Source organism: Phalacrocorax aristotelis, chromosome 5, assembly GCF_949628215.1.
Source record: "Phalacrocorax aristotelis chromosome 5, bGulAri2.1, whole genome shotgun sequence".
In the NCBI taxonomy this organism is placed as follows: domain Eukaryota; kingdom Metazoa; phylum Chordata; class Aves; order Suliformes; family Phalacrocoracidae; genus Phalacrocorax; species Phalacrocorax aristotelis.
In genome coordinates, this window is record NC_134280.1 from 50,453,247 (window position 1) to 50,913,375 (window position 460,129).

The window sequence follows — 460,129 nt, forward strand, 5'->3', positions numbered from 1 at the left end:
CAAGATGCTGGGTTCAGTCCTTCTAAATCCTGACTGCTTGCACAACACATTGAGCAACAACATAACACACTGAAAAAAATCTGTCATTGCTGGCATGTGAGCTGAATGAGTGAGAGGTATGGCCCTCCATTCGTCAGTGACTAAGTGGAGCAACAGTTTTTCACTACATACTCAAACCGCGTCAAGCAGACCAAGCAAGTTAGACAATACTTGACACAATTCACACAGTTACCCAAAATGCTACATAAAATTCCCTAGATTTTTAGATCACAAACCTTTTTTAGTAGTTTTAAACTTACCTACAGTAACATATAATCTCTGGTTTAATAGACTAGAGAGCAGAAGGGGAAGTGAAAGCTGGAGTTCCTTCAAGAGAGGCTTAGTACCTTTCAAAAAAAATAACTAAAGTTCAGAGATCATATTCATGGAGTGCAACCATGGCTTGCAGCCTTCCCTTTGAAAGGGCTAGAGCCTCTAAAAGAGCCAGGGAAGACACTTGCTCACTGGGTATCTTCCACAAAGGAAGGTATTGCTCAGCTCTCATGCTTACTGCAGTGAAGTACCTCCCCTTTGGTGTTTTCAGGAGCAGCAGGTGGGCTTCAGAGATTATCTCAGTTCAGAAGCTCAACCAGCTGCTGAAAACTGATCTTGGAAATGGTATAGTTTGTACCCACTATAGCAGTTCAGGAGCTGCCAAGACCAGCTCCACAATTGCCTACCCATGGAGTACCAGAAGGTGTTAGCTCCTGTCGTTAGGCATCTCAGGAGGCTGCTGTCTGCTTTCAGCCTCCAGAATGATCACCTGCTGATGTTGCTGCAAAACACAGGATTATTCAGTGTCCCTCCTGACTTCTGCTAGCTTGATGTCTACTGCTTGCCAGGTGCCAGGAGACTTTACTCATCACATGAGAATTAAAATTGTTACTGGCCGTATTTTTTGCAGCTGGGCTTTCAGACGGTTTCATTTTGCCAAGGGTTTGTGTTGTCAAGCTGCTTTTTTCTTTTTGGTTCATGCTAAGTTTCACTTGAGCTGGTTGTCACTGCATGCAAGTGAGGGCTACTTGTCTGAATATGGAGGTGCACATATGCCATTGGAGCTTGTCCCTCTGGACATACTGGTAATGTTGCTTCTCACACATCTGCATTTTGCCTGCATGCATTGCTGCAGGTCATGTACTTAGTATGAATGATCACATACACATGCCATTTATTCCCAGCCCAGGAGGCGGGCTGCGGTCTTAAAGCTGGTGGTGGAGCCCAGAGGCAAGAAGGCCTTGGGATCACAGGCTCCCAGCACAGTTCTGGGGAGCTGAAAGGAACAGCAGCACTGTCTGTACAAGCATGTCAGGAGGGCAATAAGTGAAGCTGTGGCTGTGGTTGGTTGGACCAGCTCCTGCCAGCGAGACGCAGGACGACACAGCACGGTTGCATTAGTAGTGGTCCAAGGGTTTGTTCAGGACACGGTGGGAAGAGGAGACTCCTAGGCTAGATCTGTGGGTGAGAAGATGGGCTGATCTTCTGAGGGGAAAGAAGCACTGTTATTTTATCCACAGTGAGAACCTGTGCTACTGCACTGCTGCCTCTACCAGCACTGAACATCTGAACAATGTGAATAGAGAAGGGGAGAGTGAGCTAATCAGGGCATTGTTTCATCTCATAGGGTATCATGCATCTTAAATTACCATGGCAAGAGCATTTGGACTATGTCTGCTAATCCCAGGCCACTCCATGCATCTTGCACCTCAGTCTTCTCTTCTCCCAGCTGAACAAACCCAAGCCTCTCAGCCTTTCTTCATAAGGGAGATGCTCCAGTCCCCTGATCATCTTGGTAGCTCTCCGCTGGACTTGCTCAAGCAGTTCCTTGTCCTTCATAAACTGGGGGGCCCAAAACTGGACACAGTACTCCAAATGTGGTCTCACTAGGGCAGAATAGAGGGGGAGGATAACCTCTCTCAGTCTGCTGGCCACACTCCTTTTAATGCACCCTAGGATACCGTTGGCCTTCTTGGCCACAAGGGCACGTTGCTGGCTCATGGTCAGCTTGTTGTCCACCAGCACTCCCAGGTCCTTCTCAGCAGAGCCGCTTTCCAGGAGTTCAGCCCCCAGCCTGTACTGGGGCATGGGGTTGTTCCTCCCCAGGTGCAGGACCTTGCACTTGCTCTTGTTGAATTTCATCAGGTTCCCTGAGGCCCAGCTCTCCTGCCCATCCAGGTCTCATTGGATGGCAGCACAGCCATCCACTATTTGTTGCTCTGGCTTCCCCATGAAGTGAAGTTTATAGTCCTACCCTCCAGCACAGCTGGGGCCCACAGGACAGAAAGGTTTTGTTCTCTGAGGCTGAGTTCCTACAAGCTGAGGCAATAAGGAGGAAGGATCTTGGCAGTACCCCCACGGAGGAAGAGGAGACATGAAGCCTATGTCCATTAGAAGACAGAAGGGAAGCCATGCAGAATGCCTGTTGCTCCAGAAGTCACCAGAACCAGCCCTCTGACCTAACTTTTACTCCAGCCCCATCACAGCACTGCCAGGATAAATACAAACCTCAGGGGAAAACAGTGTTTCTTGCTTTACTGAACTGTCTCTAGGGGTTGCTGCTGATTTTGCCTTCTCACACAGCTGTCTGTCATTAATCAATATCACCCTCATCAGAGGAGCCAGGAGCCTTTAGGGGGAGGAATTGCAGGACAGGAACCTTTGGAAATTAACTCAGATTCTTTGGACCTGACTTACCTGCAGCATTGTCAACTCTGGCTATATTGCAGTCATGCAATAGGGCTTTGGGGCTGTGATTTTCCAGCTTCTGAATAGTGATTTAGATAACCTGAGCTTTCACCCACTAGCAGTAACACACCCTGTATTGCAGGTGCACCCTGAAGCCTACAGTAACCAGCAGAGAGCTATGTTTTTAGGGAAAAAGAAACAAACTTAATATTTCAGAATGCTTAACATTGAACTAGAACATACAATGCTTATGATCACTCTCTCCAGCCCCCAGCTTCTCTCCCCTTTGAGGCATCTGAAGCTTAAAGTCCCTTCTTGAATCTCCAGCCAGACTCTCACCAGGTTAGTAGAATACCTCCTTCCAACCTAGCTGTCCCACCACCACTACCTAAGGGCACCAGTTCTTCTTCACCATTGAGTGACAGCTGAGCTAGGCCTTTTATTGCTCTCTCTGCATCCAGCAACTTTCGCAGGTCAAGCAGAACAAAGTGAATTGATCTGTAATTAACCCCCTCTCGGTCATCTGAGACCTATGTTAGAAAAAAATTAGTAGCCACCCCACTCCTCAGCAATTCCTGGGCTCACAGTGTTAGAGCAGGGCTAAAAGCCCCGAATCCAACAGTGATATACAAATTTTGTTGTGCTCTCAGAAGGAATTACTCTGTTCTTGCAGCTTGTGTCCTGGTGCCTCTGATGGTCACTGGGACTGCTTCACCCTGTGGGTGCCCCAGGGTCTAGGTTGTGGGGCCTTGCTTTGCTGAGGGGAGCCAAACCCTTGCTGAAAGCTGGCAGAAGTGACTAGTTTACCATAGGTCACCTGAGAGGACAGCCCTCCCTCCTCCCCATGAGTTTTGTTTCTGATGCAATGGAAGTCAGTATATATTTCATCAAGACCTGGTGCTTCTTTTTGCAGCAGTTTCTTCCTAACCCTGGCAATCTTCAGGCAAGGCCATGCATTTCAAATGAGTAATATGGCATGTCTGTATGCCCTAGAGATTGCTGATTCCCGCCAATGCCAATCCATATGGGGTTATTCAAGCGTAAGAGAGTCCAAAACTTGATCCATAGCCTATGAACATTTCTGTTTCCAAAGGAACTTTTCAAGGGTTTCGTCTGATTTTGGGGTGACAGATGGTTTGCCCCCATGCTCTGACTCTCCAGACATCTAAGAAAACATTAGGAGGTAGATGAGGTTCAGAAATACCCCTTGAAACCAGCTGAGTCAGCATCAATGCAATAAACCTGCATTCCAGCTCAGCTAGCAAGGTCTCTCCCTCGGGGCTGGACCGCAGTGGCTGCCAAAGGAAAACAGAAGGGCTTGAAGGGCTTCAACAACACTGTCAAACTTCAGAACAAGGGCACAGGCAAATCAGTGGGTGTCCTGACTTTACCCTTTGCCAGTCAACTTCTTTCCTCTTTGCTCTTCACTAATGTAGATTTAGCATCAGCTGGCAGAAAAAATGCACGGACCATACAAGGACAGAGATTACTGTATTTCCCACGATCTCAAGCCTGCAGAGTTTTTGCAGGCTTCATCATTTGCTACTGGAACCATTGCCCTTAGTACCATGTTACAGATAACGATACTCACTCTTAAGCTGGAAGTTTTCATTAATGGCAATAGCACAGTAATAGACAACTTCCTGGACAGCTTGGGTTGCAGCATTAGCTGCTGGGGCTGTGAAGTACAACTGACTCCTGGAAATCTCTACCTAAACAGAGAGGTACCTCATGGGGGAATCATATGCAGAGTAACATGCAGGTTTTTCTCACTGCAGACTGTTCTGTATTCACACGTGAGATCTAGGTGGAAGGTTAGCTCCCTGCCATCTAAAAAACAACCTGGACCTCCAAACCTGCATCATACTTTCATTTCACAACTACTATAGTCAATGGTAAAATGTTTTCTCTCCGCTTTAAATGCAATTACTTGCTGGGAAATAATAAAACCTTAGCTGGTGCTTATATAGATTAAAAATTACCTAGCAAATTCACTTCTTACACTTGAGTTTGTAGGCCAGGTGTCCATCTGTGTCAGTCTGAGACTGATTCACTGCTGCAGGACCCCACTGGTGGAATTGCAAGCCCTGTAGCTGAATGAATTAGACCTCTCCCCTTCCACTGCACACCAGCACAGGTTTGTACAGCTTAACGTACCAGGCAGCTGCAAATAAAGTCTAATGTGTGCTGCAGATAGAAAGTCCAGCTGCCACCATCAGGAGTGCTGGAGCAGGATAAGTCAGTGCAGGGTCTGCTCAGACCTCAGCCAAACTAGGAGCAGGGAAATATCTGCCAGGAGTACATGACAGAGGAAATAAATGAGTCTGCAAGATTTTAGAGACTCTTAGATGGAAATGAGAAGCAGAAGGGGAAAAATGCCAAGCCTTGCATAAGAGCAGTGGCTTGCAAACTGCTGTGGGAGGTCTCCAGGAGGATGCACTAAGTTTTGCTTTCCTGGGATGGAGGAGAGACAGAGGGTATTTCTGTCCAACAAAACTCTGTAAAGGCAGCGATGACTTGGCTGCAAACCAAAAAGGAAGTGTGAGGCAGGAGAGGGCGCCACTGGTTTGCTTGGCATCTCCCACCTCATCTGGCAGGCTTCGCTGATCCCTGCTGACGTAGGTCCTATCCAAAGCTGATTGAAGTATTCCCACCAAGTGCAGTGGACTCCCGATAAAGTGGACAGCAGAGATATCTGAGTAAGACATGCTGAAACTTCTCTTCAAGGAGGGACAGGCGGGGTGGTAACACCCCTTGTGGGTTGTTACCCCAGGGGTGCATTTTTCCTGATGTGCACCCCAATACCAGACTGGCTTCATCCCAGAGCCATCATGTAAAACATGCTCATAGCCTGTGCAGCATGGAGCAACTGTGGCTCTGTGAGTCTCCTAGTGTGTTGGGTCACTACCTGCTCGCTGCTGAGTCACGTGCTGTGGGGCAATATGCCCCCTCTGCAACCCTCTCTCTCCGCCTTGCTCCTGCCACTGACATTAGAGGAATCACTGCAGGAAGCAAGCCACAGCCTGTGTGTGAAGGGAGCGAGGAGGCAGGATGGTGAGCAGACACGTATGGGCTGCGAGTCCCTTTGTGCTGCCACTTCACGCTCATCTTGTGACAACTCAGCTCAAAGCTCCATCATGCTGATGCAGCTCCCCAGCGTTACAGGTATCTATCTGCAGTGCATCCTCTCCTGTCCTGCAGGGATGTGGTTGTGCCCAGCAGAGCAGCCTTCACTTTGTGCATGGGAGGAGCAGTGGAGGCTGCCACTGGGGAGGGAGGGAAGCACTGAGGGGTGGAAAGCCCTCATTTGCAAATACGATGTACAACTGTTTTTCCTTAACTTGGGGTGCGCTAAAGAGCTCACTGGCCTCACAACACACTGGCTCCACTCACATGTTAGGGAACAGAAGCAAAAGGGAGTGTTTGGGAGCAAGAGCTAGAGTGGTCTGGAAGGGGAGAGCACTGTGATTGATCCCTGAGCCTCCTTGCAAAACATCACAGACTGTGAGAGCCTGCACTCGAACTCTTGCAAATGCAGAGCTGGAGGGTAGTGCTGCAAGGGGTGGGGGTGGGGGGAAGGAAGGGATGGGGTCCATCAGGGAGCTATGCCTAGCGACTGGGGCTGAGGATGGCACAAAGCCCAGCAGACAGCCAAGCCAGGGGAGTAAAATAGGAAAAGGTCTGCAATGGCACAAGAGAAAATTCTGCTGAGTCCCCAGGGATTTTTCTGCTCCCCAAAGCAAGGCAGAGGGCCTGGCAGAGGCCTTGCAACCAGACAGAGCTCTGGAGAGGGCTGAAGGTTCCAGCTACTGGAGGTGGCTTTAGGGGAGAGAACAGAGGGGCTTTCTTCTAAGGAACGATGCCCCCACCTGCCCACTTCTTGCCCACTGCAGGCTGGTGGTGGTCCTCACCATCCGCAGGGTACTCAGGGGCCATCTTCAAAGGATGACTTCTTTGGCTTGTGCTCAGTACCAGCATGACCCTCTAGGAACAAATGTTGCTGTCTCTGAGAGCAGAGGATGATTCCAGGTGAGAAAAAAACAGTGTGACCACAACTTAGCTGCTTCAGAAAGGATAACCAGCCCTGGTGTTGCTTCTCCTCTGCAGGAAATGCAGCAGCATCTCCCAGCTCCTCTCTGCTATCTCTCTCCTCCATACTTGCAGGTGCTGCATCCTTTTGATGCTGCATTTTTTGCCTTGCTGCTTGGTACCACCTTCACCTCTTTTCCTCCTACCAACCATTCTTCCAAGAGTGAGGGCATCCAGGCAACACCTGGGTACGTCCCAGCCTGCACACACTCTGCCAGATCACCAGCACAACAGTGGGGTAGGAGATCCAGCAGCGCATGGGTTAAGCTGTTCTGCTCTAGCTGTCCTGGTCTCTTCCCTCCTATATTCTCCCATGAAATAATCAATGGGTTTTAGCCTTGCAGGCATGCAGAGGGTGTCCAGCTGCCCTTGTGCAGGCAGTAGTATCCTCTAAGATGCTGGAGACTAGCTGTCTGAAGGAATTGCTTCCAGGGACACATTCAGAGTTGAAAGGTAAAATTGAAAGATAATTCAAGCAGAGAGAAAGCAGAGAGGTGCAGCTTATTCCAGCAACAATTAACACAGAGGCCAAGGTCTCAGTGTTTGTATCTCCCAGTATTTTAGGGAGAGAAGGAATGGTCTTCCAGAGGCACCAACTTAAAAAAGAAAAGCAAACATATGAAGAAATATTCAAATTTGTGGAGCAGAGCATAGCTGAACGTCACTCCTTGTGTCAAACTGAATTTCCACAGGCTGGCTCAGGAGATGGATGGCAGGTAAGAACATGGACAGAAAAAGTGCATTTTTCAGCATGAGGTCACAGCAAGCAATGAGATGCAATGGGATTTGATCTGCCTAGCTGGCCTGGCAATGAGCCAGCCCAGGATAAGGCAAGAGAGGCCATGGTTTCGCAGAACTGATCACTTTCTTTTGTCTGAAGGAGTCTAGCAGTTGCAAGACTAGAGAGAAGCATCTGCCTGGGTACCTCCATCCCTTTCCCTCTATGCCATCACGTTACCAAAATCAGCTCATTCAAAGGAAGAGAGAGGACACAGAGTCTGCTACCAATCCACTGCATGTTCACTGACATGTTAGAGCACACAGAGTTTGCCGCCTTCAGCCATTCTGTGCCCATTGACATGAAATCAGTGGTTCAGATGGCATGGAAGAAACTAGCAGTGATAACTAACCTCTGGCTCCTCTGATACAAAAGCCCAGAGGGCTCAAATGAAGGCCAGAGGTGGCAGATTCCAGAAGTTCAGGAGGAAGTGGCTTTTCACATGATGTGTATTGACAGTGCAGAATTGCCCACAGCAGGATGTGGTGGGTGCCAGACAGGAAAGACTGGGCAGGTTCAGGGAAGACAAATCCAGCAGGACACAGAAGCTGTACTTAGCTCAGGTAGTGTCTAAACCATACATTGGTGGAGGCCATGGAAACCCTCAGAAGTTTGACTCTGAGATTGCTCTGTTCTTAGGCTCTTCTTTGGGTGTTTGTGATTTCCCACTGCCAGACACAGGAGAGGAAGCAAGGTGACCTGGAGGCTCTCACTGTACCAGAGAGTCATTCTCAACTTTTACAATTGCTCATTTGCAGCTCTGTGTCAGGCCCCTGAGGACATCTATAGGCCTTAATTAACTCAGCCAGCCTTACCTGGGACCCCCACCCACAACCTCTGCCCATGGGCCCAGGAGCCCAGATCAAGTTGCTCCCTGGCCCTTCAGTCCTGGCCTGATATATGTTGTATGCATACCTGTTCCCACACCTTTTCCTGGGGTGTTTGGATTTCCTGGCTTGACCTCAGACCTGACTTGCATCTTTACTTCTACTTGACCATCACAAGATCGTTGATGGGATCCATTGCTGTTACCATCCCTGCACCCCTCACCCAGCTCAGATGCTGTGGGACTGTGCACTGTCAGTGAGGGTGCTATAGCCCTGTGTACACTTGGGACTTAAAAACCATCTGTAATGGGGGTATTTTAAGCTGGTGCCCGAGGAGCAGTTTCTGTGTCCTCTCTTAGCTTGGCTGTGCTGGCTTTGCAGCAAGGTTGTGTTAGGGGAGTGGACAGAAGGCTGTAAAGCAACAAGCAAGTTTCAGACTCGCACCATAAAGCACAGGACACAAGGGCAAAGCCAGGGTGGTTTATGAGGGCAACAGGCCTCTGAGGAGGAGGAGAGCCCCAAAGCTGAATCTACAGCAAGATTTGGTCCATCAGTCAGAAATGAAATACTCTATAGGAGAAGGACTGGGCACTGGGGGCCCACGCTGGTTCTGTATTGGTTAGGGACACTTAACAAAAGCTGGATTGCTTTAGTTAGATCATTCAGCCAGGCAGGAGGATGAAACTGTATTTCTCCTATAGGGACATTGTTTCCCAGAGGCAGCAAACCGCTTTTTGTTTTGAGTTCAGGTGTCAGCTGCATCCACAGATGCTGTTTTATCATCAGAAGGTCTCTGCATGTTTTAGACTGGCCTCAGAGCCTCTAATCTTGACAGAGGTATCTGCTACACACAAGTGGGCTGCTGGAACAGCCCAGCTTGGGGGGTGTTTCAGCTGACTTCTTTAGCTTCACCAGGGCCTTGCTGACACCTGCAGTCTCAGATCTCTCTGCCTGGGAGCAATCTCTAGTTCCACAACTACTCCACAGTTTAACCCTCCCCTCCAAGGAGTCTTGGCAGACCATGAGGGAGGCCAGCTGGTGATGGCCTCAGGCTCTACCTGCCCACTTTGCTGCATTTACTTTTCTCCTCACTGCATTATTTCAGTTACAATTAATTTATGCTTTTGATGAGCAATCGATGAGCTGCTGTGACTCTTCTCCGTGCTGTCCTGGGGCCTCCACTCATGCTCTCCCAGTACTTTTTTTTTTATTTTTGGGGGGGTGGGGTGGGCAGTGGTCAGCTGTGTGGACATCCTCACCCTCAGGTGAAACACTCTGTTTTTATGCTGCACCAGCACTGATTGCTGTTGTGTAATGCAGATCTGGAGCTTGCCTTTTCTGCCTGAGCTACACAAGGTGCTAGGTTCACCGAGTGGCTCAGATCTTCTTCTCAGGAATGAAGCCTCGCCCCTGTTCTGTCTCCTGTTGCTTGCAGATACCCGAGGAACCAGTAGTGGAATTTCCTCCAGGTCTCTTCTGCTTCTTTCAGATTTGCTGTAGCTTTTTGTCCTTTGTCTGCCAGGGTTTCTTCTGAGTTTCCTTTTACTCTCTCTATGGACTATAGGAACATTTCAGTGTTTCAGAATTCTGCAAGAACTCTCCTTTCCCATGTCCCATTTTCCTGGCCAGCAAAAAAGCGCCGCTCCATGCCCAGGTGTAAAGCCCCCCATGCAGTATGGATATCTCCCCATTCTTTGGCCATGCTTTATCCGGCTGAGAGCAGAGCTACTGCTGCCCCAGCAGGGTAAAGGTCCCTTTCAGCTTACCACATAATCTCTGTGAAACAGCCCAGGCTGAGTGGAAACCACCAAGCTGGAGGCAGTGCTGGATGCTGAAAACAGGGGAGAAATTTGTCTGCCCCATTTTAAATTGGTAGCACTAGGCTGGCCCAGTTTGGCAGATTTCTGCTAACCCCTCCTGTCACCTTTCCAGTATAAAAAGCTTAAAACCCCTCTTAATTTGGTCTCAGAGGAAAGTCCCTAGCCTTGTTCCTCCTCACCTGCTCTGCCCCGATTACCTGCACTAATGATGTGAGTGCTACAGTGGGAGACTGTGTGCCCACTTGTCCCTCCCTGGTACCCCCTGCACCAGGGTGTGCTACTAGTGGAGGTGGAGGTCCTCTGCTGCTTGATATCTCAGCTGAAGAGTTTTGGAAATCTGAACACTATTTACCCTTCTGAACAGAGTCAGGAGCACTTGGAAAAGCCAAGGCCTTTCCACCTGGACATCATCAGAAGGCACCACAAGCTCAGCATGGGATACACATGGTAGTCTTGTGTTAATCAGAGCAGAAAGGGCTCTGCAGACTGAGGGGCTTAGATTGACATAGGGTGGGCAAGTGCTTTTCAGGGCGGAGCAAACTGCTCCAGATGGAAGCAAAGGCTCCAGATAGGGGGGATGCTCCCAGGGCCAGAAAAAGAATGCTGGTCCTTGGCTCCGTGGGGAGCCCCAGCGCTTTGTGGCCTTGCAAGGCATGCTGCTGCTTACATGCAAAGGACCACAAAGTCCACAGCTGCAGGACTTTGTGTTGCACAAAGCTTAAAGCAGCAGTTTACAACATATAAAGGAATGGAGAGTTGCCACATACTGGTTGATCCTCAGCAACAGGTGGCTGCACATTGAGACTGCGGCAATGTTGTTGAGCTGAAGTGCTGCAGGAAGCTTTGCCTAATACTCTGAGTACTCTGCCACACCACTTACCTTGGGGAAAAATGTTAAGAGATAAGGGCCAGCCACGCTTAATTCTTTCCACATTATCAGTGATTATTTGCCAGCATAGAAAAGGTATGTGTATAGAACTATAGCCTAGGAAAAAGTAATTAGGACTGTGTAGATTTCCTTTCAGCTCTTTATATTGACAGTTTGACAGAAGAAGACCAGCAGATATGATGGGTAGCATTCTGCATAAGCCTGGGGTCAGACCTGTAACAGGTCAGGATCGATGCTGTACCATTTGCGCTGCAGCAAACAGATGCTTTTCCCTGTGGTTCCCTTCCAGGCTCCAGATCTGCCTCAGTTTCTCTGCTGCTTTAAGTTAAAACCAGAATAATAATATGCAAAGAGAGATGCCATTATACAATATTTTCTAGCAGTAGGCACATCAAACAGAAGCACAATAAGAGCTCAGGGAAGGGAATCACTTGGCAAAGTATTACACGGTCAGGAGACCTCAGCTCAGCACAGGTGAAGTTGCCTGAGCTCTCACTGAAAATGATTCCCCATTTGTAATCTGTGAGATTTGAACTTTAGTCCCTGATCAGAGCCTCGGGAGGACGGGATGGGTGGGGGAAACTCCTTTAGAAAGAGGAAAAACAATTTCCCTGCCTTTTATTGCCAGGGCTGCTGGGTTCTGGACTCTGGTCCTGACTCCACTGCTTTGCAGTGTCACTGCATGCAAGGTTGGGTGCTCCAGTTGCAGCACCCAAACAAAATGACAAAGTAACCAAGGCGCATGCAGCCACAGGTACAACAGGAGTGGTGGGAGATTCCCCATGGTCCCAGAGGGCTTGTGAACTCTTTTCAAAGTCTTTTCTCCCAGCTCTTTGTTGAGAATATGAATGGATAAAGTGTCAACAAAAGCAAATATGGTTTTAAGTGGGTACCTTTTCCTCATCAGTCCCCTTCAAATGAATTCTCTTGGCATCTGTAATGTTATAATGCTATTAGCTCACCCATTTCTGTACCACTTCAGAGGAAAAGCCAGGTAGTACTTGGCTTTATCTGTAATGAAAAAAACAAGCTGAGGAAACTATACTTCATTTCTCTTTTCAAAAAAAGAGATTTCAAGCCTCCTTTTCTCAACCCATTAAAGCCTTCCCCATCACCCAAAGGAGCATCTAAACAACAAATCTGGCTCAACAAAGGAGCACAACTGGCTCAACAGCAGAACTCAGAGGGTCGTGATCAATGGAGCAGAGTCTGGATGGAGGCCTGACACTAGCGGTATTCCCCAAGGGTCTCTGCTGGGTCCAGTCCTGTTCAATATATTCATCAGTGACCTGGACAAAGGCACAGAGTGTAACCTCAGCAAGTTTGCTGATGATACCAAGCTGGGAGGAGTGGCCGACACACCAGAAGGCTGACCATGAGCCAGCAACGTGCCCTTGTGGCCAAGACAGCCAACAGTATCCTGGGGTGCATTAAAAGGAGTGGGGCCAGCAGATTGAGAGAGGTTATCCTCCCCCTCTATTCTGCCCTAGTGAGACCACATTTGGAGTACTGTGTCCAGTTTTGGGCCCCCCCGGTTTAAGAAGGAAAGGGAACTGCTTGAGCAAGTCCCGCGGAGAGCTACGAAGATGATCAGGGGGCTGGAGCATCTCCCTTATGAGGAAAGGCTGAGACACTTGGGTTTGTTCAGCCTGGAGAAGAGAAGACTGAGGGGGGATCTCATCAATACCTATAAATATCTAAAAGGTGGATGTCAGGACTAGACTCTTTTCAGTGGTGCCCAATGACAGTACAAGGGGCAATGGGCACAAGTTGGAACATGGGAAGTTCCATCTAAATACAAGGAAGAAATTCTTTCCTGTGAGGGTGACAGAGCAGTGGCACAGGCTGCCCAGGGAGGCTGTGGAGTCTCCTTCCCTGGAGACATTCAAAACCCACCTGGATGCATTCCTGTGCCCCCTGCTCTAGGTGTCCCTGCTCAAGCAGGGGGGTTGGACAAGATGATCTCCAGCAGTCCCTTCCAACCCCTAACATTCTGTGATTCTGTGATCTCCTTTGTTAAAAGAGGAGAGCAAAGGATCTTCAGAAGGCTCTGGAAATGCACCATCAGATTTGGCTTTTTTTTTCTGGTGGGGAGCTGACCTCTTAGGAGGGAAATTGAGTCATTTGAAGATGATGCACTTTTTCAGGCTTGTCAGAAAGGCAGCTTCAGTCCCCCTTGCTTGTTGTGCTCCAGCATGGTCATAGCTCAAGGCCCACGTGACGCTGTGCACTGTGCAAGCCACCTGCACATGGGACGGAATGGGGGATGCACAAAGTTTTGCTCAGCTCACCGACTTCAGCACTGAGATGGGAAAAATTCTCAACAGCTGTTGCCTTTTGTTATGAGCCCTGAGTGGCTGAAATGCAGCTGTTTAATTAGTATATGCCCCAGAACTTGGGGCTACCATCTCCCCAGAGGCTAAAATTTGGATTTTCTAAGGCAGGGAAAGAACCGAGGCTTGTGGGGGTTTTTATTGGAGGACTGGGAAATTGGCTGCTTGCAGAAATGAATCATATCAGCCTGACACACTAACAATCTGGATAAGCTGTTGTCCACATGACCAATTTGAACTCCATGTCCTCCTTGGAGGCTGATGACTGAGCTGGGGAAGAATCAAAGAATCAAGAATCCATTGACTGACATCACCATTAATTCAAGCACTGTCTGAGGTAAGGAAAGGGTATTGTGTTGTCCTCGGCCAGGGGTGAATTAGGCATGTTTACAGATATGTCCCTCCATGGGTGTCACCACTTCTTAGCAGAAATAATAGCAGAAATAGAAAATACCCCTAAAACAATAGAGTGAAGTATTTTTTTTTTAATCTTAATAGTGGTGAATGTGATGTCCTGGCAGCATCCCTTTGGAATTTGTTTAGTAAAGGCTTTAAAAAGGCTGGGCTGGCAGGACACACAGCTCTGGACAGAGAAATGAATCCACCCAGGGATGAAGAATCCCTGGCTGTAAGATGCAGTTTGCTGCAAGTCTTCCAGAGACCACGCTATACTTCCTGCCAAGAGTCCCAGGAGTCCCAGGCCCTGTGAGATCCTGGGTCATGGCGGACACCTTTGGTTTGCTCTGTTTTTTAAAGGAAAAAGAAGTCACTGCATAGGTGACTGAGTTAAAGGCTTGAGCATGTGAGGGGGAAGTGATCAGTCATCTCCATCCTTCTGTCTAGGGTGATAAATTCCCAGCCACTTGATGGTTTCAGATTTGCTGACATCAGAGTGTTGTTAGATTACTGGTAATCTGAGGGGCAGGGAGAGGCAATTTATTATGTTTGCACTATGTCCGGTAGAAGTGTTGATATCTCTAATTGTCATTGTAATAAAAGGGAACATTAGTAATAAAACTAATCCTTTGCTCAGGACTTCAGCACCACTGTGTATATGGGGGGGCGGGATTTGCATGATGTTCCTTTCAAAAAATGGACTCCTCTCTCTCTCCTTTCCCCTTCTATCATTGCTTCAGCAAAACAAAAATCTCCCCAAGCAGTTTGCAGCATGGAACATATGACAAAGATAAGCAGTCTGACCTCCCTGAGAAGCAATGATACAACCACACACACACAAGCAGCTGCAGTAGCTTTCTGCGACCAGTTTATCGTCAAGCTACGAGGAGCATCTGACATGTCAGCTTGTCAGAGTTCCCTTAGAAAGTTAAATGGCGCACACTTTATTTGTAATTGGATGCAAATTAAAGTATCACTCATGAGAGGGCTGAAATCCTGGAAGGGCAGATTGCATGCATTAAGCCTCAGAATTTGAATAATGTCAGAGAATATGCTGTTCCTTTCTACACTTTGTTTCTGTCCTCTGCCACCCCAGCAAAGTGAATAAATCAGTCTCTTCCCCCTTCCTGGAAAGTGAAATGGGAAGATTCAGTATCTGCTGATGAAGAGCATTTGAGTCATTCACAGCGTGCCTATTGGAGCTGTTCAGTCCAAAGTCTGAAAGGCAGGGGTGGCTGCAGCTCCACAGGGCTTGGAGCAAGGACAGCCAGCCTGAGGCCGTGTGTCTTACTGAGCATACAGAGGCCAGCCTGCTCTCCAAGGCAGCCTGCCACTCCCTCAGTGGCTAAAGAAACTCAGTAGATCTGCCCTTGAATTCAGCTGTGAAGAGGGAGGGGATGTTGGGAAATAGACACCCTCCTTGTGCTTGACATGGGGTTGGGCTCTGAGGAGAATATGCCCAACCTCCTTTGTGTCCTAAAGAGAAAAATGTCTTTCTCAGAAGCAGTGAATGAGCAAAAGCAGCTGGAAGAGATTTTCCCTGAGATTTTCCTTCCTGTTCAGTGGCCCACAAGAAAAGGTCTCGAGCCTCCCTTCACCCAGCCACATGGATGCGGACTAGCAGATTTCTCCCTTGTTCCCCTATACAGAGACATGCCTTTAGGGGGTGGGCAAAATGAAGCAAATGTATTTATCCTAAAGGAGCCCTGGCACATGCAAGGGATGAAAGCCAGGTTTGTCCCAGCTTTTGTAGGGTAGCCGTTGGCCAAAGATATATTCCTGAGGAGACACCTCTCTAAACTACTCCACAAGCGACTGGTGAGGTTCCTCACTTGGCCTCACTCTCAGCAGAAGGGTCAAATCCTGCAGGAATTACCACAATAAAGATGGATAACATGAAGATGGAGGCCTCACTCAGGCTTCTAGCTGGTCTTTTTAGTCAATAACCATTTTCTTTCATGCTTTCACACACAAATATATGCCCCAAAGTTGCTCAAATCCGCAGCCATCGTGTCTTCCTGCCTCAATCCTCTTACTGGACTGCCAGATTGTGTTTGTATCCAGCCCAGTGTCATCAGTCTTGTCACAGACGCCATTCTGCTGCCATTCTCCATCATCACTGGATTATTCCAGGAAGGGTGGAAAAATGGAAAAACCCACCCAAAAAACTGTCAAACCCAGTGCTACTCACGCAGAGAGGCCAGGGCGAGACCATGGTCAACTTAGCAGGGCAACCTGGGCTAAGCCTGGTCTGGAGGGGCTTTATGAGGACATCCCATCTTTAGGGTAATGTCCTACATATGGGCGACATCCCATAGTCCTTTGAGAGGTAAAAACAGACTCTGGGTGCTGAGGGAAGGCAGCCAGGGAAGGAGGAGGATGGTGTGCCCATACAGGTGTGTGTGGGAAGCTCCTCAGGGAGACAGGAGGCTCTGAGGGCCATCCTTCAGTATCAGGCTTCCCTCAAGCAGAGCCATCCCTTCAGCAGTAAAAGAGAATTAGCAACATCTCACATTTCTGGTGGAAAGCAAAACAATCCCTCTAAGCAAACAATGACAAGTCACACTGGCTTGTGCAGCCCAGGAATAAGTATAAAAGATGGAGAGGTGCAAAACTGATGGCCCTGCAAAAGAAGGACATTGCCCCTCCTTAATTACAACTGCCACTTTATTACCTGGGAATTTTTGTGGTGTCTCGCCACAACAGCTGCTTGTTTTGTGCTGTGGCTTCTTTTTATTAACAGGCTGATGGGATTATAAAGCTGGAAGGTAAAACCTTCCCCACAGCACATACACAAACAGCTTGCAGGGAGGTCAGGACCAGTTTCTGAACACTGACAGTTCAGATCACTGGGAAGATGCTTTTCTCCCACCTTGCTGGAAGCACCTGTCCTCCTGAGTGTCTCAGCTACTTGGGGGATCCTGGCATCTGGAAATGAGTTGCAGGCAGAGGACAATATGTCCTCTCCTGAGTGCCTCTTATTCTAGGGAAACTTAACTAAAAAACTAAACACAACAAAGTATCTTCAGAAGCAGTTAAACCTTCCTTGCTTCATGAGCAGCATATAAGCACTCTGGCATCACGTCAGCCTTTCTATGACTGAGGCACGTCATTCCCTACTGCAAGGCAGAAGCTGTCCCCTCACATATGCCCAGAGAAGCTTCTCAGAAGAGGCTTCATGAAGGGGCTCACGTCCCTAAAAAAGGAGTGCCATCAAGACAGGACCCTCATGGGTTAGGAACAAGAGAGGCACACCATCTTCCACCTTCACCCCGCATGTGGGAGCTCAGCTCCTCCAGTTGCCCTGTTTTCTTCCCTTCCCATCATCTGAGCAGGGTCTGAGAAGGTCCCTGACACCTCAGGAAGAACCAACTGGATGACAAATACTCAGCAAGGCACTGCCAACTTGCTGGCATTGTTTCCCCAGCTCAAGCAAGGCACAGAAGCACCGCTACACTTGCATACCAAGACAACAGGTGTTAGTGGCTGTGAGCCTACAGAGACGAAATGGGGATGCAGGATCAATACCGCACAGGAATCAGGTGTCAGTTGCATCACACACAAACGGACTGGTTTGGTTTCCCTCCTGATGCACATGGCAGACAGGGCGAGATGTGCTTGTACACTGCTTCTCTGGAACAACTGTCAGCCAAGGCCTGAGCATTTCCAATGGAAAGGATAGAAAACTGGTGTCCAGATTCTGCATCATACAGGCATTTAGGCACAAACTGAGAAGGGGATGTGATACCAGTAACACCAAATAGCACATACCTGAAGATGCCAGAGACATTTGTTCGAACTACCTCCTTCTCCCAGTCAACTTCATATAACAAGTATAACAGCTATAGAAGTCTCCTCTGCTAGTAGCCTCCAGGGCACTACTAGCCTTGTTCCTGTACCTATATTATTTTTTGCAGTTTGCCTTTCTGCTGCCAGCAGGAGTAAACACAGCATTTCTTTTACGTAGGGTAGGAGGTGGTCTCAGAGGTAGGATAATTTTCCAAATTTATGTTTTTTCCCCCTTTTTCTCTCCAGACTTCCAAAGATTCAGGACTGAAACTTTGCTTTGAGTCTTTGCCTAGTACAGCCAACAGATCCTATGACTATAACTGGTTTTGCTAACTGAATAGTTGAATAAAATTTTGCTGAGCAAATTAGCTGAATTCCAGTATCTCTACCAATATATGAGGACAAGATTATTTGTGGCCTGTCACAAAACCACCAGCTTCTGATGAGCCAGATGCAGGTCATGTTACAATCCCATATTATACCTCATAGCATGACACAAACAGGAGGTTGTTCACTAGATAGCACTGGTCAAGTACAGCTGGTTCTTGTAGGGATTTGCTCTAAAGTTTAGCCATTTCAAATCTCAACATTTTTTATCTAGGATTACAAATAAGCAGATTATTTTTTCCCCTTTTTTGGCACTGCATGTGAACCAAAACATGAGTTAATGCTCTGCAGATAAAGTCTAGCCCTAGACCAATTGTTAACACTGTTGCAAAGAAAACTTTATGCAGAAAATGATTATGCAGAGCAATTGCAAAAATCACAGTGCAACTCAAAAAGCAGGAGCAGGTGCTTTTGCATAGGTCTCAGTTACTTCCATAGCTTTTAACTTTTCCCTGTTGCTGGACACAGATGTGGAACTCTCAATATTTCATTCAAAGTTTTCAGCTGAAAAGGCAGAATGTAGAGGGGTTGCTAAAGACCAGCTTCCGCACATAGTTCATAAACCTAAGTCTGCTGGTGAGAGCATATGAAATCATGCTGTGAATACAGGAAGAAAAAAAACCTTTCTAATATTCTTGCTACCATTGAAATGCCAAACCTAGAGAAAGGCAGAAACAAGGGTTTCTTGAGCACTGATTTACCTTAGCCTTTTGATAGTGTTGCACATGAAGATCTGCACTGCGGGTGAGATAAGTCATTTGGGGTTTGATGATGGCTGCTTGAGTGCTGGCAGGTGTTTCCTTTTCCAGGTAGCCTTTGAGGGGCTACCTGGCTACTTTCCCTGAGGAGACACTGGTTACCTGAGCTGGTCTCCTTTGTATTCTAGCTTCTGTGAAGCATTACAGGCAATATTGTATTTTGTCTGCACTACAAAGAGCTGGGTCCTCTCAGAGCTTTCCTAGGGTGTCTCTAGGGTGTCATCGACTAACTGTATTAAGGGACTTGGGATAAAACTCTGCTCTGAGTCTGTTTCTTTTGCTTTAAAGAGAGATGCTCTAATACAGTGAGTCTGTCAGTAGAGAATCCCACAGCTTTAACAGGAACTACTTGGTTCTCAGCCTAGACTGGTTCCAGTTAATTAATGGTTTCATTATCCAAAAGGGTGTTTATAAAGTCCTAACCTCTACTCCAGTCTAAAAGCTTTCATGGTTCTAGCAACTTCTATCCAAAGATCTCAAAACAATTTATTGTATTACCTGATCTCCCTTCTCCAAAAAGAGAACAAAGCCAAACTTTCCAAAGTGGCGTATCATTTTTGGGTACTTATCTTTGGCCAACTTTTGGACTAGTTTTCAGAGCTGCAGGCTTTTCTGGGTCTCACAGGTCACCAGTACTGCAGAGGTCTAGTACTTATAAAAAGCAAAACACTGATATTTGAAGTTTGTTGTTAAGAAGAGCTAAAGATGACAAAAAACCGGCTTTAAAAGGGGAAGGGGGTATAGTCAGGCCCACTAGAGAGGAGCCTAGGGGTGGCATGCCAGGGTTGGGGGTGAAACTGATAGCCCAGCTCAAGTGCATCTACGCCAGTGCATGCAGCATGGGCAACAAAAAGGAGGAGCTGGAAGTCATTGTGCAGCGGGATAGCTATGACTTAGTTGCCATCACAGAGACACGGTGGGATGACTCTTAAGACTGGAGTGCTGCAATGGATGGCTATAAGCTTTTCAGAAGGGATAGACAAAGAAGGAGCGGTGGTGGGGTGGCTCTATATGTTAGGGAGTGCTTCGATTGCATAGAGCTTAGCCACTTTGATTATAAGATCAAGTGCTTATGGGTAAGGATGAGAGGGAAGGCCAATAAGGCAGATATCCTGCTGGGGGTCTGTTATAGACCACCCAACCAGGATGAAGAGGTATATGAAGTGTTCTACAAGCAGCTGGAGGAAGGATCACAATCGGTTGCCCTTGTTCTAGTGGGGGACTTCAATTTACCAGATGTCTGATGGAAATACAACACAGCAGAGAAGAAACAGTCTAGGAGGTTCCTGGAATGTGTGGAAGATAACTTCCTCACACAGCTGGTAAGTGAACCTACCAGGGGAGGTGCCTTGCTTGACCTCCTGTTCACAAGCAGAGAAGGACTGGTGGGAGATGTTGTGGTCAGAGGCCATCTTGGGCTTAGTGACCATGATATGATTGAGTTCTTGATTCTTGATGAAGTAAGAAGAGGGTTCAGCAGAACTGCCACCTTGGACTTCTGGAGGGCAGACTTTGGCCTGTTGAGGGCACTGGTTGGGAGAGTCCCTTGGGAGGAAGTCCTGAAGGGCAAAGGAGTCCAGGAAGGCTGGGCTTTCTTCAGGAAGGAAGTCTTGCAGGCACAGGAGCAGGCTGTCCCCAAATTCCGCAAGACGAACTGGTGGGGAAGACAACCGGCCTGGCTGAACAGGGAGATTCTGCTGAACTCAGGAAAAAAAGGAGAGTCTACTGCTTTTGGAAGAAGGGACAGGTAACACAAGAATTGTACAGAGACCTCGTTAGGTCTTGCAGGAAGAAAATTAGGCAAGCAAAAGCCCAGCTAGAACTCAGCCTGGCCACTGCTGTAAGGGATAAATAAAAAAAGTTTTTACAAATATATTAACAACAGAAAGAGAACCAAAGAGAATCTCCATCCTCTATTGGACACGGAGGGGAACATTGCCACCAAGGATGAGGAAAAGGCTAAGGTACTTAATGCCTTCTTTGCTTCAGTCTTTAACAGTCCAGTTATTCCCAGGGTATTCAGCCCCCTGAGCTGGAAGGCAGGGATGGATCGCAGAATAACCCCCACGTAACCCAGGAGGAAGCAGTTTACAACCTGCTGCTCCACCTGGACACTCACAAGTCTATGGGGCCAGATGGGATCCACCTAGGAGTACCGAGTGAGCTGGCAGAGGAGCTCGCAAAGCCACTCTCCATCATTTACCAGCAGTTCTGGTTAGCAGGGGAGGTCCCACATGACTGGAGGCTTGCCAATGTGTCGCCCATTTACAGAAAGGGCTGCAAGGAGGATCCGGGGAACTACAGGCCTGTCAGCCTGACCTCAGTAATGGGGAAGGTTACGGAGTGGTTCTTATTGAGTGAGCTCACCAGGCAAGTGCAGGACAACCAGGGGATCAGGCCCATCCAGCATGGGTTCATGAAAGGCAAGTCCTCCCTGACCAACCTCATCTCCATGACAGGGTGACTCAAGTAGTGGATGAGGGAAAGGCTGTGGATGTTGTCTACCTAGACTTTAGTAAAGCCTTTGACACTGTCTCCCACAGCATCCTCCTATAGGAGCCAAGCTCATGGCTTGGATGGGTGTACTCTTTGTTGGGTAAAAATTTGACTGGATGGCTGATCCCAGAGAGTTGTGGTAAATGGAGCTAAATCCAGTTGGTGGCCAGTCACAAGTGGTGTTCCCCATGGCTCAGTGTTGGGGCCAGTCTTGTTTAATATCTTTATCAATGATCTGGATGAAGGGATCGAATGCACCCTTAGTAAGTTTGCAGACGACACCAAGTTGGGTGGGAGTGTTGATCTGCTGGAGGGTAGGAAGGCTCTGCAGAGGGATCTGGACAGGCTGGATCAATGGACCAAGGCCAATTGTATGTGGTTTAACAAGGCCAAGTGCCGGGTCATGCACTTTGGTCACAACAACCCTGTGCCATGCTACAGGCTTGGGGAAGAGTGGCTGGAAAGCTGCACGGTAGCAAAGGACCTGGGGTTGCTGGTTGACAGCCAGCTGAACATAAGCCAGCAGTGTGTCCAGGTGGCCAAGAAGGCCAATGGCATCCTGGCTTGTATCAGGAATAGTGTGGCCAGCAGGAGCAGGGAAGTGATTGTCCCCCTGTACTCAGTGCTGGTGAGGCCACATCTCACATACTGTGTTCAGTTTTGGGCCCCTCACTACAAGAAGGACATTGAGGTGCTGGAGCATGTCCAGAGAAGGGCAGCAAAGCTGATGAAGGGTCTGGAGAGCAGCTGAGGAAGCTGGGGTTGTTTAGTCTGGAGAATAGGAGGCTGAGGGGAGACCTTATCGCTCTTTAAAACTACCTGAAAGGAGGTTGTAGCGAGGTGGATGTTGGTCTCATCTCCCAGGTCACTAGTGATAGAACAAGAGGAAATGGCCTCAAGCTGCATCAGGGGAGATTTAGATTGGATATTAGGAAAAATCTCTTCACTGAAAGAGTGGTCAGGCATTGGAACAGGCTGCCCTGAGAGGTGGTAGAGTCACCATCCCTGGAGGCATTTAGAAGACGTGCAGATACAGCACTTCAGGGCATGGGTTAGGAGACATGGTAGTGTTGGGTTGACGGTTGGACTTGATGATCCTAGAGGTCTTTTCCAATCTTAATGATTCTATGATTCTATGATTAATCCCCTTTGGAGTTGCTGCCAATGGAAAATCCTGCAGCTTGGTATCTTTGGGAATAGGCTGAAGAGCTCCACTGTAGGTGACTTCAGCATCCTGTCAGTGTACCCCAGAAGCACAAGATAGGAGTTTGAGGATGTGTTTTGCCCTGCCTGTGGTCCTAAAGGGTCCGCTTCCCTGACTAGGAAGAAGACGAATGCATGTACCTTCCATCCACATCCCAGGGTGGCTGTGAAACAGCCTGGTTTGACTCAGGCTCAGCTGGAAAAAACATGTTTTCAGGACCATAATGTTCCTGGCCTGCAGTCTGGGGCCTAGTAGTTGTGATAGATTTTAACTAGGAACTCAACTGACCCCTAGATTTCCTCCCTTTAAGCTCTGCCATCTAAACCTTTGCTTTCTTGGGCTCCCATTTATAATTGTCTACTGCTGCTGCAAGGAGTTAAGTGCTCTAGACTGGGTGGAAAAATAATCAGTTTGGGGTATACAGTCCCAGATTAGTAATTAAGGAATTTGGTAACACTTACAAATCCATTAGCATGTAACATTGTTTTGGCCTCCCTTACAATGATGAAAAGCTATGTCTTGTTCTAGAACCATCATGTCCCTCACTTCTGTGTAAAACTTGCAATAGATTCTTTAGACTGGGTCTGTGGCATAGGTGTTTAAAACTGATCAGAAGCCTGAAGGAATATGTGTGTGTGCTCAGATCTCAGAAACACCCACTTTCTCAACAGATTTAAACAAGTTATGTTGATAAAAATGAAAGATCATGCACGTCACAGCTAGGAAGTAGAAGCCTTACAAAGTTTCTTGGAATAACAATCAATTTGCCATAAAATTTAAAAACTAGCTTGCAATGTTTATGTTATTCTATATTATCTATATTCTGTTATATTCTACCTATCTATATTCTGTTAGGATTTTTTGTCATAAAACATGTATCAGTATTTATTTTTTGTTTTGACTTGCCTGATTTGTCCTAAAATAATTATTATTGTCATCAGACTGGCTGAAAAATTTTCCAGCAGATAGAAAGTACTTTTGCAAAATGGTGGCAATACTGAAATAAACTGCAGTATGTCTGCATTAATCAACTGTAACACTAGTGTTTTGCAAATTGTAAACACAGTGATGGCTGTATTATGGGAGGAACAATCGTGATACTGAGTTTAAGTGTATTTGTTTGTTTTTAAATGATTAACTGAATAATTTCTAGGTTTGTGACCATCATTAAGCTTCAGAATTAATTGTTGCACTGAGGTGAATGGAGGCTGAGGGTGTTAGGTTAGACTGTGCAGGATCCCTTGCTGTACTCAGAAGACATCTTGCACACTGCTCAAGACAGCAGCCAGCTCAGCAAGGCAAACAGCTCAGCTGCACATCAGACAGTGAAGAGATGGCAGCTGCAGAGATTCTTGTCACCCTGTGATTGGCACGGAGGGTATGAGGCATTTCTGTCCTTGGGACACTGAGTGCCTGACACATCCCCTTTTCTGCACAGGGCTGCAATGTGCTGCATTTGGGCAGGGGAGCCCCACAACCAGCACTCCCATGGTCACAACATGACACCAGAGGATGCATGGCACCAGCCAGCGCCTACAAGAGGGTGGAGAAGAAGTCTGCAAGCCAATTTATAGATGAGTAAGAGTCCTGCCTATGTCTTCCCATGGAGTAAATGCAGATGGAGGTTTTGTGTGAACTTGTTTTCTCTGTAGGGCCAGGGAGTAAGTAATTCATTTTTCCCTCTCAGCTCTGTCTTATATGTATGCACTTATTTATAGTGTTAGAGAATTAAAAGCAGGAGAAACCACAGAGCATTTTCTGCTGCCAATGAGCCATGGACTTACCTGTAATTAAAAAGGATGCAAATTCATTTATTTGTTGATTCAGGTTGGGCAGGGAGGAGTACGTTGATTCTTTATTGCCCAAGTGAGAACTGGAAAAACCCTATTCGCTGTTGTGGATAGAGAAGTCACCCTTGTGTCTTCACTTAAATTAAAAAAACACAATCAGTCCAACAAAATGGATGACATGTAGGAGAGCTCTGAGTAGAAAAATTCTACTCTTTGCAGTATTAAGTTACAATATGTTGTTTCTCCCACCCTCGGTGGGGGGGAAGTCTACAAATCAAAATTGTTACAAATTATAGGCTTAAACCTTAATACCACATGGCAGTCTCCATCACCTGAGTATTTTGGTCCAAGGAATATGCAGTACTGCAAATAAAGACGGACAGATGCCATTGCAAGTGAAATCCCCCACTGCTCATTGCTGTCTTCTGGGTTGGAGGACATGCATAGTGGCAGCACTACAAGTGGACAACGCTAAGGCAGAATCTGTGATCTTGAGGGTTTATCTGAGATACGGTTAGCATGCAGCCTTTGTGGCTTAAAAACTCATTTGTTAGCTTCATTCCCTTGTGAGCTGTCAGTATAATATATGAATCCATGATTCTTCCCCTACAGGCTGCAGATACCTGGAGATCTGCATGTAACAGGTCCTGGAATGTATTGGAAGGGGGCTCAGTTCACATCACTACAACCTACCCATCCACTGGAAAAATATCTACCACTGGAAAGGTTGGCAATGGCTGATGTGATCAATTACACTAGTTCTGGTTTAGAAAAAAAATATGTTTGTATTTAAATGCTACTTCTACATCTCTTCCAGTCCTGTTACTGCTCCCCTTTGCTCTGAACAGAGTGCACCTTTCTCCTCAACAGTACGTGCATATTCCTGTAAGGAAGAGCACACTGCACTACCTAACTAAAGATCATGCAAGAGGTGGGTATGACAGATGGGGGACAGCAAGGTAACAGTGAGATAATTAGGATTAGAACTATAAACAGCAGTGGTGGCAGATACTATGAGAGACATTTGCATGAAAATTGGATCTTCACTTCTGAAGAGTTCATTGCTTCTTGCTGTTCTCACCAAAAAACCATGTTGCTTTGACATCACAGTTGGTTGCTATGGAAATGCTGATGCTACCAAAGACAGGACTGAGCTGGAGGGCTATAAAAAGTCCTGGAGATCCAGCTGAGTCTGTATCCAGTTGGGAAAGGCTAGCGCAGCATTTATTTTTGGCAGTGGCACAGCAGCCCATTTACGTGACAGAATGTGACACCAAAAGTGGATAAGGGGACATCACAATACAACAGAGTGCCATGAGGCTGGGGTAGCAGGAGGGGCATAGTTAGGAGTAGGGGAAAAATAGGGTACTTAAACTGGTACCACCCTGGTGATAGAGAATAAAGCTCCCAAAAAAGGAAATAAGTTTTAGAAAGGGAAATGCTAGAAGTGGAACTTTGCTGTTCCCTGAAAGATGTCATAGGCTTTAACAACCTTGTGAGATATGTCTCATAATTAATTTTAAATCTCAGTAAACATAGAATTATAGAATCGTGGAGTAATTCAGGTTGGAAAAGACCTTTAAGATCGAGTCCAACTGTAAACCTAACACCGCCAAGTCCACCACTAAACCATGTCCCTAAGTGCCACATATACATATCTTTTAAATGCCTCCAGGGATGGTGATTCAACCACTTCCCTGGGCAGCCTGTTCCAATGCTTGAAGCCCTTTTGGTGAAGAGATTTTTCCTAATGTCCAATCTAAACCTCCCCTGGCACAACCTGAGGCCGTTTCCTCTCATCCTATTGCTTGTTACTTGGGAGAAGAGACCAACACCCACCTCACTACAACCTCCCTTCAGGTAGTTGTAGAGAGTGATAAGGCCTCCCCTCAGCCTCCTTTTCTCCAGATTAAACAGCCCCAGTTCCTTAGCCACTCCTCATAAGACTTGACCTTGCTAACAAATACTACAGCTGTTATTTACAGCCCAGCTGTCAGCAGGTCATCATCATCATGAATACTTCTAGACCTATTTAAAAAATTAATTTCCCTTTTCAACCTTCCTTTTTCTAACCAAAAGCATTTTAAAAAACAACAGCCTGAGCTTTTCTGCCTCCCAGCTGTTGAAAAATTAGAAGTGATAGCCTGAGCAAAATTTATTGGACATCATTGTCAGCTCTCTGAAGGAGATGGGTACAAAAGCGTTGCTCCTATGAGAGAAGGACTTCACCACAAATCAGCCACCCACTAAGTTTTTCTGGACACTGAGTCACAGACACAGGAAGACTGGACATATCAGCTGGAGACATTTCTGTTCCCAGGAGTCTGCCTGCCATCTGCCATGCTGCTGTGATCTGCCTGTGGACAGTAGCACTGGCAAAATGCTGGAGGTCTCTGGTGGGCACTGCTCTGGCAGGGCAGGTGGGCTACACAGCAGGTCAGCCAGGGCTTCATAGATGATAAAATGATTCTTGATGCTTTTGAAATTTGTGACATGATTGTGGTTTTCAGAGTAAAAAAGTTTTCATAGGAGCTCCTACTCCTTGGCAAATGTGCCTTTACCTTTGTGTGGCCACATTTCTGCTGCTAGCTTTTTCCCTATTCCAGAAACTGAACGGAAGATCTGCCTCCACAAACCCTAAAGCCAGTAGTAGTTACATCCTCCATTAAGACAATCCCTAAGCTATTGATATCAGCCAGTAGCAATGGGTGCCACTGCCCTTCCCAGTATAGCTGTAATACTTCAGCATCCACAAAGAGTCTACACGTGTTCTACGTCCCATCCAAAAAGCAGGACAGCGCTTTCTTCGGGTATCAGTTTGTTCAGCACTGAATGAAAAGGGACATAACAACAGAAGACACTGCCTGGGCTTGCAAGCACCATACCCAGCTTTCACAGGCAAACTATCACACCTGTCCATACACTCATTAGGCTTCATTTAGACCAGGCAAAAGCAGGGAGAGATGCTATACTCACAAAGGATGTTTCTGTAGTTCATAAAACTACATTGCCTATGACATGACTGAGCAGATACAATAGGGATGCTGCATGAAAGCTCATCTTGTCTCCTCCCCTCCCCTTTATTTAATGCCACAGCAATTTAGCAATGGCAGAAATGGCTCTGCACCCCTGCAAATTCAAGAGACACCTGTAGCACTTGTATATAAATGGAGAGTCTGAGACAAAACATGAATGAAGAAATTAGATTTTAGAAGTTTCTTCATTTAAGAAATTGTTGCAAGTGTCAGCCTAGGATGAAGCCTTGTAGAAATATGAGTAAGGGAACACAAACTGCTCCAGTGCATGTGTTTCCTGGAAATGTTTTGGGACATGTGCTCTCCCTCCTCAGGGAATGACAAATAATGCCTTTGTTGTAGTCTTGGGAAAGAAATAGCAAGGGCTTTTATTCTAAAAGCTGTTGCCCAGCAGCTGAGGCATCCCTGGAACAGCTAAAAGCCTTCTAACTTCTCACTTAAATTTATACATACCCCTATATATCCCAGTTAAACTTGTTAGGTTTTGTGCCAAAATCAGTCATTACTTTAACTTCCTCTCCTCTCTGCCAATGTTTACACAGATGCAGGATTTACAGACAGGAATCTTCTCTCCTCCTCTATTCCAGATGACCTGGCTGCACAGCCACAGCACTTCTGATTTCTTCATTAAGGTAAGATCTTCATTCCTTGATCATCTTAGTAACCTTTGTGCATACTCATTCCAGCCTGAATTAATCCTTCTTGGAAGGAAGAGGGGGGACACCTCAAACAGTATATAGTATTGCTGATGCAATTTCAGCAGTGTTTATATACTGGCATTAATTCTGCCTTCACCTGTCATTCATGATGGATTCCCCCAAAACCATAACACTATGATGTCTCACAATCATAGAGTCATTTAGGTTGGAAAAGACCTTTAAGATCGAGTCCAACTGTAAACCTAACACCGCCAAGTCCACCACTAAACCATGTCCCTAAGTGCCACGTCTACATATCTTTTAAATGTCTCCAGGGATGGTGATTCAACCACTTCCCTGGGCAGCCTGTTACAATGCTTGAAGCCCTTTTGGTGAAGAGATTTTTCCTAATATCCAATCTAAACCTCCCCTGACACAACTTGAAGCCATTTCTTCTCGTTCTATCGCTAGTAACTTGGGAGAAGAGACCAACACCCACCTCACTACAACCTCCCTTCAGGTAGTTGTAGAGAGTGATAAGGTCTCCCCTCAGCCTCCTTTTCTCCAGATTAAACAACGCCGGTTCCCTCAGCCACTCCTCATAAGACTTGTGTAGGGGAATAGACAGGGATCGGCGACCGGAAGATTACGGGATGTGACGGAAAGATAGACTCCTCCCCATAGGAGTGGCAGGAACAGGAAGCGCAAGAGCTATATAAGCGTGTGACGCAGCTAAATAAACGGACATTTTGTATCCATCATATTGATGTCTGTGCATCACTGTCCCCAGGGTGGGTAGAGTCCTGTGTCCCGGAGATATGCGGCCCAAGGTAAGTTCTCACGTAGAAGCGTACAGCTACAACTTGTTCTCCAGACCATTCACCAGCTTCGTTGCTCTTCTTTGGACACACTCCAGCACCTCAACTTCTTTCTTGTAGTGAGGGCACAAAACTGAACACAGTATTTGAGTATTCATATCCCATAATCAATCACACACACTCATCATGCCATTTGCTGTGGATTCTGAGCACAGTTACCCAATTTGCAGACACAAATGGATGTCCCTGCAGTCTTGCAAGAGAAGTTGGGAATTATTAGTGACAATTTAACACTTGTGCCCTATCCCTCCCTCCCCCAGAAGCAAGTGATTTGGGAGAGCAGCATGATGGCTGACTGTCTGTCATAGTTTTGGCAAATACAGAGCTGTGTATAGTTCTTTGCTTCTTGCATCCTTAGAAATAACTGCCCAGCAATCATGAATCCCTCTCCTCACCTTATGCTAGGGACTGGGATATTCCCATCTGAAATGAAAATGAGTCACACCGCTTCCTACAGAGGCAGTTTCTTTATCCCTAGTCCTGTAAATGGCAAATGCCACTGGCAATCGTTAGCCATAGATGTGCTGCATAATGATTTGGGTGGCAGAGACAGACACACAGATCCTTTATTATTTCTCTCTCAGAATTACAGTGATTCATTCAGAATGAAAAATGGAGTTGCCTGATTTAAGCAGGAACCTGTCTGACTGCGGCAGAGAGAGAAATGGGTCTGAAATGAAGCTGTAAATTGCTGCGTTTTCTTTCTCCTCCCTCTTTCCTCCACTCCCTGTCCTGTTGACCTATGAAGTCACACAGTGCAACTTCATTTATTGCTTGGTCCTATTTGCTGTCAAGTCTGCTTACCTTTTAGGTGATGCACGAGATAGATAATGGTACAGCAATTTCTAGAGCATACCTGTTTAAGCAGGAACAGCAGGACTGTCAACTCAAGAGCATAAGTGCATAGCATCTTCCCTACCCCTGATCTGGCTGGCCTTAGTCTCCTCACCGCCAAGGCCAGGCCCAGCTGCTCCAGGGAAAGGTGCAGGGAACAGGGAACCCTGACCACCATTAGCAGACAATTCATCTTCCTGACACAGTACCGAGCAACTCCACCTGTCCTGGCAGAAGCACAAGTTTGCTAAGTCCACACAAAGAAGTCCCTAAACACCCACCAAAGCCAACCACACAGGGTCCCCTTTTGGGGGTGTCCTGGTTTCAGCTGGGACAGAGTTAATTTTATTTCTAGTAGCTAGTATAGTGCTTTGTTTTGGATTTGTGCTGGAAACACTGTTGATAATGCAGGGGTATTTTCGTTACTGCTGAGCAGGACTTACACAGAGTCAAGGCCTCTTCTGCCTCTCACCCCACCCCATCAGCAAGTGGGCTGGGGGTGCACAAGAAGCTGGGAGGGGACACAGCCAGGACAGCTGACCCCAACTGACCCAAGGGATATTCCATGTAACTGGATGCTGTTTCCAGCCAAGGAAGGGCTTGCAACTCTACCCATGCATCTCTCAGGCCAGAGTTTTATTCTGTAACAAAGCACTAAACAAAATGCTTCTAGTGTCCATTGTGGATTCCTGCTACCCAAGTCTTTCTCAACTTCTTGTAGTTTTTCCTGTCCTTAGACAGATAAGTGAGCCACCTCTGGAGCCACTAACTGAAGGGAGCTCCAAGCTTTGGCCAAAAAGGATGCAGATCCTTTTGTCTTAGAGGGATATAGGGATATACAGAGGAGACAGAGGAAGACGCATGGTTGAACAGGCTTATAGCACTCCAATCCAAGCTGAGATAGGACTGAAGAATCCTAACTTAGGGACCTACAGTCAGTTCCCTGCAGCAATCTCATCTTCACAGCAATGCAAAACCCCCGCATTTACATCACTAAGTCTGTATCTTTTAGTCTTTACTACTGATACATCATAATTAGGTTCTGTTATTTGCTACAGAAGACCCCTGGTTTTTTCTGAACTCTTCAGCAATGCAAAATATGTACTGTTCTTTACATCCACATTGCTATTGCTTCTGCAATTCTTTTTATGCGAAAATATCACCAAGCTTTACCAGCAGTAGTGAAGCAGGCCTCACACCCTAGCTTCTCTGAGAACCAGAAAGCATGTTAACTTCGTCCTGCAGTTATTCTACTCCGCTGTTCACAAGCTATCAATATATAGCCAAAAATCATTCAGCAACTCGAGTCACAAGTTAGAGTACCCTTAATTGAGCTCCTTGGATGAATTTCCAATTTTTTCTACAGCTTGCTCTGTCCTGGCCATAATGACATAAAGCTTTAAAAAGGTAAATTCCTAGACAGGCAATCTGACATTATGCAAGTGCTCAGTGGGATAGTTTACTAGGCAGAGCACAAAACAGTGCAGACAATTTCACCACAGAGAGCCAAATGTGTCCTGCCAGGCTCTTTTTAAGCCATTAGCATGGTATTAAGTATAGTGCACAGACCTCAACATTGCGATGTTGAAATGTGACAAGTAGTACTTTCTTGACATGAAAGACTGATCTCCAGATGAACCTTTAACTAAAAATGGAAATTACATGCAAAATAAACTAACAAAAACTTCTACCAATTTTGTACTTAAAACCTGAAATGTGTTCTGTGCCTCTCCAGTCTTTCCTTGCCAGTAACCAGGGTTTACTGGACACTGTCCTGTCCACATGCAAAACTTCCCCCCTTGAATCAGATTCCCTACCCATCCCTTAAGCATATAACACAATACTTGAAGTACTTGGGACAAGCACTTGCCATTGTGCTCATGTGGTTTTTGTCATTGTGCCAGGTCATATGAAAACAAAATAATTTTCAGTACAGTGGGTATAATTATTACAAAAATAGTTGAATGGGCTACAATAGGCACAGTACTTTCTGTTGAAATAAACACACTCTTGAGATATATTGTAGGATGCTACTAAATTTTAGGTAATTTTACCAATCTGAATGCATGGGAATATCTGTGTGGGGGTTTGAAAGAAAATAAATAGAAAATGCTTTGCAGCCCACCTCCTGATGTCTCATAGACCACAGATTAAGAACTGCTGTTCTATATCAAACCATACCACTTTTCAGAACCCATTTCAAATTTCCTTTCTTACTTAAAAACCTGTAAAGATAGCAACCTGTAACAGATAAAATACCATAATCCTTCAGGGTGCTTGAAAATAACGTTAAGTATAGCATAGTCAGTCTCCTAGGGATTTTCAGCCAATCTTACTAATCTGCTGTGTTATGCAACTTTTTTAGATAAGTCCATACAAGCAACAGATTGTTCAGCTTCAGAACTGATAACAAAATAATTCTGTGAATTATTTTCAGCTTCTGAATCTGTTCTCATTTTTCTTGCCCTGGGCATGCACTCAGATGCGTAGAGTTCATTTTTTCACCTTTTCCTGTTTGTGAGCAAGACACAAGGAGCCACAGCAGCCAGCTGATATCCATTTAAGTCTGCCAACAGTATCTATCATTTTCAATACTGGATGTGACTGATGGGGGTGGGTGGGGTACATATGGCAACTAACAATGGCTCAGGAAGATACATTCTTACAAGCTGGCTGACCTGGTGATACCTCTCAGCATCTCCTACCGGCTCATCTCCTCCACCAGTCACGTATTGAGACAGCCTAGCGTCATCCACCCCAGTCCAGTCTCATGGCCTCTCACATGATACAGCCATAGGTTGGTCACATCCTCACAAAATACTTAAATTCTAACTTTTCCCATGAAATTGAAAATTGTTCGCAGAGCACTCTCAGTCCTTTCTCCTGACAGTCTCTGTTCTTCTGGACTGGTCTGTGTTTGCTTGCTCTTCTTGTGTTTCTGTTGTGCCTTCACTGATCTATGTCCAAAATGCAACCTCTCTGTCTCTTCCTTCTGGATGTAGTCATTGCTTTTCTGCTGTTCAGTCCAGTAATTTCTCATCATATGATCAAAGGAATCAGGGCTGTCACAGGACATTTTGGCTGCCAGTTTAGTGTTGTTCTCTATCCCAACACTTAGTCAGAGGAACAGACTATTAAAATGAATGGGGAAAGCATGGTCAGTGCCCCTTCGCCTTCCTTGTTGGCAATGAGAGTTTGCGCATCTGTTAAAAGCCTTCCAGTAAGAGCTCATTTTTGCCGTAAAAAAAATGGAGGATGAAGTGGTAAAGCTTATCTCCTTACTTAACCTGTAACAAGCTTGCAGCCTTTTGGTTTTTTCTATCTGATTCACACTCCAGATCTGTATGCTCAGAGAAGCAGAGATACAGTGACCTTGTCATGGGTGTGAATGTCTGATCCAGACTGTCAGACCATGTATTGACAGATGGAGGGTATACTGTCATGCATATTTATCATTACCAAGCAGGACCTCCATTTATCACCAGGATCACAAAGTATTTATTGGTTTTGGATGTATCTTTGGCCATACCTCTCCAAGTCCTTTTTTGTGCCCTGGAGTCCATTCTTCTGTTTTGTTTTCCTCTTTTTCATGTGTCTCTGGAAAATAAGGTCATACAGAAAGGTTGTGAAGATGTCTATGCCAGACTTTGCATCTCTTTTTCAATTTGTTTGCTTATCTTGTCTACAGCTACTGTGCATGTGAGACAGCCAGCCTGTTCCATGGCACTACAATGGTACTTTTCTTTGTCCTCCTTTTGGTATCTGTGGACAGCCTCCATGGATAGTTTTATATTTTCCTGTGGGTCAAAAAAATTCCAGAAGTGATGTTCATGTCAGAACATCCTTGACACCTTTCAATTCCTTCATGTTTTGGCCTACCCATTGGGTAACATTGTGAAAAAGAAGCCATTTGATTTGTATGATCATCAGTGTATGAATTTACTGACATAACTGAACATGAGTTAACAGTTTCAGATTTTTTTCAGATTGTGTGTTTCAGATTGGATCTTCAATATTGCTTGAGTCCTTGCATCCTTAACCAAATTTCCCTTTGAGAACAGTCTCGCTCTCCAGATGAAGTGATTTAATTCTTTTAAATTGATATTCAGCCTTGTTTGGTTTGACTTTATTAAGCTCTTAACAATTCCCAGTCCTGCCCTCTAATGTTCTTGAGGTAAAAGTCCCTGCTCCCCAGTCTGTTAGGCCATAGACATAGATTTTCTTCTCTGCTACACATAGTACTTGAGTCCATTATACTGCAGATGGAAGAAGAGCACTGAATATATTCAAAAAGACCATTTAAGAATGCAGTATCTGCGAAATGCTGCTCTCAAAGTGTGGATCTTGGAGCACACTATGTTCAAGGAGATCTGTTAAAATCCTGCCATTGCATTCAATTTACTTAAGAATTTGGCTCATGCCATCTCAGAATTTTATTTCTTATGGACAAGTGAAAGCTCTCCCTTTCATTTGGTTTTGTTTAGCTCCTTTGAGTTCACACAAAGTCCTCTGTGTCCTCTTTCCTTGATCCCTCTGAGGTCAATCCAGTCTATCTGTTCTTTTATTCTTCATTGTGTTGCGCAACTTTGATTCTAGCCTCTTTTTTAGAACCTGCAGAAATTGTCACGCAGCAGGCCCTGCAAGCACTGGATTTGCTGTTGGATGCTGTGAAGAACTTCCTGTGTAGTCTGTGAGTCTATTTAACACCCATATGCACGGCTCCAGATTGTCCTTCTGAAACACAGTGGCATGTAGCCTCTTGATCAAACTGAGGACCATACACATTTAACTCCACACTAGATGACTTACATCTTAACCTAATATTTTCCCTTTCTATTTGAATGTCAGGGTGTGCTCTCCAAGCTCGGGCACTGTTCTTCCAAATAGCAGTTCTTTGCAGATATGTTTTTTACTCTTCCATTTTGACACACGCCTTACACTGACTATGCTATTGCCAGTGAGGGACAGTTTGCAACTCTTAATTGGAAAATCCTTTCCAGTTTGCTGCATTGTGTTACAATCCTAAAAACATCTCCTCCTCATCACATAAGGAATCCTTTTCCTCACTAACAATGCACATTTTCCTGCATTTTGTAAATGTTTTAACAGTGCTCTGGGTCTGTTATAAGTTCTACATATTTCTTGCATCATTTATGCTGATCACCACACTGCTGGTATTGTTTTCTGCTTTCTATTTTTCTGCCGTCCACCAAATTTCACTCTGTTAACTTTTTCCTAACCAATACCGCTATGTGCACTGAGTGATCTTTTCAGCACCTTTATCTTGGACTTATATTTGCATTTGATCTTTTGACTTAGTGTATTCATACTGGCCTTTCCTGGTGTCCAGTAAATTTGTTTATATTCCTTATTGACAGAAATAACCTCTGAGCCCTGGACAAGTCTCTGTACTGTTTCCCTTTGTTCCATGCTGTCACCTTGAGCTCTTCCCTGGTAAATGATATTTTTTGCAAGAATACATGATCCTAGGGCACCTCCAGACTTTCCACAAAATGCCCTGCCTTACCCCCATCACCTTCACCCTGTGCAACAGCCCTACATCACACTTCTGGGTCTGTGCTGTTGAGCAATCTTCTCTACTCCTCCAGTTTAATTGTGCCAATAACTTTTAATTTCCATTTGACACTTTTCCAGATATCTTTAGTGTATCCCCTGATTCTCAAGGCTGCCCAGGCTCAGCAGCAGCTTTCAATATTACCTCTCTTTCCAGGTCTCTCACATTCTGTACTGCTGTTTTCTTCATATGCAAGACAGGTTTCAAGATAAATCCTTTGTGACAAATGAAAACTATGCATGGAATAAGACTTTTTTAAAAAAAATCTTCTCTCCCCTAGATGTAGGCTGTCACCATACACTGTCCCTGTACTCTTTTGTTTGTCATTTAGCAGCCTGCTGTGCTGAAAGACACACTGCACAGAACACTTCTTGAAGCCTGCCCATATGCCACAACTGGATCTCTGCACAACATTTTACCAAATGACGCATCTCACTAAGGTTTCAGTGCAAACCCACAGCTTCACTAGATTCACTGAAACCTGCTCACTTTGAGAAGCTTTTGGATGAGGCTTGACTGGAGTGGGGTAACTTCAGGTGAAAGTAATGACAAATTTGGAAGTTTTGCTTGGATTCACCCACAATTTGACCCCAAAAGCTCAATTCTAAGCTGAATCTGAAAGGATTTAAGACCTTTTATTTTACTTTCTCATGAATGAATTATTTAAAGCAAATTAATGTGACATTCAGGATTTCCAGTAATGGAATAACATTTGAAAGTTCATAATGTATATGCCACCTTAATTCTGCTCTCCTCATATAGCTCCAGATTGCTATGTAACCAAATCAACCATATAGATTTTTCAGCAATATTTGATAACGAAGTTCTACACTGACATGTTCACATTGCAAGAAACTGTTACTATTACATGACTGCAATCCTACCTTTTCAGGTCGACTATCTGGACTGGCCTTTGCAATATTGTGCTTAGCCAGTTCATCTTATTGAAACAAATCTGCCTTCACTCAGTAACACATTGATGGATTCTGGACCCCTTATAGGCAAGAGAGAAGAAAAAAATAAGTACAGCTTTAGGCCTTTTTTCTACCTTTGTTGTATCAAATAGGTGTGTGTGGCAGAGGATCCCATGAATAAAACCTTCATCCAGTGCCATCCTGCCCTCTGCTTAAAGTCAACATCCACATGCTTATGGCTAAGGGCTCTGGGAAGAATTGCTGCCATTCTGAACAGTTTACAACATCAAAAGATTTCTGCATGGCTGAAAATTTTCACTGCTCCCAGCATTTCATCGTAACACAAGCATGGATCTGTCAAACCAGCTCTGCCTCTCCTTTAGCATATTAGCATCCAAACACCAATCATGGGAAAACACAAGCCAGAGTCAACAAAACTCAGACCTGAAGAACTAGCCTGCCTTCCTTCATTCCTGGCCTGCAGCTGTGCTACTGCTGGTTGCGATATCTCATCACACAGCATCCTGTATCTCAGGAGGGTCAGCTGGGGTGCTAGCTTACAGGAAACTCAACTGCTGAGGGGCCAGAGGGGTTTTGTGGCAACTAGTTATTTTTCAGGCTCAGCTTTTGTTTCCATTCTTTGTGAACTTCACTCTTTATGATGTGGTTTCAACCCAAATACCACCAAGTTAAACAATACTGAGGGAAATCCTTTAGTTGAGCTGAGCTGGATGATGTGGGGCTACTAGAGATCTCATGCCACCCTTCCCAGTGGAGAAGGTTAGCTCTGGGGTGTAATTGGACCTGCTCTAGATCATGGCTTCTGCTTCCTGCTGTCTCACCTGCTCTGACAGTTTCAATTCTCCATTTACAAACCTGTGCATAATATCAAGGGTCCAAAGAACACTGGTGCCGAGGCACGTGTAAATATGTGTGTAGGAGGAAGTGGGGGTGGAGCCCTTCCAGTTTGCAAAGAGCTTCTAGATCAGTCTGTGCAGAATAAGATGTAAATGTAACCCTGCATATATACATACATATATGTATGTGCATATATACAAATAGAAAGGTCCATACCCTCTCATTTATGATGAGGGTATTTATGAAAGCTACTTTCATCTTCAGACTATCTCACAGCAATAAGAACATCCTTCTGAGATAAGATAAAGGCGCTTCTTCCCTTTCTAACATGCAGCAGAACATAGAGGCGTGAGTTCTATATACAAGAATGAGTCTCCCCGGAGTAATTTGTAGGTGTTCATTGAAACTGAATGATTAAAACCACTGTAGCAATTTTACAGAGGCAAGTTTATGGACTCAGATGGGCAAACTTCACAAATTCTTCCTGGGGCATCTTAAGATACCACCGTCCTTGGTTTCTGCTAGCCCTGCTGTGGCAGTAGCACACTTTGCAGCACAGTTAGCAGAAATGAAGAAGTTGTTGGGTGCTCCAGTTCATAGACTAATATCTTAGTTCAAACTCCCCTTTACTAGCAACTGAAGCTGGAATGTTGGACTATGAACAGGCGTATGCTCCTTTGCTTCCATTTTGGGCCACGGGCAGTCGCATCCAGCAGCCATACATTCAGAGTCAGTGCCATCTTAAACCTGTGCAGGCAAACATGAGTCAGAACCTCATGTGGGACGTCCACAATGGGCCCAGATTAGACCCTGGAGCTACTCTGATAGCAGGATGTTTCTGGACACCAGATTGTACTGTGACCCATTAGCACCCCCAACAGATACTCTTCAGGCCAGGGCTCATTTTCACCAGGCAGGATTATTAACCTCTCTGGTATCACAAAAGCATCACACTGGGAAACTAGGTAGCTGGACTTTTCCACTGACCAGCTGTGCGACTTAAGACAAGTTGCTCTGCACCCCTCTGCCATGGTTTCCTTACCTCTAAACTGGGCATATGCTGCCAGGCATACAAACACATGCCAGGCAAAGCAAAGAATTCACCACATTGTGGCGGTTGTGCCCCAGTGAAAACACCAACAAAAGCAACAGAGGAGCTATCCTCCATGTTACTGTGCTCAGTGGTAAAATTTACAGTCTTAATATTTGGCAGTACCCCAAATACCTTTCCTTTAGATATCATGTACAAATTGAATTAGGTCTTAGTTTAAGAATGCTGTTAAAAAATTAACAGCTCTGCACAAACAAGTGCAAATCACCCAGTCCCCTACTTCCTTCTCCCAGCCAGTGAGACAATCATAAAAGTGTGATGAGGCTACCATAGAACCAAATCTGCTGTAGTCCTCCTGGATGGAATTTAGCTTTGGAGACAAAATTTTGAAATTGTAAAGGCTTCATTACCCAAGGAAGACTCAGCCACCACCAGCAGCAGAACAGGGAGGAAAGACAATAGGATACACTTACATAATGATAAGGTTTGTGTTACTGGTAGAGATAATTGATGTAAAATGGAGCCCAAAGCACATGTTAGTTGCTCTTGTTAGTGCACTCCCCTCACTTGAGAGCAAAAAGGGGTCAAACTATGCCAATCTGCTTTTTCACCTTGGCTTCCCACTTACCTGCTGGAAATTCAGACTCTGTGGCTGATAAGTGCTAGGATTCAGGTTGACCCCTGTTCCCTGAGAGACTTTTTTTGGTGGCCTTCTGGGCTAGGGAGAATGATTCTGTAATTCATCTCTTTTTCTGTTAATGATGTGAAGGGACAGAGCAAATCCATGGCTTCAAATTCAAACTTTTTGAAGGCTAAGTTTTTAAGGCTTGAGTGGAAAGCTGAGCATGCCTTACACTGCCATGCAATCCCAACAACTTGTCAGCTCAGGAAGGATCACTGCTACTGTGTGGAGGGACAGCTCATGCCATCTTCCGTGAACCTGAGCAGAAGCCCCAGTCACATCTTGGTCTGGGGCACAGTCCAATATAAACCTCTTGAGACCAGCTTGTCAGCACCCCTCCCAGCCTTGGCAGGAGCTGTTATTCAAATTGTGAGGGTTCACGGTCCCCTCCACTCTCCATCAATGAGGACAACTATAATAAGTATCCATTACAACGTGTATACTGTCTGGCAATTAGTAGCTCACTTTCCAGGGGCCACCCAGTCCTCTGTGACTTCTTGCCACTGCAGGGATGGGCTGAAGAAAACACATATTTCCCAGCTCAACCCAAAGCTCACTGAAGTCACTGAGCGTTGGTACAAACCCTAGCATTCCCACCAGTCGTGACGTGTAAGGGGAGTTTACATTATCAACTTTTGCTGTCTACTTAATAAGGAATACCTCTTTGCAAAGGGCATTATAACGTAAGCTGAATATTTTGTGTCTGAGGGACCTAAAAAAGGGAGTGAGTCACACATCCCTTTCCACCGTGCTTTGCAAGATGATGTGATATGACTTCAAGCAGTCACAAAAAATACTGTTCTTTTCTCTCTTAAAGAAAAATGTTTATTTTATTTTTTTCCATATAGGAGGCTCAACCTTTGGGTCATGCTGAGTTGAGCTCCTTGTGAAAAGCGAGGGGCCAGCATGACTGGTTTTCACAAGGCAAAACTAAACCTGGTGTTAAATGGGGAAGTTTACTTCTAGCCATAAAAAATTAAATTAAGTTATCCAAAGCTTTGATTTGTCAGTGATGAGACTATTTTCCTACACAGGTTTTCCAGATTAGATTGATTCTGTAATTGAAAATAAAATTATGCAGAGAAAAGTCAATAAACTTTCTGCAAGGGTCTAGTACTATCACCACCCTCTGTGTCAGCCAACAGCTCTTTGGCTTCACAGTTCAGTTAAAACTGCGATCCTATCAACAGAGCTTGTGTTGTCTAGGAGTCTTCTAGGAACATGGCTATGTGATTGTATTTCTGATACTGTGCACAGTAAGTAGAAGGCTGGTTTATTCCTCTGGACCTAATTCGGTTCAGTAATTTGCCCTGCAAGCATGGCAAATATCCCTCACACCGAGTGAGACTGCACATGGTTGTACTTGGGAAGAATTTGGTCTTGCATGCACCTCTGAATTAAGCTGCAAAAGACTACACTGCAATCAAGTCACATGTCATAAGAAATCCTAAGTAGAGTTTAGAATTGCTAATGTTCAGAGCATGCTCTGAGATTCCTGAAGGAATGATCCTTTTCCAGTTCAAGTCTTAATTAAAAACTCAGACCTTACCACCAACACAGAGCCAAGTGGTGAGGAGGAGCCCTTGTTACGTGACAAGCATAGGGCAGGCTGCTGTGCACAACCTTGGTCATGCTGGAAACTATGGAGTTCCAGATGCAGAATGCCCTAGATGTGAAAATGGACAAAAACATTTTAATTGCACCTTTCAAGAGAATGAGGGGTTACTACTTAGGCCAGATATTGTGGGTGAATCTGTACAAAGTAAGGATAGATAATAATGCGTACACTGGCATGATGGACACCTGCAATATCCAAATTTCTATACTGACATCCTGCTTTATGCAGTACCATTCCTGTTTCTTGTCAAGAGATAGCTAATGTTAGAATCCCAAAGTATTAGAGTCAATACCCTACCTACAATTTTGCAATTAAAATGTTACATCATGTACAGTTTTTGTCTGTCTTTAAAGTGTTAAGTATTTTAGCACCTAAGAAAATATGAATCCAGGGTAAAAAAACTGCTAATCTGATCCAGAATTTGCTCTGCTGTCCTCTCTTGGTTGGTGGAGATAGTTCTCTAGACAATTCTCTACTTCAGCCACAAGTTCCAAGACCCAGTTCAAGACTTACAGAAAGAAGATTTGTGCCCTCTGTTAGGTGGGAAGGATGGAGCTAGGCAATAATAGTGATCCTTTCTGATTTAAGTTTGTGACTCTGCCTTTCTGCATTAGCCCCATGGGAACAATCACACTGATCTCTATAAGCAGAGCTTATAAAAGAAGTAGTGGGAATGCAGGATGATCATCATGGCAGAGCTGACAGTGGTGGTGGCTGTTGCTCAGGAATGCACATAGAAGCTGAATCATAGAATGCAGGGGTCTGGGAGTGCTTTCAAGAAAGCAATGTCTGGGGTTTTGTCACAGAGACTTAAAAGCTGAATCCCAAGGGAAGAGGAAAGCAAACTGCTAGCAATGGAGATGCATTATCAAGCAAAGCTTACAGAACTAAAGGATTCTGACATAAACAAATGTCACAAGATGGACAGACAATTCACTTGGATGGACGAAGTCAAAGAAGTTATTGTTTCCTCGGCAAGCTGATAATTTAGAAGCAGGTCAGGTACAAGCTTCTAAAGTTCTGATGCATTTCAGAAGCACTCTGCTCCAGGCCACTGGTACCCAAAGGGAAAATCAATGGACAGGAAGGGAAATGGGAAGGCACACAAGAGAAGGAAAGTGGGAAGTTTTGGCAAAGGAGGAAACAAGAAAAGTTTGTGCTTAGGGACTGTGGAATTCAGAGGGTGCTTCTGGTTGGTATGTTTCTCTGGGCACTGCGACCAGCATGAGTGACCATTTCCAGACACCTTCCTTCCCTGTGTGTTCCCTTATACACAGTAATAGGGGGAAATACGATTTGAAATCAGAGAAATTAGTGGGAAATTGGCTACTGGGTAGACTGTGGAGTCTAAGACGCTCCCCCCTCCTTCCTAATTCTACACTAAGTGCCCTTTAACACCTTACAATAACAGAATGTAAGCCAAGCACAAGATTTTATTGGCATTTTCTGTACATCTCTGTGGTTTAGGAGAAGCTATAGCTTTCAGTTCTTTATCATCTATGCTGGATTACTGATTGCTAACATTTGCTGAATGCCAAATTGTATAACATGCTTTATATATTACATGAAATGTAATTCTACCGAAGTTCCTAGCTTTGCTTGGTTGGTAATGTATCTGATTGCCTCCAGCACTGCATTAAATGAAATGATTAGTGTCCACCACATACTAAATATTCCCTCATCTTCTTTTCAAGAAGTATGTGCATTAGCATGTCTTCTATCATGCAGGTGCTTTCATGTCTGTTGTAGGGGGTTCTATCGTGTTCTTTTGAAGGGAAGAGGTGCTTTTGTTTTCTTCCTGTACATGCTGCTCTTTGTGTCAGGGTAAAGAAGCAAGCTTTACTCTTTGTGGAGAGTCTTGCAATGGTGCTTAGTCCTCAGTGGTCTCCATGCAGGCTGCTGGGGAAGTTCCCTCTCTGTTTTGGGAGAGCTGCTCCCTTTGTGAATAGTCCCCAGCAAAGGTAAATGAGCTGAGAAATCACACACAGAGCCGCTGATTACAACAGTCAAAGTATGTTTCTTCCATGGAAGAAACCCCCTAAAGATGATGCAAATTCTGAATCTCTGTTAAGATCCAATTTGTTTTACAAAATCTTATGTCCTACCCCCACCTGTAAGAGTCGAGGGACATTGACATCTGCTCTAGCTCGTCCAGAACAGCTCCACTGATCATCAAATTCCCCTGGACACACAGGCATGCAAAGTGATGGAAGGGGGTGCTTCCCATATGTAAGAGAAAGAGCATGTGCAGACATGGGGTCCCTGGGCTGAAATGCTCTCTGACAGAGTCTGAGTGCTGCCAGAGAAACTCTCCAGATCTTCCTGCAGGCTAATAGAGCCTCCCACTGCCCACCCCATCACCTGGCACTGACGTTACCATCAAGTGACATCTCAGATCTCCCTGACACATGACCCTGGGCCTGGGATCTCCTGCACTGAAGAAGAAATAAGGTGAGCAAGCAAAAGCACAGGCAGAAAACACTGGTCCTCTTCTGGGAATGCTCATGCCAGAGCTCCAAAACCAAACTAGTGCTGTTCAGAACTCAGTGATCATATTTGCAGTCTCCACCCTGCAGAAGGATGTTCAGGGTTCAGTGGGGTGTGGGAATACAATCCAGTGAGGGCACCATATTCCCACAGCAGCAGAGTGGGGCTGCTAGCAAGTTCTACTGCACAGGCAGGAATAGTAACTTTCAGAGTCTTATAACACAACCAAATTGGGCAGGATTTTTGCAGGGGTGGCAAGAACACCTCTTTGACTCCAGGAATATTTCCTTGCCAAACCTCAAAGTCCTATGCCAAACCTCAAAGTCCTATGCCAAACCCCTAAGGTACTGATACTTTTCTTTTTTCTTCTTTTCTCTTTTCTTTCCTTTTCTTTTCTTTTCTTTTCTTTTCTTTTCTTTTCTTTTCTTTTCTTTTCTTTTCTTTTCTTTTCTTTTCTTTTCTTTTCTTTTCTTTTCTTTTCTTTTCTTTTCTTTTCTTTTCTTTTCTTTTCTTTTCTTTTTTCTTTTGACTTTTTTCCTTTTTCCTTTCCTCTCCTTTCCTTTCCTTTTTTCCAAATGAATGTTAACATTGGCATAACTACCTACATTTTCCCAGCTAAAATAGTTTTCCAATTAGCCTGCAAGTGTATGAAGAAGTTAGCCTGAATCTAAGCATGCCTTATCTCAAGAACTTTAAAGCTTGAGATATTATTTTGTGATTGAAAATGAGGGGCTGCCCTGGGAAGGTGTTTGGCATCTTAAATATAATTCTTAGACCCCACTCTTGCCCAAAATGAAATCTAAAAAGATACTGGGGCAGGTATATGAAAGGCTTTAATTTTCAAAATAATCTCTACTGAAATTTTAATGAAGGAGAGGGCTCACTGCAACGCTGTAGCTGCATGTATTTGACCTCATTTTCGTGGGAAACTCGGCGATGTCCACTGACTCCCTTGTTCTTCCTTGGCCAATATGGCATTAGCTGGGCTTCCCCACATGGTGCCTCCCCAGCTAGCACTATTAAAACTCTTCTCACTCTTAGGCGGGCAGACAGTGAGCTAGGAGTGAAAGCTAGAAAGAGGAGGGGTCTGACCATTAAGTTTGCAGAAAGAGCTGGCTTTGGAGTCCCCTCTTCTCAATAAAGTTAAACAAAATGCACTGTGATCGTTAGGCAGAGGCATTATCACAGACGCCTGAGTATATATTAGATAAGCCCTTTTGTGATTTTTGTTTTTTTTAAAGGCAAATCGTCCGAGTTCTGGAGAAGGTGGTATTTGCGCCTGGGCAGTGGGCAATGAGGGAGTTGCTTCATCGGCAGCTCAGAGCGAGCACTACAGCAGAGCAACATTGGAGTCGGAGAGAAAATAGCGGGGAGGAGGCACTATCTGACTGCAGAGATTAACTCCTTCCCTCTATTTCCCGTCTCTTTGCAAAACTCTAACAGAGTGTGAAGGGAAAACTCCATTAATATCGTTTCCCCTCTTGCAGCTGGCCAGGAGCACGTTGCGCTGTGAGATGGGACCTACTGAGGTGGGACCTGCTTGTCCCACCCTCACCTCCTGGCACGCCGCGATGGAGGAGATCACTTGCAGTGGAGACGACCACACAGTGCTCGGAAAGACCAGCCAGGTTTTCCTTTCAGCTCTCATCAGACGCTGCTCTGTTCCCTTAATTCTTTGGGTTAGTTCCCGTTTTCATTATCTCTGCCTTTGTCTTGCTGATGCTGGCTGCAGCTCAGTCCTGCTGAATCCGGGCGGGCAGAGCTTGGGGCCATCCCCAGCCATCATGGTTTTAAACTTGTTCCCTTCACACGGGGACAGGAAAGCCTTTCTTATTGTAAAACACAACCTTGGGAGGTGAAAAGAGGATCAGGAGATTCTGGCGTTTAACTCTTTCCTGGGTGGTCGAAGATATATCAGTGTACATTAAAAACCAGTGTTCACCCACACACCACTCACACATACCCCAAATCTGCACTTCGTGTTTGCTCTTTCTAAGCACTTTGCTCTAAAGGTTTTTGTTTAATCCAGATGCTCAGGGAATGGCTGCTTTTCATACCAATAGCCGCATACCGATACAAACAGCGCATAAACAAAGGAACTGCCTCTTACTGTTTACTACGTCTTCCCGGATTAAAAAAAAAAAAAGCACGACAGCCATCCACGACACCAAGAACAGGAACAAACCCCCAGTTCATCGGTCACTAATTTCCACACCTCTGTTTATTCACAAACAAACCATGGGCTGAAGGTGAGTCAGCAAGTGGGTTGTTGTTTGGGTTTGGCTGTTTGTTTGGTTTTTTTTTTGCTAGGATGCGAGAAGTAAGAAGTCTGACTCCTCTCTTTGTTGGAGCTCCCGAGATATTTGGGAGGGGGCACAAGGAATTCCCTCTGCTGCTGAATCACACTATCACCACCAAACATTCCCCTTATCCATCTCCTACACCATAACTGGCAGCTAATTCAAATCCACACATAGGACACACCTGCAGGATGACCACACGTGAGTTGTTGGCATCCAGTGGCCCCCCAGTCCAACAAGCTGGGTCTAGGAGCCTGGCTCTGCTGATAGTTCTCTGGGCCATTAGGGTGAGTGACCTCCACCTCAGTTTTTTCTGTCATTCTTTGTGTGGCATCTTGCAGGAACAAAGCACTGCAGAGAAGCAGTTAATATGTACATACAGTGCCTTCTACTATGGCACCACGTTTTTTTCCAGGCTGTATTGTAATAATAGTAACGTACAGAGATTAGCCAAGCCATGATACCAAAAGCAACCTGAACATGCTAAAACAACTACCAAGAGACCAAAGTAAAAGAAAAGTAAAAATCACATATTTTGCTTAACAGCACAGCAACAATATCAAACCCATCAGCAAGCAGGAGATTTAATAGCCAGGTTTTTTTCTCATTCAATAAGCAGTATGAATATGGCAAGCTCAGAATACACTTCCTTGAGTTGGGGCAGCAGGGGTCCAAAACAGAGGAAGGTCAGCACTTGAGCTTTCTCCAGTTACCTCAGTTTGTTTAAAGAGTAGCAACTCCTTACTCCGTGCAGGTCATATTTAGATTCCAGTGAGACCCAGGGTTTATTCAGGGCTGCAAACTATGCATTCTTGCCAATGTTTTCATAGGATTGCCACTGCTAAGTGATAGTCCCCATACAATACCTCTGTCTGTGATTTAATGCATCATATCATTAAATATAATACAGCTGCACAAGGCACTCTATGCATTCTATGGTTTGAATCTTGAGTACTGGACATCCAGCGTTGGCTTTCAACATGCGCATGTGTGCCGATGTATGCTGATCCCTGAAATAAATGGAAACTGAGAAAGTAGAAATACTTAACCTCCATTTTCCTGCCAAACCTGCCTCTCTGTAAGAAAAGTGATGCAGAACCAGGATTGCACAGGTTTTCATTTTTCCATATGGAGATTGCAGAGGTCTTAGTGTAACATAAGAGAAAGCTGAGAAGACATGGGGAAAATAGTAAAATTAGCAAGTAGATATAATGAGAAAGCAAGACCTTTTTGATCCTGCCTCTGTAATCTAGCTGGAGCATCTGCTATCCGAGTTGACATCAACAGTCCGGCAAAAAAGAAATGCCTCCTGGCCCTTGCAGCTTCTGATGTGTTGCATCAAATGCTGTCAGTTCAAATTAAGCAATGCTGTTTTCACACTGCATCCTGCCTGCCGCTTGACTTGTTGCACTTCTTTGTACAGCTGCATCGTACCCTGGCAGAGGCTGGTACCGCCCCGCTCCCTGGACAGTTTGAGGAAGCAGCATGGCCAAGTTAGCAAAGCACTGGGGTAAGGATCAGACTTGCTCAGCTCTGCAGCTCTCTGGAACTAGTTCCTTCACTCCCTGTTTCTCTCCAACTCTTTGATCAGACAGAAAGACAGCTAGCCATTTAGAACAGGAGCCTGGTGCTTGTGCAGCCCACAGCAAACAGATTTCCAGGCTCAGCTAAGTACATAGTCCCAAATCAATAGCAGCAGCACTGAAAGTAAGCAGAGAGTGCCCAACTTCTGCTCCACTGTATATTTAATAGTGATCCATGTCCAGATGGTTCTACTTTCTCTGCAGACCAATTTCCTACTCATTTGAAAGGGCAACAGGGAACATTCAAAGGTACAAATAGATACAATACTGTAGCAAGGATTTTTGGAGTGGTTTAAAAAATCTCAAACTGTCAGGATGTAAAATTGTGTCCTTTTGAAAACTGGAATAGACAAACCCCATCTCTGGTCCCTGTGGCTTGCCCTCCCAATTCTTATGGTCAGTATCTTCTTGGATCTGAGACCAAACACTCTTCATTTCCTCTCAACTGTTAAATTAAATCACTAGACTGTTGCGCACAAGAGATTAGATCACAGCAAGTACATATTTTCCCTCATAACACACTGAGGATCATCTTATACACCATGCCAGACTCTTAAGGGCTACCAAATTAGCGCGCTCTTTCATCAACTAAAACTAGCAGACATCAAGTTTCCAGGGCTTTCAGAAGCTATGTGCACAAGGTTTCAGACTGGTTACTTTAGGAAGACAAGTGTGGGTCAGAAAAAAACTTCTGTTTCAGTGTGGGTAAGCAAAAAACTTTTATCTCTCCTGATTTTAGGGATTGTCGTCATTTTCCAGAAGGTCCAATAACATTTTAGGGCTTCACCTGTTGGACGAAATGAGGTCTACTTTGCACAGCTTAAGCTTTCTTGAGTGATATTCCTATCTTCACCTGGAAGATGTTGCTCATTCAAACGTCCTGCCTTATGTAGCCATTGACTTCAGCTGCAATTATGCCCCTAGGTCCACGTGGCAATGGGAATTTCTTCACAATACATGTATTTTTTATTGGCCACTACACACATCTTGTAAGAGGAATTCCTTGCCAGAGCATATTTGATTTCTTCTTTCTCAAGACACACACTTCACTGGAGAACAGTGCTTTGTGAAGCAGCAAAGGAGGCTACCTTCTCTCACACGTACAAAACAAGTGTCTCAGAAGGAGATGTCTCTTTTTACAATTTATTCATGAAGCCTAGGACACAGATGCTCTCAGGAAAAACAAAAGACAGACAAAGTACAGGTTTAGGTCTCTTAAAGTGTCCTGGGGATTACATACACTATCCGTTTGGATAGACTCTGGTGTGACGTGATGGGAAACACCATGGGAGTCCATAGCCATAGTAAGCCAATAGGACATCCCAGCAAGTTTCCAGAATAAACATGGAACTGTAGCCTGACTGCTTAATTTGTGTTTCTTTTTCCCTTGCATTGCTTCTCTGATTCCCAGTGCATTAATTTATCTTGTCCACAGACCTGAATAAGTTCTAAATACTGGCTTCTTTGTCTGCTTCCTCTCAGGTAGGGCATTGCCTTACTCCTGAAGACTTCAAGAGGATGCCTGGTCAAGTAAAGAAGTGCAACTTGCATTTGCTGGGACTTGCACATAAAACCACACCCTTTCAAACCTCTTGGAAGGAGTGCCTCAGAGCAGGTTTTCCCACTGAGAGATGTGATCTTCTACCTGTTGATCTCTGGCATGGAAATTAAGAAGGAACCTGTTTCAGTAGACCATGCAAGTGTTGTGACAAACCCTGTTCCTGCTACTGCTGAGCAAATCCCCTCCTCCTCCTCTTTTCCTTCAACCCTTCTTCCCAAATTGAAGAGACACTTCTTATTTGGCATGTCTCTTAGATTTACAGACACCCTGCTGCATAAGAAAAGGTGATGCAATGAAAGATTTCTGCTGTCTCTCTCCAGAACTTCATGGTGCTAAACCCAATAACTCACATTTGCCTTGGAACATAGAAAAGCTGGGAACAACCCAGCTCAGACTGGCCATGCTGTAGGAAAAACCTCCCTTACAGAAAAAAGGAGACCGAAGAGTCATAGGCTTCCACTGTCATCATAGCATGGAGCATTAAAATGGCTAGCTCAGATTCTGAAAACCATAAAGCATAAGCAACCTAAAGATTCATACAGGCTAATTTACACCTTCTACTCTGCAGTTAGTTCAAGTACCTCTGTGGAGTTTCACTGAAGACAAACACTAAGAGGAAGAATGCCAAACACTTTACAGACTTCATAGTGTTTACTATAAAGACAGCCAACCAAGATCTTTCTGTGATCATTATTCCAGAATAATCTGATTCGAAACAGCAGGCAAGAAGCATTTGTTAAGGCAAAGGAGATTTGGATTTTAATCTTCCCTCTGATTTTTGCATAGTTTTGGCACTTATATTTAACAACCCTGTTCTAGTGCCTCTCACTGAACAAGGAGCTGGGTGTTACAGTAAGCCTATGCCAGTAATGCTAACTAAATGCTTGTGATCCTGAGCAGATGGAGAAATGCAGCTGAGTGGCATCATATGCATTTTACTCATTTCTCCTTTGCTCTTCTCTCCTAGTCTCCACTGTCAAAATAAAGATTGCTGAATCCACTGAGTCCTTCCCTGTTGAGAACCAATACCCATCTGCTTCTGTAAAAACTTTAGTGCAGTCCAGTCTTACATGACTCATAACAAACTTTCATCACTTTCTTCATGAGATAATTCAACAGTCTCCTAGACAACGTGAGAGCAGTACATAGGTCCTAAAATTAAGCGAGAGAAGCTGTATTCTATTTCCTCTGTAAAGACATCCTCTGAACGAACTTGGCTCCATAACTTTTATCTTTGCATTTTTCAACTACCACCAGATAGTTATCAAACCTCTGTAGTATAGCCAAATTCTTACTTATCTAGTCCTTTTTTCTCATTGTCTTGTTTGAATGTAAATACGACTCCTGGTTAGAATCAGCAGCTGAGAGTTCACAGTGTTGCCACTAGGTAATTTTTAGTCTTATTTCACAGCCACTGAAATGACCGAGCATTTCAATTTAATCCAGATGCTCCCAGCTCTTTGTTGAAAGTTGCTAAGGCAGATTTGAGACATTTTTCTAACCACTGCGCTGGTTTTGGCTGGGGTAGAGTTAATTTTCTTCACAGTAGCTAATATGGGGTGATGTTTTGGATTTGTGCTGGAAACACTGTTGATAATGCAGGGGTATTTTCATTACTGCTGAGCAGGACTTACACAGAATCAAGGCCTCTTCTGCCTCTCACCCCACCCCATCAGCAAGTGGGCTGGGGGTGCAAAAGAAGCCAGGAGGGGACACAGCCAGGACAGCTGACCCCAGCTGACCAAAGGGACATTCCATACCACATGACGTCATGCTCAGCATATAGAGCTGGGGGAAGAAGAAGGAAGGGGGGAGACGTTCAGAGTTATGGTGTTTGTCTTCCAAAGTAACCATTACGCGTGATGGAGCCCTGCTTTCCCAGAGATGGCTGAACACCAGCCTGCCGATGGGAAGCAGGGAGTTAATTCCCTGTTTTGTTTTGCTTGCATGCACAGCTTTTGCTTTACCTATTAAACTGTCTTTATCTCAACCCACGAGCTTTCTCACTTTTACTCTTCTGATTGTCTCTCTTATCCCCCTGGGATGGAGTGAGCGAGCAGCTGTGCGGGGCTTAGTTGCCAAATGGGGTTAAACCATGACACCACATCAGGTTGGTACCACCCTAATTTATTGACCTTCAGTTCATATTTTGCGTCTATACTGGTTTTCCTGAACCCTTAAAAACAGGGATGCCTGTGTGCATGCATTTGCCCAAATTTTTCTAATGCTCTGAACATCAGGGACTTGGACATGCTGCCTTCTGTGGAAAGCTACTCCTTGTAATATGTTCAAAAATGTTTTCTGTAACTGCTTAATATTCACCAATATTTAATAGGAACATGCTGTTATCCACCACTAGCTATGAACTTAGAAAACTGAGAACAAAGTAGAGATCAGAGACTGTCCCAATATTGGCCTTCTGAATACCCATTTCTTCTTGCTCACTGCCCCAAATTCTCTCTTTTCTATAGCAGTGCAACATGACCATCTTACTTGCCCTCTGCATTTTTGTAAGTATAAAAAATTATCAGGATATTTTTAATTAGCTCTTAGTAAAACCCTCTTACTGATTTCTTGCAGGCTTCTTTGGAAAGTTAAGCCTCCCATAAAACCTTCTAACAGTTATTTGGAAATTTAATGATGGTTTTGCTTCAGAGGTTATGAAAAAATAATTTCTTTGTGAGGGAGGGAAAAGGGGAAGGGAAGCTGAACTTTTGAAATCCCTCTCCTGCATTGAGGAAGGCCAGCTAGAGCTAGGTTCATGAATAAAACTTGTTTTTAAGGAGCAAAGTTTCTAAGTAAATGAAAAAAACAAACTATAATTGAGAGCTACTGTTCAAGGAAGCTCTTGAGGCCAACATCAGCAAAACTTTTGGTTCACTACCACAGCTGCACTATTGTAGAATAACTGAGGCAGAACAACATTACCATTTACCTCCTTTATGAATGCTAAGTATTAACATACACAATTTCCCATTCTGGGTGACTGTGGCAGTTTTTTGGGCATGAGGATGCACAGACAGGACATTACCCTTATCTTTATCCAAACCCATGAAAATCTCTCACTACAGGCTATTCAATGAAGGAGATGCTGATATTGCTTTCAGAAGGAAGGAAAAGGGTTAGGACTTTGATCTGACAGCTTTAAGACCAGATCTTTGCCCTTTTCACCCCTTCTATGCCATTCACTTAGTGTCTTTTAAAAGCTTTATGCTAGCCGTACATATTTACCTACAGCCATACATCAAAATCAATACCTTCTCTTTAAAATTCCTTTGATGAGTTACAGTACTAGAGAGAATTTCCAGTGGGAACACTGGGAAATTGAAGATTAGCTCACAAGTAAATAGCTGAGATCTGGTGCCAGAAGGCTATTCTAGTTTCATAAGGACAATTTAATAATTTTTGCTTTTATGTATGTCAGTATCGTAACTGAATGATTCTTCCCTGTCATTACAAAGAAATCTGACTGGGATCTTTTTCGTTTCTTTCTCTCACTAGCAGCTTCTGGACTGTTAACACAGTTGGGGAAAAACCTAGTCTAATCAGGCTACACAACACCAAATGCATCCTCCATCTTGATCCCCTGGGTCATACAGAGCTCTTCTCTGCATTGTTCCTCCTGATGCTTAATCTAACCTGCTGTGCAAAAGAGGCTGCTCTAATTGTGTTTGCTTGCTACACAAATTTGTGTGGCAAACAAAGATTTTGCCATACTTTTCTTCACACTAGAAATCTTAACAAAACACTTTCTCAACTAATGGCTTTTTCTCCCCCAACAATTTGGGTCCAGCTGTTCATTTAACAAATAACGGTGTTGGTCTTTTGTTTTAGCACCCTCTAATAAACTAAAAGTAAATTACTGGCTGACCTACTTACTGGAATTGCTTAAATAATCCTCAATATGGCAGTATAATTTGATGCCTTAAAATATAGGGCATACGAGTTGCAAGTTAAAAGAAATAATATTGGATGTTAATGAAAACACAATTGGGCAACATAATAGCCTGAGGGATATTATGTTTCATATGTAATTTTCCCCTCCCCCTTTTTTATTCCTTTCATCTGCAGCATTTTGTTCTCCCCTCTTGTAGAGGAACTAATTCCTGAATTTCTGAATGAACTGGGTGAAATACTAATGACCTGGAGCTAAAATAAGTTTACAAAAAAGATAGATCTGTTTTCTGTCTTTAGTAGGTAGTATGTTTTAAAGGGAAGGAGAAATGCATGCTTGCATTACACCATCTCTTGTTTTGTGCATTCCTTGTGCATCTCTACAATTCCCCATCATGGCCCCATTTAACAAAGAAGAAAAGCATTTCAGGAGTAGGGGAAACAATAAAATACTAAGTTTTCTTTTTTAAAAGGCAATGGAAATGATTCAAAGTCAACAGTCTGGGTAATTGTTTTCCAGATTTAGCAAAGCAGTTTAATAAATTCTACCTAATAAGCATTGTGTTACAAATTCATTTTATAGCACTGAATCTAAATTTCTCCAGATCAGGAACAGCACAAGTCTATATTAATATTTGTCTGTTTGGGACAATTTTTTTTAGTAATAATTAAGATATGAGAGGTGCTATCCTGTCAAAATTCTCTGCTGCTTTTTCTTTCTAGTTGCTACCTTCTTCCTATTATGTTGATTTGAGCCCCCATATTATAAAGCATTGACATGTAGCGCACACTACTGCTTACCTAACTAAATAATTATCAACTAACTCTAAGCTTCCTATATGGCAAGGTTGCAGTTCAAATCTTGACCAGGATGAATCTAGATTTCGTTATTTCTGCACAGGCATGCCAAGCTCCCAGTGGTCTCTAACCGAGAGATCTTCAACGCGATTGTACTCTTCATGAGTCAGCTTGTTTTATAATAGAGTTTTACCTGAAGCTCCTGAGCATGGCTGAATTTCAGAGATGCTAAATGCATGTCGGGGTTATCACTTTGAATATGTTACTTCATCACAAATCCTTGAGTAATGAGATTTCTAATTTCCACTTAGTTGCTTAAGCAACCTTTTTGGATTTGGGCCTTGGTATATATGCCACTGAAGACTTCCAGACAGTGTGTAGTTACTGGTAAACTAATCAGCATTGCAACTTCAGCTCTGTAGAAGCCTTTTTTTCATTCCTACAGCCAGGAATTCTCTCTACCTGGGTTTGTTGGATTTCTGATCTAACAAGAATAAGTGCTAGTCATCTTAAAAAAAAATATTGTCTGATACAACACATTTTACTGTGCCAGAGGAAGGGCTCTCTTGAATGAGAACGACCTAGACAGGAAACTGAGAGAAAACATGAGAGCAACTTGGAGCGGTGTCCTAGTGGTGTCATGTCATATTAAGCAGTTACAGAAAACATTTTTGAACATATTACAAGGAGTAGCTTTCCACAGAAGGCAGCATGTCCAAGTCCCTGATGTTCAGAGCATTAGAAAAATTTGGGCAAATGCATGCACACAGGCATCCCTGTTTTTAAGGGTTCAGGAAAACCAGTATAGACGCAAAATATGAACTGAAGGTCAATAAATTAGGGTGGTACCAACCTGATGTGGTGTCATGGTTTAACCCCATTTGGCAACTAAGCCCCGCACAGCTGCTCGCTCACTCCATCCCAGGGGGATAAGAGAGACAATCAGAAGAGTAAAAGTGAGAAAGCTCGTGGGTTGAGATAAAGACAGTTTAATAGGTAAAGCAAAAGCTGTGCATGCAAGCAAAACAAAACAGGGAATTAACTCCCTGCTTCCCATCGGCAGGCTGGTGTTCAGCCATCTCTGGGAAAGCAGGGCTCCATCACGCGTAATGGTTACTTTGGAAGACAAACACCATAACTCTGAACGTCTCCCCCCTTCCTTCTTCTTCCCCCAGCTCTATATGCTGAGCATGACGTCATATGGTATGGAATGTCCCTTTGGTCAGCTGGGGTCAGCTGTCCTGGCTGTGTCCCCTCCTGGCTTCTTTTGCATCCCCAGCCCACTTGCTGATGGGGTGGGGTGAGAGGCAGAAGAGGCCTTGATTCTGTGTAAGTCCTGCTCAGCAGTAATGAAAATACCCCTGCATTATCAACAGTGTTTCCAGCACAAATCCAGAACATCACCCCATATTAGCTACTGTGAAGAAAATTAACTCTATCCCAGCCAAAACCAGCACGTGGGGGAAACACATTTTACCAGAACTTCATTTTCAGGAAATGTCCTAGATTCTTTTCTGGCAACCATCTTGTGACTGAAAAGTCTGTTAGCCCAGATATCTCAGTCTTGTAAGCAGCAGTATCAGTCTTTTCCTTCCAGCTAACAAGGAATCAGCCTCTTTAGGACATCATGCATTGCATTCCATCTGACAATCCAGAAGGCAGCAGAGATTGCACAGCGCACACAGTGTGTACTGAGGAAACCACTCTGCAGTCAATGGGCAATCATATCAGTTGAAGTTCATGGCTAATCCTAAGGCACAGTTGTATGAAGAACACACAGATCATGTGACATTCTTCACGTGGCACAAACGCAGACTGCTGCTCCATCATTTTCTCAAAATTCCTCACCTTACTTCACTGCTGACAGCTGTGGCCACCTTACGTTTGTCCAGGCCCTGCTGCCAGCAGGATACCGGACAACTGACCAAACAAACCAAACCAAGAAATATGGCTGCCTTCAACGTGTTGGAGCCAGCACAAGCTGCATGGCCTCATCATTACCTTGAAACGGCTCCAGCACTGAGGAGGGGTTGACAGAAGAACTTACAGTTCTCAATTAACTTTGAGATAGTAGAGGAAAATGGTGGAGTCAAAACAGGTGATCAAAGCTTACTAGTACATTTTGCCCAAAAGTAAAGAATAAGAGCATTAAAGAACATGTATGTCCCCGCCACGATGTCTAAGCATGTCAGTACTTCCATGGTCAAGCCAATCGCAGAGAGATGACCCAAAAGGATCAGTGCTGACAAGAGGCAGCCACAAAGCTAATGCAGTCTCCCAACTTTGTACAGGGTACACAAACTATCAAGGCTCGAGAGAGTCAGAGGGAGTCAGGCATTGTGAGGGAGAGTCGTGGTTTAACCCCAGCCAGCAACTAAGCACCATGCAGCTGTTCACTCACTCCCCTGATCCCAGTGGGATGGGTGAGAGAATCAGAAGGGCAAAAGTAAGAAAACTCATGGGTTGAGATAAGACAAGTTTCATAATTAAAATAATAATAACAACAACAACAGTAATAATGTAATGAAAAGGAAAACAACAAGAGAATAATAATAATAATGATGATGATGATGTAATGAAAAGGAAAACAATGAGAGAGAGAAGCAAAACCCTGAGAAAAAAATAAGTGTTGCAACCGCTTACCACCCGCCAACTGACGCCGCCAGTCCCTGAGCCACGATCGCTGCCCCCCTGGCCAACTCCCCACAGTTAATATAATGAGCATGAGGTCATATGATATGGAATATCCCCTTGGCCAGTTTGGATCAGCTGTCTTGGCCATGCCCCCTCCCCTCCCAGCTTCTTGTGCACCTGACAGAGCATGAGAAGCTGGAAAAGTCCTTGACTAGTGTAAGCACCTCTTAGCAACAGCTAAACATCAGTGTGTTATCAACGTTATCCTCATACTAAATCAAAGCACTATACCAGCTACTAGGAAGAAAATTAACTCTATCCCAGCCAAAACCAGGAAAGTATCCACCTCTTATTCTATGCCATTTATGTCATGCCCAGGTCCTACCCTTTCCAGTGCATTCCAATTAATCACCACCACTTTCCCTGCCTTTTGATATATAATTCCCCTTGTCTATGTGCCATCCCTCTAAAATGTCTGTTGAGTTTATTTAGTCCACGACTTTGGGCTCCACCTGTCACAACAGTCTTTCAGGGCAGGAGAGGTGGTGTGTGGTGTTGGATTGTTGCATGCTGACGTCAGCCTGTGTTCTGTCACTGCTGCACTTTGCTCAGTTTAATCAAAGTTCATTTTTCATTAATCTGGGTGATTCCTACTGTGATACCATCAATATGGCATACACCAAACACAGAAGAGATAGTATACAATATTATATAGCAATTAACATCATACCATTTAGTTCATTGGCTATTCTCACCCAAAATCAAATCCCCTTGAGGTACACATCGGACTTCTCCATCTTCCCACATCACCCACCAAGTGCACCCAGGCCCTCAAGCAAAATCAATTCCACAAATGGGTTTGCTTTTGCCCAAGACAGGAATAATACAGACTGTTTGCCCCAGCATATTTTTTACATGCACTACAGGGACTCTATCCCCTTCCACAGTACCTAAGTGTGTTGATTGGGCAGGGCTGTCTCGACTGGCAGATCCCCTAGTGTTGACAAACCAGGTGGCTTTTGCTAAATGTGTACCCCAGTGTTTAAATGTCCCACCCACCCCCCGTACTGCTCTCAGTGGAGTCTTTAACAGTCCATTGTATCGTTTGATTTTCCCAGAGGCTGGTGCGTGGTAGGGGATGTGATACACCCACTCAATGCCATGCTCTTTGGCCCAGGTGTCTATGAGATTGTTTCAGAAATGAGTCCTGTTATCTGACTCAGTTCTCTCTGGGGCACTGTGTCAACATAAGACTTGTTTTTCCAGGCCCAGGATAGTGTTCTGGGTGGTGGCATGGGGCATGAGATATGTTTCCAGCCATCCAGTGGTTGCTTGCACCACTGTAAGCCCATGGCACTTGCCTTGGGAGGTTTGGGGGAGTGTGATATAATCAATCTGATAGGCCTCCCCATATTTATATTTCAGCCATCGTCCCCCATACCACAGAGGCTTTAACCGCTTCACTTGCTTGATTGCAGCGCACGTTTCACATTCATGGATAACCTGTGCAATAGTGTCCATGGTCGTCGACCCCTCAATCACGAGCCCTCCTGTATGTTGCATGTCTTCCTTGATGGCCTGAGGTGCCATAGGCCCATGGAGCTATAGATAATTCACCTGTATGTTGCCAGTCCAGATCCACCTGAGCCACTTCAATCTCAGCAGCCTGATCTACCTGCTGGTTGTTCCGACGTTCTTCAGTGGCCTGACTCTTGGGGATGTGCGCATCCATGTGATGTACCTTTACAACCAGGTTCTCTACCTGGGCAGCAATATCTTGCCACAATGTGGCAGCCCAGATGGGTTTGCCTCTGTGCTGCCAGTTGCTCTGCTTCCATTGCTGTAACCACTCCCACAGGGCATTTGCCACAATCCATGAGTCAGTATAAAGATAGAGCATTGGCCACTTTTCCCATTCAGCAATGCCTAAGGCCAGCTGGATGGCCTTTACCTCTGCAAACTGACTCAATTCACCTTCTCCCTCAGCAGTTTCTGCGATTTGTACAGGACTCCATACAGCAGCCTTCCATCTCTGATGCTTTCCCACAAGACGACAGGACCCATCAGTGAACATGGCATATTGCTTCTCATTTTCTGGTAGTTATACGGTGGGGCCTCTTCAGCACACATCACCTCATCCTTTGGCGATATTCCGAAATCTTTGCCTTCTGGCCAGTCCATGGTCACTTCCAAGATTCCTGGGTGACTGGGGTTTCCTGTTTGAGCCCATTGGGTGATCAGTGCAACCCATTTACTCCATGTAGCATCAGTTGCATGGTGTGTAGAGGGAACCTTCTCTTTGACATCCAGTCCAGCACCGGCAGTCAGGGTGCCAGGAGGAGGTGTGCTTCAGTACCAACCACTTCTGAAATAGCTCAAACCCCTTCATATGCTGCCAATATCTCTTTTTCAGTTGGAGTATAGCGGGCTTCAGACCCTTTGTATCCATAACTCCAAAATCCTAGGGGTCGACCTTGGGTCTCCCTGGCGCTTTCTGCCAGAGGCTCCAGGTAGGGCCATTCTCCCTGTCTGTGGTGTAGAACACATTTCTTACATCTTGTCCTGCCCAGACTGGCCCAAGAGCTACTGCATGAACTATCTGTTCAAAGGCTTGTCGTTCCTTAAGACCCCATCTGAAATCAGTCTTTTTCCGGGTCACTTGATAGAGAGGGCTTATGACCAGACTGTGATTTGGAATATGCATTCTCCAAAATTCCACAACAACTAAGAAAGCTTGTGTTTCCTTTTTGCTAGTTGGCGGAGACATGGCTGTTATCTTCTTGATCGCATCCATTGGGATCTGATGATGTCCATCTCGCCATTTTACTCCTAAAAACTGGAGCTCCTGTGCAGGTCCCTTGACCTTACTTTGTTTATGGCAAAACTGGGCTTTAGGATTTGGACTATTTTCTTCCCTTTCTCAAGGGATAGAGAAAAACACATTAGTGATATCAGTTGTGGCATACCACTTGGCTGCTTTTGACTCCAGTTCATATTAAAGTTCTAGCATGCCTGGCATGGCAGCACTTGGTGGTGGTGGAGGGACTTAGTTCAGGCCATGATAGCCTACTGTTAGTCTCCACACCCTATTAGACTTCCACACTGGCTATGTGGGACTGTTAAAGGGTCAGCAGGTCTTCCTGATCACTCCTTGGCTCTCCAGTCAACAGATCAGCTCATGGATGGGAGTCAGGGAGTCTTGGTTGGTGCGATATTGCTGCCAGTGCACTGTTTTGGTGGCAATTGGCATCTGTTGCTTTTTGACCCTCAGCAACTCCACAACAGAAGGGTCCTTCAAGAGACTGGGCAAGGTATTGATCACGTTTCTTCACAATTCTCTCCTAAAATAGGAGGATTACAAGTAGAATCATAAATAAGATTGCAAACAGCAAGAGAGCAAACAAGGATCCAGTAATCCCTTGTTCGAAAACAAGCATGACTCTGTGCTACCCCCCGCAAAAAACCCAGCACTGTCAGTTTGTCCTGTGTACCTACTATCTCACCACAAGACATTACAGAGACACTCAGTCTGTTAATAGATTCCCTCTGCAAAATTCCACTTCAGAAAACCTTTTGCTTCCAAAGAAATTGAAAATTCGAATAAAAATCAAATTATCATACCCACAAGTCATGACAAAACTTTCCACATCAAGAAACAGATAGATAAACAGCTAGACAAAGGCAGCAGGATTTTGCAAAATGTCTGCTATATAGTATCTGTCTGATATCATGAATCATTAAATTACTGGCTTATGACCGTAGAGTTTCCATTCCCTGACATAGAGGAATATGGGCTAGAACATGCTCTAACAAAGCAACTCAGTAGTACAGCACTTGGACACTAGCTACAAAATGTTGCTGAAATAAACACCAAAAGTAGAGCCACCCTTACCAGTCCTGCAAATACCACTTACTTGTACTTTAACCAAACACATTTTTCTGCCTTGAGTAAACATACATATGAGGAAAAAATGAACAGCTAAGAGAGGATACTTCTTTTCTTTTTTTAATTTTTTTAATGTCTAGTTTAATAAATAGATTACTTCTAGACTGATGACTTCTCAGTCAGGAGGGGCCATTTGGCTTTTAAGAGCTTACAGGGACTGTAACCAGAAAAATGCTACTTGCTTGTCAAATATGGTTGTCATCTAAAGTTTCATCCCCAACATAAAGCAACCGGAAGAAGAATGCAAAAAGCGTATCTGCATTTCTATGGGAATGCAGAAGGTATGACCTGAAATACACACACAGAGCTTAGGTTCAAAGATGCAACAGCCTTACGAGTATCACCCAACCTGAGGAGCACCAGATAGTCAGAGCTGCTCTGACAATACAATGACTGGAGAGAAAGGGCATCAGTGTGAAGTGGCCTGTTTGGGGCAAGGAAGCATGAGAATGGCCAACCCTGTCCTACCAGCCCTGCCTGCTACACCTAGTGGATACTGGCTGAAAAGGAAAAAACACCTAGAGGTTAGCAGTTATTATGTGGTGCAATAGGTCTGGCAGACTGGGTACCATGTACAGACTGTAGCCTCACAAAGGAGCTGATGCAGGATAGGATCTTGTGAGCTAGTTTTGGAGGTTAGCATTAAGCTTCATTTGCAACCCAAATATCACTTTAAGCAGGTTTTAACCTTTTTCTTTTTTTAAAAAAAGCATCTATATTTTAACTAAAATCATTGATCTGTTCTGTGTATCTATACTTTCTGGACAAGAAAGGATGGCAGAAGCCAAGAGCATACCTATATCAGATATTAGGTGTTACTATGAAAAAATTGAAGTAAATGTATATTATTTGACCATAAGGGAAAGAAGGCCCAGACCTACCAGGGAGCTATAATAAAGAACAAGTTCTGGTTTCAGTCGTGCAGTTGTTTAAAGGGCTAGGCTCTTACATACCAGCTCTTCTGCTTTCTTGTGAAGACAACCACACCACCAAAAACAAAGCTGGAATGGAAGAACGATGATTATTCTTCTGTGCTTCCCAGTTTCAGCACAGAAGCTGTTTCAAAGCGAAGAATAAACTCGCTGTATTTCTTGAGGCAGCTGAGGAAAACCTTCATGGCTTGCTGTTGAGGTACACTAATCCCTCTGCATTCAGCACAACGCTGCACATGCAGCAACATCTTTGGCAGCTGGGGCTTACACACAGTTCCCTTTATGCACAGGAACACAAGGCAGTCCTTAATGCCCAATCTCAAGCCTGGAATTCTGTTGTGGGTACATAAGGCAGAGTCTATCAGCCTAATTAGACATTTAATAAGGCATTGCTCTTACCCTCAAGGTCCTTGCCACTGCCTTCTACTTTCCCTAAAAACATCACAAGCTGTGTGCATCCTGCAGCCACCTAGACAGCTCTTCTCTGCCAACTCCCCTGCCATGTCACCTAAAGATTTGAACCTAGTAGCCTTTTCTTTCGATTAAGCATTTATTAGCTGCCTGGCAGCCGGCAAGTAGTTATTTCTTCCAGGGTAATTGGGATGTGAAGAAGGCTGCATTGATAAACTGCACTCTGACTCCCTGAGAGAGAAAAGACACTCTCTGCTCATGGCAGGCCAGGCCAATATGACCTTTCATGTTGGCAGACATCTGTTGGAGAAGCCGCTTTCTGACAGGCTGGTACAATGCACTTCTGAAAGCAGAACAACTACAAAGTTCCTCTTCATGTGAAAAACTGCTGACTAGAAAGCCAGGATCTCCTTAAAAGAAAAGGGGTTTCCCTTCAATATTCAGAAGTTTCAAGGAAAGTTTCCCCTATCGTCAGATGTTCTCTTGTATTCAGGTAATAGGAATGAGGAAGGACAGCAAAGCATAGAAAGGAGAAACAAGATTTATTTGATTTCTGTGTTTAGACATGTGTGCAAGCATCTACTCTGACTACTCCATCCATTTTCTCACTAATGCTGAACACGGAAACTCCTTGTTTATCCTGGTGCATCACTGAAGAAGTTTCTCTATTCCTCTCTACCTCTCCCCATAGGCATCTTGGAGTTCTTCGAAGAAGTAAATGGGTTTGGCATTTAAGCAGCTGGCCTTCAGCTACAGACTCGGAGCCCTGAATCATATGAGCCAAACCTGCCTTCAGCCTTGCAGCACAGGCTGCTTCTTTGTCAACACTTCAGTAACACAGTATCTGCATGCTGGGGCCTCCTTTCTCCTGCTGGCAGAACTATACCCTCCTACAAATCTGATCCAGGTCTTCAAAACCTGCAGAGATTTTGAGAGATGAAATTGCTAAATCAGCCTTCATCTTGCAAGACCTATCATCTGTGCTGCTACCACCATGGTTACTTCTGTCAAAAGACTGAGAAGGAATGTCAGAAAGTCACAGCAAATCAAATAACATATGTGGGTACAATCTGCATTTGCAATTGAGGAGCAATAATCTCCAGACTATAGCTTTGATACCCCTCCTTCTATATGGTCTGAACAAGAATGACAATTTTTGTCTTCTAATAATACCAAAGAACTTTTTTCCCAGCTCAGCTAGAAAGCTGGATGCAAGTTCATTCTTCCTCTAAATAAAGGGAGAGGAGGAGAATGTGAAAGGCTGAATTTCAGGAGGACCTTTTACTTCCTTGCAATGCACTTTTTAAACACTCTTAAGTCACATAGCAAACCTTTGGGGTAGATTTCATTAACTTACTGATAGGTATAAAAAAGAGGATTAGAAAGATAATGAACAAACAGAGGGAGACAGAAGATGAGTGAAATGTTTCACATGCAAAACAAGAACCTCACTGAGGAATCTGTCATCCGAGTCCTTCCCTAACCTCTAACAGCAACATTTTCAGCAGAAGGATTTTGTGTTTTCATAATTCTTCCTCTGTAAACTGCTAGCAAAATGTTACAACTAAGTGGAAAAGCAGACAGCTTTTGAGATTGTGCAAGAGGAAGGTGTCTTCCGCAGAAGAACAGTCAGAAGACCAGGCAGGCACACCTAGAAGACATTATATCCTGATTTTTTGAGTTTGTCTGATCCCATCCTTCTGTGACTAAAAGTATTAGCCCCACTCACCAAGTTCAGACCTTGCAATCATGCCTCTTATATCTGACATTTTGCAGTTTCACACAAATGCCAAAGTCATCAGGATGGAGCCCATAAAGGAGCAAAAACCCCTTTCAAGCCAAAAAACCCTTGTGACCAAAGTGAAGCCCAGTCCAGATGTGTTGGTAATTTCTCTCTTGCCTGTATGAAAACATGCATGCAACCAAAATTTCTATCTCTTGCCTTCCATTCAGCCCCGATGAATAACACAGTCTTTCCAAAGGTTAGAACAGAGACATCAAGCCACATCCATATACATCCATGACAGCAGCCAGATGTTTTTTTCCAAACTTCAGTTCTAGGCAGAGCTGAAAGGAGAGTGAAAAGGCCATTTCCAGCGGTATATTTCACTGTGTTTTACAGTCACCAGGAAGCAGGTCAATTATGACAGCTCCTGAAGTAATAGTAAGGGAGGCAGATTTATTGCATTGCTCTTTGGAGTCCAGCGAGACTTTCCATCATGTTTAAGGAAGGGATGTTATCAAAGCTGTAATTCCATTGCACTGAGATATAGATTCTTATCACAGGCACACTGAGTGAAAGCCTCAAAAGTAAGCATAGACAAATGATCTATTTTTCTTTCCACTCTGAGTAACTAAAGTAACTCATTATCTATCCCAGAGACTCCAGCAGAACCTACCATTGCACAACAAAATAGCCACTGGGTGCTGTGACCAAAATTTTCAAAAGCAGCTAGACACAGAGTGCCTGCTCTGTGACATTTTATAGCAATCCCTGATTACCGGAAGAACAGAGAAACAACCTCTCCCAATCAGCCTAAGCTTGGCACCTTAAATGGCTAGTGACTGGGGAAACCAAAGGGAAAGTCACAGAAAATTCCATCCCTACAGAGTGAATTTGCCTTGGACCTTCCTGAACCTCTCCTGAGGCTGAGAAAGTACTCTTTTAGGGCCAATGTCCTGTAAAATGGTGTGACACTCCCATCTGCAGAATTGTAAGGGTGGTACAGCAAAGCAGATACTTTGCACACAGAGTTATATCACCAGAGAAGCACCAAGATTGGTGTATGTCTTTCAACTTCAAATAAAACCAAAGTGGTTTTGCCCATGTAACTGATAGCTGGTACTGTATCCAAATGCCTAACAAACACTGGCTGTCTTTTAAAGAGATTTTTTCCGGCTTCCTTCCAACCTGGTCTCAGAGCTACCTCTGTAAAATGCTAGCCTCCATCATAGCAGAGATGCAAGAAAAAAAGATGCTCAATAGTTGCACATGCTAAATCCCAAGCCATTTTCCTTTGTTGCAGGTGTTGATATATCATCTAGTCCAACTTTACTTCAGCTCATACTTTTTATGCTTCCCAAAACCTGACGTATTAAGCAGACAAGGACAGAACTTGTTTAATTCCTCATCCTTCCCTCCTGTCCCCTAAATTAACCTATTGCATGCTTCTGAAATGTGTAATCACATGGAGTAAGACAACCTTTTCCCTTTCTGAGCAAGTAATGAACCTAATTAACTCCATTTTGCTTGATGGGAATGCTGCAGAGATGCACTCAACGTATTTTTTTATCACTTGACAGAAATGCTCCATTTTTCTAATTTTTGTTTTGTTTTGTTTTCCCAGGCAAGAAGAAATTCTTATGCCAGCCTTGGGACATGAAGTTAAAATTACTAGCACACAAATTATTCTCCTCACTGCACCAGTGCTGGGCAAAGCAGCCTCTCTAGAAACAATAGCTGGAGCTTGAGGTATCCACAGGGAAAACAGAACAACGTGCTTGATTTAATGCCCTTCTTATGGGATTTAGCCTTGGCAAAGTGCCTGTGTTTATGTCAGAAGGGATACATGATTCACATGTGGATCCAATGCTCACTGTGAGGTAACTCTTTAGTACTGATGGAACATAAAGGGAGCGAGCATCCCATGAATTAAAAAAAAATGCACCTGAGAACCACCCTCCATCAGAAGGAAAAGTGAAGGCCTGCCAGACTCTGGTAGGAGAGGAAGAAACATGAATATCCACATATCTCTCCAATATAACCAAAAAACAGTGATGAGAAGAAATTACTATTAGGTTCTATAATAGGATAATGAGCAGAACAGTGTCAGTGCATGAAAATCTGCGAAAGTATGAAACAAACACATTTTAGGGTCCTTTTTTTTCCCTGTTGATCATTTTAGAAACAGACACTATTTTTTCCGGGTATGAGATAATTCATACAGGTAAGATATATGGACAAATAACACCTCGATCAGCATGCTCTGTTGGAATCAGATCAATACCCATCAGAAATTTTCCATGATCCTGTACTTTAAATAAAAAACAAGAACAACAAAGAAAAAACCCACCCAAACAAACCTTTTACAGTAACAAAGCTTTCAAGATTAAAATATGTGTTTGTTTTTGTTCTACCACTTGAAACAAAGCACCTCATTGCTGTTCACATGGCTGGAGACTCTGTTCAGTGACAGAACAGCAAATACCATCATTTTGAAATTAGAAATCTATAGTGTATGAATGAAATGTCCTCCTCCCTTATAGCAGGTGCAGTCTAGGCAACCCAAAGAGACTGCATAGCAGAACCTGCTCTACTGCTCTTTACCATGGATCTATAGATAATAAATAGTATATTGTTTCTTTCGGTAGCCATTCAGGATTAGATCAGCTGTTAACAACTACCTCTATTTTGCCATTTAGAGGAATTAGGGGACTGAGAGCATTAGGCAGCTCGCTGTTGCTTATGAAGCAAATCATCTCAGCACTTGCAGAAATAATGCAGGAACAGGGAGAAATACTGTACATCATAACTCCTTGGGACCCCCCAGTCTCGCATCGATTTGCCAGTCTGTATGGGGAGGAAAAGCCTGGCTATAAAAGGGAAACAAGTGAGAGGTGTTGAAGCATAGCACTTGTACAGAACTAGTAGCCTTCCTTGTTGGTATGACAAAAGAAAATTAAAAATCCCTGCCAATATAACAAATCACTGAATGACAATGGAGCTTTGGGAAGACAGTAACAAATCCACTCTCCAAAGCACAAAAACAATGCAGGTCAATACAACTTAAGGGCGATATTTGCCAACCTCTCAATTTCTTTGCACAGCATCCTTCATATAAACTGGGTCCGAAGTAAGCAAGTAGACACGTAGAAACAAGCAAAAACACCCTGACCAACCTGACTTCAGTGAAAAGGAAAGAGACGGATTGAGATACAATTTGAGAGGAAATGAAGGAGCCTGTTTCGGAACTGACTACTTGGAAGTTGAAAATCACGGACAGACTGTGGCCCAACTGGTCATCTGCTCTATGTATAGTTCCTACAAAGTTACAGGTAAGAAAGGAGAGTCAAGCTTTTGGATATACGCTACTATGAACCTCTAAGCAATTTTAAAGCATCTAAAGAACAGCATTTCATTCCAGAAAGCAGGAAAAGGGAGAAGGGAAAAAATGGCGCTTTTTTCCCTGTTTCTTGATACCTTTCTGTGCATTTGTGTAACATCCAACATAGTGGGATCCTGATGTGATTGGGGTTTGTCCATGACACTTTAAGAGCAGTAACAGGCTTACTGAAATAAGTAAACTCATAATGACTTCAAAGGGCTTTGCCTCAAGGCAGTGAACAATTTCTGGAGCCTGTTTTTCTTCAAATTCTAACCTTTGTTTTCTGTACAAATATCATCTTCCTTCTATTTGTAGCTCTTATGCAGAGACAGGTCACTCAGAGAGACGGATGTTGGTGAAGGAAAGCAGGAGTAAAGCAGTATTTGTTTGGTACCAAAGCAGTATTCCTTGCTGATGACCATAACTGCAGCACTCTCCCAAGGACTGATAAAATCTAACTATGAACAAACAAAACTAATCTCAGAGAAGAGAGAAGGCTGGAAGGGTTTTCACTGGAATCTAGCTGGCGTCCAAACACTCACTGTGAGTTCTGTCAAGAAATTCTGCATCTTTAGCAAAACTAATACGCAGAAGTATTTGCAAATTAATTCTGACTGTTCCTTCCCGGTGTGCAACTCTTCATCATTTTTTCTCATCTCCCTCTTCAACTCACATTACTTTTTGGAAATGTGTCCCTTGTTTGAGAACCATAATTTAGTATCATCCTAATTGCCTCCTATTTTGGGGGGAGGGGGAAAAAGAAATGGAAATGAATATTATTTCATTTGCTTGCACCTGCTCCTATGTTAGAAGGATGTGGTAAACCTGGAATCCACACTGAGAAAATTTTCCCTTTCACCATGCAGGAATTTTATGGAGGAAAGGAAGGGGTTTCTCCCTGCACAGGGATAGTGTCAGGAGACGGGACAATCTCCTCCCTGTACACAAATAATTTTGGTTTCCAGGTGCCTTTTCTAGTCTTATGGATCTGTTGCCTTCTTCCTGAACAGAAAAATCCAATTATTATTAGAGATAGCACTTATTCCTGTTTAGCACACAGGCCCTCATCTCTCTTTTTGTTTTGGCAGTGGCCTAATGTGCGCAGAGGCAGTGCCTACAGCATTGAGTGACAAGAGTTTCCTGGATCAGAAGATACTGACATTATTTGTATTGGGGGGGGGGGGCCCAGGGGGAACAAAACAGGACTTATGTAAACCTCTGCAGTTATTGATTACCTTATTTTAAAATAAAGGAAAGGGTTGCTGTTGATACGCATTAGTAGGGAAGGTCCGCCTTTACTGCAGGCAGGGAGCTGAGCTTTTATACTCATCATTTCTGCACCTAGAGTCACAGAAAAGATCCCTATAATAAAGAAGAAATAAACCTCCATATTTTATAAATAACAATCTGCAGACCCTAAGTGAATACAAAGATGTAATTCACTCTAGGGTTTCTGCAGCTGTTAATAAATCACTCAAGGTGGACTCTGGCAGCTTATGACATCAGCAGATCCCCTCAAGTGAATTACAACCATTAATTTACACAGAGGCAGCCATCTATCTTCTATTATTGACCATCTGTTACTAAGAATATGTACATTTTTTATAAACTAGTAAGATTTTGATAGAAAAGGTCTTTAGTTTTATTCCTATGTACATTCATTCGTGATGTTCAACTTTGAGTTTGTAATCTTCGCTGAAAACTGACTTGTGACATCAGCCAGAGGTGATTACACATTGACTGCAACAGTACGCCTCACAGCAAGTTTAGTGAGGCACTGTGGCTAGTGCTTAAGGCCATGCTCCTGCACAGATGGAAGGGATTGATCCTCTCAAAGATGTCATACTCACTCAGCATAGAGAGGAAACAAGTTCTCTGCCTGTCCATGCCAATAGAAAAGTGTCCTTTGCAATGTGAAACCTTTTACCCCTTTGTGCAATGTGATTTCTTCCCAACAGCAAAGATAACAGCTATAGAGCATCTGCTTGCTGTAAACAGAAGATAAAACAATACCATAAATGAAAGATCAAGCTCATTACACCTGACAGTTTACTTCGGCTCCTTCCTTGTATTTCTTTCCGTTTCCTCCTTCTACTTCCCTGGGTGATATTGCTGGGCTCTTAAAATCAGCAGAGCTGACGGTAGGGATATGGGCACATAGTATCTCCAGTTTAAAATTCCAGCAAAAGTTATAAAGTACAAGGCATGGTGTGCTTTAAAACTATCATGACATGAAGGTGCATTATGCCCTGGCAGGCCTGCTGAAGGGTCAGAACGTATATGACAACTCAACTTTGTTATTGGCACATAAACACTCCCAGATGTCCATTTCAGACCTGCTCACACTGGGTCTATGTAGAAGTACTGCAGAATAAAAGCAAATGAAAAAACCCCAAATGCCTGCATGGCTGAGTAAAACTGTCAAGCGGGTGATGGACTTTTCAGCTGTGGTTATATGTTTGTAGTCCAGCAAAGTGTTTAAGTCAGATTTGCAAATAAAGTAAGAATGGACATACAGGCATACAGGGACAAAACACCATTTGCTCAGCTAGTGCTGTATCTTTTTCAGCTTAAGCTGGATTTGGCTTCATATCACTGGAAAGGTTTTGTTGCAGGGGGGGTTCTGAATTGGGAGGCTTAGGGCTGAGGGCTGGATTCTGACCCTGCAGCTGTGGGCAGAAGTCTCGACTGATACAAAGCCCCAGATTCCAATGCAGCAGCAGCTTCTACACATAACTCAAATCTGAAGTTCAAGTTTTGCTTCTTAAAAGATATGTTTTTTACAAGATCACTCATCGCATAAATATTTTAGAAACTACAGTCTTTCAGTGAAAACTGGATGACCAAAACCATGTGTGATATTAGGACTGTGCTGTCATAGCATATATGGGATGTTGAAAATGTAAAAGCTTCTGTTCCCAAAGTGGGAACATCTACAAAATCAGCAAAAAGCAAATTTTTGTAACTGTAACAGTTTAGGAATACTACTTTGGGAATGAAAGACTACTGATTCTTGCCAACGCACACTGAAATAAACTCATCTGTTGCCTGGTGCATGCTCAAAATCTTTTGGTCTTATAACGTCAGAAAAAAAAATTCTCCAGCAGAAGTCACAAAATTGCCATAGATATATTGAGTAACATGTGACAGAATGCAATTTTTACACCTTTAAAAAATAATGCCATCATCGCCATCCTTTGATAACTAATTAGAAAGCAATAAAACTTTATTATCTGAGACCTTTCATGTTCTGGTGAGGGTTTAGCCTGATACAGTAGTATTAAATTAGGAAGTGAAACCAATGTTGAAACTATCCATGGATCTTCCACAATAAAAAATATAATAAATTTTTGAAATTACATTTAGGGGGAGCTAGTCACCATGTGTCTACTGGTTTCCAGAAAAAACATGGGCGCTCGAAATTGTTTAACGTAGTAAATTTATTCCTGCAGCATCCCGTCTTGATTTGGCCATGGTTTGACAGCCCAACTTTCTTATTTTCAAAGACAGTATTTTGTTCTATTGAGTGAAAGACCTACAATGGAAAAATGCTATAATGCAGAAGAAATAACAAACCCAACAGCAATCAAACCTGAAACACTGCTTATTTTTTCTTTAACTTTTTATAAAAGATTTATTATTGTTACCAGTCTAGCAGAGGAAGTAAGTTTTAGATGAATGTATTGTGAAAAATAATAACATCCTTTCAGAGGTAGACAGGGTTTTGTCACCAGGTCACCTGCTGGACTCTGTGGTAGGGATGTAAATAAGGGTTTTTGTGAGCACTGCTTCAACCACATTAAGGACTCACCACCCATTGTTGGAGCTATGGAAAACTCTTGCTGCCATTAGGACTGAAGCCGGCATCTTTCAGTCTAGCAATATTTACACTTCTGGGATGACTGCAGCCATTCCCATAAACATACAGAGACCTGGTGCATCTATAAAACAATATACAAATGTTGTTACTAAGATTATCACAGTGTCACCACTTGCAATGCTGCTAACAGTCAATTCTGATTTGAAGTCAATCTTTCAGAATTTTATAATTTAACTGTAAGAGTCTGTGTTAATCTGGTTCAGCAACAGGGCGTGCAAAACCTCAGCTTCAGAGGTAATTTCTTGTTATCAAATCGTAGTAAAAACAATTCAGCTAGCAATTTCCTTTGTTGGGACACATGCCATTTCCATATATTGTTTCCCTTGTATAATTAAAGAAAAATTAAACCCAGTTCCATACAAAATCTTATTTTATTAAAAATTTAGCACCGTGCTACAAATGAAACTGAGGATTTTGCATTCCTGGTGAGTAGCTGTTGAAAGATGTTACTTGGCAAATCTTTTCCTCTTCCACAAACATTTATGGTTACCTCACAATTAATGCAAATAATCCAAAAGCTTCTAGTAAACTTAAATAAAACTTGTCGGTACTCTAACCAGCGTTATCATATGACAAGACACATAGAGGGCAACACAAAATATTAAGCATATAATAAGGCTTCTGGACTTTGAGCAGAAAAACGCTTCCCTGTTGAGTTTGCCAAATCCTGCAAACGTAGGAACATAGGAACACTAAGGAGTTATTGCATTAGCCAGTTTTGGTTGTGGTTTGTTTTTTTTTTTTGTGGTGTCCCCCCGCAGGCTGAATTTATTTAATTCAGCCTGTTTCTGCTCCCGGGCAGTATCACATCCACCACTCCCCATCTCGCCACCCGTCAGGTCCGACAGCGGCAAAGCCACCTTTTGTTTCGGGGTGCTCTGTCAAGGCGGGCAGCCCACGGCCCTGCCCCGCTCCCCGCTCGGGGAAGCGCGTAGCTGGGGAAAGAAGGCTCCGTCCCACTCCCTCCAGGCCGCGGGGGCCATTTTTAAATGCCTCTGTGAGGGAAAGGCGACGGGGGGTGCAGGTGCCGGAGCCCAGGAGCTCCCTGAGGCACTGAAGTTGCGGTCCTCCCTCCCCCAGAGGAGCAGGCCGAGCTGCCACCTCACAGATTCCAGCGACAGGGTGGAGGGGACGTCTAAATCCACCACTGACCCGCTAAAAGAATAAACACAACCACCAACCCACCACCCCCGCGGTTGGGAGTCCCTCGCGTTTAAAGGGCAGCTCCGGGCGGAAGGATCCCTTCGCCGCGTGAGGCGGCCGGAACTCCTTCCCTCACACACTGGCGGCCGGGCGAGCGGATCGGAGGGGCGGCCCGAGCCTTCTTTTCTCTCAGCCAAATCCCTCCGCCGCGGCGTAGCGCCGCGCTAGAGCGGTCATGGGAGGTGCGGATCGTGCTGTCCCTCCCCCGCGGGCAAGGCGCGGGGGCTGGCGGACCGGCGGCCTGCCTCTGCCCCGACCGGCGTGAGGCGGCGGCGAGGGGAGGAGGCGGAGAGCCGCGCAGGTTGCGGGGCGTGTGTGGCGTGCGTTTCGCTCTGAGAGGTGTATCCTTCCGCGGCGGCGGCGGCCATACACCGGTGTCTGCCCATCGTGTCCCTCCGCCACCGGGAGCGCAGGGGCAGGCAGCGTCTCTCCGGACGGGGTGAGGAGGCCGCGGGTTTCACTGGCAGAAAGAAGAAGAAACTTCGCAGCGCAGTGGCTGGTGCACCGGAGCACCTGGTTCGGCAGGCCGGCGGAGGGCTCCCTGCAGAAAAGAAGGAAAAGGAAGACGAGGAAGCGGCGGCGACTGCGGCCGGTGCTCGCCGCCGCCCCGCGGGGTCTCTGCCAGGCAGCCCGGGGGACTCTTTCTCGCGGGGCTCGGCGGAAGGATCTCTAGGCGGCTCCCGCAGTCGCCTCCCCCAGTACTGTTCACCCCTCGGCGCCGCCATCTTGGATTTTAATCCGCCATTTTTTTCCTCCCCCCACTCGGAATTATTTTTTTACCGCTATCACTCCTTTTTTCTACTCCCTTCTTAGTTTTCCTTCCCCCTCCGCCCTTCCCTCGCTCAGTGTTCGCTTCCCCCCTATTCCCCCACCTTCCTCCCGGTTTTGTTTTTTTTTCTCTCCCCCCCCTCGCTCTTTTCCCTTTGATGATTCATTTTCCCCCAGTGGTGGCTGGGGCAGCGCCGGCGAGGGACCCAGCGCGGAGGGCAGCCGGGAGGTGAGTCTGTGTGTGTTTAGGGGTGTCGCGACTCGCGTGGGCCCTGTGAGCGGGCGGTTGCCCCCGCGCGTGGGAGGCGCCGGGGGCGGCCGGTGAGGCGGGGGGCTGTGTCCCTCGGTCTGGGGTGGGGGGTGGGGGTCCGTGAGGGACCGTGCCCGGTGCCGCCGCCTAGGGTGAGGCGGGGAGGGCTGTCGGCGGCGCTGACAGGCGGGCCCGGCGATGCGGGGTGGCCGAGGAGGGTGTTGGGGGGGATGTCGGGGAAAGGGGTGTCCCTGTCGGTGGTGCCGCCGCAGCGGGGGCCGGGGGCGGCGGCGGGCCGGGCTCGGCGGGAGGCGAGCCCTAGGGGGCAGCAGGGGGCCGGGGAGGCGCCCCGGCCCCGCACCCCGGCAGCCGCCCGCCTCCCCGCCGGGCTCGGGGCGGGTAGGCTCAGCCTAGGGGGGCGTGGGGGGAGGCCGGGGCTTGCTCGGCAGCCTGTGGCACTTGCGCTGTTAAATGGCCAGCGCTCCCGGCGGCGTGGCCTTCCGCCCTGCGAGGAGTTTTAACCCGTGTTTGCACTGCTTGGTTTTTATTAAAGTCCGTCTTGAGCCACCATCCCGCGCTCAGAGCTTGCTGCAATTAGATCGAAACGGCTTAGTTTTTTTCTTTGTAGTTTTTCGTTTGGGGAATGCCTGCTTTTAAGGAGGGGGTAGAGCACCTCTTTGTCCAGCATCTCCATCTAAAACTTTAAACTCAAATTGTCCTCAGCGCATTACTCTCAGAAAAAGTGAAGGTGGGGGCTGAGAGAGAGAGAGTACATGGTGTTTTGAGTTGTAGCACAGGCAGTGTGAGAATCTTAAGTACGTATAACTGTGTATTTTTCTGGTGTGTTGAATTCGGCACAGGGCAACATGTACGAGATGGCAACCCGAGCAGATTGTTTAATAGTGTGACTCCAAATGCATAGTGGGAGGTTTTAATCAATGAGGTTAAAATGTATTGTAGAGTAAGTGCACACAGAGTCGTGTCCTTTTTCCATAATCCAGTCGCAATGGCTGTGGATGCATTTCCCTTCTGTTTTCATAAAAACTGAACTTTTTAATTCTTTAAGCCGCCTTCTTTGCAAGTATCGCTGTGTGAGGAAATCAAGACCGACTTGATTGAAAAATGGGATTTTGTGTTTGTTTGTTTATCGTGTTATTTTGTTGTTTGAGCTGGATAGACGCATACAAACACCCCTGCTTTATACCCATTTGAGTTCACAACCTGGAAAATAAGACTTGCTTAAAACAACTACTTAGTGCATTGGATATTAAATGAATAAGCGGGATGATGTATCCTTGTATACTCAGTAACAGGACTGAACATCACTCCTGAATAATTGTTTCGCTCTGTTAGCGCTATCCTACTGCAGGACTACAATTCCCAGTATTCCTTTCGCTCAAACAGCATTGTGCTTTATTGTAACAGATAGTTGCCCAAATTACCATAGTAAGTGTATAAGGTATGATACTTCCGCACTAAACAGCAAATCCAGGGCTGGGGTTTGATAATGCAAAGCGTTTGGGAGCAGTCCCAGCTAAAGTGCTCCTGACCTTCTCCCCCCACCCTCCTGCAAAACCCTCTTTCTTGGGCCATGGTTGAAGCCAGTGAGGTTCAGACTTCCTTGGTGACCCCCTGATCCAGTCATCACTTGGCTCTGTGGCTGTTTTGCTGGTGCAGAGGGAGGATGGCAGGGAAGTGGGCACAAGCAGGTGAGTGGGCCATAGGGCTGCTTTTGGTGTAAGGCTGGTTTGAAGTCTTCATTGAACTGTAGTGCTGTGTGGGGCTGCCCTGAGCTGCTAGGTTCAGCTGGACCTGTGTAAGTCACATAGCTAAACTGTTACAACAGCTGATGCTTTTCCTTCCCCTTTTAGTGGTCCTGCTGCTGCTCCTCCAGTGCTGTATCCTCTCTTGCTGTAGTGCCCATTGGAGCCTTTGCTAAACCCGCTCAGCACATTAAACCGGCAGAAAATTACCCGCTCTCCCTGCTGTTTGGTTAATGAGGTTAAATGGGGTTATGGAGAGCTCCAGAATTGGTGGAAATGTTTGTGTGAATTGGCGATGGGAAGAAGGAAGTTCTCCCTCTCCTGGAAGCAGTGAGCTTTTGGATTGTCTCGGTGAAAGTCTGCTGACCGCTGGAGTTGTTGCAGTGAGTTGGGGGGAATGATGCAGCCTTTAGGGTGCTTTGCTCAGCCAGTTACTCAGCTTCTCCCTGAGAGGGCACCTAGTGGAGGAAGCAGGCGGGGGAGAGAAGGACAGGAGCTGCTGAAGCACTTTGGTACCTGCATTCCCTGTCTGCCCCTCGTTTGTACTGGTATGTTGTTGCTTCTGTGCCTGCATTGTACTTGGATTAGTAGTGGGAATGTACGGACTGAGCTATTGGTGGGGGACTGAAGCCTGGGTTTGGGTTGGTTTTGGATCCGCGTATGCGCTCACAAACCTGCATCCTGGGACTGCAGTTCTGCAACAGTTTGAACTGACCTGGCGTCGGTTTTGACACAGTCTTACAGCCTCCCATGTGCCGCTGTTAATCCATGTCCAATTCTGCACTCAACTTATTCTGAGAACTAACTAGCTGAGAAGAAAAAAACAGCTGGGCTGGTTGGTTTTTTTTTTTTCCTAGTGGTTTAATTTACTGAACTAGTTCATCCCAGGGACAAAGAGTAAAAAATGGGTGTGAAATCAGGTGGTTAAAATAAGCATCTGCAGGGGGGAGCTGAAGTCATCCTGTCTAGGTAGCTTTTATCCTGTAGAGGAATTGCAGCCTCAACTCCAGCATCTTTGAAGTCCTGTGGGACCACCTGACCTTTCTTTAAGATACAGCTTTGACTACAGAGATAATGGGGAAGTAAACTCCCAAATATCTTATTTTTTGGTCACTTCCTGTGGTTTCAAAGACCTCTGTTCCATGCCTGGTTCTGCTGTGTTTTAGTATCATCAATGGTGATTTGTAGTGTAACATAGAACATTAGGTTCCTGTTTAAAGTGACAGTGTGCATTGGTTTTGCACCCTTTGTGAGCCAGAAGCATTCTGGGCCTCGCTTTCCTCTCTGGCTTAATGGTACTTGTCTGAGCTGTCAAAACCAGTAACTAAAATAAGATTTGAGGCTGTTTTGAATAATTCCTTAAAGCTGTGCAGGTTTTCATTCTACTTTGATTTTGCTCAGAGTCTTTCTTATTCTCAAACTTGAATGTGTTTTAGGAGTGGGTAGATTTTTTTTGTTACCCAGGTGGCGTGGCTGTAGTGGAACAGTCTACAGCCTGGTGATGCTATAGAAAAATTGGTTTCATGGTTTTGCTTTGGTTTCCAAATTCAAAGGTTGATTGCTTTTTTAGAGCTATCAGTAATGAAACCTTTATCTTTTCTCTTGATACCATTGATTTGTCCAGAAAAGCTGAGGCTGTGGCCATTGGGTCTTTTGTTTTTGTGTCTTGTATTTGCTTTAGGCCGCTGTCTTGTTGAGGAAGACTTTTTCAGCTACACTTCATTTAAAAAAAAAAAACAAAAAAACAAACAAAACCAACAACAACAACAAAAACACCCACCCAAACAAATCTGGTTTAGATGTTTGAACGCTTTAAAAAAGAAAAAGTCAAAAAACTGTATTTCAGAAGAAGGTCCTTTGACTGTGTACTGGAGACTGTGGGAAAGGGGAGGATGACCCTGCCTGTTGGGAAACCTCCTGATCCCTGTGTCCTGGAGACGGATGAACAAAATCCACTCTCTCTGTTTAGAAGCTGTCCCTGTCCTTAAAGTAATAAATATTATATGCAAGAACTGTATTATGGAAGACTAAAATAAAGGATACTTGAACTTCTTATGGTTACTGATGTATGTTTTTATAGTTCAGGGTTTTAATGATTTGGTTTTGCGCAGCTTTTTTTCCCCCTCACAAGAAGACACTTCTTAATTGATAGATTTCACAGACGAGTCCAAAACCTGGGAGGCTCAGGCAGCTTTTGAGATCCATTTTAGCAGCCACAGAATTCCTTTACTCAAATTCATAGGGATTTACTACACTTCCCAGTATAAAAGGACTAAGTTTTTTCATATGTGATATAAATCTGAGCAGCACAGTTTGATCGGTCTGGTAAACACTTCTGGATAAATCTGACTTTGAGTATCTTACGTGATGACACCATGAATCATGTTTGTGCTTCAGTTGATGATTGGTTCTTCTGAATGTTATCAAAATACAAATGATGCTCAGAAAGTATGTTAATAGATTTAATAAATTTAGAACCAGGTAAATGAAACTTGAGTTTTCATTTTTGAGAGTACTGTTGTGATGAAGTGGTAAATTCCTTGATGGCATGTGACAAATACAATTGAGGTGTATTTTGACATTTGAGGAAATGGGCCTGTAAAACTACAGTAATAGAATTATAAACGGTAGTATAATGATAAAGAGTAGTGGTATAATTAATAAAAGGTTAAACCAGCAATGTTGAACACTTATATTGAAATAAAGTCCTTTAAAAGCTGTAATTGGGTTGGTACACCTAACAGTATAGATAAACCCAAAGTCATAAGTGATTCATGCAGGGTGTTGTATTATTCGATGGCAGAGCCCTTTAGCAGGAATTTCTAAGCATGTGGAGGTGTATGTATGTTCCAGTTTCTTCTTGAAGAGGAAGATGGTGTTCATCTCTTCCTCTTCTCCCTCTATTCCTAAAGGACTTGTCAGCATGAGTCTGATGTAGAAAGTATTGAGAGCGAATCACATCTGAAGATATATTAAAGATTGTGTGGTGATGATGGGTGGGGTGTCTCTTGCTCTTTTTTAGGTTACCTGTTGGCATTAGGGGCTGTGATACTCACTGGGAAAGGAATCCTGTGAGTTGGTTCTGGCTTTTGATACCATCTCTTGATAGCAATGTTTGTGTATTGGGAGAAGGAATATAGGCTGAAGAAGGACAGCTGCAGTCTTCAAGTTTGTCGTTTGGCTGTTATTAGGAAATAAAAGGCAGCAGTAGGTGGAGACAAAGGTTTTCTTGCTCATTAGACTACTAGGCTCAAGTAAATAATGATTTTTCACAAGAATGTTTGCTAGGCTTCACTAAATGAGTTTTGATTTTGCTTGGGGAGGACTTCCGTCGTCATCTATATCAATGTATTTTGCAGCAAAAGCAAGTATTTTTTCTAATGCTTAATATGGTTTGGGTACTCTTCTGTGGTCACATTCCTTCTTACCTTTGCTATCATACTTTTCTGCCTAACGAATACAGTAATGACAAGAAGTCTCTTAGCACAGATAGTACTCATCGTCTTCCCCAAACTGGACTTATGAGAGATCAGTCTCCTTCTTTGTGCAGGGTATACCTTTTTCTAGCTGAAAGTGTAGCTGCTGTACCTGTTAGTTTTCAGAAATACTACCGTATCGAATGTTTTTCCTCCAGATTGTTGCATACCAGTGTTCATCTACAATTGGACTTAATTCACCTGTACTGCTCTTGAACTGTAGCACACTATAAAGTGTAGTTCAGTCCTGGTTTACAAAGCGGGATTTGAGTATATCAAGTGGTAAAATGAATTGATTAAGAAGCAGAAAAAGGGAGTTTGTCATTAAGTGTTTATGTGATAGTACAGATCCTCGCAGGGTAGCTGTCTGCTGAAAGAAGTTCAGGTGGGATGCTTAACAAGAAAGGTTTGGGTTTTTTTTTTTTTCTTTTTAAATGTATGTTGTCAGGCAAGCTGTATGAAGGAAAAAAAAAGTCCAGTATTGCGTAGTACAGGTTTAGCTGCAAGATTTCCAAGGGTTTTTTTTGGGGGTAGTATGTAAAAATATCTGCTTCTACATACAGCTACATGCAGTGAACAGGGTTTTCCCTAGCAAATTTTGAGTCACTGGTTTGTTTTCTGAAGGCTGTTTCTGTTAACTTCCTAAAGAATTTTGTAGGTATACTGAGAGACTTTTGCATTCTGGTAGTCAAACTGGTTCTGGCTCTGTTAAAAAGCTACGTTAAAGCTGGCTGGTCCAGTAAAATAGACATTTAAACTTTTTGGTTTTTTTAATCTTGACGTCAAAGCCCAGCCCTTCTGTCACTGGCAGCAAGAAAAATTCCTTGTCCGCTAAAATGGTCTCAATTCTTTTTCTTTACACTGAGGCGGTATCTTAGCCAGCTTTTCCTCAGTATGGTTCTGTTACACTTTGTCGGTAATCTTACTATCCTTCTGTGACAATTTGTAAAAGTTTCTAAAACCTGTAGATTTCTGGATGATACTTCTGGTAAGACGTTTGAGCCAATACATCTGTTAAGACATTGTCTCTAATGTTTCTTTCTCTTACACCTCAATCTTCTGAATCTTTATGAGTAACTTAGTTACTAATCATCTGGCCATAAATATTTCTGTAGCTTTAATTAGCTGGATCACATAGGTGTCTAACAGAAATCCAGTATTTTGCTACTCTTAACTGATAAAACACAGAATTTCTACAAAAGACACTATTTCAAAACATCTGTTAATTTGATGCACATTTTTTCTGCCAGATCAAATGCCTGTTACATGATGCCCATTATCTGCCGTGAGCGGATCATCAACACTCTCTTTTTAATAACTGTAAAAAGAAAAGGCACAATTTATTTCTTTATGAAGAAGCAGTAGGGAAGAGGATGAGTTAAAACCAAGTAAATGAATGCATAAATGCAGTTGTAAAATAATTGTGTAAATCAGTGTTGGATTTTTTCCTGCAAGTTAGTGAGGTGCAGCTGGATACAAAAGCATTAGTAGCTTTCTTATAATTATTTATGCAAAAAGTATTGAGACTGCAGATGAAAACTGGCATGTGCTTTGCTGGCCATTTATGTACTGTAAAATTTCAGCTCTACTTGTGAACCTACTTACTACTGGCCCATTGAGCCAGATGCATTCTGGCTGGTTTTTTGCTACATGGACAGTAAAAACAGTAGCCTGGGTCCTCTAGATCATTACTGAGGGGTTTTTGAGCTCTGATCTTTTTAAATAAAGATCTAATATCTTCCCTCACTCTCATTCCAAAACGGCTGTCAGTTTTCTGATTGCATTTTTGTTGTTGTGTTTTGTGGTTTCTCTTGGTTTTTTTAACTGTGTTAGTCTTTAGTTATTGGAGGATGTTTGTATATGTCATTCTTTGCTGTAGAGTTCCAGATTACAGATTTTATTTGTTAGGAAATACAGTCTTAATTGGGTGTATATTTGAAAATATTCCGTCTTTGGAGTCACATAGCTGCGTGCGTAATTATCCATGCATGCCTATATAAATACGTAGGTATATATGTGTGTGTAGTCCAGCTCTGAAAATTGAGTTGTCTGTAGCAATATATCAGTTTTAGAATGCCATCTTTCCTTCCAGATGTAGCGGTAAGTTCTAGGACAATATTTCACCTGTGGATATCTGTATTTGCAACAGTTCCCTGTACTAGTGCTAATGAACAGCTTTTATTTCTTCCTAACGCAAATGCAGATCACAATCTTTCCTCCCTGCCTTTTTTTTTTTCCTTTTTGTTAAAATCTGTGTCTTGGAAACAGTTTTACAGTAAGTTCTAATTGTGTTAATATTTTGCTTCCAGTAGGAATTGGAACTGAAATTATTCATCCACTTCTCCAAGCCTTTTGAAAAGTGACTAAATGCAACTGAGTCAGATTGTCTGTGGGAATGAAGTGGCTGGGAGAATCCAAGAACATGGTGGTGAATGGCAGGAGAAGTGGAAGCAAGTCGTCTAATGACCATGCGCAGAATCAGACCAAATTGCAGCATGCAGGAAAGGAGAATCCAAAGACAGGCAAAAATGGAATTGAGAGAAGATCAAGCAGATGTAAGTACATGTTTATGCAGCTTAGTGCTATATGTGATTCATCTGTCAATTTGCAAGTCAGGCTTCTGGCTTGTCTTAATTCATGAAGGAGGTCTGCATTCAGCATGCAGCTATGATCAGAAGTATTAATAATGTTTGTATTTGTTGGATGTGTTAACTTGCTTTAGGAATATAGATCTCTTGCAAATTATATGTTAACTTTTAAACTTATTTGATTATTAGCCCAACTTTTAGTGAATACACATGTAGGAGTAAACCCTATTTTGAATGAAGTCACATATATTAATAGTCATTATGAAACAGTTTTAAGGAACATGGATTTTTATTTTTGCTGTTGGTCTGGGATGAAGGACTAAATACAAATTCAGATTAAGTCCTTTATTCAGGTTTGGGGAAAATCAGGTTTGAAATTTTCATGGCTTCATCACAGAGGTCAGAAATTGTAGAGGCACAGGCATGACTCCACTCTGTAGTCTGGAAAGATGCTTGTAGATGGGGAGTGGAAGAGAGAAGGAAACCAAAATTAGAGACACCCATAAAATAGATTCTAAAATACTTTTTCCATTGGCTGCTACATAAATGAACAAAAGCAAGAGTGGAAAAATTAACTGTGCTCCTGCTTCTTCAGATATTTTATCATCTTATATAATTCTACGTAAGTTATATTTTTTTGTCTCCAGTTAGTGTCTGTCTGTGCCCAGGGCTAGCTGGGTTTTATAACATTCCTTAAATGACATCTAATTTACGCTCTCTTATTTGCAGGTAGTGGTGCTTCAGGATTTGAGGGTCAAAGTCGTTATGTGCCTTCCTCTGGAATGTCTGCCAAGGAACTGTGTGAAAACGATGACCTAGCAACTAGTTTGGTTCTTGATCCCTATTTAGGTTTTCAGACACACAAAATGAATACTAGGTAACTTGTCTTTATATTTCTAGAAAAGAATTTATCATCTTAGTTGATGTGATCAGAACAAAACTGTGGGATTTCTTGCACGTTTACAAAAGTCCGAAAAAATGGCAATTTACGAGTAGCTTCCACCTTTAAAATGGTATTGCATGTGAGACTGGAACTCACAACTCTGTAGCAGCGTGCATTTGTAACGCTATCATAGGTCTTTCTATTAGCGCTCATGTGTGTTTATGCTGTAGAGCAGGTTGTTAATGGACAGTTTCCCAGCTTAAACAATTAACTAATCATAAGTTTTAAATCGGTAGTCATCTGAAATATTTCAAAGACAGAAGTTAGTGTTTGGGGACTTTTCTGTTTATTTCATGTGCCTGAGTTGCTTCCCCCTCCACACCCCCACTTACTTTTACAGCATCATAAGACGCGCTTCCTGAGCACTTCAGTGTTGGTGCCACTTGATCTTAAGTTCTTGCAGACCCATGCTGAAGGAACACTACTCAGACATGTCTGTATGTGTAAGATAAACTAATGTGCACACTGGGATCTTGCTTACCAGAACTGCACGCAGTTGTTTTCTGTTACACACCTGTCTGAATAATTCAGTGTAGTCTTGGGCTTTAGTGGTTGCACGCTTCTTCCTTTTTGTACAGATGTGCTACCGATCATAAGCAAAGTCTGTACATCTCTATTAAGCTTTTGTTTGCATCCAGGGTCTGCATTGCTAGTTTAATGGAGAAGCTATATATAAATGATAAGTTTCTAAGGGCAGGAATCACGTGCTTATTTTTGTACAATAATAAGACCTGGGGTTTCCAGGCAGCACATTGTGGGAAACAGGCTGCTCAACCCTCCAAGCTGTTGATGTGGCTATTTTAAAAGAACTGTTTACCTGTGCAGCACGATCACATAAGCAGAGTATTAGTTAAGTAGATTTTTGTATGTATGTAACAAGCTGATTGCTTAAAAAATGACTGCTACATTAATTGGTGTTGTCATGTAACATAAATGGGTGCTGGTGTAATCCCACAGCCTGAGTTTCACATGAAATTGCAGCAGTGTGGTCCTAGTAGTGGTAAAGACTTCAAAGAGATTTTTCTTTTTCAGTGGACAGTGCAACATCCATCTTTAAGAGGAATGCTTGAGTTCTCCTGTTCCCTCCAAGCTATTGGTTACAATAGCACATTGTGCCCAGAGCAGTGTCTAGGTAGATATTCTAACAGTTCAGTTTGGAGTGTCTTAGAATTTCCAGCAGTTAATTGAGCTAAATACATAAGGTCAAAAGGCTTTTTTGTTTTGTTGCATGAATGGTAGTCTACAGGTTATGCACAGGTAGTTAATTATTATGCTTTTTGCTAAGGAAGTGATGTATTCATTTGTTGAATATTTGGAGAAGCTACTTTGAGAAATGTTGTTTTCTGCTGCTATGTTTTCAACACCTAAAATACTTTTTTTTAATTACTAAGTTGAATCAGAAGACTACACAAAGGCTATCGTCATGTATTTCTTCCTTTCTCGGACTTGGAGAACAGTTACAGGCAGTCTTGAAGGACAATAGTTAATAATCTTGGATCACTATGGGAAATACTTAGGTGAGGCTTACAACTTCTACCAGAAACACATCTTCTTGCCTCTTTCATAATGTCCTATCGACAGAGTTTCTGTTGTTGCAATGGGTTAAAATAAAGGCATCAGCATAGTTCTTATTTATCTGTTTGGTACAGTGATGACATCTGCTTGTTGCTGTAGCTGTGATGCTTAGATCATCTTCCTTCCATCCTAGTAAGCTGTAGTCTTCCTAGAGCTCCTGATATTTATTGTTGTATGGCTTTGAGGGAAGGTGGGGGGAAAGCAGATAAGAAAAAATTAGATCATTTTTGAAATACCAGATGCCAGTACCCAAATACATGATGGTAGTAGAAATTAAGATTTATGTCTTAGGGTATTTTCTGCCTCAGTATGATGAAGTCATGTTAGTTACATAGTATGTGTATTGAGGTGCACTTAAAGTACAACAGCCATTTGTGATGGCAAGCAAATATTCCCTGGTCCCTTGTTCTCATTTGTTTGAAGATGTACTGTGGAGGTGACCGCCAGCATTCTGCTTTGCTGTTGGAAACACTTAAGAGGTTTGTGTTTTTGCAACTAGCAGCCCAGCATAAGCTGATGACCACTTCCTGAAGTTGTACTGTACCTTACCTCTGGAAGTCAAGTCTGTATTTTTGTGTGTCTTCTATATAAACACTTTCTGTACTTCGTTCTTTCCTTTAGTTGAAGAGTTTGTAGGGCCCTCTTGTTTTACTCAGAGTGTATTTATTAGAGAGCAAAAAACCATCATAACATTCTACTAAAATATCTAGATTATTTTTGGAACATCTGTGTTTTCCACGCTTTTTATACTGAACTAGTGATCTTATGGTAGAGTGATAAAAGCATGATCGTTATTTTTCAGGGTTTTGGGTTTTTTCCTGGTTTTTTTTTTAATTATTTTTTTTCCTGGGGGCCATAAAAATAAAGGCTTGCAATTCCTGAATGCCCTCTTGTCTTGGGAAATGGGCTGTTAGCTCTGCAAGCTGTCAAGTCAGTAACATCTGAAAGAGCTGAAGACTAGTTCTCAAAAGATTACAACCAGATCCTCAATGAGTTTGTCCAGGGTTCCTCTGAAATATCATTTTGTCACCAGGGATTTGACGGACAGTGTAAAATATAGCTCTGGAGATGTCTTCAGTGGCTTTACCCAGGAGTAACTTTTTTCATCCTCTTGAATTTCCAAGAGAAACAAGGTTGTTCACAGAGCTTCTGGCCCTCTTTACAGGCCATGTGGTTATTCTTTCATCAAATTGGTAGCTCTTATCTTGACAAAATAGCAGGTTAGCGGTTCATAAAAAAAGAAAAACCAAACATATGTTAGGAAATATAATCTTGTCAAGTATAGCAGTTGTAAGAGGTTTTGTTGCTTCTTGTACAAATCCTGTTATATCAGGCCTTTTTTTTGTTGGTGGGGGTTTTTTTTTGGTGACAAAGGCTATCCTGGCTGTAATATTTACTTAGTCTTGCATGCCTGTCCTTTTTGTAAAAATGAATTTGCAAGCTGTTACTTCCTGGATTGAAGGTTGTCTAACACTAGAGGTTAAAACTGACACTTGTAAAAAGCCAAGTGAATTCTTGCTTATCTCACCATCTTTTGTTTTCAGATGCTTTTCCCTAGGCTGAGTGCGGAATCTTGAAGTTGTATGCCTTAATGGCTAATCCACTCTTTACTATCTTGCATACAAATATGTTAGTGTTTAAATCTTAAACTAAACTGCTGATCATCCTGCTGCTGTTACCAGCCACTGTTGTCTCCTCGTTCCCTAAAGCACCAGCATCATGCTGGGGAATACTGAGAGCAGTTCCAATGTCTAAGTTTGCAAGTGATGTAGGAAGTCAAGCATGTTGTAGTCGGTTTTAGGAGAATATAGGGGTGTTTCCGAACTCCATATTGCTGCTTTCAGTGAAGTTACAAAACGGTGTGTGGCATGAGTGGTTTTGTCTGATAACGTGAGAGGACCAAGCTTTAAGAATTTCCCTGTTTTCCATAGCAAACATGAAGTGTTTGTGCATGATGTACTGGGAGCTGCTTTCTCTCAACACTGCAGCAAGAGCAATTGCTGGCCTTGGTGTAAACCATCAGTTATTCCTGAACTTGACTGGGTATTACTCTTTGTCCCTTAGTGTCAGTGTTGAGCAATGAAGACAAAAAAGGCAAAGCAGTTCCATATCACTTGCATTGATGGGTCTGTGCTGAATCTCTTCTATGTTCCTTAGCTCATTTCAATATAATAATTAAAGGGCTCAGTATTCATCTTAGGCAGGGTTTGGAGATAGAACGAGTCATGTGGCTTCTGCTAAATAAGGTTCCGTGGCTGTGTAGCTCAACTTCAGTGTTGTGGCGCTATAGAGGTACTAGATTAGAGGTATGCAGCTCTTATGTAGTGACACCCTGTTTCAAAATGAAGCTTTTATGTTCTTCAGACCTTAGCGTCTGCGCGCTTTCCAAAATTATTTTGTTTCACTTTTGTGTAAAATCTGCTTTCTCCATTTTTTTTTTTTTAAATTTGCTGTTAATTTAATTCAGTAAAGTCCTTTAGCTTGTTCTTGGTTGTCTTCCTTCACTGTATGTAGTCACACACAGTAATTACATTGGAACTAACTGGTTTGCTGCTGCTGAATGTTTTGGATTTTAAAAAAAAATCCACAACCAAAACCACCTCCCAAACAACCAAACTTCCCTTCATCCTGCCAACCAACACCCACCAGCCTACTCTTACACAGTTTTTCTGGTTGCACCTTCAATTTCAATAAAAAGTATTGTATCTCCAAAAGATGGAGTGGCTTGCATCCAGTGGTCATGGTAACTGCTAAATTAAATTTACCATATGGAGTGTCAGAATAGGAATGAAGGAAAATGTTGGGGGTTTTTTGTGTCCCCTATATTTAATTTTTAAAAAAGCATTTATTTGATAATCATATTAAGGAACACAACATTATGTGGCTGTTAGAAGTACAAAAAATTCTAGGCTGTGTTAGAGTTTTGACCACACTGATGCGTACATAGTTTCAGCTCAAGAAACTTAAGCAATGTGGCTTACTTTCTTCATTAAAAATGCTGTTTTGAACTTTGGCCTTTAAAGAACATGGGTTTTTTTTCCAGTAACAACACCGGAGATTAAACACAGAACAAGTTGCTCTTTATATAACTAGCTTTTAATTAAGATACTCATACTACAGGGTTGGGCAGGGGAGAAGCCAAAATGTAAGTAATGTAACTAAGTAAATTGTTTCCACTTACAGAAGTAGATGATTTTCAACTCTCGTTGTGCTGTCTTGAATGCCTAACAGCCTTGCAGTTTTAGCTTTTGTGCTGAATCTCTGGTATTAGATGAACAGTAACTTGCTGTCTTTCCACAGCCACTTAAAGAAAAATATCATCCAGACAAAGTGCCTGTTGTTAAGAGGCTAATGGGATGCTATGTTTTGATAAATTCACTCTTCTTGATGTTCCCTAGTCAGAAGTTAAGAAATAGGTTTAGAAATATAACTCTCTATCATGCACTGGCACGCTATGTAGAGTTCCATACTGGATCTCTTGCAGCATCAGTTTATCCTTTTTGTTCAAACTCACTGCTCTCAGTGACTGAGACTGAGCAAGGTACTGTGCTTCTGAACTTACCCGAAACTCTCCTTTAACTTCCTTTATAGGCAAGCATCTCACTGACCTTTGGCTTTATACCTTGGAGTTTCAAGATTCTTTAAGTATTCCCGAGGTAAGAGAAACTTGAGAGACAGAAAGAGCTTTGCTTCCCCAAGCCATTTTCCTGTGTCTTCCTTATTGAGACCACCTCAGTTTGCCCTTAACCATGATAAGATCATCTTCTAGCTGATTTTGAAATTGCAATAGCTATAGCTTTTTTGGATCTTGTTGACTAGGGAAAAAGAAATATTTCTTAGGGAAGTGTGAAAAGTTTCTGTTCTGCAGCTTGCCAGGAAGAAGGGCTATTATTATTTCTTTAAAGATATTGTGATAGCTGAATTTTTCATTCCTAGCTTAATTTTAACAACAGACTGTTTTGCAGCAGACTCCATGTTTTGTGAGACCTGACCCCTGAAGCTGTTTGTAGGGTGGCTTGAGGAGTCTGTGCCTGTGAGCAGATTCAAACCCCAAAGTGTCTTATTCAGTTTCTGTGGTGGAATCTTAATAAAGGTACTGTTCATAGCAGCAAACCAGAAGTCTGGATAAACAATTCTGATTTTAACTGACTCTCTGTTTAGAGTCTGGATTGACTGGTTTGTTTTGTTGGGTTTCTTGTGCTCTTTCTATCTCTCTATTTCTCTTCTTTGAACTAGTCTCCTATTTTACTGACACTTAAAAGCCAGTTTCTTTGGCTCAGTTTATATATATATATTTAGCTGTGGGGTCTTTTCAGGCTCTCTTCATGGTGGTGCTTAAAAACAGTCATGAAGACTCTTCCAGCATATGCATAGATTTTTTTTTTTTTTTTTGTCATGTGTAATTGAGAAAGCCTTGCAACATCAAGATGATAGTATTTAAGGTTGCTTCTCAAAAGCAATTAGCTTTTTGGTAGGTAGTGCTGGGAGAAGACTAATGAATAAACTGCTATTTCATTTTACTCCTGGGAGAAGTGAAGTGTCTATCAGTAGACCCTCAAATGCTTAAGGAAGACCTGACTTCTAGGCTTTCTTGGCATACTGGCTTCTTCAGTGTGTCAAATCAGAAGGTACCTTTTAAATTATGTGTGGAGATACACCAGTGAAAGTGCTGAAGTTTTCATGAGGAGTCTAGGTTGTGGTATTCTGGATTAGCTGATAAACATATGCTCTCAGTGCAGTCTACATGTGCTGTTGAGCTGTGAACAACTAACTCAGGCTCAGAGTGCAAAGTGTTATTCTAGTTCCTTGATTTGGGAACCCTTGAAGCAAAATGCAGCGCATCATGATGTTGGTTTCTATCATCTTTCCGTGTATTTGTGGACACTTCTTGCTTGTTTGGATTCATGTTAATCTTCTTCCATTATCTCTGCCCTGTCACCATGTAAAAAATATCAGTACAGTGTTTTGACAGAGGTGCTGCAGGAGGTCCTTGGTATTAATTTTTGAACCCTTGGGTTGCTGAGAGTTGTGTTCTTTAAAAAACCCAATTCCTGTTGCAAGTTTCAAATGCCTGGCATATGGTGTCATGTTCATCTGACCTTTTAACATTTTGAGGTTTTTACAATCTGTTCAGCCCTTTCCGGTTTCCAGCCTTCTTTTTAGCCTCTTCGAGACTTGGGCATACACTAACTATTCTGCTTCTCAGGAATGATGTTGCATGAGTTTCTGCTAGACATTTAAAGGAATTCCACCAGCAGTGTGGAATGCCTGAGGCAAGAACCCATAGAAACACCTGCTGAATGTGATCCATGAAGGTATGCGGGTGACTTTTTTTAAAGGACTGGGGCCAGGTTCTGAGCTTACCTAAGATAGCTAGTCAGGTAGACATCTAGTCACCCTCTGAGAATGGTACGTTGTGAAAGACCTGAAATATGAGCGTCACTTTGGAGCTATAAGATGTTCTTCTAATTTCTAGAAAATGTAGGTTGCTGATTCTTTTTTCTGTAGGTCTTGAGAGTCACTGCAAGCTTAGCATCTGCCCTTCTGGTTTTTTATTTAGATCTCTCCCTCCCCCCCCACAATGGTGGCTGAGTTGGGATATTGCTTTCTTTAGCTAGCCTAGACCAAGCTGCTTCTTGATGATAAACAAGTATGATTACGTTTATCAGCACATACGTTGCCTGTCTCGGATGCTAATGCACTTTTGAGTGTGATTGGTTTTTCTACCTACCTTTGCTCCTGCAGGTCACTTAGCTAAAAAAAATTATTTCTACATATAACATAAAATGTAAGGGAGGGGACAGTCATTCATTTAAGCCCAGCAAGAACAGACATAGCTGAAGACCAATTTTACCTGTAAATCCTGTGGCTTTTCCTCCTGTAATGTTTGCAGATAAAGATGTAAACAAAATATTGACCTGTTATGTTTGTGCATATTGGTGTGCTTTGTACTTCTCATGGTACAATTGGGTCCTTGTTGGGAAAACTGTTCCTGATCAAAACTGAAAATGAGAGCAAGTCCTATTTTGAAACTGGTCAGGTTCAGTTCAGGCTATGTAATTTTCAGTTCCCTTCATGTCTGAGGAAGCTCTGAGTTATGATTATCAAATCTGGGAGAAGTCTTCCTGTTTTTGAGACAACTGGGAGATACTCTTCTTGTATCTGACTGGCAAGTCAAGGGTGACTTTGCTGTGCTACAGAACAAAAATAATGACCATGTTATCTGGAGTCTAAAGGGAGTTCTCTTCCACGATGAGGTCTCAGCAGCTTGTTAGGTAGCTTTTTGGGGAGATGGAATAAGTATATTCTTTATTAAAGAACTTGATTTGAAACTTCTTGGCACAGTACCTACTGCAATTCTAAGCGGGCATCTATTTCTTGACTGACCCTTGCTATCTTGTTACGTTATCCCAGCTAGAAGAAAACTTATCTAATGCCTTCTCAGAACTACTTACTGTATTTTAGTCTCTGAAAGCTCACAGGTTTATGCTCGTAATTCTTGCTATGTTCAAAAAGATAGAAAAAATGGTTTAGTCTTTATATTAAAAGAAAGTTTTTCAGATGGAGAATGCAGAGATGATGTGTAAAAGTGGTAGCATGGAATGCTAATAACCTACACTACTGCTGGAAGTGATACTGCTGTTAGGTCTCCATTGTATCAGGAGCATAAATACAGCATTTTACTCCTAATGAAGGAAATTAAATCCTCATCATTATCAGTTATTTCCAATTAAACTCTTACTATTTTACAAAGTAAAATAAAATTGGGATGTCCAACACTTGAGGTATTTCGTTTGCTTCATACAAGTTGCATAGAAGAAGCAAATCTTATTTGGTCATCTGAAAAGAAGTTACTTGCAACATTCAGCGTTCTAAGATGAGGATAAGCCAAGTGATACACTGCTTTTTAAATTACCGTATTGGTGAGGGAGTTGATGAGGTTTCCTTCCACCAACCTTAAGAACTTGTTTCCCCTTGTTTACTTCTGTGATCAAATACTTCATTTGGTAAGTAAGAGGAAATAAAATCAGCATGGTAACACACTTCAAGCAACAAGGAATGGGACTTACTCTTATGGACTTAACCAAAACCTGTTAGCTTGTTTAACACTTTTGTCATATGCTGTGTAAGCAAAAGGGGCAAGTTGTAAAAGGAGCTGCAGAAGACTGTTTTTCATGACCCAAGAAAACTCTTATCTTCGTGAGGAATCCCCTGGGGTGTGTCATACACTTAAGTGCACACACCCCACCTCTGCCCCAACACGGAGCATATATGGGTATGTGCTCAGTCAAAGGCAATTTATGAAGATTTGACATAGTCTCTAATTAAGTTCTGCTTTCTCTTGATGCTTTTGCAGCTCAAAAATGGAGCTCCTGCTTCTTGTAGTCATACGAGGTTCTTCTGTAATGAGTTTTTTTCTGTTGAAGATATGAGGGATCGTTTTTCTTAAATCTCAAGCTTTGGGGAGAAAACAGAATTCTCTGCTAACGTACAGGGGTTTATTTTCATATTTTATCTCCCCATGATTTTCAGCTACCTGTTTCCTGTAGCCAATATTGCGAGGGAAAAATTCTTACGATCACACTAACTTGTGGAACTTCAGTCTTCCACAGATGTAGTATCTATGCTGTGTGTTACTATTTATAGGTACTTCTTGTGTAGTCATTAAGAGGTGTGTTTTATATGAATGCAAATGTTAAGTTTGCAATCTACATAAACCCGTATGGTGGATTTGTCAATATAATAAGGCTTTGGATTGGGCAAAAGTTGATTTGAAATCACTCTTCAAGATAGTTGCGCATTTTTCCATTTTGAGATTTCTTACCCTGTGTGCTGTCTTAATTATTTGCTCCTTATTTAAAAAATTTAGTGTAATATGTGAGGTTGTAGAGCACTTAAATTTAAAATCACACACCCACCCCGCCCCCAACCCAGCTACAAAATCCAGAACTGTCCATACATAGCCGTGTTAACTAGGAAACTTACAGCATCCAGTTTATTTGCTGGATTTTTGAGCGTACACTTTTATTGGTAGTCAATTTATTAGGAAAGTAAGGACGGTAACACTTGTATTATATTAGTTCTTCAGCTGCTTTGTTCTAAATCATAGGTGTTGACAATGGTGACATATTGTTCTGTGTTGGTTAATCCTATCAGAGATTTGTTTTATAAATCGTGCTTATGGGCAGAATGGAAGGTTTTAATGTTCCAAGTAACATGCTTGGCTTTATGTTGCCTCTACCATTAGGTCAGGAAATGAGGGCATGTGTTTTGAGTACATAATGGTTGGTTTCTTTATGCTAGGAGTTAAATATTTATACGGCTAGCAACAGAACTCTGTGCTGTGAGTGACTGTGAGGAAGAATTGAGAATGAATAACAGTGGACTGGAATAGCTTTATTCTTTATTTCAGATTTCGACCTATTAAAGGAAGGCAAGAAGAACTAAAAGAGGTGATTGAACGTTTTAAGAAAGATGAGCACTTAGAAAAAGCCTTCAAGTCCTTGACGTCAGGTGACTGGGCCCGGCACTATTTTCTTAACAAGAACAAAATGCAGGAAAGGTTGTTCAAGGAACATGTAGGTGTATTTGTAATTAATGTGCTTTTTCAGATGGTTGAAAGGCTAAGAAAATGTAAAAACTTCTTAGGAATGTAGCAGTAGTAAAGGAAAGCAATCCACTGCTCTGTTATATGTTATTTGTTTGCTTTTTAACAGAAACTACCTTTGGTTTTTAAAACCCAACTAGCTTTCCCCGCCCAGCATTTTTTTCCTTGAGTTGACTTACCATTGGCTTCTATTTAATAGACATGTAGAAAGGAAAACACATTTGTCTTTTTTGCTGATGACTTAAGTCATAAGCAGAGGAGAGAAGACCTACGAGGCAAGAGTTTTGAAGACTTCTTTCCTTCTTTGGAAGGGTTCACCCACACCCCCCCCTGCCGTTTTTGTTAGTTTGCTTTGTGTTGTTTGGGCGGTGGTGACAGTGTTCTGTTTGTTTGTTTGGGTTTTTGTTGTTGTTTTCTTATTTGGTTGGGGTTTTTTTGTTTACAGCTATTGTAAATCAAGTTGTGTGACAAAGAAAAGGAAAAGGATGAAACCTTGCTACCTCAAAATACCTCAGTTGTTTTGGGTGTAGGGGCTTTATGTGGGAGTGTTATTCGTCCTCTTCTACTTCCCACACCTCAAGTCCATTTTGTATATAGCATAATAGTGGTTGACTCTCAAAGTTGCTAGGAAATGGTAATATTTTTTTACTCAAAAAAAAAAAACCAACCCCCAACTCTTTCAGGAATTGCGTGCATTGTTTTCAGATACAACCACAAGGAATTTGGCCTGCTTTAAAGTGCCTCAAATCTAGTATTGTAAAAAAAAGTAAGCTGCAAATTCTGCTTTCCCAAAGTGTTTTTTGAGTAATACAACTGCACTTTAACTAAAAAGAATTGATCCAGCAATCCCTGAATTCAGTATCTAGATCTGTCATGGAATTAATACATTTTTCAGAACTGGAAAAAATAAAATTGGATCCTGTAGATTGCTAGGTCTCAGTGGTTCTTAAAGATCTGAGAAGAATTCTTGAATGCAGCTACTCAGTGGCTTTAAGAAGAAATTATCCATTTTCATTGGTTGGACCAATTTTGTACCATTCAAGGCATCTTTCAATTTTTTTTTTTTTAAACTCTTTAGATAGTCACATTATCCTTATGAGGATTTCCACAAGTTACTCTGAAAAAATAAGATTAACGTAATGTGTATAGCTGAAATTTATAATCAGAAATGTATTTCAGCAAACAATATCCATTTTTCATGTAGTTTTTTGTGCAGTTCAGTGACTTTCATTATTTTAATGTAAAGTTCGTCACTGCTTTTGTTTTGTTTGTAACAGAAAAGTACTGTTTTCTTTCATTGCAGGTATTTATTTATTTACGAATGTTTGCAACTGACAGTGGGTTTGAGATACTGCCTTGTAATCGGTATTCTTCTGAGCAAAATGGAGCTAAAATTGTTGCAACAAAAGAATGGTAAGAAATATCATTTACTCTTGCATTTTTTTATTGTCAGTTGTTTTGAAAGATTCTTAAAAAGGTTTAAAAAGTATGATTTAGAATTAAAACGGCAACCAGTGAAATACAAAAATTTGTATTTTTACTTACAAATTAGATTTGGTGTGTTTTTGTTAAGTACTTAGCCCTCAATACGTGCATCCGTAAGACATTCCTTCATGTATTTTTGCGTAGCCATACAGTTTTCAGTATACAGGATTCTTTTTTTCTTGTTTTCAGTCGGATAATGATTTTCCTCTAATGATGAGTCGTTGGCTCCTGTGAGAAACATGGCCACGCCAAGACTCATGTTATGCTGGATTTGTTATACAAAAAATAATTGTGAGGGAAATTAGTTCTTTTACCTTTGTGGAACTAAGGGGTGTTATTCGTTCATATTTTGATTGCGCAAGATAAATCCTCCTGAAAACATGCAGTTGGAACCCCAGGGTATTTCCCCATCTCATTTTGGCACATCTGAGTTCATTATAATCATGTTTGTGGGAGCACCAGCAGATCCCAGGGTTAATTCAGATTTTAAGATAAATTTTCCCTGTCCTCCCCACTCCTCCATCCCCCCAATTTGTATTTGTTCTGCTTTGTGGCAGTACATACTCATAACAGCACATGTCAGATGATGATGTGCTATTATGTACAGGCTAGGATTGAGTGGCTGGATGTTATGCTGGCAGTGTGCCAAGTAAGCGTGCTGTTACGGTGGGGCTAGGGCCTCAACATGTGGGAGAGTAAGCTTTAAGAAGGTTGAGGCCAGTTTCTAGCTCTTCATGACTGTAGCTGGAAGTTCCACAATGATGATATAAATAGTATTTTGGGGTTGGTTTTCTTTTGGTCTAAATTATCTCCTTGGCTGATTCTTTGGGGTGGAACCTTTGTATTTAGTTGTGTTGAAAATGAATTAACTTTTTATGCTGAAAATCTTGAGTGACCTGAGAGAGCGAGCAAGACAGGAGGGCTGCTTCTTAACCCTGCCAATACCTGGAAGACTGTTGAGACTCAAAACTGATAGAATTCTTGTCACACTCTATAAAAGGAGAATTTTGTACTTAAAGGGCTTGGCTTCTCATTTGTGTCCTTCATGTATATTTAGTATCTCCATATTCGTCTGTGTCAGATTAATCTGGCCAAAATTTGGAATGACCACTCTAAAGAGCAGTGGAAACAATGCTCTTGCAAGATAATGGAAATTGTGCACTACTTCTAGGCTGAGTATTCAGTGCCTCTGATATGCTGTATTTCTGATGGCAGATCGGTTGTCTGCACATGAAGGCATCGTGGTTTCGTAGGGTTTTGTTGGTCTTACCCCTCCTGCCCCCCAAATGGTCTATTTCAAGGACCAGCTTCATGCTGAGGAACTACTTCTGAGAGAGGAAAACATCTTGTGTGAATTCTGGCCTTTTTTTTAAGTCAATACTGGGCCTTTTTTAAGCAGCCATGGAGTTCTAAGCATCTTCACCATGATGTGTTTTTTCTGGCCAAAAGAAGTAGTACAGGAAATGCAAACAAGAGCAGCTGGAGGAAGTCAAAGCTGATGGGAGGGAGTATTCGCAACTTGCTTTTGGTTTTAAGAACTGTAGAAGCTGAAGTAATCAACTCTTGCAATTTCTTGCTTACAGTCTCAGGAAATTGTAGAAACAATGGTGATAATGTCTGTCAGAAGTGATGTAATTGATTCTATACAGTAGCATAAAAACATTTCTTTCATGTCTGATAAAAAGTCTACTTAGCCTAATATCCTGTCTCTAACAATTAAAACCTGAGGTTTGTAGGGGTTGAGGAATGGTTTACAAAACACTTCCTTTTCTTGACAACTTTTCTTTTTGTGAAATTACTTTGAAACTTTGGCACATGTATTCTTATTTCTGCTACTCTTTTTCCACTAAAGGAAACGAAATGATAAAATAGAATTACTTGTGGGCTGTATAGCTGAACTATCAGAAATGGAAGAAAACATGCTGCTGAGACATGGGGAGAATGACTTCAGTGTCATGTATTCCACACGGAAAAACTGTGCACAACTGTGGCTTGGTCCTGCTGCATTTATCAATCATGGTGAGTAGTAAGGATAAGAAGCATGTTAAAGGACATAAGCCGTTATACTCAGAAGTGTTGTTATATGCGAGTTGAATAACACAGGACCTTAGAGAAAATGTCTGATCTGGCATGCTGGATTACTGTAGGACAAAGCCCTGTTGGGATTTTCCCAGACCAGAGCTGATTGGCTGTGAACTGGGAAACTCACAGAAGGCTCTAGGAAGTCATGCCTCCTTCCTTCACAGACTTTGGAACTGTCAGCTAAATTAATGGAGTGTATTGTGGGTTACCTTGAATTCTTTGTGAACTTAGACAACAGTAATGTATTTCTTAGGTGAACTTCTTATGCCTTCTTTAACCTTTTGCACAGAAGCTTAACTGATTCTGTTGCATTTGTATGCTGAACGAAAAGCAGGTAGGATTTAAGATAAATCATGTTGCCTTAAAGAGGAGGGAAACTGAACATTTGTGATAGCATAGGGAAGAGCTCAGAAACCAAACTATATTGAAATAGGTATCTTGTGATGTATAGCTTTGTGCCATACTAACATAACTCCCAGTATTTAGTTGAGATTCTACAGTTACTGAAGTCAGAGTGAATCCTTACTTTAGATATCTACAACTATTCATGTTTCAGGTCTTATCAACAGTTAATTGACTTTATCTTTTGGACCTTTTTCAGATTGCAGACCTAACTGTAAGGTAAGCAAGAAATTAATAGTAAATAAATAAAGCACCCCACATTTTTCTCCCCTTTGCCCCTGCACCTTTTCCTCCCCAACTGTTTAACTTCTTTTTCTTATTCAGATACTGTTCAACGTTAATGATTAACCATTTTCTCCCCCTCCCCTTTCTGTCATCTTCCCCAGTTTGTATCAACGGGCAGAGATACAGCATGTGTGAAAGCTCTAAGAGATATTGAACCTGGAGAAGAAATCTCTTGTTACTATGGAGATGGTTTTTTTGGAGAAAATAATGAATATTGCGAATGTTACACCTGTGAAAGGTATGCATTGATGTAAATAAGCTTCAAATGGAATTGAACATATTCATGATCTATTTTGTGAAACACAAAGTCCATGATTATGAGTACTCAGATTTTGTATACATTATAATTGCTTCCTAGCTATTTGTTGTAATGATTTTTTTATGTTGCTACTGAATGGGCACGTTTCCTGAGAACTCCTGCATTCTATTTTTCTTTTAATTCTCTATTCTGGAGATAGCCCAAAATGAGGAGAAAAAAAAAAAGTGTAGATTGTTAAAATATTAGTACTGAATAAAGTAGAATTGGAAGGAAAAGCAGTTGTGGCTTCCACGAGACCATTAGCAACTGACCCCCAACTTTTGCTGTCTCTTGCACTAGAGAAAGCAGTCAGTGTTTTGTATGTTGACCTGAAGTTCTCTTCTGCTGCAAATAGGCAAAGCAGTTTCCACCCTATGTTATTAGAACTTGGAGGTTTATGTATTTGTGAAGATCCACTGGTTTGGAGAGTACTCGTCTGCATCTGTCCATCGCGCAATAGCAGCAAAATTGTTATATTTGTTTTTCACCCAACCTAGTTTCTTCACAAAATCAGTTGAAATAATTTCATAGTTGGGTTTTTGCCACGTTGAAACTTCTCTGTGAGCGTGGAGGCTCAACATAATTTGTGAGAGCTCATCTAGCTCCAAGAGGAGCTATGCAGAGCCTGTAACAGTTCTGTTACTGTTTGACCTCACTGTAGAGAGAAAAAAAACCTATAATGGACAAAATATTAATCATATTGAGAAATAGCTTAGTGCACCTACATATAAATAGTTTAAGAATCCTACCTTCATTTTTACTAGCTAGTTTGATCACTAACAATTCTTGCAGTTCAAGGGAAAACCATCTGGTGTTGACCTCCAAGCTCCTACGAAGTTGGTAGATGATTCCAAGTGAAAGGTGCAGCCTCAGACTTGATCTAAAGTGCTGCTAGCGAAAATGTACTTCAGTCCTGGGAGTTGTTTGGTATTGAATAAATGGGCACCATGATTGTTCTTTCCTTGTTACTTGGAGTGATATGTTTCTTTTTGCTGAAGTTCCTTTGATTGTTAATGTAATACGGACATACTTTTTTTTTTTCAGGACAAACCAATTTTATGTGTCTGAACATTTTCACTAACTTGTCATCTTTCTGTTTTAAGTACATTAAAGTGTTATATTTTAAAGCTAACTTTTGGGTAATTCTAACTTTAGGAATCTGCTTTTCAGTCACAAAGCTGTGTTACAGCAATCAAATGTAAGAGATTTGAATTTAGGGGAGTCAAGCAAGGAAAAATCCTTGCCAACACTGATGAGGCAACTGTTTGTACACCACAAAAAAAAAAAATCAAGTGACCCAATTTTGATTATGCTGTAAAGGGTGTTAATTTGTACTGTTAAAATGCTAGACTTCTAAGAATTTGTGGGGTACATTTGGGAGCTGTGGGAAAGCTGGCACTGTACAATATTTTTTTTCTCCCCAAGCCTCCAAAAATCATCACCAGGGAAATTTGCATCTCTTTACATATGTGCATGTACTCTTTTTTTTATGTGAGCTTGCTGTTCATGCTGGCTGAGGCAACTGGGCGCTAAAGACGTCATGTCAGACAACAGTTGTGGTTGTTTATAGCACTGTTACTTTCTGATCTGGAGTGGCAGTTGCTTGTGTGGAGTTCAGTCTAGTATCTTAGGTTGCCTGTAATTTGCAGAATTCAAATACCATATCAAACAAATACCAGTTAATTTGAGAAAAGGTATTGTGTCTGCATAATAATAAACCTTATGGAGCTTGAGATCCCGTCTGATCTTTTTGGTGCACTTCTGATGAAGTTTTGTAGATTTTTATATTTTTCCCCAGTACAACCGACTGGAATCCAAACTGAAGTTATCTTCAGTAATTCTGCAAAGTGCAAGTATACTGGGTTATTAAAGAGTGTCAAAGGAATCCTTCAACCGACTGGAATCCAAACTGAAGTTATCTTCAGTAATTCTGCAAAGTGCAAGTGTACTGGGTTATTAGAGTGTCAAAGGAATCCTTGTAGTAGTGGTTGAAGTGCAAGTACAGGAATTCTTAATCTTTGTCCCTTTCTGTGATTACTTTAAAAGAAAAGGAAAAAAAGTCATAGGTTTGCTCAGCCATTTCATTTTCATAGTAAATACATACTGGAGTCTTCCAGTTAAGAAGGAACACAGAACTATGTGATGATTTTATTCTATTGTCTGTACTTTTCAACTCTTGCTGATGCAGTAACAAGCATTGTAACTGAAGCTGGCATTTTTTTACTAGCCTGATGTGGTTAGAAAAAATTTAAGTTGTTCCTTAAGCTAATGTAAGTAGTATTTTGAACTACCGTGTTTCATTTTCACCCATATAATTTGACTATGAAATGATACTAAAATAGGTATGAAGCAAGAGAAACCTACTTTTGCAATTTTTCTTCTTGCAAGAAATAAACGGAAGGTTTTTCTTTACATCTTACTAAAATGAGATAAGTATATTAGATATCTTACTAAAACAGCCCACAAAATGCTAATTAATTCAGTTGTTATTGGTATTGTTTATCCAAATATACCTGGGTTTCAAACTATTGTGTATGAAACAAAGTTCTAAGTTCATATTAAGGTTTATTATTACATTGTGTCCTCTTTGTCTTTGTAGACGTGGAACTGGTGCTTTTAAATCAAGAGTGGGATTACCAGCACCTACTCCTGTGATTAACAGTAAATATGGACTGAGAGAAACAGATAAACGATTGAACAGACTTAAAAAATTGGGTGACAGCAGCAAAAATTCAGACAGCCAGTCCGTCAGCTCTAACACTGATGCAGATACCACTCAGGAAAAAGCTAATGCAAGTAAGTAAGGGGAAAATCTTGGAACACAGGATTAAAGGTTTCATAAAAACATGAACAAATTCACTGTGACGGAATTCCTCCTGTGGTGTTGAGATGCATCTCAGATACTGGCCTTTAGAACTGTAATTTATTCAGGAATCTGAAGGCAAATTAAATAGCAAATTCACAGTTTTCCTTAAGTGTTTCAAGAACAGTAGATGGTATGTTCTTGTTTTGTTTTCTTTTATTTATATCAAAAGCAAATTGTGTAGTATTTCTAAACATGTTAAAGTTCTGTCAGTAACATATATATTTCAAAATATGGTAAGCTATCACACACAGTGGTAGGGTTTGGGAAACAAAACTTACATAGTTTAAGTTATCTACATTCTGTAGGAAAACAGTTTTTAAACACTCTTATTAGAGATTAGCAAACAAACGGTCATTTCCGTTAGAGATTCTTTAAATGGGGCAGCTATTCCCTCTCCACATCCAGGACTGATAGTTTAGGTACCATTCTGAGGTGAAAGTGCACAGGTAGTAATCTCAGAAGAAATTGGAAGGGATTTTTTGTTTGTGACACTCTTGAGACTTCTCTTCATGGAGTAGCGAGTATCATTTATTTACTTCCCCCCTCCCCACCCCCAGCCACCCTCAGCATAGGCAAAATGTAAATAACAAACTTCGACATAACTAGCAACAGGTTTGGAGCTACATAAAATATTATGGTTCCATCTGGCTCACTTTCGCTGCTGTGATATTTAAAAAAAAAAAAAAAAAAAAGAAAAAAAATAATTCCCCAAACCCCCTTTATGATCTCTAATTACAAAGTTTTAAGAGTTCCAGCTTTGCTTGGGCAGACAAAACTCATTTGCTTACCACAGTAGGTGACAGACAAATGGATGCCTGAAACTGAAACTGTTACAGTAGTTAAGGTTTTGGGGGTTTTTCCTCCCACTGTAGGAAAAAAAATCTGGGGTTAATATTAGAGCATGCTGATCCTCAGATTTTGCTGGAATAGTACTTAATAAAAACTGTGGATAATGTGTGGAATTTTTTTGTTGTTTTTAAAATTGGTAGAAGGAAGAAGTTCTGTAAAAAACAGACGATATACTGGGGGCAGTGAGGGAAGTGTACCTGGAATTTAGGTGTACTTTTGATTTGTTTGATGGTTCCTTTCATGTCTGAACTGCTCCTTACTGTGTACTCTCTAGCCTGTTTCACAGATTTTTATGAAGTGTTTAAAGTAAATAACCATGGTATTTGGGAGTGGGAAGCCCAGGATGAAGCCGTGTCTTAACAAACCCACTCTTTATCTTTTGCAGCTAATAGAAAATCTTCAATTGGTGTAAAAAAGAACAGCAAAAATAGAACATTAACAAGACAGTCTATATCAAGAATTCCAGCATCATCAAATTCTACCTCATCTAAACTAACTCATATAAATAATTCCAGGGTACCAAAGAGACTGAAAAAGCCTGCAAAGCCTTTACTTTCAAAGATAAAGTTGCGAAATCAGTGCAAAAGGCCAGAGCAAAAGAATGCTTCTAGAAAGCTCGAAATGGGGAATTTAGTTCTCAAAGAGCCTAAAGTAGTTTTGTATAAAAACTTGCCCATTAAAAAGGATAAAGAGTTGGAGGGACCAGTTAAAGTTGCAGTCTCTAGCGGATGCTTAACAAGGCACGCAGCAAGAGAACACAAACTGAATTCTGTGAAAGGTGCTCATGAGCATGGTGATATACCACCCTGCACATACATAACAAGGAGGTCAATGAGAACAAGGATGAGTTTGAAGGAGACCTCTGACATAAAGCTTGAACCAAATATGTTGGATAGCTATAAGAATAATTTGACCGGAACACAGTCGGACATTTTAGAGCAGCAGTCTCATGTGATAAACGAAAATGACATGGCTCATGGACCATCACATAAAGGGGAAATTAGGTGCCAGAAAAATGATGCAGGTATGTCAAAAAAGAAATCTCGACAAGGAAAACTTGTGAAACCATCTGCAAAAGCAGAGGAAACTGATACTACGCACAATACACCTGTGAAAGATGAAGTACCAGATTTGATTAGTTCTCGTTCAGAACTTGGAGAGAGGAATAACGTGGTGGATGTACCTGTTGGCTATAAGGACTGTATCCCGGGATCTGGTGGCTGCTCTGTTGTAACATCTGACAATTTTAAAGCAAAAGACAGCTTTAGAACTGCAAAAAGTAAAAAGAAAAGACGAATCACAAGGTATGATGCACAACTTATTCTTGAAAATAGCTCTGGGATCCCTAAACTGACTCTTCGTAGACGCCATGATAGCAGTAGCAAGGCAAATGACCAAGAAAGCGATGGAATGAATTCTTCAAAAATAAGCATCAAATTAAGTAAAGACCATGAAAAAGATAATAATTTATATGTAGCAAAGCTAAATAATGGGTTTAACTCAGGATCAGGCAATAGTTCAACAAAATTAAAAATACAGCTAAAACGAGAGGAAGAAAACAGAGGGACGTACCCTGAGGACCTTCATGAAAATGGTATGTGTTGTAGTGAAACTCTCTCCCTTTTGGAGTCAAGAATGGAAGTAGATGATTATGGTCACTATGAAGAGGAAACAGCAGATGAATCTTCATCAGAGGAGGACGATGAAGAGGAAGATGACTATGATGATGAATTTGATGACTTTATTCCTCTTCCTCCAGCGAAGAGATTAAGGCTTATTGTTGGCAAGGATTCAATAGATATTGATATTTCTTCCAGGAGGAGAGAAGATCAGTCTTTAAGGCTCAATGCATAAGCTTATAGGTCTTAACCTGACCTGGATGTCATTTTTAAAAAAAAAAAAAAAAAAAAAAAAAAATAAAAAAAAACCAACCCAACAAAAATTCCATTTGATTCTTCCTCAACTGAAGAACTTTCTGAAAAACTTAGTGGCAGCACTTCTTTATTGTTTATTCACCTATCAGCATAATACTGTAGAAAGTGTACAGCATACTGACTCTTCTTAAGTCTGATTTGTGCAGATTTTTATTGTACTTTTTAATAGCCTTCTTATGTGCAATTCTGAGTTAGAGGTAATGCTCTGTTGTAAAATAAAGGCTCAAGCAAAGTTATGAAAGTGCATCAAATCTTTCCATGCAGGACAATGAGAATACAGTGTGGCTACATAATTATTTTTGATTGGTGAGAGCATTACTTTGCTCTTGCGATATTTGACTAAACAATTTTAAAAATCATAGTAGCAGCATATTAAGGTTTTCTAGTATATGTTATTATCACCAGCAATGATCTACAGCTTTTTGATTTATTTGCTAGATGGTTTTTCCCCCCCCCTTGGAGTTTGTCAGTTTTAACACTGTATGCTGTCCCAGACGTACTGTTTGTGGCCTTTGTTATAGTAGCAAACCTTTGGTTGGAAGTCAAATTGATTTCTTTAAAAAAAGAGAAAAAAAATGAAAAGGTGTTGACAATTTGCTGACTTTTTAGTACATTATATGTACAAGAGTAGCAGTATGCAGAATAAAAGTTTGGATATGGTGTATTTATTGCTTGTTATGTAAATTAAACACCTTGTATTTAACAATTTTCAATACTTTTAGATAAAATTGTTCTTTGCAAGAATGATTGGTGCTTATTTTTTCAAGAATTTGCTGTGAAATAATGTGATTACAACGGGCAACATTTATCCCATGAACTGCAGCTATCCTAAATTGGTTCTTCATATTTTTCTGTTGCACTTGTAAAATGCTACAAGGAATTTAAAGAAAATCTATTCACTTTAACTTATGATAGTTTTATGAAATTAAAAACAACTAAGTCACAGCTTTTGTTCTGTGGTAACCTATAAATTGTTTGTCTTTTAAGAACCAGTTGTAAAAGACTGAAAAATATGTATATGTTGTAAATATTTGTGTGTTGTGAGAAATTTTGTCATAAGAAATTGAGATAACTTGCCAGAAGGGTTTTTAAGTTTAGAAATACATCCATGCCAATAAAATAGGAAATTGTAAACCTAGTTTTAAACTCTGCATCAGTTGGAGTTCTTTGCTCATACGTAGTTCACTTAATACTTCAGAGTCTGCTTTATAACAATGAAGAGATCAGGGCAATCTTTGGCTCTTTCGCTTTTAATAAGGAACGGTAAGAAACATCTGGGCACAATGGACTTGTTGGTGTGTGCAAATCGGCCATTTATAAGCCATTTCTTTGAAACAGGTCTAAAGTGTCACAGTTGGCATAACTTTATAGCACTTTCGTCTATGTGTTTGTGGTTTTGCTCAACCATGGATTAAGGTTTGGAGTTTGGATGCCCAGGGCTGTGGAAACAGAAGTTGCATCATAAAATGTGCTAAGGATTGCTTGCATCCACCATTAGCTGCATCATATTTTCATGTGAATTCCAACCCTCTCTGCCCAGAAGAGCAAGAGCTTGAGTTATGTGACCACTGTATTACCTAGTTGTGAGAGCATTAGTGGAAATGGGCGGGAGAGTTTGCACATGCGCTGATGTTAATGGTTTGGCCATCTCTCTGCCCTGTGCAGAAGTGAAGCATTTTTTTCAAAGAAATCCTTCCAAATGCATTTTAGTAATTTGTTAGACTGCAAATCAGATGGTGGAATCTGCCTTCATCTCGCTTCCCCTCAAATATAATACTTTTAACTTTGTTTTTACAATGTCTAGTCTCCACTAAAGGCCAGTGGTGTCTCGCCTACAGAGTGTATATATTTTTTAAAAATGGGTGGGGCTGTGTGTAATGCACAGTCTCTCCTGTCAGGCCTGGGCTTTTAGTTCATGGAAGACTGAACAGAAAACCTTTGGTAAGTATGCTGATGTTTTTGAGTATTGAGTCAGCTATGGTGGATCGTCTTGTGGGATTTTTAATTGTACTGTGTAGTATAAAAATGAGTTATTAAATGTTGGGTTACAGGGAAGATAGCAAGCCCTTAATAACACAGCTTTGTAGTAGGAAATTTACCAGCAAACTGTTGATGACAAATGACAGTAATACAGCTCTTTCCTCGAGAAGCCACTTGCATTTTCACTGGGTTATGTGCCCTGCACGTACCCGCTGGTATCAGTGGAAGATGTAAATAGCTGAACAAAGCATCTGCCTGTGTTCTGTTTGCTGCCTCTGAGATCGCTACTGGAGTGCGCTGTGCGATTCCAGTCCCCCTCAGCCAGTTCTTGCAGCTCTCCCATCTCCCTGCAGCTGCTGCTTGCAGACTTGCGCTGAAGGGTTCTCCAGCAGTCTTGGTAGTTCTAGTGGGGGGTGACTGGTTTGCAGAAAGAGAATTCACCAGGGCATTTGAGGGAAAAGGGGGTTGATGCAGCAAGTAAACACTGTCAGCCATTGTTGGGATTTACTGACCAGTATGATCAAGTTTAGGGCTTGCTAAACAAGTGTAAAGCAGTGAAATCGGATCACAAAACAGGCGGTGAAGAAATTGCAAGAGAATCCTGTCCTTAGAGGTAAAAGCTGTTTCCCTGGAGTAAATGTTCCTACTAACTCGTGGTTTAGCCAACCCTTCAATGACAGCTGATTTTCTTCTTCTCTGATGCGGAAATAAGTACAAGTAGCTCTTCAGGCATCAGGAACTCTGGACTGCTCTTGGTGACTGAACCTTCTTGTCTTGGAGAATTTGTAACAAAAGTTTTTAGTTATTTCTAGGGTAGACAGGTCCATGGCTATGTCCTGCTACACAGGTTTTTGGTGTTACAGATACCTTGGAAATAATGTGTTCCCCCAGGTTGATCAACCCCAGTCTCTTCCATCCTCCCCCTGCTGCAGAAAACAATTTTTCATCGTTTATATGTGAATTGGCAGATCATGGTATTTCCCTAACCTTGGTAGTAAGGGAAGGTGAATGTTTGTGTCACGTGGATGAGAACCTGACCCTCTGGGGATGTTTCTTGCTGTTCAGATCACAAAGCACTGTGAGGTTAATATTGATGCGACTGTCAGGGAGCATGTCTAGCCTTTATGTCTCTCATTTCCCATGATACCAGTAAGAGAAGGCACAACAGCTGGGTAGGTTTAGGGTGACCACAGGGCATATTTTAGCACGCAGAAAAATTGGAGGAAGCTTATCACAGATGGGCTTTGTCAGCTAGTTTTGTGTTATGTGTAACAGGGTGCCAGGCTAAAACAGAAACGTTACAACCACCCTGAAAATGGCAGGTTGGCAGTGGATTCACAAACGTCCTGGCACAGGCGGTGCATAGCAATCTGCCACGTAGTCAAGGACAGGTTTAGCGTGAGCTTTTGAACGTTCGGGTGGCAGATGTAACTGTTAGCTGACTTGCACCTTTGATGTGGTGAGTTAATAGGGTAGGGGGCAAAGGTGTTGATTCTTCCTAAGGCAAAACCAAATACTGTTTCTGCACAAAGCGCTGTTACAAAATTGTGAGCGTTCTTTAAAAACAAAAAAAAAAAAGCAGTGAGCATATGGGAGAGACAGCACTGCTAAGTATTCTGCTCAAGTAGAAGCTTGTGTAGACTTACCGTACGGTAAAATGGCTGTAAAATACATTATGGGGGGTTCCATCCTATTGGATACTAATGTTGATCCCAGAGAGACAGAAAAGATGATGACTCGCTGTGTTTCTGTCTTTCTGTCTGCCTTGCATAGGGCAGTCAGACCTTTCCCACATCTCTCTGGAGTGATATAGAAAGGGGCTTTACATTTATTTGAGGAGGAGTGATTTGATTAGAAATAGCCAAGTAAGAACTAAGCCTTTCCTGCTTCATTTGTATAGGGATGTTTCCCTGGACATTGGGGAATTTCTGGAAAATTGCTTTGCCAAGAAGCATTGCTTCCGCAAACACAAGAAGCCTTGTTATTTTTTAGATGTTGTTGAAATATTGTCGGAAATGAGTCCCCCTCTGAGCTACCAACCATGTTCTTTTCTACTTCCTCTGTATTTTCAGCGATAGGGTTCAAACAGGGGGTTTTGGACTTCAAAAAATTGAGTCTGATAAAATTATTGTGGAGTCTCTGCAAGGTTCACGTGAATGTCCTGGTACTGTCTTTTTTTTTCGTCTGTTTTTCAAATGCCTTTTTTTTTTTTTTGCCTTTTCCCCCGCTGTGGTGTATTTGTTGGGCGTTAGGTGTTGTCTCTGTATGTACTTCAAATGCTCAGGTCTTGGCCTGTGTGAGGCTTACTGTCATTCAGGTCGTTACTCTTGTTCACAACACATAGGCTTTACTCCGTTATGCTGCCAGCCACTATGTGTTAAATGCACCCAAGGTACTCGGCAAAGCATGTATTCACGTCTGCTTTTGGCTGGGATTTCTTCTGGTTTCTTCAGTTCACATACCTTATTTACACTAATCCCGTGAAATATTTTTATTATTGCAAGACATACACGGTTGTTTCACTGTTACTCCTCGTCCCCACAGGCAAAGGAAATCCATGACTTCTTCCCAGGCAGCTACATTTGATTTAACTGTAATTTTCATCCTTGCACGAAATTTGATCAGAACAGTTCCTGTCACAGAACCCAGTAGCTTAAGTAATGGTGTTGGAGGACTCCTTGTTGTAGGTACAGGTGTGTCAGCGCTGAGACAAATACAGGGCCAGTTAAATAGTGTCGCTCAGGAATTGTTTTATCCTAACAAGCAAAGATTCCTGGTTTTGGTAGTGAGTTTCAGTCAAGTGTGGAGATACCAATGGGTCCAACAAACCATAGATTTTTCCACTGATGCTTTATGATGTTCATCAGAAGTCAATTTTATTTCGTAATTAGATTTATAGTCTTTTCTGCTCCAATTACTATGTTTGGCTGCAACATTTTACAAGAGAACTGGCTGTAAACTGCTAGATCTGAGGCAGAGAATGACAATCATCGGAATGTGTTGGACAGGGTGTGATTTTATTCATATTTGCATAAACCATGTGCATACAGCATTAGGACAGAACTGCTGGGTAACTCACGGTCAGGGATACCAAAATCTCTTGGATAATACTGGATGCTGAGACAGAAGGATAGTCTATCTAGATCCAGAATGAAGTCGTCTTCTGTAGCTCCACTGCAAGGCCCACGCAAACTGTTTTAGAGCCAAAGATTAGCCATGGCCTGTCCAGCCACAGTAGGCTACAGGCCAGGAGGGATTACCTTCCCACAATGCCAAACTGCTGATGCTTCAGCAAACAACACTTCCCAACTTCAGAAGTAACAGCAAACTTTGAGACCCAACCCTGGGCATGACCTCAGAATATACATTCTTAGAAAGGCAAACACTCTGCTGGTGCCTTCAGTATTAACAGTAAGGCATGATTTACAGTTACTTTTAAGAACCAGATTTAGGCTTTTAAGTGACACAAATGCTTCTGAAAGTTTTCTTCTTGACATGGCACAGAAGAGTGACGTAGAGTCCACCTATTTTATGTCTACAGTGAAATCCAGAAGCCAAACTACTTATATCCCTTTTAAATATGCGACCAAACATAGGTTCCGAGTTAATCATTCCTGAAAATTCAGTGCATTTTATTTTTCAAAATGATGTATCTCTTGATAGCTGAATAACACACGAGTTTTTTAAAATCTTGAGTTGTTAAAAATTTTTAGATGTCCCATGCATTTTCTGCATGGTGGCTTTCATTTAAAACCATTTTGAAATTAATATTTTTGTGTTCTTCTGTTGGAGGAGGGGAGGAAGGGATAGGTTTTGAGGCAGAATAGGTTTTTATCCTTTCCCCTCCTATCTCAGCTGTCTTGTTAACTTTTATATTGAAATTGAATGTTGTAAAATCAAGTGGAAAAACAGTTTCATTACCCCACACACACCCCCACCAGATCCATGCTGTTCTGTGCCGCATTGCGTGAGGTTTAAGCCTGGAGTAAGTCCTCTTCTGTAGAAGGTAACTCTGAACTCTGAGGCTGGTTTTGAGTAGCAGAGATGATTCAGCTGTCTGGAGTAAGTGACTAATGGGGAAGGATTCCATCTTGGGGAATATGTTGTGTAATAAAATGAAAATCTTTTTGGGTTTATTAGATTTCTAGCAAAAAGCCTGAAGCTGGTGGTATATCCACATTTAATTTACAGCACAGGATGACAAATGTAATTTCTGGTGAGACTAACTGTATGTGTGTGTTTCAGTTATTTTGGTAGATATAAATAGCATCAAGTGTGAACTCAGAAGAAAAATAGCAGACAATAAATGGGAAAAGGATTAAGGAAAGGTTAAGGAATTGAGATATTAAGTGTTCTGAACATTTTTAAGTTTCAAGAAAGACTGAAATGTAAGATCTCATCTTTTTATTAAAAAAAGGCAACCCAAATTTAGGCATATCCTTTGTAGAAAAAATACACAAAACATTAATATTCATAGGTTTGTAATACACAAATTCTGCACTGTAATACCTGTGAAGCACTGATGTTTGTAAGTGTTGTCACTTAACAGGGAGTGCGTTTACACCACCAGCTTCAGTCAGTTGTGGGGAAACAATGGCAGAATTACCCTTAAAAAGTTGAGCGTACGAACCTATTACCTATGTGCCAATCTCGCATTGCCGGTCACTGTCACAGGTTGCATGCTGGGACAAACGGACCTTTTTCGGTCTGAGCCATGACAGCTTTGCACATCCATTTCCATGAGACTGACTATGCTAAAGCTCCCCTAAAACTCAGCGTAGGCAGGCCTTGTCAGAGGTTCGTTTGAGGCACCTCATATAATATGACCAAATGAAACTTAACCCATCATTAGACTAAAAGCTTCAAAGTTGATTTTAAAGAAAAAAACAAGAAACTCAAACCCTGCTTTTCTTTTCCCCTAGCAAGCCAGCTGTTTTCTCTCACCTGCATATTGGTTTAGGATAGCGGTATTTTGCATTTGGAAATTGCTCTGTAAAATGCTTGTTGCATTTCACTGGTTCATCTTCCACACCTGTGTTACAGGCTTATCTGTTGCAAACCAGGCTCCAGTATGGATGTCAGTAACGCTCAGCAAACTGTCTGGGGTCACACCTTGCTTCTCCCTGGACTTGGCAGTGCTGAGGGCAGAGCTGATGCCTGCCAGCTGTAGCTGTTCATGCGTGGTTACACCTGAGGTCTGACTTGGCTGGGTAAGACTTTGTGCTTCTGTTTGGGGTCAGAGCGTATCTGCATGGAGCTGCTCACTATAGCCCGCCGGGCCCTTCAAAAAAAGCAGAATCTACCCTACAGCAGGGTATTGAGAGCGATGCTGGTTGGTACCAGGAGGAAAGATCTCCAGAAGCCAAAACGCGTAATGCAGCTTTGCTCCAAAGATCGCTTCTTGTTCCCCGTCTCGTTTGATTTTCTGGGCAAGCTGGTTTTTATCTATTGACTGTTACTGTTCCCAGCACAAGGTGGCACTCACATGCCAAGAAAGGGCTTTCTCAGTCCTGCAGCCCCACTCCCTTTTAGAAACCAGGGTGTATTAGATATAATCTGTTTGGCCATTTATTGATTTTTACGGTGTATTATCCCAGGAGTGCATCTGAATGATACCTGGGGGAAGAAAACAGCCAGCCAGCAGGGATCTGGAGGGAAAAGAATGATCCAAGTTACAGAGCAAAGCTTGGCAAGGGGAATTGGGGAATAACTTGATGCTGAATGCAGCTGTGCTCCTGCTAGTTTTAATCCTTTTGCATTCCACAAGGAGGAGGTTCCCCCTTAAGGCTGGAAAGTGCTGATCCATGCCTGTCTCTTGAGTTTCTGCTGTTTCTATTAGTCAGAATAACTCCTGCCAAAGGCAGGGAGGGTCTTTGTGCTGCTGCGCCTCGCATCCTTCTGGTAGCCACTTGCCACTGCGTTAAATGTCCTCAGGCAAGGGGAAGTAAAAGTACAGGAGGAATGAGGCTAGTGGGGAAAAGAGTGGAAAGAGGCAAGCAGTATAACATCCTCCTCTCATCAGCTCAGTCCATAGGAATCCTTTCTTGGTCAAGATCCAGCATTAACACTTGCCTCAGGAATGCTCTATTTGCTCTTGAGGGGGAGGGGGTTTGTTGCCTGGCCTTACAGATCCCCAAATCAAGTGAGAACAAGCTGGCTGCTGTCTCTTCTCCTGCTATGCAGTACTTCTAAATCAATATTTGCTCAGGGGTTGCACCTCCATGCTATGTGCTATCAGCACTAGGAAGATCCTGGCCATCTAGTAAACATCTCTTTCTGGAATACTGAACACTCATGTTTGGTTTATTTGATATTCCCTCTCACATTGCAAGGTATTTATTATCTAAACTGACCTAGTAGATTTTCTATGAAGTTTTAATGAAACTATGGAGGAATACAAATAACCAAATGCTACCTAGGCTTCCTTCAATCCAGGCTACATCACCCTTTTTCTTTGTTTTGCAGCCCTGGTTTGCTGCTCTCACAGAAACCATGGGGTTAAGTCTCAGGACTCTTACTTTTGCCCATGCCTTTTTTTGGATCAAGAATTACCAAGAACAATGAAGCAATAATCTACCACTTATCACAATGATCTATGAAGGACACCAGAGTTAGAGTGGCAAAGAGATCATAGAATCATTTAGGTTGGAAAAGACCTTTAAGATCATCAAGTCCAACTGTAAACCTAGCATTGCCAAGTCCACCACTAAACCATGTCCCTAAGCGCCACATCTACAGGTCTTTTAAATACCTCCAGGGATGCTGACTCATGGAGGCACTGGGGCACAGAAACATGAACTGGCTTCCTTAAGGGAACACAGCAGAGAAATGACAGACTCTGAAACAGCACTGATCTCCTAAACACTGCTTAAAGTGCAGAGGACAAGGACTTTTCCTAATTATGCAGACTTTTACGGATGTATTATGAGTCTTGAATGAGGTAACTGTAACTCCCATAGTTAGAACAGTAAAATAATTAGAAGACCTCTTTCCTCTTTTAGCTTGTAGAAGATGTAGGACAACTGTAACTTTCCTCTATTCCTTTTTGTCTTTTGGAAAAGCTCGTGTTCCCCCCGCCGCCACCCACCCCAAACCTAGCATATCTATGCAAGTGAGACTTGGACCCCTTTTTTTGTTGCCAAGCAGCTGTAGATGCAGTCAGTAAGAATCTATTTAGACTAATTAGATTTTGCAAATTCATTATGGTTCTCTTGTTGGCGCCTGTAGACAAAAAATAACCAGTGTGCTTCTTACAGGGTCTGACTGTTATGGTAGGGCTTCCCAGTGCTTGGCAGACATGACTGCTGCTGCACTTGACTGCAAAATGGTGTAAGAAGGAGGAGTCTTGGCTCTGGAAAGCAGCTGTAAAGCCAAGAGCTGTTATGCCTTCTGACTTTTGCTAATTGTGTGATTGCCTGACGTGGTATCAAATAATGACTCTCATAGACTATTAAGAATCAAGCAAGGTGTTTTTTCATCCTTACATCACCAGGATGAAAGCTTCCACAAAGCTGGCATAGCACATAAACTAGACAAGGTGGATGACCTTGGTCAGACTCCACTGATTTGGAAAGCGGAAAGGTTTTTTTTCACAGCCCTGCTGCTACTTCGGGCTTACAGGCAAACCTGTCCCCCTTTTCCCCTCTATAAAATGGAAATAATTATTCTCTCATTTTTAATTGTGTGTATTTAAATCATAACTTCTCTACAGCAAACCTCATCAACTGGACAAAGATGTAGAAGGAAGAGGATAAAGGGGCATTCATTAGTTGTACACATGTATGGTATATGCTCCTGAGCTGTTAAGCTTAGCAGAGTGTTTTGCTTCTCCAAGGCTGCTTCACGTCGATATTTACTGGCTGCCCTAATGTGCCATTTTTCACCAGCTGGTTCTAATCTTCCTGCAAGACCTTCCGAGCCAGCTTCATTGTGAAGATTTTAATTGAACTTTGGAATCCTAAAGGAGTGAAGGGTAGGTAGGTGGTGAATATTTCTCACCACAAGAGTACGTTTCAAGATTGTCCTTCCTTCTCCTCGCTCACAGACTCTGAAATTTATTTCTGTGGCTAAAAACGTCAGTCCTTACAAGCACTCCTGACTGGAACTGATGCTCTCTGTCCAATTCCCAGAAAAGAGGCAGTTCTACTCCAGCATTTCCTCTGAAAAGTGCTTGCGAGCACTGTTTCCTGGATCCTGGCCTACTGCGCCACTGGGTAACTCCACTGGTTTGAGAGTGGAGGATGGTCTGGGTGGTGCTTGGCAGCAGTACCATAGCAGGGAGAAGACAGTGTGGCTGTTGTATGCGCAAGCTGGAGCAGTGCTTAGCTCTGCACCGGAGTCTGGAGGTTACAGCTTGCCTGACCACCCTGGGCTCCTCTGGCCAGGACAGAGCCACACACTGGGAAGGGCAGCATGGGTGTCTTGCACCCTGCCCTCTCCAGCTCGAACCTGCAAGCGTTGGGACTGTCTGCCTGTGAGCTCTATGGGTGCATTGTTTCCTTGAAGAAATGGTTTGGCTTGTGGGGTGTTTTGTGGTTTGGTTTTTTTTTTTGGCAAGTTTTCCCCAGGAGAGGGAGCAGTCCACAAAAATGATGTCAAGGGGAATGAATCAGCTTGTTCCAGCTCCAGCTAAACCACATTTGCTGCATTGCTGTGAACACCTCACCTTCAACTTCTCTTCCTTCACCTTCTGACTACTAACACTGCCGGACCTTTGTCTGTGCTAGCCCTTTGAGGCTGGTATTCAGTGAAGATGCTTGGACCTCTTCCCTCCTTAAACTGCCTTTCCCACCACAGTGCACCCCAAGGCTGCTTCCAGCGCCCCATCCCACAGCCCACATCTCCATCACTGGTCCCTGAGTTCAAGTCACTTCCTTCTCAGTGCCGCATCCTGTTAATCTCTGACCTGAGCCCCAGAGTGATGGCTCAGGGACAGCTCCTGCAGGTTACTATGGTGATCAGGCAAAACAGGACATCAGTTAACTTAGGAATTTGGGGCTGCTTTGGCGAAAAATCTCCTTTTCATTCTAGCAATAGTAACTTCTAGAGGCTTGCTGCTGCTTAAATATCTATTTGGAGGTTGACTGTTTCCCTAGCAGTCGATTATATTTCCAGTGACACATGCATAGAAAACCAGAGGAAAATCAGGGGTTGAAGAGTTTGAAACGATTGCTGCCAAAGTTCCTGCCTTCATGGTGTCTTTTGTTATATCAGGAAAAGTTCCAAAAAGCAGTAGCCTGGTTACCGCTTAAGGAAGGGTTTGCAGTTTCTTGCTGACAACTTCTTTCGTTCTTTGTTCCTTCCTTTTTTCTCTTTTTTTTTTTTTTTTTTTTTTTTTAATAACAAAGAGGGGATATAACAGAGCTAACTTTGTGGTAATTAAGCCTCTGCTGCATTGTATCTCAGTACATCTGATACAAAAACATCTACCGACATGTGCTGTGATTCTTAGTGCTGCTGTAAGCTGAACCGCTCTGGGAAAATTTCCAAGGAATAATGGGCAGAATTCTCAAGGACAAGATGAGGAAGGCAGCACAAGTTATCTGTTCAACAGCAGTCCTGGGAAACTAGTGTAGCAGTAACTGGCATTAATAATAGTGTTATTCTTTATCTTGATATGCCAGCAGTTAGATTTAAGGGGTTTTGTGTTTGGATGACCCTCAAGGGCAAAACTTGAGTAGGGGATTTTGCAGCAAAGACTTGAAGTTATACAGTTGTGAGGGGAATAAACTATTTTCACTGGAGCGAGATCTGCAGCTGTCTGCTTGGGGATGGTCATCTCTGGTAAAGACATACCCTGAGACAGAAGCAGTCTTTTAAGAGCATAGCTGCGACAATTACATCTCTGCTGTGTGCTATCTCTGAATGTTTGATACAAAGAGGTCTACAGACACATGCTGTGATTTTTAATGCTACTGTCAGCTGAACCACTCTGGGAAATTTTCCAGGGAGCATCGGGCAGAGTTGTGAAGGACAGATCGAGAGCAGTGTGAGGTATTGGTGCTAACAGCAGACCTAGGAAACCACTGTGCTAGAGACACAATCTGAAAGGGGGCAAACTTTTAAATGTACACCTTCTTTTAAGTTAGTACAAGCGGACATGATCAAGTGCTTGCAAACAGCTTGTGTTATGAGCTGCCCCCAGTACTCCAGTCTAGCAGTGTCTAGGCCCATGCTTCAGTCCCCTTTTCTGCACGTGAGTGAAGTGGGATTTCAGTTATAAAGCTGTGTGTGTCCTTTCTTTGGGTAGAGGAGCATATCACACCTGAACAGTGTTGCAATTCACAAGGCAGTAGTTGGAGTATGACAGTTTACTTCTCTAGTGTTGCTCTGTCTGCTGTTAGTGAATGTTATCTAAGCCTATCAGCTCATGTACTTCATGTTGATTTTGGAGCCTGGTGGATGATACTACCCACTGGTCAGGGAGGGTAAACAGTTCACACTGCAGCCAAAGTTCACTCTAGCAGGTCTGAGTTGTCATTTCTGCTTCCAATTTGTATTGACAAAGTGATATCAAAAAAGGAGGGGACTCATAGAAGTGGGTGAGGCAGTTTGACTCGTATTGTTGATGTGTCCTTTCAAAGGGCAACATCAGAGTCAGCTGAGCATGAGTAAATTCCCATTTATGAGGGCCTGACCTTAGACTCTGGACCTCCATAGCTGAAGAATCACTACAGGGCTGCAGAATTACAAGTCCACTGAAACAAGGATACCTTGAACTTCGATATAAATGCCATGTCCACCTTGGCTTTGTAACGTGCTCTGAGATAACAGCACATGTTACTTCAGAGGAATCTCACCACAGACCTGTTAGCTGGTGCCATCCAAGGGCCAGTGCTCTTACAGAGCTTATCTCCAGGACTTTCTGCTCAGAAGACATCTCTAGGCAAGGAATTCCTGTTTCCTGTTAAGGCTGGGTGTGCAGCACATTTTGTATGTAGACATTGGCAAGTCTCTTCAGGCTTCATTTTAGTGACTTTCTAGCTGTTTGCTTGGATGTTTCATTACTTCAACTGTGTGTCTTAAGTTTTAAAATTCTTTTCAGATGGTCTTTCTACCTGATGGCACAGCACTGCCTGGATATGACTGTATCTGAAAGCACAACAGCGATGCTTAAACTGTGACAGTCATGCATAGTAAGTCCCCCAGGATTTTGATTTCATTATTTTTTGTATGAGTCTGGGCACCTATTTAAACACAGAGAAAAACTACCTAATAGGATAAGCTGTTGCAAGAAGCTAAGTTCTACTGAAGTGTTGGATGAGGCCTCAGATGGGTTCTGACAACTAGTGGGCTCTCTGACTTCTACTTGGATGCAAATCTATGTAGAGAAAAAGTTTCTGTTTAAAGGGTTGCGATTTTGTCCCTTTGTGAAGGAGTCTGGTTAAAGGGCAGTTCTCAAAGTGCTGTTAAGAAAAAAAGCATATTTGCCTGGGTAACTGTTCCCTACTGCCTGTCCTCTCCACAGAGCTGTGGATGAACAAAGTTTTCAGTTCTACTGTGGGGTAGAGAAAGCAGCCCAAGTCCACAGAGCCCAAGGGTGGCATTTTTTGATAGTACCAGCTGCCACTGAAGCCAATGGCAGATTCGTCCCTGACCTACATGGCACTAGGCCAACACTGTATGCTCCAGCAAATCATTCCCTCAGGTTCGGTAAATCCTGTGCTGTTGTCCTGCTTCTGGGGCAGTAAGAGGACACCCTGTGTCACTCGTGCTCTGAGAGCAAACTATGAAGCAAGGGAGGCAATAGTGCTTGAAGTTGCCAAACTCAATGTGTGGGGTTGGAGCTGAATACCTAACTGAGAAACATCAATGGCCAGACCACTGCCAGTGAGTAAGCATCTTTTATTTTGGTATTTGCAGAAGTGCATGCTGCCACTCTAGCTGCAGAACACAGGGCTGTGGAAAATGGAGGTTTCTTGACCTGTTAATCAGGGAGAAATACAGCAGCTGATGCTATGGACTACCCTTGTTTTTGGTTGGAAATACTTTTTGCTGCGGTTCAAGCTGAACACAGCCTCCCAACCTTTTCTGCTCTGTTTCTTATCTGCTATTATATTCAGCATGCTCAAGCCTTTTAGTTATGAACTGAGACACTGAGAACACAATGTCTTCACCCAGAGCAGAAGGGCAACAAGTCTCTTTGCAATTACTTCCACTTCTGAGGGACAGCAAAAACGTTGGTCCTGTAGCCAGGTTTGAAGGCTTTGGTTTCTCCAACTTCTACCAACTTCCTCTCTTTCAGATGCTCTGGGAACGGATCAAGGCTGGGTGAGTTAGCAAGTGAGACAACAGAGAGGCTGAGTGGCACTTGCATGAAAGATAGCAACAGGAGAAGGGGGAGGTAGAAAGAATGGGGCAAGAACAGAGATAAGTGACCTTGACAGGAGAGAACAGCAGGCAGTGATGCCCTAGGAAATGGAAGTGCAATAGGCAGTGGAAAGGGGCGACCTTGGAAAGATGAACAAGACTAAACTGTACTGAGGAGGAGGGACCTTGCACTGAGATTTCCAGGCTGCTGTGCAACCATTTTCTCATGCAGCAAAGGAGATAAACACACACCACGTGGTAGAAAGCAGAAACCCAAGAGTAAGGGATTTTTCTGTTTCCTCCCTCAATTTTGTGAAAAAATTTGCCCTTTCTCTAGACTTGCTGACTTTTAGAACCTACTTCTTCAGAAGGCACGGTCAATCTTGCAGTTCCCAAGAGTGTGGATTTTAATTATGCATCAGTATAATGCCTTTGTTTGGAGAATTGTTGTGCAAACATAGAAATCTGAGTTTTTACGGCTTGTAGAATAGTAACGATTTAAAGGAAATTCCTTTCTCTGTACGAGTCAAGGCATGCTGAATTCTCCCCTCCCCGAAGCTTGTGTCAACATCCATGCAAGCAAGGCAACTAATCTGAGCAGGTGACATTTCTCATCTGCTTTGAAGTTCAGACCCACCAAGGGATTAAGTGACCTCTGTCCTGCCCTATCACCCACTTAGCAGGTTCACAGAAGACTGTAGGGTAGACGTGACTGCACTGTTGAGTAAGTAAAACCTTGAAACTGCCCTAATTTTGCTGATTTCATTCTGTCTTGGGCCCTGGAAGTGGCATGCAAGAACTCAGTTGACTGTTTCTTACGTTTTCCCTCAAGTTCATGAGGGTGCACATGGACAACTGGCCCTACTTCCCCTTTGGCAATCTAGGAAGGGCCTCGTTACTCAGCTTTACTTCAGGGAAAAGTTAAGGATGGATTCCCTTGTCTGCAGGAGCACAAAAGGAAAATGAAGCACCTGGACAGGACACTGCCCACCCTCCATATCCAACACCATCTTCCTTGGTATTTCCAGTCAGTCCCTCCATTGAAAGAGTTTGGAGGTAGGTTGATACAGCCAGAAGAAAGCTGGGGTTCATTCTAGCTGCTACTGACAGGCAGGGCTTTCCTACAGGATGTGTCCCACATGGGTAATTGCAGCAGCTGTCAGCTTGCTCCGGTCTATATGACAGCTGGCACAAGCTCAATCCAAGATCTGCAACTTTTAGGCTGCCTTTGGTCAGATGCTTCTCAAAAGCAAGATTGTGAGGCTTGGTTGGATCAGAGTGATTTCAGTGAAGTCCTCTTAGCATTCAGAACAGATGGTCCCTCTGGCTTAAGAGCTTCAGCAGATGCTCCTGCTTTCACGTTCACCAACTGCATAATAGAGGCTGCTTAAAAGAAGTCTTAAAAAGCTGGCACTCTAGACAAGGTGCTTTTGACGCTGATAGCTTTTACCTTACTAGAAAGTTCCTTTCCCCCAAATCATGGAGGACTACCTCACGCTTCTTATCTTTGCTGAGTTTTTGGAGTTACTTCAGACCTTGGAAGTCAATAGGAAGACTCCTGTTAATTTGAATGTTTGCTAGCTCAAGCCTTTTGCTGTTCAAAGCCCCCTACACCTTAGTCTACTGAAAGAGAACTAGCGATAGAGGGAGTACCTGGTCCAAGAGGGCCGAAGAGCTGGAACTCGGGCGTTACTGATCACCACAGGCTCTGAGAGAACTTGGCTGTGAATTGCCAAGGGATTTGCAATAGTTGTGAGTATGACAGAATAACATTGGCTTTACCTGCTAAATAATAAACTCACTCAAGTATTATAGAGATGCCCAGGACCTGAGAGGACCCTTAATACTCCACAACATTGGCTGCAGGTGAAGTAGTAAGTGTGTGACTGAGGTGTAGGTAGGTGTCAGCAAGGGATGCTTAGGATTCTCCCTTTGTTACACTGAATTGCACTAGAAGAGTGAGTTGGCTCTCTAATACAGGATGTAAGACCCCTGAGATACTTAGGGAAAGAGGGCTAGAGAAGGAAAGGCTGGGATTAAATTGTCTCCAAAGAGGATGTAAAATATGGAAGGGGAAGACCTACTGTAAGGCACAGAGAGATACTAAGCACTGAGGTGTGTACTGATAGCAATAAACAAGCGCTGTGTGTTTTAGGTGAGGGGTGTTGCCTCACTAAAAACTCAGCTGAGACCATGGAAAAAACTGAGCAACAGAGATGAGTAAAAGGTGGAATGTCGGGAGAGAAAAAAATAGGGAAGCAATTGATTTACTATAGGGCAGTACAGGAGAGTCAAAGGGCATACAGTAGCAGTGTGTAATCACAGCCAAACAGCTCCCATCAGGCAGATCATCTGCCTTTCAGCCTGCTTTTGGTTTTCATCTCGCTCATTTCCTGCTCCCCCAGCTCTTCTGCTTGAGTCATGAAGTGGACATTCTGTTTACAGAAGTGGATGTTTCCTCAATAAGAAGTGCTAAAGCTGTACATCACTTCTCCTGGGTGCTCCCCTCTCCTTGTGCATTTGTTTAACAGCAGCAAATATTTTGCATTTAGAGGTGCTGTTGTAGTTTCTCTGGATGTGTCCTTGGCAGATGGATTTCCCCATTTGGCCAGGATTTATATGTGACATTAGGTCCCAGAGGAATAGATACTATACAACTGTAGTCCCCTCTGTGCAGGGCCTGCTCTGTATAGTCTGTCTCTGGGTACACAGCATTTGAGCAACCTCTCCGAGGCAGCTTGCCTAGCACACTACAATCCTAGATGTTCCAGCTGGAAGCAGCACCCCACCTCTCGCCATTGCTGGGGCTGCAGCTTTGGTGCACAGGCTCCTAGGCTGAGGACTGGAGCTTTGTCTGTGTAACTAATATTGCCACTCTTGAAGATCGTTGATTCAATTACTTTGTCAGAGCCCCTTTCCTTCTGAGCCTCAAGCAGTAGAGCTTGTCTCAGGATGGGTTTTGTCATACTGAAATTGAAGCACCCTATCCAAATAGCCTTTCTGTACTCTACACCCCTGGAATGGTTTGAGCTGCCCTCTGCCAGTGCCAAAGATTGGCAGGGAAGATGAACGGGTTGAACATTGGAGGAATCTCTCCTTTGAACACTGAGATGACCAGCTTTTAGTAGCTTCCCAACATAGAGAAGACTTGTGTTAATTTATTTTTTCCTTCCTCTCATATTTATGTGTTGAGTTAATATTTTCTATTCAGCAAGCCAACTAGCTATGCCTGTGACTGTGCAAGAAACATTGGAGTTTGCTTTAAAGTTTTTTTTTCAGTTCTGTTTATCCTGCCTGTATACAAGATATCAACCTACAGCTTGCTTAGGAGACCTCTATTTGCATGTTTTGACTAGGAAGCACTTTGGAATAGCTGGTTTGTTTGTCCCTGGTAGTCTGTTCCTAACACAAACCACGTGAATGGGGCAGACAGTGGGTATAGAAACTCTTTCAGAACTTGCAAATGTTTGGTTTGGTTGATGGCATCTTAAGTGGCACAAATCATTTGGAGACAAGACACATTATTGACTGGTGCTTTTCCAGAACTTTACGCTCCTGAGTTGGCAACTAGCACTGCTTTTATTTCCCCCCAAAATGACACATCTGCACTTCATGTCAATTTTAGTGCCAGCTATAGTGATTTACAATCTTCCCTTCCAGAGGTGAAGTCTCTTAATCAATTATAAATGAGCAGACGTTTCTTGCCATTCATTTTATCTGTCTAGAAGTGGTAAGAATTAATCCAGTGGACAGAGGTATTTCACACTTACAACAGTTTGGGAATCTTGCAAGGAGTGCCTTCTAAGGAAAATATATATATTTAAGATATGATATTACAAAGAACTCCGTACTCCTCTATCTCCTTCTTGCCCAGGATAGCCCTCGCCACTGGAGTGCAAGTCCGTGCTATTCTTGGCGGTACTGGTGGTGAGCGCAGAGCTGGTGGTTAGTGTGGTAGGGGCAACCTCCTTTTACCAAGCATTGATTTGCAATGGTGGGAAATTTAAGAGACATGGAAAATTGGAAAAGCACTTGTAAGAAAATTTTACTCATAATGTCTCCAAGCATTTCAGTGTTAGAGGTGGGGGAAGATGAGGATAGCACAGGGAAGATTATTACAAAAGCAGAGATGGTCTTCTTTAAAACCATGGTAGCTCCACCTGTCTTAAATAGGCAGATCAGCAACTTCTTTTTCTGGCTGTTGGAAGCTGGTGAATTGACAGGCTGCAGGCGTTTGTCCTCGCTGCTGTGGAGGAGACCATCCTGTAAAAGCAGCCTGCCTGGAAGGCAGTATCCAGGCCCACAGCATGGGGGTCTGGGCTGTATCCAGACTCACGGCATGTTTGGAAAGGCACTGGTATATTGCTGATTTGTGGAATTTCTATTTCCTGTGATGATTTTGCCTCAGAAAGGGGAGCTGGGGTTAAGACAGGAGCTGGAGAGATTTTGATTTGTGTGGGGCTTGGAGGGGAGAAGAGGGAGGCCACTGCTACTGTCTCAGAGAGGCAACGGGCAAGGGGGCTGCACTTTCAATGAGAAGTGCAGACATTTCCTAGAATGGGATCTCTGAAGTACCTGCTGACTGAAACATTCCAGGCATTCCTGTGCTGTGCTGTGCTGCTACACTCACGAAGCAGCAGCTAATACTGCTCAGGCTGCAGCCTGGCCTTGGCAAGTGGCTCTTATTCAGTCATGGATGCTTGGAACCACCGCTCTAATTAGCAAATTTGCTACGTGGAGTAGCGCTGCAAGCTGTGAATTTGCAGCTGCAACTGCGAGAGAAGACGAATGTTATTTTAGCATGTCGCTGTCATGAACAGACCTGCCAGAAGCAGGTTGAAGGACTTGCGGTGAGCTATGTACCACTGTGTTCTCTGCTAAGGTTTCCTGGGTGCTTTGTGCATGGTCCAGAAACTGTAGTTCTCCATAGCCCTTAGCTCTCCCACAGCTGCTGTGTCAAGTTGTGTTTCCATCTGCTGTAGGGGGCAGAGATTCACACCATCTCAGTGTCAACAAGCTTGTAAATCATCTACTTAATAGTCACAGGTAAGATAACATATTAAATACTAGAGGCACTAAGAAATCATTCCCACCTCACCCACCGTCCCCACGGAGTACTGAATCTTGTCCAAAGCTGCACAAACAGGATTCTAAGATAAAGACCTTGGATAAGAATTACTAAAACAAACAGAGCGTAGAGTGGTTGGTTAAGGGACTGGCCTTCTCAAGGCCAAAGGGTGGGTGTGGAAGAACTCACCTTACTGAAAGGAAAGCTAAGAACATTTTAAAAATACATCTTGGAACAAACAAAGCCCAGCCCAGGAGACTGCAGTATTTTAATTAAATTGATGTAGCATAGGAAAAGAATCGTACAAGTACTGTGCACTCCATGCAAAATATATCATTTGGGATTTCAGTAACAAGTAGACAAAAGCTTTCTAGTAGCAGAGGGATCCCATTCTGCTTAGCATGATGCAGTGCAGCAGAGCTATTCAGAATTAATGCAGCTCTAGCAAGGAAGCTGCATGCTCCAAACTATGTTTCTGCCTTTCCTTAAAAGTGCTTTAAGAGAATTTACCAATCATCTGCAAACTGCCTGACTGTGAACACAGAAAAAAGAGCAGAAATTTTCCAGTTTGCCTCCTCCCTTCTCTGCCATATGCAACAAACCCTTCTATAGCAGTATAGTTCCTGGGGGCACGTTAGTTCACCTGTCTATTGATAACTGGCTTGATGTCAGGGTTTTCTTTCTTATTTTTGTTGTCACATAGATGAAATCCACTGTTAGAGCATTATCTGCTATTGATGGGGGCTGCATTCTGATTTAAAGGCAAAAACTCCAAATCTGTCATTTTGCTAGCCTGTGATCAGAATCTGGGGGAGATATTTGTAGGTGGACCATGGTGGACCACAGGACTGTAGTTTTAGGTCAGAAACACTTCAAAATCGGTTCCTTTTGCAGTTTTTTTCCCTAGAAGAGTATGTGGTCTCTAACTTTAGTCAGTGCCTAGGGGTAATGGCAACATCCCCTCTACTTAAGGCTTGTTTACCTTTCCTATGCTGCTGCACAGCTATTGTTAGTTTGCAGATAAGGCAAGTGTTACCATTTTAGCACAGTCTAAAAGAAAAGGATAGGAGGGAGCTATTAGATTCTCCACTGTGTCACTCTCTGCCTGGTGGCAGGGTTGTACTTCACACTGATCTCTCAGATGTGGTAATAAAACCAGTAAAGCTTTATTTTTACTGGTTATCAGCCAAAAGCAACAGCTAGGCTAAACCAGAAAATATCATCCGTCCTGCCTTTGCAGCACATGTGCTGAATCTTTGTGCCGATGCTCTGATACTTTTCTACATCTCTTCTGAGGAGACAAGGGGACACAGAGACCTTCATCCCACCCCAAACAACCTGGTCTACCTAATCCTGGCCACTGTCTAAGAACAGGCCTCCTGCCCTCTTCCCAGCCCCCTGACGTGCTCCCACCCTCTCAGTGTAAATCAGCAACACCTCCCTTGTCTCCTGTCGTGCTTTTGACAGGGTTGTTTTTATAGCTGCCTGTATCTGCCTCTAGCAGTGGCCACCTCTTCTTCCTCTGTGTGTGCATGATAGTCTTCTGTTTTTTCAAGGGGACCATGTCACAAACAAGTTGCCGAGTTTGAAATCAAGGAAGAGAAAGGATGTGTGTCCAGTAAGGGCCAGAACTGGGAAAATGCATGGACTGGTTCGCGTGAGGGCACTTCGCATCTTTCTGGAGTGCAGATGCTCTTTAATGAAATAACAGAGACTCTCTCACCCAACGTGTTGAGCAGTATACTGAACTTAGGTGGTTCTAATCTTTTTTCTTTGTGGCATGCTTTTAAAGGAAGAGACCCTGCTGCGAAGGTTACAAAGCAAAAGGAAGTCTGGCCCTCCTACTGGAAAAACGAGCATGCTCCTGGCATGCTGATGGTGCATGGCTTAGCTTTCCTTTCGTTTGTGTGAACTGTGCGGAAAATAATCAGGAGGTAAATCCTGTTCAGACAGCATGCAGAGTCACTTTGGATGGTGTTCATCTTCATTCTAGACATCTGCAAAGTAGATGTGTACACCCAAGCTGCCTGGTCTGGGTTCCTTTAATAGTCAAAGGAAATAAATTTGCACTTCTTTGAAGGATTTTCAGGGATAAGTGAACCTTGCCCTTGGTGCTGTTGACTGTACACAAGAACCTGGGCTCCTCCAATAAAATCTTGGAGATCCTGGGACCTGAGTTGTTCTACACTGGGATAGGAAGATGTTGAGCAGAGGAAGACCATAATGAACAATCTATTAAGAACAAGAAAGTCCTGTTAAGGTTGTGACTCTACCAAGTTTACACAAAGATGGATGTTTTTTGAATAGGGAAAAGAAAGTGGCACAGACCCCTGTAGACCTCAGTATGGAGGACAAAACATTGCAGACAGCAAGTCATCCATTCTGGGCTAGCTTGCTGGACTGTGTAGCCTTAGGACATTGATAGGGAGACCCTGTAGAGGTTGCCAGTAGGTGCAAATGATGGAAATAGGATTTTCTAGGAAGGCAGGTGGTGATTGAATAGCACTTCTATTTTTGTTTTTTGAGGTCACTCTATTTGTTTTGAAGTCGTTCTAATTCAGGGCTGGAAGGGAGCAGGAGTTGCTTTTTTGGCTACAAACTTGGTTTGAACTTTAACTGAGTGGCATCTTTCTCTGGCAGTTAGCCATGTAGCCACAAGAAAGGATTTTGAAGGGCAGTAAGAGGCAGCATTGGCAGTGTCCCTTGGGCTGCACTGACAGACTGGTCATGCACAAGTGCCAGAATGACTTGACCCAGACTGGGGCCATCACTGCTGAGCTTCCGCCTCCCACCTCCTTGTGATAACAGGACCACTGGGGCTGTGCCAGGGAATACCAACTGCCAGGCAGGTACAGGAACATTGGTGTCCTCTAAGGATGAATACACAAAGTCCTGAGCCAAACAGTGTAATGACAGGGAAAAGATGGCCCAGCTCTGTTCTCCTGTTGGCATTCTATGTGATTGTGTGTTTGTCTGTCAGGTCCTCGACAGCAGACCTCCAGGAGGGAAATGGTAAGTCACAAGACAAGAGGATAGCTGCACGCTTCAAAACATCTGTATGGGGAGCATCTTATCAAGATCCTGTGCACTCTGCCTGTCAGTGTGCTAAGCAAGTTATCCTTGAATTAAAACCTTTTTAGCAATAGCCTTGGCAGTCACAGCCTTGGCAGGCACAAGTGAAAGAAGGAAACCTCTCTGGCTTAAGTAGGCCTTTTCATCCATTCCCCAAGGAAAAGATTTCTTGTCTGCTAGCTCCTTGCTTGGCAGAAATGCTGGTTTCAAAGAGCCTTGCAAAACAACGTCTGGTGAAATCTACAATACAGGAGTAAGAAAACAGATTAACTACTTGTGCTTGAAAGAGCTTCTTCTTGTTTGAATGTTCTCTAAGACTGTCACCTAAGACAGTAGTCTTACAGATGTTGTCAGATGGAGTCAGAATTAAGTGGGATTTTTTTTTTCTGTTAATGTGGAGGCCTGTAATCACAATTACTTTTGGTTTACATGGTAATGAGCTAGAATTATTTCTTGTAGCAGAACCAATTGCTGAGATAGAGATATATTTTTTTTACTTTTCCATCTCAAGCATGCCCAGAAAGCACACATCTTAACTCTTATATGTTACTGTGTATTCTAAAGCTGTGAGAAAATCCTCTAAATACAATAATGGCTGCAGAGAGCAGCTCAAGGAACAGGGGTTTTCTGCATGTGCTATGGCATTGTAGTACAATATAGCAGCGTATAGTAGTAAAGGCGTCACTTGAAGAATATTTTGCGGGGCTAATTGGATGTCAGTAAAAGTTCTTCACTGAAGAACTGAAGGGGTAGTGAAGCCCTGGAACAAGCTCTCTGGGGAAGTGGTGATGGCAGCAAGCCTGTCAGTGTTCAAGAAGCATCTGGACAATGCTCTTAGATATGGTTTAATTTTAGGTCACCTTGTGTGCAGTCAGAAGTTGGACTCAATGATCCTCGTGGGTCCCTTCCAGCTCAGGATATTCTATGACTCTAATTACTCAGAATTCAGTGACTAGTTAGGTATTGGTTATTTACTTCCAAACTTTTATGATTTATGTCATGTCTCATGTGGTGTGATGCTCTAAGCTTTTATTCCAACTACTTCTCTTACAAATATTAGTAAGAAAACAGTGTTACTCTGGGAGCTAAGACAATGCATAGAATTATTTTCTGTGCCTTTAAAAAAGAAAAGCAATGAGCTAATCTAAGAGATAAAGGTATGCCAGGCTTCCCACATTTAAAAGGTTGAGCTCTTCTGATGTAAATGTACTTCTCTTAAATAGCTCAAAACAGGAATTCCATTTCTGTGATTAAAAGTTTTTCCTTAACAGTTTGTTTAGTGAATATAGCAATTACAGAGCCACTCTTAGAAGTGAAGATCCACAAGACTTGGAGATTTAGACCAGCTGGCTTGTGTTATTTGCAGTCCACTTATTCAGACTGGTTGGAATGGAGCATATGTGTGCTTTTCTCTAGTGGCTGGCTTAGGACTTGCTAAGACAGAACTGCCCAGGAGGCTTTGGGGAAACTCGTTTAGATCTGGAACTGTGAAATGTATCCAGAAGGATCTGTGTTTGTCCTACTCAGAAGAACAATTTGTATTCAAGGCTAAGAGAAGGAGGTATCTGTGTTGCAATAGAAGAGCAGATTGCTAGTGTACATGTGGCTCACAATACTTCTTGTTAGTGTAAACACAAACAGGATGGGGCACTCCTTTTCCCTTGAGCTTCCGCCAATTGATGAGAGAGACTCCTATTTTCCAAAGTGTGGAAGATAGCTTTTCAGTTTGTCATTGGATGTTTGTTTCCTTCACCTCAAATTCCTTCTTCTGGATTTTTTGGGTTGCAGTTGTTATAGCATCTATATGTCAGGAAAAAAACCTGTGTCCCCCCCTGCTCTCAGTGTCCCATATAGAAATAAATTCTTGTGTCTCACTCCCCTCTTCCCAGATATTCATCCATCTGGAGTGTAAATAACTGAATAACTTAAGTACACAATGTGATACCTCTGATTTTAAAGCCTCAAAAATAGTTCTGATATAAAGCATGTCAATATCAAAAATGAAGGGAAATGCTCTGTTCCCTTGAATTCAAAGTGAAGTGAGCACTTTGATGTGAATCTCAAATGAACATGAAGGGAGTGGTCCTCTCTAAAGCAGCCAGCACCTGCAACCTCTTAAACTGCAGTCATATCTCTCATGTGAATCAATATTTGAATAAATATTTACTTAGGACTTAGGCATGATTTATATGGGAGTCTTGGTATTGCAACAACTGCTGTGTTACTCAATCAGATTCCCAGATGACTGGTTAATACATAACAAGCCGCATTTGTAGATTCAGGTGGCACAAGTTATCATCAGAATGGAAAGGAGAAATTAGTGATATAATATTGTAATTAATTAATAAATCTGTTAAATACCTGTAATGCAGTACAATGTGCTCCGGTTAAAGAGGCAGTGGGTTTCGTTCTGGTTTTAGGGGTTTCTAACTGGATTAATTGCTTGGTGACCATTTTCTAGTCATCACGAGTAATTGTGTTATTCTTCTGTGTCAAAATGGAAACAAAGTAGGATTAAATTAGTTAATTACAAAATACTGCAGTAAAAATCTCCGCAGCTTTGAAGTTTAGGTATATCGCAAAAATCACTTTGGCTGTATATAAAGTTACCTCACCTCCTGGGCATTATCAGTGATTGTTTCTGAATGAAGGCCGTCTGGATGACATGGAGTGTTTCACAGAAAAATCCACTCCACTCATTTTATGTCAATATGGCAGTAAACAGATTATTGAAAGTCTAAAGACCTGTACAATATCTGGTTAGATATTGTTAGTCAAAGATGCTAGGGCAAAGGACTGACTTTGCAAATGGTATTTGATCTTTTGGAAGAGGTTGGTTTGTTTGTTTTTTCAAATAAAATAAATCAGCACAGGAAATTGAGAGTGATGTGTTTCCTCCTATAATTGGAAATGATGAGTTAAAACCCTTCGGACAGGCTAAGAAATCCTCAGTGTCTGTGTAAAACAGACAAGACCTATTGTTTTCTAGAAGGGGGTGTGTGGGTGTGTGTGTTTGTGTGTGTGTGTCAAAGAAGAACACAGCCAGCTCCCTGAAATGCTTTAACTTCTTTGCTCTGCTGATCCTCCTCTATTTACCCTTACTGCTCTTCAGCACGTGTATGCTTTAAGTCCAGTGACTACTTCTTTGGCAGGCGTTTCCCCATAAATAATCATATTGCTGTGTATTTGGAAACATTTTATAGCTTAATGACCTTTCTTTAACTTCAGGCTGCTAGTTGTTATCACTGGGAAGGAACAAATGTGCCTGAGTGAGGTGGGTAGCTGAAGCTATTGCCTGGAACATGTCTCTTGCCTCAGGCTCTACCAGCAGAGTCCCATTGCTGCCATTGCTGCAGGTTTGGCTCCCCAAAGACTCAGAAACTCCTGTCTGCCACCTCCTTACTCTGATTGTGCCCATGACAGAGGCTTAATGGCCCACGAGGAAATAACCAGCTAGAAACCATACTTGGCTTAAATGATAAACTCTGCCAGGGTGCCATAAAAACTATGCCAATTACTTAAGTACAATCAGTGCCCGAGTTGAAACTACAGTGTCTGGAATCCATATCTGGAATCCACCCTTTTACATCCTAACACAGGAAAAAACTGCAGCACAATTGAATAACCGGCAGTACTGGAACTGCAAGTTCCATCACAGATCAGTTATTTCACCTTGGTATTAGCCCATTGCAATGCATGCTTAGCATAGCAAATTGTTGCATAATGAGCAAAAGAGGAGGGAAAAAAAAGATATTTTAGAAGTCCAAGTTATTTTAAGATTAGTCTGTGATCTACCTCATTATTTGCATCAGTAATAGATTTTGAAATGTTTTAGAAATGTACGCCTGCTTTTATTTTACTACTGGCTGTTGTTCAAGCAACGTAGTGATGTGGGTGTGCTCTGGGGTCTTTTAATTTTATTGTGTTTAAATATAGAGCATTTACTATCATGTCAATGGAAGCTATATGAACATAAGAAGGAAGACTTATAATTGGCTTTGCTCCTGCTCTGTCCATGCAAGCATCCAGTGAGTGCGCTTGGGTTCTTCACAGCATACAGGCTCTGAGCATCTAACACAAGCAGTGACACTGCCTGATGCCTTGTTCTAGTGCATTACCAGCTTTATCTTACATGATTCTCTGCAACCTTTTATTACCGACAATTATTACAACCATGGTAATTAATTCCGCGGCTTTTTTTCCCCCTTTCCTTGTCACCACTTCATACTCCCCTCATGCTAGTCCACTTGCTGTCAGGGGAACATGCCCTAGCTTGTGCAGGTGATCTGCCTGCATTGCACACTTGAAACAGCTAGAGATGGCTCTAGCATGTTCTTCCTTAGAGTGGGTTTCTTTGGCTTCCAGCTATACGCTTCCACAGTGGAAGTCATAATGCAGTATTAGTCCAAGGCCTGGCCACAGCAGACATGTTGGAAATGATGCATTTAGCACAGTTTAGAACTTTCTGAGTGTTTTCAGTGATTATTGTGGTCACTTTTAACCCTAGGAAAAGTCACAAAAATGTGCTATCACCGAAAAGAGACTGGATTCAGTTTCTTTTTCCACTAGCATGCTGAAATCTGTCCCAGTGAGGCTGCAGTGGATGTGCAAGTGCGCCTACAGACCAGTGGCAGATCTGCTCTTGACAAGAGAGCAGCAGGGCTGCCAGGAGCAAGCCAGGAGACAACAAGGGGAAGCAAAGAGCCTGTTCTTCTGCAGCTTGGGTGCTGTGTCACAAAACAACAGTGGTGGCAACCCTCATGCAGGACATATGCCAGCAGGCAAAGCGAGCAAGCAAGGACCACCTGATGCATGAGGACCCCGCGGTGCTTTCCACCCACTCCTCCAGCCGGCAGAACCGAGCATGGCCCTGACCTGACAAGCTGCTTCTTGCCCAGAACTAATAAAACCAGAGAAGATTAAGAAGGAGGAGAGAGCTGATCCAGCGCAGGTAGAGAACTGGTTACTATAGCAACTGTTTTCTTCTTTGAGCATAGCTTGGGAGGACTCCCTTGTGAGGGGATTTCTGCGCAGTCCCCAGGCTGGGAGGGGAGGTTGCTTCAAGAATCTCATTTGACAAAGACTGTGGCTGCACTCTTGAACTCTGCTGGGGATCGGGGGAGCTGGGATAGGTTTGTAGAAGAGTTTGATGTTCGTCCAAAAGTAGAACAGATGTTGAAGTGCCTGAACTCAAGGGAGAGATTACTAAACTGGGACTGTATTAGAAGTGATACCTCATGGTGTATTGTTCTGTGGGTTGCAGCTGCGTCTGAAGCTGTTAATGTACCACAGTACCCCACACAACCAGGAGTTTCAAAGCTGGAGTTTTTAAAAGAAATAAGAGAATATTTAACTAATTCCTACTGGATTTTTAAATCTCTCTGAGGTCCTGAGAAAGTTCCACAGCTGTGTTTCTCCAATGAGATGAAATTGGTACAGAGTACAAAATTAAGTAACTTGTAATATAATAGAGGCTTGGTCAGTCTGACTCCAAGAAAAGTAATTCTCTGGGACTTGAGCCAAGTAATGTTATCTTAGCATACTGCTTGGAGTACCTGGCACTGTACAAGCTCTAGGTCTTTGTGGTTATCTTAGACCAACATAACAAATAAATGAGCATATTATCCTTTCGGTAGGGCTGCTTTCTGGCGTAACGCTTCCCTTGCGTTCACAGGAGACATATAAATACCATCTCAGTGCCTAGGGTAAATCCCTCATCTTTAGCCCTTGTTAACCCTGTGTGCTCTGGCAGGTATACTTCAGGGGCCAAAGCTGCACCTTAGTTTTTCACTGGTATTTTGTGCTAGCAGTTAAACAAACACAGAAGGAAAATAAAACAACCCATCATCATCTCAAATTTAGTCCTGAAATTCTCTTTCCTTTAGGGTCAAAGCACAGAAGACGTTGCAAATTCTCATGATAAGCGATGAGCAAAGGGGGCTTTGGGTGAGATACTCTGCTCCCCTATTCTCCCTAGGCTGCTTATTTTCTATTTTTCCATGCAGTATTGTTGCTGGAGACATGGATCTAGGAGAATGTTGTCTGCTGTGATCTCACTACCCTTCCTATCACTAGGAAGAGGAAGGTAGGACAGCTGTGCAGCCTCTCTCTTGCAGCTGCATCTTGCCTAAGTGACTTACACAACTTCGAACCTTCATAATTCCTGGCTTTCCAAGTAGCATTTTTTGGATGCAGGGAATAAGAAACAGCAACCTTAATAGTTGTTTAAAATTTGTCAAGGGTCTAACCAGATGTAGAACGAAGGAAAAATGAAAGCAGGCTCCCTGCTCCCAGTGCAACTTTAATGCGGAATTAGGCTAGGAGTATTTTGCTATCGCAAAATGCTCCCCTGTGAGCAGTACGCTGAGAAGGTGAGTCGAGAGGCTGAGGGACTCAAGGACAGCCCTGGACTCTCAGCCACACTTGCAATCACTGCACAGTTCCCACATCAAAATCTCTGGCCTCAGCCTAATTTCAGGAATGGGATTAAAAAACTCAACAGCAATCTGCTACTGGTCCACAAAGAATGTTTGTTGACAACTGCTATTAAGAAGTATGCAAGCTTTTCAGCTGAAATAAGTATCTGCATCCTCCTACAAAAGTGTCATTCTCTCTGTGCCATGTAGCAGATCCGCCTTAGCTGGCATTTGATCTTGCCATTAAAACCCACTGCTGCTTCGCATAATAGTGAGAAAGACTTGTGAAAGAAAATTAAGTGCTTTAGGAGTTGGAATTCTAGATGTAGCTCTTTTGTGAGCAATAAGCAATTTCTACTGCACCAATGCAATTGGGGTGAATAAAATAATGCATCCATCCCATTGCAACTCCCTTTGCTGCAGATATACAAGTATTCAGAAAACCAGGAAAAAAATATTCTAATAAGCTTTAGTAAATCACACAATAACAAATGGTTTTATACTGACATAGAAAAGAGACATATGCCCTCTCTTGATTGAACATGTGATTAAGACTGCATTCAGAACCAGTGAAAAATAGAAACTTCCATCAAGACTTGCTGAAGAGGTGTCTCCACCACTTCCAAGGAAGTAGCGGACTCACTGACCATTACATTCTGTTCAGCCATTTAAGTAATAGAGTACATGGTGATGGTATGGGGTAGAGGGAAAAGTAAACTACAGAGGAAAAAAAGTTGTTTTTTACTGTCTGATGGGAAGTTTTCCGTGGTGAGCAGTTTTGTCTCCCTACATACTGACAGCAGAGGTCATACAAATTCTCAAGCCTCTGCTCACCCCAGAAGAGGTGATCTCAGTCCAGATTGTACCTTGCTTGCAGCATAACTAGTCCCTATGTGTTTTGTCTGTGCCCTAACCCTACTTATCTTGCTGTTACTTCCTTCATAGGCTTTAAAGCCAGTTTATCTAGGGGATGCAGGCAGCTGAAGAATTATTCTCCTAATGGGTCTCATTTATTAGACACTAGAGTGGATTAACCTATTAGATGGAATCAGAAATTGAACATAGATACATGTCTGCCACCTACAAAAAAAAAAGTGTGCTAACACAGCTTGGTTGCTATGGTGTAAAATCTGACATCAGGAACATGAAGACGTTTACTTTTTTTCTGCCACTTAAAAGGCGGCTGGTTGATTGACTAATCCATTGGGCAGGATATTGCATTGTTACCTAACAAGGTGCTTCTAGTGCACAAGAAATGGAAAGAGGGGTCAGTTGCTGCTGAGAATATAATCAGGTTTCTCAAGCCTGAGTCCAGCATTTTAACTGTTCAGTCTTGGAGCATTTGAGCCCACATTTAAGTACTTAATTCCCTTCTTTGAGTTTTTTTTTTTCTGATGCCTTTTAGGTTTCAGTACATTCTGATGTTAGCAGAAGCCTTAGTTTTGTTGAATTTGACTATATGCGTTATCTAAGTCTAATCGATTCCTCCTTAGGAGCAGAAAAAAAATTCACATATACACGTAGAAGAAATAGGTTTGGGTTTTTTTACCCATTTTATTTGAACGTGGATCTAAAACTTACAAAAAGCACCATCTTAGTAGCTCTAGAATGCTCCATTTAAAATATACCGGATTAAGAAGTGCAGCATAAATTTCTCATACATTGCTCCTCCTGCACGCTTTGAGCCAAACCAGAAAAGTTCTTGGGTAAGAGCAGAACATAATTTCTTTTCGTGTTTAGTGAAACCCAGTACTTGTCTTCCCACGTACTCTACTGGGTTTTGCATCATGCCTTAAGACAACTCAACTTTGGCATTGCTGCCTAGGCTTTCAGTAAGACCAGGTTCATACCGCTGCTGCCACATGGCTTCCTGCCCATTCAAATCAACCACATTTGAAATGCACAGTGGTGGGATAACATGGCTGAAAGAACTATGACTCACAATTTAAAGATGGAAGTCATCTTAACCAGCAATGAGTTCCCTAGCCAACATTTACTTTCTGGGAATAATGAAAGAGAAATAATTTTGGCAAGGAACATACTGATATGCTTTTGTATTGACTAAACCTGCAAGCCCTTATGCTTACTCACCTTTATGTCTATCATGAGTTCTTCTACTGCTTTGTTCTTGCCTTTATTGCACTGTACATACTTCTATCCCCAGAAGATAGACCGTGTTTGTTGTAAAACACTCTGAACAGTTTTCAAGTGAATTATGTGCTTTTTGTAAACTTAGCAATCAGTCACAATGAGTTACTAACTACTAATAAAGTGTTAAAACAATAAATGATGTAATGAGCAGAACAAATGTCTAAAGGAAATATGTGTATGGGCTTCGTATGGATCCAGGATACTTATCAAAACGGAAGTCATTACGGGACTGAAACCCAAGCTAGACTAACACTACAAAAGGGTATGTTGTAATCAAAAGTATATAAAACAAATAGAGAAGATAATTTTCCTATCTCCTTCTAAATTCTCTGAGGCTTTGAAAGAGAGCATTTGAGGTTTTGAACCAAAGCTTATGATTTGGTATGAACAAACATCAGTGAAGTGGCCAGTATCAACAAGTTGGAATTTTCTTTTCTGGTAAAAGCAAATAGAATTCTCTCTACCCACGGAAAAACAAATAATTTCTTCCTCTGACTTTTCTGCCTTCTCTTTCTACCCTGACAGCAATCAGGGGGAAAAAATCAATCAAATAACTCTAATCAGGAAAAAAAAAAAAGTCCTGCTGCTCTTGCTATGACGAAGTGTGAAGCTCGAGCACTTGAGAACAGAAAGGCCAGTTTGAAAGGCAATTTTTCCTGTTCTTTTCACCACCTCTTCCCACATGTAAAGACATCATCAGCATTTGTTGCAGAATGAGCTTTCCATCTGCAGAACTGTTTTTGGTATTTAGCTATTCAACATCAGTGACATTGTCAGGCACTTCAGCAGGGACTGTCAAAAGAAAGGGCTTCTCCGCAGCCCTGCGTTGCCATCTCAGCTCAGATTAAGGTGTTTTATAAAAACTTGAAGAGTTTTGGTTGCACTGAACCTGCTTGGCCAGCACAAAGCAGTTCTGAAGCCACTTCTGGAGCTTTCCTGCTGCTTCACAGAAAATCCCTGGGCTCTTTGCGAGGCTTCCAGCACCAGAGTGCAGACAAAACGAGGGAGCAGCCCATGCAGTGGAACAGTTTGGGGAGGCATGAGGGAAGGAGTGTATAAGGAAGTCCCTCACAACCCAGCAATCCCCCGCTTTAACAATGATTACCACAATAATGGCAACTGTTATTAAAAGAGCCCACAAGCTTCTCTTATATACAGTAAGACTATCAAGGGAGAACAGCCAAAGGAGGAAAAACTCAGGAAGTGCAAAGGTAGTCCAAAGCTTAGAGGTGATTTGTTCCTTTACTGCTTATTTATGACGAGGCAATATAACATATTAGGCAATGTTCTCACCCCTCCCCGGCAGCAGGAGGGCCATGAAAGCTGCGGCTCTTTCCAGCTGGCTGCGACATCACTGCTCCGACACTCTTCACTCACTGCAAAGGACTAGGGCGCAGGTGCTGACATTTCCCGTAACGGGAGAACATCTTTCCACCGCCAAAACTAACAAAGAAACTCAACTTTGAAGCACTGCATGTGGAAAATATTTTTCTTCTCGTAGCTTACCTTTCTGTTTGAGTTTCTCCTGAGCCAGGAGAGACCAGTTTACCACATAGGCATGAATCAGCCCTCGCACATGATAACTAAGTAACTGAGTAACTTTCCGTAAGAAGCAGAGTTTAAATATATTGTTGATTGCTGCAATACACTTTGTACAGCACAGAGATTTCCCGCATGTTTTCATAGCCAAGTCACGGGAGTGAATGACACCGGCGCGTTAGGAAGTCTTGGCACGGCCAGCCCTGAGGCAGCACCGCCTCAGTTAAACACCGTATAACCGAAGGCAGAAGGCAGGCAGCTCCACCGCGCAGCCCACCGCGGGGTGACTGGCGCCCTGCCCCAGCCGGCTCCCTCCCTCTGTCCTCACCGCTCACCTCCGGCTCAGCCTCCCCACCCCGGTCGAGCCCCCGCTGCGGCCCGAACCTTCCCCCGTTCAATTATCCTCATGTTTCAGCGGCGGCCGCCGGGGGTCGGGAGAGAGCGGGGAGGTGGACACCGAGCCCTCAGCGGCAGGCACAGAGGGGCGCGGGCGCGCGACTGAGCTCGGCGGGAAGGGGAAGCGGGGACCAAACGGGCCGGGTCGGGCCGGGCCGGGCGGCCGCGCCGCCACCGGTGTCATGACCAACGGTACTCCGATCCCACCCCGGGCCCTGCGCGCGCGCGCCCGCTCGGTTACCACGACGACCGGGGAACCGGCCAATCGGCGCCCCCCGTCCCCGCCCCTCGTGCACAGGCGCTCTGGCCGCTTGGGAAAAGGCACGCGCGCGCGCTCGCAAGTCTTCCCCCCCACCTCCCTGGGCTGGAGCCGGAAGCCAGGAGCCAATCAGGACAGAGAGACGAAGCGTGAGGTGAGCGGGCCCGCGTGCTGAGCCGCCTATAAAAACGGGGGCCGGGGGCGAGCGCGCGGCTCACTCGCCGCCGGCACTTAGGGTGAGAGGAGGTACACGAGGTGGGAGAACGAAAGCGCACGAGCTGCAGCGCCTACTCTTGGCCTCAACGGCCGCCGCCGATCGCCCCCTCGCCCGCCCGCCTCGCGCCATGAAGACCAAGTTTTGTAACGGCGAAACCGACCCTTCCCCGCTCGGGCTCATCCTCGGCTGTAGCTCCGGCGGGGGCGGCGTCGTCCTCCCCGCCGCGGGGCAGCCACCCTCACCGCTGGCTCATGCCGACCCTGAGGGGAAAGACCTGGTGGCGGCGGGTAGGGGCGGGGGTGCCGCCATCCCGCCTTCCGCACTGCCGCCGCCGCCGCCTGAGGAGGAGGAGGCGCCGATCGACCTCCGAACGCGGCGCAAAGCGTATCTGTGGTGTAAGGAGTTCCTGCCGGGGGCCTGGCGGGGGCTGCAGGAGGAGCAGCTACGCATCAACCCCATCAGGTCAGCGCTGAGGGGGGCGGGCGGCGCCGGGGGAGGGGCCGGCTGGGAGGCCGAGCCGCTTCCTGAGGCGGGAGGTGTGGGAGGGGAGGGTCCCCCTGCCCCACTTCTTTTATTTAAAAAACATTAATTCGAAATTTGCTTTTCTGGGCGGAGGGGAGCAGGGACGCTGCCGCAATCGATGCCCCCGGGGTGGGGGGCGGGGCGGGGCGGCAGCGCCTCGGCCCTGGGCCGGGTGAGGGGCCCGGACCTTGAGGGCGAAAGTGCGATGGAGCTGGTAGAAACGGCTGTACCGCGCACGGAACTCCCTCCTGAGGGGGAAAAAGAGTGCCTTTATTGGCGTGGCAGTGGCCGTTCTGAAATTCAGGAGTTAGCAGGTAAATGCGGTGTATCGATGATTGAATCATCTTTCAGCACATATAGTAACAAGTACTTCTGACTCAGCATGTTGGCAGCAGAAATACATAAATTGTGGATGTTCTAGAAGCCATATGTAGCGTGTTTGAGACGCTTGCCTTCTTTCTGGAATTAAATAGTCTGTTTTTTTTCTATCAGTCCCGTATGCTAGTTAAACTGGTGTTAGTTCAGAGTTTCATTTTTACAGGCTTGTCATCTGTTGTCTCAGTGCTTGATCATTCTACCTGATCAAGCATAGAGTCACATACAGTGTCAAAGAATATGGTTGTCATCATCCCCCCTCAAGTCCTGAGTTTGCTTTCCTACTGTTTCTACTTTTGTTGATACACAGATATGTGCAAATCTACCTCCAGTTAGGTAAGGGAGTGTAAACTGTTGACAAAGCTCTGATATATAAAAATATAATCAAAACCTGTTATGCTAATTTCTAAATGTATTTTAAAAGCCTTATTGAAAATAAGCAAAACTTTGAAAACCAGTGCAGATAATATCTCTATTTTTTAAATCACTTCTTCTCACTTGATGCAATCATAATAAGTTTATGAAGGGAGAAATTTTTTATAAGACTGATACTGTTCCTAGACAGTAGACTAGTCCGGTAATACATCTGCAATCCGACTTGCTTAATTCTGTTTTCTTCCATATGAGTGTGTACTCCTGACTCTGGTACTTACTTTCTAAAGCCTTAAGTTTTAGCACAGTTATTCCTGCATTTCTTGGAAACGTCCCCTCTGAGACACCACTTCAGAATGGCTTGATGGGATTGGGGGGAAGAGGGGATGGGCTGAAACTTAAGAATGCATAAACCCATGCTAATTGGCAGTTGCATTTATTTCGGCAGAAGTCTTTTCACCTCTCTTATCTGCGGAGAATGCAGCATCATATTGGTTTGCTGATTCTAGTTTCACAAAAGTCAAGCGCTCAGTGTGCACTCTACGATGCGTCTTTCAGTATTGCAATTTTGACTGCATTAGTGCAAATCATGTTCCTGAACAGCCGTGAGGTACTTGGTACCATGGGATGAAGGGGTCCAGTCCTTACTGCTTGAGGGCAAAGCAATAGATTTGCATCTAATCAGGATGCAAGTATATAAACACATCTAGCTGCCATGGCTGTGGTTTGGGGGAAGCTATGGGAAGGTTTGAAAATAGGTGACCCTTTTGGAAAGGCTTACCGTTAAGTAATTTGTAGTAGTAGAGTAACTGGTAGCTTTATCTGTATGAGTGATATATGCCCTTTTGACCCTTAAACAAGGTGCTGAGTCTATTGACTTTTCAGGAGAACAACAACCTTTTATTACACTCCCATATGGATTTCCTTGATTAGAGGTAACTTTTGAAGTCTTAAATGAACTATAGTGAAACTTCTGTTTAATGGAGTTCAGGAAGACACTCCTACTTGTCTGTAGAGGCATAAAAAAGAAGAGTTTCTGGGGTTTTTGCACTGAATGCAGGCTGAGCACATGCTTTAGTAACATAACTGTTTGTACAGGATTTTGAGCTCTAGTCTGCTATTTTTTGTAAAGTGGGTTTCAATGTGTTTAGTTCTTCTATTTAAGTATTGGTATTTTCACCAAAGTCTACATCAGAGGCTTAGAAAAGGTGGCAAATGTTTTTTTTAAACTGTCTAGCACAGTTTAAATGAAGCCAGAAATGTAGGTCGTACAAATAACCAGTGTTCTGATTGCATCCAAATAGTCTGGCTTTGCTCTTCATTTGATATCCTTTCCATCTGTCTGATTTTTCTACCTGTTCACCTTCATGGTTCAAAGTTGCTTCATTTCTTTTGTCTCTAAACATCCTTTTTTGGATGCCTGCCAAGCCACCTGGTTCTCTTCTGTCTTCTTTCTTGAGCATATTGTGCAGCTGCTGTTTTACCCTATCTTTGTGAGATTTATTCCTTCTCATTGACTTTACACGTGTAGGCCAGCCATTGTTCTCTGTATCATCATCCAGTAAATACGTACAGGTCATCTACTTCTTGGTAGCCTTTTTCTCCAGAAAGTCTTCACTGCTTTCCCACTGTGTTGTAAGAGAACCCAGAAAAATATTTGATAAAATGTTAAGGAGTGTCAGGTGTGGACTAAGAACTGCATATTAGCAACTGCATTTTGGATCTGCCATGGATTTCTGGAATCAAAGCTTACTGCAAGGTAATGTTAAATACTTGTTTTGGGTGTTACAAAAAACTGCATTACTTTGTGAAGGAAATTGCAACATAACAGAGGTACTACTATTTAAATTCTAGAGCTACCACAGTAAGTTATGTAGCATGCTGCAATTAAATTACTTACTACTTAAATTTGTGCTCCTTCATCCCTTTACTGCTAGCTACTGCATTTGGATTGTATCTGGTTTTGAGAGTTCTTTCTTTAATGGTGAGACAGACAAGTTTTTTCATTAGAGCTGATTTGCATTTCTGTTTTGCAAGTAAAGCAGAAGTTTCAGTACTTTTTCCTTTTATAGTAGAGGAAGTAATAATAGGGAAAATCCATTGCAGAAGGGGAATTTGAAAACTTCGTAATGAACATACTAATAATGAAGAGGATGCAGAAAGACAATGTAGTAAAGAAAATGTGGGTTGAGTAGATTTACAGTTCTTAGTGGTCTACTAGAAATCAAGAAACTTAGCTCTTTTAAGCTAGTATCTAGCTTGATAAACCTGTAGAAAATGAGTGCTGTCAGCTTTTCCTGTAACAACGCTGTTGTAAAACAGTAACTACATGGAAAGCCAGCATGTTTGTATCACCACTGAACAACTGAAGTGCAGGATTCCCTAGTCGGTGTTTTACCTGATGAAATTCTGAGGGTGACTTTAATTTTGGCAAATATACAAGCAGTTTCTTTAAACTAAAGAATTGCTTTAATTGTAAATTTCAAAATTGAAAATGCGTCCCTAAGAATGATAGCATTGGTAAGACTTTAATCAGTGATACTGTAGCACAGGTATTCAGGTTAAATCTTTGTATCTATTCTTTGTAGTTGCCATTCCAGTGGTAGCAGCTCTGAATTCAAACTTAGGGTTTTACACTCACTGCATGTTCTTTAAGCTTATTCTGGTGTCGTCCTGCTTGTTTGTGTAACCAAGTATATCTGACAGGACTCCAGCATCACTTTCTAGAAGTCCTGAGAATAGTTAACTTAAATAGAAGCCTACATCTTACTGTAATTGCCTGTTGCATTTTACATCAGTTCATAGCTTGAGCTGTAATTTGGATCAGTAGATCTTGATGGCAAAATATGCATTAAGAAGCATTAATTTCTTTACTGAAGTCTTATGTTATGAGTTATTGGCACCATTGGAAAGTTGTTTTTCATGTTAGAGTAGATCAGTTAATCATACTAAAAGGATGATTAGAGCACCTCTAATTTGTAGAAAACGAAACACATATGGGCATCCAAGTTTGCTAATAAACTTGCTTTTCTCTTGATAGAGGTGGCCTCAGCAACATGCTGTTTCAGTGCTCGCTACCTGATACCATTGAGACAGTTGCAGATGAACCACGGAAAGTTCTCCTGCGCTTATATGGTGCAATCCTGCAGATGGTGAGTATGTAGAGTGCTTTGGGAGTGGGAGGGTTTCTGTAGCTTAATTGTAATATCTTTGGAGATCTTTATTTGTGACACACTGGAAGTGTGTGCTGCTTTATTCTTTTGGGAATGTGTCTAGTGGTAGTAGGGTAGATTGCTAGCTTAAAGCAGTTTTCTTTATAGTTTGTTATTGTCTAGAACTTACACTCCCTTCTATACAGATCCTGACTGGCGTGTATCAGCTGAAGGCTCACTTGCTGTCTGTTTGATCAGTAATGTTTTGTTTATGGTGTTAAGTTTGGACTGTGGTGTTTCTGAAAAGTTGTTAAAGTTTGCTTCTGTACAGTATGTAGGACTTTGGCATAACTAGCAAGATTGCAAGAGATTTAACTGCTTAGTTTTAATCTTGGTAGCATTTATGAATCTTTGAGATTAAAGTTGAAGGTTTTGTCAAACTTTTACAATGCTCAAGCATTTTATTAGATCTCATGGGTAATTTGTGTTGCTGGAAAACTTCATCTATAGTGTTAGAATAAAAAGCACAAACATCAATGCGGTACAGCCATCTCATTCCAAACATGCTTTCCTAAATGTGTGATATGCCTTGTAGCTGGCATAGAAGCTTAACCAGATGTTTGTCGAACTCTTCTAATGTTACTTTTATTTGGTTAGTAAAATGTAAATAGCATTGAAATTTGTCAAACCTTAAGAGAAGTGGTTGGCAAATCCCATTTCAAATTGTAAGATTTAAAATCAAGAATATTTTGTGAAGGTGATCTCTTCTAAAGCTTACAGGCTGTTACCATAGGACTGTAGGGCAGATCTTCTCTTAACCATCTCTGGTAGACACTTGATTATATTGTAAATAAATAATCATAAGTGTTTAACCTTACGAAAAAATGCAGCTTCATAAAATTACATTTGGATGTTGGCAGTTGTTTCTGTTTGACTTGGAGGGTCTGGTTTTATTATCCATTAATTTGATATTTTCCAGTACTCGGTCACTGGCTTTGAATAACTGATCCCATATCTGCAGGAGGTTGACTGTTCCTGAAATTTCAGCCCATTCTTCCTGCTTCTGCTGCCTTGACCAAACTTACTATTAAAAACCTCTTTGGATACTGTTACTTAACTGGCTTTAAGTGTTCTTTTATTATACTAGGTGAGGTATTGACTTTCCTGTGGTAACAAAGTTTATGAGAAATATGTAAAAGATTCCAGTAATTTGAAATAGCATGAAATGCTTGGCTATACCACCATATGTGTGTTGGGAAAGTTAAACTGTTAAACAAGAAAAGTGTGTAGTTGAATTCAAGCTTAGTCTTTCATTTCATTTAAGAGAAACCAAAAACAAAGTGAAAAAAATTGTGGTGAAGAACTTTGTTTTAGAAATGACTCCTAGGGTTGATACTAAGAATTTTTTTAAGAACTGTTAATGACTTTAATGTAATGCTGACTTTAATATGTAGAAGGCTTGAGCAGGAACATGGGCTGTAAAACTGCTGTAGTGATAGAGCTTCTGTTGCCTAAGAGCTGTGAAGAAATGTGGCCTTTCCCTTACATTTCAAAGGAAAAGTAAAGTAGACTCTAGAATTTGGTTGCCCTCCTCTTCCCTTAGGGTTTTTAACTTGCTTTTCCTGTGCCCCTATCTACTGAAGAAATCAAAATAAAATTCTGGGCTCTAAAATCAGAACTAATTCGGTTTGAAAATTGAAAGTGTGTTCATAACTTTCTAACCTTTCTACTCTTGGTGTTGAAGGATCTTTTGAGATGTCTAACTTCCTTTATTTCCATAGTGGCAGTGAAATGACTGCTCTTGTTGGTGCAGTTCACTAAAGGTTAAGTAAGCAGAGAAAGTCCCAAGGTAAAACTTTCAGATTGCATTGAGGTTCACAATTTTTGTCAACAAACATTTGTCTCTTCCAGCCCTCTACCTTAAATGCAAGTTACAATATAAGCAAACTGTTTTATTGGGGTATTTTGAAAACCTCACTTAGGATTCTTATGAATTTCTGGGTGGCATAAGCAGAATCTTATGACAAGCCTGTTAAGAGAGTGTAATTTGATATTTTTTCAGTAATTTTCCTTAAGTTCAAAGCCCTGTAGAAATTAAGGGACACTGTTAAGTAAGTTGAGTTTTGAGACCTTATGTTAAAATCACAACTTAATTCTCAATGACTTAATTGTAAGTGCCACTGGGTATTAGTAGTTATCACTTGTTTGTTTGAGCCTTTGTAGCATGTTTTAACTCTTGTCCGTTTTACTTTCTGTTGAAATTGGAGCACAAAACAGTGTTAATATCAGCTCTTCTTATTCCTTTACTGTAAATACTGTAGATATCTAGCAATCTTCTGTATGTACAACAATTTGGTGCAGACAAGTGTAAGTTAAAATTTTGAATACAAGTAAAAAATAGATACCTGATACTAACTTAAGAATGAATGATACTGGCACTGTAATTCTCTGAGCCACCTTTTAAAGGAACCTTTTTTGCAGTTTGAAAATAGCCCCAGTTTGCTTATTGTGAATCTTGGAAGACACAAATGTCAGTACATGAAACTCATCCAATACAAACCATGCCAGTTGGCTAAAGCTGCCACAGAGGGAAGGCTTTGTGCCTTCCTCTGTCATAGCTGATATGTTTAAGCCAATTTTTTGTGTGCATGACTGTTTTGGGGGGAGCTGGGGGGAGATGAACTGAGCTGGCTTGGCCATTATTATGAATGGTCACACTGGCATGGGTGTTTAAAAATCAAGGACTTCTCTTGAGTATATCCTTGAGCAGAACTTTTTTTTTAAGACAAGTATTTGTGCTTGTGACAGGTCAAAGTACTAACCACATTAAAACTCAAATGTCTGAGGCACAATGCAGATATGTTCTACATTGAAAAAAGGGAAATGCCTTACTCTGCTTCACTTATTCTTGCTCCAACTTAGTTGCTAAATTTTAAGGGGAGCATTGAAAGTAAAACTTCCTCACAAGAAAACATCTAACTGTTGGCTATATCAGTGTTAAAACAACTGAAACAAAAGTTCTCCAGCAATATGCCATTTAATGTCTGGCCTTTAAGATTGGATTTCATATGCAGATCACTGGAGTGTATCTACATAAATTCAGAACAACCAAAACTTCCCACATCTTAGAAATGCTTATAGGATTTCAACATACGATAGCATCAACAAAAAGAAAAGCTTGAGTTAAGGTGAGTTTCTTTGAAGTTCACCTATCAAAAGGTAACTTGGGGTTTGATTCCCATTCTTTTACACATGTCAAAAGAACCTTGAACTCTGAATCACTGGGGCTCTGTTACTTTGCAACAGACAAAACAAAATCTTGTATATAAATGAGGAAAACCAAACCAGTATACCTAATGTTTCTCTCTGGTCTCTCAATTTCTATGTGAGCAGATGCAAAATAAGTATAAATGGTTGCCACAGTTCTGTGGTAAATCTTTTTCCATACCTGCCTTGCTGCCTTTTATTTTTGTAACTAAATAAAATGCAGACTGCTGTGTAACTGTAATTATCAACGTCTTCTGTGGTTGTTGGTGTCCATGTCTGTTTGTAGCATGGAGTAACTACAAATCCCTGGCACTGGCAGACGGCTTGAAAGAAACCATGCACCTCTTACGGGGATATATTTGTGTTGGGTGGCGTTAAGGGTATTCTGGGGGTAATGTACCACTTTAGTTGTATATGCATGTGTTCTCTGCTGCAGGCTTGCCCATGCGATCGTGCCTAGAGCACTCTGGTTTCCAGGTGACAGACACGATTCACGGTATAGTATGAGATCTCTGAAGTTGGAGCATTCTCTACAGCTTTCATTTTCTTTAGTACTGGATTTCATTGTTTAAAAATAAGGCTTAAATAGCACCAGCTACTGTCTGTGCATCTGAATGTTTACGGCAATAACAAAATATCGAAGTACTACCCCTTCCTTTCCTCTGCTCCCTCATAAGAGAATGGTAACTTGAAATGAAGAGGATTAGAGATGTCTTTGTGGCTTTTGTAGGGCTTGAACTGGGAATTATTCTTCTAGGACTTCAAATTATTATCAGTTCCTTCAGGTCTGGCAGGGATCAGTCAACAGCAGATTCTTAGAAGCAGAAATAGTTATTGCTGATTCCAAGACTGTTTGTGTTCCCATACCCTGAAGTTCAAATTGATGTTTTCCAATAGTTTCTAGAATTAAGGAAAGCTTCCCCACATAGGTTGCCTATAACTTCTCAGGCAGTTCCTTGTAATGCTGTAGTTCATTGGGATTTGAATTCCTAGGGATTTGTCTAAATAAAAGCACTGCAGTATTTTGAAGTCTTGAAAACTACTAAAGCTGAGTAAACTCAGGAAAATGGAGTTATAATGTAAGATTTAAATTTTTGGGCAGAGCTAAGGGTTATTGGGGGGGGAAGTTACAAGTTCCTCCTCTATACAGAGTTTTCCTGACAAACATCATTTGGGATGTTTGAAGCAGAGCTCATCTTCCAGCTACAAGAGGAATAAATTGGGGGCATTAGGGAGAAAATGATTAACTCAAAATTTGTGTCAAACTACCAGATGTATAAAGACTGTCTGGTTGTCTTCTGATCACAGATCAGATAATATGTGATGCCTCCCATTCTAGGACTTTCATCTTGTACTTGAAGTCCTGCCTTAAAATCAATTTACATGATCCCAAAGTAGACACTATAACAACTTCTGTTGTCTCTGTGCACATAGCTTATTAAAACTGTAGTGAGCTTTCTTAATCTGCTTTGAGAATAAACTGTCCCAAAGTAACAGAAGCACTGAACAAATCTTTAAAGAAGCCTTCAAGTAGTAAAACACATCCATTTCTAGTTAGTATTTCCATATAGAGAGAGTGATTAAAAACCTCCAGCGGTTATTCAATCATTCTCTTATTTGGGTAATTAAAATCTCCTCATTGCTGTGGAACTAGATAGCTCCCAGAATTGGACATAAGTTGGAGTGAGCTACTACAGCGTATGGAAAAACTGAAGTTTTGATTGGTTTAGTCAAGAGCATGTGAGCTAAATATGTAGGTCATGGTACGAGATGTTTGCCTTTGAATCGCTGTTCTCATAAGTGATTGTACAGTCAGAAAACAATCAAATCCTACCACTTTAACATCTCTTAAACTCTTAAGAGTTAAACTCTTAAACTTCTGTTACATAAAATTGCATCTTGCTTACTTTGTTCTCTTTGACCACATGTACTGCAGACTTTCTGAGCTCTAGGCTGAGTACATGGCCACTTGTGAAGACTGATCCTCTCCAAGCTCCCATTCATATTTGCAAGTTACTTAGAAATTACTTTGTATTCATTCTCCTCTGGACACTAATGCTCCATGCTGAGGGAACAGAAAAGAGGAAGGGATGCCGCAGAAGTCTCCTTTTCTGATGACTCTGCAGTACACATCCCTAACTGTCTCTTTCTAATGGCACAGTAGATGCCATTAAGCTATCTCCGACACTAATTTGAGGTGGACTCTTAGAACTGGCTAGCTCTTTATACAGTATGACTTCTGGAAAGTGGATGCCAGTTCAGGTTCTAGGTAAAAGCCTAATCTGCTTACCTTCTGATGAACTGAACCATTCTGAGAACACCATTAATCAGGAAAGACTCCTGGATGGTGAGTAACTTTCTGACTGTTCAAGAAAAATCTGTAAGATGCAAGAGTGGTATTGATATAGGACATGCTTGTTCAGAGAAGCCCTCTGTATATGACCTTAATACTATTGAGTAGTTACACGTTTAGCTTTAGTGAATATGTTTTGCCTTTATTAATTTCCTTGAAAGGAATATAAACTAATAGTAGTTTTAATACTGTCTTGGTTTAAACATATCCTAGTTGAATGGGAAGTACTTGCTGAAAGACTATCGATTCATGTTAACTATACTTCTTCTATAGCTTCTGAAATACTGTAACTGCATAGCTTGTGTAAATCATTAGCTTGTTGTATTGTACTTAAGGCAGCTGGTGTTGCTTAACTGTACTCCATTAAGTTCATATTTCCACCCTTGTTTTGGACATGCTAGAGCTTTGCAACAGAAAGGTATGCACATGGTTCTATGAATCAAATGTTTTTGTTCAGAATGTGAAGGTGCAGGCTACCTTTATGGGCCTCTAAAGCTAGTCTGGTTTAAACAGTCAACGGTGGAATTGCAATATAAATAGCAGCCACAAACTGTCGCTAATTCTAAGCAAATATTTGCTTTCTCTTTTCCTTACCTTCAAGCCTTTTAAAGGACAAGGGTTTTATTACATCTTGAATTTTAAATGCGCAGCTCTATTAAAAGCATGTGCCATTGAGGGTTCAGTTGCTGATGATATGGTTTGATACTCTGAAACTACTTTATAATGACTGTTAACAATCCTAGCACAATACATTATGCATGGAATTTGTTAAAGTTCTGCTAGTATACTGCAGTTCTCACTGAGGCATCTTTAGCTTACATGGCAGTTCATTTGAAGAAAAATCTTGGATTTGCATGGCCAGTGTTATATTGTAGATACAGCCTAGACAGCATACTGTAAATAAGGAAATTCTAGTCACAAGAAATTTGGAAAATGAGGTAATAGAAAAAAAGCAAGTGCTTTGTGAGCTACATAACATGCCGCCTCTAAAAGTCCTTCTAAGACTTTTATGTAATTTTATGTAATATGTCTCTTAAGTGTTTTAGCTGCAAGAAGGAATTTATTCCAGATGTCATGCTGAGGGACTTAATTTTCTCTTAAATAAAAATATTCCTCTAAGCTTATGATACATTGAAATCTTCTTTTGAAATACTGGGAAACAATAAAAACATACCTGAAAATCATCCCTCAGGCTACTTACAGGAGTGGCTTGGTCTCAGTGGCACATCCTTTTGAAAGATTTTGGAATTGTTGAAATAGTGTGGTGGGCAGAAGTCAGATGGATACTAGTACTGTAGCTGGCACAGATCAAGACTCTGAAACATCTAGTTAATCGTAGCTGGCACTTCTACTCCCTTTGTTCTGGTGGTTACAGGTTAACTGTGTTAAATTTCATCTTCTCATTGTGTTTGCTTTTTCTCATTCATAGAGGTCCTGTAATAAAGGAGAGTCTGTACAGTCTCAGAAGGAAAATGACTTGCAAGTGAGTAATTAAATTTGCTCATTTCACAGAATTTTATAGCTGATAGAGAAGTGTGATCTTGCTTGTTCTAAACCACTATTTACTCCACCTGGTGTCTGGGCTGTGTTTCTAGAAACATAAACTGTAACGAAGAAAATAAATTTATTTGCTCATAGAAGTAACATTATAATGTGAGTGTCTGTACATAGTTTGGAAAAATTTAAACATTCCGCATTAACAAGAAACACCCTGCCAATTCTACCCTAAATGGTTTCTTACCATTTCTCACATCGGTATCGGTACCGCTGTTTCTAATACAAGACTATTTCTTCTTTACTAGAGGAAGATCAGTACTCTGCTTTATCTAATCCCTATTTTATAATGCGTTGATGAACTCTTCTGAGGAAAGTATATGGAGCTGGAGAGAACCTTCCTCTTGAACATGAAGTGTTTCTGATTAGCACTGTGCTTGGATCATCTGTGTTCTGCAAGCTTTAAAGCTTGTGCATTTGGAACCATTTCTGCTCATGCAGCATAATGTTTAACTGAGTAATTTTTCATAAAGTCATCTGAACAGGATTTGGTAATTTAGATTTCTACCCTGGCAATATATTTTTCAGTAAGGGATAACATTGCAGCATGTTAGCCAGATGCTTTGCTTGTTATGTACTATTGTTTTTCAGCTCTGTAATGTTTTTGGCAATGATTAGGGAGACCATTTTACTTGTTTGATAAGTGCTGCTTTTCTCCCCTTGTACTTTCTGCTCTCTGGGAATGCCATCTGAAACAGTTCAAGCGTTTATTTCTAGTGAGTTGAAACTGGTTTCAAAATTTTTGTTGTTGAATGATGGCATTTGAAGTTTTGTTGAACTTTCAATTTACTGGAACAGCTTCAATTGGTTGAACCAAGACTGAGCTGAAAAACTTATTGGTTTGATGCCTCATTTTTTTTTAGAGATGACAAATGGAGGTACTTTGATTTCTCCCCTGCCCCAATCCAGTAAAAAAAAAGTTCCTAAAGTTATAAAAGAAAACAAAACCCAAACAAGCCCCACCCTGCTCCCAGCAGCTCATAGAAGTTTTGCAGTACAGGAAACAAGGCTTTGAACTTCAGAATTGTCATCATTTGTTGCCTGTAAGTAGTGATTCTATGCTGGTAGGTTGTTACTTTCTGCTATTAATCTCATAGTGCTGGAATTTCACTGTTGGAGCAGTATACTCAAGAATTCCTGTCAAGATGGATTTCATTTTCTTGAGTCAACATAAAAATTGTGGGTAGGTTTAATCAGAGGAGTTAATGTCATCCTTTGGAGAGAAGAAAAGCCTTTGGATGATCTCAATGTTCTGGATCCACTAGCAAAAGCATTGTAGCTGTTCTGAGCTGCCTGGTGATTGACAGCTGAGATGGGATAGTCTTTTGTCAGCTCATAAGGTCATTTAACAGGGGTTATCTATGTTTTACCTTGGTTTTTCTGTAGTTAGGGGTAATTTTCCTCTAAATAGTAATATCTCATATATTTTTGTAGTGAGCTTTTTGTTGAAGCAAAAAAACCAGAAGCTTCAGTTCCAACTAAAATATAGGAAGGCTTTTGATCTCTCCTTGTGTGAATGGGAGTTGTGTAATGGGAAAGTCTTGAAAGAACATTTATAATTCTTAGGTTTGAGATGCAGTGTTCAGATCTAAGTATTCATTTAAAAGTGAGTAGTCAAATCTTTTCCAGAAGCTTGTTTTATATACAAGTGCTCATGGTGACATCTGTTTGAAACTGATGAAAATTGAGAGCTTCAGGGCTTAAAACAGCAGGTTGTTGTCTTGGCAGTATAAGTATATTGCAAAGTATTTGAAGACATTGGGGTACATAATTTAATTAATTACAATGCTTGATCCTTTAAAAAAGTCATCAAGTAAACATTTAACTGAAGAGTTTAGATACCTAGATTTGTTCAGTGCCCATATGAAGTATGCTATAGGATTTTCTAATGTTCTTTAGGAGTTTATTTCCACACCTACACTTGACAGTGGTGTGTGGAGTAGAGACTTGATAAAAGGTCCATCAGGTATTATGAAGAAGAAGCCTTTGTGCCTGACATACATAGATGGTGGTATTCTAGAGCTCTCATTGGACTTGTTCTCAGGTGACCATTCTGTTACAGTAGAGGAAGTTCCTTTGGTGCTCTAAACTTTTTTGTGTTTTAAGAGTCAGGAACCAGAGCACTCAAACTTGAATATTCTTATACTGCAGCTTTTAGGTAATATTTGCCTGTACTTTTTAATCTTGAAGCAGATCTTTCATGGAGATGCAGCCATCCTTGTTAACATGGCTGACACAGAAGTTTACAAACTTGCAATTGTGTAGTCGTGGATTATTTGAAGGTTCTAAATTTTTAAGCATGTCTTAAGGGACTAGAGCTATGCAGATGTGGCAGAAGTAACCCAGAAGTGCACTGTTGAGTAACTGGAAATGTCATTGTTTCTGGTTGTCACTTCTGATGCAGTAAGGCACAGATAATGAAGAACATTGCTTTGGCACTTGCTGTTGTCCAAGTATCGTGAGTATTTTTTTGGTAAGATGTGAAAACAAGAAGCTGACATCTTGATGGGAGCAACCAATAGGATTGCTGTAACTGGACTTTTAAAATACCCTGGTGTTGTACCAGGCTCAGACAAATTCAACGTGGGCTAATAATGAAGTAGACATGCAGTAACCTGTATCTAGTTTGCTTTTTGGTGCTTGGCATTAGGCTTCAGAATTGAACTGAAAAGTTTGTATCTGTGGTGGTGAGGGCATGTGAGATGGTTAAAAGTACATAGTTTTGGTGCACTAGTTCTGCATTGATGAGATGGAAAAAACAGTGGAGGACATGGATGCAATACATTCGTATACAAATCGTCTTAAACTCTCAACTGATATTCTTGATGACTCTTACTTTTTAATGAGGTTAATGCTTCAGAACATAGTTACATGAGTCTTTCCTACACTTCAATATGAAATGCTAGAATTTCTTGAGAAGATGCCAGAATAATAGTGTGGGCCAGTAATAAAAATTATTCATCAACGGAACTGCCTGGAGCGTACTCAGGAGTGGAACTTGTATAGAAAGAGTTATTTGCTGTCTGAGACTTTAGTGACGATAGTAATGCAAAAGGCTCTGTGGTCTGAAATAGCTGAGAGTTTTCCTAATTTTGTGCTTAGTTCTTATGCTTTTAAGTGTAATGGGTCACGCTTTGAGGCGAGTTGCTCAAAAGTAGGCAGAGGCTTAGCAGACCTCTAGGATTTGAATACAGTTGGATTCTGGTTAACATAATTGCTACAAGTAGTGATTTATACTGTGGCTTGTGCATTTACTTTCAGCTAATCTTACCCATCAAGAAAGCTATGCTTCAGTGATTTTTAACTGTCTTTTTGAGGCATATTTCTACTAATGTTCATACTTTTGTATTAAAAAGCTGTCTGCTTATGATTGTTATGGACTGAGTTTATTGATATAAGGAAAACACTGAAGAGGAGTTATTGAAACTCGGGGTATATTTGGAGGTAGAAAAGGAAGAATGTTTATTAACACACACATGCTTGTTAGCAGGAGTTTAAATTATTCTCTTTAAAAAAAAAAAGAGGGAACACCTAAAATGTGCTTAATAGAAACAAATCCTAAGTCATTATTCTAAATGAAAAACTGGTTACTTCAATTGTTCACTTCATTCACTTGCACAGTTAAAATGTCCTTTTGTGAGGCACTGTTCCAAAGTGTGTTAAAGTAGCCAAGGATAATATTTATAGTTCCTGTCCTGTGCTTCAGTAGGATAAACTCCTTCAGGAAATGAGTTTGCAGAGTTCCCACAGGTTAGGGAGGAGAGGGTGTTTTGGTTTTTGCATAGTTTTCCTTTGACCTGGCCACCAACAGTACCTGTTAGTAATAGAGACTCTTCTCCCCAGCTTTAAACTTGAAAACAAAATATTTGTATTGCTCCTATGCTAACCATGAGTTATTATTAATCAGGAAGACTTGGTTAGTAAAATGTTGAGTCGTCTTTTTAAAGCTAACCCTAAATTTCTCACTTCGTAGCAGTTGAGCTATTGTGCATGCCTAAGTTCATATCTGTGCAAGCACCAACTAACACTTTAATTTTTTTTTTGTAGGGGGCAGAAGCCATGGTTCTGGAAAGTGTTATGTTTGCCATTCTTGCAGAGAGAGCTCTTGGCCCAAAGCTGTATGGAATCTTTCCACAAGGGCGGCTGGAGGAGTTCATTCCCGTAAGTCCTGTTCATGATTACTCAGTGGGCTGCTTCTAGCTGTTTTAATTGATCATGACAAGAAGATCTCTGGACTGCCCAGAAAAGCAGGGATGTGGGAATGGAATACTTGGCAGCCTGTAGTAATTGCTAGCTGTAATTTGATACAGTCATAGTGGGTGTTGGAGAGCCCAAATATAGCTCTTGCCAGGGAGAGATAGCTTAAAAACTCCTCAGCTCTAGCAGAGACTAATAAGTGAAGATAAAAAGCCTGTTAGATACCAAACATAGCATTGGAAGCTATGGAGTGACACTTCCCTTTAACAGCAACAAGAGCAGATGCTTTTGATGTTGCCAAATATTTATACCCAATCTACTTTGAAGATATTCTTAGAGTGAGAAGTGATATTCCCCAGGTCTTGGTCTAGAAGAGAATTGACTTAAGTCACAAGTAAGCTAGGCTGGCTAACTTGGCTTTTCCAAAGACAGCAATTTTGTAAGTTCATTTGGGATGAAAAAATTGTATTGCTTGAATACTATGCTAGTATCTTATACTATACTAATGGTAGTGTTTGTAATTAATCACACTTTTGTAATTAATCAATTAACTGTATTTTAAGAATACTATGTTTTATTACAGAGCAGGAAACTAAGTACTGAAGAGCTGAGCTTACCTGACATATCTGCTGAAATAGCTGAGAAGATGGCTAGATTTCATGGCATGAAAATGCCATTTAATAAAGAACCTAAGTGGCTTTTTGGGACAATGGAAAAGTAAGTTATGCAATACTTTGAAGTATGAAAAAAAAGGTGACCTGGTGAAATTTTGATAAGCAGATCATTTTTCCTCAATGCCTGAGAGCACAAGCTCTCACTGTGCCCAGAAGCTGTTTCATAGTTACTTGAGGAACTTGAATTACCTTGAAGAATGGTAACATTTTCTTTTAAAACTTTTTATTTTAGTTTAAATGGTATCTCAGTGTGGGAAGACTAACGTGTTGTCACAAATGCTGTACTATTGTCTCTGTTTTTAACAGATATCTAAATCAAGTGCTGAGGATTAAATTTACCAGAGAATCTAGAACTAGAAAACTGAACAAACTCCTCAGTTACAATCTCCCCCAGGAAATGAAAAATCTAAGGTAGGTTTATTTTCCAATTTGCACAGTCTTAGTATGAATTTGTATACTTGTTCAAACACATTATACAGTATAATACCCTGAATTCATTTACAGTTTGGGGATTGGTTTTGGTTCTGTAACTAACCGGAGTCTCATACGACTACAAATTGATATGATCAATTGCTGATCTGGCTTGCTGATCAGTGAAGTTGAACTTTGTTGTCCTGATCTTGGGCTCCTATTTGAGAAAATAGTGTCTTGCTAGAAATGAATAGCACTTCAAATTCTTACAACAAAATCTATTCTTTACATGGAAGTGGAACTGAACGTAGTGATTTGTTACTTACAAGATCCTCTATTGCTGTTTTCTAGAGCTATGCTTGAAGCTACTTCATCCCCAGTTGTATTTTGCCACAACGACTGTCAAGAAGGTAAGCTGGTAATATTTCACGACCTTGTTCAATGATGTAGTATTAAGCCTTTTCTGGTCATTGTTTTCCTTCTGGGAGGTAGTCATGCTATTGAGGTACTGCCCTGGTGGCTGACCTAGAAGGGCAGCCTGTGCAGTCCCTCTGTAACAGTTGCAAAGCAAAGTGCATTGGCTTCAGCAACCCTTTGGCTAATTAAGAGAAGTCTCATATCGTAACTGGATTAAGCCAAGCATGTACCATGCTCTGTTTATATAGCTCAGTTGATGACTGGAGCCTTGGGTGTTTTCTGTTAAGACTGTACCTGTCTTAGCTGTCTGCAATATGCATGAACAGGGTAGGATATACTTCAGTCCTTTTAAAAGAAAGATACTGAAAAAGTACAATGAATGATGAAAATGGAGACCAGAGTAGTTAGACTTGGCAGCTCTCAGCTTGTATTGGAGAGAAACATTAGGAAAACCTTATCCACCTTTTTTTAGTGCGTGGTCTCTCGGAGTCATGGAGGGATTAATAATTTTTCTGAGCCAGTTTTCTAAAGAGGTGAAAAGGAGGCAGGGCTGAAGGTGTTGGGTGTGCTGTGTTTGTGCTCCCTGACACCTGTACAGTGGGTAAGCTGGGCTGAGCTGGAAGGATGCTATACTAGGAGCATATGCAGGGCTGTTTTGTTCTCAGGAGCCCCAGCCTTGTTAGCTAAGGCTGAGGAATTGGCCTGGAAGAGAATTGCCCTGGAGGGTAGGCACATAAGCATAGACAGCACAAAGGGAAAAAGTCACAGATCTGAGGTCTGAAGAGCTAGCTTGATAGTGGTGCAGTTGGAAGTCTAAGTGCTGGTGTGGCAACATGCAGTACTGGAGGAGTCAGAGCATGATAGGGCAGGCAAGCTTCGTAATCTAAATTTCCAAGGTGGGGGTGTAGTTGGGAAGCAAAATACTGTGCTTGGTCTATTGGTGCAAGGGTGCAGCATAGAGAGCAGATATACCTGTGGCAAGGGGACAAACTATTGCAGGAATTGCAATCACTCTAGATTTATTTACTAGTTGGCACTTGATAGAGGCAGATGTGATGTCTTTCAGATTAATTATAGTGACAAAATGAATTGACAGACAGATAAAGCAATCTCCCTGTTATAAAAGGAAAAGGCTGAGCTTTTCTAAAGGTACTGGTTATGCCACATATTAGAATAGCGAAGTGATCAGTCTGACTTTCAGGCTGCTGAAAAGCAATTCCTGTCCCAAGTGTTGTGTGATCAATGATAGTGCTATATAGGTATGGGAGATGCTGCATAATTTAGATCTCAAGCTGTGGAAAGAAACAATTCAGCAAGGGCTGTTGAGGCTGGCAGTGTCACCTGAGTTAGCTGCAAGCTGAACACTGGAGAAGCAGGACCCTTGTGAGAACAAATCTGCCTCTGCCTGTGCAGAAGAAAACTTTGTATTCAGCTTTACAAGGTTTATAGTATTTATCTCAACTTTCAATGAGCTGGTATGCAACTAGTGAACTTGGCTTTTCCTATCGTTCCGTGCAGATGTAGGGGATATCTGGGATTATCTGAACAATGTTTCTGAAGAGAGTATTGCTTTTCTGTAATTTTCCTAGGAGTTTACTGAATATGCTGTATTATCTTAAAATTTTTAGGTAATGTCTTGCTTCTGGAAGGCAGAGAGAATTCAAAAAACCAAAAGCTGATGCTCATTGACTTCGAATACAGCAGCTATAATTACCGGTAAATTGCTTTATTTCATATTCAGCAGGAAAGTGTATTACTTTGTACATGCTCTTTATAGTGAGCAAGTGCTGCACTACTGATTTTCTGTCTGTTCTAGTGAATTGTGTTCTGCTTTTAGTGGTGGACAGCAAATACAACTAGTCAAAGCAGCTCTGGTCCTGACAGTGTTGAGTGTAGGCATACAGCAGAGTCAAAGTTGTTGGAGCTCCTTGGTTGTCCAGACTAGAGGGCTTGTTTATGCACAAAAGGCTTCTTGCTTGCATGTCAAAATTTCTTTCTGGTAGGGAGATGAGGAGAAGGGTAGATCATGTGTACCTAGGTGTGCAGGGCAGGTTTGCTTTTGTGGTTTTTTTTTCCTTCAGTCCTTTCAAATAGCTTTCTCAAGTATTTTAACTGGCTCCATTGGCATAAAACTTGGTAGCAAAGTCTAGTATTTTTTTGTAGCTGGTAGCTTTCATTCTTAACTGCCCATCTTTACTAATTGATTTTAATAACTTGCAAAAAGTTGTATTTTAGTCGTCCTCTATCTCCTTCAGCAAAACTGCTGTAAGTTCCAAGTAGCCTTGTGCTTTTAAACTTGATTTTAGATTTGCTTAAGATAGCTAGTATGCAAATATTGAGGCACTCTGTCTTTATATCTCTTCAGAGGATTTGACATTGGAAATCACTTCTGTGAATGGATGTATGATTACACATATGAGAAGTACCCATTCTTCAAAGCTAGTGTTCTTAAATATCCTTCAAAGAAGCAACAGGTAGGCACATAAGACATCATTAATAAAATGCCAGTGTCCACAGTCTTCAAACCTCAACTCTTTTTCCAATTCTGTTTTGGGCATACTCTGTCTTAAGATCTTTCCTCCGTGACTCCCTTAAATATAACACTTTCTGTAATCCTGACTACCTTTGCTTTAAAAATAACAAACTTCATAATAGTTATTCAGGATAGAATATTTACTATGTGCCATGTAGGTATCTGCCATAAAAAGTCCAGTAGTTGTGCACTGCGGCTGTGAAATTAGTTGGCAGCAGCAAAATGTTGTCTCTTGGCCTCATGTTATAGCTTTTCTTAAACAAGTCTTCCAAGCACTTAGTAGAACCACAATTAATCTTGAAGCTAATCCAGCACTGGCAATGTTAAGAAAAATGACAACTTATTCAAAGGCCTGTCTAGTTCCTAAACAAGCAAATATGTCTGAGACAGTCGTAACTCTGTTAACTTGCCTTCCAGCTTCATTTTATCTCCAGTTACCTGTCTGCATTCCATGATGGCTTTGAAAATCTGAGCAATGAAGAGAAGTCCAAACTAGAAGAAGTGGTGTTAATAGAAGTTAACAGGTAACTTGTCTTTCACAGCTGTATCTTGAAACTTCCACTGTGGTGCCTATACTTGTACACCTTACTGGCTGGAGAAACTTCAGCCAAGAGAGATTCTAAGATTTGTATGTGGTAAAGAAAAATCTGTCCATTGTAATCTTTAGATGTGTGGGATACACTGAGTGGAATAAACAAAATACTACTCCATGGGAAACGGAGTAACGGAATTATTTTCATGACGTCTTACTTGAAGAAAAGATGTGGACATCCCCAAACTAGGGAATACTATTCTAACAGGATATTCAAATTAGGTGTTGTGACTTAGCTGGATCTTTCAATAAACACAGCCTTGTAATTTCAGGTTTGCCCTTGCATCGCACTTCTTCTGGGGCCTGTGGTCTATTATACAGGCCAAGATCTCATCCATTGAGTTTGGTTACCTGGTAAGTTAATTAATCGTAGTTTCATGTAACTAAAAATGTATACTCCAAGTAATCTGTAGTGCATAATCAGAAAGTAAATGAAATGGCCTCTCACAGAGACTAATATCTTTTAAGTGGAGTAAAACTTTAAAATCAATGTGTTACTAGTTTGTGCTCTTTCCTTATGAATGTAAAGAACGTATAAGGTCATAAAAACTTAGAAATTTTTCCCATTGTTAGGCAGGGACACTATAGCCTTAGGTGTCAGGCCTTGGAGTGGGATGAGGCCTCACCATGCAGTGAAGTACTCTTCTGCAGTGAGATCCTGTGCCTCTTGTCATGGAAGCTAGTATGCAATAAGCATGAATTTGGAAATTTAGTCAAAGTGCACATGTAACTACATGTTGATATTCAGTGTGCAACAATACCAATGCCAGGTAGCTTGTACCTGAGAAGCAGGTCAGTCTAACTCTTTGTACATGTTTAGTGTGCTGTGATGTAACTTTCAGGTACACTGACTATCCTGTAAGAAGTGTGGCAGAAACCATCCTTTTTAGTGAGATCCTGACCTGTTTAGTTCCTGTTTTTCTCTGACATGCTGGCAGCAGCTAATAGTGTTAAGAGTTGAAATAAGATTGGAGGAAACATTAAGAGGCCAGAATACATCTGGAGAGATTATCCTTCCCAAATAGAGCTAATTAATGCATTGGGATGATGGATTAGGAAGGTAATACAGTTAATACCTTCATTATGCTTCCCCATCCCAAATAAGAAAGCTCAGCTGTATTTACTATGTTAAGTACTGAATGTCCCTTATTTCTCCAGGAATATGCATTATCCAGATTTGACGCCTACTTTGATCAGAAGAGGAAGCTGAAGGTGTGAATGTGGAGGAGTGGCCTGAGGGTTACTGTATGAAGAGGGCAGCTGGACAGAACTTACACTGTGCTTAGGCTACTGTATCTCTAATGAAGGTGTCACTGAATTCCAGTTCCTTGGAACACAGGTGTACAGTACTGAAGACTGTATAGAAATGACTTGTTTACAGTTTCGTAAATACTTGGAATGAGATTAGGAGGCAAAAGTAAAATACAACAGTGCAATATCTTTAAATCTCTTTGATCTAGGAGGTATTTTATATTATGGGAGAAGCTTACAATTACATGTCAATACCACGTGCATCAGAGCAAACAGTGTTACTGTGAGTACATTTTCTGGGGGGGTGTTGGCATTACAGTTTATGTTGTAAGCGAAACAGTTGTAAAAAATGATTCATTGTAGGTGCTGCCTCTTAATGAGAAGGAAAAGTGAAGGAGACAACTGTTAAACTGTGAAGTAGTCTTAAAATCATACTGTGAGATTAGGTTCAACATGCCCCATGAACACTATCTTCAAAGCTGCTGATCTGTTACACCACTTTAACCAGAAAGCAACTAAACACACTGAAGCGCAGTAGGCTTTAAGGTGTTGGCTACAAACACATGAATGTTTCTCTTGTAAGCTGGTGTGCCTGTGAAGTGAAGTATGAATGAACTTTTAACTGGACATTCTGGAGGAGTTTGTCTTGAACTGTTCATACCATGTCCTTCAAGAACATGCTTTAGCCCAGCCTGGTTGTCTCTTAAAATGCTGTGTCCTGCACAGGGGTTTCTGTGAGCTGGCAGCACTTGGGAAGAATGCCTTGAATTGCTCTAGCAACTCCCCAGGTAACTGGCTTGGCATTGACAATACTCGTAACTGGAGCCCATCTCTCTTCTTGTGTTGCCACAGTATATGGCTGTGAAATAGTAGAGCCAAAGACTGCGGAGAACACTTCAGCAGATTGCTGTTCTGTCCATCCAATGCTTACATGGATTAGGAGGTGCTTTTCTTGCACCTTCAACTTTCATGTCCCAGCAATCCAGTGAAATGGAGCATTTTGTGGGGAACAATGATGTGTATATTGAAACTTGAGTATAATCTGTGTACATGTCATCTAAAGAAATCTTTAGATTTTTGGGAGCTTGTTTATTTTGAATGTTGTTTGTGCTTTCTAACACACTGTATTATAAATAATAAACTTCTAAGTCTACGCTTTTTCACTTGTATAGCAAATATTGTTTCAAGCAGCTGAAAAAATGCAGCATTTCATGTCCTGTATAGCATAACTTGTAAAAGCTATCATTCTCTGGTAGAGAATCATTTTCCATGCATTCAATTATTAATACTTCATAATAAATATAAAGCACTTAAACATCATAGTTGATACTCTGTTTCTGACTGTTATGGTGGAATTACTTTCTTGCTTACCTTCAAAGGCAGACTAATTTTAAGCTTTAGGCTCAATGCTGTGGGATATACCTTCTACTTAAGTATGTCTTTAGCATTTATTGGCTAACTGAACACTAATAGAAAGCGTGGGGAAGAAAGGGCATTAAAGTGATGAGAAGTAGACTGAAGATCAGTTTGAAATCTATAGTTCTAGACGTGGGAAAAGGTTTAGGTTTAAGCACTTTATGGTATCTGTCCTATTAACTACCCTAAAACCAAAGGTAAAAGTTACCGGCATATATTGAGTTTTACTGGCACACTAGAAGTATTTGTGGTAGGAATAGCCAGGTAATGTCTGCAGGCTACTGAAGGTACTGCTGCACATGGCAAACCCCAGGGGGGAGTGGTATAGGAGGAACGAACAGTTTAGAATTATGCTTTGCAGCTAGCTGGAAAGGAGTGATATGTAATTGGTGTCTTGATTCTGTTGGAAGCCTTGCTTGTATTCCAAGGGTAAGTCTGGGTTCTCAGGAAGTCCATGGGGACTGTCCTCAGACTCATCCGTTGCATTTCATGCTTCTCAGCACCAAAAAGGGAAGGAAACTCAGTCACAGTAGCACTAATTGAAATAAAAGGTTGCATCAGAGGTGAAGCCCTTTTCTTAGAGTTGAGATGGTTCTTGTTAAACAAATTGAGAGGAAACTAAGCTACGAAATTCCCTGGCAAGACTTTGTCAGGTTAGTCCCAGAACTGCTGGTGGTACTACAGCATTACTACAGTGGTTTCTGACGGTGAGGTGAAGGAAAGGCCCGGAAACAGCACGCTTTGCTTTCAGTCTTGTGCCTTTTATAATGTAAATTTGTTTGAAAGAGGGTGGGATTCCTCCAGGTGTGTGGTAGGCTTAGTGGGGACATGGGGATGTCAAAACCAATGAGCGGAAAGCAGTGCTTCGTCTCTTCCTAGTATGATTTTTTTTTTATAGATCTGCCTGTTAAAGGCAAGTTCTTCATGTTTTCTTTGAGAACTTGCAGCAGACAAACAGGAACTGGAGCCCAGTCTTTTCGTAGTCACTGAATGTTAAAGCTGACTTAAGCTGACAAAGCAGCTCTTTAAAATGTATTGGCGCTCCTGTAATGGGATATTGTCTTGTGAAGCCATGGTCACAAGACTTTACAAAATATTTAACTACATTTATAGTTATTTGACCATAACTATTTTGAAGTTAATCTGATTTGTTTTTCATAAAGGCAGTTTAAAACTACTGTGATTAATCCTCCTTTCAGCTGATTTGTAAATACAACTTGTGCTTGAGCAGTTTCTTGAAACTGCTGGGTTTTACTTCCACCTTGAATTCTTGTCTTAGTGTTCACATTGCCTCACAAGCCACAGGTGGAAGGACCTGCTATTAACTAGTGAAAATATGACTTTTTGGTATAAGAGTTTTAAAAAAAACCCACAAAAAATAATCCCATAACAAAACAACCTTTTACTTTCAAAGGGAAGTCACTTCTCTGGCCAGACAGTTTAGCCTCAGCTGCCACTTTGAGGCGATTCAGTGGGTAATGGGTATAGCCCAGGGTGTATCCCTGCCTCTCCTCCAGCCCTTTATAGAAGACAAAAATCGGAATGTTCAGGCCTGGGGCGGGTGGGGGGAATGTCCTGCTACAGCTCTTTAGGGATTTAACCCTGCAAAATGCAGCCTGTGCAGTCCCAGGGCCACATCAGATGTACTGCCTTCTCTCTTCAATGGAGAAAAATAGGTATTTCTTGTCTGAACTGGATACAATCTGTTAATAAATTAAACATCTTTCATAGCGGTGATGCCACTAAATAGGATGAACTATTATATTTTTGGAGTTGCTGTTCTCTTTATAACTGATTAGGGAGAAAGTACTTCCAGCCCTACCCTCAGGGAACATGCTCTGGAAGGAGGAACAAAGGTGAAAAGCAAGAGCAGTCTGCTCTCAGTGTAATGTGACTCTTGGTCTTTCTACCGACCAAAAGCACAGAGTTACCCTAATGGGAAGACATGGAGATTGCTATATTTTGACCAGTTACTTTTTGAGAATTGGTTTTCTACTGCTAGGCTTTTTCACTGAAGAGTCAGAAGCTACCTTGGAAAATCCCTGTTCCCCAGCACAGAAGATGCTAACAGGAAAAATTCTCTGTGGCTGATCGGCGTTCCTGTTTGAACCAGCTTTGAGGTGGGATAGTGTCCTGAAAAGCAATTACCTGAAAATTCTGCCTTGCCGATTGGCTCCCTGCCTTTGTCTGTGTGTCTCAAAAACCGGTAGTAGTATCGATAAGAATTTCTGCTCTTTTCTCCCTGTTAACTTGGCTGAGGTTGCACTACAGTGTCAATGGAATGAGCTGGGTTTCACTCCTTTGGATGGCTGTGATTTAATTTTTTATCCAGCTGATTATGGCTGTGGAAACCCCTGAAGGGCACAGCGCTGGTAGCTGTGTTCAGGGACCTCATTTGCCCTGCAGTTCACCTACTAGACATGATAATGGGAAGGAAAGAACTAGCTTAATTCGGCAAGAGTCTGTAGAACTGGGAGTGCACCCTCTGACTTGCAAATAGAGAAAGAGAAAGCAAATTAATTCCCAGAATGAAGAAAATTGACTGTCCTTAGCCCAAGTGCCAGCACCCCTAAGCCTATGTATCCTGCTTTACAGAGGCACTGCTGCGGGTTCCTGGGGTCCAGCTGATGAGTGGTGGTGTGTTAAATCACAGCGACTGAAACTGCCAGTGCCTCAAGACACCAGTTTGTCTTCTCTGCAGACCGCATCTTCAGCAAGTCATCACAGCTTTTCAGGGTTAGTAAAATCACAAGTTCAGCAGCCAGAAGTCAGCAGATCCTGATAATTCAGCTATCCCGGTGAGATACAGCTGGTGCAAGGAGCTGCCAGGGAGCACAGCACAGCCCTGCATTGGTTCAGCAGCTTACAGAAAAGCAGGTAGGTGGAAGAAGCGCTGTCTGCTGTGCTTTATAAAGACAGTAAAGTTTTTAAGAACTCAGATCCTCCCTGGAAAGATCCTTGAGGCAGCCTTGGGTGAGCTCCCTCAACATGCAGGCAGAATTGTCTTGATGCCAGCCTGGGTCCACGTGAAGCAGAGAACAGAGCGTTTCACCGGAGATGAATAAAAAGCTGTAATAGTTCTGGACTGAAAAAAACACAGCGTGCACTTACAGGGCCCTGGCAGGGAGCAAAAAGGAGCTACTGTACTTTGTACCCAGGCAACAAAGCTGATGACTAGCAAGCAGGCTACTTGTGTTTTCCTAATGTGAAATTCACTTTTTATGGCTTTCATTTCTGAAGTATGCAGAGCTCCTTCTGACTCAGCATTAAGTGCAATTTTATTATTGTGTGTGTGTGTGTCTGTGTATATGTGATTTGTATTTACCAGTCTCACTAAATAGTGATGAGCCCATAAAGTCTGAATGCAGTCCAGTCTGCCTTTCCTGAATACACTGAACCCGGCCTCAGGAAGAAGCATCCTGACCAGGAGTTGGTTTGAGTCTTGGAGTGGTGTAGCACTGGAGTGCTTGTCTGAGGCACAGTACTAGGAAAGGCAGGAGGGAAAGCAGAGGCGATGGGGTTTGTTACAGGTCACAGGTGGTCTCTGGCAGAGCCAGGAACAGCACGCAGCGGTTGAGTCCCAGTGCAGTGTGCTGGACTAAATATCTTCTCAGAAAGCCTCACTAATGCTGTCTCTGCTGTCAGTCCTAGGCAATATTATTTTTATTATTTTTTCCCTACTTAAGGAAATAAAATGACTCAGGAATCAGCCATCCTTCCTCAGTTTCAAAGCCTGCAACTTTTGAGGTGCTGTGAAGTGGTGCGGTGCCAGAATTCAAATGGCACAGAGCAGAGCTCAGGAGCTTGGGCATCCGTGAGAAACTCCCAGTTCCCACTGAGTCTGGAAAAGAGCAGAGCTGAAATGTACAGCCTTGAACAGGGTCAAACTATTCCCAGTTACCTGTATCCTGCCTTGGAGATCTTCCCACCTAGCAGGACACTTAACCTCTGGTTGGGCAGAGAAGAAGCAGTGCCTGCAATCATCTCAAATGTTTGCTGACCTCTGCTCTGGTGTTTGCCATCTGGAAGCCCTGAGTTTCCTCTGCATGTGGGTTTTTCTCCCTGCCATTGCACTTCCTCCCACAGCCTGTGAGGAAACTACCATGCTGTTTTGGCCTTGACTGTGTACACTGAAGGAAAGGGCATTGCAGCTTCTGTCTTAAAACCCCAAATCTTCCATGCTGAATAGTCCCACTGAGCCCATGTCCTTCTCTCTTCTTGGTGCTTCTCACTGAATCATGATGCACTAGAAGTCAGCAGAGGCTGTGGCCATATGAGCCTATTGCAGATATAAATAAAGACAGCAAGGAATGGAAAGGAGGAAGGAAGCCTGCTGCAATTACCCAACACAAAGACCATTAAAAAATACAATAATTTCCTCAGGAAGAGATTATGGAGGATTGTGTGTAATGTCTCAGGTCTGAAGGGCTTAAAAATTCACCTTAGAAAGAAAGACCAATTAGAAGGCTTCAGTTGTAAAGAAAATGGTTATTTCATAAACCCTTTGGTAGAGTTGTTTGGAAAAATACTGGTCTTTCTTTAGGAACAAAATAAATCCAAACCATTCATTTACATTGAGTTATGTTTTGGATGAAGACTCAAGACCCAAACTTCAGGTTTTTGAAATTCACTTTGAGGTCTTTTCATTCTAGTATGCAAGTGTGAACAACCTAAAGTAAAATGAAAGTTCCCATAATATCTTCATTTGTTTTTATTTCTGACCTCTCCCAACTAGTTTTGATTTTTTACATATTTTTGCTAGGTTTATTTATAAATATGTAGGCTTTTATAAAATACTTCTATAAATAGGTATTTGTATACCTATAAAAGTACTGAGTAAGTGACAAGTAACAATGTTTCCTGAGGACCAGGTGGATCTCATTATTATGGTCCTTTCTACCTATTCAATTTAATCAAAAGAAGACAAAATAAGGAATGTTAAGTCGTACCTAAGCAGCAGTTTCCATGGATGCATGCTCCAAGTGCATTATATATGTCACAATTTGTGTTCTCACTTCCCAGGAAAGTAAAGACAACAAAAAAGAGGAAGAGATGGAAAAGACAGACAAAACTGGAGACAGTTTTAGATAGCAGTTGTACAAATGACCCTGTTCACAAGTCACTGATTCCCACTGGGCATCCTCAGAGCCTTGCTCTGCCATGGCCCCACCAAGGCCATGGTGGGTTGTTGCTCAGGGCTGGAGCAAGGTGACAAGGTGGACTTTCCAGGGAAGGGGCTCCCCCATCTCCAGCTCACATTGTTTCTACCTTTGCCTGGCTGCTTCAGGGCTTGCAGCCTCCCAGCCTTTGAGCTTTGCACTGTGCGAGAGTGCACCGTGTTTCACAGAGTGAAACCTCTCAAAAGAGAGTGGTTTCAAATGAACCTCCAATGCTGGGGTGGGGATCTTGAGCAAAGATCCTCTAGGAGGGGTATGCTAGCATCCTCACTATCTTCAGACACTCAGACTAGGGTTCTTGCTTCCACTTGCTGCTGGATGTGGTAATACAGAATATAGAGGAATTAACAAAAATACAGTCTCTCACTGAGGTGTTTGACAGTTGCAAAGAGTATCTCAGATCGGTCTTCCTTGTAATGTTCTCTTTTTATCTTCACGTGTGAGAGAGACTTGACCTTTCAGAGTTAAACTGAGTTGAAGTCTCTGAATAAAGCTTTTTCAGTTGGACTTTTTTCCACTTCCAGTACAGGTTTGTACTGGGCAGTACGTATCTTTTAGCACCCCTGCCTTCAGTGCAACAAGCAGCTTCACCCTGCCTTGACTTCCTTATGCTCTTCTCATGTCAAGTCTTAGACCTCTCGTGTCAAGTCTAAGTCATCTCTGAACTGTGCAATGTGCCAGAAATCTTGACATGGAATTACTTTCTGTTCTCACTGGATATTTTGCTCTAGGGGTAACCTTAGCTCCAGTGTACTTGCGCGTCATGGATTCCTCCAGTGGTAGAACAGCATAAACCTGGCAATGTGCACACATTGAACCAGCTTTATTTGGGAAAGCTGCTAGTATTGCATCACCATATAGGCTCTGGCAAAACTGAATGCTCTGCAAGTACAAGCTTGCTGAGCTCTGAAAAGTATAATGTGTTGATGCATTGGGCTCAAGATACATGTATAAAGTTGAAAAGGTGCTGGACAGGAGATGCAGGAAGTGTGGGCTTTAAAAGCCTATTTCCAGTGAATCGACAGACCTAAAGATGGTTCTGTGGAGCTTGGTATGCTCCCAGCTGAAACAGCAGTGGATGATGATGCTTAAAGAAGCAATTTTAATGGCTGTAACTGGTGCTCAGCAGAACCTGACCTGAGGGAGCAGGACTCAGGGTCTAGTGGAGCTCAGTCTTCCTACTTGGTTTATCCCCTTGTTGTAGCTGGAGTTCAGTGGATCACTAGCTTATTTACACTTTTTTACCAAAAATTGCAACACAGCTTTGCTTATCCTGACTCTGCTCCTTCCCCAGGGGAACTTTTGGGCTTAAGCTCTGCCTACACTTCCCAGCTGCTTTTGGGTCACTGGGAGTGAATTCAGTGGTTTTCCCCTATGTCGTCCCTGAATAATGAAGGGTTGAGCCACAGGAGCAAGCAGTTCACGCAAAGGCCAGCTGCCCTTTGTGTAGGATTTCTAATCCCACCATGGAAGATGAGGATGTCACTCAGCAGGGGAAAGCTTATTTTTATAGTGCTTTCTCCTCAAGCCCTAGCTAAATTACAGATTTCTTGGCTTAAATTTTACCTCCCTCTAATACAGATCAAAAGACTATATCCTTATCCCTGCCCTTTTGATTAATGCATCCATATTTTTATTACATCAGGGTTTCTATGAAGACTGAAGGCACTGACTAGTTACTGAGATACCATTCAGTATATTTATAGGAGAAAGTTATCTGGGTTCTGCATTGAAGTGTAGGGAAAGGACTGCACAAGCTCTGCAAACACATAAGAAAGGACAGGGAACATTTTTGGCCAAGTAACCCAAATCTGGTCTTCCCTCAGCTCCCATGTGTCTGGTGATGGCTGCAGGCTTTGCTTTTATTTGGTGGCAGTTTTCCCTTGCTGCTGGGAACTTTCAGCTGATGGCACCAGTTTGTTTGCAGAGCAGCATGGTGTGCCCTGTTGTACATATGTACATACACACACATTTAAAAAGCCCTCTCTTTCCAGGCCATTCAGGTCCTGGATGTCCTTTTCAGCAACTGATTTTGGCTTCAGTATTTGAAAGCAAATATTCTGTGTGTGCAACAAGAGCAACTGACCAGAGGTCAGGCTTTTTGTGGGGCAGCTGATAAAGATGCTGGGCTGACAATGGGAGCTGATCAGCCCCCAGGGCAGCGTCCCTGCAAGGCAAACCAGCAGCATGACTTCTGTGCTTCCAGCTCTCACTGGCCTTAAGAAAATCAAAGCAAGCTCTGCCTTCCAGGGTCGCATCTTGGTTTCATTTGTTTAACAAAATGTAGCTAGCCAGCATTTGCACAAGGCCATCTGAACATTTGAATACATAAAAAATATAAACTAATTAGCTTGGGGATACCTTGATTAAAAACTTCATGAGTTTTTGTGAGCCCAGTTGCTCATTTTTGGGTTGACCCGAACCCTCCCTCCTGCGTGTAAGATCATGGTGAGGGAAAATCTGAAACCCACCTGAACCTGAGACTTGCTCAGCAATCTCTGGATGCTTCTGGTTAAAAATGGGACGGTAAGAGGAATATGGGTGAGCATCCTTTTTTGGGTAGTGCAGAGACCAAGCCAAAGTCCTCATGGGATGGATACAGAGTCCAGTCCTGTCCTCGCTGCAGACCAGTAGCTTGGGGGACAAAAACCACCTTCAGGCAATGAAAGCAATACATCGATGGGCTGCGCGGGGTCCCTGCTCATGGGTCTCCCAGGCAAGCTGTGGCCTTATCCTGATTGCCTTTAACGTTATCTCCATCTAAACCCCTGCTTTCAAAACTGCAGGGAAATTGCGTATTTTATGGTTAATGATTAAGACGTTCTTCTGGGAACCGTGACTTTGCTTGGAGGCACTGGCTTGTTCATTAACACACGTTTAAAACCAGATGTCAAGGACATTCTCCAGAAGGCACCTGTTTAGTGTGGTTTTGACCCAAAACTATAAGTCCCTTTTTCTCTTAAGGAGGAATTTTTTCACTTCCCATGGAGGAGAATAGCAAGTTTGCAGACTGCATGCTGAGGGCTTTTTCTTCAAAAGCCCACGATCTTTTGCATCACTTAGGAAAACGGCCACATTAGGGACAGGTTGGTACAACACAGGGCTCTGGAAGAGACTGGGATGGTGAGAGGGACCGTTCCAGAAAAGTCAGCCCCAAGCACCCCTGATTTCCCATGCAAAAAGCCTTAAAAAAAAAAAAAAGAAAAAGGTACCATTTCCCCTTTAAATAACCTGGAGACTGGGATGAAAGAGCCTAATCTTAAGTAAACAGAGCAAAACTGTCACCTGAATTGGGCAACAAACTGTCTGGGGCACCAGAGAGGTAAGTAAAGGTCTTTATATATCTGGGAACATGAGGCTGCCTGGGATGCTGCTGGGGCTTGCATTTCCACTGCAAACTAGTTTAACCAGTGTCTGCATCACCAAGCCTCCTGAGCAACAGGGGACTGTGAAGTGTGTGGCAGATGAGCTCTAGGCTGAGCTGAATCTCGGAGCTGGGTTCAGAGCAGGTCTAAAACATGCAGTTCGTTAGCAGAGACTAACAGCTGTGTGATGGTAGGCACCAAGTATTTATACAGAGTAAAATGTATTTTACAAAAGGGTATTTTACAATTGGTGGTGATTTGGGCAGACTACTAGTTAGTCTGAATTTGGCATCTGGTCAGCTGGATTTTATTTTGCTTTGTGTTTTAGAAACTCCTTAGGCATGGAAGGGCTTTTGAAATATTTCTCCATTATCCAAACGCTTCAGGAAGTCAATTTTTCTCCATTTTGATGCCGCCTTCTGAGGAGCATGTTTTCCAATTTCATTCCTGGTTAGGGGGAATGGTTGAAGCCTTTCTTCATGTTTTTAAAAACTGGGAGCTGTGGTGATAGGAAAGATCACCTGGTTTCATAAAATATTGTGAAGGGAAAAAAACTTCCAAAAAGAAGTCTGGCTCTGACCAGAAGAGAGCCAAAGCCATCACCTAATGGATTTCCTTGGCAGCCTGTGTGAAATTAGAGGGTGAATTTAGGACTAAACTTGGAGCAACATTGTCAAAATGGATGCTGGGAAAGTCAGAATGGAGTTAGAGACCAAGATCTCCTCTTCCCAGAGGGACTTTCCTAGGGAGGATTTGCTAGAAGGAGAAATCCAGAAGAAATGACATTGCTCTGTCTCCTTGAAGGCTTTCTGCTGCCCAGGCTCTGAACAGTTGCTGGACTGCTAAACAGCGGTACAAACACAGAACCACTGTGTGGTTTATTTTTTAATTTACAAACAAAGATTTATTCTAGTTGAAAAGTTTATGGTACTATTAAGCAAATGCTCTGGAATATGTCCCACTGGCTAGTCGGTCTCTGAGCCGCAGGGATTGGGTTTTTGGACTAGCTGCTCTCTCAGAGTATTTCACACTCTGGGGCTGGAGGGGTTTGCTTCCTGTCCACACCTGTTCATATAGCATGAACTCCGTGTACATGCAGGGTACGCTGCAAGCTGCACCAGCTGATTTCTCTCCAGGACTCTTCTCATCAATAACTCTTAAAACTTACTTAAACGTATTTTTCCAGCTGTCAGTCTTGCTTAACTTAAAAAAAAAAAAAGGTGTTAGGTTGCTGCCCTTGGAGATAGGGCTCTGAGAGACATTTGCAGGCTTCGTTTGAGTGCGAATAAGAGAAACTCAACATGCATTAGGGCTGCTGAGCTGCTGGAGCAGGGGTGGGGGAGAGTGAATCCAGTGAGAGCCCTGTGTTCAGCAGTGTCTACTGTGTGTAGAAAAGGTGCAAGATAATCCATGGAGCTCTGTGCAAGTATCCCAAACAGGGCTTTCTCCTCCAGGAGAGGGCAAGAGAAGGGTTCATTCCCAAGGCTCTTTGGGCCATGGGCTGAGTGAATCAGTGTCTTTATTTCTCTTTAAAGAATGAATTGAAGTCTGTGCCTGGCTGGATCACTGGTACCTGAAGGAGACCTCTCCCTGGAGTCTCACTTGGCTCGCTGTAACATTTCCTCCTTTTGCTTAAAGCACTTCTTCCTCTCCCAGCCTCATCCCCCACATACACACCTTGTTTCCAGCGTAGTTTTTCCTGCCACGTCATTATCCCTGTCGTGTCCACAGCGAGATATTGCTTGAGCCAGAAGTTGGATGGCATGTGCACTGAGGTCAGGAATTCCTCCCCTCCAGCCAGAGGATATGTTGTATTTGTTGTCTGACCTCCACCAAGCTCCCTGCAGCCAGAGAGTGCCAAGCAGAGGCGGCTGGAGGGGTGCCAGCAGTCACAGGGCACTGGGCTTCCCCTGCGTCAGCCGGAAAAGGAAGTTCCTGGGAGCGAGCACAAGATCCTTGCGCCTGCTGGGACTAAAAGCCAGGCTCAGCTCGCAGGGGGATGCTCAGGAGGCACGAGCAGATTCTCAGCAGGGAAAAGCAGAGCCTCAGCTCTAATCAGCTTTCACACTGGCAGGTATGCAGGGAGATGGGGCTACAGACAAAGCAAGGTGGGTCAAATACATTGCCTTTGGCCCCTGTACCTAATCCCAGAGGTGTAAGAAACTTAGACTTCTGTTTCTCCAAAGGATGCGGTTGCCTTTATCCCCCCTCCATTCTTCCAACCTCTTGTGTTTTTTTTTTTTAAAAAAACATTTTAACCCAGGATTGCAAACATTACACTACTACCAAGCAGCAACCTTCATCCTCTTATTTCTGCCACAGCCATATGATGGTTAGACAAGACAGCCTCCTAACAGGCTCCTAGGTGACAAATGGCTTGTACGGAGTTCAGCTGCACTCCCACATGGAGTAAAGCCCCTGTCTGCAACAACTAAAACCAGGGCTCTGCATGTTTAAATTGTCTTCCTTCTTTTACAACAGGTTTTCTGTGTGATTTCAGTCAATGTGCTCTTCTCTCTTGCATGAGATAATATTCACCTCCCAGCTACTTTGCTGAAAAAGTTAAATCAGCCATGAAGCCACTTAGATTCAGTGATGAGAGCTTGGAAAAGGAGACAAGCGGGATGTGGGAAGTGGATGCTCATCTAGAGCCAAGCAGACCTTGGAGGTTCATGGGTCAGGCTGATGCTGCTGTTCTGCTCTCGCAGGGGACTGACTGCTTCTCCTTCGGATGGCTGTTGTCTTGGTGATGCTGTCATGGGCAAAAGCTGCCAGTGACACAGAGATGTCACCTGGTCCCCTGCTGGCTCCCTGCAGTTTATTTCTGTAAATACATATTTGCATTTTGTTTATGTGGGGTAAATACAGGGAGAGGAAGCACAATTTCTCACTGCTGGCTATTGGGACAACCCTCTTCTTTGCTTGCCTGGATGAGGGCCATGGGCTGCCACTGCCTGATGGAGCCGGATGAGGATCGTATGGCAGTGGTGTGACATCAGACATCAGCGCACACTACTTCTGTCTTTGCAAGCACAGAAAAATCCTAAAATACACAAAGGCGCTCCCAGGGTGATCATCTCCCAGTGTGGACTATGTGAGTGATGTATGGGGGTACGTGGCTGGGAGTGGGCAGGCACAGCCAGGGGTGCTTTCTGACACCCTGCTTTTAACCTCCTAATGGTTGTTATTGTTTAATCTTGCTCTGGGGCTCCAGTTTGGGTGGGAGGTGTTGCCCAGTATCAGGTCCTGCGTGCTGAAGGCAAGGTTTGGACAAGATCCTTGGGATTTCTGAAGGAGCAGGGCTCCATTGGTGCTTCTGGGGAGGGTTGGCAGGGCAGCAGATTCTTCTGTTGTCATGAACACTCCCAACAAGGGATTGTTCTTATCAGGACGGCTTTGGCTGTGCCGGATTAGGAAAAAATTACATGCTTGTTTTTTTCCAGAGAAGCTCTGGCTACTGGTTTTACTAGCAGCAGCCACTCGCATAAGGGAGGGGAGGAAGGAGGGGTACAGGCAGGTGGACTCTTTCACCTCACCAGCAAACACAGCTGCACCAGAGAATTGTCACGATGATGCTCCATTGCTAGGATTAGCATCATCCTGAATCTGATTTTTCCAGTCAACAGCGAGGGAGAGGTGCCACACAGACCCAGCTCAGCCCTCCAGAGGTTTGAACTGCTCCTGAAGATGTCCACACCTGTGGGGGGGGAGCTGGGGGTCTGGAGGCAGACAAGCAGGGTGAGTCTCAGTATTTTTGGCTCCTTCCCATGACAGTCCATTACAAATTGGCACTTTGCAAGATCCCCACTCACTGCCCCAGCAGCTGCTACTGTCTGCAAGGATGCAGCTGCACAGGCCAGGAGGAGGGGATCCCAGGAGGGCCAGCTAGCGGGGGACAGGCAGGGAGTGCTGCTGCCAAGCTGGCTGCTACAGGCAGGGGAGGAAAGGCTCGTATTTGGGTGAGCTTTTGGGTGGCTTTTGCTCACCCAAAGGGCCCATGTGGGCTGCGAGAGGCACAGTCAGGAATGACTTTGGGGTCTTGGTGGGACAGCATAAGGCATCTGGCAAAGGGCCAGCAGTGTGGGGAGCACGGAAATGGCAGGGGAGATGCCCTGGCTTGATGCATGGCGCATGCTCGGGGCAGCTCCTTTTTGTCTCTTGCTTTCAACTGCGGAGACATGTCTGGGGAGTGGGACTTGCACTGCTTGAAGATTGGGCTGGCAGGGAAGGAGAGAGACAGGCATCCACTCTCTCCCTTGCTGCAGAAAGCAGGTGCTTAGAGAGGAGGAGGGAGGGAAGGGCAGACTTGGGAGGATCGCCAGGCACCAAAGCAGCTGGGAGCCCCTGGAGAGGAGACACATGGCATGTGCAAACAGATTAACAAGCTGAGCTGCTCAGAGGTCACTCAGCCCTGCATATGTGTGCCCAGGGCTGGCTTCCAGCACCTCTGAAACGGTCTTTGCCTAGCCGGCAGCTGAAGGCAGGTGCTGTTCAATGTGGGTAAATTCATGATCATCTGAAATTTTGGTCCCACCAGCCAAGCCTTTGTTGCAGACTTTCCTGGCTGGGACCAAGACTTGGATGCCAGAGCTCTCAAAGCGTTCAGTGGCACAGCCTGCCTGCCTTCAGAGTCCTTCCTACCAGCTGAATGGCATAGCACTGGAAACTGGGCCACTAAGAGACTTGAAACTAAATGCCGATCTTGTTGGGCCCTGAAATTAATCTCCAGAGCTGAATCTGAGATCTGCCATAGTCTGGGGAGGTCTAACATGTCTGGCTCTGACTGTAGGCCAAATGAGACCCGAGTACTTTGGTGTTCGGGTGTGCCTGAACTGGCTGTGTTGCTTCAAGTCCATTTACATGGTGTTTTGCTAGGGCTACCCAAACATTAATTAAAGAAGGTGCCTCCAGGCCTGTTCATAACAGAAAAGCAAAGCATGTGACACTTGCCGCGCAGGCATTACAGGAGCTGCGCACAGTGGGGAGGACGACATCCTGGTTCCCCTGCTGCCCCCTCCCACTCCACCATGCAATGTGAGTGAGCTGCAGCTCTGTGCCCGCAACCACATGCCTGATGTGGTTGTCCTCAGGTGCAAACTCCTCTGAGCTCAAGGAGAGGAATCCCCCTTCTTCAGCCTCTCCATCCCAGGCATGTGTAGGGGAGAGCTTGTCTTTGTTGCCGTGCGTGATGTCCATTGGGAGAAACACCAGTGATGCTGGGGGCTGCTGCTGGTCCCAGGCTGACTTGCACTGGGCCCGATTCTGTGCTGCACTAAACCCTCCTGGCTCTAGCAAAGCAGCTGCACATTGATTTGTTGCAAATATGCCAGTACCTGCATGAGAGCCTGGCACTACCAAGCTGGGAGAGGAACTCAGAAGAGGAAGCACAAACCCTGGAATAAACAAGGAATAATCCCAGGTAGTCAGGTCCGCTCACTGAAGGCACCTACATCAAATGCAAGAGCCTCCTCGTTTCTCTTCTGCCTGGTGCCGCCTTCGGGCTGTTCCCAGTCACTGCGTGCTTCCTAGCGCTCTCCAGTGAATCATGGGAACTTTTTCTGCTACTTCAGTAGGGCATTCTGCTTTTTAATCCCAAGACCACCATCGTCTGTAGTTACTACAGATAGGCAGGAGAAGCTGTGCAAGGACTTGAATCTGCAGTTAACTTTCAGAGCTACCCCAGGCACACCCAAACCAGTCAAATATGGCCAAGAACCACGACAATCAATTGCACGGAAATTCATCTCCAGTTCATATTAATAGCTCCAAACCTAAAGTTGCTAGAGGCTAATTAGAGAAGCTTTGAGAGTTTGAGGAGTAAAATTATCTTAATAGTTTAACTGTATAAGCACGCTGACTCATTGTATCGAGGGTGGAATAACTGTCTCCAGTGCAGAGTGTTCACCTGTAAGGCCAAGGCTGGTTCCTTCTCTGCATATTTGTCTTGAGATGGAAAAATCTGCATGAGCAGGAAATGAAGGATATGGCTCTGTGGTTTGATAGCAATATTTTTCTAGTAGGATTTGCAGAGCTATTTTCCCACCTGTCTGTACTCCTGTACATATTTATTTATTAAAATATTTGGTACTTATTTATTAATAGATTTTATAATATATATGTTTATATATAAAAACTATGTATTTATTTATAAGCCACCTTTCTCTTCCTCAGCTTGGCATTGCTTGGCTCCATCTGCAGTCAGACCTGTTGCCCATGCAGTCTCACGGGAAGGCAGCACAGCAAAAAGCCTGATCGACTTCAAGTGAAATTGAATACACAGTGTTAGGGAGAGGAAAATTGCCCACTGTAGAAGACATGAGTGAGAGGCACATCCCCAAAGAGGCCATAGGAGGCCTCTACCCTAGACGCAGTAGCAGTCAGGGCAACAGGCGTCCTGCATCAGGAAAGGGCTGTTGCTGCTGCTGTGGCTGGACAACTTCAGAGATCAAAGCCTAGAAGGGCTGAAGATGGTCAAGAATGAAAGGAAGAAGACCCCAAAACCAACCAAACCATGCTTGGCCTCTGCAAGGAGGGGAAGACAGAGGATGGCAAAAACAGTGACTCCTTTCTGTTATCTCCTTGCCGCTCTGCAGTGCTGTTTACCTGAAGAACTTCCACCACCCAGGAGCCACCATCCTGCCCACCTCCTGCAAGCACTGCCGAGTTGTCATCCACTCCCACTGCCCTGCCTGAGCTTTGCACCTCAGACAGTTGAATGCTGGCCTCTCTGGGACACCTCAGCCCAACTTGAACATCACCTGCAGTACATCGCAGCCTTCCTCCAGCCTTCTTCCTCCAAGCTTCATCCTTCCTGCCTTCACAGGACCAGGGACTCAGGTCTATGTTGCAATCCAAGACATTTTGTAGGGCAAGCAAACACAAGAGGAGCTGTGCAAAAGTGTGTATAGCTGCAGAAGCACCCATTTCACCACCAGCACCTCCTCCTCCCTACCCTTTTCTGCTGGCCTCCTTTCACTTACTTCCCACACTAACATAAGCCTTTGTGACTTACACCACTTTTTCTTTTTTGGTTGTACTTTACAGAAAACCCATTCACGCATTTAACAGATTTCTCAGAAGGTAAGACCTTACATATCTTGTGGCAAGGGGGCAGGATTTTTAAGCAGTGCCACTAAGAAAAAACATGAAAAAAGGAAAACTGGAGTTCCAACCCACACCTGCCTGCAGATGAGGCAGAGGATGGCTCTTATGTGACAGAATTTGCCACTTTGAAAGCCTGGGAAATCAGTCAGAAAACACATTGGGAGTATAGGAAATGGCAGATGGGCCTCTCTTATCAGACCAGGACAGGGAGACAGGTGAAAGGAAATTTTAAGCTGTGAAAAATCTGGGGGTTTTTAACTTCTTTTCCCCTATGACATTCAATGAGCACGCCCCAGGAATTCCCAAAGGCCAGAATACATCAAGATTCAGAAAAAGACTAAATGGATATGAACGGCAAGAATATACAGATTCCTTAGAATTAATAGCAGCAAAAATGTCAGCAAGTTTATTAAACTCCCTGCTTCAGGGTGCAGAAAACACTTGAGTTGTTAGACCCAGCTGGAGTGGGGAAGAGGAGGGTGGTGAGGCAGCCCCAGCCCTTTCCAGTCTCCATCAGAGATTCCTGTGGCAGAAGGATGATGTGAGGTGGGCAGACATCTGATGTATCTCGCTTCAGTGTTCTCTGTGTTGGGACATGGAGCCAGGGCAGAGCCCTGCAGCAATGGTCACCTTGGCAGTACTGCCGGGTGCTTGCCCTTCCAGCACAGCAGCACCCTCTGGGGTGCAAGGAGCAGCATCCTTCCCCAGAGGGAGATATGTCTTCCCAAGCAGCACAAGGAGTTGCCTCTGCATGAAGGTCAGAGATGACACATCACCCTCGTGCCCACAGTGTGGAGAGAGTTGTCCATGTTCAGTTTTGGGTTGCTGGATTGCCAGTGAAAGTCTCTGGCTGGTGTCTTGGAGTAGATGGGTGGCACTTTCCCATTAGTGACCTGTCCTGTGCAAGTACAGTGGTGCTCACACCAAGGCAGTTATACCCCAATAGCCCCAGGGCCTGTTTTCACTCTTTCTGTAACAAACTTGGAAGTCCTAATAAGCCAAGCCTGGGAGGCTACTAGGAAAAAATGGTGATGGCTTTCTGAGGTGCTGGAGAGGATCTCAATATAAATTCAAGCTGCCAGCTACATTTCTCATTTGAGCTTAGAGAAAACAATGAACCTTTTAGTGCTTTGCTCTCTTATAAATAAGGTCATTGACTCTTCCTTCCCATCCCCTTTTCCTCTTGTCTGGTCATAGTGAGCACTTCAGGGCAGACTCTATTTCTTTCTGCATGTACAAACCTTCTCCAGCTCGAGGTGCTGCTGAAACCCTGCTGCTATTGTAAAGATGGCATGGGATCAGCAAAGCTAAAAAAGCCTTTCCCTACCAGGAGCAGCAGCAAGGAGTGGGAGAAAGCCAAAAGATTGTTACCTCCGTTCATGTCTTAGGGAACAAGAAGTAATTTTTTTAGATATCTATTTTAGATATACCCACTGTGAGTGCTGCCTTGTTCGTCTTCATGAAAGAAAACCCTGGCCAGATTCACATGCAACTGCTGCAGAAGACCTCCCCTCTAAACGAGCAGAGGATGCCATTTAGCTATGGATTGCTGGATGGACTTTATCATGAGGTCCCTGTGGTCAGCTGCTTCGCTCGCTCTGCTCTTCCCCAGGGGGGCGAGTCCAATGAGATGCCTGGGGACTCAGTCCACTTCATAAATGGAGACCAGGACTGTACAGTCCCATGCTGGAGGCTCAGGCATGTGGAAGAGGAAAGTCTCATTGATGATTAGCAGTGTGTGGGTCAGTGGCCTGGACTTCTGGTGCTGATTGCTGTGGCATCTGCAGGGAACATCTATCCTTGAGTATACATCTGGGACGGGGAAGAGAAAGGAGAAGTGAAACATTGGGGTAGCTATTTCTGTCCCAGAGCTGGGCATTTCAAATATAGTCATAATGTTGCATAAGGTAGTCATGCTGGGAAAGGGCTGTGTGTTGATTACAGCTAAATATTGCAACTGTTCAGGCTTGATCCCACATTTCTCAAAGCTAGTAACAAAGCTTGTGTTGGCTTCAGTACTGCTGGAACTCAGACCACTTGGCCAAGGCATTAGCTTCTTGGTCGCTAGTAGGACCTAGTAGGACCTCACCATCCTATAATAGTAGAGCATGATTTAACAAGAACTACCTCAGTATAGTCTCTGTAGTTGTGGAACAAGCTCTGAAGTTAGTAGAAACAAGGTGATGGAGGAAAGGATTTACTCCTCTTAGACCTGTAAGTGCTTATGCTAAATCCACCACCTGCAGCAAAGCTCAGAAACACCAGAGAGGAGCCTTTGCAATTACTTTGCCTGTATTTAGCAAAACAGAAAACAGTAGCTTTAGAGGTACAGACGAGAAGATATTTTGAGCATTTAAGGCTGTGGGAAGAGTTCAGCCCAGGAGAGACCAGCTCAAGAATTCAAAGTCTGCTGTGCTTCTCCCAGTCCCAAGGGGAAACCTTGGACATACGATTAAGAGGGGGAGAAGGATGTAAAGTGAGGAAAGTGAAAGGGCTGTCTACCTTCTCACTGCTTACATGCTGAGAACTACAGAAGGAAAATTGCTGGATCTTCCTGTCCCTCCATTCCTTGAACTAGCTGGATGGTGCAGGGAAGAAACCCACATAAGACAAGGGCCCAACATCTGAAATGTTGTTGGTTTGTGCATCAAATGTTGGGTTACTGGGGAAAAAGATGGCTCTACCTCAGCCTTGTCAGGGTAAGGAGCTGCCTACAGCTTATCTGCAATGCAGAGCATCTCTAAGGCTGCTCTCAAGCGTTGATGGCCTAAGGGCCATCTCGTCAGTGTAGATTGAAGGATGATAGTGAAGCTCTCCTTACATTCCCAAGGAGCACTGTAGCATCTCTGCACTGCCCCCACCCCAGGGCATCCTCAAGAGGAAAAGCAAATTGGCACTATACTGAAAGGCAACAGGACTGTGATGAAGTTTGGTCTTCAGGTCTCTGCAGAGCAGAGAAAAGGCATTAAAGTCCTGTGATACAGGGAAGAGGAGTGGAAGGCATTGTCTGAGAGAAGTAGGTGGGTGTTTCATTAGTGCAATGAGCCAACAAATCACAAGGTCAACCGAGGGAAGGTGGTTCTTAGAACTGTAGTTTGGTGTGGAAGTCCCTGCCGCAGGGCACTGTGGATGCTAAAGGTTAGCATGGGCTCAAGGGGAGACTGAAGCAGTGCAGGAAGGAGATTGAGGATTTCTAAATAGACAGAAGCCAACCCTAGCTCAAGAAGTCTCTAAGCCACGAACCGGAAGAGGCAGGGGGAGTACAGAGGGGGAGTATCAGTTATGCCTGTCTTCTTTCCATAGTACTTTGTCCTCTGTCAGAGACAGACACTAGGCTAGAAAGACTTGTGGTCTGATTCAGCAGCACTTGCTGGGGTACAATGGGAATGCAAGGGACCTTTCCCTCTAACACCTCCCCATCCCTCTGGGTGTAAGATAAAGGTAGCAGGCAGCAGAGCAGACTGGAGCAGCAACAGCAGCAGATATAAAATCCTCACTCTTATCTGCAGTGCTATGAGGGGATGTAGTTTTTGCCTTGAGTAGCCCGACCTCTATCCTCTGAGAGATGGGAAGGCACTTTAGTGACACAAGCACTTCTCCCACAATGTCTTGTGAAAGGCATACGGGCATGTGGTGAGCAGGCATCCAGTGCAATGACCTCTGCAGCCATCAAGGCCAAACATCAGCCTCCTGCAGTTCATGAGTGTGCTCTTGGGACCTCAGCAACAAAGACTGCAGGGCCACCACAGCATGCTGGCCATATCTTGCTGCTCAGTATTTTTCCCGAGACTGAATTTTAGCTTTTTAACAATTGCCAGCATCTGCGCTCTATTTGTTTGGTGTGGCAGTTTCCCTTTCTTCTAGGGAGGAATGGAAGAGTCCCTGTTCTCCTGTGTCTGGATAACCTGGATACAAGGGTGTCTTCTGATTTTTGAGTCCAGTGAAACATGACTGCATGAGGTAGTGCAGTACAGAATACATCCAAAAGCATTTGTGCTAATTTTACAGTACTAAACTACTAATTCTTATGGCATCATGGTATTTTTACCCAGAGGCCCACAGGAAGTCCCACAGGCTGTACACTTTGCCAAGTTAATGTTTGCATACTATGAGAACTAGGTCTGGAATTAAATTCGTGTTGGTCACATTTTACACCAAATTCCCATGTATAAGGAACGAATAGATGTTTCTTACAGTTAATTGTTGAGGTTGCTGGACTTGAGATGCCACTTGTTCTCTGTTATAAAATACACTAATGTTGTTAGCAACCACTTATAATACACCTCTAATATTTTTAAATTGCTATTAATTCCTTATTGGAATACATCACCTGTCTTCATTTTGGGCCACCAGTCTCTTTAAACAAACCAAATGGCCACCACTATAATGCAGAGTGAACTCTTGTCTCTGTGGGTGGAGAAGGGAGAAGGTGCTGCAACATAAGCTTGTCATCAATATGCCTTCATCTTTCCCTGGAGATCTCACCTTTAACATGCAATTTCAAACTCCATCCTTGTAGAGCCCTGACTTCCTGCAGATTCTACCCGAGAAGCGTACTGGGAGCAGAAGGGATCTGCTGCCATGAATATCACACAGGTGGCCCCCAAGGTTGCAGGGCGAGGATTTTTCATTAATAAAATGAAGGCTGTATTGACATGCAACCTCCTGGCCACTGTGTGGGCACACAGGGCAAGGCCATGTGATAGAGTATTCACCTTTGTAGTCTTCTGTACCACTTCACAGAAAACGAAGCTATGGGAGGCCTTTGGCTTGCATAGGGTGACCCTGACTTCCCCGTGCAGTGTTTCTGGAATATTTGTCAAACCATTGAACCTGTGGGAGAGAGGGAAAAAACATGTCCGTGGGGGTGAGGTGGAGGATGGAGCTGTGCCACAAGTGCCTCTACATGGACCATACCTCAACCTCATTCAAGGGAAGATACCTACATTTAAGGCCTGTTTTCATGTTTCCATTCTGACCCATGGGCTTTTGAGGGAGTCAGGATTGGGCTGTCATGATAGCAAAGAAGGTCCATGCCAAGGAGTAAAATTCAGATGCTTTCTTTCAGTGGTATCACCTGAAAAAACTCTCTGCTGTGCTTCCACCTCTGCTAACACCCTACTGCTCTTGGACATCTGCTTGCTGGAACATCAAGCAGCATTACCTTGCCCTGTCCCCTTTCTCAGACCAGCTGGAACAGGATGTGTGAAGGCCATAGCCCCTCTCATCTTACTGAGTCCTGCCTTTCCTCCATGCAAGGTTTGCTTGCTGCCGGGGCTGGCCAGAGGAGAGGGCAGGTGCTGGAATCCCCTTGCACAAGGCCATGTCCTCTGCCAGCTGCCCACACTTGCTTCATGGCAGCTTGGGGCCATCACTGCATGTGCTCACACATGGCTTCAGTCCCCTCTTTGTGTCCCTCCTCCACAGCTGTTTCTCCAGCATGTGGCTCCCCAACATGCAGCCATTTCCCACATCTAGCCTGAGCTCCCTGGCTTTGCTGCTTGCTACCACAGGAAAACTTAATAGCCGTATCAAAGGGGCTTTGAAGTAATGTGCAACAGGACACTTGTCAAGGAACGTGAAATCTGTAGCAGCACATGGGAATCACCATTCAGGTTCAGACCTACAAGCCATCTAGTCCACTGATGTCTTCCGAAATAGCAATTACTGGCTGCTCCTGAGAGAGACCGAAACCTGCCAGAGACCACTAAAGAATTACATGCCCCTGGCAAAGCCATCTGTCCCTGTTTGATTACACCTCTAGCTAACACCTTGAGACCTGTGAGCTTGTACCAACTCTGCAGTACTTGTTTGTCTTTATACTGCTGTTAGTGCAACTTCAGATTCCTAAGTGATCCACTTCCCTCTGCCTCCAGCTGAGCTCCTGGGCACCATGGTACAATGTGGCAAGTGGTTCAAAGTACAAAGGCTTCAGCTTCATGCCCTTTCTTACTGCTGGCTCGTGGTGTCTGCAGATCATTCATAGGGAATAGTTGGTTGGAAAATGACCTGTGTGCTGTGGATTTCACCAGTAATGTCTTCACTGCTGTCCCCTCAGCACACTTTTCAAATCCAACCCAGTCTAAAGGATGTCTCACAGCTATCTGTTGCCAAGGGATGGTGTGCATTTAGAATCCCTGGGCATTCACATGTACATCTGCAGTGTTACTTCTGCAGGTAGGCCCAAACTAGCTTTAAATGAGGCATCAGAAGCACACAAGTGAGAGTAACAGAGAGTTAGGGAAAAGAGGCTACAAGTGATCTCTGTTAGAGTTAGCTCTGCTCTCCCTGCACTGTATGCTATCCCTCAGCTCACTCGCTGCAGTGCCATGCATTTACCCCAGGCCTCAGTTTCTGTGCTGCATCCTGCTGCAGGACCGTGCATCCAAGTACATTTCCACAGGGAATGCCTGTGGCAAAGGATGGCAGAACACAGAGCAGCGGGAAACACAGATTTCAGGGAAATCACCCCCCTGAACACATCAGTACTGAAGAGCCCAAAAATAAAATGGCCAATAAATTAGTAAGGCACACCTTTGAATGCTAAAGTGTTTTAGGGGTTCTAGGCTTTCTGACCCTTCTGGCTGCTGCTGATGGCAACTGGCAATCTTGATCTTATTCGTGTTGCCAGAAGGCCAACCTCCCAGCTGGCTGTACTCTGAGAGGACCTGGTGACTGACTCACTCCATGTTCCTCCAACAGGTGAGAGAAGGAGACATCTCCAGAAGCTGTTACACATTTCTTCTCTGGTCAAGGCACGTTTCTTTATATCTACTGAGCTATCATCCCTTCTCACTTCCAGCTTCAGGGTGCTCTTCACCTTGGCATCCTGCAGGTAGCAAAGTGGTCCCCAAAGACTGGCCTGCTGCAGTTCTTCACCGCTTGGTTTTGCCACTCCTGGATCACGCACTGGAGCCTGGGGATATGGGACAGGACCTGCTTCAGCAGCTGGACCTGGACAGTAGACTTAGCACACCCATGGCCAGGCAGCCCCTGGGCCTCCAAGCCAGCCAAAAGCAGCTTACATCGCTCTCTGTGGTGAGGAAGGGAGAATTTCAGTGTGCCCCAGGAGTCAGGCAGGAGCCCCAAGTTGCTGCTGATGCTGCTGAGGGCCTTGGTCCTGCTAGAGAAGATGAGTCAGATGCACAGCTTGTCCAGCTCAGTTCATAATACCTTCACCTAAAGAAAATGAGTACAAAAGGAAAAGACAGATATGGGTCTTTATTAGTCTGGTAGTGTTAAACTTCCCTCCTATTCCTACAATGGTGGGAAGGAAGGTGTGTTCAGGCCTGGTGCCTTTGCAGTAGAGCCAGGGGACCCATGAGGGCTTGTGTGGTACCCTGCTCGCAGGTCAGCTCTCTGGCATAGCACAAGCATCTAATCCTGGTTCAGACCATGGGGAAGAAAGAGGTGGAGAGAGCTTGGCGTCACTCAGGATCCACTTGTAGGCTCAGGCTGGACAGTGAGTGAAATGCACAGCACAGCCCAACAGCTGTGCTGCAACAGGGAGAGCATGCACACAAAAGCAGCTGCTTTGCTCGTCCCATGACATGCAGGACGGCCTTTTTTCCCCTCCCCCTTGCTGTGCTTTTCCTTCTAGTGTTGGCTTTTCTCTTAATTAGAGAGAAGCAGCTGCAACCCCCTAATAGCCTTTTTGTACTTAGCAGCTGTCGGTGGTATTTTGGTGCTGGCTCCTCTCTCTCGTTGCTGAGCTGGCTCTCCCCCTGCCATGGCACTGCACAGCAGGGCTACGTGCCTGGGTTCCTCTTCTTGCACTGAGCCCTGGCCAGCTGCAGGAAGGTCACCAGGAACTTGAGGAATTTGTTTTACTGGAAACCACGTGCCGCAACAGAGGCACAGGCTGGAGGTGGAGAAGAAACTGGGTCTCTTCAGTAATAGGGTCTAGGGAGACGGGATGGGAAAGGTTTGCAATCGCTTCTTTTTCAGTAGAAATTTAAGAGACAGATAAAGGAGAAGCAAGTAGATGTGGAACTTTTGATCAAGTGAGAGGAGAGTTTTTGCAACAGTTTCCCCAGAATCTGCTCTGCCAGTGTTTTCACTTCCCTCAGCCACAGACTTCATAAGCTCTGCAACGTTCATTAACACACCTGGAAACAGGAACAAAGGTCCCTGTCGCACACTATCATACCTGTCTGCTGTGTTTTGCTTGCAGCCTGAAGAGCTGAAGCATCCCAGCAGCCCTGTTTATGAGAGGTCAAAATCTGAATTTACCATCCAGAATTTAGGCTACTTCGAGTACCCTCTGGGAGGCTGAGGGGCAATGAAGGATGGGAAGTGAGTGCACAGGTGCTGTGGGTGGGCTGCAATACCTGTAAAATCACAATGGGGCTGGCTGCTGACCTGATACATTAGTGTATTGATCCCCCCTCCCCTGTTGTGTGCCTCTGTGGCTGTCTAGTCCTGCCAGGGAAACAGGAACAAGTGGGCAAGTGTCCCTGGTGTATATTTGGTCCTGTTACCATACATAAAGAGTTTCTGTTTAAGTGGAAGAGAAATATTTTATTGTATATGGAATATATTCTGTTCTACATTGCTTCTCCATTCCCTTCAGCCAGAGAGTCTCTCTATTTGTATTTTTTCTTGCCACAGGTTTTTGGGTCTTGTTTTCTACTGGACTGTCAGTCAGTCCATCACTTGACTTCTGAAAAGTTTGGAGTTTGACTTCTGAAAATGAGGGTGGCTCTTGACTTTGCCCTAGCATCAGTATACTTGCTTTGATATCTGCATTGCTCTGCTTAGCAGGGTCATACAGACGAGGTGGCATTTTTTTCCACCAAATGCCATTCTCTGCCTTTATCCTAACCCAGCCTTTGCTGTGGCATCTCTTCTCTGTGGGAGTAAAGAAAAGCTGAGTAAGTGCCATCCAGCTTGGAGATGATGACATTTAGAGATGATGGTGAGAGTCCTGGAGTGGGATTTTAATTTTGTAGTTTGTGAAAGCCTTTAGAGAGCCCAGAGTTTAAAAAACCCTGAGGATCCTGTCTCTGGAAAGCAGAACATTTAAATAGGGTACCCCAAAAATTAGTGCAGTGGATGAAGACATTGCTGTCACACAATCTTACACTTATATTTGCTTTAGTTTGTGCATAGCCCTGTCCTGGAGGGAAGGGTTACTCCAGCTGGGAAAGACTCCAGTACAGTGGGAAGCATTTCTTCCCCCAACACCGGGGGCATAGGCAGGAGGACAGTGGATCCTATGGCCTCACTCAACCTCTCTTCCTGCAGGGACAGTGCTGTCACAAGCAAGACCCTGTTAGTAGGACCTGTCAAAGGGTCCAGTGTTAACATTGCCATCATGCAGGTGCTGGCACTGACCACCTGGTGTGAATACTGTATGGTTTAGACTTCCTGGGACAGCCTTGCAACCTGGTTACTATAAAAATGTATCTTGGAGCTGTCTAGCAAGCTGCGCTCAGGTGGCACTCAGACCTGACGCTTCTGGATGAAAGAAGTGGGATGAGCCATGGTCATGGCTTGTGACCTTGCGCAGCTGAGTGGGGCTGCTGAGTGTGGGTGACAGGAGGCTGGGAAGAACTGTAGACAGTGAGGATGAGTTGGTGAGCCTGGCATCACCTGGGGCATGAGCTAACAGTTGGGCTGGAGAGGACACAGGAAGCCATGCTCATGTGTCTGGCCTGGTACAGAAGCAGCTGGCTTGTAGCAAGGCTACAACAACTGTATGGGCAGGACATGCTTGTGGGATCCTGTAATATGTGCACCTTGTTTCTTCCCCTTGCAGGTAACAACCAGGAGAGGTGACCTGCCCCAGTTTCCCACCTCTCGTCTGCTTGCACACAGAGCCAACTTCATTTTAACAAGAGGAACTGGCTCCCTTACCTGTCTCAGATCAGGTAATGGAGATCTTGGACACACCGCTTGCCAGAGTGACTATGACAGAAATGGTGGCAGCTGGAAGCACAAAAGCTGAGGCCATTGCTTAGCTCCTGTGTTTGGTCCAGGGCGGAAGATGCTGTTGAGAGGAAAGGATAGCAGAAATGCAGGCTCCCAGTGGCTGCTGAGAACTGTCACCCTATATTTACTTTTTCCAGTCCTGTTGCATTTCTGGAGCTGACACATCTGGCAAGTTAAGATGGTCAGGGCCGCCAGGAGCAAGAGGATGACTAATGCCAAGATCCCGTTCTTCCAGGTATTGGAAAAAGGCATCTGTAAGCTGTGCAGGTCAAGCATAACAGAGCTCCTCTGTATCATGTCTTGTTCCTCTGCGAGAGAGAGAAGGAAGGGCTCAATGTTGCTAGTATTGCTTCTTTACATTATGTGAGCCAAGCAGGAAAAGGTCTGTATACATAGATGCACTGAAGCTCAGGCCCATATGTACAGAATGGGTCTTGTGGCCCTCAGAGGGACTTGTCAGTAATATTATTCACCTGTGCTTGTGCTCACAGGATCAGTACCACATTATCACAGATCTATTCTCATCATTGGCATAGAGACAGGCACCTGCTGGATTGCCCTGCTTTTGTCCAGAGCAATTCACAAAGCAGCTGATGGTCTTCCCTGATGAAAGGCCACTAGAAATGTGATGCACCTGTGATTTTCCCACAATTTTTTTTCAGTCTGCTTCCTTACCCTCCATATATCACTGCTTCACAACTCCTGGCTGCTTGTCCTTCTGCTTATTACCTTCTGACAATGCCTGACAGGAGATGCTTGGGGACAGTGTAAGACCAGGATAAGCACCCAATGGTATTTTCCCCTAAAATGTTCCTCAGACTCCTGCAGTACGCAGCTAAGGGCCTTACTTCCTTCTGATAAGCCTCAGTGGATTTTTTTTTTTGTTTCCATTAATTGCTTTCTTAAGTTATGTCAGGTCTAGCTTCCACAGTATCCTCTGCCATGAAGTTCTCCCACCCAGCACAAGGACTCTCTCCTTTAGTTAGCTGACTTCTCACATGATGGTTTAATTTATCATTACCTAAATCCTGAACTGGAACGAGAACAGCAGAGAGTGTTCCCCATTCACCATCTCCAGACACTGTTGATGCCAGAACTCTCTCCTGTCCTTCAACCACCCTTTCCCAGGCTGGGTAGTCCTAGCTTAGCCAGTCATTCCTCCTACAGAAGTTATTCCAGATCTTTTCCCAGCTTTGTTCCCTTTCCCTGAGCCTTATCCTGCTCCTCCCTGCAACATGAGATTGTACTAGCAAGGGCCATGTTTGCCTGATTCACTGGATCTTTTTCGTTGGGTTTGATACAAAGAAAACCCTTTGTGGGGTTATGGGATCACCACCTGACTGGCTGCGTTCCTGTGCTGACATTGGCATCCAGGAGTCCACTAGCTTGACTTGCTTACTGTGCTGATGAGAAATGTGCTGGCCAGTAGTCACGAAATTTTTGGCTTAGCAGGCAGCTTCATCGGATAAGGAGATTTTGGTGCCTTTCTTTCAGCTGTGCCTGCAGTAAATAGTCACTCATTTGCAGACCTGTTCAGGCAGCAAGACACTTGCAGAGCTGTAGTTTGTAGAGCAACTCCAGGAGGTCTAAGGCAGGCAAAGGAGACACTGGGAAAAGGAGGAGAGACAGGGAGAAGCAGGATTGGGGTATCCACTTGTTGATCTGTTGGGCAGGCGTGAGACCCTGATGAGTCTTTGTAGCAGGACACAAGGGAAGGTCTCTGGAAATTTGGAGAAAGGGATCTGGAGAGTTTGTCATCTGCCCCTGGAAGGAACCTGACAGTCAGGAAAAAGCAGCAGCTTAGTCTGGGTTCTGTGTTTATTTGCTCCAAGATGAATGGTGGTCTGTTGGATTATGGCTTGGCATAGCCTTTCATCCTTGCTTAGCCTGAGTAATCAAAATGAGGACTGGAGGAAGGGATTTACCCAGTGCCCTCCAGATAAGGATCCCTTAAGAACTTTATCAGCTTTTTCAGGACAGAACTGAATCCAGCTGGAAAGGAGAAGGGATGGAGAGCTCATGTATGAGCAGCCCTTCCCATCCACACCTTTACACCTATGAACAATAAAGCTCTGGTAGGGAATACCACTTGTTGTCTTCCTTTTTTGACCGTTTAAGGTGAGATTCAAACACTAATCTTGCCAGGGGAGGAAACATTTTACACACCTCTAGCAAACAAGAGCAGTCAAAAACCATGCCCAGCTTTGGACAAGAGTTGTTCCAAGAAATTGCTGCTGGCTTGTGCATCCCAAAACAAGTTTTAAAGCAGAAATCAGTTTAATCAAACTTTCTACACAGAAGCCCTGAATATTCATTATTTCTTCACCTCAAAACAAGTTGAGATTCATATCAGTATTTCTTTCTATGAGTTCTCATCACTCACTATATTATCTGTACCTTTGGTGCAGAACCCCATCCAACTGCTGGGGCACTGCAAACTATACCACCAGCAATCACTGCTGGAGATGAACCAATAGCAAAGAATAGGAGGTGACTGGCAGAAATATCCTTCTGTGAGGAAGACCTAAATCTCAGTATAAATAAACACTTCCCAATAATATGCTTCCTGAAAAAAAAATTGGGACTAAGAATAGCCTTTAAAACTGCCCAAGCAATTTCACTCACTACTAACCTGCAATGAGATACTATCTTTAGGCTACAAGGCTTCTTCCTAGGATGGGGCCTTATAACACCACCTCTTCCTGTGCTGACCAATCCTTGTACTTGTGCTTATGAAGCTGAGCCTCCAACCACTAGCAGGCTTAGCAAACTCTCAAAACCTCCAGGGAAAGAACATAGCCAGATCTTGCCCATAAATACAAGTGCCCATAATGACTCCATGCTCACCCAGATGGTACAAAGCTATTGGTACAGATGGCTGCCCAAAGCCTCACACATCTTTGATCCTTGGGCATCCTCTCAGCTCACAGAACATCAGGGATATTGAACTATTGGATGTGTGTCTTGGGGAAGGGAAATAGTAATTGAGCCAAGGGTACCATCGCATCAGTGAGGGGAACACAACATTTCTGCCAGTACAGAGTGGGCTCTCATCACGACAGGGGGATTTTGGCAGAATCTGTGAGCCAAGGACACCTAGGTGTTACCAACTAGATGCTGATATCCTCCTGTGATAAGATCCTGAAAGCAGAGGAGTCTTGCCCACTCCCTTGTAAGGGCATGAGTGAGCAAGGAAGGGACAGGAGACCCATGCACTGACTGGCTTGTCCTTGAAAAGCCTCCTAACATTGTTAACCATCACTGAATTCTCTGTGTGGGCAGTGGACACTTGCATTTCCAAACAAACCCATTAACTGGCTATCATTCATCTGAGAGAAGTTACTTTTGAGAACCTGCATGTGAATTACATAGCAGATATTTAAATAAGACCACACAGTGCAGTTGAATGCCTCCATAACTATGATGACAAGCCCAGCACTCATGGACCTCGGTTAAAGTCAGCAACACCTTGCAAAAGGTCTGGTATAAAGACAGCCACTGCCCCAGCATTGCTAAGTGAGCTGGACTGCTCTATTGTGAGCAACTTCGCTGCTGTCATGCAGCAGGGGCACGACAGGCTTGACACTGCCCGCGCATCTCCCTGTCCTCCCCATGGCCCTATCACCTAAACCAGGCTGTCACTTATTGCCTGTCCTGTGAATGACAGCCTACAGCAGACCAGGCGCTTCTGCACACGTACAATTGCAACTCTGCCAGTAACAGAAACCATCTCACCCTCCTCCTCTTTTCCCAAGCCCTTCTCCAAAAGTGCTGCAGGCCCATGAAAGGCAACCCCAGAAGGAGCTCAGCTACACTACTAGAACGCCAACAGCCCTGCCAGGGCCCCGCAGGCTGGGGACATCATTGTATTTCCCTGCAAAACCAAGAGGATTCCCTTCCCAGTTCTTCCCAGGTGCATAACTCAACACTGGGCAACTTAAACAGAAATCTTACCTTCAGAAACACTGTAAAAGCAGGTCCTTGGGAGCCCTCTGAGAGCATACACGCACCATGCCACCACCAATGTGGTAAGAGATTGGTTTGCTTTACTAGAAAAACAAGTTACCATCCTGCTCAGCAAGACAATATTGGTGAAGCCGGCTCATAACAGAGCATATTGGAACAACGTGATGGAAATTCTGCTGCTTAATTAACTCCAGCAAAACTGCAGAGGGCTGATGCTTTGGGTGCCTGCTTGGAAAATCTCTCCATCAGGGTCAGAGTGAGAGCTGCTCCACACCAAACTCCCTTGCAGCTTCCAGGGGAGGCCCAACAGGCACTGGGCAGGACATGAAGGAAAAAGGCTGAGCTTCTAGATGATTGTAAGCGAGCATTTATAACTCCTTACTGCTCTTGGTGAAACCAATCCATAGTGGTATGTGAAGTCCTCCCAGCTCTGCAAGCTCATAGAAAGCACAGGGTAAATGAGTGGGCTAAGAGTACATGCTTTTCATCTGCTTTTGCTATGCAGTTGTTTTAACTCTTCTTTCTCTATCTAAAGCAATAGGATGGCTTTTTGTTTTTCACAAGTATGTTCTGTGAATGTTGGGGCTGGGGCTGTTGCACACACTACAGGAGCTCGGTGCATAGTCTCAGCTGTGCCAATGCCACCCCTTACCTTTCCAGGCCTGTCAGGCATAAAATCCAGGAGCATAAAGATGTTTTAAATGCTTAGGGGCAAGGAGCCATCTGAAAAGCAGGAGTGGTTCTCTTTCAGAAGATGGTGCTATATTACATACCATCTTTCAGTGCTTTCCTTCTTCCCTTGTCTGGTTTTCACTCCTTACCCCACCTGGGGTTCAATGATTTTCCCTGAGAAGTCTTGGATCAGTCCCATGCTTTCTCCCAAGCCTTGGGAGCTCTGCTTTCTCTCTATCAAGCCATCCAAATCCAGCCAGATTTCTTCCCCAGAGCATTCATTAGCTGAATCTAACCCACCCTGTTGGGATTATAGCTATCTTTGATCCTGCTGTAGTTAGGAGACATGGCTGCTTGCCACGTAGCATGTCTAATTTAGATTTGCTTTGCATGCTGTGGCACAGAAGGGGGAATGGATCCCCTGGGAGCCTGCTGTGAAGAAAGCAGCAGCTCCCCACTGCAGTCAGGGATGAACAAACCAGTCTTTTTTTTCCGTCTTTGTGGGAGGTGCCACAGAGAAAACTCTTTGGTGCTTTATATTCTAATTATCTTCAAGTGCAGCCTCACTACTTGATTTGCGGTTACTGCACATTAGAGATGAGCTGATGCTTCTAATCCAGCTACAAGGAACACAATTAGCTAAGCTACACCTAGAAGTCAGGGCAGGCAGGCAATGTTTCCTAGACAATTACAGTATGTCCTGGGGAGTATTTCTACACCCAGAAACAGAGGTGCTTTAACTATCTACAAAGCATAATTAGGGTCTGAACTAAGCATCTAAGTGAAGTGTGAAACAAGGCAAAAACAATACATAGGGTGTAAAGAAGTAAACTAGGGTGGGAACTGCTGGCTTTGCAGGATACTTAGGGTCTGTGCACTGTCCTGATGACACATTGTGGTTCTTGGGATGCGTTAATTACTAGTGAGGTAGGAAACAGCGAGTAGCACGAGAGGATTTGCATGAGTTGCTTGTAGGGTGCATATGCAAACAGCAGCTGTGCTCGTCCTTTGTTTCCTTTCGTGGATATTATGGGCTGCTGTGTGCCAGCCTGATGGCAGGGCAGCTTGTCTTAGAACTTTTTCTTAGTGCTCTAAAACATCTTCAAGAGCTTGAGGAATTGTAAACAATTCACCTCTCCCGCTGCATACCTGCCTTTAATTGCAGATGAGATAGGCCGTGACACAATATTGGCTGGTTAAAGTTTCCACCCCGCCAGCTACATGGTCCTGAATCCCATGTGCCACCAATTTGCCCTCTAGCTTGGAAAGGCTTATCATCTGTGCAGGCATCTGACCTAGCATGTCTCTTCCTCCTGCTGGGGACTGTGTTTCCTCCCTTGGTGGGTGCAACTGGTTGAGAGAGGCAAGACTAATCTCACATATTCATAAAGCTGTCAATTTGTAAGTCCTAGCCAACCTGGGAATCCTTTGACTGGCTAGCATTTATGGTGTGGGTGCCAGATGAGTGGGAGAAGTGAGGAAGGATGGGGCTGTGATGCTGTGCCCTAGGAGGAGAAATACAAGATGTCTGTGGTTTGTTTGCAGCTGTGAGCAGGGGAATGGGTAAAATAGGTCAAAACTCTTTTTGCCCTATGGGGAGAGGGGCTTTCCCCCTTAATTTTGGGGTGGGTTGTTCGTTTGTTTGTTTGTTTTTTGTCAGTGTGTGTTTTCCCTTTGGTAAAAGATGAAATGAAAAGGAGGTGCTGGGAGGAAGGAGTGACTGAAGAACTAAGCACACAGAAAAGATGTGTTGGAAATGATAATGAAAAATCGTAATTTTCTATGCAAAAGGGAATTCAGGCAAGAAGTAACTCCCTTTCAGACTATTTTAGTAGAGGATTATGAGTGACAGATGGCAAGACCATAAGCCAACAATGTGCCCTCGTGGACAAGAAGGCCAACGGTATCGTGGGATGCATTAAAAGGAGTGTGGCCAGCAGGCCGAGAGAGGTTATCCTCCCCTTCTACTCTGCCCTAGTGAGACCACATTTGGAGTACTGTGTCCAGTTTTGGGCCCCCCAGTTTAAGAAGGATGTGGTACTGCTCGATAAAGTCCAGCAGAGAGCTATGAAGATGATCAGGGGACTGGAGCATCTCCCTTATGAGGAAAGGCTGAGAGACTTGGGTTTGTTCAGCTGGGAGAAGAGAAGACTGAGGGGAGATTTCATAAATACCTATAAATACCTTAAGGGTGGGTGTCAGGATGATGGGACTAGGCTTTTTTCATTAGTGCCCAATGACAGGACAAGGGGCAATGGGCACAAGTTGGAACACAGGAAGTTCTACCTCAGTATGAGAAAAAACTTTCCTGTGAGGGTGGCAGAGCAGCGGCACAGGCTGCCCAGAGAGGCTGTGGAGTCACCTTCTCTGGAGATGTTCAAAACCCGCCTGGATGCATTCCTGTGCCCCCTGCTCTGGGTGTGCCTGCTCAAGCAGGGGGGTTGGACAAGATGATCTCCAGAGGTCCCTTCCAACACCCACCATTCTCTGATTCTGTGAAGAGAGGTTTTCAAAGAAAAGGGGTGGGGGGGATGATGGCAACTGTGGTTAACTCTTTGAATGATGTTGGCTTGATTTCTCCTTTCAGACTGAACTGGAGCACTGAAATTGCTTTTAGCATCTATATTGTTTGGAGCCGGTGCCTGGGGCCTTGCTGTGCTGGAGTTCCTTCCCAAAAAGGGCAGGCAGCAAGAGATCAGTCAGGGATGTAGCAGGTTCAGTTTGGGTATAACCTGTTTGTAAGGCCAGCAATGTTTGCTTAACTGCTTCTGGCAACATTAAATGGAACACTGTGACCTCCCTGCTCAAGATCACATGCTGTGATGAGTAAAAAATTAGGTTTATTGCAGAATCCTAAACTACTAGCAGAAACGTGAAGTTTTAACACACTCTAAACCACTGTTGCTGTTACTGAGATCTAAAATACAAACCTGCTCTCTTTGGATTCTCTGCTATTTGATCTCAAGAGGCATGTTTTTTAAGCTTCTAGTATTTGCTTAAAACTGAAAGTCATACCCGGATTTCTTAACCTTCTATTTTGGAATTATAATTTTATCTTTAAGCTTCATTATACTAGGTTAAACTCAACCCTTGCTAGTAGAAAGTCAGTATTTGCAAACCAGTGGTACAGTGGGTCCAACAATTTGCCTTGACTGAGAACCAGAATGTGACTGTGACAGCCCAGGAGCTGCTGGGTGCTCCAGCTGTGAACTTGGTGTGAGCAAGGCCTTGACTGCCAGCCTGACATCTAGTCTGCATGAAAGGTTTGTGACTCAATTATTGCCTACTCCTTTTACCTTAAAATGGTGAAGACCCACATGTCTACAATGCAGGAGCAAATTTCTCTGTCCTTCAACTCTCCCAAGTTCATGGTTGTGACAAGTTTTGTCAGGGAAGTGAGTTGGACCAGCTAATACAAGAATAAAAACAGATGAGGTTTTAGGAATACAAAGCTGTCCTCGAGTCTTGTTTATGAGCTCAAGTATCCCTTGCTACAGTGGCTTGCTCCTAGATCCCAGGATTTATATTTGGTTTTTAGAGCAAGCACAAGACTTCACATTGTCCTAAAGCACAGCATGTAGTCTGAATGCACAGGGTCCTCCCTGCCCTGGGTGGACCTGCAGACCTCTGCTGGGTGGGCCTGGCCTGAGATGCTCTGAGCTCATTCAGATGGCAAAATATGCCTCCTGTGGTTTTTCTTGCTGAAGCTGGTAACTGGACAAGTGGTATGTGCTGCAGAGACCTTTCCAAACCCTGTTGTCATTTTTCCAGGGAACTGCAAAACCACTCCAGGACCCAAGGCATGCATGAGGTTTATCCCCAGTCAGAGGCTAAATGCCTGTGGTGGAGCTACGGTGGTCTTTGCCTCTTCTTCCTCTGCTGCAGGCAAAGGAGCACTTTTTCCAGGCCTTGCAGTGCTGGAGGCCAGCAGCAGCAGTATCCTGCACTGCAATGCGAGGGGAAGAGTGCCACCCCCTGGGTAGCCAGCACCAGGGATGCTGCAGGGAACACATTCTGCTGATGCGTGGGTGCTGACTGTGGGCTAGTTTGGGCCAGGTTTGACTTTTGTTGATGCAGTGCTCAACTCATCCTGCCGGCTAGATGGGGCTGAGGGAGGGTTTGCCTGCAAACTATCTCACCTTCAACCTGCCTGACCACAACCTGCTTTGGGAGCAACCCAGGAGCACCTCTGCCTCCCTCTCAGGCATCCTCTTCTATCCACCATACCAGGTACTCTCAGAAATCCACATCTAATATTTGCTTAATTTTTTTTTTTTAGAGTGCTGTCTTTACACCCATCCAGAAGTCTGATTTTTGTGGCTACATGTGCTCTTGCACCTCTTCAGCCCTATCGTCTCCCCCAGCTTGAAATGAGCCCATACATGCCAAGCCCATAAGAGACCATGAATGTGAAAAGCCTCTTTAAGATCCCCTCAGGACTGGTAGGTTTCTAAACACAAGAATGACTTCTACCTTTTATGGAGAATGCCAAATAGCTCTTGAAGCAAAAAGGAGTAAATTTTTTAGCATTTTGGGCAGCTTCTGGAGATGTGTGTTGAGGAAAAAGCAAATCCTATCCTTCACACCTGCCTGAAGACACAAGTAAGCTACTTCTGGGGCACCATTTGAGATATGTGAAGGCTAATGCAGAAACTATGCTTGTGTCAAAGCTTCCTGAAGTCAAAGACAAGCCAGTTACAGCCTCTACAGCATGAACTGTGAGCATCATACGCCAAAGCCTGGAGGACACCTTTAACTTGGGTGCACAGGCAGACTTTGCAAGTGAACGAAACACCAAGTGACCGCTCTAGGAAGAGAGATGTTGGGGAATGGGATTTTTTGGCATTCCTCCTGCAAGGCCACCCCAGGACAAAGCCAGGTTTATCTCCTGCATTTTTACAGCTACGTTCAGTCTTTCATGTTTTGGGTGTGCAACAACTGCCTTTTGGAATGTTGGAACGTTTATTAAAACTCTGACTGGACAAGAAAACACAATCAGTGTCTCCTGAAATAAGGGGAATGTCTTCTAGTCTTGCTGTCCACCTAAGGCTTTGACTAAAACCTTCTGCTGACATGCTTCAGCTAGGAACTCACCGAAAGCAAACATGTAAAACAATATATTAGTAGTATTGTATTTCACAAGTGATTGATTGGTCTTAAAGGAGAAATATACAGATATATCTTATTTTTCTAAGTAGAAAAAGGAAGCATTTAATTATTTGCAAACAGACTTTATTAAAGTTCCTGTAGAACCACTCTTGCCAGAGCAAACATATCAAACCATTTAATAATTTCCTCTACTAGCAGAAATGCACACTGCATCTTTTGTTTGTAGGAAAATCACTTTTCAAGGGACACCAATTTTGAAGTTACACAGCTGAACAGCTGCTTATTTCTTTCGTCTCTAGTGCCTTGGCCACCACTGCCTTTCCAAGAACTCTTCTATGGAAAGGCAGGGGAGAGCTCCAATTTACGTTAAAAAACATTTGGGTTTTTTTGAGAACCTTTGCCACAGACCTGGCAAAAGCACCACCCAGTAATAATACACTAGGTAGCTCTCCTGCCCTTGGAAATGAGCTCTCTTTAAAGCCTGACTAATGTATTAGAAGGTAGTATAGGATTAAAGAGCTCCTAAAGGGTAGAGACTCACTTCTCAAAGATGCCCAGTAACTGTTTATTTCAAGGATAGTAATGCTGCAGTGAAAATGTGCAACGCTTTCACGAGCCCCAGAGTTAGTACATCCAGAGAGGCACAGAAGGTTGATCAGCTCCCTGGATACCCACTCAAGGAATCCACAAACGTTTTTGGTACAAGCGAATTTTCTATTAATTAGCTTTATGTATGAAAAAGTTCAGATTAAGAAGAGGAGGTTGCTTTGACGTTGCTCTGCAGGCAGTCACCACTCATGAAATAATCTTCACTTCAGGCTTGGACTCCTCCAGGGCTCTCAGTTCATCATCCACTTCAGAACTCCAGAAAATGTCATACAAACTATACCCGAACAGAAAGGCAAGCTGGTTTAGTGAGCATTCTCCCATTAAGGCAAGACACACAAATGGCCAGTGTGGGAAGATCATATAACAGGAAGGGCCCCCATCTAGGTTGGAGAGTCCGGCCCAACAGCCAGAAACATGCGTTACAACACAGGACCCTATTACTCCCTCCCCAGCACCACCTTCTCCTTGTTCTTGGGCTCCATGGACCAAAGCAGATCAAGGCACTGTGGTCACATCACTTGGAAGGGACAAGGAGTGTTTTGCAACATGCAGATGGTACTTGACCCCGAGTTGCCCTCAGGTGCAATTCCCAGAAAGCTGGTGCTTGTGGCCCCCTCCTCACAGCCCCCCCAGCTTGCTGGAGCTCACCACCTGCCAAGGGGAACGCAAGCAGGACCACAAACATCTCTCACATTAACTGCTGCACGTTGCAATTGGGATTTCTCAAGGCTTCACAGATCTTCCTGATGCCTTCATCTTCCAGAGAGTTGTAGCTCAGGTCCAGCTCAGTAAGGCACTGCTTGGTAGCCATGACAGTGGCGAGGGTTGCACAGCAGGCTGCTGTGAGATCACAGTTACCCAGCCTACAGGAATAGGATGGAGAGAAGGGAAAGGCCAGTGCTGTAAGTGATGGCTCCAGAGACCAGCCCACACTCGGGCAGCAGGTGCATACATCCCTAGCACAGACCAGAGATCCCCCATTAGGCTGGCATCTCAGACATCAGCAGGGGCTGGTCTGTGGTCCTCCCACAGAGACAGCTGTCCTCACCGCAACTGATGAACACCTAAAAGTCCTCCATAAACCTTAAAGTGTGTAGTTACAGGTGGAGAAGGAAGTCTAAGAAGATAGTCCCAACTTCAACATCATGCATAATCTTCTTTTTGGTTTAAACCGATCATAAATCACCTCTACAGTTTATTACCTGAGACTTGCAACCATCTCTCTAAAAATGGCAACTGAAGCTCTCAGCTGAGAACCAAGTAGCTTTAACTGGTCAACAAACATCTTTCTGGGCAGAGACTTCAAGTCATACTGATGTCTCCCACAACTCCTCTGTTCAACTCACTGTGAGGCTCAGGCATTGAAGCACAGCTCCAGCTTCTGTCAAACAGTGTGGAGGAAACAAGCATGGTGCCCCACACATGCCACAGCCACACCAGTCCAGAGCTTGGTCCCTGCCTGGGAAGGGAACAGGCAGACAGAGAAGGCGAGTCCCAAGGCAGGGCTGGAGGTGATGCTCCAGCTGGCCTCCTGTTCCTACTGCTGCGGCTGGACCAGTGCCGGCACCCACAGAGACTATGGAAAGCGAGAGGCAACTGGTGAGTTCAGGCAGGCTTTGCATTGCAACTGGCAGGTATGGGAATTAACATGGCAGACCTGGACCAGCAGTTCCTCCATCTCAGTGTCCCACCCGAGCGAGGGCCTGTGGGCGAGTTCAGAGAAGCGCATGGGAACCCCTACAGTGGGCTGCTCACAGCAAAAAGCAAGATCCCTCCAGCCTCCCCACACTTTGCTTAGATCCTGAAGGTACACTGCACTATCAACTTTCAGTTCTGCACCTGGGAGAGCACCTGTGGATGGCTATGAATGCACTGTCGCATGGGGGACAGCCTGTACTTGCAAGAGACCACGAGTGACAGGATACAGGGAAGCACTTGTGGCTTCCATTTACTTGCTAGTGGACTAGTTATACATCAGTTTGTTGTGTGAATTGTTTCATGTGTGCAAAAAAAAATACCATACTACCATCTATTCCTATCTTCCTCTCTCTGCATGTTGTTCTTGGGAGGGCAACACAGCAAGAGAGAAGATTTCTGAGGGTGCACCTTACCATAGGGACTGGATGTTGCAGTTGGGATGCAGCAGCCCTTCACACATGAGTTCAACACCTGCATCTCCCAACTTGTTCTCGCCCATGTGCAGTACTTTCAAGTGCTTGTTCACGCTGAGAGCAGAACTGATGGCCTTGCAGCAAGCAGTCGTGAGCCCACACTCCCTAATCCTGCAAGGCAAAAGTGACACGAGATCTAGATGGGGGATTTAGTGTGTATCAGACACCATTCACATCTTCACATTTGCTTCACAAGAGCCTGGACAGTGAGAACAGAGGAACTAAAGCCTTCCCACCATCACTGTACTCCTCCCAACCCCCCGTCTGCTTGATCCTTCCTAAGAAGCACCTCTCTCACATTTTGTACTTGGGATGTCTGTTTCAGAGCATGCACCTAGGAAAGGCAGCTGCCCATAAAGCACATGACTGATCACAGACAAAGTGTGCTGCTCTCAGAGTCACTCTCAGCTCCACTGTGAACTTGTGAGGCACCTCACCAACTCCCAGAGCACCAGAGCAGCTGGGGACAGGAACTGAACTTGCAATGTAGAAAAGTTCAAGTGCTGCTTGTTCAAGGTCTATGTAAGAGAACAATTTTCCTCTCCTGGCCACCACACCATCCCAGCCTAAAAGATAACACTGTCAGCAGAGAGGATGCTGAGAACTTTTTATGTCATTAGAGCCTTCTTTTGCCTCATCAGTGGAGAACCTGAGGTATCTGATCACAGCGCTCATTTTGCTACTACACGAGGCCTTTCAAACTTCAAAAGTCTCTTAGCTGCCATTTGTTGCATGATAAAATATATTAGACAGAAGCTTGCAAGTGATGATTGGTATCCTATTGTTTATAACAGGATGACTATGGGGCAGATCTTCAAAGCATCTATGAGTTTAGAAATACAAATCCCTTTAGTTCTGCAAGTCTAAATCCTTTCAGTAACAACTTGCACCAGTTGTCCCTGAAACCATCGCAACTGAGGATCTACCTGGCGGGCATCATTCACCTACATCTTTCTTCAGTGAGGTCTCCAAAGAAAGTAATGCATACGTGAAACTTGACGGCAGCTCACCATAGCTCCTGGAGTTTAGATTTGGGATCCTTGAGTGCCTGACACAGCATTTCCATTCCCGAGTCTCTCAGGTTATTGTCTATCAGACTGATCTCTGTGAGGGTCTCTTTTGTACTGATGAGCCTGGAGAGATCTTTACAGCTAGCACTTGTGAGATCACAGTCCCATAACCTGCAGGGAAGAAGAAAGTATTATTTTCCCCCCAAGAATGACTCAGATTAGAAAACAGAGTCCTATCTTAGTAGTCTAAATTTACGGTTATATCATCTCATTTTCTTTTACCCTTTACAAAACCCATTCATGCATCACACCACACAACTTCCTTCTTACTCCCCATCCGTTGCACCAAAAGCTCTGTTTGTAACAAAAAATAAATAGGAACACGCAATTCTAGTAGACAGATAACTCAACAGGAAGCCAAGACAACTCCATCACAAATTTCCATTCACTCTCTCCCCAGAATTTGATCCAAGAAATTTCAGTGTGGTCCTGCTCATTCATGGTGTCTTCCACCCAGCCTTGAGAAGTAACTAATTTGCAGTAGAGACATTCTTGTTTCACTAGTGAGTGTAACTGAGAAACTCCGCTTAGGAGCAAACCAGCAGCACGAGGTAGATAGCTCAGAGGCTGCAAGAGGGACTTAAGTAACCTCTGCCTACCCTTACCATAGCTTCTGGATTTTGCAGTTGGGATGCATCAGTCCTTGGCACAGCAGAGCCAGACCAGAGTCCCCGATCTTGTTATCCCCCACGGAGAGATCTGTCAGTGATGACTTGTTACTGAGAACAGCACTAATCTCCCAACAGCTATTGGTGGTTATGCCACAGTTCTCCAGGCTGCAGAAGAAAGCACAGTTGCTCCAGATCCGCTGTGTTAGATACACCTTAACACCCCCAGTGCAGACTAAGAAGGGGCTATGGGCTGGTTCCTTGCTGCAAACCAGTGCAGCTCAGCTGGACATTGCTAGACCCTGCAAGGCTCAGAGGTGATACAGGTATCCTAGACAGGCTCTGCGTGAGGCAACAGGCTGCTCCTGCACTCCACGAGGCTGCACGGCACCTTTACTCTGATGCAGCCATTCACATCCATTAATGCAAGGATTGTTTTTGCCAAACTCCCCCTTTATATCAACCGTCCTTTTTAAGAGGAACTTTTGGTTGTATCACACAGTGAATCCCTGGCAGCCAACCTCTGCTGAAGCACAGGGGCAAGATAAAATGAATCGCGCTTCTCCCCTAAACCCCTTCAGGGGCTTTACCCCAGATACAAGGCCAAATCCAGTATCTCTGTTTTGAAGCAAAAAAGAGATCTGAATAAATATACTCAGCTGGCTGGTAATTCAGGGGTAAGAACTGCAGCCACTGAAGGTGGCTCCTCTGCTCTCAGATACTGGCGAGCAGTCACGCCTTCTAATTGCAGGTTTAACCAGGGGTACACGCTCACACTGTACTAACAGGCGTAAGAGTGAGCTCAGAATCACATGCTAAAAAGAGGTCCAAAAAAACCCAAAACTGAACGCCCTAGATACTTGCTTGCAGTTACAGAAATCTGAGCCAGCAAAAAATCTGGCCTAAATTTCAAGCATTCCTGACAATAATTTTTCCTGTCTTACAGATGGTATGAGTAGCGGCAGTTGGAGATGACCAGCTTTCCCTTACTGTAGTAACTCGAGGTTGCAGCTTGCCTCCACCAGTCCCCGGCACAGCTGCTTTACAGCTGTATCTCCCAGTGTGTTGTTACTCAGGCTGAGCTCCTTCAGGGTGGGCTTGCTTTGCAGAGCGGCATTGAGGGCTTCCACAATATCAGCTGTGAGTTCACAATACTCCAGCCTGTGAAAAGAAAAGACCACCAAGGGAAAAAAAACTGTCTTCACCATGTCCCGCTACCCCCAAGACATCAGCTGGGCAAAGAGTGTGTTAGCAAGGGCAGAAAACATGCCAACATGACCCACGATCAGGCAATGCATGAAAATAGAGATAACGGTAAGTTTTTAACAGCATCTCCCTGCTCATTTCAGGAAGCATTAATTCTTAAAGTAGACTCCAGAGGACCCTAGAAAGACTAATCACCCACCCCATTTTTATACTAGTCCTCCGTTAAACCAATGCACAGGCTGCCATGGAACACACAACTGAGTTTTGCATTGCCACACATCACACAGGCTTGCCCCCGAGCCTCCCCAGGAGTTGCTGGAGGCTGCGAATAGACCTGAGTGCTGCTCAGCCATAGAACAAGGAACAATGACCAAGTACAGCAGAATCAGACTTTCCCCGAGAGTCTGAGAGGTCCTGCATTAATAGCCACCACTGCCAGAAGGGCTACACAAAGCCTATGGGAACAGACACCCAGCTCTTACAAACCCAGGAGACCTACCAGCATTAATAAACATGCCACAATTTCAGATAAAATAGGAAGAAATCCACATCTGGCAAAAAAACTCCTGCTCATCTCAAGGGAAAGACAAGCACGACCTATCTGATGACAAAAAAGCCCAGTGACTACTTACTGCAGCTTCTGCAGCTTACAGTTAGGGTTCATCAGCCCTTGACACAGCACCTTCACTCCAGCGGTTCCCAGTTTGTTATCACCTACGTGCAGCTCGGTTAGGGACGGCTGTGCACTGAGGACAGAGCGGAGAGTCTCACAGCTGGCACTTGTCAAATTGCAGTTTTGCAGCCTGAAGGAGAGAGGCAACCAGGGTGAGGGAAATGCACCCCCCAAATTACGGAGGCTTTTCTCAGAGAGGTGCATCTGCTGAGGTTTGAGCTTGGAAAGGACACGGTGGCACTGACAGTGCATAACCCTCTAGAAAGCAGTATGTCCAGGTTAGTACTATTTTATCAATTAGCATTATACTTGTAGCAAGAACAATAGCTCCCATGCTTCCTTCAGGGTAATTGCTCATATAGCACCTCTAGCAGAAGAAGGATACACCCTACATTAAGCAGCACTGCAACTGCTTTATAGAAGTGTTCTAATCATCATGAGGCTTATTCCAGAGATAAAGCAATGGCATCTTATGATCTCTTTCCCCCTCTGGAAATGTGATCCAGAGTAGCTAGAAGTAAAAATCTCATCCAACTTGGATTAAATCCCTGGATATCATTTAGAAGTTTAATGGTATACTACAAGAAAGATCTATAAAGCAGCACTCAGGCTGGGAGAGGTGGCATAGGAACTATGCTGGTATTGCTATGGGATGTTTAGAGTTACTGGACAAGACTTTCTGGCAACGGAGGGGTGTTGTGCATGGTGGTACTAAGTCTGACTTGGGTTTCGTTGCTCTTTTATTCCCTAAGGCACCTTACCAGAATCCCCCAAAATGTACAATTATGTTTCTACAGAACTGAAACAGCCTAATCCAGGCTGTTATTTGAACATCTGGAGAAGTTCGAAGCTTAGGACAAACTCTCTGAAAAGTTACTCTGTCAGTCTTCTAGTACAGAGTATCACAGTTATTTCTTGAAGGTCTATTGGAGATTTGCAGTTTGATTAGCTTCACAGTCAACTTTCCCTCTATTTGTCAGTGAATCCTCATTGCAGGGGGCACAGGGACTTTGGAGCAGGCATATCTGATCTGAAAGGCAAATGATTTTTACAAGGTAGTGTCACGAAGATCCTAGACCCACTTCAGAAGCTGGAAGACCACTACCCTGCAGAAGAGATGCTGGACAAAGAAGGTAGCACCTCTTTGAGGGTTACTGAGGAGCAGGGGCAGCAGCCACTGGCTTTGATGAAAGCTGCTGCGCAATGGTTGCTGAGGGAAGCCCAGCAACGCTATAATGTGGTGCTGGTGTTGGTGCAAAATGTGCTGTCTTGAACCAAGTTGGCCCTGCCCAACTGAGAAGACAAGGCTTGAGGCAGAGCCAGTCTGATGAAGTCAGAAGGACTGACAGCTCTTGAAACACCAAGACTCATGAGAACACCCTTTTGCTTGTCTCGAGAAAGGAGTGAGCAAACTGGACCAGATGCTAAATGCTGTGCTTGCAACTGGCAGAACAGCCCTCTGAAAAATGCATTTGTGAAAATGTCAGGTATGTGCTAATGGCTCTGTGGTTGTCTTTTTGTTTAAACTGGCCTAAACAGATAATCCATCTGCCTAGGCTGGGTGAAGATCTGCTACCTCTTCTAAAGAAAGTCTCCAGAAAGCCTTTGCTTGGCTGGGAAAACCCTACCTGTCCTTCCCTTGGTGCTGGAAGGCAAAGGCAGACATACTGATGATCTGGAGTCTTCCAGTAAATACACCACTTAGACAAAAACTCCTGGGGTTTTCCAACCATTTGACCTAGGTAACTGCTCAGACGCATCAGCACTACTCTTACTACAATCACATACTAGTCTGCCTCATGATTTCACCTGCAGCAGACTGCAAGCATGTTAGAGCAAGATAATCAACAGTGCTTTACCATAACTTCTGTAGGCTACAGCTTGGCATCATCAATCCTTTACACAGGTATTCAATGCCTGCATCTCCCAGTTCATTGTTGTTCAGCTTCAGCTCTGTGAGGGATGGATTCGTACTGATGATTGAAGAGAGATCCTCACAGTTACGGCTGGAGAGATTGCAGTCATCCAGCCTGAAAGAGGAGAGGAGCACTTTAGTCCTCAGGGTTGCTATGTTCTCCCTGGGTAGAACAATCCCTGTCAAAGGAAAGTGTATGATTTACTCCTCTGCAGTCCCTGGGACACCTCCGTAAGTACGTGTGTGGCCCGTTGGGCAATGCACACCCCAAACCAAGACATGTTCTCTCTGCAGGGCTGCAGTACAGGAGGGGCAGGACAGCAGTTCCCCAAGCCATGGGCCTCCTCTGTGCTGCACAGAAGAGGGCACGTGACTCAAGTCACTCCTCCTTGGCAGAGCTTCAGCTGGAGGATGTGCCTTCATTTAAACACTGATAGCAACAAACCACCTGGTGTCTGAAGCCATGTCTAACCAGAGGCCAGCTTACAGGCTGCCAGACTGGTTCTGCACTTGGACTAGCCAGGCCAGGTCTTCAGCCAGCCCCAGAGACACCACTTGGCGCTTTGGCCTCGTGTAGGTGAGTCATGCCGCTCCACACTGTCTCTCTCCAACATGACTCTCAGTACACAGACTGTGAGTTTGCAGTGTGGCAGCACCTTGTCCCACTGGGCATCAGAATTTTTCTAGTTGTTGCTAAATTGATACGGGGAGTTGAACTGAAAGGAGAGCGAAGGAAAGGATTGGGAGCACAGGACAGGCAGGGACGCGTACAGGGAGGCAGAAAAGACATGGGCAAAAGGAAGTTGTCATGAAGAACCTTACAGCCCCAGGCACAGGCACAGCCAGGGCTGACAAAAGTTGCCTGGTCATTTCTCCTTAGACAACACTGTGAAAACTGAGGCTGCAGTAGGCTTCTCCTTCCCTCCCTCTGGCAATAAGATCCCAAGCGGATCCTGTTCAACATCGAATAACAATCCCTACCACAGCCGCTCTCATCCACCATGTCTTGAGCAGCCCAGCCTCTCCCCAGGAGATAACCATCCCACTGCCTTCTGTCACCCAAGGCAGACCTTGGGAAGTCAAGGTCAGGCCCATGAAGCTTGCCTGCAAAAAACTCCTTTGCAAAACAAAAGCAAGTCACCTTCAACCTGCCTGACCTCCCGCAAGCCATCACTGGCTTGACAAGGCCCATCCTCTCCAGCCCAAGCAAGACAATGCCAGCCTGCGAGGTGTGAATTCCCAGCCAGAAGAGGGGGAAGAGTGCAGAAGCAAGTCTTCTGAACCCTGTCCTACAGCTTACACTCCAGGAGATGGTTCCCTCACACTGGTTTGCTCAACACAAAAAGCAGGTACTCTTGAAGGCCAAGTGAAGAATTAAAAGTTGATAGCATGTGGCTTGTGTGTGACTGTTAAGGAAGTTACTTGACAGCATCTGACCTGCAGCCCAGAGAGTGTGCAACGTAACGAGCACAGAGGGACGTCTTCCCTCTCTTGAGGGAAAAAGAGAGTTACTGAAACAGTGGTCAAATGTTTAGACAATCACATTACCTAGCTGAGTTCTATGGCAGCATTACTTCATACCAAAGGATGTTTACCTGTAGTTGAAAAAACCTTGCAAGAGGGTGGGTTTTTTTCCCCCTGCTTTAAATTAATTTTCTGGACAAAAATAGGTAGAACAATTCCTGTTACTGTATGATTTCTAAGTCACAGATCAACAGTTCTGCAGCTGAAAAACAGAGGAGAGAAATGCAACAGTTCTTACTTAGAAAAGATGATACACAACTAGTTACTACCTGATAGTTTTACAGGATTTCATTGTGGGCAGAAGTTCAGCCCATCTAGTTGGGCTCATCTCCTCACACTGGATGTCAAGCTCCATTCTGACAGTTGAAATAAGGTCTGAAAATAAAAAAAAAAGAAATTGGAAAAAATAAAACTTGTTTTTTTCCACTGACTGAGAAGTAACAATCCTCTTCAAGCCCTGCAGCTCTCAGCCACGAGTTATACTGTGCGAAGAGGAGAGAATGTGCTTCTCCAACACCAGCCTGCTGCAAGAACCAGTACAAGCCAGCAGCATTGGAGTGGTTTTATCTGGGACTTTGGCAGGCCCTCCTTTGAGAGGCAAAAAGCACACAGATCCTAGAGAGATAAGGCAACAGCTCGTTATCTGAAGGCTGCTTGCACTAGAGAAAGATGCTCCCCTTCCCCCTCTGAGGGAGCTTAACCAGAATGAGTTTTTTAGAGGCAGTGGTGCTACCCTCTCACTATAGCACCGAGCCACACAACCATTGAGTACTAACAGTATGGCACACCTGACTGATTATGGGACCTTGAGCTATACATAAAATTCGGCTATTTTTGAGAGAATGAGGCTGAATGAGGAAGATGAGCATGAGAACTGCCCGGGCTTAGATTTAAAATTGCACTGGCCACGCATCTGTATGCAAGAGGTAGAACCTACACGGATGGGAGAAGCATTCCTCCGCAATTTGATATCCAAACTTTGAAAGGTCACTCTGGTTGGCCAAGTCCAAGCACAGAGAAGCTGGTAAGCAGAATTTTTTTTTTTGCTCTGCAGTCAAACTGCATTTCTGAACTGATGTAAACACAGCATCTTGCAGAGCAGCTCCAGATAAACACGCACATATATATGCTATGGCCAATAGCTGAGCTGTAGGCTGAGTCTGCCAGGGGTAGTATTAAAGGCAGTACTTCAGTAGGTGACAAAATGCAGTCTTTGTGCCTTGGCTTTGCTAACATGACTCAGACTAGAGGATATTTGTTAAAAAAAAAAAAAAATCTCCTGAGCTATCACATTGGAATGTGAAGAGTGAAAAAAATAAAAACCACCGGGTGTTACTGACTCCAGTTCACCTGTCTTCCCCCACCTCAGCCACCTCCTGCTACCACAAAATCAACGGTATCCCAGACTAGGCTCTTCACAGAGGTGAGCTGGGTATCAGAGCACACATCACATTTCATCCACATCAAATCCCTCATCCACGTGGGGAGAGGAAGTACCACGAGAGGAGGGAGGTGCTGAGTATATACTCTTAAAGCACACGAGGGAAACCAGGACAGCGAGTATAGCGTTAGCAGAGCTCACGCACACGCTCGGCCTCTCCCCTTTCGAACCCAAAGCAAGGCGCTGTTGGAAGTCACGGGCCACGTCCTCACTGGGTTTGCACCGCAGCCCCACGTGTAAAGAGGCTTGAATCACGCAGCGTTAAAAAAAAAAAAAAAAAATCAGTGCCGGCCCAACCCAGTGGAAATACGTGAGAACAGCGCAAAGGAAACCAACCGCGCAGTTTAGCAAACACCCCCGGGTTTGATCACTGCATTTTTTCCGTTTTACCTCCTTCAGATCAAAAAAAGGGTGGGTGTTTGCTGTTTGTTTTTTCCCCACCCCCGGGCTCTGCACCTCCCTGCAAGCTGAGCGACAATCCCGTTTCAGGGTACCGCATCTCCGATCACCGGCCCGGTCCTGCCGCGGCGGGCGCACCCGCCATCGCTGCTGCCCCTTGCCTGCTCACCCTGCTGCAGGCAGCTGCCCTCTCTGCTCGCACGGCTGCCTCCTCGGCCCCCTCCTTGCACCGCAGCTCACGCTCAGGGCCGGAGCTCACCCGGGTGCCCCTCGCCCTCCCCGCCCCACGGCCCTGCTCCCGGCCCCGCCGCTCCTACCGACCCTCCGCCTGCCCGCGCGCGCAGCCGCCGCCGCCCGCCCCGCCCCTCTCGGCTCCGCCCCGCCCCGCCCCGCCCGCACCCGGGGAGGAGCCGGGCTGGGGCGGGGTCTGTCCCCTTCTTCCCTCTTCCGCCCCCTTTTTCCCTTTCTTTCCCCTTTTCCTCTTTCTCTCCCCTTTTCTTCCTCTTTTCCCTCCTCTCCCCCCTCCCTTGTTTCCTGCCCTCTCTGCCACTTCTCCTCCTTTCCTGTCTCTTTCCCCCTTCTTACTTTCCCTTTCTTCCTTTTTCCCTGACTTCTCCCTACTTCCCTCTTCCTCCCTTTTCCCCCTTCTTTTCCCCTTTCCCCTTTTCCCTCCCTTCTTTCCCACCTCCCCTCTTCTTCATTTGTTTCCTCCATATCCTCTTCCTTCTCTCTTTTTCTTTGTGTTCCCTTCACTTCCCTCTTCTTCCTCTTTTCCCCTTCTCACCTTCTCCTTTCTTCTCTTTTTCCTGTGCTCTCCCCACTTCCATTTTGCCTCCCTTCTTTTCCCCTTTCCCTCTGTTTTCTCCCTTCTCCCCTTCCCTCTTTCTTCTCTTTTTCCTCTCCTCTTCCCCTCTTTTTCCTTTCCTCCCCTCTTCTTCCTGTGCTCTCCCCCCTTCCCTTTTCTCTCCCTTTCCTCCTTCACCCTTCTTTCCCCTTCCCTCTTTTGTTCCCTTTCCACCCTTCTGCACTCCTTTTCTCCTTTTTCCTTCCTCTTGCGCTATTTTGTCCCTCTTTTTCATCTTCACCACTTACCTCTTTTCCTCCTCTTTTTCCTCCTTTTCCCTTTTCCCCCCTCCCCTGTTACCCCTTTTTCCAATCCACCCCTTTCTCCCCCGCAGAGCAGGAGCACTGGGATATGCAGGAAACAGGACAAGAGAGGAGGAAATCCCTGTAGCGAGGGGATGCACAAGACATGGGAGGATCGACCATTAAATAGGAAGGGGTCCCACCCGGGCTGGGGGTGCAAGCCTGCCCCATGCTGGGACCCAGAGCACTAGGGGGGTGCATGCAGGTCACCGAGGGGAGAGGCAATATGGGGGGGGCTCTTTGCCAGGGGAGGTAAGATCCCCCTTGCGCTGGCCCGAGAAGGTCTGAACTGGGAACTGTTTGAACTGGGGACAACAACAAAAATATCCATTCCTCAGTGGTCTCCCTGACTTCCAGCTTGCCGGGCAGCTGCGTATGGGGATGGCTGGGAGGGCCTGAGATGTCCCCCCTCACCATCCCTTTCACCAGTCCTATCTGTGACGCATTTTCTCTCATATTCTCTCTCCCTCATTAGCGCAACTTGTTGACGAGCAGACGAGATGCGCCTCAATGGCGTAAAGGCCTCTCCTCTAAGCTGTTTGAAATGAAGCTGTGAGAGCAATGGAGGATGGGTGCGTCAGAGTTTTGCTGCTGCAATGACTATTGCCCTCCCTGGGCTTCCCCCGTGCCGCTGCACCCACCCGAGCCCAGTGACCAGCAGCTTGCCAGCACATCTGTCCTGCAGCGGGAGCAAGGGTGCCAGCACCTCGCCGGGGCTGGAAGGCATTCGTCATCTCTCGGCTCGTTTCCTCCTCTGGCTGCTGGCTACTCCCTGTCTCTCTATTGTTTCCCAGTACTTTTAGCCCCAGCAAAAGCTCATTCAGACTTTCACAAGACAGGGCAAAGAAAGGTTTTGAAGTGCGGAGAGCTTTCTAGGCAACATACTGAGTCGCCTCCCTTCCTCCCCAGCGAAATCTTAGCTTCTCCCCCAGTTTCTTTTTCCTACAAACACCCCATCCCCACCCCCCCGGCTCACACAACAGTTCAGTTAAGCACAACCAGCCATTCCCTACAAAGCACCCTCTGCGGTGCAGGGCTCTAAAATCACTACGTGCTCCTCCCCGGTAAGCAGAAGGGAAAGTTTAGGGAGTTTAAGAGCCCGGTTTTGCTGCTGATACATACCTCGTTCTTCTTGGTGCTCTGCGGGGAGCGAGGAGGGCAGAGCTGACGCCTTCCTGCTGCCGTTACTACGCAACCTCTGCTGTTGTACACATGGTGCCTGCTAGAGGGAGAAAAGCAGTTTTGGACTGTGATGACCTTTTTCCTTGCAGGGCAGCTCTTCAGGGTCTTGGGGAGCCGCCCTCTGTACACGACTGTACCTGGCTTAGCAACGAGGCAAACATCCCACGAAACCTGATGACGATAGAGGCGGCTTTAACTTCTTACCCTTGATCATGTATCCACTCGCTAGGGTTTAGCCCACAGCAGGGGAGTAGTTGCCATTGAAGGATCCAGCCAAAAATGAGGCCACCACAGTGTTAAAGTGTGAATAGAGATGCTGGAGTTTGCAAATAGTTTCTCCATTCCTCAGGCAAGCCCTGTCCCGTCTGGATGGAGAGTGATGCTTGAGCACATTACTGCCTCCCTGCCACCTCACCTGCGGGTTAACCCCCCTGGCAGGGGCTAGGGCATGGGCAGACCCTGATCCTGTGCATGCTGGATGCTCACACAGCCCTGGTCATGCCTCCCTAAAACTGCCTCTCGGCAGCAAGCAGGCCCTCAGGTCCTATACCTCCTCCTCCCAAGCTCCCGCTGGCTCTTCACCTCCCCAAGGATTACGCTGCTATTGCTCAAGCTGCATCGCACGCTAATTGCAGGTTGAAGTAACCCACTTTCTCACCCCATCTTCAGTGGCATGAAGATTAATTAGTGTTTCAGTAAACTGCAAACGAACTGTAGACAGAAGGCCAGCTCCATTTTTCCTTTCCGCAGCTGCTGATACCAGCAGAGATGGTGGCGCAGGCTGGGAAGCACAGCCTTTGTTGCACTCCAGGGGGAGTACTAGAGGTTCCCCGCCCCCCCCCCCAGTTGCTTTTGTTATCCTCCTGGGTGAATGGGAAACGACCACCAGAAGAGCTCAAAGAGGTAAAACCTACCTTCTTTAGTGCCCAGAAGAGAGTTGAATGCCAGAGGATGCACCTCTTCCCCATTCCCTCCCAGGAAAAACAGAGTTGTCCACACAAAGGGGTTGCCAGAACAGTCCTTGTGCCCCTGGGTCCACCCTGAAACCTACTGAACCCCAACCATGAGCTTGGGGATGGCGCAAGCTTCCAGAATCGGTGCTTGTCAGGATGCTCCCTGGCAGGCAGATGTGTGGGGTGCCACAGCTGGTGAAGGATGTCTCTGCCCTTCTTGCTTAGCATGGTGTTCTCAGGAAGACCACTAGCGTCAGGAAGTAAGTGAACGCTGGCAAGAGGTTGCATCGTCCCCTGGTACATCAGGTAATTTAAAATCAGTTGTCTGTCATTCAGTATGACAGCAAAGGTGTAATTTCCCATCCAGCCACTGCTGGCACCTCACTGCTTCTCTTGGTTCCTGCTCCCCTGCCAGCACCAGGAGTCTCTAAAGGACAAAGTCTAGTATTTGTTAGAGGTTTCAGAGTGGTTTATGTCACATGGACCTTCTGTAGACCTCCTGCCCTGGACAAAGCACTCCCTACACACTGGTCTGTGCTGGCGAAATCTAGATTTACAAGACAGGTAGCCATGCCAAGATGTTATTAGCCCCTATCTCCCTGTTGTCCCTTTGGCTGCCCTCACTGTGGGGACAACAAAAGGCATCTCATGAAAAAGCTGTTGCCCTCTCCCCAGCAAGCAGGGCCAAGCTGTCCTACTCAGCAAGATACACACAAGTCCAGAGGAAGCTATGCAAAAAGGGGCTGAGAAAGCCAACAGCAAACACCAGTGAGGAATGCATGTGCATGTCTTTCAGCAGAAACAGTGGAAGATGCCTGGTGTGGAAGGTACATCCATTTGGGTGTTTGCACAGGCTCAGGTGATTCCCTGAGGAGTCTAATGGTGACATCTGCCCTGTGTTCCCTTCTTTACTGTTTCCCCATGTCCTTTTTGAGGTCACTCAAATTTGTCTCCCTCTTTTTTTAGGCCTGCCCCCTGCCCCCCTGGCCTTTGTACCAGGGAGTGAGAGCACAGTGGTGCCTGCCTTGCCCCTGCTGCTTGTGGGCAGGGCTGGCATGGACCCAGCAAGGGGAAGTCTTTGTGTCCTGGGATCTGGGGAAGTTGATGTGTCTCTGCGTTTAAGATAACTTCATTTTAAAACTAAATTTACGCACATAACCCTAGAGCAGAGTTACAAAAGGATACTTCAATTAAGCTTATTAGCATAAGCTGAAAGTTTTGCCTTTTCCCCCTCCAGCGGCAGTTTCCCAGTCTGCCTTCTGCTCTCATGATGCCTCTGTTCATATACTTAACTACAATTAAAGACAATAACATTTTTAGGGTTGTGACAGATCTTTTGCTAACTTGACCATGCCATGCCTACCAGCAAATTTGTGACATAAATTCAGCTGTGGCAATCAAAACAGCAAGTCATAAACATGTGCCCAGCTCCATTTGTTGCACTGAGTCTTTTTTAAACTCCTACTTGATCCATTGCTGGAAGCCATTTATTCCTTGAGCTTGTGTGCAGCTTGAAGCAAGGCTTTGTATGGGGAGGGAATGCAAAACTTGGGTCACTCCTGAAGAGCCAGTGGGCTGATGAAGCACTGGGGAGCAAAAGCATCTGCGGAGCCAGAGTGGAGAACCTGACACTGTGGCTTAGATGATGCCTTGGGAGAAAAAAAAACAACAAAAAGGAGGTCAATAAATGGGTGCTAGTAGCATGCAGCTGGGAGCTGTGAGGTGGCCGAGCAACCTTTGGGATCCTTGGCAAATACAGGCAAATGCTCACCCCAACTTGCATGTGTGCACGCACACATATGGATGCTCTATACTGTGGCAGCTCATTATAGACTCCCACAAGAAAGCCATTAGGGAGGAATTTTTAGCTGTTCTGATGTGGTCACCTTGTTCTTGTAAAAGAAAAGCCGGTCTCTTCATTTCATGCTGGTTTTATTTTTGTGGGAGGTGGGAATCATTATAATGGACTAGTATTGTGAGTATATGCTTACTATTTTATCCCGGTGTATACAGTCTTTCACCTTGGGTCCAGGGAAAATGGGGCCCCAAGAAAATGGGGCTTTCCAGACATGTTCATCAACAACTGCACCACACTGACCTGCAGAAACAGTATGGTCAGGGGAATTTTTCTCCCAGCCCTTCTTTTCTTCTGCATCTTCCGCCTCAACCCATGGCAGTTGTTGCCTGTCAGTCTGCAGAGGGCGATGCAGCATCAGTTTGACCAGATATAAGGTTGTCCTTTAGTTTTCCATCATCTTCGGGTCACCCATGGTCACCAAGATATTGCAAGGGTCAAGGGCTGAGATGAGGCCAAAGCTAGAGGGAAAAATGAGAGGACCGGACCATAGACATAAATGTATTTCACGGTACGGTCTCTTCATGCTGGCTGCATAGCAGCTGATGAAATTGGAGACTGTGATGGATTTAACTTCCCTGTTAAATCCTGCTGCACAGGAAGACTCAAATCATTTGCTGAAGCTTTGAAGACCATTGCAGCGACAGCTGGTTAATTCATGAGTTTGTCTGGGACTCAGAAGCCTAAGTGCAAATCAGCTTTAAAAAGCAAGAAGGAAATCTTCAAGGTAAAAATCTCCACCAACCATACACTTTTCTGTTTTTCAGACCTCAGTTTGCATGTTACTGTTGCCATTTTCTGGAAATGACTAGTAGATGTCCGCTGCTGGTAGAGACATCTCTCTGTAGTCTCCATGAGACTACCCATAAGAATTCATGGGTATTTGTGCCAAATAATTACTTTGAAAAGCCACTGCATTCTCTCTTGAATACAGTTCTTCTTTGGGCTATTGGGAATTAATTGGAATTGTCTTATTTAAACACCCATGCTCCCTGTAAAGAAGGGCAGTAGTGCTGGAAGGACTTTCAAAGACCTGCAGGAGTTAAAGAATAAAATAGGACTCTAAAATAAGACTCGAGCTTGGGGTATGGCATGGCTATAGATGTGCAAAAAGACCATAGCTAAGTAGTGCTGCTCTGCAAAAATCACTGCACATGAGATTTATTTTGACAAAAAGATTTGCCCCAGGTTTATTCTTTTTTAAAAGGAGACCCAGTAATATTAAGGCTTCTTGCTCTTTCTGAAGATGTTGTTTAATGGAAGAATGTTGCAGAAGAATTTAGTCAGTCTGGAAAGCACCTACTGATGTTTTCCACCATGCCCCAAGTCCTGCCTAGGGTTCTGATAAACATTCTGGGAAGTCTCCTGGGATTTAAGATCATGGGCTCTGAGCCAGATGACTTCCCTCATCAGCCACCCCAGAGCTCAGGCATATGCTCTGCAGAGGGGTGAGCCTCCCCCAGGCCCACTGCGAAGGTCTGGGAATGGGATGTTTTGCAGTTTGCTCAGGTGTGGGCTGGGGGCTCTGAGCAGCTTGAAAGCTGAATTCCACTCTTTGTTATAGAAATTTGTCAGAAAAAGTAATTTCCTTATGCATGTAACTGGAGAAAGTACTCAGAATTTGGTTTCCAGTTCAGCTTGTGACTGGGATGGAAATGTCAACCAAGTGTATTCCTGCGGGGTTGGGTTTTTTTCATGATATATGCTCAGTTTTTAAAATCTCCTCTCTTTTCCTTTAAAGCATTTGATTATTCCTTGGGGCTTGTTGCAGTAGAATAATAGCAGAATGTGAAGAATATGTATATTTGCCTGGACCTTTGCACCTAGATGAATTCACTGGGCAAAATCTTGCCAGTTTTTTTACTAAATGGCATGTCCATCAATGCCTCCTTGAGGTACTTTGATTCCTTCTCAAATATACTAAAGGTAAATGGGTGTTTTGGCTCTGTCGGAGGCTCCCAAGAGGGGGGATCTCTGGGGCTTTCTGGCTTCTGGATGGGATAGGCAGGTGAGGGCTGGGGCCAGATCTGCTGAGGGAAGCACCGAGAGAGTGGATATTGCTCCCTGTTGCAGGCCTTGTCCAGTCTTACGAGGAGTAGATGAGGAAACTGGGGTTGTTTAGTCTGGAGAAGAGGAGGCTGAGGGAAGACCTTATCACTCTTTACAGCTACCTGAAAGGAGGCTGTAGTGAGGTGGGTGTTGGTCTCTGAAGTAGCACGTGATAGGATGAGAGGAAAAGGCCTCAAGTTGTGCCAGGGGAGGTTTGCATTGGATATTAGGAAAAATTTATTTACTGAAAGAGTGGTCAGGCATTGGAACAGGCTGCCCAGAGTCTCCACCCCTGGAGGTGTTCAAAAAACGTGTAGACGTGGCACTTGGTGACATGGTTTAGGAGACATAGGGATGTTGGGCTGATGGCTGGACTTGATCTTAGAGGTCTTTTCCAACCTTAATGGTTCCATGAGACAGCAAAAGGCTCTCTTGCAGCGCTATGCACACAGTAGACAGCACCTTAACCACAGGTTAAGCAAATGTATCTTTAGGAATTTCAAGGAAGCAGGTAAGAATTTAAGGAATTTTTAAGAGAAGTGCACCAGTGGATCGCCTTGTGAGAAAACAAAACAAAAAGAGGCACTTGGAGAATGCGGGCATCGATCCCGCTACCTCTCGCATGCTAAGCGAGCGCTCTACCATTTGAGCTAATTCCCCGCCTTACTGTACTTGGCTGCCGGGGCAGCTCTATTCTCTTCTCGCGAGACGCCGTGCGGCTCCCACTGCGCCTGCGCAGGGGCGCGCCGGTTGGGGTTTTGGCGGCGGCGCGCGGCGGGGCGGGCTGGGTGCACGGCGGGACCGGGAGCTCGCGCCCGCCGGCGGTAACGAGCGGAGGGGACACGGAGCGGGAGGCGCATCGCGACGGGACAGGGGAAGAGAAGAGAGGAGAAGCTTTGAGGTGCACAGGCGTGCGCGGCGGGCTCCGCCCGGAGGCGCGGCGGCGTGCGGAGCCCCAGGGGAGGGTGCGTGGGGAAGCACCGGGCGGGTGGGTTGCAAAGGGCGAGCGTCTGGGGGCATCGGCGGGTTTGCAGAGAGCTGTAGGCGTGGGGGGCGCGGTGTGCAGAGAGCTGTGTGCTCGGGGGCACGTGTGGGGGATGCAAAAGGCGATGTGGTCAGGGGTGGGGTGGGGGGTGGGTGGGGAGGATGTGCAAACGTCTGTCCGCTCGGGAGCATGTAGGGGTTTGCAGAGAGCTGTGTGTCTGGGGCACCCCCGCATGGGAAAGCATGAGGTGCGAGGGGGCGTCCAGAGTGCTGCACGAATGGTGGCCTCGGGAAGGCTGCAAAGGGCTTGATGTGCACGGGGAAGGATTTTGGAGGGTGAAGGACTGCAAAGGTCTGTGTGCTTGGGGGGGGGGGGGGGCTGCCGAGGTCTGTGTGCTTGGGAGTGGGCTGCAAAGCGTTGTGTGCCAAGGCGGGGGCTGTACATGTGGCAGAGAATCTACCAGGGCGCTGGGAGAGGGTTCTTTGAGTCGAGGTGGGGCTGCACTGAGGTCAAAACAAAATAAAAAAAACCCAAAATACTTGTTTCCCCCACTGGGTGAAGCGGTATAGGAGCTGCAAGTGATCACCTTGGTTGCTCTTAGGGGAGGCTTCATCTTTCCGGTGGCCAGTCTTGCTCCTTGGGTGCATGGGGTGGTGAGCCTTCACCTGCGCCCCCCCCCCCCTCCCCACCCTGCTGCTCTCTGGAGACACTGAGGTGGCACAGGTATGGCCTTGGTGCCCAGTGGGCAGCCGGGGGAGTCCCCAAAATACCTGCTGCCTGGGACATAACTGGTAATGCTGGTGGGACAGCTGGGTTTGGTCCCTGCGGGTGGCAGGGGCAGTCAGAGATGGGGCAGCTCAATTGCCTGGGTTAGTGAGCCTGCTGCTTGTAGTTAGTTCCCCTCCCTCCTTGCCTTGCATTGCCACCTTTAAAAACAACACCCAAAAAGTGAAATCTGGCACCATGGTGAATCATGAGGTCTTTTCCCTCAAGAAATGGTTCTGTTTGCCCTTGTGCTCCAACTCAAGTTGAGTAAAGGGCAACATCTCCCCATTGGATGAGGAAGGAGATGCTGGGTCTGGAGCAGGGATCTTTGGGTGCATGTCGAAATGGCAGATGAGGGCATGTGCTGGGGCCTTCTGGGGAGCTGCGTGGAGTGGATGGAATTTGGTGCCCCGGTTTTGGCAGGAAAAGGGGATGCTCTCGATCAGGGTGCATAGTAGCAAAGTGGGTGAGAGGGTTGCAACCTTTCTCTGCCAGTGCCATGCTGAGAAAGAGGAGGCTATTTATGGGCTTGATGCTTTAATTTAAAGCTGTGTTCAGCAGCAGTGGTATCCAGGGCTCAGTTAAAAACCTGTCGTTCTAGTAAGGGGCTTGCCTTGTGCTCAGTCGCTTTTCTTCCCCTCTGATGTTCATGAATAAGAAAAGGCAAAAGTGAACAGCGGTGAAGACCAATGCAAAATGCTTTCTAAACCAAAATGGTTACAAAATCGCTTCTGTTGTATAACCTCGGAGGAGGTGGCTACCTAACACCTTGCTGTTCGGAGAGCAGCAAAGTCCTGGGCTGAGCTGGCAGGGATGCCTGTCCCCAAGCTATTGCAATTCACTGAGCAGTGGGGAAGTTGGAGAGAGCGAGGGGACCTGCTGCGGCTTCTGCTCCATCGAGCTCCTGGGTCCTTTACACTGTTTGCTTTCCTGCAGTACTTTTGTACTTCTGCCTTGGCTATGTTCAAGCCATTGTTCTGTTGGATTCAAAATCGCTCTCTGCTGAATTTTACACCCTTCCTAAGGGATTTGCCTTAGTTCTTCCTCTGATGTACAAGTTACTTTTTTTCCTGGATGCATTTACTGGCCTAGCCTCCTCCAGACAGCAAGTTTCTGATGAAATACTCCTATATAGCAACAGCTTAACAGTTGAAAAATAGATATTAAAAATTATTTATTTCTTTTCCTTGACAGGTTCTGGTCTGTGAATGGGCACTACCTCTTGCAGACCTTGTTTAATAACTTCTCTGAATGATATTTTATCAAACGATGTGGAATTTTAAATTTACTCCTCTTTTGTGCTTTTCAACATACTGATATGTTGCATCTTACTTTAAAGGGCTTGTGAAGCATGATCTCAGCCCTTTGGAAACTGTCTTGCCTTTCGTTTATCATTTTCACAGTTGTGAGCTTCCTTCTTATTTGTTTTTCAGCAGAGGGAAAACTGGCTGACAAGTGTGCTCTGAAAGACACATTTATCTTTAAAAAAAAAAAACAACCCCACAGCGACTAAACAAGCAGGCAGCCGCACCCATCCAGCAGTATGATTTCTTATCTTGGAGCTTGACTCATAATTCTGATGGCTCTTTACCTCTGTCATTATTTTAAAAACAGAGTAGTTTTCTTAGCTAAGCTATTCCCCAGGGTGCCAGACTGAAGAGTGTTGCATGTGTGTAATTTCTTTTTCTGATGTCCTCATGTCCTTTTACATCACCCTGAGCTGCAGGACCCCATCTTGCTCATAAGATGCTTCTCTCTTTTTTTTTTTTTTTTCCTCCCCCGGCTGATACGCAGAAAATAGGGAAATGCTTGAGAGGATCTCCTGCTGGAGAATCTCTCCTTCGATGCAAGCGATAGTGTTTCACCAGCTCAGTTTTGCAAAACATCAAGTCGACTCTGTGGAGCTGGAAAAAATGTTTCAGGCTGTGTTTTGCATAGATGCTCTCAGATGTGAGGTTTCACCGGCTGGGTGTTACATGTGTTTTTCCTGTCACGGGGCAGTCTGCCTCCCTGAGTCGTTATGTTGCTCAGAGCAACTGGCAGAGCAAATGCAGGGGCAGGGGGGAGGAGAGGGCTGCCTTCAGCCTTGCTTCATCACCCCCAGCCGGTCTCCCTCTTTGCTCCTTGTGTAGTTTAACAACATGGTTTGCAGGATTTTTTTTTTTCTCACAGCAAAGCCTCTTTTTTTCTTTTCTGGTTTTTTTTCCTTTTTTAAAGGATTAAAATCACACCGAAGAGTGTGTGTTAAGATTGACTTTGAAACTCAAAGCATGTTAGTCCTTCATGGTCACGCTGGAGTAATTCCTGTGCTTTCCTCTCCTCTCCTGCATTTTAATTACAGGAGAGAGTAGTTGAGCTCCCACAGCTCAAGCTGTGGTAAGGGCACGTCTATACTCTGCAGTTAAGCTTTCCTCTTGCTATCTTTTTTTACTTGCTTTGGCAGTGCTGTGCACCTGGGTCTCCATAGCTGGCATAAATGTTGTTCAAGTGCTGGTGAATCTCTGTTCTCCTTACACTGCCTCTCTGTCCTTCGCAGGGAAGTCCCTTTGCAGGTGACGGGGAAAAAAACCCACCTAAACAAACCTAGAGCTGCTCTGTGCAAAGAACAGCCCCAGAGATGAAGTTGCAGTGCTATCAGTGGAGCTTTGCGGTAAGGTTGCTTGCTGCATCCCCTTTACCTTTCAGCAGTCTGTGGCACTCCCAGTTGTCCGTTTTGTTGCATAGTGGAGGGGTGGTTTAAGGGACTGGTTCATGGCACACTGCAAGTCATTTAGCATGGCAGTGCAATAGCTGCTATGTGATGGAAGGCAGTTTTCTAGCATGTGCAAGGTAATCTCCCGTGCTGAGGTTAGCAATCTTGGCTGGTTTGCTATGATATGCCTCCCCCTTTTACGTAGTAGTGGGTATTTCTGAAACAACTATTCAGACTCGAGTGTCTGCTCTGTGATTTTCAAGGTTGGATGGATGCCCTCCTGAGCTGAGGGTTTGCTTTGACGCCCTCGGCATCAGGTATTTGCAGAGGGGCTGGAGCAGATTAGTTTCCTTAAGTATCTCCTTGGCATCCCTCTGGGTTGCTCCTGCATGTGCCGCCCCCCTCTGTGCTGCTGGAGAGCTAAATTGGGGTTTGCAGAGAGCTGGCAAGAGGCCTGGGTGTTCCTAGAAAGATGTTGAATGCCCTGGACAGTTTGGGTTTGTTTCCTTTGTTTCCCTGGCTCTCGTTAGGGGGTCAGGCTCCTTAGGGCAGCAGCATATTGGAGGACGGAGAAACAGTGCAGGCTTTGCGGGTTGAGGCTGGAGCGGTGCCATCCCAGCCCGCCTCTCTCAAGTGTTAAGTCTGAAGCAGGCTGCCTGGTAATTCCATTAATGGGAGCCTAGTGCAGGAGAGAGAAATATAATTCCAGGGTAAAGACGGTGCTCGGGCTCAAATGGAGAGGATTTGCTGGTTCTCCCAGGTGCACTGCTGTGAGTAATGTACTCCTGTATTACCCACAGATGATGTTTAAAGTCCAGATGTCAGCATGAAGACTGGGCAGTGATAAAAAAAAAATTGCCACTAAATCTGCATGTGAAGAAATGCTTAGCTCCAGAGCCTAGCTGTCTCTTTGCAGTGGGTTTTACCAGGAATAAAAGTTTCCTGCTTAACTCCTGACATGCAGGATGACACAGAGCTAAGCAGCCAGCTGGTTTGGGAGACAGCTTGCATGGGATATAGCCAGAACGAGCTCTCTGTTTATAATCAATGCAGAGTAAAAATGATACACCAGAAAGCTTGCAAGCACATCAGAGCTAGCCGCCACAACTGCAAGTAGCACAAGCTCCTCCACATTTTTGGGCAGTGTGGTCCAGGCTTGAATTCAGAGATTACTGTTCTGGCCAGCTGTTTTCCCAGTTCAATTTCTTTTTTCTTGCAGACCACATCTTCCTGTCTGCCGTTGTATAATACCCTTGTGGAACACCATCAGCAAGTCTTGCATTGAAAAGGAATGGTTAATTAGGATATTTTTAGCTCTCCTTGTGGCTTGGATCCTGGAAATCAAACACAGGATCCAACACTATTCAGCTTTATGCAGAGGAGCTTCCCATGCCACAGGTGGCTGCTGAGCAGATGTGTCTGGCACAGTGGGAGCTCACAGGGCCAATGAGCCCCAGTGCTGTGGTACCCCAAAAATCAAGCAAATTAGGCACTTGCTCCCACCTTTTGGAGCTCAGCGCAGGACTTTCCTTGTGGGAAACTACTTGTCATCGGTCTAAGGGGGGAAAAAAGGGTCCATGAAGAGGAAGCAGGTGCTGGAGGGGCTTAGCCCCGCACATGACCCCATCACACCAACTTTGCCTGAGTGTCCGTCAGTACAAGCCTGATCTCCTTAGGACGTTGGGCCCTGCTGGCATCCTGACAGCAGAATTAAAGCCAGCTTGCTCAGAAGTGCTTGCTTGTTGGGGTGTTCAGCAGCATGCTGATGCCTCCTGTGCTATGAGAGGTGTGGGGGAGATTTGGTTGTTCAGCAAAATGGGGTGCCTGCTTTGCCAGTGACCTAGCAGCAGCAGGGACAGCTGTCTGAAGTCCACAACCTGCTTATGCATCTCTTGCTTTCCTTTGTAGTAGCTGTGCAGACATGCCTGGCTTCTTTACGCACACACTTTGGGCTAGCTCACTTGCCAGAAATCAGTGGGATCTCATTGGGATTTGCTGCTTGGCTGAAGTTTTTAAATCTCTTGCCACCCCTTCCCTTCAGTTCTGTTCCCTAACCAGTGACGGTCACACTTTGCATACCTTTCCCCAGCTGCTAAAGCTGCAGCCTGCCAGGCATGTGGAGGGTGTGCTGTGGAAACCCACCTGGCAGTTGTCTCAACCAAGTGTGCAAAAGCCACGTTTGCTGCTTGCCGCCACAGTGGCAGGATGTTGAGGGGATGCAGGTATCAGTGTGAGCTCATGCAATTGCCTTTTTTTTTTTTTTGTTTCCTCCATTTGCATCATAGCTGACTATCCCAGTTTTAGCTTAGTAGCGTGATTTTCTCTTCCCAATATAAAATTTTTGAGTGTTTCCTTTCCTGCTTTCATAGCTCTGACATCTGATTTGGGCTTGAGCAGAGCAAGGTTGCACCTATAGTGAATTGTCTATGTTGTCTACTCTGTATTGAAAAGTTTGACAAAGAGGGAGCAGGTAAGAAAATGACCTGTGTGTTTGGAAATTCATTTTCTCAAAATGTGTTGCTTGTGATGTCTTGTTCTTACTGTTTTTCTCTTCCCTCCCCTCTCAGTTCTGTGAGTTAAAACCCATGGCTGTGAGAGCAGTGTTGGCTGGATGGGGGGAACTTATCAGGGAGGATGTAATACATTTGTTTCCTTTGGGTGGTAATAAAGTGGGTCAGAAGTGTGTATGCTATTGTGCTGATTCCAATGCTAACCAGATAAAGTTACTGAAACTGTCTCAAAGCATCACTATTTTCTTTGCTCCCTGACTTGCTGCATGAGTTTCACAGGGAAACCTGTATCTGATCTGCAAAGCATTGATTTGCTCGATGGCCCTTCTGGCCTAGGTGCACGGTTGAGCCACCTTCTTGCCACCTTGGTAGAACAGTTTGAGTGGCCCAGCACTGAATTTGTTCTTTACTAAAGTATTTTTGAGCCACATCTGCATCCCCACCTGGTTTGCTGCATAGCTGACCAGCCAGGTGTACCAGCACAGCTGTGGAGGAATGGCCTGAGCTTCTGTGGACTGATGCCTGTCAGACTGTTCCCTAGGAGAGAGGGCTGGTAGGGTCATTGCTTGGCCACCTGGAGACACCAAGCCTGTTTGCTCTAGGTGTCTAGAGGCTGAGCAAATAGATCCTAATAACATTGTCCTTCTAACTGTCTTGAGCAGTGCTAGGGATACCTTGAACAGCATGACATTTGGTGAGCAATGTTGCCTCAGTGCTGGGCTCTAAGAAGACACCTGTTGAAAAGCCACAAGCAACTGGACTTGGCATTAATTCATGTTGAAGTATTAGGGAGTCAGGCCCTCTGGGTCCTGTCTGAGTTTCTGAGGCTGGAGACCACCTGATGCTGCAGCTGTTCAACTTTGGGGTGTTTGAGGGGTGACCTGATGGCTGTGCTTTGCTACCTTTGTGTGGTGAAGAGATCTGGCTGGAGGCTGCTCAGGGTCTCCCATACTGTGAGAGAAAGATGCAGTGAGATACAGCAGGTGGAATTTGAACTTGAATTGGGAGTGGGAAGGGGGGATATAAAACATACAGCTTAGAAAACCAGTAAGCTTCAGAAGACCCTAACCACTCAAGGGGTTGAACTTGTTCCAGGTTGACATGTTTAAAATGTGATTAGCTGCCTCTTAAAGTGGGGTGCTGTAATCTGGTTTCTGTGGAAAAAATTGCGTCGTGTGTGTGTCAAGACAAGGGGCAGCCTCAGCTCGGCAGGGGTGTGTGTTGCTTTCAGGCTCAGTGTGTAAATCTCCTCATTTATTCTGGTCTTTTGCAGACTGGTGAGAGCACAGGGGGCTTTCTTTCCTGCAGCATTGCCTTCACTGTGCTTTTAATGTCTGAGCATCCGGATGAAAATTGTTGTTGTCCTGCCCTCTCCTGCACCAGCGCTCAGGCTAAGTGACAGCCAGAGTTTTTCCCTCTAGTGCAGACTGGGGGGTTTCTGCCCCTCTTTGGCAGTGGTGGACTGTTGTCAGCCCCCGTGTGTCTAAGGAAACGGTTTTCCAAGTAATCTGTTGGGATTTTACAGGGATCTGTTTGTTCCCTTACCACTTTCCTGCCTTGGGCATGGATGCTGGCTGGATCTCCACTGACCTTTTCCTGCTGCTTGTCAAAGCAGTTCAGTCCTTGAGAGATTAAGCAGTTATCTCCTGCAGGGTGCTGGATCCCGCCTAGGGGCAGCTCAATGGACAGAGAGGTCCTCACCAGAGAGGCTGGGCAGGAGGGTTTATTGTCCCCTCCAGCGCTTGGCTGGAAACACATCCCCGGTCTTTAGTTTGTGGCTCAAACAGCGCTGCTAGTCCATATTCTCTGACTGCTGGAAGTGGCAGCCTTTGAAATGAAAAAATTGGGTTAGCCAGTATCCTGCTTGAGCTCATAGAGCATGAATTTAGCTGCTCTTGTTTTATTTCAAGAAATTATATTAAGAAATGAGCAAAAGAGGCTGTGCATCAGAGGCTGCTTCTGCTGCAGACGTCTGCATGCGAAGCTGTGTTGCAGGGTGATTCCTTCTGGTGCTGCAAAGCTGGTGGGGAGAGCAGAGCTGTGGCATGGGCCAGGACACCTCTGGGAGGTGCAGCTGAAGGGCAGTTCTTGATTGCTTTGGCGGCTTGTCTTTTGAGCCAGGTGTGGGCATTGCTTCCACTTGTTATGTGGTTGCTTGCATCTTGGTGAGTGCAATGAGCTGCTTTTTCCTGCAAGCTGAGGACCCAGCCAGTCCCTGCTGCTGGGAGGTGGCATGCAGGTAACTGAGGTCCCCGGCATAAATGTCACACATGTGATGGATCTTGTGTCCTGTCCAGCATCAGCTCTGTGGTTGCAGCTACTTGTAGCTGACTGCAAAAATTCTGCTCTGTAAAAACTGGCCTGAATTAATCTGTTGTGGTTTGTTTGGTTTGTTTTTTTTTTTTCTTTAAAACTAAGATAAGACGATTTTCTGCAAAGGTGAAAGCTTGACCTTTGTAATAAAGTCCTTGATTTTCTTAAGGATACTTTGGGATATTTCTGGGGTGTGCATGTGCTCTGCATGGTAACAGTTATCAGGAAGACTGAGAATGGGGCAGTTGGAGATGCATAGCTGGTTAATTGATTTTAATGCCATGGAAACTCAATTTGAGTAGCTTTGTGCTTTTTTCTGACAGGGGAAAAAAGCTGCAGTAAGTGGAGGAGCAGCTCTGGGTATTTCTGTGAAGGGTATTTAAAGGAGGCTTGAACATGAGGGTTTTAACTATGCTTGTCCGTTTTTGTCGAGAGCTGGCACAGTTGGTGGTTTTGGCGCGAGCACAGCAGTGATCACAGGCAAGGCTTGTCTGGGAGTGTGAGTAATGCTATGTAAACTTAGGAAAACAAGAGAGGATTAGGTCTGCTTCCTTCACCTCTGTAAGAAGCTAGGACTGGGGGACCTCTGTCAGACGGCTGCTAGGATGTTTGGATGGTACCTCTGGGGATGCTGGTGCATCAGCTCCCTCCACTCAGCACAGCTTTGTGGCATGTACTTTTTTTAGGTGGGCATCATGCTCTTGCTGGTTTTGGGGGTGAGGTGGCTGGCCAGTCTGTGAAGGCTTGTGCTGGCAGCCCTGCTGGTACCCTGAGCTGCACCTGGGTCTGTTGGGATCCACCCATCCACCCCTGAGCTGGAGGAAAAGCAGGGTGGAGGTGGAGTGAGGGCTTGGGCCACCCCATACTGGGGACAAGCCAGCCTGTGGGGACCATGCGGGGCTATGCTCTGCTCTCCCTCCACGTTCCTGGTGGCATTGAAGGCAGTCACATCTCAGGATGAAGGGCTGGCTTAGAGTTTGAATCCACGCTTCTGTTTTTCCATTCTTATTTTCCAGGGTTTCTCTGCAAGGAAGTGGAAAATCCCTTCTATGGGCTGCCGTGACAGCCTCAGAAATGTCCAGATGGATTTGAACTTTGGTGCTGCAAACAGCTTTGCGTATTTATTTTCAGCATCCTGCTGTCTGCTTTGCTTAAGAGCTTTTGCTAGATCCTTCACATATGGTTGTCGTTGCTCTTCTCCTGAACACCATTTGAGAACATCCTTCAGGTATGGCAAAATCTCACTCACTCACTCACTCACTCACTCACTCACTCACTCACTCACTCACTCACTCACTCACTCACTCACTCACTCACTCCCCAAACATCTTGGGGAAATTTTGTTTTACCCCTATTCCTTGGTAAGCTGAAAAGCTTGCACAGCTGCGGTGTGTTGCAGTTTGGGTGCATCAGCCTAGTCTGGAGACCTCAGGTAGCTCTTCACCAGGCTATTTTGGGTGGGTCTTTAGAAAAGTGAGTGGCTGGACATGTTCAGCAGTGAATGGAGCTGTTAAAGTGTGTTTTAAGTGACTTCCCCCTGGCACTGGTAGAGTGTGTCCTGCTTCTACCCCCGTTTCCCTCCCTGCAAAGGAGGGGTAAGGATTGCAAAGTGTGTTAATATTTCTGGGAGGCTACAACGTTGGTAGAGTCCTTTGAGGTGTGCTGCTGACTAATGGGTTCATGTATGTGCTGAAAATGTTCAGCTTCCCAGTTAACCCAGGGGAGGTATCCCTCCAGGAGGACTTTGAGCACAGCTTTTAAAGAAAATATTCTGCTGAACATATCAAGGAGAATATTCGATTGAATATAAGGGAGAAATTTTCTGTGATGAGGGTGGTGATGCACTGGAACAGGTTGCTCAGAAAAGCTGTGGATGCTCCATCACTGGAAGCATTCAATGTCTGGTGGGATGGGGCTTTGAGCAACTTGATCTAGTGCAAGATGTCCCTGCCCACGGCAGGGGGTTGGACTAGATGGTCTTTAAGAGGTCCCTTCCAAGGCCTGATGTGTTACTGCCTCTCTGGAAACGAGCAGGACAAATCCTGCTGTCCTGTTCTCCTCTAGCTATAAGGCTAGGGGTAGGTTTATCTTCCTGCCCAACTTGTTATAAACATTTATCTGACCCATCTTGGGCTGAATAGCTGTTGTGTTTGCACTGAAGTGCTTGTTGCAAGTATGTTATTGCCTTGATGATGACTTCTCAACGTCTGACTGGGGAGCTGGCGTGCTTTTGGTAGTTCTCTCATGCTACTGGTATCTGAGGGGTTCATCATACATGCTTGGGTTGAAGGGGGTTGTACATCTTCCTGTTAAAAGCAGTGCAGACACTCAGCCTTGCTGTTGGTTACAGGGGTCCAGAGCTGTTTGCTTGAGCTTGAAGTTGCTCATGTTGCAAGATCATCACAGGAGGGGTGGAGAAAATTAGCATAAGGCTTTTAAAGAAAACTTTATTTCTCAAAGCTGGCAGGAAACACCCCATCCCCCTATTTAAGCTTCAAAGTAGGGTTTCATTTATGGTGGGTGTATCTGCTTGTGACAGGGGCATTAGCAAAGTTGCATGGTCAGGCTTGGGGTCTGTCGGGTCCCCCAAGGTCATGTGCCTGCTCTCTTGGCCAGTGCCACCCTTCTCTTTTACTGCTTATGGTGTAGGGGACTTCTCTGGCTGCTCCTGCTATGCAGAGCCCTCCTATTTCTCTGCCCCATTATTTTGCTTACACCCTTCACTCCTGATCTTGTGATGCTTCCTCCTCCCTTTGTAGGTCACCAAGTATTGCTCAGTCCTCTGCCCCTATGCTTCATAACTCTCTTTTTTTAAGGTTCTGGTGACTCTTTATTTGCCACATGAGATGAAATAAAACATAATTGTGTCTCTTCAGCACTAGTTCAGTCCGCCAACAAGTGACATGTCGTGATGTCAAGGATGGAAAGAGGTCACTGGGGTGGTGACAGAGAGAAATGCATATTTTGGTGGAAAAGTTGGAGCTGCAGGAAGGTGGCAGATCTTTGCTGCCATGTGTGTCATCCATGCTCTGCATTGCCCAGAGCATGGTCGTGTCTGTGGGGAGGAGCAGCCCTGGGGCGAGTGATGCTGCTGGGCACTGCGAGAGGGGAGTCTGGGAACAGGGGGGCTGATTCCCTGGCACTTAGCTGTGTTCCGGTATATCTGTCTGCTGTGGGACAAAATGCTTTGTCTCAGAGCTGCGGCTGCTTTGGGAAGGCAGGCCAGGCCACCTTCATATGGGTTTGATTAAATCCAGCAGCACTTAGAGAAGCTACAAGCATCTCTGTCTGCCTTGCTCAGCAGTACTGGGAAGTGAGGAGTTTGAACTTTGCCAGTGTTGTTTCTGCAATGTTGTCTAGTAGTAGCAATCATGTTGAGAAAGTTGTTAGAGGAAAAAGGAGCTGGAGGAGGAAGGGAGAAAACGTGGTCTGCACAGCAGTCATGCTGCTCTCCCCATATGCTGAGCCCTGGTGCAGGTGTGGGTCAATGCCAATGCGGATGAAGTCCTACAAAGCTAATGTAAACCCCTTTAGATGTAAGCCATGTGAAGCTGAGGTATGAATTTCCTTCCTGGGGGAGGAAAGTTGTCTTTCTGTACTTTTATAAATAAACTGTGACTGAAGATTATTGGCCAGGTTGGATTTGTCATGCTATTTCTGTCTTTGTAGAGACTCTATGTTCCGCTGCAGAACAGTGTTCAGTTACTGACTTCAAAAGAGAAACAGAAGACCCTTCTGGAGCTACATAACATAAGTAAATAACTCTTGTGTTTTGGCTATAGTGGTAATGTAAAGCAATGGGGAGAGTAATTATAAATGGTGATGGAAAACTTGTGCTTGAGGCTGGAGTCCAAGGTCTGTGGTCTTGCGGTCTGCAGCATTGTTTTTGTCCTTAGAAATGCCTTCATCCCTTCCGTAATGGGAAAGGAGAAAGGGGAAAAAGGGGGATTGAATGGATTACAGTTTTTCTCAGTTCTTTAAATACTAGCTGGCAATGGCTGATGTCTGTGAGTCATCCACAGAGACTGGGGAAAATAAGCAAGTCTCTTTTTCGCAGTCCAAGGTAAACCAATGCACTGCATGAGTAAATTTTCTTGCAGTTCATAACAAGGTCCAGTTGGCAGGAAATAATGTGAGATGTTGTCAGGCTGATACTGTGCCTTCCCCTTGCTGGTTTGGTGCTTTGACTGGAGAAGTTGTCCCACCCTGTTTCCTTACCTCCCCCTGCTTCCAAATCCTCTCTCCATTGCAACATGCTTGAGGATGAATGTTCATCCACCATGTTCATTGCTGTCCCCGAACCTTTGTGTGAAGAGAACGGGAAAAGTATATTAGATGTAGTGACCTTTGCTTCATTTGCATCATCAGAAAACTGTCTCTGTATGGCTGTGTAGAATTGTTTCCAGTAAAGCGTATTTTTTTTTTCTGATATCTTTTCTTTGGCATGCAGCAGGTACTTTGCATGCCTGCAGCGAGGTGTTTCTGCAGCCCACAGAGGCGACTTCTGTCACGGTTTTTGCTCAGTGCTGCTAGATGTCTTTTGTGTGGCTAATGTACAAAAGCTTTATAAAGCAATCAGTGGGAAATATAAAACCATTTATATTATGAAACCATATGATAATAATAATGGTGATGGAAAAATGGAAGCAGCCTGGCTCTGACATCAGATGGGATTCATCTGCTCTGCAAACTAGAAGAAATTGCACAAGTGCTGTGGAGCAGGAAATCTTCAGCAGCATCTCAGGGAGAGGAGTAGGGGAGTTGTGCAGGTGACCGCTTCCATCCTATTTATTAGCCTCTTTTCTGCCCCTCTACTTAGATGTTATCTTCAGTGCATTGCCTGTTGTGGAGATTTTTCTGGCTGAACAGCCTTGGTTTGGGACTCATTGTCTTGCCTTTTACCTTGGCTTCCTTCTGTGATTTTGGAGAAGTCTCCTGATGGTGTCATGCCGGGTACCTCCGCTGTGGTGCCAGGGCTAGGCAGGAGTGTCGTCGGGGCAGGGATCTAACACCCTCCCATCTATTGCGAGGTTGTCTTGGCATCCTTCCCTTTCACCAGCCAGTTCTTAGTAATATCACTAATTACTATTCTAACACTTACAGGATTTGCCAGTTCCTGTATGCTGATGGGGATTGTGTTCTGACTCCTTGTCAGTGCCTTAAGAGAAGCCAGTGCTTTGAACAGGTACATTTGCTGCCCTCCTGGTGAGGGGGAGAGGATATGTATGTGTCCACGAGTGAAATATGTGCAAGGTTTGCCTTATGGGTATGGACTGACAGGTCTGTGGGAGGGTCTGCTCTGCAGTGAATGGTTGTTTTCCATCCAGATATGTTGTGAAGACACCCAGGCAGAAGGTAGGGTTTGCACTTAGCCTTGCTGACAGCCCTCTGAGGAAAGCACTGGAAAACACAGCATCATTGCAGAGCACCTCCTGGGAGGCCACACTCCTTGCTAATGCAGGCCACAGCCTTTTCCATCCTGTAGCACCAGGTGGGAAATCCTGGTTGACCTTAATGGCTGTGCATGCTGTTACTGTGCCATCCTGCTTTGCTGGCCTTTGGTAGCTCCCCTGTAGGATGCATTTGCCCACTGTCCCAAGTGGGGGTGGAGGAAGCTGTTTTCATGTCGGTATCCAACCATGAACAAATCTGGTGGGGTTTTTTTTAAATGTACGACAAGAACAGCCTGTAGCAGCTTATTCCTCCCTGCATAATTACCACTCTGCTCTGCCACTGGTTGCTGTCAGAACCAGTGGAGTAGTGCCACCACTGCGCTGCCCGGTGCATCCTTTTGCCCGAGTTACTTGATGTATTTATTCCTTTAAGGCATCAATGCTCAACTGAAAAATCTCATCTCTGCTCTCTGCAACTGTTTAGTACTGTAAGTAGATCGGATTGTAGGCACCAAGATGCCAAACATGCTTTCAGTGATGCCCCTTGCTGTGCTACCAGCTTGTCTGATTGCACCTCGATTTCAATTCCTGCATTACTTTGAGGAAGAGAAAATATAGGGCTGGGTTGAAGGCTACATTTTTTAGTAATTGGAATTATGTTCCCAGCTGACAAGAGGTGTGTGCATGCAACCGCCGGAATTGGAGTGGAATATTTTGCCATTTGTGGTTGCTCAGGGGAGGTCTGAGAAGTGGGTAGGTGGTTGCTGCTGTGGGAGTGTCAATGGACAAGGAGAGATTGGCATGGCATCCTGAGCTCGACCCTTCAGCTTGCTGTAAGAGCTTACAGAGCAAAAGAAGTTCCCTCTGCAAATGTCCGTCCCTGATGGATCTCATCCCAAAATGGCATTGGCTTGCATTTGGCCTGCCTGAATGGCCCATTTGATTGTAGGAGGACATAATAGTAACTCGCTGCAAACTCAAGTTTTCTTGATCCCTAAAAAAGTGAAATGGATTCATTATGAAAAGTAATCTTTCTTGAAAACCTGGTTGATCCAGGACTATCTGGGTGGTGCAGCAAAAGTGCTGGAGGAGTAGGAGTCAGGGTGGAGCTGTTTCCACCTAATTCCCCTGTATTTCCTGGGGTTTATTGCACCATGCAGGCAGACGTGCTTGCCACTTCAGAGCTTCAAGCAGAGCTGGTTAGTAGAGCACTGCCTGTGCTTCCCAGGCTAGCCTTCTCACTGTACTTTCCTTTTCTTAAATTAATTTTCTAGCATAAAAGGTGTCTTTAAAGGGAGAACAGTAATGAGAAGGGGAGCAGCTAAAGTAGGAGTGTCTCCATTTGCTAGCAAGCTGTCACAGGTGCGTCTGAATCGGAGGGAGCCAGCACTGAGTCAGTGCCCTGGACTCCTGGTGAATCAGGTGGCAAAAGCCCAAGTTCTCTTACATGCCTGAACTGAGTGAATTTCCTGTGATAGGGTTTTGCCTCCTGTAGTGGCAGTGTAGGGAGCGGTGTCTCATCCTCTTCCTCCTGTATGGGTTATGAGCAGCTTAGTTCACAGGGGATGCAGTCAAGTGGTGGTGGTGGCACTTCTCTTCCTGCCAAATGGGTAGAAACTTGATTTATCCCAGCGCCCTCAACCCTACCTCTCCCTCAGCCCTACCTTCTCCTTCCCCTCCCCGTGGGGTTTTTTAAGATGGGACAAGTCACAGTAGTTGCAGCTGTCTATCTGTTGAGCTTGATGATATTCTCATGCAAATCTGGAGATTGTATACTCCTGGCAGGTCTGCTTGCACGCATTATCTACTACATTGTACTGGGAAGGGATCTATTTTCTGAAATGTGGTTTATTTTTAGTGAAGGCTTTCCCTGTCTAACTGGCAAAAGTTCAGCTTTTGCAGTGCGATTTGCAGAAGAAGCAATTTCACCAAATACTCAGGCTGGGGGAAGGGAGAGGAAATGTCGTATTAGCTAGCAAAAAGCTAAATGCTGACTTGAAAAAAATAGCTTGAGACTCTATTGTGAAAGCATAAGCATGGTAACGCAAGTTGAGAACAACATTGCATTTGCTGCAGTGGATGATTCAATTTGGGTTGCTCTCGTTTTCCCTCGTGACGACTGCCACAGAGGTTAACCAACAGTGGATGGGTAGGAACTGATGTTTAGGGTCTAGCGGTTGATATAGCCAACCTTTTGGCCTGACCCTGAGCAGTGAGTTAGCAAACTCACTTTAACCGCAGCATCCATGGGAAGAGTACATCTGTGCAGTGCATTGCACTGTCCTGTTGCACCAATGCTTGGGGCCACTGGAGACTCACCAAGGGTCAAGCTTTGTGATGATACAGGCCATATCAGCCCCATGTTTGAGTACCTATACTCTGAAATGAATAGGGTGGTGCATGGGATGTCCTGGGGCAGTGCTGCAGCTGTCTCCTCCTTTCTTCCCCAGCTGCTGCTCGGGGGACAAACTGTTTTCATATGCCTCATTGCTTTCACCAACTGCTCCTAACCAGTCTGGGTCTTGAACTAGCTTCTCACGTGAACAGCCATCCTTCAGACGTGCAAAGTTCTTTCCTTCTTGTTCTTGCATCTCCCCTGACATTTCCACCGCTACTTTTACAGGGGCATATTTGTTACCGTTAGCTGCTAATGCTGCAAACACCAGGCATCCGAGGATGACACCAAGGAGGGGATGACTCTCTCCAAAGCCTTTGATAGTTACTTCTCTTAGAAATGAGGCTTGGCTGCACGTGTGGGCACATAAATGATTTCTTTGCTGCTGCAGGTTAACTCCTGCAGTTTGCTGTATCCTTCCTTTCCCCCACCCTGTAGCAGACAATTGCACAGCAGCTTTGTCACGGTTGCATTAAGAAAACAGGGAGAAATTGTTGAGTCTCAATTTTCTTCTGAATGTTTGGAAACCAGAATAACGAGGGGGAGTAGCACTAGGATTTTAGGGGAATTCTGCATTCAGTCTGAGTGGGTGTATGTTGCCTGCAGGTGACGGAGCTGTATCTTTGTGAAAGAACTGGGGATGAAACTTTTAAGTGTTGTTTCAGTTGCTGGGCTAGAAGTGCTATGAGAATCAAGGTAAGAGCACCCATCAGCTGTTGAGAGCAGTAATCCTCCTGGTAGAATTAATCTAATTTAACATGATAAAAGAATTTATGTAGTGGGGGAAGTCTCTGCCATTTCCTGCTGAGCTTCTTGAGAAGACTGGGAAAATAAAGTGCTGAAACTACCCTCTTTTCTCCAGGGGGAGGCTTATGTTTTTCTAAGACCTGTTATTATCTTCCTGTTGAAAAACCATCTGTATTAGCTAGCAAATTAGGACTGTTAGCTACTCAGTTTTCCCTGGGGACTTGCTCATTGTGAACCTATTTGCAAATCCTCTGCCCACGTGGGATGCAGAATATCTTGCATGTGTCCCAGCGTTGCTGCAGCTTGGCCCTGTGCTTACCATACCTCCGATGATCTGTGGATATAGAGGTATCACGAGTTTGAAGCTTTTCCATTAGGAAAGTTTGTGGGTGGTTGTTTTTTGGTTTTGCTTTTTCTCCCCCCCCCCTTTTTTTTCTTATATTGCTAATTATTTCAGGGGAACTCTTATCTCATTAGTGCTTTCTCCCTGAAAGGTATTTATCTTCCTCTCTGTCTCTTGCCCTCAGAGATTGGAAGAACCCTGACATGTTAGGAAAGCCAGTCTCTACTTTAAATGGCCTTAAGCATGTGAATATTGAGCTCAATTTCCTCTTACAGTGGCTTGTTACAAAATGAGCAGGAATCTCTGGGCATCTGTGGATCAGCTTCTCTTCTGACACTTGGGTGAAAGCAAGGAGGGTTTTGTCCCAGCGGGTGAGTGCTTGGAGGAAGAAGTGTCCATCTTGAGTTTTGAGTACTCTGGCAGGAAAATAGTTCTCCTATCAGTAAATTTTTGCTGATATGGTTGAACTATGTTTAAAGTATGTGGGCATATATTGTAATCTGCTGGTGAAAATGCCATGAAAATAGCTGTGTGGGGTTGGACCAAAGGTGCACCTAAACTGCTATGGCCAAAGCAATACCCTGTCTCCAGTGGCATTAGAGGAGCTGCTCTGTAAGGAGCTGGGTGGAAGCTGAGCAGCCTAATTCAAGACTCCATCTGCTCTAGCCTGACTTTATGTCTTGCAAATGTGCTGGGTTTTGAGCAGGCTGAGAGCTTTGCTTGGCTGGTAGCCTCCAGTGCCAGGTAGTCTGGCAGGCGAGGAGCAGCCATGTCTATGGCTGAATGCTGAAACCAAGGTCTGCATGTGCAGTTCCAGCAGTGGGAAGGCTGTCTCTGGGTTACCTGCAGTGAAGGACGGAGCTGACTTTTACAAGGTTTAGATCACCTTTTAAGAATCTCTGTTTCGTGCAGATGAGCAGTTGTGGCATGCAGATCTGTTCTTTGGGCATTTCACAGTTCTGTGCTTACCCAGCCCTCTAAGCATGACAGCGCCAATTTAAATGTCTTTCAGTTTGCGTTCACATGCAGAGATCTCGTGTGGCCCTCATGGAGGGTCAGTATTTGGTGCCTGTCTAAATTGCTACTTGTCCCTTGAGGTTGTTCTGCTTTGCTCTGTAATTACTTGCCAGCTTTGCATTGCATTGCATGCTTCCCAGCAGCTTTTGCTGCAGTTTTTAAAAGGGAAGATAAGGAACAGTAGTCAGATGGACATCTGGGAGGGCTGCTGGTATTGGGCAGGGGGAATGATTTTAGCTCTGGTACTCGCATGCTCTCCAGGCAGATCCCACTGTGACTCTTAATGAAGTTTCCCATTCCTTGGCTGACTTGTTGGAAAACCCTTTTCACTCTGAATTTGGTTTGAAAAGAGAAACACCCCCACAGATGGCTGCTCTTCAGTTGTCATTCATGTTGGGGGTTTTTATGTTCCTTTTTGCATTACCCTCAGGTGAAACCCAGGCTTGCTGCCAAAAAATGTGTCCCAGAATTAGAAAGGAACTAAACACTAAGGATATTCTGTTTTTTCTCTCTAAGCTAGAAATGCAATGGGCTAGCTAATATTTTATCAGTTCACAAGGGATGGTGTTGCTTTTTCTTTTTGGCTGAGTTTCCACATAGTTCACTTGTTTGTTTTCCTCAGATAAAAGATACAGCTTTCATTAAGGCTTGTTTTGGCTGTTTTTTGCTCCTTGCTTGAGACTGAATGGTGCCACTTATTCTAGGCAAATGCCAGTGCTCTGCTTTGGAGTCCTGCTGCTCTCATCTGATAAGGACGTTTTGGGTTTTTTTTTCCCATCCGAAGTAGCTCTCAGAAGAATTGCTGGATTGTTAAATAATAAGTAGTATTTTTAAGTCTTTGAGATACTGTAACTGAAGGCAAGGGAAGGAGAGCAATAGATTTGCTGGAAGACTTGAGTTTGGTGTGCTGGTGACTTATGAAACAGGCTATGGCATCTTGCTTGGATCCCTTGTTGGGATCCAGGATGCTGTGGATGGCGCAGTCTGCATGCACTCTAGTTTTCTGGCCATACAGGATCTTTGGTCTTGCATTGCTCCTGGATTTTTAGCCACTAGAGGAGAAGCAGAGTTAAGTCACGGCTGGCTGGCATGCAGCTGTGGTTGGACTTGACTCTCTAAGTGCCCTTGAGAGGATGCTGGAGGGTCCTGCACTGGGTTGCCAGGGTGCAGGAAGATGAGGCTGAGGAAGAAGGTGGAAAGGGCAACATGAGGGCAAAGCATTTATAGAATTGTGGCTTGCAGTCTACTTCTTTGTTTACATTCTCTAACCCTGCCAAATTGTTGTGACATGTCCCAGGGTAGGCTTTGGTAGGCTGGAAAGATGCTGGTGCAAGAGGTGGCTGGTACTGCCAGGTATATTAACTCATTCCTGAAATACCCAATTTTTTTTAAAAAAAGTTTTCTAGGGTAGCTGGTTTTGGGGCCTTGCTGGCTATGCTTTGAGTGGAAATAGGACTGTCTGGAGGCTGCTTTAGAAGGGCAGGGACTGGTACTTGCATGGTGTGCCGTGATGCTGACAGTGCTGTCATCAGCCCCGGTGTGTTTCCATATCTCCATGCTGCACAGTGAGGACCACACTGAGGAGAAGCGCAGTCTCCCAGTGATTTAGCACATTGCATTTAAATACGCTGAGATTTATCGTGCAAGATCGGTGGTGGCTTGAAAGATGCCCCGGCTGCCCCTCTCCTGCAATGATGATGTTTTAAAGGAGGGATCTGTGGAAGGAGATGAAGCAGCAGACATGTTTTCTTTAAGTAATGGGAGGGCAAGTGAGATGTTTGCTGCTGTTCCCATGCACAGCCCCAGATTTATTCCATGTGCATGTCATCCCATCTTGGGGGGGGCCCCTCACCCTTTACATTAGGAGGTGTAGCTTGTTTCTGTGACAAGGGAGGATAGAGAGGGGCTCACACGGCTGACAGGCGCCTCCACAATCCTTCCCTACACAATCATTCCTTCATTCCTTGTTTTCTGCTCCGGGCATGGCGCTAAGCAGGGGCAGCCTTGGGGTGTGGTGCCAGCAGCCTGGGTGTGGTGGCTGGGCTGGTCCCACGCCTGGGTGGGAGCTGTGGGAGGAGCGGGGTGGGGAGGACCGCGGGCTGCATCCCTGCGTGGTGCGAGTGCTGGGACCTGCCACAGCCCCCACGTGGGTTTCTGCTAAATGCACTCCTGGATTAAACTGGGTAAAAACCGGGCTTGTGGGAGCTGGGATAAACAGCTCGACCACTGCAATTTTCTTTTTGGTCTTCATTTCCTAGCATGCAACTACTGTAATTTCTCTGTTACTTTTATCATCCTTGATTTCTGAAAATATGTTTTTCTTTTTAGCTCTTTCATGAGGGTTCCGGGCAGCGTTTTTGCAAAGCTATTGTGGGCATTTCCCCTTCTCTCCCAGCAGCAGCTTTCATTTTTTGAATGAACGGGCCAGCATTGTTCACATTGTCTTCCAATTTTATGGGCTTTTTTTTTTCTTTTGTTTCCCTTTCAACTTTGACTAAAGCAGTCTGCTCAGTGCTTCTGGAGTCCTTTGGGTCACTTTGCAGAAAATATTTTTTTCCTGTTACAGAAGGTCTCGTATTCAAAGTTCCAAGCAGGAAAACTGCTTTTGTAGCAATCACATTTGAGTTTCTTAAAGTGTGATTATTGTGGGCTTTTGCTTGGTTTTTGGCCAGGTTTTAGTTAAGGTCGAACTAAGTTCATCCTTAAGCAGGACTTCATAAGCTTGGTGGAGTTGACTTCTGTTGAAACGTTTTTAATGACATAACAAAACCTTGCTACTTCTGGTTTCCACATAGCATCCTACTTGTTAAATCTGTTCTGCTCTTCCAGCCCAATGCCTATTTTTGCCCTGCCGATTCCCTCCAGAAATAACAGGTTATTATTAGGATCTGTATGCATATGCATTTACCAGGCTTCACATAGCTTTGCACTGAAGATGTTTATCTCTCTAGTTGTGTTGAACTCAGAAGCTGGTCCCTGTGGTCAGCATGGCATACATCTGCAAACCTCGCTTGGTTTGTTCAGAGCGTGTTCTTTTGGCTGTGCAAAGACTTAGGTTTGCTTCCCTAATTTAAAATGAGCTGCAATAATGAATTTCTCCACTCAAATTTTTTTGGAACTAAATATAATTTAAGTGAGAAGTGGGCTTTATTTGCATTTTGGGGTTTTCTTCTTCCCCTTTAAGCACTGAATACTGGTGAAAGGCTTTGGGTTATATCAGCCTGGGTGGATGGTATTTGTGGCATAGCAGTGATGTCTCCTAGGATGCATCTGACTTCTGCTCCCTGCTAATGAACATTGATCTTGTTGAGGGGGACAAGATCTCTCCCGTTGGGTACCAGCAGTCTGATGATCTAGCAGTGGGAGGACTGTGCTGAGTGAACTGCTAGGGAACGGGAGGCAACCCACCCACAGCAAGTCACTGAAATCTTCTCAGCTGCCAGCTAATCACCATGACCTTGCAGTGTTTGCAGCTTGTGATCTGATGCTCAGGAGATAAGTTTCTTGAGTGTTAACAGTTTGAACGGTGCAATCCCAGTACTTGCCACAGCTGACCAATTGAGTTGGATGTGCTCTAATGAACAACGTGCTCCTCAGCTATTGTGCCCCGTAAGATAGAAGAAAAAGAAATTAAAAAAGGATGGAGGGGAGATCTCTACACATGTAGAAATTAATAAATTTTTCCCAAGTTGCTGTTCTCATTTACCTTTTGAATTAGCTTTTTTCCAGTGTAACACCAGAATTTTGCAATAAAATCCACATGTGAGAAACCAGTGGTGCGTCTTCCAGTCAAAACAGCCTCCATGCCATCTGACTACTTCAGTGGTCATAGAGAAATGTTTGGATTAAGCAGCTAGAGGCCAAATGCATGCTGAATGAATTAGTTTCTCCCCTTTATACTGTAATGATGATGCCGTTAGAGAAACCACATGAGAGGAGCATTTCTGAGAGCATCTCTTCTGAGTTCATGTGTTTAAAACTGCAAACTTTTGTACTTTTAATCACAGTTAAAACCCCTCTGGGTTTTTTTGGAAAATGCATTTCCTTGGTTAGCTTTGTGGCAGGGCATCTGTAGTATGCGTGCTTGCTGCTGGTGATGGCTTGGTCTTGGAGCAGAGGAGGTTGTGTCTTCCTGTTTCAGACCTTGACCTCTTTTCAAGTCATGCCTCTCTGTGTCAGCCCCTCTGAGAAGCTTGGTGATGGGTGTGGAGGGATATTAATTTTCTTGAAAATTAAGCAGTGCTTGCTTGTATTGACCTGGAGTAATACTCCAAGCATGGTGATGACTTTTACATCCATAGGAAAAGATGCACTTTCCTTCTTTAACCTTGTTTCACTTAAGGTTGCTCTAAGCAGCTGTTTCTTTGGCTGCTTCCAGATACCAGCCAAAAATACTGGTGTTCAGCCTTCAGAAGGCTTTATCTGTAGATTTAATGAAGGAATAATTTAATGAAGGACCTAACCATGTCACTGCAGCATCCCTTAGGTAGGTGTAGTCATGATTACCTAAAAATGCCAAAGGTATAAGGTAAGAATTTGATTATGTTCCTCCTTGAAAAACCTGGTTAGAATTAGAGGCCAATTTAAAAAATGTAATTTACAGAAGGACTTGTAATTAGCAGTTGTGTGAATCCTGAATTCAGACAGTTGTGTAAAAATTATTTCTGAGTGAAAACACTATTTCCTTCTCTTTCTGCCATCAAAATTGTACATGCCCTTCAGGCCTCCAAGATGAGACAAGTTAATAGTCATCTCCGTGCTGCAGTGGTTGCTCTCTGACTCTTTTTGCCTGGTGTATTAAAAACCCTCTAGGTAGGATGGATTGTGTTTAAATTAGCTGGTCCTCTACCTCAGTTAAGAAGCTCTCTTGGACAAATATTTAATGTTAGTGTTGAGGGACAACATTTATGTAAGTAGCTTGATGCCAAGGCTATTGGTATGTTATTGGGGGAAAAAATTTGAAACGAAAAAGGGGAAAAAATATCCATGAACTATACAGCTTGCTTGAGCTTTCTAGCCTTAGAGGTTTGGCAGGCATGTTGTGAAAGAGACTCCTGCTTCTCTGATGGGAACCTGTTGGATTAAACTTTCTTTGAGTCAAGGGACTTTCTGTGTCTAGTATGGAGAAGCCTGCAAGCATACCCAGCTCACAGTGTCTGTGGAAAAACCAGCTGCTGTGTCTGCTTGTGAGTGGTTGTCCTGGGGATCTGCCCAAAAGTCTTGTTTTTTCCATGGCTTCAGCACAGCATCAGGCTTGGCACGCTTTGTCATGCAAAATAATATGGATAGGGGTTGCAATTGGCACACCTTTTAAAGAGCCTACTATTATAAACTTGCCATAACACATTAATTATGCTGTTGAGGTAACAATAGTAGTATACTAGTATAGCTAAAATAGCTCCTAAACGTATACTACCAAGGATCGCTTTGGTTCTGTCCTTCCAAGTTGGCATGCTGCAGAGGTTCAAGGCAGTCCTGTTCTGCTGGACTTGCTCGCTCATCATGTTTGTATTGGTGTCCATGATACAGTAATTACCTGCTATCCCTAGTAAGATTGCAAAAGCTGCAAGGGTGAGGCAGACTTGGTGGTAATAATTTAGAAGCTAGATGCCTAATGTTTTCTTAATACTTGCAGTTGCGCGCATGAAAATATTACTTATTTATTGATATGATACGAACACCCTGCAAAATGCATAGTGTGAATTTTTACCTATGTAAAACCATACTTGTAGAAATAACTATTCATATTATACTTAATATATCTAATGAAGGATTGCCCTTGATATGGGACTGAACTTGAAAAGTCACAGCAGTTGTTCTTACTGAGTACTTTATATGCTGTATTGATCTGCAAATTGGGCAATCACCTCCTTTTTGGTGGGAAACATGACCTTACCGAGGACAAGTCTTTGGATTAGTTTCAGTTGCATGTTATTTTCCTTCCAAATCTAGAATAACCATTTATGAAAGTAGTCAGGGAGGCAGATGCTTACTGGATGCTCCTGAGTTCTTGAGAGGATTTTTGGGACACCCTCTGCAGCAAAGAGGCTAGGAGCTGTCAGCCTTCTCAGTGTAGTAAGCTTGTCCCTAGGTGTGCTCTGTCTACAGAGCAGATGCTGGAGGGCACCAAGTTGGTGTGTGTTTTGCAAGCTGTGCACTGAAGCACTCTGCTTGGTTTGAGCTATGAAATTGCTGTATCTTTTTCCTGGAGGCTTAGCTATTCTTAGCTATTAGCTATTACCCTGGAACTGAAGAGGAAGAAAATCCAGCTGTTATTAACAGATCAAAATGAGCAGGCTGCCAGCCTGCCTAATGCACAGGTTATGCCGCAGCCTGGAGCTGGGCTTTTTGTTAAGAGCAGCTCAAATAAGAAAAACAAGCAAACCTCCAAACAAAACAGAAACCAAAACAAACAAAGGAAGCATCTGCTCTTCAGATAAACTGATAGAGGTGAGGGAGGTAAAAACAAGTCAGAGACCTCCAAAGGCTTGCTGCTTTGGCCAGAAACATGCAGTTTGGAGATGGCAGGCATTTCATAGTCCGATGATGGTGATGCACTTGTTCCAATGGTGCAATCCAAGGCAAAAGCAGGCTGGGTGACGAAGACTGGCGGAAGATGCTGAGCTAGGATGCAGGAATACCATGTCTTGGGTCTTGCTCCATTGAGACGAGTTGAGATGCACCTCTCTAGGGCAGCTCCAGTTCTGTTTTCCACCATGGTTTTGAAGTGATGAGAAGTACAGTGGGGAGGAAGGGAACCTGGTCCCAGCGTTTGCCTCCATTTTGAGCTTGCGTGGTAAAGCAGAACGCAGCGCTGGTGTGTGGCAGAACCGAGAGACTTGCTCGGCGGCTCTGAACAAGCATCTCCCCATGGTGGTACAGTGGGAGCCCGGGTCTGCAGAACACTTAGCTTCATGCTGAGGTGAGTTGGTTTACTTGAAAGACTGGCACAAGGCCAGGATGCTTAGTGTTTTTATTACTATAGAATTTGTAGTGCTGGGTTAAGGGTGCATCCCTTGCAAACGTGGGAGCAGGAGAGCTGTTTGCTCTGGTTATTCTCCTAGTTGCCAGAAGCCCAGCTGGTACAAGGTGGGAGAAGAAATGAGAGAAAGGGTTGTTTTAGCTGGATGCTGAATGTAAAGAGCAGGTACGACGTGCCTGTGGGCTGCATTGTCGGCATGTAAATATAGTGAACAGGAGAGAGGACAGATTGCTTGTATTGGCACTGCTGTCAGCTCTCATTTTCTCACAGCTGGGGGATCATGAATGCACAGACCCCATTGAAGGGATGTCCTGGTTTTAACCTTCTCAGTGAAGGGATTTGTCTGCCCTGAAGCATAACACATTTCTGCATGTACCTTTGGAATAGCAAAGGGTTTCACACCCCTTTGCTGAATGGTCCCTGCCATCCCTGGAGGTGTCTAGTGCCTCATCGCTTATCTTCACCTCTCTGTGGAGTGAGAGGTGCCTGGCCCAAAGTTTTTGATTATGGTCATTGCTCTCATTGTTACTGTCTGTAATGTCTGTAGAGCTTGGAGGCTTTTATTTAACCAGCAACTGGTGAGAGTATTGTCATAAAATTTTAGTAACCTATCATTTTAATAGTTTTAAAAGTCTTGGCTCCTTGTATTCAGAAGCGAGTAACCTGGTGTGAGAGCGCGTGGCTGTTCATAGTGTGCACGAACACTTGAAGCAGCTGCCGAGAGTGAAAAGTACAGGAGGAGGGCAGAGAAACAGGAAGATTTTTGTCAGCCTGGTTGGAAAGTCTCTACAGCAGTGAGCAAATGCTTCCTCTTGTGCACACACGCAATTTCTGACATCGAGGCAGAAGACTGAAAGGTGCCTTGGCTTGGAGGACAAGTTGAATGATCTGCATAAAGTCCTTATGATCTTCCCTCTTGAGGCAGAAGTGGCTAAAAACCTTTAGGAGAAGAGACCTCCACCTGATTTTTGTTGCTGCTAATTTGTTCTAGGTGGTTGGTTGTTGCAGGGAGAAGGATTGTTGATCTCTGCTCCGTATTACTGGTGTTGCATTTCCCCTCTGGTTCAAGGGAGATGGAGATGTCCTCTGTGTGAGCCATTAACCTGTTTCCCAGACCTTGCTGCGTTCATGCATCTTCTGACCGAGCAACCCTGAAGTGAGGCTGATCAGCTTCCTCCCTACAATGAAAGTTTCCGCTGTTAATGAGACATTTTTGTTTTGGAGGAAAACCACGCACAAAGCTGCCCTGGCAGGTTTGCTTGTGCCAGGGTTCAACTTGGACACTTGGTCAAACAGAGAAACAGCTTGGAAACAGTGCCCTGATCCTTCAACTGCCAGAGGACAAGTGCAGGAATAAAGTGGCTTAAAACCCCCTCTAGTCACCATTATGACACAGCACCATCTTCCTATTCCTTGTGTGTGTACTAGTTTTTACAGCCTTCCCCTGTCATCTGCTAACTAACGGTTTTGGTAAGTGTTTGCTGTGGTGTAGAGAAGTATCCTGGCATGTCTTCCTGGAAGCTTGTCCTGTTTGGTGGTGCAAGAATTTTATACGCACGATCTGCTTGTTGCAGTGTCAAGGATTGCAGTGGCTGGTGTGGCAGGGATGTCCAGGCAGATGGAGATGCCTATTGACCTCACATTTCCTCTGTAAACCCTCAGATTTCCTCTGTAAAGCTTGTGGCCCATTAATCATGAGGGCGGATGCCTTTTGTAATGGGCTGATGGTTGTGGATGCTAGATAAAGTTTGTGCAACTCATTGGGGATCTCAGTCCTGGAGTCTGAGCTGCCTTTGGGTTGACGAAGGGTTGCTGCACTTGTTGTTGTCCATTTGAACACTTGCAGTTTCTGTTTGAGTGACACGCTGTGGAGAAGACAGGATGTGCTTTGTCCCGCTGCCTGGGGCAGCATTCAGATGTTTCCCATCTGAATCCTCTGTCCAAGAAAGAGCAGGTGTGGTGGCTGTTCTCTGCAAGGACAGTTAGAAGTATCTGATCCCTCCTTGGTCTACTTATCTTGTAGAGCCCTGGCAGAGATGGTCTCTTAAGATGCCGGGATAGAGGACTTAAATGCTAGAGCCCAAACCTTTCCCAGCTCTGCTGTAATGACATGTATGGTAGCTCAATAGTAGAAGATCTGCCACACTGGCTCCAGCCAAGGTCCAGCTTGGCCACTATCCCCGCCACAGTGATGACCAGAGTGGATCCTCAGGGGAGGAGAATGAGTCACTGGGTTTAACGGCCACAGACAGTCTTGTTCTCCTGCAGTTCACGGGTTACTTTGCAGCTACTTTATATAACTGGCTCTGAGTAGCAGAACATGCCACAGCTCAGTTGTGGATCCCAAGGAAGTTTCCTCCTTCTGTTTGACTTTTAAAAATCTTTTGTCTTGCCGTCTTTCACTGTGAACCGTTGTTCTTTGTTCCTAACATGGTTTACATTATACCAGTGGCTCCTGCAGGTTGTTTTCTTTCTTGCCTTGGTACATAGATGCCTTTTTGTGAGGACCGTGGCTTAATATTTCAGGGTGATATACTGTCTGCCTTGACTGTGCTGCTCTGGAGCCTGCATTTAGATAAATGCTTTGTGCATGTTTTGAAGAGGATTAGAACTGACCGTCTAATTGGAGAGAAAATAGGGTAATTGTAGACTTAGTTGAAAAGTGTCCTGTACTTTATTGCATTGAGTTTCTTCCTGGAGTTGTTGTTGAAGATACTGAAGAGAAGGAATTTGGAAACATGCCTGCGTGACCCCACATCTATTACTCAGCAGGCGTTTTTGTTGCACATCTTGCATTTATTCTCTAACTGAAACATTAGGCAATTTATCAGGCTTTCCATTCTGCAGCTGGACACCTATTTGCGCTGTCTGTCTTTCCAGCTAAAAATGAAGTGAAAGCGATGCTTGCTAACAGCATGGTCTCAGCGGTTCATCTAGAGGAAGACAGAAGTTGGCTGCTCTCTCCATTTAATCACTCAGTTAAAAGTACTGAAAGCTGCAAACAAACTCAGTTCAGTTTTCCATATGCTCTGATAAGAAAATAACTGGCCCCATTTGCTCAAAATTGCCAGAGTTTATGTCCGTACGCATAAAAATCCAACACATCCGAAGCCCAACTCGCAGGTTCCTATGCAAGAGCACTACTGCTTGAGATGGCTTGATGGAAATAATAATGCATCCAGTGAATTGATTGTCATGCTCCACAATAGATAGTACCCTTTCTAACAGCTTAATTTACTGTGGTGCATGGGGAGGACATGGATGTTGGCTGTGGGCTTTTCCAATCTTCTCTTAGCAAAGATTTTTCTTTATATGTCTATGGATTTCTGCTTTGTACTTATAGAGGTATTACTTGGTATGGACTTTGGAGGCAAAGGGGAAGCTGTGCCAGTTACCGTGCGCAGTGAGGGCTCTTGCTCGAGGTGACTGATGAAGGGAGCAGGCTAGAAGTTAAGCCTACAAACCTCTACTGTGGCAAGCCTTGTGTTTTCTCTGTGCTGGTCCATGCTGAGACGATTAGAGATCCATTGAGAGGATCGGAGATCCAGCAGCAGCAATAGAATAAAAACTGGGTGGTGACTGGGTTTGGTGAAACTTTTCCTGTGTCTTGGTTTCTCTTTCCTATGGGATTTCCTGAAAACTCTCACCTTCCCTGTCCTCTGGTGCCTGGTGTTAGATCAGATTGAGAAGGGCCTTTGCTCATGGTGAGGGCTCCCAAACACTGAGATGACTAATTTACTTGATGATGGGGCTGAGCAGAGGAAATAGCTGCCTGCCTGGCTGAGCGCTGATGGCTTGGTGGGACGTCTCTTGCTTTTTGGGTTGTACCATGGTACCTGTCATGGTTTCCCGTGAAGCTTGTATTCTCTGTGCTTGTGGGATTTGTTGTTCACCTGGTACCAGAACATGACTGATATTACTTTAGGAATAGCAGCAGCAAAACCAGGCTGCTGTCATCTGCTCTCCGAAAAGCATTTGGTTGCTGTTTTTCCCCGGTGCACAACAGAGCACTGCAGACTTCTCCATCTTTTGCTCCAAATGCAAGCAGCTTTCCTTGGTCTTTCATGTTCCTGAAGAAGCTTATGGCAACACAACACCAAAATTCTGCTGTTCTGGTTGAGGTTTGCCATGGACATGCCCCTCCCCTGAAGGGAGGTGAAGAGCATTGACCAAAGATGACAGATGTTATGCATTAAACAAGGTGACCTGCCACAGTGTAGTTGGTTTTAGTGGTCCTAGGAGCTAAACTTCCATGGGGTTTGGTGTGCTCATGTGTCCCTTCTACCATGAGATAGAACTCAGGCACAGTCTGGCTTTGCAAAGCAGAGCCAAATGCTGTTGGAGAGCTTTCTCCTGGCCTTCTGTCTTCCCCCTGGAGCAGAGCATGCAAAGTGCCAATGTGAAGTCAAGGGGCTGGTGTCCCACGAGGTGCATGGCGCAGGGGATGGAGAAGCCTTGCGGCACGTTGGGAGCAGCGAGCATCTGCGGTTGTGCCAAGTGTGTTATGTACCCGTGTGCCAGAGAGTGTCTGTCAAGCCTTGGGTTTACAGAGGACCTCATTAGTTAGGGCAGCCAGATGATGTGGCAGGGGGCCCAGGTTTGGGTAAGCTTTTGGGCAGCTGCTTGAAGGAGGCAATTGCTGAAACATTCATAAACTTGACTGAGGAGACTCTTCCCAGTTGCCTCATCCGCGGTAGGGTTGGGGGAGCTCAGTCAAGAGCTGCTGTTCTCATCCCAGGGGAGGTGGCGGGGAGCAGCCTTGGGAGCCTGCTGCTGCCTGACATGCTCCTCTGTGTTAATTCTTTATGTTAATTCCCATAATAAATTTCTGCCTTCAAAAGCCTAAATGAGCAGAGGTCTGCCAGAGCGTTGCTAGGAGTGGTAGCTTTCTCTACTTTTTTTTTTTTTCCTCCTGTAAGGTTCATATGAAGGTGCTCTTACAATCTCAAGAAAAATAGCAACAGAACAATGCTAAATACTGGCTATAAAAAAACCTACTTCTCTGCTGCGTGCATGTTGCAGTGGCAATGAGGGCATCTCATGCAAGCCCCTTGTTGTTTTAGCTTTTTTTTCTTTGCTGCTTATATAAGTTTAAGACTCTCTTTAGTAGTATTCTCCTATATTTAGAAATAAGGGCACAATAGTTCAGCCTCTGAACACCTTCAGTCTTTGCGTGTCCCACAAGATGGCTAGGAGGCGTGCTGGTACCTGCTTTTATGGCCCCATGTCCAACACGAGCTAGGCTGACCCATCTGGTTGCAAGCATTTCCCCAAATTGTTGTTGTCTTGTTTTCCTTTATAAGCTTTCTCCTGTTTCCTTCTGAAAATCAACACAGCGGATGGTGGCAGGAGCAGAGTTGGGGAATTCAAAATTAACTGCTGAACTTATCCTCAGTTTACCCCACTCGCATCTCTCACCATGGCAGCCTGCGTTAGCCTGATGTTGTGTTAGCTGAAGAAATGAATTTTCTGCTGCATGAAGAATTGGCTAATCATTACGTGACTCGGTTCCCCATTTAAGAATATGTTCTTTAAATCTTTAAAACTGCCTGTCTTCTCCTAAGCTTGCATCGCTGTCTAACGAGGATGGATTTTATTATAAAGTCCTCTGCAGCAGTGCTGTCGTGAATCCAGTACTGCTTCCTATAGACAGGTGCAAAGTGTCTCTCTGTGCGTTGTTTGGGGAGTAGCCTCCATAACAGAATAGGACTTGAAATTTTCCTTTTTTTTTTCTTTACATTTTTTGGGAGCGTATTTTTGCAGACATTGTAGTTAGTGGCTTCATAACAGACTGTAGTGGGATTTGGAAAAAAGTCTGCTAAAACTGTATATAAGGGATAGTGGAACAGTTAGGTCATGTTAAAGTTGCTAGACTTTTTTGCTGCTGGTGCGTGTGTGTTGGTTTGTTTTTGTGTTTTTTAGTGAATGCAGAACTATGAATGTTTTTTTTAAAAAAAAAAAAAAAAAATAATGGGCCTACCGTCTTAGACAAATGTCCTTTTTTTACAATGGTGTGTTTTCCTAGTTAATGGCTTTTTTTTAGTGGGAGCTGCCCTGTTCTTTCCATCTGATCGCTGTGCCCCCACCTCTGAATGTTTCCATTTCAGAAAGGAGGACAACGCTAATCCAGCAGACAAACTTCAAAAGTTGCCATGCAGGAAAGTGTCACAGTTCTGAGGCGTTAGGAATGAGCAAGGGGGAAAAATAATAATTAAAAAAACAAACCACAAACAAAACCAAAACAACCCAAACACTAAAACCCCTTAAACTTCTACTGCAATTCAAAGATAACAGAACTTGCTTCTTGGTTCCTCCAGTCCTTGAGATGCTAAAATACTGGAGCTGAATAATCCTGTCATCCCCTAAAAAGAATTGGAGAGATTTAAGAGCACTCAGTAGTTTTTAAAGAAAATCTGGTGCTTTACCTATTGAAAGCTGCAGTTGTGCTGTTGCCCTTGGTGACTTAAAATGGGACTTTTGGGTGTTGCTTAGCTTCAGAACACAGGTAAGGGCTCTCTTTCTCCATATGCCATCATATTGCTGGTGTTTTTCACACTGCAGACCCCAGTGGTACCCAGCAGTCATGCTTAGGCAATGTTTTTCTGTCCAAGCCTCATAAGAGCCCATTGAGAGGGAAGGGGAATGGCTTTTTTTCAAGAGCAGCTGAATGCAATGCCCTGGTTACCATGGTTTTTTAAATGGAGTACTTCAGAGGATGTACAAAAGCATCTTTAGCATTTGCAATACAAGGAGAATGAAAGGACCTAGATTATGTCAGCACTGCTGTGGAGGCTTAAATGAGTGTCATTCATTTATTGTTAGGAGATGACCCAATTTGGATTGTATTTATGGAGTGGGAGGGGAGAATGGACCTGTTTCAAATGACTTTTGAGCCTTAAATGTACTTACAGGCTTTGTGTAGGGATTGCATTGGCTCCCGCTGGGTAAACAGAGCCCTTTGGAGGGTGTTCCTCCTGCTCTGGCACAGGGACTCATCCTGCCCTTCCTGGCTAGACGTGTGCTGCCAAAATGGGTTGATTCATGCCACGTCTCTCTGCACAGCGTTGTATTAGATGGGGGAAAAAATGAGTTGTCAGACAGAAACTGCCCAGCTGATTTTTATTTATTTTATTGCTTTTTCTTCCAAGGCTTTTAAAGCTTCCAGTTACTATATAATTTGCAGACTGGTTCCAGCCAAGCAGATCCCTAGCTGAAGGCTGTGACCCTGCAAAGGGCTGGTGACCATAATAGGTCATCAAGTCTGCACACAGTTGGATGCTTACCTTTTTGCTTTCCTCCCACCCCCTTCCTGTAAAATGATGGGTGGTCTGTTTTAAGTACCACCTATGTCATGGTCAGCTATCCCTTTTTGCCTGGCTAGGATGGCAATGAAGCACTTCCTTTTCATCTTATAGGGCTTTGAAAACTGGGTGTTAGGGTCTGCTGCTGCTGTCTGCATCTCCTTCTGGAAGACTCTTACCTGTCTTTTTAAACCATTTTGGTCCTGCTGGTAGGAATACACCATCTGCATATCATGTGAAGGATGTAAATACTTGGATTATCTCTTTTTTTTTTAATTATTCCTTGCAAGGCTTCCTGTATTCATTGTATCAAGCGCAACCCTGATCATGTGAACTGCTTTGAGAAGTGTCCAGAGCAGAAGCTGCTGTGAGCTTAAACCCACCTGCAAATCTGGGAAGGGGAAGGAAGGCGATAAGCAGGGAAAACTCACGAGGAAGTAGAGCTTGGAAAAGCTCGGCCTTTCTGGCAAACCCTCCTTTTCCTTTATTTAAGATGGGCGTAGTGTAAAGACTAGTGGATATCTGAGTTTTATTGTAAAATCAGTAGCAGCATTCCCATTCATTTCAGTGGAGCCAGGGTTGTGTCCTCCAGCTAACGAACTATGTAAGCCTATGCCTCTTCCTCTGGAGAGGTGCATCTGCCTTGCATCCTCTACAGTCTGCTTTTAAAGAGAGCCCTTTCCCCAGGAAGAGGGGGAGAAAGGCATCCATCCCTTCCTGTAGCTGTCCCAGAAAGCCACAGGCTGGTCTGCTCCAGGGGAGCTGCACCCCAGCTCCAGTGGAGTTCAGCAGGGTGGTCACTGGAGCACTCACTGGAGGAGGAGAGAGAGCTGCAAGTGCTTGGAGGGTCTGTCTGGATTTGCTCCTTTGGAGACACCATCAGCCACAAAGACCGGATGCGTCCAAGCCCAAGCTTTGCTGGCACCAGCTGATGTCTGTGGTAAGGGAGGTTGTTGCTCTGTAGGAATCTGCATCCAATGCTTTTAGTTTGCAGAGAACCTGCTGGCTGGGAAAGCTTTCTTGTTTGTGAGTGAAAGTATCAAAATTATGTTAAATGCAGGTGTACTGCACAGCTGGAGGCGAGGGTGGGTGGATGGTCTCGTGGGGCAGGGTCCCTGGGGTCTGCCAGCACACAAAGGTCAGAGAGGCACTAAGTCACCTGCAGCAACTGCAGCGTTGAGCATGTCGGGGCAAGCTGGCATTTCCTCCTTTCCCTGGGTTTCCTGGGGGTACGAATGGCAGTTTCTGATAACTGAAGGCTTCATACAGAGAGGTCTCTCTGGCATGGGAGACCTGAATCCAAGTTCAGGCTTGGATGTGTCCCTTTCCTGTCTGTAGGAGCATTAGGCTGGTTATTGTGTTCAGATAATTTTTCTTCCTGATTTTTTTAAAAATAAAATTTGATAATGCTGGTCCAAATAAAGGATAATGAAAATCAAGTAACTTGCCCTACCTCTTACACAACCACTGCTCTGTGTAGTCAGTAGTTTAATGAGAGGTAAGGCAAGGCAGAGCTCATTTTCCTTTCCTATGACCAAGCTGGCTCTGCAGAACTTAAGAGTAAGATGGGATAGTAATCAGGTGTGATGTTGTGGTCTTGAGGGCAAGAGTACAGGAAATGCATTGTATTCCTTTGAACAGGATGGAGCCTTTCACAGGATTTATTTTTTTTTAAACATTAATTCTGTAATCTTGATCCATTATCTAACAGCAGGAAGGCTCCCTAAACTTGGGAATGTATTTCATCTGCTTGGGGAGCAAAAGACTCCATCCTGGTCTGTCTGGGGAGCTCTGGCTGTCCTCCAGGTGTGGGGCATCTTATTTAGCAGCTGTTGAGGGTTGCTGTGCCCATGGCAATGCATTGAATCACTTTTTAACTTGCATGAAGGCTGGAGGGTTTTTTGTTGCAGCGGTCTGGTCTGCTGCTGTTGAGAGACGTCTTCCTGGCTCGCCTCCAAGGTATGTTGTGGGCTCTGTAGTGCTTGCTGACACAGACCTCCCCCAAACTTCCAGTCCGCTGCATCTTTTGTACCTGAGAAGTCGCTCCAGTGCAGCTTTCCACTGCATCTTTGCACTTGGTGAAACCTGTCTGTAGGGGGGGTCTTGTCATTCATCTGTACAGACTAGTAAGATGAATCCTTCTGGAGCTCACTGGGATTTCAGAAGGAATAAGAAAACACCTTTCATGTCAGTGGCTTTGTATTAGGCAGATTGATTACTACTTTTTCCTTCATCCTGATGGCTTTTCTCGTAGACTTTAGGTGTGGGTAGATTATAATTTCATTTCCTCTTGAGTTTAACAGCTTTAAAAGGACTAAAATCAGCAGCTGTTTAGGAGTTGTGATTGGGGATGCAGAAACTTTCATGCCCTTCGCTTCTAGAGCAGATAATGCTTCAGGTGCAAAGGAGAGGTGACAGCTGTCCTGTAAAGCAATCTGCTGCATGTTTGCAACCAGAGTACTGTTTCAAGCCCTATAAGACAATGTTTTGGGATACTCTCTTAATCTCACGTGTGACCCTCAGCTTTTAAAGAGCACAGCTGAGCCTGCTTCGTTACCTTGCCACGTTTGAGTTCCACATGCTGTGGTCCACAAGCCTGGAGAGTGGCTTTTCTGCCACTGCACTTCTCCCTGATGCTTTTAACCTGGTTTCAATGCAACACCCCTGTATGCTTTTCCCTAATAACCTCTTGCCCTGTTTTCAGCTAAGTTTTTATGGGGTAGAAACACTACAGAGTTGGTTTACTACTTGCTGGAGAGATGCAGTCCTGAGTTAACAGCTCACTCTGAGGACAGGCAGATGGGACTCTGGCAGCACTGCCAGTTTCTTGTATGCCGATAGCCCATCAAGGGTAGAAACAGTATGTCTGGTGGCTCATGACATGGTTCAGAGACGATGAAGAGGTGGTTAGTGTATTGCCACAGGCTGGTAAGACTCAGGGGACTCCTTAGAAAGTTGGGTTGCAGTAGTTAAGGTGTCCACAGAATAGCTCACACCCAGGCCCTGCTCCTACATCTGGTTCAGAGGTTGTGAGGTGGTGGAGCCACCCAATGACCTCCGGGTGAGCAGTGGCACTACCGTGTAGAGCCAGTGACATCCTTGAGCATCCCTGGCGTTGCTGGATGAGAAATTGCACTGAGGGATTCCAGAGCCTGGCACTGGCTTGCTCATCACCTGCTCGGGCTCTTTGCTGTTTTGTCCTGAAGCCCCCAGGGGAGCATGAGCTCTTCTCTCTGAGGCTCCTGCAAGACAAAAGGCAAAGTGCAAGAAACCACAACAGCTTCCACTCTAAAAATACCATAAAAGGCTGTGTCCTTAGAAGCTGGGCATGGGAGTAGTTCCCACCCACATTGCTGCGGCATGAGTCACTAGGCTATTGCAACTGCTCTCCATGTGGATGCCTGGCTGAAGATGTAGTGAGGAGCAGAGGGAGGAAGGGGAACCACTCTGTAGCACTGTGGAAGTGATGAAGAATTATGAAGAAGAGGATGACACACAGGCACACGTGAACTTGACCTAACTTCCGGATGGTTTTGCTGTTGTCTTTTTTTTTTTTTTTGAGGATTTCCAGCAAATGCTGCTTGTTGATGATTTGAGCTTAAGGTATTTGCAGCCAAGTGTCTTCTGAATATGCAGAACCCCCCAGTTTGCTTTTAGGAATCACAGTAATTGCCACATGAATAATACGAAGCTGGAAAACCCCTCTGACATGGAAGTATGTTTTATTTACTCTCTTTAAGCAAAGTTTTTTTTCTCTCCCTGTCCCTCCCTCTTTGTCTTCATCCTTCTCTCCCCTTCTCTGGAAACAGGCTGTGCTTCCCTGTGACAGATGGTGTAAAAACATATCTTATGTTACGTGCTGCTTTTACCCATGCTTTTTATCCGACACGCAGGTATTAGCGAGTAAATTTGGGTTTGTTTTGGTTTCTTTCCTGAGACACCACTCACCTGCCCTGGCCCCAGTGATGGAATGGTTATTGTTTGCCCTTTTCCTTCCTTTCTGCTTGACGAAGTCTTGGCTATTGGGGTTTACCGGATTAAGTTTGTCAGTGGGAAATCCTATAAAAAGCTTCCTTTATTTAGACGCCAACCCCGTAATGACATCATGTGGGCATGTCTTCCAAGTTCCTCGGGGTTGAGCGGATGGAAGGAAGCAGTGGCCACGAAGCTGAGCCCCGCCTCTTTCCCACTGCATCTCCATGGTCCTGCTTAGTGGCTGTCCTTCAAAATAACTGCAGCCCTCCTCCAGGGAGAGCACAGGGAGGTCCCCCACCAAGCTGGTGCATCTCCTTTAACAAACTTTTTAGCAATATAAGATAGCCGTGGTTGTCTTCCTGCTCATCACTTTCAGGTTAGTCCTTGGAAGTGCTTTTTGGTGGGTATTTACCGTGACTTCGCAGGAAGCAGGAGGCTTGTACACTCAGTATCTTTGATGCTACTAAATTTTGCATTCAGCTGGTTTCAAATAACTTTGACAGGGGAAGAGGTGGACTGAAGGTATGAATGCCTGCATGGACAGGCAGAGAGCAGGGGAAATGAGCACATATAAGATATGCGGCTTGTTTTACGGTGGCGGGAAGGGGGCAGCTAGGGGGGACAGCAGCGCAAGAGTTGGCCACCAAAGTAATGGACTGATAAAAATATTTTCTTGTGTGTGGTTTCTTAAAGTATTGTTTTGAATGTTTCTGAATGGGGGGAAGGTATATATTTGTTAACAGTTAAGAAGTAGAGTGCGACCTGGGTAAGGTTTCTTGACCTTCTGGAGAAGTTATTCCTGGATTTCATTTACATTTTTGGAGGAAGAAGCATGCTGTGCTGTGTTAACCTTCCCCTTGTATGTGCTCAGTTTGTTAAAATGTTCGCACAGGTGTTCCCTTACCTGCCTGTGGTAATTCCTGGGTATTTTTCGATGTGATCAATAAACTAGAGCTTATTTAAGCAATGAAATGGTACAAAACTCTCTGGTGGGGGCATTTAATCGACTGTCTTTATTCTGTTCATCCTACTAGTGAGGGAAGCCACCAGGCTGCTGTACATCATGGCTATTTTGCTGTCCACTGGACGTTGATTACACCCTTTATTGCTGGGAGGACTTTGGGCAGCAGACTGCGTAACCAATTGAGTCTGTCCATAATGCAGCTTCTTCCACTCCTACCTGGGATTTGAGTCAGATGAGAGGCAGTTTCAACTCTGTGCTGACGCTTGCTCTGCACTGTTGCTCTGCTTGTTGACATTATTTCCTTCCCACGTTCTCCACCTCAATGCTCTGAAGTATTAAAATAATCCACATTGCACAAAACACCCTGCCACTCAGTATGGGTGGCCAAAATACTTTGTTCTCTTTAGAAAGTTATTTTGCAAAGTTAGGTTGTGCTGGAAGTAAACACAGATTTGCAGGTGCCAGTTTCAGAGTATCCTACCATCAGATGGCACAGAAAAGTGGGATCTTTTGAGGCAGTAAACAAGGTCTTCTCTCAAGGTCGGTTGTGTTTCCTGGTAAGAAAATCCAGTCTTCAAAATACCACCTTAATTTAAAAAATAAACATGTTTTTACCATTGGGAAGTGACATCTGATAATGTTTTCTCTAAAGAAGGGGTGTGGAGATTGGATATATTTAGCTGCAGCTATTCTCAAGTTGTTGTTCTTTTATGGCCTTCTCTTAATAAGGCATTTCTCTGACACTTTCTCTAAAGTTTCTGTAGTTCCAGAGGCTTTTTCAGCCAAAGGCATGTTGCTGGGGGGACGAGAAGAGGGAGGAGCAGCCCACAGGCAGGAGAAGTATTGAAATCTGTTTTCTGGTGGATTTTGGCACCTAAGAGGGCACAATGTTAGAGTTGCATGCAGCTCATGAGGGACCTTTCCCAGGTCAGAGGGGTGGCTTGTGCTTCAGCTTTTCCCCCAGCTGCAGCAACTGTAAGATTGCCACCACCAACTTCTTAAAAGCAGTTGAGAATGGGATTAAAAAACTGATTTTGGACAACAAGTTTAAAAGGTTGGAAGAGGAAGGCTTGGACAGAGGAATGATGTGCTGATGGAGAACCTGTAGTACAGGAATCCCGTGGGAGGGCAGGTGTTAGGAATGGCAGCTTAAATTTCAGGTGTTTGTGCAGTGGTTTGGGCTGTGGCTGACTATCTGGAAACACTTGGGACTTACCTGCAAATCTTGTCTCTGAGATAAGAGAGCCAACAAATTCCCGTGTAAAACCTGAAAGTCATCTTCATCAGTCCACAGGCTGCTGGGCTTCTCCTCGCCTGATGTCTACAGACCAAAAAGCACAGACCCTGGCAGTCAGATGAGCTGGTCCCAGGCTTTTGCAGACATCAAAGTGGCCATGAAAAAGCTTCTCAAAGAGCAGTGGTATAAAAAGCAGAAGAAAAGTGTTTTCAGGTTGGGTTGCTGATGTTATCTGTCTCTTGATGGATACCAGCGGAGATCATCAGGCTTTCCAAAGTGAACGGCACAGTTAGATTTTTCTCCGTGCTTGCCTCTGATGACATTGAAGTGAGGAAAGCAGTTAAGCTGGGTGTAAATAATAAGCAAATGCCATGTGAATGCAGGCAGGAGGAAGGACAGGCAAGAGGTGTCTGTGCTGCATTCCGGTGGGCATCAGGGAAGTTGAACCCAGTGGTGGGGCTGGAGAGGTGTCTGGCTTAGGCTGGGCCTGGGGAAGGGATAAGGAAGGTGTTTAAGTGATTGTTTTCTTATTTATATATATCTTTTTTTTTCTCAATACCCAAATCAGTGGTGAGGAGTTTCTGCAAATTGGCAAGAACTGAAACGAAGGAAACATTACCTGAGCTTGAGACTGTTTTGCTTGCCATCAAGTCCTTTCATGCTGCGATGCCTTTTTAATGACCACAACCAGTCAGAAATGCCAGCCCAGCCTACTAAAGGTGTTGACACCACACACTGGTCCAGCACTGAGACAGGGAGGAAAAAAAGAGGGTTGCTTCTCCCTGAAACACCAAGGTCATGTTCTGCAGCTGCTGGCGAGGGAGAGCAGGGCTGTGGGGGTACAGCGATGCTTGCAGGCCTCACACTGCTCCAGGGCTGGGCAGGAGTTGCCACGGTAAAGGGGATCTTGCTTGGAAGAGCTTATGGATAATTTCACACCAAAAACTTGCCAAAGTGGTCTTTACCCATTCCCCCCCCCCGCCCCCACCCCCCCACCCCCATTCTTGGACAAAGAATTTACTTATCTATTTTGAGACTCGTACTTTCAAAATCTGCTCAGTCTTTGCTAGAGCCTCATGCCAAAGCAATTGCAAGAGTTAAGGCCTGACCTTTCCTCTTCAGGAAGAGACCTCCTGGGAGCTTTCGCCAGCAGGTAGTGCAGGGCTGGTGCTGAGCTCCTGCAGGAGTGTGTCGTCTGCAATGGTGTGTGTGTTTCCCTTGCATCGGTGTTGGGGTACAGAATGGCTGTCTGGGTAATGCTTTCACTGCAGGGAACAGCCATGTGTATATGAAAGCTGTTTGGGCTTGACAACAAGCCATCATGGGAAAATTTCAGTTAGGAGTTTGCAAGGCATCAGCTTGGGTTGCAGTAGTTGACTATTTCATATCCTGAATAATGCTTGGACTTTTGGTGCCCTTCTTGGTTTTAAGACCTGACTCTTTATACTCTGGCTGCTTAAAAAAAACCAAAAAAATTAAAAATAAAAAGTGACTGTGTGTTGCATGGATTCAGTGCTTTTTTGGGAACTGTAAGTGTGGCACCGTGTTTTCATGTGATGCCTGTGTTTAATTCTGTATCGCTCATTGGCAGGAGCACCATGAGCTTAGTGCCTGATGTGAGAGTGTTTCCTTTGTCGCTGAATAAAACACCAGCATCAGCAAGAGTGGAAGTTTCACCGGAAGTTTCATCCGGGTGGTTTTGGGGTGAAACGTGGTGATAAGGGATCTGGCAGGAAGGAAGCACAGTGCGTGGTGACAAGAGAAAAACAGTAGATACTCAAAGTATGATACTCAGAGTATGATAGGTCAGATACTGGGAATGGGCAGAGAATCTTCTGGAGATGGTCTGCAGCTAGAAAACAGGGGCAGCTACCTGAAGTCCGGTCAGTGGTGCAGTGATCGCTCCGTCTCTTCAGGCCATGTAGCTGGAGCATTGTCTCATCTGCAGGGTCTGTAAGGTGATGGAGGAGGTGCTGGAATGTGCGGTCCTCAGCAGGGATGGGAAGGCCAGGACCAGGCTGTGCCTGGGTCCAGACTGGACTGGCTGTGTGGGCTTTGAAGGGCCTCTGTCCCAAATCACTCCCTGCTGCTTTCTGTTGGGAGTGAGCCTGTTATTCTACTGAAAACCCTTCCGAAACAAGGAGGGGAAAAACAATCTGGGAAAGCAAATATTTTCTGATAATGGTGAGCAGCAGTACAAGCTTTTGTTTTCTGTCAATGGAAGGAAGTGGGAGAATCACATAATAGCTTTAGTACAGCACAGGCTTTACTGCTACAAAAGAGATTTAGTGCTCACCCTCCTGTAGTGGGTCCTAAGAGATGATCTAGTGGGGAGATATCCATAAGGAGAGGATAGGCTGCTTGGAGGAGGTGGGAAAGGTGCTGCTTTTGTTTTGCTGCAGCCGTGCATCTGTCTGAAACAGGTGCTAAAGGAATGTCTGCGACCAGTGGGTAGAGATGGGCATCCAGGTCTGGGCTTATATGGGAAATGGGAACCAGGAAGATGGACTCCTTGGTTTGTACTCAGCCAGGACAAAACTGAAGCAACTGTGCTTTAAATTAAAGGGTGGCCTCACAGAGGCTCCTCTCCACTCAGATAATGGTGATGATAAAGAGCAAATCAGCTCTGATCTCTGCTCTCTGGAAAAATTCTTCCTGCTGAAGGACTTGATGTTGGTAGAAAACAAAATACAAAGAACTCCCATGCAATTGCTATTCTATTTTGAAGTCTTATCTGAAGGCTTGCAGGCATGTTTTAGCTTAAGTATGGATCTTATTCTTCATGTTAGCCCCATTCTTTACTTTAGGAAAGAAAAAGTTATTTCTTTGTGACTTTCCTATCAAAACGCCCTCCACTACCCTCAGATACTTATTTACTGACAACTTCCTTTTTCCAAGCCTTCTTGCATAGGGCCGAGTCCAGCTGCAGTTTAGTAGGATGCATTCAGCTCTACCATGTTTTGATCTTGGAACAGGAAGATTCCCATATCCGAAGCTGCCGAGGAAATCATCATCCTGCTTGCAAATGCCTTATGTAGAAATTAACTGAAATTTTGTGTCTATAAGTGAACTGTTTTAAGTGAAAATGTTTCAAGTGAACTGTCCAGTTATTGCTGCTTTGGGTGAATGTTAAAGCGTTTGTAAGATAAGTGCATCTTTCAAGTTCAAATTGTCTTTTTATTTAGTTGAGCATGTCTTCAGCTAAGTAAGACTGCATCTTGAAACACAGGTGATACCTGAGTTGTGTACATTTGTTTCCTCAGGAGAACAGTATCTGCTGCTGCTTTTATGGGCAGCCTTGCATGGGTCTCCATTGTACCAAATGCCTGTCTTTAATCACTGCCATAGGCTGTCATCTACTTAAAACTTCTTCCTCTGCTTTTCATCTCATCTGAGAAGGGGTTTTGTAATTTTTTTTAGATGTTCCATGCATACTATCACCTTCCCCATGCAAGCTTCGGCTCTCACTGAAAAAACCCTTCTCAAACATTTTCTTTAATAGACTTGAGCCTTCTGTGGTCCCCTTTGAATTGCTTTTATCCCGTTTCTATTGCGCTCCATTATTCACATCAGAAATGCTGAGGACATGAAAAACAGTAATTGGAGGTAATAGATCCACTGAGGTTTTGGGCATTGGTTTTCTGAAGTTACTTCTGTTGCTTTCTCAAGCATATTTGATCAAAGTTGCTGCATGAATGCCCCTGGAAAAACTAGAAGTGGAAAGATGATGTCTGGTTTGATGTCTGCCTGTGTCACCTGGCTCACTTGGTTGTACATCCCCATGGGTACTGGGCTCCATGGTGGCACCTGCAGGTTTGGGTCCACACCAGACCTGCTCGGGGCTTTCCGTGCACCATGTGCAGCTGGACTCCAAATGTGAGGGCTGGCTCAGGCCATTCATTGTGTCACTCTTCCACCTTTTGAGTCCCTCATGGAGTAAAATGAGGGATGAGCCAGACGAAGTGCTCAGGCATAGTGCTCCCCCACCCAGAAACCAAGCTGAATTTGTGCCGCCTCCTGATGTTGTGATCATTTCAGGAGGTTTCCAAACCAGGGGTGGGGAAGATGGCTGAGTCGGCAAACAAGGTTCAGGTTTGCACAGGTTTGAGGTGGCCTAGGGGTGCTGGGGGCATAACTCGTTACACGCGCTATATGCCAAGTGTGGCAATGCTCTGCTATCTCCCTGCTGGAGGGGTGCATGCTGGGGGCTCAGCTCTGCTGCAGTGGGTTGGGGGAAAGCGCTGCAGTTGTGGTAAAGCCCATGAGACAGCAGCATGGAGACATGAGCAACCCTCACCAAGCCCTTCGGAGGCTAGTCTTCAGCTAATTAGGAAATAATCCAAGTGTTAAGTGTGTGCTTGCAAGGAAAAAAAGTGTTGTGTGGGGCTGGTGGAGGAGGAGGAAAGACTAATTTTATCGCCCAAGCACATGAGTAAAGGTGCCAGCTGTTTACACCCTGGGCTCAGACTGCAGTTTTGGGAGCACTGGTTCAGCTGCTGTTGATGGGTGGGAGCTGAAGCTGCTTGCTGCTGGTCGCTGCCTGGCATGGCATCTCACCAGGTGCCTGCTACCAGCACTAGGGCTTTGCCAGTGACCGGGAGATTCGCATCCTCTTCCGCACTTAGCTCTTACCAGTGTCCAGCACCACCTGCCCAGCTGCATTTCCACCACTCACCTAAGGATCATTTTGTTGCATTTATATCTAAAGTACAGAAACTGTTATTGCAATAATACAGCTTACTCCAAAATATCAGTACCATTTCATCAGTAGCTGGCTGGAAAGTTGTGTGTCTGTCTTTCAATCCCAGCAGCCTCTATGGATCAATTTTTAGCATCAGGTTTAGTTTTACATAGACTACGGTGAAATGGTAACAGCCAAATACATCATGAATTTTAAGATGCATTTTGGACACCTGACCAAATGACACAGATGTTGATTTCAACTCTAGTAAAAAAAAGATGAAAATCAAGAGCCCTTGGGTTATTTCTATGTTGACTTCTAAACTGGTGAGCTGCTTTTAACAGGGTGTCCTACATGACCATTGCTGTTTTGTAAGCTGAAGCGTTATGTCTGCCACAAGTCTTTGCCTCCGGTTGGATTTTGTAAACAAGTTTTCCATGAAGGGAAGAGGGGATGACATCTGTGTGAACAATTTCCTCAAAGGGAACACAACCATTAAATTTTCTTGTTTAAATAAAATGTTGCTTTTGCACCAAAAAAAGAGAGCAAAAATTCCTGTGACTGTTCACTTGGGGCAATTTTAGGAGTTATTAACAAGAAAAAAGTAAGGGAAAGGTTACGTTGTAATTAAAAAAAGATTGCTTTCATACTCCTTAAATTTTGTGTACCCTAATGCTGCCCTGTGTATGGTTCAAGGCTGTAGAAGAGCTTTGGGAGACATTTTCTCAGTACTTCCCAGTGACGAATCAAATACTTCTTGTTTCCCTGAAGTTTTCTATTATTGGACATGCTTGTGTGGGGCTTCGGTAGAAGAAGATAGCAACAGCTCGCCCATTAGCATCCAGAGATGCTGTCTGAAGGTAATGCAGGTCTAAGGTACTGCCAGCAAAATGGTCAGGGAGTGTGCTCTGCCAGATAGAAATAATTTGCTGCATGGAGTTCTGTATTTGGAGGCGGTGTGAGCTGATTGAACTGACTAAAACAATTGAAGGAATGAGGGTGGTACTCAGACCCTCATTTAAAATATATATTTTCCTAGGGGGTGGACATTAGCCTGGGCCTGGGTCAAGGTCAGGCTAATGGCTCAAGCTGCCTCTCCTCCTAAAAATGGGGTGTAGCCAGGGGCTCTGGCAAGCAGTGCAAGACCCACATGGCTGGTGTAGGTTCACTTGAACTGAACTTAGATGTCTATAACTTATAAATCATTCACCTCAATGATTATTTTGGGCAAGTTTTCCAGAGACAAGAGGCATCTCATTGTTAGTGGGTTTTTAACGTCTTACCTGTTTATTTCATTGGCTGTCCCAGCCACTTTATATCATGCTGTGTTTGTTATTTCCTTGTTTGTGTGTTAAAAAAGGTGCCACTGCTCTGTGCCAAGGAGAGCACAGGCTGCTGGCAGTACGGTAGCTTATTTTTGCATCCTTGTTCCTTTGGTTTTTGGCTAGTGGCCATAGTGCCCAAGGTGACATCTTAAGTATCAGCCAGGATACATGTCTTCACCCCACTGCTTCGGGCACATGTTAGGTGTGGGTGGCCTCTAGCTGGTGGTGGCCACCGAACTGAAAAACAGGAAAAGTTTTAAATAGCAAAAGGAGATGTAATAAGAGCTTTTAGCTTACCCAAAATTGCCACGTGTAGCTGGAGGCAAGAATGACCAAGGGGATGGTAAAAGGAAGAGTAGTGTGTCCCATGGTGCTGCTACATGGACTGAAAAGAATAAAAGACAGTATTTTCAGAGGAATGTATGTCCAAGGGGAGAATTATCATCGTTGTAGCTTCCTTTAATTTATGGTCTCAAAAAATGTAAACTGGTCTTCCAGTCTTAAGCAAACAGAAGAAGCCAGTTCTGAAGCTCTGTGTTTATGTAGTTTCTTTCCAGGTCATTGCATCACCCGAAAAAAAGGGGATTTTTTTCTCTTTCTTTCCCCTGGCTTTTCTGGCCCTTTTATAGACACTGGAATGGAAGAAAGAAGGAATGCAGAGAGAAAATTAGTCTTCAATTCCCAAAGCAGCACATGGACTTTTGCATTCTTCAGTTTACTTCTCTATTTTTAAAATGAGAAGTCATTTAAATAATGATGCTAAAAAAAAAAAAAAAATTCATGTATCTTGGGGGTTTTGTGCTGGTTTTTGTTTGTTTGGGTTTTTGCTATTCTTGTCTTGAGAAGATGAGTTCCTGTCAAAAAGAGCTTAAAAAAATGTTTGGATGCTCTTTTATTCACCGTGAATAAAATAAAAATAGAAGCTGATGAAGAATTGCTTGTAGACTCACTGTTCTGCTTGCTCAGAGGGTTTAGCTTACATCTAAAGCTGTGTCTTCTGACATTGCAACAGCTGAGTTTTGCAGAAGCACCAAAGCTGGGCTTACCGAGTGTAAGCAGAGAGGGAAACAAATCTCTTTGAGCTCTCTTACTTCTCTCCTCCTGTCTCCGTCCTTGGGCAGAAGACCTTAATGTAAGTGCCAAGGCACAGCACAAAAAAATATGTGTGAGAAAATGAAAGCAAGACTTAAGTGTTGGGAGCACAGGAAGTTTGGTGGGGAGAGCGTTGAGGTTTTACTTACTGGCAGCACTGCTGTGCACGCTGGTAGTGTTGGGCGGGGGGGATAGCACGTAAATTCAGCCTTACATAGTTTTTTAGTTATTTCTATAATTAAAAGCTTGGCCAGTGTATTTGGGTTTCATGGTATTGCCATAGTCTAGTAGCAAAGTATTAGCATCGTCGTGACCACAGCTTGCCACTGTACTTTAAAAGCTTGGTGCGTATTGGGAGAACAGAGGGGAAATGTGCATAATCTGTATTATAATGTGGGTAAACTACTCAATGATAATGTGTATATTTAACGTAATTTGTGTTATAGGTTACTTGATAATAAAGGTGGCTACCTTAGGAAGGGTGTGAAGTCTTCTGAACTTAGGGGTCTCCAAGTCGTGTTTGGGTGCTGGAGGGGTAACAGATGACAGTGGGGAAATTCAGCACAAGACAGCCCAGGAACATGGGGAAAAGCCCATTCACAGGTGCTTGTGAGGGGGATCAGAGGAGAGGTGGTGTTGTCAAAGTGTCCACTCATGTCTGAAGCAAGCTGTGCTTCCTCTCCTGGGCATCTGTGCATGCTTCCCCCTTCTGGTACTTGCTGGCTTCAAACAGAAGCACTGGACTTTGGGGTGATGCCTCGATTTCACACTTGTGAAACTGGTGTGTTGCTTCTCTGGGTTGCTTGTGAGAATTAAAAACTTGTTTTAAAAAAATGATAGTTGAAAGGACACCGGAGCCTAACATATAGCTATGTTAGCTCTTTGGATGTGTTGGGCAGGAATTGCAAGCGCTGGAAGGTGGCTCAGGTGGTGCTGCCGGTGCCAGCTTTTCCACCGCATGAGTCGGTGATGCTGTGTAACTGGTCTTAAACTGACCAAAGTCCCCTACGCTGCTTCTCCCTTTCCCCTCAGCTTGTTCCTGCAGGAATGGCCTGGACCCACCCATTGCATCTCCTCTTAGCAGCAATGTGGTCTTAGGTTGGCTGAAGTTGGGTGTAACAGTGTGGTTTTGGCTTGGGCAGGGGGTGTATTTTTGCCCCCTGAGCTGCCAGTAGCATGCGTCTGCTGCTGCAAAGGTGTGATGGACTCCGAGAGCTGCATGGGAAACCCCTCCATCCTCCAGCACTCAACCAGGCCAGAAAATGGGCTAAAACACGACTCCCTGCTGCAAACCAGGTGTTGGGTTGTGCCTGAGCTGAGCACCCCTGGATAGACACCCCGGGCATCATGATGTTGTGCAGCTGGAGGTGCGCAGGCTGGTTTTCTGGTACCTGGCACGTATGGTTGTAAAATTCCTGCCCAGCCCCAAACAAAATCCCTATAATGAGTGCCCTGTGTTAGTGCAGGGCTGGGCTGGGCTGATGCTGTGGGCTGGTTGGGGAGGAAACTCGTCCTGAAAAACCCACCAAATCAACAAAATCTGAGCATGACCCACACCAAGGGTTTTCTTGCAGTGCAGATAAGCATAGTTTACTTTCTGCCATTGGGTGCCCTCCCATTACAGCCTGTTCCTTTCCCGCCAGGCTGAGATGCTGCCTTGCTGCCCGCTGCAGTGCGACCTCCCTTTCCTCTGTGTGCAAAGTCCCCTGTGCTGGTAAAGGATGGTGCCTCTGCCGTGCCAGAACTGGAAAACTTACCAACTTCTTATTTCCTTTGCAGTGAGCCCTGGGGAAGAGAGAGCCTGTGTGCAGACTGCCTTCAGCCTTGCCTTTTCTCCCAGCCGCTCATGGTGAGCTCTCACGTGCCAGAAGAGTGGAGGGGAGAGCTGCTGCACTGAGCTTGGGCAGTGCGAGTGAGGCCAAGGGGCGTTTGACTGGTGGGCTACGGCAGTGGGTGTCCTTGCCATCCCGCAGCGGAGACAACCAGCTCCTGCCAGGTAGATGCCCGCAGGGGAGAGGACAACTCCAGCTGAACTGATGCATCTCGGCACCTGATACCAGGCTCAGGTAAAGGCAGATTGCGTGGAGCTGGGATGCATTTCCATGCTCCCTTCTCCAAACTCACAAACCAGCTCTGGGGCAGGTTAACAATCGCCCTGAGAGCTGTCACTTACTGTGGGTAAACGTGATAATAAATCAGCAGGTTCTCATACGCGATGATGCGGGGTGTTCTGGCTTGGTGGGAGATTGCTAGCGTCAAAGTGGGTTGTGCTAGAGATTCTTATTTGGGTGTTGCCAGTGCTTCTGCTAAGGGAGGTGAACGTGTTTTTATCCAGCATAGCATCCAGCACAGTTTCTGACACAATGCAAGTTTATGGGGACAGGAGCTCATGTGAATTTTCTGTAACACACCTGTGACACATATAAAGTGATCTATGGGCAGTCATTTCCAAAGACCCTGAGACAGCTAAAATATAAACCTCCTTGTAATTCAGCTGGCTTGGTTCTCCTTGTGCTCTTAAGGGGGAAAAAAAAAGCTTGCTTGAGTGCTCTTGAGGGTTTGTTGTAGTCAAGGAAATAAACATGCATACAGGATCGCCTGTATCTTGGTTCATACTGTTTGACAGTAATTTCATTCCTAAAGTCATAATTCACTTTGCGAGTGCAAGTCTGATTTCCTTTTCGGTAGCAGGGTTGTAAGCGAGCGCCGGATTTGGACTAAGATTGGTGATGTGCAGTCTGCTGACACGTTGTTTTGCAGCTGGTGCCTAGCCAGGGTGCTTGCAGTCTGGGTTTGTCAGTGAGAGAGGAGCTGCAGACGGGGTGCAACAGAAGTCCTGGATGCAAGCGCATTGAGTGTGTTGTCCGTTTTGGGATTGAAATTTGGGTTTCTAGTAAAAAATAGTGTGGTAGCTGCAACACTGTAGGTGGGGATGCTGGCCAGTCTTGTACCAAGACCTCAGGAGCAGCTTGACTTCCGCGTGGGGAGCTGGGTCTCGCAAAGCAGAAGCTCTGCCTGCAGCCGGTGGCACGTGGCCATGACTTCCTCCTGCGGCTCGTCACCTCCCAGGCATGCAGCCCTGCATGCCAGCGCCTGCCTGCAACAGCCCGCAGCTTCTCCTGGGTGTCTTGGAAGGCTTTGAGGTTTCCTCGGGCTGTGGGGATGCATTCAAAGCGGACCCAAAGCAGTGCTCATTTTGGCTGTACTTGGTAGGTATGTGCAGTGGTGTAACGCCGCGGCTTTGCTTTTGAACAGCTTTAAGCCGTGGATGACAGCTCCCCTCAACTCGAAGCTGCTGACTGTGTCCCCCAGATTATACAAGCAAACCAGGATGGGGAGTTTGCTGCGAGCCACTAGCCTGTATGGTTCGAAGCATGCCGAGGTGCCTGTTTTTGCAGTTGAATTAACCCTATGAGGGTTTTTTTAACTTTTTGCAGCTTGCTTTAGCTGTTTTGTAAGCAGACTGTCAGACCACTTGGCGTGACTGGGTTTCTTCCAGGGCGTGCAAGCACGCAAGTCACTGTTACAACTAGTAGTAACTTTACAAGTCAGAGTGGTGCTTTGCTGGGAAGTGGTGCAGACTGCAAGTGCGCCTTGTGCAAGAGTCTCACCTCTCAGCAGAAGCTGTATAAGCATTTCTACTTGCATAGATGCATAAGAGTTTCCTTTAAGCCTGTTTCCCTAAAGGAAAAATTGCAGACTTATACCATAGACAGCTAAAGGTATAAAACACTGTGTTAAAATGTGCTTTTAAAATAGAACATGGAACAGAAATGGTGACTTGAGTTTCAGCAGTGGTGAATGTGGTTGCAGTAAGTACGTACCTTTTGACTTTATTCCACAGCAGTAGTTTCAGTCTGATACAGGCCAGTGTGGTGTTTAAGTATGGTGTGTCAAAATTTGCTTTTTTCTCCGCCCCCCCCCCCCCCCCCCCAGCAGTCTCTATTAGTAGTTAATGGGGCATGTTCAAGACTTCAGCACACTTTCACCTAAACTTACTTTTCCTTTTTCAATGACTTTCTGCTTGCAGTAGCATGCAGAAAAAAAAAAATCATATACGTTTCCATGGGCTTGGGTGCAGCTGGACAGGAGAAACATACAGTGCTGTGAGAGGTTACTGAAACAAAAATGCAACTTTTGCAAGTTTTTGTCCTGGAGATAGAGTATGCTGAGGAGGGGTGCAGGCAGTTGAGATGGCTCTGCTTGCAAGAGGTCACTGTTAAGATTTTGTAACTCAACTGTATTTGGCTGTATGCCTGCATCGTGCTTGCCTTTCATCTGCTCTAACTGGAATCACGGTTGCAGTGAATTTCTGGGAGGGCATCTCAACGCATGCTGATGTGCAACCACCTGCAACACTCCACAGGGCCGATCAGCTGAGCTTTTGATGTCTCAGCTGCAGTCCTTAGACCACATCCATTTGCATTTTTGATGGATTAAATTCTGTGTACAGGTCTCACGTCCTGGTGGAGTTTAATGGAAGTTTGTCCTTGTTTCTGTTTTGTGTAAATTGAGCAGTGGGGAGATGAGTATCTGGTGGTGAGCAGAGGGCTGCAGATGTGGCCCTGGAAAGAGACCTCTCTGGGAAGAGCTGGCAATGTCTGGGTCTTCCGCAGGTGCTGGCACAGAGGGAGTGGACCAGGCAGGGTGATTGCTAATGGGTTTATAAGCAGAAGACATTGTGTCGTGGTTGGGGGCAGCACTGCTGCGTGTGTTGCCATGTGTGTGTCCCCCGCCCCTGGCCGCGGCAGGAGCAGCACTGGCACTGGGCCATGGGAAACACTCCGTTCCTCTTCTGGGCAGTGAGCAGGGTTGCAACACACCAGTTGGGTGACTAGTGGCCAGAGGTTCCCATGCTCCCAGCCAGGCTGGTCCTGGCGGGTACCACCCTGCACAGGGCAGCAGGAGCTTGACAGATTTTACTGGAAAATACGGGACTTTTGGGAAAGGGTTATAACAGTAAATCTGATTTATGGACAACAATTTTTGTACCAAGCCTTGGATTTTTGATGCAGACACCTTCTTTCCACTGCCAGTACTTGAGATCGCAGCTGGTGAATTAACTTCAGGAAAGTTGTTCTCATCCAAAATTTGGGTATTTCGTTTCACATTTGCTAATGGCTAGATAGTGTTCAATGCAGGTAGGCAGTGATGTGCATCTTCATTAAGCATCTTTAGGCTTACTGTTGCTGGGATTAATTTTTACTACTTTAAACTGGAAGCTGCGAAGCTGCAAGTTTTAGTGGGAGATGACAGATTGTGGGGTTTATCAACTCATTCTTTTTAAAAGGAACTAGTTGGTAACTTTGTTTCCCAGTTGAATGTAAGAATGCATGGCCTGGGGCTTTCTGTTACTTATATGCCAGTAAATTTATCTGCTACCATTCTTGCACTGTTCATGTTTTCTTACCGTTCCTGTTAATAACTGCTTCATTCATCTTTTGCAACTTTAATGGGGGGGGAGGGAAACCCGGTTTGCTGGGAAAATACAGTAGTCACAGGAGAAAATTGGGTGGCAGGCTTGAGAAAGTCATGTGGGTGGTATAGTTAAAAAAAAAAAAAAGTCTTCAGTCTTATATAGGTATATGGAGAAGCATGGCAGGTACAGGCTACACCTATTTCTAGGTAGCCTATTTATATCAGTGTAGAATGATGTGTTTTGTCAAACTCCAGAAAATAAATGTCTCGGTAGTTTTCATATACGCAAGCTGTTGTTTCCCTCAAGTAAATGCTATAACTTCATGGTGTCAAACTACTCTGGAGTTCAAGTATGCACAGAATTAAATAATAAAAATATCCCTATTCAATATCTACATTCAACGTAGGCTGTCAGAGAGAGCTAAGTTATATTCTATTCCTTCTCCAGAGTACTTTGAAAATCACCTAGTCAAGCACAGCATCGCCTTTGTCCTCCAAAAAGCAGCAGTATTGCAGTCAGATACGGAGGCCAGTGCAGCCACTTGCCACCTCCATCCTTCCCACTGCCATCAACCATTTTCTCTGCTTTCAAGTTTTTTCCTAAATGTGGACTTTTGCGCTGCTGTAGCAGAAAGAGAAAACAACTGTGCACATTCCAGGTGTGAGACGCAAAACAGGCTCCTTTGCACCAGTCTGGCATTTCTGGCTGTGGAGAGGCTTTTGCAGAGGCAGATGCCAAAATACATGTGGTCTTGCTGCTGTCTTCTGCTGTGTAAACCCTCCCATGTTACTGAATCACTTTTCCTCTGGTTATTCTCTTACAGAGTGTGGTCAGAGATGTTCAGAATAACTTCCACTTTGTAAACATCATGAAAAATTGCCCATTTAATTTAACATATAGTTTATTTTTTCCCTTCAGTCTGCAGATACTTGTATTTTTAGCAGCACACAAAGGACCTAATTTGAATGCTTTGGTCCCATAACAACGAAAAAACAATGTCAGAAGTGGGGGAGTTAATTTGCCTTTGAGTTAAACTTCGCAGAAGAAAGATGTGAGAAGGAGAAGATGCAGATATATTAGGTGACACTGTGAGACAGTTACTCAGACCTTGCTATTTTGAAAAATGAAGCTGCCATTAATATGTATTGAGCAAAATTCATGGGAACATTTGAAGTAAGAGCTGCAGCCTGGAAAAAAGAGAGAACAAAATACACTTTAATATTTCTGTCCTTACTCTGTTTTGATTGTGGAGTCAATAATGGGGAAAGATACACCTATTTTGCTTTTTTCCAGTGTCTGTATGGATGAGTGTAAAGCAGTGAAATGCCTGTGCTGTTGGCTGATAGTGTGTGCAGAAAATCTGCCCTGGTAGCTCTGACTATTGCATGTGGTTTAATACTTCTATCACAGTGCTGGCAACGAGGAGTGATGGCTGCTTTCGAAATGAAGAGTTAGGGGAACGAGGAATCTCCCACCTGTCTCCGCATACATGCCTAAAAGACAGTGGCAGCAAGCTGGTTGCATTAAGGAGTTGGTAAGATGAGTCAAATTATGGTTTACTGACATCTGAAGGTGCAGAGAAGTGGGCCGAGCCTTAGTGAGCTTTTGCTCATCACATCTCCCCCAGGTTTTTTTTTGTTGCCTTTTTTTTTTTTCCCCTCAAGGGAAAAAAAAATCACGTCTTCCCAAGTGCAATGCCTTGCTTTGCTCTGGCTTGTCCGGTGCCAAGTGCTGCCACAGCCAGCTGTGCAGTGGCTCACCAGAAGCTGGGGTAGTGTGTCTTACTACAAGAACCCTTCAGGTTCCTCCTGAAGGGAGATCAGGATGGCTTCTGGTGTGCATTAGAGAGCTGCAATGGCAGCTTGGAGTAAACTTGTTCTCAAGCAGCTATTGCACAGTGCTTTATCTGTGAGTAGCAATGCTCCTCTTCTCTGCAGCAAGGTGGTCACCAGCGCTTTGGGAAGGGAACAGAGCACAGCAGCGCAGCTTTTACCTTCCAAATTTAGATGCAACTAGCGAGTCAACCTACTCTCTTATATTTTCAAAAGGCTTTTCAAAATTTTGTAATTTCTTGCAGGAGGCTTTCAAGTCTCTTCTGCTCCACAGAGTTCCTTTGAAGTCCTACAAAAAACCTCTGGACCGTATTATTGAAATTGTTTAGCGTTCAGATGTTCTGGGTAAATCATTGGATCATTCATAATGTGGCAGTGGGGAAAATATTTTAAGGCTGTGGTGGCTCTTAACAGATTTTTTCCAACCCTGCTGAATATTTTTACAGCAGGCAAAATAGGCAAAACCTCCTTAGAGCAGGCAAAATGCAGTCTGCCTCTATAACAAGCTATTCTAAGAGGCTTTATACTCTTAAGTGTCAAAAAACTTTTCCAAATGCTAAGCCCCTTGCAACTGTGGACTAAAATTATTTTACCTTGAAATGCGTAGTATCCATCTGGGACCTGTGGCACATCAGCAGGACTCTGAAGGATGGAGCCATGTAGGTGATAAGACATCATGACTTCCCAGCGCTTATCCTGTCTGCACTGGGTAGGGTTTTATAATTCATAGCAGAAGTGTTTAAAAAGCTTTAAAAAAGAGGCAAGCAAGCACTGGCAGAGGGGACACACTAGAAAGATACACAGCTCTGGGGCTGGCTGGAGCTTGTCCATTTACAGAGCACTTGGGATTGTGGTCAGTGGGCTGGAGATGAGGCCACCCCAGTTGGACGCCTATCCCTACTGCAGTCCTTCATGCTCTGGGACTGCCGCAGCACTGCGGCAGCATCACTTCCGTAGTCTGAAGGTTTGGGTAATGTGGCTTGCTGTAGCCTGGCTTTAGGTGGTGCTGTAGCTGTTGAGTGGTCTGAGCTGGGTTGGTTGCAGCTCCGTAGAGCTTGAGGTGGAGAGCTTGGTAGACTTCCCCTGTGCCCTCTTCCTTGCAGCCGCCCCTGGGGACTGTGGTTCCCTGGGGATTTTGCCTGCTTGTGTTTTCTCCTCCCTTCCCAGAAGGGGATCAACCTTTTCCTTTGAACAGCGAGAAACTAGTTATGGCTTGACAGGGAGGGATGCTCTTTTGGGCTTGTACAAGACAAACTCAGCGTGAGTGCTGTCTTGCTTGTACGTAGGCGTGTAAGATGAAGCAGAGCAGTGGGCACAGACCTTGGGGAGCTAGACTCGGTCTTGTTTAGACCAAGACTGGTCCTTGTCAGATTAGATGGGGACTCTGGGGTTGTCTTGCTGCTGTGTTGTTTTTCTTTTGGGGGTGTGTATAGAAGGTAATTATCTAGAGGCCAGTTTACTTATTGCGTGCATATTTCAGTAGGCAAAACCTTCATTTAGTTTCTCCTTTGATGTTAAATTTGCCTTTGGATGCCCCTGCAGAGCATCTTATGGCTTCATATCCATAGCGGAGGGCAAGAGCCTGGTGGTTTGCTGTCATGCACACGAACGTTATGCTGCGCAGCACCCAGCTGGCGTGCAACTTGCGCAATGCAAGGGCTCTGTGGCTGGTTTGCATGTCTTGATTTAAAAGCATGGTATCTTTTATACAGTTATGTGTGTGCCTAAGAACAAAGGCATGGCATCTTGTCTTTCAGCAGACAAGACTACCCCTTGCTTAAACTCAGTTTTGTCGCCATGCAGAGAATGGGGAGCTGGCAGTCGTGCTGCATGCAGGCAAGCTTCCTGCACACTTTGTACAGGGGCTTTTCAACCTCAGCCTAGTTTTAGCTCTGGGATACAGCTGGAAGCTAAAGTTATCAGCAAAGGTTTTCTCTTAGCACTTTCCTTAAAATATTTCCAATGCTGTGTACACATTTACTTATCTCCTCCTCTCCCCCCCCCTTTTTTTTTTTTTTGCCTTACAGCTTCTGACATGAAGAAAGATATAGAGTCTTTAATAGCCCAGGAAAAAGCTGAGATCGTTGCCAAGTATGAGAAGGTACCAACCTCATGTTTCTTCCCAACATGCTGGTTAAGGCTGAAGCTGTTTGATTAAGAATGCTTTGAATAAGAACTTTTGTGTTCTGCAGGCATTGCCCCAGTAACTGTCATGTCATCAGGCTTTGTGCCAGCTCTCCCTACCTGCTTCTGCCTGCACGCCGCATCTCACATCATCTCCAGTGTTTCTCGCAGATCCCGTGTATGCTCAGCACAGATACTGAAAGGTCATGGGTTTCTAGTGCTTCAGTGCTCCTTAGCCACCAGGATGGCTTATGCCCGACAGCACTGGTTTCTCAGATGTACAGCCCTTCCCAGCCCATAGCAGAGGCACACCAGGGATGCTGGATAGGCTGAACTTATGTATTTTCCTCTTGCCTGAGTTGTATTTTTGTCTCTTCAGAGTAGGTTTTGGTCTCCCGGCTCTATGCCTTCTAGTGTGCAGGGAGGGAGGGATGCGGGCACTGGGGGCAGGTTGTAGGCACTGGGGTATCCCGATGCTGAGGCCGGTTCACGTGTGTCCTTTCTGCTTTCAGGGCAGGAAGGAAGGAGCTCAGATTGACCCATGGGAAGATGCTGATTTCACACTGTATAAAGTTACAGACCGGTTTGGATTCCTGCAGTAAGTCCTCCTGCCTTCTCCAGTCCTCTCTGACCTGTGTGTCTCTGCAGACCATACAACTGCACCGAGCATGGTGGACCGAGCATTTTTTCCTATAAGCTGCTCTGTGGTTTGGCTTGATCAATCCCAAATGCAGGAGGAAAGACTAGATGTTCCTCCTCCCTCAATCACACATGTTCAAACACTCTGATCCTTTGAATCTGCTGCAAGGCAAGGCTCAGAAATGGTTTCCCACCACAAGCCTGGTGTCAGAAGGTGCAGGCTGGTGCTCCTGTGCCTCCACGGAGGCCTGCGGTGTGTCGCACAGGGAGAGGCTCTGTGTTTGCACCTCATGATTCAGGGAGGTGTAGGAAGAGATGAGACAAGATATCTGAATGTTCTCCGTTCCCTTAGGAAATCCCCATCCTAAGAGAGGTGCAGATGAACTAGAAGCACACCCTGTGCCTGGGGGGAATGCTTAAAAGAACTATTTTTATACTGAATCCAAACAAAAACTTATAACAGGTTCAAAGCAATTGCTGCCCAGAAGTCCCCCTCCCACGTCCCCCCCCCAGCTTTAATTGCTGGTCATGTGTGTATCAAAGAGGAGCTTTGTGCCCAGGATTTCCAGCAATGTCCAGTGCTTGATTACCCGCCAGCAGCTCCTGTGGGGTAGTGGTGTGGGGAAGCTGATGCTTCCTCTGCCTCTTCCTCATCGGGGACAGCTGTAAGAAAGGCACGAAGCCCCCGAGTCAAGATGTATCTCATCAGGTGCCCAAGGAGGTCCCCAAGCTGCAGCACCCTGTGTTCCTCTGCACCCTTTCTTGCCCATAGAGTAACTGGTGACCCCTTGCTTTTCCAGCGAGCAGGAGCTGCCAACCCGCACAGCCTTGGAGGAGAAGGTGAGAGCTGCCAGCTCTGTTGTCATGGGTATCGGATCCTTATCGCACCATCTGGGGCGGGGACAGTTTTTGAGGAAACGAAGGTGCAAGCAAGAGCAAAGCAGGCAGCCAGTGCCCACTGGTCACCGCTGCTTGCGCAGAGGTGGGAAGTCTGCACACCCAGCTGTTGGAGCTTTTATTTTGCTGGGCCAGGCATCTCCCCTCTTCCACACTGCTCTGAAATTGTACCTTTTAAAACCTTTTTGGGCTTTTTCCTCTGCTTTGGCACAGTGCTTAGTGGCTGGGGCTTAAAAAAGGGATTGCGCATGTGGGGAAGAGCAGTGGAGGTTGTAGGTACCTGTCATCTCCATCCTTATCTCCCCTGAGCTGGGAGCATGTCCTCTGCTAACTGGGGCTAAATACACTCTCATTTCTGCCAGTGTGATACAGTGATATGATTTGAGGCTAGCTGAACCTGCAAACATCTTTGTCGTCAAGGAATAATCCTCTTGGAAATGCTTTCTCTATGTTAAGCCTCTGCGTGTCATCATTTTTACTGAGGCTCCTTTAATTACCACAGGTTGAAATTACCAGTTCCTGCAAGCACCTGTGATTATTCCAATCTTTGATGCGAGGTCTTTGCACAGAAGTTTAAACCTAAAGAGAATGAAGTTTTGTGTTTTCAAGAGGTATCTTCTGGGGATTTTTTTTCTTACATTTGTCTTATCTTCTTCCCCCTTGCACCAGCAAAAACAGCAGGAGATCGAACGTGTGGACAAGTGGCTAAAGATGCTGAAGAAATGGGGCAAATACAGAAACAGTGACAAGGTAAGGGGGAAAAGAAAGATCACGAGTCCAGAGGGACAGGAACGGTGCATCCTTCCAATTAATCAGGCTTTTGAAAAGTTGATAGAGAAACCAGAGATCACTGGAAAATATTGCCTTACGCCACCCATCAGTCTTTAATTTTTAAAATCTTTTCTTGAAGTTGCTGGGTTACCGGTCAAGGGAAAAGTCCTGTTCTGACTAGCATAGTTTTAAAAATGGTTTCCTGAATGCTGCTGGCATGTTTGCACTTCTGCTTCCCTGTCCAGACAGGAGCACAGCAGAGATGTTCTTGTGCGTAGCTGGGTCCCTGTCCTGAGAGCAGGGGGTGTTGCATGGCACAGGTAACTTCTGCGTCTCCACCACGGGGGAATGGCATGGGAGATGTGACTGATACGGTCCAGCTAGTGTTCCTCGTAATTCTCCCTGGAGAGAGAATTATTCGTCTAGGACATCACCTAGATTTTGTATTTTGCTCCTAGCTGTGCCTGTGAGAAGGTATTAGATTGTGTGCATCCATCTGTGGAAACCAAGGGTGGAGACACCAACTTTGTGTCTTGGCTTTGGTGTTAAAAATAAACCCTGGGCCAAACACCACTGCAAAAAATATTTGTAATATGTTCCTATTACAAACATCTTGAAACAAAAAAATCCCTGAACCTAATGACAGGACCCTTCCTGGGTAAGGAGAGGAGCATCACGCCTGACCTGCTCTGCTTACAGCACTCTGCGCAGGAGAGGGCTGGAGCCCTGTGTCACCTTGATGCTGTGGCCTCTACAGCCTTCTTGTTTGTCAGGAGGAGCGGGCTGTTTGGCTTTATTGCTTCTAGCTCCTGCTGAGAGTCCTTAGGAGAAACTTGAACTTAGTTAAAAGGTTGTGCAGAGGATATCTGCATAGCTGCAGGGCAGGAACTGAGCAGAGCACCTGCCTTGCTCAGCCATCCAGAGTGATGTCAGGCTCACCCAGCCAAAGACCAGCTGTAGTCTTGTCCTTTTTAAAAACAAAACAAAAACAAAAAACCCAAACCCCCAAATCTTTTCTTCGCCACAGTAGGGATGGGGTGGAGATGGGCTTGGGGTTTTATAATAGTGTTCACTTCAGGGTGGCTCTAATTATTTTGTTCATTGGTGCTGCTCCACAGGCAAAAACGGAGGGTCTCCTGTGGCTTTGGTTTTTCTAATTAGAAGTTAGCGCTAGTTGGTTAGTGGCCTTGTGGGTAGAACACCAAACTCCAGCATAGTGTAGGGAATTCCTTCAGGTCCTGGGGGATGTTTGGGATAGGTAATGATGAGTGTTTTAGCATGCCTTGGCTTCCCTGGGTCAGCCAGTGGGGACAGACAGGGTCTAGGGTGAGGGGTGTGTGGAGCAGTAGTAATGGCTGTGAGTCTTTTAGATTTACCTCAATAATCAGTGGGTGCATTAAGCACGCTGCAGCCAACATCGCTCAGGTCTGCTGGATGGCATGGGGCTAGACCAGCAAGCGGGTTTTGAGGGTCTTTGGGTCAGAAAATCACCAAGGTCTTGTAATGGAATAAATGATGTTATTTATAACAGCCCATAAATGGTTGATGACTCTTGGGCACAGATGTGGCATTGTCCCCGTGCTGGGGGACTGGAAATGGCCATCCCCCCTCCCAGCAAATGGAGAAGCAGTGCTCGGCCCCAAGCAGGGAAGGAGCAGTCTGGTGACCCCAGGGAGTAGAAAGGAGCTTTGGTTTCAGTCCTGCCCAGACTAACACCCCACTGCTTTGCACCAATGCAAGTGCAGGCAGAAGGGTCTGTGCATCGAAGCAGCCATGCGGTGCTAAGTGCAAAGATCCTGAGAGACACAAAAAAAGTGCTTTAAAAAAATAACAACATTAGGTTTTATCCGTCACCTGGATGTGCAGGCCATGCTCTTGTGTCAGGAGCATGGATGCTGCTTGGAGATTGCTGCTGCCATGGCTAGATGCCGATCAGACGTGGTGTTTCAAGGACCTTATGCTGGGATCACAGTCATGCCCTTCAGATGGTTATGAGGCTTTTTCTAGCTAAAGTAAATGTGACAAGCCCTTGATCTGATTTTTCTAAAGCAGACTGGGTTGGTTTTGTGCCCTCTCTGAACACTCAGGCTGTCACATCTGCATTGCATGTTTCCTTCAGGTTCGTTTTCAGCACTTTGCTGACACAATGGAAGCCCGAGTGTCACAAGACAGCAACACTGTGTTATTTTAATAAAGACTAGGATGTCATCTTTGAAAAAAACCTCTTACTGAAGACAGGAGCATTCCCTTTGATGTTCATTTTGATAGACTGCACTTCATTAGAGGGAAAAAGTCTTGTTGCAGGAACCCCAGGCAGTTTCACAGGGAAGCTGCCCTTACTTTGGCTTTGTTCGAGCGGTGTAGAAACCCATCTTATTTTCTAGGCTCAGACATTTTGAACTTCAGGGCCAAGTGTCTGAGTCTCGGTTCATGTGTGGGAGCTGGCAGACAGCTGCCTGTATTGAGTACTTGAAGAAGGATGCTTGGCTTATGCAGCAGGCTGTCATGTTTTGCAGCATCTTAGTACCTGATTGGGGTTTATGTTGTTGTCTCAGCTTCTGTGTTGTGAAATATCAGCAGGAGGAGGGAGGTTGTGTATCTGACCAGGGCACTAGCCTCGAGGCAACCACCCATCACCGGGCAATAAAGCAGCTTTTTGAGACCCCTGGCATGAGCCATCACCAGAGAGCCACAGGTTTTGATTTCTGTTCCCCCACCTGCTGCCAGTGTGCATCCCTGTGTGCTGCTGGTTGCAGTCAGGGTGTTGTGGCAGTCACAGATTATAGGAAATAAGGCTGAAAATCCCCCTCAGTCGGAAGGCAGAGGCCTTCCAGTCCACGATGGCCCAGCTATGCCTAAAATCATTCCTGGCATAACCTGTCTCAGCATGAGTACCAAATAGGATTATCTTAATTAAAGTGGTGCCCTGGGGTTCCTTGTGCTCATCACCACATCAGATCTGTCTCCATCTCTCTCTTAGATGGACTTTGTATCGATCTGATTTACTTTTTGTTGATGTTGCTACTGAAATTAACACCCGCATGGATGAGGTTAGACTGATGCAATAGTGCCATTTCCTGGCTGTGCTTCCACAAGGGAAAGGAGTCCATAAAAATAAGAGTCCATGTAAGGACCACACTGCTTTGCAGAGTTGAGGTACATCAAACCTGCAAAGAAGGGCTAAATTGTGTAAATCGGAGTTCAGCACAGCTCAGGTGGTCTGTGTCCTCTTCATGGCTGTTTTAGACCTGAGTTTAAATCCCACCCTGACTCTGCTTGGGAAGGTTAGGAAATGGTTGGTGCCACGTAAGAATATACACGGTTAAGGCAGTGCAGTTTTGCAGAGGAAAAAAGACTGTTCTGTGTGAGCCTCAATAGTGGGATAATTTATTCATTGTAGCCATCAAATAAGTGGATTTCAGCCAGAAGTATCAGTCGTAGGAAGAGAATATGACCTCTGCATTATTTGTAAGCTGCTTCTTGCTGTTGGCCATGTGGGATGGGACCTTTAGAGAGGGATGTCTTCAGCCAGAGATGTCTGGTTTTTAGGCAAAGCCTGTCTCTGTGCACAGGGGTAGCCTTGTCTCTGCTAAGGTCATGGGAGTGCAGGGCACTTAATCCAGTGCATGCCAGCAAAATGGTTTAGGATGAATCAGGGCTCTGTATGGACTGACACAGATCCCTAGGAACGACTAATCTGCTAACACTGGGGAGAGCCAGCAGACATTTGTCATGGCAGGGGCGGCTGAAGTCAGGTCTCCTGCCTGAAAATGCCATGGGAAAGAAAGGGGTTTGTGCCTAGGAGCTGCAGAGTGACTTATGCTGCTTGTTTTTGCCATTTTGGAAGGGCAGGTAGCATTTTCCTCTCCCCTAAAGGTAGCCCTGGTATTAAATGTAAATGCGCATGCATGACACATCAGCTTTAGGATTTAAACGTACACCTGCTTTGCTGCTGAAGACCCCACAGACCTGCTGGCACCCCATCCGGCATAGCCAAGGCTCCAGCTGCAGGGGCAGCAGCTGAGTTGGGAGCAACCATTATCCATACAGAAAGAAAACCGTGTGCAGCAAAGTCCAGGCTGCCAAGTGCACAGCCACATCATCAGCCAGCCAGCTTTATGGTGCAAAAAAGAAGTCCCCTTCTCCAGGGTGGTGGTGGTCAAGGCTTCACCCACCACTCCAGGTAAAGATTTTCACAGCCCAGCTTCCCCAGCCCATCATTGTGGAGGAAGTGGAATCGTCCTTCCTCTCCAGATGGATCAATCTTTGAGCCCTAAAAGAACTGAGGAAAGGGGCTGTCCCCCACTTCAGGGTGTTGAAGATGTATGGTGGCTTGAAAGTGAAATTGCCATGCATACCCAAAATTTGGGCATTACTCCTGCAGTCTCTTCCTGGTGGACCACGCACAGAGATGAGAAGCTATCAGTGACAGGCTCCGAAATGTGAAAGTGGGCTGAAATGTGTATGTTCTGCTTTTAAAAACCAGCCCATCCCTCCCAAACCCTTTTTAACCTCAGTGTTTTAACTACTGAAAAGAAACATCCTGCGTTTAACGGCAGTGACTCCACCATTCTAATTAAAGACTTGGAGCACTTGGTTGGGTACTTCTCAGAGATCTGTGATGCAGGAGGATAGAGCTCAGGTCTGTACTTCTATAGTCTTCCCCATCCCATCTACTGGAAGGAAAGTACATGGGGATGGGGTGACGATGGCCTCTGTGCCATAAGCTTTCTATGTTAAAGCCTAGAAAAGGAGGATGATCCTACGGCAAAACCCAGGGCAAGTTTTAAACACTGCAGGTTCAGTCATAGAATCATAGATAGAATCATAGAATTGTTAAGGTTGGAAAAGACCCTTAAGATCATCGAGTCCAACCGTTAACCTAGCACTGCCAAGTCCGCCACTAAACTATATCCTCAAGCACCACATCTACCCTTCTTTTAAATACATCCAGGGATGGAGACTCCACCACCTCCCTGGGCAGCTTCTTCGGTGAAGAATTTTTTCCTAATATCCAACCTAATCTTCCCCTGGCGCAGCTTGAGGCCATTTCTTCTCTTCCTATCGCTTGTTACTAGGGAGAAGAGGCCGACCCCTGCCTCGCTACAACCTCCTTTCAGGTAGCTGTAGAGAGCTATAAGGTCTCCCCTCAGCCTCCTCCTCTCCAGGCTAAACAACCCCAATTCCCTCAGCCGCTCCTCATAAGACTTCTTTTCTAGACCCTTCACCAGCTTTGCTGCCCTTCTCTGGACATGCTCCAGCACCTCAGTGTCCTTCTTGTAGTGAGGGGCCCAAAACTGAACACAGTACTCGATGTGCGGCCTCACCAGTGCTGAGTACAGGGGCACGATCACCTCCCTGCTCCTGCTGGCCTGATCCAAGCCAGGATGCTGTTGGCCTTCTTGGCCGCCTGGACACACTGCCGGCTCATGTTCAGCCAGCTGTCAACCAACACCCCCTGGTCCTTCTCCACCAGGCAGCTCTCCAGCCACTCCTACCCAAGCCTGTAGCGTTGCATGGGGTTGTTGTGACCCAAGTGCAGGACCCAGCACTTAGCCTTGTTGAATCTCCTACCGTTGGCTCCAGCCCAACGATCCAGCTTGTCTAGGTCCCTGTGTAGGGCCTTCCTGTCCTCCAGCAGATCGATGCTTCCACCCAGCTTGGTGTCATCTGCAAACTTACTGGAGGTGCACTCAATCCCCTCATCCAGATCATCAGTGAAGATATTGAACAGGACCAGCCCCAACACTGAGACCTGGGGAAACACCACTCATGACTGGCCGCCAACTGGATTTGACTCCATTCACTCCCACTCTCTGGGCTCGGCCGTCCAGCCAGTTTTTAACCCAGCGCAGAGTGCACTTGTCCAAGCCGTGAGCAGCCAGCTTCTCCAGGAGAATGCTGTGGAAGACAGTGTCAAAGGCCTTACTAAAGTCCAAGCAGACAATGTCTACAGCCTTCCCCTCATCCACTAAGCAGGTCACCTTATCATAGAAGGAGACCAGGTTAGTGAGGCAGGACCTCCCTTTCATAAACCCATGCTGGCTGAGCCCAATCCCCTGGGTGTCCTACATGTGCTGCGTAATGGCATTCAAGACGATCTGTTCCATGACCTTTCCTGGCACCGAGGTCAGGCTGACAGGCCTGTAGTTCCCTGCATCCTCCTTCCGACCCTTCTTGTAGAGGGGCATCACTTTTGCTAGTTTCCAGTCATCTGGGACCTCCCTGGTTGACCAGGACTGGTGATAAATGATGGAGAGTGGCTTGGCGAGCTCCTCTGCCAGCTCCCTCAGTATCCTTGGATGGATCCCATCCAGCCCCATGGACTTGTGAACATCCAGGTGAAGGAGCAGTCGTTGGCTCTGACACAGTCTTTCTACATAGCATCTTGAGCCATCACTTCAACCACCAGCATCTCCGTTTGTGAAATGGGATGTTCTTCCTGCCGTGTGTTGGTCTGTCAGTCCGTATGGGGCATGGTCTAGGTGCTCCCTTCCCATCTGTAAGTGCTGAGCGGTTTTTAAGAGGCAGAAGATGGTGACCTTGAGGGTTGTTTTTCCTTCTTACATGGAGCAGGAGTTGCCATAGCCTGCTGCCTTCCCTCCATCAGTTCATCCCAGCGTCAATGCTGCTTTTAATGGTAACTTCTCTGTTTTCCTTCAAGTTTCACGACGACAGAAAATTGCTCATTTTTGCTCCGTGTGACTCACAGCTCTGAGGTTTTATCACTTTCACATCTGGAGGTGGTGGGAGGAGGAAAGTCCTTGGATAAATAACAGGGAGGCGTTTCAGTTCAGTTCCATCTCAGCATGTTTTGTAACTCCCCTCTTCCTGCCACATTCTCATGTGGAGAAAATCATTAGAGACATTTGCTGTATGCCAGTGAGGGTTGTACTCATTAAAGTACAATAATACCAGCTCTGGGAATTCAAAACACAATTATTTTCTTCCCATGGAGCTGAGCATCATCTTCTACCTTGGCAGCTGTCAGTCAGTCTCTCCTAATCCATCATAAAGAAATAAATTTTTCTGAACTGGTGATTTTATCTGAGTTGGTACATATTCCAGTTCTTGATCTTGTCTCAGGTTTTGCTTCATGAAGTCATGAGCGCTTGTGGGTGCCAGGCTTTCATGGGTACTTCACCAGTACCACTTTGGGGACGTGGTTTATCTAACCCGGTTGCTTTGTGTATCCTGATGCGTTGCACTTCTGTCATCCTGATTTAATGACTCTCAGGGAATGGGAATCTCGTGTTCATCTCCTTGGTCTTTCAGCCGTGGGGATGAAGCTGTCCAGCATGGCGTGAAGGTTTGCTGTCCTCCAGAAACACCACCTCATGTGAGCTTGGATGAGCAGGAGTGGCTCCCCTGAGTGTGCAGATGGTGAATTAGTGATGTCCCACTTAAAATGTGGGATGCTGTTGAATAGGATGGTGGCCTTCCATGGGCATGTCTTGGTAGTGAGATGCTTTGTAGGGGACAGCTCTTACTTGGTGCATACAGAAGGGAGGGCAGGGTCTTGCAGAGGATTTCTGTAGGGTTTGGTCTTGCCTATCTATGCATTGTACCTTCAGAGCTGGTGCTAAGCAACACCTTAAACAACAGAGCAAGCATTTGGCAAGTGATGAGAACGGGGTTTTAAATGTTGAAGGTCCATTACACTTACAGGATCAGCATACATTGCACTGACAGTTTCTGTGTCAGCAGAAATACCTAAGTATTTACCATAATGTGGTAGAAAAGTGTTCTAACACACATGTAGCTCTCCTAGTACTATGTGGTGGTCTTGGTATTTATTATATAGCTATTTTATATACTTATTTTGACTGGGATAGTGGTGTTATTTCTTTGCTGTCTCCTAGCCTGTCTACTTGAACCCCAACTCCTGTCTTATCTCACAGTAGCTCTTTGGGACAAGAGCTGTCTTGCTGTGTTTTGCGCTTGGTAGGCACAGTGCTGCCGTGCAGACAGTAACAAAATGAGGAGCATAGGTCTGTGCTCTTGGAGGTTGCAAGCCTAGGTGGGTTGACAACACAGTGCAACCTTGTGCATAGGCTGGTATTAAAAAGTCAATCTAGAAGTGAAAAAAGCTGATGATGTGAGATGGGAGCAGATGTTCACCTTGGTGTAAGAGTTGCAAAGACAATGTGGCAGGACCACATCCAGAAAACCTTCTGCTAGGATCCTGATGCTTCTCTTTGAATTGCAGACCTTCTCTTGCATCAGCCTGAAATGCGTGAAGCAGAACACCCTATAGAAACAGAAGAGGGATTTTGAAGGAGGTTGGATGGATTTGTACCAGGCAGTGCCAGTAGCTCCAGCTGATTGTCTGGATGGCCATTACCCCACTCAGCCCTGAGCTCATTCCCGTGACTGGGAATCTGGCACCTCTGTTCCCTCCCAAGGGATTGCCGTGTCACAACATAAATCCCCTCCACATCTGGAGCTTGGGCGCACGCAGCAGATCCTTCAGCATACCCCAGGGTCCTCAGGAACCTGGAGGAGTGCTGCAGTTGGCTATGTAGTGCAGCTGCAAGGCATTTCATGGGTGAGATGAATGAAAGGGTGGAAAATACTGAGAAATGAGGCTTTTTTATTTTTTATTAAGCTTTTCCTTTTAATGGGAGAAGTCAGGGATGGAACAAAAGCTCTTTTTTTCTGTTTTCCATTGAAATTTAATGGTCTCTTTAGAGAGAGAGGGCTTTATGACAAGAAAAAAGGGAAGAGGCATTTGTGAGATGAAGTGAACATGTGGAGGCAGGAGGAGGGATACATGCTCATTTGTCCCCATTCCCCCTTTGCACTTGAGGAGTACCCTGCACATTCAGGGGAGAGCCCTTGGTGTAGCCCACAGTATCCTTTGCCACTTGTTAAGCCACAGGAGTTGCTGTGGACACATCCCTGTGGCTCTTGTGGTAGGGGCTCTCCTGTCCAAGAAGAAATGTATTTTTCTCCTGATCCCTGAGAATCCAGGTGCTAACAGCCATGCCAAGTCAGATCAAAGGCTTCAAAGCCAAGGGTGCTGTGTCTGGTCCTTGGAGAGCATTCCAAGGGCGGGCTGGTGTACATGGAATGTGACCACTGTGAAACACCTAGATGTCTCCATGTATACAGGGGATGGTCTGTGTCCAGCTCTTCCAGTAAGGTTAAAAAGCACGAGTGGTGACTTGATTTTGATTGAGTAGGTGTCTTTGAGGGATGCAGGTGCTCAGCTCATCCATCAGATTGGATTTGCCCTCTCTGTGCCAGCACAGGCAGAAGAAGTGTTTGGTTGGGTTGTCTGTTCAGATGGCTGGTGGTCTACAGCAGCAAACCGTGGAGCAAATCTGTTCTGCTACCAGCCAGGACCAGCTCACCCTACACACGTTTTCCTCCCCACAGATGTGCCGGCGAGTGTACAAAGGGATCCCGCTTCAGGTGCGAGGCCAGGTCTGGTCACTTCTGCTGGATGTTGAGAAGATGAAGAAAGAGAACGAAGGAAAATATGAGGTACAGGCTCTTCCTGGCAAAGACAATGGGAGCAAGGTGATGGGGAGGCTGGTTTGGTGGGTCTTCACTGGCTGGGGCAAATCAGACCCATGGCAGATGCAGGTGTCTCCATCTCCACCCACATGGGCAGGAGGGAAATGAGGGTTCCTATGGTGATGCTTTCAGGGGTGGGGGGGCCCCTCAGCCCTTGCCTCCTCCATCGCAGGGTAGTGGCATGCTGAATGCCCTATGACATGCACTGGTGGTAGGGCCTGATCCCATCTGTGAACTGCTGTGACCTCTGAGAAGGAAAGGCTTAAAATTAGTGAGGGCTGAAAATGCAAAGGAGATAAACTCTTTATCTGTGCGTATGTGTATTTTAGGCTGGGGCCTTTTTTCACATTAGCCAGCTGCTTTCCCTAACATACTGCTTCCATTTGTTCTGCTGGAAGCCGCGAGCAGATATGGTGTCGGTGTTACCCCATCCTGAGGGAAAGCTTAGTAAAGGTACTGCTCACAGTTCCGCAAGCTCTCTGGCGTGACATGGAATAGCTATGAGTACCCTGAAGTGGGTAGGTGCTGGATGGGGGTAGCCCAAACCTCTCCATGTGCTTGAAAACTTCACTTGGGGTTTTCAAAATGAGCAGCAGGGCAGGGTCAGAAGCCTTAAACCAGCCGACAATGAGTCATTAGTCGAGAAACCCAATTAAAGGTGGGGTAAGGGCAGGTCTTCTAAGCTTGAGGGGAACATTTCTGAGCACAGCGTCCTGGCTTACAACTTAATGGGCAGCTCGAAGTTGACTGGCAGTGTTGGAAGAGCTTGGATTGAAGTGGCTTCTTTTATCTTCCATCTTCAACCTTTTTATAACTGTATTGAAAGTTTCTGTTAAAAATCACTATTAAAAAGAAAATAAAAATCATTTTTCTATTAAAAATCACTTATTTTCTCTGCAGATAGGAGAAAAACCTGCCTCCTACCAGAGCACTGCATGCTGCAGGCTTGGATTCCTTGGTATAAAATAAGCAATTTCTGGAGCATGCATTGATCAAGAACCCGAGTAACTGGGCTTGCTGTGTTTTGTTATTTTTTTATTTCAGGCATCTCAGCTCCTCGACGCTGTCTGTTTCCATAGGCAGTGTGTGGAAGCCCTTGGTTGATGATTACCTTATTTTCCAAATTTGTGTTACAGTTCAGCTTGCATCATGTACCAGGGCGAGGATCAGGGTGTTGTGGAGACAGTTATGTTTCAGAGGCCAACTGCTGCTTCCAGCAGGTGTTTCTAAAAATCCCTGCCTATTCAGCAGGTTGATGCTAACACTCATTATAGTTAGTCAAGTTTAGATGTTAATAGCGAGATGCCACTGGGATGGAGTCATGTGCAGGGACTTGGGGAAGGCAGGCTGGGCTCACGGCAATAAGCAGAGATAATAAAGCTCTCCCAGCACACAGATTCTTATCATGCTCCCTCCCTCAAAGCTGTGTGGCAGGGAAGCAATCCAAACAAATGAAAGTCGAAAGGAGTTTGTGCTCCAGAGGGGTCTGTGATTAACAGGAGCTTCAGGACTAATAGGCTTTGCTGGATGCAAACCCCCTACAAGCTCATATTAATCCTCTTCTTCTTTGGTGCCACCTGCTGCCAGCAATTAGCTCTCCCCCTATTTCCTCCAGAAGAGGCGCAGTGCAGGTCCTGGATGAGGGGTTTTGCTTTCAAGAAGGGACCAAGCCTCAGCCCCACCCCTGTGTCCTGGAGGGGCTGGTCCCAAGGCCACCCCATTTCTCCTTGGGGCATGAACCTTGGCACGTAAGCCTGGCTTTTGTATATGCCTTGAGTTTTGAGAGTACCTCCTGGCACATGCCAGGTGATTTATATCTTTTTTTTTTTTTTTCTACCTACTGCTCCCTCTGTAAAGATGTTGTCCCCTGTGCTCAGGCTGGCAGAGGAGCGACTTTTCCAGCCAAGCAGGATACCTTGCTCCCTGTGTCCATGTTGCCTTTGGAGTGATGCAATCAAAAAGCCTGGTCCAGTTGCTTCCGTAGGTCTTTATCTTATCCCAGCTATCTTCTAAGTCCTCTCTGAGAAAGTCTCCAAGTCTTCCTCAAGGGCATGGCAGCTCAGTTGTTCCTGATGCTGCAGGAGCCTGGAGGCTACCATGGGACATGCCACACTTGGTTTCAGTGTGGGTGCGATGCTCTGCCTCCCTGGGGTTTTATAGGCATGACCAAGAGGGCTTGAGGAGAGCTGAGAAGGCAGCAGGAGAAATGTGCTGGCCATGGGGCAGAGCAGAGGCATCCTGGCTTTTACCTGCTGCTTTATAAAACATCCCTGGGATGAGTCTTCCAGCTTTCCATCCTCTTTTCTGCCACTGTCTTGCAGGGCTCGCCGTGCTAATGAGCTTGGCAGAGCATCTGTGGAGCCCCCAGGTTACTTAAACAAGGGAAGAAAGAACAACCTGTCCAGGGCTTCTTGTTTACTGTCTGCAGAATTAATAAAGCCTCCTGGGTGCATGACGGTGACAAAGCGCTGTGCAAGCTACCTGCTATTCAGGTGCAGTGATTTTAAAAAAACCCCAAAGTAGAGTTTTTTACTTTGGGAGATTTTTGTGTTATTCTGGCAGGGAAAACAAGAGGGCCTTTAGCAGGGAAATTTGAACTGAAGTGACCCAGTGCATATGAATAGTCATCTTGTCTCAGGTAGTCTGCCTGCTTTACAGAGGGCAAGGAGCCATAGGATGCAGAGAGCACAGGATTTACAGCAGGGAAATTATGTTGTTCATCAGATATTCATTCCATTGTCACTTTTATCCTCCCTTGTCTTGTGCAGGCCATAATTCAAAATAACCCCTGCATTGTTGCTTCTCCATACAGCTGCTTTCAAGGTTAGAGTTAATATTCCCGAGATGCTGTGACTGCTGTGAGCGTTGGCTGTGCTAGACACAGATCTGGGTGCTAATGACTTTTTGGTGTTCCCCAGAGCTGATGTGGCCACCTCGGGATGTCAACAGCAGCCTGGAGGCACCTTGTATCAGGCTGACAAGCATTCATAGGATGGCAGCTGCTGGAGCAGATGATTCAGTATCTGTGTAGATGTGCTATTTTCTGTCCTCCTGTGTGAATAAGGAGGGGTCCTGATCTCTTGCCTGGGCTTCAGGCAAGCTGGGCTTGCTGTTCATCTCTGCTGCCCCTACCGTGCCAGTGGATCTCAGGCTGCCTGAAGACAGTCACAAAATGTATTTTATTAATGCAATTAAGCCTGGAGATATTAAAAAAGGAGGGCAATTGCATGATCACCAGTGGTATTTAAAGGCTGCGAGACAGGATGCTTGCCTATAGCAAAATTGACCTTGCCTGCATGCAGAGGGCTGATTAGTGGGTTACGAATGGGACTGTCCATGGAGCATCTTGAACTAGGGACTCTGAGGGTGCAATTGGTTGAGGTGGGCTTAGCTTTGGTTTGAATTTCCTTTTTTTTGCAGCAGACTTCACTCCTTCCATCTGTGTGATGCTGCCTTGGATGATGAGCCAGCATGGGGGGAACATGGGGGTTCTTGGTTTATCTTCTGTTCTGGACGCTGCCCGTTCCTTAAAATTTGCACCAGTCCAAAGGAATACCTGGGAACTGCTTTTCTGGTGGAAACTCTGTATGAAGATGATGCTCTTCTGCAGGGCAAATAGTAGTTGGCAATCACGTCATAGAGTGTGTTCTAGTAGTTTGGACTTTATTATGACTGAGCCTCTGAAAAGCTCAGGGACTCGGTGTTTATGTCTGCATGTTGGTTGTAGAAGTGTATCGTTCCTTAAGCGCCAACAGAGGTCTCAACACTTTGACAGCCAGGCTGGGTATTGCAAAAAAATAAAAAGAAATCAGATTGGAATTTAATTGTAAAAGTTTTAGATTCTGAAAACTTGGTATGTGCATTGGTAGATAGGTGCAGGCTGGATTGGCAGTTGCTGCTGTCGTAGCGTGAGTGTGGGGTCATCCCCTTCTCCCTGGGCCAGCAGCACAACCAGGGATTCAGCTCTGGGCTGCAGATCATTGCTCACTGCAAGGTGGCAGTGTCCCCGAGTCGCTCTGCGATAGCTCTGTGCAGCTCACAAGCTGCCACTCCTGCTGTAGAAAGCATGCCTTCTCGCTTTGTGGAGAGGTGTTGGCTGAGATGGTGTCTGACTCTTTCCTCTTGTCTGCCCCTCTTCGTGCCAGCAAATGAAAGAACAAGCAAAGAGCTTTTCATCGGAAATCAAACAGATAGATTTGGACGTTAATCGCACCTTCAGAAACCACATTATGTTTCGGGATCGCTACGGAGTAAAGTGAGTATAGGAAGCTTCACATGGCTGTATGGGCGTCTGTGCCAGTGGGTGTGTGTGGTGGGATGAGCTGGATGGGGTGGCCAGCAGCCCCCTGGCACAGAGCAGCTCACAGGAGAGCAAAGCCATCTCTGCCTGCTCCACAAACCATCAGCACATGGTATGACCCACAGACGTTGGGCTGCTGATTCTCTCTTCAGACAGGTCCACACTCAATCATGTTCAGCTCCAGTTCTTGAGCCAAGCATCAGCCTGCTGTGATGACTTGTCTACCAAGATGCTAGGGTTTCAGTTGCAGAGGGCTTGGTTTGGGATGGCTGGGATGATGGGGTGGGTCTGTCGGGAGTAAGGTGGGATGGGGTGTTCGTGGCCTCCACAACAGACAGGGTTGGAGAGGTTTGGTAGAGTGGCTTTGTCATTTGGAGGAGTCACACCTGGCTGCCTTACACAGACGTACAGTCTGGAGGAAGCCTGCACTGTGTATCTGTATGGTGGTGACTCCTTTAGCAAGATAGGAAGGGAGAAAGGAACCTACTAACAACATTGTGGCAGTGCTTTCCCCCAGGATGTGTAACACTTGATGCCTGGGTGGTTCCAAGTCTATTAAAAACCCACCACTACTTCAAACCTGAAGAGTGGGTGTGTTGAACACAGCACATGTGGGGACATGCATGTCTCTCCAGGAGAACTGATGATGGATCAGGATGGCTCAGCCCCACTCCACGGGGCTGTTGGTGACTCCCCCCTGAAGGAAGACGTCCCATTCCATGTGCCCATCAAGGTGCTTCCTGGTTCTGTGAGCCCTGCTCCTTGCAAAAGGCATAAGTTGGCTGGGTGTTTTCAGAGCCTTTGCCCTGTGTGTGTACATTTTTTAGGTGCTCAGTGTTTTAATATCCTTCTTTCTCCCCAGGCAACAGGCACTCTTCCATGTCCTGTCAGCATACTCGGTTTATAACACCGTAAGTAAAGTTAGTCCAGTTAAAGTGAATAGCATTGAGCTTTATTTTTATAAATATATATATTAAAAAAAAAGATTTTTAAAAAGCTTTTTATATATGTGTATACCTGTATGTTTGTACATACATGTACATTTAGCCAGTGGTAATTCCAATTTTAAGTCCTAATACTGGTTTGTACAGACAGCTGCAAGACTCACAGGCAGAACAAGACTCTAAGACTCTTTGCACAGTTCTTTCAATTGCCCTGTTCATTTTGTCACCTGGTAAATGACATCTGGCAGATGCGGTTTGGGCAAGTGTCAGCAAAGAACAAGGGATTGCCCTTTGGCCTTCCAGCAAGACTAGCCTCCTGGCTGAGGGTCCATCATGTTTCTGACTTCTTGTCATACACTGAATGGCATTCTTGTTGAAAACACTGATTTATTACAGCGAACCAGTCATTTTTAGCTGAAGGGCATGAGCAGAATAAGCCTAAATTAGCAGCTGAACCTACTGCCTCCATCTCCAGGAGGGGACAATTACTCCAAAAGGCACAGAAAGTGCTGGGGGGGGGGGGGGGGGTAGTCAAGGAAACAAAGACCCTGCCTTCCCTCATACATGCTTATCAGATTTATTTATTCTTTAATTATTTCAGTGCTGACGTGGCTGAAAGAATCCAAAACAGTATCGGAGCCATATGTGGTTTATCATCCCATGCTTTATTCCTTGAAGTAGTTGCAGGCACCTCTTATTTGGGGTTTCTATCCCTTGCCATCCAGGCTTGAGCAGGGCTGGTGGGGGGCATTGCCTGAAAGCCCCTCACCTCCCACTGGAGGACCTGCTAGAGCTGGTCTGGAGGAGGGCCACAAAAAGGGCTGGAACACCTCTACCATGAAGAAAGGCTGAGCGTTGGGGATGTTCAGCCTGGAGAAGAGCAGGCTCTGGGGAGACCTTATTATGGCCTTTCAATACTTGAAGGGGGCTTATAAAAAAGGCAGAAAGACTTTTTCCCAGGGCCTGTAGTGACAGGACAAAGGGCAACGGTTTCAAACTGAAAGAGAGTAGGTTTAGACTGGACATAGGAAGACATGTTTTACAGTGAGGGTGGTGAGATAGTGGAACAGGTTGCCTAGGGAAGTTGTGGATACTCCATCACTGGAAGTGGCCAAGGTCAGGTCGGATGGGGCTTTGAGCAACCTGATCTAGTGAAAGGTGCCCCTGCCCTTGGCAGGGGGGTTGGACAAGATGATCTTCAAAGATTCCTTCCGACCCAAACCACACTGTGAGACAGTGATGTGGTAGATGCTGTAGACATATGGGAGGTGTGAATTTGAGCATAAACAGTAAAGACCTTGAAATGGGACAGACCTTGAAAGAGAAGAGGGAGGCACAGACAGCCTGACCTACTTCTGCAGCTTTAGCATCATGGTGAGGTCTGACGGTGTGGCAACACATGTTCCTCTCTTGGCTCTTGCAGGAAGTGAGCTACTGCCAAGGGATGAGCCAGATCGCAGCCATCCTCCTGATGTACTTAAATGAAGAGGATGCATTTTGGGCACTGGCACAGCTACTGACCAACCAGCGGCATGCAATGCACGGTAAGACTGGGGTGGGATGTGGACAGGGGCTCTTGTGACAGGAGGGAAAGCTGTTTAGGTTGGTCAGTAGAGCCTCATTTCTCCTCACGAACCTGTTTAAAGTGGGTAAGGCTTAACTGTGTGCCAACGGAACCTGACTACAGAGCTGAACTTTGTTCTTGCAGGCAGACAAGTTCATCAGAGAAAAATGTGGTTTATCAGCAGTGAGCTTTAGCACTCAGTAATTAACACTTCCACAGAGGTACTATCTCTCCTCCAGAGTGCCTTGCCCTTGGCAATCAATTAACTCAAGGTTACAAGTTTTTGAGAAGTCTCACAGAAGTACATCCAAGACCATCGTGTAATGCTCTGTTTCTAGCATGCCATGAGCTACATGTCCTTGTGTTTTTATGAAGATGTAATTCTACCAAATGTTCTATATTCTTTTACTTCAAACACATTAAAGATCCTTTCACGTTACTTGTGGTTAGCAGTAATCTATGCACAGAGGGTTATTTTCTGAGCGGCGGGCTAAGCCTTATGGCTTGATAACTCTGGACAGTCTTAAACGCACGTCCTGCTAGATTATAGGGTGCTGCACAAGCTGTTTGAACACAAGGTGTTCAAACACCCTCAGCTCTTCTCTGAACCTTGGTAAGCACCAAGATGTGTTTAGAGAGGTCTTGGCCAAGCCAAGCCTCAGGCAGGCAGTGGGGAGGTGAGCGGGTCTGCTCTGTGGGGCTGAGGTGAGAAGGACCAGCTGGGGTTTGTGCTGAGGGTGCTGTTGCCCAAGTAGATGGGATGAAGGGTGGGCTCTGGGAGGGATGCCAAGGAAGGTAGCTGGGCACACTGTGGCCCAGCTGACTTCAACAGGCAATGCAGGGGATGAGTTTCTAGAAAATCAGGCTGTCCCCGTGACTGCCCTAGAGCTTTTCTGATTATTTTTTTATTTCTCTCATCTTTTTCTCATTAAGGTTTTTTCATTCCTGGGTTCCCGAAGCTGCAGAGATTTCAAGCTCACCACGAGCAGATTCTAAGTAAACTGTTTCCCAAACTGAAGAAGCACATGGTATCTCTTTGCTATCAGTCTCCCCATACTAATACTGTGTTTTAATGCTGAAGCAATTAGTGTAACATTCTGTGAAACAGATGCATAACTGAACAAAGTTCTAACCACATAAGACTGCTTCAGCTGCAAAGAGGCAGGTGTTTACTAAATGGGGTGCCTGAACCTTGCTCAGGTGAATGGTTGTCATTTGCTTGCTGATTGTCATTAGTGTAGGGACCGCTAAAATCTAAAGGCTTCCTTAGGAAAGCCAGGCAGGAAGGGTCACGGAGCCTGCAGCAAAACGAGCTGTTGCATACAGCAGCGAGGCTGGGCTGTGTTCTTATACCAGCTGCAAAGCCCGAAGGGTGATGCTGGACTGTCTGGAGTCCTAATTCAATAATTATTAGCCCCAAGTGCTTGCAGTAATGCTTTGCTGTTGTTTAAAGACAGGAGGTATGTTAGATTTGTTGTGTGTTTTGTTGCGTCCAGTTGTTTTTCTTTCTAGCAGATGGTACAAGCCCATTTGGTGGCTGGAGGAGCATCTGCAGGACACATCAACTGCAGTCTAAATCTAGGCAGCTATTTTGCAACACCTGCTCCCTTTTTTTCCCCCTTGTTACCCTTTGCATTTATTGTAGACAGTTTGTATTCAGTGGCCAGGCTCCAGGAAAAGCTGTTTATATTGCCATCATGTGCAACAGGTCATGCTTTTAGTGCTGCAAATGAGCCAGCCTTGGCCATATAAGTGAAACAGAGCCAGGACAGGTTTTCACTCAATTATAGCCACAGGGCTGGGGGAGCCTGGGTGGGGAGGATTTTGAATAACTCAAAGTTCCTTGTTGCCTCCTCGTTCCCAAAGGCTCCCTGGGCTTGCAGGTGCCTAGGACCAGCCAAAAGCGAAGACCGGAGCCAGCTGTTAATCCCATGGGCTTCTTTCTCTTCCCATCCCTGCCGCTTTCCTGGCTTTGCAGCAGCGGTCACATCGACTTTGTGCATGTGCAGGGTGCTGTGCATCCCAGCACCGCCCATGCCCCGCCATCAGCCATGCCAGAAAAAGCAAAGCTGTGTGCGAGTGCTGTGCTGGGAACCAGACAGGGATGGAAAAGTGATAGTCTGGGGTCATGTTGGTGAGGTTTTTAAGAGTTTTCCTTAGCCTGTCAGGCTGTCCTGCTCCTGCAGCAGCCATGCCATAAAAATGACGTAGTGCTAGCAAAGCTGGCTCGACTGCAGGTCTGGATTCAGCTGTGGGATACTTGGGGTTAATAATTTTTTGTGGTGCTCCAAGAGGCTCGCATGGTAATTGCTATGGAAACAAAAATGGTAGTCTGCAAGGAGTGCGTCACTTAGGTTCCTGGAAGGTTTTTGTAAATCCCTGGTATAGATATTAGGCAAGGAAAGCTTCTAGAAATCCCTCTCCAAAGTTGTGGCTCAAGTCTAGCCACATCAAGGATCAGGTCCAATGAGTATCTCGGGCAAAGGGCCAAAGCAGGCCTTCAACATTGGTATTTAAAGCAGGGGCTTTGTTGGGAGACAAACCGCAGCCAGGTCCTGCACCCAGACCCCAGCGTTAATAAACCGACCAACCAACCTCCCCCAAAACCCTATGAGTTGCTTGAACCTCCAGCAGCCAGCCAGGTGAAACACCTGTCTCTCTTTGCTGTCTCCTCCTAGGACAAGGAGCAGATGACTACGGGGATTTACACGACCAAGTGGTTCCTGCAGTGTTTCATTGACCGGGTGAGGATGCTCTGTGGGTTGTTTCCTTGCTCCACCACTTGCATGCATGGTTAATCCGCCTGGTTTTTTGAAAAGTATCATAATTTGAAGAAGGTGTTAATATTTTGTAAGGTGGGATATTATGCATACTCTCATAAGGCAAAAAAATTAATAACGGAGAAGCTAAAAATAACTGCATGTCACTGATGACAAGCCAATTCCTGCTGCCTCATCACAAGTGGTTGCTGGGAGATGGCTCAGCAGCACCAGCGTAAGCTTCAAAGTCAGGAGAGATATTTCTCTTGCCCACTGGCACTGCTGCAAAGGCAATTAACCTCACTTTGGCTCTAGAAACAACATAGGGAGAAGAGCTGGAGGCACAAACCTGAACAAATAGCACTGCGCAGCTGCAGGCAAAGGAGTGGGCTGGGCACTGGAGACACATGAAAGCATGAGAAAATTACCCTGATTTGTCCAGAGCTAATTTGCCAGTCCTGAGCCAAGACTACTTTATTTTTAGGGGCAGCATGGTGCTTGCACGCATGAACACAAGATCCAGACTTGATAATGTTTAGGACATCTGTGTGTCCCCAGCCTCAATTTTCTGCTGCCCCATCTCCTATAAAACAGTGGATGACCTCTTCCCCTTGAGAGGGAACTCACTGCTTTGCAGTCTGTTACTAAAAGCTGTATAAAATGCAAAATTCCTTTAACTGCAGTAACATATGGTAAAAGAGCTGCAATGGCCAGTTGTGCCAAACTCTGGAGAGTAAGCACAGCATCTTAAATTTGAACTACAGTGTCACAGTAGGACTAGTATTAATTTCCATGTTGGTGTGGTGCCTTAAGTCTTTGCTGGGAGGCAATTTTTGGATATTAGTTCACTCATGTTTGTCAGATTGGGTCCGGGTGCAAATGAAAACCTCTTGCAGAGGTTTTTCTAGCAGGTAGAAATAGGCCTGTGTATAAGGAAGACCACTTCTCTAGACACCAAAGGAATGATTTTTTTTTTTAATGCTTAGTGAAGCACTGTTGGGCTTTCAGACCTATCCCAAAAGTAGCCCTTCATCTGTTTGGGCAATTTGGGTGGATACAGGAGTGATTTTGGGCGCCCACAAGGCTGAAAGGTCATGATGCTCCCTCCTGAGTAGCAGAATCCATGTACTAGTATGCCTGTGTGGAAGGTTTCTTCTTTTTTCTGTGTTCATGGCTGGATTTTAAGTACTTTCCCAGCCACCCAAGGGTATTAGCTTTAAGGCAAAACCATAGATGATAAAATAGTTTTTTGTGTTGTAGATGAATCCAGGACATCCAATGCATTGCCCTGTTGTGTGTTTTGGTGTGAGGGGATGTAGTGATGCCACCAACCTCTGTGTCTTCATCTCATCAATCAATGCTAACAAGTGTGGTGCTAATGAGCTGGTTTTTGTTTGTGTATTTGAAACAGACCCCCTTCACCCTCACCTTGCGGCTGTGGGATATATACATCCTGGAAGGAGAGCGGGTGCTGACGGCCATGGCTTACACCATCCTCAAACTGCACAAAAGTAAGGTCCCAGCAGAGCACGTCTCATATGGCAGAGGTGGCACTGTGCTGGGCCACCCTTGTGCTGCCAACCCGGAAAGCCTTGCTGGCCACTACCAGCCTATTCTGTGCCCTGAGCTGGCCCCAAATGGCACAGTCCTGTGCTGATGCTCCGGGGAGGAAATGAGATACCGCAAGGGATGAAGTGCTGCACTCAGAACACAGCAAACCACACCTGAAATGCTCACAGCTGCTTCTTTCTGTACACTGTGCCCCATGTCCTCTATGAACACGTGTTTAGGGGCAATGCAGACAGCAACTGTGCCGTCTGCAAAGCTCAATGTGGCAGTTCAGCTGAAAAGGCTGTACAGGGAGAAATAAACCCATTAATAGACTTCTAAAATGGCCAAAACCTGGTTTTCTTACATAACATTAAGGCAGTGATGTTTCTACCTCAAGATCTTTGGACTTTGAACCCTTCCGCTCCCATAAGCTACAGCCTTGCTTTGTCACCCTGTTAGGTCTTTAGTCTGGGACAGGAGTGATGCTGATATTGGATGCTGGGAACCTTTGGGCCAATGGGATTTATGGGACTGCATGTGTTGGCTTCTGCAAACAGCCACCCTGCTCTTCCTTCATTGAATGAAGAACAGGCTATCCAGAAATATATCTTCAAGTATCCTATTTGTTTGCAAAGACTGGGAAACTGGGAAACTGTCAGGCTGGCAGAAATTATCTGGCTGTGAAATTATCTCTCCTCCCTGAGGAATGTGTGGTGTGGATCAGCATTCCTGCCTGCATCCCATCTTTGTTTGCATCCCAGACATGGGTCAGCATCCCTGCCTGCATCCCTGCCTGCTGGCTGGTGCAAGCTGGTGTCCCTGGCTGCTGGCAGCAGCTGTTCAGTCTGATGCTCAGGGTCTATCTCATGGAGCTTTTCCTCCTCCTAGAGGTATTGGGGAGAACTTCCAGAAATGACCCAAAACGTTCATCCAGGTCAGCATTGGTCCCAGCCCCACCATCGACCCACCATTGCAGAGTTCCTGCCCAGAGGTGGCACGGATATGTAAATGTATTAACAACCCTGAGCAACAGTAGGAAGGTGGGAGAGAGGCAAAAACATTCAGGCTGTCCCATCCTGGAGTGGGAACAGCAGCAGAATCCCAGATAAATCCAAAACAATGCAACCCATGCTCATACTACCCTGCAGTTTGGCCGTGCTGCTGCCATTACTCCTTTCTACTGTCTCCCAGAGCGCTTGCTGAAGATGACGCTGGAAGATTTACGGGAATTCCTGCAGGAGAAAATTGCTGCTTCCCTGCAGTACGAGGATGATGCCGTCATTGAGCAACTGCAGGTCTCGATGACTGAACTGCGCAAGATGAAATTTGACCTTCCCCCACCAGGTAGGTAGAGGGGAAGGAGCGCAGCCAGCAGTCCCTGTGTCACCTGGGGACCAGAGCATCCCTCTGGCATGGCTGGGAGCCAGGGCAGCCCAGAAGGGCTGGCACCCACTGGGTGGGGGCATGCCAGTTGCAAAAATGAACTGATGCACGGTTTGGGTTTTGTTTTCTCTGCTTCCGATGCAGCAAAGCCTGAGGAGTTCCCACGGAAACCCCTCGGCCTGGAGCTCTCCCTCAACCCAGTAGCCGTGAAGGGCAACGTGGCAGCCAACGGCCAGAACGGCCGGGTGGGTGAGCACCCCCAGGACAGGGAGCCCCATCCCTACAATGGCCCCGGGGCACCCGGAGGAACAACGGCAGTGGAGGTGAGGACTCTTACCCTCCAAGGCAGTGAAGCAGCTGAAGCGACGGACATTTACCTGCATCCTCCTAGTGAGGGGCTGCCAGGAGAGGAGGGTCAGGTGGAGCCCACCAGGGAAGGGCAGCAGCCACCTCTTCTGAAGGCAAGTGAGACACAGGCCCATCACCACCTCCTGCCCACAGCCCTCCCTCTGGACCAGCCTCTTGTTCCTGGTCATGCCATCAGGGACCACAAGTCAGTCTCCCTCCCCACCCCAGCTGGGCATAGCTCCTTGGACTCCTCTCTCCAAAATATGCCAAGTCCTCCTGACTCAAGTACCGCTGAGCTTTCTGCTACGGACCATGTGGTATGGCAGCCAAATCCTGCTGCCGTGCCAGTAGGAGAACAAGCATCTTCCCCCTGCAAAGAGAAAGGGCTCGATGCACCCCCTCATCCTTCACCGGGCAGCTGGCAGCAGCTCTCTGGCACGTCGCAGCACAATGGCTCACCCGAGAGCAAGAATGGGGAGGAGATGGCCAAGAAGCGCTGCAGAGCAGCGCTACTGGACAAAATGGACTTGAAGCACTTGGCATCCAAGGCTGCCTCCACAGGGGAGCTTGCCAGCCTGCAGCAGAACGGGCCAGGGAGCGCCACCGGCACCGCGCACTGGCTGGAGCACTTGGGCGCGCTGCCTGCACACGGGCTGGCAGGCGGCAGTGTGCCCCTCTTACCCAGCAGCAAGTCGGAGGCAGTGGGGCTGGGCGAGGGCTGCCCCTTGCAGCGGGCACCGTCCCCCACAGTGGAGGGGAACAGCCCCTACACCATTATCAAAACCACCACTCCCCTCCACCTGGCCCATGCGACGGAGCAGGACTTCTTGAACAGAAAGCAGATGGCATTGCCTCTGCCAGAGACTGGATGTCCCCTGCCTGCCACCTCCATGCCACCACCTGTTATGCTGGACCTGGAGGAGGTAGATGCCCCAAAAGGCCTCCAGAAACCTTTAAATGCACTGAAAGCCCCACGACCCCCGCTGAGCCCCAAACCAAAATTACCGCTGCAGGTTGCCAAATCCCACTCAGAGAATAGTTTCCTTTCAGGCTCTCCTCCCTTGGCAAAGCTGCCCAAATCAGTGACGTTTTAGTGGGGATGGCAGGGAGGTGAGTGAGAAGAAGTGGGTGCTGGTACAGCACCCTCACCCTGTTTTTGGGACACCCTGCCTTCAGCAGGGCTGTGTCGGGGTGACAGCACAGCAGCTGTGGCCTGTTGAGCTATACTTCGGTACGAGCACCCAGCAAGAAGATGGAGCGGTGGCTGCTGGCGCGCCAAGAGGCACCAGAAAATTGGGTTCGCATCTTTCCTATGGACAAATTGGAAAGCGCTTTCATTTTTAATTCCTCAAAGCTCCTTGAGCCTCACTGCGTGTTGGGGCAGAGGCAGGGCTGGTGAATGTGTTGCGTGTTTTCTTTTGCTCCTGCCTGCTGTGGGTACCCATGGCCATGGAAGCATGGTGCAAGGCGTAGGAGTCCAAAATGCTTTCTTTAAAATGCCCCATCAGTGCAGCCAAAAGTGTTCCTTTAAAAGGACTTTGTAGCAATAGATCTTTATTTGTTTTCCCAGACCCATGGTTGTAGGCAGCAGCATTTTCACATGGGGCCATGGCGTCCTGGCAGGGTGCAGGCAGCCCGCTGCCTACTCTATGCAATTCTACAGAGCAGTGCCTGGCTGTACCTGGCTCCTGCTGTGGTGGTGGATGGTGTCCTGGAGGGGAGGTTTAACAGCTGGTGAGTCCCTGGGCAGTCTCCTTGGTGTCACCCCTGGTGAAGGACCACCAGAAGGATGGTTCTTTCCCAAGTTCTCAAGGTGACAAGAACAGCGATGAAGGTTAAGCCTAGTCTCTTGGGCTGAGTGGCCTTTCCCTTGCAGGTCCAGGGCAGCGAGCAGGCTTGCTGCCTTTCCGTTGGCTGAACAGGAAACGGGCCTGCTGCCTTGAGGAACCTCCTGCCTTCAGTAGGTAGCTGCTGGAGATGTGATGTTTAATCACGGTGCCCAAGATAAGGCTCGCATTTACTTTGAGCAAGTGTCAGGGTGGAAACAGCATAGGAGTTGGGGAAGAGAAGCACATTGCCCAGAACCTCATCTCAGCCCTTCTGGTTTAGACCACCTGGAAATCAACAACTAAGGAAGGAAACATGGGTACAGAGGTTTGAAAGATGATGCTGTAGAGCATCAACATCACCACAGCCCACTGCTGAGGAGATAACGTGATGAGTGCCCACTTGCCCTTTGTGCACCAAGTCCTGGTGGCCTGTCCATCTCCTCCCCATCCCAGGGGGGTGCTGCCACACAGCCCAAAGCGTTCGCTGGAGGCGTGCAGAGACCTGGGAACAGTTCACCCTACTGAAAGAGCTGGTCCAAACTCCTGTTCCCAGTATCTTCACCGCTGTAGGTGAAGGGATGTCATCAGTAAGATCAATGGAAGCAGCAGGAAATAAACTAGTCCAGATGTGCTGTATTTGATGGGGTGGCTGTCCAGAAGGGGTGATCCCACCTTAGGGCGGACTGCAGGTGGGATTCCCATCCCTTCAATGGAGACCCTGGGCAAAAGCTTTAATTTCTAAGGAGATGTTGAAAATTGGTTTTTAGCTCACAGGCTACTTCAGTAATATAACTTAAGCTGAAGCCTACCTGGAACCACAGCAGAAAACTGCCAACTAAATGACCTTCTGGGGTTTATCAGGGTCGGTTGGTCGTGTGGTTTTGCTTTTGTGTTTTTTGGTTTTTTTTTTTTTTCCCCTCTTATGTGCATGGGGTGATTTTTGTTAGCAGCAAGGACAGTGTCGAAAGGCACACCCCCATCTTTGTTTGGATGTAGCCGGCAAGACCACAGCACCCTCAGCTTCTGGTGCAACCCCTGCTCTCAGAGACCCCATCTTCTGCTGAGTCTCTAACTTTGCTTGTCCTCGCTCCCTCTGCAAAGCAGGGAGAACCCTATTAGCTACCTCACAGGGGTATTGTGAGGAGTCGAGCGGTGCATCATTATTTGTATTTTGAGACATCGCAGGTCCTTTCTAGGACAACAGTGCTTGAATGGGTTTTAGTTGTGGTGGGGTGGTTTTTTTTTGTGTGTGTGGTTGTTGGTTTGTGTCATCCGTGTTGTCATCCATCCCCCCCCCCCCCGTAACAATGCCATAGTTAAACCTATTGGTGTGTTAAAATACAGTATTTCAGGCCACATATCGATTGCCTTTTGCTAGCAGCCCACTGGCCTTTGGAGCTTGCCGAGAAGCATTTGAGGGCTGGTGGTCACCTCTTGGCTTAGTTTCTGTAGCTTGGGGGTTTGTCCTCTCCTTGAAGCACACACAAGACTCCTGCTACCATGTCTGAGCATTTGGCTAATGCATGCAAGAGCTAAGACCCCTTTCCCTTCATTTTGGGCACACAGCCTAAACAGTGTTGCATGTGCACTGGGGCTCCTCACCCAGTATGTGTCCAGGATATTTTGCAGTATTCACATATGAAAAGGTGGTTTGCTCTGAGGCCCTCGCTGTGCCACCTAAGCAGCTCCTCTTCAACATTCAGCCCCTGAAAGCTGGCAGATTTGGGAAGAGTTCCTGGGGCCAAGTAGCCTGAGCTGCAGGAGGCAGGACCATGGCTTCCTTTTCTTGGAGTAATGCTCTCACTTCAGCACATCAGTGCCTAATCTATTAGGAGCTGACCAATCCCTTCTCCTTCCCTGCCTGTTGCTGCAGATGGCGTGGCCACGGCAGGTCTGTGGCAGCAGGGGTGGGCAGAACATGGCCCAGCCTCAGCTCTTTGCTTGGAATAGGAAGGGAAGGAGAACGGTGAGGGTGGCAAATAACTGGCCCAAGCCCCAGCCTTCCACAAGGGCCTCAGCTGTGTAGCCCCTCTCACCATGAGGAAACTCAGGAAAGCATCTCCCCCCATCCTTGCCCTTGCAGCCCTGGGACAGCTCTCGCCTTGTTGTTCTCCATGTAGTTTTAAAGACCAATGATGGGGGGGCGGGGGGGGTTTGGGTTGTTGTTTTGAGTCTGTAATTGAGCACTTTGAGTGTCTGTGGCACCAGCAGGCAGCAGGAGCCATGGGGACCAGGGCTAGGGCCTGGCTCCAGTGTGGGACGACAGTCAAGGTCAGGGTTTCTCGCCATGCACTTTGAGACCCTGGCTACCATCTGCTTTTCTTTTTAATTGCTCTTCTTGTTTACAGCGTGGAACGCTTCCTCCATGAATCTTTCTAATGTATTATAATTATTACTTTAAAAGAAAAAACATTTTGATGTCTGTGCTTTTTTTGTGGGGTTGTCGTAGGGAATTTTTTAAAAAAATAAGTCAATTATTCCTTTTTATGCTGATCCAAACAGACTGTCCAGCGTATTTGATGCTGTATTTTACATGGTTGTAATGATAATAGTTAAAGAAGTTTAGCATAAAATCAGACTCCACAATGTTTCTTATGGCAACAGATGCTGCAGCAAGACCGGCTCCCTTCTGCTGGCTTTTAGCTTGGTTCACTGGGTATGCTTCAGCTGTGGAGGGTCCAACCCATCCATCTCTGCCTTCCTCCCTGTTTTTCCACTATGCTTAAATCCAGGCACCCCCAGCAGCATTGGAGAGAAAACTGCTGCTTTCTCCATACCGCTGTCCCCTCCCTGCTCGCTGAGCCAAGGGCAGCATCCTGCACCCAGCCCCTGCACATCCCTTCTGACACACAGCTGGTGGCCAGCAGTCCCACTGCAGCTTTCTTTTTGTCTGAAATTTTGGGTTTGGAGTTTGTTTTCCTGGCAGGCAGCACTGGGAGCGTTGGACAGGAAGGGGAGCAGGTGGGCACAGCTCCTTGTACTGCAGGTGAGTGAGTGGGTGCAACTAACTGTGACGCTATGTGAGTCAGGACTGAGTCATGCTTACACCAGTCACTGGGAGCATAAGGTGGTGCCATTCACAGCTGAAAATGGATTTTAAAAGCTGTGTGTGAGCAGCACCTGTGACACACCCCAAATTTTGCAGCTAGTGCTTCCTGTGCTGACATGGCCGCAGTATTGGTGGCTTTGGGGTGTTAAATTTGGGTAGTTTTCCCCTATGAGAAAGCTGCCATTTGGTAGTTAAACAAAGTGGTTATGATCATCTTTCTGTACCAGAGCAGCACAGAGGGCTCAAAGACTGACAGCAAAATGGAGGAGCCACAATTAGCTAAACACCACCCCAGGATTTAAGGGCAACGCAAGAAATGTGGCATCCCTGTGCGTCACCTGGTGGGTGCTGTAGGCTGGTATTTCTGCTTCTACCAGTGCTCTGTCTCACTTAAAAGAGGTCAAACAAGACCAAAAAAAGCTCCTTACCTTGTTCTCCAGTGTCCTTAAGTTAGCTCATTTATATTAACTGGTTAAAACCTGGTCTGCAACCTGTGAAAGAAAAAGCCAGCACCACTAAGCACCACAGTGGAGCAGCAGTGCAGTGAGGATGCAGCTCTCAGCATATCTGCTGTATCATTTCATGCTGAATGCCAGCCCAGGGATGCTCCACTGTAAGCCCGGTGGGACATCCCTGGCTTGGAGTGAAGCAAACCTTGTCCCTCCTGTGTTTCCAGGTGCCTGCAAGCAGCCCAGTTGCACAATCTGCTTTGTGTCACTTCCCAGCCAACAGCCCCTATAAACCTGTTGGCTTTTAGGTAGCACAAAGGAAGCAGCTGGTTGGGACCAGGTTTGAGTGGCTGTGGCATAACATAACAGGCACCACAGGGCTTAGGATATGGCATTTATCCAGCTGCTGGGGCCAGCTTCAGCTCCATGCTGCCATGGAGGGAGCAGAAGTGTCCAGAAGGGCAGGGTTTCCCTCAGGGAAGGTGAGTCATGCTGGGTTTGAGGGATGTGGCAGAGCGAGCCCTGTTCCTCTCTGAAACAGCCTCAGTTCACTTGGTCATTAAAAAAAAAAAAATGGAGTAAGACTTTGCTTACTGGCATTCTTGGTCCCTGCATCCCATGCATGTGCCTGGTCATGGCCTCTTGGCTGTGGCAGGGTGCTCTCATCCTGCCCCTATGGCGACCAGGGACAGGCACGGCTCCACTGCACCCCCTGGCAGCATCCTTCTGGCTAATACAGGAACACCCAGCCTTGAATGGGTGGTGAAAGGGGCTCCCAGGTAGGGTTTCGGGACTGGGCTCATGGAGGATGTGCCAAGCACCCACTACAGAGAGTCCTTCCGAGGGGGGTGGCCACCCCTTGGACTTGCCTACCAGGTAACCCTAGAACTTCCATCCCTAACCAGAGAAGTGGTCGTCTCAGGGTAGACATAAGCCATGTCTGGTGTCCAGCCTAGGCTAAATGACTGGGCTCCACAGCTGGTGCCACAAGCAGCAGGTCACCAGCATGCTCTCCTGCTGCAGGAAGACTGCAGCACAGGAGGTGCTGGGGATGGAAGTGCAGACATGCCTGCAGCTGTCAAACAGCACCTCCTACCCCCTTCCTATGCCCCACAGGGCCTGGATGCTGCTCCCAGGGGACCAAGAGCTGTGTAGTCCCAAGCCCAAGCTTACTGATACCCATTACAGCACTGAACAGCAGCAAATGAACTCTGCAGAAGGTACTAAGGCTGCTGCTTAAATCCTAATGGCCTTATCAGCCAGAGACTAGCCCTCCTGCTGCCTCTCCCTCTGTGCTTGGCATTTGCCAGTATTCCCATTAAATCCCCCCTTTCCCTGGTGGAGCCACTGCTCTTGTCACGGCTTTAAGACAACACCAACTCCCTGGCACCCAGGGCTGGTCCCTGCCCAGAACCACTCAACATTGACCAACAAGCTGTGCTCAGCTCTGGTGCCCTGGCAGCCCCCAATGGCTCCTGTCCTTCCTGGCTCATGAACAGCCAAACCAGCTGGGACAGGCAGGCAGCCACATCTTGCCCTGGCGTTCTCTGGCTCTCTGCCCAGCCATGGCTGTGTTCCTCATCCTCCCTACCCACCACCACCAAGAGCTCAGTAACCCTGCTGCATGTCTCCACAATACATCAGCGAGTCAGCACTGAATAATTGATGCTAAGTGGAGCCTGGAGCGAAGCCAAGCTGAGGGAGGGAGCAAGGCTTTAGGCTGTTTCAGGCTCTGGTCCCAGGATGCAGCAGGGGGAGAGCTGGGTGTGCTGTGCCTGGGAGCTTTGTGGCCCAGCCTGTTTGGCAGAGGCAGTGCCAGAGTTCAGCTGGGCCTGGGAGTCTTCCTCCTCTTTGCCCTGCTGTGCTGCTCGCCTCATGCTCACATGCTGCTGTGATGCTCACATACATGCTCCTAGTGTGCTGTAAAGGGGTTGTAGCAGCACTGGCTGGAGCAGAGCAAGGGCACGCATAGCACAGGGCATGCAGCCCCCAGCCTCAGCAGCCTTGGCTGGGGCTGGTACCTTGGCTCTGCTAAACCACAGACCCATACTTGATCCACAGAGCAAGGCTCACCTGCCCTAGGGGGAACAAAGCTGTGCATGGGGCCAGCCCCATCTGCCTGTCCCAGTTCCCAGCAGTTGCTGGTAGCTAGAATGTTTGCTGTCACACCATCCTCTCAGCAATGCTACCCCTTCCTACAGCACATCATCAAGTATAGAAGAGCACATGGAAAAAATAACAGCCCAGCAGCTGAAAGAAGCATGTCTGACCCCTTCCCAAACCATCTCCCAAATCCTACAACCACAGTGGCCGAGGAAGCCCGCAGGGCATACACCAGCATCCTTCTGGTAGTGAGGCAATCATGCTCACCTAACAGGACATTGGCATAACAACAGCATAGAAGATAAACAAACCAGAGCTGAAACAACTTGGCCAACACCTCACTAGGAGACACAGTAGCTGGTCCCACCCGAGCGTCCCTACTCACTGGCAGCAGTTAAAAAGGAATCCCAGTGGGGGATGGAGATGGATTTGAAGGCACACACAAAGGCATGAGTCTGAGGGATTGGAGTCACTAAAGCCTGGCTTATTTAGCCCTATTCTTCCCTGCAGTAAAACAGGCTCTTCCTAAGACACAGAGGAAGGTTAACTGTAAGAAACTTCCATCCTTGCTCCAAAACTGGTATGAGGTCCCTGGAGGTATGTGCAGATAGATGGGGTACAATACCACAAGCCCCTGTTTCCAATCACCCCATTAAGAGCCTGGGCCACTCTGGTGCCCTGAAGGCCACTCAGCCCAGCCCCATACCAGAGCCCCACACCCTGGGGCTCACTCAGGCAGGCAGTTCCTTGGAGAAGCTGGTTCTTGGGTGGCTTTGCTTACTTTCATGGCTCCTGGTGGAGCCAAGGACAGGTGATACAGAAGTACTGCTCAGGCTGGAAAGGTCTGCAGTAGTGGACTGTACTGTAGTCCAGAAGGGAAACCTGGTCTGATCTGCCTTACCCAACTACACTGCAAGTGAGAAGGATGAGGCCAGCATTTAGCCAGGGCTGCTCTGTAAAACACAGCCTTTCATTCAGCTACCCCCACCTCGCCTCTCAGCACTCCCTCCAGCAATAAGTGACTGTTGCCAGCTCCTGCAAACTCAACCCAGATGCTTGCCAAAGCCTTCAGGAAGCACCATGCACTCATCTGTCTTGGAGCCACCATCTCTGCTGGCTTAGGAAAATGCTTCTGTGGAAGCCCTCACAGACCAAAAGACATGAGATCTGTTCCAGCATTTAATCAGCATCTTTAAGCACTTGTAAGTGATTTTGTCAAGTTGACTCAGCTGTGATGTCTCTGGAGCCCCAGCCCTTCTGTAATAAGGTGTGGGGTGCTTGAATAATGTGGGAGACAAGAGCTTATACATCAGTGGCAAGACATCTGGACCTGACCAGACCAGACCTCCTCAGCTATTCCATCATTTAAGTACAGGTTCAGAGGCCACTCCTCCACTACAGGAGATGCAGCCTCAACAGATGCCTGAAGCCATCTCAGAAGTGGTGTTCACACTTGCCCAAGATCCATGGCACAGCACCAAGTTTAGTCCAGCCTTACCATGACCAGCTGAAGAGATCACAGCAGCCAAACATGAGCTCATGGGCCCAAATATATCAAAAAGCTTACCTCTGTGGACTTACGCAGCTTCCGGCTATGCAACTAGAGCAGCTCTTCAGAATAACTGCACGTTCTGCTCACCTAAGCTCATGCCACAGACGCTGAACTGAGATGAGCAACAAAATCCTTGTCATAAGGGAAACGATCGCAGTATCTGAAAACCACATCTTCCAGTCCAGGTACTTCTAGAACAAATGTGCCTTACATACCTATGGGGAAAATCAACTCCAAACCCAGAAATTCCTTCTCCAGACCTACATTTACTCTAATGAAACTGTAACCTTGATATTACTTTCAGACTCAAGAAGTTCAGCTAGCAAGCAGAGGACACATCATAAACTCATATACTGACCTCCTGCTGTCATGACCAGCAAGTTGCTATCCCTGTACCCAAATTACCAGCACCAAGTCAACAAGTGAAAACACCAAGTCCAAAGTAACAACTCCACCTGAGAGAAGTGATATGATCTGGTTTTTGCCTACCCCACAGATCAGATCAGAGCTGATGTAACTTACTGTGCACTGAAGATCTATCGTGATTCTCCTGAAGCCAACCTCCTGGAACAAAGATGCAGTACTACATTAATACAGGATCAGTACATGATTTCAGAGGAAGAGCTGTGGTGTCAAGCTTTTAGCACCTCCTTTTGCTCCTTACCTACCTCCAACTTTCAGCATGGACTTGAACATTGAACTGAGTTGGGGTTCCTTGTGATCTTCTAATTACAGCAAAAAGCTAACCAATGGTGCTTCCAGCTCCTGAGGTGGCCACGTTACTGACCAGCACCATTTGACAAAGGGTCCTGGCTTCCTCCCTTCTGCTGGGTGCAATCCACAAAAGGAATGAGATTGGTTTGAAATCTGCCAGACTCAGACCACCACCTAACAGCCAGGCCCTCCTAAGATGTTTGCAGTCTCCAGTTCCAGCTCCTACCTGCCTACTTGATTTCTGAAGTGGTGTCCTGTCATAGCACTGTTCTACCACCTGCACCAAGATGAAAGTGTATCCTGGCTCCTGAAGGACCTTTAGGTCCATCTGCAGAACCCTAGTGACTCCTAGCACATCTATGTCTGCTTTAGCCATACATAAAATAGGACTATAACAAGCTACCCCAGAAAAGAGACACTAAATACCTGGAATCACTTCAAGTGTACAACAGATCAAAGCAGTGAAGTTTTAACTAGACTCTTCCACTGGGAAGAAAAGCCTGTCTGGTGCCTGATGGTGTACTGCTAAACATAGACACTGACTGCTGAACCACCCACCATGAAACAGCTTGACTTCAGCACCCCCCAGTGCAACAGCCATGAAGAGTGGCCCAAGGAAGCAACAGTATTCTGCAACTAGAAAACATTCAAACAAGGTATGTGACTTGACCAGACCCAGAGCTTTCCTGAGCAAGCTGGAAAACCTCACCCTGAGGGGTGCAGAAACCTCTCTTAAAGGGAGTCGCTTGTACTTTGGCTTCCTGCTCCTGACCAAACTGCTGAAGGACTCTCTATTCTAGCCAGTGCTGCTCTAGCACTCCCTCAACAAGACATGCCAGCTTTTTGCAACTGCAGCTGGTGCCTGCCCTGTGAAGACACCTCGCCCCTGGTACTCCCTGGAGCTCCTCAGCTTGCTCGATCATGGCTCCCAGTCTTTGACTGTGGTTTCTGACTCTCAACCAGAAATAAGAAGATATTCTCAGTGGTTAGAGCCATCCAGAGTTCAGTCCTTGAGAGAGCCCCAAACACAGTGTTACCCCTCCTCTGAAAGCCTCCAGACAGAGCTATCCCATCCTTCACCAAGGGCCTGGTGTAGGATGGGATAAGCTCTATTACAGGAAAATAGCACCAGGTTCCTAGTGCAGTAACTCTACCAAGCAAGGGCCCCCACATCAACCCATTCACTGACTGTTAAGGCTTTTAGTCATCTTCCAGAAGGACAAAATAGCCCTGCCCTCTGCCCTGCCTGCAATTGCACACAAGCTGCCAACTTAGGAACAAAACCCATACTTTCAGGCTTCACACTTGAAACAACTTAGGTCAGGAGGTTTTCTGGAGCCTCTGGTCCAGCCCCACCATGTAACACCAGACTCAGCATCTTCAACGCTCCTCCAGCATGAGGAGAGGCGCTGCTGCAAACAGCACATCCAGCTAAAGGCAGGGCAGGTCTTCCCTTGGGTAATATCTCCCTCTTGAGCTGGGATCAGCCCTTCTCCTATAGGAACTGGGTGCCAGTCAGCTGTAGCCAGGGTGGGGGCTGTGCCCCACAGCAGTTCAGAGCAGGCAGGTACAAAAAGCAAACCATTAGCACAAGTCCTCTCTTGCCCAGGCCAAAAGCATAGGCAGCAACTCCAAGCATCACTGGAGTTTAATTCTGCTGCTTTAATTCTGCTGCTGTCTGAGAGAGTATGAGGAACAGGACAGGAGGCTGCCTACATGGACGCTGGGAACCCCTGGGTGGGCTGTGGCTTTGTGCTGGGGGTGACCAGGGTTTCTATACCAGTTTTGCTGTGTGAGGCATGTGACTTGCACTGCCCTCGCTGCTCCCAACCCCTGCTGGCTTCAGCTGCCGAACCCAGCACCTCTTCAGGCCTGGGCTAGCCCATGCAGAATAGCTCCCTGCCACACTCGGCTGGATCACCTTCCCCCTTTGATGCTCTTAATTCTGGATGCCAGCTAAATTAGCCTGTGCAATAGTTTGGGAGAGGGAAAGGCAGCGAGTGCCGAGCCACCTGCTGCACTGAGTGCTATGCCTTGTCTTGGCTCTGCAAGTGAAAGGCACATGGGAGAAGCTGGTCAGACCCCCAGCAGAAATCCCAAAGGAGCAGGGCTGAGCAAAGATGGGCTTCCCAACAGATTAGCCCTTATCCAAAACACTCTCACCTGCTCTAAACCCAAGGACTGGAAGTCTGAATCCTTTAGTCTTAGTTGTTGAGCAGCCAGACAGCTGCCTGGAGTGCACGAGAGCCCTTCTGCTACATGCTCACCTGTAATTAAGCTGTGCACAGGGCAGACGAGGATTTGCATACCATTATACACTGCTGACAGACTGGAGCAGCCCAAGGCATATGTGCTATGCAGGTGTTAGTGTTAGCTAGGTGCTGGAGGGGAGCAGAAAGGCCTAATTCTACCTCTGGAGCACATATACATTTGGGAGGTGCTGTGCCAGAATAAGCTGCCTGGAAAAAAAAAACATCAAGGAAGCAACAAACTGGCACCAGCTGAGGTCAACCCAGCTCTCAGATCTCTGCCCCAGTGCTTCTTCCCTTCCAGGCATCATGCATCTGAGGCCACAAAAAAAAAATCCCACAAGGACTAGGCTGAAGGCAAAGCACCCAGGGGAGCACCGAGGACAGGCTGGGACTGGTTGCGTTCTTCCACCCCACCAAAACTTGGGGCCAACAAAGAGTTTCAGGTGGGCTGGGGGGGACAGAGACATGACGATGACTTGCTAGAGACAAGACAAAGACAGCTCTTTCCCCGAAAGATACCCCACCCCAATCGCCTTCACAGTCTACAGCACGGCCTTGGCCCATGGAGAGCAAACAGTGCCCTTCCCTCCCCGCCGTTCCACCAGTGATCCTCCCAGAGCTCCAGCAGCTCTGGAAGGAGGACACAGCCATCAAGACGGTTTGTCGAGACCATCAAATAATAATTTACTGTGATTCAATCTGTGGCTTTGTACAGTTGCCAGGGTGGGAGGAGGCCAAAGGAGGAGGGGATGGGGAAAGAAAAAAAAGAAAAAAGTCGTTTGCCGCAGGCTTGTGTGAAGTGCGAGATAGTCCTTGGAGGGGGCTCATACTCCTCTTTTCCTCTTCCTCCTCCTCTTCCTCTCCCCCTCCCCCTATACTCCTCCCCTGAATCTGTTTGCTTCTTCCTTCGCTTCACCTCTTTCCTTGCGGTCTGCACACTGGAAACCTCTCCAAGACACGGTCCAGTCAGCTGAAACCAGAAAAGGACACTCATTAGCACCATTTGCTGTCAGAACCAGCGGTGGCTATTTCCATTACCCACCCCTCACGTTTTGGGATCACTCTGCTATTGCCCACAGAAGGAAACAGAAGGGCTACACAAGTCTTGGAGGTCTGGACCTGGCTCACCAAAGCATCTCCATGCGTGCTGAAGGGAACAAGCAAATGGTCTGTGGAGTGATGGGTGAGCCTTGGGCATCTCACCAGACCTTCTGCCTCTGCCCAAACCGTGTTATGGGAAGGGGCACTGTCTGGCAAGATCCTTCTCCAGGGATGATGGGAACCACAAAGTGAGTCCAGAGCAAATGGAGCCAAATCTCCCTCACTCCCTGGCCACACACCCACCCTTCTTCTCCCCAAAGCCCTGTGCGTCCTTGTCTTGCTTCTCCTTTTGTGCCCTGATGTTCCTCCCTCTCTGCTCTTGGCCACTGCAGCTAGAATAAGCTGGGATGTCTGGTTTCCAGTTTCTGCCTGAGTATAATAAAAATGTGGGCAACTCACAGGGCACGCTCTTAACAGAGGAGAGTGTTTCCAAGAGACTCCTTCCCACCCCTTCTTCCCCCTTTTTTTGAAAGCACTAAAGCACTGCCCACGCTGGTGCTGGGCACTGGGCTGTGACAGGGACTGGGTTCCTGGCAGTCAGTGTAGGGGAGCAGCAGCGTCCACCAAACCCATGCCGTCAGCTGTGAGCCAGAGCAGGAAATGAGCCCAGACCTCACATCCGGAGGAAATGCTCCTGAACATCTGGAGGACCTGAACATCTGGAAAACCTCCCTTAGCAGTGATAAGTGCTGGGCACAGCATTCGGCTCAGGCCCCAGGAGAACTTGTGCGCCTCAGCTGGGAGTGCAGGGGTGGGGTGCTGAGGTGGTTTTTTGCTCATAGGAAGCAAAAGCTGCCAGCATTTTTTTTTCCAGGGAAGAGCTCTGCTGCACTCACAGCCTTTGGCTCAAAAAGCAACGGACGAAAACCAGCTGCCCACCTCCACCTGCAGTGAGATCCTCTTAACAGCATCTCCGGACAAAATGCACTACTTCTGAGAACTCCAGCAGTTGTGTGAAGGGCCAGTCTGGGTGCTTGGGAGACTCCCCAAAAGACATTAAGGGCAATGCCTGAGCAGGCTTTTCTCCCATATCCCAGTCTCAGGTGTCCCTAGATGTACATCTCCCATGTGCATTCATCCTCAATTGCCCCTCTGTCTACTTCTACCATGGAAGGAGCTGGTTACACAGCCAGATGTTCCTAGGCATTTGGCTTAAGGCCACCCAGCTCACACCGGGACACCAATAGGAGCTCTCCCTCACCGCTATCCAGCAGGATTGCAATGATTTAAATAAACTCATCATTTAAAAAAAAAAACACACAAAAAACAAGGAACGAAACAGAAGAAAAACAGGCAAGTGAAAACAGACAATCTGAAAAACACTGTTTCTGGCTCCAGCACATACAATTTATAAAACCAAAACAGCCCCCTTATGGCTAATTCTCAATATTGCATCAGTTCCATATATCCCAGGGGATATATCTAATGCGGAAAACTCTTCTGAGGAACACAGGACTTTCACAGTGGGACGGGTCTGCTCTGAAGCTTTAGGATGAGGCAATATACACGAGTGCATTAGGAGACAATGCGCTCACCCAGATCTTCAACTGAACTCTTCTAGGGCCAGTCTGGTGAACATGCAGTGTGCCACACACATTCAACACCAGTTTAACTCCTCTTTCAGAGGGGCAGCATGGGAAGGAGCTTTCCCGGGGAAATCACAACAAAACACATATTTTTTTAAATTCAGTTCTGTAGAATTTTGTTCCGCAAAATAATGGGAAAAAGTAAACAATCCTTTCCTCCTACACACTTCCTCAAGAAAGTGGGAATTTTGACTTACCTATGTTTTGACAGAAAAATTCCATTTCTGTCACAAAGGTGTTTCATTAAAAAAAAAGGCCTGTTGCTGAAACTGTTTCTGCTGCATTTGTTTGCAGACAATTGTATGTGCTGTCACTTCCTGCCCTGCTTCCAATATACCCCCACTGCACCCCACCTCCTGCTTCTGAAACTCACCAGTCACGATATCACACATTTACAGTTCATGCAGCCAGGGCCGCTCTCATCTGGGGGATTCAGCTTGCGCAGCTTGTGCTGACGGATCTCTCGCACCAAGGTATAGAAGGCATCTTCAACGCCCTGGAAGAAAAGCATCGCTTGAAGCAGCTGCCCACTTAAAGAGGGGACAGTGGAGAGAAGAGAGAGCTCTGCTCCCCAGCTAGGTGTCCCTAGTGCTGTCTTTAGCAGTGCAGATTGGAGAGTTAAAGGTATAAACGAAGCTGGGAAGACTAATAGGGATCTTAGTGTGGCCCCTGAACAGACAGCAAGATTGAATGAGCAACCATGAGGCCAAGGAGCGCTTAAGTCCTTGAGATTCATCAGCTTTCACCAGCCTGAATGAGGTCTACCACCCAAGAGAAAAGCCACCACTAGCACACTGAAGGGACCAGCCAGCGGCTCCATTTCCATCTTTGTGCTTTGGGAGCCCCACATAGTCCTTCCAGCACTGGTATATTCTGCCTGTAGGTCTGCCAAATATAGTGTGGATGAGGTTAGTCAAGTGCCCTGAGCTTAGCTGACCTGCAGTGACTATGGGGGTTATTCCAGAGCCTTGGAGAAATCCCTGAGAAGGCATCTTCCCTTCACTGCTAACAGAGTATGAATTCTGCACTTCTACAGATTGGAGGCTTGAGCCTGGGCGGGGGGGGGTGAATGCCCTGATGAAGCATTTAGCCTTGAGGAAGCAACTAACCCAAGCCCTTGCACCCATCTATCTGCAAGGCAGTGTCTGCCTGTTCCTGCTTCTCCAGAACAGCACTGGAGAAAAGAGAAGAAAAAGAAGATTTTGTTTAAAACCCTCCTCCCACCTGTCTGGTTTTGGCAGACGTTTCTATGTAGGGGATCCCATAACTCCGGGCCAGGTCCTGTGCTTGCCGAGTCTCCACTGTCCTGGCTGGTAGGTCACATTTATTTCCCACCAGCACCATGGGAACATCATCTGAGTCCTTCACCCTCTTGATCTGCTCCCTGCAAGAGTAAGAAGTACCAAAGTAAAAGGAGAAAAGGCGTCAGGGGCAGCTCCAGGACACTCCACACCAGTTTGTTCGTAAAGAGTTAACAGCTACGCTTTGTTCCTGCCAAGTGCCTTGTGTTGGGCTTTCAGGAGAACAGAAATGACCACAGCACTTAAGTGAGTAAACAGCAAAATGGCTAGGGCACTTCTGGAAACGAAAACTAAACACACTTCTGCTCTTTAAATGCAACTGTTTACAAAACACAACTTGAAATTATTACAATCTGTATTAAGACATGAGCTTAAGACAGTTTAAGCTAAATAAAAGTAAATTCTTGAGCAGTTACCTGTAGTTCCAACATTTTAGATCAAGAAATCTCCCTGAATGGGATAAAAAATCCCAGAACACCTGCAATCAGAATTTGCTGAGTTGATAAACCAGCTTTTGGCAGCCATAACCTTTTCTGCAGATGCACAGGCAATATTTGCTTCCTTTCAGTTTAGTTCAGGTCACTCAAAGTTGAGAAACCAACTGGGAAGCAAAAAAGCTGTAATGCTCGCTTCTTCATTCCAACCTCGAATTTAAAACTAGGTGGGCGAGGATGAGATCCACCACTTCTGAAAATTCTTAAAGGCCATTATGACCACAAACAGCCCATTCAATTCCCTCCTGACAGATAACAACTTCCTTTGCTTAATAAATCATTTAACTTCAGATGCAAAACAGCTTTTTTTTTTCTTGCTTATGCATCCAGAACATTTAACATGGTTTTATTTAACTAATAAAAGCATTATTTAAAATGCTGTTTTTTTCATTTTAACCGAATTCAGATTTCCATCCAAAAGCAGCTGGACATGTATCTCACACACAAAACCGATCACCGTTTTTTAATGTAGTATAACATAGAAATTAGGTCTGACTATATGTACAATATGCCATAAAGCCACTTAAATGTTCCGTGTAACGTCCTGATCAGCAAACGCAAGTACTAAATTTAGTGCATGGGCTACACTTAGCTGAAAAGCGATACCTCCTAATGGTTACTAACCAGGGAGAGCCAGCGTTTCTCTGGGGAATATTCTTTTAAAAGTGCAAACACAAAGAGCACAGGCGAAACGAGATGAAAGCCGATGATTTACATCATGATTAAAACCGGGGCTTGGAATCAAGCCATCCTGCGAGTGATTCACAGGCACCAGCCCCGGCACAAGGATGAATGCTACTGAATCCCTCAGGTGCTTTAGGAAAATCCCATCCTTTGTCCTCCAGTTCAGCTAAAACAAGCCAAATTAGTCCAACTGTATAGTTATTATGCTGAACACATCTGCTAGCCAAAGACTGAGACATCTCAACAGCTCGGAGCACTGCCTCTGACTACAGAGCAAGAAAGGGCTGTGCCTGTAATCGGAGCTACAGGATTATCTGGGACCTGGGTTTCTGATGAGGGACTGGGATACACAGTCCCTTGGTGGGCAGTGGACAGAGTGGGAACAGGCAGAGCCATCTCTTGCATCCTCTGCAAGTGCCTCCCATCACAGCCAAGCCAAAAAAAAAAAAAAAAAAAAAAAAAGACAAAGCAGAGAGATCCCTCCCTAAGCTAGCATCAGGGTAACCAGGGAAAACTCCTGCTGCATTCAGATCATCTCCTTGGCTCTCCAGCTTTGCAGGGGTGATGGCAGCAGCGGAGAGAAGCAGGGTGGGTAACCTGGGTGCAGCCAAAGCAGGGCCATGCCAGGATGGGGTCCCTGCCACTGCTCTCCAGTACATCCTCTTGGGCAAGGCACCTTACTGGGGCTCTGACTCTCCTCCTGCCCCGCCTCTGCCCTCATTGAAACAGAGCTCCAACATACCAGGACTGCCTCTCCCCATGTGTGTATGGCTGGCAGACCACAGCCTCGCCACAATGGCTGCTAGTGGGGCAAGCAGCCCTCCCTGCCCTTCCCAGCCTCCTCTCCCAGATCCCGGAGCCCAGCAGAAGTTGCTGAGATCGATTACAGTAACAAAACAATTCCATTAATTAGGGAGGGAAGGGAGGGGGCCATAGAGGATCAGCTCTCTCTTTAGTCACCATAAACACTTAAACATTACATTACTGAGTCCCCAAAGGCCACAAGCAATCCCTTCGGATGGGTTTTATTGGAGTCACTGACATTAGCCGTCTGCTCCATCTCTTCCCTGAGGAATGGCCACTTGAGCTAATTGTCTTTGCTGGCAGCCAGTGCTTCCACCACAGGGCCTGATCGAAAAGGGAGGGCAGGAGGGTGCAGCAGCAAGGCATCCCCTTTGCACAGAACAAAAGGGAAGGGGCCCTTCCCAGGACACCAACCTGTACTGGTGAATATCTTCAAAGGACTTGGTGTTGTTGATGGCGAAGACGCAGAGGAATCCTTCCCCCGTTCTCATGTACTGGTCTCTCATGGCACTGTACTCCTCTTGCCCTGCGGTATCCAAGATGTCTAACAAGCAGGTCTCACCATCAATGACAACCTGTTTTCTGTAGGAATCCTGCAGGCCAGGAGAGAGAAAGGGAGGAGGATGTGTTAAGGGAGGGCTTGCATCTGGCCAAGCAAAGGGATGGAACGAGTGCATCCCTGGGAAGATGACAGGTCATGCTCTGCCTGGGTTTAGCTCCCATTAAGTAGTCAACTCAATCTGTTTCAAAAATGGGAGGGAAAGTAAAAACATGAAAAAGGAGGAAAAAAAATAAAGAGGAAGCAGCTGAGCAGGTTTTCCCTTCTCTGTCAGGGCCACAGAAGAAACAGCCCCTGGCTTGCTCTCCCCATTCCCAGCCCTGCCTCTGGCAGACCAGGGGCAGCTTTGTCTCTACCACACCACACAGCCCTTGACAACTATTTTCCTAAACTCTATTTAGTCCCAACTAATCCTTTCTGCTGCTGCCCTGCCTGGGTGCTGGACGGGGACACCCAGGAAAGGCAGCTCTCACCAGCCAGGCTTCCAGCCACTACCTGCAATCTTCAGGGCTGGAAGGTGTTTAAGATCACCTGGAAATCCAGCACCTCCAATGCATCTCAGACCAGGCACCAGAGGTGATATACCACCAGTAAGGCTGCAAACTGAGCTTGATGGTAAACCTCTCCTTCAAACATGAGGAAAAGAAAAAAATATATGTCACGCTGTGAGGAAGACGTTTCCCACAACCAGTCAGTGCCGAGAGGGCTCTATGAGAGGTAAGCACTATCCAGTCAGGTCCTCTGAAGTTGGGTTTTTTCCCTGCAGCAGTGGCAATCGCAACTTATCGCAGATTTGAGAAGGCCTGGAAATGACTCAGGGCATCCCTCAAAAGGTTTCATTTTCAAGGCAGCCTCCTCAAAGAACTGCTCCTCCCCACCCTGGTGGTCTCATCAGCAGGGATGCTGCTGGGGCAGCCCCTGCATAGAGGAACATACTCATCCCTCCTCCAATAGCTGTCCCCTGAGTACAGCGCAGCATTCTCAACTCTCAGCAAGAGGAGTAAGCCAAAACCAAAGGTATGAAAAAGGCGCAAGTCAGCAATATGACCGTGACAGTGCTTTGCAGCCACTCACAGAAGCTACAGCTGCAGTTTAAAATTAATTCAAACATCTGCTGCTCTTCCAATGACCACAACAATGTTATCAGATGAGCTCTGCAGGTCTGCAGACAAACAGCCAACACAGCAAAGGTCATCAACAGGACCAGCAGCGGCACAGAAAGGGAATGGGGCCAACGCAGCCTCCACCCTTTGGTTCATTACTACAACATCATCATCTACTGGGGCTAACTGAAGTTGTTCCTCACCTTGCTGAGAGGGCCACAAAACCGGAGGAGATTAGGTCTGCTCTGCCATGACCTTCTTGGCCATGCCTTCCCAAAAAGGGGACTGCTGACCCACTGGGAATAAGCATGGAGTGATGGGCTGGCATCCAGCCAACCGCTCTGAGGGCAGCTGGCAGGGTGCCCTGTAGGGATGTGCTTTCATTTCTAGCCAATAATATATCTTGAGCCTCCTTGGTGCAAGGTAGAAGAGCACTGGTTCCACCTCTGGGGTCCCAGTGCCTGGCAGGGTCCGGCAAAGGGGACCCCAGTGCCTGCTCTGCCCAGCAGCATGTCCTCCCACCCCTGTACCCTGGCTTGTGGCCAGAGGACAAGCCTCTCAGCACACGTGTTCGCAATTAATTGCTGAGTCCCCAGTTACAGAAGGTGTCACCAGCAGACAGCATGCCTATGGAGAAGCAATCCCACACCTCAGCTCAGGTCATCAACAAGCTGCTTGTAAGGCTAGCCAGCTCACTCACAGCCTGCACTCAATTCATTTAAGCAACAGCTAAAGCCTTTGCTCTATGCACATATACTCTTTTTTTCCCCTTTTATCCTGCTCATTGTAGCATTGCTGTGCTGTTTGTTAGCCAGTTGAAGAGAGTCAGCTCCTGTGCATGATCTAAAGCAGCATAGTCACAGGAGGGTGGTTTTTTGGTCACATTAGAATGGCCGGCAGGTGTGTGTCCTAAATCCCCCAAAAAACAAAGCAGAATTAAAAGGAGACACCATGGAATGAGAAGATGGCCACGGTGCGGGGCACAGCCAAGGGAGCTGTAAAGGTACCAGGGCTGGTGGGACCTTCCAGATGGTGCCCTGAGAAAAGCACCAGGGGCAAAGAAGGGTAAAAAGCAGCCCACGGCTCCTTTAGGAAGAGGAGAAGGGCAGAGTGGGGCTGGGGGAAACAGGGGAGGAGAGCAGGTGTCTGCCAGGGCACAGGCACGGCAGGAGCAGGCAGGCAGGCAGGGTGAGGAGGGTGTGCTGGGAAATGCCATGCAAGGTTTACATTCCCCACTGCCTGTTTACATGAAGAAAATTCCCTGCAGGGTACATACAGGGTGCAGCCAGCTGGAGACAAAAAAAAAAAAAGGATGCCAAAACCCAACACACCACTGGGTCAGAGCTGCCTCTGCCCCCCCAAGGTCCAAGACAGGACCCATCCACACAGATGTCTCCCCAGAGAGGTTGCTCTCCATCAGCAGCTCTTTTGCCGAAAACAACCTGGAATGGGTTTCTAAGAAAAGCATACGATGCTACTGGTGATGAGCACGTGAGAGGAAAGGAGCTGGGCAAGAAGACAACTGCATCCATAAACAAGGTGCAGCACCGAGACTCGGGAGCCCTTAAATTAAATTCCAGTCTCTGCTGCAGACTTTCTGGGTGACCTTGGCCAAATGACATAAGAGCTTTTAAGTGCTTTCTCTCCTCCCTGTCTCTAGGACTGTAAGACTATTTCTGCCTTTCTACCAAGTCTTGTCTTACTTATTTAAATTGTAAGCATTTTGGGTGGGGACTACACATACAGCACCTACCAGAATAGATTTCTGATCCCAGCTGGGGCCCTTTAGCCATTATGATAATAATAACTGCAGGAACAACAGCTGCATTTATACACATCTGGCAGAGAATCCTTTAGGACTGCAGACAGGAAGGTTATTGTCCAAGACACATGACAGAGCTGTAATTTGCCTTCCCAGGGTAGACCTACTCCTCATGCAGAGCAGCCCACATCTCCCCCAAACAAAGGTGTAAATCATGCAGAGGATAATTAGCATCTGGCTAGCAATGGTGAAAGCAGTCAAAGAATGGAATATGTTTTTAAAAAGCAAAAAAAAAGTGTAATGGATATTGAAGACTGGACCCCCCTCTCTGCACAGCGTGGAGGAGCCCAGGCTCCCTGCCTACTTCTCCAGGCAGGGTGCTCAGTTAGACAGCCCAGTGGCCAGTGCTACCATCCACACTGGCTATGAGACCCATACGTCAACCTTTAACGCCTCACGATGGAGCAGAGGCAGCACTCTGGGAGCCACAATATTTCAGCTGCTCGGCAATTCTTGCTCAGACTGCAGGACATACATAATACGATCAAGCTCTGATAAAACCCATTTCATCAGTAAATCTCAACACTTCCTGCATGAGAAGTCAATATATTCACTCTGATTTCACAGGAGGACAAATGGAAGCACAGGCACAAAATGGCTCTTCAATCCCAAGCCTTTAACCCCTCCCTACACTGTTATCTCATCAGAAAGGAGGACTTTTGTGCTGCCTCTTAACCCCTGCCCACTTCTGCTGCCTCCCTCACTCTCTTCAGCAGACACTGCTGTCCTTCTGCAGGAGGCACAAGTCAGTTACTGCAACCTCCAAACACATGCGTAGCGACTCAGAATAGCACTGCAAAGCAGAGGAACATCCCTACTAAAGTTCAGACTTGGGACCAAGCCAAGCATGCTCTGGGTTGGAGGCAAGGTGAAGAAGAGGAAGAAGATAGCAGACAGACCCCATGCCCAGAGGTGCTTACCTCTATCGTGGGGTCATACTCATCAACGAAGTGGTTCTGAATGAGCTGTATCGTCAATGCACTCTTCCCAACACCACCAGCTCCCACCACCACCAGCTTATATTCAGTCATCTTCCAGCCGACCCCAGCTCAGGACTTCCAGGAGCACCACCACCTGCAAGGAGAAACATGGCCACCACATTAGGAGAGGGGTCCCTCCCCTCTCCCACCTGCTCTGCAGCAGGGCTGAGCAGTCAGCCCCCCTTTTCTGCTGGGAAATCTGCAGAAATTTACAAAGCATAGCCTCATTCCTTGGGTATTGAGTGTTCCTGGTGTTGCCTGCACGTCCCAGGAGCACCTAAATGCTGTGAGGTAGAGGCACCAAGGCTGGGACCCAGCATGCTGTAACACAGAGACACCTAATTCTGCAAGGCAGAGGTGAAGGGACACGCCCCTTAAGGTTTTAATGTTTGTTTTGTTTTGTTTTGTTTTTTAAGTTGCTTGACTTCAGTAGGGATTGAGGATGGGACAAGGTAAACCCACTTCACTGCTATTCTGGATGGCAAAGAGCCACCCCTCACTCCTTGGGGTGAAAACCAGCAAGTCACCATCAGGGATGCAACATGCTTCTAATGTAGCATTGTCAAACTGCCACCGCAGGGTACTCTGCTCCAGGACCACCCTGGTCTCTCATCTCAAGCTTGCAGATGTACCACCCTGGTGAGCCTGGCCTGGAAATGGGGATGGCCTGTGAACCCCAAGGGTCAAGGACTTTCTTACCGTCTTCCCACCCATCACACTTACTACCCTGGGAATCTGGCCAGAGAAAATTACACTTATTTCAGTGTCACCCCATACCGTGCCTCTAGGATCCACTGGTTTTCTTTTGCTTTTATAGTCCAATGCTCTGGGATCTCAAACATGAGATAGCCTCACCTAAAACTATGAAATTTGGTCCAAAAGTACAGCATGGAACTGCAGCATCCAGAGCTATTTAACCTAATACTCCCCACTAGTAAGTCATCAAATTGAATACAAAACTATGTTTACCCTGTGGTATGCTGCAATCCTTTAGCCTGACGGTCTGGATGCAAACTTCACACATTCCCTGAGCAAACCTCAAGAGGTAAAGGAGTGTTACTGATAAGAAAACAGAGTACAGGCTGTGTAAATCAAAAGTAAACTCTAAAGTAACCCATTTAAGAGGTCTGGTTTTCCTGAAGTGCTCAGCACTGTCTCCAATTTGCCTTATCTCAAGATGGGCAGCTAAAATCTTTAGATAGATTTGAAAGCCTTGGCCAATGTGGTTTGGATGTCAGTGCCCACAGGAGCAGGGAAGAAGTCCCTGTCCCCCCAAATACACTGTTACCTCCATGTCTTCACTCTCAAGGCCGTGTTAAACCTCAAACAGCAGTGCAGCTTTGAGAGGGTGGCACATCCACAACCTCTGCCCATCCTCCAACTAACAATGGAGGATGCGCTGGCCATCGAAAGAGGGAGGAGGGCTGAAGAAGGGGCACCGCTGCTTCCACAAGATGAAGCTGGCATGCCCCACAGGGGAGCAAGAGATGTTGCTAACCAGGAATGATTAGGGTCGGGACAAGCAAACCACCCTTCTGCAGCATCCTGTACTTGCCATGGCCTTTCAGTAGGAGGAAATTCACAACACACACACCCCCCACCACCTCCTCCCTTGAATTTCTGCTCCAACTCCACTGAGAAAGAGGAACTTCAACTCAGGAAGATTACAAAACCCTGAAGGTTTAAATAGAAATCCACCCTCATTGGACTGCAACCCCTGCCCACTGAAAGTCACCTCAGGGTCAGACACTCATCCGCAGCCATCATGTGTGAGCTCTGGGGAAGCCACCCGAAACGCAGTGGTAGCGGGAAGATGAGCTCACAGTTCCGCTGGCCGGTCACCATTGGACACAGCCTGCAACACCACTGCACGGGGATTACACCCCCATGCCCCTCCCTGGACAGTCAGATCACTCCACCCTCCTCCCCGGGCTCACCAGGCCCCTTCCCAAAATCCTGCAAGCTGGTACAAACTGTGCCAACAAAGGCCACTCTAGACCCAGTCTGCATCTGATGCAAAGTTAATGCAGCAAAGATCTAATGGAAAGGAGGCCAGAACTTCCTGCCTTCAATCCCAACCTGATTGCAACCTTAAACCACTCAGACAATTCAATCACCCACTTGAGCTGGGAGCAGTCAGACACAACCGCCTCTTGCCAAAACCATTTTCTGAGCTGCTGTCTCAGTAGCAGGAAGGCAAACAAAACTCATGCCCTTCTCAGCATCCAGGATCCTGAAGAAGGGCAAGGGAGGGGGTGCAAAAGAGCAACCAGAGCACAAACATGATGCCAAGCAGGACCTCTGGTTACTGTGCTGTTCTTCACTGCTGGAGAAGCTAGAGGTTGTTAAACAGTGGAATAGTAGTGATAATGGGGGAAATTAGGTGCAAATAATGTGATAGCCTAGGTCCACATGCAGAAGTGCCACTGCTTCCCAGAAACATCCAAGAAGAAACAGCCAAGGAAGAGGTGCAGGTTGAAAGCAAGGCTACAGACACAATCTAAGCAATCACACTAATTGATCGTGTGTACATTGCTCTGCTCCATTAATGAACGCCCTCACATATATGAACTTCTCATATACACTGCTTCTCAGGGACATGAGAGATCCCCACCCCAGGCTTGTCATCTCTCTCGGATGGGAAGAGACAGTTACCATGAGGGATGGTGATGGGCTGAAAAGGGGACTGAGGAGTAAACACTGACTGACCATCTCTACCAACACTGCTGGCCAGAAGGGGATCACTCCTGCAGAACAGCTTCACAGCTAAACTCAGAAGGGTCTTGAAGGTCTGAAGAAACTCTGCAACGAGCTCCAATCTTTCATACAGAGCAGGGAGATCTGCAACCTCTAGCAAAACACACAGCAGCTGCAAATAAAGGCCTGCAGTGGCTATGATGGACCTTGCTCTGCATCTGGTGCTGATGACAGAGCAGCTGCCACGATGATGTTCAAGGGGAACTGTACAACCACTCAGGTCTATGGGACTTGCTACAGCAGTGAGAAAAGCCCAGGCTCAATATGGGGAGGATAAGACTTGAGTCCTCAAGGAGGCGGTCCTTCCTCAGGACCACCCCAGTGGAAGGCACTGCTTGGCCTATCCCTTCAGAAGGCCCCCAGCCCACACAGCCACACCAACCTCCCTGTCCACACTGCAGCAGGAGGTGGGTACCGAGGCAGCCACCCATGACAGCTTAAGGCTCTTCCCATGCTCTGGACCCCAGCTGAGCCACTGAGCTCCACTGCACAGCGGAGGGGCAACCATACATACACCAGCAAGCCCTGCACGTTACCACTCCAGCCCAGAGCTTTGAGCTCTGACTCCTCCAGAGAAACACAGACCCATGTCTCCCAGCTCTACACCCACCCAAAAGGCGGGGGGAATGAGGGGGACAAAAAAAGATATTTGCTCCCCACCACTCATGGACAGCACATGGACAATTTACATACAAGAACTCTGCAATGTTGGTATTTGCTCATTTACGCTGTACCTAGAAGGTGCTGGTGCCTCAGCTAACCCATCAACGCTTTGCACGCCATCCTTGCCCCAGCAATGGCAAGACAGATCCTGCAGCTTGCAGAGGATGGTGAGTCCAGCCCACCCGACTGTTTCATACAATTACTGCAAAACATGTCCTAATGTAGAGCAAGAGCATGGGGAATGATAGACAGCTCTAGGCATGACAGCCACCTGCATTAATATGTGCTAAAATCAATGTTCAGACAAGCTTGCTTCCTTTCCCAAAGGATCCACAATGCAAGCTCTTCACAGGGAGTGTGCGGACCCAGCCACTCATCACAGCTCGTGTAAATGCCACAGGAGATGGAGCCTGGCCAAAGGCCACAGGGAAAGCAGGGATTTACATATGGCCAAGCTTTGTTACAGAGTTGGGCAGCTGACCTAACGCCTAAGCTGACCTTACCAACACTATCTCATTGCTCCCCATCACACTCTTTGCTCCTGAACACTTGAAGAGCAAGACTGCTCATCAATGCATGCACAGGTTTTGACACAGGGGTGACTGTTCCTCAATGCCACATGAACATCACCACCACCACATGGGCTGGTTCAAGGAACAGCCATCCCAAAGACAATGTTTCTGGCTCCTAAAAAACAGAGGTAGGCAAGAGAGAGTGGGGCTCCTGCCTGAGCAATTGTAACACACACCCCAAGTTTTGCATGCTCAGTTTGGGGACACACTGGATGAAGGTTTACAGCCTGTTTGTTGTTGTGAAAGCTTCTCCTGACATGAAGATTTCCACAGGAGGATCAACAAGAGTTTGTATTTCTCAGCAGCCAACGCAGAGCCATGACAGAGCTGACCACAAAATAACGGTGGGAAACACAAAAGCACAGCCTCCCAATCCCACGCTGAGCAGGAACAATGCTTCTTCCATCATCTGCAAGCTCTTCAAGATCTGAAAGCCTGACCCAGGTCGCTGTCTAGTGTTTTCCCTGCCTATCCAAGTTTATCACCTCTGCAGTACTCAACGGTTGCACCCCCCCAAAAGCCACACAGGGCTATCAAATAGCTGAGCGAGACAGTGAGGAGGAAAGCTGTTAGGAGCACTGTCTGGGAAGAGGAGGGCTGGGATCCGTGTGCCAAGCCAACAGCCCCAGTGTGGAGCTGGAGCTGCTGCTTCTGTATTTCCTGACCTCGTGGATTTTCTCCTGTAGTGAGAGGGCTCCTGGCTCCTGTTCAAAGCTGTCTAGGAAAGCCTCGCCGAGTGCTTCCGCCTGGCAGCAGCAGCTGCTCCCAGCCCAGTAGCCAGAACCACACAGCTCCAACAAACAAGAAACATCTGCCAGCCTTGTGCAGGAAGCCAGGAGAGCAAGTGCCCAGCCCCGCTGGGCACCAGCACCCTACCTTTATCTTGCAGGATGAGGGCATAGGCAAGGGCAGAAGGCACATCTTATCTTCTCCCCTGCCTGCTCATGCCAGGCAACATGGAGGCTTTGCCTCTGGTAGTGAGGGCTGAGATGCTTGGTGCAAGCTTTAACAGGTCTAAGACCTAAAGCAGGTGTAGGCATCAGGGTTACAGGTGCTCCCAGAGACTCAGCTATGCCCCACAAAGAACAACCTAACATTCTTCACGATCCCTCTTCTCCAGCACAGAGCTTCTTCTGCAGGGGGAGAGGTGGTTTTGGGGACCTGACTGTGAAACCTCCAGAAACTCACTCAGCAGAAGCAGAGGTGAGGAACTCGAGGGGCTTGGCCCCTTCAGTACATCCCATCACACCACCAAGTTTCAAGAAAAGCTTAGGTGTCAAGTGAAAGGGATTTGCAGTGGGTTTCCCCACTGGGAACACGTTCACCATGAGGGAGGCTCTGATACTTTTCCAACAGAATCACTGAAGGAACTTCCTCTGTGTCCTCCCTTTCTTCCAGTTGCCTTGTTTCTCCCCTAGGACAGATACCAAGACAACCGAACAAGCCAACAGAAAGATTTTTTGTGCGGCACTGGCATACTGAGGCCAACCACAACAGAATTTTTACAACTGTTCGTTACTGAACATTTACCCTCTACTTGTCCATTGGGAGTCTCTGCATTTAAAGGCATCAGAAGTCAGTTTCACCTCTGCAAACCTCTATGGACACATCTTAGATTGGGCACTTTTTCCTCCAAAAGCCCTGTCCACAGGAATCAAGGAGCCCTTAGATCACAAATGTCACAGTGCTTGATTTTATTTCTCTTCAGCAGAGATGTTCTGCAGGCAGAAGTGGTCTGCAGTCCTTTAGGAGAACAACTCTCATCTCAGCCTTTTACCGGCAGTCCACCATGCCCATAAGTCAGAAATCCTACTTAGTGATTTTAGAACACTGACAAGGCGAACATTGCTGCCTCACCCCAGTGACCGTCCAGGCACCTCCATTTGCTCATGCACAAGTCTGCCACCAGCGTCACAAAATACAGCCTCTGGAGGGACTGAAGGAACCTCTACAGCAGTGTGAAATGCCACCTTTCGTTTTCACTCAAGGGTCAAAATGCTGATGTTCTCCATGACCTGCCCAGCCTGAAAGAGATTGGGAGAACAAGGCTGGCAAGCTGATGCTCTGTTACAAATCACAGCCTAGCCAATGCTTCATTTTAATTTACTTATTCCTTTTTAAACTAACAAGTGGGCTACAAATCTAATCCAACGTGCTTGTTGGTTTCCTGGCTGTGTACCTGCAGATTCAGGCAACACAGCCCACAGATGGAAAAAAGAGAGAGGGATGCCAAAGATGGGATAAAATGATGGCCCTGCTTTGGAGAAAAGACTTGGAGATAATAAATGTCTTCTATTAGGGGAAAAAAGAAAAAACCCTAAGAGGAACAGAGTGGCTTCTTCCATCCTCTGCCAGCTCTTCAAGATCTGAAGGAAGAGGCAGCCTGTCCCAAGAGACTGAGCACAAAAAAATATTGCTCCAGTGGAAAAAAAGAAAAGGGGTAAGGAATGACATCATGTAGGAGGCTCAAAACACAGGCACACATTCAGGGAGAAATCTCGGAGGAAGAATAGCAGAAAACTGCAGGCAGGTTTGAGGCACAGGCAGGTCTGCAAGAGAGGGATTGCCTCTCCACAGCATCCATAAACATGTCCCAGCAGCAAGATGCAAGCCATGGCTTTGCACAAGGTCTTGAACAGGCATGGGCAGGTCCTTGCATCAGGCCCAGTCTTCACGGTTTCCATCTGAAGCACCTCTGGCAACACAGTCCCTCTGCCAGAGAGTACCCAACCACAAAGGGCTTGTGAAGTACCTCCTTGTCTTCCCTCTCCAGAAGAGATGGAAGGACAAAGGAAAACAAGATAGTACCATCCTCACCAAAGCTGCTGCCTGTTTTCTGTTCCGTTGCTCCTACTTCAGCTGTCTGACACTTGACTTAAAGACAAAGCTGTGCAATCACCAGCTGTTAGCAGTAAGTGGGTCCGGCTACACTCTTCTGGCTTCCCCCCTCAAATAATAAATATTCTTAAAGTTCTTTGTTGCCAGCTTACTATAAGAAAAACAACTGGTAGGCAGCTATGCATAAACCACCCAAACCAGCAAACAACCTACACAAGTCAGTAACGTAATAAACCCAAAGAACAAACCAGCTACTCAAGAGCTTTCCCTCTGGATGAAGGAACTGCCCCCCCAGCCAATACAGGCCACCAAAATTACTATACTCCAAAGAAAGATTAGCAGGCCCCTTATCTCAGGAGCTTATAAACTCAGTACTGCTTATGCCCATGTCTCCAGCATCATGAATTATGGCATGGGGAGCAGCACGCTGGCAGGCAATGCTGGCAGGTGCTGAGACATGCTTGCAAATCACGGTGGGATCTTCACCTCCCACCACCACCACTCCACCCTTCTCCCTGAAAGCAAGGAACTGTCCCACCATAGCCTCTGCAGAAGAACGAACCTTCCATGCTAACTTCCAAAGAAAGCAAGCATGCTGCTCTGCAGCTTACCAGCTGCCGGGAAAGGACTGAAGGAAACAGGCAAGCAAATGATATGTCCTACCCCACTGCTGAACACAGATCCTTAGAAAGTCACATGCAGATGGGAGAGACCACCTGGGCTAGCATCCAAGTCACTAGCTGAAAACACCAGTTGTCTGCATCTGGCAGGGAGAGCAGTTTGAAGAAATCAAAGACAGTTTTTAAATTATGCCCGTGATTTATGACCTAACACAAGTGCTGTTTGAGATTCTAGATGAGCAAGAGTAGCCTGCGTAAGGAAAGAGGAGCCTGGAGTTTTGTCTGAATGCCCGGTAAAGGCAGATGCGTGAAGGCATGAGCACACCACGAAGCAAGCTGGGACCACAGTGGACAATTAGATAAAAACTGAGTTATTATCTTGCAGTCAGGACTTAGGACCTAGTGTTGACTCTGCCAACACATGTGGGAAAGCAGTGGGGGGGAGGAAAAGCTCTCACTGCTGAGGTGCAGAAGACTGCAGACTGCCAGGGCTCCTCTGCTTTCATCTCCTCTCTAGCCTTCCAGGGCCGAGCAGGTGGTTCAGAGGCAGACGCTTCCCTGCCTGGACTGGCAGCTCTCCACCTCACCCTTGAAGAGTGAATTCTCCCAAGCCTCCCAGCCTCTTTCAGAAAAACAAATTAAGAACATACTCCGTGCAACGGAGAGGCCAGGGTGGAGCTCAAGAGAAGAGGCAGCTTTTAGCCTTCCTTTGCATTAAAATCCCATCTACAAACATAAACGGGATGGGTGAACAGCAGCGTGATGTACCTTTAGCATACAAAGAGATGGACAGGTACTCAGGAAAATTTAAAACAAGACCCACATTATAGACAATAACTGCTAAAATCTGTGGTAGGCAACCACGAAACCAGGCTCTGGGCAATCTCTTGACTTACTAGACTCAGTACCAAATTGTATTGATTTTCCCACAAGATATAAGGTGGAATGAAGTAGAGACTTGGACCAGACAAAAACATAGCACCAGTGTTAAGTGGATCTCTGTAATTACAGCTATTAACAGGGACAGAGAACATGAGGCTTTGGTGAAAATGCTGCCCAGTAATGGGGTGGGATTACAAGAGATGCTGTCTCCAGGCTGGTTTCCTAAGGTATCTGATGTTTTCTGCTTGGTCCTCTTGGTCACAAAAGGAGCAGCCCCAGGCAAGTTGCTGGGGAAAGACTCAACCTCTCCTGGGACCTGCCATCATGCTATGGCAGGTTGCAGTCACCTGGCTCTCTGCTACACCAGCATGAGAAGGGACAAACTCAGATCTCACCACCGAGATGCAAGAGGTGGAGCACCCAGTGCTAGAGCTGGGGGTGGTGACCATCCATGAACAAAAACACCATCCTCCTAGTTGTACAGACAGGCAAGGGGATGTAAACAAGCCAAGGGACTGGCCCAAAGTCATCAATGGGTGGTAAAGCCAGGAACTAAATTCAGGCAACATGACTTCTCATTCAGCATCTTCACATGAGACAAAAAGCTCTCAGTAGAGGTTTTGGATGGGAAAGGTGCTGTCTCCTGCTGGGTCTTTGTGTCAGGCTGTCAGAACTGGCAGCTCCCCCTCAGCCTTGCTTCCCTGGGCAGAGATGGTTGGAGAGGTGGGGTACATCAAGCAGGAAAGCCCAGAGTGCTATAAGAGGCACCCTGTTCTCCAATTATCCTAATGAAATCACAACTGGGTCACAGACACAGGCGGCTGGCAGAGGGGCAGATGCTCTGATGCACAGATAAGCAATGGGAGATACAAGTAGGGCTGGGATCAGAGGGGCAGGCCGAGCACCGCTGCTGTTTTCCCCACCTGAAGCACAGCTACAAGAAATGGGGAAGCCACTGGCATAAGGTGGCCTTGTACATCACTTAAGAAAAGGACCAGTCCCAACCTGAGCACCAGAGATGCGTATCAAGCCAAAGAAACATACCCTATAGTCAAGCAATGCATTCCCCCTGTGAGATTTCCGTTCTCCTCTCCCTCCCCATCCTTCCCTGTTCCTCCCAAACAACTGCTGACAGGGAAAAATTACGAATCTGGTTTCAGGAAATGCATCCAAGCCATTTTCAGTGAGAAGAATTTGCAATGGAAATAGGTCTGGCTGTTCAGCTTCCTGCTTGCTTTAAATCCTAACACATATGTATTTTCACAGCAAATAAATGGATAAGGAAACAGGGCATTTGCAGCTGGGAAGTTCCAAGAATATTTTTGATAATGCTTTTAGTTTTTTAATTTTTTTCTTTTAACATTTAACAGACTTTTAAAAAGGCCAGGTTTTGGAGCAAAATAATATTACAATAGTAATTACAAGTGAGCTCTGCTCTCCAGGAATGAAATGGTGCACATAGCACATGTCCTATTGCACTACAGCTCCTGCAGCAGAAACATCCAGATAGCAAGCCAGTGGCACTGCAATTGGGTGAGAAGAGGCAGAAGCTGTTGGCCAGAGCAGAAAAGCAGACAAGGGAGTATCTTGGGACAGCAGGAGCACCGTCTGCTCCTGCTTATGTGGCACTCACCCTCTGGATGGCTAACGGCAGAGAAATAGGGTCCTCTTGTCTGGGGACGGCTCAAGTCCCCTTAGAAGAAGAAACAGAGGAGGAGTGAGAGCGATCCCTCTGCAGGGGCAGCCAGCTCTGGCCGGGTTGGACTCAGACAGGCGTATCTTGGGGTGCCCTTTGGTTAGTACCCAACTTGGCTCCAGCAGCTTCCCTGCACAGCACCTAAGATCTGGTACTGGAAGGGAAAAAGCAGCGTCAACCCCCATCCATCCTCTCACATGTGGTGTATCACAGGTCACTTATCATATCCTCTGAAGTTTTATCTTTTCCAGGGAAAAGTGGTACAGCATCTTTTCTTCCCCCCTCATTTTTCCAAGACAGGGGGTAGAGCAGCACAAGTACAATAGTGTCATCTCTGCAGGCTAGTTGTCGGTGAGGGACAGTCCATCTTGGGATGAGGGAAGAAGACTGAGTTTCCTTCTTGCCTTTCCATTCCCAATGGGACACAGATAAAAAGCTGCTCATACAGTTCGTTCAAAGACAGAGCTCAAAGGAACAGCTTGAGTGACCCCAAACAGCCAAAATCAGATACTTCCAGAGTGCCTTCTTTATTAGCAAGCCATTTAATTTATGAGATCAAATATAACGATCATCCTCCTGCATTCATTTAGCCCTTGCAGTGCCTTTGCAGGCACACCCCCTTATTTATTAGCAGAGCAGGGATGAAGGGGAAGAAGGTACCACAGCAAAAAGCAAACCTGCAAGGCTTGCTTTAGCAAATCTGGGAGAAGAGCTGGGGAAAATTAGAAAAGCAAGTGACGGGGCATCTAGGGAGCCAATGACAAGGAGGCAGCGCAAAGAGGAGATAAAAGGAAGCTAACAGGCACTGCTGCTGGGACCCCATCCCTGCTCGCCTTCTCACCGGGACACATTATTAGCAGGGTGACACAATACTGTCACAAGCATGAATATGCACCAGTCATTATGCAGCACATATTCAGGAGCATGCTACTGATTTACAGACCCAGCAGCTGCAGCACCAGCCAGCTGCAACCTAGAAGGATGGGGACACTGAGCATGGCTAGCAGAGAGGTCTGGAGAAGACCTCCAACCCCAGCCCTTCAACAGCCAAGGGGAATGAATTCATCACAACAAGGTCTGAGGCCAGGCATAGCCAACTAATGCATTGTGTGTGCAATACTGAGCAACCATCACACACCACTGACAGAAACAGAGAGGTCCAAAAGTTCAGGCGCGAGATTTAAGTTTGGGTCAGTAGACTTTGTTAAGTTTGGGTCCTGGATTACGCAAACCTCACTTTGCTGCTTGTGGTAAGTCTCAGCCATAATAGGCTTGTTAATGTGATGCTCATGTCCCTCCCTTCTGCAGCAGTCTGGATTTTAAAAAAATCCAAGCAATATTGCTGTGGGTGGGTTATTTAAATGCATCACTGCCACAGCACAGACCTGCTGCGAAAAAGACTGAAGATGTACTGATTACAGCTCTCCACACTGAAAAAGGAGAAATCTCCCTCTTTTGGATGTGGAGCAACAAATGGACACTGCACAGGGACCCATCCTTGCAAGCATCACAGCATAGATGCAAGACATACTCCTTCAACTCCAGGTAACCTCCACACAGGTTCATATATCCCATCCCACAAGAACACATGGCGTAGCACATCAAGGAAATAGTAACTCCACCCTGCAATGAGGAACCCACAACAATTGACTCGTTGATGGTCACACAGAAAACTTATGGTAAAGCTGGGGATTTCTGCTCCCCTATATTTGAGCTTTTGCCACAAGACTGTACTTCTCATCAATGGCTGTGGTTGATTACGCAGGAGACAGGAGCACAATGCCTACTCTGTCACCTCCATCACGGTCTCCAGCATCTGCTGGCAGACCTGCACAATCAGCAAAAGCAGGGGGGGGTTTCCTTCCAGAGTTTCCTTGGGAGCCCACAGCAACGAGGACACATGCAGGATTTGGGTGGGCTCGCAGCCAGCATCCACAGGCATATTAGGGCTGAAAAGAAACCACAGAAAAGCAAGACACCAAGCCTGTGTGACATGTGGCTCCACCTCAACAATGAAGCCTGACAAGCTGATTAACAAATAGGCAAACCCTCTGAGAGCAGCAGAGCAGTTGAGGTCCCTCTGATAATGCCTAAATGTTAGGTGTACCTATGCCTTCTTGAAATCCCTCAGCTGATCCCCACTCCCTCAAGACATCCCTGCTAGAAGCAATAAGTAGATCCAGACCTGGCCTTGGTGCTGCACTTGATGTGGCCACCAAGCTCCAGAGACCCTGCCCTACCTCTTTAACTCAACTTAGGTGTTCCACCACACAGATCAACAACTGATGGAGAAAAGGGCAACACAAGGCTCTGATCCTCATTTGGACCAGCATGACAGCACTAGCAAGTGCTCCCTGCAGTCACATTAACAAGATTTGCTTGTTTGAAAGAGGTACGGACAGGAAGCATAGCATGCCCTGAGCTTCAGGGATGACAGCTCACTGGGGAAAAACAGCCAGAATGTTCATGAAGTGAACAGACAAAGATGCAAGGGAGCTTGGACATGAGCTCCCAACTGCAAAGAGAAAGAAGAAAACCTTCAAGTCTTTAGAGTCAGAATGTCTTTAGTAGGAGAAGTCAGCGAGAGACCAGCACCTGCCCACAGTTGGTACCACCCTTGCAGGCACCTGGAGACCAGAGATAGCTGGTGCTTAAAACACCCACAGACAAGATTTCTCCCTGTTCTTCAGCACCTGGTTTCTCCTGAGAGTACACAGAGAAAGAGACTATGCAAAGTAAAGTCCAAAACATCTGCAGCATGAGCTTGAAGAGTCACAGCTTGGGGAAAGTAAAACATGGGCCCACAGGTGCCTAACTACATAAAGTATCATTTTGTCAGGCATGGCAATGCACCTCCATCACAGATAAACCTTTGCACAGCCAACTCCCCAGGCAAACCCCATGCAGCAGTAAGAAAAGTCATGCACATGGGAAAATAGGGGGGGCGGGGAGGAAAGAGGATGGGGAGAGAAAAAAAGAGAGGGGGAGAAAAGAGAGGGGAAGATAGAGGGTGAAAAGGGGGTGGGGGAAGAGGGAGGGAAAGGACAGGGGGAAAAGGAGACTTTTGAACTCTGAACTGTAATGCACTGTGATTACTGCAATGTAACTTCATTAGGGCAGTGGAAGCAACAGCCAGACATGAAAGATGTTGTAGGGGATTCTCACACAGCCCAAAACCTTCATTTGCTCTTTCCAGTGGAAACCATCTTTGGTCCCAGAGCAGGGTCTCATGCTGCCAGATGTTCTACAAAGAAGGGGCCTCCTACACCAAAGTTTCCACTTTGGAGAATTTCTTTCTTTTTAACTCTGGTTGTCCCTACTGTCCATACAACACTCAAATCCTTATTTTCTGAAGGCGCTGACTTCCCTAACAACTTGCAGCAATGAGGTCCCCAAGCTATAAACATCACTTCTTTTTACCAGGCTTGTGTATACGGCTTCCTATTTTCTTTCCCAGTGTCCAGCCATCTCCCACTAGCCTCTCAGGCTCTCTGGTCCCGCTGCCCAAGCACAACTCTGTGCCTAAGCACAACAGTGGGGAAACATACAGTGCAGAGATGTTCATTGGCATTCACTGGATTTATTCTGGGTCTTTATAAGACTCGTGCAAACAGTTCTGTATTTGGTCTGAAAAAAACATAACCACAAAAGACAAACTTAGAACTTCAAAGCTGACTTCTCCTGACAGGCCTAAGGCACTGCACATGTGTAGTATGGATAAGGTGTAAGATTATTTTTTTTTTTTAGTTTCCCAAAGGAAGGGAGCGGACAGCCCAAGTTGAAGAGTCAGAACCAAATGCATGAGTCCCAAAACTGAGATCTGACCTTGAAGGATCACCTTAAGGAAAGGGTAAAAAATAGCATCCCTGCAGTGAAACCACTAAAGCCAAGACAGTCAACACTGGTTGAGGATCTCACTTGGTCTATTTTAATTTTCAACCTTAGCCCCATTACAGTATTTATCCCTCTCAGCATCTTGAGACAGTAGCAAGGTAGACTGACATTTCCTGGGAAAGGAAGGGTTAAAAATACACCTTCATTCAGCCAGGGAGGCAGAGAGTGCCTGTAGAGCAGCTATAAAAGTCAGCAACCATAAAACAGAAAGAGGAAAGAGGCAACTGAGTTGTTTCCTCCTCCCTGGAGATCTGGCTGCTATGAGGAATTGCACGTGGTGCTAGTGGGCCCTGGCACAGAGAACGTGCTCCTGAGATCAGCAACAGAGTGTCTTCCCAGGACCCTCTCCCTAAGAGAGGAAAGAAGAAAGCATCCCCTCCTTTACCCTACCACTGACTCCTAAGGACATGCAGAGACTCCCTACAGTGTTTCTTCAAGGGTGGGGTGACAAAAATAAGCCTGCATGGGTTATACAGCAGTCTCTGGGTTCATCCATCCTAGTGGAGGTGCAGGTGTCTGTTAGACAATGCCTGGGGACCACAGCAGAGGAACTGCTACAGCAAAGATCAAGCTGACTCATGGTCCTTTGGCTTTGGTTTAAAAAATAAATAAATAAATAAAGCAAAACAAAACCTGAACCTCCCTTCAGCCCACTGGGAAAAATCCAGGCATCTGCCTTCAATCCCCCAGCGTATAATAATACAATTCATTATTACAAGTAAAAATTATTATATTTTCTATATGCTATTAGACTGGGGGTGGGGGTTGGGAAGATGTGTTACATGACCTACATCACTCTGCAAATCACTGAATGTTGCGAGCATTTCATGCTATCACCCTTTGCCATCACCCCCCAGCAAACTGGTCCTGACCTTTTATTCTATTGGTTACCACTGTGTTCAGCATCTGCCCCCACAACCGAATGAGAACTGAAGCTCTGATACTTAAGCCATGCTTTCTGGAAGGGGGGGTGAAAACTGGACCTCAGGACACCAAAACCCTCATACAACTATCTTTTGGGCTACTGCAAATACCACTAAAGGTGCTCCAGGAAGGGCTGGTGGGACATAGAGATGGGACATGCACCAAAAGACCACAATGTACGTGCTTGCTCAGACTGGTGGCTGCACCCTTTTTCACACCTTCAGGCTTTTTTTGGTCTGCTACTATAAATATGAATTGCATCAGCTATAAAGTCGCTGTTCAAGGGGTAGGAGTCTGGTCTTACGTGTGGTCTGGGGTTCCTCTCCAATTCTGCTCACCCACACCCACAAAATTTGTCCACAGTGCCTTTGCTGACCATTCAAGACTGCAAGAGTATTTGCCTAACGCTGTCTCAAGGCTGTTTGGGTTTTTTTTTATTTCTTCCCCCCTCAGCGGTTAGGAAAAAGCAAGCAAGAAAATGGACAGGTGACACAAACCAGCACTGTTAAAAGATGATCCAGACTAATCAGATGATGCAAACTTCCTAGCTCTTGTCACGACACGATCTGTCTTGTGAGCTTTGATTTGGACTCAGAAATTACTCATAAGATATGGAAATGATCCCCCCTGAGGAAAGAGTCACTAGGAACAACTACAGAAAGTACAAGCAGCTCATTCAGAGTTTTGGTGGTGTTTTTTTTTTTCTCTTAAAGGGAGCAGAGAACCAAACTATCTGCAGTCAGGGGCTCTATTTTATGAGTCCATTTCTCCTCAAATCCTCAGTAGGATGAAATTGTCCTTCCTTAGAAAGCTAAATTCAGACATTAAGCTTGAACTCTGAATTTTTACAGTCTTGCCACTATTTTGAAATCTCAGACGTGATCACATGCTTTCGCAGGAGCCTGGAGGAGGGACAAGCCACTGGTGAGATTTTTAAGAAGGGTGATGTGCTTGTAAAGCCTCCCTGCTTCATCTGACAGCAGCAGAGCTTACCAGTGCTGTTTTTTAGGGCTCCTAAGGCACGCACAGCAGTTTCTCAGTCTTGGACATCATTCACGCCAATCTAGAAATAAACCGCAGCTTCATTTACCCCTTAAATCCTCTTATTTTCAGAAAGCAACTCCCTGAGGACAATGTGCGTCCCTACAACGAACCTTCAAGGCCACGGCATAGTGTAGTGGGTATGGTTCCTAAATAGCTCTCATTGTTCCCGAACAGGAACGTCAACTGAAAAAACCGAAATTTTAAAAAAATTAATCAAATGTTTGTGAAAAGCACTAAAAACAGAGAAAGCCCATTTAAAACTACTAGCTTGCGTGTCAAACCAGCCAACTTTAGCCTGAAACACTACTTAAGCAAAAAGAGATGCTGCAGTGTTTTGTAGAGAGTGGGTATATTATCACAAGAGGAAAATTCATACTCTAACAGTAAGGAAAGTATTGACCTTTGAAAGCCGGAGTTTGTCAATGTACCCTCACAATCCATCCTTAAAAACTTGGGTTAAAGGTCATCTCATTCTAAATTTATTCTCTCCATCGGAGGCTGATTAGGGTCTAGGATCAGGAGTCAAACGCCTACTGATAACAAATATTTTATTACCTCATATAATGATTTTTGCCTTTCACCTGCACAGTTAAGATAGGACAGAGAGACTGTAAGACCTGCACTGAACAAGAGTGTACTTGAAGTTAATATTTCTTACCCAAGCTTAAAATAACAGTCAAAACCCTGATTACATTCAAGAATTCATGTATTTGGCCTTTCCTCCCACCACTCAGGCCCCCCGCCCCCCACAAAAGGCATGGCCGCAAGGTCTGAAGACACCGATGTGACCAGCCGAGACCACTGTGAAACACACAGCTGATGGCCCAGGTTGAGTTTTATAGGGTGACAACCCCTCTATGCCATGTTAAGCAAGTGCTTCTTTTATTCTACAGCATCAAAGGAATCGCTGCTCTTGAAGAGCACAAAAAAAAAAAAAAGCAAGTTCAGAGAGTACTCTGGAAAGCACAATGAACCACAGACTTCATGAGGCTTACTCAGAAGTTTTGCTGCTGTACCTAAAGATGAAGTGTGCTCTCCAGGTCTAAACTAGATACCTTTTTTTGAACCTGTACTAAAATGGAGGGAAATTACCCTCTAAAGGAGCCAATTTTCATCCAGTAGCTCAGGAGATAACATGCATTAATATCTCCGTGAGCTCTGTTGGTGCCTGGCACAGCTGTGACAAGCACACTTCATACAGCCTTCTTGAGATAGCTGTACAAGGTGGAGAAAAGGTATTTATTTGCAACGCACCAGGTTCAGATTCCTTTGACAGCATCCCATGGTATGAACTTTGCTGCTCTTGTATGATCTGGGCAACGATACAAAGGAGCAAGTCGGGTCTAGCATCTCGCAGCCACTGCCGAGCAAGTGTGAGAATGCACCAGAGAAGAACCACCATGCCGTTCAGCTGGGCTAGCATCCACTTCGACTAGACCGAGCTCACAGGCTGGGTACCCACAGCACTAGACACTGTCTGTGCCTTGCCCACAGCAGCTACCATGCCAGCAGACAAAAGCTCCCACAATCTCTCCGAAGCGGAATTTGCAGTGACATGTTGCTTCTTAAGGGAAAAAAACCACAATGTGCTCGTTTCAAAGTAGCCAGCTGGTAAGGAACAGCAACAGGGAGAAGGGGGCGGGGGGAAGAAAAAGCCCCACCTAACACTAGTTCTGTTTCTTTCTCTCACTCGGAGTTGAGAAGCTTATATTAATTGCAAAGTGTGAGAATCTGAACAAACACCCTCCTTGGGCAACCAGGGCCAACCCCAGGAAAATATTTGCATCTATGGGATGTGCAAATTGTGCAACCAGCAAAATATCAAGCCAGATAAGACCTTTCACTAGGCTCTACAAAGACACGCTGGCAACTCCGCGATGCTGACTCAGGCTAAGACAAGTTGCTTTAATTTTCTCTCCCTCACTCTAGCCTGCACAGGGGAAATAATACCAGCCAACTTCATATGCAGTTTGAAGCCACTAGACGGTATTTGCAGAGCTGAATCAAACCAAAGCAGCCGCCGGTGGAGTACAGGAGGGAACTGGGGTCCCCTGCAATGGAAGTCATCCTCCCATCCTAAAAGTAAAATCTTAAGGAAGTTCTTGGTGCAACAAGGTTACCTCTGCCCTGGACACGATATTTAACTTCATTATATTACATGATTTCCCATGCCTAAGGCTTGTTATAGCCTTGTCTGCCTAGATTTAGTTACACATATGTGTTATTAGGGAATTAGGGAAATTAGTTAGGAAGGTCATACAGTTACAAAACCTTTGTGAAAGAGACTGATGGATCTTGGTTTCTCCCACCAGCTTTCAAAGATCTGTACTTGTGCCTGCTTAACCAGGAGAGCAAACAGCCAAACAACACTGCTACACATCTGCCAGAGACCTATGAACCATCTCCTGTTGACAAGGCAGTGAGAGTACTATCAGTGGCAAAAATTAACTAGTAAAAAGCACAGTTTTGCCAGAATGCATCCAAGCAGCAGCAGGCTGATTGAAGCAAAAAGCCGGTACTAGCACAATACCGCTCCTGCGGATGGGGCTCAGGGTTTTGCACATAACAGAGTACAGCAAGGCACTGCAGGTATCATTTTGCAAACCAAAACCCTGCATTAACATTTCTCCCTTTCTGACTTGTTTTTGCTGCGTGGAAGGAGTAACAGAAGGAATTACCTTGCGTGAGCAGGAAAAAGGGGCAGGCACACACTCGGTGTTCAGTGCCACTTGTTGACCCAGCAAGAGGCTATGTGCAATAGAAGTGCCGAGAAGCTGCAAGGACCTGATGCTGTTGCAGATGCCTCTCTGCTGGGATGCTCTTCAAACAGAGACGCTATCCAGTGTACCAAAGTTCAGAGGGGAAGGACAACAAGGAAAGTATCAGAGCAAAACATATGCTGTGGGGTTTAACTACAAGGCCCTGACATACCTTCCTTCCTGATTTAAAAGCCTCCTGAAGGTTTTCATACGCTCTCCCCTGCTCTCCATGTCCCCCAGAAACATGAGCTGGAAAAAAAAAAGCTCGTGGTGGACACGTGTAGCCAGGAAAGAGAGCAGGGAGAGATCAGATGCATTGTGAAGTGAGGAGAATACACAATATAATGGAATATAAGGGGGGTTTCACTTTTTCCCTGTAGCATGGTATGTGTGCTTTCCACCTATGGTCAGCCAGAAACATATCCCCTAATAAATTCCCTGGTATTGCAAAGCTTGAAGCAACTGTAGTGCACACAGTAGACTTCCAGAGACTCTCCAGAGCAAACCACCACTTTATGGGTGTCTGAACTGGTAGGAATTATAGCAGGAGCTTCAGTGACAAAAAGTGTGTTACAAAACTGACTCTGGTTTTCTTCGGGGTCCTAGGATTTAATGCTGCCTACACAGGCACGAGATAGAGGGTAAAGAGCCCAGAATGGCACCCTCAAGGCCCTGCCGAGCAGGCATGCAACCAGCTGCCAGCACAGGGACTCAAAGGCTGAGTTCAGGCTCTGCAGGCTCTTGCTGCAGACAGGTTTTTTGCTCCTGAAATGCCTGGTGCATCACATTTCTGCCACTGGGCTAATTCTTCCCCAGCAAAAGGCATGATGGAACAAGTGCTCCCAATCAAAGGGGAAACTCAGTCAGTCAAGAAAATCCTCCCCAGGCTACCAGGCTTTACTCCTTCCAGCCAGATCAGCTTTGTTTTTCCAGAGCTTTCAAGAACAGCTCTGGTTCTCCTCCAGGCTGCTTCCTGCAGACCATGCCAGGGTCTTCAGAGCAACCATGAAGGTTCAGCTCAGAAGGGATACCAAACTACAGAAAATGGCTCCACGACCCCCAAAGCCCCATTATGGCATTTCCGCAGTGTAAGGAAAAAGCTTTTCTTCCCCTAACAGAAAGGTTTTTATCCACCAAGCCTGGAACACCCAGATGTGCAGCCCTTGCAGAGGCATCACAGGGCTCCAGCTGCTATTATCTGTTAATTTACAATCTGAAGTTCCCATGCCCTTGTCTCAGCCCCGAATAGAGAGGTCTCACGTCTTTACCCTGTGCAATACAACAGGACTGCTATTCAGGCACACGCACGAGGTCAGGAGCTCCTGAGAAGTATCCAGATAACCCCTGACCTATGCTATATGCTAGCAGCTGCTTGGTCTCAGTACAAAAGGATGAAACAGGGGCAAAACTGCCCCATTCCTACCTATACTTTCTGCCTTCACTTGGTTAAAATGCCACTTGGTCCAGAGCTGGGACAGGCTTGGACCTCCGTCCTAACACATTTGCTAGGAGCACCTCTGATAAGTGTTTAACTGTCTTCCAGTTTCTGTCTGCATGACATCCCTCTAGCTTTTGGCAGCAAGGAACCAAAACAAAGTGTTGACCTTCTTGAGCAGAGGAAGAGGCATAGGTTTACCAAATGAGACAGCACACAGCTAAGACAAGGACAGACTACATTCAATACTGTCTTGCTCTCTTTTTGTGCTACTCCAACCTGCTCAGTGTAGCTAGTCAAGGTGGGATTCATCTCACCTACAACACAGATGTATCCATGACAGCCCATCATCCAGAGCCTTTTTATCATCAATGAGAAGAGACAGGCACAACCTATCTGATCATCTTCAGGTATCTATCTGCATTAGGATGAAAGTGCTTGTTTCCTCCACTCTCTGCTTAGGGGGGGCTGAGGGTAAGTGGCTAGGAAGTTAGATATCAACATCTGGACAGGTGGATTACACCCTGACATTCCCCATCTTGCACTTAGCTCATACGCTTTTCAGAGAGGGACTATCTCACGCTGCACCTAACATGAAAGCACTTCCAGTCCCCAAGGCCCAAAAGTAACGCTACACTTTAAGTGGGAGACGAGAGGCCCATGCCCTGAAGTATCTACCACCGAGAAAACTTCACAATATTTTCCCTGTAACAATATTTCATGTGGATGCAAGTCAGGCTGGGGGCTGGCTGAAGAGAAGGCAGAGCTGCAGGTCTTGACCTGCTTCTGTGTCAGCAGGAGAAGAAAGGGAAATGTCCCAGGCACAAAACGCTTTGTGCTGTGAGAACAGCATTGCCTGGAGAGCTTGCAAGGCTCACTTCATGCCCATCAAGAGATGCACAAGGATAGGCAGGGATGCACGTGCACAGCAGGGCTGGGGCAAGGACATGGGCGAGGAAAGGATCGAGCACTCAGACCACACATTTTTTCTAGTGGAGAGACTTGGAATTTACAGACCAACCTTAAGGATTCTTCTCTTTTTTATGACTTCTGATATATGATCCTTTGAGGCAGGCAACACTGGAGCTTGATGCAGACAAATGCAAAATAATGAGTCTAGGGGCAGGAAGCCAAAGCAGACAGTGCACACTAAATGGAGCTGTTGTGCTGCTAGGCTGGCCAGGGGAGAGATTGAGGAGTCATTCTAAGACTTGTGAAGGCCATCAGCCCTCGTGCTACAGAAAAGAAAATTAAGCTCAGACACAGATTGCAGGCAGAATAACTTCCCTGACAACAGGATGAATGAAGAATAAGTTGTTACAAAGGACCCTCAAATCAAATAGGGGAAAAAAAAAAGAAAGCATGGAAGAGACTGCATGACATTTACCTGCAGTCGGACTGAACTGAACTGTTCAGAAGAAAACAAGAAATTCAAATTAGCTTCCTCAAAGGGTGATTTACTGGTGGCAGAGCTTTTCCTTCCACCACAGCATTTTACCAAGTTTGCAGGCTCCTGCCTCAGTTTTTAAACATTATCCCTTTGCATCCTAATCCCAAGAGGTACTTGCTCCCATTGCCCCTGCAGGGCAAGCAATGCTGAGAAAGTGTGACTGGGGGTTGTCCACCTCCACGCATCAGCTGCCAGTTACATCCCAGTTCCACAGGATAAGCTGTTCAATTATTTTATATGTTTTTGGGGGGTGGGGAGGGTAGTGTTTTCCCCCTTCTTCTCCCCTGGGATTTATTCTGAAGTTTCTGGAGAGTTGCTGGAGTGCATCCAAAGAAGAGCAACAAAGCTGGTGAAGGGTCTGGAGAGCAGGTCTTATGAAGAGAGGCTGAGGGAACTGGGGTTTAGACTGGAGAAGAGGAAGCTGAGGGGAGACCTCATCCCTTGCTACAGCTACCTGAAAGGAGATTGTAGTGAGGTGGATGTTGGTCTCTTCTCCCAAGTTACTAGTGATAGAACGAGAGGAAACTGCCTCAAGCTGAGTCAGGAAACATTTAGATTGGATATTAGGAAAATTTTCTTCACTGAAGGAGTGGTCAGGCACTGGAACAGGCTGCCCAGAGAGGTGGTGAAGTCACCATCTCTGGAGGTATTTAGAAGACATGTAGACACAGCACTTCAGGGCATGGTTTAGGAGACATGGTAGTGTTGGGTTGACAGACTCGATGATCCTAGAGGTCTTTTCCAACCTTAATGATTCTATGATTCTCCAAGCTGTGAATTGAATAAACTCATTCTAGATGCTGACTTTAAAATAAAGGAGTTGAAAACCTGAGCTGACCTGAGAGATGCTATGCTGCCTGCCAGCCCATAGTCACTGCAGTCATAGTTCAACCAACTTCAGCAGAATTTGAACAAGACCTCATAACTCTGTTGCAAGGCCTACCAAAACCCATATACTTAGCATGCCCTGAAAAAGCCCAGCCCTCTGCTAGGCACACAGCTTCCCACCTCTTCACAAGCAGCACACTTAGGCAATGCTGCTCTTGAGGACCCTAAACAGGGCTACAGAGGCACCTCCATATCTGTTTCTTTTCAAATTGTATGTTTTCCTGAAACTCAGGCAGGCTTTCCTTTGCCTTCTCAAGAGCATCCTGCAGTTGCCTTGTTTTCTCTTCAAAATGGTAGAGATTACAGGCCAGCTTGACACAGCTCAGTTTGCACCCATGGATTGGTGACTAGAACATCCAGCTAACTGCCCTGGGCCTTCAGAAACCCGCAACCAGGGACTAGAAGGTACAGTGACCTGTACCTGACATGCTGTAATCCTCCATCTTTTCTTCCGCATCCATTTAATGTCTAAAGCTGGCCAGTACCAGAGGGTCTTGCTACCACCTGCCTAGGAGAATCATCACCAAAACCTCTCTCGCTGCTACACTAAGGACATGTACAAGGATTCAGCAACGACTGCCCGATTCAGAAGATGTGAACAGGCTACAGTTCTGTTAAGAGTCAAAGGAGGAAGAAGATGAACCTAAATTCCAGGAATATAATTCTGGATAGGCATCTTCCATTGGCAGTTTCATCTGAGCAGCTTCCCCTTACCCACCTCCCATCCTGAATGGGTTTATCATCCAGTCCATGGTTGCTCTGAATTACCCCAGAGGTGACCATATTTCAGCAACAAATCAAACTGTCACAATACATTCCTTTCTACACTGTTTTTTAAAAATATGTGAGTCCTGGCTGCCAGAGAATTGTTTTGGAAAGATTAGATTAGGTGCCTTGGAAACTGCTTTGAGAAAAAGTAGAGGGTTTTTTTACTTCTTGAAGAAATCTACCTCCTTTTTTTTCTCACTGGTAAGTTTTTTTTAATCCTTAAAGACGTGGTCAGTTACTACATCTTGATTTTTTAGATCTTTTCAGAAAAAGCGCCTTGCCGCAGGTGACAAAAAGGGAGATGGCTCATTTTGCAATCATCTGCCACCAACACAAATCAAGATCCTAAAGCCCTCTGTTTTTTAAATCAACACCCATCCAGAGGGTGACAACATCTCTTCTCAATTGCCCAAATTTTCTTACTGTTTTTCCAACTCACAACATGCCAAGACACTCAGTTTTGCAGAAATTGATCAATATCTTCTGGTAGACACAAACTCCACTTACAGCCTGGAGGACTTACATGGAAAGGACGGCTACTCCAGCCCTCCACTCACATGACTTTTAAGGCCAGATACCAAAAATATTAAACCAACAGACAAGACAACCTTGCTTGAAGTGATAAAAGGAAACAAAATGCCACCTTCTCAGGGTTCATTGTGATGAGAAAGCATTTCATTAGAAAAACCAGATTAGCAACACAACAGTTGGGTGCTAACTCTTTTGACACTCATCAGTTACCAAAGGAAGGGGGAAGCTGATCCTGCAGTCAAAGCACTGGATTAGGACAACAATTTCTGTTCTCAGCTCTTCTCCAGACTTCTCTTAACATGGATTTCCATTCCTCAGTTCCCCATCTGTAAAACAAGAGGTTGTAATAACGCCTCTCCTTTCCCCACTCAGTGTCTCTCCTGGCTATAGACACTAGTAGATACTTCAGGTAGGGTCATGTTACCCATGAGCAGGAAGAATGAACATATCTACCAGCAAAATGCTGGGAAGGAGCAAGAAGGAGAAACTCACGAATTAACTAATTTTCCACAGCCAGAACTTGGCACTTGGAATACAGTTTTTAATTTTCAAGCAGATATGAGGAACAGCCCAGCCTGGACACTTCTTAGGTTGGAAGAGGGTGGCTGCTTGGGAGGTACCCTGCAGAAGAGGAACAGCAAAGGTGTAAACTGATGGAAGAGGAAGAATTCTGTCCTACCCATACAGATTAACACGTTCATCGTGGAAGGAATGTGGAGCCAGGACATCTTGTCTGGCCCCTGATAATCAGGTGCAGTAGCTGTAGGGATCAGATGACTAATTATGAAGCAAATGTTATTCAGGGTCTGAAAGTCCTAGCTTTCCTCGTTGCAGGACAACTGCCCAAAGTCTTGCCTTGGATGGCAGATAGGAAATGATCAAGAAAAAAAACCAGTTTCTGTAATCAGACAAGAAAGGCCATTTTTCCTCCTATTCGTACCCTCCTTGTGCCTGCTACAAAACAGAGAAAACTGCTCTCAACCCACTGAGGTATCGCCTTGTTAGACCCTCACTGAAGGGCTGCAGGCATGGTCTGCCCCACAGCAGGACTGAGGTGGGCTTCTGACTACACTCCGCCCTAAGTTTCTGTGGTTTGTGGTGGGTGTGATAGCAAACCAATCTATTGGAGGCCACAGTTAGGCTGCAGTGATATGCCCACATAAAGCTGTAAATAACCACTGTCAGTGGTTTAAAAAACTTGTGTGCTCCAAAGCACCCTTCATCCTCAGCCACCTATCACAAGTCAGCACGGTTGGCAGAGGGTGGACCACCCAGCCCAACATCAATTGACTGCCTCCATCACCATGTCTGCTCAAGAGCCCCATGTAGATCATCATCTGCACATCGAATCCAGGCTGCACTCTACTCAGCCCTACCTCCCTGTACAGTGTCTCTGCCTTCTTGCTTTCCTTGAGTCTTGCTCAATGCTACCAGAGTTCATGGAATGACTGCAGTCTCTGAATAACCAACTGAGACACATAAAGGGACAGTATTTTCTGAAGACAATGCCTTTCACACTTGTAAATATCTCTCGTTAGGTGCCTGATGTCTTCAGCCACTGATCCTTCGATACTGGGTATATGGCAGGGATGGGAACACAGAACTGATATAGCAGTAGACAACATATCTGTGTCAACTTTGCCAGCCACTCTCAGAAATGTGTCCTGATGTTGCCTCTGCAGTGGCTTTCTGGAGTGAATAACATGGCTTTCGTCCCTTCTGCACAAGGAACCATGGTACAGTTGTACCACCTGTACCAGAGCATCTTACACAGGGATCAGCCAAGAGATTTCCACCCTCAGCCGTCCACTTCCTTGCTCCACCACAGACCCAGCATGACCCTGTGACTACAAGCCACACCAGCACGCAGCCTCCTTGCTTCTGTGGAAAAGCAGGAGAAGAAGCACTTTTCCATATCTAGGTCTGACTCTTTCAGGCCTCCGTTTCCCATCTTCACCATGGTCATGGCGGTCATTTCTTTCCAGCACATATATGTTCTGAGAACAAATACCTTGATGCTTGGAAGTTCATGGGGGCCACAGAATAGCCATAAAGCTGTCAGCTGCAACTGAATACAGCAGGACGGAGGACGTACATCTGTACACCCAGGAGTAGAGAGCAGATCCAACCTTCACAGACTTCAGTACAAGTCACAGCCATTGCATCCCCCAGCAGAACAATTCAGCAGAAAGTGGACCAGGGATTTGCGTGTACTACCGCATCCATCAGCGGCTGCACTGACTGCCAGATAGGAGGTCACACCACTGCAGCACAGCAATGTCCTCCCCCTGCCTAGCCCCCAGCACTTACCCTCGATGCTCCCTCCCACAGCAAGCAGAGCAAGAAGCCAGTACACACCTGTTGAAGCAGGTCATGGAGCAGACCCCTTGCCCAAGGCTGCCTGTGTAGGAAGTGGGACAAGCCCTCCAGAAAAAGCTGCCTGGCCTTGTATGGTATCATGCAAATCAGGAAAAGACTGGGGGAACCAAGACTGGGAGAAACCTTGCACGACCAAAGTTATAATATAAGGTTACATATTCAGCCTCTGCACACAAGTTGGGGAGGCAAGGGGTATGCATGCACACACACAGGCAAGAGGTACCTCCTGCTTTCACCAGCATTCACTGGGTCCGCACGCTAGAACAGAGAGTTGTGCTGTTCACAGCAGGAGCCTAACACGGCGGGACCCGAAACAAGTCGTTGCATCAGACACAGATCCAAGGAGGAGACAATGGAAAAGTTAGTTACAGAATTAGGACACATACAAGCTGGGGTCTGTCCCATATTTATTTCCAAGAAACAGTCATGTTTTATCTACTTATCATACTCAACTACTGTTTTATATGTTTACCATACAAACCAAAGCCTGGTTTCTCAAGCCTGGCCTTCTCCTTTTTCTGGAGGATGAATTCTAGTCCCTCAAGTAACGCTAAGCTCCCTGACATCTCATTCTTGCTCCAGCAAAGCCAGCTGCAGAGAAAGAGCATGGATGCTACGGTCAGTACAGAAATATAGGAGCTAGTGCCACACCAGGAGACTACTCTGGCTAGAGCTGGGGTAGAACAAGGAACAAAATGCATCAATTGCAGACTCCAGTTTCATACATTCAAGCTTATTCTATACACTTGGTTTGGAGCAGGCTGAACAGAGCTGGATGGAAGCCACAGAACTGCTGAAGAGAGTGTGGAGCCTCAGAGCAGACTCAGGACTGAAACTGGAGTAAGCCTACACAATGGAAGCCTGTTACCCCAACAAACTGCTCAGGAATGGAGCTCACTTCTCAGCAAGCCTCCCAACTTGCTGGGGCACAAGCACTTGCTAGCTAGACTCTCCTTTGAGATTTTTCACTAGTCTGCTTTTCTCAGGGGATACAATCCTACGCACTCCTGCTGCTAACCAGCCATACTCTGATTCAGCCTGGACCTGCAGGATAGCTGATGCTCCACCTTACACAAGAGTAGCCTCCACAACACCTTCTTCCACAGACCTCCTCCCCACTTTTCCTGCAAAGCCCTACCCAGTGAGAACAGGGCAGCCCAGAGCAGACCCCATTGTGTGCACCTGCATCCCCCATTTTGCTGCTACCCCTTGGCTTTTTAGACCTTGCTCCTCTCCTCCTCCCAATAAGAGGATGACATCCTCTTCATTTCACAGGCCACAGCTTCTCCCTGTCTGCTGTTTTCTCAACGATGTTAAACAAGCAGAAGACGTATGGGCATCTTCCCAGAGACACTGCAGCAATCTCTCTTTTTTGTATTCATCAAGTTATTGCTCCCACCCATGCATATCTAAACTCAGCTCCACCAGCTCTTGAATTTAACTTACATATCAGCAGTCTGATCTGTAACGGGTTTAGCTATGTAAAGCAAAAACCCACTTACAGTTTGGCCCACAGCTCTGTATTATGCAAGTACCTGTGCTGCCTCTGCGTTATCAGAGCGCCCCTCACCCAGGGCATCCTACCCTTTTAGCAGATAGGCTGGATATCTGCTGGGTCGGTATTGCTCCTGAAGAAGACAAGAGCCCAGGGAGATAAGGCAACAAGCTCAGCCAAGACCAGAGAGGGGGTCAGGACTCCCAGGTTCACAGTCTGGCACTTTAACTACAAAGTCACCTTTCAGCAGAGAGGTGAGCTGTTCCAAGAGGCCCCATTGCCATCAGATGGGCACCACAGGCAGCTCATGCATTAAGACAGCAAGCATGGAAAGATTATTCCCTCTGTAGGCATTTAGGCCATTTTGCATCACACACAGCAAGCTATAAAACCATATTCCAGCAGTGAGAAGTTGATAATGAAGTATTGCTTTTACTGAACCAGTCATTAAACAGTACTGGTCTCACGTGATAGAGACACCAAGAAATAGGTGGCAACACACAGAATAAAAGGGATCACCTTGAAGCATTTTCCTCTGGATATCTGTAATTATAAACCAAACATCATCAGTTTCCCTCTCTCCCTGCAGTAAATAATTAACTGCAAAAGAATATTCCTCTTGGCCCCATCCTTCCCAATCAATTTTGCTGCGCAATGACATGCTGCCTGGATTGCTCGCTGTGTCACTGTACCCGAGCATTATCCAAAACATTTCATAAAACATAGAGGAACAGTGTAACTGTTAACTCCAGTACAGCAGAGACCTTCCCTTACAGGTTTGGCGGACATCATCACGTAACTCCCAGTACTTAAAGCAGACAGCTATGACACACACGGCTTAGCTCATTCACTGCAGCAATATCACTGCAACCATCAACAGAAGCAAATCTGAGAACTCCCATCACATTCTCTGGACTGCCTGAGCTTTATTTGCAAGGCACAGCAAATTTCTTCCCCTGAAACACAAAGTTTTCTGTTCCTTTCATTGTTTTTGAGAATATCTCCCCCGAAGATTTCATCCAGAGGAAAAAAACCAAGTCTGCTCTGTAACAGCACTTTCATTTTTCAGAGACTTTAATCTTTGAATACTAGATCTAAGTTGAATATTGTGACTGCTCAGTCATGCGCAATAACTTGTTCGCCTCTTGCTACTTACCCTCATCAACCTAACACTCATACAGACTCCAAAAGTAACAGGTAAGCCAGAAAACCTTCGGACCACTCATTACTTTTGCCCTACTGAAAGATACCTCCTGGCCATAACCCAAGAGAGGAGGAAGGATGAGGCCAGGAGGAAAGCAGGACTGCCCGGTGGGGAGGCTGGGCTTGGTCAGGCAGCAGATGGAAGCAGGTTGCATACAGATAGACAAGCAATGAACAACACGAGGTCTGCCATTTGATCCTAGTTGTTTTCTTAGGATATGAAGTCAAATTCACTTTAAAAAAAGGTATAAGGAGAACACAAGCAAAAGTGAGAGCTGGGAAAACCTCCAGAATTGTAGGAACACCCCTCCTGCAACAGCCAGAAAACCCAGGGAGAGGCAGAGAAGCCTTACCACCGAGCAACCACCTTCATACTCACTCACAGTTTGGGTTTAGTTTTATGTTTTTATGGGTTTAAACACATATCAGGTTTAGTTGAGCTGGCTATGAAGCGTTCAATAAAAATCTCCACCAGGAAGTTGGAGAAAAAGAGGGAAATTGGCTAATTTAGACTGAAAAAGCACAGAAAGAGTGGCTGAAAAAAGAAGCAGAAGAAAGAATGAAAGGAAAACCATGACACTAAAGAGATAAAGAATAATGTAGGGAAAGTAAAAATTAAATTAAACAGACACTGAGGATGGTTCAGGAAAAGATAAACCATGAAAAAGGGGAATGAAAACTGGAAGGGAAAGATAAGAGAAAGAGGAACGTGCCATAGCAGAGCAGTTGAACGGCAGTTGGCAAATAGATCATTTGTTTAATCTTGCCTGTATTTGTCAAATAATTTATTTGATTAATAGTCTTTTGTGGTCTTCAACCAGCTATAGAGCTGATCAAACATCATTTCATAAATATATTATTAGATCAATACAGGTAAAATTCAAATACGTTCAACATTTTTATCGGCTGCTTAATAAGCTCTGGTTGTAAGTTTACACTTCAAAAATGTTAAAATAGAAAGCTGATAATAAAATGCAATTAGATAAAGCGTGCTCAGAGCTCAATCACTTTGCTTTTCCTAGGCCAGCAAAAAGTGCAGCAGCATAACACGTCTTGAAAGACAGGCCACAAGACATTTCTACCTCTTCCCTTCATCACCCTCCCACAAGGAACACCTCTCTACAAGCGGTACTTTTTGTCTTAGCTTTTATTTTGTTGAATATTTCTCCTATATTCAACTTTTTTACTCCACAAAGCTGTTTTACTCCAAGAAAATCTGGGGAGCTCCAAGGGCAGCCTAGCAGGAAGGTAAATTTGGGGTGTACCAACAGGAGGGGTGGCAGTGGGTGCCCTCTCCAGCCTGGAAGCAAACGTTTATGTTTGTGAGCTGAGCTTTTCTCCTCTTAAAGGGAAGGGAAGTTAGGTAAAAGATGACCGTGTGGACCAGCCTTTTCCAAACCTCCCTAGTAAAACTAGGGGGAAAAAAAAAAGGTTAAATGGCAATTTGTCAGCCTGTTTTTTCCCCCCCTCTCTGGCCCAACACAACATCAAAGGAGTCCCCTTGAGATACCTTAGACCACAGGGTGAAAGTCACCAAGGCAGACCATCTCCACACACTTGGTGGCAGGTCTGCCAGGGAGCCCCATGGAGCGGCACCAGACTCTACGAGGAAACCGCAGCTATCACCTTCTAGGCTGACATCAGAGAAACCCAAGGTTACTCCCACCGCTGCTCTACCTTTACCACTAACAGCAGCCAAGAACCAAACTTGCCACAGGAGAGAACCACACCAAGGATAACTCCTTGGGGACAGAAAAGTCTCCCTCGGGTCAGAAGTCCTGTTTAAACATTACAACGATATCCCGAACTGAGATAATTATTGCTAATTACAGGATCATTTTTATGTAAACATGGAGGATATTACTATGCGTATTTCATCTCTTTTTAATTAAAAGAAATAAGAAGTTCACAGAGACAAAAACAGAGACATGCTGACAGCTCCCACCCCAAAGCAGACTTTCCTGCAGTGAAAACACCCACCAGCCTCCAGACCCACCGAGGAGACTGAACAGGGACTTCAATCAGCATTGGCCTCCCCAGTGCTGAAATGAAGCAGTTGGCACGTTATTAATCATGCAGGGAAAACACTTAATGAGGAGAAGGAAACAACCAGACAGGCAGAGGGGACACACATAGATTCAAAGTCATGGCTGTGTTACAAACATTTGGGAAAATCAAGCAAATCACCAGCTGCAAAATCAAATTACTCTGCAGCTCTGTGAAGATAAACACATTACTAATCTGACCAGGAGAAACCAATATCCACCAATATCCACCAGACAACCCTCCAACAGCTCTTTAGCTGAACCCGCACAAAGCCTCATGTGCTTTTCTCCATTCAAAACCAGGTCCTGCTCTAACCTGCACAACCTACCTGTGCCAACAAGACTGAGGTACGTCGCAACAAAGCCTCACCAGGAGTTTGCACCCCCTTCTCCATCTCAATGACCTACCCAGGAGCAACTTTGAACAGCACAGGCTGAAGAGACGTGACTTAGGTCCTTGAAATAGTTGATGGCTTGACTTGGGTCAAGCCATTCCTGCTGCACCAGCCTCCTGCTTCCAGCTGTCCTAAGCGTTTCTCCAGCTGCTTCAGAGTTTGCCAGTCTTCTCCGATTTCTCATCGGCTCTTTTGTCTCCAGGCATACTCCACTGCTCGAGGCAATTAAAATGAATCCCCGGCCAGGACCCATATGGGCCAAGGAAGCCACCAGATGCACCTGCTCCCACTTAGGGCTAAGGGGTTGAACCCCTGGGCCCCGTGACGCCCTTGCACGGCAAGCAGGGCACAAGCAGCCTCTGCACACCGCAGAGCCCCGGCAGCGAGCGTCCCTGGGAGGAAGGGAGGTGCCGCCAGCTCCGCAGAGCCGCACGCACACAGGAACGGGGGACCTCGCTCACTTGCTCTCAGATGCATGTACCTGCACCTCCACCACCTGCACACCCCCTCCGTGCCTCACTCCTGGCCTGCTGATGCCTGGCACTGATGTGAAGCTGGTCTCACCCAGGGGATGCCGCTGTGATGTGGGGCAGCCAAGAGGCCAGTAGGCACCTGCTTTGGCAAAGGGTGGGGTGTCCAGTGCTCCCCCTTGGGAGCATCATAGGGGCGGTGTGGGGGATGCAACAGGATGAAGGAAGGTAGGTGCAGGGGGCTGCAGTCTGGAGGTGCAAGGAGAAGGAGGAAGAGGGGGCAGAGAGGACTGCAGCTTGTGGACATGGAGGGGAGCAGGAAGACAAGGGGGAGGAAGGAAAGGGGTCTGCAGCTTGGAGGTGGGCATGGAGAAGGGCAAGAATAGTGCAAATGGGGTGCAGGAAGAGGAGGGTAGGGGATGGTGGACAAAGGGGGTGCAGCGGGGATAGAAGGCAAAAGGGGCGCGGAGGCTGTGGCTCGGTGGTACCCCACTCGCCCCCGACCTCGGCGGCCTGTCCAGGGCCGGGGCCGGCCAGCAGCGCCCAGGCAGCAGAGTCATGGCGGGGCCAGGCGAGCAGGTGGACCCGCGCCGCCGCCCCCAAACATCCCCGGGCATTGCCGCCGCCCACCGGGCCGGGAGTACCTCCCTCCCCACCGCCGCCTCCCCCTGGGCACGGCGGGCGGCGGCCTCAGCACAGCGGGGGTATAAACTTCCCAGGGGGGTGCAGCGGCCCCGCTAACAGGTGGTGGCGGTGCTGCCGGCCCGTCCCCGCCAAACCAGGGGGTGCTGCCCCCCGCCGCCCAAACCCCGACGGGGCGTCGTGTTACCCCGCCAGCCCCGTCCCCGGCGGTCACTCACCGGCTTGTCCACCCCGCCAGGCGGGATGCGCGCCCTGGAGAGCAGGGCGCGGAAGTTTAAAGCGGGATAATAATAATAATATTTTAATATGTTTTTTCTTCCAACGGAGAAGAATCAAGAGCAGGCGTGCGCGTCGTCGTCCCCCCGCCGCTACTCCGCTTCTCCCCGCCCGGCCCGGCCCCACCAGGGGCTTCAGCCGCGCGTCGGCCCGGCGGCGAGGTGAAGTTTCCACCGCGGTGGTGGAGGCGCCCCCGGTGTGCCGCGCCCGCCCCGCATTGGCACCGGGCGCCGGGCGCTCCTGCCGCCGCCGCGCCCGGACAATGTGCGTGCGGGGGGAGCGGCACGGAGCGCAGCGGAGCCAGGCGGGAGCGCGCCCCGCCGGCGGCCGCGGCACACACCCAGGGCCCCCCAAGCCCCGCCCACCCGCCACTCAACGGCCGCCTGCCGCCCCTGATAGGCGGCCCCCGCCGCCACCGCCCTCCGGGTGGGCCGCGGCGCCTGTCAATCAGACGCCACCCGCCCGCCTGCCAGTCGCGGCCTGGCCGCGGGGCGGTGGCGGTGGGCGGCTGTGAGGGGAGTGGGGGTGGTGGGACGCTGCCTAGCCCCGGTGTGCCGCCCCCGCGCGCCCCTTCCCCCGGGAGCTGCCGCGATCTCGTCGTCGTGGGTCCCGTATCCCCCACCCCCACCTCCGGGGCTGTGCCTCTGCCTCCCGCCCCGCGGCGGCCCCTCCTGAAGAGTTCCCCGCGCCCGGGGTGAGGGGAAGGCCTGGCGGCCGCCGCGCTGCAAACACCGCCCGCGCTCTCCCCTCAGCTCGCCCTTCCGCGCGGCTGCAGGGGTGCTCGGCCCGCCAGCGGGGACCGGGAGGCGCCGCGGCTCTCCCGGTAGCAAGTGGGCTGGCAGCAGGCGCTGCCCGGACACGGCGTGCGGGGCGGGAGATCCTCTCAGCCTCCTGGTTGTCCCGGGGCCTGCCGAGCCGCCGCTTGCGTGACCCCGGCCGGTCGCGGGAAGAGAACTGCTGCCGAAGGGCACGGCCCTCCGGGTAAGGCGGCAGGGAGAGCCCGCGCCCTGCCCTCGCACTCCAGGCAAGGCCCAGAGCCGCAGGTACAGCTCTGGGCTGAGCTGCGTTTCTCAGCTCCCCGCGAAGGCCCGGCAAACAGCGCGTTTTTGGGAAGGAAGATCAGAGACTGCTGAAATGTAGCGTTTATTAGCAGCCACAGTCCCTAGTTGATAAGCCATGGGCTAAACCCAGCTCAACGGGTGCTTATATCCAGCCCCTGGAAATGCCTAGAGAAACAGACGACTCCAAAGTACTCAGGAGCGATTTAGACAGGCTACAAGACACCTGCAACTGCTCTGTATAGGACAGCTGGGGTCCAATTAGGCTTAGCAGCAGAGCTACACAACGCATGAACAGAATTACTGCAATTACAGGCAAAGGTCCGAGTGTATCAAGGGGCTCTGATGCCATTTGGGTGCCACAAGGAGGACCACTAAATCGGAGCTAGTAAACCTTGATGGGCTCAAGCTTCATTCCATGAATTCAGGTCTGTCAACGCAGCACTTCCACTCCTGTCACAGTATGCCTATGTTACCAGACATTTCCTGCTATTAGGCACCATATTACTTTGGAAAGTGGATAGTGGATTGCATAGTCACCTTGTTATCCAGGACCATGCAGAAGCAATCAAGCTTTGATGCAGAATATGATGCTGAATAAAGTATGCATTCCTGGTACTGGGCTGATGTGCATTTCAAGCACATTGCCACGATTTATTGTCTCCATTAGAAAAGTATCTAGTAATCTGAAAATGGATCTAGAAGCCATTGTTCTAGATACTACACTTGACACATAAAAAAAGAAAGCTCATGCCCCGCAGAGCTTGTAGCGAAAGTAGATCAAGTGAGTTCTGAGGGTACCCGCTGACAGAGCTGTGCAGGTTTTTTCAGGTCTCACAGACGTGTTGCACCAGCACAAACAAACCTGCCAGAGCACTTTCGAAAAGCCGGCATGCAAACAGGCAGGTCCAAACAAAAATGTTGAAGCTTTAACCTACCTTGGAACTCTGTGCTTGCTTCTAACAAGCCCTCCTGATTCTGAACAATCTCTCAGTTCTCTGCAGAAGCAAAGACTGCAGCTCACAGAAACACAGCATCTCTCCTGAGCAAGCCAACAGCAGGAGCAGCAGCACACACAAAGGTGATGGGTTTCTGCACAGGCAGACACACGTACGCATGGTGCGCCGCCTCTCTGCGCTACCTGTCTCATCTTGTTTTAGCCATTTCTGGCAAGCAGGCAGGGTACTGGAGCATGCAGAAATCTTGTTTTTTGAAGCACCCTGAAAGCAGGCTCATATTTTTCAGTACGGAGGTGGCCCAGCAGAACTTACCAGGGAGCAAGACCGCATAGGTAGTGTAATAGACACAGGTATGGGTGAACCTCAGATTCATGTTTCTTGGGCTTCTCAGAGACCTACAAGAACCAAGAAACACCAGAAGATGGGACTGAAACTGCCCCTTTCTTGCTGATTCTTCAGTGCCAGATCACATCAGGATGTAAGATACCTGAAGACCACTTGTTGTTTTCAGACTGCTGGAAGACAGAGGCATAATCACCTATTGGTGAGTCATAACCACACAATCACATAGGGGTGATGACACAAACTTGTGAGGATGCAGAGAGTGATATAGCTTAAAGAAGTCTTCTCCCACTTTCTATTATTGGGTAAAAAAAAGCAAAATATTGGAACAAGATCCTCAGTTGTTGCAAAGCAGCATAGCTCCATTGCTTTTGGCAAAGCTGGGCAGATTTGCACTTGCTGAGGTGATAGCCCTTTCTGTTTGTAAAAAGTCATTCTGCCTGGACAGATTATTCCTTCCTTTCTCTAAAGTGGAATTTAATTCTAGGAAAACGTCTGGCCTGTCTGAGGCCTCTGGAAGACACAACCCTTTTTTTTAAACACGGAATGTGCAGTGCCACAGCAACAGCAGTGCAAATGCCACTGCAAGAAGCAGTCTACTGACTACTCTGCCAACTCATCCCATGGTGTCACCAGCTGGACTGGCAACAAACTCCTCCAGCTACCCACCAGGCATGAGTGCAGCTCCTGTGCTCTATGGCAAACCTCAAGACAGGTGAAGAGAAGTGTGCAGCTCCTCAGAAATCCTGCAGTGCTATTAACTATTGCAAGCCTTGCTTGACAGGAGAGGAAGACTGGTCAAATACTGGTCCTACTGGCATGCAGTGCAACAAAAGGAAATGGAGAGAATTTCAGAAGATCCTTACTGGCGCAGTAATGCAGCCAAAACAAAATCTGCAGTGGGGTTGAAAAGCTGTTCCATCATTCCCATGCCTTCAGTTTTTCATGATCTATACATATTGTATTAATTACCTAGTGTATAAATATGTACTGTATGTAGGTTGCAGGTGGGGGGCCATATCTCATGGATATGCTTATCCCATCATGCCTTTTGCAACACCACTCTAAATTCAGTGTGGGAAGGTACATCACTGATTTTTGAAGGTGCTGTGACCCAAAAAATAACTCCTTGATATTGTCATTCCCTCTTTAACCTCTGTAAGAGGGGATTCACAGACAAGGCGTGAGCTTAGCTCTCCACTGTGTGACATATAAACTTAGGTCAGAGCTGAGTTAGCAACTGAACTTGCTCATCAGCTATGGATAAGGGCTATCCCCAATGTTTTTGAAATGTTAATCTCTTTTAGAGTTATTTCTAGTAGAAATAACTCTGGCAATGGCCAAGTTGAATTGTTCTTTCTTCCTCCCTAAAAAAACCAAAAAAGAACATGAAAAGTTCTTCTTGTAATCATCAAAATAATCAACAAAGTAAATAACAGAATTTTTTTAGCTTTCACAAGGATACGTGCTTGAATACATCCAGATATATGACATATACTTTTTATATACTGAAGGGTATATTAATTCCCAGCAGACACACAGGGTAGATTAGTGTTGTCAGTTACTTTTATTGTTCTGAGTCTCCTGTTACTTCACCATACCTACAAGTTCACCTGACTTTTAATTATGCAGACTGCTTCCTGGTTCTTGCCATGACTTTTGAGCTCTCCCTGCACTCACTAGTCCGTTTTTGTGGGTGGATACGTTTTCTGTGTAACTAAAACTTTCTTGAAGTGTTTGGAAGGAAGACTGTATGACTCCTTAACATTGTCTCTGAGAGCACGCTGAGAAAAGCAGAGAACCCCATGAGTTTTTCTTCCCCACAGCACCATATTCTTCATGATTTTTAAATTTATTCCTCCTGCAGACACACCAGACTCAGGAAACCTGCAAGGACTTTTCCCATACTGCAGTGTATGGGAACTTAGAGGATGAGTGGTGTCATGGCAGAAAGCAAACTAATAATACACAATCAACTTTTAAAATTTTGAGTTTTCTAGAGAACATAAATTATTTCCTTTTGGTATCTGACAATGCAACACAAGTAACTTGCCATGGCAACCAGCTTATGAAACAGGAAAAAAATTATCGTCACAAGGTGCTTTGTTGCTATAGCAAGGAAAGAAGCTGAGACCTTATTCTTTGTATTCACTGGCGGGCTATGCATCATCTAGGTAGCAGAACCTGTCAGTAGAAGTTTATGTTAGATTTAGTGCAAGTCAGCTGCCTCGTGGGCCTGTCTGATACTTGGATCAAAACTGAAGTGCAGTCAGGGGAAGAAAGAAGTGTTCAGAAGAATTGAAACAAGGCTGGATTCTCAGAAATACAGGGCCAAATCCTTTTCCGCAGCAAGCTGATGCAACTCTGCAGATGCCAGTAAGGGATGAACCAATTTCTTCTGAAATTAATTTGGCTTCCATTCTCTGACAGTCTCCATTCTTCCCCCTACGCCCTCCTTTTTTTTTTTTTTTTTTTTTTGAAGTGGAGTAAATCTCTGCAGATGTGGGAACATTTTGGCGTTACCTGGGACAGAGGATGGAATAGGCTCGCAGAGTCTGTCTTCAAACCCATTCTCTTTACAGGAATGCTTCTTGGAAGGGCAGACTCATTATTACACAGCTTATGCTAGTGAGAGAATTCAGAAATGGCAGAGGGGATTGGCTAAAGGCAGAGAGGGGAAACACTCATAATTATCGCTGTGGGAGGAAGGCAAAACTGAGCTTTGTTAGCTTAGAGGAGGACAATTTTGAAAACTGGTATTGTGCAAGTAGTCACAGAAGCCAGTGGAACTACCCTGTGCTTAAGATAGGCTCATTTGTAAATCTGGAGTGGGTCTAGGGTGTACACAAAATGTTAGCTTTACTCCTGATCTGGAAAGGATGCCTTCTGCAGGATAGTCTTGAAAAGTGAAGGGAAAACTGAAAGTTTCTTAATCCCTAGACTACTGATATAAGCTGAAAGTAGCACAGCTCCATCTGTGTGATGGAATGAAGTGTGTTCTCCCTCTTTCTATTTTAAAAACACTGTCTCCCATTTAAAGTTTAGGCTGTTGATATAGTAGTATCAGGCTTGAGAAACAGTAGCCAGCCTTCTGAGCTGTCTGGGGGCTTAGTTGAATTTACAGGTAAAATTGTTGTGCCTCATGGACAATCCTTCTAGCTTTCTGGTGAGGCTGTAGAGGTAATACTGCTAGAACACAAGTCCCAACTGTAGCATGACTTGGAAAGCAGCCTTTGAGAGAAGCTGTTAATGTATCAAATAAATCTATGTGGGGATGCAAGGCTAGAGTTTACTCCTGACAATGAATTGTTACACTGTGAGTGACTGACTATAAAAACACTATGGGGAAAACCTGAGCCTTCTGCAGCACGAAGGAACCATGAGATAAATGAAAGTCATCTCAAAGAAACCATGATAAAACTATTCAACATTATAATTTAACACAGTCTCCTAGAGACTGGGAAAAGTCTGTGGGCTAATCCTTGCCACAGATCGCACCAAGAGAGACATAGCCACAAGAGACATCGCAGCTCTGAAATTATGCAAGCATATACCATCATCGCAAGGGCCTGGGACTCTCAGAGAAGCCTAAGACTTGGAAGCGGTAGTCCAACTGAGAGGCCACACAGAGGAAAAAGAAGACTGGTCAGTCCTGGTTTCAAAGGGTTTTATAAGACGGACACTGAACTAAACTAGAGAGATCTCATGCAGAAATCAACTAACAAAACAAAACCCTGAATTAATTAATCAATCCTCAATCAATCAAACAAAAATCTTCTTCTATATCATCTCCCAAAAAATCACATTGCTGTAGATGACCCAACCAGTGAGTGGGACCGCTTTGTTTTTAATCCCAAAATAATGGCGTTAAGTTTGTATTAAATTCTCCTAAATACAGTGCTCAGGCCTCTTTGAACCAAACCATTTGAAACGTTGCAGGAGATTCTGGGTGGGCAGAACAAAATCATCAGCCCTGGAAGATTATCCGATCCAGGACAGGATCTTTCTCATCATGGATTTTCTTTTTGAAATAAAAAAGGAAAGCAGGCAGCGCCTTGCCAGGTGCCTGGCCCAAGCTCCACCAAAGCTAGAGAGAGGAAAGATTCCTGTTAACTGAAGTGAATTCTGCTACCAGTTGGATTTGATCAATTATGAACTGAAAATAGAAACTTGCAGAGACAAGATGCTCTGGAATCACAGAAGGGAAGGGCTTTGTAATGACAGCTTGGAAGTGGAAGAAGGTCTGTGTTCCACAGTTTAAAAATATAGACAACTGCAGATTCCTTTTTTCTATTAAAAGGAAAAAAAAAAAAACAACCCAAACACACACACAAAAAAAGATGTAATTCAAAGGCTGGTCATTTCCACTGAGCCAGCCTCCTTGTAGAGACACCATAGGAATGAATAACAATCATATCTCTCTGTTCATGATACGCAGTAGTTAGTAGCATGAAGCCCTCACGTGAGTGGATGGTGGGATGTTCGGACTTCAGGTTGTGCTGGGAGCTGGGAACAGGTGAGATATAGGTTAGATATCTCAGACTCTATTTACAGTGTTGCTTTCTACAACTGCCTGCTAGCTTCAGTCTGATCTGAAGCACACTGCCCTCTGCAGAAAGTGTCCCATTTGCTCCTGTGGGTGTTCACTTAAGTGTTGGTTTTGACTTTTCATGATTTTTCCCACGAGTTAGAGCTGATCACATGGTGAGTCTAGAGCCTGAGTTACTTAGAAATTACACTGATTCCTTCATCATTAAATGCCCCCACCTGGCCAAGAGTGACCAGGGTTGGTAAGGTTGTGTGTCTCCTTCCACTCTCTGCTGAGCCTGCCAGTGCAGATCAGCAAGGGTCGCCTAGGGTAGGAGTTCTGATAATGCAGAAATCTGCAAGTTGGGAGCCACACTGATTTTCCTGGCAGTGTTTTCCTGGCATATGTACAGGAGCTTTTGTTAGCTGTCAGCTTAAATGGAATGTAAATCATTCCTTTGGAGCCTGATCTCAGAACACTGCAGTCTGAAGAAGGTTTTTGCCTTTGTCTTCATATAGCAGCACCTCAGGTCTTTGGAAGTTGTAAATCACACAGGCCTAAATATCGCGAGGGCTTCTTAACTTATTTTTTGTTACCTTATTTTTTGTTAACAAGCCCTCGCGATATTTAGGCCTGTGTGATTTTAATTTTCAAAATCTACAGGAAAGTTTGAACACTTCGCAGCTTGCACGCTACCAGTTTCTTTATGGGATGGTTTGGATCACTTACCATGCTCTGGGTCATCTGTGTCACTTTTGCTGGCAGGAGCCAGTTTTCCACTAGTGGAATCCAGATGAGTTGCTAAGGGATGCCTTGCACTCTGTGTCATTTCTGCATTCGCTGATGTGCAACAGATATATCTGCATGGTTCAAGGCCTCTCTGTACCAGATGAGTTTGTACTGAAATCTCAGACCATCCCACGTGTTCTCCTGGAGCAGACACTAAGATTATTCATATTCTTTTTAAAAGAATCTTCTTCTTCATCAGCTAATGCTGATTTTCTTCCTGTCGGCATCGAGGAACAATTGCTAACTACATCTGTTTCTCGCAGAAATTTCAAAGCAGTGTTGCGCAGCATGATTCAGGCATGCACACATGGTAGAATTAGATAGAATTGAAGACATTTGTGTTTATCTAGTTAAACTACTGGTTTCTTTTCCTTTGATTGCTTTTTAATATACTGGCTGCATGTTGTCTCTATCCCTGCCACGCAGCCCTTCTTCTCATCATCAAACTCAAGCTGCTGAGCCTTTTCTTCCTCCTGTCAAGTCCTTCACTGAATTCTGTTTTTCCTTCTGTAAGGAGCTGCCCTGGACAGTTGGACTCGATGATTCTTATGGGTCCCTTCCAGCTTGAGGTATTCTATGATTCAATGATTGGTTCCCACCTTTGCGAGCAAGTAAAACTCATGCAGAGCAGTACTCACATAAAATGTAGCTACCAGCCTTCCCACCATATCTCTGCTTCTTGGTGTTCTTGAGTCTCCAGTGTATGCTCTACTCCTGCACCCAACCTTAGCAGAGCTTGCTTATCTGGTCCCTTTCCATTACAGACAGCTGTTTTCCCCTCTGGCAGCCTTTTCCTGATGCTCCTGTGGAGCGTTTCCAGCCCTTTCAGTGATTACCTAAAACCTGCACTGCTGTAGTAACAAAGTCCATTGGTGATCTCAGCCTTCCTGTTATTTATAGTAAAGGTAGACTCCCCTGCAGTGCAGCTGCTTGCCATCAGATCCTGAGTTACAGAGCTCCCTGTGAGCTTATGGTGGTAGCAGTATTCCCACATCAAGTGAGATTCAGGCTAGATATTGAAAGATCTCCTGAACAGTTAGGTTATGCTCTTGTGTCACTATCCTATCTAGACCGTCCTGAGAGACCCTACTAATGGTGAGGGCATAGTCCTCCAATGCAAACGCCTTCAAGAGCAGCACAGGGGTAGAAATCATCCCTTCAGTCAGAGAGGTGAGATAGTTGATCTCTCCAGGTTACTTCTACATCTGTTTCACACAGATTCTCTTTTTGCTGGCAGTCGCCTCCTACCTTATTAAAGACCTTTCCCATGTTGAAGTCGTAAAGTGGACCACCAGCATCATTTTTTGTCTGCAGTTCAGTCATCCTCTTTCTTCTGCTGCTTCTCCATCATGGAATGTGAAATGCAGAAGAGGACCTGCAGGCACTTGCATTCTGCAGGACTGGTGAAGGGCCCTTATGTGGTTCTAGGTAACTTTTCAGGAGCTCAGCAGGGATGTAAGAGTGTGTATGTGTGTGCAAATCAGCCAGATACTGTCTGATGGCTTTCAGGGGGCCAATGCTAATCATTTCTGGTCAAACCTCCTGCAAGATTCCTAAGTTGCGATGTCCAGATCAACATGTCGCAAATTTCTTCTCTGGCCTCAGACTCTTGACTTTGCCTTATCGACTTCCAGTCAGCAAACTCAGTTGGGGAAATACTGAGGCTAATGTACCAAAACACCCCCATCAGAAGTGTTACGTGTTACGTGAATCCAAGTGATTGATGGAATTTCAGCCATTGACTATGAAAACGTGAGTAAGCTAATGTTAATCTACAGATGTCATATTAACACTGAGTGATTTCCCAGTCCTCGTTAGCAACATGCTTTCATAAGGGTAGAAGGTGTTAGCTATAGTTTCCTTTCAGTAAGCTGTTTAATCATCAGAGCTTACTGGCAGTGGGATTTGGGGGACTTACACAATCACAAAGTAAATTAAGAGTAATACAATATCCTCCCTCTAGCCTCTCTGGGTTAGCGCACGGGGGAGACAATGGGTTCAGAGCTGCTCTGTTCCCCCATTTAAGCAGCACTGGTGTGCTCCAGTGAGGACTAAGCAGGAAACTGCTGCCTCTTTAGTCAAGATCTTCCTCGTTTTCAGGAGCACACTTATACCAGCCCTCCTGCAGTGATCAGCACATGCCAGTGAACTTGTTATAGCATGTTCAGCAGCACATTCTCGCTGGTTTACCGAGGTCTGATCCAAAGCTTACTGCAGATATGGGAAAGATTCGTGGACTTCTTCAGTGGCCTTTGGATTACTCCATGGAGGCAAAAATACAACGGTGATAGATACATGGGTGAGAGGACTCTACATTACCACTAACTTCACTCTGAAGAGATGGCAAAAGAGATTCTGCAGCCCAATCCTCTGCGCCCCAGAGCAGTAAAATCAACATGAATCCTACTTAATAAGTAATTCAGAAGCACTTTCTGGTTTGTGAATCATCTGCATCCTAGCCTTTCTGAGGATCTTAGGTAATGAGATGAGATCAGTGCAGCTTCTGTAGTCATCTTTACCTGCTCACGAGGCTGCCAGCCTGGTCTGGCCCTGATTTCCAGCTGCTCTTTTAAAATGTTCTGTGCCACTGAGTAGTTCTCATCTAGAGATCTCAGACATGAAGGGATCCTCCTAGCTTTTCTAGAAAAAAGCCAACTACCATTAAACCTGTTTTACAGGTGGGTAGGCTGAGCTCCAGTCTGCCTGAGATCACAAAGCATTATTTTGGGCCAAACTGCCTGGGTTGACACATTCCCACAGCAGGGGTGACTGCCTAGGAGGAATATTAACCTCCTTCGTTATAGGAAAAGGCTGCCCAGGCAGAGGGGAGGGCTGGCCACACAGATTCTGTTTACATAAGTGTCGCACATGACTACGATGCACATAAACCTCGATGGCTGCATAGCTTGAATCCAGGTGTCCCTTGGATGAAGGTGCAAACACAGGGTAAAGTAGGGTGAACCGAAACACTGTGCTCAGCCCTTTGTGCTGAGCCATCCGGCAGGTGGGAATGTAAAACTCCGCCTGATTGCTTATGCCTGAGTCACCTCCTTTAGCATTTGTTACAGCCTAGCGTGTTAGCATGCTGCCTGCTGGATAATAAATGACTTCATTCGCTGCAGCAGTGAGGACACTATTAAAAATTAACCTTGGCAAATGGTCCTGCATATCTTTTTTGGTCACAGCCAGACAAGAGGGAAGAGGAGAGGAGTGATATTGAAATCTGATTTGCAGAAAAGGCAAGTGGTGAGCTTTTATTAATGGGGATGGGTCAGGCTTCCGTTTAATCACTGCAGTTGTTGGCAATCGATAAGCAAAATTCAGAGGGCTTAAGGTACTTGGTAGAGTTAAAAGCAGTGCAAGTAGAGAAGACTCCATAGGGGTATTGCAGGGGAGGTCAAAGAATGGGATAAATGGGGATTACTATGCTGACATGTAATTTGTGACTTGTTTGCAGAAATAAATGGATTTATAACATGGATGTTATTACCATGTATAAGGAATGTGGTCCGTAGATGAAAAAATCTGCAGTTTTGGTTCATGTATTGCACTCTTCTCTCACAGTATCACACTTACAACCATACCCTATCTATAGCAGCATGCAGAGTATATTTACAGAAATGAAGGGTTTGCATTAAAAATCTGAGGAAATAGATCATCTGACAGACAGATCCCTCATTTTCTTGGCTTCTCTTGCCTCCAGCACCCACACAGTATCCATCAAATTGTCTCAAGTCAAACCCTCGCAGGCTGTATTTGAAGCTCAGGCAAGGAGCCAGGCAGGCTTAGAGAGCAGAGACCTTTCTGTCTGCATGCGCTTCCCACTATCTGTATGCTGCAGTCCGGAGCAGGGGACATCAGCATTAGGTACAACAAAAAATACCTCCTTACTCCCCTTGTGTCGCTCCAAGAAAGGGATTTGATCTGAAGACTGCTGATGTTCATATTAACAATCCTGTTGTTGTCACAAAAATTGCACCTTGTTCTGAGGCGTTGTTCAGCTGGCTTTGGTACAGCACTGAGCAGCACACCCCATCCCGAGCCCACAGTTCCTCAGGGCTTTCCCAGACCCTTGAGCAGCTCCATCCGTGGATGGGTTGATACCTGTATATAGTCTAGATGGTAACATAAGCTGTAACGCCAAGTGCAGTGAATATGCAAGCAGATCTACCCTCTGGGTGGCATGCTTTTTTCCAGAAGCATATCATAGCTGTTGATTTCACAAGCTGTACTGCAATATGACAGCACCTATCAAAGGGCCAGGCTGAGGTCTGCATGTTTGTACTGGGTCACCTGTCCATCTGCAGAGGTATTTTAAAATGTCAGGCTTCAGGAGATATTTTGCTGCAGCAAGGAAGATGATATAAATTCCTGCATAAACAGCATTACGAATTTGCTGGATGAAAGGTACTCAGATGTTGCTGTGTCCAAGTTGGAGACATTTCCTACCCTAAGATCTTTCCTGATGTATGGCATTTCAGGGACCATGGTTGAAATATTCCTCAGATTAATTCCTGCTTTTTATTTCTTTTCTCTCCTTTTTCTCCTCATGCAGACAGAGCTTTGTCATTAGTCCTAGCCACTGGCTATCTTGATCAGCTATTTGAGCCCCCAAGCACCAAATCCCTTCTGCTCCCTGGCCCTACCTGTTCCACCTCCAGAGGAAGCAGCCCTGGTTCCCATGTATCTGGGACTTGGCCACACAGCAGGAAGGCTTCCAGACTTATCAGCAGGATAGGATGATCCCAGGGACCTCTGTTTCTCAGCAACTAAGATGCTTGCATAACATTTTGGTTAAAAAATGGGCGTACCACAAAGTTGTGCTTGCAAGTGCTAGGGTACTCCGTGAACGTATTTCCTAGATAGCTACTGTATAAACGATGAGGAAGCAATTCAAGCATGCAATCACAAACAAAAAGGTGTGTGGTTTGGTATGGGATCTGCCCTTGCTGGGATGTTGACTCTGTGACAAACAGGGTTTTTCACTCTACGTTTTAAGACAATGTACTTGTTGCATGCAGCAGGCACAGTGTCACTGAACTCTTGCTGCAGCCAAGCACACTGCTGGAACACGGATTTTATTTTAATGCTCACTGACTGGGAATTATCATAATGTTTGTCAGTCAACACTAAACATTTTATAAATATGGTCTTTGTGGAGGTAGTAGTTTTGGAAAGCCCAATAGCTTAAAGTTAGTTCAGCACCTCTTTGTAGGCTAGATGGTGAATGTGGACTAAAATCACTTCCTTTAACTTCAGTAGGTTTGGGATCACACCCATGGTTTGGTTAGTTGTTTATTTCCCCCCAGTTTTTATATTTACACTCCAGGTTGCCAAGGGCTGGATGTGTTGTGGGGCAACACATCTCAAAGGAGAAAGAACTGTCCTATGCAAACAGCTGTAGGCATACATCCAGCTGCTCAGTTCTCTAGAAAAGAAAGTTGTGAACTGCACCTGGAAAATCTGCCTTCCACAATCCAGGAGCTAGCTGGTAATCACTGAATACATAACTGAGTGCTGCACACTTGTGTTACCACTGACATTTAAAGAGAATGAGAAGGAAATGTATTTTTAACACTAGGTTTACTTGTACCCTGCTCTGCTACTGCAGGGAGTAATCAACCAATAGCTTAGAAATGAGCCAGCTGCCAGTGTTTGATACATAAGATTACTGCGAATGTTCTGTTAATGAATGTCCTTGTGTTAGCACATCCACAGCATAGCATAGGGAGTGACCAGTGTAGGGCAGGACAGGGGAGGCTTGTGTGCACTCCAAGGAAGACAGGTTCTGGCAGTGGTGATGTGTTGGGAGTTGTTGGGGGGGACACCCATTTCGCCACACTGCTTGGTAGTATTTTAGACATATCTGTCTACATTGGCCTCCACTACAAAACAGCAAGAATGAAGCACTGCACAGAGTTGTGTTTGTGCAATGCTAATGCAATGCATGAAATTCTGCTCATCTCATTACAGCAGTACTTTTAAACTGATCAAATCTCCACATCCCATCGTATTAGAAAAGGCCAGGTACAAATCCAAGCATTGGATTTGCCCCCTTTGTGTTTTCCAAAAGTTCAGATCCAAAGTGAAACAGATTGTCAAAGGTCCGTCTTCATTGCTAACCATGGTGGGTGAGTCTGGAAATATAAGGTCTTTCCTCAGACTGTGGGAAGTGAGTGGAGATGAGTCATAGTACCACAGGAGCATCATGACTCCTACAGATAACAGTAGATTGTGGTCACGAGAGGATTCCCATCCTGTAGTTCTGTCTTCTGCTGGAGGGATTTGCTCTGCCAAATGCACACCACTTGGCTCAGCCACTAGGAGTTTCTATTAAAACACTATAAGGGTTTACCCCAGAGTCTCTTCTAAGGTGTTTCAAGAAAAGAGGGTACTGGGATGGAGTGCATAGCCAGAAGTGCAAGCATGCAGTGATAAAGTGCAGGTTTTCATGGCCAAAGAGATGATCTGCAAGCACAGCTAGAGTCCCTTGTAGCAGACAGCATGCCGTGTTCACTACCACATGCTTTCACCGGCTAGTGGGGCTGCTGACAGATCCAGCCTTGAAAATGAACTGTCAAGCAAGTCAGATTTGTGTGGACTGGGGTGTGTTTTATGGTTTTCAGTGCTCTGAAATACTACCTGAGCATTTGTCTTGGTCTCACCCAGCATACTGTGTTAGGTAACAGAGCTGAGTTTTACTGAAACTTCTAGACAGTGCATAAAAGGTACAGAAGCATACAACAATCAATCTTCTCCCATCACTAACCTAACTTAGCTGCTGGAATAACAATGTACATAGCCCTTTTTCTAAGCACATATTTTGCAAAATCAGAGCCAGGGCTGGAAGGAGACTATTTGGAAATCAGGTCTCTCCTGTCACTTTCAGGACAGAGAAATATCCTTCCCTCTCGATGAGGATAGGATTCCTTCTAGTAGTCTGGAGGAAGTTACACACGATGATGACCCAAATACAGATGATTCCCAAGGCTTTCCAAAGAGGCTATCCATGGAAAAGACATCCTGAGCCCCTTAAATTCTGGGCAAAATCCCAGTACAGGATGGTGGTGTGTTGCGTCACTTTTCACTCCTGTGTAGTATTTGCTGGACTTGGATCCAGGCTGCATGCAGCAGAAGCAGATGTGTGGGGTCAAGGGTTCCTTTGACAGAGCCAATAGGGCCATTTTTGCCTTTGCTCAGCTCATTCACTGATGCTGAGCTAGAAGCAAGCACAAATCACTGAGTAGACCATGGAGCTGGAACACCCCTGGAAGCACCAGGAAGGGATGAAGCACTTGCCATGTCTTCTAGGCTATAGATACTGGCTCTAGGATTACATAGGTGTGCATCAGGATGTACAGGGTATGAAGCATTTGCTCCAGTCTGCAGAACTGCCTGACCCCTTATCTACCTGCTTACCTCCTCCCTCCACTACTGCAGACTGTGCCCCAGCCTCCTTATTTCTTCCCCTGTAGGACAGGAATTTGTGAAGGACTTTTGCCAGAGCTGGTGTCTATAGCATGGCTCGCAGTGGTGCTGTTGCACTGATGGCTGAAAGCCTTGGTGTACATGAGTTGCATTCAGAGTAAGCTTAGAACTGTGCAAAGTGCATGCAAACTAGTGGTGTAATGGCATGCAAACTGGTGCTTTGCCCTGATTAATTTTTTTAAAAGCCTCAATTTCTCCACTGCTTCACACCATATATTGTCACTTACGCTGATGGGAAGTCAATATAAATTGACACCTTTCTGATTTGGTAACATTTTGTGGTGGCTTTGCATTGGTACAAAAAGCAGGTACACATTGCAAAGCTGCTGGTTCCCCTGCCTGAAGACAGCTAGATGAATTTCACACCTAACGTCTGCTTGGCAATACAGACCTAAAAGTGCAGTTGAGGCCACAGATTTCTTTACACTGCAAAGAACAAGTGATGCTCCTGAAAAACTATGGTGGAACAGTTGTTGACCTTAACTCCTTTCCAACATCAATTCATTTTTTCTCTTAGTTTAATGTTGAAAACAAAGTTGTAAGTCAACCATTGACCATGCAATTCGTCCCAGAAGTGGTGCAAGGACCACCAACAATGTGGACCAGGTGTGAATTATAAATTGCATCAGCAAGAGGCCATCTGTGTCCCAGGGGCATTAATCCCGCAGCCAATGCTATTTGTTTTATTTTTTTTTAAGCCTGCCATTTTTAAGCCCTCTCAGCATTACCTTCTCTTTCTGAGGATTTCTACCACACCAAGTGCTGGGATGCACCTACACCGAGTGAAACCTCTATAGCAGTACTACAGTTGTGACAACGTTGGGTTTTGTATGTACCAGTTCTTTAGTAAAAACAACCATCTGTAGGGTGGCTTTAGATTTCTCCTGTACAGTGGGACAGGGTGCATACCGTGGAAGAGCAGGTGTGTGCAGATACCATCCTTGAGCTTTCCAAAACCTGGAAACAGTGTGACCCAAAAGAAACTGAGAAAGGTCTTGAAGGCAGACACAAAACAACAATCTTTATTTTATAAACAGGCATTTCAAGTTACCATTGATTCATCTTGAGTCAGGAATGGTATAAACAAGGGAGTACAAGCATGCTTTTCTGGCTTTCGATATTATTTCAGATAAGAAAGCTTTTGTTTCCCTTTTCCCTGTAAAAATGGGAAGGGAGAGAAATCTTACATTTATTTATTTATTCATTGATTTACAACTCTTCCTTAAAATTAAGGCAGAGTTAGGAGATAAGCCCTTCTAGAATTAGAAAATCCTGGCTCAGTGGCTCAGTAGACTGCCCTATCTCACCTTTGCTACTTGATGTCTTTCATCCCAATCAATATTCTTGACTGCACTGTAATGCAATCACTTCTGGGTAGAATAATTTTGTCATGAACCAAAACTTTACTTTCTAAAGCCATAGTACAAAGGAAGGAAAGAGCCCTCTGGTTATTGCTTTAAAGTAAGTGGGATTCCACTGGAGTTCTTCCCTCACAGCAGAACTGAATCTGATCAGGGCTTAAGCTAATGAGATATCCCAACATACCTGAAACCTGTCTTAAGCTTTCCTTTTCTCTAAGAGACTCTTCACCATGAGAAGGTCCCGTTTGCTGTTTTTATTCCTTCCTAGTACCCTGAAAATGTACCTCGAAACTCTACCAAGCCAAGGACGGGGTTCATTTTCCTTGAGCAAGTGTGCAGCAGTGAGAGGAGACAGGCTTTGTCACTCAGGATCTAGCTTAGGACCTCTGGAGTGCATGGTCATCTTCAGACATGACACATGCTTTCTGTACGACTTTGGTGACATCAGTAGTTTGGTTCACTTGTTCACAGAAGCGAGGATAAAGAAAAACTATAATCACCCATCATATTTGCCCATCATTTTCAGCATGAGTTAAAATACTCTACAAACACTGTTAGCAAAAGTTTTTCTAGATCTAATTCAGCTTGAAACGATACAGCTTTGTACAAAATGCCATATGTTGCCTGACAAAGCTTTCCTTTCAGACTGCAGTTTATGAATTCACATAAGCCTGTGAAAAGGAGCAAAAACAAATGCCTGGATTCAGTGAGTCAGAGATGTTTTTTAACTGAATCCTCTCATTGCCCTTTCTTTTCATGCCAGGTGCAGTGACAGCAAAATAATTTCACAGACTCCTGTCATCCTCTGGATCTCTGGATCAGTTCTTACTCCCTCCTGGCCTCATTCATCGCTTCTGCGAATGAAGTTGTAAACACCTGCTGTGGTCAAAACTGTTCGTACACCGCCTTGTGAACGCAATGACTTCAAGCACCTGAAATCATGAAGTTAATGTTATAGTCAAGACTTCACCCAGAGCTCTTTCTGCAGACCTGAGCTGATTTTTTTGAAAATGCCATGGTAGTTGCTAGTTCTTAACTGATAGAGGAATGGCCAAAGGTAGTCAGTGTTCTGCTTATCATGCAGTACAAGCAGATGGGAGAGTTTTTCCAGCAGAACAGCAGTCTGGAAGGGCGTGGCAGTACCATGGTATGAATTCCTCACTTAATCTCAGATTAGTTTTGATTTTTGTCTCATTGTATAAAGTGGGGATGAATATCCTTGTGTTGTATTATCTACTTGGAATAATAAGCTTCCAGGGGCACATTTTTTACCATGCATGGTATTCTTCTGGTATCATTAGCTCTATTGACACCTTTTTGTGTAAAGATTAAGAACAGTTGAAAATCAAACCCAAATGGGGCAAGCCTGAAGATCATCTAGGTGTGGACTTACATCTAAAGTAATTCCTGTTCCTCTGCTTTCAATAGAGATGTATAACACTGTGGCGGTGGTAGAATGGCTAATGAAAACTGCACAGAAATGGAAGTTATCCAGGGGGAAAGCAAAATATCAGGAGTTTAATACACTCTACTTGGGGACTGAGTAATTTCTGCCTTGCTGTAATGAAAGAACATCTTAAACAAAATTCTCACACTGCAAATGCACGCCAGTTCTGAAGAAGCTGAGAGGCAAGAAAGACATGGAAAAATGTGGCAAGAGTTTAACCAAAGTGGATTATACTTACCTCTGTAAAAGGACTAATCTTCTAGATGAAAAAATTACTACTAGTTTGGGATTTTAGGACAGCCTTCAGGACTGGGTCCCAACAGAAGTTGGTAGTTATGCTGGAAAAGTGATTCTCACAAGACAAAAAGGTGATTATGGGGTTGGCTAATAGGGAGAAGAGATCATGCTGCAAGGCGAACTATCAGCCTGAAAGATGGTTTGTTGTGGAGGTTCTTATGGACAATACTAATCTTAGTTTCTGCTAGTGCCATTTGGAAAAGACAGAAGCATGCTAATGACATTTGCTAATGATTAAGGGGTATCATCCAAGGAAGACAGGAGGAACGGGATGGGGTAATAGGAATAGAATAAAATGTAGTGGTACACAGTGCAGGGTCACGTGCTTGCAAAAACCTTTTACTACAGCGGGGACTTGCATTCCACTTGCCTTTGCAACTGGGACGACAAAGAAAGAGAGGAACCCCACCTTAATAGCCAATGATTATGAGCAACCAATTTGATATGACCTAGATAACGTGACCCCAGGATGTACCAGACATTTACAGTACAGAAAGTAGAGTGTTTATTCTACTGCACAAGACATCTGGAGTAAATTATACTGTTCTGGTCACCCATCTTCAAGAAAGAAAAGCTGGAAAAGAAAAACCAGGATGATAAAAAGAATTGTGACGCTGTCTTTAATGACAGGAGGTTTTGAGCTTGGCTTGTATGACTTAGCAAAATAAATGTTGAGGGGAGATGACAGTGGACCCTATAAATATATTAGGAAAGCAAACATCAGAGGTGAAGAGTTATTTTAAGCTGAAAAATAATTTGGCAAAAGAACAAGTAGGTATAACTTGGCAATAAATAATTTTAGCCTATAAAATAGAAGGTCAGTGATCTTCAGAGAGAGGCTTTGGACCAATCTTTCAGAAGGAGGAGGAAGAGACTGACAGGTATCTAAATGACTATGATGTAGCAGAAAACTGGTTCCTCTGACCAGAAAGCCCCTTCTGGTCCTGTCGGTTGTAGTACAGTGGAATTCCTAAATGTTAATAATGCAAATGGCAACAGCAATTAGCTATTAATCAATAATATTAATTAGTGACTGGGGTGACTGGATCTTGCCTGTGCCTGGATAAAACCAGGAGGATGGATGAATATCTTCTTTGTAAGATAAGACCCCAAAGGAAAAGCATGTCCATCTAGGCTTGGTTTTCAGATAAAGTTTTACCTGATTCCTGTTAATTTGGGTAGCACCAATATAATTAATCCAGACTAACCTGTTTTGTGGAGTTACTGTGATGGTAGATCAGAACGATGTCCAGCATCTCCGAGTAGGTGCAGCGTATGCTGACTGTCAATATTAAGAAATTTTAAATATTCTTTGGCAGAACAGAAACATAACTTTTCTCTCCTATAAAGCTTCACGAAAGTACACCGTGATTCCTGGATAGAGATCACATCCGCTCCACAGTCATTAATTTACAGGTTTCTCAGTGACCTTAGCTCAGCTCTGGGAATGGTGCCAGCACAATTACAGTAACTCTGAACAGTGCAGACATAAAGCTCCTGTCTACCCTGAAATTGTGCCAGATTTTTCTCTTGCTCAGTGATGGAAAGATGCAGTTCTTCTTTGACTGGTTTCAAGTAGTTCAGGCTGACTTGACCATAACACGATTATTACCAGCAAAAGGAAAAGAAGTAAACTACCATGCAGAGGTGTGCATACATGGTACACTTACTCCATAGATAACCTTCAGGAAGTGTGTCCCAAGAAGAGGTGTAGGGGGAAACTGAGTCACGGTGACTTGGGCTCATTACCTGGAGGATAAATGGCAGAGTTCGGAATAAAATTCAAGGGGCAGATGCTTGATTCAGTGTTGTTTTCACTGAATCACACTACCTTCCTGGAGCACGTCAAGGCCCGTTGCCTTCCTTCCTGTGAAGATGGGCAGCTGGACTGCAATGACACCAGGTGGAGCTGAGTGCACTCATCACCTTGGAAAATCAGGCCCCTGGTGATTTTCTCTGACGTTAATTGACCGTGAGACCCTGCAAGAGGGAGTCAACACATTTCCTGACCTATGGTCTAAGATAGTATTTTCCAAACCCTAGAGTAAATTTAATGTTGTTGCAGAGGAAATGCTGATGCAATCCGCCAGCAGCTGTTGCTCTCCAACAACTTCACAAAGGTACAGTATGTATTGGAGGTGTGAGGGGGTAAGAGCATGCAACTAGGGTATTCAAAACACCAGCCTCTTCTAAATGGCAGGCAGGACTCTCCATCTTCCCTCCAGACCTTCAACCTTCCTGCCCCCAAGAGAAACAACACTAAGTACCATCCTGAAAGAAAACCCCTCAAAAAGCAGGCTTTTCATGCAGGACCATCAAGGGTGTGATTGCATTTTCCTAGGTGCCTGCTTTATGAATTCTTTATCAAAAGTGTGGAAATGTTCATCCCTCCTAAGTGTGAATGAGAATGGTAAGAGCAATGTTCTGAGTAAATGTATTGTGATGAGTCTAAAAGATCAGGTAATGCGTGTGTTCGAACAGACAAATTTAATTTATGGACAGATGAGTCTGGATGACTGAATTAACCTGGTTTAATGAATTACTGCCTCTCAGTGGAGCTGTGAAAACTGACTGCATTGTGCTTTAGTCCCTTGCTTTTTAAAATAAATCATATTAAGGGAAAGCAAACGTGTCTGGTTTAGGGAGTGGAAGGGCTATTAACATGGTCAGTTAAGATAGCTCTGCAGATGCACGGTAACTCGTTAAATCACAGGAAGTTCATGCCGGATTCCAGCCTTTCTGTGCCCTAGGTGTGCACTTGGCACTGACAGCACTGTGATTTTCTGATGCCCCAGAACCACCCCCTCCCCCGCTCCCCAAAATTAACAAGCATTCTTTATTCTTATCAGGGTTGAATAGCAAAAAAGGAATATGATGATGCCATGGCAATCTCCACCCAAGAGATGGTGAATAGGGAAAGAATAGCACACTGCAGCTCACAGAGCTGCACCAGAGTCACACTCCTGCACCAACAGAGATGTTTGATTGTGTCCCCAGCAAAAGCTGAACCACATCCATTGGATCCAGCTTATGACAAACTTAATTCTGCCATGTCTAATCTTTTGACCACTCTGGGCTGGAAAGTCAGTCTTTTAATCTGTTGTTTCTTGGTTTTTTGTTTTTTTTTTTTAATGCAAAATGATTTGGTGAAACCAGCCTTGTTATGCATCACAAGTCATGTTTTTGTGTCCTCAACACAGCCACTCACCACTTGAGCTGATGGTGTGATTGCCTCAGGGAAGCTGTTCCCTGTACACAGGCTAACCGCAGGCATGTGTGGAATCACCTTTGTGCATGATGGTGTTATTAGTTATCCATCAGCCCGCAAAGAAGGTTTCAGATGCTGCTGGGAATGAGATGCCCTCAACCCACCTCTTACTGTGACCCCAACTTATTCAGCTGCGTGGTCACCCAAATCCCATGTGCAGGGTCCCACTGCATCTCCCATCCCGTCCCTGGCCTTAATGCCGTGCTCCCCCCACTTTGCTCCTGCTGTTTACATTCCCACTCTTCCCCCCGCAAGCATGCTTCTCTGCTTTCTCCAGCCAGGATCCCTTTCTGCCTCTGAATGACCCCCAAGCTGCACGGATGCGGGCGCGGCAGTGGGCGGAGCGTCGGCGCGTCGGGCGGAGCATCGGGTCCCGGGGGCGGAGACTCGTGGGCCGCGGGCGGAGCCTGGAGCGCTGGGTCAGGTGCCGAGGCGGCGCGCGGTGGCGGCGGCGGTTGCCTGGCGACGGCCAGCCTGGGCGCGGCTTAGCGCCCCTGGCCCAGCCCGGCCTACAGGTAGGAGCCGGCCTACCCCCGCCACTAGGCCCGTGGGGAGGAGGCGTTCTTCTTCTCGTCCCTAGGAGGGAGGGAGAGGGCAGGGGCGGCTTTGTGTGCGTGGTGGGCGTGGGGACTGGCGGAGGGGTGATTCCCTCCGTGTTACCCAATATTTGCACGTGTACGTTTAAGGCCCTTTAAAAAAGGCCTTTCTGGTGACCACGGTGACTGGTGTGGTACACATCTAAAGCGTCCTGGGGCTTTAAGGCCCCAAGAGTGTGCAGTTCTGTAGCAAGAACTACCCGGAGGTGGAAGCACCTGAAGGTCTCAGTTTACATTGGTGTTGATAATAAATATGGTATGTTTAATGATGTGTTTAAATCTTATGTGTTGGTAGAGCTCTAAGGAGAAAAATGCTTCTAATAAATACTCCTGGGCACTTGCAAGTTGTAGAAGCATCCCTGAGATGTTGAGAGAACATGCTCCTCCACAGGTCTCCTCAGCTTCTCTTGAATGACTGAAGAGATTTGCCAGTGGCTTTAAGCTTTGTTCAGCTTCTTGCAGAAAGGGGCTTACGTATGGTCCCTGTCTGATTTACTGCCCCTTTGTGGTAGAGATAATGGTTTGGGGATGGACCTGCTATAGGCAAGAGACTTGCAATACTCACCCATACGTTTTAGCAGACAGTATTATTTCATTGGATATCTTAAGCTCTCCCTTTGGCCTGTTGGTGAGGCCTGCGCTATCCTGGCTCTACACCCACCTTCTATAGTCATTGTTTCCTGATATAAATGTTCCTGTTTACCTATTATTTTCCATTCTGACTGCTTTTACAAGGCAAAATTTTCTGATGAGTGATACAGTGAAAATTTATTAAATAGTGACTTCAGCCTTTCACCCTGTGCTAGCCTGATGGCAGTGTTTTCTCTAACACAGGCTCAACTTACCCCTACAGCCTAGGAAATGACTGTTCTTTGAGTAAATGATTGTTTAGTAAATAACTTTTTTTTGTACCAAATCCTTCACCTTCTCATGATCTCCTTGGGAAACTGTTTTCAGTTATACTTTCATTAAGCTCTTCTAGGCTGTGCTGCTTCACGTCCTGTTACGCTGTTCAGACCTATTGAGCATGGACTTCTGCTGCTACAGTGGATAAAGTACTCTTATTTATTCCTTGGGGAATGCTCAGAGTCTCTGGGTTTGTTTTGGGTTTGTATTTTTTTCTCTTGAAGGTTGTGTTCCTACGGTTGTTTTAGCAGGATATGGCGCAATCAAATGTTTAAGAAGTTGCACTATGAGCATCTGCGTCATTCAAGATAAATGGAGATGAATGGCTGTGACTAGTAAAAGAAAATCTCTGTAGGAGAGGGATGGGAAATGAAAGACGCAGAACGGCAGTGGCATTGGAAGCAAAGGTAAAGTAATTTCACATGTACAAAAGACTGAAAATGTTTCAGAACTTTGTTTATATTACTCTCCCATTTAATTTTATTTCTCTGCTTTGTGTTATTTTGTCCGATTTGAATTTGCCTGAAAGAACTTGGATTAAAAATGGAGCGTTTGGGCATGTCAGATCTCAGAGTTTCTCTCATTAACAGGCTTTGTTGGGGGTGGGGAGGGGGACGTTTCTGGTCTTTGTGTTCTCTCCCTTGGCTTTAACACTGAGAATTACTATGCTCCTGTAGGTCTGACCTCTCAAGAGATTGATATGTGGATACATCCACGTATGGGCAGTTCAGTTCGTTAGTTTAATCGTACGTTACCATCAGCAGAAGAGAGAACAGTCTCTGCTCGTGGCCTGGGATGCCATCAGCCTGTTCCTACATAACTTGAGGGACCTGATCCTATATGAAAGCAGGATTCAGATTCAGTGTGAGACCAGATGTGAGTTTAGCCCTGGACTGGAGTGATGTTGTTATTTATTATGATGATGATGCATGTGCTTATCTAGCTGAAGCTCCTTAGGGGACATAGATAAAAAAAACGTGGTTTCTTTAACTAAGTTTGAAGTAGTATAAAATTTAATTTAATCTGGGATTGCCACATTTGTCACTAATGGGAATAGCTTGATATTTATTTGGGAGGAATTAGGAAGAGGCTATTTTTTAAATCAGAAAATTCATGAGGTTTTCACAGAAATTAATTTAGGTACATCTGTATAATTTTGTTAGTAAAATGATTAATGTTTTAATACCTTCTGTAGGTCCATACGTTGGCTTGAAAAACAATTGGGAGCAAAACCTATTTTATATCAGTAGGGCCACAGGAACTTGCTATAATACAAATCAGAAGACCAGATTTGCCATAGCAGATGTAATAAAGGCTAATGTATCTCTATTAAAAGGAAAAGATTGTGGACCCTGGCCAGTTCAAAGAAACATTATCTGATTTTTAGATTATTTTTTTTTAAGAAAAAAAAAAATTCAGAAAGCACTCATTCCTTTGATTGTAGTGTCTCACATCAGGAAGCAGTATTTGAAGAATAGCGTAACATGTCTGTTTGTCTTAAATTTTTTGCATCTTGAGTTTTAATTTAATTTTTTAGAGTGTAGTTCTAATACTACTTTGGTTTCTTTTTTTTTTTAATGTTACTAACATAAAGAGTGCTTGGGTGTGTTTTTATTTTATTTGAATAGAGTATCCACGCAAGTTCAAAGTGGTGAACATAGGGGAAAGAAACATATGTAGAATGAAGGGCTTTGGGTAAATTATCACTACTTGGGAAAGAGCATTAAGCTACTCTGATAGTCCTATGAAAATATCATGTTGCAGCTAGTCAAAAGACAAACAATATTGAAACCTCTAAGAAGGGGAATTCAAAACAGTATAAATTCATGTACTGTCTCTGTGGCCATATCTTGAATCTTACATGCAGTTCTGATCACCCTGGAGGGTAAATGGCAGTACTGAAATTGTTTCCATGAAATACAACAAAGATGAGAAATAGAAAACAGACAAAATAAATGAGACCTTTCAGCTAGAAGGGGAGATGAAAAAGAAGATGATGCAAAAGAAAGCTATAAATTAAAGAATGGTGGACAGATGGATGAATCCACCATAATTCTATCTAACTGCTTTTGATCTCATTTATAATTTTAGCCTCCACAACAACCTATGCCAGTGTCTTCCACAATTTAAACAAATGAGATGCAAAAATGAACTTTCTCCTTTTTAAAAACTGCTTCTGGATCAAATTCCTGTGGTTTCTTTAGTCGTTGGATGACTATTTGTCACGTCTTGAGACATGACAAATAATTGCTTACCTATACATCTCCCTGGCTGTCGAATACAATGCACCTTTTGGCTTGGGAAGTTACTGAGCAGCTGATTGACAGAAATTAAAACAGTATGTCAGGGGAAGGATCGCTTCGGACTACCTCTGCTTCTGATAAGTTTTTTTAAACATCTGTTTCTGACTACAGTAGCTAGCTGGACCTCTGCCTTGACCCAGCAGAACAGTTATAATGCAATCTCATTAGTAGCCTAAATTGATTTTGTAAAGTCCTTTCCACTGGTAGTTTCCTGTCCTTGCTAAAATTTTGGGAGTGTTTGTTACTAAATCAGCTCTTGCGCCATCTTTCACTGTTCAGTATTTTCCTATGAGTTCGGCTAGACTTCATCTCTCTTTATAAAATGTATCCCATGTGAACAACACATTGGAAATCAGAAACATCCCAGTGTTGAAAATGACTCTTCAAATGGCTTTTCGAGCCATGGAATCTCTTGCTTCAATCAGCTTAATTATCTAATAAAATGGACTGGAAATTGTTTGGGGACGACAAGGCACTTTGAAACTCAGAAATGCCATATTTGATGTATTTTCATCCTGCATAGAAGTTTGGATTTCAAAGGGCTCATAAAAGAAATGTAGCAGTAGATGGAAAAAAAAGTCTGGTTTTATTGTCCTTTTCTTAGCTGGACTCTGGAAATGCTTCTAAATGGTGGATACTAAAAATACTTTGAAGACAAAAAATGTAGAGTTTTTCTTCTCTGCAGCTTTGGAGTGTCACTTAGTCCTGAGTCCATGGGTTAGAATAGCCTGTGAATGAGCAGCACTGTTGTAAACTTGACCTAAGACTGTGCTCACCCGTGCAGGGCGACACTGCATCTTTTAGTGTCTCAGAAAACTGAGCTGCACTCCGATGTTGTTATCCTAGTGAATGGAGAGAGCCTGCAAGACCTTTGGGCATGCAGGAGAAATTGGGGAAGGCGCAGGAGAGAGACCAGTATTCAGGTGACTTACCCAGCTTCCTCATAACAAGGTGGGAGGCTTAAGGCAAGAGCCTTAAGCCCCAGATAAAGGCAGCAAGGCTAGGTTAAGGGCAGTATTTGTGCAGGGTGAGAAGGTTGTACATGTGGCAGGAAAAGTTAATTAGAGCAACACTAAGGCAAAACTAAGTTTGCAGTGAGAGGGAGGACTTTTTTAATATTGTCCCATCTTTGCAACAATTGACACTGCCTTGTATATAATAATTTAAAAAGTGGGTGAAATTTTGAATCTATGTGGGACATATTTACTTACTCTTTGGCTCTCATCACTTACAGAAGATTAATCTCAAACTTTTTGTGCAGTGTGACCACCAGTGGAATACGGTATAAACTAATCTGTCAACTGATTTGCATAGACTATTCACTTACTAAAGCTTTATTCAGAAAGAAAGTACCTTCACACTGATAACAGAATGTGTCCAAAGGTCTTACCACCGGCACTAACTGAGCAAGATTATTGCTTGGGTGATGAATTAGCTCTGAGCCACTCAAGTTTTCATTATTTTTTTATTCCCTCCTAAAATATGATTTCATCATGCTGCTTATTACTTTTTAAATACATACGTTGCAGGCTATGTGCTGAGACAGTATTGTTTCTTTTTCCAGATGTTAAATATACATCATAAGTGGAGAGCTCCCTGAAGGTAACTTTTATTTTAATGCACTCCGACTTGCATGCAGAGTGGTTGTAGGATGTGCAGTGCAGGTCTTGGGCACTCAGGCTGTCTGGCTGCCTTTCTTCAGGCCAGCTCCAGCAGCTCTGAAATAGTATGCTGGGATTTGTATTTTTAAGTCTTCTCAGTCAAATCAGAAGCTAAAGAAGAAGCAACTTGAGCAACTTTTACTTCAATGTGAGCCTTGACCTATGGGACTTTATGTAAAGTGGCTGATGAAGAGCAGATGGATTCAACCTGGATGTAGACCACCTCTTGCAGAAGTGTCTTGAGGAAAGAAGACACATTTCAGGGAGGCTGGTGGGAATGCTTCTGTCACTACTTTAAATCATACTGACTGATGCTTTTATCTTGGGTTAGCCAGATGATGAATTTTGTACTTGTGTCATCCACCTACTCTCTCTGTGCGAAGTTGTTCACGTGAATGAGTCATTTCAGGATTGGGACCTGAAACTATGGCACTGAGTTACATTCCCTCTTTGTGCTTGGAGAGCATGGATAAGTGCCCATGACATGAAGAGAGCTTTGCATGCCCTAAAACTTGTCTTGTTTTCCTATATCTGTTGATCTTAAAAAGTTACTGACTCTACAAAACCTTGCTTTGTTTATGTCCTTCCTTGGTATGTCCAGTAGCATGCCTAGCATCTGCCATTTAAGTTAATTGCTGAATTAGGCCTTCTGAATGCAAGGAGGGTAAATGAGTGACCTGGCTGATGTTTTAGAAAAAATAATTGCTTGGGCTATTGTCCTTTGAAGTTTAACAGAATATCCGATAGATATTAAGACAACTTGTAGAGTATTAAAGATGAGATCCATTCTTAATTCAGCCTGCAGGATGCACTTACCTGTATATTCTGTCTTCTGAAATAAGAATAAAATATTGGAGGTAAGGCCCAAAAAGAAGGCTATTAAGCATTTCCTCACAGAAGACTTCATTAAGCTGGTGCTGTGGTTTAAATTACTATCTGTACCTTGGGAATAGTTGAAAAGATTAACATTATAGTTGAATACTTTTTATTTTAATGAAGCTGAAACTGTAATGTTAGAACTGCCTAAACTAATTATTTTCCCCAATTTTCTGCTACATTGACATCTGCATTTAAGGCAGGATTTGTGTGTATGTCAAGCACAGATATGTTGTTTCCAGTGTACATTAGCAATAGCTATCCATAACAGGACCCCTAAATAAGGACAGGAGGGTTTTAAATAAAGCAGCCTTGTTTCTCCCTTGTTTAATATCTGGACCCTGTGGGATAAAAACCTGTGGCCATGAAGAACCAAATGCAGCTTCCTGATCCCTGGCTACCTTGCTAAAGTTAAAATCATGAGGGACTCTACTCATACCTCTTCCACTAACCGGAATAATGATAAGATCATTTGGCAACCTTCTGCCTTCTGGCAGTGAAGGCATACGCACCTTGGAGCTCTGTTTTTCCATAACCCCTGTTGTTCACCAGCTACCTCCACATCCTACCCACTCCTTTGCTTTTCTTAGGCTGATTGTGGGGACGAGTGGGGACAGACAGCAGAAGAGCCTCTTGAGACATTTTCTTGCAGCAGGAAGTTCACCTATATAAGAAAAAAAAGCTCAATCTGTAGCATGTTGCAGTTTTAACTAAGGATTTAGATAATCCATGCTCATTTGTAGCATGCTCATGTCTGTAGACTTGCACTGCAGATAGTATCAATGAATGTTTGTAGCCAGACAGATGCAGAGAGTATCGATCAGTGTTTGTAGCCAGACAGAAATTGCCACTGATCCCTTCCCACCACAGGACTCTAAAAACCAAGAGCAATTGATTGGACTTCAGTTTATCGTTTCTTTAACACGTAACAGCACTTTGACAGAGCCAGACAGGCCCTCTTCTTAAGGAAGTCTTCTGTCTCCCTGGGGCCCGGTTTACGGACATCACTAGGAAAATTCCTAGTCTGGTATGGCCCTCGGACTATTACCCATTACTGTTCTTCCATGTGGGAGGTGAGGAAGCTGCAATATGCAGTCCCATGGCAATCAAAAGAGACTTCAGGGCCTTGGGATGGCTAGTAAGGGACTCTGGAGCACAAGTTATTTCCTCCTCTGTCCTTCCAGTTGCAGGCAGCGACACTGGAAGGAACAGATGAGCCCAATCTATTAACGCATGGCTCTGTGACTAGTGTCATTGACACAATTTTTTTTTTTTTTATAATGGGATGGCCTACACGGCACCGGCCTGCTGGCATCAGATGGGATTTACCTTTCTGAAAGGGGGAAGAGGGTATTTGCTCATGAACTAGCATGGCTCATTGACAGAGCTTTAAACTAGACTTGAAGGGAGAGGGAGAACATATCAGGCGTGCCTGAGACAAGCTGTGAGACGACACACCAAGGACAGAGGGACGGGGTACTAGCGAGGGCACTCAGCCTGTGTCTCTGAGACGCACTGGCTTCACTGGAACACTGTTGAAGTTGTACAGAGATGAGCTAGGGACTGAGGTAGTAGGAGCCAAGAGGGGAACACTGGTGGAATACCTCAGAGGAATTAAAGGCTGTTCCTCTAAGAAGGTGACACGAACAACAGCCCAGCTGAACTGTCTCTGCACAAATGGAGGCAGCATGGGTAATAAACAGGAGGAGCTGGAAGCCACTGTGCAGCTGGAAATTTATGATATAGTCGCCATCACAGAAACATGGTGGGATGACTCACACAACTGGAGTGCTGCAATGGATGGGTAACAGGCAAATCAGGAGAGGTGGCGGGGTAGCTCTGTATGTTAGGGGGTGTTTGGATTGTCTAGAGCTTAATGATGGTGATGATAGGGTTGAGTGTTTATGGGTAAGAACCAGGGAGAAGGCCAGCAAGGCAGATATCATGGTAGGAAACTGTTAAAGACCACCCAACCAGCATGAAGAGGCAGATGAAGCATTCTATAAGCAGCTGGGAGAAGCCTCACGATTGCTAGCCCTTGTCCTCATGGGGGATTTCATTCTACCGGATGTCTGCTGGAAATACAATAGAGCAGAGAGGAAACCATCTAGGAGGTTCCTGGAGTGTGCAGAAGATAACTTCCTGACACAGCTGGTGAGTGAGCCAACTAGGGAAGGTGCCCCGCTGGACCTGTTGTTTGTGAACAGAGAAGGACTTGTGGGTGATGTGATGGCTGGAAGCCATCTTGGGCACAGTGATCACAAAATGACAGAGTTTTTGATTATCGGAGAAGTAAGGAGGGGGGGTCAGCAGAACTGCCACCTTGGACTTCCAGAGGGCAGACTTCAGCCTGTTCAGGGCACTGTTTGGGAGAGTCCCTTGGGAGACAGTCCTGAAGGGCAAAGGAGTCCAGAAAGGCTGAAAATTCTTCAAGGAGGAAGTCTTCAAGGCGCAAGAGCAGGCTGTCCTCATGTGCCAAAAGGTGAGCTGGCAGGCAAAAAGACTGGCCTGGCTGAATAGAGAGGTTTGGCTGGAACTCAGGAGAAAAAGGAAAGTTTATGACCTTTGGAAGAAGGGGCAGGCAAGTCAGGAGGACTACAAAGGTATAGCAAGGTTATGCAGGGAGAAAATTAGAAGGGCCAAAGCCCAGCTAGAATTTCATCTGGCTACTGCAGTAAAAGACAGTAAAAAACACTTCTATAAATACATTAGTAACAAAAGGCAGGCTGAGAAGAATCTCCACCCTTTATTGGATGTGGGAAGAACATAGTGACAAAGGATGAGGAAAAGGCTGAGGTACTTAATGCCTCTTTGCCTCAGTCTTTACTAGTAAAACCAGTTGTTCTCTGGGTACCCAGCCCCCTGAGCTGGAAGACAGGGATGGGGAGCAGAATGAAGTCCCCATAATCCAAGGGGAAATGCTAAGCAATCTGCTACACCACCTAGATACACAGAAATCTGTGGGGCAGGATGGGATCCACCCAAGAGTACTGAAGGAACTGGCGGAAGTGCTCACCAAGCCACTTTCAGTCACTTAGCAGCAGTCCTGGCTAACGGGGGAGGTCCCAGTTGACTGGAGGTTAGCAAATGTGATGCCCATCTACAAGACGGGCTGAAAGGAGAATGTGGGGAACTACAGGCCTGTCAGCCTGATCTCGGTGCTGGGGAAGGTTATGGAGCCACCTTGAGTGCCATCATGTGGCACATACAGGACAACCAGGTGATCAGGCCCACTCAGCATGGGATTAGGAAAGCCAAGTTCTACTTAACCAACCTGATCTCCTTCTATGACAAGGTGACCCACTTAGTGGATGAGGGAAAGTCTGTGGATGTTGTCTATGTAGGCTTTAGTAAAGCCTTTGACACCATTTCCCACAGCATCCTCCTGGAGAAACTGGCTGCTCATGACTTGGATGGGTGGGGTTGCTGGTCGATAGCTGGCTGAATATGAGCCAGCAGCGTGCCCAGGTGGCCAAGAAGGCCAACAGCATCCTGGCTTGTATCAGGAATAGTGTGGCCAGCAGGGGTAGGGAAGTGATTGTCCCCCTGTACTTGGCACAGGTGAGGCCACATGTCACCTACTGTGTTCAGTTTTGGCCCTGTCATTACAAGAAAGACACTGAGCTGCTGGAGCGTGTCCAGAGAAGAGCAATGAAGCTGGTGAAGGGTCTGGAGAGCAAGTCTTATGAGGAGTAGCTGAGGGAGCTGGGGTTGTTTAGTCTGGAGAAGAAGAGGCTGAGGGGAGACTTTATTGCTCTCTGCAACTATCTGAAAGGAGGCTGTAGTGAGGTGGGGGTAGGTCTCTTCTCCCTAGTAACAAGCAATAGGATGAGAGGAAATTACCTCAACCTGCACCAGGGAGGTTTAGATTGGGTATTAGGAAATATTACTTCACTGAAAGGGTTGCCAGGGATTGGAACAGGCTGCCCAGGGAAGTGGTTGAGTCACCATCCTTGGACGTATTTAAAAGATGTTTGGATGTGGTGCTTAGGGACATGGTTTAGTGGTAAAGTGGCAGTGTTAGGTTTATGGTTGAACTCAATGATCTTAAAAGTCTCTTCCAACCTATATGATTCTGTGTATTCTGTGTATAATAGAGTGTTCTGCTTTTTATCCTTCTATCAAGACAACATTTGACAAGCTAGCTCCAGAATGATTTAATTTAGAGGCATTTCCAGCACACATGATAAAAACTTTCTCATCACCATACAACCTCCTTAGCATGATCTGGGAAAGTATTATATATCCTGTTTTTTTAATACATGAAATTTGCAGATAAATAAAGGAGAAGTGGGTGGCATTTAAATGCATTGCCTTTTTTTTTATTACTGCTATGTTTTTTTAAGAGTATGAAACACCTTTTATCTCAAGGGTGTTGGCCCAAACCTAGCCTGGGTTTGTAGCATGCATTTTGTTCTCTGCGATCCCTGCGGCTTTGGACAATGGCACAGTTTGAACTCAGCTCTGTTCATGGCAGAGAAGTCCATGAAGCTCCCAAGAGCTTCCCCCAAGGACTCTGTGGGACATATATGCTGAGGCCTACCTACCACAGTCATGGCAACTGTAGATCAAGATTTAGATGTAAAATCAAAAGACCGTCAAGCACTCTTACAGCTTGTAAAACCATAAATAAGGAAGGTAAACAATGAGGCATATAGGTACACTTGCTTTATGTGCAGATTTGGGTGCTTGAACCAAAGCTTCAAATTGGCTGAACAGTTAAACAAAACTGTCATTGTATGCATTCGAGTCATTCAATGTCATTGAAGTCAGTGAATTATTATGTTAAACGGGATGGTGGTGTCTTGATACTTCAGCATTCTCATAAAAGCCTATTTTCTTTAGTGGGGCATGCAAGTGGAATATTTATGAATGCTCTTTATAGTGTTAACGTGATCCCTTGATATTAAAGTAGTTGTTACCTCCTTCTGCTTAACAAAACCAGAAGATTAAAACAAGATGTGTAGTCATACATGGAACAGAAAGATTCCCATTAATATCAGGTCAGACGTTTCATTTTTCAACTCTTTGGAAGTGGCACCTGCTAAAATAGAGTGGTGTGTTGCAGGATGCTTTATATTGCATAAATGTAGCAGGAACTGGTTTTGCCATTAGGGGTGGATTATTGTAACAGTAGTTTCCTGATGACTTCATAGTAAATTCCAGCTGCCCGAACAGTTATTTTCCAGAAGAGGTTATCTGTAGTACACTTGCACAAAATTACACTTTAAAAAGGCACTCATAATTCCCTTGGGACTTATAAACCAAACCTTTTGTCAAATTCTTAGTAAACAGAATTCTTTGTTTTCATTCTGTGGCAGTGGTAACAGTAGGGGCACTACTGTAATTTGTGATTCTGGATTAAACAAATAATAATTACTTTATGCAGGGCAAGAGAAATGGAAGTCTGCAGTGCAAGCTTGCTTTCATGAAGGGATAGATAACACAGTGGTTCTCAAATGTTTTATTTCTAGAGAATTTTTAGGCTGGTGACATGAGAGTAAGGGCATACAGATTGCAATACCCTACCTGAAAAAGCACTCCTCCCTGTCCAGTGGAGCTGTTTGAAGGCATGGGTAGTCACAGAGCAGGAAAGGATGCTGGTTGAGGAGCTGGCCTAAGGGAGTAGAGATTCATTTTTGTATGGGATGTTGATATATAGAGGTGTATATCTTTCCTAGAGCAAATCTGGATTGATTACTGTTGTTTGGGGTGTCTTTTGTTTTGTTTTTAAATGGTAGCCTAATTGCTTGGGCAAGCTCTTTGGGTAATGTCTTGAAGGCTGCGTTCGAAATCATCATGCCTAGTCACACAATTCAAAGGGTCCTTCCCAGAATTAAGAAGCCATAATTAATATGCAGTCAAACATTTCTAGCAACTGCTGTATTTGAAATGCTTATTAATATATATTTAATGAAGAATAAACGATCCTATCATGGACTCTTCAATAATCTTGTAGCAGGAAAATAAAATCTTGGAGTTTGGTACCAGTTTGTCAGACCCTAAGAACATCAAATAACTATTCTCTGCCAATTTCTTTCTAGCAGATTACAGTATTCTGCAGGGATTTTTAGTAACATATTGTTCCAAGGATCATTTAATTTTAGTAATGATCTTTATTAGCTGTATTACTCTACATATGTTGAAAAACTTCTGCGGTTTTTAATGAACTTTCACAACATGTCTGTGAATTGAATAGCTTACAATAGTCACTCTCACTTTGTGTTGTGTTGATGGTAAGAGTCTGAGGATTGGCTGGGGGAGACCCTGCCATTGAGTCATGAGGTTCAGACAGGACCCCCTTGCTTTCTAAACTCCTCCTCAGAGAGGAGTCTAGGTGCGGCTAAGTCCAGTCTTAGTCTTAGACTTGGTCAACGGTTTATTATCTAAGGGTTGTAGAAGTAACCACTCATCAGAGTATTTGTTATTAATAACTAATTTGCCAGATACCCTGGCCGGTAGAGTTCAATGAGAACAATCACTGCTAGATCAATGAATAGTACAATTTATTAAAGCAACAGATACACAGGATTACCGGTGATAAGATTGCTGGTTACAAGACACACACAAATACTAAGAAGATGAGTAACACTGCTAGGATACAAATGCATTAAGCAAATATGAAGCATTGGAGATTTAAAGTGAAGCTATAGAGAGGTTTCTAAGTTTTCCCGGGGAAACAGGTGGTATACCCAGATGTTTTGATCTTACCCAGAGGCGTCCCAGTAGGGGGGAAGGAGGCTCACCCTGTCAACTGGTCCCAGAAGTCAGAGCGGTACGTGATGGTATCTTCCCCAACACCCTCTTTCTCTTCACGCATTTTATATTATTTTTTACCTTTCAGGTGGAGCTTGAGTGACTCTAGTCATACACACCTTTATTATGATTGGTGTAGAATTTCCTCGCTTTACTTTTACAAGCATAGACTAGAAGAAATTCAAAGCGCAGGCCCAGTGAGGGGTGGTCGCACCTTAGGGGCGGGTAGCTTTTGGGATGGAGGTGTGTTTTGGTATTATAATGATATTATGATGAGCAAAGTTCACCAAAACGACAGCATTTTGTCAAAAGTATGATGGACTGTTGGCCCAGGGTGGCAAATATGCAGCATACCAGCTCCATGGTACCTTGAGTTCCCATTTATCACAGAGCCTGGCCACGATGCCTCCGTACCACTCCACCCTCCAGACAACTCCTCTTAGAGCCAGTACGCCAAGTTCTCCTAGCATTGCCAACATCTGTGGTTACTAGGGAACTTCTGTGGAATGGATTCCTCACATAGCAGCTGTGCTTCACCCTGACAGCTTCTTCAATGCTGTACCCCTTTTCTAAGTTTAATTTCTAGGTCACCTCCAGCAATTATTCCACACTTTGGGAAGGAGAGTGGCAGCAGTGGGGGAAGTTGATAGATGAGCTGTTCACAGAATTAAAGATCTTCCATCTCACTGGTCTGGTCATTGATTTCTCCTGCACTCACTGATTATCTGTTTCTAGTTATCCACATGTGTAAGAGCCTGCCAAGTCAAGACGCATGATGCAAAAACTAATCCATTTATTTTCATTCTTTTATTCTTCTTAATGTACATATGCCGGACAACGCACCACACACACATCCCCACCCTTTTTTTTTTTTTTTTTTTTTTTCCCCTTCCATCTTCTCTTTCCCTGACACTGTCATCTACTTACTGGGGTTGCTTTACTCTCTCATTGAATTCATTGAAGGCTTGCATTAGGTGCAGGCAGCTTCTATCCTTGTTGGTCCCACAAAGTCTTGCAGGAATGATCTGTATTACCATTCAGCATATAAATCCAACATATATCAAATGCAGCTATCTTTTCTGTGGAGTAATCTTCAGGTTCATGACTTCTCAGACCTCCTTAATGACAATGAAGTCTCTCCAGTCCCTGTAAACTGTCCCACTGAGGCTAACATTAGTTTGCGTCAGTGGTTGCTTGTCCTGTGCATTTGACAGGCCTATAGATTTCTCATTTGCTTTTTAGCATTTTAAATGAGTGGGCAAGGTGTCTTCACTGGAATGATTTTATGTGTCTCAGTAAGTCAAGTTTTGTTTGCTGACAATAACTCAATTTGATCCCAGACAATTTGTAATAGAAATACTTCTCACTAATCATATGTTACAGTCATTACAAGCAGCAGATCAATAGCAGGAAGTATAGAATTGGAAGTGTTACTTCACATATTAAGCCACAAATAGATCTCCCTGTCAAACCTTAAGTAAGTGCTGTATCAACACGTATTTCAAAGATTGGAGGATGTTCTGAAATGTAATAGTGGTGGACTGAAGAAAGAAGAACAATAATCTGTTTTATACAAGTGTATTAACTCTTTACAGCCCAAATCTACACAATCCTGCTATTATCTTGTTATGTATTGCACTCAAACATTACATCAGTGATATCTGACTATTGCCCCACTTGGATCTGAAAACATATAGGATTATCTCTAGATACTAATGATCCTCAGCTGAATTAGGAGGGACCACCAGTACTTGCACACAATCCAACACAAGTCTTGTGCAACTGTCAAAGTATTCCAGCATTTATATGGCAGATATTCTAATCCAAGTCAGTTATTGACCAAAATAGTTCTTAGGAAAATAAAGACAACACCAGAAGACCTTGATATCACATAAGATTCTTGAATTTCCTTGACAACTGATGACTGTTGCAACTCAGTGTACTGACTAAATCATACCTACCTGCTCTGAAGAAAGTACAGGAGAAAAATCTGTGAAATTCTAGAATTCTTTTGGAAAAGACACATAATAGAAATTTATGGTTTGTAGTTTTAATTCCAAAAACTAAGACACATAGTGTTTTGAGATCACTTTTCCTTCTTAATGGGCAGAAGTATGAAAGCTGTCCTTATACTACTGTGGGCACACTGAGGTTTTAGGAGCTGCAAATGTCATTGCTCAATTCACTTTATGGTGTTTTTTTTTATAAGCCATTAAGAAAGATTGAAAGTAGTAATGTGTCTCTGAGGTATTTGTTCTTAAATATGTTTTTTTTTTTAAGCATTGAACATCATTGTGGCTCAGATGTAGCACATTTGAGAAGTCAACTTCTTCTCTAGGAGTGCTTGCCAGGTACATGCAGTGATCTGGGAAAAATATTTTTTGCTTTCTGTGGGTTGCCTCACCCCTGATAAGCATATGGAAGGAGCACTTAGGAGTGTGAGGTTTTGGTCCTCTCTTCCTAATGCCAGGAGGCCCAGCAGGGACAGGTTTGGTGGATTGCTATTTGTTGTTGTTGTTGATAAGGGCTTTTTTTTTTTTTTTACAATACTGAGTCTTTTGAATTTTTTTGCTAGTGCAGAGATAAAGACTTTTGATGATGTGAGTAGTCAGAGCAAGAAGTCTGTTTGTTGTAAACCTCTCTCACCTATTAACCAGTCAGTCCTCTTGAGTAGAGATGATTGAGCAGTCAGAACTTCTATTTTTCCTAACAGAAATCACTCCTGTGTTTAACTGCTTATTAGTATGAGGGGGAAGAAAGGTGGTAATTCTCAGGTCTTGGCCACCACTGAAGCCTTGTCAGCCAGTTATGATTAGCTTGATTATTTAATTACTTTTCCAGCACTAAGAATAAGTATCGCTTCACAGTGGAGAGCAGAGGAAAACTGCAGGTGTGTCTTCGGCAGAGCGAGAATGATTTTCTCTAGTCTAGCCTTTTGTTGTTACAGCAATGTTTCCAGCTATGATACTTCCTTGCTGCCAAGTGGTAGTAAATAGCTGTATAAATCATAGTAATGCTTGTACCATTCGGGTACAGCCGATTGCTTTTTGATTCTAACAGGTATACATATGCTTATTCTCATATTTCAAAGTTAATTGTTAGTATTTGGAAAAGCAATAGCTTTGGGAATTGAAGAATGGATGCTTCTGAAGTGCTTCATCCTCAGACTTTGGATTTCATTCCTCACTTGAAGCATACATGGTTTTGTTTAAATTGTGTTTTAATTTTATTTTCTCCAAGACTCTCTTCAGAACTAGAAGTCAGTAGCCATGGCCTGTCTGACCCAGAGGTCAGTCATTAACAGAGCAGGTATGTTTAATTTAGGGCAGCAAATACAGGCTGCTGCTGTCCATGCTACCTACAGGCAGAGCTCAAAATGCTGAGGAGAAGTGGTGACATGTCTTGGTGCTGGCACTTGCAGCCAGGAGCCTGGCAGAGTTTTGCTGAGTGCTGTTCACATTTCTTAAGAGGGGATGATGAGTAGGTAGGAGGCCCTCATCGATAGGAAGTTCATTGCCACCAGAGAAGGGTAAGTGGAGTAGTGAGAAGACTGGAAAGGACTAGTGGCCTGAGTTGTTTGTTCTTGACTACCTTCTTTGCACAGAGACATAGGTATGCCTGGCTTTTTGTAAATGATACTTTGCTGTAAAAGCTTGCACTCAAAGCTGAATGAGATGTGGGATTAGGATAGCTCTTGAGGATGAAGAAAAGGAAGAACATATGTCATGCATTGCTTTGTGTTCTTTCTGATTAGAAAGACCTGTATCTCCATAGGCACTTGCTGACTTGCAATGGGAGTCAAAATAGATTTTGCGAAAGGGAAAATAATAAATACGGGGGAAAAATCAGACTGCTTGTTATCTTTTTGTTCAAAGCATATTGAGATGGACCTGAAGCGGAATTCTGGCAGAGTTTCTTGTCCAGCCTCAGCTGCAGTCCGGGTGACTGATTTGAGTTGGCGAGGCAACCTAAATCCCAATCCGCTGGTTAAAGATGACGGAGAGCTACTTATGGATGAATACCTTTCCCCCAGGAAACTGGTGAGTAGACATCCAACTTCTTAATGAAGTAGAAGAGGCAAACTGGCATATACAGAGCTGTATTAACTTAACCTTCCAGCTGCTCTTGTGATGATTGCAGATTGTTGTATATCTGACAGTTAGAGTTCTGCATAAAGTAGATTCTGTCTTAAGGAAATTGATCAAATGTTTGTCCTCCTCTCACCTTCTTTCATATCAAAAATATTCCCAGCATGAATGCTGCTGTCCTTATTGCCATCTTTCTTGAAGCAGCGTGAAGAAAAGTATGGGTAGCATATTTATAATTTAAATTATCATTAATGCCATCTGAAGTACCTTGAATCTTAGCATTAGAAAAAGCTTTTTACATTAACCTTGGTCTAGAGATTGGAAATGTAATTTTAATAGCAAAACTTTTAGTTTTAGTGAATTAGTGAAATCCTCTGTCCTGCTAAGAAGCCAATTAAAATATTCTGCAAGTACTTTCTATATATATTGAAGTGTGTGAGATATATATATATATATCTCAAAGTGTGTGAAATTTCAAAGCACATTTGAAAGCCTTGTTCTTTTTTGACCAGGGGAAATTATTTTGGCATGCAGCCTATTGAAAGAGAGTACCATGCTGAAATCTCTCATGAAGGAATACTTGGTTGCATAATGTGCTGTATTTGCTCAGGACTAATTAAGGGTGAAATCCTTTGGGACATATAGGAACTGAGAAAATAACTTCATTTATCCCTGCTGAAGGAAGGGAGAGCTGAAGTTAAGGGGAGAAGCCACAGCTTGCTTTGTTGCAGAGCTGGATAGAAATTAGTGAGAGAGATATGGGGCCAAGGCTGTGGTTTGGATGCTCCCAGCAGGCAGGGTGGTGATCGTGGTGTCTGTAATCCTCTGTGCATCCACTGCACTGGTGGAGAGACACTATTTTCTGCAGGCAGCATATTCCAGCTGCAGGTTTACACCACTCCCTAACTGTAAGCTAGTCACAATTTTGACTGTGTGCTGTAGATTAGACAGTAAGTTGTTCTCAGAACTACTCTTCCCTTAGTAGCTAAGTCTTTTAGTGTCTATAAAATGTTTGGAGATGTAAAAATCACTTTCTGCAGAGCGTATAGTTTAAGCTTTCTAGAGAAAAATTGATATATGATCTCATGATCTATGCCATTCACTTTCCTTTGGCTCATGTGAACCTCTGACAACTTCTTGGTCATTTTTTTTTTAGATCTGGCATAGAATTTGACCAGTCTAATATGTTTGTGGCCTACAATATCCTCTCTAAATCCAATGGGAAGCTCTCAGATTAGTCTGTTTTCTTAGGGCATGAACCATTAAAATAACAAAAACAGCTGTCCTGTGACTTCAGTAAACTCTGAATTAAACCCTTAGGTAGTTCTTTTGTTGGCATGAAATTCCTCTTTTTCTGAAGCTCTGCTGCTTTTAGTTCACAGTAAATTGTAAGAAGAAAAGTGTATGTAAGGCAGTGTTACCCTCATCCCATTAAGTTGCAGTTCACTATTTTGTAATATTTTTTAAAATGCAGCGCAGAAGTTAAATTCTAGGCTATTTTTAAAATGAGAAAAAACCCTTTATTATTCATATGTACCCTCTTGAACTTAATTGAGTCTTGCCTCTTTAAGATTGTGTGTATTAACATTTGTAAGGAATTCCATTTCAAAGACTCTTTTAAATGCATGCATACTGTCCTACTAATTTTTCTGGACATAGTTATTTCCTGGCTCTGGAACCTGACATTTGTGTTGGCATAGCTGGGATACTTCCTGCTCAGAGGAAAAATTATATGACATTGTCAAGGAAACGTTAACAATGTTTATAGCTTGTTTTAATAACATATCCAATCTATCTATTCTTTGACCTTTATGTTGATCAAATGCAAACCGCTGCTTCCATAAATTTACTTCCTCTGGATTTGCAAAGGTAAAAATAGAGACACTATTCAAATATTTAATCAAAAACAATTTTTCACATGCATTTAAGGAACCACATACCATTGATAACCAAAATGTTTGAAAGGTTATTTTGCTTAAATCAATGCACTTGCAATATCTTCTTGATTGTCTTTCAGTTGTGAATATTTTAGGAGTTATTGATTGTATGCACTGAAGTGCTCAGAGAAGGAAACAAATAGATTTTTAAAATACATGCTTATTAAAGTAAAATGATTGTACACTCAGATAAGGACATAGGCCTCAGTTCTGCAGTGTTGCGTAGGCAGATTTCTGAGGAAGGTTTTTGTTCTGAGTAACATACTCAGCTTTACTCCTTGGCCTTGCAATGTTCCGTCTTGCACCAGTTCAGTTTGAGCTCAGGAAGGCTGGCAGGTCTAGCTGTGCAGAATCTGTGAAGATTGGGCGCCTTGGATTGCAGCCTGCAGCTTTGTCGCTATCTGCACATTTTACTAATTTTGTCCATTTTCCAGGGGGATAGTAGTGAAAACATTAGCAGTCCTCATTATTAAGGACTCTCTAAAAGGTGTGATACTTGAATTCCTTCAGTTTTTTCCCCAGTTTGGCTTAAATTGCTTCCTCTTTTTTTTTTTTTCCCCCTTTCTTTTTTGCCTTCTTGGACCCCATAGCACATAAGACAACTTCTACAAAACTGCTGGTCCCTTGCCCATTCTCTTTCTCTCCACAGCAGCTCCTTACCTCACCTCACTTAAATCTTATTCTCGCTTACTGCAGGGTTTGTGGTCTTCTGTGGCCTCAGCACATTATTTCAGCATAATGTTCACTTTGAAATCCTGTGTGATTCCATATCCCCATTATGTTAATCACATCTTCTGTAGTTTCTGCTTACTGCCATCTCTCTTGCTGTGATGTCATGTAATGCCATTTTATATTTGAATACTCTTCATCCAAGCTACAGGTCAAAAGCTTTTGGTGCAAGGCTTGGTATCATTAGATGTTCTTTTTATTCTTTCTGCTAGTATCAGTGTCAATTTTCTGTTGTACTGTTTAATCTTCGTCTATATGTATAGGCATTTTTTTCTTTTCCATTCGTACCTTTCCTATTAGTATTTCCAGCTCCCTGCTCTGCCTGTGCTTGTATGTTGTTGTTGGATGTTGTAGAGTACGCGGCCAGCAAATTCCCCATTCTTCCTTTGTTCTGAAGACTGGCTATTAATGGGCAATATATTGCAATTAATTTTTAACTTTATTAGGGCTGTGGCACAGATTTCTCATTAAGCACGGAGGAACCGAAATTAAGGGCTCCACCTGTCCTGAATCAGGTTTTTATTTTGTTCTGTTAAGCCCCATCCCTACCATTTGCAAAGGATCTTTTCCTGACTTCCACAAAAAGCATTCCACTTCTCAGAATAAACTAATAAGGTCAAATGTCTTCCAGATATTGTCACATTATCAAAACTAATAATGTTTGTGCGTGATTTTTGTAGCAGAAAGGAAGTATTTTTCTTATTTCACTATTTATTGATCCTGCTCCAATTAATGATGTTTTCTAAACTTAGGAACACATGTTCGGAAGTAGTGTTTAGTTTTATTGCTCAGGAGGTTAGGGTGTGTTTCATATGGTATGCACTCATCCTCATGGGGAGAAGAAAATCCTGGAGGGTCCTGGAACAACAGATTGGATTCTTGCTGAAGTGACTCAATCATTTCCTTTTTCCCTTGGCAGGAAGTTTTCCCCTCAGTTTTAAGTTAAATGGGTTTGAGAAAAAACTGGAGATCAAGGAAGCAAGTGGACAAACTCAGTAAATTAGGTGGAGTCAAGGAGATGGAAGTAACTCTCTGAATTTGGATCTGCTGAATCCTTCATTAGAATTGTATAATCATTTAAAAATAATAATTAAAAAAAGGTTTGAAGGGACCCAGTTCAATCTTCTGCCCAGCTAGTTTCAAAGTTAGATCAGAATGCTCAAGTAACAGATAGTAGTAAACATAATACTGTGAACAGGAAAAAAATTACAAAGCCTCGTTTAGTTTCAGAGATTTCCTTTAATATGTTCTTATCCTAACACTAATGCCTTTACTACAGTGAAGGCTTGTAGTTGTTATATTAGTGTTCATCTTGCCTCTTAGGCAGCTGATATTTTAAATTCAAATTGCTACATCAGGAGTCTTTGTATTTATATGCATACATGCACTTATGCATTCCTTTATTTGAAAAAAAAACCCAGATTTTCATTTGCATACAGTCACAGCTGCTTAGCTAACATAAAATGGCGGATTACAGTCTTGAGTTTTGCATGTTCAGTGACACAATATTGAGAAATGATTGTAGCTACTTATTATGGACCTAATTGCTAGACAGGAAAAAGAATTAATATTGGGGTATGACTTTTTTATATCTATGTGAGGGAAAGTAAATCCTTAGAACAAATATAAAGCAAAAATTGATGTAAGAGTATCTACTGTCCTGTCTGCTCTTGACCTGCATGTTAATTCAGTGCATAGTTAAAACTGAGCTTGTTTCCTCCTACAGAAATGGTACAGGCTATTTCTGGGAGATCAGCAAACCTCCCATGTAGTTTCTGATGCCCCAAGTACCCTTTGAAATTTGCAGTGGTTAGGAGCAACTTGCAGCATCAGACCTTTAATACTCGTTTAAAAAGAGAAGTTGTCAGTGCTGTGAATCCTCAGCATGGGTCACGGTGGAGCTGAACTAGGCAGGGCCCTATCCATGTAGATCTGTTGGCATGACTTGTAGGCTTCAGCATGAGAATAAAGACACTTACTAATACATCCACCACCACTTACATTTCATAATTATTGCCCTCATCTACACTTTTCATACAAGCCAAGATGATCTGTCATTATCGCAGACTGAACGACTAGCTGATCTCTTCATCTGAGCTGAGAGAAGAATGTATTTGTATTATATGCAGAAAGTAGTGAAATACAGCTAAATACTCTAATGGGCATCTGCAGCATGTAGCCATTTTGAAAGGAAGATTGCATATGGGACCACAGGGAAGTTCTGTTCCCTCTTATTGAAAGTCCCTTGAGGTAGAATCACTCAAAACCTTGTTAACATTCTAGTAATTTTCTTCTCAGAAGAAATATTTTGTCATACTTGTAGCAACATTAATTTTTTTTGTGCAGGGAGAGATTATACTTGAGTTAGGAATTTGAAATAAAATTCCAGCAAAAAGCAATGAACATATGAATGGACATGAATCTAGTATTTGCATACAGGTGTAGTATTAAAAGAAAATAAGCTCACCACTCAGGAATTCCTGTCTTAGCCAAATTAACCAGGATCAGCAAAATAAATGCACAGCTGGAAATGCTTCTCTGACAGCTGCACACAACGCGCTCTTCAGAAACATACCTACTTTTCTTAGAGTATGTGAAAAATCTAGGGAAGAGAGAAGAAATCGGTTGTATACACCAGCTTTAATTGAACAGATATTATTTGCCAGTTAAGGAATTTACAGAGAGCTGCAAATGGGACTTGAACTGGATTTCCCAGCATCCCCAGGTGACTGTTCTGCCAGTTGGGAAGTTCTGCAAGCACTGAAGTATTTTTCACTTGCAGTTTTTTGCAGAATACTTATTGGCTCTTCTTGTCAGTCAGGGGAAAAGCTTTCCAAACTAGTGCACGCTCTCCAGTTAGATATTGGCCAGACATTTTGCATGATGGGAATGGTTTGTGAGCCATCATGGAGTTGCCTCTTAAAATACTGTCTAAATTATTTACCAATAGCTTCTGCATGATCTCATGGAAAATATTTTTACTGCTATTTTGACAGAGGTGCAAAAATGTAAAGCAAACTTTATCCATCTTTGTTTTATTTATCTTTTACTTATCTTTGAAGAATTGTGCAGTGTTTTACCATGGAAATTCATCCTTTCAAATAAACAAATTTAGGGTGGAGTATAATGCGTGCTACCCAGGATCAAGTTGTCAGGCCACCTTCTTGAACATCATGTGCCAGAATGCTTTTGATGTTTGATTCTTCGGGAAACATCCTCCTTCTCTATCTAGGTGATACCTGTCTCGCTGGGCAGTAGATGAGTGGCAAGCAGAATCCTCTCTGGACATGCACAATCAGCCTGAAATTATAGTTAGTTTTTTGAAGGTATCTTTTCGATGTAAAATAATTCTGAGTATATCCAACTCCTTGCCTGGAACAGATCCTTGGTCCCTTTTTGTCTGCTCTACATTGAGGCTGAGCAGCTGTAAACAGCCAAAGAAATCCCTAGGTGGCACAGCACCTTCATGTCTGTAAGCATTCCTGGGGCACAGGCAGAGAGACCTTCTGTCCCTGGCTGTCAAAATGGGGCCTTTGAGCTGTGGGCAGGCAGTCGTTACCTGAAGCCACTGTGGCAGGAGCCTGTCCTAGACCTGGCATGGCCCTAGGAATGAAGTAGTGCAGAGTGCCTTAGCATCACTTCTACCCCTGTGATGCCAGACATCTCTCTGTCTAAGCTGATGATCCCTTCACTGTGTTTGGCCATGATGTGTTTTTTTTCTTTTGCTACCAAATAGCAGCAAATTTCTTACTAAATATCACTCCTTTCAAATTTTGATGAAGGTTCCTGTGCTTGAAATTAAACAGCAACATAAAAGGGACATCCTGCTAAATACGTGTCTTTATTTTAAGTGTTTCCATGTCCTTCCCTAAATCTCCCTCATTCCTGATGCCAGAACTTTAGCTGTGACACGTGAGATGTAGCACACTTCCAGCTGCACCAGTATGCCAAGAAAGGTGTCTGGGGAGTAGGAGTGTCCTAACTATCTTCCACAGGAACCGTTCACCACGTAACCTTCTCTTGAACTGCTGCCCTGGCCTTTTGCTTGCTAACTAGCTTGCAGTCAACACCTGGGGTGTCTATGCTTCTAGTGCCTTTAAATGAGCTCATATCCTCAACCTGTGAGCGTTTCTCATTTCCTTCATGTAGTGCAATAGCTTTTGCATCCCACAGCCAATTGGTTCCAAACTCTCCAAGCATCTTCTCGGCATCAGCACGTGGAAGGACAGTGATTTTTCACAGAGGCTCTTGGAAAAGCAGAACAGGGAGGTGGGGACTGAGAACACATGGTGTCTGTTGCATCTGGTTAGCACATGCTTCAAGGCAGCTAACTATAGTTCAAAGAGCTGGTAGTGGCAGCCAATAACCCTTTCCAGCACTGAAGCCGCAGCTCTGCCTGTTGCAGTACAAAATACAGATGCGCTAAGCAGCTTGTATCTCAGGGGAAAAAGTACAAATGGTGGATCTGGAAGAGGAGAAGGAGGGCAAAGAAGAACACTGGTAATCCCTGGTATGAGGAAAAGGAATTGAGAACCATAGAAGAGGAGAGACTAAAGATCCATGCAGCTTTTATGCTTGGATTTTGAAAGAGGAGAACAAGGAGCAGAACTGTGAAAGGAGGCTGTCTAGAATGCAGCAGGGGGAAGGACAGCATGCAGGGAACTTGTAGACAGCAAAGGAGAAAGGCCAAGGCTCCTTGTGGTGCCAGGACCTTCTGCTACTCTAATGACAAAATGTATGACCCTAAGCTTATTACTTGTTCTGAGACCTCTTCCTATTCTGTCTTCTAATGATGTAGGCTCTTAAGACTATTTTGATGGGGAGGGGGGAGGTATCTTTCAGAAGAAGATTCCTTTAATGACAGTAAGCTTGTGTCCAAGACCAGCAATCCAAGTGTGTGGTTGTGTGCCAGGATATCAGCCAGCTCTCGTTTCTCACGTACTGTCATGCTATATGACAGACAGTGTCATCTGCTGGAAAGGGTTACTGCAAAATGTGTCTTGCAGTGAGGGATCTTGTGTTTATGTGTGGGGAGAAAGCAGTCTGTAGTTGGTAATCTTGCCTTTGTTGGAGGAGCAAAGCCATTTTTGTGGTGGCTGCATCTGGGGATAGAAAATAAATTTCTGGATGCCATTGGGGACTCCCCAATTTCCACCTTAGACCTTTGTTTCTCATACTTTAGTGGGGAGGTAAAAAAGTCTAGAAGCTTTCTTAGGGCCAGCCTCCTTGAAATAACAGTTTGAAAAAAGAAGATTAAAAATAATTTTAAACACAGTGTTTTTAAGACAGTTCAAAAGCAGTTGAAGACTTTGGATAATTCTGTTTCTTAAGAGTCCAAGTCAAGACCTTACAAAGGGAGCCAGTTTTCAAGGAGGGATGCTCAGCCTCTTCAGGAAACCATGCCCTTTTAAACTGTCATCTCAGTTAAACTTGGACTATGTTTGGCCCTTTGTAAGAGGACGTACAACCATCAGAGTGAATGAAGTCACAGTCGCTTGTGCGCAATACGAATTTTACTTGATGAGCACGAATGTCGCAACCACTGTTTTTCCTTGCAAAATGAACTGGATGTTCTTGTGGTTATTTTTTCCTCCCAGAACTCATAAACAGAGGTGGTCCTACACATTCTCTTCTAATGAATAATTTCCCCCTTATTAAACAAACTAAAGACTGTTGAACTTTTTAATAGTAAGAAAACTTGTCTCCTGTATTTGGAGGTTGTTGAATGACTTCCTGCCTTTGTCTTAGATAGAGTGGCAAAAGGCAAGTGACAGTACTTCTTTCAACCCATGCTGTTGATTGCATCATTGAGGAGGATGATGCCAGGGTCAGCTGTTTCTTTGAAGTAGACTTTTTTAGCCCCATGCCCTAACTCTTCTGACACAGAAAGGTGAAAATTTAGCAGTTATATCACTATGTATAGCATCAACTCTTTCAGGCAGTTGTCGTGACACAAAAGCCTTGTTTCTCATCTCTCAAGGAGTGTTGAAGACCCCTCCATGAACCACTAACCCATCAGGAAGAAAGGATACAGTTCTCTCCTGGTCTGTTTTGTTGAATCCATGCATGGAAGGATCCACTAAGCACCCAAAGTTGATGCAAAGGAGGTGGCACGTAGCCCGGACGAGGGAGGCTGGGGAGAGAGGAGCTGGGTCATAGCAGGAAAGAACAGGGTATGAGAGCAGTGGTAACGTGAGAATGTTTCAGCTGCTCGTGAAATTGCAGCCTGGTGTCTTAGGACTTCACAGCCTTGCTGTAGTTTTCTCTGGCTGTCCTAGAGCTTCCCTCTCTCCTCTGTGCATAGCTTCTGCATGTTTCCATCCTCCTGCTTACCTCTGCCAAGGCAAAATCTACATGTATGTATCTACAGACTTTAGGGTATTAGGAAAGATTCTGTGATGAGATGGGAAAGATCCTGCATTCAGGCACACACCCTTGCTTAGTGCAGTGGTTGATCCTGTTACTAAGATTTTGCAAAAATAATGAAAGATTTTGGAGGCTTCTATTTGCACTGATGAGATCTTTTCAAATGAATTTGTAATTCTTGTGATTAGTGTTGTCTTCTTTCAGAAAAGTGAGCTGCCTGAGCTGAAATTATGTTTCCTTTGTATAGTTTTGGGTTAAAAGGCTAAACAGTATGTTTTGTTGAGTTTTACCTGGTGCCTTTTTGATTACAGGTGACACTTAAGGGTAACACTTCCTATCTGCTGACGATTAGTACAAGACACATGCAAATCTTAAAGTATGGACATATTGTTTAAGTTCATTGGCATGTAGGTCTATTGTTGATTTGCAGCTTGAATGTAACCCTCAGCCTTGACTCTTTAAGCAATGTAGACATTATTTGAGACTAGAATAATTTGGAGCTACAAGGAAGAAAGATCTTTGAATACTAAATTTAGTTAAATGTGGTTGCATGTCTAGACATTTTGACCTGGAGTATATGTTGACAAAGCACTGTTTGAAAGCCTTTCTGCACCTTTTTGCTCCTGTGTCATCTGGCTTGTTGCATGAGAGTACACATATATCTCTGCTTATCTTTACAGAAAGTTTTGACAGGGGTAGATGATCTGCAGCGAGTGAAGTCCCTAGAGATGCAAGTAGATACAAGAGAGAACAGCTTGGGAAACTTTGGTAAGAAAATGCCTTATCTTCTGCTCACCATTTTAAGTTTTCCTTTATTGAGTCCTGCTTCAAGCAGGACTGGAAACTCAGAAACCAACAGCCAGTGTAAAGTACTGTCCTGCTCAAGAGCTCTTGAAACATGATCTCCCTGGTACCTCTCACTCCTTGATGTCTGTTTTCTTCTGTGAGGCTCTAAATAGGACTGAAAACTATGTCAATGGGATGAGTGACACCACTTCTGTCTAAAGGCAATTAGTTTGAACAAATTCTTCTTGAATGACATGCCTCTAGGCCCTAAATGAGCATTTTCTGATTACCTTGCTCTCTAGAGTACTTGGTGCTACTCTAGCAAAACAGTAGCCAAAGTTCAGTTTCTCTCCACTGCAAGATTCCCCTGTGGCTGAGAAATCACTAGTGGTATAAGGCTGCTTATGCTGCCAGCAGCCTGCCTTTGTGTTCTGGACTGCCTCATAGAGCTGTGCTGGATGATGTGCTTGAGGAAGGTCCTATAGATACATCATTTTGATGAGCCCTAATAATTTTGAACAGCCCTAATGCTTGTGATTTGTTTCTATGTCATCATCATTACACTGAGGAAGTAAGGAAGTACCAAAGGAATTCCCTTTGTAGCAGCATTAACACTGAGAATATGAAACCTTCCCTTTTTCCAGTACTGGCAGTCATTTTTTGTCCTGTGGATTCCCATCACAACCAAGTCATTTTCTGCTATGTTGAAGCTGAGTAACTACTGCAGGGTAATGTTTTCTGTGCCAAAAGGAGTCATGTCCCCAAAAGTGGGTGCTGATACTTTCAGCCAGCCCATTCATTTCATGCGCAAGTGACTATAGTGTAACAGCCAATTAGCTTTAGTGGGTCTTTTGATGTCGATTTGTTAAGAATAATTAAGCAAGTACAGTGAAGGGGGCTTTTGTCTTGAATTATGTAGCCACTTCGTTTTGGTTATTCTGTTTATGTCATAAATAGGTCTCTTTCTGATAGGGACTTGATAATTTAAGGTAAATTACATCCATTTCTTTCAGAGATCATAATCGGTTAGTCATGTTTTCTCCAGTTGATAAGAAAATCTCATTATGCCATTTCTACAATGCTTGAAAGTGGTGCTCCCATTCCTATGCCATTTTACATTAACTGTGACAAGCTAGCAAAATGTTTACCATTTTCACTCTGTACTTCCCTTTTCTTTCCATTATTGGAATAAATCCCTTTCTGCTCCCCTTGATTAGGCTTTTGCAACTTTTACAGCATACAGAGCACTATTCCCATGTTGCAAACAATTTTCATCTTGTTTATGTCCCACCGTTTGCACCAAGAGTTGGACCTGGAGGGCCATAAAAACCAGCAGCTGCAGGTCCCCACTGCTTTTGAGAATAACAGAACATCAAGACCATCCTGAATTTCCTTCTGTCTATTTTTCTTTAAGTGCATTTCTGAATTTCTTCCCTGTGAAAATCTCTTTGCAAATCTCAGCAGGCGATTAGGGCAGAAAGTTTGTTACTTAATGCTTCCAGTGATTATCAGTTCCTTGCAGTCTTTTTTTCACGACAGCTGATTTTTTAGGCGCATGGAGTAAGGCTTAAATTTTTAAAGGTGTTGCTGGACAGTTTGCACCTTCAATGTGAATGGTGTAAACAAGGCTGCTGTTGAAGGTGTTGGGCTCATTTCATGCTCCTCACTGGCTGCCTGACCCTGAAACTGTGCACTGCTGGCCTGGTCTCTAATCTCAGGGGTCTGGATAAATAGCCTGAGGGAAGGAGTAGGGTAAGAACCAGACCAGCTGGAATGACAGAAGTTCCAGTGTGACAGAAGGAAAGGATTTTCCACCATTAGGACAGCCAGAGTATCCAGAGAGGTTTGGTGTCTCCATCCTTGGAGGTTCTCAAGATCCAGCTGGGTGAAGCCCTGAGCACCCTGGTCTGATCTTGCAGACCGCTTGGCTTTGGGGGAAAGGCTGGGCTTGAGACCTCCGGCAGTCCCCTGCAGCCTGGACTGCTCTTTTCTGTTTGCATTCTCAACCTGGCTACTTAGCTTTCTTTATAGCCATATTAAATCACTTAACCTTGCTCTCACTGTGTTCCTCAGTTGCAGAAGGTGGGTAAAGGCATCTTTATCATCAAGGAATTATTTGTTTGGATGATCAGTTTGCACTCAGTAAACAATATTGTTTTAACTGTTTTTATGTGTAATGATAAAATAGACTGTGAAAGCTCTTAAATGGCCAGGTAAAAGAGTTGCAAGTTACTAGACTGCATGTAACTCTGGGTCACCCAGAACCCTGTAGCATTTGAATCCCAAGTTCACACCACAATTTCCAACTGAGAAATGTTTTAATGCTTGCAGTCATACACAGACTAACACAAGCACTGAGGGCCTACATATCCTGTAGCAAGATTTCTACAGTGATTTAAAACATGTTGCTTGAGTTTTTCTTACAAACATTCTACTTTGGGATGTGCTAAACCTTAAAGTGCCAGCCTGCTAACCTTTCCCAGTTTGTCAGGTCAGCCTCTACACAATGGTGTGACATGGTGGGGAGGAACAGTTGCGTTTCTTAGGGACAGGGTGTGGGCTAAAACATTAAAAGACTGATATTAAAATATTATCATGTCATCAGTTTTACAATTAAGGAAAGGCTTCGTGCCAGAGCTTGAATCTGAGTCTTAGTGGGGCTCAGGGTAATTGCTGAAATCTCTAGCTGTTTGTTTTCAGTGCACCTTGCTGAGTGACAGGTCAAACACTGAACCGCACTGGCAAGTCTTGTATCCAGATTTGCAGACCTTGGACTTGACTTCTGTGCTCTTCAGCTGCATGTAGACTTCAGTTCATACTCAAACAGATGGAGTATTTCCTTTTCATTAGCTTATCCCTTTGGTTTTGATTGCTGACAGATCAGGGACTGCATTCATGACCGGCTTGTAGAAATCCCTGTTGAAAGTAATGGTGGGATAGAGTCATTTAAGACACTACATAGTTCTTTTATTTCTAAGTGATTCTAATAGCTACAAATCAAGTTACCCACAGTGCTGTTCGCTGGTACTTATTGAATTGTTGCCTGCTGGTGGCCAGGCTAAGTTGATTACATGTCTGGAGACTGCTGCTTCCCTTGCACACGTTTTATCAAGGAAAAGCTCTGCTAAAGGTTCAGAAGTAGGCATGTCTTATTTTTCATACAGGGTCACTGTCTCTCCTCTTGCTCTATTTGTCAATATTCCTGATGCGAAGCTGAGAGAAGTTTGTTGGCAGCCACCGTCACAGCAGCAGGTGCTTGCATGGTCAGGAAGCCAGCGCGGAGGCTGGAGGTGGAGTCTGGCATGTACGTCCCTGACCACACTGACCACTGGTCTTGGTTTTGAGAGTACTGACAAGCCTTGCTGAGAAGGTGCCACAGCACCTGCTGCAGCAGGGCTTGGGCAGGTTCTCCAGGAGTCACAAGTACATACCAGGACAGGGAGCTTATGTTAAACCCTGCACTGATGTGTTTTTTTGTGAGATTCTCATCTCAGGTAGCTAGACTGCAGCTAGCTTGGGTTTGCCTGCACGTGCTGCAGTCTTATCTCCAGTTGCATTGCCCAGTTCACCCCAGAAACGTGCGAAAATTCACATTTAGAACATGTGTGGGAGTAACATCAACGTGATGTATCTTACATCATCAAACACAGCTTAAGTGCATTAAATAGCCCATTTAAATTACATATCAGGTTGCTTTTGCTAGAAGAGTGCAGCCTGTGTTCGCATGCCTGTTTTGTACTGTAGGATCAACAAAACACGTAGGTGGCCTGATGCCAACATAAGTATTTGTCAGTAATTTATTTTGTGTGTGTTTTTCACTATTCCATATTCCAGAAGGTATAAGAAGCCGAGCCACAATGATTTTTTTGTTACATATAGAAAAACGAGATAAATTATGCTACCTAAGGAATACATCATAAGGTAAACAAGTGTTATAAGTGTTGTAGCTTGTAGAATATAATAAAACCAGCATCTCACCTGTTTTCTCCTTACTCCTAGTCAGCTATCTAAATGTTACCTGCTGTACCAAGGCAGCTCAGAAAGACATCTGCATTGCTACCCTGCTTGTGAAGTGCAGCACTTAAGGCAATGTTGTTGAGTGTGCATGTATCACTTTTATTCACCTACCTTACACTTTGATTTCTGTGTGCTCTTCATTAGGTTTTTTCCACTGGATAGTGCAGTAGAATAGTTTCATACTCATACATTGTTGGTGGTTAGTAATTTCAGAGCCATATAACAAAAAGGGTATTTAGTGAAAGGGAATCATAGACAGATGAGATAACTTTGCCCTTCATTCTGAATTCACAGCCTTGTACTGTGGTCACGAGCATTTTTCTGGACCATTCTCACTTTTAAAAATTGAAATTATACAGCATGAAGGCAGTTTCAGGATTAGGAATATATTGTTCGTACTTTAAAAATTAATATTAGAGTTAATATTGTTGACATTTTAGAGTATTTTTGTGTTAATATAAGAATAAATTGCATCCTTGCTCTCAGGAGAGGTGCCGTGAGGGTTAAAGTTAAGGAAATCAGAAGTATGTTGTTACATTCAGATAGATCTCTCATTTTGTCATCTTGATTTTATGATTTTCTCTTCCTAACTTAATCTTCCAGTCTTTAATCTATGTATAAGGAATTGGGACTATAAAACCCAGCAAAATCAAATGGACAATGAATTCTTTGCACTAAAGAACAATTATATATTGAATATAAAACTTAAGGGAGGGAAGAACCTGCAGAATAGGAGAAATATATTGTAAAAGTCTCGTTGGCAGAATTTCGCCCCACTGCACATAGTATACTTTTATTCAGTCTAGTAAACAGCACATTAGAGCTTAACATTCTACAAGGTCCCAGGGATAGATTGTGCCAAAATACAATAAAATGTCTAAGACAGAGGGTCGGATTACAATAATGAAATAACCAGATGTGAAAATTGTATCATCAGCCTGTCACTCTGCCTTTTTGAATCCTTTAATAGTTGTTTTTTATCTGAACCAACCCTAAATGTATTCAGTGGAAAGCTTTTTCTTGATCAAGTCTCTCCATTTCTCCTGAGCTAGTCCTCTTGAATCCTCATTCAAACCTTCTGCTCAATGCTAGTTTTTAAAACACATTTGCTCTGTAATGCTCTGCAATAGCCTTTGCTTGGTAACCCTTTAACCTCTCTGGTTGAATCTGTGGCGAGGCTATTACCCACTGCTGTGCTGGGACTGAAGAGGCTACTGTATCCTTTTGTTCTTTCCTTTAACTCTTTGGGGGAAGGGAAGTAATTTCATCTCTCTGTTCTTCAGGTTTCTTATCAGAAACATGAGAGCAATTTTTTTTCAATCTAGCTTTTGATTTTTTTCTGGGGGGAGTTTCTTAGTGCATGGATTATATCTGAGAAAGTCTTTGCTCAGTAGCTGGTATGACTGCTGTAAATAATTAACAGAGATCCTAGTATCTTCTCTGTCAGGACTCCAAATTATTTTGTTGCCATACTTCATAAAACTTGTTTGACGTGAGAAAGTATGCCCTGCAGGATGAGGATGGTGTTTTATAATTCATAGTACAATTTTTATGGAATATGGAAAATGAGGCACTGCTGGACTTGCTATTCACAAACCAAGAAAGCCTGCTTTGTAATATCCCAGTTAGTGATAGCCTTGGCTGCAGTGACCACAGTATTGTAGCGTTCAGGATCCTGCTGAGTGTGCTGAAGGTCAGCTCTAAGACAAGGGTTCTGGATTTTAGAAGAGCAAACTTCAGTTCACTCAGGGCTCAGTTGGGAGGGATTCCATGGGATGCTCCCATGGAAGACAAAGGAGCTAGTGAGTGCTGGGAGTCTTCAAGAACTCTCTGTTGGAAGCACAAAGTCAGTTTATCCCCTACAAAGGAAAGGGAAGTAAGCGGAGCAAGAGGCCCCATGGCTCAACCATGACCTCCTGGGTCTACTCAAATCCAAAAGGGAAGCATACCAGAGATGGAGAAGTAGAGGGTTATCCGTCGAGGGCTACAAGGGCATTGCTGGAGTGTGCAGAGATGCAGTTAGAAAAGCAAAAGCCCAGATCGAATTGAAACTGGCTGTAGATGTGAAAAATAACAAGAAAGGTTTCTTCAAACATGTCAACCATAAGCAGAAAAAGAAGGAAAACATAGGCCCACTGTTAAATGGAAAAGGAGAGTCAATCACCAATGATGCTGAAAAGGCAGAGGTCCTCAACACTTTCTTCACCTCTGCCTTTACCAACACTGTCAGGCCCCAGGCTTTGGGAACAAAATTCCTGGTTGATCCAAACACTGACCCACCATCAGTGAAGGAAGAGTTAGTACATGAATTATTACAGGAGCTTGACCCCCACAAATCAATGGGCCCTGACGCCATCCACCCGAGGGTGTTGAGAGTGCTCGCTGACATCATTGCAAGGCCACTCTCCATAATCTTCAAGAAGTCATGGAGAACAGGGGATGTCCCAGAGGACTGGAGGAAGGCAAATGTTACCCCTATCTACAAGAAAGGCTCAAGGGAGGATCCGGGTAACTATAGGCCCAGCAGCCTTACTTCAATCCCTGGGAAGTTTATGGAATGAATCCTCCTGGGGGCCATCACAAGTCAAATGAAGCACGTGATTGGGAAAAGCCAACATGGCTTCACTAAGGGCAGATCGTGCTTGACAAACCTGGTGGCCTTCTATGACAAAGTGACTTGCCTTGTTGACATGGGGCGGGCAGTGGACATTGTCTACCTGGACTTCTCCAAGGCCTTTGATACAGTCCCCCACAGTCTCCTCCTGGAGAAATTAATGCGTTATGGCCTAGACAAGTGGTCTGTGCAGTGAGTGGGGAACTGGCTGACAGGCCGCACCCAAAGGGTGGTGGTAAATAGCTCCTTTTCCAAGTGACAACCTGTCACTAGCGGAGTGCCCCAGGGATCAATATTGGGCCCAATGTTATTCAATATCTTTATAAGTGATCTGGATAACGGCATCAAGTGTAGCCTGATGAAGTTTGCTGATGACACCAAGTTGAGTGGGGAAGTAGACACTCCAGAAGGGAGAGCTGCTCTGCAGGGAGATCTGGATAGGCTGGAAGATCGGGCCAACAAGAACCTTATGAAGTTCAACAAGGAGAAGTGGAGGGTCATGCACCTGGGAAAACATAATCTGGGAGTGCAGCACAGACTGGGATCCACCTGGCTGGAGAGCAGCTCTGTGGAAAGGGACCTGGGCCTCCTGGTGGACAGGAAGCTCAACATGAGCGAACAGTGTGCTGCTGCAGCCAAGAAGGCCAACAGGATGCTGGGTTGCATCAAAAAGGGCATCACCAGCAGAGATAAAGAAGCCATTATTCTGCTCTACTCAGTGCTTGTCAAGCCACGCCTGGAGTACTGTGTACAGTTCTGGTCCCCACTATACAAAAAGGATGTGGACAGGCTGGAAGGGGTCCAGAGAAGGGCCACCAAGACGATCAAAGGACTGGGAAGCCGGCCATATGAGGGTAGGCTGGGAGGACTGGGTTCGTTCAGCCTCGAGAAAAGGAGGCTTAGAGGGGAGCTCATCACCATGTACCAGTACTTAAGGGGTAGCCACAAAGAAGATGGAGACTCCCTTTTTACACGGAGTCACATGGAGAGGACAAGGGGGAATGGACACAAGTTGCTCTTGGGGAGATTCCAATTGGACACGAGAGGAAAATTTTTCACAGTGAGGACAGTCAACCATTGGAATAATCTCCCCAGGGAAGTGGTTGACTCGGCCACGTCGGACACCTTCAAGAGTCATCTGGACAGGGTGCTGGGCCATCTTGTCTAGACTGCGCTTTTCCTAGAAAGGTTGGACTAGATGATCCCTGAGGTCCCTTCCAACCTGTGATTCTGTGCTTAAAAGTAAGGCTAAAAAAAATGCACAATGTGTTTTGAATTTTTAATATTGTCTAAAGAGCTTTGCAAATACCTGAAGTTAAATATTTGCTGTATAGCATGAAGATCAATATGTGGATTATAATCATTCCCAAATAGCACTAGATATAGATAATGCTTCTACTAAAACATGATTTATTGAAATGTTTTTGCCATAAACGGTCTTGTTTTGTTTGGGGAAATGGGATGAACAACATGACCTCCTTTGCTTGCTTTTGAGATCCCACTCCACTTTTTTTTAATTTCTTTTTTTTTTTCCTGTTGTTTTTTCTTTTGATCCTTTGCAAAGAGCTGGAATGATGTCCTTCTGGGCACTGCTAAATCACCCTTGCCAGAGAGACATTACTCAAAGGACTCATAAAAATATTTGCTGAGAACAGATTTTAATGTTTTAGCAATGATCCAGTTTGTCTAAAATTAGTATTACCTCTACATGGTTGCATAGTATACTGGAGGATGCTCACCAGCCATGGGTAAACTCTGCTAGTGGCAATGGGTAAAAGTTTACTGTCGTCAATAGCAAATGCTTCCTGGGACTTGAGCTTATACACAAATTATTCTGTAGCTTGGAGGGATTTGGTCTGTGATTTTGGTTCAGAGATACCTGTAGAAGCAACCAAAAAGGCAAGTGTCTCTTTGGAATAGGAAAAAAGCATTCATCAAAGTCATAACAATATGAATACTGAGGTTTTCATAGTTATGAAACTTGCACAGTTGAACAGTAAACAATGGATCGCATCCAGAAAATTAGAAGGAGAAGGCAATGCTTAGCAAAATGTAAGTAGCATTTTGGGGACCTCTGAATTATAAAAGATGATGTTATGACATCATAGATGAAATTATGCTTTTGTTGTTTGACTCAAGATTACATTTTGAAGAAGTGTTACTTAGCTGTACATTCGGTAAGTCCATCACTATTTGCCATTAAATAGCTAGAAAAAGATTTTCAGGGAAAGAAGCAAGAGCATTATGTAGAAATCGGAGGTTGTGGAATGCTCTGCTGTAAAGGATCCTTTACCTCCTCAGAGTATCACTCAGTTAATAGTCAATAAGGGTTGGGAATCAGACCAAAGAAAACAGTCACCCGTCAAGCCAGTTTATATTGCTGTCTGTCTGGAAAGGTGCTCCATCAGAATTCTCAGAGAGGGGTTCCAGAAATTATAATTGGGTAGACATGCAGATAATATGTATATGTTGCAAAAATGCAAAGGGTAAAATATTTTTTAAGTGAAATAATCTCATTAATTTTCTTAGAAAAGGTCCAGCACAGATCTGGCAGAAACAGGTAAGATGCATGTAATATTAGATGCTTCAACATTCTAATTGTCAGAATTTCTAATTGTCTTCTAATTGTCAGAAGTTTCCTTTACTCTCCAGGTCTGCAAAGTGACTCTTTACTCTGTTCTCATAGGTGCCTATCTACCTAATCTGAGAGAACTGAAGTTGAACAATAGCTTGCTTGTGTCTGTGAGGTAAGAAATGAATGATAACTGAAATAAAGAATAACAGCCTTCGATTGTATTTAAGTGATAAAATCTTCATTTGTGCTGCTTTCATTTCTTCCATTTCCCCATGCCATGATAATGGATTAGGTCATGAATATATGCTCTGTAGCCACATAAGTTTAAAGACAGGACCTGAGCTGGATAAATCAGTGTAACTGCAATGATGCTGATGAATTAGCCCCAGTCTGTGACCAGGGAAGTTCCTGCCATGCTGAAGTCCATGGAAATTTGTTGCAAATTTGAAAGGAGCAAGAAATTAATCTCTTATCTATGTTTAGGTGTTTGGATTTCAGAGTGTTTCAGCCTTTGGGCTTTTATTGGGTACAGTAGCCTGTTCTATACAGGTCAGACCAGTTCCTCAGCTGATGAAAATCACTTTGGCTTTATTGAAGTCAATGAAGTTGGGTTTATGAGAGCTTGAATGAAGACTGCATGTCCCTGGCTTGCTGACCTCCATGAAAGCATCACTTGTTTTTTCCCAGAAGAACTGGGGAGTTGGCAGGTTGGGAAGGTAGAAGTGAAAATCATCGCAATAAGGAGGCAGAGCTGCTTCTCTGTCATGTGTTGATACCGTATTACCTCTCATAATTAATACATAATGGAAAAGTACAGTTCATATCAGTAAAGGGTTGTGTAAAAGGCCATCTTTATGTTAAACAGGACTCTTCTCTGGCCTTGTATGGCTATCTGCTAAATTTGCAGGGGAAAAAAATAGTGATGTTGCTAACTCTTGTTAAAGAGAACATGTTCCCTGATGGGGAACAAATATAAATTCTTCTTGGTCTCATACATTGTCAATAAAGTAGCTAATGAACTTTAGTTGTCATACTTTGATCTTATTTTCTCTTCTTGTGGTAAAGAGATTAAGTATTTTCAGTCTGAAAATTTTTTTCCACTTTCTATTCCATAACACGGAAAAGTGGTGATTCTGCATTGCTGCAATTATTTTAATGGCAACCAACCACTGTCATAAGCATGAAATTGCTCCATTATTGCAATGGAGGAGTAAGTAGTGGGTGAAAAAAATTATATTTTTGACAATATAAAAAGACATTTTATTATTTTAAAAATTTAAAAGATTTTTTTTATTTGGTCAAAAACCCCATATTCTCTTAAAATGTGTCAATGGAAAATGTTTTGACCAGTTCTGTGGGCAATGAATACAGGATGCAGTTCAGGAAAACTAAACTGTTTCATTTATTTGACTTACAGCTTTAGTAGGATTTTGCACATCCGTTGTATTCTAGGGCTCTGACTTATGTTATGAAAAGTTTGGCAAACCATTTTCTGTGACCTGACGTCCCTGTGGTCCTTGATGCAGGTAACGTTTGGTCTCAAGTTGGGTTTTGATTTGATCAACTATAATGTAAAGTGTTTTGGCTTGGATATCAAGTCTAATGTTATGACACTTCCCAGGCACACAAACCCCAGTGGAAGCTACCTACTCCTCCTTTAAATAAATGTGCTTTCTGTGTGCCAGTTAAATGCAATTGTTGGGGAATAGGTAAAGAAAGAATAAGACTCTGTTAGCTCTTCCAGACCAGAACTCGGTCATTACAGTACAGCAGTATCTTTCCTTTATTAATTCCCATCTTTGACAATCTGTCATTGATAAACACAGATCACTTAAGGGCACAGCCCATGCAAGCACAGCCTCGGTACTTGAACTTTATTTTTGGATGTCTGCATCATGTCAATTTAATGCCTATTAAAGCAACATTGCCGTCACAGCAGTAGCGATGTCTGCGATAGCTAATGTAACATACCTCCTTCCATTCTACCTGGCTGTTGCCGCTTACCCAAAAAATGTTTAGAAATCTTATTTCCGAATTAAACTTGTTGACGTTTGAATTCTGTCCAAAAAGCAATTATTTTGTTGTATTTGACCAAACCATTGCAACTGCAGTTTTTGACGATGAGAGAAAAAATGTCCTTCCTTCGCAAAAAGTAATTCCAACAGACTTTCTCAGCCATAAGGTCAGAATCATTGTGGTTGTAATTTGAAAATGGGCAGCAGATAACAGGAAATGTCTCATAAGGACAGACTGGAAGATTGGTTTGTTTACTGAAAAGAAGGTAAGGACAGAAAAGCAGGCAAAAGATAGAGGCCATTTTATATATGCTTGGGATGTTAAAAGCAGGCATTCTTTTCATGCTGTGTTATGTAAAAACAATGTATCATGGTAAATCATTATGAACAAAAGACTGTCAGTGTGTATGTGTGAGTGGGTAATGAGATGGGAAACTTGCTTTTTGTCTCTTTACTTTTGTTTTGTTCTGTCTTGCAGAGTAGACTTTCCTGATTATTTTAGGATGAAGTGGAATTAAAACATCTTTTTTCAGTTGGAAAATGGGGAAAGAATTTTCGTGGTAGTAAACTGTGTATAGGGATATGTCAAAATAAGAATTTATGATCCTGACTTCAGTTACTGATTTTTTTGGAAACATTTACTCCTGTCAACCTCACATAGGAACTTAAGTTGTGAGGATGCTGAGGTGTGCGTTGCCATGTGCACTTCAATAAAAACCAAAGGAGAGATGTTCTGGTAGTGAGGAATCAAGGTACTCATGTATTATGATTTTCTGTTGGAGAGGAACTCTTGGTAGGTCGGTGAGTTTGGATATTGGCTTTTCCTGTAGTTCCTAAAGGAGTTATAATTCCTTTGATGGGAAATGTGATTGAGCTACTTTAGTTGTAAATCTGTGGTTCTCCCCTGACCCTCCTAAAGCTTGCATTACTTTTGAATACTTGAAACTTTGAAAGGCTATATATAAGTGCATTATCAATTTATTCCATAAGGAAAATATATCCAAGTTTATTTGCAGATAATCCATCTTGGCGCCTGAAAGGGGATTTCTTTTTTGTCTGTTTCTGAGTTTTACTTTTCTATTGGATCTTTCTAAAGGAGAACGGCTCTGGAAAATCCTGTGTACTGTGGAAAGAAGTTAGTTCAGATTGTTGTTAATTTTCTAAATCACACTAATTTTATTAGGTCCTTGTTTGGTGACCTTCACCCATCTGCTAGCAGCTAAGAAATTAAAGATTTATGAACTGATAATTGAGGATGAAACGTGGAGCCTATTCTGAAGAGCGCCTGTTAAAAACTGCCTTTTTTTTTTTTTTGTGATGACACACAGTCCTTGTCTTTGTAATGTTTCTAGTAAAAGAACTATATTTCAAGGCCAATGAATTACTACTTTGGCGTGTAGCCTATGTATTTTTTTTTCAGATTGCTTTTATTCTCAATTCAGGGATGAATGAAAAGATGTGTTTAAAAATGTTAGATAAATATCTTTATGAAAGGGCTTTTGAATCAGATAGGGGAATCTCAGGAACTGGTTCCCAGAAGTTTACAGCAGAAACTGTTTCACCACCTGAAGTTCATTTCCTCCCATTCAGCTCTACACATTGTAGCCAGCAGAAGACTAGTCTGCTCCCAGGGCTACTTTGGCAACTGCATGTAACAGAGGGAGGTTATTATAAATGAAGTCAAATGAAATATAGAGACTGCAGAGTGTGGGGACAAAAGTATGGATGGGGATATAGGGAAAGGAAAGCAGATTTCCTTCATCCAGATAGAGTTAACATTTCTTTGCTTCAGTCTGCATTGCATGCAGTTCTCAAATTGCTCTTGTCCTATTGCAGAACAAGAGACAGCAATCCTGGTCCATTTGGGTCAGTAAATTCGTCACGGGAGAGTGGAAATGAGGCAGCTGTCCTGAAGGTTCAAATGAGCAAGGTGCAGAGTACCTTCAAATTCAACAATTCTCACGCTTTTATGAGTCTTAGGATAGATTTTTTCTTCTTTAATTTTTTTTTTTAACACCAGCTCCTGGGGGCAAGACTGGCTACACAGGAATCGCTGTATTCACTTTTTGAAAAGTTTCACGTCCTCTTGACTGTGAAAAAATAACTGAAAATGTGAGCCAAGTTATTTGAGTAAGGATTTTGCTGATCTTTTCATGACTTCAAGAAACCAGAGCCAAACTAATTCTTCCTTAATTGAGGGCAAGGGCTTTAAACCAATGTTTAAAAATATTTTTGAGACTGAATCAGAATCTTTAGGAATTTGAACTTAGCAATATTACTCGTTGGTACTTATGCAACACAGAGTTTAAGCAAATGCTCACCTCTTAAAGTCACAAGAAGTTTGACTTCAGTGGAACTGCTTGCAAGCTGAAAATTGAACATTAGTCCAAATGCTTTGCTGGATCTGGACCAAGTTACACCATCTTGTATCAGGCTGAGCCATGACACTGATCAACACCAAATTTGATGTATTGCTGATAATGTGTATGTAGGCACCCACTATCTGCTGGATCCTTTTCTCTCAAACCGAAGAAATTTAGGGGCATCATTCCCCTAAATTTGTTTTTTCCTTGTCATTTTTATTTATTCCTTTCCTTGCTCTTTTTTTGTCTCCAGTTTGCTTTTTCTTCTGCCTATCATTTCTAATTTTTTGCAATTACTGAATTACTATGTCTGATGCAGGTAACATAGGTACTACATATAAATGCATTGAGGTTTGTGCAACGAGAATCAGTGTTGCTTTCATGATAGATAAAATCCCAAAACATTTTCTAAAATCAGTTCAGTTACTTAGTTTGCAATAAAAGTGCAAATGTTTGTCAACAGATGATTTATCTGTATTACAGTAGTTGCTTACAGTGTTTAATGAAGGTCCAGGGTGCTCTCGCTCTATGTTGTACTTATATGTGCAGTCAGAGAACCACTGCTCTGATATGGTCTAGGTGAATCTCTTCATGCCTGTATTTCAGTGTCCAGAGCATCACAGTTTGCTTTGACAATTGCTTTTCTGAATGGGAAAAGCACTTAATTTCAAATACAAGCTAGTTTCTTCAGGAATGCTTTCTGTTGTTTCTTTTGTGTAGCCAGCCTGAAAGTCCTTCAGCAGTTAAGGATGCTATGAAGTCTATCTTAAGAACATGTTCTTTGAGGACTTTGGGTGCTTGCCAGGAGCTAGGGAAGCATTTGATTTGAATCTTAATCTCTGTATTAATGAGTCTTCCCTGTATTAATGCCTGCAGATCCCTGGGAATATTATAAACCTTGGCAACACTGCTATGACCTCAGGTTTTATTTAGCATTGGCAGTTTTAAGGACATTCCTATTATCGATAAAAAGTAATGATTTTGGGACAGAAATACAGCTGCTTTTAGTCAAGTGGGTTATATTCAGTAAAGTACAATCAGCCTGTCTGCATTAGGCCCTAGGGAAATCTGATTGCTTTGACCATTTATCAATTCTGGGTAGATCTCTCTGAGATGCCTAGCTCTCCCTTGACTAGGAAAGTAATGTAATGCTTCTGACTCTTCTTGGTTTAATTTCACCAGGTCAGGTGCCCAAAGTAGAGAGTGTGAATGTCTTTATGACCTTAGACACCGGGGAGTCTGACGGGCTGATTCACCAGCAAGGAGAGCTGAACTTGTTTTCTGTACAAATGCACCATTGAGGTTCTGGAGCTCAGGCTCCGTTCTGCAGCAAGTGTGAAGGACATCAAAACAAGTTTGACGCCTTATGGCGTCTTTCCATGATTCTTGTCTTCAGCACTATGTTTTATGCAGCCTTCCCTAGCTGAAGCTCCCCTGCCATGTATTTCGGGCTGTCAGATATGGAGCATACCTGTTAGGAACAGGGTTATGAGACAGATCCTACCATTGCAGCTCCAAGCCTAAAAGTCATCAACCCAACACCACTATGTCTCCTGAACCATGCCGTGAAGTGCCACATCTACACATTTTTTGAACACCTCTAGGGATGGTGAATCCACCACCTCTCTGGGAAGCCTGTTCCAATGCCTGACCACTTTTTCAGTAAATAAATTTTTCCTAATATCCAATCTAAACCTCCCCTGATGCAGCTTACCGTTTGCTTACAAGTAGTAATTATTTAAGATGCACCAATTGCTTTTAGTGAATGAGGAACCTTTTAGGGGTCCACAAGCTCACATGGTTCCAGGTTCTGAGATTACTGGGGCAGCTTTACTCTTTGAACCAACTGGAGACAACGATGGCAGTGACTAGAGGCTTTGTGGCTGGCTAGGCTTTGGCTAGACTAGGCTGTGGCAAGACTAGGCTTTGTGGCTGAGCCACTGGACCAGGACTTCAAAAATACGACTCAGTTCCTGGGTTAGCTGTTGTTTCTACAGCGCCCTGGGTTAGCTGTAGAAATTAACTGTATTTTCAGTCTCATTGTTTACTTTATATATTACTCTGGGCAGACTCAGTCTTTTGAATGAGTTATGTACAAGGCTTTGCCTAATGGGATCGTGATCTCACATGCTCTGGATGGCTACTACAATATGATGAATAAAAACATTGGTAATAACTACTAGCTGATTTCTGCCAGCAAATAAGTACTTACATGCCCGCTATTAGGGTTTGCAGCTGCTCTGTCTCAGCTGTCAGTGGCAGGGATCACTTATGAAAATTTACACCTAAATGTTAATTTTAGTCAGTGCTGAGAAAGATTGGTTATAATCATTGAGAAACCCCAAAGAACTGGGTTGGGAAGCAGTAGTAATTAGCCTATTGGCAGTGGAGCTATCCAGTTATGGAAGGGTTGTCTTCATGGACATAGGTAGGAAAATAATCTTAGCATTATTTTAATGGGTTTGTAAGTTGTTTTGATTCTCTCCTACAAGGAAGATGCTTGTCTGCAGCTTGTTGGGATATTTATTGAAAATAATTATATTCAGTGGGAAATTATCTTCTTAGAATGGAAGTTAAATGCTGATTTTAAAAAATGGAGTCATGTTGGGGGGGGGAAAATTAAGCTATTTCGTTGTAATCATCAGTTTGTAACTGCCAAGCCATATGAACAAACAATGAAGAAATAAATAGAATTTCAGTTTTTATAACCTAATCTCTATAAAAAATTCTTCATACAGGAGTTGATTTAATTCTTTTTTTTCTGTGGACACATTACTGCACACAAAGGACCTGTTGCTATTTTTCCCCTAAAATACATCCACACTTCTTTTTCTCTAGCTTTATTTCTGATTTGCTGTTTGGCAAAGGTTTATCCTTCTGTCCTGAGGTCTTTACAGGTTGTATCAGGTGTGTCAGGACTGTATGTTTGAAAGGTCATTTGTGGCATCTCCTGGTTTGGACTTCATCAGCCTCACAGTCCTACCACTCCACTTTCTACTGTTTCACCTCACTCAGAGGTTTGGTTTGCTCTGCTTATTGTTGTTTAGTTTATCTTGCCCTTATTTATAAATATAATAATAATACCTATTAAGGTACCACAGACTTTTTTTAAGTTCTTGCTCTCAGCATCCCAAGGTAAATCCAGTTCTAAAATGTAATATTTGTTCCATAAGTACTTCTTAAATTAAAGAAAGAAAATTTATTGCCACATGTTAAATTCTGACCCTAGAAATAGCAAGAATCAATAAAATTTGATTAGCTTATATAAGAATCAATAAAATAATTTTTATCCTTTATAAAATAAACACATTAAAATATGGTTGCTAAATCATACTGGAGGATTTAAAAAAATATTTGAAGATGTGCTTATTTGTATGACTCTTATTTTGTCACTCTTATGTGTTCAAACAATACAGCCACCATTTTTGAAAGGACCTTCTGTAAAGTTCATCTATGTGAATAAGCAAATTCTGTATATTTTGAGTACTTGCTCTAATCTGCAATATGCAATGATTCTTCCCGCTACTTTGAGGTAAAAGTGCATTTTTTTTTCAAAGTGGATTGGGGATTTTTATTTTCAAGAATCTCATTTTTTGTTAAATAGTTTAGGTTAACTGGTAATTACTTTTAAACTCACGAAGCATTATAATTAGGGGGAGTCATGTCTCTCCAGCTTATACACTCATTAATATTAAATACCACTCATAGCCATCTTCACTGAGTTTTTTTCTGTTTTGCGTTCCCAAGCTGACTTAATGGTGCAGAAAGAAATGTTAGCCTCAACACAGTTTGAAAGAAAACTTACAAAATATATTAATTTCCTACCATTTGTACTTAACAGTGATACCAGATTGTTTGTACAATGTATTTGAGTTAGCTTATGTAATAATGTATAGGTATGTCAATTTGGAAACCTTGTTTTTCACTAGAGAGATACAGAGAGTCACTGAAATTCATGGTGTGAGTGTCCACTTTTGAATAATGTGGCAGGTAGTGGGCTACACAACTCTTCTGCAGCTGTTTTGGGGAGTATTTTCCCTTAGATTACAGCCAAAAGCCAGCTAGCTCAAGTTAATAGAATTGCTTTTCTCAAGATCAATATAGGTCATAGCCGAAGAAGGGTTCTATCCCAACTCATGAACTAGTTGGAAGTCTGCATGGTATGTGTTTCTCTTGCACAAAGACTGTATATCGTTTTGGTGAGACTGGTGGTGGTATGTAAAGGAGCCATTGCAATTAGTTACAACTGCAAAGGAACCATGGCAAATTAGTCTATAAAAGAATGGTTATTTGTGGGTAGCAGTTACCATTGCCTCCAAAGCTAGGTCAAGATGGGTTCAAGAATTTGTGTGTGAGCTCCTCTGAAATTGCTTATGCAGGCCTTTTGAGACTTGTGTTGGCAGGAGGGTGCTGGGGAGCCAGAGGGAGCCAGAACAACTAGTCTGCTCACATGTTATGAAGTCTCTCCATTGATCAGTGTCATCTCTGGCAGCTGACAGCCCTTGTGAGGGTTTGCACTTCTGCCATAAGACTTACCTCCCTAACTGAGGGCACATTACAACATCTACTGCTAGATCCCCCTGGAGTGGGAATTTGTTTGAAAGAAGCCAAGGATGGGGTGTGGAATTTGCTATACGTCCTGTTAGCACACCTGCACCAGATTTGGGATGTCTGTTGGTGTGCTGTGAAATAAATGCTGAGGTTCTGTCTTGTAGTAACACCCTCAGTATGGAAATCTATAAGGTCTCATCTGCCTAAGTAGTCAGGTTGATGGGCTCTGAGGTCCACCAGGCTTCTCTTCTGCATCTTGTTTACTTGTAAAAGAACATCTGGACACCAATATAAGCAGACAAATTGTCCCTTGAAGCTATCATTTAAGGAAAAAGTCTTGACTAAGGACGTACGGAGGCAAGTCTATCATGCCAAATCTGGGGTAAACAATAGAGGCTGAGGGAGAAAAGAAATTTAGAGAAAATCAACTGACATTTGCCAGCCGTTCACAGGCTCAGGTTGTACCTGTATCTGTTCTTGCAAGCTTCTGTATTTTTTCTGTTCTCTTACTGAATATATACACAGATAAAAAAAGAACAGAAGGAACAGGTATAAAGAAGAAATTACCATCAGTGACAGCAGAAAATCATTGGTGTCATATAAATGTGCCAGGCCTAAAGAATCTCGAGAAACTACATTCCCACTACTGTACATTCAGACTAAATAATTTTAAGTTAATTTTCTCTCTAGGTTTTCATATAAACCCATTGCTGCAGTATCTCAAGTTTGGTTTTTTTTTCCAGTGGAAACTATAGCCATTACCGTGACAAAAGTTGAATAGCAACTCACAGGTCATCCAATTCTTTAGTTCTGTCTGGTCAACTAATCTAGAATTCCAGTTCTTCTGGTACTCAGGCAAAGGGGTTTGGGGGGCTTTTTTTGTGGTGTGTGTCTTAACACCACTGAATCTGTCAGCTGATTTGGACCTTTTACAGAATGTTGCTTCTGCTTACCCTGCAGCATTAAATGTTTCAAGTGTTGATTTTGACAGATGAGCTCTATATTAAATCAAAGTTGCAATATATCTGTCTTACTTTGCCAAAGCTCAGACCGTGAACATGCTGTGAAACAGGCACACAACGTGTGGGAGACTGAAAAGTTATTAATGGAGGAAATTTTAAAGCACTGTGGGATTCATTCCTTCAATGTAAATAATTTTATAACCACAGTTTCATTATCCTTAATTTTTTTACATGTAAACTTTCAACAATGAGAATGAACGATTGCCAAAGCTGTAGGAACAGTCAGTAGCTCTGGGACTAAATTGAGGGGCAATGGATATGTGGGTGTGAGAGCTTTATTTACTGTGTGTCTCAACTTTGTCCTATTTGAAAATTCACGTGCTCCTCTGGAAGATGTAATGCACCCAGTGAGATGCAGCATGGTGTGCTGGGTTTCTGCAGCATCTCCGGGGTGTAGCTTCATGCCAAGGGTGTATCTACCTACACCTAGAGTAGGGTGGAAAAAAAAAAAGATCAAGGGCAGGTCTTGGCCCACAGAACCATACTTTGGCAACCCCTACTCCTTTCAAATTGTGGGAGCTGAGTTAACCAGTAACTAAGCTGACAAGCAGTTTTAATGATCAAAAGGAAATTAACACAAAATTACGTTATCCTTCCCACGCAAACTGTATACCTGTGTGTTAGGGAATTGCTGTTCCTGACTCCGACTACATCAACATTGATCAAGCCCATTATTCTGCTCAACATTTTTTGACAGCAAGTAAAAATGAGAGTACTTGAAACTAAAGCTATGTTTCAAATATATTAACTTCAACAGAAGTAAGCATCTGGGCTAACTTAAGCATGATTATGACTATTTACAGAAGCATGTAATTTACAAATACCTCTCTCCTCTTGGTCTCAGCAAGCACTTCTGGTTTAAATGAGGTATAATCTGACATGGAAAATAAAGTGCTTGCATGTAACATAGCACTTAGCGTAATATTGTGGTTGCTAGAACGAGTTCAATGAGGCAATGAGAAGCAACAGTGATGAGTGAAAATGTTGTTAAGTCAGGAATGGCCCAGAGATGTATCTCATCGGGGCTGAGTTCCTCCTCTGTTGTCATCTCCTGTCTCCAGATGCCATTCACACCTGCCAGCACCGGAGGGGGGGATCTCGGCCCCAGTGAAGGCAGGAGGAGGTTTGGTACTGGTGTTAGTGGAACAAGGATTTTTATGCAGTGTCTCTGATTGAAGTGTGGGTCACAGACATGTCCATGACAGAGCTCAAGTTCTCTACCAGGACCATCAGCATGGTCTCTGGCTCCAGTCCTGGACAAGAACTAAACTGCCTTGAACTGTTCATGTTTTTGACTGCTGTAGCCAGGTAGTCTCCTGTCCTTGTTTTCAGACTTTCACTTTGGAGAAAGTGCTGGCCAAAAGCACATGGGTCCTTGATAATTGCAATTTGCTTTAGCAAGCTCACAAAAGCTGCAGCAGCTGGCTCTCACTTTGGCATAACGAAGCTGAGAAGGCGGAGTCACAGGCTGGACAAAGTGTGAAACCCCAGATGGTCTCCCTGATTTACCCCTTGTGCAGCACTGGGGGAGTTACATTTCCGCCCCAGAGATCCGTTTTGCTGTCAGCGAAGCATGCGTCAGAGATCCACAGGTGAAAAAAAGCAATATGCCAGACGTTTGCCCCTTTCCAAACTTGAAACTTAAAACAACCAACCAACCAACAAAAATATCCCTGGAATAAAATAGTGAAATCTTTTTGTTGGGAGAAATATTGCCAGTGCCATCAGCACTACAGCCCATTTGGAAAACAGCTTCTTATGTGAAGGTTGCCTCAAAAAGATGCGACAACAGAGACACCCTACTGCAAAGACCTTTGGCAACAATAACTTTTCATTCACACATAAATTCTTCATTTGCATGTAAAAGTGAGTTATGAAAACAGAATTTCATAGACATGGTTGTTATTTAAAAAGACCTTTGGTAGATGCATGCTTTCTGTTCAGCCTAAAATACACTTGCTCTCCTCTAATGTGTTTAAGCTATGAGTTGAGAATTGCCTGACAAAGTCTGTTTTTGCTTAGTTTTTTAAGTCTCCGATGACATATCTCAACCGGGTTAGGAACCCTTACTGTGAAAAAGCTACACAGTTCAGAAGGAAGAATGAGGCCAGAATATTAGGTGCTACATTTCTATGGCATTTCAGCCTAAAAGCAGGCTTCTGGCAACAAAGGATGGGACACGATCCTTGTTATCTTACACCTTGGGCACTGATTCACACTTGCGCAAGTGAGCATAAGATGCTAAAGGCAACCTGTGTGCCATGGCAGTGTGATGTGCAAGACAGAGGAGACCCAAGGCAATGGTTTTCAGCATATTGCTACTTGAATTTGGGAGAGTAAGTACAAACCCAACCATAAGGACATGGCCTCAGTGCTGCTTGCAGAGTTGGAGGCTGTGTCATGGATTTGATCAAGTATGAGCAACACATGCATGCAATCAGTTTTACAATTTTAAATACTTTACAGCTATTTGAGAGTACAATGAAACTATTATGTAAGCTTCCTCTTGGAACATGTGTTACTGATTTAAATAACATTCAGGCTTTAAAAGCTCTTGCTTCTGATGTCAGAATTATCTGTACAACCAAACCATTGTGTGCTGACATATGGACCAGATCATTGTTATCACAGTGTGGCTTGATAAATTCAACTTGATTTCTGTAGATCAGAGATGAGATTTTTTTTTTTCTACTTTACTTTGTAAGACTGTAGTTTGGTCACTCTTTTAAAATCTAAATCTCTCTGATTACCAGTACTTTAATTTTCAGAGTGACATCTAGAAATAAATAATGTCCACATCAATGGCTATTTTAGATGTATTGCTACTGAAGATTTATTCAACAGATGCATGTGTGCTTTAGGATACTGTTTGCAAGTTCAGTGGATTTAGTGTTTTATTTCTAGGTGAATGATTCAAACCAGCCTCCAAAAGAAATGATGGTTTTCAAGCTGATGAATGTGTTCAGGGTTGTGCTGTTTTAAGTGTTTACTGGGTAGCTTGAGCTCAGTGGAGCTATTCAAGATTTATTGTGGTGAAACCAAGAGCAGGATTTGGCTCTCTAGGTCTGGTCTCCATCCAGTAAAATTTTGGCTGGAGCGAATCAATCCCTGAAGAACAAGGATGTTGGATTAATGGAAGAACTCGTTATTATTTCTCAAACTTGTTATTAGGTGTTGTAAGCCAAACTGTTCCTTGCCCCTGTGCTCTCCCCCCAGCCTGGGGGAGTGATGACAAGATGGGAGCATCAGATTGCATGGGAAAGAATCCTAAATGGTCATGTACAAGTGGGGAGGGTGTTGCCAAGACCCTCACAGAAACACAGAGCTGTTTGATGAGTTCCCATCCCTGCAGCAGTATAGTTGGAACCCAGGTTTCAAACCCTTCTGTTTATTAATATTATTTTTTTTAAGATCAATTATAAATGCAAGTTCGTGGGTTCAACGTGAAACTGGGGGAGTCTATGTTGGTTTCTTGGCACTTTTGGATACTAAAAACATGGTTTGGTACTCAGTGTGTGTTTTGCAGGCAAGTATGTAGGGGTGTGTGTGGAGTAATTACTCTGGAGGACACTGGTTTGGCAGCCTCAGAGGCTCTAATCCTCTGTTTATCACAACCAAAGATATGACGTACACATTCTCACCCCGTGCTCTGTCTCTCTGCTTCAAACCTGACCTGCATGAACTGTAGCAGAAGTGAGCAGGATATATAATTACTTTGCCTATTAATTCCTTGCCCTCTCTGTAAAGTTCCCAGCTTCCACGTCACTGGGGACAGGACACTTGTCCACTGGAATTGAATTATATGTTGTGTATATTAATGGGAGCTACGTTTCCTCTATAGTGTCATCTGGTTCCTTATATATGCTCTTTGTTTGCACATCACTGGAGTGCTCTTGTGCTGCGTCATACGACCAACTGCCACCAGCTTTGTCCAATGTCTCATCTTTTTTCTATTATTTCAGCTGTCACACTTCTCAATCATATTCTCTACCCTATTTTTGGAACAGAAGCTGTCATTTTCTATACGTTTATATCATGCCTAATACAGGAGGATTCTGGTCTCTGACATGTGTCTCATTAATTTTAGTCTCAGTCAATGATTATTTCTGGGGGTGTGTTTTGTTACACTACATGTATAATTACAGTGGATTTTTCTCTCCTATGACCCTGGTAAATTGTTATTAAGAGTTTATTATTAATTTACCCTGGTAAATTATTATCAAAGTGCAAATTTTTATCAATTCCATTTCTTGTTAAGAAGTCACAAGATGCATCTCTCCAGTTTGGGCTGATCTGACCCTCTGCACTTAAATGAAAACATACCCATGTGCACACTTGCACAGACACAGCTGCCATGTGTGCTCACACAACTCTTCGCTTTGGTCTGACCCCTTCCAAGGTGGATGTGCCAGATGCAATAATGCTGAGGCAGTCTCATCTCTTGCAAGCTCTTAAGTTCTATTCTCACCAGCCAGAATATATCAGAAGTATTTTCAGAAATGCAGGTGCATGTGGTTGTCGGAACAGCTTGCTTTGAGTTACATTGCTGTTTCACCTTATAGCAGCCGTACTCTTGGGGGCAGTTATCTGTGTAGTAATTAATGAGGGAGTTTTCTCTGATGCTGCAGCGTGACTCATGCAGCTTCTGAAAGATTAGCTTGTTAGTTATTGAATAAAATATTTGCAGATATACTTTGTTGTGATAACATCTCTGGAGATGACTCATTACGGTCACAGGAGTAAAGATCTGCAGGGCCAAAATGTGGCTGCATGACCCAGAATTTTAGGCTCCTCCAGCAGCTAGCACAACCCCAGAGTCAGCAAGGGGAATTTTGTTCCTGGCTTTAATTTGCAAGTTCCATGGTCAGGGCTGGGCAGAGGAAAAAGTCCTTTCGCCTTTTCTCCTCACTGCTGCCTGTCTACAGTAGCAGGGAAGGAGAAACAGCAGTCACTTGCTCTCCATAAGAGCTGCAGTGCTATTCTTGGGGAGCAGGGCATGAAGATACCTTGGCTTGCTAGCTCCCTTTCCTGAAATAAGAGTATAGGGAGCAAATATGGGCCAAGTGATACCAAGCACTTAATGTAACAAACTTCGTGCTTTCTTAGTGTCTTGTTTCATAGATTAAAGGTGAGCTTGGGAGAGCCAACTTTAGCCTCCTAAAAAAACAGTTCCTATTAGTTTCCAGGTTTTTTTTTCTTTTTTGAAGTGGCTGTATAAGCATTTTTTTAATAATGAGACCCTGTTATCAAACACTGGGTTGCATTGCAAACACGCAGCAGTTCTGCCTTTTGCAAGTGTCCGAGACACGGGATATACAACCTAATTCCTTTGTCTGTAATACTAATACTGATCGAATTTCATTAGTATTAACCATAAACATAATGCTCCTGGCTTGCGCCAAAGTTAGCTGTAGGAGAGTCAGAGCTGCAACCTGTGAATGAAACTGGAATGGATTTGAGACTATACACTTGGCAGTATAAATTGTGAAGAGTAAGGTAAATAGGTTTTAGAAGTAATTCAAATTAGTGTTTTCTTCTGATGGTGTCTGCAGTGGGAGAATACTTGAAGACTCTTAGCTAATAATTCATAGTGAATACGTGCTGTGCATGACATAGAAGGCACTGTGAGCAGGGACTGATCCCATTCATGTGTACTAGGTTTAGCCATAGGCAGCACTGGAACTGAAAACTGTAACACACAGAGGGAAATATTATTTAACTCTGGGACCTGTTGACCTCTGAGTAGAAGCAGGGGACTGCTTCTTCAAAATACATGAAGTGATCAGGGTTTTAGCAGTAGAGGGAATAGCTGTTTGCTCTCGGGGCCTTGTGTAAAAACTGCTTGGGAATTAATCCATTGCTTTGTTTTGGCATCCTTTGTATTGACAGAGAAATGTTAGGAACAAGCATGTTACTGAAAGCTCCTTCTGTGGCAAAAGACCTTCAGTTAGGAAGTACAAGACAAAGAAAAAATAAAAATAAACTTAATTAATCATATCTTACCAACCCCTATGTAACGTATTCAGGTTAGGATTGTCTTCAGTTTTGCTGGCCTAATAAGCAGAGCATCTATCAGAAACACTTGTTTCAACAATAGAAAAATGAGAGTGACTGCTTTCCTTTACCTATGTTCAGTGGTTTACAGAAAAGAAAAGTCTGCACCAAAATTAGCCTGAAATTTTAAAAACTCGTCAATGCTTTAAGTGGATCATGAAATGAGCAATGTAATTCCTTCACATTACTCCTAATGCCATATTTGTGTTTATGGATGCGTTGGCCTTGGTTGATGGTAGGTTCTGCTTTTGTAATTTAATTTAATTTCTTTCTTATTATAGGCACGCTGCTTGTGAATCTAACAATAATTTTGTGTAAATATTACTTTGGGAGGCATCTGTTCCTTAAGGAAGCCTTAAAACCAGTGTTTGTTTTATTTATAAAATATGCATAATATAAATAGTCCCTGGAAGATCTTCTGCAAGGCTGGGGATGTGATGACATACAAGAACATTATGATCCTTCACATCAGGCAAATCTGAATGACCATTTGGCAAGAAATGTGACAAACTTCCATCTTTTAGGGACTTATCTGATCACAGGTACAGTGGCAAGTGTTCCCCATTGCCCTGATAGCTAAGGAACGAGGTAAAGTAAGTTTGCAGCAAGTTTGCAGAAGGAACTGTGTTGCTTATACATAAAGAGAGTTTCTCTGTGTGCGTGTCTTTCTTTATCCTTGTGTCTTTGTACTAGACAGCAACATCCTGTGTCAGTATGGGCAAGCTGCCTAGATGCACAAAATTTGGTGGAGGAGTTGTGGTTTATGACAGTTGAGGGTTTTCTCCTGTAAGGAGGAGTAGCCTTAGTGTGACTGAGATTATTATGATTTGCTTTTTTTCTGGCCATTAGATCAGCTGCACTGTTTGTAATTCAAAGGCTACAAAATGTTATGTAAACACATTGTGTGGTGTACCCATCATGAGCTTGCTTAAATATGCAGCACCCACGGAAGAGATGATCAGAGGTCCCCAATGCCTGGGGCCCCTGCAGATTGATGAAGTGAGATAGGTCTGAATGATGCCTGTGGACAAACCATGACCCAGAAGGCAGAGGGTTGAAAATCCCTGATTTCACCCTAGAAACTCCCATTCAACCCTATATTTGGTAAATCACAGAAGAGAGGTACCTGGGGATATTTTTTCCATGCATGTGCCCTTTATTCAGCCTTTCTCCTGATGTGGCTCTTCCCAAGTGTTCAGATGGTGGAGAAACAACAAAAAACACAGACAAAAATATGCCTATCCCCACTTGTAAAAGCACTTCTTCCTGACCTCTTCAACTGGCTGGCTATGCAGTATCCCTGAAGCAGGCAATTTGACTGTAGGGGTTTTTGCTGCAAAGCTGCATCAAAGCTGCAAGAGGTTCTTAGAGGGCAATGCAAAGCTGCTGTTTTTCCCCATGGTCCATAAAGAGAAGACATGAGTAAGAGAACTCTTACCTTTATTCCAAGATCAGAAGGGGCCCCATGACCATGTTCTTTTATTTTCTGCAATGTTCCCTAGACAGTACATTAAAGTATATAATATTTATTATCATGTATATTATAAAAGTAGAAATTAGAAAAGATAGCTAATCCACAATTCTGAAGTCCAATAATCTCTATTTAAGAACTACTTTAGCTGTTTGGATGTGGCCCTGGGCAGTTGACCCTGCTTGAGTGTGGAGGTTGGACAAGATGACCTCCAGGGATCCCTTCCAACCTCAACCACTGCTGTGATTCTGTGAACTCCATGCTAGTCTCTACCTCCTCTGATAAACTGTCCTTGTATTTAGTTCCTTGCTGTTTAGTTCTTTATTATTCAGGTAGTATGATATCATGGCTACTGTAGAGAATTCTGAGCTTTTGGTTGGTTTGGGATTTGATAAAATGTTTTATTTTGTTTATGATTGAGTAGTGGCTTTATGCAACTTAATGTTCCCAAAGATGGAAGGTAGTTAAGCCCCCAGTTTGATTTGCCACCATTTGGTATTATCTTTGTATTACATACTGTTGCCATGACAGTGGGACATTGCACACGCATAGAGTTAAGCAGGTCAGTATGTGTTTTTCTGGGTTAGGACCAGAAAGTTTGGAACTCATACAAAGGATCCCTTATTTATATTTTGCTAGACCTGAAGGGTAGGAAAATAGGATGGAAAGGATTATAATTTTCTGCTGATTCAAAAAATGTTATTTGGCAAGAGTGCTATTCCTTTCAACTACAAAATCAGAAGAAAGGTAACTTTGTAAGAGTACAGAGTGAGATGACTGTGCAGTCAGCTCAGATATGTTAATTTGGGATATGTGTGTAGAGAAAATGATGCCAGCACAAGCAAACCTCACTTAATTCTTAGCCATTGCCTGCGTTTTATGACAGAATTACCATGATGTAGCTCTTGGAAGAATTCTAATCAAACTGAAATGGGGTGACATGTTGTCATACAAGAACAAAGATGTCTGTGAGAGAGAGGTAAAGGGGTATAATTTTTTTTCCCCCACATTTGAAGATGAACATTCTTAATTGCATTTCTTGCAAACAACGTGAGATTTGAAGGAAGTAACAATGGCCTAGTCCTAGGAAAAAGAAAGCAGGTCTTGAGTTCCTTCATCATTTCAAACAGAGCTTGAATTGTTTTTTTTCATAAGGGATCTTGGAACCACATTGTCTCATCTCCACATCCTGTGGATGGCTCACTGTGGGCTGTCAGATTTAGATGGGATCTCTTCCTGCAGCTCTCTAAAAGTAAGTATAGATGTGTCCTGCCAAATGGAAATCTCAAATCTATCTTCAGTTGATACTCTTCTCTTTACTTGTAGTCTTTGCTCTCTTCTCACCCTTCATTTTTCTAAAGGATGTTGGTTGGATGCCTGGAATTGCATGTGTTAGTTTAAAAGACGCTACAGTATTTTTTTTTAATGGGGTGTAACATTCAGATCTGATCCTGAAGTTGCCTAATGCGGCATAGTATTCATTGTCATATCAGCCCTAGTTATTTAAGGCTGCAACAGCCACTCTTGAAAAATGTTCACTTCCATGCTAATTTCATGCTGTGCTATGTAATATTTCAAATATTAGAAAACATTTTGCAAAGCTTGAGTGTTTCTGGTGGAAGCCCTGTGGTATACCTATTTATTTTGTTTACTTCTGCTGAGGAACTCTACATAGCCTATAACAATATCTCTGACCTGAGCCAGCTGACCTGGTTGGATCACCTTAAGGTTTTGGACCTGGAAGGGAATAATATTGAGGACATCAACCAGATGCAGTACCTGGGATTTTGTTGCAAGCTGAGCCGCCTGACAGTGGAGGGCAACCTTATTTGTCTGAAGCCAAATGCAGAATCTGCAGAGGTGAGGACTTGGTTCGCACATATTGTGTTAATTTTTGGTAGTGCTTTTTTAGTCTGAGTTGGAAATGAGAAGTGTTTCTGTACCTTTCTATTATATCATTCTGAGTGATGACATGGGATGCATTTCCCATCTTTCATTTTTGTTGATTTTGTCCTCTTATGGGTATTGTCTCCAAGGCAAGCACAAATGAAATATAAGGAGTGCTAGTAAAGACTCAGGCCTGTTTCCTAGAAATGTGTTCCTTCTTAGCTGTGAGAATGGGATTAAACTATAAATCAGCTCTTCTGATCCATACAGCTGTTGTGTCTTCTCCCAGCTTGCAGTGCAAACAGGCATCTTAAGGAAGACCAAGGAGAGCAAGAACCGCAGCTGTACAGATCCTTCTAGTCTGTAGGGATCTTGCAGCAAGTGAGAAAGTAGCCAATTTTTTTTCTTACAAGATGTGCCAATTGCAATGTCTCAATTAGATATCTGTCTTTGGGCTTTTGCATTTCTTTTGGAGGCTCTCTGGTCCAACAGCAAGTGCTCCAGGACCACCATGCTCAAGAGTTGAACCCTCAGAAAAACGATGCTTGAGATAACTAGGAAAAGCTATATTGTAGGAACTACTCGTTGTCCTTTCCCCTGAAAAGTGAAAAAAAATTATCAAAAAGACCTTCAATACAGTGATTCACCTCTTAGGTAGTGAAATGATACAATCATTTCTGCAGAGGTATTTTCTTGAGGGCATGAGATCCTCTGTGTCACAAAGACGAAAACAGTAATACATGATCCGCTTTGGGTTTCAGGGCACTCAACAAGAAAAGTAAGGGAGGTCTAATTCTACATGAACAGTCTCAGAGCTATATTACTCTCTTTCACTTTCCCCTGCTTCAAAAAAAACATTGTTGGGCTATAAAAACAAGCATCTTGACAGGTACTGAAAAGGTAACTGGAAGAAAATCAGAGTTTAAAAATCTTGATCAAAGAAGACTGTTCCTCATTTTGGGCACATGTCTAACATGTATCACCAGACAACAGTTTATGGCCAGTGCATGATATATTGTCACCCATGTCTTTTGGAAGGTCACCGGCCTGTGCACAGACACATAGGTATGCAATACACAGCACTCACTGAGGATGGCACAATCTGCAATGGCACTGTAAAGAGCTGTTAGCACAGGGGTTAGAAAGCGGAGCAGGAGCTGGCACAGTGACACTGCTGTGCTGTGTTCCATAGCTTCACTGTGTGTTTCAAAGTGATCATGCCCATGCCATTATTTTGCATAAAAGGTTGGGTTTGATATTTGTCCTGGGTTTAAACTTGAAAACTGAGGTGCTATAACTAAAACTCAATCATGTAGTAGATATGCACATATTTTTAATCTTCACACTTCTTAGATACATGAGTTGTTAGCATTTTTCAGATTTAATTATTGGATGATCATATCCCTCAGTAAAAAGAGACGCAGAAGGTAGTGCTTTAGCTATCATAATTTTTCCCTCTGGAATCCAAAAGAAAATATTATCCACTTGCCTTTCTGTTTTGAACTGGTAGAAGTATACTTCAGAGACCACACTTGTAAATGGTTATCATCAAAATTATTTCTCCATCAACATTTCTCCCTTACGGAAGATGCAATCATGAGAGGAAAAAACATATTCCTACAGTAAGGAAGCACTACCTGCATCTGATGGACAAGGCATACCTACTTACTCTTTTACTCCCATGGAGACAAATGCAACTTCTGACACTTCCTTAGAGCTTCCTACCATGAAAATGGCGTGGTATATCCTAACAGCATAGAAAGTCTGTTTCTACTCCCTTGTCATTACTGCTCAACAAAAGTGGTATTTTTGGAGGGCGTAGTTTTCACTTGGTGTCTTCAGTCCTTAAATGTACTTCTAATGGAGAAAAGTCAGATTGCCCTTGGTTTGTTTAGCTGAGGAAATCAGTCCTGGGATTGGGATGCTGCTGTGTGTCGTCATGTAACAGGACTTCAAAGAGGAATGGTATGTGGTGGTGTGCCCTACTGCTTTTCTCCACGCTGAATGGCTGTCTCTACTCCTGTGCAAGTAGGTGTATTCAAATGCCAGCCGGAATTTGGTGATGGAGTCTGCACAATGGTATGTTTTGCACTGAGCTGTAACAGGGGCAGACTGTAAGATCCGTGTAGTCTCCCACCCAGTGTACATGTTGGGAATCTGCTCAGTCCTTGGGTGGTTGCAAAGCTGTCCCTGCCCTCGGCTGCCGAGAGCCTCTCCATGGGCTTTGTTGCTTTCTTGATTTCAACTGTTGTTGTTTACATTTCTTCAGGGTATAGAAAAACCACCTGAAATATAGAAAAAAATAGATGTGTGCTTACTTTGGTGTTCCGTAGATGGCCAGCTCTAATTCCTCAAGCTCCTTCTTGTAGTCCGACCCTTGCTACAGCTCTGTAAAAGCTCTCCTATTTATTTACTTTTAATCTGCAGAACGGTCCAGCTAAATATACTGCTTTTTCTTCAGATGGGTTTTTGCTGTCTGCTGTCTGTAATTTGATTTTCAGATGATCTCATCTTGCCCTGTTATCTAAACCAAGAGCAACAACCTGATGATAAATTCTGCAGCCTCTGTTGCAGTAATGTAACATGAGCATAACATAATGTTTCTCTCCAACATGACATGGCTGGAAATTAGCTGTAGCCAGGCACTGTTCAGAGCACATGTGGTACAGGGTAGCATGGCGACTGGTTGACTCATTTTCTAAATTAAGATTAAAGGCTTAGTTAGAGAAATTTAGTGTCTGCCTGTTAACAACAACAACCACACACTTTATTTGGTGAGTTCCCTCTTCCAACTTCGCTGCTGCATCATGCAGAGGGAAGGAGCATACAGCCAGCCAGGTCACACAGAAAGATTTCTGTTAGTTACAACTCCCTGTTGAATGAGGACTTGGCTTTGTGGGGTTTTCTAATATTGCATGCAATGTCTTGAAAAGCATTACATATATCTGGATGAAGCAATGGATCTGTAGGTAGCTGTCTATTCTGCCTCTAGAGGTGCACTCTTGCTTTATACTATAAGTAGAAGAGATCATCATCACTGTTTGCTGCCTTTTGTAATCTGAGACTATTTTAATCAAAAATATTCCCATTGCAAAGCAATACGACCCAGTCAGCCCTGAAGTATTGCTGTGTTTTCCGAAAGATGAAGGTGCCACATGAAGGTGTCTTTCTACCACCGGAATCCACCAAAATAGCCCAATTTGCAGTGTGCTCTGAGCACAGTTGTAATTGTCCTGGATTGGCCTTGCTGTTCAGAGGTCCCCAGGAATTTGCATGTGCTCATGAATCATTTTATAATATGTCAGCTCCACCCATGCATGCAGAAGGGGGCTGCACCCGTGCTTTTCCCAATGGCTTTCACCCTCAGTCCATGTGCATTGGGAGCAATCACATTTTTTTTCCAGCACACAGAAAAGAAACCCAAGTACAGTCCATTTTAGCCTTCTGTGCATCTGCTGTTGGCATGCAACCTCTTGCAGAAGAAAACGTACTTTGAAGTAAGCCATTGCTTCTAACAGTGTATAAAAATCACACACTGAACTCCTGAAGACTGCCCCCGAAAATCTGTGCCGTTCATTCACTACAGCTGGTTTATGCATGTGCTTAAAAACACGACCAGTGGAAATGCTCTTTCTTTTTCCATCAGCAGGTATAGCAACACTCATAATATGTTTTCAAGTTTTCCTATCACCTAAGTATTGATGCAGCAACCATAGAATCCCAAAAGCAGGGAGAGAGACTGGCTGAATGCTGAGGGTGCCCAGGCTTTCCATGGGCATCAGTGGCCCTTGATGCTTTTGTAAATTATATGTAATATAACAAAGACAAATGCCAAAGCCACCAGTGGGTAAACAGCAAAGGAGCCTTTGGGTGGAGGGCATGTGTTTGCACTGCTCAGGACATGTTCATGATCAATTTCAGGAGAAAGCACAGTGAAATGAAACTCCTGACTGTGTTTATTTCTGTTGAATGAGGTGAATAGGTTTGCTTCATAGAAGGCATTTCAAGTTATGCGGTAGTCATACAAATTGAACATTCCTGTGCTGCCGATGGAATTCCACAGTCTGTAAAATAAACTGTTCAGGTGACCATATTCTCAATTTCTCCAGGCGCCAGATTATAATTACAGGGCTGAAGTAAAAAAACTCATTCCCCACTTGGAGTATTTGGATGAAATACCAGCAAGCCAGACTACTCTCCTTCCTTCCAAGAAGATGCATGAGGATTGGCTAATCATCAAGGAATCCATCAAGGAAGGTGGTTTAGCTGGAGACACTTCATGGTTAGGTATGTCAGGTTTCCTATCAGGGTTCATTTTCGAGGTTATGACATGTGGCAAAGAAAGGTGAAGGGCAAGCTGGCCTCTTCAAAGCCAACGTTTAATTATAGCAAAGGGACGAAGGCCGTTGTCTTCTACACTTGGGAAGTGAGGAAGCTGGAATTCAGCACAGTGCAGATTTTAATGAAAGCTGTCCTAAACTGGGCATCAAGACCAGAAAAATGCAGATTATTTTAGAGCATCAGGCAAATCCAGCAGTAGCTGGGAGTCTGTACTTAGTGTTCATTCTGCACGGTAGGAAGAAGCAAAGCCTGGAAAGGAGTGTTTCAACAACAGCTGTTCACAGCCCTTTCCATGGTAGCAGTCATTCCCATGTACCATGGATGTAGCAGGATTTCCTACTCCAATTCCGTAATAGGAAAGGCAATTTTGTCGCCACCCCTCAATGGTAGCCACATCCTAACAACTGCGATTGCATGGTCTCATAATAGATCTGTTCCATTTTCTTTACCTCTGTGATTAAGTCCATTACACTCATCAGTAGAGAGCAAATGGTTTGAAAATAAATCTGTTGTCCCCTCACCCGTAGCCTTGGTTATAGTTCAGATACCCATGCTTTTATGTGTCATGCTACATGCACTTTACCACATACAATTAAATATTACAAAGTATTTCCTATAACTGCTTTTGTTGCTTCCCATTAGTGTGGGCAATGCAGTTGGCTTCCCAGCCCCCCAGGTTGTGGTTTGCCTGCCAACTGTATTCCATTAAAAATTTAGTTTGTTTTGGAATAAGCACACACGCTTGTCATTTATTGAATCCCTGTGGGTCCAAATCATTAGCTGTAAGAGTAGTTATGGTAGGAAAAAATCCATTAAAATCTGATCCCTCAGTGATCCTGCTTTGGCAATATCAGCTATGGTTCAGAAAACTAGTTAACAAAGTGGGCCGACAGAAACAGTAGGGACGGAGCACAAAGTTGCGAATTCATAGTGTTTGCTAGTGTATTCATACACTTCATATTCATATGTATTCATAGTGTTTGCTGCTTGCCTTCAGCTCTAAACTGATGAGCTCATATGGTCAGGTTCAGACATTCCCGTATTTTTTTCTTTCCTGTATTTTTTTCTTTCCCATAGCAATGTTGACTTGAGTACTTTTCACGCACTGTGTATTTCATGGGTTTGTATTAACAACTATGGCCAAGATATTTGAAAGGTCCCTAACACCCAGCTCTTAAGGAAATGGCCATATTATTGCAGAGCTGATTGCTCCACTATGGAGCTGGTAGATGCTCAGCACTTTACAAAGCATGCTCTTTGTCTAGGCACCGAAATGAAATTCACTCTCCTGTGGGTTGTTGGCTACACGTGCTGCTCTTACAGCTGTGCTGTGCTCCCAGGACAGCCAGCAGTTGGGCAGGTAAAAGGACAAGGCTCTGTCTGCCTTCATTAGCTTTTGTATTATCCACTCTGCCCTGTAGCATTATGAAAACTCAGTTTTCACCTTTCTTTCTGTGGTAGAAAAGTAGCCGTCTCTGAAGGAAGTACTGGAAAAATCTACCACTGCCATTCGCAGATTTCAATAACTCCTGACACGTGGTTTTCCCTGATTGTCTAATAACTCTGATAAGGTGGCCATCACCGTCTGTGTTATACCTGGGCATTTAAGCAGTATATTTTAAGACGGGGGGCTTGGACTGTGCCTGTGGCAAGCCTGCAGTGTTCCTCTGCAGGCAGGTGGGCAGCAAATGAGAGGCAGCTTAGTCTTAACCTAGGCATGCAGGCGGGGGAAGTAGCAGAGCCCTGGACACATCCAGGCTCACCTGTGGGGCAGTCAGATGCAGGTGACAAGCACAAAGTGGTTCCTGACCGCATCCCTAGCCAGCAGCCTGTCACTGCTGCCCAGGAGCAGGACAAGGGTGGGAAGGGACTTTGGTTTAGTTGGCAGTCACCAGGTTCTGCTGTCTGCAGAAGACAGCTACAGGGGACTGCATGCAGCACCAGGAAGCCCACTGTCTCCAGGCTTGACCTGTTCCAGCATGTTTCTTGTAGCTGCAGTGGCAGATTTTTCTGTCCCCTACAGCTCCATGTGTGCAGCAGCAGTCACCGTATTGGCAGTGTACAGTGATGGTGTGGTTTGAAGCCTTGTACGACTGTGCTTACGCTAGTGAAACCTCTCTCCTAGATCCGTATCTTGGGGTAGTATCAAGGCAGTCTGGATGTGACCCAAAAACCCCAACAACTTCCAGACCTGGAACAGCACAGTGGTCTGCTAATGCAAGGAGATCTAGCAATGCCTGCCTGTTGTACGGTGGCTGCCCTCTTCCAGATTCCACTGTTTCTGATGAGCTGTTCCCAGAAGATGACTCCAGTGATTTGACATATGGTAATGTATGCTTTTTAATCCTGTTCTTTCCCACACCTCCACCTCCTTCTAAATGTTATTATTGCTGATGAAAGCCTGGGTGCTTTGAATGCCACCCACCCACGACGCTGCTACATCAGGTTCAGCATATGTTTTCATCCATGGGACTCACCTGCTCTAGCATGGGCTTTCCTTTATTTTCCTCTGCAGCAGAAGGTGTAAGTCATCTGGGCTTCCCTTTTGTCAGCCCCTCGTCCCCAAGCATTATGTGCTGCTGTCCCTCTTAGCCCTATACTGAGATGGTGCTCCCTTGCTGAAGTTGCCTTCCACACCTTGTCAAAAGCTGTCCTGCTCAGTCCTTTAAATTACACGTCAGCCTAGCTGGGTCTCACTGAAGTCACATCTGGGCACAGGCACATCTGATTCATTCAAAGGAATGTAGTCCAAGGTAGTCCTCTAGAAAGGCGTGGTGATGCACATTGACTCCCCATTGGATCATGTGCTCAAACTCTATGTATTGCAGTCTCATACTGCAGCGGCATCACTGGTGTCAATGAGCACTTTCTTTTGGGTTTCCAGGGGTGGGTCCCTCAGCAAAAGGAGTCAATTCCTTGACTTCACATATGCGATCCACAGCCCTTTGTGCCCTGGCCACCTGGAAGTGTTGCCTTAGCACCTCCTGGGGACAGCTGGATGGAAAGGGAGTTCAGTCCTGGTGCAATATTTGGTACTTCCCAAGACATCCTTCCCTGAGTCCTGGAAAGACCTTGATGGTGCAACTCCACTGGCCTGTAGAGTGCAGATTAGATAGGAAGATGGTGTTTATTTTCCCAGCATTGTGGGCTGCTTCTCTCAGATGCCAGGCCCACCTAAATTCCTTGCTGTAGTCAGGACTCAGGATGATGAACTAGATGAAGCAATACAGTGTCAACAGCTGAGTGCTCATTCAGAAGAGTACATGGAAACAGAGTACAGATTGCCAGGGAATGAGACCATAATTTCATGTGCACTTTTAGGTAGCTAGCACTACTCTTAGGGACAGTTTCACCCAATGTTCACTGCTTCTTCATGTCCCTTTGCTGCCTTGTCTTTTGTTTTGGCACATGGGAAACCTGATTCTGATCAAGATCCAGCTGAAAAATAACCCAGCAAAACAAACCCCTCCCCCAAAAAGCATATTTAGTCTTAATCTGGATCTGTTCACTGATTTGACTCACCATGTGGCCATACAGATATTTGTGGCAGCACGGTGGAGGAGGCAGGGCAGGAGCAGGAGACAGATTCTGGTAGAATCAGAGAAACCACCTCTTAGCAGCAGGGTCAGGCCATGCCAGCTGACACTGTGAACCTACACCATAAAATATTACATCCTCCTGTCTATGGGAAATGATGTTGACTGCTTTCAAAGACAGCACCATTTGTTAAATGCTGGAGTAAAATGTTTTCTTTTTTCTTAGGACTCCGTCAAGTTATATGTGGGAATCCCACCAAGGCTCTTCATGCAAGGCGGCAAAAGCTAGGTGTATGTTTTCCTTGTGTGCTTCATATTCCTGCCTGCCATCCCATAACTCCGGGGATGAACTGAACTCCTACTGTGGCTTCTGACGGCTCACTGTCTTCTGAAGCCCAAAAGCCCCCCAAAATGCAAATGGCCTTGAGGAGGACAGAGAGTCTCTTGCCCTGATATTGCAAAGGTGCCCATGTGCTAGAAGCAATTAACCATCGTGTAAAGGAACACACAGAAATTACATGTCTGCTGCTGGTGGCGCATTTCCTATTGTCCTGGCTGAGCAAAGTGCAAGGCAGGATTGCAAAATTTGATGGTGTTTCTACAACAGCTATTAAGCAAAAGATTTTTTTCAGCACTGTTTCTTTGATGTTGGCATAAGTAGTCAGATCACCAATGCTGCAAGGTCGTTCCTATTGACTAAACAAACACAAAGCCAGAGTTTGTTCCTCTTGGCAGTGGGGTGATACCCCAGCCCTGTGGGTCAGCCTGCTCATTTTGACAGTAAAGTAGTGAGAGGTTACCCATGTGTGTTAGAGGGTACAGTCTGGCTCATCATGGTTAGCTTTTGTGGACCCTGAGGTTCAATATGGCACGGATGCACACGTGTATGTTTAAACAAGCTGTGCTAGATCAGAGAAGGAGCATGCACAGGACACCTGCATCGCTGCAGTGTAGGCAGCCTTGCTTAATGATGACAATAGATGTTAAAGAACGACTGGAAAATTGTGTCACTCCCTTGTCTCTCTGCTGCCACTGCCCAAGCACTGGAAGCTTTTCTGAAACAAACTTGAACATCTGAGTGAATTAGTCTGTGTTATAAACTAGGATGTGGAAGGGGACTGCGGTCATATGCTGAATGATGCAGTTTTTGTGGTACTTGTCCTAATATTCTTATTGGCATAGATGCAACAGACTTACATACTAGCGAGATATAAATCAACATTTTTGTTACTGCCACCTTGGGTTCCTCAAGCTGTAACAGTGCACACGACTGGGGCATGGAACTTCTTAAAACTGAAGAGCAAGAAAATGGTGGGGGGTGATCTGAAAACTCAGGAGTAACAGCAGACTTGAATGCCTTCTAAAACCCACAATCTAGAAATGGAACTGGGGAGAGCTCCTGAGGTTATCAAGATAACTTCTGTCATTTTTCCAGCCACCTGCAGTGAGGCCTTTGAAACTCTGTTGTATGAGGACGGAAAACCTTTGTGGCTCTGGAGGTAGAGGAGATCTGCACCCGGAAGATGCGTTCTCTGAACTGAGAGTATGGAGAGAGCAGCACAAGCGGTGAGACCATGGGAGAAATCTTGTCGTGCAGTAAAACAGGCATCCATTTTCTGCTGTAATAACAAAATAAACTCTTTGGCCACTTGGTGGCTGTTTCAGGGAATAGTCTTGGCATCCTGCCTTCCTCTTCCATGGTGGCAATCCTTCCATCAGTCCTCCCTGCTGGAGCATCTGCAGGGTGGGCAAGGGAGAAGAAACCTGGGGGAAGCTCTGACCTCTCTCTAGAGCAGGCTGAAGACTAGCATGAGCAGGGTGGACTCGCCTGCTTAGCGAGAGCAAGGAAATGACTTTTCATGACTGGTAAGATATTCTTGGCCCTGACAGCGTCTACCTTCAGACACTGAAAGAAGTGAAAGTGGATGAGGTTTTCTGCAAGCATCACATTGGCCTAGACAGGCTGGATCGATGGGCCGAGGCCAATTGTATGAGGTTTAACAAGGCCAAGTGCTAGGTCCTGCACTTTGGCCTCTACAACCCCATGCAACGCTACAGGCTTGGGGAAGAGTGGCTGGAGAGCTGCCTGGTGGAGAAGGACCTGGGGGTGTTGGTCGACAACCGGCTGAACATAAGCCAGCAGTGTGTCCAGGTGGCCAAGAAGGCCAACAGCATCCTGGCTTGTATCAGGCATAGTGTGGCCAACAGGAGAAGGGAAGAGATTGTGCTCCTGTACTCGGCACTGGTGAGGCCACACCCCAAATACTGTGTTCAGTTTTGGGCCCCTCACTAGAAGAAAGACATTGAGCTGCTGGAGCGTGTCCAGAGAAGGGCAACAAGGCTGGTGAAGAGTCTGGAGAGCAGGTCTTATGAGGAGCGGCTGAGGGAACTGGGGTTGTTTAGCCTGGAGGAGGCTGAGGGCACACTTTATCTCTCTCTACAGCTACTGAAAGGAGGTTGTAGTGAGGTGGGTGTTGGTCTCTTCTCCCAAGTAACAAGCAATAGAACGAGAGGAAACCGCCTCAAGCTGCATCAGGGGATGTTTAGATTGGATATTAGGAAAAATTTCTTCACTGAAGGAGTGGTCAGACATTGGAACAGGCTGCCCAGAGAGGTGGTGGAGTCATCATCTCTGGAGGTATTTAAAAGACACGTAGATGTGGCACTTCAGGGGGTGGTTTAGGAGACATGGTAGTGTTGGGCTGACGCTTGGACTTGATGTTCCTAGAGGTCTTTTCCAACCTTAATGATTCTATGATTCTATGACATGAAAGGCTGAAAGGAAAATAACACTATGTTGAGATTCCCCCATCTCCTAGACAGATAATGGTTGTTTTGGAAGTATAAATGGCTTTATTTCTCCGACCTTACTTCACTGTGTAGTAACTTAGCAACTTAGATGGCTGATCCATTTAGAATGATTTTCTATATCTCCAGGAAAGTGGGAAATCACAGTGGGTGACTAAATCCACTGTCTGGGTATTTGCCTGTGTGGCCATGCCAAGCTGCACTTGGCTGGCTGCATGTTCACAGCTCAAAGTCTAACTAAAGGTGTGATATTTGATGTTATCCAGGTGCCTGCAAACAGATCAGCAAGAAAAAGCTGCCCAAGCCCTGAAGGTAACTCTTAGTGATGGTGAAAAGGGTGAAGACTGCAGCCTGACTGACAGCCATGAAGATGAGTTGAGGGAGACCTATGATGAGGACCTCATTGAAAGGATTTCTCTTGATTCTTCTTGCCACTCCGGTTTCTCCCCGTCTTCCTCAGGTATTGGACCTAAACCTCTGGGGAAGGATTAGCATCGACTAGTGACACATGTTACTAACCATTTGTAGATAGGTGTATTAGTAACTGCAGGGTTTTATGAGATCAGGCTTCTGTGCTCTAAAGCAGTAATTTGGAAATATAATTGGAGAGCCAGACACTAAGAAATGCATTCGAGTTTTTAAGCAGGACATGGTGGCCAGCTGTATTGACTGTCACTTGATATATTTCAGCATGGATCTGTAGAATTAAGAGGAACAAAGTTGATCTTACACCATCTTAGCATCAAGTCTAGAGGAAGGATGTGCTTCTGTCTTTTACCTTGTGTCATTAATTTATGGCAGTGCCAGGTGAATCTAAAGTACTGTTGTTCCACCTGAGCTATATTTTACCCCAGTTCACACTGATGGAAATAATGGATAAGCTAATGATTAAGGTTTAACTGGGCAACTGGAAATTCTGGAAAGCTTTGCAGCCAAGGGGTGCATTTAGTAAATAGCTTAAAAATTAAACATGCTCTCCTACTCAGGAACAAAGCCAGAGACCTCTCTTGAGTTGCATTTGCATGAAAGAAAGTAGAATTCCCACTCTTTGCTAGTTGTTGAATATCATATTTAAGAATATTTGAAACATTAATAATGGTTATTCCAAATAAAAATCAAGTAGAGGAGCTTAGAAAAGTATAACTTTAATCTGTTTCTATTGTTATTAATAACTTTGTTTTTTCCCTCAATTGATATTAGCATGTGAGTTTTTGTTTTACATTTTTTTCATGGGCAAAACTGGATCTATTAGAATTTGGAAAAATTAACATATGTTTAAAAAACCAGAAGTATCATTAAACTATTCAAAGCCTCTGTGTATTAACAGCAATAGAAACAATATCTCCTTAACAAGAACAGAATCTGTTTGGAAAAATCTAAAGGAATGGCGTATTGTCCAGTCACCAAAGAAGTCTTAAATTATGATCTCACGGTCTCTTTAGATTTCATCTGATCTATTTTAGATTTAATATTATTTTATTAGATTGAGTATGATTTATTATGATCTTATAGTCTTTTTAGATTGAGTAGACAGTGTCCCAGACATCTCACAGTGTACCAGTGTCATGCCCTATAGGACTATAAAAGTGACTATAGGACTATAGGCTATAAAGATGAACTTTCTGGGGCTGGGTTTTGGTAGCACATTCTTTAGATTGTGTTCCTGCCTGGACCTTGCTCATCAGGCACTTAGATACAGTTGGTTCTTTTAATAGACAAGAGCAATTGGATCTCTGCTATATATAAAATTATTTTAAGCATATATGCATGCACATTGTATTTGTAAGTCAGCAACATGATTTTTATTATCTGTATGTTGCACCTGAGGATTACATGGGCTAAATGAACAGCCAGATAGTAGCCCTACATGTAGTGCAGTATTTTCCCAAGCAGTCAGGCACTTTCTGTAATTTTAAGGCTAATCTCAAGATCTTATTCTTACACCTCTGCCTCTGATTAAAAAAAAAAAGTGGATCTACTCATCTGTGATTATTCTTGTGCCTTGAATTTCAGATCGCTGGATGAGGTCCTCAGGTATTTAAAACAAGTTAGTGCAAACGCTGGCCAGGAATGATGCAGGTATGATCCTGCCTGAGGACAGGAGGATGGGTGAGCTTGTCTGTCCCTCTTGAGCTGTGCATGGCTCATGAGCAGTTCCAGTGCTTAGCACATCACCAGCAGTACTGGCAGAGAGGCTGCTTAGTAACCCAAACCCCCAACTATCAGAGGAAGCAATTCAACAAGGCCAGCATTGCTGTGTGCCCCGGGACACATTTGCTCACCCAGCTCCATCACACAGGGTCTCTGAAACCTTTCACTCACTGGTTTGGGTATTTAGGAGTAAGATGAACTGGTAAATCACTGAGCTGCCCTTCCTGTTTCAGGTTCATCACAGGCTCAGGAAGGTGCAGTGCTCTCCAACCCAAACCATTGTCTAATTCCATCCCCTCCAAAAAGCCCTTCACCTGCATCTATAATGGGTGTTGCAGCAAGACCCTGTAAAATGAGGAACCACAGGGTAAGACACCTGAAAATACCCAGCCAAGAGGACAGGCAGTGGGCACAGCGATGCCAGTCAGGGGCTCATCAGGAAACTTCCACCCAGCCTCTAGGCAAGGAACTTGCTCTCCTGAGCCAGCACAGCGTGCCGGCTGCTGCCGGATCCCAAGGGCAGCGGCAGCCTGCTGGGACCACAGGCCAGCAAAGGCCTATTTCAGGACCAGCAGCTGTTGGATCAACAAGCATCAGGTATGTGTGCTGCCAGCAGCACTGCCTGCAGTGTGTCTGAGGAAAACAGAAGGGACTTCACAGCAGGAAAAAGCAAGCTTCTGTGTTGTCTCTGGAGTCTCCTGCCTGTTCTGTAAAAAGAACTCCTTTTATTTGTGCTGACATTTACTTTTGACATCGAACGCTAAATGAAACATTTTCTCATGTTCCTTATAGCTTGAGCATTGGAAATTTTTTATTTTCTTGAATAATAGCTCGGTTTTCCTGTGTTCTTACTGCTCCTTTCCCATGTTGCCCACACAGGGCAGATGCCCATGTCTATTGCAGAGCTCTTGTGGTGGTGCTTGTTCAAGACTCTTCTCGGGTAAACCCCAGGACAAGTTCCTGACATCCCACTTTGGATTTTTTCCCTTGAAATTTATGTGAATTCATGTTAGGAAGCGCTTTGGAAAATAAAGTAGGCATTAGATAAGTGTCACATGCACCAAAACATTGTTATTTCTGAACCTGCTTACTGTAAGATTAGTGTTGTGTTCCTTCTTCAAAGAAATAAAACTGAGGACTGCTGACATGACAACATGATTTTGAAGTTCCTGTAGTCATTATAGGGCAGTATAGGCAGAGAGTGCATGCCTTGTGTGGGAAGCTGGTGTGCCTTGGGCTACTCCCAGGCCTGGCAGCTTTTGGTTCGGTTTTCAGAGGTGGCAGAGCCAGTGGGGAGAATGCAGATATTCAGACACAAAGTGCAACTTCACCACAGTGTTTCTCTCTTTTCCTCAGGCCCATCATGGATGAGAACCCTCCTGGAGAGACCAACCACCATCAGCCAGCTGTCTGCTCATCTACAAAAGCCTCAGAGAGTTTTGGGCTGATGAATGCCGCTTGGCCTGTGACTGCCAGGGCCATGCTGCAGTCATTGCTGGACAGACCCACTGCCTCAACAACGTCTCAGAACAAAAGTCCACAGTCCTAGAAGATACCCAGGTGGCAGCCTATGTTGGAGCCATGTACACAGCACAGTCTTGAAGGATCGATGCCATCTTTCAGCTTCTTCTGCAACCTAAACACAGAACTGTGCAACCAGAGCAGTTCAAACAAATGACATGATTTGCCTCAATTAAGGCTACAGCTGGTCCAGAAATGCTTTCTTTAAAGAGTACCAACTGATCAACAGAAGAGCTAATCAACCTCTTATTACATGGTTATTTTTGCAGCCTTCATGCACTAAAACAGAACAAGTCCTAATGTATTTCCTCTCATCCACACCAGGCTCTGCTCTGTGAGTCAAGCAGGGACACAGAACCAAGCAGAGCATGGAGCCTGCAGTTTGTGGAGCAGGCTGGAGGAGGTGAGGGACAGAGGGCATTCCCGCTCACACTCAACCACCTGGCCTAGCAGCAGCCCTGCAGTGTATCTTTTGCAGTCCAGGATGTTTAACATGCAAGGGACAAAGCCAAGGGCTTTAGAAGAAGCGTTTACTGGAGTGGGTTGTAGGGAGGGGTGCATTGCCCAAGGAAGACCTCAGGAAGTCTGGATGGTTTCAGAGCTGATGCCCCCACGGGAGTTCACATTCACAAGCACCCCATTCACAAGCATCTTGTTGGCTGCATCTCTATGGATTCAAATACTAACCAAGTGGCTCATCCTAACATTAACATGTCTGTTTGCTCCATATTTACCTGGAAGGATTTCTCTTGCTTCCTTTGGATAGACGTTACATACTGGAATTTCATTAGCCTCTGTAAGCAGGTGTCAGAGCACGCCCTGCGAGTGCCTTTAGAGTCAGGCATCCCACCTCTAGATTTTTAGATCAAATGGACTTTCCAATTTCATATGACTGAATAATTTTAAGTAATGCTGCAGCAAAGACAAGGCAGGGAAGTAAGGGAATACTCTCTTGTTTTTTTCAATAGGGCGTTTGCTTTATATTCAGGTGAGATTCAAAACATCTGATGTAGTGACTGCAGACTGTGAGATGCTGATCCAAAGGACTGTGCGTTACAACTTGATTGAAGTTGCAGTCTGAAACCAAGCACCACGACATTTTTTTCCAGTTTCAGTTACTATGTTAGATACATAATTTTAAATCAGTTGATAAAATGATGAGCTAATGAATTGGTTTATATCTTCTTTCTACTGGTCATCTTAACACAAAGTAGCGGAGTAACAGAGAAAGCCCCAAAACTTTGGCTTATCATGGTGATACTTGCACTACTTTCTCCTGCAAAGTAGTCTGGAGCTTGAAGCTAGTTGCCCAGTTTTAGTGAGTCGAGGAGGAAGTCATCCATCAAAAATCATTAAAAACTATGTGGTATGTGATTCTATGCAATACTATGGATGCAGGCAGGATTTCCCGTCAGATGTTGCCCAACAACAGTGCCTGTGTCCTTAAATGGGCTTCTAAAATTGACTTTTTGCCAGTGTCGCTGACAACGACGGTCGCCAAAAAAAAATCTGACCTTGTAAAAAAAAGAAGAAAGTGGCAGCATAGTTTTCAGAAATGCTCTGTGCCCTCCCTGCCTGCTTGAAGTCTGCAGCCCTCGCTGGCAGTCAGCACAGTGGACAATCAGGCCCTTCTCTGTAGCCAGGGTCATATCAGTGGGTGATGGGTAGGACTGTCTTCTCCAAATATTCAGAGCCTCCTTCTCAATTTGCATCTTTGATTTCAAATGGGCAGAGGGAAAAAAAAGCATAAGTGAGTTTTTGTGTGTGGAAACTGGGGCAGCTAGATGGGTCTGCACCTGTGCATCTGCAGATGCAAAACTCTGAGTATGGATCTGGAAAGTACGCTCAAAAGCACCTGTGAGCTCATCTTGTGGCAAACAACTTGTCTTTGTATATGCAGGGGGCAAGGAGATGTCTCTGTGGTGGTGGAGAGGGCTTGGAGAAATGAAAAAAAGTTCCGCCTTCATGTGTGGGAAGTAAGAGTCACTGAGGACTTCATCAGAACCATTTAACTCAGGGTTTCCTGTTTTAACTTACCTTCAGGTACACCAGTGATAAGTCTCAGGGGTGCAAGCAGTGTGTGACCTTCAAAACAGCCACCCCACCCCTCACTAACCAACTCTGCTCATCCGATGGCCTAACCAAAGCAATCGCATGCTGTGTAGTGGTGTGGCACGTGTGTACAGAGACAGGAGAAGGTGTCCACTCTACCTATTGATCATTGCATCAGCTGGTGACCAAGCACCTTCTCAGGTGCGTATCAGTAGGGATGGGTATGTAAGATGGGCTTGAAGCCATGTGCTCTTGTGTCCTGGCAGTGCCACCATGACAATTTAGTGTGCAGAGCTGACTTGAAGGCCTGAGGAGCAAAGCAGTTAGCATAAGTGCTGTGGCATTAGTGGCACTGTCCTGCAGCACAAAGCAGCGATGCTGGGAGCTGGGGGCCCTGGGGCACTTGCAGGGCAGCATCTTGATGCCGCTCTCCTCATTTGAACCTCCGGATTATGTGCAGGAAAGCAAAAGCTCTGTTCTGAGATGGACTTTGTCAGCAGGACACCCCATGCTTATCTAAGAGGCATGCTTGGTCTGGAGCTGCACTGCTGGCTGCATGCCCAGAGCACAGGGCAGGAGGCCAGAGAAGGATGCTCCCATGCTCAGCAAAGCGACAACGCTTAGCTCTTGGGCATTGCTTTCCTGAGGTGGATCTCCAGATGTGTTACCCAGCAGGACAGAGACTGGTTTTGTGTATGCAGAGAGGAAGGCAAAGCGACTTGGCAGCAGAGCAGCAGCACTAGTAGGAATCTGACTTCCCTCCATCTCGCATGCATCTTGTTAATATGGTTTTGGCAGAGGGAGTGGAGGAAGACTAATTAGTTCTCAGCACATGAAAATTTAATCAGGTAGCAGAGCCAACTCCTGGTGAACAGTTCCGTCTGAGGTATGAGCTTTTTGCATGCCACCTTCGTTGCGTCCGTTCTGGGCCATCTGACCTGCTGAGTGGTATGTGCAAGAGCATGTGCTCTGAAGCTAAACACGTAACAAAACCCAGTGACAGGCTGTTGTGCATGGAGCAGCAGGGAGGCTCGTTAAGAGAGCAAGCTTGCAATCACAGCCTGACCTAACAAGGAAGAAGGGCTGGTAGTCAGTCCCCTCTCTGCCAGTAGTTGGTGCACCTCAGGGTTTCCCAGAGCTGCCATGCTGATCTCTATCACAGTTTCTAGGACAAGCAAAATAAACAGGGCTGTTGCAGATCAGATCTGCACAGCTATAACAGATCCACAGGGGAAATTATTGCTCTGATTTTAGCCTCTGCTCTTCCACTTTCCAGCTTTTTCACCTAGAAAATGTAAAAGCCAGCCAGGGCTTTAAAAGGCTAATGAGGAAATGTCAGAAATGATGGGCTACCCATGAATTTGATTCTCTTGGCCCAAAAGGGAAATATATGTGGAGTTTCACTGTGGGTTTTCTTGTCATTGTTTTCTCTGTTAAAATCCTGCATTGGTCCCTTGAATATGGATTAAGTAATTTAATGAATGAGCTTATTCCTACCTCTGCCTTTGCAGACTCTATTAAGGTTTATGTCAGTAGGATCCTTGCTTCCAGTTGGATGCAACCGGTTTTGGATGTACGTTACCAGGGTCCATCCCCTCGCTCTTGTTGTAATGGGCCAGGAGCTGCTGATGCCTTTAAGTATCTCACTGCCTTAATGGGATTTGCTGCCAGCTGCCAAATTGATATCTACTGTGTAAGCAGGAGAGAGGGGTGAGAACTGCTGTCCCCTCACCTATTAATAAATCAGCACCTCAGGGAAGAGTTTTCTGCCAGGAGCTGACTCTCATCAGCGCATGCTGCTAAGGGAGGGGGTGGTTAGCTGCAGGCAGCTGCTCTGCAGGGAGGAGGGCTTGGAGCAAAGGGATTTGGCCCAAAGCGATGATGTTTTGGTGCTAGCAGAAGCACAGTCCATCCAGGAGGTCTCTCAGCATCACTTAGCTGGTGTCCTGCAAGCAGTTCTGCTGGAGTGGCTGATGCTGCCCTGCATGCTGAAAGGCTCTGCTCAGCCAGAGCTTTAATAAATAATCAGAGAAAGAAGTGGGGAGCTGCGTGCCAGCCAGCTGGTTATTTCAGTGTCTAAAAATCCTTCCTCCTCCTGAAGAGAGCATGTCCGGGACAGCATCCCACCCAAACAAATGGGCCCTGACAAGTGAAGGCAGCTCCTGCTCAGACTTGGATTGTGTTCTGCATCTCCTAGCTCTGCAGAGCCGGGCATGTCACGGGGACCTAGCCATTCCATTTGGGGATGAGCCAAAGGGAAAGCTAGCCCTGTCCAGTGTCCCCATTGCAGCTGTGTGTACACCCCACTGCCTGCACAATGCTCATGGCTGTATTGCTGGTTACTGAGGACGTTACTCGCATTGAAACCTTGGGATTGCTTTGCACTTGGAACAAATTCATCTTCATTGCTAGATCAAGAGGAGATACTTTCTTTGGCTGCCAAGGAGGAGAAAGTCCAGGAGACATTCAGGAAGGAAAGTCTCGTACACGCTTCCTTTTCAAATACGTTCAAATGACAGGTCAGTTCAGGATCATTTTCTACATGGTTCCTTGGTTTGCCACCATGTTAGGGCCTGACAACTTGGGCATTGCCATGGGAAGTGTCTGCACCCATGGTTGGATATGGACACTTCTGGGGTACGATTAGTCAGATGGTTCATGCTCCAGTCGTGCCAGTCTCTCCATTGATAAAACGGGGTTTGAGATGGCTTAGATATCTGCTTGGTACCATCCACTACCAGGTGAGATGAATCCTGCCCTGCAATAGCTTTCTCAGTATGCCAGAGTATCCTGGCCGTGTTTTTGTTGTTGGCAGCATCTTGCTTCTCTGAAGTTCCCCTGGGGGATACTGGAAATGTGAAGGTAAATGTCTTTCCTGTCCAGGCTGAGGCAAAGGCCGAGCCTTGAAGAGCAGAGGTGGCATGGGAGCATGTGACTGCTGGGGACAGCGCACCTTGTGTCAGTATATGTGGCTCCTTGAGCAGGCCTGCAAAGCTTTTGGACCTTCTCAGGAGGCGCGGGCAGGGGAACAGGCAGGGCAGGGCAGCTGCGAGACAGCAGAGAGATCTTGTCCTGAACTGAGTTCAAGGTGCTACCACAGACTGAGCTGGTGCTGCAGGTGGAGAGGTGGCCCGCTGCAGATGCATCTGGAAAGGCAGGTCTGCTGCCCGGTACCCTGAAAGAGGGGGATGTCCGTTGTATCTGTCCCCAAAGAGGGAAATGCTGGCTGGACTTCTAGAAACCAGTTCAGCTAGCTGGGAGGTGACCCAGATAGTGGAGATCCTGTTTGAGAGGTCTCTTGCTGTCACTAGAAGAAAGACAACCTTGCGGTGACAGCCTTGACCAAGCCTTAGGGGCAGTGGGGTAATTTTTCAGCTCTGCACTGGTTTCCTACAGCCCAAGGACAAATAGTGTGATCTGAGAGGAGGTGTAGCATGGTCTTACACAGGCAACAAGAGCAGGGCCTTGTTCTGACCCATCCCTCAAACAACACATCCACCATGGGCACATCCTCTCCCCTTTGCCATCAAAAATCTCGTTATGCCTGTGCATCCCCAGCTGGAGCTCAGCATGATTGTGCTAAAATTAAGGGAGTAACTGAGATAATTTTTAAACATGCCAGGGGATGACAGCCTTGCAATGGGCTCCTCCCAAACAGCACAGCGTAAACCAGAAAAATGAAGTGTCAGATTCCTGGTTGGAGAGTTGCAGTATCATTTATAAATATAAAACCTGCTCCCAAGGAAGAAAGTGACTGACTGCACATGCAACCAGGCAAGCCGACGCTTTAGCTGAATTTGAAAAGCAAGAGGAACATCTTGAAATGGACACTAGAGGGAAGAAGAGAATCTCACAAGTGTAACTTTTAAAAGTAAGAAGACTCAGAAACCACACGCAAGCAGCTCCAGAATGTTTAGGAGGCATTTGGCACACAGTGGGCTCAACATTTTTTTTTTACCTTCTCCAGCACCCAGTGTGCTGGCCTCCTGTGATGCCCCAAGATGTGCTGTGCTGGTAATGGCTTGCTGATTTATTTGGTAATATTTCCTTAGGAAACCTTCAACGCCCACAAAATGTAATGGAGAACATCCACAACTTTTGCCTCAGCACTGGAAAACTGTGGTGCTATAAGGCATAGGTGGTGCTATAGGGTACCTGATGATGCTACATGCAATTCCATCCTATCTTAAAGAGATGATCTTTGACACAGGCTGTAGCTGCAAGCTGCAAACAGGCCCTATACCATGCATGGCTTGAGTTCCAGCTTCTCCTTCCTCATTGACCAGGGACTTCTCGTCTCTGGGGCCCAGCAGAGCAGGCAGAGCTTCCTGGGGAAAGCCACCGGGCAAATCCCTGCTGCCAGGTCTACCAGTCTGAAACCAGGCCTCTCCCAGCCCAGCTGTGTTAAAGCTGTCTGTAAACTCTCTCCCCTTTACCCCTACCCTCATCTCTTCCATCCTTCTTCCCCCTACCCTGCCCTGCTCCTGGTTCTCACTCAGCTCAGTCTGCAAGTAGTTGTTGGCATCCTTGTACGTCCTAGGCAGGACCTCGCTGGAAGGGTGGTCAAATTGGGCAGGGTTTGCATTTGTTGCTGCTCTTTTCTGTGCTATGGCTTTCCCCCTGCAGAGATCTTGGCCCTCCTCCTGATGGCAGGGCGACATTGGGAGACCAGGATTGTGCTGGGGCATGCACTAACCAAGGGTATGAGCAGTTGTGGTGACACAATCTGCCACGGTAAGGAGCTACATCATTGGCAGGTTCAGGGAGAAAATAAAGGCAAAACTGCTATGGGAGCAAAAGACAGAAACCTTAGGGAGATCTGCCCAAGGAGGAAGGTGCTTGGTGAGAAGGTGAAGCAGCACGCTGCAGTGTGCAGCATGGGGGGAGATGGATATGCCAGTGGCAGCAGTCAGGAGCACCATGCCATCCTTCCACAGGAGGAGAAGCACGTGCTGCTAGATCAGATATGGAGCTAGTAAGAAGGCAGGGTTGGTGGATCCCCCTCACCCCCCTCAAAAGCAGGGGGGTTAGAGCAGATCATGGTGTTTCCAGACCACCCGAATAACTCTGCTAATGCTGCATGGTCTTGCCAAGGAGAGCATTTTGCAGGGTTGGTGTACAGACCTGTCAGCCCTTACAAGAAAAGTACTGCACACCAGGAACAACAGCCAGGATCAGGACAGGATCCTCTTCTCCAGGAGAAGATTTCCTGAATTAGTCACCAAATCTTCCCTGCTTTCAGAAGCTCAGTCCCAAGAGCTGCTGGGACCCTCCAGGGGATGTTTCCTGCTGCCTCCCTGGGTGGGGCTTCACAGGGATAACTGGGAATTAAAAATATTCATTGGTCTTGTGGGCTCAAAGCAACGAATATATTTTTCCCCTGGACGATCACTAATGAATTAATTTTTAAATGGGGAAAAAAAAAAAAGAATCTAAGCTAAAAACCCTCTCTTTCCCCTGATTTGTCCTATTCCTTTTATTTTATCTAGTGCCAGTTTTGGTAGCTTTGAAGAAGAAAAAGAGAGGTGTTACCTTCCCCATTCAACTGCTATTGCCCAATCCCGATTTTTTGGATTATGAACAGACCAGAGGAAGCAGGCATCCAAACACAAACCTTTGGATTAGACTAGTGGCATGGAAAAACAAAGGAGAGGCCCTTGCTGCAGCGGAAAATGTGGTAACTTTACCTTAAGATCAATCAACTTTGGGAGTGGTTTACAGGGGATGATGAGCAGAAGGAGGGATCAGCTTTGGAATCAGCTGCAGCTAATTCACGTTGGGTTTTATAACCACCCCTTCAGAAGGCATCACCACGGCTGTGCACCGCACCTCAAGCACAAGGTTGGGTGGGCAAAGACCCCAAAGGCATAACCCAGATGGATGAAGGCCTGCCTGTACCCTGCCTGTGCTGGCAAAGAGCCAAGCTGCTGGCCTCCAGTCTGTGGCCAGCTTCCAGAAACTGCCAGTGTCTTGTGGGTGGCTGAGGTTTTCAGGTCAAGCCCTTCTCCCTTGTCTGTCCCCAGCAGAAGTCTTGGGCACTGGTGATGGTGCTAGGGAGAAGGAGCATCCCATGAGCAGGATACAAGCCCAGTCAGGGGAGCAGGGAGGTCGTAACAGTCAGGATCACTGTTAAGTGCCCAGCAGGATCCTGCCCCAGCCTTTGCCTTGGTGTCTTCTTTGCCTCTTCTGCCTGGTGACATGCAAGGGGCTAGGAGATAGGTTCATAGCAGAAATGGGTGATACTTGAGCTGAGTCCAACCGATCTACACCTTGGCAACTTTCCCCAGCATGATGTGCTGGCCCACCTGACAGAGCATGATGTGGAGGCTGAAGACCTCATCTTGGGCCCTGCATACCCTGCCCTCTCTGCCCTCAGCTACTTGCTACCCTTGTAGTCCTTCTGCTTTTCTCTCAGGTCTCTGATGTCTCTGCTCAAACCTCTCCTGCAAGCAGCACAACCCCTTCATGGAATCAGGGGCTGGTTGATGTTGGAAAGAACCTCTGGAGGTTGTCTGGTCCAATCCCCTGCTCAACCAGGGCCATGTGGGCAAGAAGCCAGTTGCCCAGGACTGTGTCCAGATGGCTTTTGAATACCTCCAAGGATGAAGATTCCATAACCACGCTGGGCAACCCACTTAGGTTCAAGGTGTGCTTGCAGGGTCACTTTTCTGGTGGTGGATAGCCCTCAGTGCTTACCCCTTCAGCAAACCAAGGGTCTCATTGCATGGCAGAACTGGCTGTATCCCCATCCTGCCTCTTGCTATTCCCAACTGCATTGAAGTGGTTTGGAGAGGAGAAGGGGGTTATCCACACAGGACCTAGGTGCTCCTGTGGTTGCAGCAGGAGCAGGTCTCTGTTAAATCCCCAGCTCAGCATCCAGCCTGCCCATCTCAGCTCTCAGGCACTGGTGGCCAATGCTCCAGGAGCACTACAGGCTGTCAGGCCATGCTGGGCAGTGCCCCCTCCTAGGGTGATGAGTCGTATGTCCAGGCTCTGGAGCATGGAGCACGTGGGATGCCTGCCTGGGAATGCTGCCAGCCCAGTGCTGCCAACACAGATGAGCAGGGATGGAAAGGGACTGCAGTGTTATGCTGGTATTTGGGAAGGTGGCCAAAAGTGCAAGAGGGGCACTTTGTGTGGGGGGGTGTGCACACATATGTGTGTGTGTGTCTGCTCCCTGCCAGGTGCTCTGACATCACTGCTACCCTGCCCTGAGCCAAGAGTAGAGGAATGGGAGGTTGAACCAGGGCTTTGGGGGGGATTCAGGCTGCAAAGGTGCTCAGGCTGCAGGAGGACTTAGCCAGCAAGACCCTGATCACTCTGACTCACCCACTGTCAGTCCAGGGCCAATGTGGAAATAGGGAAGAGCTGCAAACACACTCCTTCTCCATTTGCAGCTCTTGGCAGGATTTCTGTCTTCCACTGGATGCTTGAGCCAGCACAGTACCCCAGGGAGGCTCCGGCAGAAAGGCTGTGAGAATCTCCACCCTTTGATTTTCGACTCCCCAAGCTGTGTCCTACTCCAGGGCACAGTCCCCGTCTGCCCTACTGCAGCCCTTCCCTGCCACTAGGTCACCGTAGATGGGAGAGACGAGGACCAAGCAGCTCTGCAAATCTCAGCCTCACTGCTTCCCTCTCTTCTGAGGTGTCAGTGCAGTGGGGAGCACCTCCAGGTTCAGTTGTATTGTCAGATTTCCCCAACACCATCAGCAAGCAAGAAGTGTTTCAGCCTCTCAGGGAGGCAGCAGAGGTCCTTTTCTCCTGCCCATGGAAGTGTGTAACCCAGGCAAGCCCTTGAGTACCACCCTGGGGCGCGTGGGGCTGGGGGTCAGCTCTTCTGGCAGGGGCAGTGGTTTACAAAGCATCGAGCCAGATTGCCAGCTGGTGCAAAGTGATGTTGCCTCCCTGATTTTCACCCAGGACAGCTTATATATGCTAGCTGCAGAGCTGGTCCTTCACTCTCCAAGCACACCACCTGTCTCAGCAAGGATTCTGGGATGCTGGCAGGGCTTGACTGGTTTATTTAATGGACAGTGGAGCGTTGCCTGCCACATGCAGTTTATTCCTGTTCTGGATCACGGAGCTTGAACTGTCTTTCCTATTTCCAGTGCTTCTGCTGCAGATTCATTTGCAGCATCATCGCTGTTTAGCAGCTACCCATGCTGCATGTCCAAGTGGGGTACCAGAGCTAATGGGCATCTCCCAGGCTCCCATGGGACCAGCAGGTGTCCTGCCCACCTCCAGGAGGCATCGCTCAGAGCTCTTGGCTTTGGTCCAGGAGTGGTGTGCTTTGGTCTTGGTATGTCGACCCAGTGGGTCCAGGGTTCCCCATCTCCTGCTCAGGGAGATGTTGGAGCTTTTCACTAGAGCCACTGGCTTTTAGTGACGGGATCAGGTTGGTTTGGAATGAGAGACCCAGGGACACCCTGGGGTTGATCTAGGTGAGCAGACAGGTGCTGATTCACCTGCTCTGAGGATATTCACGATGCTGTCAGAGAGGAGGCAGCAGCAGACAGAAAATAAATACAGCTCAAAAGCAGGAGAGAGGTGAATATAAGGGAGCATAAAAATATTTCAGCAATGTAAATTCTAACCCTCTAGCCCCCTTAACCCCCTAACCTCTCACCCCTGGTCCTGTGTCATCTCCAGTTGTAGCCAGTAGCAAATGCCCAGGGAAAAGCCATCAGAGCACAGGAATAGGACAAGTCACATTTCCTGCTCATCTTGCCCCACAGTTCTGGTCCCTGCTATACAAAAAAGATGTGGACAGGCTGGAAGGGGTCCAGAGAAGGGCCACCAAGATGATCAAAGGGCTGGGAAGCCGGCCATATGAGGGTAGGCTGGGAGAACTGGGTTTGTTCAGCCTTGAGAAAAGGAGGCTCAGAGGGGAGCTCATCACCATGTACCAGTACTTAAGGGGTAGCCACAAAGAAGATGGAGACTCCCTTTTTACACGGAGTCACATGGAGAGGACAAGGGGGAATGGACACAAGTTGCTCTTGGGGAGATTCCAATTGGACACGAGAGGAAAAGTTTTCACAGTGAGAACAGTCAACCATTGGACTAATCTCCCCAGGGAAGTGGTTGACTCGGCCACACTGGACACTTTGAAGATTCGGCTGGACAGGGTGCTGGGCCATCTTGTCTAGACTCTGCTATTCCTAGAAAGGTTGGACTAGATGATCCCTGAGGTCCCTTCCAGCCTGTGATTACGTGATTCTGTGTGATCTCTGTGGCCACATCCCTGTTGCACAGGACAAGCAAGCACCAAAATGGCCCCAAAATGCTCTCCCAGCCTCCAGCAATCTGGAGCTCAGTGGCTGTGAATTTAATCAATTAATTTAAATCTTTTCATTTAATACATGGCATATATGGTTGGATTTTTCTCCATTAAGTCTCCCAGACTTTCCGGTGGGGGGAACATCCCTTTGCCACTCTTTGTCCCCATGCTGCAGCCTGAAAGTGGGATGCAACTGGCGTGACTGCCAATAGCTCCACGTTTCCAAAGACTTGTTGTCATTTTTTTTTGGTCATATATATATATAGTTTTAATAATGAAAACCCAGAATAATCACAGCCATGAGGGGATACATTTGTTTTCCAAGTGGTGCAGAAATTAAGAGAGGCTGTCATTGCTCCTCTTTCACAGACGGCTAATCACCTCCAAATTTCCCCGCTTTCCCCCATTCTGCCACACGTCACCTCTCCCCTTCTCTGTGGCTTCCCTGGAGCAGGCTGTCCCATGCAGGGCCCACCCCAGAGGCTTTACCCCTCAGCTGTGCTTTGGTTTGCTGGGGCTCATTGGCGCATCCTGAAGCTGAGGGCATGTGTTTTCTCTGGCTCTGCAGTCTCCTGCCTTGTCTTGCAGGGGCCGGTGTGAGCAGCAATGCTTCATGCTGCTGGTCCTGTCTGCCCGTGCAGCACTGGACACAGGCTGCCAGCATTCCTAGATGAGAAATTTGGGTGTTCTTCTTCCAAACTGTGGCATGCAGGCACTTGGTGCTCCAGCGTTACCACCTGCCACCCACAGTCCCGCTGCCTCATTCATACATGGAAGCTGACGGCTCTTGCCAAATTGCAGAATAAGCAGCAGAATCATGCATCAGAGAAGGGACCAGGGGGAACACACCAGGCTCTGTCTTCCTGTGAAGTCCCAGCCAGTGTCATCCTCTCCCTGGCCTACCCATGCCCCTGAGTGGGCAGCAGGCACCCTGTGAGATTGGTGAGCACCTGGTGCTGAGGGTGGAAATACTTGCACCCAAATTCCTGCCAGGGCTGGGGAGGGGAAAAGCTGTCCTGGCTGTGTCCCCTGACGCCCTTGTCACCCAGCAGGAAACCACTGCGGTGCCAAGTGCTGCTCTGCCCCGTGGCTCAGCGTTGCAGCAGCCCGCCTTTTCCCTATTTGTTTTTCTCCCCTTGAGAGCTATTCTTTCCCTCCCATATGCTGTAATAATTACAAGCAATAACTTAACAGCTGCTCTGCTATTCCAGGCTCAGCAGAGCCACGCGCCTCCGCCTTCCCTCCCTCCCACGGCTCCAGGTCAGCATCTTGGCTCTAGCAATCAGGGATTCCTGCGATTTCTGCCACTGGGGAGGATCTGGACCCCTTTCCCCTCCATCGCCATCTGTGTCCCGCCCGCCTGCCCCAGCATTGCCAAGGGGAGTGGGACTGCAACATCCATCTGTTACCATGGAGAAAGCTGAGCCAGTGAAGGGACACGCCCTGCATCCCAGGTGAAGGCCAGCAGAGAGGGGATGAAAGGGATTTTCTTGTATATTTGTTTTATTATCATGTGGCCAGTGTCACTCATGGAGCCTGCTGCAGGTGACAACCACCCCCTTGCTCACAACAGATGGTACCTCCTCAGCCCTCTCACTGGAAGAGGTGGTCGCCGTAGACCTGGTGTGGCATCACAGCTGGTGGACCAAGTCCAAATCCCTCAGATGAATGCAGTGTTGTCCCTCCTTCTGTGCAACAGTGCCAGTGCAAAAGTGATTCATTAAAAAAAGTTTCTTGGGTTCAGCTGCTTTGGTAGCAGCCCAACACTGCAGGCTGCAACCAACCAAGCTAAAAGTGCTGCGGAGATGAAGAGCAGAGCAGAGCTGAGAGGGCCAAATGCAGCTCTTCGGTGGTGAGCGATGGCAGTTGCAAAACTGGATTCATGTAATTAAAGGTTGCATCTTGTGTTGGCCTGGGCTGATCCCAGAGGGGCCTTTGCTAAAGAGATAAGGGAAGAACAAGGAGGCTGGCCATGGCCTGGAGGCCCTCTTAACTGTCCTGTGTTGCATGCTGCTCCAGCTGTGTTGACACACACAGCCTGTAGCCCCCCAAGCATGCCGTGCCATTCTCAGTGCTGCACCACGCTGCATCCCACCCTGGCAGGCTCCTAAGGAGGTGATGGTCCCCTGCGCAGCATCCCTGGGGCTCAGGGTAGCACCCAGCCCTCCTGCTTTGGGTGTGAAAGGGTTTTTTTCTCCCTTTAAAGGAGATTTTTGCCTATGGTTTATCCAATGGCTGAAAGCCCAGCATGAAAACACAGCAGGATGAGGTGTTTCTGCCTGCTCCCCTCTGAGGGAAGTGCTGCATATCCAAGCATCCCAGTCTCTCCCCAGTCAGCAAGGCTGCCGAGGCCAGAAGTGCATCTCCAACACAGGTGAAGCTTCCCAGAAATGTGTCAAGACAGACCAATCCATGGCGAAGGTGGCAAGACATGCAAGTCTCTTCTTTGCAATGGCTCATCCAGCCCACAAAAAGCTGTGCTCTGCTTCCCAAGCAGTGCAAATCCAATGCCTGCCTGCCTGCCTGCCTGCCTGCCTGCTCCCATGTGGTTCCATAGCAGCTGATTCCCATCTTCTAAAGGCAGCATTCCCAGCACTGCTGGTTGCAGCAGGCTCAGGACAGCAATGAAGCCACGTGGCAACCTGAGGCAAGTGTCTGCAATGTGGGCAGCACCTGAATTAATTTTTGGCAAGCTGGGATGCAGGCAGACTGCCTGTTCTTCCTACCTCATGTGTGCTTGGCTTTACTGAGATAGCAAAATGGTGGGGATTAAACACAGGATTTTACTTAAAGATGGGATTTGCCAGAGCTGCCACCCCACAGTGGTCCTGGTGCCTCTCACCCTGCACAATTGTCTCTGCATGGAGACATGTACCACAGCAGGTGACCTCTTCCCCTGCACCAGCCAGCCTGTCCTTGCAGGCAGCAGATCCCACGGGATGCCTGAGGCGGGTCTTTCTGAGGGATGGGGCAGATGCTCTTTCTCTTGGTCCTCCCAAAGTTGTAAGTGGGAATAAAAAGCGGGAGTGTGCTAGGAGGAGGGTCTTCCCAGGAATTTCGCTTCCCAGGCTGGGAATGCTGCTGCTGGCACCACTTCAATGCAGCAGTGGGCAAGGTCAGGGTCCTTGGCTGGGGCTTTTGTGCGCACAGAGGCTTTTGACACAGCAGGGTGACCACAAAAATTGCATCCCTCTGCTTTTGGGTAGGCAGCTGCAATGCTCTGCCTTGAATTACTCTCCACCCAGGGGGCATTTGGAATATGTGACATGGTGCTTTTCTGAGCTGGCTTTGATGCTTGGCAGCTCTGTGGAATCACCAAGCACAGGTTTCAGTGCTGGCACTGGTGGCACTGGGACACGCTGGAGGACCGCTCACCAGCGGAAGCAACACGTGCCTCACTTACACCTCCCACACAGGAGTAGGCAGCCCTGGGAAGAGGCGGCTTGAAAAGCCTGTGCCATCTCGTACAGGCGAGCTGGCAGCTCCATCTGGTTTCGCTTTGGTGGAGCTCTCTGAGGAGCTGCTGAGGGCGGCCGGCGGGGTCTGTGGGTGGTATGTTGGGAGCAGGTGAGGAGAAGAAGGAGAAGGACAAGCGGGTGGGGTACACGTGCCCCACACTGCCAAGTTTCTCTTGTAGGATGCTAACCCTTCATTAAAGCAACCGCTCTGTCCCATGAGAGGGATGTGGGTTTAGGGGCCCATTTATGGTGTGCGGCTGGTGCTCAGCTGGCGGGGAAGGTGCTAAAGGGGCTACAGTGACTCGGGGACATGCTGGGCTTTGTGCCCAGGAGCTTCAGCCCACAGTGCTCTGAGCTGCCATGCATGTTTGCCATACTCTTGGCGGCTCTGCTCATTTTCACAGGTCTCACACTTTGCTTTTACTCTCCTGAAAGGTGGTGGATTTTTTTCTTGAAGCTAGCGATGTAATAGCGGAGTCCTCATCAAAACAGGGCAGCTGGAGTATTTGTTAGGATAAAAACACATGGGGTTAGCACCTTATCCCTCACCTCTCTGAGCCCAGGCTAATTCGCAGCAAAATTGCAGCCCTTATCTCCATCCAAGTTTTGCAGCAGAGTAACTTCAGCCATTTGGTTATTGGCTTCCTCATTTCAATCTCTTTGATCATGTGCCACAATTAATCTGATCTCTACAAGGCGGGATGAGTAGGAGTCAGAAGTGAAATTGTAATCGTCTGTGCCTTTGGCATGCAGGAATGGAATAATTTTGTAGTCTCATCTCCACGCTGGTAACTCTAGGAAAAGCCTCCATCTCTTTAACAGCTAACAACACCGTGCAAGGCTAAGGAACACTGATATAAATGGAAACATTGGGTACCATCGCTGTTCCTTGTTCACTCGTTTTTGCAGGGTGCGTGCTACAAACTGCCATGGTCAATGCCTGAAAACTGGCTGGCATCAATGAGCTTTGGACACGAAGACAAGTCCATGATAGGCTCCCTACAACCTCATTGGTGCTTGCTCTCACCTGCCGTGTCACGATACCAGGCAGCTATTCCCCAGTGTTTTTTCATTGCCTGAGTCAAAGGAAAATAATTTTTAGTGGGCTGGGAGGAAGGGGGCGAGTGGAAGGGGCATGGGGGGGATGACACCATGCTGCCCAGCCCTACCCTGGCTCTCCTGGCACTTTTTCCTTGCCAGAACCCACCAGTGCAGCACCAGCGCTGTTTTTTGTTTTCCTGACAGCTGGATAAAGGCGTTTCCTCCAGTCTAGCCCGGACCGCCCTTGCCCCCACTGCAGAGCCTTGCTTTTCATTCTGCCTGCACAAACCTGGGTCTCCATCACAGCCTCTTCCATGTTTGAAACATCTCCTCATCCTTCCTCTCCCTAGACAAAACAATCCCAATTCCTTTACTGACCCCTCCCTGATCACTTTTCTCCCCATCTGATTGCGCGGCTCTTCAAGGGTTTCTTACCGCTCTTGAAAAGCATTACCAGCACAGAGCAGAGAAAACCATGCAAGGGAACTGTTTCACACTGCCCAACATGGCATGATTAACCCATGTCATGGATTACTGTTAAAAGCGCTTTTTCTATAGAAATTCTTCCTCTCCATTCTACATTTCTCCAACTGATTACCCCATCTCACCTCACCCTCTCTTCTGTTGAATTATGTTCTGGATGGGGGGTGTCCAGATTGTTTCTCTGATTTTTCAAGACCATTTTGAATCATAATCCCTTTCTCAGGTGTGCTGGGAGTTCCTCCCATTTGCTGTTATCTCCAAACTGAATACTTGAACGGGTTAACAATTTTGGGCCCTCTCTGTTTTGACCTGAGCAACCCGTAAATAAGCTCTGTGCACTCCTTGTATAGTGTGTATAGTGTTTTTCATCTCTACAGTCATTCCCCAGACTTACCTATGAGAATGTTTTGTCCATAACAATGCCTGAAGTCTTACTAACATCAAAATATGTTGCCTCCTGCTTTTTCCCTCTCCACAAAGCCAGTGGCTCCACCACAGGAGGTGGTTGGATGAGTCTGATGCAGCTCACCCTCAACAAATCCCAGCTGGTGATGACAGGGGATAGTTTACACTTGCTCTGCTCACCAGAGCAAAAGCAAGGAGCAGGCAGAAGACGTGAGCAATGGGGGCTGCTCTCAATCCAATGTATCGCTACATGGTCTTGGTTGCATTGGAGAGAAGCCCAGTGTGTCATGCCTGGTCTGGTCTGACCAACCTTGCTAATGGTACATTATAGTAAGGAGATCTGCTGTGGATTGCATCCCCCTGCAGTCTCCCATGCACTTCACTGCAACACCAGCACCTCCCAGCCAGGCAAAAGTGGTGCGTGATCTCAGAAGTGTGTCCCAGGGGAATAGTTAAGATGAAGGCTATCCTCCATCTGGCTGTCCCTCTGGATTTGTCCCCAATCTCTGTGTGACACCTCTTGCCAGATGCCAGCTGTCACCACTAGTTATCAATAACCCTTGTTTCCCCCTCTTCCCCCTTAGATGCTGGCTCTTCAAGGAAAAACTGGTACATTTAATCTCAGGTACAGTTTCTGGGTGCACAACCCTACTTGTCAGCCTCCTCAGGGTTTCTCACATGGACCACACCCACTTTGCAAAGCTGTTTTAGAAGGAAGCCCAGTGAAAAGCAGTTTAGGCTGAGAAGCTCTCATTGAAATACCTTTAGAGGAGACCTGGCAGAAAGACTCTCACTCTTGACTCGGGTTGCTGTCTGGCACCAGAAGAAAAATAGGAGGAGAGGAGGAGGAGGTGGCTATTAATGCAGGTTTAGGGGCAGAGAGGTTGTTCACAAGTCCCTGCAGCTCCATGTGTGGCCCAGACTGGGATCAGCTCTTCTTGGGGATGTACCCTGCCCTCAGCCTGCTGAAAGGCTTGTACAAGGAGCTGGGGCTGGTGCCCACTGCTCTTGTGTCCACCTCTGCTGTGGGGCAATGGGCTGGAGCACAGCCATGCTTCCTCCTTTCTGACACTGTGGGATGTAGATGCTGACTGCCCCATTCTTGTTTCTGGCTGGGCTGGGGTGCCCAAATACACCAAATTGATTCTGGCTTCAGGAAAGAAGCTTTATTGCCTTATGAGTGACAATGGGTGACTAGCTGGTGCTCAGCAAGGTACAACTTTGGGGTCCGTATCTGCTGTGTGCAGGGTAAACTACAGGCATTGGGCACATGCAAAACATCGATATGTACCTATGCATTTCTGAACAAGCTTTAACAACTGATCCCTGTGTACCTGTGTCCCTGTGGGGATGCAGGGTGGGGTCCCCCCCTGCATGCCCTTCGGAAGTGGGCAATTCCCGTCTTAAGCTCCATCAGTGGACAACAGGTGCCAGGGAGGTGGGAAGATGCTGAGACTGGAGGATGGAAAGTCCAAAAGGGATACGTCTCCACTCAAGCAGTTTTGCTTCTGTTCGCAGTGCTGGGGCTAAAGGCAAGGCTTGGATGTATTATCGCTGTTCCCCAGGTTCCCCTCACAGACCCTGAGGGTTTCTTGGCTGCCCAGGGAAACTCCCAGGTGTTTCTGTTCTGGTGTAATTATGACAGGCAATATAAAATTAGCCGAGATCTGTATTGACAGCCTCATTTGGAACATAATGGACTAATGGTCCCTTCAGTTTAATTAAGGATTTTTTCAATGAATTATAGATTAAACTGAATTAAGGGTGTTTATTCCAAATTAGAGTGTATACAAAAAGACTTAATGCACTTCTACGAATTTAAATTTGCACTCTTAATTATTTTAGATTCATTTTCCAAGAGTGCATGTGGCATTTTTATTGGTATAAATACCAGTCAGGCATGTGGCAGGTGTTTTGAAAATGTAATATTTTTGTCTTTTAAGGGGTGCAACACTTGATATAAACATGTCTTTTAAGCATCTTGTACTGGTACTTCCTTTCCAGGCAAGAATAAACTATGCCAATGTAAAGGATGCTGCTTTAATTTTACAGGTGTGTAAGTATATATGTTTGTGAAAAAAATTACTGGGAAAGTTGTCAACTTTAATTACTCCAACAGCTTTAAATCAATGCAATTTCTGAATGCTAACAAGGCTTGAAGCAGTGGCCAGAAGGCGATGGCAGAAGTATCTGTGGTCATTCATGATCTGTTTTTCTTCTCTTCCCCTCTCCAAGCCGCTTGGTACTCTCAGACTGCTCAGGATCGATGCACCCATAGCAGAGATAGTGGGAAGGGTTGGGGAACCTCTTCTCATCCCCATAGCACACTCAACTGGGTTAGCCTGGACAGCCATGGTCCCCTCTGAAGTTCCCCCACTGCCCAGCTGGATCCTTTTAGGAAACAGCCCATGTAAGTCACTTTTCTGCACAGGGGAAGCAACCCCCTCGAGTCCCCCATCCAGTACAGCTGCTGGGTCACCGCTTCAAAAGGTGCATAGTAATTGTATTCATCAAAATCTGCATTGCAAAAAAGATCTTTAAGTTGCCATGCTTTGCTCTACTGTCCTTAATGCCGTTGATGAGACTGGGTGGTTTTGGGTGCAGGCCAGGGCAGTCCTCAGTCCCACAGTGGGACCCGAGGAAACAACCCTGTTGTTGTGTTTGAATTGTGGTACCACCCAGATGATCAAACAGAAACCACTGCTCCACCGAGGACGTCACCGTCTCAGCACACACTGTGTGACAGTGGCAAGGGGAGGGGTGATGACCTTTGCTTTGGAGATGAGACACCAGAATTCGGACCTTGGTTTCACTTCTGCAATACAATACAAGGAAACCCGAGGGTGGCTGAGTCAGTCTGTGAACAACCTGCCTGGCATCACTGTAGAAATCAGCTGCAGAGTCAGGAGCTGAAGCCTGCTTTTCTGCGCGCAGCTCAGGTACTTGCAGACACTTGCAGGTGTGTAGGAGTGAGCTTGTCCTGGGAAAGAGAGACTGGTGGACCTTAAATGGGAGAAAAGCCATGGCTTGCTATTGCTCCCATATCTTGCCGACTCGTGGCAAAGCAGCGTCTAAGCTGGCTTTCAAACCCAAGGCAACTCCTCTGTGAGAAAGGGAAAGAGGCTGGGAAGAAAGGAGAACAGCCTTTTGAAAAAATGTTTGCTTTAGGTAACTTACCCCCCCCCGCCTTATGGTCTCAGGGCTGAAAGGCAGAGAAAAAGGGCTTGTTGACCTGATGTTAACCTTCAGCTGTCAGCCCTTGAGCCCCCTGGTCCTCACATACCGCTGCTTAATCCGGGAGGAAAAAAAGTACAAAGCCTGCCCAGAGCCTGTGCCGTCTCATTAACATTTGACTTAAGCAAGATTTTTATCGTGTAGTGTACTGCGAGTGCAGCAGCTCCAGTTTAAATAGCACTTTCCTCTGCTGTTGCCTTCCTGGGCTGTCCTGATGGTGTAGTGATTTATCATAGCTTCTGGAGGGAGCACCATGCTTCAGGGCTTGAGTTCCTGAGGTGGTCACTGGCTAGCAAGATTTAAGCCAGTCAGAGGCACTGCCATTTTTTGGCTTCATGAAAATTTGAAAAGATCTGTCTGCGAGGTTGCATGGTGATCCTTTTGGCCAAGATGAGGTGGTTCCAATAGGCCCAGGACCCAGACCAAATATGGGTTTGGCTGGTGCCTGGCACCTCTTGTTGTGGTTGGTGATCCCATGAGGCCATAAAAGCCAGACCGCAGTGTCTGGCTTGCCATCACATCCCTCACTGTGTGTATCCAGAGGCAGGGAAGATCAGAGGGACAGTCAAGGAAGGCATCATATGGAAGGGACAACAAGGAGCACATGGGCATCTTAGGCTTCAGCCTGCTGTCTCCTGCCCCTACACCTGTGCAGACGTCACTTCACTAAACATTGAAGCTCTGCGGTTGCCTGAGCTAGCAAATATTATGTGTGGTTTAGCACACATGAAGTTGGCAGGGGAACCCACTGCCCCAGGGGTTGGCATGGGGCTGGCAAAGGTTTCCTCTTCCCAGCTGGGAGCTGGCGCTAGTGAGAGCATGTTCCAGTCTGAGAAGTGGGTCAGAGGACGGAGGTGGGTGGCTTTATGCTGTCTAATGTGAGCAGTGTGCTTTTGGTGGTGGAGAAAGACAGCCACAGGCTGACTAGGGTCGTGTGAGCTTGGAAATGGAGCTTCAACCCTATAAGAGATGGATGGTGCTCTGTAGGCTTGGTGGGATTCTTCAGTGGAAGGAACTCTGTTTCTCCTGAGTATAACAAATCACC

General features: G+C 45.0%; 6 protein-coding genes, 4 long non-coding RNA genes and 1 other non-coding gene across 41 annotated transcripts; 6 read left to right on the forward strand and 5 right to left on the reverse strand.

Annotated features, from left to right (window-relative positions):
• Nucleotides 1-69,445: 69,445 nt before the first annotated feature.
• Nucleotides 69,446-102,404, forward strand: KMT5B (lysine methyltransferase 5B). Of its 4 annotated transcripts, none has more exons than XM_075094424.1 (10): nucleotides 69,446-72,091; nucleotides 79,661-79,906; nucleotides 80,669-80,816; nucleotides 90,871-91,036; nucleotides 92,369-92,478; nucleotides 94,403-94,569; nucleotides 95,234-95,253; nucleotides 95,421-95,557; nucleotides 98,217-98,413; nucleotides 99,718-102,404. In XM_075094424.1, exons 2-10 carry the CDS (start codon nucleotides 79,747-79,749, stop codon nucleotides 101,184-101,186), a joined length of 2,574 nt encoding a protein of 857 aa, XP_074950525.1. In that variant the 5' UTR covers nucleotides 69,446-72,091; nucleotides 79,661-79,746; the 3' UTR covers nucleotides 101,187-102,404. The 4 variants fall into 4 exon arrangements, with proteins under 4 accessions (XP_074950525.1, XP_074950526.1, XP_074950528.1 ...); XM_075094425.1 differs by having other exon boundaries at nucleotides 79,664-79,906; XM_075094427.1 differs by lacking the exon at nucleotides 69,446-72,091 and having other exon boundaries at nucleotides 79,789-79,906; nucleotides 90,871-90,971.
• Nucleotides 102,405-120,872: 18,468 nt separating this feature from the next.
• On the reverse strand, nucleotides 120,873-134,688 carry LOC142057762 (uncharacterized). Of its 2 annotated transcripts, XR_012660738.1 has the most exons (4): nucleotides 133,769-134,688; nucleotides 133,556-133,689; nucleotides 126,057-126,182; nucleotides 120,873-123,935 (listed from the first exon to the last, which is right to left on the reverse strand). It is a non-coding gene; the product is annotated as an uncharacterized LOC142057762 (long non-coding RNA). The 2 variants fall into 2 exon arrangements; XR_012660737.1 differs by having other exon boundaries at nucleotides 133,556-134,688.
• CHKA (choline kinase alpha) lies at nucleotides 134,661-157,663 on the forward strand. Of its 3 annotated transcripts, none has more exons than XM_075094428.1 (12): nucleotides 134,662-135,135; nucleotides 138,983-139,094; nucleotides 146,144-146,197; nucleotides 150,316-150,429; nucleotides 151,049-151,182; nucleotides 151,446-151,550; nucleotides 151,902-151,960; nucleotides 153,596-153,683; nucleotides 154,333-154,441; nucleotides 154,918-155,024; nucleotides 155,365-155,446; nucleotides 156,251-157,663. In XM_075094428.1, the coding sequence occupies exons 1-12, from the start codon at nucleotides 134,801-134,803 to the stop codon at nucleotides 156,308-156,310; spliced, it is 1,359 nt and encodes a 452-aa protein (XP_074950529.1). In that variant the 5' UTR covers nucleotides 134,662-134,800; the 3' UTR covers nucleotides 156,311-157,663. The 3 variants fall into 3 exon arrangements, with proteins under 3 accessions (XP_074950531.1, XP_074950529.1, XP_074950532.1); XM_075094431.1 differs by lacking the exon at nucleotides 134,662-135,135 and adding an exon at nucleotides 135,281-135,509; XM_075094430.1 differs by lacking the exon at nucleotides 146,144-146,197 and having other exon boundaries at nucleotides 134,661-135,135.
• Nucleotides 157,664-166,653: 8,990 nt separating this feature from the next.
• On the forward strand, nucleotides 166,654-189,899 carry LOC142057763 (uncharacterized). Of its 8 annotated transcripts, XR_012660742.1 has the most exons (7): nucleotides 166,654-168,375; nucleotides 168,783-169,395; nucleotides 169,921-170,039; nucleotides 172,473-173,381; nucleotides 180,037-180,107; nucleotides 180,208-180,443; nucleotides 183,166-189,899. It is a non-coding gene; the product is annotated as an uncharacterized LOC142057763 (long non-coding RNA). The 8 variants fall into 8 exon arrangements; XR_012660743.1 differs by lacking the exon at nucleotides 180,208-180,443 and having other exon boundaries at nucleotides 166,664-168,375; XR_012660744.1 differs by lacking the exons at nucleotides 180,037-180,107; nucleotides 180,208-180,443; nucleotides 183,166-189,899 and adding an exon at nucleotides 174,830-177,721 and having other exon boundaries at nucleotides 166,665-168,375.
• A 3,287-nt stretch (nucleotides 189,900-193,186) lies between these two features.
• On the reverse strand, nucleotides 193,187-207,179 carry RNH1 (ribonuclease/angiogenin inhibitor 1). Of its 5 annotated transcripts, none has more exons than XM_075094434.1 (10): nucleotides 206,970-207,179; nucleotides 203,131-203,236; nucleotides 201,282-201,452; nucleotides 199,382-199,552; nucleotides 198,534-198,704; nucleotides 197,541-197,711; nucleotides 196,876-197,046; nucleotides 195,806-195,976; nucleotides 194,387-194,557; nucleotides 193,187-193,968 (listed from the first exon to the last, which is right to left on the reverse strand). In XM_075094434.1, the coding sequence occupies exons 2-10, from the start codon at nucleotides 203,214-203,216 to the stop codon at nucleotides 193,881-193,883; spliced, it is 1,371 nt and encodes a 456-aa protein (XP_074950535.1). In that variant the 5' UTR covers nucleotides 203,217-203,236; nucleotides 206,970-207,179; the 3' UTR covers nucleotides 193,187-193,880. The 5 variants fall into 5 exon arrangements, with proteins under 5 accessions (XP_074950535.1, XP_074950536.1, XP_074950537.1 ...); XM_075094435.1 differs by lacking the exon at nucleotides 206,970-207,179 and adding an exon at nucleotides 205,023-205,076; XM_075094436.1 differs by lacking the exon at nucleotides 206,970-207,179 and adding an exon at nucleotides 205,019-205,048.
• Nucleotides 207,180-212,473: 5,294 nt separating this feature from the next.
• On the reverse strand, nucleotides 212,474-212,546 carry TRNAA-AGC (transfer RNA alanine (anticodon AGC)). Its single transcript has one exon. It is a non-coding gene; the product is annotated as a tRNA-Ala (tRNA).
• A 74-nt stretch (nucleotides 212,547-212,620) lies between these two features.
• Nucleotides 212,621-298,538, forward strand: LOC142057781 (USP6 N-terminal-like protein). Of its 9 annotated transcripts, none has more exons than XM_075094475.1 (16): nucleotides 212,631-212,787; nucleotides 260,383-260,669; nucleotides 265,433-265,556; nucleotides 267,882-267,955; nucleotides 268,491-268,576; nucleotides 269,418-269,457; nucleotides 270,184-270,264; nucleotides 279,667-279,774; nucleotides 283,953-284,062; nucleotides 284,970-285,018; nucleotides 286,475-286,595; nucleotides 287,549-287,643; nucleotides 289,294-289,359; nucleotides 290,786-290,885; nucleotides 292,117-292,269; nucleotides 292,453-298,538. In XM_075094475.1, exons 4-16 carry the CDS (start codon nucleotides 267,890-267,892, stop codon nucleotides 293,748-293,750), a joined length of 2,373 nt encoding a protein of 790 aa, XP_074950576.1. In that variant the 5' UTR covers nucleotides 212,631-212,787; nucleotides 260,383-260,669; nucleotides 265,433-265,556; nucleotides 267,882-267,889; the 3' UTR covers nucleotides 293,751-298,538. The 9 variants fall into 9 exon arrangements, with proteins under 9 accessions (XP_074950575.1, XP_074950576.1, XP_074950572.1 ...); XM_075094472.1 differs by lacking the exon at nucleotides 265,433-265,556 and adding an exon at nucleotides 216,173-216,286 and having other exon boundaries at nucleotides 212,634-212,787; XM_075094478.1 differs by lacking the exon at nucleotides 212,631-212,787 and adding an exon at nucleotides 222,173-222,379.
• A 6,725-nt stretch (nucleotides 298,539-305,263) lies between these two features.
• Nucleotides 305,264-348,013, reverse strand: HRAS (HRas proto-oncogene, GTPase). Of its 5 annotated transcripts, none has more exons than XM_075094440.1 (7): nucleotides 347,607-348,012; nucleotides 325,004-325,220; nucleotides 314,979-315,132; nucleotides 310,989-311,167; nucleotides 308,516-308,675; nucleotides 307,665-307,787; nucleotides 305,264-305,574 (listed from the first exon to the last, which is right to left on the reverse strand). In XM_075094440.1, the coding sequence occupies exons 3-6, from the start codon at nucleotides 315,087-315,089 to the stop codon at nucleotides 307,668-307,670; spliced, it is 570 nt and encodes a 189-aa protein (XP_074950541.1). In that variant the 5' UTR covers nucleotides 315,090-315,132; nucleotides 325,004-325,220; nucleotides 347,607-348,012; the 3' UTR covers nucleotides 305,264-305,574; nucleotides 307,665-307,667. The 5 variants fall into 5 exon arrangements, with proteins under 5 accessions (XP_074950541.1, XP_074950543.1, XP_074950542.1 ...); XM_075094442.1 differs by lacking the exon at nucleotides 325,004-325,220 and adding an exon at nucleotides 316,008-316,075 and having other exon boundaries at nucleotides 347,607-347,763; XM_075094441.1 differs by lacking the exon at nucleotides 325,004-325,220 and adding an exon at nucleotides 316,008-316,097 and having other exon boundaries at nucleotides 347,607-347,711.
• Nucleotides 348,014-354,346: 6,333 nt separating this feature from the next.
• On the reverse strand, nucleotides 354,347-356,224 carry LOC142057766 (uncharacterized). Its single transcript, XR_012660747.1, has 2 exons — nucleotides 355,281-356,224; nucleotides 354,347-354,529 (listed from the first exon to the last, which is right to left on the reverse strand). It is a non-coding gene; the product is annotated as an uncharacterized LOC142057766 (long non-coding RNA).
• Nucleotides 356,225-358,323: 2,099 nt separating this feature from the next.
• Nucleotides 358,324-439,378, forward strand: LRRC56 (leucine rich repeat containing 56). The gene is made up of 16 exons (XM_075094443.1): nucleotides 358,324-358,579; nucleotides 364,953-366,004; nucleotides 368,783-369,016; nucleotides 369,479-369,716; nucleotides 386,175-386,339; nucleotides 396,100-396,187; nucleotides 405,523-405,583; nucleotides 424,043-424,139; nucleotides 424,550-424,747; nucleotides 428,884-429,061; nucleotides 431,241-431,441; nucleotides 432,878-432,942; nucleotides 434,087-434,217; nucleotides 435,726-435,919; nucleotides 437,844-438,207; nucleotides 438,967-439,378. The coding sequence occupies exons 4-16, from the start codon at nucleotides 369,522-369,524 to the stop codon at nucleotides 439,157-439,159; spliced, it is 2,130 nt and encodes a 709-aa protein (XP_074950544.1). The 5' UTR covers nucleotides 358,324-358,579; nucleotides 364,953-366,004; nucleotides 368,783-369,016; nucleotides 369,479-369,521; the 3' UTR covers nucleotides 439,160-439,378.
• LOC142057769 (uncharacterized) lies at nucleotides 369,805-375,578 on the forward strand. Of its 2 annotated transcripts, XR_012660749.1 has the most exons (4): nucleotides 369,805-371,115; nucleotides 371,381-371,567; nucleotides 374,571-374,608; nucleotides 374,758-375,578. It is a non-coding gene; the product is annotated as an uncharacterized LOC142057769 (long non-coding RNA). The 2 variants fall into 2 exon arrangements; XR_012660748.1 differs by having other exon boundaries at nucleotides 374,571-375,578.
• Nucleotides 439,379-460,129: the final 20,751 nt, after the last annotated feature.

Excerpts from the sequence above, each read along its gene's own strand:
- CHKA (XM_075094428.1), top strand. The coding sequence starts at position 134,801 with ATGAAGACCAAGTTTTGTAACGGCGAAACCGACCCTTCCCCGCTCGGG. Across the intron at positions 151,551-151,901 it reads CAGGAAATGAAAAATCTAAG|AGCTATGCTTGAAGCTACTT; the intron begins GTAGGTTTATTT and ends GCTGTTTTCTAG. Across the intron at positions 153,684-154,332 it reads TACAGCAGCTATAATTACCG|AGGATTTGACATTGGAAATC; the intron begins GTAAATTGCTTT and ends ATATCTCTTCAG.
- KMT5B (XM_075094424.1), top strand. The coding sequence starts at position 79,747 with ATGAAGTGGCTGGGAGAATCCAAGAACATGGTGGTGAATGGCAGGAGA. Across the intron at positions 91,037-92,368 it reads AAAGGTTGTTCAAGGAACAT|GTATTTATTTATTTACGAAT; the intron begins GTAGGTGTATTT and ends CTTTCATTGCAG. Across the intron at positions 95,254-95,420 it reads ATTGCAGACCTAACTGTAAG|TTTGTATCAACGGGCAGAGA; the intron begins GTAAGCAAGAAA and ends CATCTTCCCCAG.
- HRAS (XM_075094438.1), bottom strand. The coding sequence starts at position 315,089 with ATGACTGAATATAAGCTGGTGGTGGTGGGAGCTGGTGGTGTTGGGAAG. Across the intron at positions 308,676-310,988 it reads GAAGATATTCACCAGTACAG|GGAGCAGATCAAGAGGGTGA; the intron begins GTTGGTGTCCTG and ends TTACTCTTGCAG. Across the intron at positions 307,788-308,515 it reads CGTCTGCCAAAACCAGACAG|GGCGTTGAAGATGCCTTCTA; the intron begins GTGGGAGGAGGG and ends CTTTTCTTCCAG.
- LRRC56 (XM_075094443.1), top strand. The coding sequence starts at position 369,522 with ATGCGGGCGCGGCAGTGGGCGGAGCGTCGGCGCGTCGGGCGGAGCATC. Across the intron at positions 424,748-428,883 it reads CAAATGCAGAATCTGCAGAG|GCGCCAGATTATAATTACAG; the intron begins GTGAGGACTTGG and ends CAATTTCTCCAG. Across the intron at positions 432,943-434,086 it reads CAAGGCGGCAAAAGCTAGGT|CCACCTGCAGTGAGGCCTTT; the intron begins GTATGTTTTCCT and ends TCATTTTTCCAG.
- LOC142057781 (XM_075094474.1), top strand. The coding sequence starts at position 267,890 with ATGAAGAAAGATATAGAGTCTTTAATAGCCCAGGAAAAAGCTGAGATC. Across the intron at positions 267,956-268,490 it reads TCGTTGCCAAGTATGAGAAG|GGCAGGAAGGAAGGAGCTCA; the intron begins GTACCAACCTCA and ends TTCTGCTTTCAG. Across the intron at positions 292,270-292,452 it reads ATTTGACCTTCCCCCACCAG|CAAAGCCTGAGGAGTTCCCA; the intron begins GTAGGTAGAGGG and ends CTTCCGATGCAG.
- RNH1 (XM_075094434.1), bottom strand. The coding sequence starts at position 203,216 with ATGGAGCTTGACATCCAGTGTGAGGAGATGAGCCCAACTAGATGGGCT. Across the intron at positions 199,553-201,281 it reads TGTAGCCTACAGAAGTTATG|GCTGCAAAACTGCAATTTGA; the intron begins GTAAAGCACTGT and ends TCTCTCCTTCAG. Across the intron at positions 197,047-197,540 it reads TGCAAAATCCAGAAGCTATG|GTTATGGGACTGTGATCTCA; the intron begins GTAAGGGTAGGC and ends TCTTCCCTGCAG.